The sequence below is a fragment of the Barbus barbus genome, assembly GCF_936440315.1.
Source record: "Barbus barbus genome assembly, chromosome: 25".
Lineage (NCBI taxonomy): Eukaryota > Metazoa > Chordata > Actinopteri > Cypriniformes > Cyprinidae > Barbus > Barbus barbus.
Window position 1 is genome coordinate 15891816 of NC_136753.1, and position 404402 is coordinate 16296217.

At 36.5% G+C, this 404402-nt stretch overlaps 14 protein-coding genes and 1 pseudogene across 22 annotated transcripts; 9 read left to right on the top strand and 6 right to left on the bottom strand.

The window, feature by feature from the left end:
* Positions 1-7268: 7268 nt before the first annotated feature.
* Positions 7269-16812, bottom strand: LOC306844872 (dermatopontin-like). The gene is made up of 4 exons (XM_079377292.1): positions 16343-16812; positions 9956-10081; positions 9657-9764; positions 7269-9474 (listed from the first exon to the last, which is right to left on the bottom strand). Exons 1-4 carry the CDS (start codon positions 16630-16632, stop codon positions 9408-9410), a joined length of 591 nt encoding a protein of 196 aa, XP_079233418.1. The 5' UTR covers positions 16633-16812; the 3' UTR covers positions 7269-9407.
* Positions 16813-32267: 15455 nt separating this feature from the next.
* Positions 32268-40302, top strand: LOC306845142 (sodium/potassium-transporting ATPase subunit beta-233-like). Of its 2 annotated transcripts, none has more exons than XM_079377745.1 (6): positions 32268-32514; positions 35627-35755; positions 37369-37524; positions 37779-37963; positions 38245-38328; positions 38856-40302. In XM_079377745.1, the coding sequence occupies exons 1-6, from the start codon at positions 32421-32423 to the stop codon at positions 39111-39113; spliced, it is 906 nt and encodes a 301-aa protein (XP_079233871.1). In that variant the 5' UTR covers positions 32268-32420; the 3' UTR covers positions 39114-40302. The 2 variants fall into 2 exon arrangements, with proteins under 2 accessions (XP_079233871.1, XP_079233872.1); XM_079377746.1 differs by having other exon boundaries at positions 32315-34606.
* LOC306845139 (nucleoside diphosphate kinase homolog 7-like) lies at positions 40249-80790 on the bottom strand. 2 transcript variants are annotated; one of them, XM_079377742.1, is made up of 12 exons: positions 80478-80790; positions 76612-76713; positions 76360-76526; positions 74134-74244; positions 71777-71827; positions 71378-71585; positions 68664-68769; positions 62301-62365; positions 60673-60741; positions 57972-58073; positions 42065-42172; positions 40249-40398 (listed from the first exon to the last, which is right to left on the bottom strand). In XM_079377742.1, the coding sequence occupies exons 1-12, from the start codon at positions 80478-80480 to the stop codon at positions 40366-40368; spliced, it is 1125 nt and encodes a 374-aa protein (XP_079233868.1). In that variant the 5' UTR covers positions 80481-80790; the 3' UTR covers positions 40249-40365. The 2 variants fall into 2 exon arrangements, with proteins under 2 accessions (XP_079233868.1, XP_079233869.1); XM_079377743.1 differs by lacking the exons at positions 62301-62365; positions 71378-71585 and having other exon boundaries at positions 80478-80756.
* Positions 80791-80797: 7 nt separating this feature from the next.
* On the top strand, positions 80798-84525 carry LOC306845141 (homocysteine S-methyltransferase YbgG-like; annotated as a pseudogene). Its single transcript, XR_013785989.1, has 8 exons — positions 80798-81118; positions 81187-81254; positions 82332-82504; positions 82610-82716; positions 82786-82947; positions 83062-83271; positions 84166-84239; positions 84344-84525. The product of XR_013785989.1 is annotated as a homocysteine S-methyltransferase YbgG-like (transcript).
* Positions 84000-103539, bottom strand: LOC306845138 (basic immunoglobulin-like variable motif-containing protein). 2 transcript variants are annotated; one of them, XM_079377741.1, is made up of 10 exons: positions 103217-103539; positions 101167-101745; positions 96452-96581; positions 96266-96361; positions 95923-96027; positions 93061-93155; positions 88716-88848; positions 86235-86318; positions 86026-86149; positions 84000-85980 (listed from the first exon to the last, which is right to left on the bottom strand). In XM_079377741.1, exons 2-10 carry the CDS (start codon positions 101636-101638, stop codon positions 85969-85971), a joined length of 1251 nt encoding a protein of 416 aa, XP_079233867.1. In that variant the 5' UTR covers positions 101639-101745; positions 103217-103539; the 3' UTR covers positions 84000-85968. The 2 variants fall into 2 exon arrangements, with proteins under 2 accessions (XP_079233867.1, XP_079233866.1); XM_079377740.1 differs by having other exon boundaries at positions 84416-85921; positions 86053-86149.
* Positions 103540-106007: 2468 nt separating this feature from the next.
* On the top strand, positions 106008-109061 carry LOC306845140 (inosine-uridine preferring nucleoside hydrolase-like). Its single transcript, XM_079377744.1, has 5 exons — positions 106008-106241; positions 106334-106513; positions 107339-107450; positions 107638-107774; positions 107859-109061. Exons 1-5 carry the CDS (start codon positions 106059-106061, stop codon positions 108213-108215), a joined length of 969 nt encoding a protein of 322 aa, XP_079233870.1. The 5' UTR covers positions 106008-106058; the 3' UTR covers positions 108216-109061.
* Positions 109035-150838, bottom strand: LOC306845136 (transmembrane protein 131-like). Of its 2 annotated transcripts, none has more exons than XM_079377738.1 (41): positions 150618-150838; positions 137623-137684; positions 134631-134671; positions 129787-129855; positions 128265-128385; positions 125557-125673; positions 125338-125460; positions 125126-125206; positions 124872-125022; positions 124737-124793; positions 124556-124617; positions 124177-124285; positions 123730-123838; positions 123504-123657; positions 123231-123401; positions 122984-123094; positions 122683-122817; positions 121959-122063; positions 120658-120744; positions 120163-120315; positions 119897-119972; positions 119669-119783; positions 119440-119578; positions 119218-119327; positions 118853-118925; positions 118500-118651; positions 118272-118414; positions 117967-118150; positions 117205-117390; positions 115827-115982; positions 115222-115676; positions 114804-114988; positions 114556-114692; positions 113120-113241; positions 112887-113036; positions 112623-112776; positions 111536-111651; positions 111274-111361; positions 111067-111170; positions 110839-110981; positions 109035-110118 (listed from the first exon to the last, which is right to left on the bottom strand). In XM_079377738.1, exons 1-41 carry the CDS (start codon positions 150736-150738, stop codon positions 109858-109860), a joined length of 5388 nt encoding a protein of 1795 aa, XP_079233864.1. In that variant the 5' UTR covers positions 150739-150838; the 3' UTR covers positions 109035-109857. The 2 variants fall into 2 exon arrangements, with proteins under 2 accessions (XP_079233864.1, XP_079233863.1); XM_079377737.1 differs by having other exon boundaries at positions 112623-112779.
* Positions 150839-155401: 4563 nt separating this feature from the next.
* LOC306845082 (actin-like protein 6A) lies at positions 155402-166061 on the top strand. The gene is made up of 14 exons (XM_079377643.1): positions 155402-155581; positions 155944-156020; positions 156103-156277; positions 156494-156594; positions 156696-156793; positions 157472-157566; positions 157815-157921; positions 158059-158148; positions 158255-158316; positions 164386-164500; positions 164582-164662; positions 164765-164860; positions 164944-165030; positions 165222-166061. The coding sequence occupies exons 1-14, from the start codon at positions 155557-155559 to the stop codon at positions 165300-165302; spliced, it is 1290 nt and encodes a 429-aa protein (XP_079233769.1). The 5' UTR covers positions 155402-155556; the 3' UTR covers positions 165303-166061.
* On the bottom strand, positions 165929-168430 carry LOC306845083 (large ribosomal subunit protein uL29m-like). Its single transcript, XM_079377644.1, has 7 exons — positions 168275-168430; positions 168008-168138; positions 167714-167774; positions 167538-167634; positions 166683-166813; positions 166485-166580; positions 165929-166168 (listed from the first exon to the last, which is right to left on the bottom strand). Exons 1-7 carry the CDS (start codon positions 168406-168408, stop codon positions 166060-166062), a joined length of 759 nt encoding a protein of 252 aa, XP_079233770.1. The 5' UTR covers positions 168409-168430; the 3' UTR covers positions 165929-166059.
* Positions 168431-169294: 864 nt separating this feature from the next.
* LOC306844930 (NADH dehydrogenase [ubiquinone] 1 beta subcomplex subunit 5, mitochondrial-like) lies at positions 169295-172171 on the top strand. The gene is made up of 6 exons (XM_079377377.1): positions 169295-169435; positions 169973-170058; positions 170181-170247; positions 170347-170408; positions 170545-170651; positions 171841-172171. The coding sequence occupies exons 1-6, from the start codon at positions 169318-169320 to the stop codon at positions 171959-171961; spliced, it is 561 nt and encodes a 186-aa protein (XP_079233503.1). The 5' UTR covers positions 169295-169317; the 3' UTR covers positions 171962-172171.
* Positions 172172-173317: 1146 nt separating this feature from the next.
* Positions 173318-201960, top strand: LOC306844852 (ubiquitin carboxyl-terminal hydrolase 13). Its single transcript, XM_079377266.1, has 21 exons — positions 173318-173469; positions 174940-175065; positions 178075-178135; positions 179153-179274; positions 180715-180857; positions 181960-182144; positions 182310-182404; positions 184918-185108; positions 186107-186178; positions 186408-186501; positions 187233-187358; positions 189836-189989; positions 190205-190379; positions 191146-191234; positions 191809-191931; positions 192552-192578; positions 192796-192939; positions 196511-196677; positions 198200-198392; positions 198498-198582; positions 199412-201960. Exons 1-21 carry the CDS (start codon positions 173353-173355, stop codon positions 199506-199508), a joined length of 2586 nt encoding a protein of 861 aa, XP_079233392.1. The 5' UTR covers positions 173318-173352; the 3' UTR covers positions 199509-201960.
* Positions 201961-204369: 2409 nt separating this feature from the next.
* LOC306844843 (PEX5-related protein-like) lies at positions 204370-285654 on the bottom strand (the record flags this gene model as incomplete). Its single annotated transcript, XM_079377254.1, has 15 exons — positions 204370-204571; positions 205653-205810; positions 206421-206586; positions 207992-208198; positions 210794-210864; positions 212174-212317; positions 212593-212709; positions 220880-220975; positions 223947-223976; positions 224201-224294; positions 224399-224519; positions 224828-225022; positions 234341-234452; positions 242068-242172; positions 285634-285654. 15 exons carry the CDS (start codon positions 285652-285654, stop codon positions 204370-204372), a joined length of 1839 nt encoding a protein of 612 aa, XP_079233380.1.
* Positions 285655-332413: 46759 nt separating this feature from the next.
* Positions 332414-340238, top strand: LOC306845313 (retinal rod rhodopsin-sensitive cGMP 3',5'-cyclic phosphodiesterase subunit delta-like). The gene is made up of 5 exons (XM_079378019.1): positions 332414-332638; positions 337018-337106; positions 337306-337431; positions 339071-339176; positions 339279-340238. The coding sequence occupies exons 1-5, from the start codon at positions 332589-332591 to the stop codon at positions 339358-339360; spliced, it is 453 nt and encodes a 150-aa protein (XP_079234145.1). The 5' UTR covers positions 332414-332588; the 3' UTR covers positions 339361-340238.
* On the top strand, positions 340175-346124 carry LOC306845312 (prohibitin-2-like). Of its 3 annotated transcripts, none has more exons than XM_079378017.1 (11): positions 340175-340238; positions 340528-340600; positions 340976-341105; positions 341562-341646; positions 341788-341867; positions 341991-342175; positions 342320-342449; positions 342533-342636; positions 344349-344426; positions 344680-344756; positions 344869-346124. In XM_079378017.1, exons 3-11 carry the CDS (start codon positions 341012-341014, stop codon positions 344888-344890), a joined length of 855 nt encoding a protein of 284 aa, XP_079234143.1. In that variant the 5' UTR covers positions 340175-340238; positions 340528-340600; positions 340976-341011; the 3' UTR covers positions 344891-346124. The 3 variants fall into 3 exon arrangements, with proteins under 3 accessions (XP_079234143.1, XP_079234142.1, XP_079234144.1); XM_079378018.1 differs by having other exon boundaries at positions 340187-340238; positions 340528-340623; positions 344869-345458; XM_079378016.1 differs by lacking the exon at positions 340528-340600.
* A 43657-nt stretch (positions 346125-389781) lies between these two features.
* On the top strand, positions 389782-393529 carry ptmaa (prothymosin alpha a). 2 transcript variants are annotated; one of them, XM_079377149.1, is made up of 5 exons: positions 389782-389973; positions 392317-392385; positions 392491-392578; positions 392703-392794; positions 392884-393529. In XM_079377149.1, exons 1-5 carry the CDS (start codon positions 389929-389931, stop codon positions 392920-392922), a joined length of 333 nt encoding a protein of 110 aa, XP_079233275.1. In that variant the 5' UTR covers positions 389782-389928; the 3' UTR covers positions 392923-393529. The 2 variants fall into 2 exon arrangements, with proteins under 2 accessions (XP_079233275.1, XP_079233276.1); XM_079377150.1 differs by having other exon boundaries at positions 389838-389973; positions 392703-392786; positions 392882-393529.
* Positions 393530-404402: the final 10873 nt, after the last annotated feature.

Sequence of the window (404402 nt, forward strand, 5' to 3'; positions counted from 1 at the left end):
CTATTTACAGGTAAATACTGTTTGTACTACATGTAAACAGCAACATACAGCGTCTAGTTTACATTAAAGTTATAGATGCTACGCAGGTAAAATGTAAATAAAAGTAACATGTTATTTGTACTCTGTGTAAATAGTCTTAGCAGTAGTGGACGGTTAGCAAAAACACGTTTGGGTGTTTGCATTTGATGTAAATAGACACTACCAAAATTTGAATCTTTTTCATCTGTGTAATACCCTTACAGGTGGTTGCACTGATCGAAGCTGTAATTTCCCTTGACATTGATTGTGAGAGTGTTTTATTCCTCATGCTGGAACACAGTCTGACAGAGATAACTGAAAAGCCAGCGCCTCTGTAGCGGGTTGCCAGGCAACCAAAATTACTCATCACCTACTCCTCTGTGAAGGCTTGTTAGCAGCATCAGTTTGTCCACAGACCTTATCACTGATACATTCCTTCCACTGTTTAGTCCCCTGCACACTTCTGACCTGCTGAACTGATAAAGTCATGACTGAAATACACACACACACGTACATTTCACATGAATCGTGTAACAGTAAATAAAAATAAAATGATGAACATAACATTACCTATCTATTTAGCTTGCTAGAATGCCCACGAAACAACTTGGGAACACATTAACTACCTAGAACACCTCATAGCTCAAAATATATTTTTGTAGTACATTTTGTGCTCTGCGTATGAAGTATTACCTTGGCACTGGAAAATGAGACAAGACTAATCCATCACCTTCAGCCTCCTGTGCACCTTTAGTAAATATGCATGTTCTACCTTTTTTATTATGCTTTATTTGAAAATAGGGTAAAATTCTGATGTTATGGACCTTGAAAGGTCCTCCAGTAATATACAGGGTATGAAATATAAAACATTTGCTGTGGATTTATAAACAGTCAAACCTGGAGTGCAGACACAGAGCAGAGAGAAGTCAGAAGAAAAAGAACAGAAGTACATTATAAATGACTGACTGCTAAGTATCATCTCAAACATAAAAGATAGAAGGTACAGGAAGAGAGCAGAAATGACCTGGAAGTCACGGAGATGACATCAAGATGTACAATATAAACATAGAATGTCACACGCTCCCCTACTCAAATGGATTCAGGGATTTAGTATGTTTATGTATTTACTTATATGTCTGAGATTTATGACCAGCCTTTCCTCATTTACAGACATATATTTACAACAAAATGTGACTTATACTGTGGAACAAAAACACCCAAGGCCAATTCACAGCAGTTAGGTGTAATGGAAAATACTCCATGTTCTCTTAAAAACAGAGGCTGCTTTGTCAACCTGGCTCCAAATTAACAATAATTGGCAATAATTAAGATGGGAAAATGTTTGTCTGTCTTTCGCACATCCAGTTATGGGTGTCTGTGGAAAGAGATTCTGACAAAATACAAACAAACAAACAAAAAAAGGTTTATTTATTTATTTGTTTATTATAATTAAATAATTATATTGATTATGATGATGATAATAATAGCAGTAATAATGTGATAATTATTTTCTTAAAAAAGCTATGACCATGTATGACCACAACAAATTGTTTTTTATCATGATCTCATGTTATTAATATTTTGTAATGTAATACTTGTATGCGTACTGTAGGAAACACTCATGTTCTTTTACAGTTGCTGGACAGCTAGAGCAAAAGTCATCATACCCTATTTATGCACTCTGGGTAATAGCAATGTAGCAATGTTAAAGGTCAAGTGTATCACTTTTATGATAAAATATTCTCTCCTATCCTAGCTTTAAGAAAACTGTTTAAAAAGACTCATTGTTTTTGCAATACCTTTTTACAATGTTAGTGGCATAGAAATTATACACTTTACCTTTAAATTAGCCAAAGCCTCAACATTTTTTGTTTGTTTGTGAAGTGAAGTGGCTTGCAATAAATACAGAGTATGTGACTAACACTTCCTTTCACTGGAATGAACTGGTTTGCTGGGATCAGGCTCAGTCCTTTATATTTCCTCAGCTTCAACACAGCTTCAGCTTACCAAATACAGGCATAAGATACCAGAAAAGAGCTGCACTGAACACAACTTAAATACTTAGTACTGAGAGGGATGAATGAAAGGATTTAGACATGGGACGAGGTAGAAATAACGAAACATGCCTGAAATCCTGGATAAAGGACAATAGAAACAGAGAAAGGGAAAACCAAATCTGTGCCACAGATGAAAATGTTATTGCTTAGAAGTTGCTCTTTCATAGCTTAGGAGACTGAATGGAGTTCAGTTTCATTTAAAGGGATAGTTCACACAAAAATCACAATTCATCCTCATGTCATTCCAAACTTGTATGATTTTCTTTCTTCTCAAAAGTGTGTTTTTCTACACAGTGAAAGTGAATGGGATTGAATGTTATTTCGAAATATCTTCTTTTGTTCTCAGCAGAAAAAAAAACGACATGAGGGTGAGTAAATATTTTCTTTTTTTGGTGAACTACCCACTAACTATCAACTTATAAAAAAGACACAACAGAAACTAGGAGACACATGTGAGATTACCCAGAAGCAAAAGTCTCAGTTATTTCTCAACAGATCTCATTTAGTCACATTTCTTTCCTATGGGATCGAGGCTGAGTATGTCTGGCTGAACAGACATAGTTTTCCATCAAGGGTCACCTGGGAGAGAGAGAGAGAGCATCTGCTTAGATTTCTCTCTCTGTAATCAGAGAACCTATTTATAAGACATACGTGTACTCTCTGGGCAGACAAGGAGAAAGTGGAATACGACATGGACTATTATGTCACTCAGGGACAGAGATACATGTACTGTATGTAGCAGTTTAAGTTTGCTTGTATATATGTGTGTCTGTGTTTGCTCTTGCATTCAGAACATCATAGACATTCAAAGGCAGTCTGCAGACAGTGTGTGTGGGTGCAAGAACGTACTGATAAACCCTGTTCATAAGGGTGCATCTTAGTACAAAAATGGTACATATTAATACCTTTTGAAAGGGTTACACTTAATCTTACAGTATGTGTACTTACAGTGTACTTACCCAAGAAAGTGCTGTAGTATAAGGTAGTATAAGAGGACTATACAATAATATTTTTTTGGTAATCAACCTGTAAATTGAGTTTAACTTTTTCTAAATCCAGAATATTCCTTTAATTCGCGGTACAATAGATGATAATTTGGTTTCTGTTTTCCTGTGGGTAAGTAAAAGGATATGAGGTTTCCCTAAGGTTACACAGGAAGACACACTGTTTAAACTGTTTCAGAGGAAGTACAGTCTTGAATCAGCACATCCAACCCTGATGTTCACCAGAAGTTCATAATGTGTATCTAAAGGGTAGGCTTTTTGAAGTATTCAGTTTTCCAGATATGTCAGATGAACTTGGAGTTCTTGAACAGGATGAAAGCTTCCTCAAATATTTTAATGCTGACAAAGCAGAAAGCTGCTCCATACTTCACAACATCATCTGTCTCTCTCAGACTAGCCTATATTTAAAGGGTTACATAAGAGGGCAAAAGGTCATGGTTTTGAGTATTAAAGAGAATGGAATGTCCAATGAAGCGCCCTGTTCAAACTGTGTCCAGGAGAGGACGATGTATGCTACAAGGTGACATTCTGCACTGCTGGAAAAATCCCAGAGGCACCAGGAGTTTACGAGCCTCTAAGTAACCTTGAAAGACCAGTAAGACCTCCTGAAAGCATGTTTATGATATTCAACCTATACAAGTGACTAATCACAAGCTAATCATTAACGCAAAACTAGTTTTTGTTCTTTGCATTAAAAATCTGCTCATGTGTAACCTAAAACTTCTGTAATAATACTGAAGATGTATATAATAGAACTAACACAGATACATGGACTCTATTAATGGGATCTTTTGTTGGTGGTTTGGTCAGGAATAATTTATGTTACTTTGGGATACAGGGAGAGTTGGTAAGAGAACAGGGATGAGTTTAGTTTGAGACCATGCTGGGAAAATGGAGATGCTGTCTTTCCATGGGCTCATAGCCAAATCATAGGATTAGTAACACCCTGAAATTCCCCCGCACCTCCCTACTCCATTACGCAAGCCAGTCATGGACTCCCATGCCTTGAGAGTGGAGATTTAATAAAGTGTTGCAGGATCAAAATACTACCACTGTTTCCACTGACTTCACTGTCTCTCACACCTAATAAACAGGTGTTGTCAAACTGGAGTCCCCAAACAGAACTAAAAAATAATAAAATAAGATAAAATACTAAATAAATTGCATTTTATTCTTATTCAAGAGTTTGAGGTCAGTACTTTTTTTTCTCTTTTTTCTTTTTTTTTAAGAATCTGATACTTTTATTTAGCAAGGATGCATTGGCTCAAAAGTGAAATGGCATTTATGTTACAAAAGATTTCTTCGGATAAATGCTGTTCTTTTGAACTTTGTATTCTTTGAAAAAAGTGTTTAGTCCAATAGGTAGCTGAATTTGTCCGCACACTGCAAAAAAAAAAAAAAACTGACCAAAAAAGGTCTAGCAAAAATCCAATTATTTATTTTTCATATGCAAAAATTAAAAAGTGACAAGAGAGCTCATGGTGAAAATCTGACTGACCTCAAAAGTAGTGTATGTCTTTAAAATTTATATTATTGGGTAAAAAAATAAATGGCGTTAACTCAGTATATAGTAATATTTGCCAGAAAATATTTGAATAATTTAGTACAATGACAACATAAAAGACATTTATTTCATTTTATGTTGTCCTTATAATATAATGCTTCCTAGTACCGGTATATGTACAAGCATACAATTACTAGAATATCACATCCACCCTAATAAATAAATAAATACATACATAAAGTGCTATTATAATTAAACAACATAAATAAATCAGGGGGTATCACCGTCTTCTCCAGTTATTTTGTTCAGTGGCAACACATACTTAAACTGGGGTAATAAAGATCAATTTGGGGCCGGTCACAGCATCTCAATTGCTATCAAAGGCTGTAAAACTGTGATTCATGCACTTCAATCTATCAACCATGCAGTCACTACTACACAATGCGGCCCCTAATAATAAGCCCTTTGTCAGCTGACTCTCAAATCACACTGAGAGCAAACAGGCGGTACTGGTTCATCTTATAACTCGGGGCCTCTCTGTTTCCCAGAATGCACCAGCAGGCTGCTTCCCGAAGGACGACAATAGATGTGACCTAATGCTGATTGTGTTTGGATAGATGTGATGCGAATAAAACATTCACAGACCACTCATTTGGAAACAAGCTATTGATATGCAAACCAAATCAGCATACTTTATGTGTTCTGTTCCCTTTAAAACATCATAAATAGGCTGCAATAAAATTCAGATGAGAGCACAATTCTTGGAGACTCCTAGTGTATCCCTACTAGGAATGATGAAAAAAATGTGGACAGATTTCGTAGAAATGGTTCATTCACCTGTAGCTCTGCCTACTCTTGTGAACACGCACCTTGAAGTACAGAACATTTATTAAAGTCATTGAACTTCGTCAAGGTCTTAGCTCACTGATGTGATCAAAAATACAACATTTCGAGTGATTGAAAGAAAAACTGAGCACTGTAAGGAGGAAAATGACAAGAGCAAAGATCAGAAACACAGATTCTTCTGTAAATGTAAAATTTGACCTTGAAATGTAAAGGTCACTGTGTGGTGTGTTCTTGTGTACTCAGCATGTATCTTTGCGTTGTTGTACAGGTATGAGCATAAGGCAATGAAAACTTGATGACAGCTTGGAAATTAGACACTATCAGGCAGGATTCTGGCTTTCACCTTTCCTGTACTACTGACTTGTCTTGTGACTGGACACAAAGAACAATGGAGTAAGGAGGTGAGCAAAGGAAGGGGGGAGGACAGAAAGGAGGAAAGAGGAGGGAATGAGCAGGTCGTGGAGTATGTAAGGTCAGCAGAGTCATGTTTCTTGGTTGAGCTGAAATCTGCTCTATAACCATTAACGCTAGTGACTCAGGCGTCCAGTTTGCTTCCACTGTTAATCACAGAGGTTACCAAAGAAGTCAAAAAGGTCAATTCCCAGGGCCCATCCAATCTCAATAATGCTATTTTTTTCTTTTTTTCTCGGATTGAAACATTAGCGTTTTCCATGCAGAGGTTGTTGTCAAATCTTTGGAGAAGAAACCACTTAAACTTCAACAGTCTGTGTGTTTATCCAAGTGTTCACACACTGAAGTGGTTAGGGGTGTAGTATTTTTAAGGTAACCTAGATCCTCAGAGTTGTAAGAGGATATATATTCCTGCAGAAAGAAAGAGATGGTGGTATTTTCACTGACTTATACCACAGTATGAGTTTGGAAAGGTTCTGTTTTGCCTTTAATCTTTAAATCTACTTTTTGTTCTGGTGAACAACAGAGGAAAGGAGGAAGGATCCACCTGTGCTCTGGTAGCGGATGAGGTTAAAGCATGCATTGTTACTTTAAAGGGATAGTTCACATTCTGTCATAGTTTTTTTCTTACATGAAACACATTAAAAGTTATACTTTTTATAGCTCTGTAAAAGGTATTCTATTAAATTTACGGTAAAAAAAAATTGCAGGTGTGGTTGCCAGAAATTCACCGTAAAATATTTCAAGCCTTACGGAATGGCATATTGGTACCTATAAATTTTACAGCTTATAAACTTATATTTATTAAGTGATAGTAATATCTACTTCAAGTACCAATGCCATTAACATCTATTGATTGCCACAAAACAGAAAGCCACTTTATGAATCATTGAATCATTGTGCGTTCATCATAATTGTCCAAAAAACATAAATCAATAATCATTTATAGATGTGCACAAGGGCATGCAAACAAAGATATTACAATATTTGATGTATCACACAGGAACTTCTGGGAATGTCTTTTTAGCATTTTTCACTGTAAATTGTATTGTCATTCGTAGTTGTTACTTGAAAAAAAAAACATGAATTTGACAGTATTTTAAATAAAATTGCATGTGATGTTAAACGATTTACAATTATTTACTATATAGTTTCGGCTTTACTTTCTGTGCAGTTCACAGGATTATACTGTAACATTTTTACAGTCTTGAAGAACACGTGTTTATTTGCATCCATAGTTATTTTAATGTTTGTTTCAGCACAAATATTTAACAAAACATTAAAATTGCTCCAATCAACAATGAGCTCACCTATATCGTTTCAGGGTTTTTTTTTGCTATGATTTTTTTTTTTTGGTGATATCCTGAAGTTTATGGCATAATAAAAAGAGGGACAAAAATTCCTTTCTTTGTTTTTTTTTTTTTTTTTAATTGCTTTCAGAACCTGTAAATAAATTTACAGTACACAAAAGCAAATACACCAAATGTTAGCCTAACTTCTTCTGAAACATGCTATTGGCTAAATCTGTTTATCTTAAGTAAACCCTCTCAGTCGTCATTTTTTAAAGAGCTTTCATCGGATTTAGCATGTCTATTTTCTCCTGCTCTTAAATGTGGCGCCTCATCGTATTTATCCCATAATTACAGCTGAGCGCAGGTTCCAAAAACCCATCAACAAAGTTTTATTCTCGTTCCTGCAAACAACCATAATTACAGTATTGCCATTTAAGCAGAATTTGGATATTGATAATGCATGAATCTAAGCCTGCATAATTAAAACTCACAAGAAAACAGCAGAGCAGCTGAATGAATGTGTGGCTTGACCCGCTGAACCCTCTGCAGTGGTCAGTTGCAGTAGAAGTGCGCAGTAAGTGAAAGGACAGTGTTGGCTGTCCCTAAAGAGAACACTTGATTTGGGTACAGCCATGTCATTTTGTGATGTTTGGCTCCTTGCCTCAAGCCGGCAGCTGCCATAAATAAATAGTGTTGAGAGCCACTGGCTTACAACCAACCACGTCTGTCTACACTGGAGGGGAGCAGAAAGAGTAGCTACTATAGACAGAATCTGGCACTGCACTGGAGGCATTGACCCTCTCCTTAACCCCATTCATTTAAGCGTATAACCAAAATGGCTGAGAAATGCTCAGTAAGAGAAAAAAAAAAAAAACATGTAAATAAGGAAATCCAAAAATGGTATTCATCTATTCTTTTAGATGAATATCTGCCCTGGGCCCTCATTTATAAAATGTTGCACAGAAAAGATGTGAAATGTATGAATCGCAAATGATCTTGAACTTGTGCGCAAATGAATGGTTTCAGCTCTCTGCCTTGCAAACGACTTCTAATTAATGTCATTAACATGTAAAAGATTGCAGTCATCATCTAAATTATTTAATTTAAAACAGCGAGCTGCAAGAACAGCTTACATTTCCAAAAACCTACACCTGCAAAAAATGCGTATAAATAGTATACGCCAAATAAAAACGAAAACTCGCGTACGGTGGTATTGATACGCAAAAATGGACTTTGGCGTGCATATGATACGCAGTATTCGCGTGCATATGATACGAAATTTGTTTGTATGAATATGATACGCATCTAACCAAAACCACTAATCCATCGCGTAGCATATACACTACAAAATCCATTTTTGCGTATCAATTCCACGAATTTTTGTTTTTATTTGGCGTACTATTTATATGCACTTCCATGAGATCAGGTTGCAACATGTTGGTAAATATGCAGCAATAAACTATAAATTCACACAAGTTTGGACTAAATACGATTTTTTTATATATATTTTGGAAGTCTGTTATGCTCACCAAGGCAATCTCAAAAATACAGATTTTATCTGTTTTTGAAATAGTTTTATCATTAAAATAATTGTTTTCTGTTTGAATACCCTCATAGCCCCAAAGCTTTATATGATGTATATTTGTAAACACCCAAAAATACATCTGTGCACATTTACACATATACACAGGGATCAGATGTACTACATCCCCCAGTAATTAAAGCAAAGCGGAAAACAGATGGAGAAAGGATGAAGTGGTAAACTGCCCTTGTGTGTGTTGCACAATGCAAAAAAAACAAGCAGACTGTGGGAGAAACCATATTAGTTCTGCCCAATTTTCCAAAGAGTTCAGTATGTTTTGTTACTCCATCTGACTATCTGAGACTTAGATAAAAAAAAAATAAAATACACCAAAAGGAATATTTTGCACTTTTTCAACAACCATTCAAGAATGCATTGGAGATCTAGTCAAATTTGTATTAAAAAATATGTACAAAAATGTTTTTGTTCCTTTTTTGTCATTTATATTTTGAAAATGATTACAAAATATTTGTAAACATGGAAATAACAAAAATGACTGCAAAATATGAGAACATAGCAATCCATGCAGGATTATACAGAGCAAATCAAATATTTCTAAGATGTGAAGCTAATAAAAAAAATGCAGTATGGCGTATGTTTTCAGTGAGTGCTATTATAAGTGCTTATGTGGTGACGTGCATGTGCTATTTTAGCATAGATGTGTTGATAAGGACATTAAGTGATGAATGCAGTCTAGAAGTTTTCAAACCGACAATCAAAGTCTGTCATTCGACACAAGATATACTTCCACTGCCGATCCCTGCAAAGCATTAAAAAACAAACAGTTATCTCCCACCAAAGGAAAACTATTTTTATCCATTAACAGCGACTTAAATGATGACATTAAAGTGTCCATTTGTAATAAAATAGATGTTATTTTGACATAAATGCATTAGAGGCAAAACCTTTAAATGCAAAGTAAAAGGAAGTGTTTATACAGACCTCAGTACACCACTGAAAGTAGTTTGAGCCCCCCTTATGAAGTAGCCGTAACTGGGGATTACCATCTCCCCCTCTTCTTTGAGGTACTCTGGAACATCATTCGTCTTCCTGTGCATAAATCAAGAAAATGCAATCAAAGGAAAGGTTATAAATTATGTGACAAAACATCCTATTTTAGAGTTTTAATCTAATTATCAGAGGACACATAATCTCATATCTGTGAATAATTCGGGATGTATAGAGGTTGTTTAGTAACTGTATCAATATATTAGATCACCATTTGTTATTACAAGACTTACCAGCAGGAATATGGACACCTGCGGGCATATCGACAGCAGTAGAATTGCCATTCTCGATCCAGAACTGCTTCAAAATACTTGCTTTGCACACCAGCAACCAGCCCATTGTTAGTGCAAACTGAGGACCTGTAGACAGTACAAATATGGCTTTTATATTGAGTGAAGAGGCTAAACAATAAGCATTTGTTATTCGTTAAATGAATATGAATCCTTCAAAACAAAGCATTGGAATATTGTATTCCTAGGTCTCACATGTGGCATGTGGTCGTGTGAGGTGTGCCTGCCTTTAGCTATTGACCTTTTATTGTGTGCATCTTCCTGTTTATACTGAAGCGCTGAGAAACGTGTGAGCTAGAGGAACGTGTGCCTGATAAACATGTTGGAACACAGCATTAGTTCTATCCTTTTTGTCTGGAGCCATTAGCTCCATTTTGCCACTACAGAGCTTTAAATGAAGAGTTTGAAAAGAATCTTTTGGATTTTTCACAAGTTGATTGTAGGTTGTGCAGATATTCAGAAAAACAGTACAATTGTGAGTGAGATATGAACAGCATAGTGCTATTGTGAGTGCTACTGAACAGCAGTTAAATAAAAAAGAAATTCATATTGAGTAGATTTTAGACCTAATATTGCCAGTTATTTTGTCTGTTTTTGCTTTACAAATGAATATAGTTCCAAGAAAAGCCATAGTAGTTCACAAGCAACATGTAGTAGGGTTTTTTCTTTTTTTGAACTATTGTTTTTGAATGAATCGGTTGAGTGAATGATTCAATGACTCATATAGACAATTGGTTGGTTTGATTCCAGAAAGAATTAGTATTGTTAAACAAAAAAGATTATGAAGTGAATGATTCAGTGACTCACTCATAAAGAAAGTTCAGTTGTTTCATTCTTGAATAAATCAGCTTTGTTCAATGAATTGGTAGAGTGAATGTTTCATTGACTTTTTCATCAAGACAATTCGCTTGTTTCATTACTGAATGAATTGGTGAATTGTTGAATTAATTGGTTGAGTGAATGTTTCAATTACTCATTCACATAGACAAATCACTTGTTTTGTAAATGAATCAGCAATATTGTACGAATCGGTTGAGTAACATCGTTCAGTGACTCACTCATGGTGAAACCATGTAACCTGAAGGAATGCATGGAGTGATACAGTGAACATCCCGTTGGGATGCTGTATCAAGATTCTTGGTATGCCACCCATCCAATCAGATGTGAAGACTTGAACTAACTGTTATATGCATCACCCACAATAGTTTTAGAATATTTAACCCATGTAATTAAACTTCTGCAGGTATGATAAACTTTGACCATAAAATATTCATGTTTGTTACAGCAGGAAGTGTGCAAAAGACGTTTTTACATGTCATTGCAATAATTCTAAATTGCTTTAACCAGTCAGTAATTATAAGACAGAGAAGTTGTTTTGATGTAAGTTTTTTTAAGACAGCAAATGTCACCTCTGAAGTGGCTGTGAGACCGGGAGTAGTTTTTATGGTTTTCTGTAAATACAGGTTTATTTAGGCTTTCTGATTGTTTATGGCCCATACAGTCTGTTGTCATCACAACAGGCACACAATCATACGTTCTGCACTGCTCCCCAGCTCCCCAGCCACCAGCAGTGCCAGACTTTTGTCATAGCAACACTAATGCTATGGGCAACTATTCCACCAATAGGAAGTAGGCCAGGGCCTTCTCCCAGTGGAATGTCATCTATGCCGTATTGCAAATCAGAGAGGCCATTGTTATAATGTGAAGAGGGAAAGAAGATCATCTTAAAAGACAGCCATTGATTTAGTTGGGGCGTATATTCAAATTAAATAATCATTTAAACAACTGATTCTTCAACAAGTTGAGTGTCTAAATGCAAAGAGCACGTACTTCCGATATGGCAGATAAATTCTAAATATATTTGGAAATCAGCACAGTGTAAGGAAACATATTTTTCAAATTTAAAATATATTTTTATTTAAACCTTCAAATGTCAATCTATCTATCTATCTATCTATCTATCTATCTATCTATCTATCTATCTATCTATCTATCTATCTATCTATATACATACATACTGTACATACATACAGATAGATAGATATATAGATAAATACATAGACAGACAGACAGACAGACAGATAGACAGATAGACAGATAGATAGATAGATAGATAGATAGATAGATAGATAGATAGATAGATAGATAGATAGATAGATAGATAGATAGATAGATAGATAGATAGATAGATAGATAGATAGATAGATAGACGGATAGATGGATAGATAGATTTACAGTGGAAAATCTATTTAAAAATGGGGTAACACTTTTATTCATAGGGACCAATACTCACTATATACTAGATGCTTATTAGCATGCATGTATGGCTGTTTATTAGCACTTATAAAGAACATATTATTGCCTTATTCTGGATGACAATATTTTAGACCCTTTACTGATACCCATGACTAACCTTAACAGCTACCTTACTAAATATTAGTAAGTGTGTGTGTGTGTGTGTGTTGGGGGGGGGGGGGGGGGGGGGGGGTCTGGGATACATGTTACCTTTATTACGAATGCATTTTTGGCCATTTTTTCATATTTTAAATCAGTCCATAATCTAAAGATCATACGACTACGTAAAATTATTTCTTAATTGTAAATTCCCCGCATGCAGTAAATCTGACAGACAGTATTCCCTAGCAGTGTGCAGCAGACAGGGCTTGAGGTCACTGGCACTGGCTCTAAGGAAATCTCACAAAGTGGGCAGTAGATCAGGGAAAACTATACTGAGTCCAATTAACCCACTGGAAAAACTCCCCCAATGCTGTTGGAGTGGGTGGAGAAAACTTGATGGAACACTGAATGGCCCTTGGCACTGTTGCTTATGCCCTCAGAGACTGATCGCAGCAACCAGACTTTTCCTGTTCTAACAAGCTGGAGAACTGGTAAAATAAGGTCACTTTTGTCATGAGAATCACACGAACTGTAAGTCATCTTAAGGGTCTTGCATAAAGATGTGTCTTTCTAGCCATGATAGGAAGAGCTTGAGCCAAACAAAAAAAATCTCAGAAAGTTACTACGACATTTGTGGTTTTACAACAAACATCACATCATTAGAAAAGGAGGAAGGAAAGAAGGCAATCATCTCACATTAAGACATTACAGTTATTGTAGAGGGAAAAATAATGAGAGAGCTATGAATCATTTTTCATGTCAGACCATTCTGGGCAAACATTCCCGTTCCTGTGGACAACCAGAGTCTAGAAGCAGGAAAGACTATTTCATTGTCAAACACAAAAGTTAGGTCTTTTCTGAATCGTTCCTTTCATAATACTTACTGTTCCAAAGCAGCTTTACAAAAAAAATAGTGCCTTAGTATCCCTGAGTGATCATGTCAAAGGTGACCGTAACAAAGAAAGCAGCCAGTATAATGTTTAAACCAGTGCACAATATGCTTTTGCTTATTGTAGTTTACCTTCAGTTTGAACTTTATGTTTTTACATCAAGGCAGCAGCAATTGATTATCAAAATATCAATTCATATAGTGTCCTGGCACTGCAGCACTGTGAGTATAGAATGAGCTTGTTATTCCAGGAAAATTTAATCCTGAATGTGTTCAAAACAACAAAGCTCATTCTGTTCAGTGCAGTTCAAGCAAGTCTCATAAGCCTTGAACTGGTCAGATTTCAGTCTGAGAAGTTAGTCCTCGGGACTCTATGTAAACCTGACAAAAGTGAGAGAATAGTGCATGCAGTCGTTTCATTCATTTAGTTGTAATCAACAGTCAAAGCTGAATGAGAGCTGTGATGTAACTGTTATGTTTTCAGTGTCCTCAATATTATTTTAGTATAAATGCGACTATGAAGCTTTAATATGCAGTCCTGTTTATACAACAGAATACCGCAATTTCTGTTTACCATCACAATCAATATTAATAATGGCTGCATTCTGTGCACTAAATAATTTAGTCTCATTTGTGTTGATTTAGTATTACGCATTTAAATGACACATCGACATTCTATTTCACGTCAGATTCCTATAGAATGCTTTTGTGTGTGTCTGTTTGGTAGTGCATATCCTTCATATACAATAAGAGCATTACAGAGGCTATACGCCACACAAATCATACAAAGTTTTAAAAGTACTAATTCAAAAAATAAATAATAAAATAAAATAAAACGATAAGAAATATGATTTTAACGGTTTATTTATATTTTAATTTATTTAAATGTTTTTTTTTTATTTACTTTGTTTGCATTTGGTTGACATTTTAAGGCATGTTGTTGTTGTTGTTTATATCAGTAAACCAAATTGACCCTTGCACTTTTTGGAAGTTCTTCAAAAATTCCTTCTTTAAGTTTGTTTCCACAGTTTTTTTTTAGTTTTTTTTCCCCCATCACTGGATGCAGTTAAAAAATGATGGCAGCATGATTTAGCTTTGGAAATTTGGAATAGTGGAGATCAGAGACATCGCAACAAATTCTTAATCAGCAATTGAGAACCAGTTCAAAATATTGATAAAAATGATAATAAGTAGGTCATTTGTCTCCACTCCTTCTGAAGTGCAGGACAGGTATCTGTGTTTACATGTTCCAGACACGTACAGAAGTTTTGGACAGAAATAATTTTATAGACATAATGATCATCCTAGAGCACTCACAATATTATAATGTATACTAGCCTTTAATGCAACTAGAGAGACACTTTTAAAACTTTGAATAGCAGATAAAAGAAGCATTAATATTGCTTTGGTTAAAAGTTATTTTGTTAGTATCTCCCGCTGGAAAGACTGGCTGGCGGCCATCAGAGGCTGGGCCATTCCTGGTTTTGAACACCATTATTAAACTGAGGTGACTCATTGTTGTAGACTAAGAGAACAGATTTTTGCACACTTGTTAAGTGATCTGTTTATGTATTTTTTTAAATGCATTTTAAAATCGCTGTGTTTTTTTGGGGGGGGGGGGGGGGTCATTACAGGCTGGTTTATATGTCTGTGACAAGTATCAGTGATAAGCAGCAATGTTAAATGTTATTAATGACCCATTTTGTTGTGGTTGTGTGAAGGTTTTTTCTTATGGTTTTGTTATGCTGAATGCATAAATATTATAATAACTATAGATAATCTCATAAATGTGTTGGATATTTAAACTGTAACTGAGTGTGTATCCAGGACCACATTACAGTTAATTAGAGGAGAAGAAGAAATAATATCATATCAGACCTAAATGGGTCCAAGATATTCTGCTGTATTTGGAATGAACACTGCAAACCTTGCAGTGCTTCAACAAGAAACCTTTTAACAATCCCAAAGTACAGTCAATACAACATATAACGCAACTTTAATTTGAAATGTCATAGTACTGTTCTTAATAGAATGTCACAGAACTAAAGTGATTCACAAATGTGCAATCAAACCTGTCTGAGGTACATTTTTGGCAGCTTGTTAAAGTTTCATTTTAGCAGTAAACAAGGCTCTTAAACTTAAACATTGCCATTATATCTATTCTGTGGCTTGCGGCTTAGAACAGCTGAGACCTGAGGCAAGGATCAAATGACACTTCTGCCCAAACATCTGCTTGTGTTTCTCCAGTCCTATTTAAGAAACCTTCATTGTTTTCCTCTTGACAAACAAATTATCATGATGATGTCAAAGCAAGAACTCAACTCTGAAAGCAAGGATTAGCTAGTGCTTTCAGTAAACATTCACATCTGAGTCTAATCATACATGCAGGGGAGCTATCCATGTTAGTTAGTTTAAACCAAGCATACAAACACCTAACCTTTTTTAGGAATGGTCAGTAGAAAATGTTTAAAAAAATGCAACACAAGAGATGTCTGTGTTACATGTGTCTTTCATTCATATATGTGTATTCACTGGTGAACTAAAACTGTGTGTAAAGTTATAAAATAAAAATTAATTAATTAAAAAAATTGCAAAAATATTCAGCTTGTTTCCATCTTTATTCTCCATGTACTGTATGTATATGTATTAAACATACTTAAAAAAAAAAAATGTAATTTTATGTTTTTTGCTGCTCCACTGAATATTATCATATAAAAACATATTTTCTGCAACATTATTCCTTTCATTCATTCATGTATACACTTGATACTGCAAAGCCCTAAAATAGTAATTATAAAAACATGCATTCTTGCCATGTTTGGCAAACAAAAGAAAAATATTCTGTTTATTCCATGTATTTTTATGGAACACTTTTTATAAAATTGTATTGACTGGAACACCAGGGTGTCATTTCATGGTCCTTTCTACTTCGGTGAATGTTGTCATATAAAACACACTCACAAATGTGTTTTGCATTATAGCGAGACATGTGAAAAAGGCATATATGAACCTGCACACTGTTACCCGCATGCATACAGACATACCATTCCATCCCGGCTCTGCTGATATCGTCCCACCAGCATTCGTTGGGCTCTCCCCAGTCATAGGGGGTCCTCTGGCACTCAAAGTTCCACAGGCGGTCCGAGCCTTCCTTCTCACTGAAGTAACTCCTGATTGCCACTAAGACTTCACCATGGGGACACTGAAAGTTGAAGCCCTGGCGCCAGGTATTCACCCACTCCTCACCGGGATCATGCATGTAGCCGTACTGAGCGCTGACTGTGGAGAAAACCATCAGCAGACACAGAGCCTGCAGAACATGTGCTGAGCTCATCCTGAAGTCAAACTCTGTGGAACTTCTCAATGCTTCCTCCGTCTTAAAGGCTCCCTGGGATGTGCTGTCCAGATGTTCTGTGTACGGATCCAGGGGTGATAATTTTCACCATAACCAGATGGTTACGGTCAGGGATTGAACTTTTTTGTATTGTTAAGAAGGATGTTTCCAGCCTCCTCCCAGACTGTGCCGTAGAGTTGGATTTTTTTTTAAAGAGAAATCTCACTTTAAGGCCAAACATTTATGTAAACAGAATGGGTTTATTTTCAATCTATCATTCATTGTGTTAAACAATGTGATGGAATGAGGAGCTTTCACAGGAAATAACTTTTGGCGTGAGTAAATTAGTTATTTTTAATGAAATACACTCTACAAATGGTGCTAAATAACACTAAATGTGGTTTGAAACATTGGCTTGTAATCATAGGGCAACCACTTTATATAGCACCTATAGAATAACCCCATTCCTCTTCTTATTTTAGATATGTTACTCCACTATCATATGTTTGCCATGAATGGGAATTTACTACAATGGAAAAAAGCTGTTTTGAATAACTTTTATGCTTTTCAGAAGTCAAAAAGTCTTGTGTGGGATCCCTGGATTATTTCCTTAAAGGGGGGCCTTGGGGGCAAAAAGGTTGAGAACCACATTATCTTCAGGAAATACACTGTAATGTCGTTTTAATCCTTTCCCCAACTATAAGAGCACCACAAAGTTTTTTTTTTATGTGTGTACATTGTAAAATGTGAATATGGCTAGGTGATACCTCAAATATTTCTAGGTGACCTGACTCGAATTACTTTCATTGGTAGGTTACAGCCAAATTTATTCAGATTAATATGTGGTTATGTTAAAGGAGTTCACCCAAAAAATAAAATTTGCAAAAAAAATTCAGGCCGTCCAAGATGTAGATGCGTTTAATTCCTTATCAGAACAGATTTTGAGAAATTTAGAAATAAAAATTTAGTAATAAAATAATTTGTTCTCAGTAACTTTTGTGAGAGCTCTTTAGTTTACATTTAGCTATAATATAAACATTCACACCACACCGTCTAGACTTGCTAGTATATATGTGACCCTGGACCACAAAACCAGTCTTAAGTCGCTGGGGTATATTTGTAGCAATAGCCAAAAATACATTGTATGGGTCCAAATTATCCATTTTTCTTTTATGCCAAAAATCATTAGGACATTAAGTAAAGATCATGTTCCATGAAGATATTTTGTAAATTTCCTACTGTAAATATATCAAAACATAATTTTTGATTAGTAAAAGTTAAAGGTTCTCTAATGCTCTATTGTCTTTTGCACTTAAAGTGGTTCCCATATGATTACGAGCCAGTGAACCACTTTTAGTGCTATTTAGCATTATTTTTTAGAGTATATTTCTAACTTTAAATGTATGGCTGGGTGATAATATAGTTTAGATTTTGCAGCAATATGAACAATCGAGCAATTCAGTTGTGGGGTAAAATGGAGAACCCACAGGAACCATGGGAAAAACATGCAAACTCCACCCAGAAAGGTCTCATAGCCTCAGTGCTACCCACTAAGCCACTGCACCATCCACAAGGATATATCTCTGACCTCTTATGGAGCTATTTCTACCTCATTTAACCATTAAAATGGCCCAGTTAATTTATATGTTACAACATGAAACATTTTTACACACACATAAAAGTTAACCTATTTTTTCCCCAAAAAGTGTTTAATATAATTTACTACATGATATGAATCAAGTCAAAAAATATTATTTTGCATCTCTTAATTAACATAAATACATTAATTTACACCAGCCAAACTAAATACAAGGATTAGATCAGGCCTTAAATGCAACAATTACAATTTTTGGGTTACCTAGAAAAACAATGTTAATATTAAATAGCAATAACCCTTCAGAAAGAGGAGTACTTGTAGTGATCTCTGGTTCACAAGTTACTCAAGGTCACTAATGTCAGAGAACTTTGTGTTATGCATGTGTCTGTACTGATTACAGTTTTTTCTTCAGCTTAATCAGCTGCTGGATCAGCACTTGTTTTATATAGTAGTTTCAGTCCATTTCATCCTCCCCTTTACTTTAAAATACAAATGTATTACTATGTGATATTTAGTAACAATAAAAACAGATCATTTATTATGTCAGGCCACATCAGATGCCGTAAGCCTTTGATCCCCTACAACTTTATCTCAGAGATAAGTCTTAGAGTCTTGTAAAACACAAACATTTATCTCTGGAGCTCAGATAACAATCAGTGTTTAGGGCTTCTGCAGGGTTCTTCAAGTTATCATAGCGTTCTGTTTAAACATTAACTTGTCTTATCAATGATCGGATGCAAAGCAAACTTTGTACTAGCATAGGGACTAACAGAGCAAAAAAGCCATAATATGGCAAGTTGAGTCATTAAACATTTGAAGACCTAAGCCAAAGTCAAAGTCGATATATTTACATTGTACAGGAGGAAACTGAATGGAGCTTTTTCATATAAACCACTGTGCAAACATGTAAGACCTCACCTAAAGCAGACTTGTAACATAAAACAGTCCAGGAGAATGGCACATGTTATTACAACAAATATTGACAGCATAAATATACTGTTGCAATATTGCTTTTTAGAACACAATATATAGATCTTGGAAATGAGATGTGGTGCAGAGAACCAACTTTTATATGATATATTATATAGTTTACATTTTGTAATTGTATAAACAACTACATTGCCAAGATGCACTAATTGGTATAAAGTATATCACTTTATATAGAGAGCTGTGCAATAATATAGTTTACATTTTGCAACAATATAAAAAAATCTATCTGGTTATTGCAACAAATATTGACAGTATACATAGATGTATGTATAGTGGAAATGGAACATGGTGCACAGAACCAAAATAATATTGTATTATATTAAAATATTTTATGAAATACGTTTATTTATTTTTTTAATAATAAGGATTTATGCTAATAGTCCCCAAATCCCATTTCTGATTTTTTTATTATTATTATTATTATTTCAGATTTTTAAATTGCCTTAAATATCCACTTTTTGGCTGTTTTCCTATTTACATGCCCTCTACAGTCCTTATACATTATATGTACATATCTTTGCATTGCTTTGACTGTTCTCTGTAGATCCCACCTTCTCGTACCCCATGACTGGTTGAATATGAATGCCTGCATGCTATTGGTCAAACTTCCTTCAGCAAGTATGAAAACAATAGAAAAACAAAGCCAAAACCTGGACATTTTATGCAATTTAGAAATCCCAGCCAAGAAAAGTGGACATGGTCACTCAAGTGTTGAGGAAATCTTGTCATCAGACATCAGCGCACTTTGAGTATACCCTTTCTGAGATGCTGAAGGACTGTGTGATCCACATCTTTGTGTGCTTTCAGTATGCAGAAGCATTTGGGACCTTATAATTTGGACTTCTACATCATCCATGCACTGATGTTTCCTCCCATTGCATGCAACAGTCACTTTAAAAATAATACAATTGGCACCATAACTCACAATGAATTACAAGGCTGAACAACATAACCCCAATATCATCTGATATGGCCAAACACAGATATTGGCTATATATAAGGCTATATAAGCTAGTATAAGGTATAATTTGAGTAAAGTGAATGAAGTGGTAAAGGACTTCTTGTCTGTAGGGGAATGGTAAAGCACATGCTTCATGTAAGGGCATGAGTTCAAGCCTCGCAACTTCAAGAGCAAATTCATGAACTTTAAAGGAACACTCCACTTTTTTTGAAAATAGGCTAATTTTACAACTCCCCTAAAGTTAAACAGTGGAGTTTTACCGTGTAATAATCAAGGAACTTTGCTGCCATACCATGGGTGCAGGAGGCGCAATGATATTACGCAGCACCTGAAAGTAGTCTGAGCTGGGGACTACTTTCAGGCGCTGCGTAATATCATTACGCCTGCTGCACCCATGGTATGGCAGCAAGTTTTAAATAGGAAAATTATTGAAACTCTTTGGTCAGTTTTCAGCGAGATGCTAACAGTCTAATCCGATTCAATGATCTATGCTAAGCTAAGCTAAGATCGGCTGAATGGATTCAAAAACAGTAAAACTCAACTGTTTAACCCTAGGGGAGTTGTAAAATGAGCTTATTTTCAAAAAAAGTGGAGTGTTCCTTTAAGAGTCCCTTGCTGCTTCAGCAGCTCTGATGTAAAGTATTGTTCAAGTAAAAAAATAATAAGATACACTTTACACGTTCTACGTAGGGCCTCTCAATAAAACAAGATCCTCAGAAATAGCTCATAATCTTCTGTATCAGGCTATTAACGCACTGAATGTTTGCATCTGCAGTGTAAGTTGAGTAAAAATTGTACATACTTTTACATTTATAAATTATGATTATAATCATATAAAAATGTTCACCTCATACACTTAGGTAACATGCATCTAACCATTTTTCTATAGCATTTTTACATTCTGTTTCTATTAAAATAATGAACATTTTTTACAGTGATATGTGGAGACATCTTGTGTGCAAACATTAATATTAATAAGTGTTTTTCCACAGTTTGAACTATATGTTTCGCTTCAAATCTGTGTTGCAGAGATTAATTCTGTCTGTCCTCATCTGGCACAGTGACTTTGATCTGTTTGGAGAAGCGCCACTCTCAAAGAGTGCAAAAATAAATAACTGCACATGCTCAGAAACAGTGTGTGAGTCACATCTTGTAGAGTTTCTTATCAGTTTAAATGGAGCAGATCACAGTGATGTGTATTTTTAGATTGATCATTCCATAAAAAGCACCTTTATTTGGGACATGTGTTGTAAACTTGTGAGTCTTCATTCATCGATTCTCTCCTGATCTTTTGTCCTGTAGTTTTGATGTGCACTCATGTGTAATATTTACATTATGCTTCAATGCACAATAAGCTGAAGGTTAAATAATAATAAAAAAAAAAACACAGAATCCAAACTCAACGATAACAACATCAACCACAATTTTTCCTGCTACGCTAAAGTAAAGGAAGCCAGATAGTTCACATCTGCTTTTTATTTGGACATAACTGATGCAACATGGCTATGAACTAGTTTGCCCTCGTTTATATGGGCACAAAATGTTTGTGTCAGTAAACAGAAAATTCAGAAAAGTCTGACAGAATTTTAATAACATGCTGCTATTGGCCTTTTGTTTTTCACAGAATCACAGATTATCCTTCAACCACCATATATAAACACATATTCTTGCAGCGCAGATGGTTTGCTCAAAATGCAGTTTAGAACTGTTCAGGTTTTGTACAAATATGTACAAACATTTAAAAAATGCTTTAATTTAGTATAATACTGTATAAGAATCCAGTGTTCTGTAACGGAGAAGGACTGATTACTCGATAGGCCAAGCTGCATATTATAGTTTTGACAATGGATTGATGTGTGAACATTATGTCATGAGTCTTGCAGAGGAGCAAAAGGGCCCTGAATGGGACATTAGCCTAAAAAGCTGCTAATGGCCCAAACTGAACCATTTCATTTACAAACCAAAGGACCAAGGGCTGCTCCACAACTGAAGAGATTTTAGTGCACAATAAGAGACGAATAAGGAAATAGGAGAAAGAAAGTGTAATGATGGTTGTCATGATTTTGTTCAGTGGGAATGGGATGTAAGTGGTCAGAGTGTTTGCTGTGCTCAATTACATTAAAACTGTTTTAAAACTCTTCCTAAAAAAATTATTCCTCTGTTAGTCGTCCTGTCACTCTATAAATCAAATAAAAAAAAGAAAATGTAATAAGCCAAATCCTTTCAGTGTCGTAGTAATGAATATGTTAAGAGCTTGCAGTGTCAAAATAGGAAAAAGGAAAGGAAAGACAATGACATGTGGTCATATGGTGACCCATACTCGGAATTTGTTATCCATTCAAGTGCACACACACAGCTGTGAGTAGAGAACAAACACACACTCACACACACCATTTGCACACACCCTGAAATGCCTTTAACTGAAAACATTTTACATTATTGACACACTATATTCCTATTTGATACTGTAAAGTTGCTTTGACACAATCTGTATTGTTAAAAGCACTATATATATAAAGGTTGACCTGACCCGGAGCAGTGGGCAGCCATTTATGCTGCAGCACCTGGGGAGGAGTTGGGGGTTCAGTGCCTTGCTCAAGGGTCTCACCTCAGTCGTGGTATTGAGAGTGGAGAGAGCACTGGACATTCACTCCCCGCACTTATAATCCCTGCCAGACCTGAGACTCAAACCCGTGACTTTCGGGTTACAAATCTGACTCGCTATCCATTAGGCCACAACTGCTGTGTCCTGTACATGCAAGTATGTAAAACAGAGAAATGAGAAAAATGCATATGTGCAAACAAAAACACATGGACACGGGCTGTCTCATTCATTGTTGTTTTTTTTAAATTTAAATATCATTATTTACTCACAGCAAAGCTTTGCAATGATTGTTGTGTGTGCCCCCAAAACTTTGGCAACTGACAGCATTTGAAACCTGGCAAATCAAATTTTAAGCCACAATATAGTTGCAAGTAGTGTGCAACATGTGGCTGCAGAAACCCATTTTGCACGAGTGTTTGTGGTTATCATACGTTACACGGCTGTCTCTTAAGTGGCACACTTTCAGGAAGAGAAAACAGCAGTTTCCTCTCTTGTGTGACTGCACACAATCATCCCCACCCCTTTGACCCAAATACATACCAGCACTACCTCTGCTTACGTGCCGCCTCAGTATATATGTTTTTGTTTGGTTGGCTTGGTGTGTGCATGTTTATACATAAAGGAAGATTTTTTTTTTTTAAAGAAATTAATACTTGAAATTGATCAAATATGATTTTTACAACAAAAAAAAACCCTCTTGAAAAAAACTGCATATGCTGCTCAGGTATGTTTTAAAGCATGGCAGCTGGTTTGAGCTGGTTTAAACTGGTCCTTAGATGGTTATAAACTGGTCATGAGCTGGTTTAAGCTGGTCCTGAGCAGAAGCTAATCATTTTGATATGCTGATTTGGTGCTTAAGAAACTTTTATTATTGTTGTTGAACACTGTCTTGCTGATATATATTTTTGCTGGTTAGGTATGTTTTGAAGCATGACAGCTGGTTTGAGCTGATCCGTAGTTGTTCATGAGCTGGTTTAAGCTGGTCCTGAGCAGAAGCTAGTTGCTTAAGATATTGTGGAAACTTAAATTCCTGTAGAGCTTCTTTGCAACGATTTGTATCGTAAAAAGCGCTATACAAATAAACTTTAATTGAATTTAATTGAATCATAACCAGTTTATAACCAGCTCAGAACCAGTTTAAACCAGCTCATGAACAACTACGGATCAGCTCAAACCAGCTGTCATGCTTCAAAACATACCTAACCAGCAAAAATATATATCAGCAGTACAGTGTTCAACAACAATAATAAAAGTTTCTTAAGCACCAAATCAGCATATCAAAATGATTTCTGAAGGATCACATGACACTGAAGACTGGAGTAATGGAGAGCATAATAGACTTCTCATCTAGTTAAATTCACCAGGACTCATATTGTATCATTAGTTCAACACACACTGAATTCTGACCTTAACTAATGCTCCCACAATCCAGCTTCATACATCCAGTAAAAATCTGATATCTGCCAGGCCCAGGCACCATAGAGTGTTTTAGCCACTTCATAGTCTTGTGTTTCTGAATACTCAACTCCATTACATAATACAGGAAATGACTGTAGTGTCATGTGAGATAGTGTCATGTCTTGATATGCATTGATTAGCATGTCATGAAGGTAAATGTTAGAAATTAATATATCTTTCATGCGTGAAGATAATTTTTAATGCTTATACAATTTTATAAATCATATTTAATATTTATTTGTATCAATCATAATTTAATTTCAGGAGTATTTCAGGTATAAAAATTCCTGTAAAGAATTTAGTATATGTACAGTAAAAAAAAAAAATAGTGCAGTACCGTTTTCTAGAACAAGGGCTTGTTTTTCTTCAGGACCTGTTTTGATTAATGCAGCTTCACTGATGAATGTAAAAAGTCAAAAGGCCACCATGCATTAAAGGGTTCTTCAAAAAAAAGCACTTGCCTGACTCCAGGGCACCCACCTCATTAGAGCAATGGATCATGGTTTCTTAGAAGAAGTGTCGAGAGCCTTTGTGAAGGCGGTGGGCATTTTACTATAAGCTGCTTTGACAGGGGAATAATGGGAGAGAAGAGCATGATGGGTGAGAAACGAATCATGCCCCAGAGACTTTTAGAAGGCTCTCACCATTTTTGTTTCTCTTCCGCTCATCCTTTCTTCATTAAAATAAAAACTATTTGCACACCTCATCAACAAGTCATCAACAACCTCAAAAAGCAGCAGAAGACACACGTCTTCCACAAACAACTAACCACTCAAATACTTTGTAAACCAAGGCACTTACTGGAAAAAAAGAATACTGGCTCTGTGACAAATTGCTTTTTGAAAATGCTCATTTGTAAGTTACTCTGGATAAAAATGTCTGCTAAATAAATAAATGAAAATGTACCTCACAGTAAACCAGCCACAGGTAACTTAGCCAGCAGCCATATCACCCTGTAGCCCAAGACCGGTTGTTCACTGAAGTTAAGCAGTGTTGAGCCTGGTCAGTACCTGGGTGGGAGACCTCTTGGGGAAAACTAGGTTGCTGTTGGAAGAGGTGTTAGTGAGGCCAGCAGGGGGTGCTCACCCTGTGGTCTGTGTGGGTCCTAACACCCCAGTATAGGGATGGGGACACTATACTGTAAAAAGCACCATCCTTCGGATGAGATGTTAAACCGAGGTCCTGACTCTCTGTGGTCATTAAAAATCCCAGGATGTCCTTAGAAAAAGAGTAGGGTTACCCTGGCATCCTGGCCAAATTTGCCCATTGGCTTCTGACCATCATGGCCTTCTTATCATCCTCATACACTGATTGGCTTCATCGTTCTGTCTCCTCTCCACCAATAAGCTGGTGTGTGGTGGGTGTGCTGGATGCTGCACACTGGTGGTGGTTGAAGAGATTCCCCCTTGTATCTAAAGCGCTTTGAGGGCCTTGAAAAGTACTATATAAATGTAATGAATTATTATTATCGTGATTGTTTTGTTTTTGTAAGTGATACACTGAATCTGGAATGGCATACTATGCTTACTACTTTTGCAATATTGTATGTTAGTATGATAAAATTCTACCAGTCAAAGTGTCTGATACAGGGCTCTGATAAAAAGTATAGGGCTGGTCATTTGACCCCAACATGGCTGCCATCATGCAGTGACCCTATAGTTGTGGCTAGAAGGGATACAGCTAAAAAGCTAACAATAAATTCAGTTTTCTACCTGTTAGGTTTTATTAACATCTATACCTACCCCTTACAATAATGCAAAAACAGTAATTAATGTTGTACAGTGTCACAAAAATTATGCTGTATTGATGTGCGCATGAACAGTAGACAAATCTGTATCTAGCCTTAACCCGACCACATCCAGCTTTTACTACTACAACAGCTTTCATTATGCTACTGGTATGACTAACTGCCATTTCGTTTGAGTGTACATTATTTTAAATACATTGCTGTTCAAAAGTTTGGAGTCAGTAGATTTTTTGTGGTTTGTGTTTGTTTAATTTATACTTTTATTTAGCAAGGATACTGCAAAGGCATAGCTCACCCAAGAATGAACTTTCATTATTTACTCAGCCTCACGTTGTTCCAAACCTGAATTAATTTCTTTCTTCTGTCTAGCAAGATGTTGGTAACTGAACAGTTGCTGGCAACCATTGGCTTCCATAGTATTTTTACTATGGAAGTCAATGGCTACAAGAAACTGTTTGGTTACCAACATTAATAATAAATGTCATGAAATGATAATAATAAGAAATGTAGCATATTGATGCTGTTTTCAAAGCACAATGCATTTTAATTTACTGACTTGCCAGCAACCCGCCAAATTAAAAGCTTGCTGAAGTTTGAAAATGATGAAAATTCATATTTAAAAAAGTAAATAATAGTTTTTTTTAAAGTTTACTATAAAATAATTGTATTGTTTTTATTATTTAATACTCCCTCGTTATTTGAAAATATAATAGCATCACAATTAAAAAATTTTTCTATGATTTTATTTAAAAACAAACTAAATAAAGTGTGATAATATTATCACTATTATTAATTTATTCTTTATAGTTATATTTAATGCTCCTTTAAATGCTCCTGCAATTAATTATGGTTTCGAAACCTAATAAATTATAGAACAAATCACCAACGTTTAGGTTTAGTGCTGAAAGATTTGACATTAGTCTTTCAGATGCACTTTCACTGCTCTCCATTGATTACTATGACCTTGTGATATCCTCTGTCTCACTGACCTTCAGTGAGCATGTCACTACTAGGGATCTCACATGGCTGGGTGACTAGAGCACTACATTAAAACAGCCTCCATTCAAGGGTGGAGTCTATGTGATCTCCACCTATTGGTGGCTTACACCACAGAGAGGTGTGGGTTACCTCAACGTCAAGACCAATCGTTTTACTAGCACTTTTGAAAGCACAATATTGACTTTTGTTTCTCTCACATGTCGCTGTGGAGCAGCCCGTGAGCCTGTGAAGTTAAGTGAGCCTATCTGCCAAAGGAGAAGATTTTTTGTTTAACTTCCAGTGATTTATAGTGACACAGTTTGTGTTCATTTTCTGATTAAAAGTGACTGAATATCCATAACCTGTTCACAAAATCTGCTCACCCTTAATATGATCTCACATTAGCTTTGTGTGAATCACTCTCCTCACTTACACAAAGTTTATCAGATGGTGGATAATCTTTGAGGGAAAACTGATAGGTGTGACAGATTATACTCAGATGCATGGATAACAACAAAAACAGATTAATTTGCAACGGTAGCCTATGCATACTTTTACAGTATTTACATGGCACAATGTATTCACATAGCATAAGGTTAATCGCATCAACATCAATTGCAAGCTCACACATAAATGCACACGTTATTTAAAAATAAGTGATGGTAGCATAGCACAGTGCATACAGCAAATAGTCTGCCATTTTTGGAGCAGGAGGGATATTGATTATGCAGTCAGTCTGGCCCACACTTCCCTCAGGCTGTGTCCCTCACTGGGAGCCTGCGCTGGGTTGACTGTCTCTTCATCACTTCCTACATCTCTCCTCTAATTGTGTGTGGGGAGATGAGCTCTGGCACCCCGCTGGCCTGCTGGCTCCAGTACGACCTGGCAGAAACATGAGGCGAAAGAGTAGAATAAATGTACGTGACTGAAACTACATCTACATTAGTGGCACCTAAAAGCTTCCTGCTATGCTCCGTTTGCACAACATCTAGGTTAGTTGTTATATCACCAGTGAGAATACTGATACACAATGTGTTGCTTCTTCTTTATTTTTATTTTATTTTTTATTAAATATGATTTTTCAAAACATAAATATGTTTTATAAAATTCAAAATTCAGATTTCTGTATTTGTAAATCTGAGTTTACATCTCACAATTCAGATTTTTTTTTTTTACCATGCAAAAAATTGTGACTTTAATTGTGACATTTTTTCTCAGAATTGTGAGTTAAGATCTTTCTTTGTCATAAATCAGACTTTTTTTCTCAGAAAAAAGTCCAAATTGTCAGATATAAACATAATTGCGAGTAAAAAAAGTTATATATACAGTTATATATATCTCTTGTGTTGAAAACAAGCTTCCGTATTGTTAACAAATTAATATCATGAATTGTTTCATTTTAACCAATAAGGGTTTGTTGTTCTTTCCCAAATCCTAAAACATTATATTTATTTCCATTTTGAATCCCAGACTTTCAAATTGAAGCCTCTGGACCCAGTTTGTTCAGTATCAACTTTGGTGCAACTCATGCATAAAGCAATCAGGCGTAATTTGTTTTTAGAGGACTTCAGTATACAGAGAGACAGGTACGTGCACATTATAGGGTACATTACTTCTCCCTATATGACTCATTATAAAGGCCATCCTGACTGCAGGGCTGCACTCATACTGTGCCCTAACACGGCTGCAGATGAAACACACAGCAGTAAACAAAGCAGCCCAGAATAATAACTTAGACAGTTCTGAATAAATAAATAAATAAATGACTTCATTAGACAAGCCAGTGCTTTAAGACATGGTAAACTACACAAATACATCAGGTCCTATAAGTAAATTCAATTTAAATATCTGGGGTCAATAAGATTTTTTGAAAATAAATTGATACTTTTTTCAGCAGGGATTAATTAAATTGATCAAAAGTTACAATAAAGACATAAAGAGGCTCTTCTGTCGAATCCTGAAAAAAACTATCATGTTTTCCACAAGGTCAATAATAAAAAGTTTTGAGCTATAGCTATTCTCACTTTGTGAATATGATTGCTTTACCAAATAAGTGCATTTTTAATGTGCACAATGCATTTTTAGATTTTTTAATCAATATAAATAATTGTGAATAAAAAATAAGTTTAGAGGTTATAACCAGCTTGGTTGCTTATCATGTGTGCAGAAAATAATAAGAGGACTCACTGTTTTACACTGGACAAAGCCAGTTTCAGCTGACTTACTATAAACCCTACTCATCAGTGGAGCGACTAGTGATTTAAACATGCTAGATGTGCTACTCTGAGAGGATAAATGTGATCATTTTATTATTCTCAGTCATTAGAATATACAAAATGTTTCCTTTTCCATGCAGCCTTTTCCAGTTGCATTCCAGAGCAAAGACTCTATGTAAATATGACATAGAGGTGGTATGACACATCTACTGCTCCACCAAAACACAATCATGATGCAATGTTTTACCTTTAAGTATATTTAAAAAGTATGCTGAATTTAGGACTCTTTCGGAGTCTTAATTCGCTCATTATATAACTGTTGAGCTCATGCTAATTACCTTGGAAAACTAATGATACACTATAAGCACAAAAGCTCTATCACCCTCCATTTTGTCATTTACTGTAACTCTTACATCTACATGACTGAAGTTTGACACTGCTGTCACTGCAGTGCGTACCGCTGTCAGCTGAGGTTGAGAGATATCCATCCCAGGCACATTAGAGGCCAGGGGGAAAACCCTTATCATCCTCTATACTCTCTACTGGCAATGTGAACCAGTGTCATTACTAAGATAAACACAAAAGAGGCCACAAACTTCATGCTTCTCAAAACGTCAAGCGTTCCAGGCAGCCTTTGAGACTATCAGGCTAGATATATTTAATTGGATCACAACCGTGTTCTGCACAAATCAAGAAAGCACTGCTGTTACTCCATGATGCACTGGCTGTGAGAGAAAGGGCACTGAAAAAAGCTACGACTAAGAATAGGCATCAAAGGGTTCAACACACTATCTACACCTCAGCTTGTCAGCTTGTAAAGAGTTGTTTTGAAGTGGAAAGTAATGGTAGAGTTTACTTAGTGTCAAAGAGATGGGGAGCAGACGAGCACGTCTGCTTTCTGTTCAAGAAGCATGCCCTCTTTCCGTGCTGCTGCACAGGTATGACATTGTTGATGAACTGGGGTCTGGCAGTTCATGCGCATGCCACATTCAATCAGCAACCTATACTGGAATGCAGCACCTCCCAGAGGACTTGCCAATAGCCTGATCTATGTAAATACAGAGCCTTTTCCTTCTTACTGCCAGGAAGCATCAGCAGGACTTCAGAAATGTGTTGATGTTTATGTCACATATCTTCTCATTTAAATTTTTGCATCATTTACTAACATCATTCCAAACCTTTTTGCATTTCATTTTTCTGCAGAACACACACACATACATTCACACTGGGTCTTTTTGTCCATGCAATGAAAATCAGTGGGGTTCATTGTTGTTTTGGACCCCACCTGTGTTATTTTAGTATAAATGAGGTACTATACTTGTAATAGTTTTTGTTTTTATTTTTTTACATTTTAATTTTTATTTTACTTAAGGTTTTAATGTGTGTGTTTTTCTTTATAGTACAGCTGTATATTATCTTTATTATAAAAAGTGTTTTATTTTTATATAAAAAAATGAAAAAGTAACTGAAATAAAAGTTTTTATAAATTATTTTATTTCAGTTAATGCATATTTATTAATTAATTGATTGTGGTTGTAATTTTTAGTTTTAGTCTTAATTATATTAATAACCTTGGACCCCACTGACTATCATGGACAAAAATAGTTGAAACATTCTTTAAATATCTTTCTTTGTGTTCCGCAGAACAAAAAAATACACGAAATGTAGACCTACATGATGACATGTAGACCTACATTTTTGGTCAACGACTCTTTTAAAATTACAAATGGATATGTATGGGAATAAGGATGTTATATTAACCTATCAATTATTTTAGCTTATTCACAGCTTTGACCGTTATAATAGAAGTTCAGTGATGACGCATTTATTCTTTTCTCAATGAAAGTCCTTTGAGCTATGCTTCAAAAGCCATAATGAAATGTATGGCAGTGAAAGGAATTATATGGATTACAGGAGGCCCAGTTGAAGTACATGTGTGCACATGTTTGAAACTCCTCACCCATAACAATACATACATTCATTCGCTGATGATTTATTAAAAGATGCTGCAATTTAAGCATACACTGTTTAAACATCTCTTTTTGGTATTAGTTACACACTCATATTTACATTTACCTGATTAATTAAATGTAATTGTAATGCATGGAGGTTTCAGGCTTAAACAAACCCACAGAGAGAACCAGTAATCCCAGTGTGCAGGATTGACACTTGTTGGAGCTTGTCTATGATTTATGAGAAAGAAAAACAAATGAAATTACATATATTCTCAAATATCCTTTTGAGAGACTGAAGCTCTATGGCTCAGTGCCTGTGTACAGGCTTGGTGTAGGTGGGTTCACCTCTCTGCTTCTGTTGCCTCCCACAAATGACCTTGAATGGAGCACAGATCACATACTTGAACTTGAATCTTCCACAGGTCATCGGGAAAATGTTTCCTCCCCTTAACAACATACACATACACATTTATGTCCATACACATTTGATCTCTATCACCAAATGAAAACCTACAAAGTGAAGAAAATGTGCTTTGTATCATAGCGCCATCTGTACCCTCATGAATGCTACATGAGTAAATTATATTATTTTATAAAAGTATTTTGATCACTTAAACTGTTTTCTGATTAACATCTTACAGCAACAGCTTATCTAATTACAAAAAGTACTTTGGCAGTACCATGGTGCAGTGATGGTATCAGATGAGGTACCATGGTATTTTGATATTAAATTCATATATCATGGGGTTTATATAGTACTTATAGGTACTTCCAAGAATAACATCTTACTGTACCATGGTACATGTTCAAAAAACAGTAGGGTAGGCCTACATGTCCAAAAAAAAATCATGGTAGTACCTTTGTACTTTATTGTCGTTCAAGCAGTCACATATACAGGTAGATTTACATATGACATTATATTATGGTATTAAGACAAGGTAATCTGTCATTTTGATGTAAAACAAAAAACAAACAGTTCAGAGTTTGAAAGAAACAGCACTGAACTGCTCGTGCGAGCATGAATTCCACCCCAGTTTACGAGTTGTTACGCAAAAGCAAGTCGGGCTGTGATTGGTCCGAATCCGCCCTCCTTCTTTTGAAGGTAACTTATTAAAAGAGCCGATGGGCGGAGCCAAGCCCCGACTATATATTGAGTGAGTACAAGCAAAGGTACCGGGTACGACTTTGTCCTTTTTTACAACATTTAGGAAAGGGACAACATCGCTGTGAAGTCCATAAGGCCCGCTCAAACACCACCAAAAAGGGAACTAAATACCGAAAATGTCTGCAAATAAAGATGGTGGTGGTGGATGGAAGAACTTTATCTGGAATTCTGAAAAGAAGGAATTTTTGGGACGAACAGGCAGCAGCTGGTGTAAGTGTTCTCAAGATTGCTCCATCAGCGCCTCTTCTCTTGGATTAAACTAGTTTTCCTCCTTTATTCGATGTTAATATTGGTACGTCTGAACGTTAAAGGCAGGAGAAACGGCTATAGAAAAGCTCAACACCTGTTTGATCTGACAGAGTCGCGACTTTCGTTTTCGAAGCGAAAAAACGCCTCGCGGTGGCGGCTTGCTATTATAATCAGATTATCATATTAAGAGATTCTCATTAAAAAATAAGCAAACGGTGTTCAAGTGCATAGAGTGTGCCGATAGAAACGAGTTATAGTCATGTAATAGAGGAAGCGATCAGAGAATAATACGCGTCATGAACCACAAGGTGGTGAAAATGACAACTGAATGGAAAAAGATGAAAACAGTGTTTTATAAAAACAGTTTTTATATTTGATCGATGGTTCACTTAAATGTTAAAGTCTGGTTCCGTGCTGAAGGTGTTTAAAAACGAAAAGGTCATTCTGAAGGTCGTGATACGGATGCTATTTTTGTTCAGGAAAGAGACTGTCATTCATCTGAAATGGTCAGTATAGCAGTAACTAGTTGAAGGACAATTTGATAATATTTCCCAGCCTCTAAAAGTAAAAACTTTAATAGTTAATTGTCAAAATGGTTTAAAAGTTACAACATACAAGTGATCAGATCATTTTAGGTCTGTCAGGCATTAATCACCAACAGATCGAGTATAATTGGTGACATGGATGGAAAAAATATGTTTTACAGTGAAGAGTAAAATTACATAAAAGCTGCAAGTGTCAGTCATAAACAAATGACATGAACATATTTGTGGTGGTCACTAAATTAGTATTTTCTGTCCTCAAGTAAATTGGTCTGTGTAGTTTATGGCCTACATGTTAGTGATAATGTAGTAATAATTGATTCCTCTTCCTGCTTGCTTTGTAAATATACATTACATGAGGTTCTCAGTTGATTGTATGCTTTTAAAGCGGGAAACCATCTGTAGCTGATAGTTTTATCAGTTTTTAACATTTGTGTTTATCGATGCCCTCCTGATACAAGATTAACGTGTTTACATTTACTTCACTTCCAAATGCCGGTTATTAAAAAGTTACATTATCCAGTAACCATGCGTGATAATAAATACTTTAATATCCATTAAGACGCGATAAGTTGAATTAAACACGTAGTTATACATTGAAACGGAAGGAAATATGATGGTTGAGTCTGACACATGTGGAGTATCATGAGTGAGCCGGTCACATGTAGCTTAGCCAGCTAACTTAGGCTTTCTCGGTGTGCTTGAAGTTTCACCTTAAAATCAACAGAAATGTCTGCGGCAAGTTTCGTAAAGTGGTTTTAAAATCAAAGACTTAAAATTGTATGAGTATTATAGTTTGTGTGGTTTGAAAACTTGCAAACGCAATCCAAACAAACCGTTGAGAAAGCAAGTGGAGGCTAGCAATAGAGGAAGCGTTTTTACTGACGCGTATGATTTCATTACAACACTTATTATTAATTTAAAGAGGAGCTTTTAACTTTGTTGTATCTATTTAACATATTTCTGTTTCCATAGTTGTTTATTGAACGTTTTATGATGCCAAGGTACTTTGCATGACTCACGTGTATTTACTTATTTTAGTGAAACCAATGAGGACAACGAAGTGAGAGACTGAAGGGCATACTTAATAGCTGTTGTACTGTTAACGTTTACTGTTGGCATCCTTACTGTATGTGGGTTTAATAAGCTTTTAAAGCATCATTGGAGTTTAAAACACACATCTATTATTTATACCCTCAGGGAAAAGCTTCTTTCTCTGCCTACACTGAGACTGCAACACGTGAAACCATTGTTTGTGGGACTGTATTCAAACTTGAATGTGTTTCCTGTAGATTTAAGAGGCTGCAAAGGTTTTATTGCCAGGGCAGAAGGAAAGGAAGTATAACCCCGTCATCCACACACGCACAAACAAACCCTTGTGTTCAGTGGGGACTGGTTTGAAGTGGTTGTTGGAGGCCGCTTTCAATGAAGCCCACAGACTGGCCCAGTAACTGACAGACAGGAATGTTATTCTGTGGGTCGCATTCTGTTGTTGCATCACACAGGAACATGTGAGTTCTGGGAGCTAGTGTTATGAGTAATGTGTGAGTTTGACTGAAGCTGTTGTTGCTGTTAATTCAGTCAGGAACGTTTGGGTTGTTTCACAGTTAGGCTTACTAGCAACTTTGCATGAAATGGCTGGGCTCAATAGGCTTTCGCAGCTTGGAAAATTAAGAGGGCCTAAGATGCATGTTGTATATGTTTTTGAAAAAAAATAAAAAAAGATCAATAAGACTGAATTAAAGACTCAATCAGTGTGTATCGGGTAAATGATCTGAAAAAAGAGAACTGTGAATTATGAAACCTTGTTTAATGCAAATCCTTTATTAGAATTGTGAATTAATTTATATAATAATACCATTTTAATTGTGATTTTCATGAGTTACATGAATATCTCATTAGACAGTTGACTAGCTACTCTTTATTCTTAGTAGTTTAGACACTGTTTAGTCTGTGGTGCTCTGTCACTTTAAAGTCACGGTGAAACTAAAGTAGCGAGAGATCTTTTCTTCTAAATGTACATCTGAGTGAAATGGATTATCAAATAAACAAAAGTGTTAGGTTGGGAATTGGTTAATTGGGAATCCATTAATTGCTGATTGGATGGAAGCAGATGTAAAAGCAAACTTGCAGATGATTGTAAAAAGAAAAAAAAAATAGGTGGAGTTTAACCGCACCAATTAATTAGAGAAGTTTGTCATTTCGCTGGAAGATCGAGTTATGATATTTTGATTAAAATTACTAGGTATAAAAATAAAACTTGCATGGATTAATCGTTCATAATAAGATCAATAACATGCATTTTGAAAATAGAGTGAAATATTCTTTCATGCATACTTTAAATTCTCAATTTTTGTCATTGTACATACTTAAAGTAGGCTACATACTTAAATGCTCTTCAAAACAAGACTGAATGTGGATACATTTAAGCGCCTTTACATAAGAGCGTTTGTGGAAACTCAGTGTCATTTTCTTCTTGTATGTGCTCTGAAACATCCCGTTGATTTCATGCTATATATTTTTCTTTGCAGTCAAAATCTTCATTTTCTACGTAATCTTCTATGGCTGCTTGGCTGGAATTTTCATTGGCACCATCCAGGCCATGCTCCTGACTCTCAGCAACTATAAGCCCACATACCAGGACAGGGTGGCACCCCCAGGTAATGAACCAAATTCACTGATGCCAAAGATAATACATGCTCAAAAGTGTTCAGAGGTTGGGTACTATTTGTACATAAATGCTGTGAGAATGAATCTCCAAACTGAAGAGATACAGAATGAACTACATGTATTTTACAAGTTGTTTTGACTGGCAGCATTTTTGATAAGTACGTTATGTGACAGTGTTGTGAGAATGTTGTTGTGTAGCTGTTGATTTTGACTAACATGGAAGCCATCTCATACACAATATGAACAATGTTTTTATGTCTTGTTCTGCATTAGTTATGTAGTAAACCTTCTTTTAAAGATTTGTTTGTTACCTGGTTGATAAGATTCACAAGAGGCCTTGCCTTACTTGCTTTCACAAGTAATTGAAGCAGCAGGAACATTACATGTTATTCTTTGGCAGCAATATTTAAAAATGTAAAGAACAACCTGTTTTGGGGACATTCTCGTGTACACATGCTCGAACTGTTCCATAATGCTGGAAGTTAATTTTGTTTCTGCAAACCCTGTGACATTTCGTCAGCTCTAAAGGTCTGTCTGACCTCCGAGAGAGAGGGTGGAGGTGGTAGGAGTGTGAGGGAGGAGAAGGAGAGAGACACACAGAAAGCCATTTTGACCTTCACACTCCTGGCTAGTCTGACGAGGCTTCCCGTTTGGGTTCTTACAGCATAGTTGTTCTGCATCTACACACTTCACGTGTCTTTGAACTGGTATGTCTTGTAGTATTTCAGTCAGGGTTGGTGTTATCAGCACTCAAACATACCTTTTGAAGTAGTTTACAACAGGATCGGGGTTTATGGCTAAGCTGGTTTTGCACAAACAAGAATGTTTTGCAATTAAAAACGGAAAAAAAGAAACAGTGGAGACCATTGTACACTGCAGTTTCCTTAACCCCTGTTAGGTTGCTTGTTGTTCCACTGCCAGCCATTTGCCACACCAACCATGCCAGTGAATGTTTGCATAGTGCACACTCCCGCCTTGGCATTACATTTATCTATCTTCGTTAAGGCCCCAAACATAAACACCTCTGCCAAGAAGCATTCCCATTGAAGTCTAAAAAGAAACAACACGAGTAGGAATGAAGTGGAGATCACCATGGTGTGCAGCTATTTGCTGCAAAGAAGGCCGGACGAAGAAAAGACACGATGCCTGCATTCAAGTCCCGCCTCCCTCTCAGAGGCAAAAAGTTTCCATTGTGTGACAGAAGCATGTGAGGTTGTGGAGAGGAGGAGGGGGAAGACTGGGAGACTCTCACAGGCTCTAACCAGTCTTAAAAGTGCATTAAACAATGTCCACGTACATTTCCCATGTGCAACAAGCCAGAAGCTCCTCTTTTAGACCAGCTGCAGCACATGCCCGGAAGGTCATTACCAGTCTGTTGAAACAAAAACTGGCATTAAACACAATATAAAGTTTCCGTTCGCTTGTTCTCCTCTGCTCGCTTTGCTCACGCCACACCCCGCTTTGGCCGTACGTTTGAGCTGGTGGAAAATTACTGCCAAGCTGGGAATCTGAATAGCAAACTTCTATGACAATGAATGGACCAGGCATTCTCCGCTCTAGTAGCTGGAGGGAAAATCACTTAACCTTTCTGCTTTACCTACAGGCTTATCACACTCCCCACGCCCGGACAAAGCAGAATTCGTCTTCTCCATGAAAGATAATAAGACTTACAGTGCATATGTGGATCATATTAAGAACTTTTTGAAAGCATACGACAAGGAAAACCAGAAAGATGAAGCCAAATTTGAAGACTGTGGAGGTACAAGTTCTAAGATTATCTTGAAGCTATATAAACCCAAGCTTTTAGCTCTATTATTAAGTAGGTCAGCTGAACTTCTACATCATTCCCAGCTCTGTCTTATGATCTTCAGGTCATGATTTAGACACTGCTTAGACAATTAGGGCTTTATTTGACCCATTTTGCTGTTCTGCATGCCCGTGCACTGTTGTTTTAATGACAAGCAAATACAGTTGTATTAGTCAGTAATAAGGTTTAATGCATTTCATTATCAGTGAAACCCGAAACCTATATGGACCGTGGAGAGCTGGAGAGCAATGATGGTGTGAGGAAGGCCTGCCGCTTCGATAGAGAGTTGCTGAAGGATTGCTCAGGAAAGAAAGATGACACATTTGGCTTTAAAGAAGGCAAACCCTGCATCATCATTAAACTCAATAGGATTGTGAACTTCAGGCCACGGGTGAGTTATCCAAGATTTTGATTCACGATCATGCCATCAATATTAACCTATTTGTTTGCCATATACACCAGTTGCTTTTTCTTAGCCCGAGGCAACATTTACCTTAATATTATTGGTATTAGTTTCTGAATGGTTTTAATTAGTTTACTGATTTTCTTCTCGTGATATATTATTGTTTGATGTGCAGCACTTTGGTCGGCCTTGCCTAGAGGTGCTCTGGAAATAAAACTGAACTTGAACTTGAACTGGGATCATAATACACTGCCATTCTCTCTCCGCAGCCTCCAGCTTCAAATGACAGTATCCCTGAGCCAATCCGCCATAACGTTCAGGGCAATCTGATTCCAATCCACTGCACAAACAAGGCAAGAAATACTTACAAAGCATCTTGGTAAAATGGCTATATTGGATTTGTTTGCACATTTAGATGACCATCATTTAACATTTAATAACATAGTTAAATGTAATCTTGAGCAAATATCAAAATGAATATCCATTTATTTCATACAGGATATCACAACATTATTTAGACAAAACAGTATCAAATATCAGCTATAATATAATTATAGATTTGGATTTATGCATTTGGCAAATGCTTCAATCCAAAAAGCAACATATATTGCATTCAAGGGAGAGATTTACATTTGATCACATGATCGAACACATGATCTTGGCATGCCATGCTCTGATCCTACTACTAATAATTATTATTAGTAGTAGCATCAGAATTATTAGCTTTATTGATTATACTAGAATTTGAGTATCACCGCATCCCTAATATTTTTTCCAGTGAAGTCTAAACAAAGAAATAAACACAGTGATGCAAAACTCGATACTCCATGCGCTGTAGTGCTCCAGAGATTGATCTAATACTTATTCTTGTTGTCAACAGAGAGAAGAGGACGCAGAAAAATTCGGACAGGTCGATTACTTCGGGCTGGGGGCTGGTTTCCCCCTCCAGTATTATCCTTACTATGGAAAGCTGCTACATCCCCATTACCTCCAGCCTCTGGTGGCCGTCAAGTTCCACAATATCTCTCTGAATCACGAAATGCGCATAGAGTGTAAAGTATTCGGACAGAACATCGATTACAGTGAGAAGGACCGTTATCAGGGACGTTTTGACATGAAAATCACCATCAACTCATGACCTTAGCTATGAAAATAGCACTTTTATTCTGCCCATTTCAAAACACAGTAATTTCAGATTAATAAACAAAGACAAGTACAAATTGAATTGGAAAAGCAACCACGACAACTAGTCTTGAACAAAGTTTCATAACATGCGGGACCTACACTTAATCTGAACGCTTTACACTAGCTTTCTCTGCATGTCTAGGTTTAGAATGTAAATTACAGGAAGAGTAGCAATAGCAAAGTATTTATTCTACTGTAAATGCGAATATTCCGTGAGCCATGGGACGTTCATTTATTACTGTAAATTATAATTCCACTACTGATGTAGCGAGCAGTGTTTCTGTCCCCTGAGTATTTCTGCCTAGTGTGGTCTCTTTATATTTTATGGAGTGTGCAGTGCTGTAGTCGCATACGATGGTCCTTTCCAAGCCATGTTGTCATTTCTGTTGTCTTATGTGAGAAAGCCTTAGTGGTCCAAGGTGTGTGTGTGTGTGTGTGTGTGTGTGTGTGTGTAAGAGAGAGAGAGTTTGAGTGTGAATGTGCGTATTCGTCTACTTAAAAACTGAAAATACTGGCATGGTACGCTCTGAACTCCCCAGGTCTGTGTGTGTGTGTGTAAGTGACTGCACTCCGTTCAAACCTTTCTTTCCATCTTTTCCATTGATTGTGGGGAATATGTTTTTACATCACCTTTTGACTTTTTATTTGATCATCTTGCAATTTGGGAAACTGGGGCTAATGACAATTCTGTGTAAGGCTTTTATTTTCCTTTACTATTAAGTGTAGAACTGTGTGTCTAGTCTGGAGGACTGAAGTGGCCAGTGGTCACCATGGCAACTCAGTGCATTTAATATTTTTTGTTTTGTTTTGTTCTGGAGACATCACATGACGTGGTGTTACTTTCTAATGAATGTTTTTGCCATTTTCATGGTGGAAGAATTTTATATTTATGCAGTTGTACAATTTTTTTCAGCAGGAGAAAGTGTAATGTATGAATCCAAAAACCAAAGTCACTGGTCAAAGTTTAGAAACCTATCAGATACAAAGCAGTACCCCGTGTAATAGGATATTTTGTTTTGTTGTTTAAAGTTCTTAAAAGTCATTGTTGGACACCAGAACACTTGTCAAGAGTTGCATTTGCTCTTGTAATGTTGTTTAAATCTGGATAAGACCTAAGAAGAAATAAATGGACAGACAACTGAGTTATTGTCTTTCAAGTGGTCTTTATTTAAATAACTGCTGGACAGATGTTTCTCATGGTTGCTTCACCCATCTAAAATCTTAAAGAAATACTGGACCTGAAAAACAGAAATTCCCACAATTCATTCCAAGCTTCCATAATGACACTGACAAAAGGTCAAAACCAAGACAAAAATACACACTATAAAGTACTGTCTGATGTATGAATTTGTCATCCAATCACCCAACATGGGAGTCCTGTAAGGAAACCTGTGACAGTCGAAATACACTACACAATGTTTATACAGAATTTTTGCCCCGAATTGTAATCTGTATAGACACTAGTTTTCAAAAGTCAGAACTAGTCTGTTGACTTCAAGCTGTCGGAATTGATAGATTTCAGACAAAATCCTTGTGTATAATGGATAATTTTTTAAGCTTCACACTATGATTCCATCATAGTAAAACATCATTTCATATTTTGAACTGTTTGTGTGTGACCTGACAGTCTGGTAGACATTTGTGTATGATACCTAGTTTTAATCCGATTTTAAAAGTCATGTAGTTCATCCCAGCTTTAAAGGGATAGTTCACCCAAAAATGAAAAATCTGTCATTAAGTACTCACCCTCATGTTGTTCCAAACCCATAAGACCTTTGTTCATCTTCGGGACACAAATCAAGATATTTTTTATGAAATCCAAGAGCTTTTTGACCCTCCATAGAGAGCAATGCAACTGAAATGTTCCCAGGTCCAGAAACGTAGCAAGGACATCATTAAAATAGTCCGTGTGACAGTGGTTCAAACAGAATTTTACAAAGCTACGAGAATACTTTTTTGTGCAAAGAAAAGAAAAAAGAATGATTTTACTTTACTCTTCTCCAAGTGACTGTCTTCCATCATTACCGAGAATACCCTAATGCAAGCAAAAAGTATTCTCATAGCTTCATAAAATTATGGTTGAACCACTGATGTCAATGCAGGGTTAGAAAGCTCTCAGGTTTCATCAAAAATATCTTAATTTGTGTTCTAAAGATCAACGAAGGTCTTATGGGTTAGGAACAGCATGAGGGCGAGTAATTAATGACAGAATTTTCATGTTTGGGTGAACTAAACTTTTAAGTGCATTAAGAGCCCTTAGTTTTTTTTCTACTCACACTATTTATACTAAAAGATGGCATAAAATAGTGCACAAGTATGTGAATTGGGACACACCTTATGAGAGTGTATTATATAAAAAAATAAAGCTGTATTAATTTGAGAAGCACTTTCAGCACTTCATCAGGCCTGAGCATCAGCTCACCAGCTTGTTTTACGTTCAATCAATTGACTTTCCCTGAATTGTGCCTGTTACGGCAGCCGTGTCTGTGCTGGGCCTCTGTGAGGCCTGAGCTCTTGGAATGTCATGGCTGAGTCGGTCAGCAGGCAAATAATTAACAAGGGGCCGTTTGTCCTAGGAGGCTGGACAGATCAGGAGTTGTGCACAACAATGACGTCCACCGGGCCAAACCCACTCCTTGGCATAACAATGGCTTTTTTTCCCCCCTATCTACCAAACCGACTCTACCCGCCTGCTTCCCTTCCTGTGAGCCGGGCTGTGGGTCTGCCTCGGCCCACTGCGGACAGTCATGAGACCTGGATGCCATTTTGTTCTGGGCTTCATAAGCATTTGTGGGATCCAGAAATATTTTTGAAGGCAAACAAACTTCCTCAAAATGAGACTGAATACAAAACGTGACTGTGTGGCTCTCGCATATCATTTGAATGTAATTTGCTTGAGCTCACCTCCAGAATCCCGTCTTCCAGTAGATCGGTGCAGTGAATGGCATTCTGCACTTTGTTTTTGCCGTAGAGTGCCCGTAAAGTGGTGGGCCGAAGGTGGCGTGCAATTTCCTGTGTGGAAACAGAACACATAACAGGGTTTCTACAGATATGAACAAGACTTTTTAAGGCCTTTTATTAGGAAAACATTATTTGTGACCCTGGACCACAAAACCAGTCTTAAGTGTAAATTTTTCAAAATTGAGATGTATACATCATCTGAAAGCGGAATAAATAAGCGTTCCATTGATGTGTGGTTTGTTAGGATAGGATAATATTTGGCTGAGATACAACTATTTGAAAATCTGGAATCTGAGGGTGCAAAAAAAAAAAAATCTAAATATTGAGAAAATTGCCTTTAAAGTTGTCCAAATGAAGTTCTTCTTAGCAATGCATATTACTAATCAAAAATAAAGTTTTGATATATTTATGGTAAGAAATTTACTAAATCTCTTCATGGAACATGATCTTTACTTAATATCCTAATGATGTTTGGCATAAAAGAAAAATCGATCATTTTGACCATGCAATGTATTTTTGGCTATTGCTACAAGTATACCCCAGCGACTTAAGATTTGTTTTATGGTCCAGGGTCACATTTTAAGACTTTTTAAGGACCCGCGGTCACCCTGCATAATATGATGAAGGCTCTGTGATGGGTAACAGTAAGAACAATGGAGCATATGAAGTGAAGTGAAGTGACATACGGCCAAGTATGGTGACCCATACTCGGAATTCGTGCTCTGCATTTAACCCATCCAACGTGCACACACACAGCAGTGAACACACACACACACCGTGAACACACACCCAGAGCAGTGGGCAGCCATTTATGCTGCGGCGCCCGGGGAGCAGTTGGGTTTCGGTGCCTTGCTCAAGGGCACCTCAGTCGTGGTATTGAGGGTGGAGAGAGCACTGGACATTCACTCCCCCCACCTACAATCCCTGCCGGCCGGAGACTCGAACCCGCAACCTTTGGATTACGAGTCCGACTGTCTAACCATCAGGCCACGACTTCTCCCTTTTTTTTTCTTGAAGCATATGTTTTGAACAGGGTTTCCTTGGTAAAGCAATTGGATAAAAGCACAGGTGATGTGCTGTGAAGGTTACTCATGCTCAACGCTGCTGTGAGATCACATAACGTCACATTCTATCCAGGGAATCAGGTTACTCGCACGTGCTTGTTCACATTACTGCAAACATCAGCTTCATAAACAGTCCTCTTCGAGTCACTTGGGAGTCACACAAAAATTCAGCTTAAACTCAAGCTTAAAAGTTCACCCAAAAATGAAGTTTGCCACCATTTACTCACTTTCATGTCGTTCCAAACCTGTATGAGTTTCTTATGTTGAACATAAAAGAAGATATTTTGAAGAATGCTGGTAATCAAACTTCCATAGTGTTTCTTTCCCTACGATGGAAGCCAATAGGGACCAACAAATGTTTGGTTCTTCGAAGTTGTTCCAAAACTGTATGAGTTTCTTTCTTCGTCGAGTACAAAATATGATGTTTTTATGAACGTTGGTAACGGAACATTTGATGGTAGCCTTCAACCTCCACAATATGGGAAAAGAAAACAAAAAAAACACTGGAAATCAGTGGCTACTGTCAACAGTTTGGTTCTTGAAAACATCTTCTGTGTTCAGTGGAAGAAAGAGACTTGTATAGATTTATAAAGACATGGAGCTGAGTAAACGATAACAATTGTAATTTTTAGGTGAAAATTCACCACTGGCACTGACAACACAGGCTGTTAATAAAAGAAAAAGAAAGAAAGAAAGAGGTGCTAAATAGAAGACAGAAAGCGCCACCCTTCTGTTGATCCTACTGTCTGTGGGCGGGAATATCAAAATGTGGAAGCTTGATTTGAAGTTTTTACAAAAGAGTTGTCAAAAATCTGTCATTTTATGTCATCCAGTGGACTTTTTCTGAGAAATAAAAAAGGATATTTGAGTGGAGGTAACATGGAGAAAGAGTCCACATTGTTTATTTACATTTACAGTACTACCAGCATTGTAACTATTATTAGCCTTTATTTAACCAGGCAAGTCACTCTTATTTACAGCCTGGCACCTGTTTTTGCACACAACATTTCACTAAAATCTTGCGCATCGCACCTTTAAAATGACAGTTTTTTTATTTAGACAAAATACTCTAAAATTTTTAATTATTTAATGGTTACTAAGACTATCAGGGGGGAAAAAAGTACATAATCAGCCCCTAAAAAGTATAATATAAAGTATAATATTAGTTTCGCAGAGTATTACCTTTGTACCCTTAAGTTACTGTTATTAACCTTTTAAGGGCAACCATACAATGGGAAATGTACTTTTTTCCAGAGAGTGAGTCATAATATCAAAATAATTATCAGTTTATTTGTTGGACAGAATTTAAATATCAGTGGATCCCAAATGAAAATAAGTTCATTCAGAACGGTGACATTATTTGTGTGAAACCCATCCTTCTGTGTTGTTTTCTCTGGTCAAGCTCATCTCAACCCGACATTAACACCAGGCTGGCAAAGAACATGCTGCTCAGCATTCTGGGCATGCTGTCATCTAGCAAAAAAACAGCGAAACGGTAGCAGAGGAATACAAGACATACAAGTCTCATAGTCAGGACTTCAAACATGAGCAACAAAATGAACTGATGTAGTTGAGTGTAACGGTATAAGCCATTTTAAAATACATGATCATCTTTACAAAGGTGCGCAAATGTTAAACAAATACTCTTCCCTGCCACTACAGCATGACAGAAGTTCAAGCGGTCTTGGCTGAGTTTACTTTGAGTTTATATTTCACTGCCCTTTCAGCAGAATGTTGGACTAATACCAGGTCTTGACTTTAATTCGCGCTCACATATGCTTCTCATTCAGAGCTCAGCTGGCCAACTGGCTAAGGCTAAAATGGAACGTGATGAAATGAAATGTTCCCAAGGACACAAACCCCGGCGGCTCTACTGTCCTCTGCTAATCTCTACCAGAAATTTAACTCCCAATCACCGCCCATGAGGGACGGGTTATCTGCATGTAAATAAATTGGGTTTCCTTAGCCACACCCATCTTGTCACCTCCATTTTGATCTCTGGATTTCCATTTCAGTGGCCTGGAACTTGCTGAGGACCACAGTTCAAACAGAGAGGGAGTATTAAGCGACCACACATTGTCATGAGAGAAAGTCTGAGGGAAAATTTGTGTTTTGGTTTCAATAAAGAGCACTGTGTGTAACATATGATTTCCTTTCTTAAGCTTTGGCATATTTAGAGAATCTTGCTGGCTAGTTATTATCCTTATATCTTGTTGACTTAGAAAAGGAACACGAAGACAATGATTACTGTAAAACAAGACAGAATCTGATGTCATATAAAGACATTAGCAAGCATCCTTTGTTTCTTAGTAATGAGTCAGTTCAAAGTGACAAAGGCATATCCTCATTTGATCACATATGACTAACACATCTCAGAGAATTTTTTAATATGATGAATAGTTTGTGCAGGCAATACTGGCAGAGAGTAAATGGCAACAAAAGAGGGGGGGGGGAATTAAATTCAAATGTAACAAAGGGTGCTAGTATAGCAATAAGAAAAAAGGGTAACACTTTATTTTAGGGTGTCTTTGTTACACGTTACATATACTTACTATTACAATAATAAATTATGCATAATTATGTGCAAGTAACTCTAAGCCAAACCCTAACCCTAACCATATAGTAAGAGCATGTATTTAATGTAATTACTTAGTACTTAAATGTATAATTATACTGTAACAAGGACACCTTAAAATAAAGTGTAACCAAAAAAAGTACCAAAATGTATGTACAATGCCCTCCATAAGTATTGGAACAGTAAAGACACAATTGCTCTGTTGGCTGTGGAGTCAAGACATTTGAAAATATGATTAAAAGATGAATATGAGACAAAACTACAGAATGTCACATTTTATTATTAGCCGTTTTAACACATACATGTTTTACCAAATAAAAAGAACAGCACTTTTAGAGCTCATCGCACTCATTGATGTGAGCACAAGTATTGGGACAGTTGAACATAAGGCAGATATAAAAGATTAAGAGCTATTATTTAGTTATAGATCCCTTGCACACAATCACAGCAGTGAGTCTGTGACCCATAGACATCACCAGACTCTTGGTCTCATCCTTTGAAATACTTTTCCCAGCCTTTAATGCAGCCAATCCCAATTGTTGTTTGTTTTGGGGAGTTTCTGCCTTTACTCTTCTCTCCAGCTGGTGAAATTCATGTTCAATCGGATTTAAATCTGGAGATTGACTTGGGCAATCTAAGACTTTCCATTTCTTTGCCCTTATAAATTCCTTGACTGAACTGGCAGGGTGTTTTGGGTCATTGTCCTGATGCAATATGAAGCACTTCCCAATGAATCTGGTGGCATTTTCTTGAATATTGGTAGGCAAGATGGTTTTGTACCCTTCCAAATTCATTCTGCTACTGTCATCATATATTAAGTCATCAGTAAAGTTGAGAGGGCCTGTTCCAGAGATGCATGCCCATGCCATGACACCACCTCCACCATGCTTTACTGCTGGAAGTTGTTGGTGATTTTACAGACACATCTTTTAGGGTTCATTTTCACAGCTTTTATGATTTGTCTGTCATCAACTAATGTTGTTTTCTCAGCCGATCAGGTCGTTGTTGGTTGCTGGTGGTTCCCAAACTCTTGATTTCTCCATGTCCTTTGTTTTTGCTATAGCTCTAATTGACTTCCTCTTTTCTTTTAGCATCCAAATTGCTTGCTTTTCTCTCAAAGTCAGCTCCCTCATCTTCATCCTGGTTTGTGTGTGTCATCATCGAATGCAAGATTCAGAATACAGAAGTAATGGATATAACTGATACAACACATTCCCTGCTTTTAATATCTGAAGAATTAATGCATCAGGACACAGCTGATCACTTAGAAAGACCTGTGAGGCAACTGTTCCAATACTTATGCTCACATCAGATAGAGGGATGAAACTCTAAAAGTGCTGATCTTCTTAGCTGGTAAAACATCTGTGTGTTGAATCACTCAATAATAAAATGTGACATTCTGTAGTTTTGTCTCATATTCATCTTTTAATCATATTTGTAAATGTCTTGACTCCACAGCCAACAAAACAATTTTGTCTTTACTGTTCCAATACTTTTGGAGGACACTGTACATTAGCATTAACCATAACATGGTACATTAGTAGTTTATCATCAAGTACTATAATAAATGTCAAAGTACCATGGTATTACCATCTGCTTTCCCGTATTACCGCCACCATATTTTTTAAAAGAGTTCGAAAGTTTGGTTTCAGTATGATTTTTGATGTTGAAGTCTCTTATGCTCACCAAGACTGAATTTATTTGATCACAAATAGCCTACAGTAAAACAGTAATATTGTGAATAATATTATTTCAATATATTTTAAAATGTAATTTATTCATTTGATGAAAATCACATTAACCATTTTAGTTTTAGTGTCACATGATCCTTCAGAAATCATTCTAAGATGCAGATTTGGTGCTCAAAAATAATTTTTAATGCTGAAAAGAGTTGTCCTGCTTAATATTTTTGTGAAAGAAATATTAATTGATGAATATAAAGTTTCTAGCAATTATTTGAAATATAAATCATCTGTATATTATAAATATCTTTACTGACCTTGATCAATGTAAAGCCTCCTTGCTTAAAAATAATTACTTGCTTGAAAAAACCTTACTGACCAAATCAAACTTTTGAACTGTAGAGTGTGTTTCATTAACATTTATCTTAACAGGGCTTAATCAGTCAACTAAACAATTAAAGCATTTACTTTGTTTTAAATAGCCAAATTATTGTTTCAGTCTGACTGGAACTTAACTTTTAAACACACAACTTTTTAAACACGTGCAAACACACACACACACACACACACACATTTGCTTATAGTGAGGTTAATTTTCAGTGCTGAGAGAATTCCTGGCAAAGCTGGCTCACTATAAAAGCGTTAGTTACCCGTAAGTGACCTGCAGCCACTGAGATTAATGTCACTGTAATGAGTCCTGCCAAGCCCAAACACTGATGGTCACACACAAACTACAGGCTACGGTTAGAAAGAAACAAGCTAAGGGAGTTTATTTCGCCTCTCACAACCTCTTTGTCTCATGGAACTCCTTTGGGAATAATGCTTAAATCAACACGTTTGTATGACTGAGATATCCGTGCTGTAGATATCCAGTTCTGACGGCTGCAGTTTGACGTCAACATTCATTGTGTGTGTGTGTGTGTTCATTCGTATTCTAAACAGGGCTGTTGCCAGACACTGCATATACACACACTCTCTCACTCCACCACACAGAACATAAAGTAAATGTCAATAGAGGCACAGGCACACTGACGTAACACTACTGTCTATTTAGACTGAGGAAAAAAAATGGTTACCTCACAAACCCTCCTCTCGCTGTTCACTGATAAAATGGGGCCCGTTTTTCAGAGAGAAGTCCCAGTGGATATCTGTTCTCTTGCACTAAAAGGACCCTCAGTGCCATTTAGAAGTATTTGGCAATCTTCACAATTTATTGAAAACTAAAATAACTGTAATTTAGAAAAACAAATTTACACTAGATGGGCAAACTAGCTTAATTGGTCAAATTGGTGAAAGACAATCTGGGTGTCAGATCAAGTTTGCAGAGTGTACTGTTCCAGACTTAAACTCCTCATATTTAACCCTGCATGTGCCTAATCAGAATATCAGATGATCCTACTGCGTCCATTTTCAAAAAACAAATTTACATTTTCTAGTATTTTTTCATTATAAATTATTATCAGCAAAACAATTGCAAGAAATAGTACTGAATCCTTAATATTTTGTATTCATTTTTGTCATTACATTCCATTCTTCCTAAAACCTTTAAAAAATATATATATTATTATTAAATTAATTTTATTCAGAAAGGATTCATTTAACTGATTAAAAGGTAACAGTAAAGACTTTCACATTATTACAAAAGATTTATAATTTAAATAAATGCTGCTCTTTTGAACTTCCTATTTAATCAAAGAATCTTGAAAAATAAAAAATATATATTTTAAAATCCATTAAAATTGAAAATAGCTATATTAAATATTTTATTGTAACATATACTGCACTTTTGATAAAAAAAAAATGCAGCCTTGGTAACCATAAGAAAAAAAAATCCCTCCCAAAACTGAACTGTATTGTAAATTAGATTGTAAATTTAAGATTTTTAGTGTAGTCATTTAGCTGAATCTGAAGCTGGTCACAAGGTCAGAATCTTTTATTTTACTGTGTACGTCAATGCCGCCTCTTACCTGTAAAAACAGCCATGTTTATTAAATGAGGCTGCAGTATCTCCTTCACAGATGGCTCTCACTTCACAGCTATTAAAATAGTCAATGTGCTAATCTGCTTTGTGTCTGTGTTAATTAACGAGCAACAGATTCCTTTCATTTAAGAGGTCCTTTTGTAATCCCAACCATGCCAAGGTGGGCCTTCCTAGACCAATCACCAACAGTTCAAACATTTCAAACCAAGCCCCATCTCTATACAGTCATTAAACACACAAACCATAACACCACATGGTTTAAAATACCAAATAGCATAAAACTAGATTTGGTTTCAGAATATAATGGGTTTCTGAGATATCAAGTTTCAGTTTAAGTGAAAAACTGATGGTAACCTTTAGTCCCAAATAAGTGATGTAGGACCTTGAGAATGAATGACGTCACAATTGTGCTTTCACCAAAGTGCTGAAAACACATCACCACAGGTGGTGGCAAGGGAATTGTCCATGTAATTATCATACTTGAAGTTTTTTGAATAAGAAGCTTCAGGTAAATGGCAAGGAACAAAGTCACCATTTAATTAAAGGTGCAATCGCATTTACCATTCAGCTGCTATTTTTTAACGGGTGAAATCCAGGCATTTCAATACGAAGTCATGTGACTGGGAATTTTGCGTGAGGGCGAAAGATGTCCCCATGCAGATTTTGCAATTGGTCACTCACTCAAATTTGCTGCAAAGCAATGACCACTAGAAAGATGCTTGGTTTGAAAGTGTCAATTAACTTTTTTGCCCCACAAAATTTTGACCACACTTAAAAGGCATGACAACAAAGGCTACAGTGCTAAGCTAGAGTGATTGTCGGACAAAAAGTTGATATATAACTTGTTTTTTTTACCAAGTATGAAATTTTACACAGGCAAAATGATCAACAACAAACTAAAACAGGCTTTCCTGATGTTAGGGAATACAGGGAGTTGCTGTGAGCTAATTTGGTAGCAGATGATGGGCAGACTGTGCGAGGCAGTTCCAGTTCAGTCCCAGTCACATGGCTCATTCACTCCCTGTTCCTGGTGCCGCTCTGATGTAAGAGGGCCTTAATTAAGCAACAATCGATGCTGTGGGATGACACTGGAGCCTCCTAAGAGAGCACCGCCATGGTAACTACAGGTCTCCACGGTCCTGCCTTTATGGCCACATGCTTACAGCACTGACACATGCTAGTCCTAAGCACCAACTGACATCACAATTAATGTCTGACTGATTGAATAACTTAGTTTGCAGATCAACAATTTGGTTTACAACAGGAAATGTACATGGGCTGATGCTGTTAGCAAGCTATTTATTCACCTATTTATAAGCTATTTATAAGTATGGTGACCCATACTCGTAATTTGTGCTCTGCATTTAACCCATCCAAGTGTACACACAGTAGTGAACATGCACCCGGAGCAGTGAGCAGCCAATGCTGCGGCGCCCGGGGAGCAGTTGGGGGTTCGGTGCCTTGCTCAAGGGTCTCACCTCAGTCGTGGTATTGAGGGTGGAGAGAGTGCTGGTTATTCACTTCCCCACCTACAATCCCTACCGGACCTGAGACTATATATAATTATACTATACACATATATATATATATATATATATATAAATAAAAAATATATACATTAAGACAGGAATACATTTGGAGACATTGGGAAGAACTTATTTTATATATTATTTGGCCAGGTCAGAAATTAATGGATATTTTATGAAAAATCTAATTGCCATTGATCTTTTGAAATTAAATTCAATGCACCACGTACAAAGACATTGTAAGGTGATAAAAATGGGATAAATCATAATACTCAAAACCTTACAGTTAAAAGAGCCAATTTGATCATTCATAGAGGTATGACCTATTTATTTACTCTTGAATGCACAATAGATGGACCAGCCTGAGAAATAATGATTTTTTTTCATGGTTTGAACACAATTTAGGATAAAAGCAAGGCACGTTGACTACATAAAAACACTACCATTCAAAAGTTTGGTACAATTTTTTTTTTTCAAACTTTTATTCAGCTAAGACACATTAAATTTATCAAAGTACAAATAAAGACATTTATAAATGTCACAAAAGATTTCCACAAAAATATTAAGCAGCACAACTATTTTCAACATTGTTAATACAAAATGTTTCTTGAGCACCAAATCTGCATATTAGAATGATTTCTGAAGGATCATGTGACTCTAAAGACTAGTAATAACTAGTAATAACCGGTGAAAATTCAGCTTCGCCTTCACAGGAATAAACTACATTTTAAAATATATCAAAATAGAAAACATTTGTTTTAAATTGTAATAATATTTACAATTTATATTTAAATATTTTAAATATTTAAATTGTAATTAAATAAATGCAGCCTGGATGAGCATGCAAGACCTCTTTCAAAAAAAATAAAAAATCTTAAAATCCTCAAACTATTGAACGTTAGTAAAAAAAATTAACTGCTCTTACTAGAAACACTGACCTTTCTGAACAGCATTTTGCCTGAATATTAGAGAAGTATCACAGCACATTCAGTTATTTGTACTTGAGTGACTCATACCTTGTGAAAAACCTCATTGTTACTAATTGCCTTTGCTCTTTATTTGCAGGCTATAACACGTTGGCCTATCAAATTTCTCACAGACAGATCTAACAAGACTGTACAGAAGACACGTGAGACAACAGTGCCAATTGTGCTTTGTTTCTCACTGTAGCAGGCTACACAGGCCTTGACTGACACAGAGCCATACTAGAACAAGCACACTAGATTACTAACATCCTATAAAACTCAGCTCAGGGCACAATAATTCACAAACTCGACCTTACACTTTAGTGCTGTATTAAAGACATAATTCTGCCTCCATAAACCGCTGTGTTTACTTTTGATACGATTGGAGGACATGGATACACAAAATGCTCTAGGAGCACATCCTCTCGTCTAAAGTAGGCAAACGCTGGGACCAAACATCTAATCCTTTATCTTATCACTATTGTCTGTGACAAATCGGGCACGGTTACATTCCCACTGTATAGGTTTACCATGTTACAAGTAAGTTACCTTCGTTTCCAAGTGGAGGCTCTGTTACGGTATTTTGGCACCTGGAGCTGAAAGCCAGTCAGTCATTGACAGGCATTCAGTTGAACTTTGTCAGTTGATACGATCTGTCAGCACAATACATTATTCATGAACTCCAACACCATATGAGACTTAAGCACAACTAAGAGAACAGGACCTTGGTGAGTTCTCACACAGAAAACAAATGGCTAATTTCTTCTGTACAACCGTGAACAAAAGTCAGCCTTGGAGCTTATCAATTTCAAAAAGACACCTACAGAATGTAAATGAATCCAGAAAGGCAGAAAATAACAGCAGGTATTTACACAGGAACCAGTGAATTAATTCTTTTGCGAGGTTGGTCTGATCTAATAAAACAGCAGAATACAATTTCACAAATTTAGAAACAACCTTGTAACTTGTTCAAGGAAGTTTTGTCTAGAAAGACACTGTTTCCTTGTGTACACAGACACTTGAGTCAGAGAATCTGGTTGCACTGAACAATCATAGCAAGCATGAAAAAGGAAGGTTAAAAAGTCTCAACACTTGACTTGAGTGGAGATCTTAAAGACAACAGGATCCACCATTATGAATTTTTCACTACGGTCACATATATCCCCTTGCTCTTCTTCACTTCTATCAACATGATAAAGTGATCTGTAACATTGCAGAGAAGCACAGTATTCCACAACTGATATCATTCCAGTGAAAACCAGCAACACCAATACAAATAGAGGAGAAGACAGTGTTCAGAAAATACATCCTTGAAGAAATATTGGTAAAATACCTTAACATAGAAGTGAGACTGCCCTCAAAACCAGATGGTGTCAATGAACATGACTGAAACTAGGGGGAAAGGTCTGATTTATGGCTAGTGTAAAATCCTACAGTGTGCATTGGTGAGGGAAAGGATGATGCCTCACTAAAATTGTCTGATTTATCCAAATTATTTGTAGCATACAGACTACTTATTAGGGCTGCACCAATATAATAATTATGGCCGATAACTGACAACCATTAACATTAAAATAATAATAGCTTTATGTTGACAATAAATAAATGGCCAATAATAAAATTCTACACTATTTTATCTAAATACATTAAATATTAAACACTGTGGGGTTTTTTCAGTCATTTAAAATGCATTTTAAGTTGATTTAGACATCCCAAAAACAAAATGTATAAATTCATTTTGAGATTTGCCAAACATTACATTTAACAGTGTTGTTAAATTATTAGTGTTTAAACCAAATTTAAAGCTAGGAGAAGCAATGTTTTTCATAAACATTTTTGTTATACTGGTTGAAAATCTCTTCACATTCTGATAGCAAAAAGCTAATTAAATGATATGGTGGCCTACCTGCCTGTCAACCAATATATTTGCATACCTCCACACAACCAAAAGGGTGTTTTTCTGTATTTCATTGCAGAAGTGCAAGCCAAAAGTTTCTGTGTATTTGGTAAAAAGACTTGCCAAAATACACAGAGACAGACAATTGGGGTAAAACAAGGGTAAACATTGGTAGTGTTTTTACAAGATGGAGGAATTTGATGGAATGTTTGGGTTTCAATCGAGCCAATGAACTTGCAGAGTTTCTTCTTGACAGGTAAGCTAAACTTCAAGTTAAAAGTATTCCTAATATGTTGGATCATTTATTGAAAGTAGCTTACTTTTACCTGTTCAGACATGCATTTATTGACCGTTAAGAGCTGTGTTTGTGATGTTTGAATTGGGAGTGATGCATGAAAGTTTGTTTGAAAATATTCATTATTTTTTGTAATTCTGCTATGCTATATTGATGCTAATAATTTAAAATCTCTCTAATATCGGTCAATAACCGATATGGTACCGATATGTTGTACATTCCTACTATTTATTGTAGCTTTTAATGTGTTTTCATTTTGTTGTTGTTGAACAAAGTAATATACATTTATGATATTGCCCATTAATCAGTTATTAATGGGCATAACATTAAAAAGATTATCGGTAGTGGTCATAATTTCATTATTAGTGCATCCACATTTTTATTTATTTATAAAAAAATTTAAAAGCACAAAAAAACAATGTCCTCCTTGCAGAGACTGGTGCTACACTAGGACACAATGAAGCCAAATGAAGCATGTATCTTCAGGTATGAAGTTAATCTTCAGTGTTGGTGGCATAATGACAGACACATGTTCCTACCTCTGTTTATAGACTTTACAACTATTCTCATGGATCTTCCCATTTAAATATTTGGTAAGAGAGATGATACATGGGGCAACTTTTGCTGGGCAACTTTTTTTGAGTAATGTTGCTTAGGCACTTTCCCATTGAGAATGGGCAACTTTCTATCTGGATAATTTAGATCGGTTGTGGGCCCTGTGTCTCACGGTCTTACCTGGTTGCCCGCTGAAGGCAACATTGCCCCAAGTTGCCTAGCAACACTGCTCAAAAAGTTGCTCCATGTATCATCAGCCTAAGGCTTTACATGACACTAAAGTGTGCATGTAAGGAGCAGTGGGAAAACCACTGGAGGTCACTAGGCAAAAGTTCTATCATACACATCTCCCAACTTTGCAGAAGATGCCATAAAAAGCTGACCTGCGCTCAGAAAACTTCATGATGCTCTGTCAAGGTCTCACAAAACTTTACACATTCCAACCCGAATTATTGTAATCTTTGTGTTTGTACAGGATTTTAAAACTTTCGGCTGAAATGAAAGAAAAACACGCCTGCCTTCAGATTCAAACAGCGATGAAGAGTATTATCCTCTCTTTATGAACTACAACTAATCCTTCACAAACAATGCTGAAAATATTTCTCCCTTTCTTGTGTTCACACAATCCTGGAGTCTCAAAGTGTTAATGTTTTATCCTAATATCCGGCTTGCAAATCAATTTTGACTTTGTATTTTGGTTTGGCCTTTAATGCAATCCTGCAATATTATCTTATGGACTGTTAAACTAACCTAATACTTTTTTGTTTCACTAGGCTTATTACAGACCGAAAGCACGAATGCAAACATGTCATTGTTGTCTAGGTGACAACAACAAACAAAACTGCATGCAACTTTTTAAAAGCTTAGTTAGGCGTGTCGACACTAAACGCATGCAATCATAACAAGATTTCTTCCATTACAATCAATAGAGCCGTCTACCCTAGGAACTGTGATGAAGTACTTTCAGTTGACAACTCTCTATATCTACTCTGGCTACTTTATTTTCCCATCAATCTGAAATTAATTTTGTCATCAACAAAACATGTTGCAAGACAATTTATCTAGCAAATGTGTATTGCATTCACTGATTTAAGAATGAAGAACAATGGAATGACTGTTCAGGTTGGAGCAGTTCAGTATAAAGGCCTTCCAGTTAGTATCTCAAAAATAGAGCTGTAACACAAGATGTGTTCAAATACAGCTCGAGTCATAGCATGATGACACCTTCCACCATTTCCTGTCCTCTTTCTAATGTACCACTGTTGTTAAAGCTAAAAATAAAATGATTAAATTAAATTAAACAAACATTTTAAATAATTTTCTTTACAAATAAATACAAATTCTAGATGATAAACTTTAAAAAAATAAAAATAAAACTTTAAAAATAAAAAAAGCTGCCTTGACAAATAAAATAAGTTGAAGTACTAAAAACTGATTAAATTAAAGATTTAATTAAGAAGAACTAATTCATTAAAGACATAGCCTGTTAAGAGCTGTGCTACAATTTAAGATAAATGACGGAATTCAGTCTAAACACTACTACACTGTTTTTATAAGTTTATAAATGGATGTAAAAGGCGGCTCAGCATACGTGTTTAGTGTGATTTGGTGAAAGGAACGGAATGGGTGGAAACCCCTCATTTATACACAGCAACAATCAAAGTGTTTACGGTACAATATATAGACCAGGTTATCTCACCAAAACACACATAATAACTATGTTTTACGCATCATACTGGCAGTGTTTATAAACCACAGACATGCAGCCACAGATCCAGCACAAAAGGAGGGGGGAAAGCAGGAGAACTTAATAAAGATTAAAGAGCAACAATCAAAATAAAGAGCATGGGTTAAAAGAACTCGTGATATATAAGACAAGTGTTGCTGTTGTGACCAGACAATGTTGATTTACAGCCTGTCAGAGTGTTTAAAAACCAACCACACACTCTCACGCTCACTTTCCTTCCCTCTGTGCCATTTGAGTGTGTGTGTGTGTGTGTGAGAGAGAGAGAGTGTGGGGAGGTCCCAGGGTGGGGTTGTCAATTGAGAAGTGTGGAGCTCTTTCCAGAACCCACGATTGAGCAATCCAGTTTGACCTTGCAAAGATCACAACACTGCAGCCATGTTTTGCATATCAAAGCCATTTGTGTCAAAGGACACAAATATCTAGCGGGTGAGAATCAGCTTGTGTAAGGCATTACAATTTAGTCAATAGAAACATTTCACGTCATATCACCCATATGTCCAATTTGCAATTTGAATAAAAAAAATATTTTAATAATAATAATACTTTATTAAATTTTATATATGCTAAAAAAATAATTTTGCTACATTTAAAACTCAATGAGTACATATACAGAACCTAAAAGCTAACAAACATAGACTGAAAGTCACAATACTCCAATTTGATTTCACTGGGTCCTTGACCAGATGACTAAACTCTAGAGCCCTTAGTCCACGTTTTTACCATCACAGGAAACAAACTGGACCATGACCAAGCACCACAATGAAAATGACAAAGTCCACATTATTATCAAACCTTTTAGTACCTTGCGTAAGGCCGATAAACCCCAACCCAAGGACTCCAAGAAGCAAGGATTGTAATTCTTATCTAATAGTACATCATGACTGGTACCTGCAATTTACAAGCTATCTCTGGCAGTAGTAGAAATCAGTTGGCAGAATGGTGGCCACCCAGAGCGGAAACAGTTGTCATGCAACATGAGTGTGCAAACTGATCTTTCGTACAAGACAAAACCTTCATGGTGGTGTGCGTTTCGACTGGCTGATGCAGGCACAAAGCAGGTTTTTTAACCGGGGAGTACAGATGATATGCCTTCAGAGTGCTACAGATTACATGATACATAAGGTAAAAGAGGTCAGTAAGTCCAAGAGACTGAAGGACCATTAAGTCTCTGTTATAATTTCATAAAACCTTGAGGTGATAATGAGGTTATAAGTTCATATATTGTACATACAGTATATACACATTTATTCATTTAGCTGACGCTTTTATCCAAAGCGACTTACAATTGCTATATATGTCAGAGGTTGCACGCCTCTGGAGCAACTAGGGGGTTAAGTGTCTTGCTCAGGGACACATTGGTGTCTCACAGTGGATTCGAACCCGGGTCTCTCACACCAAAGGCATGTGTCTTATCCACTGCGCCATCACCACCCCATATAAAAAGGGAACTGAAATGATTAAATAATGTGTTTATACCCACAAGCATTGCATTAAGTTTTTCGGGGGGAAACCCCAAGGAAATAAATACACATTATAACAAGACTGAATCATCTTGTTACTCACAGGGTCTGCGGGTCCACAGAACTCCCGAAAGGTTCTGGGTGCGTCGGTAGCATGGATCTCCAGGGCCATGCAAGGTCCAGAACAAAGTTCATCCACCATATTCTGCAACACAAGCAGTCGAGAGTTAACGATTCCCTTCGGTCTACCTGTCTGTACCAATGAAAGAGCTTATTATCTGAACAGACCTTGGGAAGACATTGGAGCAGCTGGAGGACTCAAGTTACCAGTGTGCCTCTTAATAAATATATAAATTAAAGGATGTCAAAGCAAACAATTGTTGCTATTGTTCTTGGAACAGGTAATTTGCAACAAGACTAGTTCTCATTCTCTGTTAATCTGGTTTGATGAGTTGGCCTCTGTTTTTGGCATGTATAACTTTATGGGCGATGGGAATTATGGGGTGAATGTGAAGGGCCCATCATGCACAGTCCACTAAACAGCCCACGAGCCACTTTCACATATAGTTACGGTGTTCACAATGGCAACTTTTTAATTTTAGATTTCAAAAATAATAAGCACTGAGGAGGTTTTTTAAAAATGGCAGCTTTAACCATTTTTAGATCTCAAAAGACATGATAAACAAACAATGTATGAGTTCCTTCAAAATATAATATTGGTACAACCCTCCCCACTCTCCAAGAACTGTACTTATCCAGACTGAGCAAAAGGGCTGGTAAAATCACTCTGGACCCCTCACATCCAGCACACTGCCTCTTTGAACTGTTACCGCCTGGTCGACGTTACAGAGCTCTGAGCACCAGAACGACCAGACACAGGAACAGTTTCTTCCCTCAGGCAATCCATCTCATGAACACTCAACAATAAATGTGGAAAACACAACTAGAATACATTCACCACACTCACTTATTTTATTTTTATTTTCTCATTTCTAATTTGCACATACTTGACCTGTACATACATAGTTGTCTATATAATATATTGTGTTTTTGCTGCTTTGTACATTGCCTATTTGGATATTTGTATATTATTCTTTTATTATCTGTGTCCTGTCCTGTTGCTGTCTTTCTGTTGCACTGTGGAGCTTCTGTCACTACAACAAATTCCTTGTATGTGTAAACATACTTGGCCAATAAAGCTCATTCTGATTCTGATTCTGATTCAAAAACAAACATTTCTGACATATACAAAACATAACTCGCAAATGCTATATACCCATTAAATTACCATCATAAACTATTTGTAGCCAGCATGAGTAACTGTTAAAAACAGCAATGCCACGGAAGAACAATTTTGGGTTCCCCAAAGAACCTTTCAGTTCTAAAAAGAACCATATAGATAACCACAAGAAAAAGAGGAATTAAAGAGCTTCCACATTTTACTCGAAATCCGCACTGCATGTAACCACAAACTCCACAAGAGTAAGCAGTGCTGTTACAATGATATGGCAATGACTATATGAATATATATATTGAGTATTTGAAAGCAATTTCTTTTATGTTCTTAAAAGGTTTATGCTTATAGTGGAGATTATATTTTAGTTTATTATAAAATTATTACCAAAGGCTTTGCCATATATTACATAATAAGAGGAGGAGTCATTGAGTGATGACATGGAAACATATTGCAAAATACATCATACAATATTGGGAAGATCATTGTGTTCACTATATTATAACTGCACAGAAACTTCACAAGTTCTAAAAGCCATCATTGAAGACTTGGAGAAAGAAAAAAGACCTGTGGAATTGTTCTTTGTACTGAACTGTGCTAAAGTATCATGATAAGATCTGCTTGGCACTGGTGCACTTTGTTCCAGTAGCCAGAGTAAGACAATTAAATGACGTTACTAATGTATTTTTGCAGAACACTGTCATTAGTTCCCACTCTCTCAATGTGTAAACTCACTGTTATAGTAGCAGCAAGCTCAGTGCAAGTGTTTCTGGGCACTTTGCACCTGCAGTGTGCAGTGTGTGTGTTTTGGTGATTGTGAGGCATTCAATATGTTGATGAGACAGTTTTCATGGCAACAGACTCCAAAATAGCCTCTGGCTTCAATGACCCAGAACCGAAATTGGCTTATATTTGGTCTAAAAGACTTGTGCAGACGTTATCAGAATTAATGATTGCTATTCAACTGAAATTCAAAAGACAAGAGCGATTTATTGAAGCTTATTGAACAGCCAACAGGAATGTGAAGGTTGTTCCCGTGAACAAAAATTCCATGTACTGTGACGTAACACTGTACCTAGGAAATTGCCATGAGGTTAGTATTCATATATTTTAAAGATGTTTGCAGGGGACAGGTGCACATGTGGTTACGACACGCTTTGGCGACTATGCCTTCTCTAAATGAATAATTAAACATAACTGGAATCACATGAGCGCTAGAAAAAGGAGAAACTGAACTTATTTGTATGAACATTTGAATTGACTATACTATATACACTAACCATAACAAATGAGGGGGTTATTAATGCTTTTGGCTCACTTTATTTTATGCACTCATATCAAAAAGGTTACTTGTTAGGTACATGTACATGTATTTACTGTATTCGTGTGGTATTGCAAATTGCAGGGACAGATTTAGATGTACTATCAAGAAGTATCTAAGTGCACTGTATCAAATGATTAATTTAAATGTCAGTGCATAGTACTAAAATGACACACCATAAAGCAGGTCCATGTTTTCTTTAGTTGACCAATTGAAATCATAGAAGAAAGTGCAGCAACATATACTTACAGTGTATTCGGCTACAACCCCTTTATAAACCTCCAAAAACTCCTCAGCATTTACTCGATCCATGTTGAACTGTAATAAAACCAAATCAATTTGATTACTAAATAAAAACAAATGTACAGGGACATTGTAAAAAGGAATGAATATGAAGTGAAGTGACATACGGCCAAGTATGGTGACCCATACTCGGAATTCGTGCTCTGCATTTAACCCATCCAACGTGCACACACACAGCAGTGAACACACACACACACCGTGAACACACACCCGGAGCAGTGGGCAGCCATTTATGCTGCGGCGCCCGGGGAGCAGTTGGGGGTTCGGTGCCTTGCTCAAGGGCACCTCAGTCGTGGTATTGAGGGTGGAGAGAGCGGTGGACATTCACTCCCCCCACCTACAATCCCTGCCGGCCCGAGACTATATATAACTATATATAATAACAACCTTTGGATTACGAGTCCGACTCTCTAACCATTAGGCCACGACTTCCCATATAGTATATATAGTAATATAGTAAAAAGAATATATATATATATATATATATATATATATATATATATATATATATATATATAGAATATAGTAAAAATCAAGATATAACATTATATACAACTATATAATATTTAATATGATTCCATCCATCAGAATAATACAGCAAGAATATTTATTTTCACAAACCAAATCAATGTATTAATCATTTATGACTGGAAAATGACCCATTTGAGTGGGTTATCAAACACACTAGAGATAAAATCTCTAAGCCAACTATTCCAAAACACCATGATCACTGTCTGATATTCTTTTTATAGACCACCAACTCAGCCCTGGACATACATGTTTTCTAATAGTAACAAAACCTTCATTGATCCACTCTAGCCCAGGGGCATCCTCTGTACGCTATTTTCAGCAGGGTCAGGTGGCAAAGCCTCTGCGCTGTAATTGGTCAGCAGAGGACTGATTTGGAGATGTGGGAGGCTACTGATCTGGTCGCAGACTGCATGGTCGATGACGGGGTCAGGTTACACCAAAGTGAAACATAATTGTGTTTGCCCATGGTTCATAGAGAGAGTCTATTTTCACTTCTCTTGGCTTGCTATTAATTTGGTCGTTTGTTCTTTTATAAAGAACTGGTCTAATATCCATAAAATATGTATATCTTTCTTTAAAAAAAAATACAAAATTATGTCAACTTTATTATTTGAACATACTGTTTGTGTGTTAATAAAAGTATTGCTATTATATGTAAACTTCATTGGTAACACTTTAGAAAAGGGACTAATTCTCACTATTAACTAGTTGCTTGTTAGCATGCATATTATTAACAGATGGCTGTTTATTAGTACTTATAAAGCACATATTCTGCATAACAATATTCTACATCCCTAATCCTTCCCAATACCTAAATTTAACAACTAATTTACTGTTAATATGCAGCAAATTAGGAGTTTATTAAGGCTGAAGTCGTAGTTAATTGTTTGTTAAAGGTGAGAATTGGAGCTAAAAAAGTAAAGTGTGACCATTTCAATCTATAGATATCTTCAATCTAATTGTAACATTCAATGCGTTTCTTTACTAGGCAACATTATTGGCTAAAAAGAGAAATGTGATTTAAATTGAACTAAAATACGTACCATTTGTAGGGCAGATATCTCAAATCCATTTTCTATAATTGACTTAAGGATTTTTCCCGTCAACGCTGAAAAAAAACAAACATTTGAAATGAAAGATGCTCATTTAAAACTGGCTTGAATACAATTGAACATTTTACAAATATCTCTTTAAATCATATATAGAACTGTAATTGAAAGAATGAACCACACATCAAGACTTAAGTATTTTAAATCATTCTCCATATATGAAACTGTAAAAAGTCTATTATACAGAAGATATAAAAAATAAATGATATATTTATTTAATAAATAAATACATTTATTTATTTTATTTATGAATAAATAATTTAAAGATTTATAATGAAAACAGATTTAAAAAAAATGAAGATTAAATCTTACATTTAAAGGTGAAATGTGTTCTATTAATAAGTTTATATTTTAACATGTCAAAAAGCCACACTTTTCCTTTAAGGATAGTATGGTGGAATATAGTAATTGTAGAAATTAAGAGAATTTTTTTTAGGCTTAACAGATTAAATAATAAATAACAAAAAACAAAAAAAAATTAAATTAATATTACAATTATAAATTAAGCGTGTAACACTAATAAGTATATATTTTAACTATGCAAAATTACCGTTTTCCCTTTAAGGACAGGGTATGTGCGCATGTTTTTGGAAATAACTTGCACTTCTAAGAGCAGTCTAATCATTAGATGGAAGTCTAATGATTAAGGATTTGAGATGCTCACACAAAGGTCTCAAGTTCAATACCAAGTAGCAGTGACGTAGGAACTCGTGTGATCTTGCTCTATCGACTATGCGCCCTTGCTCTAGGGTGACTGTCCCTGCAGTTAAACAACTATATGTTGCATTGGCTGCATCAGTTAAGTGGCAAGTAAGACTTTTGACCTTCTGTATAACCGATATGATCATGCAGAGTTAAAGGCCAACAAACAGTTCACAAGATCATGAAGCAGTGACTTCAAAAGGACAGACTTTGATCTTAATAACACGAGACTGAATTTCTAAGTCTGCTCTCCTTTGGACTGAGTGCTGAGAGATTGTATTAATAAAGGGCACAGTGGGATATGTATCTATTAGCACTAAATTAGAGGTTTATGGTTTCAATTTCAGTAAGTAGCACTCAAATTATGTTTCTAAAAGCACATATTCAATCAATCAGAGCATGTAACATGTTTCAGGCAATATTATTTTTTTAAGTGAATTTGTTTTAATTCAATAATTCAATTGCTATGCTTAGCAGTTCTCTCATATCTTTAAGAGAAAGGGCATACTACATAGCACAAATTCAATGTAATTTCACTCGTATTTCAATAGTTGGTAAGGGCAAGGACAGAGAACCTGTTTAACATTTCCATATTTCAAATTTCATATAAGAAATTAGAGGGCAATTATTAAATGCGGTATCAGATGGAGCGTAAACACCATGAGACAGATAATTTCCCCATGCACCATAGTAACTGCCATAGAGAATATTCTTTTGTCACATAAATGACATCTTCACACATCCATAACCCTCCCTCAGCACCATCGGTGACCCTAAAGGTTCCAATTCTGACAGCAGCTTCCAGACACAATCTGCCCTGTTGCTAGGCAATGGTATCAGCACTGCCTGGCTACACATTTGTCTATTCCACTCATGAGCTCGTTCAAAACAAATCAAACTGCTTTTCTTTTAGCTGAGACGTTTCATTGGAAGACATTTACAAATGCTTAAAACTTCACATTGTTAAAGTGACTTTGGCCAATAGTTTCGAAAGGAAGTCAAATCTGCTTTGAATGTCTAATATCAACAAGCTAGACTTTTACAGATGCATCCAGCTACAGCTAACTTTAGTGTTATAGACTTTGAACCATATGGCATGAATCTCAGAATACATTAATGAACAGTGCCCAAAGTTTAAGCCATTTCACACTGACCTTGATGACAACAATAAGCATATAGAGAAACTCACTTTACACCGCACACTAGGTTAACCATTGTGTTCTATTAAAAGAACAGAGAAATTTGGCAGGTAAAAATGTGCTACAAATCTGTGATATGATCCTAACCCTGGACAATAGGTTTGAGTAAATCATTACCCATTTATTACGGCATACTGCTTGTTGGAGTATACATCAGGTGCAGACAATTCACAGAAATCTGACCTTTAGCTAACCTACAGCTACAGTATGCACAGTCACTATGCATGCTATATAACAAAACAAAGACAAACGGAACATTATTAGCCAATTTTCCACAGTATACGGTACTGTTCAAAAGTCTGGGGTCAGTAAACCTTTTTATTTGGAAAGAAATTAATCTTTCTATTCACTATTAGTAAAGACATTTATTCTGAAAAATATTTCCGAATAAATGCTATTATTTTAAACTTTCTCTTCATTAAAGTATCCTGAGAAAAAGAAATGTAGCAGAGTTTCCACACAAATATTAAGCAGCTTAACCGATGTCAACATTGATAATAATACAAAATAGTTCTTAAGCATCAAATCAGCATATTAGAATCATTTCTGAAGAATCATGTGACACTGAAGCTGTTAAAATATATGCAGTGCTGCTGCTAAAATTCTTAAAGGGGTCATATGATGCGATTTCAAGTTTCCCTTTCTCTTTGGAGAGTTACAAGCTGCAAAGTCTAAAGTTGTAAAGACTAAAGTCTCAAACCCAAAGAGATATTCTTTATAAAAGTTAAGACTCGTCCATGCACGCCCCCCTAAAATGGCTCATTCAAATACGCCCCCACATGTCTACGTCACGATGTGGAAATATTTGCGTAATGCCACCCAAATGTGCACACAAAGAAAGGCGGCGTGGTTTCAGTAACCGCAGTAGTGTTGATGCAGCTATGTCAGGGAGACGCTGTGTTTCTATGTGAAAGCAAAAGCACTGTATTTGGGAAAAGTAGAATGAAAGTAGATGCAATTAGGAATCATTGGTTAAGATTTGTTTACAACACAACAGCACAACCCAAATGTTCGAATTTGTGCAACGCATTTTATGGATGACAGTTTCGTAAACCTAGAAGAGTACAAGTCTGACTATGCACGAAGGCTGCAAAAAAAAAAAAAAAGGGTAAATTCTGACTTGACAGTCTGGCGCTTCTGAATCAGCGACTGTAAGTAAGTTTTGTTATTAGTATTAGTTATAAGTATTTGTTATTGACTGTTCGAATGTGGAGTTTTGCACGTAACGCGTCGTGTGTGTGTGTGAGTGTGTGTGTGAGGGGAACAGGGTCACATTACAGCATTACGGAGTGTACAGCCCGTCAGAGATCGTCTTAACCGCGGCTTGTGTACTGCAAATACATACAAGCATCATCACTGTGTCTGTCACGCAATTCTGTTCCCCTTTCGGGCTTGAACTGATAAAACTAACTTGAAAGCTGAAGCTCGCAATTATGGTAAGGGGTGTTACATTTCCGACACGTGCTTGTGGTGTTCGGCCAATCACAATGCACTGGGTCAGTTGGCCAATTAGAGCAGACTGCACTTGTTGGCTTAGTAGAAAATGACGCGTTTAAGAGAGGCGGGACATAGAGGAACTACAATAATGTACAGTATTTGAAAAATAATAGTAAAGCATGTCAACATATTCTGTTACACCAAATACACAAAATAACTATCTTTAAAACAGCATAATATGACCCCTTTAAGGGTTCAGGACAAAATTTACATGGGTGATGACGGCCTTGTGACGAGACATACAGTCACACAATCCAATCGTACGCAATGCGACATTTCCCAGAGACTGGTTTTGAGTGAAAATACAGTTGAGGGATGCGAACAACATGCTATTGTAGTCTATAATCCAAAAGTAATGTTACAACACAAGGTGAACCAAGCCACATGACTATACAAAATAAATGAACAGAGCGGTTGCTGCATAATCTGTCTAATTACAATCATGTAGACGCTCTCTCAGCAGGGACTTTCATTACTGGCTATTTTTATTTACTCCTTTTGCAAAGCTGGTGGGCTCTAGACCTCCAATCAAAAGGTAATCAGGACTGCAATCCTCTTTAAATCACTGGTTGCCAGCACTTTTGATGGAGGTCTAAAGAGCAGCCGCACTGCAGGAGGTTGGTAGCCGGAATCTGAGTGTGGGTGTGCGATTGGATGGAAAATTGGGTGACTAATATAGAGAGTTGATACAATGCTGCTAACAAGCAAAACAATGTTGGGTAGAAGCAAAAAGAGAAACAATAAGACTTCAGTGTTCTTTTAATGCAATCTGACATTTCGGAATGTTCTTGAACTATTTTGATGGGACTGTGAGACATGCAACATGAAAAGGACATTCAAAGTTATCAGCAAAGGATTGAAACCCTTAAAATCAACAGATAATGTGTATCAAAACTGCGACAGGTCTTGACGCACATATTTTTTATGTTCGTCTGTTTTTGGGGCTCTGTGTGTTTATGTGTAACATTCCCTCCAGGTTAATCAGCCCACAGCAATGTACAAAACCAACTTGGGGCCTGCTTAGTCCACGATGACTATGTGAAATATCTACCTCAGCCCTATTGAGAGGATTTGAGATTTCACAGGTCAGTGCCCTGGCGGCATGCTCCATGAACAGGGATCAGGAGACGGATTTGGACAAATCCGGAGCAAAGGCTTGGTTAAGAGTACACACTGGCTTTGGGGGTTTTATATTCATCAACATATAACAAGCAAAACAGCACTAGAACAGGAGGGAATGAAGACAGTTACACAAGGAGAAGACAATCACGAAAGGACCAAATGACGCTGAAGTAGCACCTTCGCTAACTTAAATGCTCCTTTCATTTTGGATTCACTTTGAAAAGGAGACTTTTGTTTTTGTTTTTAAATCGCTATACTGCTTTGTCAGCGGAGCTGACAATAGCTGTAATTCAGCTTTTCCATATAAAGCGCCACCTGCTGTCAGCGAGTGAATTTATATTTACATTCAGCCTGTGTGCAGCAGTTTCTGTCTGGCCAAAAACGGACCGAATTTGCATGCCCTGCTGTAAATTTTGACCGGTTGATGAAAAACAAGCTGATGTGGATTCTACACATTTAAACAATTCAGATAAGTTATCGAGAATTATTTATGGAGCAGATAATATACATAGCCTATAATCATTTATTATTTTGACTTAACCCTTTTCTTTATTTACAGTCTGAAATGTGAGGTTTACCTTTATATGAAACTTTTTCAAAGCTTTGTTTGAACATTTACATAAGATATTTGAACATGCTATGAAACTGGTGTCAGTCAAGTTGTCATTTAAAATCCGAACATCATTGGTAATGTTATTGTTTTAGTGATTATGCAAACAAAAATCATTTTAGAATCAGAATCAATTTATTTGCGGTTTGTTGATTTTTAAACATAAAACTTGTTGAAGTGATTTATGTGTCGATACTTTTTGAACATCTCCACATTTTAACAATACCGTGATAATACTGATAACCATGATAACTTTGGTCACTATAATCGTGATAAGAAATGTCATACCGTTACATCCCTAGCCACAACAAAACAGCCATAACTGTGGTTTCTGAGCAAGTTTGGCACTCTACCAACGCAACATTCCCAAATGGAAAATATGGTTACACTTTATATTTTAAGGTGTCCTTGTTACAGTGTAATTATACATTTAAGTGCTGAGTAATATTAATTAACTACATGTACTTACTATATGGTTAGGATTTGGCTTAGGGTTACTGGCATGTAATTACACATAATTAATTGTTAGTAGTAAGTACACAAACATGTAACGTGTAACAAGGACACCTTAAAATAAAAGTGTTACCGAAACTATATATGCCAGAATATAGTACAAACATATTTTAGAGCCATAACATGGAAATTGCATAATCATTTTTTAGAAATTTCCATGACTTTTCCAGGTCAGGTTTTAAATTTCTCTGATATTTCCAGAATTTTGGAACCCTGGCAGTTGCACCTACACTTCTGCTATGCGTCAACAAGCTGCTTACTCGCCCAATGTGAAAGCAGTAACCTGTTAATGTGGAGGCTAAAGCAAATATGTGCTTCTTTTTTATGTACAAAGTGAAAAAGCTTGATATGATCTAATGGCACTGGATTCACACATGTTGTGTGGCAAGGTTTTGAGTCACTATTAGAAGAACTCCTGGACCAGCATTTAAGAAAATATAGCCTGAGTAACTAGGACAGCAATGATGAGCTATGACATACCAAGAGTGTCATAGTCCTTCTGATGATAATGTGCACTTATAAACAGAGATGGGTTAATAATACAGTACTAACAGCACATTACAAATAGCAAATAATTAACTATGCTATATCTCATCTTTAATAGGTTATTTCAAAGACACCTGATTAGGCATGATGATTATATCATCCGTTTACCTTCTGAGATGGCATGAGGTTTAATGATACAGCAGGTGCAGTCTGAGTACTTGGCTGTGTTGGAGGGGCCGTGACCAGTAGTGGAAGGGAAGAAGAACTCCAGCTCCTATATAGTTATAATTAAAAATACATAACCCAATCATTTCCTTTGCCATTATTAGCATATCACTGAAAAAAAAAGATCAATTGAAGATTGTGGGCTTTATTATATGACGGCGTTTTAGTGCCTCTAAAAAAAAAAAAATCTAAGATTACGAGATGAAAGTCGAAATGTTTCGAGAATAAAGTCGAAATGTTTCGAGAATAAAGTCGAAATATTACGAGAATAAAGTTGAAATATTACGAAAATAAAGTCGAAATGTATATGTATATAAATGTATATAACAAGTACACAAAATGAATGGTCAGTTCTTACATGGGACGTCCCACACTATATGCACGTCTTATATAAAACCATTTTAATGCAGCATTTTTGAGATATGGGACATTAATACACTTTAGACAGCTATAAAGACCTCATTTCTAATAAGTACATGAAATGAATGGTCAGTTCTTATATGGGACGTCCCATACTATATGCACACCTCATATGAAACCATTTTACTGCAGTGTTTTCGAGATATGGGACATTATTACACTTTAGACAGCTATAAAGACCTCATTTCTAATAAGTACATGAAATGAATGGTCAGTTCTTATATGGGACGTCCCATACTATATGCACACCTCATATGAAACCATTTTACTGCAGTGTTTTCGAGATATGGGACATTATTGCACTTTAGAGGGCTATAAAGACCTCATTTCTAATAAGTAGAAGAAATTAATGATCAGTTCTTATACGGGACATCTCATACTATGTGCACACCTCATATGAAATCATTTTACTGCAGCATTTTTGAGATATTGGACATTATTTGATTTAGAGGGGTATAAAGACCCCATTTCTAATAAGTAGAAATAACAATGGTCAGTTGTATATGGGACGTCCCATACTATATACACACCTCATATAAAACCATTTTACTGCAGCGTTTTCAAGATATGGGACATTATTACATTTTAGAGGACTATAAAGACCCCATTTCTAATAAGGAGAAAAAAATAATAGTCAGTTCTTATACGGGATGTCCCATACTATATGTAGACCTCATATGAAAGCATTTCAGTGATGTCCCATATAAGAACTGACCATTCGTTTCTTGTACTTATTAGAAATGGGGTCTTTATAGCCCTCTAAAGTGTATTAATGTCCCATATCTCAAAAATGCTGCAGTAAAATGGTTTCATATGAGGTGTACATATAGTATGGGATGTCGTCTATAAGAACTGTCCATTCATTTAATCTACTTATTAGAAATTGTGTCTTCATATCCCTCTAAAATGTATTAATGTCCCATATCTCGAAAACGCTGCAGTAATAATGGTTTCATATGAGGTGTGTGCATATAGTAAGGGATGTCCTCTATAAGAACTGACTGTTCATTTCTTGTACTTATTAGAAATGGGGTCTTTATACCCCTCTAAATCTAATAAAAATCGAATAATGTCCCATATCTTGAAAACACTGCAGTAAAATGGTTTCATATGAGGTGTGCATATTGTATGGGATGTCCTGTGTAAGAATTGACTATTTGTTTTTTTTTCTACTTATTAGAAATGGGGTCTTTATACCCCTCTACACCGAATAATGTCCTATATCTCAAAAACGCTGCAGTAAAATGTTTTTATATGAGGTGTGCATATAGTATGGGATGTCTTCTATAAGAACTGACCGTTCATTTCTTCTGCTTATTAGAAACGGGGTCGTAATGCCCCTCTAAATCGATTAATGTCCCATATCTCCTTTTCTACGAATCTTGCAATGAAATGTAGAAGAATATAGTAGGCCTAATACAGATACGTCAAAGACGCCACTAAATAACACGAATATTAAGCAGTTGTACATAAAACAAACTGAAAAATGTCATTATATCTCAATTCTGGGCATCTAGAATGAAAAGCGTTCTGAATGCACGTTCCCTCTGTGCTGGTCCTGCAATTACCATAATCATAGTAATACGTGCACACCATAATTTCAGTCACGGGTGGCTTGACCGTGTTTTTCTGAACGGCTGGCTTAATCACAACAATTTTGTGCTTCATTGCTTTTACACACAGCTCAGCTTTCAAATTCTGTCAGTTTTATAACAAAATACAAATTATAAATGTGTTTTTGCTCTTTATTTCAAGTTTATAGCTAGATATAAAAGTGAAGTAACATCATAAGTGATAAAAAAAACAGTTTAGCCTAATTAATGAAAATAATTTCTCGTCGTTCATTATTGTAATCGGAAAGATGATTGACTCACATGCCGCTTGACACATTATTGCAATATAGCCTAAATTGTTTGTATTTCGCTATAAAACTGACATTTTGAAAGCTGAGTCTTTGGAATATCTCCCGGACCGGTGCTCAATCCGGGCCATTTGCATGCGCCAAAGCTAGAATAGCCTACCTCAAAATATTATAACTATAATCTTTATTCTCGAAACATTTCGACTTTATTCTCGTAGCATTTCGACTTTATTCTCGTAGCATTTCGACTTTATTCTCGTAGCATTTCGACTTTATTCTCGAAATATTATGACTTTAATCTCGTAATTTTAGATTTTTTAATTTTTTAACGTGGCACTAAAACGCCGTTTGCTATTGACAATTGCTTTTTTGTTACCCGTGCAGCAGATGCCAGTGAGTCTGACCCATGTCCTGCATTCTTAGTGCCATCGGTACCAAACTGGCCTCTGAGACTATTCGCTGCATCTTTTTGTGCCACACCAGATTCGGTTGGGCCTAGAACTTTTCTCCAAGTCGACACTGCCTCATCCCCCATCAGCTCCATAGCAATCACGGGACCGGAGCTCACAAACTGCACCAAATTACTGTTGTTGAAGAAGACAATTGGCTTTAGCAACATTTTGCTGTGGTGCTTATGATTGAATTTGCGGTTAAAAACACGCAGTGTAATGCAAAGTCATGCCAGAGTCACTGTGACAATTTGGTTCAGGTGTCAGAGTCTCCTTCAAAAGCAGCCCTTACATAGAAGTCAATCATTGACTCAGGAAAGACTCACTTGAAAAAAGACTTTGACTGATGTTCCGTGTAAAAGTCCACTGCCTGCTTCCTGTAAGAAAGCAATAAAAGAACACAGGGTTAATAAGTGATCTCCAAACCCCACCGTCTCTTGACTGACTCCTATAGTGAAATAGAATATGAAATTAAGGAACTAAAATTTCATCTTCATACCATTTTGTTGGCATCAAATTAATAAATGATAGAATTACGTGCCAACCAGTCCAAGAAATTAGATAATTTGCTTAACACAACTTCCACATCTTCATTCTCTGACAAGGACTGTCTCTGTCAACGAACAGCTGCAAAACCTGACCAGGCTAAAACAACACAGTCTATCAGAGAAACTCTCCATGTCATATATGTCCAATAGGAAAAGGAAAGATTAACCCTCAGCATTTCCCATTTTCTAAAAAATGTGGCACTAAACCACATGTATAGTGGCATATAGGCCTGTGGAAGTCGTGGCCTAATGGTTAGAGAGTCGGACTCGTAATCCAAAGGTTGCGGGTTCGAGTCTCCGGCCGGCAGGGATTGTAGGTGGGGGGAGTGAATGTCCAGCGCTCTCTCCACCCTCAATACCACGACTGAGGTGCCCTTGAGCAAGGCACCGAACCCCCAACTGCTCCCCGGGCGCTGCAGCATAAAATGGCTGCCCACTGCTCCGGGTGTGTGTTCACGGGGTGTGTGTGTGTTCACTGCTGTGTGTGTGCACGTTGGATGGGTTAAATGCAGAGCACAAATTCCGAGTATGGGTCACTATACTTGGCTGAATGTCACTTCACTATAGAGAAAAACATATATTCAAATTCACTGTAGCCATTTTGGATCATATTTTCTGCCAAATACATAAACGTTAATTTACTGTAAAATGGTTTAGCGCCGATGGGGTGTCTATATACAAAGACATCCAAAAGATCTCCAAATGTTATTCCTTCTCATACAATCATAAGCTATTATGACTGACACAAAATTATCTGACTTCCCTTGAATATTTTTTTAAATGTTGCATGTTGTTGGGCAAGTGTTGTTATTGTTAACCATAACTAAAACCATTAAACTATTAACAATCATTAAAAATGTTTTTGTGAATTGTAATAAAACTGAAATAAAATACATAATATACTGTAAATACTGAAACTGAAAAAAGTATTAATACAAATGCAAATGAAAATGACAAAAGCACATAAAATTACAAAATTAAAAAAAAATATAAAATGTAAGCAAATATTTTGTATTATACAAATAATACTAAAATAACACCGTCTTGGGCTTTCTTTTTCCATACATTTGTTATGATGTTAACCATAGCAAATGCACTAAAATAACTACTGATGTACTGAGTTTATTATTTTGAAATTTTACCTTAGTTTTTTGATGTTGGAGAAACGAAAATACATTTATCTTATTTTAGCCTTGGTTGAAGTTAACTTAATATTGTATTTTAAAGCTCCCTGCTCTGCTTGGCTCATCCTGAATGGCGCTTTTTATTACCCACATTTGTAGTTATGAACACACAAGGTTACTAAGCCCTTTAAAGCCATTTTACTCTGAAACTCAACAACTCCTCTAATCTGAAGGTCAAATCCAGAAGGTCAAATCCACTGGTTGGACTTGCTCAAGGGCACAGTTTAACTTTGTGAAAATTGTGACTTCAGTTCAGTAACTCCCCAGTTCTTGGTCACTTCTCTCTGTGACTGAACACACACAGTCTTTGTGATAGATGATAGATCCAGACTCTAACTTTTAGTCTACCATTGCCTATAATACCACAGTTTTTGCAAACCATGCATTGACCTTTACAAAACAGGCCAAAGAAATAACGTCTGCAACTGCAACTTTAAATACGGCCTCTTTTCTCTAACGCTCTCCCTTCTCACTAATTCAGTTAATCATTTCTGCATTGTACTGTGAATGTAACCCATTCCTGGTACTGCGCAAAGGTAGCAACTAATGAGATGCTCAGTAGCTTTACATTGTAAATTGTTTCAGAATACAGAACACAGAGTGTGCAACATATTTATCTTTCATTCCTGACTTAATCTGTGCGAGCTAAAAATGGTTGGGGGCTCAGAAGAACAAATGCATTCCAGTGATATACAGGTTAACGTATAGAGCAAGCAGTGCGTGATTTTTGCTGTGATATACTTTTTTTCCTGAAGAAGTGACTTTGTCAAAAAGTCACCCATCACAAGTTCCTAGAAATCACTCTAGGGTTACTGAAACACCTCATTTACATAATTAGTCATAAACTGACTTAAACAAGAATTCCAGTGGCCTCTTTTCTTTGTAACTACTGCAATTTTGCTGAAGTACTGTTGCCAATATCATTTGTTTATTAAAACATAAATTACTTACCATGTAAGTTTGGTCATTTTGGCTTTTGTGACTATAAGGTTGGCATTATAAATCATCTGAATAATGTCTCCAACTTTTGTGACAGCATCCGGCTTAATCATAGCCAAAGTCCTGAAGAAGACAAGACATGAGCATAAAAAGCAAATCAGAAAGTAAGAAGGGATGCCAGGGATGAACCAAAGTATCAACAAATTAGATATGAATGGTAAATTACATAATCTATAATGGTATTTGTTTTGAGTAATTTGTTTTAATGAGTGAGTGAGTGAGTGAGTGTGAGTGTGTGGGAGTATGTGTGTGTGAGCGTGTGTGTGTGTGTGTGTGTGTGTGTATGTGTGCATGTATTCCTAGATTTAATATTTTATAGCAAGTTTATAGAAGTTTTTGAAAGATATATAACATGCAAGACAAAGATGCCAGTTTTTGCCCAGTGAAACAATTAAACACAGACACACATATAGGTCTATCTAAGACAAAGACACCACATCCATAGTGTTGCTATTCAGCACCATGAATATTTAGCTCTTGTTATTATTTTCATTTTAGAGCTCAAAGGAAAACACACAGCAAATGCCAATTACTTGAAGCACAAATCGACAACTGCTGCTGTCAGACTTGACAAAGGCTGGTTGATAAACATATTAATAAATCACCGAAAATCATTTTTCATTGAGTTATCATGTTAATCTGAAAGCCTAGTTACATTTTAATAAAGGATTTCTTTAAAAGGAATACTTTAATCTTTGAAAATATATTTAAAATTTACCCTAAACATTAGAAAACATTGCTGTCAGAGAAACAGATATGATGCTCTGACTAAACAACCGCAGTCATTTGAGTAGGGAGCTCAAATTCACTTTGAAGAGTGCATATCGCCTTGAGTCTGTCCCTCTGTAATCTTTCCCAAATTTATATTCAAGGCACACCACTATGAATCTCAAAGGAGAGAAAGAGCAGTGGGAAACAGTGTGAATGTGATTGATATACGAGATGAAAAGGAAGTGTTGACTAATTTAATCAGTAATCATTGTTCAGTGATTTTCACTAGTAGGGGACGCAGAAGCTCATCTTCACTTCATAAAAATTATATTAGCAGGTATTTAAGGAGGAGGGACCACAAGGGAAAAAAACAGAAAAAGGTTGCTAATGACTTTTTCTTGTGATATACAATAAGCTATTCATCACACTAAGGCCCGGTTTCATAGACAGGGCTTAGCCTAAACCAGGATTAGGCCATAGTTCAATTAGGACATTTAAGTAATTTTTTATAAACGTGCCTTAAAAAAAACATTACTGGTGTTCATCTTGAGACAAAACAAAGGCACTGATATATTTTAAGATCAGTCAGTGCAAGTTTCTTTCAGTTGACACAGCTCAGACTTACATTTTAGTCTAGGACTAGTCTTAAGCCTTGTCTGTGAAACCGGGGGTAAATGAAGATGATTAAAAATTTCTTCTGATCGTCCGGAAAATTTATGCCATTCCAAACCTATATTACTTTCATTATTCATAATGAATCGGACTAATCTGGTTCATTTCAACTCACTGAGTAAGAAGCCCAATGATATTTTAAAGAATGTTACTAAACAGTTGCTGGTAGCCAGTGACTCCCATAGCATCGAAAAAAAAAAACTCTATGGAAGTCAATAGCTACCAGCAACTGTTTAGTTAACACCAATTTTCAAAATATCGACTTTTTGTGTTCAACAGAAGAAAAAAAAACAACATATAACTTGAGTTAGTAGGAACAACCTGAGGGTGAGTAAATGATGACCTATTTTCCATTTTCGGATCTCTATAACAGGAAGGGAGGATTATCAGTAAATGGTCACTTAAATGTCTTTTATTACACAAAACTATTGCATGGCTTCAGAAAACTTGGATTTAGTGCAAGTCAGTCTGATGACTTATTTTAACATAATTTATTCTGTGTGTGTGTGTGTGTGAACTTTTCTTTTAAAGGGATAAAGGGATTCTGTCATCAGTTACTCCACCTCATGATGATCCAAACCTGTATGGCTTTCTTTCTTTTGTGAAACATAAAAGAGGATATCAGGAGAAAGGTCTCGCTTTTTTTGGCCATAAAACAGAAATCAATGTGACTTCCTTCAAAGTATAATTATAATATTATACTTATAAGTATAATTTCCATGTTCTGCAGAAGACAGTCCTACAGGTTTGGAAAGACAAGTTCTGTCTCAGCAGAGGTGTTCAGGAATAAAGTACCTCTCCTTCTTACTGCCCAGTTTGTTGGCTGTGTACTGATCCCCGTAACCTGTAAGGTTCAGCTGACGGGAAAAGATGTTCACTCGGTTGCCAACAAACAGATCCTCTGGATGAAGCTCATCAAACTTGGTCCTGCGCAGGAAGGTGCGCTGGTTCTTCATATCAAACTATATAAGAAAAGCATACATGTGAATGTATGAATTTCAAACATAGCAAGAAGTCAGGGTCTGAAATCTGAGTATAGGAACGCACCATCTCCACGGAGCAATCTTTAGGGTAGTAGAGCAGCTGGTATCGTCGCAGGAGAGCAGCGCTGGGGTCGTACCACTCAGCCAGAAAGGCAAAGCGCTCATCCTGTGCATAACACAACACACACAACAAAAAACACAGTCAAGCCAGGCACGGCAGGGGAATGTCACTGATCTGACCCTCATGCTTAGACGAGGAGTCACAACAGCCGCGCTGTGACCCTCAACACAGATGGGCAGCTGGGCCTGCTAACATGCTGAGTCAGAGGTTCAGAGCCCTTTGATCCCCTGGGGAGCTTCACTGCAAATGGGGAGCCATTATCCAGCTACTGGAGCTACTGCTCCTGAAACTGTGCACTACACACTTGTGCAAACATTAGGGCTGCACAAATATAGAAACTATCAATAGACTACAGATAATATATTTAAATTCATAGTCTCGTCATTAGAGGGGCACCCCAGAAATGTTGTGTGGGGCCCTGTGATGTAGAAGGGCCTTTATACTATTGTCTACTCATGGGGCCTGGGGGAGATGGAATAAAAAAAAAAATCTGGAGCTCTGAAATTTTTTAGAGTGGCCCTTTATATTTATACTACTAAAAAAAGAATGAAAAAAAGAGAAAAAAAAAACTAAAATGCTAATACAATGTCCTAACCCCACACAAAGTTAAAAAGTGACAAGCAATAAAAAGCTCTCTTCCATACTAACAAATTAATGTATTTTTTTTTCCATGTCCAGCCATTTTTGCCAACAAAACAATAAAACAAAAGTGCACTTCATAATGTTTGAATTTGCACACTACCACCATTTATACTACAAAACAACATATAATAGTGCATGCAAATTAGGAAGACACCTATGGTGACTAAACCTACATTAATTTAGTCAACACTGGTGTGGACAACGGTTTGTATATAGTGAGAACTGGTAGACAAAAATGCTATATACTCCAACCCTAAAAAACATGTTAAAATGTCTCTAAAGCAGGAGCCTCAAAATATTGCCATTTTTATAAAAATGAGTATTAGTCATAGCCAAGATTTATTGAGTATTTAATACAGGACGTTGAAAAGAATGTATTTAAGAAGTTAATAAAATAGATAGCATCTATATCTCTGTGAGTGTGACTGTTGTTTCACTATTAAGTGTTTGATTTCACCTTGACACCAACTCAGAGGTGCCCTTGAACAAAACATGGAGAGCAAGCATCTTGGTTTGATCTTAGTTCCCACACAGCGCCACCTTGTGGGTGAAATTCATAGCACAGGCTGTGATTCAGGGTATATAGCTGAGGCCATGAGCATGCAGCATAGTGATGATGAGAAATGATCTGTTAATCTACTGTTGATCAATGGACATCAACATTCAAGCAAATAACAGCAGGCCTACAACAGTGACACATAAGATCCATTAATATTCATAATAACACGATAACTGTCAGATAATCATCATCAGTATATATCAGAATGGCAGTGCTTTAATGTTGCATTTCTAGGCACTATGCCTCCAGGCCACATGCTCACTAATTTATAGCGGCAACATGTCAACACTGGGCTAAAACATGGCATCACATTATCCTAACTAACTTAACAACAGATCATTAGTGCATCTGCAACATAACGCGAATGCTTTCTCATTCATCAAACCGTAGAGACTCCCTTTAACGTAATTGAGCTATCTTGAATCTAACAGGACCTCTTCCCCCAAACAAGAGCTATTTTTATCCCTCAGTCAGCTGGGACAGAGATAATACTGACAATGAACAGCCTTCTTTGTACAAATACACTGAGGCACAGGTCAGAAAAGCCATAAATCACATCTGGAGGCTGTATTAGTGTAGCATTAGGATTTCCACAGTGAAGTGGCAAAGCTAAAAGTTCCAGGTGCTGTACTAAAATTGATAGTTATTATCACCTCTCATATGAGGCCTTATACCAGTCAGCAAGAAAGACTGTTGAAATATTTTTCCTCACATCACATTAAATAATTTGCATACTGAAAATATTGTGTTACTTAGGAAAATTGTCTTTATTTTTCTATTACTGTTTTTTTTTTTTTAAATCAAAGATACATTTACTTTTAGGAAAATAACTTGTGGCTTCTTTCTTTTCTTTTTCTTTTTCTTAATTTTCTTTGTTTTGTTAAATGTTGTTTGGAAAATCAATGATGAATTAAAATATTTCTTACGCATTATACGTTATGTGACTTGACTTTTTCCAACAACAAAAAAAGTAATAATAATATATATATATATTAAGACTTGTTTTTTGAAAAATGTATCCAAGTTTATGCTTAAAACAAGAAAATATATCAATGGGCTAAGAAAAATAATCTTGTCTGCCCTCTGAATTGTTTATTTTTCTTACCCCACTGACAGATATTTTTTCTTTTTCAGAAAACAAGACTTAATATCTGAAGTCAATTTGCTTCTAATGTAAATGTATCTTTATTTAATAGTGTTTAGATATTTGTAATGGAAAACAAGACAAAAATACTGAGTAATAAAATCATTATTTTGCAGTGTGGTGCAGTGCAGCTTTGTAACTAGAATATGCCAGAAACAACTGAATATATTAAAACACTAGCCTACATTTTCATGATCAAGACAACTGCAGTGTTTGTTACATTTCAACGGCTAGTCATCCCCTACAGCACATAGGGGCTATATTTCCACATTCTGCCTGGGGCCAAAGTTACCTGAGGACATCTGTATAAGAAGAAATATGGAAAGCTTTTTCTCCAATATTAGCACCATTGTAGTTGTTGTTCTTAAGTGAAAGCATCATGAAAACCCTTTTTTTTTTTATCTGAATGGAATGAAAGCAGGAATCAAGGCATTTTGAGGGGGTGCGGGGCTCTAAATGAACATTCCAGCACAATAAAATCACAGACTCCTGGTTAATGATCCTGGCCAGATGGAACTGGAAATAGCTGGGCTTATCTGCCACCTCTAACACGCTGAAAAATAGGGCTTTCCTTTCAGAGCCCTTCTTGGAAGCTGAGACTTTCTCAGACACCTGCTGTTGCCCTATGCTATCACTGCAAACATCTCATGCTGTCTGCATGGAGATGGATCAATGTACACTACTTAAGGAGACAGAATGTGAATTGGAAAATAAACATAGTGTAGGAGCACAACAGAGCAAGTAGATGATGGTGAAAGTGTCCTGTTACCGATAGAATAACAGGGTTTAGATTGTTGAGCAAATGAAACTAAAAAAGCATATCATTCCACTTAATGACATTAAAGCTTCTGACTGAACTGGATCTGTAATTTCAGAGGAAAATGGCATCCTCCATCTTCAATATGATGTTGTAGAGCCTCAAGCCATACAGCTAGTTTTCAAATACAGTTGGAAAAAAGTTAAGCAGCTTGCTGAAACCTGCCAAAACTACATTCTTTTAAAAACCTTTTTGTTTCTCGAAGAACCTCAAGCAGGCCAATGCTGACATCTAGTGGCAGATCAAATGAGAGCATTCAGTACGTCGAGAGCTTTTAGTTTACAACTTATGCCGTTGCAAAACTGTTTTGTTTTGTAAATTATTATGAATTATCTTCATTTAACTAGGATTTAAATAGCCTAGATGCGTGTTTACTTGCTTCTTCACTTGCTATGACTTAATGCATCGCTATATTACAGTTTGCGTGAGATGTTTACATGAGAATGTACTTGAGGTATATTATATTTAGTGCAGACAACACATTTAATTTCACTGGTTTATGTGACTTGAGTTTCTTTCATTGGAAAAACTTATATTGTTAAAAAGCAAACGACTTCTGCCAAAACCACAACAAACATTCATGATCATATGAGTTGAGTCCTTTATTACTCATACATAAATAATAGAAAATATACTTTCCCACTTACCATGTCTGAATTCTTAAAAAAAAAAAAAAAAAAAAAAAAAAAAAAAAAAGATATTTGGTTGATTGTTGTTTAAGAGACGGTTGATTGTCTTCCTTTAGCCTCGCTGTTAAGTCCCATCGCCATAGCAACAACATCAAACGGGCTACCGACGAATAAAATAATAAACCATACCTCTTGTGAACTCGTAACTGTATTGCGTGGGGTTTTAACATTCAGCTAATTTCGTTCAGTAAATAGACGTTTAGGGCGCCAATAGTTTGCTTATACGAGTCTTACTATAACCCGGAAGTAGTAGTTTCTGACCTTTACCGCCAACTGCCACTCGCACATGGGTTTGTTTATGGTGTGGACTTTGACGCTAGTTTCGCTTCGGTGTTATGCAGAGGTTCTTACCAGGACTATTAAGCTGTTGGCTACAATTCAACATCCTTCTAAATTTAAGTTTAGCTTAAAAAGTAGAAAATCTGTGACAATGTAAGACAAAGGTCTTTTACTGTATTTCAAAAGTGATTTAATGTTTAGTTGAGGTTTAAAATTGAAAGGTGTTTCCACGAACCACGGCAGTCAAAATGGATCCCAGTCCATTCATTTTAGATGGAGGTCTAGCAACAGAACTTGAAGCAAGTGGATTTCAATTACAGGTAGGTACTAATACACACACTTACTGTCAACAATCACAAGTTTAATCACGCATATATTGTTTTTGCAGGGAGATCCACTATGGAGTGCAAGAATTTTGCATACAAACCCACAGGCCATTAAGGACGTACATTACAGGTAATTACAGGCTTTATTATGTTCAGTGTGTTGTCAAGCAATGCCTGAAGTGTGATATGGCATACTTGATGTAAAATATTTGTTAACAAATATTTTTGGTCTATATTAATTATACATGCAGTGGTTTATTTAAAAAAAAAACAATTATATATATATATGTCAAATGATTAATCGCATCCACAATAAAAGTTTTTGTTTACATAATATATGTGTGTACTGTGTATGTTTATTATGCATATATAAATACACACACATGCATGTATATAATTAAGAAAAATATGTTATTTAAATATTAAATGTATTCATATATCATATAAATTATATTAATATCAATTTATACATGTAAATCCATGTAAATATTATCAAAACATATATTGTGTACGTATTTATATACACATAATAAATATGCACAGTACACACAGATATATTATGTAAACAAAAACCTTTATTTTGGATGCGATTAATCGTTTGACAGCACTATATATATATATACAGTATATATATTAGGGCTGTCAGTTGATTAAAATATTTAATTTAATTACATTGTTTCGATTAATTAATCGCAAATTACATTGGCTGTGAAAATACCCCAAAAGATTATTTAATGCTATTTTTGTGTTATAATGAGAAATTATTAAGTAGACATTTTAAATAGTAGCTTTAGAAAGAAATATTTTATTTGATTCAACATAAAATTTATTACACATAAATGTGTGTGTAAATAAATAAATAAATAAATAAATAAGTGGGGGGGGGGTCAACCGTACCAGTTGCACTGCCCAAAGGACGGCCCTGACTGTTATTGTAGATTTTAACAATATTTCACAATATTGTGTTTTTACTGTATTTGTATAATAAAATACATAAATGCATCCTTGGTAGGCATAATTCAAAAGACTTAATTCAAAAACATCTTAATGACCCCAAACTTTGTTTATACTTTCCTTCATACATGCATCTACATTTTATAATGTCTAACCTAAAATCTCTCCAACCTATCAGTCATTTGTGTGCTTCTATTCTGTGACAAGTACTATTTAATATTTGATGAATGATTGATTTAACTTGTTTTAATAGATATCTTCAAAGCGGTTCTGATGTTATAACAACAGCCACATATCAGGCCAGCATTGAGGGATTTGTGAAATATCTTGGTCTCCGGCCTGAGGAGGCTCAGCAGATGATCATGTCAGGGGTTCAACTGGCAAAAGAGACAGTCCGTGAGTTCATGTCTCACTCTCCCGTATCAGGTGTGTGCAAGTCTAACTCTACTAAATCATGAATTCTATCTAGTTTCTGAAAAAATGTAGAGACACCAGCTACAATTGAATCTAAAGAATTAATAATTCCCCCAGAAGACAGAAGAGAGCCCGTGGTTGCAGGTTCAGTGGGTCCATATGGGGCGTTTTTACATGATGGGTCAGAGTACACAGGAGCCTATGAGGACAAGATGACAGTGGAGGTAATGCAGGATTAAGCTCTCTGTCCACCACATAAGAATTTCAAGTGCATGTTTGCTCTTTTGTCCTAGGAGTTGAAAGACTGGCATCGTCCACAGATCCAGTGCTTAGTAAAAGCCAAAGCTGATCTTGTTGCTATGGAGACCATTCCAGGTCTCAAAGAGGCGGAGGCATTGGTGGAAGTACTCAGAGAATTTCCAGAAGCTAAAGCCTGGCTTTCCTTTTCTTGTAAGGTGACTGATACACTGCATTATATGTTATATCCAAGGACAAATTTCATTCATAAAACACTTGCAACTGTTTATGCTCATGAGTTAGACATTGCTATTAATGCAATTGTGTTTCAGGACATTCATAATATTTCAAGCGGGAGGAAATTTTCAGCGGGAGGCGGTTCAGGTGGCATGTAAGTCCTCACAGCTGGTGGCCGTAGGGGTGAACTGTTGTCCCGCACCAATAGTGAAACCGCTTCTAGAGTCAGCAAAGTCACACAAGAAAGCAGATTTGAGCTGGGTGGTCTATCCTAACAGTGGAGAAGAATGGGACCCCAAGACAGGGTAAGGTTAATCAGTAAGTTACAATAGAAAGTTATAATTATATGCCATTGATTTTTGTTTCCATTGAAAAATGTTATGTTTTTTAAAATGATAATTTCTAGACCTGGAAAAAACATGGACATTTATATTTGATTGTTTCATCACAGAAATATTCCCTATCTTAAATAATTGCTCTTTTCTACATCTTTTATTTATATTTTTGAGAACAGATTGATGTTTTTAAATACAGTTTCAAATCAAAGCTGTCCCTTTGAACTATTTCATTAAAGAAAAAGTAAAACATTTATCATAGGGCCTTAAAACTGAAATTTTTGTTATTTTTAATAAACTGCTGTTAAATTGTGTAAGTTTCATGACTTCAATTAATTAGAAATCCAAATTAAATCCATATATCCATCAAAATTTGTAAAGGAAAAAAACAGAATCCAGAAAAATTTAAATGGAAAAAAAATGAATTTGGAAAAAATTAAAATAAAACTGAATTTGCAAAAAAATAAAAGGGATTTCATACAACTGTTTTTAACATTGATAAATGTTTCTTGAGCACCAAATCTGCATATTAGAATGATTTCTGAAAGACAATGAACACTGGAGGTATGGCTGTTAAAAAATTCAGTATTACCATCACATGAATTGAATACATTTGAAAATATATTAAAATAGAGCTGTTTTAAATTGTACAAGTTTACAATATTGTAGTTTTTATTTAATTAAATTTTTTTTTTTCAAATAAATGCAGCCTTGGCGAGCACAACATCCTTAAAAAAATGTTAGTATGAATATATAAAAAACAATGCAATAATCATAAATGTAAAACATGTGAGAACCCTGAACCTTTTACTGATTTGTCTCAATAGTTTTTTTGTGTAAGTGGCTGTTCTGTGGCTATTCCAGATGGAAAACTAAAAAACAGACGTCATTTGCCAAACTAAGTCTGGACTGGAAAGAACAAGGGGCTTTGTGGATTGGTTGGTGTTGTTTTGTACCAGTAAATAAGCTTTACTGTAAACTTATACTATGACTTATTCTTTCCAGTTGCGCTGACTCACGGAGAGCTGATTTCTGTTAACAGGTGGCTGCTGCCGTGTTGGTCCTGCTGATATAACGGAGCTGAAAGAACAACTACATGTATAGCCCTGACTCATCAAACACCATGACATCATTTAGTTTATTCTGAAATAATGCAGTGATGTGTAAGAAGGTGTAGAAATATTTTATTTATAAATAAAATAATACCAACTCACCAGATTCACATGAGTATGAGATTTGTGATGACTTGAACCTTATACATTAGATGTTGCTGTGTTAAAGGAAAAACAAATCACAATTCACATGACATGGAAAGCAATCATGCAATCTTAGCTCACAGCGTTTCACAAAGAACGTGATTGTAATCCTTCAAGTTGATATTTACAATAAGATGGCACCATCTTATTGGACTATGTCACAGTCAGATCCATTGAAATATCAAATGGTCACATTATTACACAGTCTGATATCTTCATGATGACCTTGACTTGGGTTGTATTTTTTAGACTTACACTAATAAAGCCATGTTTGTTTATACAATAGTAGAACCAATCTTCATAAAGAACAGTGTAATTTTTCAGTCTATACTGTCCTCCAACGATCTACCATCAGTAGCATATAAATCCACCAAATAGCATACAACTGGAATGGAATGATGCTATTGATCTGAAAATCAAATATTCACTTCATGTTCTTGGTACACTTAAGGTGCGGTCATAAATTTTGTGGGCAAAAATTGTCCACTGTGTATAGTGTAGCAATCTATGAAGCTCAGTCACTTTCAAATCAAGCAGTTTTCTGTTGGTCAACATGGCGTGACCAACTTTAACCAACTGCAGAAACTGGTGAAATCTTTCTCCCTTGTGTGAAGTTCCTGATTGTGTGGATTTCACCTGTGAAAATGTGCAGAACAATGGTAAATGTTACCACACCTTTAGTGCAGTTAATTGCACATTTATTTAATGATTAGTTTATCCACAATATGTTTAAAGAAAGCAGCATTTTGACCTACAGGATGTGATTCAACGTCTTGAAGAGAGAGAGTCATTGTTAAGCATTTCTAATCTTAATTTAATGCAACATTACTGAGGGCTGCGGACTGTGCTGTAAATTGTGGCATCCTCCATAAATGGCTTCTTCCTTATGGGCATCAAACCAGCATCCTTATGGTTACCACAGCATTAACCCCACCATTTGGCTTGCAACCTCATCTATGATATGCAATTCTAACTTTCCACTGTTGCTAACAACCTGGGAAGGTAAATATTCTTGTTTAAAACTGTCGAAAACCCTATTGGCTCTTCAGGAGGAGGGTTGGACACTAGATTTAGTCGGTTATGTCTTCATCTAGGTCACTGTCTGGAGAGCTTCTGTGCCTGTACTCTGCTGTGTTGGACAAACGCTTCCAGGCATTCTCAGACTTGTTCCCTGTACTGAGGGATCTGCCGAGACGTTTCACAGCCCGCTCCTCAGAACCGTCCTCTGGCGCAGCTTGACCTCTGTGTTCTGGAGCCTGATGGTGGAGATCATGCCTCAGATTTTCCAAATTCAGTGCCCATGGTCCCAACTTTTGCCAGTTGACTCTCTGGAAGGCCATGATGCAATGCAGATTGCCTCCAACCTGTGAAGAAATCAGGATGCAGGGCTTCTATACTTCACAGCGTACATTCAGACAGTTTCCTAAACGCATAATTCTTTATAATATTCAGGTTATTGTAGAAGTACCATCTCCATAGTCCTGAAGTTCCTTACCTTTTTGGTTTTGCGATACTGAATGCCTCTCTCTATGTGGCGAATGTCTAAGTATTCTGGGTTTTGGGTGTTCAGATCTGTCACAATATCTGCCCATCTGATTGTAAACAAGGTCAGAAATTCAGAATCATGATTTATTCAGAATTTCACCAAGGACTACGATACGTTAAAATGAACCATACTTTTTACAGTGGATTGCAGGGTGTTTTCTGCTTGGTTCACCAATGAGAATCCAGTGCTCCATCTCATTAAGCGCCAGTGGCCCCCTGTAAAAAATAAAGAAAAAATGAAAGTTTCATTCTTGATTAGAGTAGGGTCTTATAAAAGTGGTAGAGGTTAATAGTTTACATTTTCATGATGTTTCATAATATGATACTGGTGCTCCAGTGTGGCCTAAGGTCAGTATGAGAGATTTTTGGGCCATTTTGGTGTCAGTAAGACTTTTTAATCTTTGTGAAATAAGTTTCACCAAGGCTGCATTAATCTGACCAAAACATACAGTAAAAAAAATTATATTGTGAAATATTTGAAAATTGTATTAATACAACATTTTAAATAACTTTTTATTTTTATATACACGGACCAAAATTATAAACGCAACACTTTTGTTTTTGCCCCCATTTTTCATGAGCTGAACTCAGAGATCTAAGACTTTTTCTAATGTACACAAAAGGCCTATTTCTCTCACAATATAACAAATATTGTTCACAAATCTGTCTAAATCTGTGTTAGTGAGCACTTCTCCTTTGCCGAGATAATCCATCCATCTCACAGGTGTGGCATATCAAGATGCTGATTAGACAGCATGATTGTTTCACAGGTGTGCCTTAGGCTGGCCACAATAAAAGGCCACTATAAAATGTACAGTTTTACTGTATTGGGGGGGGGGTCCGAAAAGTATCTGGTGTTACCACCATTTGCCTCACACTGTGCAACACATCGCCTTCGCATAGAGTTGATCAGGTTGTCCACTCCTCTTCAATGGCTGTGCAAAGTTGCTGGATATTGGCAGGAACTGGAACACGCTGTCGTATATGCCGATCCAGAGCATCCCAAACATGCTCAGTGGGTGACATGTCTGGTGAGTATGCAGGCCATTCAAGAACTGGGATGTTTTCAGCTTCCAGGAATTGTGTACAGATCTTTGCAACATGGGGCCGTGCATTATCATGCTGCAACATGAGGTGAACGTCGTGGATGAATGGCACAAAAATGGGCCTCAGGATCTCATTACGGTATCTCTGTGCATTCAAAATGCCATCAATAAAATGCATCTGTGTTTGTTGTCCATAACATACGCCTGCCTATACCATAACCCCACCGCCACCATGAGCCACTCGATCCACAACATTGACATCAGCAAACCGCTCACCCACACGACGCCATACACATTGTCTGCCATCTGCCCTGTACAGTGAAAATCTGGATTAATCCGTGAAGACAACACCTCTCAAAGTGCCAGACGCCATCGAATGTGAGCATTTGCCCTCTCAAGTAGGTTACGACAACGAACTGCAGTCAGGTTGAGACCCCGATGAGGAGGACGAGCATCCAGATGAGCTTCCCTGTGACAGTTTCTGACAGTTTGTGCAGAAATTCTTTGGTTATGCAAACCGATTGTTGTTGCAGCAGCTTCCGGGTGGCTGGTCTCAGACGATCTTGGAGGTGAAGATGCAGGATGTAGAGGTCCTGGGCTGGTGTGGTTACACATGGTCTGCGGTTGTGAGGTCGGTTGGATGTACTGCCAAATTCTCTGAAACGCCTTTGGAGACGGCTTATGGTAGAGAAATGAACATTCAATTCATGGGCAACAGCTCTGGTGGACATTCCTGCAGTCAGCATATCAATTGCATGCTCCCTCAAAACTTGCAACATCTGTGGCATTGTGCTGTGTGATAAAACTACACATTTTAGAGTGACCTTTTATTGTGGCCAGCCTAAGGCACACCTGTGCAATAATCATGCTGTCTAATCAGCATCTTGATATGCCACACCTGTGAGGTGGATGGATTATTTCGGCAAAGGACTAACACAGATTTAGACAGATTTGTGAACAATATTTCAGAGAATTAGGCCTTTTGTGTACATAGAAAAAGTGTTAGATCTTTGAGTTCAGCTCATGAAAAATGGGGGCAAAAACAAAAGTGTTGCGTTTATAATTTTGTTCAGTGTATTTTAAAATGTAAATTCCTGTGATGCAAAGTTTTATCCTTCAGAAATCTTTCTACTATGCTTTGACTATGAAAGCACACATTTTTCCCAGGATTCTTTGATGAAGAGAAAGTTCAAAAGAACATAATTTGTGTGAAATAGAAATATTTTGCAACATTATAAATATATTTATTCTCATGTTTGATCAATTTAATGCATCCTTTCTAAATGATTTCTTTAAAAAAAGAAAAGCTAACTGTATGTTTGCCCTGAAAAATATTTGCCATTCTGTGATGTAGAAACATACACATCATAAAAACTTTACATTTAATGAAAAACATTTAAAAAATGAAAACACTATACACATATTTTAAGTTCACTTTTAAAAATAAAATGTATGTTTTGGAACTGCAAATGAACTGAATGAAAAGTTTAACATTTCTTACAACCATAACTATTTAACTTGAACTAATTAAGCAGTAATTGAAAGCCAAAGATGTTATATGTTTTACCTGTACGCTTTGGCTGCTTTCAGTGGTGTAGCTTCATAGCCCACAGGACAGAAGTAGTGATTCTGACAGTGGTAAATGTAGGCCATGGATTCATCTTTAAGTCCCTGCGTCAGCTTCAGCAGCGCCCCCTCAGCTAGAATAAAGAAACATGCTCTACCACATGCTGCTAAAATACTTTCTGACAATATAATATGCTCTTATATAAACTATATCTGAAAGAAAGCTAAACATGAAGATTAAGGAAATATTTATAGACTGGATATTACATTTAAAATACTGTCTGCTTAAACTACAACCCGAATTCCAGAAATGTTGGGACGTTTTTTTTAAATTAGAATAAAATGAAAATTAAAAGACTTTCAAATCACATGAGCCAATATTTATTCACAATAGAACAGTGATCCTCAAATCTGGCTCGCAAGATCCACTTTCCTGCAGAGTTTAGCTCCAATCCTGATCAAAGTCACCTACCTGTGATTTTCTAATGATCCTTTAGACACTGATTAGCATGGTCAGGTGTGTTTGGTTAAGATTAGAGCTAAACAGGAAAGTGGATCTCGCGAGCCAGACTTGTGTATCCCTGCAATAGAACATAGAGAACATAAATGATTAAACAGAGAAATTTTACACTTTTATCAACTAAATGAGCTCATTTCAAATTTGATGCCTGCTACAGGTCTCAAAAAAGTTGTCACGGGGGTAACAAAGGCCTGAAAAAGCAAGAAATTTTTAAAAGATTCAGCTGGGAGAACATCTAGCAACTAATTAAGTTAAAGTGCATATTGCAGGTTAAAAAAAAAATTCAAATGAATATATAACCTTGTATGAAAATACCTCATGAACCGTTAATGCAGGATTTGAAAATGTTTTGCAAGACGCGAGGGCAAAAATTTAGATAAAAAAAGTGAGGCTTTCCTTGACAGTACTCAAAAACCGCTTTTTTTCAATATCGCGTCATATTACGTCACATAAGGGAGTCGTGTGCCACACTCTGCTTTGAGCGCGCGCGAGTCAGTGTGTTTTCGGTAGTTATTTTTATTTCAATTTATCATCGTCATGGTAAATTATTGTGTTTGTGGAGGTTGCACAAACTCCAGCCTGTCAGGACATTGAGTCCACAGGTTTCCTTACAAGAAATAGGACGGTATCTTCCGGGCCTCGGTGCGTTAGTGCAGATGAAGAGACTGGACTTCACTAATGCATCTGCTTCAAACACCGCGGTGGTGTGTAACTTAACAGATGTGATGGAGGCCAAGTGGAAAAGCATGGTCAGCAGTGAATGTGATCTAAACTTGTGTTTGCTTCTCCCAGCATATGCCGTCTGAGAGAGGAATACTGCAGGTCACCACAGGCTCCACAAGAACACAGCACTGTCATGTCCACTACACCTGCTTCTCTTTCCAGATCCCTCCAGTCAGAGGATCAACATGATGAGGCTGTTGGTGTATATCTAGCACAGCCTTCACCATTTAACACACTTTAACAACACATTAGTGTGATACCCAGACTGAAAGATTGTTAAATGTTTTTAAATGGGTCAGATGGTATTTCTTTTGGTAGTATATGTTTGGTACATCTACATATATACATATATATATACACATATATATATATATATATATATATATATATATATATATATATATATATAAAAACAGTTGAAATGTTGTGTTTTGAGTTGGTTATTAACAGTGCTATGAAATAATATTTATGATTTAGTGCTGTATAAATAAAACTGAATTGAACCATAAATACAGATCTGCTTGATTGTGATTTTATTTTTTATTGATTGTCAACAAAATGGGGCCATTCAAAACCTTTATAAAGTCCTCCTTCCTCTGTAAACTATCTTCTAATGGCTGACACAACACATGCAGGTATGGGCTGCCCAGAACACCATAGGCCCAGCGGACAACTTGTCTGTATGCTGTCATTATTGATTGTGTTATACCAATGGCATCAAAAAGTGTTACTTATAGGTAGTGATGACCTAAATAGAGTTAACTTGTAATTGAGAATCAAAATTATTCAGACTGTTTTAATATTAAAATCTTTAACAATGTATTTATACATGTATACAAGTATTTAGCTTAGAGTAATAAATGATTTCTGCCCTAAAACATGTGTCTGCTGGCCTGGAGAGGTCTATGGTTTCCTCGCATTTCCCACACAAGCACCTATGAATCAAAAACGTGTTTATCTCTCTCTCCTGCGGTGATAAGAAACCACTATCACGTAACGTTTGTGTCGGATATTAACGAGTGTGACACGCCTGATCAACGCTTAGTTTCTATTACTGGTAGTATCAATACTAGCATTGCTATTGCCTGATTACATTAGCTAACGTGTGTATATCTGTAAGCTAACACTGATCTCTCACCAAACACCTGCCCTGTTCTCCTCACATAAACTCAATTTGTCTTTTCTGACCGTTGTTCTGTCTAATCCTGGCCTGTCCTGCTCTCTTGGCTGCATAGCAGGCTCATTATTTTATCTGTGGTCCGTCATACAAGTGTAAACACACATTTAAAATTTCCTCAGCGTCCAAACTGTCATTGCGATCCATTGTTTTCCTGTGGTTTAAATGGACCGCTCTCTCTTTTGATGCGTCACTTCCGGTTTTGGCGCGTTTCAGAGGCGGAAGTAAAATTCTCTCACAAAAACGACTCCAGAAGCCTTAATAGCGTATTTTAAAGTATATTTTAAAGAAAATCTAGTTCCTACAGTATTTTTCTATACATCGACTCACTGGAGTCTCTAACCTGCAATATGCCCTTTAACTGACATCAGGTCTGTAACATGATAAGCTATGAGAGGGATGTCTCCTAGGAATTAAAGATGGGCAGAGGCTCTCCAATCTGTGAAAGAGTGCGTAAAAAGATTGTGGAATACTTTAAAAACAATGTTCCTCAATGTCAAATTGCAAAGGCTTTGGAAATCCCATCATCTACAGTGCATAACATCATCAAAAGATTCAGAGAAACTGGAGAAATCTCTGTGCGTAAGGGACAAGGCCGAAGACCTTAGTTGGATGCCCATGGTCTTTGGGCCCTCAGACGACACTGCATCACTCATCGGCATGATTCTGTCATTGACATTACTAAATGGGCCCAGGAATACTTCCAGAAACCACTGTCGGTAAACACAATCCGCCGTGCCATCTGCACATTACAACTAAAGCTCAATCATGCAAAAAGGAAGCCATATGTGAATATGGTCCAGAAGCGCTGTCATGTCCTGTGGGCCAAGGCTCATTTAAAATGGATTGTTTCAAAGTGGAAAAGTGTTCTTTGGTCAGACGAGTCCAAATTTAACTTTAATGTTGGAAATCACGGACGCCGTGTCCTCCGAGGAGGGAGACCGTCCAGCGTGTTATCAGCATTCAGTTCCAAAGCCAGCATCTCTGATGGTATGGGTGTGCATAGGTGTATATGGTATGGGCAGCTTGCATGTTTTGGAAGGCACCATCAATGCTGAAAGGTATATAAAGGTTTTAGAGCAACATATGCTCCCCTTCAGATGACGTATATTTCAGGGAAGGCCTTGTGTATTTAAGCAGGACAATGCAAAACCACATACTGCAGCTATTACAACAGCACGGCTTCGTAGTATAAGAGTCCGGGTACTGAATTGGCCTGCCTGCAGTCCAGATCTTTCACCTATAGAGAACATTTGGCGCATAGATGACCACAAACTCTTCAGCAGCTGGAAACCTATATCAGGCAAGAATGGGACCAAATTCCAACACCAAAACTCCAGAAACTCATAACCTTGATGCCCAGACATCTTCAAACTGTTTTGAAAAAAAGAGTAGATGCTACATCATGGTAAACATGCCCCCGTCCCAACTATTTTGAGGCCTGTAGCAGGCATCAAATTTGAAATGAGCTAATTTGTCCATAAAATTGTAAGATTTCTCAGTTTAAATATTTGTTATGTTATCTATGTTCTATTGTGAAAAAAATATTGGCTCATGTGATTTAAAATTCTTTTAGTTTAGTTTAGTTTAATTCTTTTAAAAACGCCCCAACATTTCCGGAATTCGCGTTGTACATAAAAAGTGTATTTGTAGTAGGGCTGGATATATTGCATGCGATATGCATGCGCATCTCGTCAGTAAAGCCAGTTCCTTGATTAGCACTAAATCTCCCTCAGCTGTTTTCAAAAGGAGCGGCATTTAATACACAGAGCCGTAGTTCACTGACAAGCTATGCAATATCGCGTTCATTATCGAAGGCGATATATCAGCGATAATGAACGTGATATTGCGTAGCTTGTCAGTGAACTAGAACAATATGCTGCTGCAACCTCTGTTCTTATGAAAAATTTTTGAAAATTCACACACCTGTCTCTCCCGCTGTCTTGTGCTTCCCATGAGGTTTGTACAGAATGTAAGTGCATCCCCGGACACGAAAATTGTCGTTGATTTGTCTGAACCATCTGCAGCAATATAAAAATAGATAATGTGCAGGACAAATCAAACCTTTGGGGTCAGTAAGTTTTTTTTACATAAAATAAATATTTTATTCAGCAAACATGCATTAAATTATTTAAATATGACAAATTTATATTTTTTTAAAATGCAGTTCTTTTGTACTTTCTTTTACATAATTTTGAAAAAAAAAATGCATCACAGTTTGGAGTAATGGCTGATGAAAATTCACCTTTACCATCACAGGAATAAAATAAATGTTATTTTTAGGACTTCTTATTTTATAGAATACCATTATGATGAATTGAACTAATATTTCACAATATTACTCTTTTGCCTGTATTTTCCACAATAAATGGTGAACATAAGAGACATCTTTCAAGACCCCAAACCTTTTAACAGTAATGTATTAATTCATTTTATATTTACATTTACATTTTTTCATTTTGCACACGCTTTTATCCAAAGGAGCTTACAATTGGGGAATACATCAAGCGATTCATCTTAAAGAGGCAAACAGACACAGGAAGTGCTCATAATACCAAGTTTCAGGCATTGTTCAAATAAGTACAAGCTAGAAAGGGAAGGAATAAAAAGAAGAATTTTATTTATATATTTTTTTTAATTTAGGATGGCGTCAGCAGTGTGGCTCATTCTTGAAGCAAAGTTTTGCCTGAATGGTGATTGGATTATATAAATATAAATACTAGGGCTGCAACAACTAATCGATAAAATCGATTATTATCGATTATGAAAATCATCGACAACGATTCTCATTATCGATTAATCGGGTCTGCCCACAGTGCACGTCCAACTTCAGCTGGTTAGTCAAATTACGGCACTGAATAATGCATTTCTATGGACAAAATGCATCTAAAAATAGTGGAGGAAACAGAATGAGATTCTGCCGGAGAAGCACGTGATCCAAGCTGCCCAAAACATGATAATTCTTTATTTTAAGCTTTAAGTTAATGCATAAGAGTAATGGCTTGCCCTGTCAGGCGCTTTGACAGATGCGTGTGCGTCCTCAGCGCAAAAACGTTCAGTTTACGGTCATATCCTTATCTATAAATGCCACAAATTCACGCGAGCATTTCCATTTTTGCATAAAGGTCCGTCCTGACAGTCTGTGTTAAGTTTAAAATACCGAATGAGCGCCGGCGCGGCGGGCGCGCGCACGCGCGTCAGACGGACAGAACACAGTAGAGAGGGAGACAATTAATAGGCTTTTCAGCGCAAACATATCCATTGTGCTGAATTATCTGTTGTTGAAAGTTAATTTAAGGTTTAAAATAAATTAAAATATTTTATGAGAGTAGGAACTTTAAAGGGATAACAGCGTGTAATTGTCTGTCTGAATATAAACATGAGACGCTCCATAACGGCCTTTTACAGGATAAAGAAATGACGAGGTGACTGTGATCAAAGTAGTTCCTGCAGAACATTACTCTTACCTGTTGGTTAACACTGAGTTTGTGTTTTTATTCGTCTTTATTATTATCTTTATTATTTTAATTTTTAATAGAGGTTTAAACTATATTCAATTTTTACAATGCTTAACAAATTTATGTAAGTTTAACAATGTGTTTATGTAAGGTTTGTGCCACTGCTGCTCTAAAGTAACAGTATTGGTGATAACCAAAATCATTTTTCGGCTTTCTGTACTGGTTAGTACTCCAATATGTGTAAACTCTTTAGTAACAGCAGTAGGCTATTTTTAATGCTATAATATCATTATTGCTGTTATCTATGAAAGAAAACCAGAGCACTTATTTTGTTTTTGTATTTTTTATTTGAGTTTTTTTTTTTTTTCGCGATACCCAATTGCAGTCAAAAAGTACATAAACAATACCAGCAAGAATGCAAGCTGTTATGAGGACATTTTTTATTATTATGTCCAATAAATGACTATAACATTTTTAAATTTAAACAAATTTTTGACAAATTTCTAAAATATGTTTTCTCTTTATTATGATAAGTGGTCTAATAAATTAAGCACTGTATGTTTTCATAGCATTCAGTTGTCACGTTTGTTTGAAGGACATTGGGCAGAATGTGGAATAGTGGTTTTTTTGGTCAATATTTTTTAATCCGATTAATCGATTAATCGAAAGAATAATCGGCCAACTAATCGATTATCAAAATAATCGTTAGTTGCAGCCCTATTAAATACTAGTACTAGTAAACAAAGTAATAGTAGGTGTAGTGGCTGCCTCCCCCGGGTCCTAATGCCCGCTCAGGACTTTTAATTCCATAGGGGGTGCTGTTAGCCTACTTCTAATAAACTGAAAGCAAAATACACAAATAATATTTATACTGTTTTTCTGATTAAATAAAGCAGTAATTGATGCCATAAAACCATGAGTATGTTTTGATTTAAAGGTCTTACCTTTCTTAAATACTTACATGAAAACAAAAATCACAAACATGACACTTAAATTAAATAATTTTATATATACTGATTTATTCATTAATGTGTAATATTTTATATTTTTTAAACAAATTATGAGCTCTAAAAGATTTTCAGAATTTTTACAACTCTTTTGCTTTAGACCATTTACAAGTGCTAAATCATAAAATAAAATGTTAAGGTTACCACTGCATCTTTCTGAAAAAAACTCTTGTTTTTTCAAATAAGTTCTTGTTAAAAACTAACCAAAATTCAAAAATAATCATATCGGTATCGGCATCGACCAAAATGAGTCGAAAATTATCGGCATGTCAGATATCGGCAAAAATCCAATATCGTGCATCCCTAAAATACAGTAATCTTACCGCATCAAAGTGGCATTGCCAGTGAATGGTCCAAACTTGATATCTTCAAATGGAGGCTGGAAACCAAGTATGTGCAGGGCTTCTTCTTGAGAAATAGGTGGGAGACTGAAAAAAAATCCTAAAGGTTACTCTTTGCAATTTCTACCAGACCAGATTAGAAATCTTAAAATAGATCAAATGAATGTGCTGTTTTAACTCCTAAAAATACCCATTCCTTTGTATATATTTTTAACAGTTTTGGCATTAAATCAGAGCCCTATTTACGATTTCTATAATTCACCATCTGAAATATTGTCATCAAATGAAAAACACGGTTATACATTTCAGCAAGGAACACACAGACCTGCCTGCTCCTAAAGTACTGTAGAGAAAGTTCCAACAGGAGACAAGTGAGGAGATTCCACATGATGTCTTGTATTGGGGGCGGCTGATGCAGTACCTAGAACATCAGAGGGAACATGTGTTAATGCAAAAAGTTTTTAAACTTGCACTCTTTGACTCTCATTTCTCTTTCCAGTGAGTGTATTACCATCTACGGAGGTCCAAGACTTTTCTCTGTTTGATCTCATCCAGAGAAGCTTGCGGTGAGAGATCTTGCAGGTTCCTGCTTGGCCTGTCAGATGATTTCATTTTCTTAGAGTTGAATTTCTTTAAATTACCTGAGAAACAACATACTTAATCCTTTAATAACATTCTAAGTAATATATTAGACTCATGCTGGTTCAAATTTACACTTACATATCTACTAGGATCAAGTAGATTCTTAAAATGCAATGAAGAACGGCTTGGCTGGAGTTTGGATAAAGGTAGGCTCAATGTTAAGCTTCATTAAACATGTAGAGAGCATGATTATCATTCCAAATCTGTCCTGTGCTCTTTGTCTCGGCAACGATTCCTCAGATCTTGTAGTCATCCCTAGACTTCTTTTGATCAAGTAATGAGTGATGCACACTTCCAATACATCCTGTCTATAAACTCTAAATCTGGGATTAATTACAAATTAAAACATAGTCTGTTCACCATGAGGTGAAAACCATGTGACACAAGTCACTTGTGTCAGTGAGGCCATCGCTGGAGTTACATAAACCACAGCAGATGGTCAGTATGAGCTCATTTTCCTGGCATATTTTTGCTTAACATCTTGTAAATTTAAAATGACCCTGATATTTTCAAACTTTTTTCATATTTCATAATTAGTTTACTGAAAATAACATTATTGTCATAGTTCATAAGCCTCAAAATATATTTTAAAGATGATATGTGGTCTACAGCAGGGGTTTTCAAAATTTTTGATGGCAAGGACCCCCGAACAAGATGATCCCTATCCTCAAATATATACACTACACAATATATGCACTGTAGTGTGTATATATATATATATATATATATATATATATATATATATATACACACACACACACACGAGTACAAATCTTAATGTTAAAGCATATAATGATATTCTATGGAATTGTGTGCTTCTAATTTTATTGCAAAAGTTTGGACAGAACCCTTTTCTATTCTAACATGACAGTGCCTCTGTGTATAAGGCAAGGTTCAAAAAGAAATGATTGATTCAGTCAGTGTAAGAACTTGACTGGTCTGCAGAAAGACAAGTCCTAATCCCAGCTGAACACATCTGGTGTGACTTTAAATGCAGACCTTGAGCCGAAAACTCATCACCAAACACTAATGACTTGTATAGACACTATAAGGACAAAAGTATTGGGACACCCCCTTCTTTAGAACAGAAAAAGGCACTAATAAAACTGTGGCAACAAACATGGAAACATAATTCATGTATATAAAAATTGTATTTCCATCTCTGTTGCAACAGTTTTGGACGTGTCTAAAATGACAGTACCCTTATGTACAAGTCATTGGTGTTTGGTGATGAGTTTTTGGCTCAAGGTCTGCATTTAAAGTCACACCAGAGGTGTTCAGCTGGGATTAGGACTTTGCTTTCTGCAGACCAGTCAAGTTCTTCCACACTGACTGAATCAATCATTTCTTTTTGAACCTTGCCTTATACACAGAGGCACTGTCATGTTAGCCTAGAAAAGGGTTCTGTCCAAACTTTTGCAATACAATTAGAAGCACACAATTCCCTAGAATATCATTATATGCTTAAACATTAAACATTGTACTCATGGAAATTATTAAAGTAGCCAAACCTGTTCATTAGAAGGGGTGACCCAATACTTTTGGCATACTTTTTTTTTTTGAACAGCAAGATTTTTAGTGTTTTTTAAAGAATTCTATTCTGCTTAACAAACCTGCAGTAAAAAGCAAAAACAGTAATATTGTGAAATATTTTTACTATTTAAAATAACTAATTTCTATTTGAATATATTTTATAATGTAATTTATTCCAGTGATTTCAAAGCTGAATTTTTAACATCATTACTCCAGTCACGTGATCCTTATGAAATCATTCTAATATTCTGATTTGCTGCTAAAAAAACATTAATAAAAAAAACCATAAAATAATAAAAATAACATTCATTATTATTATTATTGTTGAAAACAGCTGAGTAGAATTTTTTTCAGGTTCCTTTGATGAACAGAAAGTTCAGAAGAACAGATTTATCTGAAATTGAAATCTTTCGTAATATTATTTATGTCTTTGTTTATCATTATTCACTGTTGTCTATGAAGCTTTTGATCAATTTAATACATCCTTGTTAAATAAAAAGTATTCATGTCTATCTACTATCTTCGATCTTCTATCATTTCTATCTAAATAAATAAATGCAGTGTTGGTGAGCAGAATAGAATTCTTTAAAAATCCATTTATATTGTGTGAGAAAGATAGAAAGTGTGATTATAAAAACAACAAAAGTAAATGCTTCCAAAATGTTATTTTCTATAGTAAAATTCTGGAAAAAATAAATAAATAATAAAAATAATAATAAAATAAACAAATTACATTTATAATTAATTGGTGCTGTCAACAGAATCTCAATTAATTATTCTATTGACCTTAGCAGAATGAAATAAGTATCAAATCTGCTAAATGTTAACAGAACTATATGTAGGGTAAACATACCTATTAAGCTCATGTACCCATTAAGCACACTTCCATTTTTGAGGTCAGATTATAAAAAGAAAAAAATAATTTATTATCCTACTTGATGTCTTAACCAGTTGATGTGTTTGTTACTATATACCTCCTGTAATTTCAAGTCAATCAGATCATTGCACACTGAGATACATGTTTGTCCATGTGTTCACACTCTCTGGCGGCCATTTTGAAAGCTGTCTAAAAACTTTCACCAAAAGAGGAGCCCCTTAAATGTGCATTTTTTAGATGTTTAAGCCTTTATTTTGGGTATGTTTCACTACTTATTGTAAAATTAAGAGATTAATGTTCAGACTTTCGCATATTATAACCTGAAACATGGATGTGGGAAATAATTACATTAAATCCAAAAGATAGTTTGAGCAACACAGTGCAGATGCTACAGAACACAGTTAGCTGACTAGCTGTCTTAGATTGTGTGCTACGCTAATATATTACTTCCCAGGCATTACTGGATTGTACTTTACATCCATAATATTATAAATTGAGTTTATTGCTGGTCTGTGGTTTTGCAGTGCTGTAATTTTGAAAGATTTTATATTATTTTAAGGTGAGTTTAAAGGGTACACTACTATGAAAACTTCAGCGTGACATCAATAAGAAAAAGTATAATTTCATAGATATTGTTAATAATAGTTGTTCATATTAAAATATGAAAAACTTAATACATGACCTACACTATTTATTTAACAAAAATCCTGTCATTTGAATAAATATTACATGAAATTTATTAAAAATTGTTGCTGCTCCCATTTAGCTCAGTGTGCTCTCTTTAAGCTCTTCCACATTGAACGTCTATGTAAATACTTCATAAACAGACTTTAAATGTTAACTGATGGTTGTCACTTTAAGTTAAGTTAATCGATTTTCTATGAAATCAGTTGACTCAGATCTGCAGACTGGCTCTGATCTTTGGCAACTAGCATCAACTTCTCTACTCTTCTCGACTGTAAATCTGTGGAAAATCGGGCCAGAAAATCGTGTAGTGTATTCCAGCTTTAAGAGACTATAGATAAGTTGACATCCATTTAAAAAGAGGTTTCATAATGAGGCTAGTTTCTGTGTTCATCCCCATGAATTAAATGTTTTATTGGTTTGTTTTATTTGATTTTTGAATGTGTATTTAGCTGAACATGGACTAGCTTAGATGTTGCAATGTGCTTTAATGACACTTCATTATGAACATATAACTGATCAACTTAAATGCCTTGTTGCTTGATTTTAGTGTTCTGCTTTTTTTGTGATTGACTTTGTACCTTCAATAATATATATTTTTACAATTATTCTTTAAAAATGTTCCTTAAAATAAGCAAGAAGTTTTAATAAAACTTGATGTGAGCTTAATGGGAACAGGGGTGTTCTTAAAGGGTACAACAATGTACCCATTAAGCAGAGCCAGACTTTTTGAATTTAATGATGTATATCTTAATTGAAATGCTTTTGTCATTTACAAATATTTTTGTGTGAGAGATTAATATTTTATTTTAACATAACTGTTTGTACTGAAACCAATATCTTGTGCACTAAAAAATGTCTCAATATAGATTCTGGTGAGCTTAATAGCTACATTTACCCCTATATATGTGACCCTGGACCACAAAACCAGTCATAAGCGTCAATTTTTCAAAATTGAGGTTTACAATTACACATCATCTAAAATCTGAATAAATGAGCTTTCCATTGTTTGTTAGGATAGGACAATATTTGGCTGAGATACAACTATTTGAAAATCTGGAATCTGAGGGTGCATCGCCATTAAAGTTGTCCAAATGAAGTTCTTAGAAATGCATATTACTAATCAAAAATTACGTTTTTATATATTTACAGTAGATAATTTACTAAATATCTTCATGGAAAATTATCTTAATATCCTAATGATTTTTGTCATAAAAGAAAAATCAATAATTGTGACTCATACAATGTATTTTTGGCTACTGCTACAAATATACCCCAGCGTCTTAAGACTGGTTTTGTGGTCCAGGGTCACACACATATATACATTTGACAGCTCTAAAAATAATAATTTTTTAATTAAACAATTTACAAAAAACAATCATTTTAAATATTTTTTTGTCTCTCAAAGTATTTCGATCTGTTTCTGCTATTTGAAAACCCCAGACGACAGTATGCAGATGTCTTTAATCTTTTTTTAGAAAGACACCTACTTGTTCTGGCTTTCCGTGTTAAAACTGCGTCAAAATCAGAGGTGTCAATCTCCCAGGCGAGCACAGGCTTGTTGCTGGATGACACAACCTCCATATCACAGTTCCCATCTAAAGACACACTTTTCCCCGCTGAGTGACTTTGGGAAGGGGTTGCAGTGCTGGTCTTGACTAATGATGTGGTGTCTGGATTGGTCGGTGGCGCATCTTCAGATGTGATAATGGGTCGGGCTCGGTTGAGCAGCGCATAGTCCGAGCAGACGGTGTAGAACTTCTCTCGGGAGTGTGTTACAGGGCAGGTCCATGGAAGTTGGAGCTCTGCACTGGAAGCCCGTCGTACCCGCAGTGCATCACGCGTCATCGGACTCAGAAAGCTGCGCTCACGCTCATCCTCTCTGGAAGGGGCCCGTGACGGGGCCTCCTGATCAGTACTAGCAGATTCCTTGGCGCCTTCACTTTCCACAGTGTTAGGCATTGAACGGAGAACTGGGATGATGGTTAAGAGAATAACCTACAGATGTACTCCAGCTGTCACGTACTTGATCCAAGAAGAGAGCTCAAAGAAGGAATCTCATCCACTGACTACAATTAAGAACAAGACAGAAACACAGATACTAAGAAACTGTATATAAGAAGAAGAAATGTACAATATAAAAAAATTATAAATAATAAATAAAAGCAATACGTTTTTTTCTGTCATACATTTTTCAGGAGTATTTGATAAATAAAAAGAGCATTTATTTAAAATAGAAATCCTTTGTCTGTACTGACATTTTTTTTGTTTTAATGCATACTTTCTCAATAATAGTAATTTAAAAAATAAGTAAACAAACAAACTTCAAAAATGTTATTTATTTGAAATTGAAATCAAACGTATCTGAATTAATTTCTGAGACACGTGCGCCAGTCATTTTTTTAGCGTTATACCAAGTGCAGAAATACACCTATCACAGTCATGAGGATCTCTGATTCATGGTTTTCTTGTCACAAGATTACAAAACTGATTCCTGCATGTTGGTTATGCCACACAGATCCCTAAATATGAATAATATTTTAAGATGGCTTTGAATTTTTGCCTTTTTCATGGATCTAACATAACCAGTTCTGGGTAGTGTAATCTGGATTATGTAATCAGATTCCAAAAATGAAGTACTTGTAATTAGAGTATATGACATTTTCAAATGCTCATACAGTTACTTTTTTATGGATTACATATTATTTTTCCTCATTTAAATTTTCCTTCTAAAAATGTTCCTGTGTGTCATTCCATTCAGCTTTGATTATATTCTCAAAGACAGACAGAAATAAATATTTCAAGGAATATAATTTTTCTCTCTGTTTGCTTATGTATCAATATGGTTTGTTTGATGGTAAGTTTAAAACAAGTTTGATTAAAATGTAATCTAAAAAGTAGTCAAAATACAATTTTCACCATGTAATCTATAATCAGTGACAGACTACAATTTGTAAGTAATCTACCCAGCTCTGAACATAACTACAACCATTCATGTAAACAAAAACAAACACCTGCAATAATAAAAGTATGGTGGATTTTTGTGAACTAAGGTGTGGTGTGACACTGTTGACACCATCACATGATAATTTATGATTATATAGTCCTAAACTAGGCCAGAAACTGCTATAGATGAAATATAGGAAGAAAATAATGGTCCAGTCTATGTTTCATGGTGTAAATAGAGGAAAGCATTGTACCACATGGTTGAATTCCTCCATTATCATCATCATCATCATCATCGTCAACAATACCATTATTTAGGTCTTTCTTAATCGATGACGGTCGGTAGGCAACAATACATTTCAAGACTAGATTACAAGATAAATCACCGCAATTTAGCCGAAATTGACCGAAGACACCATATAAATAGTACAGACATATCAATACAGTAATAGCTAAGCAACATCAGTGCAGCCATCAATAGGCTCTTCGAAACAACATGAAACGTCATTTCAGGACGAAAATATTTATCCATATTTCTTAACCCTCGTAAAAAAAAATAAAAACAAAATGCAAAAAGAGTAAATCTGCACCTACCTGGCCAATTCGGCAGGAATAAATTTATTATACTGCGCTGCGCGACCTCTCTGTTGGATTGCCTAGCTGTGTTTCAACGGGCTCTACCACTCTCAAACAAAGGGGTGTTGTACCACATAAAAACGTTTCTTACATCGGATTTAAACGGTCTGAACAAAAGTCTAACATAAAAATATGTATATTTTAGAATGTCTGTATAAAACATTTAATGTTATGGCAGATAGTTCTGTACATGTAGATATTCTTTATGATAGCTCCACCTCCGTTGGTAAAATCTTTCAGAGGAAGTGGAGCGTGGTCGTCTTAAAAGTGGACTGAACTGCACCACCAGGTGCAAAACCGGGGTAGGTGAGCAAAGCGAGTTTATGAAGTATGGTTAAAAACTGAAATGATTCCTTGATGAAACGATTTATTGAAAATGTTTTCCCCGTTAAACGTACAAAGGCATATGCATTTACATTACATTTAGGCCATTCCACCGAATGGATGCCATTTACTTCAAAAACTCTTCAAAAATAAAATTAATTTTCTATCTTTTTTTAAAGACTGAATCTAGTAATACACATATTTAACTATTCAAAATCTGTATTGGTCCATCTCAGGTAACTTTAATTTTTTACACAATTTTTAAGTGGAAGATGGATGCATTTTACTCAGTCCTGTTACCAAAACTCTAGTCTTTTAAAAAGAATGCTTAAAAATATGTCAACAAATTCCTTCATTTCTCCCTCAGGCAGTTGTTTATTTTAAAGAAATTGTTTGTTTCATGGTCAAAAAAGATCATTTTTATCATTAAAGCATCACTATTTATATACACCTTTTTTTTTTTTTTTTTAAAGGCGACTCAGACCTCAAGCTTATCAATTTTCTATGATGCAATTTATTATGGATAAATTATTGACCAAAAAAAATAATGGTTTAACTTTATTTTTTTAAAGAAAGCACTATTTAGTAACAGGAATGAAATAGGTAACAGGAAGGAGTATCTGTTATATTAGTATTACAGGTTTGATTACACGTGTTGAGGTATTAATGCCCTCACTGATATGTGTTGAGCACTGACTAGTGAGCTGACATCACTGCTAAAAAAGGCCAAATCATGTCTCTATTTATATCTAGTGGTATGCAGAGGTTTTCGTTAGGGTAGAGGACGGGTTATAAGATAAGATATAAATAACGAAGAAATAATACAATAAAAATGATATAAAAAATAATAAACTTAACAAATAATATCTTTTTAGTTTTTCTGTGGATATTGTTTTCTTATAGCGCAGCTCACGAACGCCATTCCATATATGAGTCTAATACATAATTGCCACAGGACAGAAATTTCAAGTACATTTTCTGTCATACTTGCAGGAATGTAATATAAAACACCAATGCAGGAATAACCATCTCTGGGCAAAAGCATTGTCTCAGTGTGGATAGAAGGCCAAAACATTGAGAGAGAAAAAAATGCACTTTCAAATGTATCTAAATTAATATAGATGTAGTCTAATATTTACATGAATAAATCTGATGACACTACTCACTCTACTATATACTATATATAAGTATAGGATATATGAGTATATGAGTAACAGGGTTGAAAGTAACAGGATTGAGATTTTATGATAAAATTAGCAAATACATATAATCTAGCCACATGGAGTACATGCTAATATAATGAGAATACTCAGCAAATTATAGTGATTCACCAAAGATTTGTATTTTTTAAATAAGCAAGTAACATCTAAGAAATATTTATGACGCTCCCTGCCACCGTTACAATATCATCAAATATACAGAAAAGAAAATAAGACCACATGCTTTCGATCATTTCATTGCCTTCAGAAGATCCAGATGTTGCAATATTATGTTGAAAATGTGTCTTGTGGAATTTTCCCAGTTTTTTAGAGGGGGGAATGTGTTAGGGTAACAGGACTGAGTGAAAACCTGGGGACACGACTAAAATGTGTATTTTATCCAAAATATTATACATTTATTTTGAAATAAATGTATTTAAAGGACAGATGGGACATGAAAGTACATAAAAATGCAAAATAAAAATGATTTTTGAAGGATTTTAAACATTATATTTCAAGTTAAAATGTAGCGTTAGACATTGGGGACATGTACAAATGCTATATTTTCAGTGTTTTAGGTAGTTTTTAATATTTTTTTAAATTATATATTTAAAATTTGCAGTTAGATTAATGTGCAGGACACTTTGCTTAATAATAAAATGTATTTTATAGAGTTTCGATATTTTTACTATTTAAAACTTGACTCTTCTGTAGTTACATCGTGTACTAAGACTGACGGAAAATGAAAAGTTGCAATTTTACAGGCCAATATGGCTAGGCACTATACTCTCATTCCATACCCGTGGTACGGCAGCAAAGTTCCTTGATTATTACGCCGGAATAAGAGTATAGTTCCTAGCCATATCTGCCTAGAAAATTACAACTTTTCATTTTCCGTCAGTCTTAGTACGCGATGTAACTACAGAAGTGTCAAGTTTTAAATAGGAACATCGAATAGGAATAGGAATATCGAAACTCTTTGGTCATTTCTGAGTGAGATGCTAACAGTCTAATGCGATGGATGCGATTTTATTTTATACCTGGAGATCGGCTGAATGGATTCGAAAACAGTAAAACTCACCGTTTAACTCTTGGGGAGTTTGAAAATTAGACTATTTTCAAAAAAGTGGAGTGTTCCTTTAAGAACAAATGGTGCAACCAAGTACAGAGTTGGTTACAAATTAACTAGTTACTTATCTCCATAGTTAACATCCCCCAACCCTGTATTCCTTGTTTAAGTGTCCTTACCAGACTGATATTTCCAGAATCTAACCAGCATGGCTCAGAAGCTGCTGATAATCGACACAGACTGTGGCATAGATGATGTTCTGGCTATCATAGTTGCTTTGGCAGCTCCTGGTGTGAAGGTGTTGGGCATTACCTGCTGCTTTGGGAACACTGATGTGGATAATGTGTGTCAGAATGTGATGCGGGTTCTGACAGTCTGTCAACAAACCCAGGTCAGTGCAATTATAACATTACCAATACTACTGTCAAGACCTAATATGATATGAATGTTAAGATTACATTGTATTGCATTGTTTGACCTCAGATTCCAGTTTATAAAGGGTCTGCTGGTCCTCTAATCAGACCTGTGACAGCATTTAAAGATCACTTTGGCACAGATGGACTTGGAGATGTTCTGAAGAACTCTGACATTTGGAAAGGGCAAATTCAGAAAGAGCATGCCGTTGATGCTTTAATAAGACTGGTAAATGAAAACCAGGGGGAGGTAAGCAATAACTATTTAATAACTCTGTTTATTTCTAGAATATTGATTTAATATTTTCAATAAAAAGAAATATTAAAGAACCCTTTAAGCAAAGGTAACATTTTGTGTCAACATATGCATCTTTTTGCTTGCTTTAAGTTAATTAATTGTATTAGTTCATATGTTCTCAATTAAAGCAAAATTTTGAGGCACTATGGACTAACTTTTTTCCAAGGTTTTGTGTTTATTTTATTTCTCTGTGTAGTGTTTAGGAGAACATTATATAAAGACATCCCAGTACCCTCATAGCAATAAAACGAGCTGAAAACGAAACAAAACAGCTAAAAAAAAAGAAAACAGCTTAAATCATTCATTTTTTATTTGAATTAATTCCCTTAATAACTGGCATTTTAATTTAAGGGTTCTAAAATGAATTAGGGTTCTAAAATCTGGTAGAAATTAATAAAATAAATGAAAAACCCTGTAATCACAAACAGCTAGGACATATAATCCAATAACATTGGTAATATATTATAAACCATGAAGAATGTTTAGTTATTGAAACTTCTGGAATTATGAAAATATTTTTTTAATGAAAATTATTTGTTAATTTAGTGCATTGCCACTCCTAGTTTAATTTTTTTTTTTTAAGTTTGTAATTGAGTAGCATTGACATTCCTGCAAAAGTGTCAGAAATATCTTAAAGGGTATTCAAATATTTGACAATAGGGGGCCCTTGGAGTCAAAAAGGGTGAGAACCATTGGGTTAGTCAAAGATCTAAAGTCATCTTGTGGTTGACAATGAAATGCACTTCCACACAGCCCTGTTTGTTTACTCTTTCACAGGTTTCGCTGGTAGCTCTTGGTCCACTGACTAACTTGGCTTTGGCTGTTAGATTAGATCCCACCCTCCCTCAGAAACTCAAGGATCTGTACATTATGGGTGGTAACATGGAAGGTAAGAAAATGAGCTGCAGTACAAATACTGGCCACCTTAAATGGGTGGCAGCAAATTGTACTTTTCACATCAGTGATTATATATTACATAAAAACCAAGGCAGTGCCAAGAACAGCACAGGTCAGGACACGAACTCCAATCAGGACGCTTTCTACAGAGCTTTATCTGACCACTGTTCATTTTCCAGGCAAGGGAAATCTGACACCATCTGCAGAGTTTAATTTTAGTATGGATGCTGAATCAGCTCATATAGTTTTGGAGGAATATACCTGCTCAACACACATCGCAACCTGGGAGTTCACTTGCAGAAACAAACTATCTTGGGTAAGAGATGCCCATTGTAAGCAAAATCCATTCTAACATGAATATATTTTAGGCCTGACTAACTTGTGTGCTTAATTTTTCCAGGAGCGTTTTGATGAGCTGGTCATTCAGGATACATCAGCTGCTCGATTCATGAAGAAGATAACCTCCAAGTGCTGGGCCTACTCTAGAGAACCTCGCATCTGCAACAAAGATTTGCTCTTTGGGCACGGGTTTGTACCCTACGACGCGTTCGCTGTGGCAGCTTGTGTGGACAGCAGTGTGATCACAGAGAGTTTACAGTGTGCCGTACGTGTGGAGGTACAAGGTCAACTGGGACGAGGCATGATGGTTGTGGATCCAGCCAATACGCTGAAGAAAGACCATCTTGCCTTTGTGATGAAGACATGTGACCTTGAAAAGTTCAGCTTGATGCTGAAAGCAGCATTACAAATAGCATAGAAATGCTTCTTTGCAATAGATTTGTATTACAAGATTTCCATTTTCAAATGTAGCATCCTTTGCACTTTATTGGTGCAACTAACCCTGTACTGTTATCATTCCAAACCCTTAAGACTCTTATTAATTTTCAAAACACAAAAGAAAATATTTGTAATAAAACCTAAGAGATTTCTACAGTGGGCCAGTAGTGCATAACACAAAGAAATCTCTGCAACACAACAGAAACAAGCGACAATGGAAACAAGCCGCAACACAACAAAATTAGCACAACACAACGGAAAGAAGCCGCAACATAATGAAATTAGCACAACACAATAGAAACAAGTCGCTACATAATGAAATTAGCACAACACAATAGAAACAAGTCGCTACATAACAAAATTGGCAAAACACAATGGAAACAAGCCACAACACAACTGAAACAAGTCGCAACAAAACAAAATTAGTCTTTTGCATTGTGTTGTGCACTACTGGGCCACCATAGATTTCTATCTGCACAACCAAAACTTTGATTGATTGCTTCAAAAAGTGACATTATGAAAGTAATTGATATTAATTGATACATTCATTGATTAAATATGGAAGAAAAGCCTAAATTAATTCTATTCATCATATAAAGTGATCAGGTCTATTTTCAGAAGAATTATATTAAACTTCTTGATTTATATGGATTGTTTACAATATTTTTATCACTGTTTGAATCAAATCATGATTGCATGGACTGAAATATCTTTATTGGTGTTTTGAAAATGTAAATCTAGGTTTAAAATGAAATGAGGTGAGTAAATGATTTTCATTTTTGGGTGAACTATTCCTTCAATTTAGGCAGAAATAAAATGAGAAGTCAATATTCCAGCCTGATATGTTTATTTCAACCACTGTGACAAAAACATTCACTTTTGAAGTGACAAATGAATGATGCACAGAACACATTTCAAGTTCTTTAAGCTCCCTCAAATTAAAAGCCAATTTCAGCAAATGAAGCTTCTCACTTTAAGCAGAGGGCAATTAAAATAAAAATAAAATCTGAATCCTGAATGCATTTACGATTTGGCTTTCACTCAGAGGGGTTCAAATCAATGTGGTAATTGTATTCTCAGCAACCACTTGTATCTTTTCCAAACATTAAATCAACCAACAAATATGGCCAGAAAATGCTCTAAAATTAATGAAAACATCTTAAACCAAAATGACAGCATTGTAGGAGTGGGGTTTTACACAAAGTGCTTATTTTAAGGTCGAGTAACACTGTATCTTGCATTTTAATACCGTAATACTGGACCATATACTTTAATTCCAATGCAGTATCACTCAAAACAGGGAATCTCTAAAATCGTAAAGAAAAACAGCCCTACCAGGGCAATGGCATTAAGCCAATGTCTTCAATCTTTCGCTCGCTTTGTCAGCTAAAATTGAACTTAAGGCATTTTTACGATACCCCACTAAAATAAATAGGATTGTATTTTGAGATTGGACTTGTAAAATGTAACACTGGGTTTCCAGTGGACATTTGTACCATTACAATTCAAGATTTCTTCCAATCATTAAAATGATCTTGGTGTTCAACATACTGTTCAACCAGGAAAAATAAAATAAGATTAGAAACCACTGCATTTTCTGTTGCTCAGTGGGCTGTTGCGTCTCAGATGCCGTTGTTGTTGTCGGGGCTGTTAGGCCAGGGCTCCGAGTTCCAGCGATTGAGTGAGGGAGACCACCCCATGTTCCAGGGGTTATAGGTGCGGCCTATGTCGTTGGGGGCAGGTGTGGGCGGTGCAGTGTGGCTGACCAAGTCAGGAAGTGCGGAGGAGGTAGGAGGGCTGAAGGAGTGCAGGGTGGAGTCATTGCCGGTGGACCAGATGGACCTGCTGAAGGACCAGGGACTGCGCGCACTCCCCAAAATGGACTGAAGACAGGCAGAATGAGAAAAGATGATCATTTCATAACCTGCAGAACTACCTTTATATACAGTCAGGAGTAATCTGAAACATGTTAAGCATCTGGCTTATTGCTATATATATATATATATATATATATATATATATATATATATATATATATATATATATATATATATATATATATATATATATATATATATATATATATATATATATATATATGTTCAAAAGTTTGGGGTCAGAATATTTTTTGTTTTTGAGAGAAGTCTCTTATTCTCACCAAGGCTGGATTTATTTGATCAAAAATACAAAAGAGTAATACTGTAATACTGTTTAGCAAAACAGACAGCAATACTGATGTGATGAGGTCACAGTTGTGTGCTTGTAGAGTATTTTATAATTGAATAGAAAGTTCAGAAAAGCAGCATTTATTTAGAATAGAAACCTTTTGTAACATCATAAATGCCTTTACTGTCACTTTTGGATCAATTTGATGCATCCTTGCTGAATAAAAGTACCGTATTTAAAAAAAAAAAACCTGCTGACCCAAACATTTACAGTATATGTAATGGTTCAAGATTAATCTGAAAATAACCTTCATATCAAAAAAGTGATATCACTGATTTCTGTGATACTCCATGATCTTAGTGTTAATGTTCTCTTTGGGATTACAGGTGTCCATCTGGATGAGACATGAGACATGTGACAAGGAAGCGATATCTTACAGTTGTCGGAGTTGCTGGAGATCCAGTGCTGGTAGACCAGGAATTATTAGGCTCAGTATCCCAGATGGACGGGGACACTGGAGTGTAGTCAGGCCAACTCTGCTGGGGCTCTGAACTCTTAGGAACAGTCATGCCTCTGAAAACTAATACAGAGAATAACCACAATATTGAAAACATTGAATGCAATTTTATTTAAAATTTTTGCATTTTATTTAACATTTTGCATACCCCCAGAAAGATTAAGTGGGTTGTTGGGTCCAAAAGCAGAGAAAGCATTAACCGGTCCAAAACTGGGGCTGCTGGTGGTGTCTATTGGGCTCCACAGTCCAGAGCTAAAAGATTATACATCTTTTTATAAATCTTTTTCACAATTATAAATATACTTGTAAAACAGATAAGAAGGTTAAGTGATGTTTCATTATGAAGCCACTGCACCTGTCAGATCCATCACTCTCCATTGATGTCATGTGAGATAGTGTCACCTTCCCCAGACTGTCAGCTTTACTAGCTGAGCCACTGCCACCTGTAAACACAACAGAACACCACTTGTATAACATTTTACATGTAAATCTGTGGCAAGTAAATATCAGTGTTTAAATATTGGTGATCAGTAATGTGACCACAAATTTCCTGTTCATGCACCACTACAAGTTGATTCATGTTCAACATCATCTTTATATTTAACATGCAAACTCACCAGGGCTTTTGTCATAGCCAGCAGCTACAGCTGCAAAAGTTGGATTTCCATTTTGACCAGGCAGAGAGGCTGACTTGTTGAGCTTATTCCCTGGAGCCTTCTTCAAATTAGCCTCGCTTTAAAAATATACAAGAAAAACAATGTCACTCATGGATTTCCTGCACAAACTTGATAAAACCAGGAAATGCCTTGATGCTAATAACCCAAATGCAGGTTCTAAAACTTACATTTAGCCACACTGTCCAATCACCAGTGACTTAAGAAAATTTACTGGCCAAAAATACTTTTTAATGGCTATGAAACTGTATGTGCATTATTTAATAAAAAAAAATACTTTGGGGAAAAACTTATTTGCAATTATCAATAAAAAATAATATTTATTATCATTAATAATAATAATTATTATTAATAATAATAATAATACTATTTTATTTATCTACTATAATTAATACATTAATAAAGAAATACACAAAAAGATCACTATAATACTACTATGAATTTTAAAAGTACTTTGTGATAATAATAATTATTATTATTTTATATAACAGTACAATTACAATTCTAACATTTATTGTTGTTTTTGCTTTCATTTCAAATATTAAACCTTTGCTTTTACTTTGGCAAAAACAACAGGGAAACATTTTGAAATGCCTCTCTTTTGACAGATTTATAAACACTTCTCATTACAATTTTGGGAAGATGCTTGGCGCATGTTGTATATTCAAACGCATGTTATAAGCGACTCAAACTCACTGCAGACAGTTTGTGTGGAGCAGCATTTACTTCACAGCAGCATTACTCACATGAAAGATCACACTTTGAAACACACAGCGCATCAGATTACATATTTATATAATTACAACAGTCTGTTATTAGATTTTTGTGCTAAACAATGTCGTGTTCTAGGGCATTGTAAGAATTAACGAAAAAATAATAATTCCCAGCCAACTGGGGAGTAACTTTTTTTCATATACTCGCAAATGCTGATTTTTATTCACATTTGGCACTTGCAAAGTGTTATTTTAGGCCCTACCCAAATGTGTTCTATTATTACATGCACTTTAAAGCACATGCCCATTAAAGTTACCTGCTGGTGTGGGGCACACTGCCGTATCTTCCACGAGGCACCAGGCAAGGGGAGGTCGGGGGTGGTGAACAAGCTCTGGACATGACTGAACTGGGGCCTTTCAGGAAGGGGTCTGCATGCATGGTCTGCATAGATATCTGCTGAAGACTGTCCACTGCTAATAAAACATATGACATAAATATTTAGATACTTAAATAAGAGTACATAAAGTAGCAAACTGACTCATAATGGAGTCCAGGTCATGCTTTCAGATTCATTGCTTACAGTTGCCAGTTTTGAGAGGAACATCCCATTCTGGTGGGGGGGACTCTTTCTCTCCTTCTGATCCACTGCTATGACCCAGTTCCTGCATGGAGCCATTGACTACAAACTTTCCAAGCGGAGCTGGCCGATCATCGCCCATCTTCCCACTGACTACTCGGGCAGACAGAATAAAAGTGGTTTCAAAATGGTTTCTAGAGTCAACAGAGATTCAAAAGTTGAAATCTGACACTTACTTTTGCTCAGAGCTCGTGGTTTGGGGACACTGTGAATTCCTGTATTGGCGAGGGTTTTGGTGAAGGTCTTGCGCTGCTTATCCTGTTTTTCCAGGGGAGTGACGTAAGGGAGTTCTAGAGAGCTTTATAAAAAAATAAAAAAAATAAGATAAATAAAAAAAAAAGTCCAATTTGGCATTTGGAAATAGCTCAAGAGCGTGAATTTCCCATCTCTTATTAGCTGTTGAACTTTGTCAAACTGCTATTGGTCCATGATGTGCTCTGGGGGTTCACTTTATTGGACATAAAATGTATTCTTTACAGCGAAGTTGTGAATGCACTGGAAAGATAGTGTATGGTTGAAAGTGAAGTTGAACTTTGCGCTTTTTTGTTTAATACTGTAAAGCAGTTTTGAAGCCATTTTATTAAAGCACTATATATAAATAAACAAGACTTGACTGGAGTGATGAATTGCAGAGCTGGTGAAAATATATTCACATTCCTATGATCAGATGCTTTCCTAACTGCTCTTTTCTCACTGCTGTCATTATTGTGGTGTGTTTGTTGTATTATTGAGAGGATTGCGTGCAGCACATATTAAAATATTCATCTAAGCACAGCTCCCAGCAGAATGGCACATGACAATGCAGACATATCCTACCTCTTCACTATCAGTATCGGAGCCTAGTGACACAGAACTGAGCTAGACAATGACATCTCTGAATTCAATAATGAAATGCCTTTAAAGGAACATTCCACTTTTTTGGAAATAGGCTCATTTTACAACTCGTCAAGAGTTAAAAAGTTGAGTTTTACCGTTTTTGAATCCATTCAGCTGATCTCTGTGTCTGGCGATAGCACTTTTAGCTTAGCTTAGCATAGATCATTGAATCAGATTAGACCATTAGCATCTCGCTCAAAAATGACTAGAGTCACTAAGACCGACGGAAAATTTCCTTGATTGTTACGCCGGAACGAGAGTATAGTTCCTAGCCATATCAGCCTAGAAAATTGAAACTTTTCATTTTCCGTCAGTCTTAGTGCACGATGTAACTACAGAAGAGTCAAGTTTTAAATAGGAAAATTATCAAAACTCTTTAGTCATTTTTGAGCGAGATGCTAATGGTCTAATCTGATTCAATGATCTATGCTAAGCTAAGATAAAAGTGCTACCGCCAGACACAGAGATCGGCTGAATGGATTCAAAAACGGTGAAACTCACAACTGTTTATCTCTAGGGGAGTTGTAAAATGAGCCTATTTCCAAAAAAAGTGGAGTGTTCCTTTAACTGAAAATTGAGTGTTTAATCTTATCATTATACATTATTGACACTCTATCCTACAATTTGATACTGTTAAGTGCTTTGACACAATCTGTATTGTTAAAAGCGCTATATAAATAAAGGTGACTTGACTTGACAGAAATCACACATCACCTTCAGTGACAGAGTGACAAACCTGGATTTTTCCACTTGATTCTCCTTCTTTGTGGTTGGTTGTTTCTTAGTTTTTGGTTTGGTTGGGGAGGGAGTAATTTCTTCTCTTTCTTTTCCATTGTCCACTGACACCGATTTTCCTTTCACCTTCACTGGCTCCTGGTTTATAAGACAAATTGTAGTTAAAGAGTGCATTTAGAACATACATTTTAGAGCAAGTTTGTTTTGGGATTTGCTCTGGTGGGTCTAGCATGTTTCACGTATATGTACCTCTTTAATATTGGCCTCCATGTCTGGGTTAGAGGTCTCTGTGGTAGTAGAAGAGCTGTCATCATTGTCTGCCAGTGACTCTTTTAAATCTTCTCCTTGAGTCTTTCCCTTTGTTTTCCTCTCTTTCTCTTCTTTCTTTTTAAGAGCTTTTGTTTTATTCTTCACTTTCCCTTTTGATTCAAGCACTGAAAAACAAGTAAATAAACAGAAATTATATTGTGCATTTCGCAATTTACACTGACCTCTGGGACAAAAACCTGGCATGATAAATTAATCTATATTTTTATGCTGATATATTGTTATATAATGTATATATGTTGACACCACCCCTCACAATGTAGAGCGCTTTGAGTGCTTAGAAAAGCAGAAAAGCGCTATATAAATGTAATGAATTATTATTATTATTATTATATATTACCTTTGTTTTGTGAAGACTGTTGTGAACTGTGTTCTGAAGACACGTTAATGGCAGGAGACTCAGGCCCGTCGAGGTCTTTATCCATGGCTACCAGGAGTCGGTTGTAATCCTGTTCCTCTGTACTGATGGCCCTTGTGCTGTTGGACTGTGAGGGTCCTGAGCTCGGGAGGTCCTCCAGGAGGCCTGAGCCCTGCTGCTGCTGTTTGGAACTCCGGGCCTTTCGATTAGTCAGCTGGCTGAGTCCTTGGCTACTATCTTTATTAAGCGGAAAGCTGGAGGACGGTTGCATAGATCCAGAGCGGCCTGAACCAGATCTGGGCTTGCTGTCTGGCAGAACACTGTTGCTGTTTGAACTGGAGTGTGGACCACCCTGCCGACCCCCAGCCCGCCCGCCAACGCTTGACCCGTACATTCCTCTTGTCGAGTTCTGGTTTGAGTCGGCAAAATCATTCAAGCTGCAACAGATTAAATGCATTTTGTAAAACATCTTACATAAAATGTGAATCAAATAAGAATTATCACTTCTTTATAAATTGAGGACATAAAGAAATATCACTTCTTTATAAATTAAGGACATAAAATAAAAATAAAAAATCCTCACTCACTTAGCATCACTTTGAATTCGTACAATTTCCCTGAGATCAAATGGTTTTCCAGTCTCCATGGGAGAGTTGGATTCCACGGACAGCCGTCGTTTGAAAGGCTCCCATATTCCCTGGGCCTCCAGATAGGCAGTAGCAATGACCAGCAGAAACATGAAGCTAGAGAAATATCAGACAAGTATGTTATTAATCTCACGTCTTTAAAACATAGCAATATTATACATTAAAAAGAATTAGAAAACAAAAAGCACAATTTACATAATATATCTATAGCAAACATTTCTTTAAAGGGGTCATGAACTGCCTTTGTTTTTTTTTATTTTGTATTGTTCTCCGAGGTCTACTTATCAAGATTTTCACATAAAAAAAACATCATAATTTAGAATAGGCTATTTTCTCTCCTGTTTTGACCCCCCCAATTAGAATGCTCTGTTTGAATCGGTGTGGTGGATTGTAGACTCGAAAGTAAACGCTCACTGCTATGATTGGCTAACAGTTGTGTATGTTTGACAGCCTGCATCCTTCATAGATGGATGCTCGTGATTTAGGTTAAAAACGCATAAATCCTGATATCAAATGATCTGTTTAACAGACAAAGCAATAGTGATCACGTAAAGAAAACAGTTACTCACACTTGTGCGGTGAGACATCAGAGCCAATATAGTCGACACAGCAGCGTCTTTTAGTTTCAATCTTTCTGAAAATCCTGTGTCGAATTATGCCTTGTTTGTAAGCGAATCCGTGGTAAAATGAAGTGAACAAAGGAACAAGTTCTTACTGACACGGTCTGGCACTTCATTAAAAATAAAATTCCTCATATAATGTTTATCGTTTGGTTTCTGCATAGACCTGCATTTGCCGCTCTTGTCATTACCTATTACATGCGCGAATCGGTGGGCAGGGCTAAACAGGCAGTGATGTAGAGGCAGACGTTGATTTTCTTCTGCGGAGGCAGTGTTTAGCCACACTATTACGTCATAAAATGCCATATTCCACAAGTTGTCATTTTGGCAGACTGGCTTCAACATAAGCTGTTTTTAGACTAACAAGAAAGTTTTGAGTTCTGAAACTAACAGAATGTTTTTATAGCGCAACGACATCTTATTTATCAAAAGATCAAGGGAATTTTGATTTCTCAGTTCATGACTCCTTTAACATGACTTTCTTTAGTCTAGGTTTTTTTGTTTGTTTTTTACAGAAAGAAACCACATAAAACTGCAAAAAAAAAGCAGTGTGGACAGTCAATTCTAAACATCAGATTCAAAAAACAAATCAGAATTGTGTGCCGAGTAATCAATGGCATCGCTTTGGTTGTGTAATGTTTATAAGACAGGGTTTAGACTTTCTTAGCCATCAGGTGATCAGATATGAGAAATCAGACCTCATAACGAGGGAGACGATGATGTAGAGCTCGAGCTCCCAGTTCGGTCGGGGAAGGGTCTCAGCACACACTGCCAGCATGTGATATGGCAATGACGCATTCAGCACAAACGCAAACACTGAACCCCCCGCAGTCACCAACTTCAGCTCCCGGATCACTCTGGATGATGTGAAATCTGGTGTAAACCTGTATGAATTCACAAGACAGAAGGGTGTTAATCATCATACTCCAACTGTTATTGCTACTCTATTAAAAAAGGGTCTTATTATTGTCAATGTTGAAAACAGCTTAATATTTTTGTGGAAATCATGACACATTTTTATGATACATGATGCATAGATTCTCTGATGAATTAAATGTAAAGGAATAGCACTTATTTAAAACAGAAATCTTTTGTAACATTCTAAACATCTTTACTGCTACCTTCAACTTGAGACATCCTTCTGAAGTACTAATATTACTTACCCCAAATATTTGAAGAGCAGTGCATGATTTAAAAAAATGTTAAGCAGCAAAAATGGTTTTAAACACTGATAATATCAAGATAATCAATTACATTTTAAAACATATTCAAATAAAAAACTTAAAATAAATTGTAATATTACTGGTTTTACTAAATTTTTGATCAAATAAATGCAGACTTGGTGAGCATAACAGAATCATTAAAATAACAATATTAATAATAATAGCTATTCCAAACATTTGACCAATAGAAATCTGAAAATCTCACAGTGCTGCACTGGTACACATGAAATCACTTACAGTATGACGAGGTCTTTTGAAGTGTTTGGTTTGAGTGCAAATTCTTCACAGTTGAGAACTTTGAAGCCATAACCCTCACAAGTATTGCCACTGATCTCCATAGATCGAATGTGTATTGGAAGAAGCCCTGTGTTCTCCAACCTGAAAGTCCTTCGAAGAGTGAAGTTCGGTTCCTTGGCTTTAGCTTGAAGAAATGAGTAACACAGACATTTAAGTAAGCATAAGTAGGATGAGAAAGGTACAGAATCTCAAACTAGTTTATAACAATGAAAACATCTGAAATTTGATTTAATTTTGACACTTACCTTCTGAACAGTCTTTGAGAAATGCCTCGGTGAGCTTAAACCTCAGAGAGCTGCCGAGACCTGGGGTTTTACCAGCCAGTCTCAGACTCTCTGTGGTGCCATGACCATGAACCATGATCAAGTCTACTACTGTCAAGTTGTTCCTGAGCAAACATGACAAGGGTAATGTACAACAGTACAATTCACACCATTCTATTTTCCACGTTCATTTTGGCAAACTAAGCTCACCTGACAACTAGCAGAGAAGAGACACTGTGATTGGTGATGGGTCTAAACCTCACGTTGAAGGACTTTACCTCCCCAGGCATAAGAAGCATGTTGTATACATAGGGCCGACTTAAACCTTCAACAAATCCTGTGGAACTCTTCAACACTGAAGACTGACACACATACAGAAATCCTTAGCAGCATAAAGATACACCATAACCACTGTACAGCAATTCTTAATTTTGGTGGATATCATAAAATGAATTTTGGAAAGTAGAAGAATGAAGTAAAATTCATTCAATTAAACAACAAAATGTCACTACATTGTTACAACACATGTTTTTTTTTATATATTTTATGTCCTTGTTACTTACATGATTTCTATAAACCTGGAATTCCAGTGTATTCACGTCAATGTTGATGTTGGACAACTTTCCTAAAGGAAAACTTTAAGAACAGCAAAAAGACATCAGATGAAATCAGTATTAGTGCTACACGATATTGAAAAAAACCTTCTGTGATGCATACTGTGACGTTAAAAATACAGGATTTTCACAAGATAACTTAAACAGCTCTATTTTTCTCAATTGAATTAGCTAGCTATATTTTGTTTTTATAATATCACACTTGCCATTTCTCACAGACAATAAAAATAGGTCTTCATACATGAAAACACATCACATTATATACAGGGGTCTATAACATCTGTAACTGGTTTATTGCATAGGAAGTGACTTACCTGTCAGCAAGTCTGCCTGTGAACACTGAGGGATTCGGGTAAAGAGCCAAAGGAAGAACCTGAACGAAGACTGGGACATCGGCTGAGTTTTCTAGAATCACTTCCTCTTCCTACAAAGACAAGTTCAGGTCAATGTATTTGACTTGAGGGAAAATACTATAGTTGACTTAAGCATGGTAAAATGTGTTAAAGTGAGCTGAGTTGATGTGTGTATACACTCACCGATGAGCTGTTGGTGTTTGTGAGAGGAAAATGAATCTGTTGTGATGAGTTGACCAGCAAAGGCCATGTGAGCTGCGCTAAGATCTTGGCCTGCACATTCTTCTGCAGATCTGTGTTCACTTCAAAGAAAGCTTCAACCCTAAACAAACAAGAGAATTTCATCAAAGATACTATACATTTAATGTATGGTAATCTAAATCTGGTTTGAAGCAAGATGTATCAGACTCACTCAAGCCCTGATTGCTCTTTGAGCTCTCGCCATCTTTTCAGGAGCCGCTGATGTAGATCTACATCAGCGTCCCATATGTCCTCCTGCATAACCAAACCATGGGGCCTGGATTCAGCTGCAGGAAGAAAAGAAAAAAAACACACACACACGAGAAGTATTCAATGAAAACACATGCATAAAAAAAACAAGTAAATTAAGAAAAAATACTTTGAGATACAGAATGCATACATTTTAATACAAACGGTAATCCCACATAACAGTGATCACCACACTGCAAGCTGGCATCAAAATATATGTTTGCTATCTGGAAAAGGAGTAAAAAAATATATATATTTTTAGGATTTAAAAACAATCGATTTATCCAAAATTATTCTACATTGTACTATTGCAGTTATAGCATAAAATAAACTGAGCAAACTCTGGGCAGGTGCATTTAAGGATAGATTAAGGGTAGATTAAGCATAACATTATAGTGTTGTAATTGGGCCTGGCACCTTGGACTTCCGTCTGGGTTCCAACTCCACTTTGTTATTGCGAAGTCGTTTGAAGTAAAACCGGACGTCCTCTGTGAGAGAGCGAATTTGCTGAAGCCTTACTTTCTGTGAGAATGAACTCTGTATGCTGAATCCTTGGTGAACAACTTTTCCCTAAATTAAAAAAAAAAAAAAAACATTAAAAAAGATTTTCTAAAATGGTCCTAAACCTAATGAATGGTCTGTTGTTCTTTAAAAATAACTGGTTTGCAAAACAGGTCATGCTAGCACAAGGTACTGGAAACAGGGAGTGGTGTTCAAACAGTGCCTGGGGGTAAAAGCAGGGATGAATCACACATGCTCACATTACATGTCTCTTCGTTACTTTAAAATCTCAACGAACAGGTCATTTTGAATCATTATTTAAAAAATACAGGCAAAAGGGTACTTATGACTTATGATTTTGAAAAGAACACTGAGAATAAAAAAAAAAGATAGATAAGTGATTTTACTTACTGGGAATGAAGGAGGAAGAATGATTTGTTTAGATGAACAGCTTAATGTTCCTACTGCTATGAGAGCCTTTACAGGGATGGTCAGTATCTGAAATAGACAGATAAACTGAAGGCCTGGAAAGCATTGCTCATTTGTTTCCATTGTTGTGTTAAAAATATGCCACTTTCATAGGCATGTCACTGATTTATAAATGAAAACATTCTATTTTTTTTACATAATCCTTATATACACTCACATACAGTTGAAGTCAAAAGTTTACATACACCTTGCAGAATCTGCAAAATGTTGATTATTTTACCAAGTAAGAGAGATCATACAAAATGCATGCTATTGTTTATTTAGTACTGACCTGAATAAGATATTTCACATAAAAGATGTTTACATGTAGTCCACAAGAGAAAATAATAACTGAATTTATAAAAAAGTTCAAAAGTTTACATGCGCTTCATTCGTAAAAAAGCCAGGGGGTGAAAACTGTTTGAATTTGAAGATCAGGGTAAACTTAACTTATTTTGTCTTATGGGAAACATTTTAAATGTCATCTGTAGCTTCTGAAGGGCTGTACTAAATGTGAGAAAATATGATATTTAGGCAAAATAAGAAAGCTCTTAATGCATCGTTTTTTTCTTCTGGAGCATCAGTAAGCGTTTGAACCCTCTGTGATAGTTGCATATGAGTCGTCCTCAGTGTGAAAAGATGGATCTCAAAATCATACAGTCATTGTTGGAAAGGGTTCAAATACACACAAATGCTGGAAAACCAAAGAATTTGTGGGACCTGAAGGACTTTTCTGAAGAACAACAGTTTAACTGTTCAGGACAAACAAGGGACTCATGAACAACTATCACTAAACAAAAAAAAAAACAAAAAACAAACAAAAAAAATCCCAGCTGTGGATAATTTAGATAACTACACATTATTAAGAATTAAGAGTATGTAAACTTTTGAATGGGGTAATTTTTATAAATTCAACTATTATTTTCTCTTGTGGACTACATGTAAACATCTTTTATGTGAAATATCTCATTCAGGTCAGTACTAAATAAACAATAGCATGCATTTTGTATGATCTCTCTTACTTGGTAAAATAATCAACATTTTGCAGATTCTGCAAGGTGTATGTAAACTTTTGACTTCAACTGTATATCTACATGCACACATATATAGATTTATGAGTGGTATTACTGATCTCGAGTTTCCAGGTTCACAGATCCCCTTTCTCGAACACCAGCTTTGGCACAACAACCAGCACCATTTTTGTGGCAAAAAAGGTAACAGTGTTTTCTGGATGAAATACGTACCTCATAGTCTGTTGTAATATGTACGGCTCCATCATATATTCCCTCTAGAGCTTTTGCCACCAAAGTGACTTTAAACGATGCATAGTAGCCTGAGGCTAAAATGACCTGTGAGGAAACAGACATGAAACACGGAGTTATGAACACCTACATGTTCTGTAGCCATCCCACTTTTCCTAAACAAATGCACATACCTACTCCAGTGTACGTTTATTGTTAAGTATACAAAAAAACGTGGTCTAACTGAAACATTTCCATGCAAACTGGCCCACTCGGTTTACATTGCCTTTACTTGGGTCTTTGAAAAATGTCTAAAATAATGTCTTTGCTTGCAGTAACCCAAAACCACAAATCTTGCAACACTTCTGCAATTTTACCACAAGTACGGACATGCAAAGATTCCACCGGAAGTCCTATGACTGCCTGCAGATATAATACAATCTGTACAATCTGAGATAGTCATGTATGGAGTAGTCATGTTTCCAATCTTTAAAATCTGTAACATTTTCACTGACATAAATAAAGATCATTAAAAGTGTATAATACATCATTTCATAAAATTGTATCAATGTTTATTATAGGGGAGTATGCCATTTCAGTTCTTTTTTACATACATTATTTTGCATTGAAATTTCAACATTACTCAGCATCCCCTATTTTTTATATATATATATATATATATATATATATATATCAGACAGTAAAGGATTGGTAAAGATGCTCTTACGGTTTTGTATTGGGCGGCTGATGTGTTCTGGAGCTCTTGTGTTCTGCTTAGTGCTATACTTCTGTTCCCTCTTTCAGTGTTAAGCAACTCCATTGACAGACTGTCTCCTGTCACCAACCATGACTTTATCTCCAACTGTAAGGACAGAGAAATCTCTATAATGTATCTGTATGATTCTCTATAATTAATTTATAGAGAAAAAGCCATATCTACATCTCTACATCTCAAAAGCTTAAACAGTACTGCTATTTTTATCCAAATGACAAAATGTCACACTGTACTAAACATCATGACCTCGTACCTCAATTGGGTTGCTGTTGACCACCACAAACACTAAACTGCTGGTGTCTGTAGCACTAAGAACACCAAAGTCTAGGATGTGCTCTCGAAGGCAGGGAGGAAGAACAACGGGCTGTTGAGCAAGAAAGCAAAGACAAATCATGGCCAATTAATCTCTAAAATGATACAAATAAATTTCACAATGTCAAAAATTCATAATTGGGTTACATTAGTGACATTTTGTCACATGTAGGCTGTTTTTAACATGCCTCCAAGAAGCCTGTGTAGGCCCTGACTGGCAGGTGGAATTTAGAAGCATTAGTGATGAGGAGAATGTTGCTGTCGATGTGGATGGAGGGTCGTACTGGTCGAAACAGAAGGGAGAAAATATAGCGGGACTCATGGGGAGGGATAAGAACTGGTGTGCTGAAATTACGCACCTGTTAAAAAACAAACAATATTTTAATTCAACACAAGAACAAGAAGTTTTCAGCTGACAAAAACAAGATTACCCGCATCTAGAGGCTAGAAAAATGTCTTACATTGAACATAGTCTTGGCTTCTTCTGGAAGTGACACGTTGTGGATGCGTATGGCAAAGTTGAAAGTATTGGTGAGGTAGATGGGCCTGTCCACTGGATCTACAGGACTGTCCCGGATGTGGAACAGGGTGGCTGTGTGGTCGAAGCCCAGGTACCTGGAAACGGTGAGCATAAATACATTGTGAGCTAGTTACAAAACTGTATATATACTGGTGAAGAAATCTTACCCTTCTAAAACCTCAGCTTGGTAAGGGATTTCAAGTTTTGAGTAGCTTTTCTCTTTTGCCTTCACCGTTATTTTTCCAGAAAACTGGTCTGATCTTCTTGCTTTTGAAGCTGGAATGTAAAAAAAACAACACCATGAACATTTCTGTAGTTATATCTGTAAACAAACAGTTTGTTCCATGTAAAACAATAACTACTGGTGTCTTAAAATAAATCAAGAATGAAAGAGCTTTGGTAGCATTGTAAACAGACTTCAATTGCTTTGATGTCACCAGACCAAGTTATTACTAGGTCTACATAGAATATGGGCTTATCTGCACTAATCAACACGCACATGCTCATTACAAAAACTTTATGAACTTTTGACTATTGATAAAAATCTAACCCTAACTACAGAGAGGTGTGTGATGGGATAATCTATATAAGAGGTCAAAGGTGACAGTACTTACCATCAAAATTAATACTTGCAACTTTGGTATATCGGCTCTCTCCAGATTTTAGTGTAATTTGTTTGAACTCAACTGTGACCGCTTCATTCGACGGAGTTGGCCTAACACTCTATACAAAACACATAAAAAGCATTACGAGTGATATTTTATTCACTGGTTAAATCAAGAACCTTGCCAGATTTACAATTTACACTACCATTCAAAAGTTTGGGACTAGTAAGATGTTTTTGGAAAAATTTAATAATTTCAATAACTACCATTTATACTGTATTTTTCAAATTTTATCAAACAGCCTCAGTGAGAGAACATTTTTTTACCAACCCCAAAATTTTGAACGACAGCACAAGTAAACAAGCCATGTAAATAAGACACAAATTACCATGATCGATACATCTTTTGCTCCTGAATTTAACAGATGCAAATTCAGTTGCTTTGGTCGATCTGTAAAGTTGAAAGGACATAGATTTGTTACTTTTTTCCCCCCACAGTATCAGTATCCTGCAAACAATTTTGTTGTTTCTACCAAACTACCATCAAATGAAGTGGGGGAAAAAGCACACCTTGCGATCGAAGCGTACCAAAGTCCAGCATCTCTGTGGAGGAGTATATACCAGGTGCTGGGAAAATGCACAAACCATGAGTCAGTGCTAAAGAATATTGGTCTAATGTTATTAAGAAAGGTTATTTTAACTGACCTGTGGTGACTTCAACCTCAACAGGAAGGATGATAAACTCATCCTCATTGGACGCGTTTGTTTTAATTCTGATGAAGGCTGTGTGGTTATCAGCGTCTCGAGAAGAGAAGCTGGCTCTCATCACACCCTTCGTCTCGAATGGAGCGATCTCCTACGGAACACAAAAAAAATGCAGCATATGAGAATAATAAATTCTACCACAACAGTGATTTACAATAACAACCACACTGAAGTGTGAATAAAGTTATGCTGACCCATAATTTTTTGGTGCCACCCTGCTGTCCAGTAGGCAGCTCTAAATGTAGATCTCCTCCACTGGTATACATTTCTACAACCTAAAACCATAAAAACATGTGAAGATGATGCAGACATGTTTATTATTTAGATGAACCGCCAAAACGGCCCACTGGTAAAAGAAAGTATAATATAATAGGAGCACTATTGTGAGTTGAAGAGTTTTGCTTACCTGCAGTGGTTCACTGTGAGGGTTGAAGATGCTTATGAGTGGAGAGAAGCTGCTATTTACTGGAACTCTGGCCCCTACAAAGGGCCTGAGTCTGTAGGGATTGGGGATGCCCACACCAAACACCTAAAATCAAACAAGCGTTCAAAAGCCTTTTAGGATTATCATCGCATTAATAGTTGTACACCAAACACTGAAAAGCTTTAAGTGCATGAAATGTACCTGGTATGTAAACACTCCATGATGCGATGTGTTAATAAATAAGGTATTTTCTACATTCCCTACTACTCGAGCTAGAAACACCACATCAAATGAGGTGTTGCCTCCAGGTGGAATTATCTGTAAATAAATGATGGAATGTGTTACATTTATGCAAGATTACATACATCACTCCATACATATCACTCACTTTGTCGGTCTGTGCATAAACAATAACAAATATAACAAAATTTGTAAATAAAAATGAAAAATCTATAAGCAATTATTTAAAACAAATAATTTAAATAATTTAAAATAAATAAAAGTAGGCACATTATTTTTATGTTTATATTTTATATGAATCTAAAAGTAAACGTGATGTTTTTAGCTTGCTGCAAATGCATTTTTTACCACCTATTAACGTGGCTGAAGTGGATGATGCTAAAAAAATGCTTTGGACGAGGGGTGGGCGATATGGCAAAAATATCATATCATGATTTCTATTACAAATATTACGATTCTTTGTCATGTTGGTTTTACTATTTTGTCTGAGCAGTACAGCCAAACTAATTTCCTTATTATAAAGACAAAGCCTTTCAAGGTAACAAAATATAAAAAAGAATATTTAGGCCAAAGTGGGCGAAGATAAAAATCTTTGTCAGTATTTTGTTTGTTATTAAAAAATAAGAACAAAGATACACATTACAAATACACAATATACAAATAAAACAAACAGTGCTTTATTTTCAGGTACAATAGGCATATTTAGCAGGAGCATTCAATAAATTGAATGAACAAATATAAAAAATAAAACACCATATTGATTGATTCATATTAAAGCAACTGTATTTTTTTCAGTCAAGAGTAGTGAGTTCATTTTTTTCTCTTTGTGTTTTGCTGTTTTAACATTAAAGAATACAAATTCTATCATCTGTCTGTCGATTCTGTCAGTGTTTTATATTCATACCATCATTTACTCAAAATTAGTTTTAAACCTGAATGAGTTTCTTTCTTCTGCTGAACATAAACGCTATTTTGAAGAACGTGGAAACCCAAACACAGTTGCTGGTCCACAGTGACTTCCATAGTATTTTTTTCCTGCTATCAAAGTCAATGTGGACCAACAACTGTTTGGTTACCCAGATTCTTCAAAATATCTTTTTGTGTTTAGCACTAGAAAGAAATTAATACAGGTTTGGGACAACGTGAGTGAGTAAATAATGACAGAATTTAAATTGTAGGGTGAACTATCCCTTTAATGACAGTCGGCAGCATGTTTAGTACTGTCCCTTTAAGTTTAAGACCTGCACGTATCTAATATACAGGCACGCATCCGTTTCTCTCTCAACTGTTTACTTTCATTTTGGACATAACCAACTGAGTCTATATGTAAACCTTTTGTGTTTTGACAGTATTAGCTCAAAAGATAACTTAGTTGAGTAATCAGGCACTGTTAGACAGGCGTTTTAGTACGCACACTTCAGAAAAAGCGCACGTCAGACCAGCGCATGAATGAAAAGTTTAACCGGCAAGGCTTTAAAACACACGCAAATAATGTAATTTTGTGATTGCGAATAAGTGCAGTGTCCCGTGAGAGTAACTCCACTGCTGAGTTAACACCGATGTGAATGTATGTCTCATTGTACAGTATCTTGATACGGCAGCACCAGAGCTGTAACTGATATAATGTGCGCTGTAGACAGATACTACGATATTTCTCCAAAAGCAGATCGTGGAGACATTTTTATCGTCCACGATCAAAAATCGTCATATCGCACACCCCTACTTTGGACCCAGTTTACACTTGTTTTTAGCATCATCCTATTTCAAATGCGTCATCCAAAATGGATGTTAAAACGGGTTGTAACCTTGGGTACCCAAGAGTACACTGAGTTTACGACGGCTGATGTCGAGTCTGGTTAGCCACAAGCCATTAGCCAGGGCAGAGGAGCTGATTTATGCAGGTGTCAGAAACAGGTGGGATGTGTTTAATTTATAACCGCCTAGAGTGTGAGCACACACACACACACACACACACTAAAAGCTTTAATTAGAAGTTTCAGTGAGGCCAACGTCCTGCTGTTTTACTGACGTGAATGTGTGTAAGGGTGATGGTCAGTGACTCCTTCCACACATCAGAAATATACAAAACAAAGAGGTGTCTTCACTGAGGTCTTCATCAGATGAGCTTTGGTGTGAGCTCAGACATTTATGCATGTCGTCTCCCATGCCAAACAATAAGATGAGGTTTTACCACACACGTCCAGCAGCTGGCACACGAGCTAAAAGAACATTTCCTTTGTTCTTTTGTGCTAGTTTTGAACAGGAAGTCACAACTGTCTCAGTACTTTGTAGATCAAAATTTGAGTCTTTCTGTGATAAATAGACTACCATTCAAAAGTTTAGGGTCAGGATTTTTTTAATGTTTATGAAACTTGTTCACCAGGGCTAAATTAATTTGATCAAAAACACTGTAAAAATAATTCTGTGAAATATGAAATAAATGCTGAAATAAAAATACAGCAGCCATTCCGCCAGTATTCAGTGTTTCATGATGCTTCATAAATCATAAAAAAATAAAATGTATCATCAATGTGGAATACAATTGTGCTGCTTAATATTTTTTTGGAAACTGTTATAATGTTTTCAGAATTTTTGAGTACTTCATACGAACAGTATTCATTTGAAATAGTTTTTTTTTTTACATTAAATTTCATAAAAATCATACTTACCCTATTCTGAAAAAAGGATGCATGAAAATGTGATGTAGTTGCTGATATTGATATTAAACTTATTTCTTCTGAACTTGGATTGTGCAAGTAAACTTTTTCCATTTTTGGCATTCCAACTGGCCTGTGGATAGAGACAAAAAAATATTTAGCATCCAGGAAAATAAATAAATCTATTCAGCATCTGAGGTGGCTCATTCCCATTTATCACATATGTGCAAGTATAAATAAGAAAGTACATACAAGTATAAGCACTAAAAACAAGATCAAAGTTTGTTAAAAACCTAATTTGCTCAATCAAAAATATAGAAAAGACTTGTTAAACAGTCAGATAAACTGTTTACTGAACATGCTATGACATTAAAGTACAAGATATGAATGAGCTAATTTATCAGAGGTTCTACTGCTTGATGCTAGTGAGAGAGAGATTGGCCTGATCAAGGCTGTGCAATGACTCCATAGGAAGTTAAAGAGGAGTGAAGTAGGAGTTATCTTGTAGAAAATTGGCAGAAAATCTCATACGCCCATTATTTGTGAGGGCAATATAGAAAGCTTGTTTTACAACTCCACACACTGACAGTGCATTCCAACATGTATAAATGACAACTATGTATGGCACATAGAAGGGAAAACAAAGCTCTCAAGAATAACTTCTTCAAAACTTTTTACAGTGGGTTCACCCATGTTTATGAGTGCCTTTCTTCATTTATATTTTAGATCAAAACAATAATGTTTTTTCAAGTAATATAAACCACAGACTTCATTTTATGTATAAATCGAACACTGCTATTATAGAAACCCATAAGAAATCCCCAAGTGAACCCTTGTGTAAAAAAGCTCATTCTCTTCCGGACTACAAATTTAAAGGCTTTATAGAGCATAGGAGTGATCACTTCTGAAAGCAATGCTTATTGAGTGAGAAGCTGTTGAGATCACCTGACCTGCTGGCTGCACAGGGAGTGAGCTAATAAAACTAATGCATCTAATGAGGCAGGGATGGGTGTTGGCACTCAGCTTCTTTAAATGACACATACTAAAGTACATATAAAAGTACATAAAATAACAGTGCAATAATACAACAAAAAATATTTTAAAACTTCTGTAGAAAACCATCCAGCGATTCTTAGAATAGGTCACCTGACGGAAATGTTGTAATCGGTGTACAGTATTATATATAGCTTGTTATATATAGCTCCAATTCGAAGCTATTGAGGAAAAAATGTTTTCCTTTATTCAGTTGAAACTAAGTGATGCTAAGCCAACAGGAAAACTGCAGATTAAATATATTATATTACACTATATTATAACACTGAATTATATTATATTATTTTTATTTACATTTGTAAGCTGTAAGTGTTGTGACTAGTCTTTTAATTTCCAAATCACAGTTTATATACGTAACAAAAACTACGTAATAATTAGGGGGGAAAAGTGCATTTTAGATGTTTCAATTTCATGTGATACTGTAGGACAGAGCTGTCACTGCTTTAAAATCTCAAAACCTAACCGGTGAGAGTTGACTTACTGTTCATGAAAGTCCAACATTGGAGGCTCAAAGCGTATGGGTCTGCTGTTCCCCCGCTGAGAGGACGCACTGCAAGAGAAAGAGGAAACACTGTAAATGAGGGGGAGACGGTGAGAGACACTATTTCTTGGAAGCCAATGTGCTTTTTTTTTCTTCCCCCAAAAACACACCATAACATGGCCTGTCGAGGATCAAATGATGCCTCTCTATTTTTCTTCAGGCAAAAAGAAAGATACACCCACACTTACACATACACAGTAACAAATAGGCTTTGTCTGGCATGGAAGCATCAGGTTTACACCAAACATTAAAAGTTCAGGTGAAATATGCTTCCACTGGGCAAACCTTTGACTCGAAGAGTTGGACCAAACACCAAACCACATTCACGCATACATTTTTTTGAGAGTCTGAAGTAATAATACCACTCCCCTCCCCATTGTACCATATTTCATTTAATGCTTACCTCCTCGTATATTGGCAAGATTTTGCAGTTGGCAGACAAAATAATGAAATTAACCTCTGATAAATGATATGGTCCCTCAGGTCAGATATCAGGGTGTAACCAACAAATGTGGCCTAAGTTATTGTCATTGTTTTGAACAGATAGAAATGCTTTTTAGCATGCATTTGCAAACTCACTTCAAAAATAGCTTAAGCATGAATTGTTGATTTTGTTCATTCAAAGATCATGGAAAAACTGACACAGGGAGGCTAAAGTGAATTAGGGTGTATTCACACCTATCTTGTTTGGTTCGACTGAATCAAACTCAAGTTTGTTTTCCCCCTTGCTGCGGATCTTTTTGGCAGGTGTGAATACACCAATCGCACTCTGGTGTGGACCAAACAAACTCTGGTATGGTTGAATGGATGAACCAATGAATGGATGACGTTAGCACACATGTGGTTGCGTTTACAATTTCTGGTTCACTTGCAAAAAGGGCTGTGTGAAAGCGAACCACACCAAACAAAAACAAACAAATAAACAAACAAACAAACAAACAAAAATCAACATTGTATTTAGTCTGGACCAAAGCAAGTGAACTAGTGGACTTTCCTGGTGTGAATACACCCTTAGTTAGCCACAACTAAGGAAGAAAATGCTTTGAAACTCCTTTGAAATTAGGTGTTTAGGATCCTATGATTTCCATGATGTGGAAAATGCGGACGGATTCGCAGAATCTAGTCATAAAAACGGAATTGTGTGTATAACGCATTGTCACAATTTGCCAAATTTTGGATGGATACATCAAAATCATATCACATACAAACAGAAACGTGACATACATATACAAACAGAAACTTTAGGGTCTTTCACAGCAACTTGTCAAATAAAATGTTTGGTATAACTTGAAGAAACCATGGCAAAAATATTACTTAATATAATAATAGTACTATAATACTACAACTAATGATAAAATTGTGAAAACATTATTTTTAAAGGAATATTTACCAGAAAAGTCAATTAATTAGAGAGGTTTTTGATTATTAATTTAATGAAACCATAAATGGAATCAAGGAAATTCATGGAAAACAGAATTTGGTAAAAATAAAATGTAATAAAATGCTGTTTAATAATAATGTTACATGATTTCAATTAATTAAAAATGCCTTTTGATTAATACATTTTTATTTAAGCATTAAAGCAGTGTCTAGAAGAAAAAAAAAACAGTATCCAGAAAAAATGAAAACGGAATTTAGAAAAAAACTCAAATGGAATTTGGGAAAAAATAAAACAGATTTTATAGGACCCCAGGAGTTGGTTGATTTTATGGGAGTATTATATTTATTTATTTTTACTGATTTGATAAATGAATATTACCACTTATTATTTAATTATTGATTTAAACAATATTTTAGTATATAGTATAACTATAGTATAACTTAACATACAACAATACTATAACAAATTACTGTTACTATATTATCATTATGTCTAGACAGACAACAGACTCAACACTTTGATCTGAGTGCAACTCTACAATAGATCCATTCATCACACTCACTCCACTGGCAGTATAACTAATGTTTTTCATAGAGGGGTAACATTCTAAAACAGTTTGACTCAAGGACCCAAATTTCTGTACGAGGCAAAGCTTATGTTAAACCACTAAAATGAACTCATAACCGCTCTCCAACCCTGAGAGTGTCAGAGTGACAGACAAATTAGTCATGCCACTTGACTAAAGACATCGTTTCATAGTAGCAAGACTCGCTGCATATTTGTGGATTAACAACAGAAAGTGGCACATCAAGTTGCACAGCAATGTGTTCGCGAGAAATAAAGCCTGTATCTTGTGAATCTCTCTGCTGCAGCTTAAGGATAACACAAACACTGTTATGAACTAATGTGGATGATTTTAAAGCCTGACTCAAACAGTGTCAGCATAAGCAGTGTCATAATGAACTAGAAGAGAGCTAAAGGGTGAGTTACACACCACCAGCAGATTAATTTGCCATTTTAAGGAGCCATAAAACATGTCAGTGTGTCATGCAATGTTTTAGTGGAGTGTGATCAGATATAGTTAATGCCTTGTGATCAAATAAAAAGAGTGTCAAGGCATTAACTAGGCTAACTGGTCTGGTGGCACAAACCACATAAAAAAGCTGCAAGAAAGTCCTTAACACAGCTAAAACAGTGTCAACCACTTCCCAACTGCAGTATGTGTGTATGGTGATGTGCTTTAAAAAAACTGAAGAGCTGCAATAAAAACACCACTATCAATAGACACAAAGTTCAATACTAGGTCTGAAAAAACAACAGAAAATCAATCTATCCATCAGAAAGAGGAAACACTCAAAGCCTATTAACACTAGATCACAAAGATATACATTTATTTGTCACATACAATTGTGTATGTGACAAATAAAACTCTTGAATCTTGAATTTTTGTAATAAAAATACACAAAAAAGTGTTTGCTTGCTTCCTCACTTGTGCTACACTTGGGCATGCCCGCTAAACTGTATGCAACATGCTGATGTGTCGACTAAGGGTGTGTCCTCCTGCAGCTGAGATGACGAGTCAATGCAGACAATCGGCCAATTAAATCCAGCCACCACTAGCATATGCAGACAAGTAGGCTGGCCAATACTTCAAGCTGGAAAGCAGGGCTAGCAAAGTTTCAAAATCCCTGGTGGCCCTTCGGGCAGGTACTCTTCAGATTTTGGTAGCCCGAAAATTTATTTAACTAGCCCAAATAAAAAATAAAAAAACATTTTTTAAATATAGAAAATCAGATAGGAGTCTAATTGTCGATCAAAAATATTTTCAATACACAAATATCAACAGCAAGTATCTGCAGAATTTTAAACAAATAAATTTAAGGCAATTTATGACCCATTTTAAGAGCTGCACAAGAAAAATGAACATTGTATGATGGGGTTGGACAACCTCTATGGTAACATACAGTATTAAGCCATAAAATTGCATGATTTACAGTTCAGATACAGGTTTTCACAAAAACAAATCTTATACAACAGCATTTCAGCCTTAGACCATTTTTATGAAAAGGGATAAATCAAGCATATAAATTATTATGTTAAATTAAAACGAATAAATATTAGATTTTTAGAAGGCACATTAACTGCTTTCTCATTTACAACTCTGTGCTTGCTGCTTAAAAACAATGGTCGATATTTGCATTGATCTGACTATAAACAGCAAGAAAGGCTTATTGGCGCTTTAGGAGCGGCTGAATAGGCCTATAGTGGTTTCCAGTACACAAAGCAGCACCTCCCGCGCTCATAAACGCTGCTTTATCAGGCGTTATAGGTAAGATGAAATGAAAATGCCAAAGATACGTTTCTGAGGACAGTCGCTTCCCTTCTGATACGTTCACAACATAAAGACATCCGTGTTGTGTTTTGATTTGAAAAGTGCAGCGCTCATATTTATTCAATGACATCATTGCCATGTCGCCATTCTTGTCTTTCCGTCCCCAACTGTAAGACCTCTTGAAATTATAATTAAGACATTTCTAATACCATTTAACGTTTTTAAAACTTATGGCCTTAAGTTTGATGCATCTAAATTGAAGAGTTTTTAAGGACCTGCGGGAGCCCTGTATTTTAAGGTAGCCCGTCGGGCCGGGCAGTGATACATTTTGGTAGCCCGACTGGAAAAAGCAATAGCCCCAGGACGTCGGGCTAGCGATTTTGCGAGCCCTGGGAAAGCTTTGGTAGGTTGAGCAAATGAATAAACCACCTAGTACACAAAAACTTGATCTAGTTCAAAACAAGTCTGAAATAACTTCTAACTTATAAAAAGTAATGTGCACATCAAAATTCCTCTGGTCTTTTAAGAAAAATAGTAACCTTTCCGTCAGAGTCATTCCTCTTTCATACCAGTTCCTCTGCTTACAAACTTAAAAGACAGTGTTGTGTAACTTCATAAACTCGCTATGAGAGATGTTAGGATGGAAGATAATTACCTAATTTACCTCTTATCCAAAGAGTAAAATCACTGCTGAAGTACTTAAAATGCCACAGCAAAGAAAAATTCATTCATTGATTCATTCATTCTCTTCGCTCCACTTTGCGACAATTTAGTGAAAGCCAATGACTGCCAAAAGTATCTGAATCTGATTCAATCATTTGAAATGCGAAATGACAACTTGTGACACTTGTATTTTTTGCTCAATTTGTTGTTCCTTGAGCACAGGAACGTCTTTAGAGGGAGTTTTTAGTTCACGCGTCTCGTTAAGTACTGAACAAATGTTGAACTGAACAAAAGTACTGAACAAAATTCTTGGGGCAATCTAATATAAACCACATGCTGACTCTGGCCAAGCACATACAAAACGATGCATGCAGAAAATCTCTGGGTGTATGAAAGTTTAAACCTTACCTCTTTTGATGATATGAGCTAAGATCAATATCAGACTCTGTCTGTAAGAAGAAAAGAAATTAAATTAGCCTTTAAAAGTTAGTAGTACTAACATGCAGAACATTTAAAGCAGATAGAGCAGGTTATAATGACAGACCGTTTAGGTCAAACATATCTAACCAAACTGTTAAAGTCTATTCTTTGGACAAGGATCTTGCTATATCTATGGGCTACTGTTTGAGTACACTGAGTTTGTGTTAAACTCTCAGAAGACGGCCTTAGAGAGGTTCTCACTGAGGTTCACTTCTGTAGGGCTAAAATACGATGGACACAGCCGGATGGGGAGTACGGTCTAGCCTATTTATAAACCTCAACATTTCCACAAAAGTCCAAACTGACATGTAAACAAAACCACTAAGAACATAGAGTTCATAGTCCCATTCAAGGCACTATTACAGCTATGCTTTAAAAGTGGTTTAGATATTTTCTATTATTGGAAAATAGTTTATTGGGCAATTAAATGCATTTGATAACATCGTTTAGGCTGTCACACCTTTTAAAGCCTAATAAACCATGAATAGTACTGCAAAGAATGACACATACAGTACTAGAAGAGATAAAGAAGCCTTTACAGAGACTTGTTAAAATATATAAATTGATAAAGCCTTTAAAACTGTTGCAAAATCTCTCATTAAAGGTGGAGTAAGCGATTTCTGGAAGCCAATGTTGATATTTGAAATCACCAAAACAAACACACCCCTACCCCTGATAGCTCTGCCCCACACATACGTAATCTACGCAACCCAGGCAACGATTAGTTCTGTGAAACAAAGCAAAACGATGTGTTTAAAGAGAATGAAAAAAAAGATCGGTCCTGTCTGTTGTTTATTAATTCAAGTGGTGACGTTCTACAATGTTGTCCGTTGACGCTGTACTTAATCATGTCACTGGAATTCGAGTTATCACTGTCCCAACGTGCAGTGAGTCAGAGAACTTACCAGTGACCTAATTTTTGTACACGATCAACTGATTCACGAGCTCAGGAGCTGATTGAGACACACCCAGTGTCTACACTGGATGCTGCATGGCGTAACAAATCTCCGACAGAGAACTGCTGCCGCGTTCTATTTATGACGTACTGACACAAATTTCACATGATTTTCAACGGTCGCTTTATCGTGTCCAATGTGGGCAGACTTTAGCTGTTGCGGTGCGCGGCGTCCGGTAGGGGTGTGAATCGGCACTGGTTTCACGATTCAATTCGATTACGGTTATCATGTCAACGATTCGATTCAATTCGATATCCCGATGCATCACGATTATATCAAATTTATTTTGTGCATTTTTATTAAATTATACAAGCAAGCTACTTTTTGAAATAATTATGTTAATTAACATTAATTAATATATAATTAATTAATTATTGCTAAGAATTAAAAGTAAATATAGCTTCAAAACATACAAGCAAATATAAAGTAATAAAGGGGGAAAAGATGATTACAAGTGATGAACAAAAAACACTTTCAGTATCTGGGAGTGCTTTAAGTATCACAAGTTTACAGATTCCTCAGCATTATTGCCATTTGATTATTACTGATGAGATCATAGACACTGACAGCTTTAATAGACTGCATTCACACTAATGCACAGATCTATTTCCACATATCAGATGTTTTGTCCTGTTCTGAAAACTGACTGTTTACATCAATTTCGTATCATAATGCAGTGCATTTAACCGCAGCTGCGAGTTTCAGGACAAAAAAGCACAAATCGCACGCAAAAGTCTGTCAGTATGCGTTTCATGCATCTATTAGATACATTCCAAACAGCAGAAATAAGCATATCTATGCGCAGGTGTCTCACAGCACATATTCTGTACAATGAAGCCTGCCATATTTGTCTCTAATGCGCAACCTCAGCGTCTGATCGCAGGCCTTCCGCTCCTTGAGTTCTCTCCAGCGCTGGAAAGCTGATCCGATATTTACACGGGTCCTACTTCTTGCCTTATCGTTCCGCAGACATTTTTCCACTTTTGTTTTTTATCCGCCATCACTATCTTTCTGTCACTCGGCTCGGCTGTTCATTGAACGCTCTCTCCTTCATATCATGAGTAGACATGCCCCTTACTGCTGATTGGCTACAAGTTTGTTTTGGTACTCAGCCCCGACTCAAAAGCATTTTTGAAAAATTACATACCCCACCTTTAACCTTGAGTAACAACTAAATGATAGACAACTGGAGTATCAATTTATTTGTAATTTAAATAATTGTTTTATGTGTAAATAATCATTTCCTACAGAACTGTTTTTGCAGAAAAGGAAGAACAAAGTTCCACCCTCAACATACCTGCCTATACACAAAATTATACTATTATAATAATTAGTTTGTTTTCAAAAAATAAATTATACTGATTATACTAATTATGCTGATTTAACTCTTACAGACACAGAAAGTGAGACAAAACAAAGTTCAGTACGTTTTGAACTTTCAGTTTAGTAAGTTACCCAGATGCTAAATCAATAACTGCTCACACAGATTTAATGATCATTTAGGCCTAAGATCATCAGTTTGTTCAAAAGACGGAATCAAATGCTTTGCTTTGTATGCTTGCGTATCCAGACGAAGCAAAAAAGATGGTGTGCTACTTTTTTTTTTTCAGCTCATCACACTCTACAATTTCAGTGGCAGTGCATGTACTATATTACTTACATAAAATTAAAGGTAACTAATAGTAATATTACTATTAAAATATGAAATTGAACAACTGTGGTAACAATTTTTTTTTAATTGAACTCTTTTCTGTGGATTGTCTCACTACCTTTCAAATAAAGGAATCCAGTATCATCCACTAATAGTGACATCCGTAATTATTTCATAATTTATTGACAACATGAAGCTTTGTGGTATTCAGTGTAGTCACAGCTCATCCAAAAATGGTGTTTGAGGAATTTCCTACGGCCTTGACACTGCAATGCAAGCTTCAAGCTATCAGCTATCAGTCACAAAAACGTACCTGCAAGAGGCCTCCTTCCCCAAAGTGTAGTACCTCCAGGATGTTGTCTGACTGTATGAAAGCTGTAGACAGAAACAGAAAATTCCCATGAGGTTTGGATATCAGCAAACAATGCCATGCAGGTTGATGATTTGAGTTCCCAGTGTGTGCAAGAGGCTCTCTGGGAGTGTATCAGATTTGAACACAATTACTCATCAGACAACACAAAAGACTGAAGAGACAGGGAATCATTACAGTCATTTTGCGATCATTCACTGTCTGGATTTGTCTCGAGTGAGCTGTTAATTGAGGACTTTGAAGAACCGTATAGTTTTACTGTCTCATGCATTACTATGTAAGAGATGCTATGGTTGCCACGGCTTCCTGGAAGCTATTTTTGAGGCCAGGAAACAGCAAAAAAGCAAGCAAATCAGAAATGGAAATGTCAGAAATGGATGTGGTCAACGTGAAGTTTACCTCAATCTGATTTCAGATGTTTTTATGTTAGTAGCTTCATCAATGTAATATCAATATCCTTCAAACAGGAAACCACTGATGACAGTTAATGCACAAGTATGGGCACAAAATATAGATAAGTCAACCGTAAAAGCGTGTAGGGACATCCATATTGTCAACCTAATGAATTTTTTCATGCGCCTATACTAAAACATAACATCAGAAACCCTCTGAGCAGAAGCAGATTTTTTACAGATGGCTAATGGCAAGTCCTCCCAGAGCTGCGGAGTTCTCATATTTGGCTTCATGTCAGTATACTTGCAGTGCTATTATTAGTCTGCAGTTCTGTAACTCTAGTGAAGTTTATAGTGATAGAGGCCAGTCACGCTCCCTCGTATACACTTTCAGAGGTACAGAAAACACGCATTACTTCCCACACCACATCATGTTACATCATATAATTAACTAAGAGAGGTGCAGAGTCCACTTCATCAACAAACATTAATTAAATCTTGAGTTAAGTGTCAACTGGACCAATTCCCATCATTTTTATATTTGGGAAAGGAGGAATCAACCAATAACTGTGGGCTGCATAAATCCAATATATATCAGCATTGCCGATAACTATACATTGGGATATAGGGCTGCACGATTCTTGCTAAAATGTGAATCCGATTTTTCTCCATGGGAATTGAGATCACGATTCTCTTACACGATTCTCATTTTTTCAACCAAAATGTATTGCACTCAAGTACAAAAAAAAAAAAACGTCAGCGTCAACGCCTCTCGTTTACTTTGAATGGAGTGACATCAAGCATTGCCGAACTGAATTGCTTCACTGACGTTGCATGCGGCAGAAGTTGAAAACTTTTCAACTTTAAGCGCCAACGCAGGCGTCAGCCAATCAGATTGCCTTATGCAAATACACTAGCGCAGATGCTAGCCAATCCCGTTCATGCAGCACCAGAAAAGTATGTGATTGGCTGTCATCACTATGACGGCGCGTCAGCACCAGAGCCGTTGAGAAACAGAGTTGCGACACTCCCATAGCCTTCCATAGGAATGCGGAAGTAAACACTTAGGAATGCGGAAGTAAAGCGTGTCATGGAGCAGCCAATACTTCCAAACAACCGATAGTTTCAGCATTGAAGCCCATTCATTTCAATGCTTCTCAAGCACAGTCGCCAGAAATTTGAGGAACTTACAGCATTTTTTGCCATTTTAACCCACTAGTTTACCTCTCGGAAATCTGACCAGTAGTTGTATTTTATGAAACGTGTTATAGTTAATGTTTATTTTTAGAAAATAGGCAGTATATGCTATATTTGCAGTTAGATAACGTGGATATATTATATAATTAAATATTTTGATGAATACAGTTGGTTGCCTTTTTTATTTTTAAGTATTTGCAAAACTTAAATTTTATTTTGTTTTCATTTACATTTAGCAGACGCTTTTAGCCAAAGCAACTTACAATGTAGAAGCAACCAGACCAACGAAAGAGCAACAAAATACAAGTCTCAGTTAGTCTAGCACAGTTAACATAGCAATGATTTGTTTTTTAATAAATAGAAATAAATAAATAGAATAGGTAAGTGCTAGTATTAATTAGTCAGATGGTGGCGAAAAAGATGTCTTTAGATGTTTTTTTTTTTAAATGGCTAAAACCATTTCTAGCATTGTTCTAGCATTCATTGATATTCACTTGTGTATCCATATTGTATCTTTTATTTTAACAATATTGTATTAAAATGTGAATAATAGGTGACCATAGATGAAGAAATATATATTAATACAATAACACATTTTGCATACTGATTAGATTTCTTATACTCTTTAAATAATCATAATTTATTTCATCATTGGTCTACACATCCACAGGAATAAGTGTAACACAAAAACACACAAAGTCAGGCCTCAAGTCTCCAATCTTTATTAAGCAGTTTACATTATACTTTGCATACAAAGAAATGTAACCGCCTTATCCTGTGTGTTGCATTGTACTATGTTTTTACTCCATAGTTAAACAAGAAAAACCCATTAATATTATTTCCATTAAACTCCACAGACAAAATGCTACTATCAGTATATTAAATTAATCAATGGACGTTTTGTGTTCATATTTGCCGGAAAATGCTGCAAATACCCGTTGTTGTTGTCTGACCCGATTAATCCCATACAAACCTATGGACAGCACGGAGTTGTTTGGAACTATTGAGAGCTCCGTGAACCACGTGACCGCGCAGCGGCGAGATCAAAGCGTGTCGCAACTCTGTTTCTCAACGGCTCTGGTCAGCACCAAGCTTCAGACACGCCCTCCATCAAGCATTGATGCTGACGCCCCGTTGAAGCAGTGATCATTCTGCGAACGCGCCTATTGACTCCGTTTAGGTCTGCCGCCTTGTTACACGTCACGTGAGTGACAGTGGAACGTGGCCAATGAGGGAGAGGAGAAAAGTGATCGAGATTTATGATTGATTGGTGAATTAATAGTGTTTTGTTACTGTGTGAGTGTGACCAATAACGCGTGAATACAGCATGATCTGAATGCAGGGAAATACACGGAAGTGAATCGCTGTCATTTAGAAATGAGATCGCATTTATGTATGAATCGAGATCGTGATTTTTTTCGATTAATCGTGCAGCCCTATTGGGATATATATTTCTGTAACAACGGGTTATCGGCCAAATACATAACGATAACGATAACGATCCGTCACGTCCATTGCCAAGTATAGATCTCTGCGAAACAAAAAAAGGGAATTTCCCAATTATTATTTCAAACTGGTATAGGCATTTTTTAACTATCCAGTCAAAAAAAGTACAGAAGCCCTAACTGTGCGTTCACACCGCCGCCGGCGACGCTGTAGAAAGATTCGTTGACGCTCTAACGATCGAGCGCTTGGTCTTGTATTTAAGGGAGCCGCAAAGAAACAAGCAGGTTGATCTTGTGCAGACTGACCACAAGTAGAGTATAAGTTAACCTCATGAAATATTTTAATTGTGAAAGTAAGAAATTGCTCGATGGAAAGAACTTAATTATAGTTACATGTTTGCTAACGAAATAAACCAATAAAAGCCATTTGTGGTGTGTTTTTGTGTTCATGGTTAATTGCTAAGTTAGTTTAATTTCAACATGCAGTTTATAGCAGTTTATAGGAGACGTTTACTAGCCTAGGTCTTTAATTAACATTAACATTAATTTGTGCGCAGCCTACATTCCAAACTGTCCTGGTTGAAGTGTAGCCTAAATGCAATTGGTCAAATCGGTGTTGTTTTGAGCAAATTAATTGCATTTCCGCTGAAAAACAAGCGTTCTAGCGTGAAAATGCTTGGGAACTAATGTGGTCGGAACCAAAGTTTACAGGACTGCATTCTCTGGAACCCTCTCAAGCGGAGGACTCCTACATTCCGATTGGTTGCCGCCCAACCGCGTCATAGCTCATTACCATAAAGTTGACCTGACTTCAACTCTCCTCGACGGCCTCACCGTCCAAGACGCGCCGCTCTCGCCGCCGGCTCACATTGAAAATGAATGACTTCCGGACACTTTGACGCTCTCGCCGGCGGCGGTGTGAACGCACAGAGGTCATGTATTATTTATTTATTTTTTCTTTCTTGCTTTTTTCATGATTGCAATTATTTTGTTGCGTCTACATCATGTCAAGATCACGAGAAATCAAGAACTAAAAATATAATGCTGCAAGATTTTTGGATTTCCATAAAACTGTGAAAAACTGTGATCTGCAACCCCCCCCCATGCACACCCCCACATGCATAGATGAATGCATGAACATTTTACTTTATTGTAAATTATTTTTGAACACTTTTGCAAAAAGTTATGGTTACAAACTCTTTCTTTGCCTCCCTATACTTGAACTCTGAGCATGGACAAAAAAGAAAAACATTAAACTTAAAGATCACATTATTTTTCTAAATTTCTATAGAAACCGCAATAATATTGTTTTTAATATAATAGCCTATATTTTTGTCTTATGAATACTTAAATACTGACTATGCAGGGCTCCAGACAAAAAAATCGAGTAAGGAGCCATTGGCTCCTATAAAAGAAAAACTTAGGCGCCAAATTATTTTTTTAGGTGCCACAGAATAAAAGTGGTTTATTTTATTATTATCATTTAATTCCGCCCCCCAGAATGATCCCTCCAGATGATCAGATCGACCGGGGGACTAAGGTTCACTTAAAGTGTGAATTAAATGTCTTTTACAACTTGAAATATACAGTCACAAAGAATTGTTCGTTACACAGAATCTGTACCAATATCATGGACCATAAGCATCACTTGGCAACTGAGTGCAGTGCATCCTATAAATGTTGTCACGTCTTTCACACATTCAGTCTGTTTTTCTTCATTAGTAAAATGCAATTTTATAGGAGGAGTTGAATCATGTACAACAGAATAAGTAAAAATATTAATATGCAACAGCGCATAAATATAGCAAAACGCTCCTCTTTATAGTTATTTTTCTAGCTGACTGATGAGTTTATGGACACCGAGTGGTTATTCTGAGGTAAATGTATTACAATGCAATGTTTACAAGCTTTATACATTTCCTCAGTTTGAAACACTGAAGGAGCTTTTACATAAAACATTTCAGTAAGTTGTACTATAGGCTTTCTTATTGCCTACCTTTTGATCATGTTCATTTCATACTATAGTAGTAAATCGAAATATATAATGGGTTCACTTGCTGCTTTAACTGAGGTGCTAAAGAGATCGCGCCTGAGCATTAAGTGCGATACTCTCCGCTCGCGCGATCCGGACGCATACACGGACCGTGTGGACGCGGGGTACTGGTGTTTATATTACCCAAAGTGTGCGCTTGTGGTCCGCATTAAAGAGCACCCAAACCGCATCATTTGAATTTCGTAGCATTTTAAAGCTGATACTTTGTTTATTAAAAAGTAAGACAGCACAAAGCTTTTTGCGATTACTGGATGGCAAGTGCGCTTCAAATAACAGGAAGTCCATGCATTAACAGAACACAGCATATAGACTAAGATCTCGATAAGAAGAAGCCATAGTAGTAATGATTATAAATGAGAATTGTTGACGATATTGCCAGTATCCACAGAGCTGACAGCTTTACCTGTTGACGTTTGTTCAAGTTGTGCACGAAATAGACACGACTTTTCTGCACTTGCACTTTGGGGCTGTTTACACCTGGTCAATTCATGCATTTTTTCCTGATCGGATAGCTATCTGATCCTGAAAAGACCAGGTGTAAATGCCGTCCGAAACGCATTCGAGACGGATATAAATCCAATCGCTCGAACCACTTCAGGAGGTGGTCTGGGCGAAACCGGACAAGTGTAAATGCATCTGGTTGTTGAAACCACATATGGTAATTTTACTCCTCCCATAATATTAAAATAATAGACGTGTGAGAGCGTTTTATAGGCTATATGGCATGTTATAGTCAGATATGACAGCGCAATGCAACAAGCATCACCGCGGATGAGTAGCGGAGTATTTCTTCAGCAAGCGACGTGCAAACTGAATGAACCTGAAAGTAAGTCGCAGACGCTCAACACACAATCTTCTTCATTAAAAGTAGCGAGACTAGCCTATCTTTCCAGTGCTGATGCCGCGCGCTCTCTTGTTGCGGTCTCTGATATTGAAATTAGCTGATAATTAATAAAATTATCCATTGCTTTCATTGACGTGAACTCCGTTATATTTGCATATGAAGCGGGAATTGAAGAATGGATTTATATCCGTTTTGCGAAGACATATTTATGTGGCCAAGTGTAAATGGGGAAACGTTTTAACAAATCATATAGATATCCGATCAGAGAAAATGCATGAAGTGACCAGGTGTAAACAGGCCCTTTCAGGTCTCTCTCACTGCGTTCAGTTGTTATCTGACAAAAAGCAACAATTACCCTACCTACTTACGAATATATGCAGTAAAACAGATCACAAATATAAATTAACAAATGTAAATAAATTTCCTCACCTTGAAAACCGAGTAGGTTAACGTTAAGCACCGCAGCGATTCTGATGCAACTCTGAAATAAATCCGGTCGGAAACGCGCTCTCTAGCTTCTCCAGATTATTATAATTTTAAATCAAAACAACGGAATAACAACGTTTGAAGCTCATATTTCATAACACTTCTCAGCAAACAAAGTCTGGGGTCGACAATATAATTGGCCCGGTGGCCCGGACGTACTTTTAAAACCTTTTAAAACCGTCAGGGCCACCAGATCGCTCCAACCACTAGCCCGGTGGGGCCAGTAAAAATAATGCCTCGATTAAAAAAAAAGTCTAATTTCACATTAATTACCTGTGGTTCTGTGTTTTGATTTCTGTTAAATCGTCTCGGTAACCACCGCTAGCAGGTTACGTGATCCCGACAGCCTTACAGATGCAGCGGGTTTATGCTCGCTCCCGCGGTTACGCGCGCAAACTGCACACTGCTGCTCAGCACCTACCTATAGCTACTATTAAGCTAGGCTACATGTTTCTGAAACCCCCATCACCCGGCCAAACGCCGGGTAAAAAAGAGAAGGCAAGGAAGAGAAAATCACCAGAGGAATTGAGGGAAAGCGAAAGGGAATACGAAAAGAAAAGGCAGAGAAAGTTTCAGCCCCAGTGGCGAGACCGCTGGAATTGGCTGGGCTTAGGGGTGGACGATAAAAATGTCTCCACGATCTGCTTTTGAAGAAATATGGTAGTATCGTGCTACAGCACACATTATGTCAAATACAGTTCTGGCGCCGCGGTCTCTATATACTGTACAACACGACATACAGCAGTAGAGTTACTCTGACAGGACACTGCACTTATTCGCGATCGCAAAAGTACATTATTTGCACACAAGCCTTGCTGGTTAAATGTTTCATTCACGCGCTGGTCTGACGTGCGCTCATACACCTGAAGCACGCGCGCTAAAAAGCCTGTCTAACAGCGCCTGATTACTCAACTAACTTATCTTCTGCGCTAATACTGTCAAAACACACAAGGTTTACATACAGACTGTTGGTTATCTCTAAAATGAAAGTGAATAGTTAAGAGAGAAATGGATGCGTGCAGCTCTTAAAGGGACAGGACACTAAACATGCTGCCGCTTGTCATTAAAGGGATAGTTCACCCTAAAATTAAATTTCTGTCATCATTTACTCACTCACATGTTGTCCCAAACCTCTATTAATTTCTTGTGCTGAACCCAAAAGAAGATATTTTGAAGAATGAGGGTAACCAAACAGTTGCTGGTCCACATTGACTTTGATATGAAAGAACAATCCTATGGAAGTCACTGAGCACCAGCAACTGATTGGTTTTCCACCTTCTTCAAAATAGCATTTATGTTCAGCAGAAGAAAGAAACTCATTCAGGTTTAAAACAACTTTTGAGTAAATGATGGTATAAAAATAAAACATTATGACAGAATTGACAGACAGATGACAGAATATTAATTTGTGGGGGAACTATTCATTTAACGTTAACAAAACAACAAAACACAAAGAGAAAAATCACTCTATTCTTGACTGAAAAACTTTAATACAGTTGCTTTAGGAATCAGTCTATGTAGAGTTTTATTTTTATATTTGTTCATTCAATTTCATTGAATGCTCTGCTAAATACACCTATTGTACCTGAAAATGAAGAAGTTTGTTTTATTTGTATATTATGTGTATTTGTAATGTGTATCTTTGTTCTTATTTTTTAATAAGAAAGATAGAATGATGACAAAGATTTTTATCTTCGCCCACTTTGACCTAAATATCTGCCATGTCTTTTTTTTTGTTTTTTGTTACCTTGAAAGGCTTTGTCTTTCTAGTTTGGCTGTAATGCTCAGACAGCTTGTAAAACCAACATGACAAAGAATCGTGATAAAATCGTGAATCGTGATATTTCTAAAAAAAAATCGTGATATGATATTTTTCCCATATCGCCCACCCCTAGCTGGGCTACGATCAAGAAAAAAAGAGGTTTACTGTGAGCTCTGCAGATCAATGCCCACATATGCAGACAAGTAAGTTAGAGAAAAGTTAACGTGTATGAAACCTATGGTATGAACATAATATAATGAATTGCTGTGTGACTACGGAGAATGAATCCTATGCAATAGGTTTATTTGCACTTGTTTCATGTTTTTGCACAGTTTTGCTGCACTTTGCACTAAACCTACCTTAAAAAAAATTAATGTTATTCATGTTGTTCAAGCAAACTGTTCTTTTTCGTGATTATTGGGATCAATACCCGACGCGTTGACCTGGGCCAGTGAACTTCAAAAGACACTGGCCCGGAGGGCCAGTGGCAAATTTCCCTTATTGTCTACCCCTGAAAGTATTAAACATAAATTAAGCAGATACGCAAATAAAAGCGTTTTCATAAGCACATTTCTTGTTATAACTGACTGGTCAAAGCACGTTCTATCTGTACGTATTTTGAGCTGTTTTTACGTAAATTTAGATACGTATCAACCCTGAAATTACGTCCAGATAATACGTAAAAGGCACTGTAAATACGTAAAGGTATATGCGTATTGGACCGTTTTAATTTACGTCTAAATATGTACGTTTTGTGTGTGAGATCAGGCTGGCGTTCAGCAGACTGTGTGCGGCAGAGACGAGGACTGTTTGAAACTCTTTTCAGTAAAACTTTGATGCGCATCGTCTTATGTAAGTTTAATACGTGAACATAACAAAAGATGTGAGCGCAAAACAATCGGGAAAAAAGTCCTTTCATGCAAATTATATATAGTCGCCAGTGGCGACCTCAGCAAAAACTTCACTCGCAAATTAATATTTTTGGTCGCAAATGCAACCATTTTAGTCGCAGTTTGGAGCCCTGCTATGTATTGCTGTGCAGTTGTCAGTCAAATTTGTGGCATGATATTGCGATAGCAAGGAGATTTTAAATAGATATCAGATTCACAACAAGATTCCACAGTGTGTGATTGATGCTTACAGAAACAGTCTGGCACTTCAATGTTTAAAAGCATCTTAACACATCAGAGATCCCTTACCACATTTACACGTAACTGCTCTTAAAAAAGCCACAGATACAAGATGATTCATTTAAAAGTAACGCACAAAACCACCTGCAAAGAGGTTTAAAACTTTCTAAACATCCAAGATCTAACCAACAGGGCATCTATATTACAAATCTCTACACTTGAAGAGCTTGTATAGTGGAATTTCATGGAAATTGGAGTTCTTAAACTTACGCCTGGTCAAACAATGCCACAACATTTAATAGGATACTAAACAAATGTAGTGAAAGCTTGTGTTCCTTTCAACAAAGGTGGCTTCTACACACAAACGTTTTAAATACCAAAAGACAATCATGGATGTTGGATTGCAAGTAATCGTGTTTCAGACCCTTCACTGGCTTTGTAGAGAACCAGTGGGAGGGAACCATATGCTGCTGAATGAGTAAAAACAACATGTTACTCCGGAAACTAACTCTTGCTCATGTACACACACCTTGATAGATTCCTTTAAGCCAAACACAGACATACCTACAGTCAACTGTAGTTGAGGCCATCACATGAGACACTGACTACTCAATCACAGCAGCACTGCAACGAAACCATTTATATGTTCAAATGTTTCATGCTCAACTATAGACCTTAATGCTGAGTGAGTTCTAGGCCTTGAAAAACTAGAACACTATGTGCTCTTGCACGCATGAACAGAATTATGCAACAGCAATTGAGCATCTCTTGATCAAGCATCAACAATTTCCCTTCTCATCTCTCAGACATCTGTTGAGCAGACAGATCTTGGAAAAGAGAAATATATTTCTCACATTTTGATTTTCAACTTTCAACACGTGCTGACCTCTGAACACAAATTCTGCTACTACAACTGCTGTAACTGCAGAACCATATGTCAAGATATGAAGTCAACCAGAAAGTATAAATGAGCAACTGTTAAGTTGCAAGACACTGAAATATTAAACTAGAAAATAAAATAGAAAACTTGTTTGAAATGTTAATACACACAATATTACTGTAAATGTATAAATATATTTTAATATCTATAATGTAATGCGTATAAGTGTATAATTTATATCTTATTAGATGTCATATATAAAATTATTACTACATATTACAATGTATAATGCATTTTGGGGTATTCATTGTTGTAGCAATCACAGCAACTTAACTTCCTAAACATACACATGCTTGTCACTGCAAACTTTCCAGACAGTGTTTACTGACACATGCCAAGTGTGATGTCATTGATAACTGAATTCTTGTCTTATTGGAAGAAGGAACCAAGAGGTTAAAATCATTCCTACTTGACTCAGAAAAAAGAAAAAACACTCACTATGTGCTCAGTGAGTCCCTCCAGTCAATAACTGGGTTGACACAGTAAATGAAATAGTGGTGCATTCATTTCGAGGGAAGAGTGAGAACACTTAACATCTCACACGTTCTTCTCAAAGAGCACTAACCCATCTGCTCAAGCCTCTGTGTGGTCTCTTTGCTATTAGGTGCATTTAGTACTTTCTAAGAGAAAGAAGTGAGAAATAGGTTTATTACTCTGAGAAATACTTATAATGGTGTTTGCCAAATGACATTTACAACAAAACACTGAACTTACAATTGCAAGATCTGATAACTGACTTTGTAAGAAATGGATGTCATTCAACTCAACCAAGTTTTAGATTTTTGATTTCATCAAAACCCATCATTCCTTACAACAAAAACCATAAGAAACTCTCACTACGGGGCAAACACACATCTAAGCCCTAAAATCACCATTGGATTGCCCCACTGTCCAGACGAGGCAGAGTAATCCAGGGATTATGGAAAAGAGAAACATGCCGTCTCTGAAGGGCAAAGATCACACACCTTCAGTGATCTACAGCCCTAAAGCAAATACTTGGTGTACCCAAACTAATGTGACTATCTACACATGACACAAGTAGTGATAAAAAGTCATCGGCCAGGCTTGATTAATTGTTGCCTCTTTGCGTTTCCTCCCAGTGTTACAAAATCTCCCAACAATCTTGTCAATGGATAAGTCTTCCTTATAAAGCCAAAACGCAGTATATATGCCGACACTAGAACTGAGGAAAAGGGTTTTGATGCAAAGTTTCCCGCTGTGCATAGTTGAGGAAAAACCTCCCACAGAACAGAGGACAGCCCAAGAGACTGATTTCAACAAAATGTGTAACAGTGTTTTGACATTTATTACATACTGTGCAGTCAAAATGTTCTAGACACTGACGTTGGTCACAGAAAAGCTCACATTGTTCAACCAATGACAACTGATATGTAAAGGGTTACTTCACACAAAAATTAAAATTGTGTCATCCTTTACTCACCCTCATGTTACCCTATACAACTTTCTTTCTTTTTTTTTCCAGAAATGTCTCAGTGTTTTTGTTCATACCATGGAATTGAATGGTCACCAAAACTGTTTGGTTACCAAGATTCTTCTAAATATCTTCTTTGGTGTTCCACAGAAGACAGACTGAAAGAGGTTTGACTGACAGATGATGATTTAAATGATGACAGATTTTCATTTTTGGGTGAAGTAACCCTTTAACTGTCTGTTGGCATTGAGAGTCATTTTAATACAGGTAAAAAACTTGTCAAGAAATTGTCAAAAATAAACAAGCACTGGATTTATTAGAAACGGTTAATATCTGGATTATGTCAGAGCGCCCTGACTATTTCATTTGCAAACACAACCAAGTGTTCTGCACTTTGATAAGACTTATTACAGTGTCATGTCTGAGAACCTCTAAATTTTATTCAATAAGCTAAACCCCTCAAATGCAATCAGACATCTCAAATTCTATACAACACACTGCTTAGTGCTTAACAACTAATTACTCCCAGTGACATACAACACTACTGTATTTAACTGTGCTTGAGCAACATAAAGAAATATAGTAAAAACTTGCAGTATGCATTCATCACCTCCTTCTCCAACTTGTCATGTCACTGACAGACTGGGCCTCAGAAACAAAACTCTCACATTAACACTTTACTTTCAACCTTCCGCTCTTTTACCACTTGACAGTGCTTTAATATGATGTTTTGACGTCTGAAACATTACGAACGTTATTTTCATGGAGTAAAACTTCGTGCTAAACCGGCATTTATTAGCCAAAACAATCCCAAGACATGAACTAGTCACCAGTGGAGAGTGAACATAATCATTAAATATGCTATTACAAAGGTGATAACCTATCCTGACTGGGTTTGAGCTTTTAACACATTATCCATTGTTTTGTTCTTGAGAGTAAAAGTAACTTCAGCCAGGTTTACGGTGTTCGCTAATGTAATATGACTAAGCCTGTTAGCTTCAATACTCAAGCTAAACTAATATCTCAGAGCAATATTATCCAGCAACTTTACGTCAAGAAAATAAAAACAGCAAGAGCAGTCACATGCCATCTAACCTAGCTAGACATGTGACTTCAATATTATGGATAAGGCTTGACTAAATATTTATTTTGTTCGCTGACGCGCTGAGGCTCGAAGCTAACAGTCATTAGCTTGCAGTGAAGCCATACAGACTCACGAAAACCAGCTACAACACACAACACGCTTCAGGAGGTTACCTTGCTTGTTCGCCTGTGCCACGTGAACAAATGCAATAAATAAAAGGCGCAGAAGTCCAACACATGATGATTTTGTTCGTGTTGGATGTGGGGAACTCTGTGTTGTGTCCTTGCTCGCCATCCTGCTGCTACTGTTTCTCTAACGTTAGCCGGCGAGCGCTCATATAAACAGCGCTCACGAGAGAGAGACACACGGCGGATTTGACAGACACTACAGTTCTGGGCACTCGGTGCAATATTGCAGATATGCTAAAGAAAATGAAGTTTTGAAAATAATCCATATAATGATGTACATTCACATGAAATATAAGACTATATAAGACTTACAATATAGCCTATTACATGTAGAATGAATAATAACAATAAACGTTTAGTCTAAATTATTTTTGTTTTTATTATTAGCCTACATTACACAGTTTATTTTAATACTTTTTATTATTGTTGTTGTTATAGGCCTACTCCCTACTACCAAAAACAGTATTTTACCAACAATAATAATATGCATACAGTTGAATACATAAAATGTATATATGTTACGCATACGTTGCAAATATAAATATACAACATAGTTCATTTTAATTTTGTTGTGGTTGTGCTACTTGCGCGTTTCTGTAGGCCTATTTGGTTGGGTTTTGCAGCTTGTTTCTTTATTTGTTCGTGTTGTGAAGATTTGCAGCTTGTTTTATATTTGGTTGTGTTGCGAGTAGCCTATTTGCAGCACATGTGCTGTCAAGCTGATGAAGATGTTTTCTTAATTTGCTCGTATGGCAAGCCATTTTGACTTTTATTCCTTCTCGGGATATGAATTCTTGATATCAACAGTTCAGTTTTTACTAGTTAAAATGCTAATTCTTGATATCAATAATTAAATTGTTGATATCTGTAATTGTATTTTCACTAGTTTAATGTCACCATAGGTTGCCATTCAAAATCAATTGTTGATATCAATATATCAATAATTAATTTCTTACTAGTTGAAATTCCAATTTCACATATCAGAAATACAATTCTTACTAGTAAAAATGTTTATTCTTGATATCAACAATTAAATTGTCACTAGTGACCATTTCTGATATCTGAAAATGTATTTCTGATATCAACAATTGGGAGGGTAATTTCTGATATCAACAATTTAATTCTTGATATCAAGAATTAGCATTTTAACTAGTGAAAATTTAATTGTTGATATCAATAATTAACATTGTTACTAGTAGAAATGTAATTCCTGATATCAAGAATTAGCATTTTAACTGGTAAAAATTGAATTGTTGATATCAAGAATTCATATCATGTGAAGGAATAAAAGTCAAAACGGCTTGCCATATGCTCGTGCGTTTTCTATTTGCATGTGTTTTCTGAAGTTGCAGTGCATTGAGCTCTCTCGGCCACCGTAATTATTATTATTATTATTATTATTAAGAATAAACATAACAGTAGGCTACCAAAGCAACAATATAAATATACACACTAATATTACAGATACAGTGCAACAATTGAGCCCAGGTTGACAGCATCTAGTGTAATGGTATGTATACAGTATGATACTATAAATATTTAATGGTGAGGATAAAGATTGATAAACACCATTTGTTCATGTATTGTTTATGTACATTGCAGCGTCCTTCATTTAGTATTATTTAAAGTTTCACTTTTTTAATGTTTTATTTGGACTTTAGTGCACCAATAGATTTGAAATGATCACAGTCATGAATTGTCTTTCTACTTTTATACTATGACTGTATACACAAACTCCCAGATTGTCATGCAAATAAGCCCCCGATGAAAGTACAACACATGCAAACAAGCTTACACAGCCCAGGTGCACCTATTCAACATAATTAAATGTCAAGCATTCTTCTATTGGTGTTGTGATAAACTGCATTCACATATCAAAACCACTCTTAAAAATAATGTCAGCTTTTATGTAAGGACAGAAGACGGCAAGTAAGCTTGTGTGTATTGTGAAATAGTCCTTGCTGTATTGCTGCCTACTTGTGGCTAGTCATTTAGCCTGTGTGAAATCAGGACATCAGCTCGAAAACGTGATAGCAATTGGTTTATTCAAACACCTTCAACTTTTGATTACGTTCAATACAGCGTTTGTTTCCTGTCTAAAATGTAAAACTGCTACATGAAAATGTTCTCATCCTTGCTGACCACTACTTCCTCCTGCACAACGCCTCCTCTTAGCACGCATATTTAGGTGAGAAAGTTTTCATGTAGCCACTGTGTTTGCATCGACAGAAGAACTATGCGAGCCACTGACTTATCTATGCAGATTATTATATTTTTCCCTGTTTAAATATTTATTGTTGGCTTAAATCTGATAACAGCTGCCCATGTGATTGAGGACACAGACATCTCAGTTCGTAATGGACCCTGACAGGGCTGTAAAAAACAAAGGATGAATGTAGCACATCTATTTAGACACTGCGACTTCATTCAGGGAACTGCTTTTGTGTTCTGCTGTGTTTATCAACTTAATAAATATAAATGGCATTTACATTTGAGTCATTGAGCCTTTAGAGTGGTGTATAACATGTATAACATACTGTAACATGTGGAAGTTCAATGAAAGTTCAAGTGTACAATTAAGTTTGTGTTTGTGCAAATGAGAAATATATGATTGCTAAATGTTTTCATAGTTCTACACACAAAAACTGAAATTTCTTTGCAGAACTGCGCTCTTGCAAGTGATGCAAATGAACACTTCCCTAAACTATTTCCTTAAAACTATTCAATCTAACAGATTCATCTTGTGAGATTCTGTATACATGTAATGTCTTTTTTATGTATGTATGTATATATGTAAAGATAAAGAACAATGATGAACAAATAATGGAACTGTAAATAATAACAGCCCCCCAAAACCAGGAATGGAGGGAAAAAAGGTGAGTCTTGAGAACTGCCTCCCTGAGATCTGAATCTGGGGACAGAAAGCAGCTTGGAAAACATGAATAACCACAGACTTTATTTTACTCATAAATCAAAAACGGATGTTCTACAAATCCATTTTAAATTTTCCACTTTCACAATGTGGAAATTAGTAACTTTGTGTAAATTTTTTCCCCTAAAAATTCTATGAATCATTGTCTGGAGTACAAATACATGAAATAACTAAACTAGTGGATTGTTACAATAAGCCAAAAGTACGAAGGTTGAGAAATGTTTATTATTTATTCATTACCCGTCAACCACGAGGATTCTAGACATACTAGTCAGTCAACATATATGTCTAAATTTTTTGGACACAAATAGATGATGAACAATAATGGCATGATGAATTGGAATGGTTCTAAGAATTTCAACAATGAAGGAATACTAACGTTTTTCCCCCCATATGTTTATATAATCTTGTTTTATCTATTTTTTAAGAAAAAATGTCACCAATCTAACAAATTGTCAATTACTGTGTTGAGTTAACACTTCTTATACATTCAATTAAATAAAAAACGCAGAGTCAATTTAACACTTAAAGGTCCAGTTACACAGACAGGGCTTAGACTAAACCAGGATTAGGCCATAGTTCAATTAGGCCATTTAAATAATTTTTATAAACATGCTTAGAGAAAAACATTACTGGGGTGCATCTTGAGACAAAACAAAGGCACTGATATATTTTAAGATCAGTCAGAGCAAGTTTATTTCAGTTGAAACAGCTCAGACTTACATTTTAGTCTATGGACTAGGCTTAAACCTTGTCTCTGAAACCGGGGGAATGTGTCAATTTTAACACTACTAAAGATCATATACCATATGGTCCCAATCTAGTGTTAAAAGTACACTGTTTGAAGTGTAGAATTTTTAGTGTTAAAATAGCACCTTACAGTTTAGAAAAATTATCCAAGTGTAAAGTGTTACATTTGCTATTGTTATTCAGATTTTACACTGTTGGGGTATTTAACACCCCTGGTGTTGTTTTAATCCTTTAAGTGTTATTAATAAGGTATACTTTTCAGTGCAAAAACAAAAAAAATATTGTATGGTGTTAATGTACAAGATTAGACAAAATCAAGAGTCTTCAGACAGATGTATAAATTGAAAGCAAAGTTGTTTGTTTTTATATTTTGATTTCTTTTGAACTACAGAATGTTTATATTCCAAGGAATTAGATTGTATAAACTGCAATAAACTAAAACAAGCAAGCAAGCAAACAAACAAACAAACAAACAAATACCTATTATTTTGGATTGTTTTGTACTTAACATTACTAAAAGAGAATAATTTTACCCTGGTTACAAAAAATACTTATTACTCCATATAGTTTTATTTAGACTTCAAAGTTGAAAATACTTTATCATCATAACTGTTCATCATCATAACAAATCTTTTCTCTGTTGTCAACTTAACTGAGCTGATCAAATTATGTTCCAGGCTGAATTTTTCCTGCCAATGACATCAATTTCAGTTTATTCTGCATTTGGCCAGTCTTTGTTCTTCTAAAGAGAATTTTCATGTCACCACAACTCAGCATACATTTTAATTTGTTCTTTTCTGAAGTTGGATGAACTTGACTCAAGACTAAACATGGTATAATAGACTATAATCAGGTTAGGCTACAGTTCATAAGATGTCTTAGTGCCTTAGAAAAATATGAATCAACGTCACGTTATTGTTCTTTATTGGCGACCTCATTGGTTACCTCATTATTTTTTGGCTTGATAATATTTTGGCACTTTTTCCTTACTTTCAAATATACAGTAATTGCACACGCAGTACGTTTTACGCCTAGTTTCATTTCATCCTCCATGTCGACTGGTGGCGCTGTTCAAAGCACCTCAACCACAGGCCGCCATAATCCTCTCAAGACAAAGATGTCTGATTCGTTTCCTTTGTTGTGATAGTGAAAATACAAATCGTACGGTCCTTATTTTATATCCACACTTTTAAAATAAGAAATCAAACAGTTGTCTTCTGTCAGTATTGACCAGCCGCAAAAATGAGTGGTGGAGTGTATGGTGGAGGTAAGTGCGATTTTGGAGGGAGAATCAAATGAATGAGTGCGCCACGTTTATGAGCTCGCTAGCCATCAAACTAGCATGACTGTTTCTATGAAAATTAGCTCTTTGAGCTCCATCTAGATGCATTGTAGAATGAAGCATACAGCAGAATAATGAGCGCGCAGTTAATGAATGTAAAATATAAAGTGCGTAGTTATTAAATATAAAGACGAAGCTTGCTGGACGATTAACGTATTGTAACGGACTAATTTTTATTACAAGAGTTTGTAGATACTGTGTGTGTGTGTGTGTGTGTGTGTGTGTGTGTGTTTGTTGTAGTTGTATCCTCATCTGTTTCTTTGTGGATATTTACATTTTCTTCACAGATGAAGTTGGAGCTCTCGTCTTTGACATGGGCTCATATTCAGTGAGAGCTGGATATGCAGGAGAGGATTGTCCCAAGGTGTGAGCAGTTATATGAATCCATATTTTGGTGATAAAGCTGAAAAAATGTTTTAAGCATAAAGTTGTTTTGTGGATTCTAGGCCGACTTTCCTACTGTGATCGGTGTAACTCTGGACCGGGAGGATGGCAGTACACCGATGGAGACAGATGGAGAGAAGGGAAAGCAGAGCGGCACCACCTACTTCATCGACACTAACCAGCTCAGAGTCCCTAGAGAAAGCATGGAGGTCATGTCACCTCTCAAAAATGGAATGAGTAAGTTAATTTATATGGGTCAAAAACATCAAACAATAAAAGTTTAATAGAGCTTTAAAAAATTTTTTCATACATTAGAACTTATCTGTTATAAACTAAACTAACAGGAGTTCATATTGTAAAACCAGAATTATTAGATGTCCAGTAGAACCAGAATTATTTGTGCAGCCCATATAAAAACCAAGTTTCAGACACATTTTCTTTTTTTCTCTGAAGTTGAGGACTGGGACAGTTTCCAAGCCATTTTAGATCACACCTACAAAATGAACTTCAAATCAGAGCCCAGTCTGCATCCAGTCCTGATGTCAGAGGCCTCGGTATGTTGATTTTCGGACATTAATCCAATCTGCAGATGCATGTGCCATCTGCTGGGATGCTTCAGCTGACTCCATGTGATCTTGTTTTCTTCATCTTGCAGTGGAACACACGAGCAAAGAGAGAGAAGCTGACTGAGCTAATGTTTGAGCATTACAACATTCCTGCTTTCTTCTTGTGTAAATCAGCCGTACTGTCTGCGTATCCTTTATTTTAATTTGCTGGCTAATGATTTGGCAATACAAATCTCTGAAAGGCAATGTCTTGCAGATCAGTGGTTTTGTAACCATGGGTCCTTAAGATGAGTTAAAATTATTTAAAATAATCCAAAACAACTTAAAATCAAGATATTTCTTATATTAAGTTACCCCCACAACCCCCATTTTTCTTTGAAGGACTCTCTGGATATATTAGGTATCATAATTTTAAAAGTGTTTAAAAGCATCGTAAGCCTAAGTTGATCGTAGCTCCATTAGTTTCAATGGGTCTACGATGTACTTAAGTTTACAATGCTTTTGGGAAATGCAGCCCTGGAAAAAAACATGGAGATTAAAAAAATCCATGGCCTTTTTTATAATGAATATACATTTTTCTTGGTGTTCTAAGCTCTAAAATATTTACCAGGAAGAAATTTAAAAGAGAGAAATATAATACATTTTATAAATGTAAAAAAAATAAATATTATAAAAACGCTTTTTAAAAATATTTTAAATAATTTTTATCCAGTAAATCACAAACATCTGGAAAGGTCATGGGGCCTAAATATCATTATTGGCAAGGGGGTGGCAAAAAGGTTGAGGCAGATTTCAATTTATTTAGAATTACTTTATAGAGTATAGAAAAAAAATGAAATGTTAAATCCTTAACTCAGCGTTTCAGGTTTGCCAATGGACGGTCCACAGGTTTAGTGTTAGATAGTGGATCAACACACACAACTGCTATTCCTGTGCATGATGGTTATGTCCTACAACAAGGTAATTCAAAACACTGTTTTTTGTTTTGTTTTTGTTTTTAATATTCATCAAATAAAAAACTGAACGATTTTATATAATATAGTAGATATGGTAATGCTGAAGTTGAATTGTGCACAATTAATACAACATATTATTTAAATTAATGTACATTTGTATATGCACACTTTTGTTTTTAATTTTATCTATGATTTCAAATATATTATGTACGTTGTTGATATTTCTATAATGTATGTTTTATGATCTTCCAGGCATCGTAAAGTCTCCTCTTGCTGGTGACTTCATGAGTATGCAATGTAGAGAGCTGTTTCAAGAGTTAGGTGTTGAAATAGTGCCTCCGTATATGATTGCATCAAAGGTGAGGACTACTCCAGTTCATTCTTTTCAGTCGTCATATCTGTGTTTGGAGGTTGGGATGCTCACTATATTCTTGAGGTGGTGGGGAGTAGATAAAATATTCAATGAAAAATTAATGTCAATGTTTTGTCTTGAAAGGATTCAGTTTGTGAAAGAGCTCCAGCCAGTTGGAAGAAGAAAGAGAAACTACCTCAAGTTACCCGTTCATGGCATAACTATATGTGTAATGTAAGTGTTAAAAAAAAACTAGAAATCATAGAGGAGAGTTACTGAACATACTGAAGTGCATTTATATCATGTGTTCTGTAATGACTGTTACTCCCTGTCTTTTCAGACTGTCATACAAGATTTCCAGGCCTCTGTGCTGCAGGTGTCAGATTCGCCCTATGATGAACAGTACGTTCAATTACTTTTCATACAGTACCGTTCAAAATTTTGGGTCAGTGCTCATAAAAAAAAAACAGGAAGTCAGCACTTTTATTCCGCAAGTGCACAGCAAATTAATGAAAAGTGACAAAGACATTTTTTGTAAAAAATTTTTTTTCAACATTGGGTAAACCTCTAGATTTCAAATGTTGTGTGTGTTATACATTCATGTTTACCATAAACCTGAGAGTAGTATTCATCAGATTATGCACATAAATAATTTACATGGGAGTGATCTTTCTATAGATTATAAACATTAGCTTGTGAACGTAAAGTCAGTCCTGTGGGGTGTTTCATGATTAACCCATTTTTTTACCGTTTTAATGTGAATTGTTTCAGTTACCGGTTTACAAATGCAGTTACCTTTCCATTTTGTAAATGTACGTTGTAATTTCGATCCATGTATTTATAGTTGGACTTTCCTGTGACAAACCATTTCCTGGTGAGTCTTTTTAGTAGCCACCAACAGTATACAGGTCCTTCTCAAAAAATTTGCATATTGTGATAAAGTTCATTATTTTCTGTAATGTACTGATAAACATTAGACTTTCATATATTTTAGATTCATTGCACACAACTGAAGTAGTTCAAGCCTTTTATTGTTTTAATATTGATGATTTTGGCATACAGCTCATGAAAACCCAAAATTCCCTTGATTGATCCATTGATCTCAAAAAATTAGCATATCATGAAAAGGTTCTCTAAACGAGCTATTAACCTAATCATCTGAATCAACTAATTAACTCTAAACACCTGCAAAAGATTCCTGAGGCTTTTAAAAACTCCCAGCCTGGTTCATTACTCAAAACCGCAATCATGGGTAAGACTGCCGACCTGACTGCTGTCCAGAAGGCCATCATTGACACCCTCAAGCAAGAGGGTAAGACACAGAAATTTCTGAACGAATAGGCTGTTCCCAGAGTGCTGTATCAAGGCACCTCAGTGGGAAGTCTGTGGGAAGGAAAAAGTGTGGCAGAAAACGCAGCACAACGAGAAGAGGTGACCGGACCCTGAGGAAGATTGTGGAGAAGGACCGATTCCAGACCTTGGGGGACCTGCGGAAGCAGTGGACTGAGTCTGGAGTAGAAACATCCAGAGCCACCGTGTACAGGCGTGTGCAGGAAATGGGCTACAGGTGCCGCATTCCCCAGGTCAAGCCACTTTTGAACCAGAAACAGCGGCAGAAGCGCCTGACCTGGGCTACAGAGAAGCAGCACTGGACTGTTGCTCAGTGGTCCAAAGTACTTTTTTCGGATGAAAGCAAATTTTGCATGTCATTCGGAAATCAAGGTGCCAGTGTCTGGAGGAAGACTGGGGAGAGGGAAATGCCAAAATGCCTGAAGTCCAGTGTCAAGTACCCACAGTCAGTGATGGTCTGGGGTGCCATGTCAGCTGCTGGTGTTGGTCCACTGTGTTTTATCAAGGGCAGGGTCAATGCAGCTAGCTATCAGGAGATTTTGGAGCACTTCATGCTTCCATCTGCTGAAAAGCTTTATGGAGATGAAGATTTCATTTTTCAGCACGACCTGGCACCTGCTCACAGTGCCAAAACCACTGGTAAATGGTTTACTGACCATGGTATTACTGTACTCAATTGGCCTGCCAACTCTCCTGACCTGAACCCCATAGAGAATCTGTGGGATATTGTGAAGAGAAAGTTGAGAGACGCAAGACCCAACACTCTGGATGAGCTTAAGGCCGCTATCGAAGCATCCTGGGCCTCCATAACACCTCAGCAGTGCCACAGGCTGATTGCCTCCATGCCACGCCGCATTGAAGCAGTCATTTCTGCAAAAGTATTGAGTACCAAAAAAGTATTCCCGACCAAGTATTGAGTGCATAAATGAACATAATGGCCATTCTTTTATTGGTCGGATGAAATATGCTAATTTTTTGAGATAGGAATTTTGGGTTTTCATGAGCTGTATGCCAAAATCATCAATATTAAAACAATAAAAGGCTTGAACTACTTCAGTTGTGTTGTAATGAATCTAAAATATATGAAAGTCTAATGTTTATCAGTACATTACAGAAAATAATTAACTTTATCACAATATGCAAATTTTTTGAGAAGGACCTGTATTCTTCAAGTATGTGTTTTTCTTCAATCTTGCGGTAGATATACGCCAAGAAAATAAAACACACATATATATATATATATATATATATATATATATATATATATATATATATATATATATATATACCGTGTGTGTGTATGTGTATATATATATATATATATATATATATATATATATATATATATATATACCGTGTGTGTGTATGTGTATATATATATATATATATATATATATATATACCGTGTGTGTGTGTATATATATATATATATATATATATATATATATATATATATATATATATATATATATATACATACATACATACATACATACATACATACATACATACATACATACATACATACATACATACATACATACATACATTTACATTTATTCATTTAGCTGACGCTTTTATCCAAAGCGACTTACAATTGCTATATGTCAGAGGTCGCACGCCTCTGGAGCAACTAGGGGGTTAAGTGTCTTGCTCAGGGACACATTGGTGTCTCACAGTGGATTCAAACCCGGGTCTCTCACACCAAATATACATACAGTATCTCACAGAAGTGAGTACACCCCTCACATTTTTTTAAATATTTTATTATATCTTTTCGTGTGACAACACTGAAGAAATGACACTTTGCTACAATGTAAACTAGTGAGTGTACAGCTTGTATAACAGTGTAAATTTGCTGTCCCCTCAAAATAACTCAACACACAGCCATTAATGTCTAAACTGCTGGCCACAAAAGTGAGTACACCCCTAAGTGAAAATGTCCAAATTGGGCCCAAAGTGTCAATATTTTGTGTGGCCACCATTATTTTCCAGCACTGCCTTAACCCTCTTGGGCATGGAGTTCACCAGAGCTTCACAGGTTGCCATTGGAGTCCTCTTCCACTCCTCCATGACAACATCACGGAGCTGGTGGATGTTAGGGACCTTGCTCTCCTCCACCTTCCGTTTGAGGATGCCCCACAGATGCTCGAAAGGGTTTAGGTCTGGAGACATGCTTGGCCAGTCCATCACCTTTACCCTCAGCTTCTTTAGCAAGGCAGTGGTCGTCTTGGAGGTGTGTTTGGGGTCGTTATCATGTTGGAATACTGCGCTGCGGCCCAGTCTCTGCTTCAGTATGTCACAGTACATGTTGGCATTCATGGTTCCCTCAATGAACTGTAGCTCCCCAGTGCCGGCAGCACTCATGCAGCCCCAGACCGTGACACTCCCACCACCATGTTTGACTGTAGGCAAGACACACTTGTCTTTGTACTCCTCACCTGGTTGCCGCCACACACGCTTGACACCATCTGAACCAAATAAATTTATCTTGGTCTCATCAGACCACAGAACATGGTTCCAGTAATCCATGTCTTTAGTCTGCTTGTCTTCAGCAAACTGTTTGCGGGCTTTCTTGTGCATCTTCTTTAGAAGAGGCTTACTTCTGGGACGACAGCCTTGCAGACCAATTTGATGCAGTGTGCGGCATATGGTCTGAGCACTGACAGGCTGACCCCCATCCCTTCAACCTCTGCAGCAATGCTGGCAACACTCATACGTCTATTTCCCAAACACAACCTCTGGATATGACGCTGAGCACGTGCACTCAACTTCTTTGGTTGACCATGGTGAGGCCTGTTCTGAGTGGAGCCTGTCCTGTTAAATCGCTGTATGGTCTTGGACACCGTGCTACAGCTCAGTTTCAGGGTCTTGCCAATCTTCTTATAGCCTACGCCATCTTTATGTAGAGCAACAATTCTTTTTTTCAGATCCTCAGAGAGTTCTTTGCCATGAGGTGCCATGTTGAACTTCCAGTGACCAGTATGAGAGAGCGAGAGCGATAACACCAAATTTAACACACCTGCTCCCCATTCACACCCGAGACCTTGTAACACTAATGAGTTACATGACACCGGGGAGAGAAAATGGCTAATTGGGCCCAATTTGGACATTTTCACTTAGGGGTGTACTCACATTTGTGGCCAGCGGTTTAGACATTAATGGCTGTGTGTTGAATTATTTTGAGGGCACAGCAAATTTACACTGTTATACAAGCTGTACACTCACTACTTTACATTGTAGCAAAGTGTCATTTCTCATTTGCATCAATCAGAATGAGAGAAACAGTGAGTGATGTCGAGACAGGTGAAAAGCATTTGGGTAATAGTGAATATTGACCTACTGTGCGTACCGTTGTTGCTCCCACTCTTAGCAGTGATGTCGAGACAGGTGAAAAGCATTTGGGTAATAGTGAATATTGACCTACTGTGCGTACCGTTGTTGCTCCCACTCTTAATACCTGCATTGATCAAAGCATTCGGCAGGTCGTCTGTGAGTGACGTCACCTCCCAATACAAACACGCCCCCTAGTATAGTCCCGCCCACTCACATTGATTGACAGCTTTCCATGAAGACATAGGAAATTCAAATGCAAACGGAATTGCGATTTTTGAGTCTTGACAGGTTTTGGCAGGTTACATGCAAGAAGCAGAGAAAGTGAAAAGGCAATGTGGTAATTAATATTGTTATTTAAATATGACAGGCTCATAGCTCGTAAGACATGGGAAATACAGTTGCAAATGGACTTTGCTTTTTCATTTGAAATGTGGCAGTCACTGTGCGTTCGCGAATTAAAATTTGAATTTGAAAGTACAATTTGCATTTCCTTTTGAAAAAAGTCCTGAATATTCTTCCTTAGGTTTATCAGTAGTATTTTTATAATATTGAAAGTTGCTATCAGCTAGGTTTGCCTGTATGGGAGTTGAGGATATTTTCTCCTCAGTGTTTTTCCACTGGGCCTCTTAAAACAGATTGCACCAATAAATCAAGACTCTCATCATTTCTGCAAAGAGAAGGGAAGCATCACCCCCCCCTTTTCTTTGGCTAACTATAAGGTTTTAAGATGAACCCCAAGTCTTTTACCTGGCCATATATACCTTGATAACGTCTTTTCCCATTCATTAAGTTGATTTTGGTTAATTGCTATCTGTAGGGACTGAAATAATTATAACAGTCTGGGCAACATGTTAATTTTAAAGGATTCAATCCTTGAACTGAAAATGAAGTAAGGAATTAGGTTCCATCTTGCTGTATCTTTCTTAATTTTTTTATTTGTTGGAAAATAGTTGCATTTTGGATAAATGATGCATCCCTTGCCATGCCAAGGGGTATCTTCTACCATTTTCTTCTGGTGGACTATAGTTATATGAAAGCAACTTGTAAAAAATTGAGGTAAAGAATCTGTAGGTTGCCCTGGGTACATCAAAATATTGTCCGCATAAGTTAATTTATATAATTTTCTCTAATTTTGATCCCCTTAATACCCTCATTTTGTGTAATGTGTTGAGCGAGGTGTTCCAAGTCTCAAGCCTCTTTCCAGAGTAAAACTTTTTTTTTTTTTTCAGCATCCATGCTCCTCACTAGTGCTTTAATTTTTTTTGTTCGTATATGATTTATTTAGGGCCCAATGTTATGAAAGTATTATAACTGAAGTAAGTTCATTTTAAATGCCTTGTACCACTCTGCCATGTATGTTGGTTTACTAAAAATATAAATCAGTATAATTGTTCTTGAGCGCAATATTCATGTATTAGAATGATTTCTGAGGATCACGTGTGACTGGAGTACTGGCTGCTGAAAATTTAGCTGCTGTCACAGGAATGAATTGCCTTTTAATGTATATTAGGATAGAAAAATATTATTCAGAATTTTAACAGCATTTCACAATATAATTGATTTTACTGTGTTTTTTTTATCAAATAAATAAAGGCTTAGTGAGAAGCGATTTTTCTCAAAACCATTTAAGTTGTACTGACCCAACTTTTGAATGGTAGTTTATATAACATTTTAAGTTTGATGTATCATAATTAACTTTATCAGTTGAGCTTTTAGGTATGTGCAATGCTTATGATCTAAATGGAAAAAGAAAAATGCCACATTGTTACATTTTGTCTTATACAGAGTAGCTGCCCAGATGCCCACTGTTCATTATGAGCTGCCTAATGGGTACAACTGTGATTTCGGAGCTGAAAGACTTAAGATCCCAGAGGGTCTTTTTGACCCTTCAAACGCTAAGGCAAGAAATATCCTTCTTACACTGGCCAAGTCATGTTTTCATATTGTTATTTTTTCTTACGGCAACTTAACATTTTCACAGGGTCTGTCAGGGAACACCATGTTGGGAGTCGGCCATGTTGTGACCACCAGCGTTGGCATGTGTGACATAGACATTCGACCAGTAAGATTTTAAAACTCTGCTATACATCTACATGTACATGTCCTATGTCTTTGATGCCAATGCAGGTGACATTATCCTTACCATATATATTTTTTTAAACAGGGTCTGTATGGCAGTGTGGTAGTTACAGGAGGAAACACTCTCATCCAAGGCTTTACAGACAGACTTAACAGAGAGCTCTCGCAGAAGACACCACCAGTAAGTGGCACATTTTGGTTTGCTTTATATTGATTTGTTGCTTTTTTTATGATAACATGGATTGTTTTGTGTCCTTTGTGCAGAGTATGCGTTTAAAATTGATAGCCAACAACACAACTGTGGAGCGCAGATTTAGCGCCTGGATTGGGGGGTCTATCCTTGCATCTCTGGTAAGTAGTGTTCAGTAGGACTCTCACGGGATCAGATTTTAACTGCACAATTGTTTATTATTAGATGTAGCCTTTAGTATTAGCACAATGTCAATATTTAGTTTTTTTAATATCACTGTCAATATGTTCACCTCTTGATTTAAGTCTAACAACACCACAATATATTAATTATGACTCTGTGTCACTTTTAGGGAACGTTCCAGCAAATGTGGATTTCAAAGCAGGAGTATGAAGAAGGTGGGAAACAGTGTGTTGACAGGAAGTGCCCTTAACCAGTTCCATCAACACCTGGTTGCCTTCAGAGGGAGAGAAAAAAATAAAAAAATAAAACACCACCTAGTAGAAAAAAAGCCTTCTTAGTGGACTCAGGAACTAACAAGGACACTTACTGTTATTTTTAGTGCAAACAAACCATATTTTAAACAGTTTGACATGGTTGCACTCTTTTCTACTCTTCAACACAATATTTTCATATCCACTGACGATTCTGACCACCTGAATAATTTTAAATTCCAGTAACAAGGTTGTCTTTTGGAACATGGGAATTATATCCCTCAAATGTATCAGTGCTTAGAACAGTTGAAAGATTTTTTTAATTTACACCACTTTGCCACTTCCTAGAAAATGCACCGCAGGAAACCAAATTTTTATGCTTTTAACAATTGATCAGCTGTTTTGGGAATAAAACTTTTTAAACTGGTCTAAATTTCTCTCATATTACTTGGAGATAAAATTGTCAGTGTAGTGATTGTGCACATTTGTATTTAAATTTTTGTTCTAATAAGTACGTTTCGACTTGTCTATTCAGACAGTTATTGAAGTTATTCAAAAGAGAATGATTTGCAATCATAATAATTTACACATTCAGGCATGAGATGTAAAAATGACTAGGTAAATATATACAAAACGGTCTCAGTTACAGGTTTGAATTTATTATTTGACTGTACAACATTTTGAATCTCAAACTTCTGGAGAAATGAAAAAACGATCAAAAGACAATATTAAATGCGAAAAGTCTTGTCAGTGGTTTTATGCATGTACAGTCTTCTTTGAAAACGTCGCTGCAAGCCTTTTTTGGCTTCTCTTTTCTCTTTTTTCTCTCCGTATCTTACTCCTCAGGTATTTTTCAAGGCTCAACCTAAAATACAGAACAGCAGAGTTAAACTTTACTGTCATTTACTTAATGTAATAACATTTGTTAGTGTCAACATCTATCAGCTGGTTGAATCAATCTCATGCAAATAACTATTTTAAGGAGACCCATTATGCAAAAAATACATTTCAAAGCTTTTGTTCATGTGACACTTTGCAGTCGCTTTTAAAGAGTACAAAAAGATTTTATGTTCTCTCACAAAAGTTAAAGTATAATTCCATAAAATACATTTTTCAGTTACATTTGTTGTTACTCTGATAGGGAAACATTTTTTGGTGGACTTGTAAAATCTGAGACTTGCCTTGTGTAAGGGGCCACATGTGATGGTTCAAAGAATCGCCGCCTTTTGTATCTGGAATTCAGGTGCCAGGGGATTGGATGTTCCTTGAAGCGGTACCTGATGAACAAACATGCTTGTAATAAGTTGCATTACAAAAACACAAAATAGATGTGCATAGGAGAACAATCTGCAAAACATTTACTCATCTGATTTGCTTACCAGAAGGTTTTGCCAAAAACATTTCTGCGCCATTCGCCCGGTCTACCTCTCTCTTGTCCCGTCTGCAGTAAGCGCAGAGCATCCTCACGTTCCGTCACAATTGTGTCAAGGCGCTTCATTGACCTTTCAACCTATTAGAAGATTTCAGAGTGGAATATTGGTTCATTCATGTACACTTGACAAGTTTAAGAGAACGGGCACAGATTCACCCTGTGTTTAAACTTTAGGACCTATAGCTGCTCTTGGCTGTCATTTCCTTAAAGAGAATCATGAGACCAAGAATACAGTAGATAAAACTTGGCAGGCTGTACAAATATGTCCCTTCAGAACAGTGTTTATGAAAATCCGGAAATACAGTTGATCAAATAGATTTAATAATTTGAATGGAATATCACAATTTAAAACAACTTTTCTATTATATTTTAAAATATAATTTAATCCTGTGATGGCAAAGCTGAATCCACAGCAAGTCTTCGGTGTCTCATGATCTTTCAGAAATCATTCTAATATGCTGACTTGCTATTTAAGGAACATTTCTTATCATTATCAGTGCTGAAAACCGTTGTGCTGCTAGTTTATGTATGGAAACCATGATATGCTTTTGAGGATTCTTTTATGAATAGAAAGATCAAAAGAGCAGCATATTATTATTATTATTGGTAGATTTTTATAAATCTAAAAATTAATGTACGCTGTCACTTTTAATAAATTTAATACATCTTTTTGCAATAAAAGCATGCATTTGAAAAAGTACTGTATCGTCATTGTACCATAATAACACCATAGTAATTTTTCAAGGTTATACCATTTTATCAAAGGAAACTAAATTGAATTCAATTTGAACAGATTTGAGACCTTTTTGAGGCGCTCTGGACTGGGCACAGAAAGGCGCTGTCGTTTTGCCTCCTGTTCCAAAGTGAGTAACATGTTCTTTTCCTTCAAAAGAACATACCTGCAAAATACAAATAGTATTTTAATATTGATTGAATTTGAACTTTGAAAGTCTTCAAATTTTAAAACTACTCAATTACCAAAGTTTGTGTAAGTCTTCATTGCTTTTCATTCTAAGCTGTTTGGCAGTCCATGGAGCACCTTTGAGGTTACAAAAAAAAAAAAAATTAATCATCATTAACACAATATATAATCAAGAGTGAGATGGTAGATAAATATGACTGTCGCTCAAAACCTAGCAGGCTTCTCATCTTGACAGAATATTTAACCACTATAATGCTGTCTAGATAGGGAGCTCACTTGTTTTGAGACAAAGACTACAGCTTATAGTCAAAAACAGAATTTTCAGGTGAAATGGTATGCAATATTGGTACCTGATTTAACTGTTTGTTCACCCCAGTTCTCTGGCAGGTCAAAGAATTCTTCCAGTCCTTTTCTGACACAGGATGTGTGGAGTGCTCGGTAATTCATGGAGCTTCTGGACCACCACCAGTCATACATTTGTCTAAATTATGACAGATATGGAAAAAACTTCATATTAATTGGTGATATATTCAACCATGCTTCGTTCATTCTGGTTAAGACACCATCATGATGCACTGACATTTAAGACCGACATATAAGCAGCAAGAAAAAAATACCTTCGTTGACACGAATGAAATTTGGAGAACGCTTGAGTCGCATATTGAGGCTGTGTGTATGAAGAGACTGTAACAACACGCTGAAATTGTTTGCAGACAGCGGCAGTAAGGCGGCTCATTACGGCCGCAGCCATCTTGACAATGTCAAACGAAACCATGAACGGAAGCGGTCAGCGCCACCTGCCGGACAGTAGTAGATATTTACAAAACATTTCTCCACTTTAAAAGTTCCAACCCCCCCCCCCCCCCCCCCCCCCCGTTCAGCACCTCAGCATACATCAATATAAACAAACAATAAAATGTTACCCTACAAAATCATAAAATCGAGTCGTAATATTTGCGTGTAAGTTATCTTTGATAACATTTTTCGAGTGTCGACTGTTATTAAAACTAACATATTTTTCTTTTGGTTATAAGATCATATTAAAAATGTATTGAAATAATTTTACAATTACACATTTATGGTGCGACTTTCCAAATGCCTCCATGTATAGATGTAATTGTTGTAGAATTTTAGACCCAGAATTTCAGCCAATTAATATTATAAGCACTATTATTAATATTTTAAGCATAAGTAATAATAATAAGAGTAGTTCAGCAAACTGAAGTATAAATTACTCAATAATATACCAGACATTCAAAAATGTCTCTGTTCTCATTTTACCATATTGTCCAATATTCTATTCTATTCTGTTCTGCTCTTCTTTAGCTTTGTTCAATTTGTCGAGAAAAGATTTTCACTTATTTACGATATTTCTTATTTAATGTCCAAAATCAACAGCTGTTTATTTTTTTATTATTTTATTTTGCTCTTCTTTAGCTTTCTGTTGAATTTGTCGAGAAAAGATTTCCACTTATTTACGATATTGCTTAATTAATGTTCAAAATCAACAGCTGTTTTTTATTTTATTTATTTATTTATTTATTTTTGAGCGTCATCTACGAACCTTTATTTTGCCCTGAGTATGAATGGAGAACATGGCTTCATCTGCGGTAGATGAGCCAATCAGTGAAGGGCTTGTTCACGCACGCCATCAACAGTCATGGTGGGCATGAGCATTCTGCGGACGGCTGCTGCTTTTACAGCCAGATTAAACCCCCTGAAACGAGCTTGTCAGTCCTCGAATCTGCTCTCCAGGACTGTTGCACGTTCAGAACAAGGTAAATAATATTTATTGTTTATAAGCACAGCGATATGACCGTTGAGAAGGATTATTTTTAGCAGTGACCTTGCTTTGCTTGCTTAGCATGTCAAGTGTAAACTGGCCTCTACAACAATCCCCTCTGTAACCTTCCTATAGCTATCACATAAATTACAGCTGTTAAGTTATGTGTAAACGTAAATATACTGTTTTTACATAGTCATTTAGTTAACAGATTCTGATTCAAAATGTATCTTGAGTTTCCTGCCCGTTGCTTGTAAGTGTTGATGTGCAAGCAGTTCATTTACCAAGTTAGTCAAACACAGTATTTTGGCCTTCATTGTGTATGTAACAGTTTTACTTCCACCTCAGACTTATCAGTTGGATTTGCAGCTGTAGCTGTGTGTTACTCCTGCTTCAGATTAGTTTTGTATTATATTTGACTTCCTGTTGTATAAATAGGGTGTTAGCTGACAGTAATGCTGTGGCAATGTGTGTTGACTTGCTGACCTTCTTTTTGTTATTTATTTTTTTAAACCCATTTGTTCTTTTACAGTTGTTGTCCGTCATGGGAGCCATGGGAAAAGGATGTTTATCATCAAGCCCACTGACTTCTATGACAGAAGATTTCTTCACCTGCTGGTGAAACTTGCTATAAATACTTTGCTTCAGTTGCATATTATTTATAATGCTTATGTTTAGTCAAATAATAATTAGAAATATTTTTTCCAATCTTTCTCTCCTCTCTTGCTTTGTTACACCAGAAATATTACATTCTTCTCACTGGCATCCCTGTGGCAGCTCTTGTGACGTTTGTTAATATTTTCATAGGTAAATTTCTCATGTAACTGGCAGTTTTTCTTCCTATAGCTTCTGTACCTGCCATAATAACTTGAATAATGTCAGTAATATCTGCAATTCACTAAACAGGGGAATCTGAGTTAGCGGAGACACCTGAAGGTTACGAACCAGAGCACTGGGAGTACTACAAGGTATTCTAAAATTTAACCGCATAAAAACATCAAATACATCTTATATGGCAGTAAAAATTGTCCATTGTATTCGTTTTTATTGTGTTGCTGCTGTCATAAATGCTTTTGGTCTGGTTTTTTCTTCATTATATCTTAGCATCCCATCACCCGTTGGATTGCACGTACCTTTTATGACAGCCCAGTGAAGGACTATGAGAAAATGATGGCACTTATCCAAATGGAGGCCGAGAAGGCTGAAATGAGGTAAGCCGTCTTTATATGATTTAGCTAATTAGGAGTTAGGATCAATGAGAAAATGCACACGTGTACTTTTTAAGGTATCATTTTGTTAACATTAGTTAAAGGAGTAGGTCATCCAAAAATGTTCTGGAAATGTACTCGCCCTCAGGCAGTCCAAGATGTAGATGAGTTTATTTCTTCATCAGAACAGATTTGGGAACATTTCATCACATCACTTGCTCTGCAGTGAATGGGTGCCATCAGAATGAGAGTCCAAACAGTTGTTAAAAGCATCAAAATAATCTACAAGAATTGAACGGGTATCAATAAATGTATTGTGAAGTGAAAAGCTGTGTTTTTGTAATAAACGAAACCATCATTATGTTTTTTACTTCAAACTGCTGCTTCCCGATAAAAGCATTCTCTATCCATAATATTGCTTTCTCTAGTGAAAATGTAATTTCATCTGAATCAGGAGAGACATATGCACAGATCAAGCACAAAAAATCAGTTTAAAACAGATCTAAAATATCCTGGAGGATCTTGATTTGAGAGGATGACAGGGGATGTACGTTTTCACTGGAGGAAGTATCATTATATGGACTGATATTTTGGCCAGAAGGAACGGTTTAATGTTAAATCGCATTACCTATTGATTTCCATATTCTAAAAAAAAATAGGGAAACGGTTTGGTTAATACTTCTTTTGTTTTTTTTAGAAGAAAATTGAAATTCATACAGGTCTGGAACAACTTTAGGATGAGTAAAAGATGCCTGTCAGAACTGTCCCTTTAACTAATGGGACCTTATTTATTACCAAATATTTTAATTTGTAATATAAGAATAGGTTGAACTTGTATGTGTCCTTAATTTTTTTAGCTTTTATTGCTGACGGGTATCAGTTTTGGCAGATCTCTCAAGGGAAAATCAATACCTGGCACTTATGAACGAGTGTCATTATGATTATGCCCAGCATTCACCACCTCTACTTAAGCACATTGCCGTTTCTGTTAATAAAATGTTTGTTGTCCTTAAAATAAAATTTAAAATAAATAAATAAATATATTTAAAATATATATTTTATTTTATTTTATAAATTAAATGTATAATTTATAAAATAACATTTTTGTTAGCCTTTGAGTTAAAAAGAATGAGAACCACAGTGTTTTTTTAAACTGCAGTACATAATTTATTATCCTCTATTTTTCTTGCAGACAACTACAACTTGATGTCCGCCGACACATGAGAGAAAAAGGAGATGGACCCTGGTTCCAGATTCAGACACTTGATAAGAATCTCATTGACTACAGCCCTAAGTCGTCCCCTGATAACTAGGAGTGGTCATGCATACCAGTCCAAAATATTCAGACATTATACAATGTATAATGTATTGTTATAAATGAAAAAAAAAATCATGTTTCTTTTTCCTTATTTTTGCCTCTGGCACCAATAAACTAATGATTATAAATAAGTTACTGCTCTTGTGTATTCGATTGAGTGTTGCTTCAAGAATTTACCCAGAAATTAAAATTTAATCATTTACTGATTTCAGACTGCTCATTGCACAAATATATTGTATGGCTTCAGAAAATTTGGAATACAGCACATACTGACTGCTTTAATGTTGCTTTTATGTTTATAGAAGCTTGAAAGCTCCTATCCCCATTTTTGTATGTTTTCATGAAAAAGATCAAACAAATTTTTCATAATTTCTTATTTTGTGTTTCACAGAAGTAGGAAAGCCATTTAGGCGTTCAAGTGAACAAATACCAAAGAAACAATTGCAATCAATAACCTAAATATAAAAAAAAATGTATTTTTGCAGTTACACTAGAATCAGAAATTTCCAGTAACCATAAAGGTAAAGTGCTGAAGTACTACATCAGAAGATATGGTCAATTAAAAGATGTGAATAAAATAAAATTTCAGTTCATAAATTCTTTCTCCAAGCAAACAAACCGACTACTGTATATCAGTCTATTGTCTTCAGCCTAATATATAATTGTAAAACATCAATTTCAATATATTCTGACTAATATTATAATTAGAAAATATAAATTTAGAAATAAAGAGATCAATTAGCAGTTAACTTTGACATACAATGTAAATTGTATAACAACAACAATAATAAATAAATAAACAAACCTTTTTAGTTTATAGCACTTTTCATATATAAAAAAAAACATTACAGTACTCACCATGTGCACATGAAAACATGTAAAAATACCTGAATTAATATAACATTAGATTAAAGATGAAGCTCATTTTATAATGATAAAAGAGGATAAAATTAGTATGCTTATACATAAAATACTTAACAATAAATGGAAATTCAAAACAAGTAATAATAAAGGACAACGTAATACATATAACATTTAATAAAAATGCTTGTTAAAAGATTAAAAAGATAACGTTAAGTTATTCAGTATGAAGTACACTACATGCAGAGACAGAAAATGCCACCACTTGGCGTAAGGGTGAATGATGTGAAACACTGCCTGTTTCTCCAAGGGGACACCCATTGTCCCCCCCCCCCCCCCCCCCCTAACCACGACACACACACACACACACACACACACCTCCATCCCACTGTGTCCCAATGTTTTCGTCGTCACATCCCTCGGTCCATGAGGAATGTGGGTTCTGTATGATTTAAAAATAGCCCCATCTCATCTTCTGCCTGACACGCTGCTCCAGCGAGGCTCATAGTGGTGCGAGCAGCAGGAATGAAGATGGCTACAGATCTGGGAGAGCTACTGGTCCCGTACATGCCCACCATTAGAGTACCGAGGACAGGAGACAGGGTTTTCAAGAGCGAATGCGCTTTTTCCTACGACTCTCCTGTGAGTATTATTTCAAATACTTAATGCATGAACGTTAAACAACAACTGGCGTGCCCCGGACACGTGAAAAGCTGCGTATAGAGAGATGGGGGATCCTCGGCCACCGTTCTCCAGCTCAACTTATGTGACAGCCTTCAGAAATACATAAATAACACACGGGTGTTTACATCTTACAGTGGGACCAGGTTTCCCTACTTCAAATGGCGCTATACGAGCTACAGATGTATAATGGTAGCATAAATAACACGCTGGTCTGTATTACAGAGAATTTCTGTCCTCTGTTTTAAAGGCGTGTCAAAGCAATAATAATATTTCCCCCGTTCTTATGCATCAACATTGGCAATCTAGTAGTATGATACTTGTTGAGATCAGACTGTATTGCTTGACACCAGTAGACAAACGACTTTTGTGGAGCTTGATAAATGTGAAAACTGTAATTTCCTAAATGTACACTAATAAGCAGTAAGGAGCCATGACCTATGAAAAGAATCCAGGTCAATGCTGGTTGTTATATATATTCAACTGTACAAGCTCTGACCACAAATAATGTATAATAACCATATATTTTGGAGAGCGGTGATGGGGACTTTTATAGAAATGTGGGTAAAGTGCACAACTACTCCCAGCTGTAAAAGTTTTAAAGGTGACTCAGCTGTTTGGGGTTCATCATGTCAGACTAAAAGACAGGTTATTTTTACACACTATCTGTTCAAGCTCGTGTGTCACCAGTAGCTAGTGACAGGTTTGGTGGGCCCTCAACACCCTAACTAACACATTGGCCCTGTAACTCAGTGTTTTGATTCAGATTGAACTCCTTATTGATTTATTCTTTACAGCTAAAAGAGTTTAAAATAAATAATCTTATTGTATTGTAAGAATTTTTCAATTTAAAGGAACAAATGCCATTGAAAATAACTTTTGATAACTTACAAGCATTATGCCATTATAAATTATGTGAATAATCTTAATGACCAAAAGTATCATGATGCCATGTTATTGCAATATATGCCTGAAAACATGCAGCAACAAAAAGGGCACCATTACTGTAGTAATTTAAATTAGTAAAGTAAAAGGCACAATTCTGAGCATTATGCAATTTTATGTTTATTTATAAATGTTATGTCTAATAATTTTAGGCCTATTTCTAATAATAGGGAGCAGATATTCTGCATTAAAATTCAGAAAATCTCTAAAAAACCCTTTTTGATTGAGTTCATCTCTGTTAAAGTGTTTTCTCTTTTCATGTATAGGCTACAGTTTGTATGTTGATGTTTATGACTTCAAATGTTTATGACGTCTAATCTCTAATAGTAGTTTTTTGGTTCACATTTGTTTTGTAAATGTAACTTATTAGAAATATGAAATTGTACATTATGGAAAATTGGTTTTAATTATTGATATTTAACATGAAGTATAAGATTACATGGCCACATTTGACTTCGCTTAAATCATGTTTCATCATTTTTTTAGGAATCGGAAGGAGGTCTGTATGTGTGTATGAACTCATTCCTGGGTTTCGGAAGAGAACATGTGGAGAGACATTACCGTAAAACTGGACAGAGTGTGTACATGCACTTAAAACGACATGTGAAAGAGGTAAGAAGAATGACAAAACTTTTTTTCAAGCTTTTTTATTGTTGGATTCTTTGTAAACTTCACAGAAAAAGTAAATATATGTTTCATTGTACACTCTAAAGAAACCTGTACATATTGAATGTGTTATGAAAACTTACTGAGCTGTATCCAACAACACAAAGAAAGCAAAAGAGACAAAGTTGTAAATGGATTGCTGTCAGTAAATGTCTTGATGAAGAACTTTTGTGTTGTCTGCTCACTGGAGTTGATTTCATTTGCAATGGACACTTTTGGCTTAATTTTTGTGTACAAAATGCATCCAGTAACATAACAAAAGCATTACCATAAACATAAGGTGCCAGGGAATAATATCTTTAATGAGTAAACCTTTCCAGAACAGATGAGGCCAGTATCTTACTAGGTCAAGTTAGAATTTGCCGATTGCACTGCGCTGATTTTAAGAGGAATAAATTGTGCTAAATAAGGCAAACAATAATAAACATGTATTGCAAAGCATTTTCAAATTAGCAATAATTATTATTAAACATGCAAGGGGTGTAGGATGTGTGGATCTGGAATGACAGATGTTCTGATTCTGCAGAAATGTGTGGAGCTTTCTTTGGACTTTTGTCAGCAGATTCAATGTGGATGTGCTTGTTAGGCTATTGGGACTATGTATGTAGCAGCTAATCATTATTTTGATTACGGAGTAGTCTGACAGTTATATTGTTTATTAATTTGATGAAAAAAGATTCATTATTAAAAATATATATGAATTTAAACTATTATTTACAAAAGTGTTCTTTCACATTTCACATCAACATTATCCTCCAAACAATGTGAAATTTAAAGGCAATAGAAACAAATATAGTCAGTCTTTCTATGTGCAATTAAACGTTGTATGCATTAAATTAAACCGATTGCTTTACTATTTGATAGTAGAAGTTAAAATCACTAAATTAAAAATGATAAAGAAAAACAAAAGCAAATATTATGTTTATATTCCATTTCAATAGTCTCTTTACTGTTACTGCTCTCATAAAAAATACAATTACTTGTGTTACACGTAGAATTTAATTTTAGAATTTGTTTTCTTTTCATAGTGCACAAACAAATTTAATCGCCAATCAAATCAATTATTATCATTATCGATTTTATAAATGAGTTGTTGCAATCAAAGTATATGTCGCTTGTTGAGGTCACATCCTTTTGATTTGTCCTCATTTAGTCTTACTTTATTTTATTATAGCTTCCAAAAATGTGGAAACATTCAGTTTAGCAGACATTGATGACTTGGATTTAGAAAGCAGCTAAGAGTATTGAGGTCCTGAGAGAGATATTTTTCACTCTTCATTGTGAGTTCAGTTTTTTGCAGATGACTTTTGTCTGCCTCTTCTTCAAGTTTTAGAGGTTTGCTATACTCATATACCTAAATTTACACAATTCATGAAGACTGCATAGCAAGAGGTCTGTTTGGATTTAGAAAATTTTTGTCCACTATGTTTTTTTTTGGAAGCATCTTTGAATGTTATGGTTTTAATCATGTGATGTGGCAGTTCTTCAGCACAAATTTAGCAATAAACAGGCTGTTCAGAGGGTGGTTTTGACATTTTGGCTTATAAATGATGAGCCTAGCATGGGTCTACTGCGCTAACCCTCTTGGGAAATGTCAGCAAGAAAAAGCACAATAAAGGAACATCTGTATATTTACAATAATTACAGTAAATGTGTTTTCTGAGCTTTTTCACAAACTGAGCGACATGTCAGAATTATTTTCTGTGATAACTAGACAGCATATAACTAGACAGCATGGTAGATTAACAAAAACAGCATGGTACACAGAGAAGAAAACTGAACTGTGCTGCATTATTTAAAACAGCATTTTATATAGTTTTTTACTATATGTACTAAACTCAATGTAATAGATTTTAAATCTTCAGATTTTAGATATTGTCTCATTTTTGAATGTTACAATGACAGTCTTTCCTTATAGCAGTTCTATATTGAATCCCAGCCTGCTCCTATACACTGGCCTAATGATGACTGATTTGGTTGGTCAGAATAGGAATCTAATTATGTAATGGTTTCTTGTTCTTCCAAGTGAATGTGGATGTGCTGGTTAAATGCTCCTATTTTCCTGTCTGGATCTGTCCAGAAACAGTCGGCCCTGTTCCTGTAGCTTTTGTGTTTGCTGTTTATACTTGGGATTACATGAGAAGCCTGTCAGCATTACCCATTCAGTCATTACTCTACAATCTCTTTACTCTGCAATCAATTGATTTTACCATTATGTGCTTTGTACGGAACAATTGACCCAACTGTCAAGTTTCATATGCACATAAATTGGATTTTATCCAGATTTGTAACATGATTCAGTAATATTTGTTGTTCAGTATAGACACACATGCCATTATTACCCATGTTGTTTCCTTTCATGATTTTCTTTTATTAAATTTTCAAAACACCAGAACTAAAATACACCACAACAAACATACAAACAAGGAACAGATACTGTCAGCACTGCTTATAAATATGGAAAATATCCACATCACATAGTACCATATGTGACCCTGGACCACAAAACCAGTCATAAGTTACACGGGTGTATTTGTTGCAATAGCCAACAATACATTGTATGGGGCAAAATTATCGATTTTTCTTTTATGCCAAAAATCATTAGGATATTAAGTAAAGATCATGTTCCATGAAGATATTTAGTAAATTTCCTACCGTAAATATATCAAAACGTAATTTTTGATTAGTAATATGCATTGCTAAGAATGTCATTTGGACAACTTTAAAGGCGATTTTCTCAGTATTTAGATTTTTTTGCACCCTCAGATTCCAGATTTTCAAACCATACATCAGTGGAAAGGTTATTTATTCAGCTTTCAGATGATGTATAAATATAAATTTAAAAGAAATTACCCTTTTGTATGGTTTTGTGGTCCAATGTCACATATAAAAATATTTGAGCACAAAGCACTTTACAGTTTTATGACCCATGTTGTTTCCTGATGTTAATTACAGAAAGCCACAGGTGCTGCAGGGGGTGCCATACCAAGAAGAAGGAACGGAAAAGTATTTTTAGGTAAGTATGTTTTAAAGTAAAAAAAAAAAAAATTCTAGACTAAAACTTCTACCTCAAACCCTTTTTAATAAGCCATGTATTTTTATGTTTAGCAGTCTCAGTCATTACTGGCTGGGGCTAAATTTAGCTAATTTATTTGTATATGCAGTTAGAAACCGTTCTAAATCTAAAGTGCCACATGCTTGCCCTGGCCTAATCTTCTGCTATGGAGGGTTGGTTTACAGTGGCCGACTATGCCTGTCAGCTGCTGTGCCCTATCAACCCCCCAGGCTGACACACTTCTGCCATTGGAGGTATGACGTAGCAGGTGGGGGACCGATGGGCATTTATTCTCAGGCATCCAATCAATATAAACGCCTCCTTCTCTGGTTGAGGGCGGTACGTCAGAAAGGATGCCAGTCATTTTGTAAACCCACAATGCTTTCCCAAATATGTAATTTAGACAACTCAGACTGCTCTATTAAGGATAATATGTCTGCTTGGAGCACAAACATATGCGATCATGTTTCCTTTAGTCTGTCATTTTTCGTTGCCATGTTGTCATGCAGAAAAAAAATGTAAATGTGGCATACTCAAACTAATTAGATTGATGTATTATTCTTCCATAATGATCCACCTAGTAGTTTTTATGACATAATTTTGATCGAGAGACTAGAATTTGCATTGCAGGACTATTTAAGTGTAAAAAAGCCATTTTAAAAGGTTGTTAAAAACCTGAAAATGTAAAATGTGACTCGCTGCCCCTAAAATATACACTTTTTATTAGACATTGATATACATTCTAGTCTCAGATTTGAATGTTTGTGGTTCAATCAAGGGAGCTCAAGAAAATGTTTCATCAAAACATACTAAAAGATAAACATGAATAGAAATCTATTTTTGATTGTGTACATTTTGTGCAATTTCATCATGTGATAATTAATAAATTTTTTGGGGACATTTTAAGCACTTGTTTGGCGTGCAGTCATCCCATCAGCTCTTGATTAAAAATATTTCTCTCTACTTCCTTTCCTGAAGATTTAGAGCTTAACCGTGATTTTAACGGAGATGATTATGAGTATGAAGATGAAGCCAAGCTTGTCATATTTCCAGACCACTTTGAGATCCCTTTACCAAATATTGAGGAGTTACCCGCACTGGTTAGTGAGAGTGTGTGCTCATGCGCCCTGTGTGCCCTGCATGCCAAAGGCCTGATCTGCCTTTCAGTCTCAGTGCTTGCTTGTCAAACATCAAGTCATTATATTATATTCTGTCTGCAGATTCTTTATAATCTCACTGTTTATGCTTCTCATTGTGTGCAGTGATGTCATGTGGTGTGGTTTTGTACTCCTATTTAATTTTCATTTGTTTTAAAAATTAGATCCAAATTCTTATAATTATGTTTGCTTTAAAGCACAATTATTAGTCATTGCTGCCTGAAAACACAGCATGTCTTATGTTTTTAAAGATATTTTTGAAAATATTAAGAGTGATACAGGTTTTTTAGGGGTCAAAGATACCAAGAGAGCAATTTGGCTGATGGCTTTTAAAATACTGATACATTTTAACATATACTTTCTTAATGATGGCAAAAAAAAAAATCAAAATGGAATATTTAATACTTATTTTACACAAAATTTACAACAAATATTTGAAACAAATAATATGTATTTTCCACAGCGCTGTTTGTGAATATCTCAAAATATACACTACCGTTCAAAAGTTTGGAATCAGTAGCAGATTTTTTCAATTGAAAGAAAATTATCCTTTTTTTTCATCAAGAATGCATTCAGCTGATCAAAAGTAACAGTAAAGACTTTTACATTGTTTATAAATTAAAATTCTATTTCAAATAAATGCTGTTCTTTTATCATTTTTGTTGATCAAGAATCACAATTTCCCAAAAATCTTAAGCAGCACAACATTGATAATAATAAAAAAAGTTTCTTGAGCAGCAAATCAGCGTATTAGTATAATCATGTGACAGTAAAGACTATAAAAATGAAAATTCAGCTTTGCCATCCAGAAATAAATTATATTTGAATATGTTTTTAAAGAAAAAATGGTTATTTTAAATTGTAATAATATTTCACAATATTACTGTTTTTACTCTTGTTTTGGTTAAAAAAATGCAGCCTTGGTGAGCATAAGAAACTTTTATCAAAAAACACTGACATGTCTTACCTACCCTTTTTAACAGTAGTGTGCAAACAGATATCTCAAATATTTGAGTAATTACCTGTCGATATATTGTTCTTTCAGTACACATGATGCAAAAAGATTCATTTGTTACAGTTTATGTTGTACTTCGGTTATTCATACAACAAATATAGGAGCACACAACCAAACACACATTTTTGTATTTGTCAACAACTGCATGGTGTGCTTACTTGCTGCTGCTGCACTTACATTTATTATCTAGAAAATAGTTGCGTTATCTAACCTATTTGCCCAGGAGTTTCAAGGCTTTTAAATCTAATTAGTCAAAATCTGCACCACTTTCCAGCTTGCTGTGGTTTTTAAGCACTCATTAGGAGCAATATCACACTATGCAATGTAACAGCTGTAATATAATGTTCACATGTCCCTTTAACTTTCAGGTGACAATAGCCTGTGACGCAGTCCTCAATGCTCCATCTCCATACAAAAAGCAGGAATCTGATTCATGGGAAGAGGAGATCCAAGTATCTAGACATGCCAGAAGTCTCAGACAGCAGGAAAATGGGGTTCGAATTCCTCCCAGGTTGGTCACATGGCAGCCCAGAGTCATATGGTCAAGCATTCTAGAGACTGCTGATGTTTGCTTCAGGTCACCCTTGAATCTGATATGTCTGCTTTCTCTGCCAAGTGGAATAATATCAAAACAAGCTATTGATGTTTGATGAAGAGCTTGAATATGTTTAGGATAACTTATTAATACACTCAGTAGAATGTCTTGACATCTATGCGGCAATGCATATGAGACAAAGCAACCGTTTCAAATATTCCTAAAAACTGCTGGAATGGAATTTTTTTCAGAATTTGGAACCAGGATTCGAATTGAAATTAAATGGCAATCAAATTAGATCCGAGCAGATAAACTGGAATCCCTTTGGGATTGATCTGTGTCTTGTAATCTTTATGTCTTGTAATTGAACTTATAAAAGGAGGTTTAACAGTTTAAGACAGTAAAATAGCTGCAACACTTTTTACCATATTTACTCTAAAATGATCTTTATCTTACAAACTTTAAAAGAGCAGATTTGCATTTTCCTTTGCTAAGGTTGTTGCTAGATTTAAGAACAGACTCAATAGGAATCAGTGTTGTTTTTGTATTATTGATATACTATTATTGTATTTTGAATAAGTTTTTATATTTTCTTTTTTCCTTTTAATTAAAATTTTAGTGTTTTTATTTTTACAGTTTTCTTCCTATTTTAGCTTTTAATTATTTGTTTAATTATAGTTTTAGTAATTTTAGTGCTTCAACTTAATGTTATTTATTTCTAATTTTTTATCCAACATTTATATTTTTTATATTTCTGCTTCACTTTTAATTACCGAAAACAATTCGTTTTAATTAACAATAACAACACTGAAGGTGTTGAACACTTTTCTTTAGCCATGTGGCAGATCATCTCAAAATGGCCAAATATGGGCCAACTGATTGGTCTAGCTAGCTGATATATTGATATGTTGGAAATGGTCTCGGTCTTGGTCTACATGGTAAGATTACAGGATACAGTCAGTGTATTATAGAGTAACATAGCCTCCTCACTTTGAAGACACCTGCATTACCTGAACTGAAATATGAGGAGTTCCTCTCCTGCCTGTTTGTGTCTTCAATACGGTTTATGTCCTATTAGCGGCTGGAAGTGCGCCAAGTGTGAAATGAGAGAGAACCTGTGGCTAAACCTGACGGATGGCTCTGTCCTCTGTGGGAAGTGGTTCTTTGATGGGAGTGGAGGGAATGGACATGCCCTTGAGCACTACAAAGAAACCAACTTTCCCCTGGCAGTTAAACTCGACACAATCACCCCAGATGGAGCAGGTAAGTGTCTCTCAATGACAGGTTTTCATGTGTCACAGACTTTCAGAGAATATGTTGGCACACATGTATAACACACACAGAAAATTTCATGCTCAAGCATAATTTAGACAAAAACAGATTATAGAAGGTTTAACGGATGTTTCAGTTCATGTCTCTCTTTTGCAGATGTTTATTCTTTTGATGAAGAAGAAGCAGTGCTTGATCCTCACATATCAGAACATTTGTTACACTTTGGAATAGATATGCTGCAAATGCAAAGGGTATGTCCACCCCCCCCCCCACACACACACATTTTATTTACACATTTCTTAACATATTACAGTTTTCCAGATTTTCAAAATAAATGTACAGGTCCTTCTCAAAAAATTAGCATATTGTGATAAAGTTCATTATTTTCTGTAATGTACTGATAAACATTAGACTTTCATATATTTTAGATTCATTACACACAACTGAAGTAGTTCAAGCCTTTTATTGTTTTAATATTGATGATTTTGGCATACAGCTCATGAAAACCCAAAATTCCTATCTCAAAAAATTAGCATATTTCATCCGACCAATAAAAGAAAAGTGTTTTTAATACAAAAAAAGTCAACCTTCAAATAATTATGTTCAGTTATGCACTCAATACTTGGTCGGGAATCCTTTTGCAGAAATGACTGCTTCAATGCGGCGTGGCATGGAGGCAATCAGCCTGTGGCACTGCTGAGGTGTTATGGAGGCCCAGGATGCTTCGATAGCGGCCTTAAGCTCATCCAGAGTGTTGGGTCTTGCGTCTCTCAACTTTCTCTTCACAATATCCCACAGATTCTCTATGGGGTTCAGGTCAGGAGAGTTGGCAGGCCAATTGAGCACAGTAATACCATGGTCAGTAAACCATTTACCAGTGGTTTTGGCACTGTGAGCAGGTGCCAGGTCGTGCTGAAAAATGAAATCTTCATCTCCATAAAGCTTTTCAGCAGATGGAAGCATGAAGTGCTCCAAAATCTCCTGATAGCTAGCTGCATTGACCCTGTCCTTGATAAAACACAGTGGACCAACACCAGCAGCTGACATGGCACCCCAGACCATCACTGACTGTGGGTACTTGACACTGGACTTCAGGCATTTTGGCATTTTCCTCTCCCCAGTCTTCCTCCAGACTCTGGCACCTTGATTTCCGAATGACATGCAAAATTTGCTTTCATCCGAAAAAAGTACTTTGGACCACTGAGCAACAGTCCAGTGCTGCTTCTCTGTTCAAAAGTGGCTTGACCTGGGGAATGCGGCACCTGTAGCCCATTTCCTGCACACGCCTGTACACGGTGGCTCTGGATGTTTCTACTCCAGACTCAGTCCACTGCTTCCGCAGGTCCCCCAAGGTCTGGAATCGGTCCTTCTCCACAATCTTCCTCAGGGTCCGGTCACCTCTTCTCGTTGTGCTGCGTTTTCTGCCACACTTTTTCCTTCCCACAGACTTCCCACTGAGGTGCCTTGATACAGCACTCTGGGAACAGCCTATTCGTTCAGAAATTTCTTTCTGTGTCTTACCCTCTTGCTTGAGGGTGTCAATGATGGCCTTCTGGACAGCAGTCAGGTCGGCAGTCTTACCCATGATTGTGGTTTTGAGTAATGAACCAGGCTGGGAGTTTTTAAAAGCCTCAGGAATCTTTTGCAGGTGTTTACAGTTAATTAGTTGATTCAGATGATTAGGTTAATAGCTCGTTTAGAGAACCTTTTCATGATATGCTAATTTTTTGAGATAGGAATTTTGGGTTTTCATGAGCTGTATGCTAAAATCATCAATATTAAAACAATAAAAGGCTTGAACTACTTCAGTTGTGTGTAATGAATCTAAAATATATGAAAGTCTAATGTTTATCAGTACATTACAGAAAATAATGAACTTTATCACAATATGCAAATTTTTTGAGAAGGACCTGTATATCTTCATAATACTTGACTATGCAGATTGTACAATATATTAATAATAAATAATAATAATACATTTCTTACTAAATATCTTTGTTACAGATAGTGCTGTCAAATTATTGATCATGTTTTTGTTTACATGATATATGTGTGTATATTGTGTATATTTATTATGTATATATAAATGCACACACATGCAAGAATATATTTCAGAAAAATTGGTTATTTTTATATATTAAATATATTTATTTATAATATAAATTATATGAATATAAATATAGACATGTAAATATTTTCAAAATATATACTGTATGTGTGTGTATTTATATATGCATAATAAATATACCAAGTACACATACATATAGTATATAAAAAAACTTTTATTTTGGATGCGATTAATCGTTTGACAGCAATAGTTACAGATAATATATTTTTTGGTAACACTTTAGTACAGGGACCAATTCTCACTATTAACTAGTTGCTTATTAGCATGTCTACTGTTAACATATTAGCTGTTTATTAGTACTTATAAAATACATATTCTGCATGACCATATTCTACATCCATAATCCTACCCAATACCTAAACTTAACAACTACCTAACTACTAACTATTAATGAGCAGCAAATTAGGAGTTTATTGAGGCAAAAGTTGTAGTTAATGGCGAGAATTGGACCTTAAAATAAAGTGTGACCTTTTTTATTTTTTTAAGTTATTAATGGGTCTAACTTCTTAAGTATTTGGGGGTCTGGCCATCAAAAAGTTTGAAAATCCCTATTTTAACAACTAGTTAAATACTAGCAAAAACAAGCAACACGGCCTTCTTCAAATCGTCTCAAATGTCTATGTCCATCCCTCACAGACAGAGAATGGCCATCATACAGACAACCACGTCCAGCCGCGTGTGAGTGACTGGGAAGTGATTCAGGAGGCGGGTCTAAAACTAAAGCCTGTCTATGGCTCAGGATATACGGGCCTCAAAAACCTGGGCAACAGCTGCTACCTGAGCACCACTATGCAAGTGCTTTTCACTATTCCAGAGTTCCAGAGAGCGTAAGTAGCTTAAAGCCCTTAATGGTCAAATACATTCTACATACTTGTCCACACTCTCCTACCATTGTCTTTGAGTCTGTGCACAGTAAAAAAGCTAAAGTAAAAAAGCTGGGCTTGAATGCTGTCACACTGTAGAAGTGACATTTCTGGCCATTCAAGATGAGTTTGTTTCTTATTCACAACAGATTTGGAGAAATTTAGCATTACATTTTTTGCTCACCAATAGATCCTTTGCAGTGAATGGGTGCCGTCAGAGTCCAAATGGCTGATAAAAACATTGCAATAAACCACAAGTAATCCACATGGTTATAATCCATCTATTAACATCTTGTGAAGTGAAAGTCTGCATGCTTGTAATAAACATGAATTTTTTTAACTTCAAACCATTGCTTTCAGCTAAAGTATATGAGTCCTCCATAATATTAGATACTATAAAATTACTTTCAATAATATAACTTTTTCCAGTGAAAGTCATTTTGATGAGAAATAAAGCACCATGAAAGCACAGATAAAGCACCATTTACAAGCAAAAGCAGTCCAAAACAGTTCTAAACAAATATTTCAGTGGATTTTGATGTGAGAGCACAACAGAGGATGGACTTTGACTGAAGGAAGAGCTATTATGGACCCATATTTTGGCCACAAGTGATGGTTTTGGTTTTGGATAAAACGTCTTAATGTTAGATTTGTTTTTTACAAACATGCAACATTTCACTTAACAAGATGTAAATTGAATGACTGGAGTTGGACTCTCATTCTGATGGCACCCATTCACACACTTGGATGGCCTGAGAATGAGTACATTTTCAAATTTACATTTTCAATTTTGGGAGAACTGTGCCTTTAATCTGTGCCTTCTACCAGTTTGATTGCTTTTTTTTTTGTATGCTAATGATTTTATTTCAGTGCCAGATTTAAAGGGTCTTTACTCACTGAAGTCAATATGCAGGTGCGACAGTAAGAAATGATTGCTTTTCTTTCCAATATTTATTCTGCAGGTATGTTGGGAACCTACAGAGAATATTTGACTACTCACCCCTTGATCCAACTCAGGATTTCAGCACACAAATGTAGGTGTTTTTGTCATGGAATGATAATATTATATTACATTTATCTTCTTTTTATTTCTGAAATTCAAGTTATATCTAATTCTTGTGTAATATATTTGCAATGCAGTATTATACCGGTTGCATGAGTTTTACAGGTACATTGATTGATAATTAATTGAAAGTTTAATTTGGCAGCACTTAGACATCTTTCCTAAATTGTGTCTTTTTGTTTGTTTCCCTACCTTTTAAGGGCGAAACTCGGTCATGGACTTCTCTCAGGCCAGTACTCAAAACCTCCAATGAAATCAGAAGTTATTGAACAGGTGATGAAAGAAGAATACAAGGTATTTGACTTGGTCTGTCTTGTTGATATTTGGCTCGATTAGGTCCACATAACGCTGTTTACACTTACAAAATGCTTGTCAGACCAGTACCCTAGTTACTTTATTGTGATTTATTTGAGACAACCTTAAGGTACATTCATATTAACATTTTTTTTGCAATAACTGGAGGTCATTCTTTGGGAAATTGAGGTGACAACAACAAAAAAGATCACACAACAAAGTTGCAAATGAGCAGGAGCACAGGGATTGCAGACATGAATGATGAATGTACCTTTGGTGTGCTTGTTTGGCTTGTCTGATTGTTTGTTTGAGAGGAGCCACAGTATCTGATATTAACCGATCTATTGTATTCTAAAAGTTATCTAATATTCTTAAGCTAAATTAATGTTTTAGTTGTCCTGCATTGTTTTTTGTGTGTGTGTTATAATAAAAGACTAAAATATGGTAATTTGGAGGTCCACTGAATTTCTACAGAATTTTTAATATGCTTCCAAAATAATATATCATAAATCGTTTCTTGTTCAAGGAATGCATGGGCTTAATTTTATGCATTTTTTATGAAAAAAAAATGCTGCTTGCCATTTTCCTAAAGTTCAGGTTTGTGGCCTTTTAAGAGTGTTTAAGAATGTCAACTGCAATCCAACTTAGGTTTTCTCTTTTCTGATGGCATTTTAAAATGCATTTGGTGACCCTGAGCCTAGATGTATCATGTTGTTTTCTGTCTTCTGTAGCAGCTGCAAAGAGGGATTTCACCTAAGATGTTCAAAGCGCTGGTCAGTAAAGGACACCCAGAGTTCTCCTCAAACCGGCAACAAGATGCTCACGAATTCTTGCTGCACTTAATTAACCAGGTGGAGGTACGAATGTGTTTCTCTATCATGTGCTTCTTTTCTGGAAAACACAATATTTCCTTTCATGTTTGAAAGAAATTGTTCAGAAATTGTCAGCTTGGCATTAGACATTTTTCTAGATGACTTCTTTTGTGCATTAGGGTTTGATACAGAGTGAGGAAACTTTCCCATTTGCACTCTTCTTTATTAAAAAATTATTTTAGAGAATCAAGGGTTTCTAGGGTTTGGTTGGATTTCCCCAGACGTGTTTGTAGACTTTGAGTCTTGTCAGCAGGCTCTGATTTCAGGAGACACATTCGACTGCACTCTCTACCCCTCTGGCAGACACACACTTCAAGTGACTTTCTCAACTGAGTTAAAATTAGATACCTCTATCGGTTACACAGGGCAGATAATGCTTCCTGTTACCCTCCCCACTTGGTCCATGTCCAGAATGAAAGCCGTTGCCTTCCCTGACACTTTTCCGTGAGTTAAAAACAAACAACAGTAGGGGCCTCACTGTTGGACATTAACATTGAGATACACTATGTCAACAAGAAATATAATTCACAGCCTATTTTACTTTTCTTCTACAATGTGGCATATTTTAAATAGACTGGATCGTGAAAAATTGCTTCTATTTGACAGGTGGCTGGAGAGAGGGTTTGGAAAATATAAGTGCTTGGTGACATCAGCTGAAAAGCAAAATCAATTCAGAGAGTTCAGCAGGTTATTAAGGAGCATTCACACTGATAGTAATTTGCTTTTTGAATTAGAATTGCCAGTTTCCTTTGATCATTGATGATGTGGCGAAGTTGAGCAGAATTCAACTTTATGTAAATAATATTCAAAAGTCTCTTTATATATTGTATCTTTTTATATTGTTAAATGTTACTACAATTTAAAACAACTGTTTTCTTATATTTTAAAATGTAATTCATTTTTGGGATGCAAATAAGTCACATGATCCTTCAGAAATCATTCTAATATGCTGATTTGGTTCTCAAGAAACATCTCTTATTATTATCATTGTTGAAAACAGTTGAGCTGCTTGATATTTTTGTGGAAACTGTGATTTAGTTTTTTCAAGATTATGTGATAAATATAGAAAGTAAAAAAAAAACATTTATTTGAAATGCATATCTTCCATTATAATTGTCTTTACTGTAACTTTTGATCAATTTAATGCATCCCTGCTGAATAGCATTGGTTTCTTAAAAAAATTAACTGGCACCAAATGTTTGAATGATAGAGTTAAGTAGTGATGTGATGTAGAAGCTACCAATGGGAGTGCGGGCAATGATTGCCCACCTAATATAGTTAGATACAGATGTCGAGTAGGAACGCCTACTTGTGACGAAGAGTACAGAAACTCAGTGGACATTTTTAATATTTAAACTAACATGCACAGATGAATTGTTCACAATACAACAAATCATTCTCAGTAGACATAACAATAGAGATCTGTTCACAATATAGATAGAATTATGAAAATAAAAAGGGTCAATTTATATTTCATGTGAACCTTTACAACTCTTGATATATATATATATATATATAGTTGTTTGATTTTGAAGTGATGAACTGATCAAGACCTAATCTTTGCTGACATTTGCTTGTTCCTGACAGTGAACATAAACCAAGAGGGGTCAGCCTCATAAAACCAAGACAGAGCTATAGTCTCTTGAAATGTTTAGTACTCAGAAATGTTGACTGGTTTATTTGTAGCTGCCTTCAGCTGTGCCTTGTGTAAAATAGCATAAGGCCTGTGAACAGTGAGGGGACCTTGCGGTGCGTTTCTACATCCTCAGCAGGTTTGTTCTCTGCTCAGTGGTCTCTGGTATCTCAGACTTGATAGAGGAGGGCTGGTATATTTCTGTATGGCCTCAGAATAGCGGAACTGTTGTAGGGTGACCTCGTTGATCTTAATTATGGACTAATTCTGAACTCTCCCTAAAGATGCCTAAATTTAAATAGAAAGTTGATTTGTTTACCATTTGTTTTGTAGAACTGAATTATATGACCGTTATTGTGTTTTATGTCATGAGTTTGGTTGTTGGAGGGATAGTCCACCAAATAAATAGCCAAAAATTTGTAACCAAACAGTCTCAGTTCCCAATGACTTCCATTATATAAACAAAAAATACAATAGGAAGTCATCTTTTTTTAGTGTTCTCCTGAAGATAAAAATGCATACAGGTTTGGAATGACACAAAGGTGAATAAATAATGACATCATTTTCTTTTTTGGGTGGACTATCACTTTAATGTATTCAGTGCTGTCCGTCTTTGAAGGTTCTTAGTGCTGCAACAAAACTTTTTATAGGCTTTTGCCGGAAAAGTAGATAGGAAAGTTAAGGAGAAAAGGCAAATGGGAACGAGTCAGATTCAAACCTGTTTTTCCATGAGCTAAACAGCTCTTATAATGTACACTGCTACCCACTGCGCCGTGTTTCCAACAGAAGAGAACTTTCTGTAGGTGATATTGTGTTTTGCCATTTCCAGAGGAACAGTTCAGGCTCAGAGAACCCCAGCGATGTGTTCCGCTTCTTAGTTGAGGAGCGAGTGCAGTGCTGTCAGACACAGAAGGTGCGCTATACACAGAGAGTGGACTACCTTATGCAGCTTCCTGTACCCTTGGAGGCTGCCAGCAACAGAGGTAATACCTTCTACAACTGAGCTAAACATTGTTCCTGCACTACAAAATGTAAAAATGTGTAGTTATTGCACTTAAAGTGCTATTTCTATCTTATCTGGCTCTAAAAATGGATGAAAGTTAATGTCGTCAGGGGATATTTTAGGTCTTTTCAATGGATCTAATGTGCAGGTAGACCTAATGATGTCTTAATTGCATATGGTTTTGTCTTTGTACAGAGGAGTTAATAGCATATGAGAGTAAGCGGAAGGAAGCTGAGGAGAACATGCGGCCTCCTCCAGAGCCGGTCAGAGCCCGAATCCCCTTCTCTGCCTGTCTGCAAGCCTTCACTGAGCCTGAGAATGTTCCAGACTTCTGGAGCTCTGCATTGCAAGCCAAGTCGGCCGGAGTGAAGTAAGCAAGTTTCTGGTTTGAGACCTTTGAAGGACTTTAAAAACATTCTCCAAAATTTATAAGAATATCATGGGGTTTACATCTACAATAAAACATTTATGCTATTTAATATCTGCTTTTAATTAGAATATATCATTACTTTTTACTGTATTTTTGTAATATATATTTGTTAATATATATATTAACACACACTGCTGTTCAAAAGTTTGGGTACCTTAACATTTTTTATGTTTTTTCTTTTAAAGACGTTTCTTATGCTCATCAAGGCTATATTTATTTGATCAAAAATACAGAAAAATGGTCACACTTTATTTTAAGGTCTAATTCTCTCTATTAACAAACTATTGACTAGTTTTTTTTTTAGTTTTGCCTCAATAAATTCCTAATTTGCTGCTTATTAGTAGTTAGTAGGGTAGTTGTTAAGTTTAGGTATTAGGTAAGATTAAGGATGTAGAATATGGTCATGTAATAAACAGACAATATATTAATAACAGGCATGCTAATAAGCAACTAGTTAATAATAAGAATTGGTCCCAATACTAAAGTGTTACCAAAAAAAAAAAATTATAATATTGTGAAATATTAGTTCAATTTAAAAAAGGATTTTCTATATTGTAATATACTTAAAATATAATTTATTCCTGTGATGCAAAGCTGAATTTTCATCAACCATTACTCCAGTCTTCAGTGTATATATAAACCCATGTAAATCCCAATATATGTATAAACGCAGGCTCTAAAAGATTATATCTTTCTCTCTCCTCAGGACTTCTCGTTTCGCATCTTTCCCAGAGTACATGGTCGTGCAAATAAAGAAGTTCACATTTGGGGTTGATTGGGTGCCCAAAAAGTTAGGTGTGTAATTTTAAGTGCTTTTAGTTTGACGTTGTATATTTGATTTCACATTGTTGTAGACAAAATAACACATTGCTGACAAAAGCATGCAAAGCATGCACAAAATGTTGGATTATCTCATTTTTATTCCATCTTAATGAAAGGATTTTTAATTCTCTTTGCCTCCAGCTCCTGTCAAAGCAGATTTATTGATATGTCATGTTGTTGTTTGTCATCTGTGTTTGCCTATCACATGCTCTCTTGTGCAATTCAGACCATCACATGCTATGCATGTTGAGCAATGCATCACGATTGCTTGCCTCAAAAGACTATCAGTTTGCAAGGTGTTATGTTTGTTCAGCAGAGCTTTTCCCTTGTCCAGCAGAGGGTACTCTAGCACTGTGTTTTTACATGAGACATTTTTGGAATCAGAGACTGGTTCTGCGGTCAGCAAAATGTTGGCAAAGGTTTTTGGAAAGGAATAATGCCCAGAATCTATTCTTCTGAGAGTCTCTTCTGAATGTATCAATGTACAGTACATTTCTTTTTGTAATATATAAAATTGCCTTCAAAATCTTTTTTTTATGTGCTACAGATGTTTCTGTAGATGTACCTGATTTCCTGGACTTGAATCGCCTCCGGGCCACAGGGCTACAATCTGGAGAAGAGGAGCTGCCTAACCTTACACCTCCCATTGTCATTCCTGAAGACACCAGAGGTGAGAACCTTTAGACTACCATTCAAATGTTTGGAGTCAGTAAGATTTTAATTTTATTTTTAATTTTTTTGATAGAAATTAATTTATTCAGGAAGGATTAATTAAATGGATTAGTGGACTCAAATAAATTCTTTCTATTCATCAATCTTAAGAATCCTGAAAAAGTGTATCATGGTTTCTATAAAAATAAGCAGCACAACTATTTTCAACATATAACACCAAAAAATGTTTCTTGAGCACCAAGCGACATGTTAAAATGCTTTCTGAAGGATCATGTGACACTGAAGACCGAAAAGCTTTGCTATAACAAGAATAAATTACATTTTAAATATATTAAAACTGAAAACAGTAATTAGACATTTTTATAATATTTCACATTATCACTGTTTTTACTCTTTTACCATTTTCTAATTTTGATCAAATAAATGCAGCCTTGGTGAACATAAGAAACACCTTTAAAAAACAACAAAAATCTTAGTGTTGTATGTTTTTTGCCATTGTTTAAAATGATTGAAGTATTATATAGTGAAATATAATGAAAACAGCCTGCTTGAAACTGTAAACTGTATATTTAGTATTACGCTTTGCTTTGTACTGACTAAGTCTTATTCTGTATTCAGACAATACAACAAACAACTCTTTGGAATGTAAGTACTGCTTTGATTGTAAATGTGCAAAATTACAAAATACATTTACAACTGTATGCATGCGCTACAAAATTACTTATTGGATGAACAGTATTAAAAGCCTTGTAAAATGGTCAGTTATTTTTTCTTGTAGATTTTAAATGCTCTGTGTATTTCTTGTTAGTTAAGGACTGCTGATATTGATTTGAAGCCACTATTCTCTTTACCTGTTCCTCAGCTCCAGAAATAGATGAATCATCTGTGATGCAGCTGGCAGAGATGGGTTTCCCTCTGGAATCCTGTCGGAAGGCAGTGTACTACACTGGGAATATGGGGGCAGAGATGGCCTTTAACTGGATAATAGCACACATGGAAGAGCCAGGTAGGGACTCGTATCTTGACTGAACTGACACGTTTTGAACAAAGGCATATCTCCTGTGTCCTTCCTTTATTTTATATAAAAGCATGACTTAAAATAGTAATAGTAGTAATGGTTATATGTAATACTTAAAAATATACTGTATTATGTGAAACTATAAAATGTTCCACATATAAGTAGCAAATTATATACATTTGTTATGGCCTAAAACATGCAGCTAAGATGGTATTAAATGTCTTATTTGTTCTAATGGCTGCTCTGGTCACAGTCTAGTAATCAATAGGAAAACACTCAAGTCTCTGCCATTTTAGCTCCATTGGCTAAAAGGTTGTAGCCATTTTGTTTGAAGTGAAGTGTGAGGGAAGGTCTAATTGAGCTTCCTCGAAAGGAACACTTTCATTGTAGACATTTTAGACATTTAACTCAGATGAACTTACTGTCATTTGCATATTAGCCATCCAAGTTGACATTCTTTCAAAAACTCAAGCACGGTTTCACAACAATATTTACTAAGGTGATTCTCAGCTGGTATGCTTTAGGCCTCATGGGAAATCAAATGGCAAATCAACACAGTATCACAACTGTTTATAATACAAAAGTCCTTATTCAAATATTAATATTACTATATGAAGCGTATAGTATTCAAAATTGGCATTGTTTGGTGAGATTCACATGCTGCAATTCTCTGATTGGTTGAATTAATGTAATTTTTAACCACGATTTCTGCTGTTAAACAATTATTTTAAGCTTCATTTGAAATAATGCAAACTGACGGCTTCATCAAAAGCGTATACCATCTAACAACCTCGGAGCTCACAGCAGGTCTGTCTTTAAAAGTTAATATCATTAAATATGAATTTCCTTGTGGAGAAATCACCTTATTGGAGAATTTTGTAAATAAATAACCTGCAGCAGTGTGTGATGAAACAAATAATGGACCAAATATTGTATCTTGAATTTCAATGTTTTATGCTCTGGGAAATATTTAGCAAAACACATTTTGGGCAGAAAAAACATGTATATTCTCACTGTATTTACTCTCACCTGTATTTAATATAATCTGGGTCATATCCATATCCATGTGCAGAATCTACCTAATTAGTATAGTTTCTACCAAGATGAGTTTTTTTTTCCCAGAACAGACCTATGACCTGTGATAATTTACATACCATTTGCTTAAAGCAAACATATATTTTGACTGTCGTTTATGCTGCATTCAAGATAAATAAGCCACAGAAATCTGGAGTGCTTCGTGAGGCTCATTATCTGGGTTTCAGCTACAGGGGAATATTTTATGTTTGGAGCATGTCACTTAGCTAGGGCTATAAGATAAATACATGTGACGTAAAGAGTTGCGTATTTTCAATGATGGGGAAAGAGTCATGCCAAAGTAATTAATCCAAGTGCAATTTAGATCTAAGGTGCTCTATATTATTGGACTCAGAATGTTCTAGTTGAGTAGATTCAAGTTTACACAAGGTTGTATTTCAAGTCTCTTGCTAGTCACCCTTGTTTATCATTGTGCTTCTGGCTAGTAAACACCGTCCTCACACTTGAACGTCACCTGTGTGCTGGGAATTCTGTTCTCCTCACTTTCCTGCCCCAGTTAAGCAGCCACCTGAGATCACGAACAGACTCAGACATACACACATGCAGAGTCTCAAGCGGCCCAAACCCCATTAGCTTCGCATCTCCTAGACTCGTGTGGCTTACGTCTGCTCCACAGCTACAGCTGGGCCTGTTCCTATATAGATGCTACTGACAGTGGTTATTAATATAGTGTGCAATATACAGAGATTTTTTTAGTTTTACCTTAATTCTTCAGTACTGTGTACTCCTGTGAGATGATATATGGCTAATCTAAGGAAAGCATAAAATCCTAACTTTTTATATTAAAAAGTAGAAATATTTTGATCTGCTCTGTCTTATATATATAATTTCAGTTTTTCTGTAATTAATAAACAGACAATTCATATTTATTTATTTATTTATTCATTCACAATTATTTGATATATGGAATTTTCAAAAGAATAACTATGTATTAGATTGATAGTTTTTATTTTATTGTTTTTCGCAACAACGTAAAAATCGTTACTGTCACTAAACATCAATTTAATGCATGGTTGCCGAATAAAATTAAAAAAATTGCAAATTGAAAAAGGAATTAGTCAAGGCAAAAATGGGATTAGAAAATAGATATTTAATATATTTCTCTTTGATTAGATATGTAAATGATACAATAACGTTTAATTTAAAAATGTATTCACAATTTCATTTTATTAAATATATGTATATACATATTATACATATATTAGTTTAAATAAATAATACATATTTCAATGCAGTTGCAGGACTGCACATCTGTACATAACTTCTCAACACTGTGCATCTTTAAAAAGCACATTTGCAGTCAAATTCTGTCCATATATTTTATTGCTACATTATTGTTATTATTGTTTTGTTTGTCTATTCTCTTTATTACTGTATTATTAGTGTTAGATTTGTTTTTTTTTTCATTATATTTATGTCTATTATATGTATTCAATTCAATTCAGTTCAAGTTTATTTGTATAGCACTTTTTACGATACAAATTGTTGCAAAGCAGCTCTACAGGAATTTAAGTTTCCACAATATATTTATATTGCAGAACCTTAATATATTTAACTTATGGCAAAATTTGGTAATTTTGTATGTTGTCTGAGCGTTGGCATCCTCTGAGGTCCTCTGAGGGGTTGGCATTATCTTTTCTCAGGTGTTCGGTCATCTCAGATCATTTAAGGGTTGGATCCAGACTGAAGCTTCTGTAATTCCTAGTTAATCCCGTGACAGAAACAGAGAAACAAATAGAGACATAATTAGCGTAGCTGCTGTTCCATCTAAGCAAAAATGATTTGTTCAACCCAAGCTAAAGAATAATAATAATGTACATTTGATCAGATATAACTGCAGTACAAGATTATAAGATGCATTATGTGAATGCTTGGCTAAAGAGATGTGTCTTTAATCTAGATTTAAACAGAGAGAGTGTGTCTTAACCCCAAACGTTATCAGGAAGGCTATTCCAGAGTTTGGGAGCCAAATGTGAAAAAGCTCTACCTCCTTTAGTGGACTTTGCTATCCTAGGTACTACCAAAAGTCCAGAGTTTTGCGACCTTAGGGAGCGCTTTGGATTGTAGCGTGGTAGAAGATTGTAGCTAGCAGTCAAACATGGTGGTGTCATACAGAGTGAATGTGTGTGTGAGACACAGCATTTGATCTTGATCATTAAAGGATTAGTTGCAGACTACAGGGAATGGATTACATGGCTCGTGTTCATTTAAATTTCCGGTTTATCTGTGTAATCTCAATAGAGCAGTGAGTGTGATATTTTCATCCTCTCTGCACATTTGGTGAATAAATCTACACGCTAGGCTGAATATGATGTTCTTCGTGAGATAGTTTGGATATACAGTACCACATAATGTACTTCCGTGTACTATCGCCGTTTCATTGTTGCAGTATTTTAAATGTAATAACACTATATATGTGTGACAGAAGACTTAACTCTTACGCCTCTTCTGAAACCAACTGTAGATTTTGCCGAGCCTCTGGCAGTTCCCACTTACATGGAACCAGACCTGCCCAGCCCCAGCCTCCCTACAACCACTGCACTGGACAACCAGCCTCCAGAAGAGAGCATCTCCATCCTCACCTCCATGGGCTTCCCCAGACATCACACAATCCAGGCTCTCAAAGCCACAGTGAGTGTCCTGCCTCATCTGCTTCATGTACAGTGGCCCGAAAAAGAATTTAGAAACCTAAAAATATATGAATGTCATACACCTGTGATTACTCTTCTAGGACACCTGCATGAACTTCAGTGGATCTGGCTCCATACATCCACTAAAAAATTACCTTGAGAGACTAGTTGCACTAAAAGTTCAAGTGTTATTTGTTTGTAGATGACACTTGTTTTCATACATTTCATACAGTGTCCAAAATACTTTTTAGGGCCACTGCATGTAGGATGTTCATGTTCTTGCTGCAAATAGTTTGATTTCATTTTTAGGCTGGAGTATAATTATCATACTGTTACACAGACGCAAAAACATGTTCTGGCATGTCAGGATTAGATTTGTCACTTGTTGCTCATTGACCAGGCATGCGAGATTGGAGAAGTCATCTCTTCTGTTGAACTACTTGGCTAACCTTCACATTCTCTTAATGGATATTTGAAAGTTCATTGTTTACAGTTGAAGGAAATGTGATTTGTATTGGTTATAAAAGTTTTATTCAGCAATGGCACTTTAAATTGATTAAAAGTTAAAAACATTTATAATGTTACAAAATATTTATATTATAAATAAATGACATTCTTTTGAACTTTCTATTCATCAGAGAATCCTGAAAAATGTGACAGACTGGAGTAATAGCAGATGAAAATTTAGCATTGCCATCACAAAAATAAATTACATTTTAAAATATATTAAAGTTATTTTAAAATATTACTCAAATAAATGCAATAAGTGAACACAAGGCTTCTTTCATACAAAACATCTTTAAAAAGTACATTTTACACAGTTGTACATGAGCTGCTCCAGAATTTCCTCTTTAATATTTTGAATTTTTAGTTTTCAGTTCAATTTTAATAAACTGTATAACTCCTATGTTTAGTCTAACCTCTCAGATCTTCTTGTCGAGTGTTTAAACATTATTCCTTCATAGTAGGACCTGCTTCTTCTTGAATAATTCTTTTTGAGTTTTAGACATTGTGATGGTGTTTTTCAAGTCTGTGCATATGTGTGTATGTGTGTGTAAAAATAGCCTCTCAAGCAGCCAATAATAGCGCGGTAACAAGTGGACGTCTTCAACCTACGTCGTTCACATTTGTCCAGGATAGGATGAGGGCGTCAGGCCACATTTGCTTTCAGTGCTGGCATTTGCAGTGAATCATGGCGCTATTTCAGATTAGTGCCTATGCCTAAATGAGTCTTTTGATCGTGCTAGAATGACCTCAGTTAAATCAAGGACTTTCAACTGGTCTGAGCAATTTAAAAATGGCTCTTTGCCTGAGGATATAATTTTGGTGTTCAGTGTTTTCTTGTGAAATTAAAGCATTGTGTCCAGTTAGGTTGTTAGTTACCTACAGATATTGGTCTGTGTGTTTAGAGCACCATTTCTCAAGTGATGAGAGTATTTTGTCTGAGTTACAATGAATAAGCATTGAGTTACGATATCAAGAGGTCACGTTTTGTCTGTATTCTACTTCTTGTCTGACTACAGAACAACAACTTGGAGCGTGCGCTTGACTGGATATTCACACACCCAGACTGTGAGGACGAGAGTGAGGCTATGTCAGACATGGCAGACACAGACCCGAACGATAACAGCTTCTCAAACACCAATGCCCACAGCGACTCCTCGCTGTCTCCAGATCAGGACCTGTCCAGCCCCCGTGTCAGAGACGGACCTGGGCGTAAGTGCTTACAGAATACTGAGTTCAATAAACAGTGGTCAACACATACTGAGGATACTGACATTGCTGGTTTGTTATTTCATTGCTGATGTTTTTTTTTCAAAGGTTACGAACTGTTTGCCTTCATCAGTCACATGGGAGCATCCACAATGTCTGGTCATTATGTGTGTCATATTAAAAAAGAGGGCAGGTATGCTGATTATAATGTGTGTTATTTATTTACACATTTTCATTTTGTGCATGTGTTACAATCACACTGATTGCAGAGTATTGTTTGTTGTTGACAAGCACAAAACAATTCTTCGGATCATGTATAACAGAAAAAAATATAAAAGATTGAATTCTTAGAAAGTGCATGAGAATGAATGTTTTTTAAAACGTATAAATGTTAGAAAAAAAAATATAAAAAAAATATTAAAAAAAAAACCATTTAAACTAAAAAAATACAACTGTTTTATATATACACACACACACACACACACACACACACATACATAGAGTATATATAGTATTTTACTGTATATATTTTGTTTTGTTCATTAAAAAAGTGCAAATGTTTACATTTTTAATTTTACAATTATATTCTATATTGTATTTACTGTATATTTATATATGATATATTTTCATATTTTATATATTTTATAATTACACTCTTAAATAAAATGTATAAATGTTTAAAATTAAATTTTAAAGGTAAAAAGTGTATTTACATTTTAAAATTATAAACGTAAAATAAAAAAATACACAGTTTATTGTTAGACAGATTCTAAACATTCTAAATGTATACTTTCATAATTTGTAACCATTTACAAATGTCAACATTTTTTTAAAACACATTTGAATTATTACAAAAGTAAAGAATGTTTTTGACATTTTATAATTTGACATTTTTTCATTTGAAAATGTAATTATTATGGAAAAGTTAAATGTAAAAAAAAATGAATGAAGATTTATAAGTGTAAATGTGCATATATATATATTATATACTCAAACTCAGATATCTTTTTTTAATTCTGTAGATGGCTGATTTACAACGACCACAAAGTCTGTTTGTCAGAGAGGCCCCCTAAAGATTTGGGCTACATGTACTTTTACCGGCGCCTGTCAAGCTGCTAGATCTGGACCTTCATAACATTATGCACAGCCGTTTGGCCAGAGAGGTGTGTGGGGCACCACTGACACTGCTGGAAACTAGGGATGCATTTACATCTGTGAGATGGAGAGAGGATCTCTCAGTCCCTGCCAAGACCCGCACAGACGCTCATACCACAGGAGCGGTCCAGCAGGGAAACCCAACGTGTGTCATTCGTCTGAGTTTTGTTTATTTGTTCGTCTCGTGTCTGCTTTAAAGGTACAGTGCAGGGTGTGTGGAATTTTAGGTATGCAGATTATTTTCCTAATATATTCTCAAATTATTTGTTATATTTCTCTTTGAAAACTTTAAGCTCCTGTGCCAGTATTTTCCAGACGTACTTTTTTTGAAAATACAATGTGTGCCTGCATTTACAAATGTTTTTACTGCCATGTCAGCAGAATGTACTCACTGCAATTCATTTGAAATCCTATGGGTTTTACAGTTGTTCAACAACAACAACAAAAAATCTGTCAGAATGGATTTCAAATAGAGATCACGTTAAGTGGATTTTGTGGGAGCTGCAATCGATCCAAAACATAATGTGATTATTTCACAATTTTTTGAATCATGCCCATACAGGAAAAAAAGTGTTAGCAGGCATGTTTATTGAAATATTGGACTATGGTCCTTGTTTGGTAGGTCTTAGTTTGCTGCTAGATATTTATTCTAGCATTCAGATTGATCCATGTATGCGGCACCATCGACTTATTCTTTAAAGGAATGCCCAAAAATTATTAAATAAATACCCAATATTATTAATGATTAAATGAATACCCAAATTTCATTCAAATTGACATCCAAGATGTACTGTAGATGAGTTTGTTTCTTTATCAAAACAGATTTTGGAGAAATTTAGCATTCACTTTCTCACCAATGGATCCTCTGGAGTGAATGGGTGCCGTCAGAATGTGAGTCCAAAAGAGGATCCATTGGTGAGAAAGTGATGTAATGTTACATTTCTCCAAATCTGTTTCAATGAAATAACTAACTCATCTACATCTTAGATGGCCTGAGGGTGAGTGCATTTTCATTTTTTAGTGTACTTTTCCTTTAATGGATTATTCTACCCAGCAGCACAAGTTTATTCAGTTTCCATACCTTTAGGCAGAAGTGAACTTGTACTTTTATGATTTTTTTCATATTCAAGAACATTGAGCCTCATTTATTGGCATGCCTTGAAGAATATTTAATTTGTACAATATCATCACATTCAATTTTATGATAGCTTTCAGTCAGTCTGTGATAGCTGACCAGAAAATGCAGCGATATCACATATTCATGCAATGTTCAAGTGCTTTACTTTGATCATATCTGAAGCCGTTTAAAGACTGGGGTGCATTTGAACTCGTTCCGTTTCATTGACTTCCAGTCTCAAAGAATGTAAAACTATTATTATCCCGTACCTAAGCAATATGTGATAACATACTGCATATAAAGCTGAATTATATGCAGTGTCATACATAGAACTGTCTCAGATACATGTATGTATTGGTGCTCAGTGTTACCAAATCTCAAGCTCTCAAGCTTTACGATACATCTGACAAACTTGGCTCTGCCTCCATCACCCTTTACCAATTTCAAACCTTAGACATTTAATTTATTTGCTGAAATGATGTCGTTAACAAACAAAATCCGAACGCATTCTTGGCAAGTATCCTTTAAAGTGTTTTCATTACGCTGAGTCTGAAGGTTAGTGCTGATTTGAAATGTAATATTCATTGTTTTACGATATAATGTCACTCAGGCTGAGGTGGGGCCTGTTCATCTCGATTTATTTCAACTGGATGTTGCACATTCTGTTGTAGATTGTATACTGTCATGTTTATTTCTGTTGTGCACTACCTTTTATGTTGGGAGTTCAGTGTCTTTGTTTCATTACCTTGTGTTGTGCATGTGTCTTAGGTTCTCTCGCTCTTTCTCTCCTTCTCTCTTAATTTGAATGAATATTCATACCCATTTCCTCCTGGTCTCTTTTCTTTCTGCTCTCTTTTTGGGTGTGAAAGTGGATGCTTTTACCCCACCTTTCTCAAACATGCCTTGATTTATTTTTTCAGTATGTGCACTAAAAATCAGAGGTTAGTCAGTTGACATTTTGCAATATATTGTTGATCTTTAGCAGGTTCATGGAACTGAAGGTCAAGTGGTACGTTTTTATTGTTTATCTTTTTTTTTTTTTTTTGCAAAAATGTGTGCCAATTCTGTAGTTACTTTACAAACTTGCCCACTTGTTTGTTATAAGTTTTTTTTTTTTAAATGGATTTTCTGATCCATATATTGTTTAGAAACACAAACATGGCAAATGTGGGAATCCTCATTCGAAAATCTGTTCAAACATACTTGTGACTCATAATGTTTGGATTGTTCAATAAAATCCACAATTGTTTCTCTGTGCCATTTTCAGTTTGGTTATGCCAGATTGGAAACGGGAGATTTAAACTGTGGGACCATTTGTTTTTGAGCCCCTGAAAAAATAACAGCTAAATGCGCTCATGGCAATAATTGTCAACAACAGTAACAACCAGGCATACAAACAAACTCTATTCCAATATTTTATTTTAAAAGATAACTTTTGTATATGCATCTATCTTTTAAATATTGGGCCAGAGTTAATAAAGCCTATAGCAAACATTCCGAAAGTTTACATGTACAAATTCAGAAACAGCTCTGAATGATGCATAACATATATGTGAGTCTCTAACTCTAAAGGCTTTAGTAAATCTGGCTATTGCAATAGTAATACAAGTGACTATAAAGAAGATATTTTTAAGATTACTCACTGCATTGCAAAAACTGCTCGTTTGTAGATATTTTACAGTTAATTTGCCATATTCTTCAGATCAATATATACTTTGAAATGCAAAATATTGTGATTACAGTGATATATAAGTCATAGAAAGGAAGGGTATAGATTAAAATAGGCATGTCAAGGTCATGCATATAAATAAATCTACAGCATTCAAAAATAAGTATATTCGGCATGCGATCATACATCAGGAGTACTTCTGGAGCAAGAATTCATCTAGACAATCACACCTGAGATTGTACAAAGTTCTAGAAAAGGGGAGGTTTGGCCTCAGGCATGAGATAATCTACAGTATCTACTGTAACATTCAGCTACAAAGCACAAGCCTGTTCTAACTGTATCGATGAGCATTTACAGGACTTTCCAAATAGATTCCGATACAGAATAATAAAATAAATACATAGAGCAGTAATTAAAGAAATATAGTAACAATTAATAAATTAATAACACTTTATAATGGGTGCTTGAATAGCTTTGCATGCTTTTCCATTGATATAGTTTTTTAAATAAATAAATTCTTGCACTAGGTGGGAATAATGAAAACATATGACACTGCAAATAAAAGCTCAGCTGGGTTAGGGAGCCTTTTTAAATAGGAACCATTGCTTAGGCTACGTCTAAAATAATCCAGATACATTTGAAAATGGCTTTTTGTTACACTCTGGCATTTTCCAATAGTTTCACTTTCTCAGTAAAACAAAAAAGTAATGAACATATTGGCTTACATAGAATGGGAAAAAAATACTGTGGAAGTCAATGGCTACCGGCAGCTGCTTGGTTACAAACATTGCAATGCGAAAACGTTTTATTCCACAAATTTATGTGGCATTTTAAAATGTATCGACTATCGTCAGAATTTTCTAAAAGCTGTCTTCACAGAACAAAAACAGCATCTCAGTGAGGCCAAAATGTTGAGAAAAAGACACATTTTCAAATGTATCTGGATTAATTTATACCTATAGCCTTAAAATACAATAAACCATCTACACAGGATTACCAGATCTTCTACCTTTTACCTACCAGTTTACACTTTAAAATACAAAAAGTGACAAAACAAGTACAGCTTTCTGGTGCTAGGCTTTTCTTCTGCTTCCGGCTGCATGAAGAAAAAAATCTATAGGTTTTGCATAGCATTTTAAAACGTAGGACTTTTTTGAAGCGCATATGCAAAGCACTTGCGTGTTCACACTAAAATGAGCAAAATAAAACATCATGCAAGCTGGAGATGAACCATAACAAGTAATATCAGAAACAATGACAATATTAGGGCATAAAACTGTGAAGCTCACAAATAGTTTGGCTTATATTTTGGGCAGTTTCTTGTTTTCCTGTGGCAAAAGGGGCAGTTTATCTAATTCCCTGCATCGAATTTTGTGAAATAATCAGGGTAACATTTCAAAGATGTGGTATGTTTCACAAAAAGACCTTGATGGAACATAGACTTCTACATCAAGAGGTCAAAGTATGGCAAGGAATGGCTTTTATCTGATATCATACCCATAAAATCTCAATTATTTATTTTACATGCAAGATAAGTAAGGCTTTTTAATCTGGTCTGCAAGCTCCAGGAAATAAAGGGGATGATGCAGCAGAGATCAGGTGAGGAGTGTCCAGGTTTGAACTAAGTGCCACCAAAATCTATAATAACCCCACCATCTCAAATAAAGAGTGCAATCGAACCAATACATGAAGTCTACGCAGTACAGTACGTCTAATCAAGTCATTAATGTGAAGCCAGTGTTGTTCTTGTACATTTATAGTCTGCGTTCCTCTCATCAATTGTGGTTTCCTCTGATTCCCACTGTTACATTGCAGGCCTAGCTGATATATTTTCTCTAAGGCATACTTATACAATCTTCACCCGGCGTTGTGCTCTTTAGGGTAACCGTAAACTGATGTGCAAATCTAGTAAAAGAGTATCATTCAGCACTCAGTTCTCAGGAATGTAAAGGTGCTCTGCGAAACAAAGGTTGCTTTTCTGACAAAGTTCTTCTCATAAAGGACTTTGGATATTTGCCATGGTTAAAGGGTATCCTTGCTCACATATCCAGGTTAAAAGCTTTCATGAGTAAGTCCAGATCTCCTATGTTAGCAGCTTGAAAGAGCTCTGGCTGGTCCAGCATGGACAGCGCTATTCGCAGGGCCGCCCAGATGTTTCCAGACATGACCTGGTGAGAAAGCTGCCGACTCCTGCTCTTCCTCTGCAGGCTAAGAGCCTTCAGGAAATTACTGGCTGCCTCCCTGCAATAAATAAACAAATAAATAAAAAGGGTGCGTCTACAAATATGTGGACATTCAGAAAATATTTTCCCCCCACATTTTTACTGGTTTATTTACTTTGTCCATAACAATCTACAACAGTGAACATATGTACATTACATAAGAATTCAGTTATTTTTGGAAAAACATTTGGTGTAGTTAATGAGGTGAAAATTTCCACCACTTTTTTTTTTTTTTTTTTTAATTATACATTGTTTAATAGCATTCTGTGGTGGAAAATAATGTTGAACATTAAACACATTTTTGCAATAAAATGGCAGATTCATTTGGCTTCCTAAGACTAATTTTATAGCTTAAATTGTATGCATTTTAAATACCCAAAATTAAATAATATTTTCACATATTTTGACAAATTTGATTGGAAAACATGAACACAAAAAATTTGTATACAAGTGATATTTGCCCATTTTTATATATTTTACCTGCTTTTTACCTATATGTTCTTCTATGAAACAATAAAGTTAGGGCAGATTTTTTTGATTGAAGAAGAGCTCTAATTTGTGTATCTATCTATCTATCTATCTATCTATCTATCTATCTATCTATCTATCTATCTATCTATCTATCTATCTATCTATCTATCTATCTATCTATCTATCTATCTATCTATCTATCTATCTATCTCTCTGATTATAAGGCTTGTATAAAACTTTCAAACTTCAGGCTCATCGAGTATTTTCGTAATGAAATCATAATTAATAATACTTTTATAATGGAGCTTCTTATTTTAAAGATTAAAAAGCTGAGTGTGGGCCAAGAGGAAAAAAATATATGCATAAATGCATTTGAAAAGCAGCTCAAATTAATTTTGAAGGCATTTAATGTGACCCTCATAACAAACAAAAAAAACCTCTTTAAAAAACCAACCCCTGGGACACAAAAGTACCAGCAGTTGAAGAAACACCCATAAATCAAGGAATAAATGTTTCCTTATTATGCTGCATTTATTCCAACAGAACCTCAGGATCAAAATATTTAAACAAAAAGTTGGGGGATATATTTTCCATAATTTTCAGGTCAAGCCCAACTCCCTGTCACAAACCTGTGAGCGCCCATGTTAATACAGCTGATGCCGAGGTTGTAACGTGAGCGGATGAAGCCGGGCTGCAGCTCCAGGGCTCTGGTATAGGCCTCCACAGCCTCCTCGCTGCGATCTCCATTAGCCAGCGTCGCCCCCAGCCGATTCCACAGCAGGTAGTCCTGTATACACCAACGGCAAAAAGAATCCCCTCCGGCTCAGTGTCACGGATCAAAAGAATTATCGTTCTGCGCTTCAAAGATTACTCAGTTACATGCGACTGGTTTTTAATACCATTAAGATATGATCTGCTCTCTTTCTTTTAGGGATAAAATATGACTTTTAAGGACAGAGACACTGCATAAAACAGGTACAAAGAAGTTGCCTAGTTCCTAATGTCACAAGGAGCCTGGTATCAGAGTTTCGCTTCCACATTGCCATTATCTTTCATCGTATTCACGCTCTGAGCCCCCCAGCAGGCAAGCAGACATTACCAAGTCAAGCAGATGGGGAGGATTTTCGATTGAGTGTAAATGCAGTCTACACAGGGGGACAGAATTTGGCTTAGCAAGCATCAATCGTCGACAAGGTGACCCACAGGGTTCTGGAGTCAGCGCTCATGAATGGTAAAGCTCCCCTCAAGTTTCAAATGAACTGTTTCAAAGATTTCGGAGACACTTTTTAAGCTCTGGTGACTTTTTCTCCCTCTCTCCTTTGCCCTCTGCCTTTAGAGAGCGTCTCTGTATGATTTAGCCCCAGTTTGTCAGTCGAGTACACTGAGGAGGGATTTACCTCCGGCCGGACCGACAGCGCTGCGTTGAAGGCTTCCACTGCTTTGTTGAACTCGGAGCTGAGGTTATACAGCACTCCCAACCCTGTCTGCAGGTCTGGGTCGATCGTGTCCGAGTTGTGCTGGGCAGCTTCCAGGTACAGCTCCTTCACCTCGGGCAGCAGGGGGCTGGAGATAAAAAGGGAGAGAGTGCAGAGACTCAGAGGCAACATCATCAAAATGTGTCATTTAATAGCTAAGAAAAAGAAAAAGGGGCTCTCTAGAGAGAGATTTAAGTTGTTGGTACCAAAAATATTCCATTTAGGAGGGACTGAAGTGCTGCATGTAGGAGAAAGTAGGAATTTTTGCAACACGGAGTGCAGTTGTAAACCTGTCACTTTAGCAAGGTGACCAGACTTGCCACTTCCCGGGGATACGTTCTGCACAGGATTTCTAAATTACCTAACATAATCAGGTGTTGAAACCGCGAGAGCGATTCAAAAGCATGGAGCTGTCTGCTCTGATCTCTATAGCTCTCGCGGTACTTTGATGGCATACAATGGTCGATTGTCGCAGTGCAAACAATCAACACCTGGTTATTTTAGGCAATTTAGAAATAATGAGCAGAATGTTGCAGAGCAAAAAAAAAATAAAGAGCAAAAGTTGAGAAAATTGTTCAAATAAATGACCATCATCCTCTTGACACGACAGTAATGTTAGAAGTCTCTGTGTACTCTGTAAGTCTCTTATAAAGGTTTGCAGGACATTATTTTTTTTCAGTGTTTCAATGTTTTCGATGTAGAAAAATTGTTTTATTGTTTGATGTTTTAGAATAAAAAGTTTACTTTTCAACTTTAAATGGAGTGGAGTTTGGGCAAGGGGTTAATGGGGGTTGGTATATAAAAAAAAAAGGTTATTAATATAAAATAATTATCATATTAATAATTGAGCACTAATAGTGACTAAGCAAAAGAAATTACCATTTTAGATTGTTTTCTGAAGTATTGTGTAACACTAAAGAATGAAGTAAAGGCTGAAAATTCAACTTTGCAGTCACAGGAATTAATTAAATGTTAAAATATATTCAAATAGAAATTGGTTGTTTTAAATAAAAAATCTATCTATCTGTCTATCTGTCTGTCTGTCTGTCTGTCTGTCTGTCTGTCCGTCCGTCTGTATACTGTAAATATATACACACATAATTGTCTATTATTATTTAAACCAAATTGAAAATTAAAAAATTATCATTTACCAAATTAAAATATACCCAAAAAGTGAGGGTTTGTTAGGTTTCAAACGATACAACAAATGATATATTCTGCTATGACACATGTTTACACATGAGGGGAACTGATATCATACATCCACTAAAAATACCTTAAAAAATATACTTTTTTTTTGCTCTAAAGTAACTGCAAAAATTGTCAAAACTTGAAGCCAGTTCTAAAGTGGTTAGCATAATTTGTTTTCAGACTACTTGTGTGTTAATATTTTGTTTCTACAGTAAAGAAATGTATACATTTTCACTTAAATATCACATTTTTGGGGCTGCTGTAAATTTCTTACATGGCACTGGATTTATTTGTAACCATACCAGCCCATTGCGGAAGGGTAGGAGGGTCTCCGTGACCCAGGTGAACCCTGCAGGTGTGTGCGGCTCTTCAGAAATTGCTTGTATTTGGGGTTGTGCCTTATCCAGCTCAGCAGCGCCTCACACGCTTCCTGCCTCATGCCCGTGTTGGTCAGGCTCACTGCCAGGGCCATGAGGGCCTGGAGGTTGTTGGGGTGGAGCTCCAGACACCTGCACACACATAAAACAGGGAAGCATCTAAAGAACCGCTGCTTTTGATGGACACTAATTAGCTGTCTGCCATCATAATGAGAGGCAGATGCTTCCTGATTAGTGCTGGTTTTAATTCATGGGTGAATACTTGTGTCATCTTGTGTGCCTGCATGGAGACCATCTAAACATATTTCATAAAACCAAAATAAATAATTTGCTCAGTTTATGATGGAAGTCGTGTTCCCTGTTTTACAAGCGTAAGAAAAACACTGTGTGGGTGACATCTGGATATTGTTTATTACCGCACACTGGCTGCACGGGTGCATCAAAGAATAAAACTGGAAATGTAACGATGCCAAATAAAAGCTTTTTACTAGGTTGTCTTTATGACAGTCAGTAAAAACATTTATCTTGTTGTCCATTAAAAAAAAACCAGTGCACATTGCTAATTAATTATCTGCTACATCCATCAGAAATTCCAGTTCTAATCTGATCTGATCTAATCAGATTTAGGTAAAAGTATACTCGCCCCCTCCCAACCCTCCCAAATAAGATGCTGGCTTTGTCCCAGTTGACATGCTGACACTATGTACTAAAAAAAGTACTTCAATATTACTTATGGGTAAGTTTTGTGGAACACACTATAGGCAAATTCCAGTCTGCATTTATTTTTTTAATGGTCAAGTAATTTGACCATTTATGATCACATGAACCTGAGGTTAATTTATGCATTTCAGTTTTGGATTTAAACACATTTAAATCCAACTGGAAATTAATATTAATACTTTATTCAGCAAGGATGCATTAAATTGTTCAAAAGTAACAGTCAAGATATTTTACATTATTACAAAAAACAAAACAAAATTCAATTTCAAACAAATGCTGTTCTTTTAAACTTTCTATTCATCCAAGAATCCTGAAAAACATGGATCATGGTATAAAAATATTAAGCAGCAGAAATAGTTTCAAATGTGAGGATATTATTAGAATAATATATTAAATTATTAAGAGTAATATTGGATTATATTAGAAATGCTTCTTGCGCATGGCTGCTGAAAATTAAGATTTCCATCACAGGAATAAATTACATTTTACTTTGTCACTTTGTTTGCATGTAAACATTATCAGCATTTGGCTAAATTCATTCACCTCTGGGTAATACAGTATATTTCAGAAACTTGTGTGGCAGCTTTGACGTTACATTCCTTGTCACAGCTAAAGCTGTCAAATGACAGTCAAAAAAGTCATTTAAAGTTTTGCATCCTAACTTAACTACGATGTGGAAGAGTTTTAGTTCTACTCTATTTCTGCTCTACTAGTTCTAATCTTGCATTCTATTTAGGAAGAACGGGATGTGATCTGCAGCAACTGTGTGGTCCAATCACAGATGATACACCATTTTAAAATGACATCTTAAATTACGTTAGATAATATCAGAGAGGCAGACATTATAAAAACACTCTATTCAAAAGTGATACGAATACATGGTACCAAAACAGAGCTTTGAGTGTCATTGGTGATTAACACACATAGATTGGAGTTTTCACCCCGGTCGCTCAGAGGAACATTGTATGAGATTATGGCTGGCAGTTCTATCCAAAATGAATGTAATCTCCCAAAGGCCTCTGTGCTTATGAAATGCAATTTTAATTGGATCACCGGGTTATTACAGTAGCTCTTTATCTCAAGCAGGAGAGGGCACAGCCGAGAGCTTTGTCTCATTTGGGGTCGCAGATAACCACATGGAGGTGTCCGACTCAAGGCCTTCTTCAGGTTGAAGGGTCTTGTTTATTGCTTATACCATTTCTGTTCTGAATAGGGATTAAAGGAATATTGGGATTTGCAATAGACAAATCCATCATTAAGATGTTTTTAGAAACACTATTATGTGACAATTAGAAGTGATCATTTAAAGTTAATACACCTTAATGTGTAGTTTATTACAAAGACACAGCTTTCACTTCACAAGACATTAATTGATGGACTGGAGTCAGGTGGGTTACTTCTGGATTATTGTGATTTATCAGATGGACTCTCATTCTGATGGCACCCATTCACTGTAGAAAATCCATTGGTGAGCAAGTGATGTAATGTTGAATTTCTCCAAATCAGTTGATCAAGAAACAAACTCATCTACATCTTGGATGGCCTGAGAGTGAGTACATTTTCATCAAATTAAAATTTTTGGGTGAACTATTCCTTTAACCTTTATCTTGACTTGACATTGCATTTACATTTTACATTTAGCTGACGCTTTTATCCAAAGCGACTTACAATTGCTATATATGTCAGAGGTCGCACGCCTCTGGAGCAACTAGGGGTTAAGTGTCTTGCTCAGGGACACATTGGTGTATCACAGTGGATTCGAACCCGGGTCTCTCACACCAAAGGCATGTGTCTTATCCACTGCGCCACCACCACCCACATTGATGGTACAATCATCAACGATACATCCAGTACTAGTACAAAGCAATCCATTATAACTCTGCTTTGGCTTTATTTTTGCCATAAACACTAAGTCACATCTTAAGTGTGATGACTCAAACTTCATGAGCCAATCAGTTCTGTGTAAACCATCATTTGCATATGATTCATGCAGGGATACTTCCTTACCTCTGGAGGGAGACAATTGCTGCCTGCTCATTCTCATTCTCTGCTTGCGTGGTTCCCAGCACCAGCCAAGCCTGAAAAGAAAATAGGTATTGAACAATGAGCATTGGGGTTATCACCTTGACTCCGGCGGGAAGCTTCTATTGTGCGCGAGCTATAGTGCTAACCTGGGGGAAATTATTCATTTTCAAAGGCCTGTGGCTTAGACATAGAATACAATGTTAGTGAGGAACTGAATGGATTTGTGTTGCCATTTCTTGAAGATGATGGTGAAGACTGGATGTACTAATATTGCTACAAAAATATTTAAAGTTTAGGATGTTGATTTAAGTATCATTAATTATGTGACTGAATATTTATGGTATGATTCCACAATTAATCATTTTGGGGTTATGAACACTGAGTAAGACTAATTATTAGAAGGAAACTGCATTTCATAACCCTCGTGACAAGGCCACAGTTTTTGAATACAAGGGAAAGTGTATTAATAGAAAGAAAGAAAGTGAAGGGACGTGTGGCCAAGTATGGTGTCCCATACTCAGAATTTGTGCTCAGGATTTAACCCATCCAAGTGTGCACACACACAGTAGTGAACACACACACCCGGAGCAGTGGCCAGCCAATGCTGCGGCGCCAGGGGAGCAGTTGGGGGTTTGGTGCCTTGCTCAAGGGTCTCACCTCAGTCGTGGTATTGAAGGTGGAGAGAGCGCTGGTTATTCACTCTCCCCACCTACAATCCCTGCCGGACCTGAGACTCGAACCGGCGACCTTCAGGTTACAACAAGTCCGACTCTCTATCCATTAGGACACGACTGCCCCATAAATGAGACTTATTATTAGAATATCATAACATGGTTCGCTGAGTCTGCGCTCTTAACTTACAATATACAATGAATATAGCATACTTATGATATTTCAGAAGCAAAATCTCCCCAAAATGCCACTTTCTTTGTAATATAATCTGCTAACATTCAGCTTTTTTGGATACACAATCATTTAGAGGTGGGGTAATTCCAGGAGAAGAGGGATAATCCTCTCTGGGATGTAACTGAACTATTACATCATTAAATCATCTGGAAAAAAAGGAAACCCTACTCAGTTACAGGAGTGTTAATGGTTTGCCATCAGTCACTGTCAAGTACAATGTCTACTACAGAGCTCTCACTGAAAATTAGTGAGAACATGGAACCCCCTGCCTTGGCTAATCATGCCATGATCTGTAAAATGTTCAGTGTGGGCAAGAACGTACCTACTGCTTATCACTGTATGTAGGAAAGGTATGACGGTAGTCTGATTGGCAGAACATGTTTTCAAGCTGTGCAGACGTTGATTTGATGAAAGTACCTTGCTGACTGTTGTTGTTTTATAAGCCCAATCGCTCACCTCTGAATCCTGAGGGTCCTGCAGCACAGCTGCTTCCAGAAGAAGTACAGCGTTAGGCAGGTCTCCATCTCTGGACTTTCGTAATCCCTCCTCAAATGCATTTGGCCAGTCTTTGAAAGGGTTATCTGTGTGGAAGTAGTATCCCTGAGGAAGAAATAATGGACATAATTAAGTAGTGCAAAATTTATGAAGATTTTGCACAATGGTTAAATAAAAACATAAAAAATTTATTAATTAATTGTGAAGGTTTTACATATTAAATAATAATAATAATAATACATTGGTAATTATAAAATAATAAATAATAATAATAATAATTATTATTATTATCAATATTATTGTTGTTGTTATCATTATTATCATCACAGTTCTAAATTAATATTTGTTTAAATTATTTGTTTGATTTTCTTCTCCTTTACCTTTTCATAAGGAGACACATTAGAGGGAATCTGTGGTTGCTCATTCTCTGTTAGCCAGTTCCTGCGAGCGAGCTCTTCCCACTCTGCCTGCATCTTATCCCAAAATTCTGTGTCTGACTGAAAGGGATTTGATAAATGAGACAGAAAAAATAGCTAAGCTGTAAAAAATACTTTATAAAAATAAAAAATAAATGTTGGCACCATGTTATGTATGAAAATGTTTTACATGTTTTACAAATATTTTTTTAACTAATTAGTTTTTAACCTCTTGACCAAGTAACTGAGTAAACCTTTAAATTTATTACAAAAATCAATATTAGCTGAGTAACAGTGGATATAATCAATCTAATGAGCATTAAACTCCTTACACATTTACTCTTCAGCAAAGCCAAACTGTAATTTTCTTAAAAGATTTCACTTAAAAACCTTTAGAAATGGTACAGTGATGTATTTCCTGTAACTCGGCTGGTAAAACATGTCGCTTGCAACATCAGTGTCATGGTTTTGATTATAGATATGGATAGATATAGAATAAAGTGTCTGTTAAATGAACAAATGTAAACATTATACTGGTGTTCCGCCTCCAAACACTTTAAAGATACTAAAATACCAATTTGTACTCCAAATTCATTCATTTACAGAACTTTCATTTAGTCAACTAGAAAGCTTATATGCAACCAGCCACCAAAACTGTTAGTTTTTGTTTGCTATAGTTTCAGTTTTGTTGTTTTTGTTCTTTTTTTCACAGTGTCCAGAAGAGCACTTCATGGCGAAAATGTGTTTTCTGCCTCCGCAACATCAAGCTCTGGGTAAATCTTAGTCTTTAGTCGAGTCTCTGCAGGTGTGCCACTCTTATGAATGCCTCAAATCTGTATCAATATGCCTCTGAACTCTCTGTGCTCTGCAATCTGAATAATGAATCACTGTGCATGAATATTGATGGCAAGAGGAGACTTACACAGCCACGCAAGCAATCATTCAGCTCTCAGCCGTCTAGGACATTTGGAAATCTCATTTTAGGGTTTGATTAATCAAAAAAATTACTTGCTCATAGCATTAGTCAGCGAACTGACTGCACCGAAAAACTTTGATTTGATGCAGAAGGACAAAATGGTTGAAAATTATTTTGAAATGTTAAAAACACTAATTTGTCTTTACTTGAAAGCCTGTTACTCAAAACCTCACACATGACTGTCATGTGTTATAAAATCAGAAATGGCAGGAGCATTTGTTGAAGTCATCTACCAATCGATACAGGTCACGAGTCCCAGTATCCCTTCATTACGGCTCATATTCACTTGAAAAGCACTGCTGTAAGAGAGCTATCAGCTTTTCAAAAGCCTTTGTGGCATGATTCCCTCAGAGTCTGTATTTATGATGAGGGTTTTCAAAGAATGTTGTGTGACTGAAAGTTGATGAGATGTTATTTTGTTCAATGACACATCTTTTGTTGAGGAGATAAATGGCCCTCCATGTTTTATGACGGGCAACAGCTTCACTAAGTGGCCAATTACGGTAATTGGATGACCCACCCCCTCTTTCACCCCAACAGCTCAGCACAGAGAGAGTCCAACTAGTCAAAGGTCAAAGTTGAAGACTCATTATCTCTCATCCAGAGAAAGACTGCTTGACTGAACTTTTTAATAGCTAGAACATTTGCGTTAAGGACATACTTCACGGCACACATCTTCACTGAAACATCAAAGCCATTTTTATGAATCCAGTTTGTTTTTTGCAGTTGTTCTGTGTTTATAAATTACAGAACCTTCTTTTCGTTAACTTTACATTTGTTAAAAGAAGACATTTTCTCCCCCTCAAGCCATTTCGACTTCGAACACAAAAGAAGCATTTTTAAAGAAGATCCAAGCTAAACTCCAAAACGACAACAAAGCACCATAAAAACATAAAGCTATTACTATTTTTAAAAAAATATATATATATTTTTTGTTATTGAAATGAAGCTAAACTAAATTCTAAATATTACATGAAGAACTTAGAAAACTGAAGCTAAAATAAATACATTTAAAGGGGTCTTATGACGATGCTAAAAATAACATTATTTAGTGTATTTGGTGTAATGCAATATGTTTATATGGTTTAAGGTTAAAAAAACACATTAATTTTCCACATACTGTACATTATTGTTGCTCCTCTCTACCCCGCCTTTCTGAAACGCGTGGTTTTTTTAAAAGGTTCATCGATCTGAAAAGCACAGTGTGCTCTGATTGGCCTGTGATTGCATTGTGATTGGATGAATACTTCAAGCATGTGACGGAATTATTACGTAATAATAATTATTACGGAATTATTATTATTTAGTCTTTGCAACTTTACGGATCTTATATATGCACGGACAGCTTGTAACACTCCAAAGACAAAGGAGGCAGTGTCTCATGCAGTGTGACGTCACATTGTATAGGGCCGGGCCACAGGGGTTGATTGACAGCCCAGTATTGCTAGTTTTCTCCACGCTTGAGCAGCCGTAACATCAACAATGTCTCGTAAGCAATCCCCGTGCTCTGTGTTTGGATATAAGACTGAACATAAGTGTCTTCAGTTTCTCCCAACATCCGAGCTGCTGAAGACACAGTGGATTACTTTGATTTCAAGGTAATGCGCCTCAGAATCTACTTAAATACATTTATGTCTGTGCAAATCATTTAATTCCAGACTGCTTTGCGAATGTCATGTCATTATAATGGTTAGCATTTTAACAGTATTTTGTGTGCGTACATTATCGAAGTATTTTACTTGATCAGCATCGTACTTGTGAGATTAGTTCGCACCACACTGTTCGTTCGGTAGAGTGGTCGTGCGGCTCGGTCCATTGAGCTGTGCCGATGACAAGTCAGCACAGTGCGAGCTCTGTAACGTTTCATCCTACATTCAGTGCATTTGACTTCCCATATGTACGGCTGAACACCGGTACTCTTGCTCTCAGTCATGTTGCTTCTACCGGTTGTTTATTGCTGTAGGTATGCAATGTAGAGATACGTATACACGATGCCCTCTTCTGGAGAAGGGGCTGGAATATGCAGAATATTTGCATTTAAAGTGATACACACCAAAACAGATATTTTTTAGACACACCCCAAAAATGAAATTTTTCAGCTGTTGGAATAAATTATCTGTGGGGTATTTTAAGCTGAAACTTCATAGACACATTCTGGGGACACCCAAGACCAATATCACATCTTGTAAAAAGGGGCATAATAGGTATCCTTTAAAATATTTTAAAAAATACTATATTGAGCATAATAAGTCTTGTTTTACATCAGAAATAATTAATAGTTATTAATTTAGGTAATAGTGAGGTCTGATTCATGAACTGTTCTTTTGAATCAGATTCTTTCAATGAAATGGTTCTTATCTGGTTCATATGACCAGGGGCCAGTTGCATAAACTACTTAGACTAGTCTTAAAATGTTAGTCATCTAATTTGTTTTCTTCAAGATTGGCCAGACCTTTTTAAAGCCAGCTACAAAATGGTAGATTGGCCCAATTTAAATAAGAAAAAAAGACTATTTAACTCTTGGCTAACTTAAGACAGGTCATTGTGCTATAAAAACAGTCTGTAAATTTCAGAACTGAAAACTTTCTTGTTAGTCTAAAACCAGCTTGAAGCCAATCTACCAAAACGACAGGTTGTTGAATGTGCCACTTTATGACTTAATAGTGTGGCTAAACACTGCCTCCGCAGAAGAAAATCAACGCGTGCTTCTACATCACTGCCTGTTTAACCCCCCCACCGATTCACACAAGTAGGCAAATAACAGGAGCGGTAAATGCAGGTCTATGCAGAAACCAAACAATAAACTTTATTTGATGAACTTTATTTTTAATGAAGTGCTAGTCTGCATCAGTAAGAACTTGGCCCTTTGTCCACTTCATTTTACAGTGGATTCGTTAACAAACAAGGCACAATTCAAGGCAGGATTACTGGATCTGATGTTGCACCACACAAGTGTGAGTAACTGTTTTCATTACATGATTTGTCTGTTATTGATTGTTTGATATGTACTGAGTATTTATGAGCTTTTAACCCAAATCACAGCTGAGTCCATCTATGAAGGATGGAGGCTGTCAAACATACACAACTTTTTGCCAATCATAGCAGATAGTGTTTATTTCCGTAGTGTTTCTACAATCCACCACACCTATTCAAACAGAGCGTTCTAATGGGCGGGTGGGGGGGGGGGGATTCAAAACAGTAATGAAAATAGCATATTACTGCTAAATTATGATGTTTTTTATGTAAAAATCTTAATAAAATTATAAATGGACCTCAAAGAACAGTATAATATAATAAAAAAGGCAGTTCATGACCCCTTTAACATATACCTGGCCCCAGATCTTCACCAATCTTGAGAGCATTTTGAAAGCTCCAGTCACAATTCAATGTAACAGCATGAAAAAGAGTGAATTCTCTTTTTGTGTTCCACAGAGAAACATTTTTTGGTCACCTAAACAACTTTGGTCACCTATTTTGTTCAAAGCACCTGGTCTATTTCTAAAAATACCTGCTTCATTGAAATATATCTCACAAACACTACAAAAGATCCATGAAAAATAACAAGTGTTGTGTTATGACAACCCCTGAAGCTGTTACGGTGTAAGTGGCTCAGAAAAAGCATTCCTGAACACCCCTGACATTATGTGTCATTCGAGACTGGCATCTTTCCTTTAGCATTTCCTTTTACCTCAACTGGATTGTTCGTCCCTTGAAGGATAGTGAGATACAGCTCTATAAGCGTAATAAAGGCTGAATGTTGTCAGGAGCTCAGTAGGCCATGATAGAGGCCTTAACGGGAGCACTGAGTGCTCTAAAGGGTCTCAGTGCTCAGTCTTCCTCATTTCCAAAAAGAGACACATGATCAAGGCCATGCTGCTACTCTGGGGCGAGAAAGTCTTTTCTAATTGGTCTTTGTTTCTGAAATAGAATGCCCTTTGGTTCACAAGTCCGAGACCTTTATTTCTATTTGGATGGTACAAAAAAGCCTAGTAGCTAAACTCTATTGGGACATGCTTTATCCTGGAAAAATATTTCTGAATGAGTATTTTTGTTATTTTCCAGTAAAAAAAACAAAAAACATTTACATTTAGAAGCAAAGCTGCATAAGATATTAGAACATAATATCTTAAATTAAGATTATTCTTTTAAAAACATTGACACAAATTTATTTTTCTTGTTTTAGGCATACAACTAACAGGTAATGAGTGAATGCTAATCAAATACAATTGTTAGTTTGGAAAATATAACTTTACATATTCATACAGAACAGTATATAAGAGATATGGACTGCTGTCGGAAAAAAAGAAGAAAGTTGGGTTGCAAATAATTATTTGAACTCTCTCAAAGACTCTTTAATAGAGGAGCAAGTGAATATATTCATCTCATAATTACTAACTAAAAGAGACCAAGGGTCAGCTCATAATTAGAATAATAAAAAACCATAGACTTACGTGACAAACAATTAATGAGCTTGAGCATGACAGTCATACATATAAGTCTACAAATTCCATTGAGGCTTCTACTAAACTTTTGAACAAAGTTTAGAATATATGAGTCAATAAATCACATTTTATTATTAATATAAAAATGAATATGAATTGAATTCATATTTACAAATGAATATGCATAATATTTATTTAACTAGTAATGTTTATAAGACAGAAATGATCAAGTAACTGCATTACTGTACTGCTCCTTCAGTAGCTGTAACATTTTTCTCCCAAAAGCATGAACTTTCTGTCCAGGAGTTTGGTTTATTGAGCATATAAAAAAAGAATTGACAAGCTGTCAGGTCCTGCTGTTAAAACCAATCCCTGTCATTTTGCATCATCTGAAACATCTCCAACATGTTAGGAGATGGAAGGGATCAGAAGATGGATTTTGAATAACCATACATGTGCTACTGTAAATCTAAAGCCTATATGGTTAATCGTACTGTTCTTATGTTGTAAAACAAATGCTCTTATTGGTTTGAAGTGAGAAGTCTTTAATGCCCAAAAGGTTCCTGGTATTATACATCAGCTCATCATGAAAGATGCTGTTATTTACAGCATAAATCCCTACATTTAACGCACCTTTGTGTTATATATGGCCCTGATCAGCACAGAGTCACCTGAAAGCCTGCTTTCACCTCTCGCTGTCTGCCTGTTTCTAAATAGAGCAGCATAATTTCAGCTGTATTCTGTTTCCTGCATCCCAACATCCTCCCCTAAGACTGCGGGGCGTAAAATGTATTTTCCATCTATCTTGCATCTTTATTCACTGCTCAGTAAGCAGCCCAGCCCGACGATTCCCCATTTCAATTCATTTTAGGCTCCAAGGTATTTCTTCATTCAGGACATCAACAAATGAAAATGATTGCAAACTGGCCTCACTGTCCCAGAAAGTAGCTTTCTGGATAATTCAAGACTCTGTTCAGCTTATAATCATATTAAGTATATGCAGTTACTTATAGGGGCTGGAGGCAGAAGGGCAGCTCTCAGCGTGCAGGCCAATCTTCCCGTAATGATCGAAACTCAAGGATGGTGCAATCGATCAACCCTCCATTTGTTCCCATTGCAGCCTTAAGAATCACTACTTACTGTACACAAAGTCCCGCCCCTCTCAACCCTCTTTCAAACCAAATACTGACTCAGTCCTATAGTTGTAATGGGCGCTGTTTTGAGAGCTAAAAATAAACAGTATAACGGTGATTCTGTGCACAGTACAAATTCAGCATTAAGTGGTTATTCGTACTGTAAGTACTGCTCTCACTTTTAGATTCGCCCTTCCTCTCTCTCCTCCATTATTCATCTGTTCTTACAGATCCCCCATGTTTTTGCCCTTAGCACTCTACCTCTGTAACACATGTAATACAATAGCTGGCTTCTTACAAGTGCAACAGCAGACACTCATCAGAACAACATAAACTATTAAGCAGTGAGAACTCTTAACACAGTACTAAGTCATGAAAGTACATTGTAATGAAACATGACATTTTATTTGTAGGTTTTGGTTACTATGTTGTGCATTTAAGACTGAAGATTTAATAATAATAATAATAAATAAAATAAATGCATTTTCAAAGACTCTTATCTAAGCAAAATACTAAACAATATTAATATAGGCGTTATATCAAAAAATATTTTTTTGGTTGAATGAGAGATATTGTGTCTAGATGTTTTTTCCCCCCTGAGTGACAGGCCTTAGAGTAGTTTCTTCCAATACATCAGCGGTTGTGATCACTGAAGCACAGGAACTGATGTTGGATAGCAGGGTCTCCAGCTGAATTAGCCCATATCTAGTTTCTGTAAGCACAATACCTTTTCCTCTGCCACCTGATGCTGCACGACTGGCCTATTTTCTTCTCTCATTGAGCAATGGAAAGTTTTTATATGGTTCAACTTATTCCATGAGCAACGGTGATGACATTATAATCAATCAATTATTGAGGGAGGCTAATTAGCATCACATTGTACTCGTGACAGCAGGTGGTTTTCAACGCCACAAAGATGAGGCCTTGTTAAAATATGAACTTTAACAAAAGGTGCACCTAAATAAGTTGCTTCAAGTAATTTTTTTAACAATAAAATATTTTTCCATCTCAGTTTATGGGTATAGTTCACCCATCATTTACTCTCTCTCATGTTGTTCCAAAAAAGTTTCTTTCTTCTGTGGAACACAAAAAAAGATATTTTGAATAATGTTGGTAACCAAACTGTTTTGGTAACCATTGACTTTCAATGTATGGGAAAAAAAACTTTATGATGCACAGAAGAAAGAAAGTCATATATGTGAGTAAATGATTACAAAACGTTTATTTTTGTTTAGAGAAGTACAAGAAAGCCATTTTAATTAACTGGATAATGGTTCTAGCTAATATGTGTACAGTGCTATTTCAGCTCCAGTTCACACAGTTTTAGTATATTTACTATAGCTTATTAATACATTTCTCAGAATTCCACAGATTTGTTCCCAAACTGAAGGAGAAAAAGTGTAAAATATCTGTAATATCTGAAAAGGCAAATGCTATTTGCATCAAATGAAAGTAGTGGTAGATACTGTTTGAATCAAGTATAAATATCAACAAAGAGTGGCGGCTGCTATTTAAGTGTGAATTAAACTAATATGCTATTTATACTAAAGGAAAAATGTCTGAGTAATGATGGGTGGAGTTAGTGTGAAGAAAAAGCCTGACTTTTTGTACTGTGTGTAAATACACTATTAATGCCCATTAAATATGGCCATTAAGTTTTTGATGCTTACAGATATTTTTTAAGGAGACTTTTGGCTTACCTCCACTGCTGCCTTAGCTCTCTCAAACTCTTCCTCCAGAGACTGGTTTCTGGACAGGAGTGTGCTACCCCACCTTTGGTCTTTGCTCAAACGGCCCTGTCAGACACACGCACACAGAGCAGAAGTCAGAGAAAACGTGCTCAGCCATCTCTCAGTCACCCTGACAGCAGAAAAGGCCCTGCCCTTGCCAACCCCTGATGCCAGAGGCAAGGAGAAATGCCAGCATTAGCAGCGCAGGGTCTTCTTGTGTTCTTTCCTTCCCTTCTTTCTCACTTTCACTCCCTTTTGAGGTCCTGCTGTCCACACCTAATGTTCTCACACTCAAAATGGCTCAGGACTGGCTTGTCATGCACAGCGCGCTGCCCTCACACATTTTTCTCAGTATGCAAATCTGAAAATAGCATGGCAGGAGACCTTTGCTCAGCATGAATCGTCAAATATGCACCAGTTTCAACACTGTACACCTGAACACATGCTTCACATGCGGCAAAGCCATTCATTTTGACTACACTGCTGTGTGTGTAAACCACACAGCAACAGAAAACAAGCTTACTGCAAAATAAAACAACAGTAAGCTCTCAAGGGTTTTATTTTCTCAGAGTCATAAAGGCTTCATCTGGATGGGTTTCAAATTTAGAGGGTGACATATGGGCATAACAAACAATAGGAGCCTTTTGTTTACATTTGCTGATGGCTTAAGACGCTATAAACTAGCACACTATTTTTGTTAAAGGAATAGATCATCCACAAAACAAAATTTGCTGAAAATGTACTCACCCTCCAGCCATCCAAGATGTAGATGATTTTGTTTCCTGCTCGAAATAGATTTGGAGAAAGTTAGCATTTCTCTCTTGCTCACCAATGGATCCTCTACAGTGAATGGGTGCCTTCGGAATGAGAGTTCAAACTGTTAATCAAAGCATCACAATAATCCACAAGTAATCCACTCGACTCATCAATTTAAGTGTCTTTTAAAGTGAAAAGCTTAATCATTAGGATGTTTTTAGCTTCAAAACTTTGTGTCCAGCTAAAATACCTCTATCCACATTCTTACTTTATTCAGTAAAAAAGTTGTATTGTCTGAATTAGGAGAGAAATGTGCACACAAGTGAAAAATTTTCAAAAACAGTATATAAATAGGTTGGTCATTTGGATTACTTGTGGATTGTTGTGATGTTTTAAATTCTCATTCTGACGGTACCCATTTGCTGCAGAGGATCCATTGTTGAGCAAGTGATGCTAATTTTCTCCATATCTGTTTTGGTGAAGAAACAAAAGTCTAAATCTTGGATGGCCAGAGGGTGAGTAAATTCTGAGCAAGCTTTCCTTGCTATTCCTTCAACTAGGTTATTGCTAGGGCTGTCAATCGATTAAAATGGTTAATCAAACGAATTGCCAGTTAATTAATTGCATTTAATATTTCAGTATATCTTCCATTTAGCTGTCTTTAAAGTGGTTCAATGGTAGAAAAAATCCTTAATACAAAATTAATGTACTGGCCTGGGGGCATGATTATTTGTTCTACTTTTTAATTGCATTTTTTTTTTAAATCACACTGAATGCACATATAAAATTGACAGCCCTAGTTGTTGCATTTTCAGTGATAATAATGTTATGTTTTTGGTGCTCCTTAAACTTTAAAGTTGCTTGTCATTTTAATGAATAATGTAATCATAGTTACCCTTTAAAATTCACCCTCTGTATGTAGCTTTGTATCTTGTTCATAGGTCATTCTAAATATCAAGTACTGAGCTATCAATGGAAAACTTCCATTTCCCCAATTCAATTCTCACCATAACAAAGCCTTCCAGGCAGACTAAATCAAAGGAACAGGATGAAGTATTTGCCACCTGCCTCATTGGATATTAATCAATTACCAAGGTTACCCAGTTAAACGGATTTCATACAGGAGGCTATAATGGAGGCCTCAAAAAGGACAATTGGTCTTGCTTCATTGTGCTGGTGCAGCTCTGTATAATTACATTTAATGTGCCCTGTCAGACCCTGTGTCAGTGCAACAATTACCTTTAACATTACACATTCCATTTCCACTGCCACTCATGGCCGGAAGACAATTTGAGCTTGATTTTTTTTAGAACCATGCAGTTAACATATACTGATTGCTCCATCATGAGTAGTCTTAACAAATGTAAGACAAATTAATCTGTACTCCATATGTAAGGTGTAGGTAAATAAGGGTCAATGACATGTAAGAGTGTAAAGAAACATGAATTCTTTTCAAAATATGAGTTTTGAAGTTTTAAAATAGAATTTCAATGTGAAAAAGTATTTTTTAACAAATAATTAATTATTAATTAATAACTCTACCATTCAAAAGTTTGGGGTCAGTAAGTTTTTTTTTTTTTTTTTTTTAAATGAATGCTTTAATTCAGCAAAGATGGAGACTGGAGTAATGACTGCTTTGCCAGCACAGTAATAATTTCCATTTTTAAATATTAAAATAGAGAGCAGTTATTTTAAATTGTAATAGTATTTAACAATATTACTGTTTTACTGTATTTTTGATCAAATAAATGTAGTATGGGTGAGCATATGAGACAAAAACATTTTGAACAGTAGTGCATACATTTTTAGGGAGTCACACCACATGACATTTTACAACCTGACTATAAACGTGATGAGCAAATCAAAGGCACTAGAGGAAACACCCACTGCTGGACACCATATATCTGGTGTAATTTCATTTATGCTATTCCAATAGCAAACTTGATGAATATTATTCAACCTCCGGTGTCCATATTGACCAGTGGCTGGTCAATAATTAATTTAATAATTATCTAATCATGATAGATAGCAATACAACAGACCTGCATGCTTCACTGAGGGCAGAAGCGTGTAACATTTGTACCCTGTAGCACCACAAGAAATGTGAAAATCCTTGCAAACTGTGACCTGCCGTAAGGATGTCACTTGAGTTCATTACTCGCCATGAAGTATTGCCAAAATTTTGTCTTTTTTGTATTGAATTTGGTGGTGATGCTGTTGCCATGGTGCAAATGCATAGACCATTCAGCAATTCATACAAAGAGTGCACAGAGAGGCTTACATGTCTTCCACTAACATATTGCCTGTTGAGCTGAAAATAAAGAATTCTAGATGTTAGCACAGAATGTTCCACAATGTACTGCGTGGCTAAAAAACAAACCATTCACATGTTCAAGTGTATGGACTTACAGTAATATGATAAAACTACAACGAGTGGGACATGTGGGAAATAACATGTGAAAGTCACTGACACATGTGCACAGATGATCATGGCTCATAAAAAGAGTGATAAATGTTGCTCTGTGTTGCACTTACTTGAGTTACTGGCACGGCTTCCGCCTCTACTTTATTATTGACCTCCAGGGAGTTCCTGGGGGCAGTGTCTAGCTGGGTCTTGCAATCCATAGACCTGAGGTTACATCATAAGAAATTGATGTGAAAAAAAGGTATTCATATCTTTTAGATATCCAGAAAGTGTGTGTTTTTATACAAATTTTTAGAGCAGCACCTTACCACACAAATTCACCAGAATTTTTTGATGAACATCTTCTCTCAAGTTTCCACTTTCTGCTACCATTTCGCTCCGGGTGTGGGTTGAGTTCTTCCCATTTGTCCAAAGAAGATGAAACTGCTACTGTAAACAAAATGAGGCCATGTTGTTTGACCGAGATATATTATCATACTGCAACCCAAGTAAAACACAAGCAACACCACAGTTTGAGGAATTTGCAGTATGCACAAATTGAAGAGGGCAACTACATAACGATATGCAAACCTGTAATGTTCTTTTTACTGAAAAAGTACTTTCTGTTACTGAACTTGTTCAGTTAATGTGATGAAAACACAGTTTCATTTGTGTAAACATCTGATTTCCCTTGGCTGATTTGCAAGAGTGCTTCTCAGCTTAACATCCTTTCATTTTAGCTGTCTGATGCTTAATACCTGAGTCCAATGAAATCTTTTCAGGTGTGCGGGAACAGGGTATACTCTGTTCAACATCCACTTGGATCAGCTCTGTTTCATCAGGCTTCTTCCTGTACGGTGTGCCCTTAGAAGAAAGAGGGCTTTTCCTGTCTTTGCTGTGTCTTCTTTCACCAGGCTCACTCAGATCTAGCAGGTCCAGAGAGGAGGACAGTACTGGACATAGGAAGCAAAACGAAAATAAATATATTTTTTTGTCTTCCTTCTACAGAAGTGTGGGATGCATTCCCTGGCCAATGCCAAGTCTTGAGTATAAGTTACTTTAGTAAACTACTAGAGCAAAGGTTTAAAAAAAAAAGTTATGATGGTCTCAAATTGAGTGAAGGTTGGTATCTCATTTCACCAGGCGCGCAGATGGCACTAGGGACGATTCATAGTGACCCGATCCGTCCCCCTCACTTTCTCTATGAAAGGCAACATTGAGGGTTTCCGCTATGTACATTAGCCTAAGTAGTGGCGGCCAGGCCACATGCACTAAGCCATTTTTGAAAAACGCAAAAACACGTGTAGCCAATCAGCAGTAAGGGGGCATGTCTTGTACTGGTAGAAAGACAGCGCTCTATTTGAGTGCACAGGAGTCAGGACGTATATTAGCAGATCGACTATAGATAGAGAGAGATGGCAGATAAAAAAAAGAGGAAAATATCATAGAAACAAAATATTAAAAAGAAGGGTTACGATCAGGCGAGAGGTAGGACCCGTGTGAGTATAGATCGGAGCAGCTTTCTAGCGGTGGAGAGAAACTCAGGAAGGGCTCGAATTGGACACCGAGGTTGTGTTGTTTCTTTTTGATAAGTGAGTAGCGTTGATTTTGCTTTGTCTCACACAACTTATCCTTGTTGGCTTTTGCCCCCCAGGACAGTTTGGTCCCCCCCAGTTAAAAAATCCCATCTGCTCCCCTGCATTTCACCACAGAGGAACTGAGAGGGCGAAGGTTCTGAAAATCAACAGTATGCCTCATTGTCAAGGAACTTCCATGCGCCATTTGCTCACTGACTGTAAAGAGCATGATATAATAAATGCTATAGTTCACCCAGAAATTAAAATTCTGTCATTAATTACTCACCCTTATGTCTCTCCAAACCCGTATGACCTTTGTTCATCTTTGGAACACAAATTACGATATTTTTGATGAAATCATGAGAACGTACTCGGTTACTAACGTAACCTCGGTTCCCTTAGATACGGGAATGAGTACTGCGTCGCTAGACGCTATGGGGAAAAACTCCTTTTTCTCCGAGGACTGAAGACTTTTTCAATCACGCAGTGTGACTGCACGGCCATTGGTTCGTGCAGTAATAAAAAACGAACCAATGGCTCGTCAGTGGTACTGCACGAGCCTATGGCGGCAAAGCCCGCCAGAGCCCGCCAGAAGGGGCGGGGTCATCTGGCTATATAAGCAGGCGCTTCGCCATAGGAAAACAGGCCAATTCGACTGAAGCGACGACCTGAGTCGTGCAGCTGCATGGCATGGCATAGTACGCAGTACTCGTTCCCGTATCTAAGGGAACCGAGGTTACGTTAGTAACCGAGTACGTTCCCTGTCGATACTACACTCGTACTGCGTCGCTAGACGCTATGGGGAACAAATACAATCCCGCCATGCCATGAAGAGAAACGACAACCATAAAACTGGCCTTGAGCAGTAAGGCTCAGAGGGACCAATTATGAGCAGGAAGCATCCTGCAGGAGGCATGAGGACCGAACTCTTCAGAGGTCAGTCCAGCCTAGAAATCGTTTCAACGGTCATAAGTACAGCCTCAGCACCAGGAATAGCAGAGCAGTTTTGAGCGACAGTGTTTTTAAGCTTGCAGATTGTAGTGGCTCAAAAGGAGGGCCTTTAAGGGCTCTCAGGACCGTGGGCAGGTCCCATGCAGGGACTGTGAGGGGTCGGGGCGGATTGAGCCTCCGAGATCCCCTCAGAAAACGGACAACCAGGTTGTTCCAGCCCACCGACTGTCCGGCTATAGGAGCGTGAGAGGCTGCTATAGCTGCCACGTAGACTTTGAGCGTGGAAGGGGCGCGGCCCTTATCCAGCAGCTCCTGTAGATATGACAATATCACTGATATGTCACATGTTGTCGGGTCTTTACCGCGGGCTTGACACCAGGCGGAGAAAACCGACCATTTAGAGGCGTCTCGTGGACGGGGCTCTAGCCTGTTCAATGGTGTTCAGGACATTCTCGGGGAGATCTACAGAGTCCCATCGAGTGCCCATAGATGCAGGTCCCACAGCTTGAGCTGGGGGTGCCAGATCGTTCTGTTCGCCTGGGAGAGGAGGTCTCGCCTCAGGGGAATAGGCCACGGAGCCGCTATTAGCAGCTGCGATAACTCCAGGATCCAAAGCTGGTTCTTCCAGAGTGGGGCCAATAGAAGCACCTTGTGCTTGCATTCCCTGATCTGCCTGATTACCTGACGAATCAGAGTGATCGGGGGAAAAGCGTAAAGGAGGTTGGGCCATTCGTGGGCCAACGCGTCCTCGCTCTTCGAAAAATAAATCTGGCAGTGAGAGTTGTCTTTGGAGGCGAAGAGGTCGACCTCTGCCCTGCCAAAGATTCACCAAATTTCTTGAACCGTCTGTGGGTGGAGCATCCACTCCTCTGAGGGGACATTGTTCCGAGAGAGCATGTCTGCTCCTTGGTTCAGAATGCCGGGCACATGAGCTGCTCTCAGTGAACGCAAGTTGAGATGTGCCCATAGTAAGAGGCACTCTGCCATCTCGAAAAGGCGTTTCGAGGTGAGCCCACCCTGGCGATTTATGTACGACACCACCGTCATGCTGTCCGAGCGGACTAGCACGTGGTGACCTTTCAGGACTGGCATGAAGAACTGAAGAGCTCGACATACTGCTTCCATTTCGAGGCAGTTGATGTGCATTTGTCCTTCTGCGTTCGTCCAGGAGCCGAAGGTCAGTTTGCCATTGCACAGAGCTCCACAACCTGTGTAGGAAGCATCTGTTGTAACAACCTTCCTTCTGTAAACCAAACCCATTGTCACGCCTTGTTCGAACCATCGTAGGTTCCTCCAGGGGACCGAATCAGGGGCGGCTTTCGACGAAAGCAGTCTGTTTGTGAGGGAGCAGCTTTAGCGACTCACACGCACACGCAAAGCTGTCAAAGATAGCTTTCTACTCCGGTCCACCTAGGAGGATATAGCCGCTCATGTAACGAGGGGCGGTGATTCTCACGTGTAAAACACTGGGCGAGCAAGACTCATACTCGAGTGAGCAATGAACGCGCAGTCTGTGTGGGCGTTGCCCACAGAGGCGAAGCGCTCACTGCCCTTCTGCATCGCACTCGCAGTGCGACATTTGCAACAACGTCGCTTGAAATTTGCTCTTTCAGAGAAATTTGATTTTAGACTCACCGGATGGCTGCAGGGGACGAGGCTGGCATCTGCACAGGTCGCTGGAGCGGCTCGAAGAGCAGGCAGAGCAGCGAGAGGGTGCAGAGGAAATGGCAGCTTCTATCCGCAGCGAGGCGTTTCCACGGCGAGCGTCTTCCAGTCTCGAGTGTCAGCGAAGGGATGATCGTCGTCGCTGAAGGAGAACTGATCTGTTTTCCTATGGCGAAGCGCCTGCTTATATAGCCAGATGACCCCGCCCCTTCTGGCGGGCTCTGGCGGGCTTTGCCGCCATAGGCTCGTGCAGTACCACTGACGAGCCATTGGTTCGTTTTTATTACTGCACGAACCAATGGCCGTGCAGTCACACTGCGTGATTGAAAAAGTCTTCAGTCCTCTGAGAAAAAGGAGTTTTTCCCCATAGCGTCTAGCGACGCAGTACGAGTGTAGTATCGACAGGGAACCAGCGTTTGTTTACAGGAGCAAAGGAAGCTAAATTTCCTTACTTTTGCAAAGGAAAACCAGTCTCCTCTTGGCTTATATCGAAATCCAATGACATTTTTCTTTACAAATCCTCATTTTGTACTTCTAAATCGAGACTGATGTTTTGTTTTGCTCTCTCCTCTGCGCGTCCGCATTCATCACTTCTCACTGGTGCATGAGCTATGCATACGTCCTCCACCATCTGCCAGAAAGGCACTCTCTCGTGAACGCGCGTACGACACAGTAAACAGAAGTTACAGATTACTGTTTATAATGTTTTAAATACAGATATATTTCATACAAAAATGCATTGATTCACTACAGAAGGCCTTTATTCACCCCACGGAGCCGTGTGAGGCACTTTTTTTATGGATGGATGCGCTTTATTGGACTTCTTTTTGACTGATGAACGAGAACACCCACCCACTGCCATTACAAAGCTTGGAAGAGCCAGGACATTTTTCTCTCTGATTGGATTCATCTGAAAGAAGAAAGTCATATACACCTACGATGCCTTGAGGGTGAGTAAATCATGGGCTAATTTTCATTTTTGGGTGAACTACCCCTTTAATTTTATGAAGCTACAAGTATACTTTTTGTGCATGTTCTAATGCACACACATGTGTCAAGGTGCTCTCGTGAATGCACGTCGAAGACTGACATGGAAGAGAAGAAATTACATAGAATTTTTTTTTTTTCTATGCTCACAAAAAGTATTATCATAGCTTCATAATATTAAGATTGAATCACTGATGTTACATGGACTATTTTAATGAAGTCCTTGCTGGTCCTTTCTGAGCCTTGAAAGTTGTAGTTGTGTTGCTGTCTATGCTTTCAGCGTATCAGTTTTGGAAAGCAAAAAAAAAAAAAGGGCCACACTTTATATTAGGTGGCATTAACTACTATGTACTTGCATCAAAAATTGCGAACAATGTACTTATTGTGCTCATTTTGTATTGCAAAACACTTTTACTGCTATTGAGGTGGGATACGGGTAAGGTTAGGGACAGGTTAGGGTGGTATGGGCAGTTTTAAGGGTGGGTTAAGGTGTAAGGGATGGGTCAGCAGTGTAATTATAAATGTAATTACAGAAATTAATTACAGATACATATAGGTATTTTTAAAAAATATAAGTGCAATGTAAAAACATGTACACAATTAGTGCATTGTATCAAATTATTAATTTAAATGTAAGTACATAGTGGTACCAATTCATACGTCATCAATAACTGTTGATTTTCGTGATTTAGTATGACTGCATTTACACCAGAAACAAACTGTACCAGAGTTTGCATGAATCATACCCAAGACCACTCTTTTTAGACTTGTGTACGGTTCACAGGTGCGCACCCGTGTTCAGAAAACAATGTTCACATTATCCAAACAAACTGAACTCTGACATCAATCAAACCTGGCAGTGCACCAATAGAGCTAGTGTCAAAGCATCCACATCCTCTCATCCCTTATCCATCTCTTCAATGGGTTAAAAAACAATTACCTTTGGGAGCTACTGTTATGAGCTGATGTGAGCTAGCACGTTTTTGCTCAGTTTCGAATTAGCACATCAGCCAAAAGACCAGAGTTTAAAGCAAAGAAAAAACACAGAATAACACATCCTAGCTTAGTTATTGCTCTAGGCACTTATCTACCTGCGTGGTCATAGCAATAAAATACAGCAGGCAGTTCCGACAGCTCAGGGTCCAGTGTCAAATAATCTTTGATGTTGCATGTTCCTCTCCAAGAGAACAAAGAGCGTTTGATATAGTGTGTGTGTGTGTGTGTATATATATATATATATATATATATATATATATATATATATATACACTTCATCAAGAACACTCTCTACAGAACACTGTGTTCTGCTGCAGAGGATGAAGGTTTGGGGATGAAGAATGTGTTCATTCAATAGTCAGAGGCAATGTAGTCAGCTTTTTGATTAGATGATATTAAAGCATAACCCCCCCTTAAACATGAACTTTAAGAACAGATGCTCTGGACATATTCTACAGCTTCCATCCCCTTCCTGTTACCCTTCTGGCTTGCAGAACAGAGGTCTTCATAACCAGGTGGTAGACAAAATATCCATGCAGGTCAGTACTGCAGATGCCAACACTGAGGATGCTAGATCCAAGCCTTGAGGGCTTGACAGCATACCTTCTGAAATCTGGCACAAACATCAGAGCTGAAACCAGGTTACCACCACATGCTTTTGTCTCTGCCGACCACACAAAAGAACTGCCTGGACACCAAATACCTCTCAAGACTTTGAGATTTTCTGAAGCCCTTTAAACAAGCTTACAGTGCATTAACCTCAGATATCAATGTAATCAAGAAGTTTCACAAACATTGCATTCTCATGTACAATAAAAAATTGATAACTGGGTCAATGAGTGTGTCTACGATAAAGAAAAGGAAGAAAAAATGTTTAGGAAGTTATAAAATTTATAATTAATTTGATAAAAAAATGTTCTAGAAATGCACTCTTTGCATTCATGTTGGTTTTGGCATGGTTTTGAAAAACATTTATATATTTAATAATAAATAATAAAATATTTTTTCTTTCAGCTTGAAGACGTGTTTATTTTTTAATAAATTAGACAGGACCAAATTGATAGACAGGACCATGTTAACATGACATTTTAAAATCATCCACCTTTTCTCTGGTTTTGATGTCAAAATGATAAAGCGGATAAATATTTGTACACAGAATAAGCTGTCAAACCACTGGTAAATGTGCTACTGAAATTGTTATAATGAGTAAAAATATATCTAGATTTAGGTTTTTACACATTGTTGGCTTATTATTATTATTATTTAATTCAATGACTTCACAGTTTGTACTCTGTTTGTAGATGCTTAAGATGTAACATAGAAATGAAAGTTTTGTGGTTTAACATACGTCTTGCTTTGAATCTCATAAGCTGTCTTAAAGAAAGAAGTATAGGAGTCCTGGCGCTTTGATATGATAGTCTGAAGATTCTGAAACCAAAGAAAGTCGTGATTTTTTTATTACTAAAATGAAAAATGAATCAAAAGCTCACTGGGGAGAATCTGCCAGAGAATAATAATTGAATTCAGAGGCATTCCTTCTAAAGATTACAGCAGTTCCTATTAAAAACCTGAATATACATTTCTATAATCAGCTCCATTCCTTTCACAGACAGACACTGCTTTAAAAAGCCTGGTGTTCCTAATCATTAAAATTCTTTTTACATTTTTAGTTTAAGAATTTAGTTTAATTAAGCATAAAAAGTATACAATCATATTAATAAACATTATGCAAAAAAATATTCAGAGTGATACCAACAAGAAACTATGACCTCAATGCAGTGTTTACTTGGCAATTGACTCTGGCTTCACATTTCATGTCAGGCATACTCAACTGCACATAAATCAATAACTGACACTTTTACTATTTCTTTGACAGACTGAAAATCTTTCATACTGTGAAGTAAGTATTTTGTGACATTTTGATTGCAGAAAGTTCTGCCTGGTAATTTCTGAACCTCAATTTACATTACGTTCAAAGGCACAGTGATTAACAGACTGCTGCTTTATTACAAGCAATCGAAAGATCCTCCAAACATAATCTGTTGATAAATAGAATATGCTGTTTTCCACAATCAGAAAGTAAACAAGAAACTCTGTAGGGAGTAGGAGTGGTTGTTTTAATTGCTTTGTGGTGTAGGCAAGTGAGGGTGCGAGTGAAATAAATATAGTTTTAGTTGCTTAGCCTCTCAGTGTGAATTTCACGTAATACAGCTTTCATGCAGTAAGAGGCCACTTGTGTCTGTCTGTCTGCTCTGCTAATCAGTGGTGAAGACGTATATAATGCCGATGACATTTGTGAGGAATTAAGTAGGTAGAAACTTAAGAATGAGCAATATCCGATATTAGCAGCCACCATTGATATTTGCCATATTATTGTAATATCGACTCAAAAATATTACAGATTTCTCTTTAATGTTGAATTTTGATTGGTTTGTTAAGGCAACAGTTTGCATGCCTTTTATTTCATTAATGAACTTAATTATGAAAATGTCTTGATTGAATTGAGAATTACCTATTTAGATTAATAAACAGTCCTTTTTAAAGTCATTTAACTCAGCAGCCATCTTCGTAATGCCATCAGGCAGTTATTTCCAGACATACAACACTGTAAAAAATTTCAGACCTCCCAACTCAAAATTTTCTAGTGACTGATTACATCTAAATTCTTCTATTGGCTCAACATATTATTTCTCATTGAGCCAATGTTAACAAAATTCAGTTAGCAGAAATTAAATTGGGCCAATGGAAAAATTTAGATGTAATCAGTCACTAGAAAATAGTTGGGAGGTCTGAATTTTTTTTTTACAGTGAAGTACATCTATTTGAATTTCAATCAGGAATAAAAATCGAACAACACTGGTATCATAAATTGTGCTATTTTAGTTCAAATAATGCATAAAAACAGTATTTTTAGGCTGGGCCATTTCTAGTTTCCATTAAGTGTTACAGTTTCTCCTGTTCGCTTTTGAACAAGCAAGCATGCTGAGAAATGACTGGACAACAATATATATATATATATATATATTTTCATTGTAGGCCTACGCTATCATTCAAAAGTTTGTGTTGGTAAGATTCCTAAAATGTTTTTGAAAGTCTCTAATGCTCATCCAAACATTTATTTGATCAAAAATACAGTTAAAAAGTTAAAAAAATATTTTGAAATATATTAATACAAATTAAAACAACTGTTTTTATTTTAAGATATTTTAAAACGTGTATTATTTGTGGGATGTCAAAGCTGAATTTTAGCAGCCGTTACTCCAATCTTCAGTGTCACACGATCCTTCACAAATCATTGTAAAATTGTAGTTCAGTGCTCAAGAAAATATAGTTAAAAATGATGGTGCTTAATATTTTTCTGTGGAAACCATTTATTTACATTTATTTCAGGATTCTTTAATGAACAGAACAGCACTTGTTCCAAAAATACAGCATTTTTTGCAATGTAAAAGTCTTTACTATAACTTTTCATAAATTCCGTGAATACTTACTGGATTAAAGCAATAATTTAAAGAAACACAATCTTACTGACCATAAACTTTTGAATGGTAGTATCAAATCACAAATTCAGTCCATCAACTATACTTGTTTTAGGTTCTTAAAATCAAATTCGGTCCCATTCATATATTAGGTGGCCTTAACTACTATGTACTTACATTTAAATTAATAATTTGATACAATGCACTTATTGTGTACATACAGGTGTACTTACATTGTACTTACATTGTAAAAAATTACCTATATGTAGTTACATCTGTAATTAATTTCTGTAATTACATTTATAATTACACTGTTGCCCCACCCCTTACACCTTAACCCACCCTTAAACCTACCCATACCACCCTAACCTGTCGCTAACCTTACCCATATCCCACCTCAATAGCAGCAAAAGTGTGTCGCAATAAAATATGACCACAATAAGTACATTGTACTTATTTTTTGATGTAAGTACATAGTAGTTAAGGCCACCTAATATGAAGTGTGACCTCAAATTCTTTTGTAAATGAAAAGTATAATAGTACAGTGTAATGGAGCATAGTACAGTATAGAAGCAGAATAGTTGAGGAAGAATGGGAAGGTCAGTATCTGTGGTACCTGCTGTGTTGGAGGTTATTGGGCGGGCAGCTCCATCACACTTGGTCTCGCAGAGGAAATCATCGATGGAAGGGCTCAGCAAGGGACGGCTCTCTTGTTGCTCACTCACCAGCTGAAAAAATCAAGCAGAAGAGTGTGATGAGATCTGCATTAATGCACTTGGCCTCCTGTTCTCCTATTGTTTTAGTTGCAGCCATCCTCCATTGTGCCATGACATCTTTACATGTGACTGGTAACACTGGTAGTCACCACCCTTTCAGCTGCTGCCTATTTACAGGCCTGAGATGACAATTCTCACCTTGCAAACGTCCCAAGCCTGTGGATGTTTCTCCCTCCCATTCTCACTTAAACAGGGTGAAAGCAGCCCAGTAAAATCACAAATAGTATGTGTCATGCTTGTTTTTCCATTTCAGCGAACATAATTGTGTATGAAAGTAATTATGACAAGGTGTGAGGCTGTATTTATAAAGCTCCTCATCAGTGTACTATGTGTAATATGTGACAGAATGTGTGTATGTTCTCTTGAGAGACTGGCATAGAGGTGGCCCTGTGTCTAACAGAATGGAAAAAAACACATCAATCATCATCTGGTTGTTCTCATAGTGTTCATTCAGCCATGCCACAGTCTCATCGGAGGAGAGCACTTTTGTGGGCAGTGCATGGCTACAGCAAATCTGCATTTTCAGCCATAACTACATCTCTTTTGAAAATGTACTCCTACTACAACATATCGCACGTACTAAAATAAAGGCTAGTGTATTTGTAAGTCCATACATGAGTGGCATTAGAACCTTTAGGATTAAGTTCTAGTCAAATTTTTCTCTGCTGTAGTAAAATTTTGTTGTCTAAAGCGGGATCATATAGTGACCTGAGAAACAGGTGAATCAATTAATTGGATTTTATAATCTCCTTGTTTACAACATTTAAGACATTAAAACTGATCACACCAGCTGAAGCAAACATTTTTATCTGTATATATCTTCAACCCCTGGAACTCATTCTCCCTTCTCTCTCTTTTTTCAGATTTGCTTATGCGACTGGAAGCAGCTATAGCTACCAAGCTAACGCTTGCTAATGTGTGAATAAGTAGCTACTTAGAATTGATGTATGTGAATATATGTGAATATATTATTTTGCTCAGCACTAATTTGATACCTGGGTTTCTGTCTGTAAGGCTGTTTTTAAAAGTCGTTCATACAAAATCTGATGATTGTATTGAGTGCTTTGAAGGTCAAAAGTCACAAACAAGCTGTGAATGAATGTAGCGGGATAGATACAGAGTGAATGAGTAGACACTATTCATTTAGTGTCCATACATTGGCTAATAAGCTTGCAAATGTACACTACCATTCGAAAGTTTGAGGCCAGTAAAATGTTCAAAAATACAGTAAAAACAGTATTACTGTGAAGTATTATTAGATTTTTAAATAACTGTTTTTTATTTTAATATATTTTAAAATGTAATTTATTTCTTTGATGTCAAAGCTGAATTTTCAGTTATTACACTAGTTGTAAGTATTACATGATCCTTCAGAAATCAGAAGTGCTAATTAGGAATAGCATTTTAGCTATTTTCTAATTACTTATTATTGTTGAAAACGGTTCTTCTGCATATAATTTTCGTGGAAACAGTGATGCATTTTTTGATGAATAGAAATGTCAAAATAACGGCATTATTTTTAACTTTATAAATGTTTATACCTTCACTTTTCTTTAAATGGATCCTTGCTGAATAAAAATTCATTTTACTCAAACTTTTGAACAGTATTGTATGTAGCTTACACTTAAGAATTAGGTTGTAGATATGAAATTGAATTGACAAAAGTGTCAAAGAGTCAAAGTTGTATTGACTCTACAAAAATGTACTTAAGAAAATATAAATACGCTGCTCTGAAAGTCACTTGAATTTAATACTTTGAAGCTGTTTTTGTGAACAAATTCCCCTGGGTGAGAATCCCCTCTGTGACCCAGTATGGTTTGCATGTTGCTGACATTTGTTGCCAGCAAATAGTGCAAAGATACTTATTACAGGGCTGTGTCATCAGAACGCTGCTGGTTGTAAATAAATGGACCGTTGCATGTTTATCATTTAAAGCAAATTGATTTAAAAACTCTGACCTTATCAAGACTAGCTTAATTGAGGGCTGCTGCATTTCCCCTCGAATGTCTTTTTAATTTGTCCCGGGCTTAAATAAGACCATAGAGACAAATGTCCGGCAGGAATTAATTTAGAGATGGACATAGAAAAAAAAAAAATTAATGATAATGAAAAAACGGATTATACTAAAAACTGGTTGTACTTGACTATTTTCTGGTGTGTATATTCTACCTTCAGACTGTACAAAGATTTGTGATCTCCCTGTACAGTAGCTTGACAGAAGCTTTGAAATAAATACTGAATATTCATGAATAACACGAGCAGTGTATGTTGGCCAGAGCACTTGGGAGAACATTCCTGTTGTGAGAGTCTGTGCCAGAATGCTGACCCAGCAGTCTTAATTGGGTTGCACAGACATCTCTGGCTCTGCTGGTGTCAGGGAGGAGATTTATTCCTTTGCTGGCTGGAATGTCTGATCTTACCCAAGCTGAACTCCTGCTGTTACAATACCTTGTACATTTTTGATGAAAGACAAGAAATGATGGTACTCTGTCTTCAAACTGTTGTCTTTGCCTAGCATCTTTCTTTTGCATTTGATAGAAAAAAGCATGTGCAGAAACATAGTCTTATTTAATAGCAGATTTGCTGATCAGCAATCATTTGAAGTGTCAGGCTGGGTGATGTAACAGCATCTTTGTTTTATTATATGGGGGAGCTAGATTTTTTATTTGCCCCTCTAAGTCTTGTTAAAAAAGCATAACTTCCTCCCTTGTGAATGCCAGCAGAAAAAGGACCATAATGAGAGAGGGAGACTTATTTTGGAAATATTTTGGGCTCTACTCTTTAATTAGATCCCCCTGTATTCAGTTTAAAACAGTTTTTCACTTTAGGCACACATGGGTTGTTGACATTAATAGGAATTATTAAGGGGACAAAACTCATTCTTGTAATACGTTGCAGAAAAGTTAGACTTTTTTTTATTAACTCTGATTATTTCAATGGAAGGCAGGTTGACAGAAGATTTACCTGGCTATTCTGTCTGAGACAAAATTTGGTTTGTCTATAGTTAAAGGTGCATTTATTAGTTTGGTGCTAATTGAAAAAGTTTTACACATTAGGAAATAAATAGTTTCTTTGCAAAGTTATCTGAATAGCGTACACTCAGTTCTGTCCTTTTCTTTGTCTCAGCTTAATGTTGTGTAATGGAAAATGTGTTGATGCAAATTAAAGTTTCCTTTGTTCATTTATTCCTTTGTCGAGCTCTTTTAATTCTACAACCACAGATATTTTTACAACCGTAATAATAATCTGTCCTTGCACTCAGAATAAATCAGAGAAAGCCACCAAAGGCAGTAATTAGTATTTTTACCTTGTTGAAATATCTAAAAACGTGTTTTTTTTTTTGTTTTTTTACTAAATTATTTTAGTGGGTTGCATGTAAACATAGGTGCAGGAAGATTTGCCAATTAAGCAATGATATGGAGTGCTAGTTCTTAAGTTAATATTTACACTTTACACAAAGTAACGTTAGCCTATTGCAAGTTGCTTAGTCTGTTTTTGCTCCGCCACTAAAAGTAATTCCAAAGTCCAAACAAAAGATAATTGCAGAATCAACAGTTACATCCCTGAGCAACATCAATAGTGGTGTTTTGTTCCTTAATGAATCAGTGTTTTGAACAAATCGGTTGAATGGATGATTCAGTGGCTCTTTATCGCCATCTTCAGGCATAATGATAATTTGCAGAAATAATCAGTGAATAATGATAGCCAATAGAAGCATGATGCCTTTACCTCCTTGGGTTGGTTTATATTTAATTTAAACCTTCCTACAGTATTGAAAACTTTTTCATATTTCTGCTTACATTTTGAACTCGCATTCCCATTAAAAATGAGTGTGCATAGTTACTCTGCAATCTGTTCCTCATAATTTGAAGGAATCCATGCATTGACAATTGTCCCTCAGAATATACAACATAAAAGCATTAAGTAAAAGAATACATTGACAGTTTGAAATACAGTCATGCGGCTCACTATAAATTATATTACATTATATTCAGCCAAGACTTGAACATCAAGGTCACATAGTTTGGTTTTAATTAGGATTTGATTATTCATGTAATGCATAATGTACTATTCTGAGATTCATTGTGCTTCTGATGTCCCATCTTCCCATGGTACTCAGAGGCATTTATAGTAACTACATTTAGCCCTGTGAATGCTGATTATCCTTTTAAGACACGGCAAATTGTACAGTAATTGTATAGCAGAATAAACTTACTGATTGAATACGTACAAAAAAAATAATGGTGATGGACTTCTCAGGGATTCCTTTATCTATATGAAAATGAATTTTCTTCAGTTGTTCTCAGCTACACTTTATCACAACACAAGCATGTTGTACCTCCTCTCTTTTGTCTTTGTGTTTGAGCCCGAGGGCAAATCCTGAATTATGTCATGGAAAACTTCAACTAATTGTGTCATGTGGGTTTAGCTCCTGGTGACAACTCCAAGATATTGTTGTCAAGGGAACCTGGAACCAGTTTAGCTAGCGGGAGTCTTAAGGGGGAGAGTTAGAGAGGGAGGTATAAGCTCATGTGAGGCAATTATTAGTGTTATAAATAACAGCACGAACATACACAACTGCATTATGTATGGAGAAATGAGTTTCAGAGGTAGTTTGCTGTAAAAGCCATATACCATGCTGAAGACCACTAGTTTATCTTGAGTGCTAAATTGTGTGTGAGGTCAGTACAATTAACTACATAATTGATATGATATTTGAACCAGTGTTTGCGCAACACAAGCAAGTTGAATATTGATAAACAATCAGACGTGCAAATAAGAACGCCAGGTTCTTTCTGTTTTCAATCAAGTTAAAAAAGCTGCTTCTTATGACACTCACGCAGTGTTCCAGGCTAATTATAAAATCTTTTTCTTCACATAAAGACTTTATCCGTTAAGTCCTGCCATTCACTTAAAGTGATGGCAGGTGTTTAAATATCCACAGTTTTAAATTGTTCAGGGACACAGAGACTAAGAAGCAGTAATTTCTCAACAGAACGTTATTCAGGCTTTCTATAAATATCCTAATATCTATATACAGCATATATATATATATATATATATATATACCCTAACTGAATGACAACTAAACTTTATCAGTGAAATCAACTTCATCATTTCATCATTGTTACTACAGGTTCCACATTGTGGTAAACAGGACAGTATTGATCTGATAACACTTTAGCATCAGTATTGACAAGACTTTACACAGCAGAGGAATGATGCTGTGCTTCACATACCGTGTTCGATCTCACCTAATTTGAAAATGAACTAACCTTCACGCTATTATGGACAAAGCAAAGGAGTGCAGTTGGCTTCAGGTCACTGGTCTATTGATTGTCGACTGATTACAAAACTAACCATAAAATGCTTTGCAAAGGCATATTTGAATCATCTGTCATTTAGTGACTGGTGGAGGAAAAGTGGAAACCAGTTGAGCGCTACAAAAGTTTAGTGTAATGTAATTATTATTGAATCGTTCAGAATCTGTCTGGCATCAATGCGACACACACACACAGATAACAGTGTTACACATACAGCTATAAAGATTTAAACACAGAATGAGCCACAGACCACACAGGCAACAACAAGATGAGCTATAAAGCTGTGACCGCAGCTTTATAAAAGCAAGGAAATGTGTTTTTGCAAGAAACGTTCCAGCATAAAATAAATTTGTTATGCTATCATATCTTGTAGTTTGATGCATGTAAAATTAGAGATGGAACACCATTAAAATACTGGTTTAAATTACTTTAATTGGCAATTATACAATAATTTGTCTAATAAATTACTAATTAAAGTACACACAAAAATTTTGATTATTGTGATGATTGTGATGTGAAGTGAATTTATACATGATAACATTATAAAGTACAACATGGAAAATGAATATAAATGTTTGAGATTTGCTAAAGATATATATATATATATATATACACTATATTGCCAAAAGTATTGGGTCACCCCCTTCTAATGAACATGTTTGACTACTTTAGTAATTTCTATGAGTACAAATTTTTATATTTAAGCATTATGATGATATTCTAGGGAATTGTGTGCTTCTAATTGTATAGCAAAAGTTTGGACAGAACCCTTTTCTAGTCTAACATGACAGTGCCTCTGTGTATAAGGCAAGGTTCAAAAAGACATGATTGATTCAGTCAGTGTGGAAGAACTTGACTGGTCTGCAGAAAGACAAGTCCTAATCCCAGCTGAACACCTCTGGTGTGACTTTAAATGCAGACCTTGAGCCAAAAACTCATCACCAAACACCAATGACTTGTACATAAGGGTACTGTCATTTTAGACACGCCCTAAACTGTTGCTGAACAGAGATGGAAATACAATTTTTATATACATGAATTATGTTTCCATGTTTGTTGCCACAGTTTTGTTAGTGCCTTTTTCTGTTCTAAAGAAGGGGGTGTCCCAATACTTTTGTCCTTATAGTGTCTATACAAGTCATTAGTGTTTGGTGATGAGTTTTCGGCTCAAGGTCTGCATATAAAGTTACACCAGAGGTGTTCAACTGAGATTAGGACTTGTCTTTCTGCAGACCAGTCAAGTTCTTCCACACTGACTGAATCAATCATTTCTTTTTGAACCGTGCCTTATACACAGAGGCACTGTCATGTTAGACTAGAAAAGGGTCTTGTCCAAACTGTTGCTATAAAATTAGAAGCACACAATTCCCTAGAATATCATTATATGCTTAAACATTAAGATTTGTACTCATAGAAATGACTATAGTAGTCAAACATGTTCATTAGAAGGGGGTGACCCAATACTTTTGGCAATATAGTGTATATATATATATAATGTTTATTTCGGCTAGAAACATTTATAATTTTTGAATGTATCTTGAATTATTTAAATTAATAAAATAACTAAAACTAAAACATAATGAATATAAACTATAAACATATTAAATCTAAGAAAAAAATACAACAAAATTACTAAACCTTAACATAAAATCAAAACAGAAAACAATAATAATTCAAAATATTGGTAAAAATGAATACCTTAACTGTATTAAAATAACCTTGCTGATAACCTTAACTGATACAGTACTGACATATTATGCATTGATATATGTATAAACCAATGTTAAATATATCGAGATATATTACAATTTAGAAGCATGTGGTGAAGTGTTTCCACAGCTTGAATATGTAAATCTATATTTTGGCTGTGGCAAAAAATCCTACACCCTGACTAAACATAAAGCTAAGATTTAAATCCATGTGTGCCCCATATGTCCATCTGAAATGCTAATTTCTATTGTCCCCATTCTATTTCCTGTGACAAGCATTGCCTGATGTGAAAAGCTCAATTTTATACCCCACAGAGCTGCTCTGAATGAAATAAAAAAAAGCCTGTGTTAGCTGTTGTGCTGTCAGTTAGAAATTTGTGATGGCAGAGACACATTGTGATTTTTATTTTCATTAGGCTAAAAGGTGGAGGTTAGATATGTGATGGTCAAAGCCTTGTCATTGGTTATCATTCCCATGCAGCAAGAACAGATGTGCTGTTCGACTCTGGCGGTAGCTGCAGTAGTTCTGCCCACCTTGTTTGTCACCGTGAGGAGGGGCTTGCCTTCTGAGGACGCCTTATTGGGTATCTCCTTCAGGACCATGGCAACGGTCTTATCTGCAGCCCTAGAGTCTTTCCCCTACAACAGTGAAATCAACAATGACTTGTGTCAGGACAGAATATTTAGATATTCCAAGTATTATTCGTCCTACGGTGCTTAAAGGCTCAATGATTTATATACTATAAGATTAATATGATCACACTGAGCGTCAACAACACACAGCAAAATGAAACACTGCCTGAAGCCACACATGAAAACAGCTGTATGGAGCGTCAACATATTCTTTCTCACATCACCCTCAGTTTTACTTTGCGTGATGAAGTGTGATATCACAAAGAGGCCACTGCAGTCATGCGAGTGATAGGGCGGCTGTCGTCAACTGCTTTTATCTGCGCTACAGAGACAGAGACGTATGGCTAGTCTGAACAGTCAGTCATTTGAGGATTCAACCCATGGGGAAGACAGCATCCTATTGCTCCAAGGCCAAGTTATACAATGGGTTAAATTGAATTGGCAAGCTCTAGACAGCTTGGCTTAACACGCAGGGAATGCAGTTGTAATTACACTTACATTAAACTCTCAAATATACTAAAAAGAAAACTAAAAGTATGGATAAAATATCCATCTATTGTTCTGTTTATCAATCTATATACTGTTCTTTCTGTCCCTAAGGTCTATAAACTTTCAAACTTAAATGCTTTTTAAACTTGTTTTTAAAACAAGGCTTTGTCAAGCCAACAATCAAAGTTTGTCCTGACAAATTTGGCTTTTTACTTAAAAAATGACAAATACTAATTCAATTTTAATAATAATAAAAATAGAGTATCATTTATAAAATCTATTGAACATTTTTACTTGTACTTACATTGTGTGCCCTCATAAAAACATAATCAATGGCAAAACATCCATTGCTAAAGTCTGTCAGATTCATTCAAAGTTTGTCTTACCTAAAAATGAGAAATACTAATACAATTCTAATTGAAAATACAGCAAAAATTACTCATTTTAAAATACAACCGGATCAGCAAAGGTCCACAAGCTGGGATTTGAACTCGGGATGCCCGTAGCACAACGGAGCTATGTGTCAGCATACTGCCCACAAAGCTATCAACGTCGACGATGAAATGTCCATTACTAAAATAATACCATCCCTCCATCCATCGACTGTTCTTCCTCTAAAGCCTATAAAGTTTTAAATAAAAAAAAATGACAGAATCTCTTTCTTTTACTTATTTGCATTCAAATTTAAATTGTAGATATTGGCTGCCTCCATAAAAACAAAATTAATGCCAAAACATCTGTCTGTCATTTTTTTCTATTGTTTTTTATTATTCTATGATTCTTTCTGTCTGTAAGGCATTGAAGGTTTTTGAACTTTTTCCCCCAAAACTTTCAGACAAGGATTTGTAAAGCAAACATTTAAAGTTGCTTTTGACAAATTAATTAAAAGTCTAATAAAAAATTGCAAATGACTAATTAATTCTAATTAAAAAATGTAATTGAAATTCAATTAATTGTCATTCTACTGCTTTACATTCAAATTTATACTGCAGATATGGACTGCCTTCATAAAAACTTAATCAATGGCGAAACATCTATTGCTAAAGTCTCATGCATGACTGTGCAATAAAAATCTGATCTGGCCACATATATCCAGTATTTGAACAGTCAGTCTTGAATAAAACACCATCCACTTCTATATTTCAAATTCTAGTCTGGTGTGGTGACTTTGGCATTAGATTTCATAAAGATGAAATACTGCATCTTTGCAAAATCTTATTCTATTAAAAAAACCTCACACAATTTACACCTTAAAACTTTCCATCCATCTCTTTTCGATAAAATGTATTCCCTGACGGTCTAATCTAGCATGGCTCTGCCATTAGAGATAAGAAAATTAATCTCTCTCTCTGAATCACACTCGTCATCCTTAAAACGAGAAGTGCTCAATTCATTCACTCTACCCTGTGATTGTGTCTTAGTGGTCTAGTGCCATTGTGTGTACGTGACCCGAGAGACATTAGAGAGAACTTAATGCTATTGATGGAGACCAAAAACACTTGTGTCTGCAGACCAACTTCTACATCTTTGTAGACTGATATAAAGTGTAAGGGTTTTTTAATTAAAAATGTAAGCAGTCCTTACAAGAGCAAGAGTCTTCTCTGCATCATGATTTCTCTTCGTCATCTGGCTTTTTCTGTCTTGTTGCTCACGATTAATGCTTTGTTTGTGGTCTAAGAGACCCCAAAGCTCAAAAATTTTTAATAACTCAAAATGTTTAACATTGCATCAGAAAGATACTAAAATATCTTTCTTATTCCGAGACGTGATTATAGACAAAATTTTTATTTAATAACAGACTTCAACTGTCCTCCATAACAAAAATTACATGATTTAAGTCTGGGGTCTCAGGGCTCATTATTTGTGAAGCAAGCACACAAATAAGTTGTGCAAATAAACTAGTAGGGAGTGAAATGCTTCTGTTACCACATTTTATGGTGGAAATAATCTCACAAGTGCCTGGTATCAGCTGGTATCAGCGGTGCTGAACTAATAGATTCTGTGAAGAGTAAAAATACATCTTATACTGCTATTGTAACACTTTCTCAAAAAAGAGGATATCTCAAGTATTTAATTACACTCAGTTGATTTAACAGTAATCTCACTTTTTTAGGCCAATAAGTAAATTAACATCTCCTGCACAATGTGCCACATTTCCAAATTGTTTCACAAATTTCTCACTCATTTGTAAACCATCGTATATGCAAATTATCTTGGAGGCACAATGCTTGGGTTTAATTAATATAGTTCACTTAATTAGTTTAAAAAGCAGTATTTAGGAAGAGAGCAGTAATCTGTTTGTGACGTGTGACAAGAATTTCAGAGGTTTAAATTCATAAATTGGAATTTAAAAGTTGAAATGAACCAGATTTTATGGAACTGCAATTCAAAGAAATGCAATACAGTTGCACAGCAGGAGGAATTTCATTAGTCCAAAACAAGTTTTGTGACAAAAAATAAATAAAAAATTAATAAGGTTTCCATGTTGTAAGCTGCTTAATGTTGTTTGGCTCCATTTGGAAGATTTAGGGATATTAGAGCATTCAGAGAAATTAAGTGTTCTTCCGTGATGGTCAGCAAAATAAATATAAATAATATAAATATAAATTCTGCATCAATTCAAAAACTGGAACTAAATTTAAAATCTAAATCGTAGACAACCCAGTGAACTGCTGGAGAACTGGTGCTTGCACCCTGCAGAGTCTTTTGATTATGTAACAGTATCATGGATAATGCATTGCTGTTTGATGCATCTTTAGTTGGGCTCCTGGCAGGGCTCTGTCCATTTGCTGGATCTGCCCCCAGATTCAAAGAGAACAGTCATGTCGAATTGCTTTGACTGCCCACAAATTGAGAATCATCTGGACTCTGGTCCAGTAGCCATTATGTGTGAACAAAACACAGCGCTAGCTCTAATATGACATGTCTGTATGAGCAGGGACAGTTAAGAAAGGCCTGTAACAAAAATAAACTGCGGCCATCAAATGAAGAGACACTGTTGGGAGACGTCCCTCACAAGGGACCCTATTAAAAAACCCACTATAGTCAAGTGGAAGATTAAACTTTTTGAATACCAGTGAACTAGCTGTTAGGGTCACTGCATATACATATATCAAGTTAAGTCAAGTTAAGTTGAGCTTTATTGTCATTCTGCTACATGTGTGGACATATAGTGGAACACATATATATATATGTACAGTACACACACAGCATTTTAGTCTCTCTTTTCACTGGGATTGTTTCAAATTTGATTTTTGAAATATTTGTCATTCAGATGACCAAGAACATCCTAATGTTGGAGGGTGACCACATACCAATTAAGAAAAATATATATTTTTACAAGAGAGATGCTAAAAAAGGGCTTTGTCCAAAATAAAATATAATTAAAGTTACAATGGAAAAACCTGGAAGGTTGTATCAAATACCATCAAATAGGATTGACAGAGTAACCGGGATGTCAGGACACACATTCTTTAGCACACTGCACATATTTGTAAGTTTTATCATTTTAAATTGTATTATATTGTATTACTTGGCATAGTTGTATGACAATAGTAAACAGTCAATGTTTCAGTTAAAGTCAGTTCATTGTTAATTGTCATTAAGGGTATTGTGATTAGCTAATGCGTCCATCTGTTTGTCTGTGTCCCCTCAGAGAACTTCAAATTGCTACCGATCTGGTTCAAGATTCAAGAGTTTTATTTGTCACATACACAATTATACAGAGTATAACCAGCAGTCAAATGTAGGTCAGGTCCGCTCCAAGGACAGTGCAATTATAAAGTATACAAATATTAAGAAAAAGAATACAAGTATTAAGAAATAATACTTTTTCTAATAAATAAAGATAAAAAATATAAATATAAATATAAATGTGCAGGTCAGTATGTTGTTGACTTAATAATAAGAGGAATGTGCAAAAAGTTGTACAGGGTATGTAAATAGCAGCAGTATGAGGTAGAAAAAATTCTGAAAAAATTCTATTTTAGAATTCAATTATTAGACAAGGAAGATAATCAGATCCGGGTCTTTCTGTGATCAACTGAAACCAGACCAAGATCTTGACGTTCTTGAACATTGCAATACTGGGGTGAAGGTCTGCAGTCACCTTGCTGCTCTTGTTTGTTATTGAATTAACATGGATGAATTATTAACAATGAGTTATGAAAAAAAAAAAAAAAAGTTTTACTGAGACTGATCATCCTATCCTGGTCATTAACAACAGCAATAGTAATAGTAACAATACCAACCATACTAATTAAAAATGTACAACTCTAAAAAATAACAGGGATGACAGTAACAGGTTTGACGACTTCAAATAAATTATCTAATTGCTAGCAAATAGTCATGTTCACAAAAGCACATGCTGTACATTTTGAATGGGTGTTACTTGTAGATACTGATTATATTAAATGTAATAAATAATTGTTTAAATTTACATTTAAAAATGGTAACAGTATTGACACTGCATGATGTTCCCCCCTCAGTCTAGCCATAAATCATCAAAAATAGAACATTATAGAGGAATGAGAAAAACATGCTTGTGTTAAATGTTGGAATCCAGGTTGAGAGATATAGGCTCCTAGAAATTATGTCACTTGAATGTAGGGTTTTTGATGAGGGTAACAGGGCTGACATGAAATCAGGGGACACCAGTAAAATGATTTACTTTTTATAGAAAAAAAATTTATACTTATGCCAAAAACATTGCTTAACAATGAGACTGTATTTAGAACAATATGCAAATGTGATTTTATCATTTTGCCTTCGTTTTCCAAATCAAAAGTTATAAGCATCAAATGAAAAGCAAATCAAAAGCATAAATGCTATGAATAATATTTGATTGACTTTTTTATGTAATATTGATGAAAGAATACATAGTATTGTTATACTATGCTATATTATATTATATATATTATATTATATTCTACTATGTTATACTTGGCTCAGTGTTGATGTCTGTATAGGTTGTTTATTCAGTTTTAGTTTTATTTAATTTTATTTATTTTAGTACTTCATACTATATGCAAATGAAATATATTGATGTATATGTATATATATGTATATGTATATGTATATGTATATGTGTGTGGCTGTACATACACATGTAGTTGTTTTTTGGTGTTTGGCTTAGTGTTATGTTAGAAGCATTATTATACTCATACCTTTTGTTGTTTTAATATTTTGAATTGTTTTTAGCTTATTTTTTGTTTATATTTAAATGTTTAGTATTGAAATGTTGTTGTATGCATTTGTCAATGTTATTTAATTTCTTTATTTTCTTAAATGTGTGTATATAGTATTTACAGAGTGTTAACTTTTAGTTTTAGTTACTTTTTCTTATTTGTAAGTCGCTTTGGATAAAAGCGTCTGCTAAATGACTAAAAGTAAAGTAAAGTAAAGTTATGTTTTTTTATTACAAATTTATTTGTTATATTAATTCTATGTTTGATTGTTTCTTAGGGACACCAATTTCGTGGAATGACCCTACTACTACAAAATTCCACATAATTTATCAAATCAAATTCTAATACACGCTAAAAAGAAATTTAAAGCTGTAAATAAAACAAAGGTTGCTGGAGTAAGTTTTATAATAAAATGCTATTTTAGTCTTTAACCTTTCAATGTCTTACCTGCTGTTTCGTTGTAATTCTTTGTGAAATTTATCAGCAATTTCTCAGTGAAAACTGTTTTAATGTTTTTTTTTCAGTGTACTTATAATTTTACTCCATAAATGATGCCACCTGCTAGAAAACAAATAAATAAAAAAATATATATATATATTTTTATTACCATTAAAAAACATACAAATGACTTTTGCTTATTTATATAAGTCTACAACAGGATGGGGAAAAACCGAAAACATATGAAAACTCAAAACAATATTTCCCAAAAACCTGTTTGGTTGAAACTTTTCAATTACATAAAGGGGAAAAATAAGAACATTTCTTAATAATTGGAATATAGTGTACAATAAATGCAAACATCTTTCGAATAGTGCATTTAAAAAAATAAATAGTAAAAGATAATATATTAAACCTTTATGTTCACTTAATTGTGATAAAAGAAAACAAATAGGATTTTCTGATTTAAACATTGTGAGTTATGTCTATGGTAGGGACATCAAAAAGTATTGCAAAGTATGAAAAATTTCAAGATCCCTATTAGATATGAAAAACAGAGGTGCACCTTGCATGACCACACCACCACTGTGGAAAGCCATTCTATAGGTGCTTCTCCTCAGGGCAGCTCAAAGTTCCTGGATATGATTCATAGCCAGACGTCACGCCTGCCTGCCACCTTTAAATGTTTATGACTGATGTATCAGCAGAGATTCCAATCTCACAAAACTAGAACTGCCTTGACAGTATCAGAGTGCTTCTCATGTATTTATATTAGCCACTACGTCCAAATACAAACCGCTGTCCTCAACATGCCAATCCACAGTGCTCTACAGTCACAGCTGGCTCTAACAAAGGGTATTAAAGTGAAGTGCTGTGAGAGATTGCATGTCATGTTTTATAAATATAAACAATTCTGCAATGTGGTCATTTATGCCAATTTTCAGCTGCAGCAGTATGTCATACTGCACATAGAACTATGCCCTAAATATGCAGCGGACTCCCGTTCATTTAATGATTTTAATTTTCTCCCTGTGCTGGGAGCACTTTGGGCTGCTGATCTAATTAGAGCGTTTCAGGGACTAAACAGAGATGGAATACATTCTTCTGCTAATCTGGGATAATTTCTGACCACTTTACGCAGAGATATAGATTAGTACACCTGGAAAGTTTCAGATATGGGGGTTGAAAAGTATCACTGATTACATTTATTTTTATACTAATCAATCTAAGCAACGGCTTTTTTCATTATTATGTTGAAATCATTATTCAGCCATTCTGTTCTTTTTTTCCATCATAAACACTGCCCTCCAAAAGTTTGGAAACACCCCAACCTTCCTAAACCTTCCACCTAGACAATGACCCCAAGCAAACTTCCAAGATGTGCAAATCCTATTTGGAGAGGAAACAGTCAGCTGGCATCATGTCTGTCATGGAATGGCCTCCCCAATCACCCGACCTCAACCCAATTGAGCTACTATGGGAGGAACTGGACCGTGATGTCCGTAAGAAGTGTCCAACCAGTGTGAATCATCTTTGGGCAATCCTTCAGGAGGCTTGGAGTAATATACAGTATCAAGTCAATGTTTGAATAAACTGACAGCTCGGATGCCCAGATTATGCAGAGCTGTAATAGCTGCTAATGGTGGATATTTTGATGAATCGAAAGCTGCCAATGAACAGAGGTAAGTCTGCTGTGTGTATATATATATATATACACACTCCTCTTTTCTTGTTAACTGGGTTGATTACTGATTGTTCACCTCTCGTGTTAATTAGGTTAATTATCTGAATGTGCTCCTCCCGAACTTTGTTAATAAAACATCATATAAACTGTTTATGCAATAAAATGTTTTTGTAGTTTGTGTTGTCCCTTATCAGTGCAAAATTATCATAAATTAAAAAGGATTCATGCCAATATTGTCTAAAACCCCACTTTTTTAGGGCATTTCCAAACTTTTGGAGGGCAGTGTATAACGGTGATTCTCGACAGCAAGCTGTGACTGAAAATCATTGTTTTGTAGCCTATGATTTTAACAGAAAATTTCAACATGATGTTCTATTTTAATAAAAAAGTTAATATTGAGTAGCTTACATGTTCGACACAAAATCGCCAACTGCAGCAGAAAAAATAACCACGTGCGTTTCAGAGAAACACACAGTAGTGGGGTTTCGTTTCTGAATGAATCATTGTTTTTGAACAAATTGGTTGAGTGAATGATTCAGTAACTTACTTATAACATTAGCTGCTTCCAAAATGAATGTGGGTAGTATAATGAAATCTAGTCGCACTACATTCAACCATATTGTCATTGACTCACAACGTCAACTGCATCACTTTACTGACATTCAGGACTCCTCTCCTGTGGCCTCATGGGATATTAAAGTGTCCATCTGATGCGCACTTTAGAGTCTTTCAGAAGTCATTTGTTTACTTTTTGTGTACTATATCGTAGAGAAGATGGCATATTTGGCCAATTCCTTAATTTAAATGCATTTTTGAACAAATCGGTTGAATGAATGAATCAATGATTCATTCACTCACAGACAGTCACTTGATGCCATTGACTGGCATAATGGAAAATCTTATATAGAAATTCCTGTCAGATTTGAACAGATCTATTTAATTGAAAGCAAACATGCAGAACAAATTTTGTTGTCAGACATCCCTAACAATCAACTGATATACAATGACCAAGATCTGACCATCAGACATTCCAGTTCACATTGAGTTTCCTTGCTGGAGGAAGAGACAAAGTTCCCTGCAATCAGCGGGCATCTAGATGTCCTTGCACTGACGCTGGTTGTGGTCGGTAAAGTGTTCTTTCAACTGGCTTTGTTTCCTAGAGCCATCCTCATGTATCTGACTCACCGAACCCTTGTTATGTGGCATCATTGTCCATTCCATGAGTCTCTTTGGACTATATTTTATTGTACAGCACAAATAATCTTGATAATGAGCTACTCTCTAACTGCAGCGCAGACACCATCGCCACTCACAAAACCAAAGAAGAACAATTTAAAGGTCAGGTTTTGTGTAAAAGCTTTCTTTCTCAATTTCTTTTGTTCTTCTGCGACATGTTAAATGCTAATGTTAAACTCTGAAAGCCCCTGCAGAGCACTTTAAGGTGCACAAAAGTACCTTCAACATCTGAAGGTGGAGCTAAGAAGAATACAGCAAGCCAATTAAAGTCTTGTTAACTGGAAGTAGAATTTCCTTTTTCTGCCTTACCCTTCTGTACATTATATGAAATCAGCAACTTAGACTTTAAACGGCATACATTAGAAGTGTCAGCTACTATTAATGTATAGACGTAAATTTCCCTTTATGTTTCCTAGTAAAATATTAATTATATTATGCATTATCATTCTAAACAAATTGGGTGGCATTTTACCCGACCCTCACCTATGTGGGTCAGTTTTTGACGTCATCGAAGAGGAGGCTCTGTAGCGATGTCTTTTAGCGACGTCACTGATGCCCTTGAGACTCGTTATGGCTGTAGGATTTTAGAGTAATTGCGGGGTGATGTGAATATGAAGTAATTTAAGAATTTCATCTTTGATTTGTGTATAGAGATATATAAGACTGCTTTTTTTAATTACCCCTGCTGATAGCTGTAGAGCGAATTCATGTGCCATCTTATTTTAAAATTAAATGAGAGCATTGAAAATATTACATGGAGGAATAATTATGGTGACACAGACAAATTTACCAACACAGAATGATAAACAATGTGCAGGAGGGAACCAATCTATTTATGTGAAATAATTGGTTCATGCCTCAGCATGCAAAAACGGCGGCAAGGCGAGAAAGAGAGAAAGGTAAAGAGAGATTGCATTGCATTGCATTACCACTTTCTTGAGGTTGGGATGCATGTTTGTATATGTTACACAAAACCACAAGGTCATTCAATTCAGTAAGAGCGCAAATATTCAGATAAAATTCACTACAGCTGATGGTAACTGAGAATACACATTACAGAAAATCTGTAACTGACCCCTTAAAGAAATATTATATCTAGCTATGAAAGCCGCACACTTCCTGTCTAAATGTATAAGTCAAAGGGACCACTTATTTCAGGGTGACCTGATCATCTTCTTATGATTTGTTGTTGGCTGTTTAATGAGAATATAATGACTGGGCGGAAAGCTGGTAATGAGCCGACACCCTATATATGCATGACCAGTTTTTGGTGATCAGAACCCTTCAGAATGTATTTTGGGACTTTGTGAATGCCCTGCACAGTCTGTTGTTTCCAAATCCCTTGTTCTGTAGCAGCAAAGCCTATTATCACCATTATTTAGCCAGCCCAAGTCTTAAGGTCTCCAATTAATGGGTGTCCTAACTTTCTCCTCTGGCTTTTGGGAGGTTGCTCCTTTGTGGTACGTCACTAGGATTATCTTAGGACAAATCTGCTTTGGTCTCCAAGGAAAAGAGCATTTCTGGATAGGACAGCTTCCCACGTATGTGCGACCCGAGGTCAGAATGTTTCACGTAAACTATGTCCCAGGAGACCAATTTTTTGCTGGATCGTAAAGGTGTGAAGCTATAGGATTAGGGAGTGGCCAGAATGATCACGCTCTTCATGCGGATGAGACTGAGGATTATGGTATTGAGCTCTCATAGGCTTTTGGATGCTCTTTCTTGTTCTTGACAGTGTAAATTACATACAATTTCTTGAACAGACCTGACATCCTGACAATTCTCACCTTACATCAGGAATATGAACAAAAATGGCAATTTATATTGCATTTTTGTCCACACTTAATGGCAAAATTTTTAAATCTGCATGTAGGTCAAATGTGGAATAAAACAAGACGCATATTCTTTTAAACACTACTTGTTTTGTCAAGTAACATACATTTTAAGTGGATATTTGTGTGTATTTGTGTGTTTATAGGTCAGTTTTGTTTATGGGGACCAAGTGTCCCCACAAGGACAGTAAAGCATGAAATCACCTTTGGTAATCCCAGCCAATGGTCCCCATGAGGAAAACGGCTTAATTAAACATAATAAACATCTTAATGAAATCTGAAAGGGCAGAAAGGTTAGGATTAGCGGCATGTCCTAATAATTTAAGTTAGGATACAAAACATATCATTAGTCAATGGAAAGTCCCCAACATGACAGAAAATCAATATGTGCGTGTGCACCTTAGGATGGCCAGGAGGACTGCCACTACCATGAATCGCTAAGAATAGCATCTGCTAAATGAAAACTTACTATTTATGTTCTTTCTAAATACAATCTGGCTATCATATTCAAAAAGCCTTTGTTTCTACATGCTGTAGATGGAAACTAGCAAAATTGCAATTCCCCTTTCTGTAAAAGTGGTCACCTGCAATTGTTGTCATAAAGAAACTATTTTAATTTGGGGAAAAAAAGAATTAACCTATAATGTATGTTAATTTAATAACATAAAATATTAAAGGTTGACTTACTAAAATATTTTAGATTACCACATTTTCTGTTAATGTTTTCAGTGTCTATAAACTAGGGTTAAACTACCTTATATAATATAAAAAATCAATCTAAATGTGAAAACCTTAACTGAATAATCTGAAACTGAATTTAAAATAAAATGCATTTGAAAAATAAATAGGAGTGTTGAATTATAATCCACATATGTGTTTAAATTTGCTTATTGACCTGAACAAAAATATTTACAATTAGCACATGAGCATATTTTCAGATGCTTACACACATTTTCAAAACTTTGCCTCTTTTTTTTAAAAAACTTTACACACAAATCCAAGGATTGCACAAACAAAGTGCAAAATGACAAAATGAAGCACGGCTTTCAAAATATCACAAACACATCTCAAAAGCAAACATTTGCAAACACCTTTGCCATTATATTAATTCCTGTTAGATTTGTGTGTGTTACATAGAGAATTGTGTGTTGTGTTTTGCAAAAAGTGTTTTATGAAATTGAAAATTGAGTCAAAGGGCGAGAATTAGTGTATGGTTTTCCAGATTTATTGTGTGGTTTCAGAAATTGTGTGACAAGTAAAGATTTTGTAAGCAGTTAAAAAAAAAACTATAATTGACATTTTAATATTCACTGTACAACGATGATCTAATATGATGCCAAATACTGTATATATAAAAAATAAATAAATCTTTCATTAAGTATTTATGAAAAACCTGTATACGAAAGTATGGCAGTTTCACTGATCACATCGTTTTCCAATGAACCTTCAGAGTCAAAGTTTAATTTCTGTCTCAGCTCTAAATATTGAAAGCTGTCTCTGTCTGTGTCTCCCTCTCTCTTTCTGTGTGTGTGTGTGTACTGTTTGGAGGAACAGAGAGCCAAAAGCTTCTGAGCTACTAGTAATCTAGGCTCTGGGTTTGACAACTGATGTTGTCTGGCACTGCCATGTGTCTGTTCTGAGCAGGAACAGCTTACACGGATGTTTTCTTGCTGCTGACACTTAAATAACTGGGATGGGATTCTGTTATTAGAAATGGGATTTAGCAGTGTAATCATTTCTAGCGGTTAGGGAAACCTCTATCAATTACATTCAGCATTAGATTTTTACATTTTATGTGGAAAATGTGAGTGGTGCATTACTGTGCAAAATCACCACCATCATAACCTACAGCACAGGGCAAATGGTTTCTAGGGTATTGTGGATGGATGCTTCCTGGTCCAAATAGGTTGTTTGCACGTGACGTCATTGCTGTGGCACGAAATGCAGCTGGAGGGCAGGAAGTAATCTTTTCTCCATAGGAATCAGTAGCAGAAACGCAAGATGCCTGTGTTTTGCATTGTTTATGGATGCTTAAATCGGTCAAACCGAGAAAACACAAGGAGATTTAATCGTGTACGAAAATGTGTTGTTCATAAGGGGGTAAAAGTCAAGAAATTGACTGAAAAACGCAGGAAAATGTGGCTTGTAAACCTGTGTCTGCGGTCGGGAAGAGCCGATTGGATAATGCTCATTTGTGCAAATTGTTAATATAAGATATATTAATATATTAAGATATTAATACAGATATAAATAGATAATCCAAGGCTGCCACCTCAAGCATTCAGCGTGAGACAGTCAGAAGTCACTCAATGCTAAACGCCACACGTAGACACGATGTAAATACGATATTATTTGCAGTTCAGAGAGCTTCATTGATTATAACGGAACATTGTGAGATTGCAATAAATTGAAGTGAGGCATCTTATATGAGCCAGTGATTAAATAGAAGCGCTATTTACTCGCTGTCTAGGCTGTAAACAATTCGGAATTTGAATAAGTTTTGCTTTACGTGCTGCTAGGACCAACTTACACAAACCCTGTATGCAGCAAAGTGTCAGTGACTGAAAAAAAAGAGAACGGATGAGCTCTCCGTAGAAAGTCCGTACTGTACTGGTTTAGGTGCTATAACCACTTGCATGCCATTGAAGTGGTAGATATAGGCTAAGCAACTTCCCTGACTGCAAACAAGCTATTTCGAAAGTGAATCCCGTATTTATGAGGGATGTGGGATATATGTCACTCCTGAAACTTTGCTGCAGATTTGTGGCCGTGGGGTCCTGTTAGCAGCACGTAAAACAACTTTTATTTAAATTCTGATTGGATTATAGCCTAGAAAACGAGCAAATAGCGCTTCCATGTAATCACTAATGCCGTTTATCGCAATCTCACGGTTCCTTATAATCAGTGAAGCTTTCTGAACTGCAAATAATATCTTATTTACATAGTGTTTACGTGTGGCGTTTAGCAATGAGTGAATTCGGACTGGGTCACCTTGTATTTATATATGTCTTTATTAATATATTATTATATCTTATATTAACCATTTGCACACACGATCATTATCCGATCGGCTCAGACGCAGACGCAGGTTTACAAGCCACTTTTTCCTGCGTTTTTCGGTCAATTTCTTGACTTTTCCCTCCTTAAAAACGTCTCAGGTTACGTATGTAACCATGGTTCCCTGAAGGGAACGAGACGCTGCGTCGAAACGCATATGGGAACGCCTTCAGCGTGACCAGGCTCTGAATATGATGTGTAATCAGTCAAACAAGGGCGAGGCGTCACGGGCGGGGTGACGTCACGACCAGGAAGCATATAAGCACGTGAGGCGGAGCCGGCTTCAGCTTCAAGTCATGAAGCAAGCGCTGGCAGGGATGCCGGAAGTGTGGCAATGCGACGCAGCGTCTCGTTCCCTTCAGGGAACCATGGTTACATACGTAACCTGAGACGTTCCCTTCCAGGAACTTCGAGCTGCGTCGAAACGCATATGGGAACGAGATACCAACGCCGTCAGACTGACAAGTCCCTGCCTGGTGTCAGGACGAAAGGACAGAGGAGCCGGGAGTGGCTCGGATGTCGAGGTCATAGAACCTAACGAAAGTCAGGGGCGTGGACCACCTCGCTGCGTTGCAGATGTCCTGCATGGAACACCTGCCCAGAAGGCCTTGGAGGCCGCCACACCTCGGGTTGAGTGCGCTCTGACTCCCACCGGCGGGGGGAGCTCAGAGGCCTCGTATGCCAAAGCCATGGCACCCACAATCCACCTACTAAGAGGAGGGCTTCGTAGCAGGAAGACCCCTCTTAGGCGGACCATAGCACACGGGCAGCTGGTCCGACTTTCCCCACAGGGAGGACCTGTGGATGTATGCGTCTAGTGCTCGCACTGGACACATACGGTTGTGCTTCTCCTGGTCTGGCTCCCCGAAGGAAGGAGGACAGAAGGCCTGCAGTACGACCGGCTGTGGAACGACCGATGGGACCTTCGGAACATACCCCACGCAGGGGTAGAGGAATACTTTCGCCGAACCGGGCGCAAAGTGAATAGAGGCCGTAGTCAGGGCCTGAAGGTCACTCACCCTCCTCAGAGAGGTGATAGCCAATAAGAAAACGGTCTTGATAGTGAGGAGTCTCTCAGTTATCTCCTGAATGGGCTCGAAAGGTGCATTGCACAGAGCCTCCAGAACCACAGCCAGATCCCACGTAGGGACGAGATCGTACCGGAGGCCTCAGCCTCAGCGCACCGCGGAGGAAACGTGTAACCAGGGGGTGTCTACCCACTGACTGGCCACCGGTAAGGGCGTGGTATGACGAAATAGCTGCCACGTAGACCTTAACAGTGTAATGGGTTACCCCTGCGGAGAAACGGGCCTGCAGGAACTCCAGTACTGCACCAACGGGGCAGTTGACTGGGTCGAGCTGGCGGTCCCCGCACCAAGAAGTGAAGAGCCTCCACTTCAAGGCGTACAGTTTCCTCGTAGAGGGAGCTCTGGATTGGAGGATGGTCTCGACAACCTTGGTTGACAGACCGGAAGCTATGAGCTGTGCCCCCTCAGGGGTCACACCAACAGCTTCCATCACTTCGGGCGAGGGTGCACCTCGGTGCCCCCGGCCTGTGAGAGGAGGTCCCTCCTGACGGGCACTTCCCACGGAGTGCCGTCGAGGAGAGATATCAGGTCCGAGAACCATACTCGGCCCGGCCAGAACGGTGCTACTAACAGTAGACTGACCTCGTCCCGGCGCACTCTCGCCAGAACTCCAGGGAGCAAAGCGATCGGGGGGAAGGCGTACAGACGGAGCCTCGGCCACATCTGTACCACAGCATCCAGTCCCAGAGGAGCTGGAGGGGTCAGCGAGAACCAGAGAGGACATTGTGCTGACTCTTGAGTCGCAAAGAGGTCCACCTGGGCCTGGCCGAAAATACCCCAAATCTGCTTCACCACCTCGGGGTGAAGCCTCCATTCCCCGGGCCTCAGCCCCTGCCTCGACAGGATGTCTGCTCCCACATTGAGATGCCCAGGTATGTGCATAGCTCTCAGAGATAAGAGCTTGCCCTGGGACCACACAAGGATCTGGTGTGCCAGCTTGTACAAGGGGCGCGACCGCAGACCTCCTTGGTGGTTGATGTAAGAGACCACTGCCGTGCTGTCGGTGCGCACCAGCACGTGGTGATCTCTCAGGTCTGGGAGGAAGTGCTTGAGTGCACGGAACACCGCTAACATCTCTAGCCGATTGATATGCCACGTCAGGTGGCAACCTCTCCACAGACCGCGGGCAGGGTGGCCACTCATGACCGCACCCCAACCGGTGAGGGAAGCGTCCGTCGCTAGAGAGACGCGGCGACAAGGAGCTCCCAACACCGGGCCCTGGGACAAGAACCAAGGATTCCTCCACATGTCGAAGGCACGGACACAACGGCGTGACACTTTGACAGCGCGGAGTGAGTTTCCCCTCAGGGAGACCCCCTTGGTCTTGAGCCACCACTGTAGGGGTCTCATGTACAGCAGGCCAGAAGGTATCACGCTGGACGCAGCTGCCATGAGCCCCAGCAGTCTCTGAAACTGCTTGACAGTGAGTGACTGGCCTTCTCGCACTCTCCTGACTGTAGTAAGGATCGACTCGATCCGAGCAGGGGACAATCGTGCCTGCATCGTGGTCGAATCCCACACCACGCCTAGATAAGTGATTCTCAGAACCGGAGAAAGCACACTTTTCTTGGCGTTCAGTCTCAACCCCAATTCTTTCATGTGGGCGAGAACGACATCTCGATGCCGAACCGCCAACCGCTCTGATTGAGCGAGGATCAACCAATCGTCGATATAATTGAGTATGCGGATGCCCTGAAGCCGCAACGGGGCCAGTGCCGCATCCACACACTTGGTGAAAGTGCGGGGTGAAAGTGCTAGGCCGAAGGGAAGAACCCGATATTGGTACGCTTTGCCCCCAAAGGCGAACCTCAGGAACTTCCTGTGAGAAGGAAGGATGGAAACATGGAAATATGCGTCTTTGAGATCTATCGTGACAAACCAGTCCTCGGACCTGATTTGAGTCACGACCTGCTTGATAGTAAGCATCCTGAACTTCAGCTTTCTGACTGAGCGGTTCAGTAGACGCAGATCCAGTATGGGCCTCAGCCCTCCATCCTTCTTCGGAACAATGAAGTACCGGCTGTGGAAACCGGACTGGGTCTCGTGAGGAGGAACCAACTCGATGGCTTCCTTCCTCAGCAGAGTACCAACTTCCTGTTCCAAAACCAGAGCCTGCCCGGGGCGGACCGCAGTCATAACAACCCCGCAGAACGGCGGGGGTGGCCCGCCGAACTGAATACGATAGCCTCTCGCTACGGTCTGCAGGACCCAAGGAGACACATTCGGCAGCCACTGCCAGGCTGTCAAATGCTCTACTAAGGGAATCAGTCTCTCGAGACTGACTTCTGGTGCAGCCAGACCGCTGTCTCGAAGCGGCGCACCGGAAGGAGGCACGTGGCCTGGCTGCTGGGGCGAGTTTCTCGGCTCCGCGCTGCCGGGCGGACAAACCTGAGAAATATACTCACTGGGACCGGCTGTGCCCTGGAACAGCGGCAGGGTCAGCAGACAAGTCCCTGGAGGGCACCGAGGGGAAACGGTCACCGTGTGCCACGGTGTAAGCCGCTCCACCCCAGTAGGGGTCGTCCTCCGTAGTCCTGGGGCTCACCCGTCAGGACCTCTGAACGAACCAGACCCTGCAAGGCAGGACCCAAAGAGACACATTCGGCAGCTCGCTGCCCAATGATCTTCTAAGGGAATCAGTCTCTCGAGACTGACCTCTGGGTTCAGAGAAGCGGCCAGACCGCTGTCTCGATGCGGGTAATCTGGCGGCTGAGGCGAGTTTCTCGGCTCTGCGCTGCCGGGCGGACAAACCTGAGAAATATACTCGCTGGGACCGGCTGTGCCCTGGAACAACGGCAGGGTCAGCAGACAAGTCCCTGGAGGGCACCGAGGTGAAGTGGTCACCGAGTGCCGCGGTGCAAGCCACTCCACCCCAGTAGGGGTCGCCCTCCACGGTCCTGGGGCTCGCCGGTCAGGACCTTTTGCGCGAGGAGCTGGTATGCAGAGGAGGCTGCGCCCGCCCAGCAGCCACCTGAGTTTAGAGAGCGCGCATACCTTCTGCCCACCAAAGATGTTGTAAGCAGAGCAGGAGCCTTCAAAGGCGATGCCGTAGAGGGAGACAGATAGCTCCGCAAGCGTCTGTTCAACCCGCGGCATCGCCGCATACCCGCGCTCATTCAGTTCCCGCGGGAACTAATGGCCGGGACGAAAAGATTTCACCCGCGATCTCGACACCTCGGTGAGGAGATCGGGGAAAACGGAAGGCTCCTGTGTAGAAGTAGCTCTCTGGGGCGAGAGAGGCGGCGAAACCTCGTCAACGCTCGTCACATCAACCTCCTCGGAGGACGCAGCGTCAAGCCCTCGTCTCGGGGGAAGAGACCGCTTCCGAACCGAGAGACGGGGCGCCAGATCAGGCGCGGGAGGAGATAGGGACATGCCCGTCTGACTCTCGCCAGCCAGATCAGCCTTTTTCTCTTTTTTTTTCTCTCTGCAAGCCCCGCGAGCGCAGCCGCCGCTCTGCCTTTTTTTCTCTCTGATTTAAAGGCAGAAGCGGGACCAGCTTTATTCATTTTATGCTTGTGCAAACACTGCAGCTTACATAGCTCATAGTTATATCATATTGGGGTGACAGAGGCGGCGAAACCTCGTGAACGCTCGTCACATCAACCTCCTCAGAGGAAGAGAGACGAAGCATTAAACATCGTCTCGGAGGAAGAGACAGCTTCCACACCGCGAGACGGGGCGCCAGATCTGGCGGATACGGGAGGAGATAAGGACATGCCTGTCTCACACTCGCCAGCCAGATCAGCCTGCGAGCCCCACGAGTGCAGCCGCTGCTCTGCCTCGGCAGCAGCGGGACCGGCACCGCGTGGGGAGCTCGCGAAGGCTCCCTTCTCGAAGAGAGCCCTCCGGGTGCGGAGACCGATTTTGCGTGCTCCGCACCCAGGCAGACCACGCAAAAATCGTGTGTGTCCTCGCTCGTGATATAGCGAGGGCAAGATGCACACACGACTCAAAACGTGGTCTGAAAGCTTCACCCCTGAGCTTGCCCTTGGCTTTGGCATGATACTGAATGCTTTCCACTTAAAACTAGGACAAACAACAGTAAATAAGACTGACACACACAGAGCGCTTCGCCTCACGTGCTTATATGCTTCCTGGTCGTGACGTCACCCCGCCCGTGACGCCTCGCCCTTGTTTGACTGATTACACATCATATTCATAGCCTGTTCACGCTGAAGGCGTTCCCATATGCGTTTCGACGCAGCTCGAAGTTCCTGGAAGGGAACAATACATTTTCGTACACGATAAAATCTCCTTGTGTTTTCTCGGTTTGACTGATTTGAGCATTCATAAACATCGCAAAACACAGGCATCTTGAGTTTCAAATCAGACTTTAGTGAATAGAAAATTGTATATATAAGAACCACAGGTCTAACAATGTAAGAATATGTATAAAGAATGTGTCCCTGAGCGACATGATTCATGCTTCCTCACCCCCATTTCCATTCATGGATCTTCAAGTATAGCTTGTCATTCTATGTCGGTCTATATCCTTTCCCATCTGTTCAGGCTTCCATCCTGTCTCCTCTTTTTATGTCCGTGCTCTTCAGAAAATGCAAGTTAGGCCATTCTATGGTGCGATGGCACCAAATTACCTTACGAGTGTTATGTTTCCTTTCCAGCAACGTAGAGATCAATGAATCATTCCAATTTTGATCTTGCTTCTCATGCATCACTGCAAGACAACAAAACAGGTCCTGCGAGTCCTTCTGATGATGTTCATGAATCATCTTTTTCATGAGAAAACTACAGCTGCTTGAAAGCTGAAGTCTGTCATTTTTGATGTTAAAATACTCCTCATATTCCTGCTTAATATGTAGAGAACTATAAATAATCCTTTTGTAGGATGATTTTCCTAAAAAAATATCTCTGTTCTGTGCTGCTGTCAAAATGCATTGATTTTCACGTGATCTCAACTGAATCTTCTCACAAGATAAAAGTATGCCATAAACCATTTAATCAGGAACCATTTAACCATCCCTTGAGTTAGCTGGCAATGAAATTGACCACATGTTCAGAATCTCAATAGACAAAAAGTCACAGCCTCCTTCTCAAATGTCACACACTGATTTTGAAGTGGTCTATTGACAGTCACAGTGTAGGATGGGTGAGACACATCAAAGTAAAAAAAAAAATACAGTATGAAATATTATTACAATTTAAATGCTGTTTTCTGTTATAAAATATATTAAAATTTAATTTATTCTTTTGATGGCAAAGCTGAATTTCAGCAGCCCTTATTCCAGTTTTCAGTATCACATGATCCTTCATAAATAATTATAATATGCCAATTTGGTACTCAAAAAACATTTCTTTATCAATGTTGAAATCAGTCTTTACTGTCATCTTTGATCAATTTAATGCAAAACTGCTGAGTAAAAGTATTAATATCTTTTCCTTTTTTTTTTACTGGCTCTTTTGATCGGCATGCTTAAAAAAAACAACAAATGCAAAGTAGTCATTAAACTCTAGGTGGCGCCGACTGGGTCCTTAATGCAAACTGCCTATATTCACAGTGTTAAACGTCACAAGCTGATTGGTTCATATTGTATACGCAGCCAATAAACTTAAGCTGTAAGCTGATTTACATTTAAATGGCTGGTCAGCATTCACTAGAGCATTTCGCAGTGCACTTTCAGAGTTCCTCTGACTGAAACCCTCCACGTTCCCCAACTCCACCTGTATAGATCTGCTACGGGTTATGCAGCATCAGTATGTCTTAAATACTCACAGCACCGTATCGGAATATATATTGGTGGTAAGAAGTTCCTGTGCTTGCATTGCAGAAGCAGCAATAATCTACAACAACAGCAATAACCAATAGCAGCAGCAATTCAGCAGCGTAGCAAAACGTTTCTGACAAGACCAAATACATTAACACTGTCATATCCATTAGCGTTCTAAAATCTTCCAAGAGTTGTGATGATAGAAGTTTTGTTGTCAAAATGTCAAATAAGAAAGGCCCCTTATGGCTTTGCACATCCCATCAAGACTAACATAACCAAAGGCAAGACAATAGAAGATGGGGAAATATTCAGGAAATCTGTTTGAATACAATCCTTGCTATTTTGTTTGGTGATGCTAGTTGTGCAGAAATTACACACTTCAGCTAATATTCATAGTCTAACCTACATTTCTCTGCTTTGCTCAGCTCATTAGAGAATGCTGGACTCCCAATGTCATGACAGAAGCGTCCTCCAGTTTACAACAAAGAGAAACTGGGCCTCACCGTCCCATGGTTAGCAGTGTTAACGACAGCACTGTACCAGCCACTGCTTTGCTCTCATTGGGTGCGGGACAGAAGAAACATTGTGCCATTAAACCACAATCTCATCTCTGGGGACCATCAGCCAGGCAGGTGTGCTGTTGAAAATAAAAATTCACCAAAGGGGCATGGCATTATTCTTTCTAACTCTGGTGCGGGAGGGGTTGAGGTCGTTGCATCCACTTGCACATTAGCAAGACAGATGAGCAAAGCCTTTCTGCAAGCTTACAGTCTTTGACTTTCACAGATGGCCAGTGTATTTATGGGGTCTCCCTGAATTTAACAAAGGCAGAGTAGTGAAGGAGTGCACAGTCACCAAAAAAGTTGCAGAGCTGCACATTGTCAAACTTTTCTGGGCTTGACAGCCCTCATTGAGAGTCTTATTATCACAATGATCTCATGCTGAGAAACTCTGACATTCTTCTGAACAGAAACCGAGCTTTGTAGAATTACATCATGCATATATCTCTCTACCTGAATATGGCTACAAAGCTAACAGTGAACAATATGGCCACATATTTAGATAAAACCAAGGCGTCAATGTTTGGTCTTCATCAGCCCCTACTGGTATTTGTTCTACACCATCTGGTTCTACACATTACATGCACTAAATGCCAAACAAATTCAGATACATTTGGCATTATTCTTTCTAGCTCTGGTGTAGGAGGGGTTTAAGTCATTTTATGGTACTTCAGACAATTAGTACCATACCAGAAGTCTGTTACTTTTTGTAAGGTGTGAACAAATATGGTCTATTAACTGCTTTTAAATGTTAAAATGCATGTCTTAGACAGCAGATGATTTAACAAGAGAGAACGTTTTGAATCTAAAGTATCTGAAGGGTCAGTCTAAACAGGTAACATTCCTTTATGTCTATTTTAAATGCCAACTGTCCTATTCTATTAAAAACTGTAAAAGCATTCAGTGGAATAGGGGACAGCTCATTTATATAATTACCGCAAAGTGTAAGACATTTTATAAGATCTCCACTGTGTCATTTTTCAGGGCATTTAGCACACTTCCAGGTAGACAGATTAGTCATAGCCTAAGAAAATGTACTGTACAGCGTACACACTCTTAGACACACAGTTTGTTTTGTTCTGTTCCAAAATCTATCGAGGCACCTATGGAGACAGGATTTGAAGGATATTCCAAAATTTTGACAGGTTAATTATGCTGCCTACTAAGATTTTAGACAAATTTTAAGGCAGTAAGACATTTATCCCTCACAGATAAGGTGTGAAATTCAAGATGCTAGATGAAGTGTGAAAATTGCTCATTAAAAATACTTAAAACTAATTTAATACAGTGAAGTATAAAAAGATAACAATATTTGTATAACCTTAGTATACTTATATTTATAGATTTGAACAGGAATGGTTGGCATGGAAATTCAGAAATTTGCATGCGACCAATACATAAAAAAACAGCAGACTAAATACATTCTCTGGCAGTTAGGGGGCCCTTACACAGTCCAAAATCAGTCACTTATGAGCTGCCTTAAAAGACGGCAGCCAAGGCAGTAGTCAGTGAGGCAGCTAAATAGGTTTTGGAACAGAGCTAATGTCTAAATTTAGCACATCCCTACCTTAGAGTCAGATCTGAGGAAGATGATTCTGTTATGAACTGTTGTCTTGTTATTGGGCTTGAGTGGACAATAATTTAGTCTATTGTAGCTCCCAGTGTGTCTCTCTCTGAATCTCTCAGGCTGCACTAGATCTAGCCTGATTAACTTGACTTAGAAAAGGCAGGAAAACCAATTCGTCTTCACAAGAGACCTCCTCCTGCTGATGTCCTAGATCTATAATGCTATACCAAGCATCTCTAATGTCATTATCATACCTGCTCTGAGGTTCTGTTAAACAGAAAAGCTTCTTCATCCATGCATCACATTCATTTCCAACTTAAGCTCACTGAAAAATGTGCATCTACCAACATTTATGTAGATACATAAAATTCACTGCAGTTTCTATTTTAAATGAACACTAGTGGCAGTAAAATACTGGCACAATACCATGTTATGACCTGAAAACACTTTTACCATAGTGGATGTTCTGTACACTAATATATTTTGATATTTGCTTTACCAGCTCCATGTTTGGCTTTTTCTAACATATAGTAAACTTGGTCGGTACCTCACCTGGTACAATTGCATGGTGGATTGCTCAGGTATCAATCCTGCAGTGTCACAATAAAAGAGGTCAAAACTTTTAGAACCAAGTAAAAAATGCATGGTTGCTTCAGAAAAAAGTATTTTTATGTAATGGTTGCTTTTGTTAACACTATCAGTTATGTTTAGGTTAGGGTTTATTGGTGGTATGTTATTTTAAAATGCGTCAAAGCATTAACTTTTTAACGCCACTCAATGGACATTTAATTTCTTACGACAAACTACCATGATACATACATTGACCAACATAATAAAATGTTGCCAGATTCATGTTTATCTGTTTCATAACATTTTCTTTCCTTGGTGGTGTAGATGCTTTTATTTGCCGTACAACATCCCTTGAATGGTGGATGAGGTGAAAGGTGTTTCATATTTCAAGGTAGCAGGTGTTAAGCTCATGACCCCTCCTGTACATTTCAATCTGTGTAGAGAAGACATGCTTGGGCATGTCCACATGTGTGTCTGTGTATGAGGGATTGTGGAGGTGCACAAACAGGTATCATGAGAGCTGCCGTGTCCTTGGATATCATGTGATTAATTTCAAAGTTGCGGTAAAAACATCAGCGGGGAATTGCGGGAGAAAATGTAAATGCGTAGGAAAAGTCATTGACAGACAGGCAGTATGAGGCAGCATAGAAAGACTATGGATGCATGACAGAGGAACTTTAATGAAGAAAGAAACACAGTGTGGCACAGTTGGCAGAAACGCAAGAGAATGTAGCACAGGGCGGCACGGTGGTGCTGAGGTCATCACTGCAACCCAACACACTATAATAGATGACTGCTAAAGATCTCTTGTGTAAACAAAACAGTTCAGCACTGTGCTGTATTGTCTGGGCTACCTATGTGATGGGGAAAAAAGATCTTCATTTGTAGAGTAATACATCTATGTTTATAGCTACAGAGGTTAGCTGAAGAGGGTATGTTGACAGAAAATTTCTGCAGTGTAGGATGAGTCACCAATATTTTGGTCTCTTTTCTTGGATCATAATTCCTTAATATTTTTAATTAAAAAAAGAGTATTTGCTAAAAGTTCCTCAATTCTACACGTTCTGCTGTTTATCCTTACATTTGTATTCTTGACTGCAATAAATTATTTGATTTGTTACCAGGTAAAAGTTATAGTACTCCAATCCTATCTAAACGAACCCTGTTATCTCACACAAATACATATGATTCAGTGAACTGAATGAGCTGCCATCCCATCAAGACCAGCCTAAACAGAAAACGACATGTTTCATAAATTGTTTTTAACAAAAAAAAAATTCTGACTTTCCTGCCATTGCCAACTGGTACTGTATCCAAATAGATCTCAAAACATTTCCTTTGACTTAAAAAAAAAAAAAAAAAAAAAAAAAAAAAAGATGGAATTACATGACAAAACCGTATGATACTATGTAGCATATATCATGTTCGAATAGAGCTGTAATTGTCTGAAATGCTGTGTGAATAATGCCATATCTGCTGTAGACATTAATGGATGTGCCAAAACAGGCCGTATATTGGCATTAAATAATACTGATTACCCTTTTAGCTGCAGCTTATCTTAATTAGTCAGTATGCTTGCAGACTGATATTCAGAAGTTCAGTGCTATACTATAGTTAGCAGCACATATTATATAGCATAAAGCACATAATACAATGGCACAGGAAGCAGTGGTTTAAATGTTAATTAACAAAATTATTGGCAAAATTATGTGTGTGTGTGTGTGTGTGTGTGTGTGTAGTATTTTACACACAAATAGATAGTAATTCATGTCTCATGTCTCTTTTGCCTCTCTTCAACTTGGTGCAGCTTTCTCATTGCGGTCCTAAAGCATGGAGTAAAAGGGTATAATATAGTCAAAATCGTGTGGAAGGAGTCACTGCCTTCAGGACACTATGATTGGTTTATTACCCTGTAATCATCACCTATCATGTGTAACTTGATGGCAAATCAGCTTAAATGGGTTAAACCTGGAGGTTTTGGTTGGTTAGCCCTCTGCATTTTGCCCCTGTTGTTAGATTACACTGTTTTGCAGACAAATTGTTTCTCCATTGAGAGCCATTTAAAATTAGCTGTGAAATTTTATTGAATCAAAATTCTCTATAAGTAAACTATAAATCACAAAAATGTCATTATAGCATGGTTGTTATTTCAAAAGTGTCCAATTTTAGGATGGTTCTTAACAGTGTGAAATGGATTATTCACTGCAGCATATTTTTCCTTCTGCAGTTAGGTCTAATATAGAGTAATCACTCACATGGTATTTACAGTGATTGGCTTAAAAAAAAATCACCCTTTCAAACATCAGCACAGGAAATAGTAAGTCCATACTTGCTCTGGAGAACAAAATATTAAGAGAGTTCTGGTAGAAAAATAAACCCTTAAGATAACAACTACACATTTCTAATTTAATTAGAAATTAGATTCCTTGCTGCTGGCATTATGAGGAAAAGCTGAGATTGATCTGTTCACATTTGACAAATGATGTTTTGTGTGTTTCTCTCTCTCTCTCTCTCTCTCTCTCTCTCTGTCAGGTTTTACTTTACTGTATTTACTTAAGCACATTAGAACCTGAAAATCATCATCGTGGGAGACTATCACGCATTGTGCAACTGGTAAATACATACATAGCTAAATAAACTACATCTAAACCTAAATGCAGAACGCTTTCTATGAAGCTATAGAAAAATAGCATTAGCTCAATATAAAAACAACAGTTTCAAGTTAATGGAAGGTCCCCATTATGATATATAAACCAACATACACTATATTGCCAAAAGTATTGGGTCACCCCCTTCTAATGAACAGGTTTGACTACTTTAGTAATTTCTGTGAGTACAAATCTTAATGTTTAAGCATATAATGATATTCTAGGGAATTGTGTGCTTCTAATTTTATAGCAACAGTTTGGACAGAACCCTTTTCTAGTCTAACATGACAGTGCCTCTGTGTATAAGGCAAGGTTCAAAAAGACATGATTGATTCAGTCAGTGTGGAAGAACTTAACTGGTCTGCAGAAAGACAAGTCCTAATCCCAGCTGAACACCTCTGGTGTGACTTTAAATACAGACCTTGAGCCAAAAACTCATCACCAATTCCCTAGAATATCATTATATGCTTAAACATTAAGATTTGTACTCATGGAAATTACTAAAGTAGTCAAAGCTGTTCATTAGAAGGGGGTGACCCAATACTTTTGGCAATATAGTGTATGTATCCATGTTCACCCATCTTCCAGGTCCTACAGTAGTTTCCAAGTTTTGTGAGTACATATTGCCTGTTAAATGTGAAAAATGGTCAGGATTAGAATCTATATACCAAAGTCACTACATGCTATCACAAACATGTTGGCCTCAATCCCATCATAATCCCCTCTGACATCTATAACAAAGTGACCAGAGCCCTTCCACATTTCTAATGGGAGGACAGCTTTGATTGGGTGTTATGCCTTGCCTGAGACACAGGCATTAACCAGCTGGGTGCTCTCTAGTCACAACCCCTGCTGAATTGCTTGGCCTTGGCTGGCAGCAGGGCAGCTTTGTTAGGAAGCTTGATGTCCTGATATGGCAGCTCTAAGCCACACATCTGGAAAGCAGATTAGGAGAACAGAAACCATTCACACGTAATGCTGAAAGGGCCAGATACCGGTGCTGGCTTTATCGCCTCTGTTTTCATGGGCTCCACGTCAGATTGCTTTGAAATCATTTGGTTGTATTCACAGCTGCACATGACGCCTTCAGAGCCGCTCTCCGCCAGCAGAGTGCCACCAGACAGACTCATTAAACCCATTTCACATGCTCGGCAATGCACCAGGAACACGGTGCAATCAGAAATCTTGACCTGGATGTTTTTTTTTTACTAAAAGGACACTGAATGGTCATTTATTGCCATGATTTCCTAATTGTAATTCACTTTTATCAGGTATGATGCAGACCTCAAACTCAAAGTATTTATTTATTTATTAAATTTATTTATTAAAAAAAATACATAAAGAAAAATAATAAAGAAAACATTTTTCAAGAAATCTTCTTTTTTGTTCAACAGAATAAATACAGTCATACAGGTTTAAAATGACATGACGGTGGGTACATAATAATGAATAAATATATATCACATTTTTGTCTTAAAGGGATAGTTCACCCAAAAATGCAAATTCTAGGCCCAGAAACCATGAAGAATCAAGGCCCAGAAACATAGTAAGGACATAGTTAAAATAATCCATGTGACATCAGGGGTTCAACAGTAATTTTTCGAAGCTACGAGAATACTTTTTGTGCGCAAAAGAAAATAAAAATAAGAAATTTATTCAACAATTTGTCTCCTCCGCATCACCCTGGAGCCATTTTGGACAGTATCCACTGAACGTAAACAATGTATTAATTTACGTTCAGTGGATATTTCTGTTCTGAAGATGAATGAAGGTCTTACGGGTTTGGAATGACATGAGGGTGAGTGATTAATGACAGAATTTCTATTTTTGGGTGAAATAACCCTTTAATAGAAAAAGTATTATAAATTATATTTCCAACATTTCCAAAAGGACTTTATTAGGCTATTAGAATGTTTTTATTATTCTTGATGGCTATGCTTCCTGTAACAATGGTGGTGTTTTGGTCATAGAAGTGCATGCAAAATATGGCAACAGTTGTCCTACTTGGGTTCACAATATGAAACACGACTATCTATCTATCTATCTATCTATCTATCTATCTATCTATCTATCTATCTATCTATCTATCTATCTATCTATCTATCTATCTATCTATCTATCTATCTATCTATCTATCTATCTATCTATCTATCTATCTATTGGTCGTACTACCTATTCTAATATATTATATACTACAATAGAAACCAAATTCAAATTTGAATTTCAGCTTCACAATAACCTCAATTTGAAATTGTGAAACTGAACTGGTGTTCATAATTCATTGAACAGCACACAACTGGATGGTGGATGGTGTGGAAGTTGGAACGGTTCAATCCCATCCTACCTCTCCTTTGCATCACAAACCCATCTATGAAATGGAAAAAGGGCAAAAACAGAAAAAGCAGGGCACTTCAAAAGCCACCATAATCATGGTTTTACTTTATCTGTCGGGGCCATCCTCTCAGGGGAGTGCACCTTATTAATGAAATACACTGACGTAGAGCAAGTGTAAATCTACTGATTTCTCAGCCCTTTTACATTTTACTGTAAATAATTTAACAATGTCAAATTACATCTATTACAAACCCATGCAGGACTATCGTTGTCAGAAGCATGCATGGGCCAAATGAGGCCTGCTATAGGGACCACGCCATTACTAAATATAGCACAGTGATTGGAAACAAGATCTCTTGTGTGCCAGAAAGCTGTGAAAGTGTTTAGTTTAGTGCGTAAGCTCAACAGCTCGGATCAATATGTGGTACTCAGGGATTGTGTTGCAGGGGCATCTCAGTAATGTCATATTTGTACTTACTGAAGGCACTGGAAGCCCACGGCGTCCCCCCTCAACAGCTGGGACAGATTTAGACTGGCCGTTGGCCCCCTTCCACCTATTGATCTCAAGGTATGGAGTTACAAACCTGCTTTCAGGTGTGCATAACCCACTCAAAGATGAAAAAGAACTTCATCATCATCTTCTTTCTTTCTTGTTCCTTCTCCATCACTCCAAATGAAAGATGTGCTCTGCATGATTTGAGCTGTTCATCAGCAATATTCTTCCAAGTGAGAGAAAAAACATGAAGTGCTGGTGGCAATCAGTCTCAGGAGGTTGGGAAGAGGGGCGTACATTTTGGGGCTGACAAATGATAGAGGCTAGAGCTATGAGGCTGTGTTTTCACTCGAATGCTTTTTTGATAGAGAGCATAAGAATCAAGCTCTCCCACGGCCACATAAATGTCAATCTGCATAAACTAATCACTGGAACACTGCTGAGGACTTCATTGCAGAGGGCCATTTTGTTAGACTTGTCTTTGTGGCTGCAATGGAGTGCAATGGCTCCATGTGAGATTAGACAAATACCATGGTCTTGATTGCACCAGCCACCGAGAGATCCGGGTAATCATGCTATCCATCCTCATTTCCTAAAACAACGCGGCAGGTCACAAATGTGACGCAAGGCAATTCAGAACTACAGTGAAGTTGAGAAATGATTGAGCATAAACTTATTTCCCCTCAAGTAGCAATTACCGAGTCAGTTCATCACCAGCTGTTTTATTTATTATCAATACAATACTTGATGGAGAGCGTCAGATTACAATTTAAAGGTGCAGTATGTTTTTGCAACTGGAAGGTTGTCTAAGTCACTGTCAACAATGTTCTCATTTCTAAACTGACATTTGTTTATTGATTTAATCTTCTTCTTTTTTTATACGAACAGCTTTATTGTTAAGCTCCTAGAATGTCTCTGGGTTGGCAGTTGACACTATTTTACCAGCCTCATATTAGTCGACTATCACAATGCACTGAGAAAAATACCAAAGATGTTGCAGACTAAGGCAAAACACTTTAGATAATTAAGATAAATTAAAGGGTTGGTTCACCCAAAAATGAAAATTCTGTGATTAATTACTCATCCTTGTCCCATGTCCAAACACGAAAGACCTTTGTTCATCTTCGGAAAACAAATTAAGATATTTTCATCAAAAAAATCTATGGGGGGGTTCATATTAAGTTCACACTCTCCGTGTGAACTTAATATGAACCCCCCCATAGACAGCAAGGCAACTACCACATTCAAGGCCCAGAAAGGTAGTAAGGACATCGATAAAATAGTGGCATCAGTGGTTAAACCTTAATTTTATGAAGCTATGAGAATACTTTTTGTGCACAAACAAACAAACAAACAAACAAAATAACGACTTTATTCAACAATAAGGACACAGCTGTTTTTCTATGCTTTCAGCGTTTTTGTGCCAGGGCCTGGGTCACGACTGACCTTTGCCTTGGCAGACCACACTGGATAGGATCTGTGCCTGAGGATGGGATATAATTGACATGGTCCACTGCTTGAGGGTTTGCTAGTTGGACTGGTATACCATGACAGGCAGAGCTCATTTGGGTTAAAAATATAAACAGTCTGTTCAGCCTGCAAGGGACGTGTCTAACATTAAAATATATGTGACATCAGAATTCACGAGGTCGGTTTATGAATGTAGATCATTGTCATCATACAAAATCTTTAATGGAATTCACATTTTGTCATTGATGGTGAATGATTTTGTGTTCGTCGTAGCACTGGCCACACAGCGTGACGGTGAACTATGATTGAATGTAGTCTGGATGCTGGAGATTCTGGAGGGACAGGAAATGTATTGCTTTTTTTTGCATAGTACACCATTCATGAATTACACAAATAATATATCTGGACCCTATGTAAATACTGAAATTATACATATGCAATAATTGTGAAATATTATTACAAATCTTATAACTGTTTTATATTTTGATGTATTTCAAAATGTTATTTGTACATGTGATGCAAAGCTGAATTTTCTGCAGCCATTACTTCAGTCTTCAGTGTCACATGATACTTCAGAAATCATTCTAATAAGCTGACTTGGTGTTGTGGAAGCTGTGACACATTTTTTTCAGGACTCTTTGATGAATACAAAGTTCAAAAGAGCGGCATTCATTCTAAGTTGTAACATTATAATGTTGTTACTGTCACATTTGATCAAATGCATCCTTGTTAATGTAGTAATATCTTTCAAAAAAAAATTACAGACCCCAAATTTTTGAACAGTGGTATATCACAGATTAACAGATATAAATAGTAACAGATATTATTGTAGAATATTGTAAATAGTTAATGGTAGACTAATTTATAAACGTGTTTAACACCAGGTGCAAATATCATCTGTCTCACTTTATGACTTTGAGTAAATAGCCTCTGCCTTAATTATTTGAGATAAAGTTTATTCAAACATTTTCCCACTGGATTGATTTTCTTTTTATCTGTTACCACTCAATTTGTTCCACTAAGCAAACAATAATGTACTGGTTCCTCACTGGCGGCAAGAATCCACTTTACTCTATTTGCTGACAAACAGCCCCTGCCACCATAGGAATTATCTGCCATGCTCAACTGCTCTCTGTATAAGGAGCTATTTCTATAGATACACTCACATCATCCAATTTAGTAGGATGTCTGCAGAGTAATGCAAACTGGTTATGACACTAAAACATGACCTTTTAAATTGATTGTAAGATTATAATTGTTTTCGGCTTCTTTTTATAGCCCTTCAACATTTCCTGGAAATGTTTATGACATAAGTGCTTGTCATAAATGCTGACAAAGCAAAATATTGGGTAACTAAGCAATTATGATAGTAGATATGTTCAAGTCTAGACCACTGGGTCATGTAATTTTGTTTTAAGTCATATGATAACTTAAGAATAATGCATATTTATTTAATAATGCAAATATAGTTTACAAAAAACAATCCTATATATATTATATTATAATAGAAATTTTGACTGATAGGGGCCATAAGAAGAGACTATATATATATATATATATATATATATATATATATAACCCCCCCCCCCCCCCCCAGCTAAACATAATGCAAGGAAAATGAGTGCTGTGGCATCAGCGGTTAGATTTATGGTGGTGTGTACTTGTGTTAGTTCACTGGAAAAACAAGCTGTTTCAGCAGAAAGAATTCCATAGAGAAAGCCCTCACACACTACACAGCCACTACCTGAGAGGGCCATCTGTGTCTCGACTAGTCGAGCCCCATGACAGTAGAGCCAGACTGTGTGGTTAGGGGTCAGTCCGATCCGCACAGACAAACACAATCACACACATACATTGTATCCCCGAACACCTGGTGGAAATGTGCATTTAGGCCAATGTCTCATGTCGGTCATTGTAATACAACCGCTCTTGTTCTCTCTCATATAGGTGTGCATTGGTGTGAAGTGATTGGTGCAAACACAGCTAGCTGCCTGTGCTTGGACTTCAATGAGTGATTTAAGAGGATCAGCTCATCAGAGGTGACCAAAAGATGAGCTGTTTTATCAGACCAAAATAGAAACACGTGCTGCTGTTTGCAGAGCTCTAAATCATGTCATCCATGCTGTCAACAGTCCTCATATACTTTTTTGTTTGTTTACCCTCCCTATGAAGAATTTATGTGAATTGTTTTATTTTATTTATTTTTAACCCAATTTACGATTAATTCTCTCAGATTAAGGCATTACAAATGGCCTTTTTGTCTTTGAAGTTGAAAAACAAGCAGAATGAATTTAAAAACAACATTTGAACAAATTATTTTATGAACAGTTTACACAAAAATTCATTATGGTTGTATTTTATGCTACACACCACACAAATAATAGCATGGAAGACTCAACGTCCAATTGATTTCTCTAGAATTTGATGTTAGCATTTTGCTAAGGTAATGGAATAATACTCACTGAATATTGGATAAAAGCATAAAGAAATATTGGATAAAGTTATCTTTTGATTACACTCAAATAATTTATTGATACTTTTCAGTATTTAATTAAATACGAATGTACTTACACTACCAAAAATTGTGAAGTCAGTATGTTTTTTTTAGAAATTAATAGTTTTATTGAGCAAGACTAAATTGATTGAAAGTGGCATTAAAGACATATATAATAATGTTAAAATGTATTATATATTTATATTTCAAATGAATGCTGTTCTTTTGAACTTTATATTGATACAAAAAATTATGAAAAAAAAGTATTACAGTTTCCACAAAAATATTATGTAGCACTGTTTTCAACATTGATAGTATACAACATATACATATAGAATAAATTGTTCTTGAGCATCAAATCAGCATATTGGAATGATTTCTGAAAGATCATGTGACACTAAACCTAGAGTAATGGCTGCTAAAAAAAATGAGCTTTTTCTCAATTACATATTAAAATGTATTAGAAAACAGCTTTAAATTCTAATATTTTAGACATGACTATTTTATTGTATTTTTGACCAAATAAATGTGAATTTAAGAGACTTCTTTCAAAAACATTAAAACCTTAATGACCTCAGACTTATGAATGATCCAATCATTTCTGAGCATGTCATAATGCATCATGGGATTGGCTTCTCCATGAAGGATGCATGCAATGCGTCAGAATTTGGCCAAAGCAAAGTATCTTAGGAAGCAGAGTAATTAAGATGCCAGCCTTTTGGAACAGATTTTGCATCAGGAGGGCGCATATGATGCCTAAAATGCTGCATCCGTAGGCAGTTCACTGGGTTTTGTAAGAGCGCTTCGGTTTCAACACTTCAGCCCAGTGTTATGTGCCATATAACAAATGTTGTTTTCCTGTTTTGCAATCTCGTCAATCTACTACATCATACACCTACGCCATAAAGTCTCTCCTATCCCTATCTATGTCCTTCCTGTTTGGATTACACCCCTGTCAAACATGGTCTAATCTTTCATTTTTCATGAAGAAGTCAGTAAAGGATAGATAGGATGTTGCCCTTTGACCTTTTCTACTGCATGCAGCATGATCTCCTCTGTTTCTGAGTGGGGAATTCATCATGCCAGCACCACTTGACCTCAGCACATGTGAGCTTGTGGGGAACAGATGGGACCAGGCAATGGTTTGGGTCACAGCTGTGCTGGAGGCACTGCCCCTGCTGATGTATCCTTGAGTCTCTTTAAAAAGCCCTCTTTTTAAACCCCAAACTGCCTGCCAGTGTTGTTGTTGCATTCTGTACTGTGCCCCCTGTAATGGCAGTGCAACAATGTTTTGGTTGGCATAGTAGGGTTAATATCCATATTTATAGAGGTTTGATTCCTTGTTCCCTGCTCGATTTAACAAGAAGTGCCAGCTTACAGCGCATATACTAAAAAGCTGTGTCCAAAAAGCTGTTTCATACTCTTCAGGATGCCAAAAGTCTGAATTAGCCTTTCTGACATGATGTTTTGCATCTCATTATTATATATATATATATATATATATATATATATATTAGGGCCGGGACTCGATTAAAAAAATTTATCTAATTAATTAGAGGCTTTGTAATTAATTAATCGAAATTAATCGCATTTTAATCGCATATAAATATTTGACCTGAGAACAGTGAGAAGTAAGTTTTTTTATATGGATTTTTAAATTTCCCATCCACAGGGCCAACCAAAGCGGTCTCATCAGCTTCTTTGTCCATGTTCACTGTGGTTTGTTTTTGGCTGTTTCTCAATATGCGTTCTTCAGCGATCTTGCGTCCTTGTGTTCTCGTTCTACGTCATCATTAACCGTCGAAGTTCAGTTCCAATTCTCAAGAACGCAAGTACAGAGGATGCATGAAAGTGCCCGGATATGTTCTTGAAACTGAGGATGCATCTAGTGCAGACTTGAGAGAATCGAGCCGTTAGAAATCCCAGAAAACCCTGTGGGTGGCCGGTGTACGGAAGCCTGTAAGCTTTAAAGTCGCTCTCACAAATACTTAACGGCTCTACAAGTTGAAAGTAAACATTTATCGTTTTGTTTTGGTTAATTTTAATAAAGTTATAAGACCCGGAGAAAGTCTGCATTTTTATTGGCATATTAAAATTAATCTTAACAGTAAAACATATAACGCTGTAAAATAAAACACAATACAATTATATGAAAGTAATATCTATAATAGTATGAAATGTTTTAATAAGTTATGACATTTTGTAATATTGATTGCTCATTGGCCGTTTCTTATGCTGAGATTATGCGGTCAGTTAAGCAGGAACGCAGTACATCTCAATTCTCATAAGTGTGCGTTCTGTGTTCTCGCGTCCTTCCGAGTTCGTTCTTCCAAGGAAGCTCTCTCTCGCGCACTCTCCCCGTGTTCGCTTGACTTTTGTCGAGCCCGGCGCCTCATAGGCAAGACCGGTCTCCATGAGAACGCAAGTCCGTTCTTTGCGTCTTTTGTCTGAACGCTAGTAGGTGCTCCAGTATAATCGGTCCGCCGAAACTCATCCAGTGAGAAACGTTCCGCGGTGCAAAAATAAGTGCGATTAAAATGCGTTAAAAAAATTTAACGCGTTATTTTTGTGTAATTAATTAATCTAAATTAACGCGTTAAAGTCCCGGCCCTAATATATATATATATATATATATATATATATATATATAATTTTTTATTTTTTTTACTGTGTAACAGAAAGCAGCTTTTCCATACAATAAAGTTGAATGGTGACCATGGCAGATTATTTTCGGTGAATAACTTAAATTTTAGTTCAGTTCTTCATACAAAGTTATGGCTTCAGAAGACTTAAAATTTATTGTATGTGTGTGTGTGTGCGCGTGTGTGTTCCTTTTTGAAGCTTGGCAGCCTTTGGTCCCAATCCAGTTCTGAGAGCAGCTTAACATCTGCTGAACATCTTCTTTTGTGCCCCAAGAAAGAAAGAAAGTCAAACAGGGTTAGAAAGACATGTGGGTGAGTGAGTGTGATGATGTTTCATAATTTTTGAGTGCACTATCCTTTTAATGTCTCCTGTGTTACAAAATGTGCCTTTCAAGCTGCTATGTACTAGCCTCAGCAACAAAGATGTAAGTATCTGGAATCTAGTCAGGATTTTGATTCAATTACAGCTGAAGACTGCCTGCTGTGTGATGAATAAAATTCACATCGCTACCATAAATCTTCAAACATCAAAAAGAAGAAATCTGACTACATCCACACCCTCAGTTATGCTTGCCTCACTTCATGCAATTAAGCTCACCTTCTTCTACAGCAATTATCTTGATTTATCAAGATTCTCTCAGATGCTGTTGCTTCCACCAAATGTTATGTAATAGAGTTTTGAGACAATTTTGTGTCACATAAAGCCTTAAACATTAATTTGAAAAAATCAGAGCAGTCTCTATTTGTTTTTCTCTCTGATCTCTGTGGACTAGTTTCCAGAATGGTTTGGTTTGGCTAATTAGCAATGGTAGAGAGAGAGAAAGGGAGGGAGAAAGAGAGGGAGAGACAGAGAGTGAGCATGAAAAAAGAGTGGATAGATAAAGATAAGAGTCCATAATTGATAGATATAAGATGTCAATAATTGTTCATTGGAAAGTGCAGTAATTGCATGTTGAAATAGCTTTTTTTGTTGTTTTAGGGATATTAGAAACTAAATAAATAAGAATTCTAGGGTTTATTAGTTTTCTGCACCTCTAATTTCATCTCTCAATTGTAAACTGACTGGGGAAAAATTTCTAAACTAACACCCAGAACAAAAGATTAATATGTATATTTATGGCCATTTTATGGAGCGCTCTAACTAAATGTACATTCCAAAATAAAATAAAACATAGAATAAACAAAATCAAACAAAACATGAAACCCAAAACAAAACAAAACAAACAAAAAACGAATCCAAAACATTAAACAAGCAAACAAAGTAAAAAAAAACATGAAACAAAAAACAAAACAAAAAAAAAAAAACACAAGACACAAGACAAAACACAGCAACAAAGTGGGAGGTTGGGGGGGGGGGGGGGGGGGGGGGGGTCATGTTCGCCCAGTTACTATGGCTGCTACACTCCTGCAAGCATTGGTGCCCCTTCAAAGAGATTAGATGTGGGTCCATATTTGTCTGTTCAAATTTTCCAGTGCCAAAGCACATCCTGCCATCCCTGATGACTAGCCTCATATAACGCCTATAGCTGATGGTCCCTGATGAAGGCAGAGGGATTTTATCTATAGGCTGCACTTAGAGATGGATGAGGCACCACACAGGGACGGTGGTAACTGCCCTACTTCTCGCAATGAGTTTGGATTTGAAGCTCAAAGGAACTGTTCCTAACCAAGCTGCTCATTTAGCTATAGTTCCTTATCCCAAGCGTCTACTGAGATTCTTTTGAATTATGGGATAGGATGTGCAAATTTCCTATTCCCTCAATTGTGACCTCGTTTGACTCCAGTTCATACTGCATACCATCATATTTAAATTCATGATCATTCAAAAATAACACTGTAATCTGATGCTATCTTTGAATCCTCAGGAAAAAAAAAACACATACACACAACATTGCACTCAGGGTTCATGCTTTTCCAATATTTGCAAAGCTTTCGCTGCACACAGAATACATCATAAGCAGCTTCTTAATAATGAAAGTCTTTCACTGGCCTTGCAACTTTCCCTCCACCCATAAAATTTTAACATTTCTAATTTATTATATATTAATTACGCTCTATTTATGCATTGCGTAACAGCTTACGCGAACATCTCTCATGTAAGACTCTCATCATTTATTTATTGCCTTTACAGAAGTGACAGAGTCAGACGGACCATCACAGACCAAAATGAGATAAAAGTTCGCCAAAAGCTGCTCACATATTCCCCGGGGGTAAAGCGAACGCTATCACTTATTACGCCTGCTCCGGTCTGATTCTCCTGACACTCTTTTCCCTCTAAGTATCTCCCGCTGATTGTTTTCCCTGCCGGCCTTGAGTTTTGTCTTCTCAGATAAGTGTCCATGAGAGACGTGACACACTCAGCCTAATCAGCTCTAACAGGTAAAGGACAAAATAGTCCCTTGTCTGTTTGTTTCTTCAGGAATTTAGGTTTAAGAGTTGAGCTGGAGATGCAAAACTCGAATCAAACGGTAGTGGCGAGATACTCCTCATCGGTGATGTAAAAATACCCCCTGTCAAGAAGCACACCTTGAGTGAGACAGATGGTCTATTGATTTTATCTGAAAGGCTGCCACATGTCCCTCTCTATTACACTGTCCTTCTGCCGGACTTTATCAACAGGATTTTAGTATTACTGTGACGGATACTGAGAGACATATGCACTCTCAACAGCTAGACAAACTGATTGTGTAAGCTAAAATACTACATTAAAGCATTATGGTAGTCATAACACACAAAGTGTCACAACCAAAGTGACTTACACCGCACTCGAGCTATACATTTTTTAGCAGTATGCATGTTCAGTGGGAACTGAACCCATGACCTTGGTATTGTATGAACCATGCTGAACCAGCTGAGCTATGTAAACATGTTTAATTAACATTGATGTCTGAATCTTTGGGTAATAAAGGTACCCACCAGCTTGCCTGACACTCTACTTTAGTAAAATATAGTGTACAAAGTAATGAATGAATTATGTTTTTCATTGCAAATTAATCAAAAGTTGATTCTAACAGATCAGCCAACCTTTCTTTTAAAGGAATAGATTATACAAAAGTGAAAATTATGATTTGCTCACCCTCATGTCGTTCCAAACTCATATAAATCAATTTCTTCTGTTAGAAGAGAATTTATTTTGAAAACTTTATTAGCTCTTTGTCATTTTGGAGCTTCAGTATTTTGGAGCCCACTGACTTCCATAGTAGACAAAAAGGGAGTGGGAAAATACTCCATACAACTCTACTGCTATATTGCAAGTCCTCTCTTTTTTTATAATAAAGAGATTTCAAACTCAAACCAAAGCTTTGATCAAAGCACACATATACAAATTAAATATGGAGATACAAATATGATTGGTTGTAAACAGCTGAAAAGCCTTCAGAATATATTATTTCATATTATGTAGAGGAAAGTAAGCCCTACAACATTGGCCTGGTGAGTAATCAAGATAATTTTTCATTTTGGGGTGAACTGATTTCAGATCTTCTCAAATTTATTTTAAAGTTTTAGACTACAATTACATTTTTGTCCTCATGTCATTCCAAACCCATTTAACTTTCTTTTTTTCTGTGGAACATAACAGAAGATATTTTGAAGAATGTTTGTATCCGAACCGTTCTAGTGACCATTGTGACGGTATGGAGAAAAACACAATATTTCTCAAAATATTTTCTCTCATGTTCCAGAGATAAAAGAAGTCCTACATGTTTGGAATGACATCAGGGTGAGTAAATTATGACATACAGGTTTGGTTCCCATTGACTGCTATTGGATTTTTTGTGCATGCAACGAAAGTTAAAAGGAACCACAACTGTTTGGTTACCAACATTCTTTGTAATAAAGTGTCTTTGTTTATGCTCCAGACAAGAAAGAACTACATACAAGTTTGAAATTACATGGGGGTGAGTAAATAATGCCAGAATTTTCATTTTTGAAGATGACAGAAACGTCATCTCTTTCGAAAGTAAACACTTTCGAGACCCATTAGCGATTGAACCTGCCATCTTTTAATTTCGTAAAAGCCTATACCTCAGAGAAATGTTTGAATAGAGCTGAAATTGGCATGAATTGGTGTTTGGTCACATACACAAAACAAATCTCTTGATTTTTTTTTTTTTACAGTTAACTAAGAGTTGTTCTATTTCTTTAAAGTGTGCCGTTTCCAACAGGGCGCTATTATAATTTGCTTGTAATTTCATCACGTGTTTAGCAGCACTGCTTGTAACACCATTTATCTAACCTTCATTAGCCCACAAAGGATTAATCTATTACATTAATATTTATTATATAGCTTATTACATTAATATTCAGAGGATAGAGACTCTCTAAATCTATCTGTCGTTTTCTTTCTCAGGCGTTTCTATTGGGAAAGGCCCTGAAAGGTCATATCGAGACCCTCTCACATAAATCAATAGCTGTCATAATTGTAGGGTCTCTGAGAGCCCCCCTTGCCTCAGCGTGCTGCAGTCTGGGCCTGCACATTTCACACTCGCAGAGGTGTCACACAAGCATGTTTCAATCTTTTTTTCTGAGCCCGAGAGGAACTGCTGCTCACCTCTTTGGCAAAAGTACTATCACTGTCAAAGCCAGGGATGCAACATGAAAAAGCCAACAGACCACATGCCTGTCAGCCTATCAGAGCCACATGGTAGGAAAACATCTGACAGGACTGTATCTGCACACCTGTGGGAAATCAGAGAGACTATTCACAAGGCAAAGCTACACCAAGGGATTATACACAACACAGCAGCTCTATGAGATACCCATTAGGCAGGCAATTTAGAAAATGGGAGGATAACGTTGCATTTATATATAATTTTATATTTGAAAAAAGGCTGATAGAGCACAGTAAATGCTGTACATAGGCTATGTTGAGGGTAATGGCCAATTGTTAGCCAGCTGTACAAATGACTTTAAGTGAAGTATTGTACCTCACCTTGCCTTTCTTTTATAGTTATAAATGGAAATATAATTTAAAAAAAATAGCTACAGCATCACACCTATTTTTCAGAAAACCAGTATGGCCTTGCACTGAGCCATGAATGGAAGTATTGTATTGCTTGCATACAGTTTATACAATCCATTCCTTTTTAAAAGTTATATAAACAATCCAAGAATGAGTAACTTATACTTTACACACAGTTTGGCCAATTATAGTCTAATTTTGCTCCACCAACAAAATATTTACAAATAAAGCCAAAGCAGGACGTGTACTGATAGTCTGGAACATTGCAAACACTGATAAGCAGAGCAATACAAACACTTAAGTGTCTCAGTGCCTCCTATAAATAATAATACATATAATTAAACCGATTTATGGTTAATTTCAGGGTTGTATGGTTGCATACTGCCATTTATGAAAGTGTTAAATTGATTTACAGAAATAAGAACTGAGATACGCTAATAGAATATTGAACGGTTACACCAATGATTCTTAATTGGATTCTATAACAGGGGTTTCATCCTGTAGGGAATCGGACACTAACTAAGCTTTTCTGAAAATTAGATGAAAAAAAGACATGTCAGGTTTTGGACCAAAAATGGCAAGTAAAGCCTGAACTGAGCAAAGAGGTATAGAGACAATCCATTAAATCCTGAATATGCAGAAGATGCTTCTGCTAATTGAAGTAATATAAAAGTAAAAAGGCAAGGGAGATGCCAGCGTTCCATAAGGTGCTTTATCTTGACCAGACAGCTTGGTGCATTTCAGTGATAGCTGGAGTGAGATAGATACATTACGCACGCAGATAGCTGCACTTGGACTGTTTGTGATGTCCATGTTTGATAGAGAAAGCAACACACTGCGTTGCAAATTAATCTCAAACAGCCGTATGGCTGTAAAGGGCAGGAATCACCCAAGCAACTGGAGTTATTTATAGTAATTATAACACGTGTTGTTACATCTGAGGTGTGAGCTGATATATTTGGTTTAAATGGGTCAAATAACCCTTAAAATTACTACTTTGATATTTATCTGCAGGTACAGGACTATCAATGCACAGACTGTCACAGAGGAAATATAAGATAGAACAAACCCTCTGCGTTTTGTGAAGGAATTATCATGAGCTGTCATGCTATGAGAGTATTAGACTCCTTTTTAATTCTTAATTTATTGTTTTTTACATATATTATAATCAACTCGTATTGTGTTGTTGAAGACGAAACGGCAGAACTTACACGCTACCCCTAAAAACAATTTGGTCTATGAAAATGATCAGAGTGAAATATTGATTTCCAATGCCCCCTAGTGTGGTAAGATGCTGATGTTTAATACAGCAAAACTGCTCACAAACTTTGAAATCCAAATTTCTTTTTTAACAGCAAAAACCAGCAAAGCATATTCATCTATTAGTGGCTGATGTGATCATTTTGAACAACTCTGACTTTCTTGTACATTTAAGTATCAATGTATTATTTCTTAGAAATTTGATCTGAACTCTTCACGACAATGCAGTTATGTATTTATACATAATGTGCAAATGCAAACTGTTTGCCTGTAATTTAAATTGAGACACTAGTGCAGAAAAGCAATACTAATTTTTTCACCAACAATGGAGCAAAACATTAAACAGCATATACTCTGAAATGGCTTCAAGGGAGAATGAACCGTCACTGTCAAGATAAGTGTGTCTGTTTAAGGAGGAGGAGCTGCAAAGAGCCCAGTGAAGGACAGATAAAACATCTGCTTTGAACAGAGAGAACATTTCCTCTTAAATTACCTCCCTACCTGACAGAGAAAATGTGATATCTTACTCTCCCTAACTCCCCAAAGCCTGAAATAAAAGCCTCTAACATGATGAGAACAGTTATGAATAGGACCATATGAGACTCTTATCAAGTGTCCAATTACCTTTGTGTTGAAAACACATCCATTTTCTGTCTCCTTGAACATTATTAAAACAACAGAACAATTATACTCGTACATTGTTGCATATGGTACATCATTTACGCATAGATGTGTATGCACATAGGTGCAAGGATAAGTAGTCTAAGTATGAAACTGTGGTCAGTCTAAAGAATTATGGTAAATATAATGAATATGGTGAAGCCAATCACTATCTAAGTGATATGAAGGTAACTGAAGCCACATCTGTCGTAGACAAAGGGTATTAAAAAGCTACTCTGGTTTCCTAAGAAGCTGTGAAAAAAGTCATAAAATATTCAGCTGGTAAATTACTTGGAAGTTTTAAGACTTGGTAAACAAAGCGCTGCCTGCTTTAATTGAGCAGTTACGTAATTAAGAGATCTTCATAAAATAGTAACAATCGAACCCTATTGTTGCTGTAGTAAGAACAGAGGTTCAAAAGACCCCTATGCGTCTCATTTTGTACAAAACGTGATTTATGGATTGCTTCTTCAAGTTCAACTCTGTAGGCCTGTTTTTTATTACCCAGGTGATACAAAAAGTGTTGGGTAATTTATTATTGGTGATACTACAACAAAGTGCACAACTGAGTTATTTTTTATCAGTAAGTCCACAACAAGACAAGTAATGTTTATATCCCAGTGTTTTGTAACTGGAAACTTGCTTCTCTTTCTTTTTTTGCAGACAGCTTATTTTACCTTTTAAATTGTCCAACTGGCATCTACATCATTTAAACTAAATGAACAGCTCTGGTTTATTTAACATTTCTTTGATTTGCTTAATTGAAACATACTTAAACTGGCATTTTCTTATAAGTATAGCATATCTCACCATTTCAGAGCCTATCTGCCATTTATATCTTATATCATGGAATAAAATTAATGAACACAACAAACATCAACAGCAAGCAATAATCTTAAAGAGGAGGACAAAACCCAACTTAACTCATAAAGCTCTTATCACTTAAGAATTGCACCTAACATGCTTCCATGCAATCCAGCGATTTCAGTGCAACTAAATCAATACAAATAGTAGCCATCATAAATGTAAAGAAAAGTATTGTACGTCTTATGTGAGCAGAGTCTTACCTGCAAATGCCCCTGGTACATATTTAGTGGAGAAGGTCCCAGAATATGGATCGCAGTTAGATGAAAGCAAAAAATATGATGACTCTTCTAATGTTCATGCGTGCGAGAGTGTTCAAAAAAGTACTGAAAGAACTGCTCTTGAAATTGAGTCCAGTGAGGGAAGCCGACACACCGGAGCTGTCTCGCGAACCAAGTGCTGAATTTACGCGCACGCAATAGCTTTCGTCATCGACGCACTTTATAAGGCGAGGAAGCTTGAGCGCAGCTGCTTCCGAGCTTCACGCGCGCCGGCGAGTCTCTTCACCAAGTTGCTGATGGAGCGCGATGGATGCGCTGAACGCTCGAGGATCGTGCCTACGTCATAATCTCAGTCCCGGTGTGGCTCTGTGGGTTTTATCGTAGTTGGTCGGATTCTTCAGCAATTCCTCCCTCCTTTATCAGACACACACGCTCTCTCCTTGTCGACTGTTCGTCCCCTCCTCTCCCCAGCCCAACGGATTTAGGCGGAGCCGGTTCCGTCATTCACAGATGCTCAGTCCAGGTGTTCTCATCGTTTTAATGTTGTTCAGCTAGCAACTAACTTACTAAATCAAGTGAATGTCTCGGACCTCCTCTTCGTGTGTTGTTCCTCTTAGCTTCGGAGCAAGGAGGCGCCACTTGAATTTGTTTTGTTACATAATACAGTATTCAGTTGCCAGAGGTGTGATTAGGTGTGAACACAGCAGAATGAACAACATGCAAAATAAAAACGTATTGCTCCCATGTTTTTTTCTAAAGGTAAAAGGTATTTTTGACCTCACTAAGGAAAATAATTTAAATTATATAAAATTATTGATATCACAAAATAAATTACACATAATAAAATGCACATAATGTCAGGTGTGGGTGAAGGGATAGAGCGAGGACTCAATTGCAGGAGGCAAAAGGGCTTTATTAATACAAAAATTAAATAAACAGAAACAACCCCGTAGGGGAAAACAGACTGGCAAGGCAAGGCAAGGCAAGGCAGGACAGGACTTCACACAGGGTAACCTCGACTGGGAACTGGCCCAGGACTGCAAACACAAGGAGATAAAGGGAGCAAATGAGGTATTAATCTTGTATAGGCTAATTATATAATATTAATCATCTTTGTAGTTGTATTTTCTCAAAGATTTTAATTGATTTTAATTAAACGTGAATGATTTGACTGATAGAGGCCATATTCAAACATTTCATGTTCTAAAACTTTTCTGTGTCCATTATTTAATTTGTTACAATAATGGGTTTTTGCTATTGCAAATCAATTTTCTTCACCAGTTAAAAAATAAAGAAATAAAATAAAAATAATCTTAACTCTGGCACCACGCTGACTTTAATTTGAAAAGGATGTTTCTTAATAATTTTTTTGTAATTTAAAATTTACACTAAAAATTCATGTTGTAAGCAAACTGAAGATATTAACACAAAGATTCATCACAACTTCTAAAAACATGGCATTAAAGGAACTACAGGCTTTGGAGGGTACTTATCCTATAAACCGACGTCAATTCTGTTAAAAAGAGAATCTCTTCAAGAGAATGGAACAGTTCTTAAAATGTAATATTTCATTATCAATGAAAAATATGCCCTCTATTCAGTTAATAAAGAATGAGGATTAGATTAATGAAATATTTATAAGAGAGTCCAAGAATAGATATCTTCATTTATTCAAATAATGTGTCTGCAGTACGATTTTTACAATACTCTGAGTATGATAAATATGAATGTAAGAAAAAATGTAAGACTCAGCTCTATTTTTGTCCATTCCATTCCATCTGATGTACGATATTTAGATACACTGTCATATTACTGTTGACAAGTAACTGAATCTATAGGGAAGCTTCATGGGTTGGGTTAGTATTCTGCCCTTGAATACAGTCTGACAGCTGTCTAAAAGGTATTCATTGTTTTCTGTCAACATAACAGCATCATCATTTATCCCATAGGAGTGTCAGAGACCTACCTGTGTTTGCTGTCTGTGTTTGTGTGGCCTGCTGCTGGTTATAAGGACATGTGATGTCAGTGACAGATCTATGGCGCATGGCTGAGAGGGGTTTAGCTCCAAATAAGTGTTCCCAGGCCTGGATGGGAATACTGATGTCACTCAACAATGACACTCCAGGCTTGCAAGCAGACCAGGACACTACTTTGAGACTATTTCTTATTCTTGTAATAAGAAGGCTTTAAAAACTGTTGAAATTTGTAAACTGTTTAATATTTTCCTTTGAATGCAATACATTTTATTTTATACCCCTGTCTAGTAACTTATTTTTGTTATAACTTTTTAAAATTATTATTATTATTTCATTTGATTTTTATTATTATTATTATTTTGTATTTTTGTACTATAACTGCTTTTTATTGTTTGTCAATCTTCACAATAAAAAAATTATAAATATATAAATTATAAATTAAATTAATATAAATTATTAATAAAAAGCAGAGCAGGACCAATGGAAAAAGTGACTTTATCCAGTGACAACACTAGGTCTGAGCTGTGGAAAAAAAATGTGACATGTTTCCCGGATAAGTGCTCTCTTAAAAGACTTAAGAATGATATTAATAAAAACTGTTCTTTCTGTTTAGAAAACAATGAAACTTCTTTACATTTATTCTGGAATTGCTCTTACACAACATAATTTTGGTGTGACATTCTTGACTTTATCAAATGTTATGTGAATCCTAATTTTGAGTTTACTTATAGAAATGTCATTTTTGGCTTTCAAGATTGTGAAAAAAAGGTGATACTTATTTCATAAAGCTTATTTTCCTGTTAGCTAAATATCATATTCCAAAATGAACATTTTCTAATTGCACACCTCTTTTTGTAAGATTCAAACTTGAATTGAAAATGTATTTTTAAATCTATTGAATTCTCTACGCAAAATAAGAGCAGTGGCTCTGTTGAAGAACTTCGCATTTCCTCTGGACTGAAAAACTGAATGACCCTGAACTGTTGTTGTGATTTGACGATGACTATTGTTATTGTTTTTTTGTTTGTTTTTTTTAAATAAAAAAAAGACATGTTTTTTGATCACTCTCAGGAAAAAAGTTACAAAGCTATTACGGTAGTAGCCTACCTTCGAGTACAAAAACTAAAAGGTACATCTTTGTACCTTATTTATCCCTAAATGATACGTATTAGTACCTTGAAGGTACATATTAGTACCTTTTATATAATAGATCTGCATGCATATGAGTAGGCCTACTATGGAGCGATTTTTGTGCCAATATTTATCAAACAAATCCAGTGTTTTGCAAATAAACACAATCTGCTTTGCAAAGAAAAACTCGACTTTCAAACAAACGCAAAGCGATTTTCAAATACAAAACTCTTTGAGAGAAAATGCAGAGGTATGGACAAATATATGTATTGTGTGTTACAACTGTGAGACTCATTTGCCTTTTTATGGGGAAACTTGGCTTGATTTTCTCACAAATGCGACAGGCTGATTTTCTCAACTTTCTTTTCCAAAACAGCAGATGGCGCTGTTGGTCAATTTACGCTAGTCTCCCGAGACCTGAAACACCTCTTTACCTTTTCAGACCAATATGAGTGGGGAACAGGTGAGTTTCTGTCTTACTAGATCCATAATTAACCATTTAGATTTAGATTTTCACAAAGCGACTCTACTACAGTGTCAGTGAAATTCACAACAAGTGCTGTAAAGTTGTTAACATGATTGATTAGTTCAAAAATCAGGAGTGACATGGCTAAACATTTAACTAGGCAGTCTTTCCCTATAAAATCTGATCCATTCTCCGTACCTCTTATCCTCTGTTGGATCGCGGGATATAGAATATACATATATATATATATATATATATATATATATATATATATATACATATATATTGATATATTGATACAATTGTTCAACATTCAAAACAATGCAGGGGTAAAACAATATATCGTGTCACAATATATTGTAATACTAAAATGCAAATGTATAGTGGATAGCGACAATGTTGTGTACCAAAAATGAAAGCATTTTGAATTTTATTTTTACGTTAGGTCAAGTAAGATTTATTGTCTTTCTTCTACGTATATATGTTGAAACATAGCCTACAGTGGAGAGAAATGCTGTAGGCTACCTCTGCAGTAAAAGTTTAAACAAGTATAAAACTACACAGACAACCTACTGAAAGGAGTAGGCTAAACTAATTATACATATAGGCTACTATAATCAAACTAGTTCAAGTTCAGGTGAGCTTTATTGTGATTCAGCTATATAAATGTACCAAAATATCATCTAAACATTAATATCCATTACGAAAAATTAACCATGGTTTTACTAAATAAATACCATGGTATTTGTAGTAAAGCTGCCTATATTGAAATGGTAACCTGCAAAAAAAAACATGGTTACCACACTTTTACAATAGTAAAAACTATTTAAATTTTCATAAGGGATATCATAGTTTATTATCATATTTATGTTTATATATAGTATAGTAATATACATGCCTTGTACAACATTTAAAACTAAAAGTGGCCTGTGAGGAGATATTTCCTATTTCAACCAATATACCAGCAGATTTTAGTCTGACAATAGCCTGTTTGGAAAAATTCAACTAAAATGATATAGCTTTTTATATATGGCCGAGCAACATTTTAACTCATTAATTTAAGAATAAAAGGCTACCGTCAGGAATTATATTAGTGGCTCTTTAAAATGCAAACGTTGGTCATCCGAGTCACTCCTAGAAGAGTCCTCGCTGTCCAGAGTGTGTCTTCACCCGTGTAGCACGCTGTTTATTAAACCACTGTTTATTAAAATGCTGAATTTAATATTATATCAGCGTGATCCTATCACTTGATCCTTCTCCCCAATTGACAGGACAAGAGTGACACCAGAAAATAAATATTCATCATTTTGCTAAGCTAAAAAATACGTAATTATTTTAGACAAATGATTGCACAGTTACATCATTTTAAAAAAAACAAAGTTTTAGCTATTGCACTAAATGTGATTTGTTTTCATTTTTTTCTTAATAATTAATGACCTCTTGGCTGATATTATTATATCTGATACTAAATTAAATTGTCTAATTTTTGGTACACAATATTGTTGCTATCTATTATACATTTGCATCGTGTTGAATGTTGATCAATTGTATCAATATATATGTGTGTGTGTATATATATATATATATATATATATATATATATATATATATATATATATATATATATATATATATATGTATATTCTATATCCCGCGATCCAACAGAGGATAAGAGGTACGGAGAATGGATCAGATTTTATAGGGAAAGACTGCCTAGTTAAATGTTTAGCCATGTCACTCCTGATTTTTGAACTAATCAATCATGTTAACAACTTTACAGCACTTGTTGTGAATTTCACTGACACTGTAGTAGAGTCGCTTTGTGAAAATCTAAATCTAAATGGTTAATTATGGATCTAGTAAGACAGAAACTCACCTGTTCCCACTCATATTGGTCTGAAAAGGTAAAGAGGTGTTTCAGGTCTCGGGAGACTAGCGTAAATTGACCAACAGCGCCATCTGCTGTTTTGGAAAAGAAAGTTGAGAAAATCAGCCTGTCGCATTTGTGAGAAAATCAAGTCAAGTTTCCCCATAAAAAGGCAAATGAGTCTCACAGTTGTAACACACAATACATATATTTGTCCATACCTCTGAATTTTCTCTCAAAGAGTTTTGTATTTGAAAATCACTTTACGTTTGTTTGAAAGCCGAGTTTTTCTTTGCAAAGCAGATTGTGTTTATTTGCAAAACACTGGATTTGTTTGATAAATATTGGCACAAAAATCGCTCCGTAGCCTACAATCAAAGTCCCTTTCAAGGAAAGTACGTTCAGTCGGTGGCCATATTTGCAACGCCTCAGTGCAGCTCAGACAAGACCATGTCCTATCTAAATGAATGGGGGAATCCTGAAATCTCAAAAACGGCTCGCTGAACTCCCGATTAAATTACATATTTCAAATCAGCAATAAAATCTGAAATGAACGGCCCCATAAATGTTGTTTCTTATGCTCAAATAGCGTTTAAAACGTTTATTTTTCAGGATAGACCAGCCAGTGCGCATGCGTAGCTCCAACGCGCTTATGACTGTGCACACTCAACTGCTGGTCCAGCCACAGGTTTCTATGGGAACCGGAGCTTCTAACTGCTGCTGCAGTGACCATTGACTTTACCAATCAACGATTGGCTCTTTTATTTAGAAGGCGGGACTATCCCGCCATTTTGCGCGTTGCACTTTCTCCCATTCACAAGTATAGGAGTGAACTGTCTTTGTATTTCTATAGTTTTTGGTACAATATGCTGCTTTCAGCTTTCTATTTTGACAGCATAATAGAAAGATGAAAATTACAAAAGAAAAGTTAGTTTTGCTCAAATTCAGAGATCTAAGGAAAGCACTTATGCTAAATTCAGCTGACACTTCTCACCCCAGTTCGTGTTTTCTGACAAATACTTCAACGTTGTTTTGATTTTTTTTCTCACGTTTTTCACAATTTTTGCTAAAAGGATACAAAGAAGAATTGTTTCAACAATTAATCTTGGTAGGTACTTTGACTGACTAACATGACTCTGTGTTCAGAGGTGATAGTAATATTTTTCTAAAACATGTTTTTTTTGTCATATTATGTGAGGTAAAAAAAGATTATTTTGATGAACAGTTGCTCCCTTTATCTGAGTAATGTAATGTAGATTGATGTAATATAACGCTTTTAAACACACTATTCCTAGAAAATGTTTCCCAAAAATGCATTCTGTTGCTTCAGGAACAAAATTTCCGTGGCATTCAGTTCTCTCGTAAATGTCACCAATATGTCACTAAAGATAATTTTAAAACAATAGCTCTGTGGAAATGGATAAACTGATTAGGAGACTGCCGTAATTGTCAGTTGTGTTGTAACTCAGTACGCTGGAGGGAATTCTTAGACGTCCTGTACTCATTAAAAAGGAGGGCATGATTTATTATTGTCTATAATTGCAATACTGAATCATAAACGATTGTTGCTTGTGCATGTTAAATTTGAGTGATCTTTTGTCCTGTTTCCAGTCATGTAGTACTGTAACGTAAGACTGATGATCCTGCTAGATTATTGATCGTAAAAACAAACAGAGAAAGCATCAACCCGATACAAATAGTCCCTGAGTCGAAATTTACGTAACTAAGCGAAAAGAGGAACAGAGATGCTTGGACTATCTATCACTGTAATGAATACTGTCTGCCTGCCTACCAGACCAAAGTTTGAAAGCTAATTTCATTCGTCATTGATGCTTTAAATGAATAGTTATGACAAGTGAAACAGCAGGCCTTGCTTTTACAGCTTGTTAATGCTTTACGTATTGTGTGGGATCTTGTGGAATCCCTTTCAACAGTATTTAAACATTAAAACAGCAGCTGGAGCCATTAATATCACTTTATAACAGAGTTTCTCTTTGAATCTTAAACTATAGCTACAAACGTTAAAGGGATAATTCACCTAAAAAAGCAAGTTTTGTCAATATTTTCTCATGTCGTTCCTCACCAATTGTGATTGCCAGAACTTTACCGTAAATAGTAACATTATCCCCCGGTTTCACAGACAAGGCTTAAGCCTAGTCCTAGACTAAAATGTAAATCTTAGCTGTTTCAAATGAAATAAACTTGCACTGACTGATCTTAAAATATATCAGTGACTTTCTTTTGTCTCAAGATGCGCCCTAGTAATGTTTTTTTCTAAGCATGTTTATAAAAATTACTTAAATGTCCTAATTGAACTATGGCCTAATCCTGGCTTAGTCTAAGCCTTGTCTGTGAAACCGGGCCCATAGGTTTTATAGAATCAACCTAATTTTACAGTAAAAAATATATCATATATCATTAACTGATGATATTTGATGTATATCTTATGTATATATCATTAACCTTATAATATCCTGCTACCACATTAAAACCATAATGAGAAATCCACATGATAAATCCATGTTAATCATAAGCACACCTGATGCACATTCTGTTTTCATCATGTTGTAGTTGTAGAGTTTACTAAATTATGCAGAATATACATTGTCATTTTGCTACAAAGTGATTTGAATAAACACAACATCATAAATACTGTATATGACTTCCCAACTCGTAAATATGATCTTCCCAGGAGGTTTTGAATACTATAATATACTGAAAGTGCACACAAATACAAAACATTATGACACTAAAATTATACGATAAACATACTTATATATAATTATACGGAATTATACAGAATCCCCCCTATATATATATATATATATATATATATATATATATAGGGGGGATTCCGGAAAGTCAATTTATGGTTTTTCACTGTACATTATACGATATCTACTTTTTCACTTCCCAAAACTATACATTTAGCTGTACTTCACTGTAAAATTGCAGGAAATGTCCAGTTATATAATGAAGGAACTTACCATTAACCAATAAACAGATTTTTCTGGACAAAAATTATTTAAATATTCTACAAAATATATAGGCTATATTTTTTGTGGTCTGCAGATGAAAGCGAGTTATAAAGGTTTGAAACAGCATGACAGGTAATACATTTTGGGGTGAACTGTTCCCTTAAATAGAGACCGGGAAACTCCATAAAACAGGGACTCTATGTATAGTCTATATATCAGACACAATGAGCTTCTTCTACTGTCAATCAGAATTGGCCCTGTGACCTCCCCACCAGCACCTTGACAGAGCCATAATTAGCTGTCTGCTGTCTATAATACCTCACACCTCAGCACACTCAGATGCCATGCACACATAAAAAGAGTTAAGTGTATCCCCGCCATCATTTGCTTGAAGCCTCCACATCTGACAAAACAATGTTAACAATATCACTGTTTTAAATTACATTTTATCATCTCTCTGCTCCATTTAATGCATTTGAAGTATTTTTGTATTTCTCTGGGGGTAAATGACAGCTTTGCGTCATTTGAAAGCAATGATAGTAAGACAAAAATGAAAGTCGGACTGAGAGGGAACTGTGGATCTTGAGGGATTTAGAGCCCATGATCTCATTTCCTAGTGTATTTTTAAAGCCTAGATGATCCATCTTGGGTCCATAAATCTCTCTTGCATTGGAGAGACCCATGAAGCACCTTGCGAAAGCTTGACATGAGGAGTGCAGCGCTGCTAATGAACTTTGAAATGGGACTGAGCGGCAAGGGCTATCAATTATAATAACAGCCTCCCCCTCTTCCAGACAGCGCAGCATCCGTCCCCATTATGGTCCAACACCTCCACCATGTTTAGCCTCATTAAGCAACTCTCCTCAATAAAAACAAGGGCCAAAGGCTTCATCATACTGTTGCACTGCTTGAAGTTGATAGATTTACATTTTGGCAACGTCACATATTTATATACCCCGGCAAATTTTAATATCATTATGACAAATGTCCTCAAAACTCCTGTAATGTCAGTCAAAACGCACATGGAAATACTATAGATTTGAAGTCAATACAAGAAGGAAAAAGAGTAGACCAGACGAAATCAAACTGAATAGACAGGACTATAAATACACAGGATAATCATACATAATTAGACGAACACGGCTGGACAAGAATTAACTAATGATCACATTAAACAAGGACAGGAAACAAACCAAATATGGACACAAGATGCGGGAACACATGACACACACGGCAGAGGACTGACACAATGAAGCATTTCTTTTCTAAGGAAATTTTTTTATAAGAATAAAAGAATTAAAATATTTTCTTTCGTTATGCTAACAGGACCATTGTATCACTTTTACTTTTAATCAATAAAAAAAAAAACCCATTTTAATTGACAAAATCTAAAACACACTCATAATAGTAACTGAAGTTGTTGAACTGCATTTGAATGTATTTTTAAATAAATCAATAGATATGGTGAGAGAAAGAAATATCATCGACCCTGCTTCTAAACATTTCAGCAATTGATTTAAAGCAGAAACATACAGGTGTCCCATCTTTGCTCCATTCTGATAACCAAAGGCTTTTGTTGTGCCTGAGGACTGAGACAAGCTTGTACATGTTGCTGTGATAGAGAGACAAAACTGGACAGGCAATTAGTCATGATTAATCCTTAGCAACCGGCAATTAATTATCGGGTGACATTCATAGGCCTGCTTCAAGAGGTAAGAAAACTTTTTAAGACCAGAGCAAGCAACATTTGACACTGCATTGAGAGCATGGATACCCAAATACTGCAACACATAGATACATTAAACACGACATGCAGAGGAATACAATCTACATGATAAATTATCATGTCGAGACGACATTCTTTATTACAGCCGCTGAGGAACAAAAGCCCACTGCTGAGGTGAAAGGATCTGAAAGATATTACAGTAGACACATTACATAAAATAAATCACAAAATAATGTAAGATGATATATGTGGCTAGTTTATACAATTAAAGGTGAAGTGGGTTGCCAACTATGGGATTCATTTTGTTGAGTTTGCAGACTGTTCCAGTGACTAAAAAGCAATGACGAGGCCTCAAGGGACAAAGCTTTTCACGTAGCCGATGGTTCAGCAAATTTGTAACTGGTTCATTTTAAAGTCCTGTCAAAAGTTGCTTCCCTGAAATCGTTTGTGTGGTTCTTTCCTCTGATGAGGTGTTTGTTTCCCGAAGACAGAGATTATGTCAACATAAGCAGAGCTGTTTTTAGGAGAGGCAGACGAATGGGCCCATGGGAACCTATCAGAACATGGTGACAAAAAATAGCTGTTCTCTGGGGCCACACTTAGACTGAAGTGACATGATCTCCTGGTTTTCAAAACATGAGATCAGCTGCTTTCTTGAGCCAAATCTTTATCTCCACCATCTGCCAGTGCGATTCAGTTAATCCAAAATAAATGAGTGATGTAAAAGATTCAATTTTCAAGAAGAGGCTTCTTTTGTTTTTTGAGGCTTTGGCTATTATTTTTCCTGAGCTTATATAAATAAGTATCAAGCTGTACAATAGTAATAGAATGTATTTCTTAACTAACAATGGCTGCATGACAAATATACAGTAAATACAGGGGTGATGATGGCGCAGTGGATAAGACACATGCCTTTGGTGTGAGAGACCCGGGTTCGAATCCACTGTGAGACACCAATGTGTCCCTGAGCAAGACACTTAACCCCTAGTTGCTCCAGAGGCGTGCGACCTCTGACATATATAGCAATTGTAAGTCGTTTTGGATAAAAGCGTCAGCTAAATGAATAAATGTAAATAACTGAAATATTGTGATGTTTTACTTTTTTCTGGCAAAATTGATAATTACATGCTCATTCTTGTTTTAAAAGAATAGTTCAAGCAAGGTTCGTTGTGTTTCTTCTCTGGAACTCAACAAGACTCAACAATTAAAAAACAAAAAAAAAAAAAAACCTAGTTGCTCTTTTACATATAATGAATAAGACTGGAAACTGGGGTAATCCAGCTCTAGAATGACAAAAATGCACCATAAAACTATCATAAAATTGGCCCTTGTGTGTTGTATCCAAAGTCTTCTGAAACCATAAAAGAAACAATCTAGATCATGTCATAATTCACAAAAAATCTTCTTGATATCTGCCTTAGCTTTTTGGCACCTTCATTAGAGCAGAAGAAATGTTTTATTATTATTTCTTTTTAACAAATCAGCTGATTCACAAAGCCGGTTTGAATGATTCATTCTCAGATTGGACTCACCGAGTTAAAGGGATCGTTCACCCAAAAATGAAATTGTCATCATTTACTTACGCTCAAGTTGTTCAAAAATGTAAGTTTCTTTCTTTTGTTGTGCACAAAAGAATATTTTTTTGAAGAATGTTGGTAACCGCTGGTTGGAAAAAATACTATGGAAGTCAATGGCTACCGTCAGCTCTTTAGTTTGACCTATCCCTTTAAGAATCCATTTGAATGCATTAGAATTTGTATTCTGGTCTGTTTTGTGTGTTTTTCACACACAAAAAAAACTTACACTTACACTTACTTCAAAAGACTTGAAATATAATGCATGTCAGGCCACTTTTATGATTTTTGTATGGTGATTTTGCCTGCTTTTTGAAGCTTGAAATCTTCAGTCTTCATTCATTGTAACTGCATATTAAAAGCGCAACCAGTACATTACTCAACATTTTTCCTTTTGTGTTCCATGGAAGGAGGTCATAGTCATAAGTTTGGGACGACATAAGTGTGAGTACACTAATGACAGAGGTATTGGGTGAACTGTTCCTTCAAGGCATTTCTAACAAACAAATACGAAGTGGAAGCAATGTGATTCAATATCACTATGACCTCCTGTCAAGAGATGTAAAATCAGGACATGTTAAATTAACACACACTAAGCTGTCCAGAACAGCTGTATGCTGTCCATGTAAATTAAGACAGGATTTGTTCAAGTGTTACTCCATCAGCTTTAATTTTAGTGCTTGAATGCAGATGTATGTTGCACAACCACACCATAGACTTGAGGCAGAAAATAATAAGGGAATGTTCTCATTAGTGAAGAGGTAGAGAAGGCCAGAAGGTGTCTCAATTATAATACCTACAATTGACACAAAAGTGAGAGACAGTACCGTTATGCACTTGAACTGGTCAAAGCTTTTGGGTCTGACTGCCTCTTAATCTTGGACTGTTTCTGTGGCAGTGCCTTATCCTTCCAATAGATCTTATTGCATCTTTTTCACTGTGATGCAGTGTAATATAATGCCATTAATGAAGAGACTCTTTTTGTTAGGTGTAGATCAGGCCCTGAGAACTGACCAATTATCTAAATTAACATCCAGTAATACTGATAAAATAATCCGAAAAATACTAATATGCATTAATAGCATAGTTCCCCACTCACTATTTGTTTTTTGGATTAAGGCCTCGACAGAAAAAAAAAGTCACATTTGATTAATTTTTGCAATTTGAGTGTAAGTGATCACTTGAACTCAGTTATGTCCTGATACTGATTTGCTCTTTGCCTGAATTAGTTTGACAAAGTACTGTAATGTTTTTATTAATTAATCAATAATATGGATACAAAATGATTAATCGTGATTAATTGCATTCAAAATAAAAGTTTATGTTTACATACTATATGTGTGCACTGTGTATATTTATTATGTATATATAAATACACACACATATGTATATTTAAAAAATATATATTTGTATGTACACTATATAATTTATATTATATATAAATATAAATTTTTAGATATAAATCTAAAATATTTTTCCTTAATATTTATGTATGTGTGTGTATTTATATATACATAAATATACGCAGCACACACACACATATGTAAATATAAACTTTTATTTTGAATGCGATTGTTTTGCAGCCCTAATAAATAAATGAAATAATTAATTGGTAATTTGTTAATAAGACTTGGTATTTAACAGGATTTGTGTATTAAACAAAACTGTGCTGACAGCTTTTAATGGCGTGATTTGGCATACAAGGTGGGATCCGATATTCAATATTATAAATTGTTCATATTTTCCAAAGTTAGTTCATAAAGACAATTATATGACTATATGAGTCAGTTGTCCAAATATTTGACCATGTCGTGTATGTATCTAAAAGAATATGTGTCCCTGTCCTGTTCAAGTAAACATTGTTGGTTATATTGGCAGTTACGAAGGTCAGTTCATCTAACCCTTACGATATCAACAGGAAAGAAATATAGAATGTTTGTTTGTGGTTTGTAATAATGTTCTATTTGAAATGATTCTGCTATAGCTAACCTTCTTTGGCTATAGCCTTATACAGCTGTGATGTGTATAAATTAATTAAGAAATAATAATAAATATGCAGTGAGATGTTATGTACAATCTTTGGTTAATGAAAAATACATTATTTTCTTCCTACAGTGGGTGGACGTCACAGCAATAACAAAGGACACTAGCTAAAGCACTAGATAAATGATTTATATCTACCATGTCAATATACTGAGAATGTAGCACAGTTTATTGTTTCATAACTAGTCTTTTAATATTTAGAAGACATCTGCAAGCTATGATCAGAAATGAACAATAGCAAGCTAATAAAGCTGCAAAAGCTTTCAGGCATTTGTAAAACATTAACGTTTTGAATGACATGAGAATGCAAATAATATGCGAGTAAATAATGAGAGAATTTTCATTTTGCAATGGACTAGCCCTTTAATGTGGTTTAAGACTTTTCATATCTTTTCAGTCGGAAAGGATATCAGGTCTTTTTGCAGTGTTCATGCATTACTGAAGGGTTCTGCACTGCCAACTATAAAAGTTAACCCACTTAACCTCCACAAATTGAATAAGCAGAGAATTATTGAAGTCTTCCTTCACACCTTCCCCTGTTATATGCATTATCCCATGTACTGTTTGCATTACTGTACTCTGTGAGCGGATGGTTTCTCATTCTTCTCCTTCAGTGACTCAGCATCACAAGCATAATTGGAATTATTGCACAACCAGTTGATCCTTTATTGCACAATCCATAAATTAGAATGCCGCACTGGGGTGAATGAGCATCCGCTTAATGCTAATTATGGTCAAGTTATGCCCCGACAAATCTCTAGTGCTTATCAGTCACCATTCCAGCTGACCTCACTGAACCCTTCAATCGGACCGCTTGGATCAAGCAAAGGGTTTTACTTGGTGTTGCAGAATAACACGGAGATTAAACTGATTGCATTTTGATTGCCTTTACTTGTTTTTCTAATTAGATTGAGTAGGTTCAGATGGTTTTGGGAATAGATAGAAGCCCTGCAGTAAGTATTGGATTTTGTAATGCAAAGTGTGCATCTTAAAATCTGTGATCCTCAACCAAGAAAAAGCTATAAATAGATATTTTATGTTTATAAATATATATTATAGCTTTAGTTTTAGTAATTAATTTCAAGTTGTCTTTTGTTTTTATCTTACAACAGCAAAAGCACAATTAATTCTTGACCACAAAGGTAAAATTGTGCATTCTTTTTTAACAAAAACTATTATTATTTCAATACATTATCTTGCTTAGCTCTGTTAAAGATGAGAATGTAAAATAGAAATCTTTTATATCAATGTATAGTTACAAAGAGATTTTCTCAATATTTGGATTTTTTTGCACCCTCAGATTCCTGATTTTCAAATAGTTGCCTCTTGGCCAAATATTGTCCTATCCTATCAAACCTCACATCAATGGAAAGTTTGTTTATTCAGATTTCAGTTGATGTGTAAATCTCAACATAAGAGACTTCTTTAAAAAAACAATAAAAAGCCCAGGCTCAACCAGCTCTGATTTTGCAGTGCCACCATGCAGTTAGAACAGACAAATGCCCACTGGCACAGCACTGAAATGGAAAACTGAAATAACTGAACAGATCATGGCTTCCCTTCAACATTAACCAAAATAATTAATTAATTGTCTTAACTATTATAGAATAAGGGGAACTTTGATGATATACACAGAGAAATGTGTTGTACAGCCTTAAAAAGAAAAGCACAGCAATTTTGCATACCTCTGCAGAGCTACAAAATCCATTTGAGGTTGTGTTTTCTGGAAGAGTCTCCATTTTAACTGAATGTAGGTTAAATAATTGAATCATTGTCTCTCTAGATTTTCAGCTTCAAGTTTATTCACAAATAATCTTCAGGCTGTTGTGTCTGAGATTTCTTTACATTTCTCAAAAGGCAAGAAGTATTAGATACTCTCTGCTGCTGGAGAGCATCGGGTTTGAGGTGCATGTCATATGATGCTCCTTCAAATCTAATTGCATGCATTCAGCTCTCTCTGAAGGAGTCTAAAGTTCCAGGAAGCATTTATGCACACGGGAACGGTCTATTATGAATATCCAAATGAAATTTTAGAGGTTTTGAAATACTAATTCTTAAGGCATCTAATGTAAGCATAGAAAAAGACTCCCTTAGCTTGAGCACACAGTGTCTTTAATTTCGTCCTCTTGTGAAGCTGATGTACTAGTTTTGATACAAATGTGTACACAACACAAGGATGCTTGGATGAAGCTCACACGAGTATACATAAAAAGCTTAATGTGATCTAAATGCCTCATGAATGTTTAATTTAGAAAAAATTATAAAATTTTCGGTTGCATCCAAATGCTTTTGCAGTTGGTTCTGTTCTCTGAGACTGCACTTTATGTGAACTTTTAGTGTTGTAATTCATCAAAAACCAATAAGCCATAATATGAAAACAGAAAGAGTTTATAAACCCACTGTCAATAGACCCTTCTCTAAAGACTTACAATTATATTGGGAGAAGCAGGCTCATGATTATTGTGCATAATAAAATTCAATTCAGTCGGGAGATCAAATTATGTATACAAAACAATAATCACATCAATATGTGCAGCATTTCATTCCCATAAAATGTCATAATAGAACCCATAAATCTGAACTAATCATATTGGCAACTGTGTTGTGTGTTATTTATTTCTACATGTAATGAGATTGAGTAATTGTTTTCCATCTCTAAGTTGAAGTATCCCATTTACATTTATATTGCCACTTATACTAATACTGCTTGGTGGGGTCAACCCTGAGTTTATAATGTGTCGTGGAGACTGCTTCACTGGCTTTTTGTGCCAATACGCCTCTGAGCCCTCATCTGTTCACCTCATGGCCTTTGGATTAAGCTCATGGCCTAAAGTAAAATCAGTTACCTTGGAACAGATTGAACAGCTGTACGTTTCTAAACTTATGTGTGATTAAACGGATAGTTCACCCAAAAATGAAAATTCTGTCATTAATTACTCACCCTCGTGTCGTTTCAAACCCGTTTCGTGTCGAGTCAAAAGTTTTCAAGAGTCAAATACTTTTTGTGTGCAAAGAAAACAAAAATACAACAATTTCTTCGTATGCATTATGGTATGAACGTGTGTTGAAGACTGACAGGGGAAAGAAAAAAATGTTGTATAAAGTCATTATTTTTGCTTTCTTTGCACACAAAAAGTATTCTCATAGCTTCATAAAATTAAGGTTGAACAGTTTTATCGATGTCCTTACTACCTTTATGGGCCTTGAACATGGTAGTTGTGGTGCTTTCAGGGTCAGAAAACTCTCAGATTTGATCAAAAATATCTTAATTTGGATGAAGGGTTTGGAACAACATGAGGATGCGTAATTGATAACAGAATTTTTATTTTTGGGTGAACTATCCCTTTAAGGTAGTAGAATAGTCTAAATAAATTATTTGTTCAGCCATAAAGATTTTTACGTGCTGTACTGAAACTTTGGTATTTGGTAAATGTAAGAAAAGGGGAGATGCACGACTAAACTGAACTTTTACCATTTAGACGAGGTCACAGTTGGAATTATAGATCTATTATATTGGCATTACACCATGGAGCTCCACAATGTCTAAATGAACAGATCTTTCTGACAGTGACCTTTTATTATTCGTGGGATTGTTTCCAAGTTTAACTGTATTTGCTGCAGATATGTTCATTGCACACACAACAATGAGCTTTAAAGGAAAAGTGAATTATTTCATTTTTAAAATGTCTATACATTATAACTTTCGAATTGTAATTGGTTTCCTACCAATCATGTCTTTTTCTCTTTCATTTATTTATTTTTTAACAGAACAATTAAGTCTGACAAGCTCTTTTCAGTTGAGAATAATTCTCTCCTCTAAGTAATGCTGATATTGAATTTATGATCCATATTGTTAGAGTTTTAAATTATTAGTTGTGTTTAAGCATAAACGTCCAATTTTTCAACAAATGGAAGAGGCACATTAAATCTAAACTCATTTGTGTATTTCTACCCAGATGCTGTCACCTCTCACAACCCTGATCATCTCCAGAGAGAAACTGCCACTCAGAATACACATGTAACGCTGGACTTAAAGGCATCATAGAGTATTGTGAAGATATTTCACTGGAACTTGACTGTATCGTCTTTATTGCATCTATTTTGTGTTTTATTTCTTTGTGTATTTATTCATGCTCAGTGTCAATTATCGTTTATTAATGTATTCAGCTAATAACTGTTGTCAGAGCACATATCACATATGAATGAAATCAAATTATGTGCAGTGCAAGAGAAGAAACTAGAAACACTGTACACCAAAATCTTGACATATATCTGGATATCAACTTACCTTTGATTATTCGTGGGACACCAGTGTGTCCTGAATCTGAAATGTTATTGGTTGATTGATTTGTTTTGTTTTTGTTGCATTATTGGGAACTATTTATGAAAATCAAAACATAAGAATAATTTTAATTTTCATGTCTAGGCATAAATGTTTGGCTTGTCACAAACTGCTTTGAGAACATTCCATTTGAAAAGTAAAAGTTCAGTTTTTGTGGGTGTGTTTGTGCCACTGATTTACATAATTTCAAAATTTAGTTGGTGCTAAAACAATACAAGCAGTGTGTGCAAATAAATAAGAGGGGAGCAATTAATTCTTAGGGAATTCCGTCTTTGATCTTTCAAGCAAACTTTCTTTAGGCGTTTAAATTGATTTGTGTGAATGTGTGAAATAGCTATCCAACTTGCTTTCATGCAAGGCTGTAATGATTTGTAACTCTCAAAGCATCAAATAGGCTGTATTGATTATAACCTTACTCCAGAAACCTGTGGTTTTCAGCTTGATCATAATTTCTGAATTTCCACTCAGGCATGCCTTCGGAATCAAGATGTTCTGTGAAAAACAGCCATAACAGTGTGTTGCATGCACATTATCACAACCGTGGGTAGATGTTTTCTTAAAACTCCTGCTGAACCTTTCAAGGTCTCATGAGTTGCATAAATAGTGTGCCTGCTATTGTGACTGTAGTGCTTTCCAATTTCAGAAGAGAGCTTTTTTAGTTGAGTTCAGTTTGAATTGGTGAGTAGTTTAGAATGCCTTCAAAATATCTTATATAATTTGAAGGCAAAAAATGAAATTGTGATGAAACAGTAATTGTGATCTTAAAATGTGACTTTATATTTTTCAATTCCAACTTAATTTCTCATAATTACAACCTACTTCTTGCAATTATGACATTATATTTCACAATTGTTATTTTACAGTATGCAATTTTATTTCTCACAATGTGATTGTTTGTATTAACATCTTATATGATCACAATTAAGTGTTTTATTACTCTGAGAACAAGCTTAACATCAGTTGAAGGTGAGCCAAATAAGCACTCCAGGGGTCTTTCTTCCACTGTTAATTCTTCACTGTCACTTTAAGTTTTTCATGTTTTTTTTTTTTTATTATTATATTCATATAGATGGATCACATGCCATCTTGTCTTTTTTCAGTTTTTGTTAAACTTGACTTGACAGATAGTCGTAATATTTCACCTTTGATTTTAAAAGATATCAATGAATGCACAAAATGTGTGGTTAGTGCCCTCGCAGTAAAACCGTTTTGGCCTCTCATAATTCCTTTAGGATAACACCTGCCATTACTTTGCTGGCAAAGTTCTGGTATGTTTTATCATGGCAGAGGTAAAGCAATGAATAGTTCAGCTCAGCCAAGAATGGGCTAGTGTGGTCATGCAGAACAGCATATTCAGAGACTGATGGGGATTTTAAAGAATTGCCTGGGGGACAGACAGGGTCGCACCCCCATTTCCTTTAACTGAGGTGGATATGTGTACAAAGATTGCCTGTCTGTAATGCTGCCTCTTCATTTTATAAGTGCCATTGGTCATAAATGAAAAGTAGGAAATACAAAGTATGTGCCACGTGTTGGTTTCCGTTTAGTTCCTGCTTGTCCTTATTTGGTTTTTCCTGTCCTAGTTTAGTTAATCATCGTTTATTCCATTCACCTGTTTTGTATTAATCATCTTGCTTGCTCTTTTGTTCTTGTTCCTTTATAAGTCCTCAGTTCTCCCTTTGTCTTTGCCTGAGTTTAATGTTATTTAACGTTCATTAAAGGAAAGAGTGTGTTGATGCTACTTCGTTCTCGTGATCCTTGTTTATTTTTACTACAACCACTAAGTCCCGTAACAGTATAAACACGATAAATGTCCCAACTGGTTAAAGATGAACAATATTACTGAATCACTTGCAGCCTGATTAAAACAGTTACTGTTTTGTAACTTAAATGACCAAGTTCATAATAATAATAATGAGAAAGTGATGCTGAATCATTTTTATGGCTGGCTTTCTTCTATGCTGACACATTTGCGTATGTGAATCAATCATATTATGTACTTTATATTCCTGCCAAAGGTCAGAGAATATTTCAATAACATCACATTCATAATATACATTCATCTTTATATACAAGCCAAGAAACTTTTGTCTGAGGATGTCTTGAGAAATATAACAATAGACCTAGCTGTGATTTTAATATAGCTAATGTTTTCAAAGCACACAATATATTTTTATAATATATACAACAATTCGTCATCAGTACATCTTAAATTTGAATGAAACTTCCTGACCCTTGGTTGGTTGACTTTTTCTAATCTTTGACTTTTCAGCTAATTTTAATTTGGTGAACAATTTCTTTAATATGTTTGCTGTTGAACATTTTCATATTTCTCCTAGACACTAAAACAAAGAAAAACCCTGGCCCTTAGTTGATTTTTCCTAATCTTATTAGATTTGTGAATTTTATTAGATCTGTAAATTTGGTAATATGTGTTCTCTCTAAAAAATAAAAAAAAAAGTATTATAATAATTTTAAAATGCAATTCTCTGATGGGTGAACATATAGTATAGTCTTACTAGTTTAAGTCAGATTTTTGTTCTCTCTTATTTTTCAAACTGACCTTAAATATAAGCAACGTTACATATTGGATATTAATCAGTGCTAAAAAATAGTGAATATGGTCCGACAGAGGTAAGAGCTTACATGTATATAATAGGTTTCTAGTGGGTCTTGAATAGGTCCTCATACTGGGATCTCTAGGACCTCAAATTTAAATAATGTATACATATAGATGAGCATAAAATATCCAACAGCCCAAACCGTCCTTATGAGCAAAACAGAAAAAAGCAGTCTCAGCAACCCTAAGCAGCATAAGCTTTAACCAGATGTTGACCCCTAAGTACAAAATTCATTTGGGATGAGACTTTAGCCAAACTACAGGCTCTTTTTAATCTTTCATGAGTTCTGTACCTGCTGAAGAGTGGCGAGACATTGCAAGCTGCATTGCATAAACTGTTGTGTAATGCCTTGAAAGGTTGAACCCTACATGTCTTCTTGTGATCCTTTTTAAGGGCACAGAGCCTTTTTTCTTACAGGTTTATAACTGCATTTGTGCTTCCTCTAAAGCACGTCCTTGTTCATGTCTCCCAAGTGTCCATTAAATAACCCAGACTTTTGGCAAAAATGCTGAGTAATGGGCTTTTCAGGCTTGAATTTGTTGCAGGTGGCAGAGAGAACTCAAAGCGCTGCAACTTCAGAAAACTCATGCAAACAGAAAAAGCACCAGCAAATAAAGAAAACATCTCCGTCAATTTGACAGCAGGTGCTGCAAATGCTCACAACACAACCAAATAAAGAAACGCACTGCAAATGCTCACAACACAACCAAATAAATAATTTTATTTGCAGCGCCTTTCTTTTTTTGGTTGTGTTGTGAGTATTTGCAGTGATTTTCTTTATTTGTTGGTGTTGTGAGCATTTGCAGTGCGTTTCTTTATTTGGTTGTGTTGTGAGCATTTGCAGTGCATGTGTTGTCAAATTGACAAAGTTGTTTTCTTAATTTGCAGGTGTTTTTTTCTATTTGCAGCGCGTTGAGCTCTCTCGGCCTCCGTATGCAGGCCCTATTGAAACTATAAACTTAATCCCAGACGTATTATTCCACTGTTCATACAGACAGCTTTCAATATTTTACATTATACATGTGTAAATGTAAATAAGAGTGCAAACAGCTGAAAAAAACTAACCACTGAAATGTGTGGAACATCCATTAAGATGCTATAGATATTTCAAGAAAAAGTCTCATTAGCACTTTGACCATTTAACAACAAAAGACAAAGACCAGAGAGTACAGAAAAGTGCAGCAATTATTATATTTCACCTGAGTCTTTGTGTTTTGCACTCTACCCTTCTCAAATGTAAATTAAAATGAATTAAAACCACTCTAAATCCACTGGTGGAGTTCTTCTTTCAGCGATCACTGTTTCAGCCCGCTTAGTATTAGAGGCCTCTTGCAAGGGCTTGCTATTAAAAGGACAATTTCAAGATAATTTCAACAAAGCCAAATCAGCAGAGGATGTTCAGGAAGATCTCTCAGCTCACACAAACAAGGGATTTGCACCTGTTGCCTTTGTCTCCATGGATACATTTAATGCACCCTCAACAGGCACTGAATGTGTGCAGACTGAGAAACACTAATGCTAGAAATTATTCACATCTGCACCTAATCATTTGCCTCTGTAGTACCATGGAAACGCAATTGAATTGCAAGAAAGCAGAGCACAACCATGAAATTTAGCAGATCTGTGGTAATTTAGTATGGCTTAACCTGTCAGATCACAGCGAGTGAGTGAGATTATTCTGTCATTTAAAACAAGATCCAGGTCCATTGCATGTGTTTTAGCTTCAGGCAGACAGGAGTTGAATAAACTATATAAAATGTAGACTAGTATTATCTGGTTTCGGGTAGACAGAAAAAAATGCCATAGACACATCAGATCATTGTGAAATGCACTGCAGTTTTTTTTTTCTTCAAGTCATCCTAGTAGGCTATTGTGAATCATGTAAGGAGCCATTCACATGTTTCATTCCTGAATAAATCAGCACCCCTGAAGGAATCGTCTGCATATAAAGTCACACCAGAGGTGTTCAGCTGGGATCAGGACTTGGCTTCATGCAGACCAGTCAAGTTCTTCCAGACTGACTGAATCAATCACGTCTTTTTGAACCGTGCCTTATACACAGATATATGTAGTACTCTCTTCACAGTGAAATGAGAGAGACAGAGACAAGACTTAGCGGTCATTAGCCACTTTAAATCACAGTAGTCATTAACACATATAAATACTTAAATCAAATCACAGTAAACAAATAAATAGATAATCATATATACAGAAATGTTGCAGATCTTCCACACATCTGGATTTACTCATAAATATCTCAGATCAACTACTCAGGTAAGTATTTCAGGTATGTAAAACAACACAAATGACTTGGATAAACTTCTCTAACAGGTATTAAAATTACACAATTACAAACAAATTATTAACACATTAATAAATTTAACTAACCCTGTCAGTGAATGAGAGAGACAGAGACAAGAGTTAGTGGTTGCCCAGGCGGTCCTCTTTTGTTGTCTGAGGATGCGCTGCAGTTGTCACAGTAACTCTACTCTTTCTCAACTGCCACCAGGAATTCGGAAAATGCAGCTGGACTGTCCAGTGCAAACTCATTATAACACATGAAAGTAATTTAAATTAAACTTATATACACATGTAAATAGAAACAGACATACATAAATACATAAAATATATACAAATAATTTAATATTTTTATGACACAAACTCTATGCAGCAGGGTGGTCACACACACACACACACACACACATATATACAGGCCTATACATTTACATTTACATTTATTCATTTAGCTGACGCTTTTATCCAAAGCGACTTACAATTGCTATATATGTCAGAGGTCGCACGCCTCTGGAGCAACTAGGGGTTAAGTGTCTTGCTCAGGGACACATTGGTGTCTCACAGTGGATTTGAACCCGGGTCTCTCACACCAAAGGCATGTGTCTTATCCACTGTGTCATCACCACCCACTGTGCCATATACAAAGCCACTCTTGAAAAAAAAAGAAGTCTGACCCTTTTATGTAGGCTAAATAAAATTGTAATTAAAAGTCTTACAAGAATCATTACCAGCAACTGACAATTGACTTTAAAGGAACACTCCACTTTTTTTGAAAATTGGCTAATTTTCTAACTCCCGAAGAGTTAAACAGTTGAGTTTTACCGTTTTCGATTCCATTTAGCCGATCTCCGTGTCTGGCGGTAGCACTTTAGTGTAGCTTAGCATAGATCATTGAATCTGATTAGACCGTTAGCATCTCGCTCAAAAATGACCAAAGAGAAGGAATGATACTCTCATTCCGGCGTAATAATCAAGGAACTTTGCTGCTGTACCACGGGTCCAGCAGGCGCAATGATATCACACAGCGCCTAAAAGTAGTCCCCAGCCAGGTAACTAGTTAGGATATACGATATACACTATATTGCCAAAAGTCATTTGACAGCACTAATATATATATATATATATATATATATGTCTTTTCCAAAAGATAAATTGACTTCACCTGCAATCTATGAGATTTGATCTATGAGAACTGATCTTGCTTTGGTCATTTATTAAAGGAACATTTAACCACGCTCAAAGCAGCTGAGGGAGATACCGCCATCTTACTTGCCCACTTCTTGCATGGTGATACTCCAATTTGCAAATACAACCTTTACAAGGTTTTTAGACATGAAAGAATTGGTGGTAAATTTTAAATTAACAATCAGGTGAATGTTGCTCCTTATTTGAGGTATACTGATATAACTGAGCAAGATTAATCTAATCTTCTAGCACATTGGTGTTTTGTAATCTTAGACTTTTTCATTACTTGCAAATGTTTAGGAGGTTTAAACTGTTGTTTTTCATCTTTGTCGCCTTTCTGCATCATCTGGGTCAAAGACGACAACCACCTTCTAGCCATGAGGAGAAGTCGAAAAAACTGTCAAGGACTGCAAAGCTACTGATCTCATTTGATGATACCCTGGCAAAACTTTATTCTAAAGCATACTTTTTATTAAATACAAGGTACATTATCCTGCTATTATTATTAAGAAGCTCCTTTACATTAAAAAATCAAATAAAAAAAAAGAAACACAGCGACATTACACAACCGGAGGATTTATAATTCACTTGTTCTCTCTTAATAGTATCAGTTGTTTTGCTAGCACTTTACATCTCAATACAAATAAACATTTACCCCTTCCGTCTATAAACGCTTGATAGCACTGAATATAGAATAGTTGATGTAGGGAATAGGATGTTCTTGTATTTAAACATTTATAAACTTTTAAATGCCTATAGCCTTTGTGAACATGACCAAATGACATGTTTTGTCCTCTTCATTTTTTTAGAATGATTTTTTCAGTGATAATTGTTGCCTTTTAATATTTAAGCTTTTTTTATTTTAGAATATTAAAAATCTCATTAGAAATATAAAATGTTAAAAGTGTACTGTTTTGTGTGCACCTGCTCTGGTCAGGCTGAACTGGCCTTAGAAAAATCTGGAGCCATTTGAAATGAGAGGCAACCACTACATTTTAACAAAGACTGAGGATACCAAGACATGTCACTCGTATTGTTTTGAATGGGGAAAATGCAACGCTCAACTCACCTTATTTTGCAACGCGGAAGTAAATACGATGACGTACTTCCTTATAATGTGTTAGACTTCCGTTTCGCTACCTTGTAGGTAAGGACTAAGGAGCGATGTGGGGAGAACACACAGAGAACACTGTTAAACGCCGTGATGGTAAATATTTACCACACCCGCGGTGTATAACACAGTGGGAGGATGAAATGAAAAAGTGGCCTGCCATAACTTATGAGGACATTTTCAATTATTTTGTGTTGTCGCTCGGAGTAGACGGGTTTTCGATGCGGAATTATAAAAGCACTGAGGCATATCAGTACCTGCACAGCGGAAAAGTCGGTCGAGTGCTGGTACATGAAATAGACAGCGATTTCGTGTTTTTAAAAGCAGACGTGAATGCAAGTCAAAGTGGCGCAAATGTGCATTCAGCTTGCAAATGATGACATGTTTTATCTCTTTCATCTGTGAAAGCACTTGTTGATAGTTTTAAATTAGTAATGAAATTTTTTGGCCCTTATCCGTAAACTGATTACTGTACTGTGCAGCATTAGGTCGGATTAATAGCATCCAAAATAAGTTATAAAATAACTTAAATATGTGTTTACTTTTGTTCCATGAGTTTTGAAAAAGTGACGAATTTGTGTTTATTTACCTAGCACTGCTAAACTGTATCATTTTCAGTGTGTGTGTGGGGGGGAATCAAAATAAATTGCACCTTGACATTATGATTTGTGTTTGTGTGTGTGCATATACAGGGAGAAAAAAGTAATATAAGATCTTGAAAATATTTGTGTACAAATAGTATAATGGTCTGTGCATTGAGGAAAGCACACTGAATAATTCAAAACAACTACACAATGTATCAAATTAAATTAGTAGTGATTAAATTACTAAATTAGCAGCAGTGAATTTGTGGTTTTATATACACAATACTGTACAATAATAATGTACAACTGATTATTTCTAGAACCACTGTCAAATCAGTGGAGTTCAACATATGGAAATTTCAGTGGTTTCTTTAAGTGTAAGGCTTTTAACCAAAGCCGACGAGCTTCCTCGCCCTTCGGAGGTGCGTGCAAATCATAGGGTGCCCCACATCCACATTCAGCTCTTGTGCGTGGATTATGATCAAAACAAATGTCTTGCAGGTATTTTTTACGTTTGAACCAGCTATTATGACACCCCCTAACTGCGCAAAGTACGCCAGTATTTCTGTAGTCCAAAACTACGTAATCACAAGACAAAGTGCTTTACCGGAAATCTGACACATTATAGTTCGAAAATGGCGGCGTCCGCGTTTACATGAAAAATAAGGTGAATAACATGGCCGCTCAATCGCAGGAAGCCCCGCCTTCTGAATGAAAGAGCCAATCGCTAATCAGTAAAGTCAGCGCGTCACTGCAGCTGCAGTTAGAAGCCCCGGTTGCTATAGAAACAGTTAGAGCTCTGAGACACGCTCAGGACTGAGCATGCGCACTGGCTGATCTAGCCTGAAAAATAAGCTTTTTATATCACTATTTGAGCAAAAGAAAACATTTATGACCCAGCTGTTCTCCGATTTCATTGGTGATTTCAAATAGGAAATTTAATCGTAAATTTATTAAACAGTTTTGGAGAATTTGATGTTTCCCCACACAAAGTGATAGGAGCTGCACTTGGATGCCCAAGATGCGTTTCAAAGATGGCCACCGAGTGACAGGACTTGTCTTAAAGAGACTTTGATTTTAATCACAATCCAAACAAAGAGGCACGAGCATTTTTTCTCTCTGTTTTTTTTTTTAAATTATTATTATCAATTCAATCGTACTGTTTAAAGCAAACAGAATGGTCTGACTTTTGCTTTCTGAAATTATGCTAAAAATTTAAATTCACTCTCTGCCAGTAGGTGGTGCTAGGAACAGCAGCTATAGGCCTAAATAGCATTTCCATGGTTACTGCTGTAAACAAAGCAGGGCTGCGTTTATAAACACTATTTTAATATGATATAATCCCGTCTCTAGCCTCTGTTAATGCCCTTTTTATAGATTTTGTAATATTTCCATATACTTCCAGAGTTGAAGCAATGCAATAAAAAAACCAAGGGCCGCTGTACCTGAATGATGGACCCAAAAACAATTTCCTAAATAAATAAAATTATAGGCTATGCCAGATTGCCAATCCAGCCCCGCATGATCCAGCACCTCTTCCTGTGAAATGTTTTGCTTGAAAAGTGTATTTGAGATCTATCTTGGGTCAATATGCATTTTTAGTTCAAATGCATTTAGACTGTTAACAAGACAGCATTAGGCTATATGTCGTGACGTCGGCGGCCCATTATAACATGCCATTCTTTAGATGCGCACTGGCTGATCTAGCCTGAGGAATAAGCTTTTTATAACGCTATTTGAGCAAAAGAAACAACATTTATGATACAGTTGTTTTCCGATTTCATTGGTGATTTCAAATAGGAAATTTAATCGTAAATTTATTAAACAGTTTTGGAGAATTTGATGTTTCCCCACACAAAGTGATAGGAGCTGCTCTTGGATGCCTGAGAGGCGTTTCAAAGATGGCCGCCGTGTGACAGGACTTGTCTTAAAGAGACTTTGGTTAAAATGCGAGCGCAAACTAGATTGCAATTAAGCGAGTCGGCGATTGATTGTGAGTACACTCTTCACCTTGGATTTGAGGATCTTCTTTTAATCAGTATTTTTCGTGACAGTTTATGCAGGGGAAATTATTGTCTCATGCGTGTACGGTACAATGAGAAAATAAATACGCATTCACAGTCTGTTTTAAGTTTGCTAATACATAAATCAACAATGATCGGGTCTGAATTTTATATATTTTCTGACGGTTATGTTCCACTACACAAGTGATATCCTCCGACATCTTAACTGATTAATAAATAATACGTTATCACCAATACTACTCCGATCACCAACACAACTTTTCAGTTTAATTAGTCCAGAAATCTATAACTGTCTAATTGTGCATGCATTAGCCTTACTTACTTACTTTGTTATGTTTAAAATATAACAACAACAACAATAATATTAAGAATAATAAATAAAAATGGCTATGGAAAACCATATGTATTAGGAAAAAACTACATTTACGCTCCGTTTCCAAACAGTTAAAATTACAATTTCTGAAAGCGCTCCACAAGACATGTATGATTGTATTACTGGATGCTCGAAATTGAACGGGAGAATGCACGTTTTAAACATCTTATTGTACAGGTAAGTTAATTGCCGTTCTAATCTAGTGTGTTGCTGCACTGTAAAACACACATAGGCTACAGACAGTAGTGCAAACAATACATCACGCGCAGATCGCGAGCACAGAATCATTCAGCGCGAAAATGTATTGTCAACACTGTTCTGTGATTTCTCAATAAAATAGCTTAGAAACTGAAAAGTTCACGCATATATTTCTTAACAACTAAATCCCACAGCTTCACGTTCACTAATAGTAAGAGAGACGCTGCCAGGTAGAATTAATTCACACACGCAATCGTTCTCACTAATGCATTCATTCATATGAATGTAATCTTTACTGTGCTACTTATCTGTATCTGATTTAGAACGAGCAGAAATCTGTGAGAAATATAACGAACCAAAGACGAAAGAACTGATAAAAAATAAGCTGTTATAGGAACTATGTGTTCATTAATGACGTCATCAGCGACTAGTCGACTTCGACTCAACTAGGAATGTAACGGTATGAAAGTTTCTTATCACAATTATCGTGACCAAAATTATCACGGTTATCAGTATCACGGTATTGTTAAAATGTGCTGGAGATGTTCAAAAAGTACCGACACATAAATCACTTCACGTTTTATATTTAAAAATCAACAAACAACAAATAAAATGACGTTTTGTTTGCATAATCACTAAAACAATAACATGACCAATGATGTTTGGATTTTAAATGACAATTAGACTGACAACAGTTTAATAGCATGTTCAAATATCAAATGTAAATGTTCAAATAAAGCTAAAAATGTAAACCTAACATTTCAGCCTTTAAATAATTAATAATAATTAATAATTTAAATAATTTATTTTTGTTTACTGTGTTGAGAGGTGCTGAAATCGCGTTTTGTCTCCTACTGTATCGCGTATCTTGTCAGTGTGTGCACTGTGTGCCATTTTTAGTTGATAAACAGGAAAGTGGGTTCAAGCGCCAGCAGAAGGCAGTGTAATGAAATAGTCTTTAAGAGAAGCAGTCTATCAGCGGAAGTTTAAAATCAGCTGGTAAGTGTATTTACTTGTCTCAGTGTTTAGCGCATTTGCCGTTGCTAGGAAAACGCTTATTTTGTTTACTGTGCTGAAATCGCGTTTGGTCTCGTACTGTATCGCGTATCTTGTCAGTGTGTGCACTTGCTTGGCCATTTTTAGTTGATAAACAGGAAAGTGGGTCCAGCTGAATTGAAATGGTGATTTGTTGGATTGGTATAAAAAAGGTTATTATACCGCGGCAGCGGTCGCGGCAGTCGTCGTGTGAAGCCCTCTTAGTGTGAAGACCATCAACTCTACCGTGCGACTCCACCGGGCAGGGACACCGGCAAGGGATAGATACATTTATATAATCAATTCATTCATAAATTCATTTGTATAATTCCCTTAGCACTCCCAGCTGTTCCGCCCTATTTTCACTAAAAACTAAACTACTCTGCGCGCTGTGCGCACGTGTTACTTAAAACTGCGCTTTAGTATTCATTTGTCATGAGTTGTTCAAATCGTGGTAATTCAATTCGGTTTTAATGATAATTTAAAAATTAAACGTAATACTAACCGTGGGGAATTTTATCATGATTTATTGTCAAACCGGTAATCGGTACATCCTTAGACTCGACTTTCATCACATAAAAGTCGACTTTAAAAAATCAGAAGTCGTTCAACCCCAAGTGTGGGCGTATTGTAAAAACAATAGGCCTAACAATAAACAAATAAAAGAAAGAAAGAAAAAAACTCAATATTAGTCAAATAAATCAACCAGCACTTAGGCTTTTATGTGTTTACTCAACTAATTTCTTCCCTTTTTCTCTTACAGAGTGTCACAGATAGTTTACTGTTGCAGACAACTGTGTAGCAAATTAGCTCAAAGTGAGATAAACATAATTAATCATAACGGGTTGTTATCAATTATGTTTTCATCTTCAGGAATTAACTGTAGCATTAATAGTACAATAAAATGATTTGTTCGTCCGCAGTACGGACAGTTTCAATCGTCTATTGACTATAAGGAAAATTATTTCTCTGCTCACGAAAAATAATTTCCTCACTAATACACCTCACTAATAGCATGTAACGAAACCGGAACGTTAAAGTGACCTTCTGTGAGCCGCAGACACAGACAACCAAGCGTGAAAACATATGGATGTTTATTAAACTACATTACAGGGGAACATGTAACATTGAACTAGACACAAACATACACACATTAAACATAGATGCCAACGCACGGAAGGCATGGGGAGAGAGAGAGAGAGAGAGAGAGAGAGAGAGAGAGAGAGAGCGCTCGCGAGCAAGAGAGAGCATAATGGCAGGATTAGCACATCAGCTAAACACAACCTGTTAGAGCCATCAAAGAATTACATCACCTTAATCAAAAGGGGTAGAAGCCTAGAAGTGCATCTAAATAGTTAACAAGCGGTTACTTGCATATTGGTTTTGTTGGTGCTGAGTAAAGTGACCTGGTGCATGTATAATGCGTAGATTCTTGATGAATTCCTTTAGGAGTGAAAGCTTCGTCATTCCAGCCATGGGTTGATTGGTCCGAAGTTAAATCGCCACCGTTACTGAACTCAAAACTGCCAGAAGTTCGGACTCCCCCCGAAAGGGGAGTCGCGAGGTTTCCATGGTGATGTGTGTCTCCAGGGCACCGAAGGTAAAGAGAAGAACTCGCTTTTTGGGAGTGGGAGAAGTTTTATCTGGTTTCCCTGTAACACCCATTTTGGTCAGTTTGACCAATAACAAGGCACAAACTTTCAGCGGGAAAGTGTTTCTTTGTCTCACTTGACACCTCATTTGCATGTTTTATGACTGTTCTGCTAAATCAATTCTTCCCACAGTACCGTAAGAATAGTATGATGCATTTCACGATGTCACAGTGTCCATCATTGTTTGAGAAATAAAGAACAGATCATTTTGATATCAAGAAAGAGACATCTAAAGGATATTAAACCAGAGATACATTCATACACCTGAATATGAGTGTTTAGAGCTTACTAATACAAATAACGAGTGGTCACTAGGCTAATATAATAAAAGAAACATACAAACAACACATGCCTTTACCAGAACTTTGTAACTGATGAATTATGGTCTAAATAAAGGAAATGTCTCTATGCGTGTGTGTTATGTGTGTTGTACTCGTGGAGGTAGTCCACTGGTCAGCCAGGCCATTGGTGTCTGGTATCAGGGTCATTTAGTTCTCTGGAATGTGTTTGAAGTCCAATGGAGAGAACAGATAGTAGTCTGTCTAGCATCTTTTTGACAGTGGGGGGACAACCACTGGCAATTTAGCACCCATATAAAGGTAGAATGTGGGGCCAGGCTGTGAATTATATGCAAATGTCAAAAGGCTAAAAGGGTCTCTTAAGACATGAAGTCCCAATGACCATCAAGGATCATAAGCAGATGCTATAACTGTTCAAAATTATACAACTTGTTTTGGATAACCTGTCTTACCATCATCACTTATCCAAGAATCTAAGCATGTCAGCCATGCCTAAAGAAGCCTTCATCCCCACTGATGAGCACGATGAACTCATTACAGCCCTCCTCGCGGGCGGTAATGGAGGTTGAAGACTTTTTACGCTCCTCATCTGGAAAGGGTGAGTGTGAGCATCTCCCTTCGGCCCAGTGGTGGGGAATAGTGGAGGAAGCACCTGTGCCCTCTGCATTCCATGAGGAAGCTCCTGATCCGACCAAGTCTCCTGAGGGGGAACCTGTGCCCACTGCATCTCCTAAGGAAGCACCTGCTCCAGCCAGGTCACCTAAAGGAGCACTTGGGCCCAGCCTTGGGAAGCAGCTGTGCCCATCAGGTCCCTTAAAAGAGCACCCAAACCCACTGCACCCCAATGAGGAGTACCTTGGAAAAGGCTTTGCCCATGGAGTAAGTCCCTCCTATCTCTCATTTTTACTTTTCACATTTATTCAGAAAATGTTCTTAGTTTTAAATTTTGGTAGAAGTTATATGTTTTTACATTTGGTCTACGAGGCACTCATTAAAACTGCTTGTGCATTAAATGATGATGTCTGTTCTTTCAACAGGACAGTGTAGATGTTGATCAGCCGCCTCCACATAAAAAACGGTGTGTGGAAGAAGGTCCCATGGCCTCTCCAAGTTCCCAGCACACTCTGAAGAGACTGTGCCCATGGACCACTGAAGATGCGGTAAATCCCTCCTATCTGTTACTTTTACTATTCAGATGTATTCAAAAAATGCAGTATTTATTTTTATTTAACAATATGTAGCGATATGTCTTGATTTTGTCTGCAAATCTTTCATGCCCATGCATTATGATGATGTCGGTTATTTCAACAGGACAATGTAGATGTGGTTCAGCCACCTCCACACAAAAAACAATGTGTGAGAAAAGACCCCAAAGCCTCTGCAAGATCCCAGCACACTTTGAGTAGAGGCAGTGCCTAAAGAGCACATGACCAAAGGTTTGTCCTTCCTGTTTCTCATTTTTAATTTTAGATTTATATCAAAAAATGAAAGACTGTCTTCAACTAAGCTACTGTTTTTTCAGTACATAGGCCTACTTGAGTCTGTGTTGAGTATCACACACTTTTCAATTCATAGACCCTCATGTTAAAACAGTAGAAGTATTATGCCTTCCAACTCATTAAACCTGAATTTGTCTGTTTTCATAACAGGACAATGTACTGTACATCTATGTCAACGACGTCCACATAAAAAGCGGCGCATGCCTGAGGATACCATCAATTCACCCACAAAATCTCCACCTCATAAAAGTGTTATATTTATCATGAGATCAGCCAATAGCGTTTTTTTAACTCTCATGACAAATGTAAAGAAAAAGAGTAAATTTACAAACATAAAAAAAAAATTAAATCTATTAATTTATTTTATATTAACTTATTTATTTCGATTGTCGTGTTAAATCATAAATTGTATAGATAAATAAAATAAAATTGTCATTTTATTTTTTAAATGTCACTCTTATTCCTCCATAAAGGTGGCAAAGAAATAACAAGTGTGTCTGCATAGTGGGAAAAAACAGTTGGTTAAATGAATGGGCAATTTATTTTCTATCATGGTGTGTGATTCAGTGTAGATGATATAGACCATTGGTTTAATGATATACTCAATGCCCTCTTTATCAAATTCCCAAATTAATTTTACGCATCACTTGCAAATTGAAAGTAATTACATTATGGCATATTTCACCCAACAGTATTGTGTTAGTTCTTAAAAAGATTCTGTTCCATCAAATGTTGTGAAATATAAATGACTCATAAAAGAGTTTTGATTTAATACTGTATATTTAGACAAAATAAACCAGGGAGTTATTGCTCCCTGCTCCTGTTCTTATCTCTCTCAATACTGATTTCACAGTGTCAACAATTCTACAAAACTTTTGTGAGGTTATTAAAGACAAAAATTGATACGTTTCACTACATGAGCCGAGGAGAATCAACATGATTGTTTTCTCAAATTAAATTAGCATTTTTGCTGCGGTCACATTTTTGATGGTAATTACACAGGTATCAGGAATGTGGAGCTGATTTGTTATCTTCGGTTCTCATTTACTTCATCTGGATCACAGCATGTGCTCTTTCCACTCAAAAGACAGGTGGATGTACTTAAGACTCAAGCAATTCTCCAAAGTGACTCATTGTAACTGTAATTCTTCTTCTTGCTGTCATGACAGGAATGGTTCACCACTCTAACAAATTACACAGCAAAATAAACTGCACTTGAGCGGCAGTTCCTTAAAGTTCACTGCAGTATGTTCAGTATGAAGTGGAAAATAATTTTAGAATAAATTAATAATTAGATTCCCTGTGTTTTAATATTCTATGAAATTGTATGATGATTCTATGATCATAGAATTTAAAATCCATTTATGTTCAATTAAAAAAAACAATTATATGAATGGAGTAAGTGTCAGAGAAAATGCATCTTATATATTTATGTTTTAAGTTGCTGTGTTTAAATATTCATGGTATGAGTGCATGTTGTAGTCAAATATCATAAGAGAAGCTCTACGCATACAAATAATATGCAAAAGAGAGTCAACCTGAAAAACTTACAAACCTCCCATAATGTGTGCATGATCTCAGTTAACATCATGAAAGGTAATGATAACTGACTCTTTGAAGTGAATGAGCACTTCTTCCATTATTGTTCCATTACAGGAAATTATACATACTTCAAGTGGATTGCACCTTTATCAAACTAAGCGTGGCTGGCAGGGGCAAAGATGAATGAGAATGTAACATAATTTAGTAAATGACTCTTAAAGCAAGCTATTGCCATGACAGTGAGAGATGTACAACGGCTCTCATGGTTAAGATTTCTTCCACATTAAGGCCAAGGCCTTTTAGTTTCAATATAAAAACAGGCCAGCAACTCACAAAATCTTAAGATTAAAAGAAACTGCACATTTTGCTCTGCATATTTGATGTGTTTCACTGAAAGACTGTGCACTGTCACAATCAGATTTCCATTTACCTCTGCATTTCAAATGTAGCTGTGAGAGTTGATCTCCATATATACGTAACGCATGTAAAACATTAAGAAACGGATTGCATTATCCCATCTCATTCCTCTGAGAAGATTTGTTGCCTTCCAGTGTGGTTCTACATGCTTGCATGATTCCATGCTATTGCTATGGCGATATGGCGATGTTATTATTTAATTTTCATTAAAAAGGATTTAATGATAACAACGGCCACGTGAATTAAGGGATAGTTCTCCCAAAAATTTGATCTCTCATCAACATGTATGACTATCTTTCTTGTGTTGACCACAAATAGAATATATTTTTTTAGTATGTTGGTAATTATACAGTTTTGGTTCCCAATGATTCCTATCAAAAGACAAGAGACATTCTCATCTTTTATCTTTGTAGTCACACATGAACGACATGTTGAAATTGTTGAAGTGGGTTTTAAATTACACTAAAACCCTAATCTCAAATACCTTGTGTAGTGGAAACCTAGACTCTAAAATCGGGTTAAAACAACCCAATTTAGGTTGGGTAAATATAAAAAAGAACACATACTGGGCTAAACTGACCCAGCAAGTTGGGTTGTTCATTTAACCCAGTATAATGGGTTGGTTTCATCAATTAATTTCTACAGTATATAGCTTTTTTTATGTTTCACACATAAATAAGTACTTACAGGTTAACTTAATTCTCTAAATATTTGTAAAATACATGACTCACAACCACTAGTTTAATCTTTCTTTATGTTCAGAGACTTTTATTGTATTATTTTTTATTTTATAATAAAGCTTTTTTTAACGCGTATACAATATTGCCTACATTTAAACTTGTTTAACTAATATTTTAGAAGTAAATATAAACATTTACAAGCAAAAATCAACCGGTCTCTGTTATCCCGTTTCCGCCGTAACGGTGCTGGATCTCTTGCCCGAGCTGGGCTCGTGTTCGCCGGGGGAACTGCGAATCTCAGGCCGCCACCCAGTGTTTCACTCCGAAAGATACTGTGACTGACTCCATAACCTGCCCAACAGTGCACAGCTCTGAGAATCCATTTTAACGTCCAATGTAATTAAATCCAGCGTTTTAGGAATACAATTATTTTTGTTATGCAATCCATCAGACGTTTCCTGCACGCGAAAAGACAGACAGATGCAACACTGGTTGAGGTGACTGACATCGCGTCCCTGTACTTGTGTTCCAAAAAAAATAAAGCGCAACAGCACAGTTGCGATTAAATAAAACCAACGTATAACCTGTATTTCACCGAAGAAATTCACAAATTCGGCTAACTTACTTTCTCCTGAAGAGAATGGAAAAATCACGCGCTTTAACGCAACCGCTGGGGGAAGGGTGCATTTACTCAGCCACTGGATAACACAAAAACTACCCAACACTGAAAGAGCGAAAGAATATATAGCTCAGCTTTATTTAGTGTAATGTAACAATTCAGTAAAAGCAATAAAATTTGATTTGTCCAATTAATTTCTTGCAGCTAACTAGCTAGCAGCAATTATTTGTATGCTAAATATGCTAACTTTATTTAAGCAACATGGTGTTTGCAACATAAACTCTGTTTTTGAAAAAGACAAACGGCAACAGACATCTTCGTCGCTTTTACCAGTGCTTTTTTTTTACAGTCTATGGTGCTACCTCTGTGACTTTGGTCTGCACTTGTTTGTCGGTTCTTGGAATCTCTGCAGAGCAACATACTGTAACATACGGTGACTGTCTGCAGTGTGAACTGGCCTATAAACCCCAATTTAACAAAACAGTAACACTTCTATTTTCGATCTTCTTTAAAAAAAATGGTTTGCATAGACCCTTACAAAATTACAAAGTGGGATTCGCGAACCCCTGGTGGTTCGTGAGTTGGTACAGGGTGTGCCTACGAGTGTATACCATCAGGGAAAAAAATAATTAATTAAAACGTTTTTGCAAATAAATGTTACCGGTTTATACAATTGTCATGTAAATGTAACATCTTAAATGTATAAAAAAATATATATTTTTTTTTGGAAAACACTGTATTTAAACAATTGCTGTGGAAAAAAATGTAATAAATTGTAAATTAAAGTAATATGAATTTTTATAAATTTCTGAGTGTAATAATAACAATAGCTATATAAATATTTGCTGAAATTTTAAACTGATAAAAATATATGTTTTTAAAATTAAACATACAAATGTGACATTAAATTATTGAAATATTTACTTAAAATCTCAGGGAGTACTTTAAGTAAATAATTTATGTCAAAGGGGTTCTGCTGACAAAAAAGTTTGAAAACCCCTGGATTAGTGTAACAAAACCATGACAAAAACCATGGTTAATTTGTGATTCTCATGGGTTAACTATCTATCTATCTAGCTATCTATCTATCTATAAGATATATATATATATTGTTTTTTTAACCATGGTAAATTTTCATAAGGGCAATAAAATTAAGCTGTGGCCAAATGTTTGTGTTATATTAACTCATTTGAATTACGTAAAACTGAGCAAGAAGTAAAAACTGTTTTGTGTGTATGTGACTGTGATGTATGAACAATCATTAAAACCCACCAACTTCCTCTTCATTCTTTGCCCATTATAGACAGATACTCATTTTCACAAAGGCTTTTCAGTGACCTTTATCAAAGCTACTGTTGAAAGTCTGAAGACATATGTTAAATACAGCAGTTCTCGAAGCTCAGTCCTGACTCTGCTGACCTTTTAATTAGAATGTGTTTGAAAACCCTCCAGCACTCATTTCTAAATGGCCTGTTCACCCATATTTGACAATAGCTTTGACTAGGAAATACTGTCCTTGTTCGTATGTATGATTAGGTCCTTAAAATAACCTCACATTAACCCAGATGTGAGGTTGTCTGGCAAACAGCGTTCTGTGTTCCTGTCAAAGTAATGTTCAGAGCCATACCTCTCATTCACTGCTGATAAATTACCATGCCTGCGTTTGAAGTATAAAGGCATCAAAAGCAATCTGTGTGATTAAATTGCAAGGCTTAGAGGATACAAAACACACACAAACAAAAACGTCTGAATGCTGATGATGTGATCCAGAGCTATATCTGTAATTCACAGCACCATGCATCTGTTTCTGTTATTTCCCACCAGGATCGGATACAGGCCTGGTGGCTGGCTGAAATTTGAACATAAAACAAACATTAGGTGGATTTTTGCTGATAAAGCAGATTTTCAGATGCTTTTTCTCGTCCAACCCTTCCACAGAAATTGTAGGTACACACAGCCATTAAGAACGCTATTTGCATTAGTGGTTTCCTTATAGAACAATCTTGCATTATAAAACTGCATGATAAAACTATGAATGTTGCCACATTTTCATTGTACAACAATGAAATGCATTCACATTATTTATTTATACTCTAGTCATATTCTCTCATACAGAAATGTGTTTCCATTTTGACAACTTCCTGGAGGCCTATTGAGACTCCTCTCTACTGCAAGAGCTAACATTAGAAGCGGATGCTAAATGTGGATGACTGGGTTCTTTGGGTTTTTAAAGCCATCCCCTTTGTGTAACAAAACATACAGACTAATTATAACTGCAGCATAATGATATTAAAGCTTATAATTTTCAGACTAAAAATTCTAACACTAGCTCAAAATGAAGCTTTCATGAATTCAAACTGAGACTCAGTATACTTTTTCTTTTCTAAATGGTCAGCATAACAATTTCCTGTAATCAAACACTTAGATACCATAGATTTTCTTTGAAAATTTCTGACTGTAACAGCATCTACAGTCTATTTTTCTATCTGTCTGTTACTTTTAAAGGCTTTTTTCACACTTTTAAAGTTATAATATGTTGAGATTATACATGCAAATGGCTTAGATTAGGAGCACCCGGAGAAGTTGCCAGGCCACCGGAATTGATTTGAATGAATGTGGGATTATTAGCAGAAATCATACCAACTGTCACAGGGAAAATATGCTTGGCAATAATATTTCACGTCTTCGATTGCATTCGTTATTTGTTGTGCGCCAGCCACCCAATAATTTGTACATTTTGGTACTTTTAATATAAACAAAGTCATCTTTCAAAATATGTCAGTTTTATAGCGAAATGCAAACAATTTTGAGAAGGTACAATGTGTTTTTCAAACTCTTCCATGTGGTGTGACAGATCACTGTATTCATATGAATCAGTTCTTTAAATTATACTGTTTTCTTTTTGAAAATTCTAATACTCTGCAAAAAATATCTGTGGCAACCAACTTTCTGGGGCTTCAACTTAGTGTTGTCTTTTTTGAAGTATATAACATTAAGTGACTATTCACAAGCTGTTTTATTCATAGTATAATACAGTAAATGATTGGAAATAGGCTTAATATTTTACCTCTTCAAATGCATTCATTGTAGCTCGCCAGTAGCCAAATTGCAATAAGCTTTGAGCATTGTTGCTTTTAATATAACACAGCTCAGCTTTCAAATTCTGTCAGTTTTATCACAAAATACAAATTATAAATGTTTTTCCTCTTTATTTCAAGTTATAGCATGATATAAACATGAAGGCACATCAAAAGGTATGGAAAAAAAAGGCTTATTTAATGAAACAAATGTCTCATTGTAATCGTAAAGATGATTGATTCACATGATGCTTAAACTGAGGCGAATACAGCGATCTGTCAAGCCACATTAAAGAGCTTGAAAAACACATTATATTGTATGACATATTGTTCGTATTTCGCTATGAAACTGACAGAATTTGAAGGCTGAGGCTTTGGAAATTCTCCCAGTGCTTCCAATCCGGGCCATTTGCACGCGCAATAGGCTATACTCTAAAAATGTAATAACTTTATTCTCGTTATTTTGACTATTCTTGATATATTTTGACTTTATTCTCGAAGTAATTCGACTTTATTCTCCAAATATTTTTTAATATTAAATACTTTAATCTAAGATTTTTTTATGGCACTAAAACGCCATCATACTATTGCATGTCAACAAAATGTGATGTATGTACACACAAAATGTAACTCATCCAAACCATTTATTTCATGATTCAAAACCTATAGTTAGTTAGTTATTGTGTCAGTAAATTGGCCAATTATGCCAAAAAGTTTTTTTTTTGTTTTTTTTCACCATGGCAGTCTATTTTATAAAAGTTTTCTGTGAAATACTATTGTACTACTGTAACAATGTGTTATATAAACAAAACATTCCATGTCACAGATATTAATGGAATATACATATCTGACAGATTTTGATAGTCGAAAGGATCATTTTGCATGTGATGGCTCATACAATTAAATAATGTTTAGAAGCCATGAAAAGTATGACAGTTTCACTGAGAATCAACCTGTCAGTATTGATCAGCAAACCTCTTTTGCACACGCGTTTTAAAAAATTTCATTCGAGAATTGAGCCAAAGCAATTGGGAAAAACTGTAATATTTTTGTATCTTTGTAAAGAAAAATGGTGAAGTTTGGCAACACAGTTTGCTTGAGAGCTCAATGTCACTGTAATGCTCAGTGAAGATTGAACTAAGAATTTCTTTCCACTGGCAGAATCAGGAATAATATACCAGCTAATGTCGTCTGAGCGACTGGAAACAAGACAATAATTATAACTGTAACACTGGATGGGACTTACATGGGGAAAGAGGACAAAAATAGTTCTGATGAAAAATCAATGTGCCTATTTTGATGAAAAAGCTTTCTGTTCTGATTAGTAACAGTTAGCTGCCTGACAAATGGGGGGGGGGGGGGGGGGTTTATCAATTTTACTGTTATCACAGTGGACAGATCTAAATGTAAATCAGCAAATAACATTTCAGAGTTTCACAGATCAGATGCAATGCTTCATGCTAGCAAATGTCTTGATGATAAAGTGGCAGAATACAATATGCTGAATGTGTGGATATGTCTAAAAACTTTAATAATTTCTCTGTTTCACACAAGTCTCTGAGGACACTAATCTATCTTCTATTTTAGACTATAGCTGCATGCAATATGATTGGTCTTTGCTGCTCGATAACTCCAGGTAACGAGCTGTCTAATAGAGAAGTCACAGTCTGCTTATCTTCCAGCTGCAACACTCTCTTTTAATGAGCTTTACCTAATTTCCTGCCTTTTTTATGCGCTCTCCCATTTAGCCACTGCAAGCCCTTTTCACACACTCTATTTCCTGTTCAGCTCCATTTCCAGTCAACATTAGAGCTAATTCTAGCATCATTTCTCCCTGGAAGAGAGAAGTTTAAATGATAATGGATAATTTGGTCATTTTGTCGGTGATAACTAACCCAAATTGATATAATAAGTTGTGTGCTAAAGATACATACTGGAAAAACTTTGAATTGTTGATGTGACACCCGGACCTTCTGCTCAGGATTCTAAGAGTTACAGTGGACTCACACTGGTCATGCGAGAGCTGTTATTCAGCTCTAGCATTCCCTCATACAGTATATGAATAGTCTTTATTCTCCATTTGCTCAAAAAGAAAATGATTTCATGGGGTGAACAGCAAAAAGGCACACGTGTGGCCGAAAACACTGAGTGCAATCGACTGGCTGATTTCTCATTAAAATCTCCATATTTCTTTGGTGTTCTTCTGAAAGCCAGTCATGGCAGTCAAAGAGTATAACAGTTATGTTTAACTAGATTTTGCTAGGGGCTTCGGGTGAGGGGTGAGGGCATTGCTAAGGTTTCTGAGTGGTTGCTAGGAAGTTTTCTGTGGTTGTGAGGGCATTGCCAGGCATGTTCTATCTAGGGTCTTCTGGTTTATTAGGGTGGATGGATGTTTATTAGGGTGCTCTGGGTGCTTGCTAGGTAATTGCTAGGGTATTCTGGTTGGTTTCTATGTAGTTGCTTTGGTGTTCTCTGAAGTAGTGATTTCATAGTTTGGTAGGGTGTTCTGGGTGGTTGTGAGGTCATAGTTATTTAGCGCAGTGTTCTGGGTGGTTTCTAAGTGGTTGTTAGGGTGATCTGTGTGGTTGTGAGGTCATAGTTGTTTGGTGTGGTGTTCTGGGTGGTTGCTAAGTGGTTGTTAGGGTGTTCTGTGTGGTTGTGAGGGTGTAGCCATTTGACATGGTGTTCTGGGTGCTTGCTAAGTGGTAGTTAGGGTGTTCTGTGTGGTTGGTAAGTCATTGTTTAGGTGTTCTGTGTTGCTGTGAGGTCATAGTCAATTGGTGGTGTGTTCTGGGTGGTTGCTAAGTTGTTGTTAGGGTGTTCTGTGTGGTTGTGAGGGCGTAGCCATTTGACACGGTGTTCTGGGTGGTTGCTAAGTGGTAGTTAGGGTGTTCTGTGTGGTTGTGAGGTCATAGCCATTTGGCACGGTGTTCTGGGTGGTTGATAAGTGGTTGTTAGGGTGTTCTGTGTAGTTGCTGGGGTGTAGCCATTTGGCACAGTGTTCTGGGTGGTTGCTAAGTGGTAGTTAGGGTGTTCTGTGTGGTTGTGAGGTCATAGCTATTTGGCAGGGTGTTCTGGGTGGTTGCTAAGTGCTTTTTAGGGTGTTTTGTGTGGTTGAGAGGGTGTAGCCATTTGGAGGGGCATTCTGAGTGGTTGCTAAGTGGTTGCTAGGGTGTTCTGTCTATGCTGTTGTTATGCATTATTGCTAGACAGTTGTTGTGATGCAGTTGTTTTGATTCAGTGTTTCTCTGTGTTCTGGATAGTTGCTAGGGTTTATGTCATTTTAGGCAGATTCTAGGGTGTTTCTGGTTGTTTGCCAGGGTGTTCCCATGCTATTGCTAGAGTGTTCTGGGCTCGGCAGATGTTAGAGTGTTGCTATGCAGTTGCTATGGCATTCTGTCAGGTTGCTTGGCGGTTGCTAGGGTATTGCTTTGTACTTGCTCAGGTATTTCTAGTATGTTCTGGGGTGGTTGTTAGGGTGTTCTGGGCAGTTGATAGACTGTTCTGGGTGGTTGCTATGGTGTTCTGAATGGTAGCTAGGTTGTTGATAGGGTGTCCTGGGTGCTTGCTAGATAGTTGCAGAAAAGAGAGATAGATTCTCTTCAATCTTGCATGTTTTAAAATATCCCAAAAGCAATTACATTTTTTGATGTGATATGATTTTAAAGAGATTACCACACTAAACAACAGGGTGCAAAATATTGCAGTTTCCTGGGAACTGGTAATGCGATTTTTGTCTTTTGTCTACTTTTATGTTGTTTTTCTAAGAAATTATTTGAACAGCTGCAGCTCTGACATCATAAAACAGCATTACATGTGTGAGGCTGTATTCAGCACTGTCTTTTATGTAATGGCCTCACTGCTCTGAACTGTCACAATAATAACCACAAAAGCTGGAATAACACTTTAAAATGAAACGTATTTATTGAAAACAGCAGATGATGAAATTCACTGAATGTAATTCTTAAAAGAGTATTGCTTAAAAATAGATCAGTTAATCCATGTAAATATGTAAAACACGCCCTGCTTATTTTATATAAAGTGTATAGAGGTTGAAAGAGGCCTTAAGAAAATAGAGAGGGACTATGGGGCATATACGTCAAGATGATTGTCTTAATTTCATACCACCTTTGATATGAGACCTAATCATGCATTAAAGATGAGGTGAAAGGTGTAATTATTAATTGAACAGCTCAAGTCTAAGTTTGTCTCCTCTCTGGAAGGGTAATTTGAAGTGATGAGTTTGTGGCGTAGAGGATCTCTGCTCCTGCCTTTCATATGACATCATTCTCCATCATTGAGCCAACTGACACTGACCAGAACAACATTTGACACTTGACAGAATTTGAGTAACAGTATTTATTAAAATAATAAAAAATTATTCTGGCATAATGTCTCATTGGAAGAAATGCCTTGTTTTTTAACCTATCAATCAGGAACTTTATAGTGTTTGTGTAATATTTATGCCAGTTTGCAAGTCTAAGAACATGCATAGATCTCCTGTTTTAAATGCAGTGTACAGTGCTATTTGTGGTTGAGCAGTCTGACTGAAAGATGCAATGTCAAATTTAGTATTTGTAAGCGAAAAAATGAAATCCATGCACAAGTATATTTCAAGTTGCTGGGAGACACAGAGACAGCAATTTCTGTAATAGATTGCATGGGATTTTGCAAACCACTGCAGAGACGTAAGATTTACTGTTAATATAAGGGCTTTCTCCTCCCAGTTTCTCATCCTTTCACTCTTGGCTGGGATATCTCCGAAATAGCAGAGCTGTGTTTGATGAAGGATCATATATCTCCATTGTATAAGCTGTAGAATATGTAGATTTTTTTATTTTTTCTTTGTGGTAATTTTAATGAATGATTAAGTGTCCATGAACTTTACTTCTATATTCTGTTACTTACTTTCTTTCTTTCTTCTTCAGTGCAAACTACTACTATTTGTAAACTAAAATCATGTATTCATTTCAAATGAGTAGAATGAGTAGGTGAAATTAATGTTTTGAAAAGGTAGAGGTCAAGGCTCTGCAAGAAGTGGTTATTTTCTTTGCTTGTATTATCGCACCATCCCCTGGTCACACTCTGCCATTACAGGTCCTCTCTGTAAATAAAATAAATAATAAAATAGATTGTTTATAATATAAACATGTATCTTAATTTAGGCTAAAATTCGTTCTTGTAGTGTAATGTTGAGTAGAGCAGAGACATGTGGAGAACTATATGAACATGTGTTCATAAATTGCACAAATATAGCCATCATTATTCCCTGTGCTGGTTTTTGCTTAGCCGCAGGGTTTCTTTTAGACATAATTTGCAGGAACAGAGCTTTCATAATAATGTAAACTGCTAAACTGCTTTTATAGACTACATGAGAGAAACTATATATATATGTGTGTGTGTGTGTGTGTGTGTGTGTGTGTGTGTGCATGTGTGTCCGTTACAATGAATGTTGCCACATTTTTCTGGGTAAATATTACATAAACAAATATAATTCTATTTTGTATTTTATTCATATTATTTTTTATTTCATATTTTTAATACTAATTTTATATTTCATAGTGTTTTTATACATTTTTATATTTATTCCAAAATAATAACTAAAGGCAGTAACAATTTGAACAATATTCTGGAAATAATTTACAATAAGGTTTCATTAGTTAACATTAGTTAACTACTTTAGTTAACATGAACTAAGAATAAACAATAGCCTACTTCTACAGCATTTATTAATCTTAGTTAATATTAATTTCAACATTTACTAATGCATTATTAAAATCAAAAGTTGTGTTTGTTAACATTCGTTTATGCACTGTGAACTATCATGAACTAACAACGAGAAACTGTATTGTTGGATAGTTCACCCAAAAATTCTGAGAGCTCTCTGACCCTCCATAAACAGCAAGGGGCCTTACATGATCAAGGTCCAGAAACGTAGCAAAGATATCTGTAACATTATCCATGTGATATCAGGAGTTCAACCATAATTTTACGAAGCTACGAGATTATTTTTTGTGTGCAAAAATTCCATCAAAAATATCTTAATTTGTGTTCCGAAGATGAACAGAGGTCTTATGAGTTTGGAACAACATGAGGGTGAGTAATTAATGACAGAATTTTAATTTTTTGGGTGAACTAGCCCTTTAACTAATGTAAACAAAGATTAATAAATACCAATATTTTTATTTGTGAACTGATGTTCTTTTTAATAGTCAACTTATTTTCAGGTCATCGTCATAAAAGCTCTGTAAGCACTGCCACGGACACAAAGATATATCTTTCATTTCATCAAGCTGAATGCTCACTAAAAACTGATGCAGTCGCCACGTTTTCAGACCATTTCAAGTTTTATTTTGAGTGACACAAAGTAGTTTGTTTACTTGTTTTATAATCAGTCAATAATGCCTTAATTTCCTTCATTCAGGCGAGAGTTCGCACGAAAACAAGAGGCGGGATTTATCACACGAATCAAACACTTTCCCCCAGAAAAGTGACGGCACACTATGGGCTCTCTGCTGAAAGTCTATGGACTGAAGGGAGGCAAGCCTTTGCTGTAATTTTACCTGCGGGTGTCGCTGTTTGACAGTGTTACTAAAAACGAGTGACTTTCATATTTAATAATATTTGAGATTTATTTTTGGAATATCGATTATTTTCTCATCCAATTTGTTGAGGAGACACTGCCTCCCTTGCCCCTTGCCTCCTCAGAGGATATATATACATACACACACACACACACACACACACACACACATATATATATATATATATATATATATATATATATATATATATATATATATATATATATAATTAATTTATTTAAATGTTTTGATGGAAAACGAATTCATGAATTTACATAAAGCACCTCTACACTGCACTACACTAAAGCATGCTGTTTACATTAGGATGAGCCTTTCTATTATAATTGTTATAATACATGTTATTCATTTGTTAATAATTAGAAAAACATAAAACTTTTAAAAAATATATTTTTTTATTTTATGCTATTTTGAAATCTATCGTAAAGAATCAAATGGAGTACATACAAAGATGGTTAACCCATTGATTGCTCCAGCATATTTTTGTCTGAAATATTTTGGCATGTTTGTTAACGACAATTCGTGACATCAAAATGTTTTACATAAAAAGGACAATCTGTTCGTACATTGGGCCGTTATTCATCTGAACTGTATTTATATGTTATCCCCTGAAGCGCCTTATTTATTCCATAGCAAATAATGTACAGATAACTTTTTGTCTCACACGCGCTTCCGTTATGCTGCGTTCGAAGGACGTTTGAGGGGTTGCCATCGGTGACGCGTCCCTACGCAACCAAACCCCGCCCTGGTTCTTGCACCTCCGCTACGATTGGCGCATTTAATCCAGGCCTTCGAAAACTCGCAAGGTGATTGGTCGAACCAGCTATCAGTCTCCCACAAAAATCTATTTACAGTAGGTTGTGAGCGGATCAAGTGTATCCGTTCAGATTAAAGCTGGATCTCGCTGTAACTAAAAGCTTTTTCGAGGTGGATTTTTAAGATATTTTGTCCAATATATTCCTCGGCTGAACGTTTTAATTCGTCTCGTTTCATCTGCTGAAGCTGAAGATCCAGGAAAAAGATGTCTTCGGATGAAGACAGAGCGAAGGAGATTCTGAAGGGGTTTAAACTGTATCCTTAAGTGATGATGGGACAGATTAGCCTGTTAGCTACAAACCTCAAACTCACACAACTTTGCATTATAGCTAGCTATGTTTATTCAGGTGTAAATCTGGATTAGGTCATTCATTTATCAGTTATGAAACCAGGACTTCAGTATTATTGATGCTGTAAGAGATGCTGATAATAACAGTTAGCAGGACAAACTGGGAGGTGAACTCTTTTAATTTTATGTTATGCTTTCCTAGTTATTATGTTCGATACCAGATTTCAGTTTCAACAATATCCATCTATAAATAGAAAAGCCTTTCATTTTAACCAACAAACTAGTGCTATATTTGCGTCTGTGGTGTCAGACTGTCAGTCGGCTGATTTTGGATGTATTAAAACTTTTAAACGTCCAGCTGAGTTTTTAAACGGTTTATGAAATTTTGGATTTCATCCTGTTAAGTTTTTAGGCGGTATATATAAGCAGTTTGTTTATGTAGTGTGTGAACGAATAGATGGTGTAATTTCTCTAATCCAGATTACGTCTGTTATTCTATAAATTGTATAAATATGCTTGCTTTTGTTAATATGCATACCTAGTTACTGGCATGTGAATTGAAATTTACTGGTGAAGTTAATTAGATTGAAGAAAGTCATTTCAAAGCAGTCTTGTAGTGCTTATAAGATTATAGGCACTTCCAGGTAAAATTCCCAATAAATTTGTCATTTATTTGAGCATATCAGCATCAGCAACTAACTGTGGGATGTTGTTCTTTCCTTCAGATAAAAGTTTGGTTAATGTTCACATGGGCTTCAGAATACTATGAGACTGATTCTTGGGATCAGGTGCATTAGACAGGTGAAATCTCCTCACACAGTTTGTGCCTGCCATCACGATTGCATAACATTGGCTAGTGTTTCTATAATAGGCTCTGTAAATCTGACGAGAATAATCACACAAGCATCAGAACCTTCTGATGGGGTGAAAATGGCCATGTCTGGAACATTTAGACTGCCCTGTCAGTCCTGATGTACACTGTTTTCCAAATATGTCTTCAAGTAGACATTGGTCTACCCTGTGTGACCTTCTCTGGGAAAGCAAGGGTTTGTCTTACAGGCTGGTAATTCTTAAATCCTTGATTTGAAAGGACAGGGATTTGCTGCCTTATGCTCCTCACATTCAGCTGTGTGCTGCTTTGAAGCAAAGCTGTGGAAAATGATTAAAACTTATGCAAATGTTTATCTTTCAGTGAAAGGTTTGTGGACGACAGTGTTGATCGTCTGTAAGGAAATGTTTTGCATTTACACTATTGTTCAAAAGTTTGGGGTCATGTCTTTTGTTTTATATAAATTTACACTTCTATTCAGCTATAAATTACAAACATTTTAATACAAATTACAAAGCAAAGTATTACATTTCTCAAAAGTGACAATGTTACAAAATAACTTTTTTTGAACTTTTTTGAACTTTCTATTTATCAAGAAATCCTGAAGAAATTAATTTCTGTTTCCGCAGGAATATTAAGCAGCACAACTGTTTTCAACATTGATGATAATAAGAAATATTTCTTTAGCACCAAATCAACATATTAGGATGATTTCTGAAGGTGTTCATCATGTGATACTGAAGACTGGAATAATGGCTGCTCAAAATTCAAAAGTTCAAATAAATGCAGCCTTGTTGAACCTAAGAGATGTCTTTCCAAAACATTAAAAATCTTACCAACCCCTAACTTTTGAAAGGTAATGTCTGTTAGAGTTTCTGGATAAAACATTCAGGTATCATTTTATACATAATATTGAAACTTTATGCCGTAGTTGTTCATAGTAAACTGGAGAATGGGCTGGTATGCCATAGATATCACTACTATTTAGAAACATCTTTTTATGCATAATGTCTATTATTACATTGGCCCTGAACATCATTTTAGAGCACAGCTTCTTTTCTTTTTTTTAAACCAAATATGTGTCATCATAGTATAGCACAGTTCTTTATAGCAGCGTGAATCTGGCACAATGTAGTTACGCAGACAATTTTCAAAGGCTATTTTATGCAATTTTATTTCCAGGCTTCATCATATTTGCTCTGTGTAGTTTTTTTACCCCAGTGTGCCCCAGAGGTGACTACTGTGTGCAAAGCACCATCCCCTTGAGTGCCTACAAAAAACACTGTGCTAAATAATGAAAAAGACAGATATTGTATTATGTGCTAAATTATGTATTTAGAGATTTTGAAGGCATGTGGATTTTGTGTGCTTTCAAGGCTAGTTTTATGTTCCTCTTCCAGGTACACAGTACTGTGTGTATTTTTGGTAAAGGTTTAGAACTAACATAGCCTCCACTGCCACAATTTTTAATAAGGCAAAATGTTATGCGTTTGATGTACTGATTTATTTATTTTTTATTTTTTAAACTACACCGTTACTGTAGCTTTTTTGCACCAGTAACAAGAGACTGGAAATGCCAACAATATGCAGCAATGGATGACTTTATAAAAACGAAAGTGGCTTCCATGAAAGCACAGGCGCCAAAGGGACTAATTACCTCGACAGTGACAGTGTTTGTGAGTAAAAGGGTCTCTCCCCTGCGACTCTCTCGGTGTGCTCAGCAGGTGAGATCCCACAGACATCTGTCACCAATAATCTCAAATGCAGTCGCCTGGCACAGATCATCAGATACAGAGCCTGGCACTTTAAGGGAGTAGTTATTCATTTTTAGTGACTTCAGCTGCTAGCATCTAAATTCAGGATGAAATATATCACAGGATATAGCACATAAAATTAATTGGAAAACGAGAATCTCTTAACCTTTCATAAAGTTGGAATTTGCCAAATTGATGTTTAAGCACATTAATATAAGTGGGAAACATCTAAAACGTAGTTGTTGTTTTTTTGTAGTCTATACATTGTGCATGAAAATATGGGATCTATTCAGTAAAGCTACCACTAAATGGTTTCATTTGGTTCAGTTTGATCATTTTGAGAATGAATCCTGGCTCATGCTTCTGGTTATTTGGGTCTCAGGATTCATTTCAAGTATTTTAATGCCTCAGAATAGTTCCATATAAATTTGAGTCTCCATAAGAATGAGTAGAACCAAATAATAATAGTAATAGTAATAATAATAATTAAAAAAATATGTATATATATATATATATGTATGCATATATGTGTGTGTTTGTGTGTGTGCGTGCACCTACTTAACCATAAAGGGAGGTAAACCTGACAAAATCTTCAAAAACCTCCCTTTGGGGACGTCCTCATTTGTAAAACAGGTTTAAAAATAAACTAAACAAAGTTTTTTTGAAATTGTAAAAATGCAGTGAGGGCTAAGTTTAGGTGTAGGGTTGGTGTAGGGCAATAGCACATACAGTTTGTACAGTATAAAAACCGTTAAGCCTATGGAATGTCCCCATTTAGATAAGTAAACGTGTGTGTGTGTATATATATATATAATTGCTGTAGTGTCAGTAATATCAACTTTTTAATGAAGGATTTTTATGATGAGCCCTTTTTATTCATACAGGAACAACTTGGGGATTTGAATTTGTTAAGCATTTATGTGTCGCTATTAATGCTTGAAAGATATATTAGGATTTGTGATACATTTAGCACACTTATGCAGCCCTGACTGAGGTCTCACGGGGTTGGTAACTAGGGCCTGTGCTATGCACCTGTAATGACACATGCAGCCTTGTGTGAGTGTGCTTTACTAGCCTGAGAGGCTCATACAGGTGGTCTGAAGACGAAGAGGTCAGATGTCATTGACAGAGAGTACAGGACATTGTCACAATCCATTATTTAGCTGACAGATCATGCTGTTTTTGGACTTCAAGTGTGGTCTGTTTCAGTTAGCCCTGCTGGGCTTGTTTGCATTTGCGATTTTATGACTAATTGCTGCTAAATGTAATGATTAGATGCTCTTGAATTTAGACATAATTTTAGGGAATATTTACCTCATCGTGCCTTTTGAGAGTTACTCACTTTTCTCTGTGGAACACAAAAAACAAGCAAAATATTAAAGTGTGTTCCTCACAGAAATCAGAAGAGTTGGAATACAGTGCAAGTGTATTATGGACTGCTTTTATAGTGCTTTTTTGTTCTTTTTGGAGGTTGATGGCTATTGAACATTCTGCTAACCATCTCTTTTGATGAAAGAAAGTCATACAAGTTTGAAATGACATGAGGTAAAAGATGACACAATCTTCATGTTTATGTGAACTGTTAATTGAGGCCCAATTAGCCTGACACAAAACTCCAGTTATTGATTTGGAGAAGTTTTATCTACCGTTGACATCATGCAAATTTATCTTCTTGTCAAATGCCATTTTCTAGAAAATTGGCCCTGATATTGGGAGATATTTTCATTGCCAGTCTGTTCAGCATGCCTTAACTTGTCTTCAGAAACTGGATGAATCTTAGAGATGCTGAGACAGGGAAGGTTCTCTGGCAGGGAACTGAAGACCTCTCTCTTCCTGGGGTAGAACATGAAGGTTTGTGGTTCTCAGCATTACCTTGCATTAAAGATTTAAACTATTGACTCGATTAAGCTATGCCAATTCTTCTCTTATGTCCACTACTTCACTGCTTTTTTTAGTGATGTCAGTGAAAGGTCAAGATCAGTTTTCAGATCTGAATTTGGTACAGAATGGGCCATGTCTGGTAACTAATAGATTTGATTTTGTTTTTCAGCTCGAGTTCCTAAGAAGATCCTGAAATGTAAAGCTGTCTCCAGAGAGCTGAATTTCTCTTCAATAGAAAAACTGGAAAAATTCCGACTGGAGCAAAAAGTTTTCTTTAAAGGCCAGTGTCTAGAAGGTTGTTCTAATTCTTTCTTGCACATTGCACTTTAGTCATAAGGAATAGCCGTGATGATAGTAGTGTAAAATTAGAGCTCTCTTTTGTAAAGTGACTGGTTCTGACACATCATTAAAATCTAACACAGAGATGTCTTCTTGAGCAAGGAGCTCCATATAAATGACTTCACTCATTGTCCATTGATAAAAAAGGACATAATCCACTTTAACAGCATCACCACTGAAATCCTGTTAAAACTGAATGTCACAAGACTAGTGTTAAAAAAAGGGTTAAAGGGGTAGGTTCACCCAAAAATTTAAAATCTGTCATCATTTACTCACCCTCAAGTAGTTCCAAACCTGCATGAATGTCTTTGTTCTGCTGAACACAAAGGAAGATATTCTGAAGAATGTGGGAAATATAGCAGTTCTGGGGCACCATTGACTTTCATAGTATTTTTTTTTTCCTACAATGGAAGTCAGTGGTGCCCCAAAACAGCCTGGTTACAAACTTTCTTCAAAATATCTTCCCTTGTGTTCGGCAGAACAAAGAAATTCATACAGGTTTGGAACTATTTGAGGGTGAGTAAATGATGACAAAATTTTTGGGTGAACTATCCTTTTAAGACACCACTTTTATTTCCTTGAGCAAATTTGGAATAATGAATACTAACCATACATTCTCATCTTTTTGGTTTTAAAAACATACATAAACATTTTAACTAAACACTGCTAAAATTTGTGTCATATATCAAATGTGCTAAAGCTAATTTGATCACAATATTGCTTTCATGTGACCTTTTTATCATGGTCATAGTCTAGTTAGATTTAGATTTAGTGCAGTCCAAATCACAGGTAGAGGTAACTTGTGAAATATTTAAACGTTTATGCATATATACTATTCCAAATATGCTTGAATAACCTGAACAGTATAGTTTAAATGCAATATTCGAAGATTTCTTTCAATAAGTCATTTAAGGCTGGAATACACTACACGACTTTTAAAATCTGAACAGATTTTTAAAACACTAGGCATCATACACTTACAGACTTTGTAAACCGTGACCAAGGAAAACTGGGCATCATGCATTACGCGACCAAGGATCATACACTACCAGACTTTAAAGTTGTTCCGATCACAACGAACTCGTGCAGAAACGTGCACCTTGTTGCTAGGAGACGCATGACAAATGAAAAAATATGTGTTCTAAAATCAGCTGAAAATATCAAACATGTTTGATATCCTTCGACTGGATAGAATCAAAGTCTGAAGTTAAAAAATTGGAGTCTGTGACCATCATACACTACGAGATTTTCTGTGGAATCTGTAATCTGCAGACTGGCTCTGACTTTCCTCAACTAGCGTCAACTTGTTCAAACTGTAAAATCGGGGCCAAAATCGTGTAGTGTATTCCAGGCTTTACACATTCACCACTAATTCACAATGTAACAGTCGGCTATTTAAATTTTGTCTTCATAGTTTTGTGGAATTAGACTGATATTATATTAAATATTAATTTTCAGACTTTACTTGTAAGGTTACTTTATCTGTGTAATTTGAAAACCTTTTGCATTTTGACTTTCAAAAATCTTTTCAATTATATTGTTAAAACTTTATTGTGAAAAAAAGCACTTACACGTGTACCTTGTCTTTTTTTCAGAGTGGTTTTTTGAGTTTGGCTTTGTGATTCCTAACTCTACAAACACATGGCAGTCTTTGATAGAAGCTGCACCAGAGTCACAGATGATGCCTGCAAATGTCTTAACGTAAGAGTTTTCTTAGGGAAAAAAAGTAATTCTGATATTCTAATTATTAGATATTAGTAAAAGTTGCAATATTAATCGCACATTAAATTTCTTCTCTTGCAGTGGTAATGTTGTTATAGAGACCAAGTTTTATGATGACGATCTTCATGTCAGCACATCCCGGGTACGACTCTTCTACGTCTGAGACATGGAATCTTTCAATTTTTCTTTTTTTCTTTTTTACTGTCACTCCAGAGGATGGACCCAACACTACAAGTTTGAATAGCCAGAGGAGACACTACATTCTGAGTATTTCTTCTGAGGCGCTGTGACAACAGCATTAAGTTTCAAGACAAATGGTCACACCAGTTTTATGGCAGATAAGGACTTGTACATAAGAGCTATCATGCTCATGACAACCTGGTTGTGTAAATTACCTGTTTGTATATTTTTCTTCTTCTCCTTCTAGAATTCAATCCTGCGATGTACACTGCTTCCTTATCAGCTGTTTTTAAAAGGTTTGCTCCCAGTCTGTGTGGTTATTCATGGTCTCGTTGTTTTGTTTTTTTTAGTTAAACTGTAAGATAGGCTGTGTTTTAAGATAAATGATATAATTATGGATTAAAATATTCATATTAATACTTTCTCTCTGGCATTTCTCGGCAGAATGAGTGATCTTATAAATGTTTTGTGGCCAGTTTTAATGTCACACATTGTATGTCCATGAGCATGACATAAAATAAGTAGAAAATAAGAACAAATAAAAAACAGCTTGTCCAGTTTAGATTTTTACATTAATCACATAGAATTGACTAGAGCGCAAATCTTTATCCATTTAAAATATCTTAATGGCTGTCATTTGGGCCCAGTTACATCAAATTTGTTTAAAATTAAATATATAGACTTGGATATGACTTAGCATATAGCTGCCCTTTAAAGATTAGCCGTTCTCTATGTAGTAATGTCCAAAACGTGTATTTAACCGAGAGAACTACATTACCCAGAATTCCTTCCGGTTTGAGCGGAAGTTGTTCTTGACGACCTTGGGTAGTTCTTGCAAGCATGGCGAATAAAGACCCTAACGTGAGTATACTATCTTATATCTGAATAAATTTTATTTATAACATAATTTTATAAATACTCAGTAATGAAAGGGGCAACTTTTTATGCAATGCCACTTTCAGCTTGGCAACAGAAATCGGAAAAGAGATACAGTACATGATCAGTAACCCTGATCTGCTCATACACTAAACCACATCTTAAGATTAAACGTGCTGTCAGAGATATAAACTAAAATTAGACTTATTCATATGGATTTAAATATGAATAGTTTCTGAATAACATGTTTTGACTTTGAATATCTGTACTGAAGTCCTGCCTCCTGATACCGGCTGCTCCAAAAGCCACCTCGGCCTTTGACGTTTAATATGAACTGGAACAACTAGGTTGTATTACATACACATACTAGGTAGTTGGTGTAGACTCACAATTAATTTTAATATTTTAATGCAAGGTTTCCTAATTTGTTTATCACAGTTCCTGCGCTTGCATGATCTGAATCAGAATGTCTGCTAATAAAGTCATTTTCCCAGACAATGGTTATTTATATTAATACTTTAATAGAGCAACGTTAAATATAAAACTGGAAAATTCTAGACATGATTATTATACCCATTAAGTGTCAAATGATGGCGCTGTCCTAACATTTAACCCTTTTGGTAAGACCCTGTCTGAAGATTTTCCTATTGATATAACTTAATGGTAATATTGTCAATGTAATTTCCACTGAAAATGAATATTATAATTTTATAATCTCACAGAGGTTGCTCCAGAACCTAAAGGATCTCGCCGGACGCATGTCCTCTGGCTCAAAGGGTGCTGGACTTGGCCTGAAGTTATTAATTGGAGCAGGTGCACTTGCTTATGGAGTCAAAGAGGCCACATATACAGGTAATTCAGTATTACCATAGTGTAAAGTATTACTTAAAGGTTTTAGAAATAGAGCTCAGAAGTCTAGTGCAGTATATTTATGCACTACTATTCAAAAGTTCCTGATCAAGGTTTTGTTTTTGAAAGAAATTACTTGAATTCAGCAAGGATGCATTAAATTGACAGTAAAATGTTTATTTTAAATGAATGCTGTTCTTTTGAACTTTCTGTTGATCAAAAAAATCTTTTATAAAAATCTTTTATATAAGTTGCAAAACTATTTTTTTTTTTTTACCTTAGTAAATTTGGCATATTAGAATAATTTCTGAAGAATTGTGTGACACTCAAGACTGGCGTAATGGCTGCTAAAATAATCTTTGCTTTTACAGGAATTTTGAACATTAAACTTTTGAAATGAATATAATAAATTTAGAGGACTGATAATGCCATCACTCACAAAAATCATCTTGTTTTTAGTGGAGGGTGGTCAGCGTGCAATTATCTTTAATAGAGTTGGAGGGATGCAGATGGATACAGTCCTCTCTGAGGGTCTCCACTTCAGGTACATTTTTTAATGACTTGTTGAACAGTTTTCTATACTTGTTCTCTTTGAAAGCAAAACCAAATCTCACCCAAATAAAAAAGGAAAGCTGTAGCTTTAAAAATCTAAAAAAATAAATAAATAACAACATTGTTCTTATAGGATACCATGGTTTCAATATCCAATCATATATGATATCAGAGCCAAACCAAGAAAAATAGCATCTTTAACAGGAAGCAAAGGTAAATTTTTGAATTTTATTTCATTGTCATAGTCATGCTTTTTTTTCAATATTTTATTTAAATGTGGTTACCAAATCTGTAAGTCATTAAGTTATTTCTTACATGAAAATGTAATGTGGTCAGACCTGCAGATGGTGAACATCGCATTGCGTGTGCTGTCACGACCTGTGGCTTCCAACCTTCCTGTAATGTACCAGCATCTGGGGAAGGACTACGATGAGCGTGTGCTGCCGTCCATTGTAAATGAAGTTCTGAAGAGTGTGGTCGCCAAATTTAACGCATCCCAACTAATTACACAAAGAGCCCAGGTTAGTATTTTCTCACAATCTGTTACTCAGTTTTGAAAGACATATTCTAGATATGAACCGTCCATATTCAAAAGGCGGCAAAACTCAATTACAGTCTAAAAATTATTATATTCTTAATCTATGTTCTCCACTGATTTCATTCAGGTCTCTCTGCTCATCCGACGAGAGCTCTTTGAACGTGCAAAGGACTTCAACATTATTCTCGACGACGTGGCCATCACGGAGTTGAGCTTCAGCAAGGAGTACACAGGAGCTGTGGAGGCCAAACAAGTTGGTAGGTAAAATTAGGCTCTGGTGTGTTGTAGCATAGAATATGTGGGCATAATTATTGTAATAAAATTGTTTATGGTCTTCCAGCCCAGCAGGAGGCGCAAAGAGCTCAGTTCTTTGTGGAGAAAGCAAAACAAGAACAGAGGCAGAAGATCATCCAAGCTGAAGGAGAGGCCGAGGCAGCCAAAATGGTTTGAGCTTCTTACATAAAAATATTTACTTTTGCCAAACACTCACAAGTCCACATGTCATGGGTAATTTAAACATTTTATTTTTAAAGGGGTCATATGATGCTATTTTAATCATCATTATTTTGTGTTATCATTATTTTGTGTATTTGGTGTAACAGAATATGTTGACAAGCTTTAATGTTCAAAAAACACTTTTTTTTTTTTCAAATTCTGTAGATTATTGTAGGTTCTCTATGCCCTGCCTCTCTCAAACGCTTCGTTTTCAACAAAGCTCCTCCTTCTGACAAGCGCAGTCTGCTCTGATTGGCCAGCTGACACAGTGCATTGTGATTGGCCGAAAACCACAAGCACACTTCGGAAATATAACGCCTCTTTCCATAATCGCGAGCTTTAGCTTTTAAAATAAATGTAAAGACGGTTAATAATGTCCTTAGTTTGACCATCAGTTCAAGCCCGAAAGGGGAACAAAGTCGCGTGACAGAAACCGTTATGATGCTCGTATGTGTTTGCCCACAAGCCACGGTTAAGACCGCTGATGTGCTATGATTTCTCACGGGCTGTACACTCCGCTGTGATGTGACCCTGTCTAGGGCTGCACGATTATGACAAAAATCATAATTGTTGATTTTTCCCTTGAAATTGTAATTGCGATTTATTAATTACGATCATCACAATTTACATTGAATGATGTTTATACCATTGTTTACAGCAACTGCATGCCATATGTTAAATGAAAATAAACAAGCTGAAAACACTCTAACTGAAAAACTTCTATATTAAGCCTCAAATGTGAACTATACATTGGATTGGTTTCTTCTTTAAATAAAAAAGTAAAAATATGTATGGTATTATAATGCTATACTAAAACTAAAATTAAAACAATGCAAAAACCCTTAAGATAACATGTAGAAAGAAAAGAAAACATCTTAAGCACACGGAGTAACATAAGTGGATTCTGAACGATTCATTGTTGCTTTGAACGATTACGTAATTGTGACATTCGTAATTGTAATTGCAATTAGAAATCCGATTAATTATGCAACCCGAACCCTGTCTCTCTCTCTCTCTTTCACACACACGACGCGTTACTCTACGCTGCGCAAATCTCCGCATTTGAACAGTCAATAGAAAATACTTAAACTAATAACAAAACATACTTGGTTGCTCATTCAGAAGCACCAGATTGTCATAGCAAATTTGGAATTGACCCTTTTTGCTTTTTGCATAGAAACACACAGCGTCTCCCAGACATGGCTGCATCAACACTACTGCGGTTACTGAAACCACACCGCCTTTCTTTGCGTGAACATTTGGGCTGCATTACGCAAATATTTCCACATCGTGACGTAGACTTGTGGGGGCGTGTTTTAATGAGGCGTTTTAGCCCGGTCTGGATCAGCCTTCTCTTTTAGATAAAATAAATCCTTTTGTGGGAGACTTTGCGCTTTGTAACTCTGCAGATCGTATACATGCACAAACAGCTACATAAAAGGTAAACATCATATGACCCCTTTCATTTTCTTATTTTGTTTATTATATCATATTATTAGTATATTGTTATTGTATTTACTGTTGTTATAATTATTAATAATAATTATTATATTAGAATAGTATTATATAATGTAAGTATTATTCATGTAAGAAATTAATAATATGAGAATGATTTTCTCTATAAATATGAGAACTTTAGTTTGATCTGATCTAATTCACAGTTAGGGGAGGCTGTCACAAAGAATCCTGGATACCTTAAACTCAGAAGAATCAGAGCAGCGCAGAATATCGCCAAAACGGTACGATGTTGTTATTCACTTCATTTTATTTATTCATCATTTTTAATGAGTTTTCTTGATGTAAATGGTACGCTTTGGAAAAAAGGTGTTTTTCGCCCATGTAAATATTTGATGTTCACTAGCTGTTCTGCCAAAGTTCAGCTGGTCTTGGATGGCTTTTTTTGGCTTAACATTTATTCAATTCCTTTTGGAAAAAGCTGAATGTTTTGATGTCCTTTCTCAAAGCCCTGACCAGATGAAGGTTGTTTTCCAGGTGGCAGCTTCACAGAACAGGGTTTACCTGAGCGCAGATAGTTTGGTTCTGAATCTACAGGACGACTCTTTTAACAAGTAAGAACTGTATGCCTCCTCAAAAGGAAAAAAGTGCATTTTTGTGATTTCTTAATTAATTACATTGGCTAAAAATATAGATGTTGACAAAAATCTTCTTTTTGCATTGCAGCTTGTCTCTCGGAAAGAAGTAACCCATTCAGAAGCCACTCTCATTCCAGTTGTCAGAGGTTATATTACAAGTAACTGTATGGGTGTCCTTTGAGATGATATTTTCTGATTGAGTCACAAACGAATATGTTAGTCCGGGGAAGACTCATTAAATATCTAATGGTGTAGTCCTGGTTCGTCAATTAAATTTGACTCCACAATTTGCTGGTTATCAAGACATTGCAGTTTTGTGTTCATCTTCAGCACAATGAATGAAGGCAACAGTGTACTGCACCAGATCATTTCATTCTTTTCAGCGGTGATTGTTGTAACAGGAAACGTGTCTTTAAATGATACATTAGATGAGCTCCATCCATTTTCTTAGGAATGATTTATGTCTCTCCTGAAAAATACCACAAACAATTGTATGCAGTATGTGACTCAAAATGACAGCTAATAAAAACTTTGCTATTTCCAATCAGTTGAAGTACATAAAGGCTTCATGTTTGACAATTGCCTTGTGTTTGGATTTACCTGGAAAATTTTAATCCTAAAAACACGTTTTCAGTTATAAGCATGAAAGCTTTTTGGTATTAAACTGGTCTGCCATATAAAAGCATGACTCCACCACCTGGTTCTGGTTACTTTAGCAGTCTAATTCTGCTCAGTCTACATCTCTACTTAACCTTTGAACTGCCTCTTTCTTCCCCCAAAACTCAGTAAAGTAGAGTGGGGCTTGTTTGGTTCTCTTATTGGCTCCTGCGTGTTTGCATTCTTTGAAAGGCACAAGTGAACAGATGCTGAGCCTTTGGCAGACTGCACAGGCAAATACATGTTACTGTTTTAATAAGGAAAAGTTACATCATAAATTCTTGCTTAATCTCTTAGGAAGTTTCATCGACAAATAGATAAATATGGTTGTTTTGCTCTAAGTTAATTGGCCAGGCAGCTGATTAATCAGATCATGTTTGGCTCTCAGCATTGACTGTTAACTCCGACTTCTTGGCTGTTTACTTTAGGTGTCCACTTCCCTCATTTCAGTTCCAAAATTGACAAATACCCTTGTCGTTTGAAAAGGCACACTTTTTAAAATAATTAAATATTTTGAAAAGTGTTAATTTAACTTCAGCATAATGTTTAATGGAGTATGTGCAGCAGTTTAATTCAATCTTATTCTTGTCGGACTTGCTTGCATTGGCACAGTGTACAGAGTCAAGTTTTTGAAATGTCTTTTTTTTTCTTTTCACAATTGCTGGATTAAAAACACATATGCAAGTCAAAATATGCAAGTCTTTTTAAGTAGTTCATCTAAATCACTGTTGAAATTCAAAACGGCTTTAAATTCAAACTTATAATTATATAGAGCTACAAATACATAAATTATACACATTTAAATATATAAATTAAATTATAAAGCTAAGATTAATATCTTCAGTTTTGTTTAAAAGACAAAAATGAATAAAATGCTGAATTTGTTAAACTTAGCATAGATTTGAGCATTTTCATTGGGTAATATCAGGAAGGATTACAGACAAAAACAACATATAGGCAGTTATACAGTGGTCAGAGGGGATTTGTCACTACAATATGTGATATGGTGGTGTGTATGATGATCATATTTTAAAGTACCTAAAAGTAAGGTTCCAGGTGTTCAGAGTGTCTGTATGATCTCTCCAGAAGAATATAATCTAGAACTGGGTGGTGCATTGGGTGGATATACATACAAGTGTGAAACATTTGTAGGCCAAGGCTGTCCACAAAATCCAATACATTGGGACAAGTGCAGTGAGTTTGAGCACTGCGATTTAGCTTTATTAAAGCTTTATGAGCAGTTATTATATAATAACTAGGGTGTTGATAGTACAAAGATTGCATGAATAATTAAAAGAAAAACAGGAACATCATAAAGTTCAACGACTGCAGCCTGTTATTTTGTTTACATCCCTTTATATTATTATGAAATTCTATATTTATATTATTGTTAGGATCTGGATTCTAAAATAAGTGGTTAAATATAATCAATTTCTTATAAATATTTGAAGGTATTCATTTGTCTTTTTAACTTTTATACACAGTTTAACCTGACCTCAGAGTAAGATTTTTGCAGGTAAACACGATAAGCAGATGAGAACTGAGAAGTCGCTGACTGCCTGCATGTTTCAGTGGATAATCAGGGGTTGTGTTAAAGCTCTTATATGACTCTGTGCTGTCTCAATATAATTAGATCATATTAAGCCCTTTGTGTACGTGTGTGGTTGCAACTACAGCCTATCAGTATCAGATTTGCTAAAGGGCCCCACTAGGTGGCACCCAACACCCAGTACTACACTACATGGTCTCACATTACATTCAGCTGTTGAGATTGTCTGCTAAATAAAACTACAAACGTTTGAGCTCGGGCTCAAGTCAAGTCTGTTCCTGTAGTTTTCATAACGCTGGGTTAAGCGTGACGCCACACGCGTGTTGCTTCAGGCTTTAAAGCTTGTATTCATCCTTAATGGGCCCCTACACAATGTCCCACTATAATGAAAAGCTCTGTTGAAGGAGAGGGGGTTTTGCGCCACATGCTTATTCATGAAGGTGGGCCGTAGGTCAGGCGTCGGAGAGAGAAACACAAACACAGCCCTCCCCAAAGCTCCAGTCCTCAAAACCCAACAACAACCATGTTTTTAGACCAAGACTTCTAGGTTCTGAGTGGAAATTGTCCAATTAAAAGTTGTTGGAATGTTGAAATACAGTTTACAGGGGTCGTAGCCTGCCTTTGTTATTTGTTTTTTGTTTTTTTGTTTTCACTGCTCTCTGAGGTCCATTTATAATGTTATCAAGTTTTTTGACATCAAAAAGCATCATAATTGAGAAGTAATAGACTATTTTCTGTCCTGTTTTGACCCCCCTCATTAGAATGCTCTATTTAAATAGGTGTGGCAGATTGTAGACTCGCAAGTAAACACCCACTGCTATGATTGGCTAATAGTTGTGTATATTTGACAGCCTACATCCTTCATAGATGGACGCTGATGTGATTTAGGTTAAAAATGCATAAATACTCATATCAGTTGATCTGTAATAACAGACAAATCAATAATGACCACGTAATAAAAACAGTTCTCTTTATTTACACTACATCAGATCCTTTTAAGGGTATTCTATAGTCTTTGGCCCCGTTTACACTAGTGCATTTTCATTTTAAAACGCATAACTTTTGCTACGGTTATGCCTATCGTTTACACTACTCCCACGTTTTCAAGGTCGAAAACGAAGACTTTTGAAAACGCTGCAGACCCCGTTTTAATTTGAAAACTCTGGGGTTGCGTTTCAGTTTAAACGGACCAAAACTGAGACTTTTGAAAACCATAGTGTGGCAGCCCACATTTGCACTGCGTATCCTTGACCTCATTGTTGTACCCGTAGATATGTATGGGTAGATCCCCCATTCGCATGTAGACGCGTCTGCCATCTAAATAATAGGGGATCTACTTATACATATCTATGGTTGTAACTGCATGAATGGTCACGTGACATGAGTTTTCGGTGGTGTGGTGTAGACGGACATCGTTTCTGAAACACAGCGGAAACACCAGTGTAAACGTTGATTGCTTTCATTCTAACGGTATTTTTAACGCAGTTTTAAAATGAAAACGCACTAGTGTAAACGGGGCCTTTGAGTACATGCTCGAATCAGTGGGTGGGGCTAAACAGGCAGTGATGTACAATCAATGGGTGGGGCTAAACAGGCAGTGATGTAGAATCGATGGGCGGGGGTTAACAGGTAGAAATGCAGAGGTGAGCATTGATCTTCTGCGGAGGTGGTGTTTAGCCACACTATTACGTCATAAAGTGGCACATTCGACAACCTGTCTTTTTGGCAGATTGGCTTCAATTTAAGCTGTTTTTAGATTAATGAGAAAGTTTTGAGTTCTGAAACTTACAGGATGTTTTTATAGTACAATGACCTCTTGTATGTCAAAGATCAAGGGAATTTTGATTTATCAGTTCATGACCCCTTTAAGTGGTTCAAATTGTTTGGAAGGGGGAATTTATATGTAAATACCAACTTTTTCTTTGTTGATCAAGATTTTAAGACTGTGATTCACTCCACTGGGCAAGAACAGTGAAACACCTGCGTGAATAAGCTGAATGTTAATTGGGGAAATGTGCTGGCTGTGGCGGTGCATTTTTTAACATGGCTTGTTTGCACCCTCCCTTCCTTACACACAAACTCTGCTAAAAAAGAAGGCAAGCCCATTGCTCAGTTGGTGTGTCTCCATGGCAACACTGACCTCATGCTGTGACAGGCAATCTGGGCTGGTTGCTATGGTGAGTCGTTGTGACATCAAACCTGAGCCCCAGTTGCCATGGCACCACACCTACTGATTCAGCAGCTATTTCTGTGTGATGTCTGGAGCCAACAGGCAACGGAGTTACAATGTCCCATTTCCATTCGAGATGCTTATTCCTTTGTTCTGCTGCTGTTTTATGCAATTGTGTACAATTCCGCCTTTGGATCTGCGATCTCAAGTAATTATACGTTCATTGTAAACATTTGAATGATTTTCTTCGCTATGACAGTCTTAGCTTAGTCTATCATAAAAAATCCTTCTGATGAAAATATTTATTTATGAGTTTGATGTCTTTGAGTAAGTCATGGCTTTCAAGGACAAATGAAAAATTATGAACGAGGTGTTTAATCTAAAGATGGCGCTCTAGGTCAACTAATCTCCATCTCCTGCGGCGCATCTGAATGAAGGCTTTGACACAATTTGCATACTTCTTACTAATAATTGCACTTGCATCATACACAAATTGAATTATGATAATTTTGAGGAATTCATTGGCAATGGGTGCCGCCCATGCTTGTTCGCTGTCTCGAGGCTCATTAAAGGTGTATGTAGGGTCCCTCATGGCAGCGGTGTTGGGTACTGCAAAGGCCCCTCACCCATCTTCATTATGGGTGATAAATGTGAACAAGGGCCCCCATAACAGCTCCGCCCAGCTTCCTTCTCCCCACCCTTCTCTTTTTTTCTTTCCACCCTTCCCCCCTTCATTCTCACTTTGTTCCTCTCGCCTTCCTGATTGTGTGTACTCACCAATAAGCCTTTGTTCTCTGATACAGTTGAGATTTTAGAGTTCCAGTTACTCTTGATCGTTCTTCGTCCTGATGTGTTCACCTCCTGTTAGAGTTCAACAGAAACCACATCTGTAAAGTGAGCCGTGGAGCCATGTGAAGAGTCAGGAGTGCTTCATAATATTTTACCGAGCAAACGCACTAACCTTCCCCCTCTCCTTGTGACATTGGGGAATTATGTCCTAGTTTGACATGCATCATGTGTAAGACAGTCTGCACACATCATCTGATGCCCTTCAGTTTGATAATGAAGCCGATAATGAACACCGCTGGGCCCAACCATTACCAGTGCTGGAAGGAAATCACAACTTATTAATAGAAAAAAAAAACAACGCTTATTGCTCTCATTTGTTAGTATTTGTTTCCATGTATGTAATGTTGTTGACCAAATTGCTAGTTGCTAGACAGTGATCTCTTTGACACTTTTGTAGGAAAGAAAGTGGTAAAGCCCTGTTTTCTGTTTTGCAGTCCAATTTTCCCTTCTCACACTAGTAAATGAATGCAGGATGTTTTGTGCATACATAAGGCTACAAACACGTCTGAAAAAGATACAGATGTCCATCTAGTTTACATGCATAAAAAAAATAAGAACTTAAAATCTTTTTGGTGTTTCACTATGTAAACATGCATTATACAGATGTCTTTGGCCACTGCGCTGTGACTCACTGTTTTTTCAGCATCTTGCGCATATGCACACGTTTAAGATGTAGAGTCAACTTAGAAGTTTCGCTTTTAATAGGTAGCACCACTCATCAAGATCCAGTTTCATAACAGCTTTGATTTTTTTTAACGCTAAAGGCATGGTCATATTAGCAAAAAAGGTATATTTCCCATTATCAATAGGGTAGCAACACATGAAACACTTACTCAAGAGGTCACTTCCTAACAAAGGAGCTTTATATTTGTCAACATGTCAAATTTACAAAATCGATGCAAAATCTGTGTGGGAAATGTTTCAACTCACACAAAAAATTACAGATCCTGCAAAATTCAGTTGAGAATTTCACCATATAAAGGTATAAATGCGACCACACAAAACACGTTTTGGACTGCTTTTCCATTCATTTTGGACGAATGTGCTTGACAGTGGCTTTTTGCATTGTCTCGCGCTCTGAAAATACAACTTTTAAACTTTTAAAAAATGTGCCTCTAGACCATTCCACTGTTTATATTATATATGTATTCTGCTGTTTATATATATATTATAATTTAGAGTATGACTTTCAAATGTATTATAGCTTATAACCCTATGTACACAAAAAGTCCTCCATCTGCCTTGAGTTTGGCACGGCTATTTTGAGGACTTCACCTATGCACAGTAGCTCTTTGATGTATTAGAGCAGTGGAGTTTCCTGTTTTTATGTGGCCGGACTTCCTGTGGTGGGGGTGAGGAAGTATACCTCAGGTGACCTGCTGCAAAGCCAGTATATGTTAAACCTTGTCACTTAATTTCTCCATTTCACCTTGATGGCCCCTTCATTGTCCCCAAGGGAGGATTTTGTTTACAACACCACATTAAAAGATGATAAACCTAAAACCCTAGACCCTCGCTTAAAATAATTTATCAAAGGGAATATGTTTACATTTATATGTACGTACATGTTACATGTAACATGAAACAGTAAATACTGTCTAAATCCATTAAAAAAACTTATTTTAGATATTATTTCATTACGTAAGATTGCATAACTACCCATTCATAGCAAGCAGACATTTTTTTACACTTATTACATGTGAGTTGGGTGGAGTGCGGCTTTGTTCATGGTTGTCCAGTTCATGTATAAATATTCTCCAGTTGATGGAAACCACTCAGCAAGAGTTGTGGTGTCTGTTGTGCTGGTCTGTGAGCATTTCTCCCATGAGAACTGGTTTAGTTTAGGCTTCTTCGTCATATTCAGAGGTTTACATCAATGTGTTCATTAATCATGCTGTCTGTAGGAGGTGCCGCTATCCTTTAGCATCGGCCCTAACGTGCCCACAGTTATCAGCAGAACTCACTCGTTCAGTCTTTCCCACTCTCCTCACCGCTGGCTTTTCTCAATCACACTTTTAAACCTTATTCTTATAGATGAGGTGTGCCTTTGTAGGTAATATGTATTTAAAATACATTAAATAACATGTTCATGGATAGTGAAATACACTATAAAAGCAGCTTTACAATTTCTAATCAGGCACTGAATAGAGTACCCATAAAGAGGCTTTACCCATAACTTTGTATGGCTGTTTTTGTGTCGTACACAATGATATTTATCTGCTTTCTGAGTATGTATTGCATTTGTTGAAGAACTTCTCAAATGACCTTCTCAAACTTCTCTATAAAATATACATGTGTGTAGTATAAATACAATCTGCATACATCCTTAGGCATTGTCATCTTTTACATATGATGTCTGCTTTATCCAGTGTAGTTACTATATCTAAAAATAAGGCTATTAAAATTAGTTTTTGGTCACTGAAATAAAGATAAAATAAAATAAAATATAAATATATTAAAAAACATTTAAAACATGAAGAAATGTTGCCTTGTCAGCTAAAATAGAAAAAAATATGTACAAATGACAAAATTATATAAAATTATGAAAACTCAAATTAAAACTGTAAAAAGTTTTTTTTAAATAAATAAATATAAATAAATACATTTTTGCATTTTAATTTTTCAAATTCAAAATATCAATGCATATTATAATACTATATAAATAATATCTGGCTTACTGTTTTATTGCTCAGACTTTACTCATTTGACATTTTGCTTACTTTTTAGTGCAGAAGTGGGCATATTGCAGATGTAAGGATTGTGTTTTAATATATGACAAATTTAAATGCGCCAAGTATTTTCTATTGTAGTGTAAAAATATGTAATTCTCTAAAAACACATCATTTTGAAAAACTTATTAATTTTATGTAATTTTATAATGAATAATTCTTGTTTTGAAATAAAAAGAAAAGTTGTTCCCTTTGCAATTTAGTAATTCATGCAAGGTTTCAAAGGGAAAAGAAAAAATGTGATTATTTGATGGCAAAGGAACATGTGAATTCCATTCTTCGAAGATTTTTAGTTGTTTTTGATCATTTGTAATCAATGTGAAAGAATTTGGACTGCATCAGCAGGAATGTTCTGTGCATGTTTGTAAATCTCACATTGCTGTTGACAGAAGAATGAGCCAGTCTGCCGCAAAACAGGACCAAGTGTGTATGATCAGTCAAAACCATTCAACATAGTGCTGAATCTGTCTGGAAAATGTCACAAGGACATTAACTGATTTCTAAAAGCCCTAAGCACTTCGGGCAGGGTTTAGATGTTCTAATATCTCTCATTCGGTGAGGACAAAAAACTCAAGTTTTTCTGCCAAGCAATTCATGCACAACAGCAGCAGATGTGGTTTAGATTTTCACCCTCTGGTTCTACTGACATTGTACCCTACAATCTGCAGCATTATGTATCATCAAAAGTCACCGAAATATGTCAGTGCTCTAAAACCTCTTTGTATCTAACAGACTAGAAAGAATCATTATTTAAGAGTCGCTCGTTTGTGACACATCTGAATAAACAATAACGGGCTGTTTCGATTTGCAAATACATTTTTCTGAGGACCTCCTGATCAGTGGAATCATTCTTTAGGCTTGTAAATGCTGTCATTCCTCCCCCTCTCTGTTCTGCATTGGTATCTCCCACTCACATTGCAAAAGGCTGGAAATTTTGCACACTGCAACCTTTCTGTCGGTGAACATGAATATTTATTCATTGTTTGCATTTGCCCTCTCGGCACCCTCCCTCTCTCCCCTCTCTGTCTGTCAAACTTCCCATTTTTTGCCTTTCTCATTCATCTTCCTCACCATTGTTATCTCGCCTTCTCATTTGTCAGGGTTTATATCTGTAACACATACTGTACAGAACAAGCAGGTATGATATTATCAGGCCCTCTGTCAATATGCACATCTTCAGCTCATTTGTTTCAGCTCATTGATGCTAAATGTTTTGGTCAAAGTTGAGGCTTGTTTGTCATTACATGCAAGTTCTAAAGTCCACCTTAAGCTGAGCATTATTGGGTTCTCGGGGGCGTTCTCTCAGTTTTATGTACCTGTCAGTGGATTTCTGCAGGGGAATTTCCACACGTTCCATTCTTCACCTCTGTTGCCTGAGAAAAAGTGGCAGCTCAGACAGACATCTGTAGTCATAACAAAGTCTTAGTCAGGACAAAAGAATTTTAATGGGGCAATGTGAGGTCGGATGGGCCTGTGTTATATATTAGAATAGAATCTTCAGTGAGGTAGAAGTGCACTACAAGCCCTATTTTTATAAGGATCTTATCACTAGCCACTGTGTGACGAGGAAACCTGATCATTTTTTGGCCCACTACACTCAGTGCTGGTGCCTCCAGGCAAACTGTATACTTAAAATAAAGGTTTTCCAGCTAATTTGGCTTCTGATGAATTGCTGTTGTAATAAATGGAGTATGGATTTCAATGCAATTTTGTAATTGTAATGTCTTGACACCTCAAATGATACATGTATTTCATGATGGATGTTATTTTGAAATTTCGAGTCTTAGATCCTACTTATTAGGGTGGAAATTAGATTTGAGGTTATACATGGATGTTAATCAATTTTTTTCCCTCTAAAATCTTGATGAGTGGCTCTCTTTCTGCCCTTCAGCATTATCTCTTTGATTTCTTTCACCAGCTTTATGTAGCTTCATCTTGCTGCATGCATAGGCTACAATCATTCGGTTTTTGAATTATCTCTTGACTAGATTATTGCTACTAATTCCTCATTGGTCTGCTGTCATTACCCCTTGAGTCCATCCATAATGGTGTGGCCCAATTTTGGCTCATATTGGCTTCTCACAGCTCCCCTAATCAGATTCACAATGCTGTTGTTGGGCTGCAAGGCCATCAACAACCTTGTCCCCTATACATTTCTTAATCCAGCAATAGCAAATGTCATCTGCTTGTTCACAAAAAAAAACTGTATGGGCTTGTATGGTGTAATATCCCAAATCTTCTGAGTAGCTGATGAACTCCCAAAAATGTGTTTTTTTGTTGTTGTTTTTTTTTCACAAGTGATCTACCAACTAGTAAAAACTACAGATCTAAGACACACGCTTGTGAAATCTTTCCTTGAATAAACTGTGGACAAAGCCAAGAAAAGCACTACTACGCCTATCTGACCACACCTTATAGCCAAACCTAACTTTATCCTATTCTAAATACATACTCTGGATTATAATAGATGTCATGTTCATACTGGCACCTCATGACTTTAGTTCGGTATCATTTGCTAATTGTTTTTTACGGTCATGTACTATTACTTAACTAGTACTAACTAGTCATTAATTTGTCATATATGACCTTAGTAAAGCATGTATGATTGTGAATATTTTCTAATTTTGTTTGTGAAGAAACATAAAACCATAAAACTAGCTTTAGAAATCTTAAAAATGAAAGGTATTTGGCTGATTAGACAGCAAGTTAGGGTGGTTTCACCATTAAAAAATGAGTTGACTTCAGCTGCTCTGTTGAATTATTACCTCCTTCTGCAATGCACGCAATAAAATGATAAATGCAGTGAGTGTGGGCAAGCCCATAAACACCCCCTTGCATTATTTTCTTTGGCCATTAACTAGAAAGCGCAAGTACAGAAATACAGGATTAATGTGATTACAGGTATTTAAAACATACTGAATGACATTTTTATATTTGTGCACAAACATCTAGAAATAGATAAAACAATGACTTTGCATAAGAATGTCTTATTGATGGCAAGAGGAAAAATATTTATTCTGCTGTTGTTGTCAGTCAGATCTACTGTGATTTATAACGGAAGGTGCATGCAGTGTTACTGTAACAGTCTTTTGTCCCCTGTACTATCCTGCTTCTCTTGTTGAACTGGTGCTCATCTTTCTGCTCTCTCACAGAAAGCATTAATGTTTTTCAGAGCATGAGTAATGTCAAGAATGAGTAGGCTTTCTGACTCAGGGGTGTTTTACTTGAAGGATGCTACTGTATAGTGAAATCTTGTCAGTTAAATGTCAGTCTGTTGCTCTAAAGGAATGGCTCACTCAAAAAAAACTTTAAAAAAGTCTCTCATCATTTACTCACCTTCATGTTGTTAATTTACTTTGTGAAACTGAATAGTGACTAGGGACTGTCAAGCTGTAAAAATGACACATACAACTAATTTAAATACATTGAAATAGAACTTTCATTGTCCTTTTTGAAAGCCCCTGATCACCATTCACTCCTTGTATGGAAAAGAGCAGTATTGACATTCTGCCAAATTTCTCCTTTTGGATTCAACAGAAATAAAAACTTGCTAGTTTAAAGTGAGTGAGTAAATGATCACAGAATTTAGATTTTTGGGTGAACTATCCCTTTAATATTACTCAAATAGACAGAGAATTAGGAGTGTGCTGGGATGATACAAGCCCTTTTAAATCAGATGTATGGGACTGAGAGAATCCATGAGGAATAGCTGGAGAAATAAAGAGGCAGAAAAGTGCAGCGAGAGCCAGAAAAGCAGGAAGTGGCTTGATAATAATCATTTTATCAGTATTTAGTGTTATTGTTCCTGATATTTGTGGTTGTTCACTGGGTTGATCGTCCATTTATTCGTTCATCAGTTTACATTATTTATAAGGCAATAAGGCGTAACACATTTACACTTTACACAGCTAAAAAGTTGAAATGTTTGTGAGTTTTACATTTTTTTTTTAATGAATTATTATTCCAAAACTTTTTAACTATTTTTTTAATCAAATTCAAACTCATTTTAAAAAGTTCGAAAAACGTATAATTAATTGCATATTTTAAATTCTTTGAATAATGCCTGTTTTCAAACCTTTTTATAATATGTAATATATTTATTGGATTCAGCATTTTTTTCATATGTAACTAATAATCTGTTGCGTGTATATGGTGGGATTTAATTTCACTATGGACGAACAGAACTGAAACTTGCTAACCTTTAAATTCCTATTTTGTACATTGTGGGCTATATGAATGTGAAAGCAGAAATACGTTCCACTTCTGTCACAAAAAAAATCTGTACATTTGCCCTGTTTGTACAGACAGATTTGAGCATTTGATAGTGAGAGATAAACAGAAAACCAGACAGATAAGGACCCTAAATAATCATGGTTCATGGCACTCATGTTATTAAAAAAAACTTCCTGTTTCAATAAGAAATAGATGAACACAGGACACTGCTGTGCTCATAAAGCGATTTCATAGAGTCTTTAAGAGTCAGGAGTGTTAAATTCCATGCAGTGTGTCATACAATCTGTGCAGAATGTAGGAAGGAAGGCTGTCTATCACTTCATTAGAATAACATAACAGGAATTATGTCATCATATCCCCCCCTTACAAACTCAAATGCCATCAAAAACACCTACTTCATGAATCAGACACAGTCCTTTTAATTGCTAAGGATACTTACCCTTTTTTCTGTTTTTCAAATCCTAGATATCATCCAGTATTTGAAGAACAGGTTTGTACATGCGTGAACCAGCATGCATCACAATTCTGAAACCAAACTATATTCAGTTATTGCTGATAAATTCCTGAAATGCACGTAAATGCTGTAGTCTCACTTTAGAGTTTTCAGAGTTAAATTTTGTTTATGAAGCTTATAATACATGACTCACCTGGTACCTGTAAGAGAAAGAGTATTTCAACATCCACACCCAGAAACACCTAGGCTATTTGTATCTTTTACTAAAAGGTCATTGAAGTCATTACAGGCTGAATGAAACATACAGTCTAGGTAAAGTTTCTGTTTCGCTGCTGTTAGTTCCTCATCCATTTTTAGCTCTTACACTATTACAGTGTAAATTGTTGCGGTGGGGGAGTAACATGGCAAGCACTATACAGAGTCCTCCCTTTCACACACAGGCTTGTTTGAGCGGCAGATCACTTCTTCCTACAGCTCTCTTGGCCTGCTGCTTTCTTCAACTAAGACCATGTATGGTCAGGGACCAATTCGAGAGTGGATGAGAGGAGGGACAGCTGGGAACAGTCAAGGCCCCAGTGGTAAAATTAACTTGAGAAGAAGTATTTATTTTGAGGACCTGCATAATCAGAGCTGGAAAATAATGAAAAACAGTGAGGGCAGAGTAATATTTAAGACTCATAGACTTCCTAACTGAACAAAGAGGTCAGCAGGCTATTGTTGTAATAGTAACCTTATGAAGATGTCCAAAAACGTATTCTTCTTGATAGAGTAAGCAACATTCAGATGACGTACTAGAAACATTGACATTCTAAATACATAGAGCTATGAGCCATTTTTTAAATGTAAGTGTTATTGGTAACACAAAAGTTGTCACTGATGATTAAACTGTCTTTAACAACCAAAAAAAAAACACACAAGTCAACTTAGGCTATATGCCTTGGAATATATTTATACATCTGAATATACCTAAATAACATACTTAACCAAAAATTTGAGAAGTAGCCTAAGTTCTTGATCAAATCCAGTATAGGCCTACATAAGGTATTTGTATTCAGGCACAGCTTTAGTCATATTTTTCTGCATAGGAACTAAATGCACTTCATTTCTTCACAAATTACTTGCAAGGACATGTATGATCGTGATGGATTCCTTTTTTTAGTCATAACTGGTTTAAATAGATAAGTTCAAGTATTCTCCTGAGCCCTTGCTAATTGAGTTGTGTAGGCTACCCTTGATGCCACAGTTAGGCTATTTATCAAATCTAGCATATTTACATGTATATTTATATAATATTATTTAAATAGGCCTAAATGATTTAATGTTTAATGTAGTATTTAATTTAATTATTATTTAAATAATAATAAAAGTATCTAATACAATGCCTGATGGAGTGCAGTAAATAAATAAAGTTGTCATTAATAGGTATCAACCTTGCTGCCAAGACTGGCTCACTGCATGTTTGACTAGAAGTGTTTGCAGCTTCCTCGATGATAATGGAGCGTTCTAGTAGTTTGTGGCTCTTGCAGCGTAGATGATTCAGACTGATGTAGAAATCCACTCCGGGTTTTCTGTTTCGCTCATTGGTTCAGTGCAGTGGCGCTGTACTGTATCATGTTTCCGTCCTTGCCTCCTCCTCTTGCCGCCATTTCACATAATCGAGATTTTCGCTTACCGTGTCATGGTGGAACTGAGTCCCTCTGCAATAATGAGATATGGGCTACTAATGCAAGTGTATTATTATGTCGACGTTCCGCCTGCTGCTACATTGCTTACCGAGTTTTTTTCTCTCTCTTTAATATTAGAGATATGTTAGGCTCTTTATATGAATATCTTTATTATAATATTATTATCTTTAAATATAATTCTAATATGTATCATTATTTTTGTTTTGTTTGTTTGTTTTGTCAATAGTTATGCTAACCCCGCGGATTACGCTCAAATATTGCATAAAATCATTGCATTTTTTAAACCTACATGTTACCATAGTATCTGCTAAATCATAACCATACTATTTTTTCGCACATCCTGTTAACCACCACTTTCATTAAACAAAGGAATTAACAAAATGGCTAAAGATTCTAAAAGTTCTTTACACTGTTTGAAGGTTACATAGGCTATTATGTTGGCTATTTAACAGTAACAAATTACTGTGATATATTGTTGGAAAATGTGCTTACCGTTGTAAGCAAGCATATTGTTGTTGCTGTAAATGATCTTAGCATCACTAGTTCTTGTAAGCATTTTCTTTTATTTTTTTCTTATTTATTACTGCAATTTGATAGGCATAATAACTTGTTTCATGAAGATTATTCTATACAAATATACCTTTTGCACTTTTATGTAGCCTATTTACATAGCCAAAAGTAATTGACATTCCAGAATACAAATTTGCACTGATGCAAAAAAAAACAAAATCTGTCTTAAACACGTCTTCATTAAATGTTTTATGTAGGCTATCAAATTAGGTTTCCATAAACATTGGATGCTAAGTCAGATATTCCTTTATATAAAGAAGGACAATGCTGAAGTACCATGGTAGAACTAGCTACTTATTTTGTGGACTAGGCTACAACATAATAGCTGTCAGATTAAACCGAGGCTCTATTTAGTCCCTCTAGAGGCCATGAAGGCACCTGCAGACACTTTTTTTTTTTTTTTTTTTTTTAATAGCTAATGCTCATCTACATCGAACATATTTGGCATATATTGGCCATTTACAAGTCCAGATAGGGCCTAATTTGGATGAGAATCATGGTTCATGGCTGTCATGTTATTTAAAGAAAAACTTCATATTTCAATAAGAAATACATGAACACAGGTCTCTGCTGTGCTTTTTTATTATTATTATTTTTAAGTAAAGCTCATCAACATAGAACATATTTGGCATGTACAGTTCCTCTGAAAATAGTATCTGGACAATTTCCAGTACTTCTGCAGAGCAGTGTTACAAAACAGTGCTTTAACTGTGAAGTGTGTTTAGGAAACACTTTCCAGACAGATGATGCAGCAAAGCATGCTGGTTACAGTATTTTCTAGTTTTGCTGCAGTAGTAGAAGCATTTTATGCATCAACACTTTGTATTTAATCTTTGTATTTTTCAGAAATAAAAAAAATACGTAAAATAGGAAATCATGTCTTCACAAATAATATGCCAAAACAATGAAATTTCCAAGAATTTATTTGGTGATGTTTTACTACACGGGGCGTTGCATTTGAATTGTACCTCTATGGATTGTGAACCAGTGGTTTCTGACTATTTGTTATATTATTTTACTATTATATCTTAAAATATTATTTAATCTTCTATTTATAATGACACAATTGCTGTCACATAATGAGGGATAGAGCACTTCATGGATTTGGGAAATAATTTTCATTGTATTTTTACCCAATGCAGTTTGTAAAAGTGTCCACTAGATGGCAGCAAATACCTTTGGTTTCTTCCAACTCTTCCATTGCATCATATATAGGTCTAAGCAAGGTACTTAAATGGAAAGCTATTGTTATGCTAAAAATATATTAGCCATGACACTTAAAATGGAGACTGAATTTATACTTATATCTGTAATTACATATGCATTTATATTGTATAACTACACACCTTTAGTCTGTTTCTGAAGTATCCTGAAATTGAAGTCGGCCTATTCATTGTTTTCCTATTTGTTTATAGCCTTTTGCACATCAGCACAATCCATCACATTTTGTTGATTGGTTTAAACTGTCATTGACCAGCTGTGTGTTTTATGCAAAGGTATTCTGTTATGTGTAATGTTAACATGTATCAGTTACACAGAATGTAAATTTTGCATGACATTTTATAGAAGTGAATGAATAGTTAAAGCAAACCTTTCGGTATTTATGTCAGATTATGGGAATGGCACAGCTGTGGACACCATGTGGTGTATGAATTATTAATTTACTTCCGATGTTTCATGCATTTTTAGAGACTTCCCCCACACTTTAAATGTTCTATGGGAACAAAGATGACACTGAATTTGAGAATGAAATGATTTGTAAGTACCAGAGGTAATAGGAATTTCATATCAAATTCTTACATTCGGTCAAATAAATGCATATATAGCTGCATTTATTGACTAAATTCAAGAATTCTATTCAAGATAACTGTTTTATATATATAGTCATATATACAGTCATTGCTCCAGTCTTATGTGTCACGTGATCCTTCGGAAATCATTCTAATATGCTGATTTGGTGCTCAATAAACATTTCTTATTATTATCAATGTTGAAAATGGTTGTGCTGCTTGTTATTCGAAACTGGGATACTTTTTTTGTATTTATTTTTCTGTTTTGTTCATTTATAAATAAATAAATAAATAATAACGGTAATGTATTTTTTAACAAAATTCAAAAATACCTAATAAATTAGCCTGATTTGCTGCTCAATAAACATTTATGTTTCATAAATGTTGCAAACTGTTGTGCTTCTTAATATTTTTTATAGAAAGTGTGATATATTTCTTTTCAGGATTCTTTGATAAATAGAGTGTTTTAAAAAAAGAAACATTTAAATAAATAGAAATATTTTTGTTTCTATTTATATGCTTCACAAATCCTGTCCATGCACCAGGTCACTCGTTCGCCTCCTTGACTCTTGCACCACACTAACTGTTGCACATCACCCCTGAACTGCATTTCCCATCATCCATTGCACTGATCACAGCTGTCACCAATCTCACACTGCACTGATTACACAGCTGATCTCATCAGACACGCTTTATAAGCCTTGGACTTCCTCTCTGTCATTGCTGAGTGTTGTATAGCGTTTATCACTCTCCTAGCGATAGCTACTCTACGGAGCCCACATAGTTGTCATAGCCTTGCCTTGCCTTGCGTGTTTTCTCATGTTTTGATTCCTGCCCGTGTTTCCTGGATTAACCCTTTGCCTTGCCGTTCGGATTCTGTTTGCACCTCGCTTGGACTATTGCTCTTGTACCTGGATTATCTCTCTGCCTTACCCTGTTGGATATTGTTCGCAGATCGTCGACCCACGCTTGTCCTAGGAATACCTTTTTTCTTGCCTCATTCATGTCTGTTTGCTGTTTCCTGAACCATGCCTTTTTGTGACCATGCCTTTGAATAAAGCTTGCACATGGTCCGCACAGACTTTATGGACTATGCTCTGCTGCGTGCTGACTCTTTGTTTACTGTGGGTGTCGCGGAAGAGGAACATGACATCGCGTCTGTGGCTGAAATGGCGGACGCACCAGAGCGCGCTCACAAAATGGCGGCGACAGCAGAGTCTGTTCACAAAATGGTGGCCACAACAACACCCCGTCATGTCATTGCTGCCAGTCATGAGTCAATTCAAGTCACAGCTGATCTTAAAGAGCCAAGTCAAGTCACAGTTGAAGTTAAAGAGCCAAGTCAAGTCACAGTTGATGTTAAAGAGCCAAGTCAAGCCACAGTTGATGTTAAAGAGCCAAGTCAAGTTATAGTTGATCGTCGTGAGTTCAGCCAAGTCACGGTTGATCGTCGTGAGTCCAGCCAAGTCACGGTTGATCGTCGTGAGTCCAGCCAAGTCACGGTTGATCGTCGTGAGTTCAGCCAAGTCACGGTTGATCGTCGTGAGTTCAGCCAAGTCACGGTTGATCGTCGTGAGTCCAGCCAAGTCACGGTTGATCGTCGTGAGTCCAGCCAAGTCACGGTTGGTCGTCGTGAGTCCAGCCAAGTCACGGTTGATCGGCGTGAGTCCAGCCAAGTCACGGTTGATTGTCGTGAGTCCAGCCAAGTCACGGTTGGGTTGATGTTAAAGAGCCAAGTCAAGCCACAGTTGATGTTAAAGAGCCAAGTCAAGTTATAGTTGATCGTCGTGAATCAAGCCACCTCACCGTTGATCGTCATGAATCAAGCCACCTCACCACTGACCTTCCAGAGTCTCTTCACATCACAGCTGATCAGCCATAGTCTTGTCACATTCTGTCTTCCACACCCAGATATTCAAGGTCAGTCCTTCAGTATCTTTGTCTGGTATCCAGTGTGAAGAATGCACCACTGGTGTCTGCATGTGCAGCTGGTATCCCCAAACCAGTTCACTTTAACCCTCCTGTTCCTGCACTAATTCCCCTGTCCGAAGCGCTTCCCATGATGGGGATCGTGTTATGTTGCGTTTGGGCTGCGTACACCACTTCAGAACTGCCCCAGGCGATGGCACCCACTGCAGCTTCTCCAGAGGTAGCGACACATGCTGCAGAACCTCCCGAAGAGGCGGGGCTCGCTTCAGCTCCTTGTATGGTGGTGGCGCCCAGCAATGCATATCCAGCCCGTCATATCACTGTCGAAGGAACCGTAGATGAGCACTGTACCTGTCCTGTTAATGAACTCTACCTGTTTCCTGATGCTACCACTGTACAACCTTCTAAGGTGGCGGTGTCTGCTGCAGAACCTTCAGACGTGTCAGTGGTAACCATCTATGAATCCTCGTCCTGCCCTGTCACGGCTATGGAGGCCGTCTTTGAATCCTTGTCCTGCCCTGTCACGGCTATGTAGGCCATCTGTGAACTCTTGCCTTGCTTTGAACTGGCCACGAAGGCCAATAATGAACCTTCCTTTGCTCATATCCCAGCCTATGAACTGTTGTCCTGCCCTGAGTCAGCCGAGGAGGCTGGTTGCGAACCAATTTCCTGTCCTGACCCAGCGGAAGAGGCTGCCTTTGAACTAGCAGTCCCGTCAGTCACAGCTGCGGAGGTTATGGGTGAACTTCCTGACTGTTGTGTTGCACCTATAGGGGCCATTCGTGAATTCTTACCCCTACCTATCGCTGCCATGGAAGCCTGAAATGAGCTTTCTGTACGCCCTGTTAACCCTGTCATTGCCAAAGAGACATTTAGTGACCAGTCGGTCTGTCCCTTTCCAGGCAATGTGTTCAGTTTCTACCAATAAGCCTGAGAATGAGCCATCTGTCTGTTCTATTCCAAATATGACTGATTGCGAACTTCTTGTCAGCCTAGTGTCTGTCCATGAACTTCCTGTCCGTCCAGTTCCCACCGAGGAGTCTGAGTATGAGCAGTTTGATTATATTATTTCTGTCAATGTGTTCGATTCCCAGGTATCTGTCTGTCCTGTTTCAAGGAATGCGTCTGACTGCAAATTGTTTGCCAGTTTAGTTTTACTCACAGAAATGTCAACCAGTCCAGTATCAGTTGATGCACGTGCTTATGAACAATCTGTCTATACTAATGTAGTTGTAAGATCTGACATAAACTGTCTGCTGATCTGGTTTCTGTTAACACCAAGTCTAATTTTGCACCATCCATCTGTCCAGTTTCCCTTAATGAGCGATTATGAACTGCCTATCTGTTCAGACTCAGTCAGTCAGCCTGTCTTTAAACTGTCTTCCTGTTCAGTTCCAGTCAATGAGTCTGATTTTAAACTCTCTGTTGATATAAATTCTGCAGTCAAATCTGATGCTGACTTATCCTTTTGTCCAGTCTCTTCTAAGGAGCCAGAATGTGAAGTGTCAATCTGTCTAGTTTCAGTCTATGATCCTGATTTTGAATTGTCTGCCTGTTTGGTTTGTCAATGGACCTGATCATGAACTGTCTACCTGTCCAGTCTCAGTCAGTGAGCCTTGTTGTGATCTGTCTGCTTGTTCAGTGGGCTCCAGGGAAACTGTCGATGAACTTCTTGTATTCCCTGCCTCGGTCTTTGAGACCGGAAATATTATGTCTGTCTCTTGTGTCTCAGTTTTCCCTAGGCTCCAATCTCTGCTGTGGGCCCCTGATCTGTCTACTCCGCCGTGGAGGTCTCCTGCCCTGTCTGCTCCACTCTGGTGGGCTCCTGATACGTCTGCTCTGCCTTGGTGGGTCCCTGCTCTGTCGGCCCTGCCTTGGCCTCTGGCTCCGCCCTGGCTTCCTGCTCTGCCTCGGTCCCTGGCCACTTCACTTCCACGTGGACCTGGCCCTTCGTCCCTCCCCCTGTTCCGCCTTTGCTCCACCGCCCTCCTGGATTGTATAGGAGCGACTGGAAGCCACTCCTTGGGGGGAGCTATGTCACGAATCCTGTCCATGCACTTCCGTTCACTCACCACCAGAGGTCACTCGTTCGCCACATTGACTCTTCAATGGCGCGTGGTGACTAACTGTTGCACGTCACCCCTGAACTAAATTTCCCATCATCCATTGCACTGATCACAGCTGTCACCAATCTCACATTGCACTTACACAGCTGATCTCATCAGACACGCTTTATAAGCCTTGGACTTCCTCTCTGTCATCGCAGAGTATTGTATAGTGTTTATCACTCTCCTAGCGATAGCTACTCTACGGAGCCCACGTAGTTGTCATAGTCTTGCTTTGCCTTGTGTGTTTTCTCGTGTTTTGATTCCTGCCCGTGTTTCCTGGATTAACCCTTTGCCTTGCCGTTCGGACTCTGTTTGCACCTCGCTTGGACTATTGCTCTTGTACCTAGATTATCTCTCTACCTTATCCTGTTGGATATTGTTCGCCGATTGTTGACCCACGCTTGTCCTAGGAATACCCTTTGTCTTGCCTCATTCATGTCTGTTTACTGTATACCGAACCATGCCTGTTTGTTACCACACCTTGCACATGGATTTGCACGTCTCACATCTTGTTCGTCCCATTACAGAATATATATATATATATATATATATATATATACACACAGTTGGAAAAAATTTATTTGATCCCCTGCTGATTTTGTACGTTTGCCCACTGACAAAGAAATGATCAGTCTATAATTTTAATGGTAGGTTTATTTGAACCGTGAGAGACAGAATAACAACAAAAAAATCAAACAAACATGTCAAAAAAGTTATAAATTGATTTGCATTTTAATGAGTCAAATAAAGATCATTTTAAAGATCACAAAAATAATTTTTAATGATCAGGTAATCGTCGTTCTTCAACAGGTAAGTGTTGTTCAGGTAAGCAGTGTTCTCCAGCAGGTAAGTTAACATGTTCCATTACATCTTGTTCCTGTTCAGCCAGTTGTGGCAACACTGTCAACTCAAGTATTTGTTCTGACTGAACTGATGATTTCTCACTAGTATGTAACAGGTGTGACATACTCATAGGTCCTTTTCCATCTGATCATGACTATTCGGCTGTGTTCTGAACTGGTAGGTTCAACTTGCACATAGTACTCGTCATCACTTTCACTGTCATTCTCTGGTTCATGTTCCTTCCCTCTCTCAGCGGGTAAAGCTGTGCTTTTCTGTTGGTGTTTTCGCTTCAGTGTGGCATTGAGTCTGTGTGGTAACCTGAGGTAACTGATCAGGGGAGAAGATTATTACCATGCAAGGCTGCTGAAGATACTCCAATCTATGAAGTGAAACCAGAGCAGGGCTTGATCTGCCTTTGCCCTGCTCTGGTTTCACTTCATAGATTGGAGTATCTTCAGCAGCCTGGCGAATGACAATATGGACTTCATCCTCCCAGAAATTTCAAAGTTTTCCTGGACCCCCTTTTTGAGCCAGATGTTTCACCAGAACTCTGCTACCAGAATATAAATTAGTACAGCTTACTTTAAGGTCATTATTTCTTTTGTTTCTCTCAGTACACTTCTTTGCATGCTCACTGGCAATTTCATAAGCCTCTTGCATACCCTTTGTCTACCTCTCCACATATTCACTGTGGTCGACGGAACCTTTATCTGGATTGAGGCAAAACAATGCATCAACTGGAAGTCTTGAAGAGCGACCGAACATGAGGTAGAAAGGTGAAAATCCAGTCACTTCGCTTTTAGTACAATTGCAGGCAAACACTAGCTTATTCAATTCCTCTTTCCAATTCAATTTCTGTTTTTCTGTGAGAGTTTTGAGCATCTGCAGAATGGTCCGATTGAATCTTTCTACTTGTCCATTTCCTTGTGGGTGGTATGGGGTTGTTCTAGAGGCTGTGATGTCGTATTTTTGGAGCTGATCGCAGAGTTGATTTTCGAATTCCCTGCCTTGGTCATGGTGAATTTGCGAGGGGAACCCAAACCTTAGGGCAAAATCTTTGAACAATCTGCTACAGTTTTTCCAGATTTCGAAGTTGTAGCATATGCTTGCACAAATTGAGTGAAATGGTCGATGATCACCAGGATATACTCGTAACCCACACTGCACTTGTCTAAGTGAAGTCAATGGATACCAACTCAAATGGATGTGTAGTCTTGATGCTCTTGAGGGGTGCCCTAATCTCTCTGCATGGTTTTTTCTGCTTTATGCATGAACAGGTTCTCAGCACATAGTGTTCGATATCCTTTTTCATGTAGGGCCAGAAAAAGTGATCTCTGATGAGACTGGTTGTGCGATCAAGACCTTGGTGACCCATCTCATCATGCAGTTCCCTCAAGACAATACTCTTAAACTGGGCAGGCAAGACTAGTTGCATTCATTGTGATGTTTTGCAGTGTAGTATCTTGTACTCGTCCAACACCAGATTGTCCCAGTCACGTATAAGACCTCTATCAGTAGGATTGGCTGACTGCCATTGCTTTGAAGAAGGGCTACTTTCCGACTGTAAGTAGTTTATGACTTCTTTGACATTCGTGTCATCTCTTTGTGCTTGCCAGATCTCCTCTTTTGATAATGATTTGTAGGGTTCATCACCAATCTCCATGCATGCTGGCGCACACTGACAGACTAACGTAAGGGGTGGATCTGGGTCGTGCTGAACCTCCTCAGCTTGTATTGTGACTCCCACACATTCTAATGAAAGCTCCTCTGTAAATTCTCTCATTGCTGTTTCTATATCAACTGGTATTCTGGATAGTGAATCAGCATCCACATTCTCTTTACCTGGGCGATAGTGAATGGTGAAATGTAAGTTTGCAAGTTCAGCAACCCATCTGCATCCAGTGGCATTTAACTTTGCAGTGGACAAGACATAAGTGAGGGGATTGTTATCACTGTACATGGTGAAGGTAGGTGCATAATATAAGTAGTCTCGGAACTTTTCTGTTATAGCCCATTTGAGGGCTAGAATCTCCAGCATTCCACTGTGCAGGTGATAGTTTCTCTCTGCATTGGTCAATGTTCTTGAACCATAGGCTACCACTCTTAGCTTTCTGTTCTGGTTTTGATACAAGACCACTCCTAGACCTTGGTTGGATGCATCTGTGTGAAGTACGAATGCTTTTGAAAAGTCTGGAAATCCCAATATTGGAGGTCGAACGAGACAATCAATCAGCTTTGACGATGTTTCTTGATGGTACTGTGTCCATTCAATCAGATTACTGGATGGTACCACATGACTTTTTCTGTTGGTTACTACTCTGCAGTTTCTTTTCTTTGTGCTCTCATTTTTCTTGTTGCTCTTCAGAAGGTCGTAAAGGGGTTTAGCAATTCGTGAAAAGTCTTTGATGTACTGGCGATAGTAACTCAGTAGACCTAAAATTTTCTGTAGCTCTCCCACAGTGCTTGGTCTTTTCTCTTTAAGTGCTGTTACAGCAACAGTGTCTGCAGGGTCCATTCTACTGCCTTCTGCGGAAACAATTCAGCCTAAGTAGCGAACCTCATTCTTGAACATATCACACTTTCGTGGTTTCAGCTTTACTCCATGGGCTTGTAAACGTTGCAAAACTTTTCTCATCACTTCAAGATGCCCATCAAATGTCTTGCTGAAAACCAGGATGTTATCCAAGTAGGGCACACAAATTTCATCTCTAAGTCCTTCTAAGCACTCTTCCATGAAATGCTTAAATGCTGCAGGTGCATTCATGAGGCCAAAAGGGAATACGAACCCACTCATTTAAGCCCCATGGTGTACTGAATGCTGTCAATGGTCTGCTCTCTGGAGACATAAAACCTTGATGGTAAGCTTTGCCCTGATCTAATACAGAAAACCATGCATTACCTCCTAAACTGTCTAGAATGTATTGTACTCTCGAGATAGGCTGGTGATCAGGTAGTGTCTTCCTCTTGAGGTCTCTATAGTCAATGCACAACCTAAGGCTGTCATCTTTCTTACGAACACATACGATTGGTGAAGAGTAAGGAGAATGGGTTTTCTCAATCCAGCCTTGGGCAATTAAGTCATGCAGGTAGTCCTTAATTTCCTGATACAGTGGCTTGGGGACTGAAGTGTACATGTGGACAACAGGTGTATCATCAGTCAGAGAGATACTTAGCTGAAGATCTTTGATGCACCCAATATCGTAATCTGACGTTGAAAATGAATGGCACTCTTCTCGTAGTAGCTGTTTTACTTTATTTTGCTGGTGCAGAGGTACGTGGCTTACATCGGCAGGTGGGTCCCACAATTCTTCACTGTTACTTTCATTAGCAATGGTGGTTTTTTGAACCCCACTGATCATGGCTGTTGTTGCACAATGTGATACTGCAGTTGGAAGTACAGATTTTATTTATTGCATTGTCCCAAGCTCAGTTTTCCCTGCAAGCCTCATATCATGGTCTGTAATGTTCTGTATGCTGATTTTGACCACTGGACGACTTCTTTTCTGAAGAGTTACTAGGGTTTCCAGAGGTTCTAGACCATCTGTACACTGTGTGTTTACATGTGGTTCAAACAAGAAGAGAGTGTCTTGCTTCATATATGGCATTTTAACTTGACACTGTATCTGCATAATCGTGCGTTTTGGTATGTTCACAGGATCTTTCATTGTTTTCACCAAATATTCACCCGGATTCTCAGTAGTCACAAGATTAATGAGGTCTGTATCTTATTTTACTTCATGCCAGGGAAGGCATACTTGACAATCTTGCGCAAACGTCCTTTACTCACTTCATTATCATCACTTGCTTCACTCTGTCTCATCACTTGTTCAATCACATTGAAGCCGATGATTGGTTTGGATAATCTTTTAAGACGAGGACAGGAATGACTAACTCTTTTACACTATCAACAGGGGAAGCCAATTTGAAAGTTATCTCTACCCATCCAACATAAGGCATACTGGTCACATTAGCTGCCACAAGCTGCAGGCCATCTGGAGCTTCTGTTGCCTCAGAAATGTCCTTCAATTTCACTTCAGGTATGTACTTGTTTCTCCATTGTTCGTCTACAATACATACTTGGGAACCTGTGTCCCATAACGCCTCAGTTTTGTGTCCTTGTAAGTAGCAGGTTACCAGACATTGTTTGCCAAAGAGAGAAGTGGCAGGTGAGTATTTGTTAACTTGACATGAAGCAGCTAAAATGTGATCAATTGGAGACAACTCAAACTGTTCTACATCTAGATTTTCACAGTGCTGCTTTGAACGTTGGTGGGACATTCTTGCAGTTCGGGTCACTCCCTGTCCCGTGGAGGCAACCCATTTCAGTTTAAAGGCGTTCTACTTTGAAATCTTGCACCTCTGGTTCTGCAGTCTGCTGAAAAGTGCTCACTCCTACCACAACAGTAACAATGGGTGCATAGTTCCTCTGGTCCCCTTTGCTAGCAGTAAAAACACTGTGTTGTCCTTGAGGTACGTGGCTGTCGAAACTGCTGTGGGTACTGTGGTAGTGGCGATGTTGCTGTATACTGTCAGGTGCTGTATTAAACTGTGGTGGGCGAGGCTGTGGGGGGACAGCATATCTTGATGGCTGCGTTGCATACTGTGTTGATGTTGGATGTAGCAGGAGCTGCTGTAATGGCAGACTGTGAGGCTGTGATGTCATATACTGTTGTTGCGAAACTGAGTTCTGTTGTGATTTAGGGTGGTGGGGCTGCAGTGGACACTGATGCTGTTCATACGTTGGGTGACTTATTCCCCATGTTTGATTTGGCAGCTCTTTATTCCACTCTGCTACCGGCTGGTAACTTTGTGAGAAATCTTGTAGCGGCTGATGAGTCGTCGTCATCACTGGATACTTGTTACTGACCGCAAAACACTGAGAAGCAGGTGAGGGCTGTTGGATTGTTTCTTTAATTTGCATTACTCACTGCTTAAGCTTTGCAGTTGCAACATCAGGTCAACTTTTATCTGTTTTGATTGATGTTTTGATTCATTCTGTGTGACATGCACAGCAACACTGCATTCAGACTTCTGTTTGTTTTGTCTTTCTGTCTCATGGGAACATGCAACATTTAATCTCTCCAGCAACACTTCATCTGAAATTGTGGGGTCAGATAGGAATGGCTGGAGGTCACTTTGAACTCAGTCTTTCTGTAAGCCAGTCAACACGGTATGGAGGAACATGTTTTGAACTAAAGCTGGGTCATATTTTAAGCCAGACTCATCTTATTGTGAAGCAAACAGAATTTTCTGTCTCAGATCAAGAACACGAATGAGAAAGCTTTGGTGCGTTTCTTTAGCACGCTGGGTCTCTACAGTGAGCTGGAGAAGCGTCTCGCTGCAGCCTACAAGATCCAGGGGGCGTGGTTGGATCCAGATCCAACTCCTCCCACCTGCCTATACCTAAACCTACCCATCTCCACCCCCTAATTCCTAAACCCACCCCATCTCCACCCCTAAACCTACCAATCTCCACCCCCTAGATGTGGATCCAACCACGCCCCCTGGATGTTGTGGACTGCAGCGAGCCCTACTTGGTGAGCTGTTTGTATAGTTCTGTTGCATTTTTCTCTTGATAGTGAGAGCGGAGAATTCTTCTTAATGTTGGAAGCTTGAGGTCTGCTTTGCCTTCAAGATAACTACGCAACTGAAGCCCAGGCGTGATCGCTCGGATGACCGCATCAATAATATCTTGCTCAAGGTATCCTTTATTTAACCCACTTTCTATTTGACGTGCAAGACTTGAAAATGACAATCTGTCCTTCTGACCTGGCTCACCAATGAGGCCTGAAATTTTAAAGTCTTTGTGCCACATTGCTGTTGTGATTTGTCCCTGAAACACAGATGCAGAATCACCACGTGCATTGTCAGTCATTATCTGTCTTCTTGTCACACTCTATGACACAGCAGGACTTATATACATGGCAGACAATGATTCACATGCTTTGCCAAGTTGTCTCAATTGTCTTTGAGCTACCCTTTCTCCTCTTTCATGCAATTTTAACTCTGTCCTCTGCTCAGTTCCATTTATATCAGTCATCATCAAATCGCTTAATTTCTCATTGATGCTGAGAAGCTCGGCCATGCCTCCCTCCTCCAGCTCTTCTAATTCTTTTCTTAAGAGATGATTACTGAGGAGGTTTACTCAAGACAGGCGATTTGTGCTTTCAATGTCCTCTGCAGAGATTTTTAAGAATTGGCAGAGTTCTATGAGCTTTCCTTGTGTTAGTGGACATAGTCGTTCACCTATTTCTTCGTGAAGGCTCTGAAGTGTATCCATCTTTATCTGCAGTGGCTGACAGTATGATGAAAGTGGATGTTTACCTCACTGACTTGACTTTGCTGCCTCTAGTAGTCACTGTACCTCAGGCGTATGCACAGCTCAATCAGTTTTGCAGTACCACTTCACTCAGCTGCTCCACACTGCTGCTTGTAGGTAAGTATGAATGTTACAGGGTGGGGCTCTGCTGATCAAGATGATGAACCACGCAATAAACATCCCACCGGTGCCTCCAAAATTTGTAGTACTCTCTTGACCGTGAATGAGAGAGACAGGGACAAGAGTTAGTGGTTGCCCAGGCGGTCCTCTTTTGTTGTCTGAGGATGCGCTGCAGTTGTCACAGTAACTCTACTCTTTCTCAACTGCCACCAGGAATTCGGAAAATGCAGCTGGACTGTCCAGTGCAAACTCATTATAACACATGAAAGTAATTTAAATTAAACTTATATACACATGTAAATAGAAACAGACATACATAAATACATAACAAAATATATACAAATAATTTAATATTTTTATGACACAAACTCTACACAGCAGGGTGGTCACATATATATAATTTGATATATGTTTATATATGTATATATGTATATATTGTATAATTTTATATATTATATATTATAATTTTAAGTAAAGTACATGTGATAACATTTAATTTCAGTATAACACAAAAATTTAAATAAATATTGTAGTCACTTTCTTTCTTTCTTTCTTTCTTTCTTTCTTTCTTTCTTCAGGAAAGCCCATAAAAATAATTATTGCACTTCTTGGCCAAGTTTGAGATTTTGCTTTAGTGGTCACATCACAAAGGTAATAACTTAAGCAAGACAGACAATTAGTGAGAGGAAGGTGCTCTAGTCAGCCGAGTAAACTCAGTCAGCTGAACTCCCTTTTGTTAACCAGAGCAGAAAAGTGCTGGGGTTGTGCTGAGAGGAGCGACTTCCTGGTTGAGTGGAGTTTTTTGGGGGGGTTATGTTAAGGTTAATGGATCCAAATTGCCTTTTCTAAATTTCACTCTTGTGTCAGATTTCATAGTTTTTATAGTTCAATGGCATCACAGAACATATGGCAGAATGAGGAATATTACAGCTCTCACCACTAGGTGTTGCCAGAGCACTTTAAATAAAAAAGCTGCCATGGTTACTGTGTGCTTCTGTGTCCTGCTACCATTGCCATCATGTGTTTCGAAAAGTAGATGTCTTACCACAGACAGGTCGCCCTTCCCATACATAAGTTTAGCAGACATCAAATACAGGCGCACCATACAGCCTCGGCAGCACCTGAAGCTCAGAGAGTCTGTCTTTTTTTGTCCATGGTTCAAGTAAAGGTCATTAAGCAATGCAGGCTTTTGATACTTCAGTAGATGTAATTTCTGGTTTGTATGAGGTGAGGTCAGTCAGTCCTGTAGATGAATTAATGTTACCAGCCATTCTGGGAAGGTGGGCAGGCTGGTATCTGACCCGATCACTGCAGAAATTTCAGCACTGCACACTTTTTTCTCCATGAAAGCTTTCAATTGGTCTATGTGGAAAAATAGTAATAATTGTCTTACATTTGAGTCTGCCTTCATAGGTTGCTGTGATGTTTAAAGCTTGTGAGAGGGATTCTTTCATCGAGACAGATGCGTCCACACAAAGGCACCATCGACAACTCAGTCCCTGAGGACCTCTTGTGTGTTGACATGTCTTAACTCCTTTCATGTGCGGAGATATGTGTTAAGACAAGGCCCACACGGGCATTCCTGAAGCATAAGTATGATTATATATAGTACATCAGTTTAAAGTGAAAAGGGCATGTTTCTGCAGCTCTTGACAAGTCTTTAAAACTAATCAAGGTAAGTAGATGTAAATATTTTTCTGGTCAAGTAAAATTATATAATTAAATCCAAATACTTTTCTGGTCAAGTAAAATTATATTGTTAGACGCATATACTTTTCTGGTCAAGTAAAATTATATAGATGTAATGTTGATATGATATAGAATTTATTGTAATACTTTATTTTAGGGTCTCTTAACTAGTTATTAGCATGCATATTACTAGAATATTAGCCATTCCATATTAGCCTGGGTCAAGGTGATATGTATATGATAGTTTCCTGTTTTATGTTTCTATTTGTTTCATTTTTACTTGGTTGACTTTGATCTGGCAGACAAAAGTATTTTTTAATAAAAGTTGCCAAACATCTTATAAGTTTTTCCTTGAAAAGAATTTCATCATTTAAAAGAGGCTTTTTCTTTGGAGGCTTGCTTATTTTTTGACTTTATGATGCTCAATTAATTTTAATGCATGATCTACCCACTTTAACTAGGACTTTACCAGTTAACACAGTGTGTTATGCTGCTGGGTCAACAGGCCTCTGCTCCACTATTTGTTTGTCTTTAGGGAAGTGAATTGTTTTTGTAAGTCCTCTCTGGGATTGGGTTACCTTTAGAGGTTGTGCTCAGCAGGGGATTGTGTAAACCATGAAAGTAACAGCCATGCAAAGAAATCAACACATATGGTCCACTACTAATTCATAAAATTTTTATACTGAAATCAAAGGATGCTTATGCTGTGCTAAAACACAGGTTTCCCTCAGCTTCCCTTTTAAAAACTGTGTTTTGCCTCACTAAAATGATCCATGTCCTGTTTCTCTGGCTTGGCAAAGATTGCTGCATTTTCCACTTAGCGGTGAGACACACATAACCATTCTGTGACGTCTGCTTGGCCAATGTTGCACACTTGTTTTACCTTATAAATTACCTACCAATGAGGGAACCACATAAAAGTTTAGAGTTGTTAAATGCTCCATTATGATTCATTAGCTGGATGTTGTTTTTCAGAAGATATCATCAGCTCATATGTAAACTTCAATGTTCCCATGTCTTCCCATAAAGCATGGGAGTTAATGGACCCATGTGAGTCCCAGTACAACATTTATTGTGACTCCATATCATCAAAATTAACTCAGAAAACTCTTCTGGTGATTGCTGTTACTCCTAAGTATATCAGTGTATTTGGTTGAGATATAATGTTATGAGTCTGTGGGGAAACAGGTCTAGCTTGAAGCACTGTATTGACCAGGATTTTTCACTGAGTGTAATCTTGTACAACCCCAATTCTGGAAATGTTGGGACGTTTTTTAAAATTTGAATAAAAATGAAAACTAAAAGAATTTCAAATCACATGGCCAATATTTTATTCACAATAAAAGATAACATAGCAAATGTTTAAACTAAGAAATTTTATAATTTTATGCACAAAATTTATACGCCAAATGTTCTCTATAGGACCGCAGGCAGGCCAATTCAGCACCCAGACGCTTCTACTACGAAGCCATGCTTTTATAATAGCTGCAGTATGCGGTTTTGCACTGTCCTGCTGAAATACACAAGGCTTTCCCTGAAATAGACGTCATCTGGAGGGGATCATTTTGCTCTAAAACCTTTATATACATTTCAGCATTCATAGTGCCTTCCAAAACATGAAAGCTGCCCATACTGTGTGCACTTATGCACCCCCACACCATCAGAGATGCTGGCTTTTGAACTGAACACTGATGACACGCTGGAAGGTCTCCCTCCTCTTTAGCCCGGAGGACACGGCTTCCCTGATTTCCAACAAGAATGTCAAATTTGGACTCATCTGTTCATAGTATACATTTACACTTTGAAACAGTCCATTTTAAATGTGCCTTGGCCCACAGGACACGACAATGCTTCTGGACCATGTTCACATATGGCTTCCTTTTTGCATGATAGAGATTTAGTTGGCATCTGCAGATGGCACGGTGGATTTTGTTTACCAACAGTGGTTTCTGGAAGTATTCCTGGGCCCATTTAGTAATGTCAATAACAGAATTGTGCAGATGAGTGATGCAGTGTCGTCTGAAGGCCCAAAGACCACGGGCATCCAACAAAGGTCTTCGGCCTTTTCCCTTACACACAGAGATTTCTCCAGCTTCTCTGAATCTTTTGATGATGTTATGCACTGTAGATGATGAGATTTGCAAAGCCTTTGTAATTTGACGTTGAGGAACGTTGTTTTTAAAGTATTCCACAATCTTTTTACACACTCTTTCACAGATTGGAGAGCTTCTGCCCAGCTTTACTTCTGAGAGACTCTGCCTCTCTAAGACATCCCTTTTATAGCTAATCATGTTACAGACCTGATGTCAATTCACTTAATTAGTTGCTAGATGTTCTCTCAACTGAATCTTTTAAAAATGTCATGCTTTTTCAGCCCTTTGTTGCCCCCGTACCAACTTTTTTGAGACCTTTAGCAGGCATCAAATTTGAAATGAGCTAATTAATGGATAAAAGTGTAAAATTTCTATTCTGTTCTATTGTGAATAACATATTGGCTCATTTGATTTGAAAGTCTTTTAGTTTTCATTTCCGGAATTTGGATTGTAAAAGGATTTTATTTTCATATTTAGGAGTAATGCAACAGGTAAAATAGTGATAAAACAATACCTTTTTTTGTTTCTAAACCACTTACGCAAATATTGTACTTGTACAATACTTGTATAATAGGATGCTTGTCCCTATAAAGCTCCCAAAAGTACATGGTGATGGAAAAACATGAGATGGGAGTTTTTTACATACATTGAAAATGTTTTGCAGTCTAACAAGAAATGTGGGTTTCTCCTGTAAAATTGTGTGTTTTCTAGCAAAATTTTTGCTTTCCCCCTCAATTGCCCCCTATTGTGAGCAAACACAGAAGTTTGTGAGGAAAAGTGAAGGTTTTTGCTAGAGAAAGAAAGAGAATTGAAATATATTTTTCCTTCCCATCTATTTTTTTTTTTCAAATTCAGTAAATTTAGATTTTAGTTTATCAGTTATTATTATTATTATTAATCTGTTATTTATTGAAGATCTGCTTCACTGCAACATCTAGCTACATCACATATATATACAGCTCTAAAGTTTGTATTTGCAATTTAATGTAAATAGTAGTTTATACAGCCAAAGATTAATTCTCATTTATAATTAATTTAAACAGAAACAAAACAACAACAACACAAAACAGCTTTTTGGTAGAGCTATTTGTCAAATGTAATTTCTTTAATGTTTTAGAAAATTTCTTCTGCATTCTTCTGCATTCACTTTAACAAATAAAAATATATAAACCGTAATATTGTGAAATATTGTTACAAATATTAGTACAGTTTTTATTTTAGATTTTAACGTAATTTATTACAAAGCTGATTTTTCAACAGCCATTACTCCAGTCTTCAGTGTTACTTGATCCTTCAGAAGATTCTAATATGTTGATTTACAGGATGCTTTGCTAAATACAAAGTAAAATAATAAAAAAAGACTTTAACAATGCCTTTACTGTTACTTTGATCAATTAAATGTGCCCTTGCTGAAGAAAAGTGTTAAATAAAAATAAAAAACTGACTATAAACTTTCGAACGATGTATGTTTGATCGTTAAACCATCTATCTGACCCATAAGATCAATACTGTATGATATCTGCATTCATGTTATTGCAGTGTTATAAGTGTTTTAGCCATTTTGCAGTATTAGATCTATCCATTTATATTTCTAAGATTTATTAGTTTTCGATAGGTGTTTATCCTTGTTTCTTAGTAAATATACTTTCTCCTCTCTTGAATGTGTCTGTTAGGTCAGATCCACAAAGGGCAACTCAGTTTCCCTTCAAATGAGCAAATACTATAACACAGGAACAATGTTCTAGTCATGTACCAGAGAGGAGGAAGTGAAGAAAACAAAGCACCTTTATCTGGTCCAAATGAGCTGCCCTCCCGCTGAAACTGGCTCTGAGCTCACTCTGTTGCCTTACATCATCTGTGCCTGTGATGTCACACTGGACACATGACCTCAGGCTAAAACGAATGACCTTTTAATGTACACTCACAGAGTTTCAATCCACTGATACATTCAATCAACAATATGTGTTGGATCACATCTAGTTGGTTCATATCGCAATAACAAAATAACAAAATAAAATATATACAAATAAATCTTAAAAAATCATTAAACAACTGTTTCAGACAGCATATGCATATTCAATTAAATTCAAGTTTATTTGTATTTGTATATGCTTTTTACAATACATATTAGCAGCTTTACAGAAAATACTTCTTTCAATGCAACAGCTAAAACAAAAAAAACTCTCATCAGCCAGAGATGAGTGTGTGAAAATATCCATATAACATGATTATACACCTAAGAAAATACATATTATGTGGTTAGTTAACATCATGTGTTCATTGCAATTACAGCTTGTGCATGTAATGATTACAATATAAGGATAACATAACAGTTTTGTATGTCAATCCAAAGCTGACTTTTCACAAGTGTTAGCATCATCTGAAATATCAGTTATTTGCTGTTAAGTATATATTGGTGTTATATTAATATGCAATCAGTTGTAGTATTGCAGCTTTGACCTGAAATGCCCTCATTCACTTCACTAAGAATAAAAGCATGCAGTGAGGTCTGAGCTCAGCGTGTGTGTGTGTGTGTGTGTGAGAGAGATTTAGGGGCATTGCATGGGTTAGTCACAACCTGTCAGTGAGGTTGTGATCACACTGATTTAGAGAGTCTCTGTTGTCAGGCTAGAAATAAACTCTGGCCCTCTTGTTGTGTGGCTGGATAGCACTTCTACACAGTATTTCTTACCTCTTACAATTCTGTTGGTAGTGTTAGCCAGTCGATGTGCTGGTGCATCAGGTAATGTGTTGAGGGAAAGAGGATTATGGCACCGGATATTCCTCTGCCATTCCACTTTTCCAGTCAGGAGTGTCCTTGGTGAATTCTGGCTTGCTTGAAATATGCCCAGGGGCCCACAGGCTTTGTTAGGAAGCTACAGCTGCTGATATGGATAAGCTGTAATCCAATTCTCAGGCCTTAGCACTCATACAGGGTCAGGTGGGACCCCCAACGCCATAGCAGAGAACTGCCCTATTATAATAGCACTGATGAGGTAATTGAAGATAAATTTAGAGCCGAATTATTTGGTGGGTGGAAGCAGAAGAGATGAGAGAGAGAAAAGAGAGAGAGAGAGATTTAGAAACATTTAGAAAGGACGCCGTGTCTTTTGTCATGCCACAGATGGTGGGATAACCTGAATAACACTACTAACACTGCATCATTTTTTGTACCTGACAGTTTCTGTAGCTAATTTTGAGGATGAACTAGGTTGAGGTGAAATCTTACATCTTTTATTAATAGTGTTTTTTGTTGTAATTGTGATGTTCTGTCCGATATGGATCTGTTGCTAGTAGAAACCTTTTAAAAATCTAACCTGTATGACTTAAAAGATGTTGTGAGAATACATAATTTTTTTATTATATTTTTATATATTATATAATCATATATTTTTATTTAATAAGAAAGTCTATATATATATATATATATATATATATATATATATATTTGTATACACGCACACACACACACACACACACACATATATATGTGTGTGGGTGTGTGTGTGTGTGTCTATATATACACACATACATACATACATACATACATACATACATACATACACACACACAAATATATATATATATATATATATATATATATATGGACTACATTATGGATCAGTTCATTTCCCAATTATCTGTTCAATTTCTTTGAAGTTTAATTCAGTAAATTCCTCCTGTCACATCAATTCAAATTCCATTTCAGCTTCCTGTGGGGAATACTCAAAACATTTCAACTTTCAGACTAATGAAGTGAAAGGGAGCCAATTCCTTAATTCTGAATTTTGTCCAATCTCAGTCACTATGGCTGCATCCTCAAACAAACACGACTTCTGTTCACAAATATCCATTTTGTGCTCTGAGTCTGACTCTAATCTAAATTCTATGGTTACTGAAATTATAAAATGTTTGTTAAATATATCAACTGATCACATCAGTTGTTCTACAGACACTATTGTGATGAAGCTGTTAGCACTGGTTACTGTGGCAGCAGTCAGCATCAATTCCCTACTGAACACTAGCCATGCGTACAATCCTCCTCCTGGGCTTTATTATACCATCATTAGTTCTGAAATTTGAAAAGTATGATGTAATATAAGCTAATAGTCACAAAACCCATATTGTTGAGCTCTTGAAAATACAATTTGTTGGAGTGCACATACAGATAAAGGAAGAACTGGATTTCAGTTCATATTAAAACCTGACACACTTCCAGTCCTTGTGCTTTTAATATCGACAAACCCTGTCGATCAATCAGTGTTACATCCAGCTATTTGACCTTAAAGGGACAGTTCACCAAAAAAATGAAAATTCTGTCATCATTTACTCACCCTCAAGTTGTTCCAACCCTATATGAGTTTCTTTCATCTGTTAAACACAAAATAAGATATTTTGAAGAATGTTGGTAACCAAAGAGTTGACGGTAGCCATTGACTTCCATAGTATTTTTCCCATACAATGGAAGTTAATGGCTACAATCAGCTGTGAGTAAATGATGACAAAATTTTAATTTTTGTGTGAAATATCCCTTTAAACTGTGCTTGTATCTTTTGATTCTCTTTATGAGTGGATATAATATGAATTATGTGAGAACATGCCTTCATAATCTGCTTCCGCCGCTCAAGCATAATTCTTCTTCTTTTTTTCTGGCTGAATAGCCACATGCCGTTAGGTTAAGTGCAATCTGCTGTTTGCTCACACTCCTTTCTGGGTCAGGAGAGCAAGCCCTGTTAGAATCACTCCATATAACTGCTCAGACACACCATCACACATGTAGGCTAGTGCAAACATGTGGTTTATCTCCTCTAGAGAGAATGCCTGCTCAACGAGCAAGTGAGTACAAGTGATTGTGTGCACATTTTCTAGCACCTTGCACCCTGAGTTACCAAGGAGACAAGGAGGTAGTGTTCACAGACATTTAAATCGTGCAGCCATATCATCAACCACACATATCAACTGTTTACTTGTCATTGATACTAATGTATGTATGTACATAATCTCCAATCATGTGACCTGAGCAATCTGATTTTGATTATACAATATATAGTAACAGTGTTGGGAATATTTCTTTGGAAATGTAATAGGTTACAGATTACAAGTTACCCTATTGAGTGGTGTAACTAATTCAATAACTCAATAATATAAATGAATGTAACTGATTGCATTTGATTATTTTTAGATCGTTTTTAAATTTATGACAAATGGTTTTCAACTGTTAATCATTTTTAAACATTTAAAGCAGTACACACAACATTGAATTTCAAAATTCTTAATTCTTGAATCAAGATTATATTAATTTAATTTTAATGCAATTTAATAAAAAAATAATTTAAATTAAATTAATATAATCTTGATTCAAAAATCTACATTTATTTTGTAATTAAATTATGTAAGACTGTTACATGTACAGTTAACTAGATGCTCCCCAACACTGAGCAATAGTAATATTTAAGCATTTTTGAGTAATACCACACTTGGAGCTATTCATCTGGTTTGACCCTGAAAAAATAATTGCATTGCTGTATGTATAGGCTGATTCAATCTTATGAAGCAATATACTTGATTTAAACCTTAAAACCACATAAAGCTTTGTATCATAAATAAATAAAAAATACTTATTTTGTGCATTTTTATATGTCCAAGAAAAATATTATTTTGTAAAAAAGTATCAGATTTGAACTGATACATTAAAGGTTATTTTAGAATTTTTTTATTCTTTTCATTATTTACTTTTGCAATATGGACTTAGAGGCAGTGCACTGAAGCATTAAAGCTGCTTGTATTACAGGAGTTACCGTGTGTGTGTGTGTGTGTGTGTGTCTACTTAACCATACTTTGGGGACAAATTTGTACCCAAAAGTGAGGTAAACCTGACAAAATCTCCAAAACCTCCCTTTGGGGACGTCCTCATTTGTAAAACGGGTTTAAAAATAAACTAAATAAAGTTTTTTTGAAATTGTAAAAATGCAGAAAGTTTCCTGTGAGGGCTAAGTTTAGGTGTAGGGTAGGTGTAGGGCAATAGCACATACAGTTTGTACAGTATAAAAACCATTACGCCTATGGGATGTCCCCATTTAGCTTAGATAGCTAAGTAAACGTGTGTGTGTGTGTGTGTGTGTGTGCATGTTTATGTGGTTTATGAGGACACAAATTTGTATAATGACATGGGTATGACCGAGGTATTACAATATGAAGGTGGTTTATGAGGACACTGCCTATGTCCCCGTAATTCAAAAGACTTAAAAAACATACTAAATGGTGTGTTTTTTATCTAAAAATGCACAAAGTCTCCTGTGAGGGCTAAGTTTAGGTGTAGGGTTGGTGTAGGGCAATAGCACACACAGTTTGTTCAGTATAAAAACCATTACGCCTATGGAGAGTCCCCATAAACCACAAAAACCAACATGTGTGTGTGTGTGTGTGTGTGTGTGTGTGTGTGTGTGTGTGTGTTGTGTGTGTGTGAAGATTACTCTGGCCTATTGCCAGCTCTCTCAGCTGAGCGCATGTCTATTATAAGGCGAGTGAAAGGCTTAGAAATAAATAAGGAGGTAAGTGGGTATCACTGAGTGATGAAGCCATGCAGCATGTTTTTTTTCCCATTATCCACTGCTCTTTCTTTTATCTGTGTCTATGCATGTAGGCTAAGGCTCTGTCTATCTCAAGACAGCAGGGTCAGCTATGTATGCCAGCGATAGTGTGTTTGGAATTTGAAGAGGAGATTGTAGAGAGATTAAATGAGGCAAAAAAAAGTTTTGGTTGGCAATTACAAAAAAAAAAAAAAGACAGTTTCTGACAGCTTATTATTTTTATTTTTTTAATAAAGTTCATTCATTTTTTATATTTAAACATTATGCATAATCACAAGAAATGTGGCATTCTAGTAGTACACATTTTCTTAAATTATGTTGAATTAGTAAAAACAATTCATGTTTTATACTGAACCTGTACTAATAATATGAATACTAAAATTGTATGTGACAATACTGTTAGATAAGCCCTTTGCATTTATTTAATGATAAGGTAAGTTTACGTTTATTGCTTACATTATGCCTTACATTGCATGGAGAAATATAAAAACTAAATAACTGTAACAACTGCTTTTGAAATGCTAATGTTTTGCTAGATGATCAATCTTCGATATGGAGAGGTAAAGGCATTTTTCAAATAGACATTCATTTTAGTATTTCATCATCCAATCATGTCATTGTGTCTTTTTCATTCACATTTCACACTAGTAATTTGGTATTTTTACTTTTATATAATCAAATCTCTTTTTTTTGTTTTGCAACCAGCAATATTCTTACGTTAAATGTGCCATATATTTTATTGACAAATTTTAACCACACCCTTTAAACAAGCTCTGTCTAGATTTAGTCTTTTTTAGATTAGATTCATAACACTGACTTTTTTATAAAACCAGAGATATGCCACATGTTATACTGGGTACAAAAGGATTCATCTGTTGCAGTCATATGCATCTAATGCGTCTTTAGTCAGCAGAAGTAAAATTAAAACCAGATATATGTCAGTAGTGCACTGTTATTTTAGATAGAATGACTGCTGTGAAAGTTCACTTACCATGACCAAATAGCTGGGAATGATGTAGTGGGATTCCAGTTCTTAACTTGTATAATGTAGCCTCTTCCTGTAAAGCCAGAATGTGAGAATTCATCGGTGAGCTCTGCAGCTTTATAGGTCTTGACTGCACATCAGTGCCACCTAGGCTTTAACACAAGTAGATCTGGTTGGTTCTTGCTGTGTAGGAGGGGCTCCTCTACCATGACTCAAAGATTGAATCTAAATTAAATAATAATCATTAAAATTCAAATAAATAATTATGTAATAAATATGAATCATTTTCATTACAATTTCATATTGTTATCAATTAAAATTCATTCAAATTTGAGATGCTGTGTGCTAGACTTTGATAAAGAGTATATAAATAGTAACATTTATGTAGGTGTCAGAAAAGCAACATGAGCACAAAAGCTGAAGAAATTGCTGGGTTTCAAAGAACCACCGGCCCAGTTTTCCTGTTCAAGTACAAGAGTCAGATGACAGGCTCTAATATAACAAACCAAATGCTTCAAGTAAATCCAGCACAGAAGGTGCAAGCGCTTCGCCAATCAGATTGCCAGACTCCAGCGCTCACATGAGGAAAGTGTGCCAGCAAATGACAGGCCTACTGTTGCTGTTTTGCAGTCATGCAAAGCATCAGAAAGGAAGGAAGTGAGGCTCACATTTACCAAAGTTGAGCCAATGAAAATTCATCTCATAACTGCCATCAGATTGTAAACAAAAACCACTGATGTTCATAACCCAATTACCTGCTTAGCAGTGATAATACTTTTGCTTGAAAAACATGTTAGGTAAAAGGTATTCATTAAAATATATCCTTTTTTACATTTATGGCAATGATTTCTTAAAAAATCCAGCTTGTCGTAACATGCATTAAAGTAATAGTTTACCTAAAAAATTTAATTTTCTGAAAATGTACTCACCTTCAGGCCATCCAGAATTTAGATGTGTTTGTTTCTTCATCAGAACAAGTTTGGAAAATGTTTACATTATGTCAGTTGCTCACCAATGGATCCTCTGCAGTGAATGGGTGCCGTCAGAATGAGTGTTCAAACAACTGATTACATTAATCACAACATGACTTCAGTCAATCTATTAATGTGTTGTGAAAAAAATGCATGTTTGTAATAAACATGCATGAAAACGTTGCCATCTAAAATGTGAGTCCTCTATTAAAAATGCCTTAATGATGGATTTGTTTATTACAAATGTAGCTTTTCATTTGACAATCTATTAATTTGATGGACTGGAGTTAAGTGGATTATTGTGATTATCGTTTAATCAATGTTTAAACTCTCATTCTGACGGCACCCATTCACTGATGAGCAAGTACTGTAATGCTAGAATTCTCCAAATCTATTCTGATGAAACAAACTCATTTACTCCTTGGATGGCCTGAATAAATTTTCAACAAATTTCTGGGTGAACTTTCCCTTCAAGCATGTAATAAACTGCTGAAATAAGCCTTTAACATGCTCAATTACACATAAACCACACAGAGACACACCGCAGAGCTCAGGGTCACGGGGTCACATGCTGCATGCATCAGCTGCATTGATTTCTGCCTCATTGACTGCAGTCTCCTGGACAGAATTCCTAATTTGTGATTTCATGACGCTGAGCACCCAGAGACGAGAAGTAGCAGTCATGTCGTTCTCGCTTCCATTTTGGTCATCCTTCCAAATGCTTAAAAAAAGGCTGATATTAGATCTGCAAAGGTTGGTTTCCAAAAGTTCTCAGGAGAAAGAAAGAGGAAAAGGAGAGTTGAGTGTAAGAACACCTAGCGTGTGGCTGCTCTGAATTAAAGCACTGGCCTCATGCTTCAGCCCAGCTGTGGGAAAACTGTGGAACCAGCTGCTGCAGGACGAGTGAAGGCTATATTTAAATAAAAATGAAAAATGAGAGAGGGGGAAACGCTGCAGGTTGTGCGTCTGCAGTCCTGCCCCTACTACATCAGGACAAGGAAGAATCCCAGATCAAATGAACTCTTCCCTTTGAAAGCTCTTTGCTGCCCACAAGGGTTTGAGGAAGCTTTGCTTATATATTCAAAGAACACATTTTCCTAAATGTAATTTTTCTAACATATGGAAATTCTTGGTGCGTTACAGTAACTCATGAACAAACCCTCACGTTGTGTACGTTGTGTTATGTTAATGACTATAGTGTAACATAACACCTGACCAGCACATTTTTTGGGGAAGTTCCTTTTTTTTCTTCTGTGTCCCTGAACAGTAACATTAAAATGTGTAGATGGACAGTAAATGAACAGACAAACACATAAAATAGATCTTAACTTTCAATGCAACTGGGTTAGATGTTTATTTGACAGATTACTTTTAGTTTAAGACAATTAAATTAGCAGCTGGTAAATGTAGTAATTTTTAGTATAGATAATTGTATTATTTAATAATGAAGAACTTTAAAAAAAAAACATCAAATAAAATATAATAAAATATAACATCTTTAATGGTATAATACTGAACTAATCCAATTTCTCTCCCACATAGTTTGTGCTATTAGATGACCAGCATTATAATACACAGCGGGTGTCCATGCTTCGGTGTCAAGGCCATTTGTGAATTCTTAACAGTAATAAGATTGTGTAAGTAAACAGGACCATCCAAGAGACCAGGGCAAGTAGGGCTCTGGGCCCCTGGGACTGTGCAAGGCCACGTGATCAACCATACCAGACGGCAGCAAAGCAGGGGGATTTCCAGATTGGTTATTATTGTTGCAGACAGGAAAAGACTCCATTTAGATGCCAGAGATCACTAAGAAAGCCCTCTCACTGTTTGTGGAGGAGCAGCTTTATAGCAGAGGGAATGGAGAATGATCTGCTAGTTAGAGCGAGAGAGAGAGAGAGAATGAGGAGAGGATGTGAGAAGGGGAGACGCAGTCGAAGATCATTTCACTGATCCAGGGGGCGGTCACAAACATTTCACCGATCTTCATATTGATGAGACTTCTGACTGATGCAAAATGTGCTGGATTTCTTTAGTAGTAAATAATTTGTGTGTTTGAGAGTGTCTAACTGAACAAACAAACAAACAATAAATAAATAATGGCTTGTGCATCCATAATCTGTAAATAAATAAATAACATTTACTGTTGTTTTAGGTCACAGGGTGTTTTACAACAAATCTTTTGAAAAAGGTCAAATAAAAATAACAATATTTGCCACACTCTAAAACATGCTGGGTTAAATACAACTCAGCGCTGGGTAAAATATGGATGAACTCAGCGATTGGGTTGTTTAGACCCAGTGGTTGGGTTACTGCCCAGAAGGTTGGGTTAAACATTTAACCCAACTGTTGGTTGAAAACAACCCAGCATGTGTTCTGTCCCATATTTACCCAGCACTGGGTTGTATTTAACCCACCATTTTTTAGAGTGCATGCTGACTGACATATTTATGTATATGCTGTATCTCTTGTTTATTTTATTTCTCTCTCTCTCTTTATTTTTTTAACAAATCTCAAATTTGTACTGTTAAAAATAAGTAGTAGGTTATAGTTTATGGTCATTTTTAAATAGTACTACTATGGTTGCAAAAATATTCTATATTATAATTGTTCAAAATAAATTTAAATGTGTCTCAGTGTTGTTTTTAAGAAGAGACATGTTCCTGCTATGAACCACAGTCCCTGGGCTATAAACTAGTGCAGCAGCATCCTATTACATATAATCGATTGATGGATGTAATTTGACACCATCAAACATTCATTCAATCAATCAGTCTCTGAAGGAGTAGACAAAATCTAACATTTGTGTTTTGTGTAATGACATATTATAGACACATTAGTCTTTTGGTGCTGTTTTGATGGTTAAGCGTATGGGCTGCTAACACAAAGGTTGCAGGTCTAATTCCAAGCAGTAGTGACCCAGGAACTGATGTTAGTGAGATCATAGTCTGCTCTATCATTTTGCCCTTGAGCGAGGCACTTAACTTCAGTTTGGTCCATATAGGCTATGCAATTACTGCAGTTAATGTAAATGGATTTGGATGAAAAGTGCCTACTAAAAGACAGACATACAGTAGGCTACACTGATAAGGATGCTGAGATGAAAGTTATAAATGTGACCTAAAATTGCATTTCCAAAATGATTAATTACCATAGCAAATAAATAAATGTGATTCAAGATTAAAAGTTTATACTTTCAATAAATAAACTTAATAGTTAAAAAAGTAACCTATTTTGTACATTTTCATTTTTTCAATAACTTATGTACTATAACTTGCTCTCTTTAAACTTGGCAATGCGGTACTGGGACTTATGTTATGGCTTGTGATGTTTCTCATTTGCAAGTCGCTTTACATAAAAGCGTCTGCTAAATAATCACAAGTGTGACAATGAATAACCTGTTTGTAATTACCCCATATAAAACCTTGTGCAATCCAATCCTGAACGTGGATTTGCTAACACCTTTTATGTGTCCTTGACACAGAATGGGAGGAATAAAATGGATAAGACGGTTAAATCCAGTTCCGTGTTTTGTTTAGCACCTTAAACGACGCCCTTCAATTGATTGACGTTGGCAACATCCAATCAGCGCTCGCAAAGCGTCAAGTCTGTGTTCGTTCGGCCCAATCAGCCAATAAGAAGACTCTAAGACGCCATACGGTATTTCAATCGGCCATGTTGGTGAGGTAGAGAGGTACACCATTATATTTTCCCCGCATCGTGCAGATTTTAAATCGCATGAAATATAAGAACATCACTGGTAATGTTTACAAAACACATCGTTCGATGAGTATATCCGTTATCCTTCACTAGCCCGCCAAATCATCCGTGTTTGCGAATGAGAGCAATCTCGGTTAAGTTAAACATCTTAAAAAAATCGCGACTGTGATTTTTGTCTTACTCAAATTACTAGAACTGACTGCATGTTGTTTTTCGCTCTTCCTTCCTATGTTATGTCTATAAGACGGTCTAAATAAATCACTCAGGGTGATATTTTTACATACCCAGTGGAAATATCGGTAAAGGGGCGGGGTTTGAGAGCTGTCAATCAAACGTTGAGCAGGTTTCACCAGAGGGGCGTCCACTAACTGCCGCAATATTATACTCGTTGAGCGTGACCTTTCTTTCAATAGAGCTGAAGTTTACGCGCCGCCTAAAAAACAGTAATCTACGCCCCTGTGTAAATTAAACACGCTTATCACTGCTGGATAGTTTGCAAGACACATCTAAAAGAAATTAACAAAAGATTGTTAATGATGAGGTGAAGTAACAACGTGGTCAGTGACATGTAAGTGTCACCATGATATGGAAAAACATATATTTGGAAAAATATAAATAGCTGTTACATACAAACTCCATGCTTGTTTGGTTTTCTGTGAGAAAAATAAATGTTTGAGATGGGTTGAACCATTATATATCGTTCGTTTTTCGTACGCAAGGTTTTTTTAATTTTAAGGAAAGGATGATGAGCCCATCTAGGCCATCCATCAAGGGGAGGTTGACCAGGATAGTATGGATCCACAGTTATTCCACACATAAATGAGTCAGAGGTTGGTTTGGAGGCGGAGTCTAAATTAGTAGAAATACTGTCCATTGTTCCATCTTGACCAATCAGAGGAGCGGAGTTTTTGCAACACTGACCAATCACTGAAAACCGCCCGCCTTGAAGCTCCGCCCAGTCTTCTATATTAACCGCTCTGCCTCCGCGCGAGCTCGCTACAGACGCTTAATAGCCTTTTTTTTAATTATACACATCTCGTATTTCTCTTTATATTATTTTGTTCCGAGATCCCATTATATTCTTAACATTTAGGAAAAATGTCTGACACAAAAGTCGATACCAGCTCGGAAGTCTCCGCCAAGGTAATGCAACTTCAGTTATACACTGATTTGTAAAGATGCTGCGTTTTATTAATTTGAATAAACGAACTATATGAAATATGGGATTTGGCATGGAAATAGGCATACAGCATCACTGGAACACTGTTTGCAAATTTTGTCGGTGTTATGACCTCTCACTGTCACTTTGAAGACTTTGGATGGTATAATGTTAGGTGTGCTGAAGTTGAGCTTCTTTACAGAGACATTTGCAACTAAAAGCTGTTTAGTTCGGATTCTACGCGGGTTCTTTGTTTATTCAAGCGGTTTCTCGGTTCCTCTTTAAAAAGTATAGTGCGAGAGATGGACGCAGATGGTCGTAAGCATAATCTCTACTCGGTGTATATGGTTTGTTGCACGAGTTTCTTTGACTTCTTATAGGCTCGATGATTGAAGGCAGTGCGCGAGACGCGGTGATTCTGTCACAAGTTACTGCAGCCTTCACGGTTCACGATGCCACTCGGAATAAAGCATGTTTCCTGGTTTTTTAAATGTGGCTACTTCATGTTTGACCGATATTTCAAGTGTAATAAAAACGTAATTTTATTTTAGGAGTAGCTTGTGAGTTGTGAGCCAACCTGCCTCGGATTTACGGTTTAACGGGAGCGTTAGGTCGCGTTGCCTTTTAAGTTCTGTCAAGTTCAGGTTACACTTCACTTTTCTTGGTGAAAATGAGTTCACCATACATTGACTAAACTACTTAAGATATGAGCTTTATTGGGCTATAGTCTACCTATAGTCCGGCTCTGTGGGGATGGCTGATAATTTCTTAAATGAAAGAAAAGAGGTCTCTTTTTTTTCTTTCACTTTGGATTAGCGAGTATCGAAATATGTAATTATTTGTATCTGCGATGTCTGTGCGTAAACTTGTCCCGCTGCGGATGCAGCAATCTGTCTGAATGAGTTCCTTTTGTAGCGCGCGGTCTGCTCCGGAGGTGAACGCGAACACCGAAGTTAAGGGACCTCCGTAAATGATGCTTTCTCGCTTCCAGCTGTTGTATTTTTTATTATTTGCAAAGATAAACCTATTCTAGACCGACGTCTTTGAGCGTAGTGATGCGTCTCGCGGTTATTCTATCGTTTCGTGCATGCGTGCCGCGTTTTTAAGACGCAGCGGCTCCGTTTAACTTTTAAAAACGCGTCTCGAGACCCCTTGTTCCGTTCCGTTCCGTTTCATTCCGTTGCGCTCCGTCCAGCTGCTTGTGAGCGTCCTCTGTGAACAGCCCCGCAGTCTATCAATGTAAGCGATCGTTTTCCACCGGACTTATCAAGCGTGGGGTGCTCAATCTCTGCTGATGACACATAAAGATCACTGGACTCGTCTACCGGTTGTGGGCACAACATTTATGACCCGTTTGTCCTTTATTAAGGTTTTTTTTTTTTTTTTTTTGCAGCGTCCCGGTTTTTATAAGCCTAACGTTACGTATCTTAAGTGTGCCTATGAAATACGGAGATGATTTCGCATCAGGTTAAAGGGTTGTTGCCCACGCTGTTTGTTTGATCAATATATGGGTCAGTATTATTCTGTAGATCGTGGCATATGCTCATTATTCATCTATGGCTCACTGACGCTCAGTGGTGGTACAGCGCGGCATGTAAATGGTGACGGTGTGAGAAGGCGTTGCAGGCGTGATGTAGACGCTAACCGGCTTAAAAACTGAGGATTATGACCTAAATTTATTAATACGACCGAGCTGCTGAATGGAGGCACATCCTGTGGTATTCAGAGCGATGAAAGTCTGCGTTTTCAAACCATGAAGATGCAGCGTGTTAAACAATTTGATAAATAAAACGGCTTCGCTTGAGAATAATGATCATTCTCGAGGGAACAACAATATAGTGCTTGAAAAAAACGAATTGTTAAAGGCCCAATAGCACAACGCTATTGTTCCCCCCTTCTGTCTCTTTCTCTTTCTCTCACTCCCTCTCTTTCTCTGAGGTTTGTCGGTCCTGCCTCTCTTTGGTCGAGTTCGCCTCTTATTGGCTGAGTTAAAATATTCACTAATTGTGATCTGGGAGTTGTAGTTTTTTAGCGGGCGTGTCTATATCAAGCGCAATCATGTGCATTATAAACTGAACTACAGCGCGCATTGGCGCTAACGCCATCGACGTATCAAATTACAACACCTCAATATGGTATTTAAACCAGGCGGGGATGGAAGAGAGACGTCCAATGAATAAAGAGTGTGGAAGTGTCGCGTTTCAAATGTGTAATGGAAGCACGTCCCACAAATAAGAGGATGCGAATTCAGTATGGGTCTAGTTTAATTTCCTACATCAGATAAGTAACTGAAGCAATTACAGAGCCATATTTTTTTCTTCATTTAGGACCTTAAAGAAAAGAAGCAGGTTGAGGAGGCAGAAAACGGAAAGGATGCCCCTGCTAATGGAAATGCTGTAAGTTTCCACAACTTTTCTCTTTTCATTGCCCAGTACTGCTTGTAATAGTTTCCAAATGACCTCAGGTGTTACCCATGATAACTCATAATGTTATATTTTTAGGAAAATGAGGAGAACGGCGATCCAGAAAATGAAGTAGATGAGGAAGATGATGATGTGGCTGAAGAAGATGAGGAAGATGATGGAGAAGGCAAGGCCTTAAATAAATCAATTGAATGATTAAAAAAAACATCCTGCTGTAGCTCCACCTTTGTGTTGACAACCAAGACATATAAACAAAGATGCAATACTAAGAATGAATAACTACATTACAGGTGGTGGTGATGATGATGATGATGAAGATGATGAGGCTGAGGGTGGCACAGGAAAAAGAGCGGCCGAGGATGATGATGATGATGATGATGAGGTAATTTCCACTATGCAGTGAAATCCTTAGATAAGTGTGCAAGTCTGACCTTACAAACTGTATTAACTCTGTTTGGCTACCATTTTTAGGATGATGTTGAACCCAAGAAGCAAAAGACTGATGTGTAAGAAGCTACTCTGCTGGAAATCTTCTCATCCCTCCTTTCCTTAACTCGTCCACTGGGGGAGGAAAAACATGGTCATCATCAAGTAGAGTCCAGCATCCGTGTACACACCTAACTGCAGATTTTGTAGAAACAACCAAGACTTCAAAGCTCTACCTTCTTACAAAAATACTTTAAAAGGAAAAATTTGTTTGTATTTTTATTTACATTTTATATTTTTGTACATATTGTTAGGAGGTCAGCCATTTTTGACAGTGATCTCTGGTTACCAAACGGTGCTTTGAAGTTGATGCTTCTCTATGAAATAGATTTTACTTGTGGTTTGACCATGTCATGTTATCTCAAAAGAAACTTGTAAAAAAACTAAGCAAAAAAAGAAATGAAAAATTGCAGAAAACCATGAAAAAAAAACATTAATTCAAAGCATTCCAGTAACTTTGTGTATGTACATCAGTTGTATCATACGTAGTTGGATTGTATGAGAGGGCAAGGCCAAAAGAAAAGAATTTTCTTCTTTTCTTTCTTGTCTATTAAATTGCTATCTATTTGTGGCCTGTTTGATGTATGTGTGAAATTTGTTGTGCGACAATAAACCAAAATTTATTTTGGGAGTTCTTCATTTTTTTTCCTCCTTTTTTTTTGTTGTGACTTCTCGTGAGTTTTTAATGTTGGAGCTGTACGGGAAAGAATAATTGAACCAGCATTATCTTCAGATGCAGTTCATGTTTTTCATCAGCCTGTCAAAAGTAAATGTACATCAATGTAAATTATTCAGGCCTTTAAGACTCCAAGATCTGGTATAAATTATATTGCGTTAAATAAAGTTGACTGTGTGAATTCTTTCATTTATATTCACATTTTTTAGGTCACATTGCCCACATTTATGTGTGTGTGTGTGTGTGTGCATACAAGTTTATTTGGAAATTAATTCATGTACATTGCATTAACACTACTTTAGTAACAAGTAGGCAAATTGGTAAATCAGCTATATGTTAGTGTTCAATGTAGCATTTATGATAAGGGTTCTGTAGAACAGATCAAAATCACAAAGTCCTCTTAGAAATGAAATCACGAGCTCAAGTGATACTGAACTTTGAAGTTTAAATATTGAAAGCTATTGTTAGCTATCAGCTGAATATAGTCATTTCAACATACCATTTCAAAAAGTGATCTGATTGTATGATAAAAGATGATTCATTTTTAAACATTTCAGTTTCAAATCTAGACATTTTAAAGACTACAAAAGTATTTCATAAATTGCATTTGTAATAGTTAGAAGTCTGACAAAAATGTCACAATGTGCACAAAACCAAAAGAGTTCTAGGACTCGAAATAGTGAAAGTGTTTTGGTTTAAACTCTCAGAAAGGAGCACTTAGGGACGAGCTGATGTTGCACAACTGCTGTCAGGTCTTTGACTGTTGCCAGAGGTAGAGCTGACAATCCTGAGCACCAGAGACAAACTCAAAAGAAGAACTGAGACACTGACTCGCTGGCCATTCAAGTCCTGATCTGGTCTCATGTGTTCATTTAACCATTCTATGCATATTGTATATATAGGGAAACCCCATTCAGCCTGTTTACCCAAGACATGGGTGTGTGCTAAATTACTTCCAAACAAGCTGGTTTTAATGAGCGGGCAGCAAATCAAAATCTTGTGAGAAGTAGGGAGTGGGAGTATCAATGCCACAAGTAGGTGGACACACCGCCAGAGGAAACAGCAGAAGGGCAGGGTTCTGAGCCATCATGCTTTCAACAACAAAGGGAAAAAAGCACATGTGAAGAAAGTAGAAGATCAAGGCTAGTTTGGGAACTTAGAGTGGAATTAGAATGAGGGAGTATAAGTGAAATGGATCCATCTAGGAGATCACGGAGATATAAGGAAGTTGGATCAATTCCAGATTTTTTTCTGCTGTGGTCTATGAATGATTATTTTCCAACAAGCAATAACTTGCATAAAGGTGGACCCTCTGTATACAATGTGGTGAGAAAGACGCCATGACCACATTTTAGCAGCATACAAGATGACTCTTGCCTAATGAACTGCTAAAAATGCCTGTTGACAGTACTTGTTAAAAACAGCATCTTTGAAAAGAACGGAAGAGAACAAAAGACTAAATGAAACTGTTGATCTCATTCATTCAACTTACCACAAGCTCAGGTAATTATAATGCTTGAATTGTCTAGTTTAGCTAGAGGTGTCTACATTTTTTACTACGAAGGGCCAAAAAGCTAGTCTGACTGCATGCATTCACATGCATCTAAATGCTGCATTATAAGTGGTCAAATTTATGTTGGTTCAAGGGGCTTTTTCATGAATTTAATGAGGTTAGGGCATAAGGGTGTCACTCAAAGAATGATAAACTAATTGGATTCTAATGAAAAAAGACAGGACTTCAAAGGTTCATCACATCTAAATGATTTTGCTGGCTAATGATTCTGAATGTACATTTGTCTTACGTAATGTCTTAATAAATGGCAGTCCTGTGCATTAGATGTCAGTGTTATTGAAGCTGTAACTATCACACAACATCTAAACCAAGAATAGCAGATGTGTTACCCACGGTTTTTGTGTGAGCAAACATTTGGAGCACATTGATTTTGCATGCAAGTCATTGTTGACTGTGTTCAATGGGGTTTAGAGATCAATACGGGTTCAGAAAGTCTAAATGAATTCCACCATTTGCACACACAATATGTGTCCACAAGCAGATATGAAGGGACTGTGACAGGTAGCAACAAAATGAATCATTAATTGCATTCTAAAGAGCATCACTTAAAAATAGTTACAGGTTCTTTAGTATGACTACAGTCAGAGCAACTGTAAGGATCAACAGGACTGCAGCTTTAAAAATGCACATCTTTGTGCTAACAAGTCTTTAAATTGACTTATCTTTAGATGTTTCACCCTTGGGATTGTCTCTGATCTTGTTAGAAACATTTTATCACTGTTCTGTCAGCGGGCTATAGTAACACTTCTCTTTTATGATTATGTCTATGGGAAACAGACTGAAAAGCGTGTGTTTGAGAGAAAGCAATATTTGATACGCAAGGGTCATTGTGTAGGTAGGTCTTGGTTTGGGTTTAACAGAATTGTTTTGGTTTCCTTTTTGTTCCAAACTCACATTTTACCCCAAAATAAAAACAATATGAATGATAATATTTATTATATTTAGTACTATATAATTAATACAATTATAATACATTATATACATATATTCAAATATAATTATATTAATATTACATACATTAAATATAATCTCAACAGTTATTATTAAGCATTTAAATTTGATTAAAATTATAAAAACATTGCTACACTGGAGACTTTTAATGTAACTTACAATTTGTTTATCAAATTGATTAAATTTGGATGTAATCATTTAAATGTAACTTTCTGACATCACTCACATATCTTCTCAATAAGACATTGAACGTCTCTCTGTTGCTTGGTGGTATGAAAATCCAGAAGTCTCTAGTCCAGTAGAATCCATGTCGAACAGAAATGCTTCTGTTCAAGTGCTGCTCTAAATCTTTGTTGCCTCCTTATGGTTCCAGTCATGCAATGCATCATCCCAAGGCCAAGCGTAAGCATCCTGGTTCAAATGTGTATTGGTAAGTCATCTCTCTGTTCATCTCTATATTTTAGCAATCCATGGAAGAAGAATAGTGAGAGTGAGTGTGTCAGCTCTGGGTCTTTCTCTCTGTGTGAATTTCTCAGTCCAGTTAGTGATCTGGCTGCTCCTGGATAAACATAGCAAGAATCACAGTATCAGAGGCTGTGGGTGGGAACTCCTCTGAAGTCTCTCATGCCACCGTGTGGAGTTTTCAATAACGTGTTTTATATTTTTGCAGTCACCAATCAGAACCAATATAAATGTTTTTATTTAGCAATTTATAGCAATGACAAATGTGTGAGAACTTTATTCAGAAATAAGGGAGGGTGTAGGGAGGTTGTAATACTGATTCAGTTTGAGTATGAGTTTCTGGAGTTTTGGTGTTGGAATTTGGTCCTATTCTTGCCTGATATAGGTTTCTAGATGCTGAAGAGTTTGTGGTCATCTTTGACGTATTTTTCATTTAATGATGCGCCGAAAGTTCTAAAGTTCTCTATAGGTGAAAGATCTGGACTGCAGGCACACCAATTCAGCACCCAGACTCTTCTACTACGAAGCCCTGCTGTTGTAACAGCTGTAGTATGTGGTTTTGCATTGTCCTACACTAAGCCTTCCCTCAAATAGACATCGTCTGGAGGGGAGCATATGTTGCTTTAAAACCTTTACCTTTCAGCATTGATAGTGCCTTCCAAAACATGCAAGCTGCCCATACTGTATGTACTTATGCACCTCCATACCATCATAACATGCTGGAAGGTCTCCCTCCTCTTTAGCCCGGAGGGCACGGCGTCCGTGATTTCCAACAAAATTTGGACTCGTCTGACCATAGAACACTTTTCCACTTTGAAACGCATGCCCACAGGACATGACGGCGCTTTTGGACCATGTTCACATATGGCTTCCTTTTTGCATGATAGAGCTTTAGTTGGCATCTGCAGATGGCACGGAGAATTGTGTTTACCAACAGTGGTTTCTGGAAGTATTCCTGGGCCCATTTAGTAATGTCAGTGACAGAATCATGCCAATGAGTATTGCCAGTGTTGTCTGAGGGCCGAAGACCATGGGCATCCAACAAAGGTCTTCAGCCTTGTCCCTTACGCACAGAGATTTCTCCAGTTTCTCTAAATCTTTTGATGATGTTATGCACTGTAGATGATGAGATTTGAAAAGCCTTTGCAGTTTGACGTTGTGGAACATTGTTTGTAAAGAATTCCACAATCTTTTTACGCACTCTTTCACAGATTGGAGATGCTCTGCCCATCTTTACTTCTGATAGACTCTGCCTCTCTAAGACATCCCTTTCATAGCTAATCATGTTACAGACCTGATGTCAATTAACTTAATTAGTTGCTAGATGTTCTCCCAGCTGAATCTATTCAAAATGAATTTTTGAGACCTGTAGAAGACATCAAATTTGAAATGAGCTTATGTAGTGGATAAAAGTGTAAAATTTCTCTGTTTAAACATTTGCTATGTTCTCTATGTTCTATTGTGAATAAAATATTAGCTCATGTGATTTGAAAGTCTTTTAGTTTTCATATTATTCAAATTTTAAAAACGTCCCAACATTTCCGGAATTCGGGTTGTATATACATATTTATATATGCCAACATTTTTGATAAAAGTAAAATAATTTTTTTTTTATGTAAACACAAATGATAGATAAATGAGCTGAATACACTGAATATAAATTTAAATTATGCAGGTGAGACTTTAACTAAATGTCACTTTTACTCTTTTTTTAGAATGGGATTGTTTTTTACCTGTTATTTCTCCGGAATAAGATTAACTGAACACATGTTGACATTGTGTATACATTATAAGACACACATTGTAACATATTGGGTCGTAAAGTACTTGCCACAAAGGGAAAATGCTTTTTTGGACACTAACCTTAATAATAATAATAATAATAATTTTACAATAAATGTAATGGATTTTCAGCAATAATTTAAACAATAGACAATTATTTTACTTTAAGAAAGAAAGAGAAAAGAAAAGAACTTTGATGCTTAGTTGTTGTGCTTCTTACAATTAAAGGCTATTATCTCCATCTAGTGGACAATAATTGTTGCTACACAACTAAAATCAGTGTGGTTGATTTTGTGAGTGCAGGTGTTGAGCATCACCTAGAAACTCAGTGTAATCTGAAAAGGTGGATATATTAGTACATATTAATACCTTTTGAAAGGGTACAGTCCCAGTTTGTTTCTTTTGTTGAACATAAAAGAAGATATTTTTTGAAGAATACTACTACAACTGTTTGGTTTTTCAAAATTCTTTAAAATATCTTCTTTTGTGTTCAACATAAGAAAGAAACTTATACAGTTAGTGATCTGGCTGCTCCTGGATAAACATAGCAAGAATCACAGTATCAGAGGCTGTGGGTGGGAACTCCTCTGAAGTCTCTCATGCCACCGTGTGGAGTTTTCAATAACGTGTTTTATATTTTTGCAGTCACCAATCAGAACCAATATAAATGTTTTTATTTAGCAATTTATAGCAATGACAAATGTGTGAGAACTTTATTCAGAAATAAGGGAGGGTGTAGGGAGGTTGTAATACTGATTCAGTTTGAGTATGAGTTTCTGGAGTTTTGGTGTTGGAATTTGGTCCTATTCTTGCCTGATATAGGTTTCTAGATGCTGAAGAGTTTGTGGTCATCTTTGACGTATTTTTCATTTAATGATGCGCTGAAAGTTCTAAAGTTCTCTATAGGTGAAAGATCTGGACTGCAGGCACACCAATTCAGCACCCAGACTCTTCTACTACGAAGCCCTGCTGTTGTAACAGCTGTAGTATGTGGTTTTGCATTGTCCTACACTAAGCCTTCCCTCAAATAGACATCGTCTGGAGGGGAGCATATGTTGCTTTAAAACCTTTACCTTTCAGCATTGATAGTGCCTTCCAAAACATGCAAGCTGCCCATACTGTATGTACTTATGCACCTCCATACCATCATAACATGCTGGAAGGTCTCCCTCCTCTTTAGCCCGGAGGGCACGGCGTCCGTGATTTCCAACAAAATTTGGACTCGTCTGACCATAGAACACTTTTCCACTTTGAAACACATGCCCACAGGACATGACGGCGCTTTTGGACCATGTTCACATATGGCTTCCTTTTTGCATGATAGAGCTTTAGTTGGCATCTGCAGATGGCACGGAGAATTGTGTTTACCAACAGTGGTTTCTGGAAGTATTCCTGGGCCCATTTAGTAATGTCAGTGACAGAATCATGCCAATGAGTATTGCCAGTGTTGTCTGAGGGCCGAAGACCATGGGCATCCAACAAAGGTCTTCAGCCTTGTCCCTTACGCACAGAGATTTCTCCAGTTTCTCTAAATCTTTTGATGATGTTATGCACTGTAGATGATGAGATTTGAAAAGCCTTTGCAGTTTGACGTTGTGGAACATTGTTTGTAAAGAATTCCACAATCTTTTTACGCACTCTTTCACAGATTGGAGATGCTCTGCCCATCTTTACTTCTGATAGACTCTGCCTCTCTAAGACATCCCTTTCATAGCTAATCATGTTACAGACCTGATGTCAATTAACTTAATTAGTTGCTAGATGTTCTCCCAGCTGAATCTATTCAAAATGAATTTTTGAGACCTGTAGAAGACATCAAATTTGAAATGAGCTCATGTAGTGGATAAAAGTGTAAAATTTCTCTGTTTAAACATTTGCTATGTTCTCTATGTTCTATTGTGAATAAAATATTAGCTCATGTGATTTGAAAGTCTTTTAGTTTTCATATTATTCAAATTTTAAAAACGTCCCAACATTTCCGGAATTCGGGTTGTATATACATATTTATATATGCCAACATTTTTGATAAAAGTAAAATAATTTTTTTTTTTTATGTAAACACAAATGATAGATAAATGAGCTGAATACACTGAATATAAATTTAAATTATGCAGGTGAGACTTTAACTAAATGTCACTTTTACTCTTTTTTTAGAATGGGATTGTTTTTTACCTGTTATTTCTCCGGAATAAGATTAACTGAACACATGTTGACATTGTGTATACATTATAAGACACACATTGTAACATATTGGGTCGTAAAGTACTTGCCACAAAGGGAAAATGCTTTTTTGGACACTAACCTTAATAATAATAATAATAATAATTTTACAATAAAGTAATGGATTTTCAGCAATAATTTAAACAATAGACAATTATTTTACTTTAAGAAAGAAAGAGAAAAGAACTTTGATGCTTAGTTGTTGTGCTTCTTACAATTAAAGGCTATTATCTCCATCTAGTGGACAATAATTGTTGCTACACAACTAAAACCAGTGTGGTTGATTTTGTGAGTGCAGGTGTTGAGCATCACCTAGAAACTCAGTGTAATCTGAAAAGGTGGATATATAATATTAGTACATATTAATACCTTTTGAAAGGGTACAGTCCCAGTTTGTTTCTTTTGTTGAACATAAAAGAAGATATTTTTTGAAGAATACTACTACAACTGTTTGGTTTTTCAAAATTCTTTAAAATATCTTCTTTTGTGTTCAACATAAGAAAGAAACTTATACAGGTTTGAAACGACATGAGGGTGAGTAAATTATGACAGAATTTTTGGGTGAACTATTCTTTTAATATATTGGCTATAGTGAAATGCAGGAATTTCATACAATATATATATAAGGTTCATTCTACAGAAATGTCCACTTTTGGTATTGTTTTTTCCCTCTCTCTAACATTTAAACTTAGACCACATTATTAGATTACCTTTTGACTTTATAAATACACTTAAATGGCAGCTTAATGATTTTTTTAAATATTTTTTGTGCATTTATTTAGAGACCACATGTACCATTTTTTGACACTGGTGTTACCTTAATTCTTTGGCAATATTAAAGATTTTTATGAAATATTATTTCTCAATTTTTTTCAGCACATGTAGTCAGAGTTACAGAAAAATATGATAATGCAACAAATAAGGAGATTACGTTTGATGTATTTTAATCAGGTTTGTTAAAAGTGTGATTGAATGATGTTAGTTCATTTGTGCAACCATGTATTTGCTATAACAATGAAAAAAAACAAAGTTATAAACCAGTAATGATGCAATCCTTTAAATCTTAACTCTTGAGCAGAATTCAATGGATGTACAATTATTATCATATAACATGTGGCACATTTTATTTAATGTGACAGGAAAAAAACACAGTAACGCCAGTGACATACATTAGACCAAAGATTCTTATTCTTCAACTATAATTAATAGGTCTAAATCGTTACATTTGGAATTAATTTGGCAATTAGTGAAAGCACTCAGTAAAAGAACATAAACATGAACTGATCTTCACTGTGTTACCCATCAGGAAGGTGACACCAGCGACAGTGACAACAGTGACAATTTTCATAAAAACTGTATTTTACAAAATGGCTACTGCAAGGTTTAAAACCACATGTTGTTGTCAGTCATGGTATACTCACTAAATTAAGTAGTTTAATCCATTTGTATTCTAGTGTGTTACAATTCCCTAAACAATAATCATAGCAGTCATACCACTGAGTTCAACTAAAAGCTTCATATGAAATCATGAGATAAAAAAAAAAAAGAAATTCTGATAACCGTAAAGAGAAAGTGGTCTTAACATGGGCCTTTCTTCATAGATCTTCAGGAAAAAGAAGAAGGAAGTCAAGTGATGTCAACAGTGTGATTTTTATTTCAAAATAAACGATTTTTGTTAAACGGTAACACCAGTGACACAACTCCAGGGGACCACTACTTTCGTTATATATTTTATAATATTTATTTGGCTTTTTTGCTTGTTTTTATGTCATTTAAATCATATATTTTATAGTTATGAATACATTATTGTTTTTGACCTCAAAATAAAGTACTTTCCCTCTGTACATGGCTGTAGGGATGAGCAGTTTTGTGGTGCTTGACATTTTTTATAATTAATTTAAAACAATAAATAAATATTGCCACATTGATGGCTCAAGAAGGTGTAAATTTTAACCCTAAAATATTTTTCAAGAGTAATATTTCTGTAAAGGCTAGGGACATAAAAATGGACTATATATATATATATATATATAGTTCACCCAACAATTAAACATGTCGTCATTTACTTACCCTCAAGTTGTTCCAAAACTGTATGACTGTATTTTTATTATTATTATTATTTGTTTTTTACTGCTGAACCGAAAGAAGACCATTTGAAGGATGTAGTCCCTACTGATTTCCATAGTATTCAAAAACCAATTCATAATGATTGACCAACTGATCCACAACAACACTATAACATATTACCTCATGTTCCTTCTGTTGTCATATTTTGAGTTATTACATGACATGACATTACATTACATGAAAGCATGTAACACTAATATGACAAACTTTAGAGCTTTGGAACAAATCGTACCTTCCTATTCATCATCATATATACCATAAAGAACAGGCAAAGAACGGTTTTTGCTCACATTTTTGACACTGCATCAATATATCCACAAGGTGTCAGTATATACACATCAACTAACAATTCAATATTTTCTTCCAGGCTCCTACAGCCAAACAAGCGGTTTAAAAAATTATAATTTTATAAATTATAAAAATATTTTTAAAATATTATAATTTTTGGACAGTGTAATTAAATTATAATTATATATAGTTTTACATTTTAGATTTTACAAATAACAGAGAGACACAAAGACACCCTTACACAACGAATGCTAAAAATTGTTACAATATAGACTAAAGTATTTATAGAAATAGAATACATCTTACCTTTTATTATTTAATGAAAATGTCCAACTGAGCTTCTGTTTCATGTTCGGCTACACTATGCTTCACAGTTATTGTTCCAACATCCACAAAGTCGCTACTAAAAACCAAATTACCTTTTTTGAGTGTTATTCATTCATTTCTAATAATGAAAACCCATAACAGGTGCAGACATTGTATGTGCTTTTATGAGACAGTTTGTCAGTGCTGCTGATCTGCAGCTTAACTGCTGGATCTCTGCTTTCTCACTAATGAGATCTGCTCTGAGTGATGCTGCAATACCGCTGCTTAAGGAAATCAAACACAATTTTTATACATATTACTTGATTATTATTATTCCTGAGTCTGCAATATAGCATTCAAACCTTGCCAGCTTCAGACACACAAAATATATGCATTTTTAAATGAATGTCTAAAATTGGCGTTAAACAGACACCATGAAGGTGAAAGTTTATTAACTGATACAATATAAACTATTAATCTAATGAAGAAAATCACAAATTTATTATTATTATATGAACCCAGTATACAATGTGGCCTATCTGATAATAACCATCAGGGTGATGGTTTGTTGAAATCATATCAGATATATTCAGAGAGCAGAAAATCTGAAAGTGCCTCTAATGGAAATTGATTACAGGGCATTACTGGCTTTGACTGGGTGCAGATATGACACTATTTGTAGCTGTTAACAATTTTCCATGGCAAGGTGAGATGAGAAATGAGATGACAATAATTTCTTGGCATTCTTTGACTGGGATCATTAGTGTTGTGTGATTAATTGCTTCCAGGATGCCAAGAATCATTTTAGCCTGCCTACAATTCATTGATACAGTTACATATGATGATTGCTGTTTACTTTATAACAGTGGTTCTCAATCAGGGGTCCGGGGCCCAAATAGCAAACTTCTGAGGAGACCACATGACAACTTAAAATGATTTAAATTATATTAAAATAATATAACTTAATTAAAATGGTTTAAAAAGCACACACACACAAAATCACGGCGCAAACTGAATATTTCTTGTTTTTTCTTTTGTGCTTTTCATTTTCCACCTCAACAACTATTGTTTTATTAAAGAAACATCTGGAATCACAAAAAATAATTGTGGTTAGTTAAT

Excerpts from the sequence above, each read along its gene's own strand:
- LOC306844872 (XM_079377292.1), bottom strand. The coding sequence starts at position 16,632 with ATGAGCTCAGCACATGTTCTGCAGGCTCTGTGTCTGCTGATGGTTTTC. Across the intron at positions 10,082-16,342 it reads AGCAGAGCCGGGATGGAATG|GTCCTCAGTTTGCACTAACA; the intron begins GTATGTCTGTAT and ends TACTGTCTACAG. Across the intron at positions 9,765-9,955 it reads AGGTGTCCATATTCCTGCTG|GAAGACGAATGATGTTCCAG; the intron begins GTAAGTCTTGTA and ends ATTTATGCACAG.
- LOC306845142 (XM_079377745.1), top strand. The coding sequence starts at position 32,421 with ATGTCTGCAAATAAAGATGGTGGTGGTGGATGGAAGAACTTTATCTGG. Across the intron at positions 35,756-37,368 it reads GGACAGGGTGGCACCCCCAG|GCTTATCACACTCCCCACGC; the intron begins GTAATGAACCAA and ends CTTTACCTACAG. Across the intron at positions 37,964-38,244 it reads TTGTGAACTTCAGGCCACGG|CCTCCAGCTTCAAATGACAG; the intron begins GTGAGTTATCCA and ends CTCTCTCCGCAG.
- LOC306845139 (XM_079377742.1), bottom strand. Across the intron at positions 71,828-74,133 it reads AAAATGACCAAACTTACATG|GAAGCAGGCAGTGGACTTTT; the intron begins GTAAGTAATTTA and ends GCTTTCTTACAG. Across the intron at positions 71,586-71,776 it reads CAGTCAAAGTCTTTTTTCAA|TAATTTGGTGCAGTTTGTGA; the intron begins GTGAGTCTTTCC and ends CTTCAACAACAG.
- LOC306845138 (XM_079377740.1), bottom strand. The coding sequence starts at position 101,638 with ATGCCTAACACTGTGGAAAGTGAAGGCGCCAAGGAATCTGCTAGTACT. Across the intron at positions 96,582-101,166 it reads AACACGGAAAGCCAGAACAA|GTAATTTAAAGAAATTCAAC; the intron begins GTAGGTGTCTTT and ends GTTGTTTCTCAG. Across the intron at positions 86,150-86,234 it reads CCTGCAATCCACTGTAAAAA|ATGGGCAGATATTGTGACAG; the intron begins GTATGGTTCATT and ends GTTTACAATCAG.
- LOC306845140 (XM_079377744.1), top strand. The coding sequence starts at position 106,059 with ATGGCTCAGAAGCTGCTGATAATCGACACAGACTGTGGCATAGATGAT. Across the intron at positions 106,514-107,338 it reads TAAATGAAAACCAGGGGGAG|GTTTCGCTGGTAGCTCTTGG; the intron begins GTAAGCAATAAC and ends ACTCTTTCACAG. Across the intron at positions 107,451-107,637 it reads TATGGGTGGTAACATGGAAG|GCAAGGGAAATCTGACACCA; the intron begins GTAAGAAAATGA and ends TTCATTTTCCAG.
- LOC306845136 (XM_079377737.1), bottom strand. The coding sequence starts at position 150,738 with ATGGCGAGCAAGGACACAACACAGAGTTCCCCACATCCAACACGAACA. Across the intron at positions 115,677-115,826 it reads CGAATTCAAAGTGATGCTAA|CTTGAATGATTTTGCCGACT; the intron begins GTGAGTGAGGAT and ends AATCTGTTGCAG. Across the intron at positions 111,362-111,535 it reads TGGCTATGACAAAAGCCCTG|GTGGCAGTGGCTCAGCTAGT; the intron begins GTGAGTTTGCAT and ends TTGTGTTTACAG.
- LOC306845082 (XM_079377643.1), top strand. The coding sequence starts at position 155,557 with ATGAGTGGTGGAGTGTATGGTGGAG. Across the intron at positions 158,149-158,254 it reads GGCATAACTATATGTGTAAT|ACTGTCATACAAGATTTCCA; the intron begins GTAAGTGTTAAA and ends CTGTCTTTTCAG. Across the intron at positions 164,501-164,581 it reads TTGACCCTTCAAACGCTAAG|GGTCTGTCAGGGAACACCAT; the intron begins GCAAGAAATATC and ends ACATTTTCACAG.
- LOC306845083 (XM_079377644.1), bottom strand. The coding sequence starts at position 168,408 with ATGGCTGCGGCCGTAATGAGCCGCCTTACTGCCGCTGTCTGCAAACAA. Across the intron at positions 166,814-167,537 it reads GTCCAGAGCGCCTCAAAAAG|GTTGAAAGGTCAATGAAGCG; the intron begins GTCTCAAATCTG and ends ATCTTCTAATAG. Across the intron at positions 166,169-166,484 it reads CATGTGGCCCCTTACACAAG|GTTGAGCCTTGAAAAATACC; the intron begins GCAAGTCTCAGA and ends TCTGTATTTTAG.
- LOC306844930 (XM_079377377.1), top strand. The coding sequence starts at position 169,318 with ATGGTGGGCATGAGCATTCTGCGGACGGCTGCTGCTTTTACAGCCAGA. Across the intron at positions 169,436-169,972 it reads TGTTGCACGTTCAGAACAAG|TTGTTGTCCGTCATGGGAGC; the intron begins GTAAATAATATT and ends GTTCTTTTACAG. Across the intron at positions 170,248-170,346 it reads GTTTGTTAATATTTTCATAG|GGGAATCTGAGTTAGCGGAG; the intron begins GTAAATTTCTCA and ends TTCACTAAACAG.
- LOC306844852 (XM_079377266.1), top strand. The coding sequence starts at position 173,353 with ATGAAGATGGCTACAGATCTGGGAGAGCTACTGGTCCCGTACATGCCC. Across the intron at positions 175,066-178,074 it reads TAAAACGACATGTGAAAGAG|AAAGCCACAGGTGCTGCAGG; the intron begins GTAAGAAGAATG and ends TGTTAATTACAG. Across the intron at positions 182,145-182,309 it reads AATCACCCCAGATGGAGCAG|ATGTTTATTCTTTTGATGAA; the intron begins GTAAGTGTCTCT and ends TCTCTTTTGCAG.
- LOC306845313 (XM_079378019.1), top strand. The coding sequence starts at position 332,589 with ATGTCTTCGGATGAAGACAGAGCGAAGGAGATTCTGAAGGGGTTTAAA. Across the intron at positions 337,107-337,305 it reads TCCTGGGGTAGAACATGAAG|CTCGAGTTCCTAAGAAGATC; the intron begins GTTTGTGGTTCT and ends TTTGTTTTTCAG. Across the intron at positions 339,177-339,278 it reads ATGCCTGCAAATGTCTTAAC|TGGTAATGTTGTTATAGAGA; the intron begins GTAAGAGTTTTC and ends CTTCTCTTGCAG.
- LOC306845312 (XM_079378016.1), top strand. The coding sequence starts at position 340,218 with ATGGCGAATAAAGACCCTAAC. Across the intron at positions 342,176-342,319 it reads TAATTACACAAAGAGCCCAG|GTCTCTCTGCTCATCCGACG; the intron begins GTTAGTATTTTC and ends GATTTCATTCAG. Across the intron at positions 344,427-344,679 it reads CGCAGAATATCGCCAAAACG|GTGGCAGCTTCACAGAACAG; the intron begins GTACGATGTTGT and ends GTTGTTTTCCAG.
- ptmaa (XM_079377149.1), top strand. The coding sequence starts at position 389,929 with ATGTCTGACACAAAAGTCGATACCAGCTCGGAAGTCTCCGCCAAG. Across the intron at positions 389,974-392,316 it reads GCTCGGAAGTCTCCGCCAAG|GACCTTAAAGAAAAGAAGCA; the intron begins GTAATGCAACTT and ends TTCTTCATTTAG. Across the intron at positions 392,579-392,702 it reads TGAGGAAGATGATGGAGAAG|GTGGTGGTGATGATGATGAT; the intron begins GCAAGGCCTTAA and ends ACTACATTACAG.